Source organism: Castor canadensis, chromosome 16, assembly GCF_047511655.1.
Source record: "Castor canadensis chromosome 16, mCasCan1.hap1v2, whole genome shotgun sequence".
NCBI classification, from domain to species: domain Eukaryota; kingdom Metazoa; phylum Chordata; class Mammalia; order Rodentia; family Castoridae; genus Castor; species Castor canadensis.
The window spans coordinates 20,982,813-21,508,156 of NC_133401.1; the positions used below are offsets into that span (position 1 = coordinate 20,982,813).

General features: G+C 50.3%; 40 protein-coding genes, 3 long non-coding RNA genes, 11 other non-coding genes and 1 pseudogene across 114 annotated transcripts; 32 read left to right on the forward strand and 23 right to left on the reverse strand.

Annotated features, from left to right (window-relative positions):
- Positions 1 to 8,232: 8,232 nt before the first annotated feature.
- Positions 8,233 to 17,076, forward strand: Dhdh (dihydrodiol dehydrogenase). Its single transcript, XM_020158055.2, has 7 exons — positions 8,233 to 8,416; positions 8,734 to 8,845; positions 9,716 to 9,879; positions 12,478 to 12,730; positions 14,623 to 14,747; positions 16,562 to 16,712; positions 16,960 to 17,076. Exons 1-7 carry the CDS (start codon positions 8,327 to 8,329, stop codon positions 17,058 to 17,060), a joined length of 996 nt encoding a protein of 331 aa, XP_020013644.2. The 5' UTR covers positions 8,233 to 8,326; the 3' UTR covers positions 17,061 to 17,076.
- A 5,047-nt stretch (positions 17,077 to 22,123) lies between these two features.
- On the forward strand, positions 22,124 to 28,386 carry Bax (BCL2 associated X, apoptosis regulator). Its single transcript, XM_020158089.2, has 6 exons — positions 22,124 to 22,282; positions 22,875 to 22,926; positions 23,019 to 23,165; positions 23,807 to 23,942; positions 27,690 to 27,794; positions 28,117 to 28,386. The coding sequence occupies exons 1-6, from the start codon at positions 22,249 to 22,251 to the stop codon at positions 28,219 to 28,221; spliced, it is 579 nt and encodes a 192-aa protein (XP_020013678.1). The 5' UTR covers positions 22,124 to 22,248; the 3' UTR covers positions 28,222 to 28,386.
- LOC141418047 (uncharacterized) lies at positions 25,264 to 27,771 on the reverse strand. Its single transcript, XR_012442681.1, has 3 exons — positions 27,676 to 27,771; positions 26,929 to 27,152; positions 25,264 to 26,578 (listed from the first exon to the last, which is right to left on the reverse strand). It is a non-coding gene; the product is annotated as an uncharacterized lncRNA (long non-coding RNA).
- On the reverse strand, positions 25,594 to 25,698 carry LOC141418303 (U6 spliceosomal RNA). Its single transcript, XR_012442983.1, has one exon. It is a non-coding gene; the product is annotated as a U6 spliceosomal RNA (small nuclear RNA).
- Positions 28,387 to 31,066: 2,680 nt separating the features above from the next.
- On the forward strand, positions 31,067 to 32,498 carry Ftl (ferritin light chain). Its single transcript, XM_020158090.2, has 4 exons — positions 31,067 to 31,388; positions 31,554 to 31,700; positions 31,991 to 32,116; positions 32,206 to 32,498. Exons 1-4 carry the CDS (start codon positions 31,287 to 31,289, stop codon positions 32,356 to 32,358), a joined length of 528 nt encoding a protein of 175 aa, XP_020013679.1. The 5' UTR covers positions 31,067 to 31,286; the 3' UTR covers positions 32,359 to 32,498.
- Gys1 (glycogen synthase 1) lies at positions 31,179 to 51,813 on the reverse strand. Its single transcript, XM_020158070.2, has 16 exons — positions 51,472 to 51,813; positions 49,889 to 50,070; positions 46,811 to 47,002; positions 45,796 to 45,981; positions 45,053 to 45,197; positions 44,339 to 44,456; positions 43,807 to 43,927; positions 42,985 to 43,091; positions 41,845 to 41,904; positions 41,673 to 41,751; positions 40,181 to 40,294; positions 39,787 to 39,913; positions 37,787 to 37,882; positions 37,467 to 37,630; positions 36,288 to 36,368; positions 31,179 to 36,133 (listed from the first exon to the last, which is right to left on the reverse strand). The coding sequence occupies exons 1-16, from the start codon at positions 51,587 to 51,589 to the stop codon at positions 35,807 to 35,809; spliced, it is 2,217 nt and encodes a 738-aa protein (XP_020013659.1). The 5' UTR covers positions 51,590 to 51,813; the 3' UTR covers positions 31,179 to 35,806.
- A 228-nt stretch (positions 51,814 to 52,041) lies between these two features.
- Positions 52,042 to 66,716, forward strand: Ruvbl2 (RuvB like AAA ATPase 2). 6 transcript variants are annotated; one of them, XM_020158066.2, is made up of 16 exons: positions 52,042 to 52,089; positions 52,348 to 52,382; positions 55,321 to 55,375; positions 58,211 to 58,266; positions 58,552 to 58,693; positions 59,764 to 59,893; positions 60,030 to 60,096; positions 61,825 to 61,931; positions 62,022 to 62,115; positions 62,372 to 62,495; positions 62,901 to 62,995; positions 63,071 to 63,189; positions 65,413 to 65,532; positions 65,900 to 66,029; positions 66,376 to 66,490; positions 66,601 to 66,716. In XM_020158066.2, the coding sequence occupies exons 2-16, from the start codon at positions 52,371 to 52,373 to the stop codon at positions 66,624 to 66,626; spliced, it is 1,392 nt and encodes a 463-aa protein (XP_020013655.1). In that variant the 5' UTR covers positions 52,042 to 52,089; positions 52,348 to 52,370; the 3' UTR covers positions 66,627 to 66,716. The 6 variants fall into 6 exon arrangements, with proteins under 6 accessions (XP_020013655.1, XP_073914024.1, XP_073914025.1 ...); XM_074057923.1 differs by lacking the exon at positions 52,042 to 52,089 and having other exon boundaries at positions 52,356 to 52,427; XM_074057924.1 differs by lacking the exon at positions 52,042 to 52,089 and having other exon boundaries at positions 52,356 to 52,427; positions 66,604 to 66,659.
- A 53-nt stretch (positions 66,717 to 66,769) lies between these two features.
- On the reverse strand, positions 66,770 to 67,601 carry LOC109682662 (luteinizing hormone subunit beta). The gene is made up of 2 exons (XM_020158035.2): positions 67,279 to 67,601; positions 66,770 to 67,097 (listed from the first exon to the last, which is right to left on the reverse strand). The coding sequence occupies exons 1-2, from the start codon at positions 67,570 to 67,572 to the stop codon at positions 66,855 to 66,857; spliced, it is 537 nt and encodes a 178-aa protein (XP_020013624.2). The 5' UTR covers positions 67,573 to 67,601; the 3' UTR covers positions 66,770 to 66,854.
- A 1,216-nt stretch (positions 67,602 to 68,817) lies between these two features.
- Saxo3 (stabilizer of axonemal microtubules 3) lies at positions 68,818 to 71,227 on the reverse strand. The gene is made up of 6 exons (XM_074057357.1): positions 71,063 to 71,227; positions 70,626 to 70,838; positions 70,371 to 70,532; positions 69,638 to 69,765; positions 69,467 to 69,473; positions 68,818 to 69,366 (listed from the first exon to the last, which is right to left on the reverse strand). Exons 1-6 carry the CDS (start codon positions 71,216 to 71,218, stop codon positions 68,818 to 68,820), a joined length of 1,215 nt encoding a protein of 404 aa, XP_073913458.1. The 5' UTR covers positions 71,219 to 71,227.
- Positions 71,228 to 72,058: 831 nt separating this feature from the next.
- On the reverse strand, positions 72,059 to 78,640 carry Ntf4 (neurotrophin 4). Its single transcript, XM_020158068.2, has 3 exons — positions 75,595 to 78,640; positions 74,525 to 74,648; positions 72,059 to 73,793 (listed from the first exon to the last, which is right to left on the reverse strand). Exon 3 carries the CDS (start codon positions 73,780 to 73,782, stop codon positions 73,150 to 73,152), a length of 633 nt encoding a protein of 210 aa, XP_020013657.1. The 5' UTR covers positions 73,783 to 73,793; positions 74,525 to 74,648; positions 75,595 to 78,640; the 3' UTR covers positions 72,059 to 73,149.
- A 153-nt stretch (positions 78,641 to 78,793) lies between these two features.
- On the reverse strand, positions 78,794 to 83,149 carry Kcna7 (potassium voltage-gated channel subfamily A member 7). Its single transcript, XM_020158067.2, has 2 exons — positions 82,558 to 83,149; positions 78,794 to 81,039 (listed from the first exon to the last, which is right to left on the reverse strand). Exons 1-2 carry the CDS (start codon positions 83,113 to 83,115, stop codon positions 80,224 to 80,226), a joined length of 1,374 nt encoding a protein of 457 aa, XP_020013656.1. The 5' UTR covers positions 83,116 to 83,149; the 3' UTR covers positions 78,794 to 80,223.
- A 15,166-nt stretch (positions 83,150 to 98,315) lies between these two features.
- Positions 98,316 to 116,030, forward strand: Snrnp70 (small nuclear ribonucleoprotein U1 subunit 70). 3 transcript variants are annotated; one of them, XM_074057936.1, is made up of 10 exons: positions 98,316 to 98,536; positions 99,299 to 99,455; positions 101,489 to 101,551; positions 101,662 to 101,716; positions 106,533 to 106,597; positions 106,709 to 106,771; positions 109,229 to 109,310; positions 112,434 to 112,535; positions 114,985 to 115,072; positions 115,181 to 116,030. In XM_074057936.1, the coding sequence occupies exons 2-10, from the start codon at positions 99,309 to 99,311 to the stop codon at positions 115,869 to 115,871; spliced, it is 1,356 nt and encodes a 451-aa protein (XP_073914037.1). In that variant the 5' UTR covers positions 98,316 to 98,536; positions 99,299 to 99,308; the 3' UTR covers positions 115,872 to 116,030. The 3 variants fall into 3 exon arrangements, with proteins under 3 accessions (XP_073914037.1, XP_020038864.1, XP_073914038.1); XM_020183275.2 differs by having other exon boundaries at positions 98,318 to 98,536; positions 115,154 to 116,030; XM_074057937.1 differs by lacking the exons at positions 98,316 to 98,536; positions 99,299 to 99,455 and adding an exon at positions 104,202 to 104,274 and having other exon boundaries at positions 115,154 to 116,030.
- Positions 107,019 to 109,582, reverse strand: LOC109698847 (large ribosomal subunit protein uL24-like; annotated as a pseudogene).
- A 3,475-nt stretch (positions 116,031 to 119,505) lies between the features above and the next one.
- Lin7b (lin-7 homolog B, crumbs cell polarity complex component) lies at positions 119,506 to 122,966 on the forward strand. The gene is made up of 6 exons (XM_020183276.2): positions 119,506 to 119,614; positions 120,009 to 120,127; positions 120,379 to 120,450; positions 121,244 to 121,453; positions 122,385 to 122,548; positions 122,869 to 122,966. Exons 1-6 carry the CDS (start codon positions 119,578 to 119,580, stop codon positions 122,888 to 122,890), a joined length of 624 nt encoding a protein of 207 aa, XP_020038865.1. The 5' UTR covers positions 119,506 to 119,577; the 3' UTR covers positions 122,891 to 122,966.
- C16H19orf73 (chromosome 16 C19orf73 homolog) lies at positions 122,913 to 123,775 on the reverse strand. The gene is given in 4 exon segments (XM_074057358.1): positions 122,913 to 123,258; positions 123,261 to 123,298; positions 123,301 to 123,432; positions 123,508 to 123,775. Coding segments are annotated over 4 exon segments (750 nt in total). The 3' UTR covers positions 122,913 to 122,946.
- Positions 123,776 to 123,991: 216 nt separating this feature from the next.
- On the forward strand, positions 123,992 to 145,902 carry Ppfia3 (PTPRF interacting protein alpha 3). Of its 4 annotated transcripts, none has more exons than XM_074057930.1 (30): positions 123,992 to 124,189; positions 129,044 to 129,298; positions 129,544 to 129,645; positions 129,987 to 130,151; positions 130,530 to 130,604; positions 130,887 to 130,961; positions 131,236 to 131,457; positions 132,538 to 132,684; positions 132,777 to 132,911; positions 133,305 to 133,388; positions 133,528 to 133,659; positions 134,080 to 134,142; positions 134,276 to 134,355; positions 135,173 to 135,317; positions 135,841 to 136,028; positions 137,116 to 137,338; positions 137,836 to 137,999; positions 138,112 to 138,239; positions 138,913 to 139,006; positions 139,653 to 139,734; positions 140,305 to 140,505; positions 141,842 to 141,904; positions 142,071 to 142,097; positions 142,970 to 143,145; positions 143,510 to 143,607; positions 143,824 to 143,999; positions 144,086 to 144,154; positions 144,382 to 144,553; positions 144,952 to 145,023; positions 145,109 to 145,902. In XM_074057930.1, the coding sequence occupies exons 2-29, from the start codon at positions 129,059 to 129,061 to the stop codon at positions 145,008 to 145,010; spliced, it is 3,585 nt and encodes a 1,194-aa protein (XP_073914031.1). In that variant the 5' UTR covers positions 123,992 to 124,189; positions 129,044 to 129,058; the 3' UTR covers positions 145,011 to 145,023; positions 145,109 to 145,902. The 4 variants fall into 4 exon arrangements, with proteins under 4 accessions (XP_073914031.1, XP_073914030.1, XP_073914032.1 ...); XM_074057929.1 differs by having other exon boundaries at positions 123,992 to 124,185; XM_074057931.1 differs by lacking the exon at positions 142,071 to 142,097 and having other exon boundaries at positions 123,992 to 124,185.
- Positions 145,903 to 146,079: 177 nt separating this feature from the next.
- On the reverse strand, positions 146,080 to 149,495 carry Hrc (histidine rich calcium binding protein). Its single transcript, XM_020176753.2, has 6 exons — positions 147,811 to 149,495; positions 147,665 to 147,735; positions 147,078 to 147,146; positions 146,820 to 146,874; positions 146,362 to 146,398; positions 146,080 to 146,219 (listed from the first exon to the last, which is right to left on the reverse strand). Exons 1-6 carry the CDS (start codon positions 149,303 to 149,305, stop codon positions 146,183 to 146,185), a joined length of 1,764 nt encoding a protein of 587 aa, XP_020032342.2. The 5' UTR covers positions 149,306 to 149,495; the 3' UTR covers positions 146,080 to 146,182.
- A 1,866-nt stretch (positions 149,496 to 151,361) lies between these two features.
- On the forward strand, positions 151,362 to 181,324 carry Trpm4 (transient receptor potential cation channel subfamily M member 4). 2 transcript variants are annotated; one of them, XM_074057933.1, is made up of 25 exons: positions 151,362 to 151,494; positions 151,784 to 151,851; positions 156,473 to 156,647; positions 157,131 to 157,311; positions 157,462 to 157,625; positions 157,903 to 158,086; positions 160,249 to 160,310; positions 160,444 to 160,635; positions 160,781 to 160,880; positions 162,112 to 162,224; positions 162,488 to 162,817; positions 162,953 to 163,087; positions 164,675 to 164,804; positions 164,894 to 165,039; positions 166,073 to 166,185; positions 166,548 to 166,625; positions 169,308 to 169,739; positions 173,600 to 173,732; positions 173,940 to 174,114; positions 174,441 to 174,618; positions 177,925 to 178,118; positions 178,322 to 178,454; positions 178,626 to 178,698; positions 178,791 to 178,896; positions 179,113 to 181,324. In XM_074057933.1, the coding sequence occupies exons 1-25, from the start codon at positions 151,471 to 151,473 to the stop codon at positions 179,115 to 179,117; spliced, it is 3,624 nt and encodes a 1,207-aa protein (XP_073914034.1). In that variant the 5' UTR covers positions 151,362 to 151,470; the 3' UTR covers positions 179,118 to 181,324. The 2 variants fall into 2 exon arrangements, with proteins under 2 accessions (XP_073914034.1, XP_073914036.1); XM_074057935.1 differs by lacking the exons at positions 151,362 to 151,494; positions 151,784 to 151,851; positions 157,131 to 157,311 and having other exon boundaries at positions 156,476 to 156,647.
- A 1,856-nt stretch (positions 181,325 to 183,180) lies between these two features.
- On the forward strand, positions 183,181 to 189,130 carry LOC141418053 (uncharacterized). The gene is made up of 3 exons (XR_012442685.1): positions 183,181 to 183,442; positions 183,809 to 184,002; positions 188,995 to 189,130. It is a non-coding gene; the product is annotated as an uncharacterized lncRNA (long non-coding RNA).
- Positions 188,595 to 275,669, reverse strand: LOC109683877 (orphan sodium- and chloride-dependent neurotransmitter transporter NTT5). The gene is given in 11 exon segments (XM_074057945.1): positions 188,595 to 189,578; positions 189,775 to 189,940; positions 190,311 to 190,470; positions 190,604 to 190,805; positions 191,124 to 191,310; positions 193,266 to 193,507; positions 193,705 to 193,815; positions 194,935 to 195,143; positions 195,238 to 195,618; positions 195,790 to 196,047; positions 275,533 to 275,669. Coding segments are annotated over 11 exon segments (2,385 nt in total). The 5' UTR covers positions 275,600 to 275,669; the 3' UTR covers positions 188,595 to 189,176.
- Positions 214,008 to 227,038, reverse strand: LOC141417835 (orphan sodium- and chloride-dependent neurotransmitter transporter NTT5-like). The gene is made up of 8 exons (XM_074057049.1): positions 227,001 to 227,038; positions 218,428 to 219,750; positions 218,069 to 218,247; positions 217,654 to 217,764; positions 217,234 to 217,475; positions 215,403 to 215,589; positions 214,776 to 214,977; positions 214,008 to 214,657 (listed from the first exon to the last, which is right to left on the reverse strand). Exons 2-8 carry the CDS (start codon positions 218,540 to 218,542, stop codon positions 214,494 to 214,496), a joined length of 1,200 nt encoding a protein of 399 aa, XP_073913150.1. The 5' UTR covers positions 218,543 to 219,750; positions 227,001 to 227,038; the 3' UTR covers positions 214,008 to 214,493.
- On the reverse strand, positions 227,834 to 240,195 carry LOC141418051 (orphan sodium- and chloride-dependent neurotransmitter transporter NTT5-like). Its single transcript, XM_074057943.1, has 5 exons — positions 240,090 to 240,195; positions 231,773 to 231,959; positions 231,194 to 231,395; positions 230,896 to 231,055; positions 227,834 to 228,829 (listed from the first exon to the last, which is right to left on the reverse strand). The coding sequence occupies exons 2-5, from the start codon at positions 231,920 to 231,922 to the stop codon at positions 228,595 to 228,597; spliced, it is 747 nt and encodes a 248-aa protein (XP_073914044.1). The 5' UTR covers positions 231,923 to 231,959; positions 240,090 to 240,195; the 3' UTR covers positions 227,834 to 228,594.
- On the reverse strand, positions 252,057 to 253,319 carry LOC141418052 (orphan sodium- and chloride-dependent neurotransmitter transporter NTT5-like). The gene is made up of 4 exons (XM_074057944.1): positions 253,198 to 253,319; positions 252,954 to 253,111; positions 252,645 to 252,771; positions 252,057 to 252,457 (listed from the first exon to the last, which is right to left on the reverse strand). The coding sequence occupies exons 1-4, from the start codon at positions 253,226 to 253,228 to the stop codon at positions 252,255 to 252,257; spliced, it is 519 nt and encodes a 172-aa protein (XP_073914045.1). The 5' UTR covers positions 253,229 to 253,319; the 3' UTR covers positions 252,057 to 252,254.
- Cd37 (CD37 molecule) lies at positions 272,360 to 277,242 on the forward strand. 3 transcript variants are annotated; one of them, XM_020159950.2, is made up of 8 exons: positions 272,360 to 272,614; positions 272,722 to 272,794; positions 274,097 to 274,221; positions 274,319 to 274,393; positions 274,796 to 274,900; positions 275,550 to 275,786; positions 276,118 to 276,201; positions 276,442 to 276,814. In XM_020159950.2, exons 1-8 carry the CDS (start codon positions 272,546 to 272,548, stop codon positions 276,697 to 276,699), a joined length of 1,026 nt encoding a protein of 341 aa, XP_020015539.1. In that variant the 5' UTR covers positions 272,360 to 272,545; the 3' UTR covers positions 276,700 to 276,814. The 3 variants fall into 3 exon arrangements, with proteins under 3 accessions (XP_020015539.1, XP_020015540.1, XP_073914039.1); XM_020159951.2 differs by lacking the exon at positions 276,442 to 276,814 and adding an exon at positions 277,102 to 277,242 and having other exon boundaries at positions 272,367 to 272,614; XM_074057938.1 differs by lacking the exon at positions 272,360 to 272,614 and having other exon boundaries at positions 272,728 to 272,790.
- Positions 277,243 to 277,590: 348 nt separating this feature from the next.
- On the reverse strand, positions 277,591 to 293,893 carry Tead2 (TEA domain transcription factor 2). The gene is made up of 13 exons (XM_020159952.2): positions 293,834 to 293,893; positions 291,521 to 291,758; positions 291,096 to 291,160; positions 290,465 to 290,527; positions 289,263 to 289,274; positions 288,925 to 289,032; positions 288,766 to 288,824; positions 286,432 to 286,496; positions 285,201 to 285,343; positions 282,434 to 282,607; positions 279,850 to 280,020; positions 278,667 to 278,819; positions 277,591 to 278,205 (listed from the first exon to the last, which is right to left on the reverse strand). The coding sequence occupies exons 2-13, from the start codon at positions 291,750 to 291,752 to the stop codon at positions 278,092 to 278,094; spliced, it is 1,359 nt and encodes a 452-aa protein (XP_020015541.1). The 5' UTR covers positions 291,753 to 291,758; positions 293,834 to 293,893; the 3' UTR covers positions 277,591 to 278,091.
- On the forward strand, positions 292,841 to 299,460 carry Dkkl1 (dickkopf like acrosomal protein 1). Of its 5 annotated transcripts, none has more exons than XM_074057939.1 (5): positions 292,841 to 293,354; positions 295,643 to 295,816; positions 296,206 to 296,346; positions 296,481 to 296,570; positions 299,075 to 299,460. In XM_074057939.1, exons 1-5 carry the CDS (start codon positions 293,277 to 293,279, stop codon positions 299,372 to 299,374), a joined length of 783 nt encoding a protein of 260 aa, XP_073914040.1. In that variant the 5' UTR covers positions 292,841 to 293,276; the 3' UTR covers positions 299,375 to 299,460. The 5 variants fall into 5 exon arrangements, with proteins under 5 accessions (XP_073914040.1, XP_073914041.1, XP_073914043.1 ...); XM_074057940.1 differs by having other exon boundaries at positions 293,102 to 293,354; positions 296,221 to 296,346; XM_074057942.1 differs by having other exon boundaries at positions 293,102 to 293,289.
- Positions 299,461 to 307,209: 7,749 nt separating this feature from the next.
- LOC109683845 (protein KASH5) lies at positions 307,210 to 331,227 on the forward strand. 4 transcript variants are annotated; one of them, XM_074057948.1, is made up of 20 exons: positions 307,210 to 307,421; positions 309,871 to 310,005; positions 313,314 to 313,418; positions 313,864 to 314,050; positions 314,510 to 314,574; positions 315,929 to 315,995; positions 316,246 to 316,407; positions 316,925 to 317,042; positions 317,343 to 317,393; positions 322,975 to 323,052; positions 323,258 to 323,314; positions 323,609 to 323,668; positions 324,280 to 324,359; positions 324,499 to 324,583; positions 325,065 to 325,187; positions 327,698 to 327,756; positions 329,146 to 329,230; positions 330,591 to 330,655; positions 330,736 to 330,852; positions 330,946 to 331,227. In XM_074057948.1, the coding sequence occupies exons 2-20, from the start codon at positions 309,963 to 309,965 to the stop codon at positions 331,085 to 331,087; spliced, it is 1,749 nt and encodes a 582-aa protein (XP_073914049.1). In that variant the 5' UTR covers positions 307,210 to 307,421; positions 309,871 to 309,962; the 3' UTR covers positions 331,088 to 331,227. The 4 variants fall into 4 exon arrangements, with proteins under 4 accessions (XP_073914049.1, XP_073914050.1, XP_073914047.1 ...); XM_074057946.1 differs by having other exon boundaries at positions 307,290 to 307,421; positions 330,739 to 330,852; XM_074057949.1 differs by lacking the exon at positions 309,871 to 310,005.
- Positions 331,228 to 333,839: 2,612 nt separating this feature from the next.
- Positions 333,840 to 334,599, reverse strand: Pth2 (parathyroid hormone 2). The gene is made up of 2 exons (XM_020159880.2): positions 334,475 to 334,599; positions 333,840 to 334,014 (listed from the first exon to the last, which is right to left on the reverse strand). Exons 1-2 carry the CDS (start codon positions 334,597 to 334,599, stop codon positions 333,840 to 333,842), a joined length of 300 nt encoding a protein of 99 aa, XP_020015469.2.
- A 2,707-nt stretch (positions 334,600 to 337,306) lies between these two features.
- Gfy (golgi associated olfactory signaling regulator) lies at positions 337,307 to 340,072 on the forward strand. Its single transcript, XM_020159936.2, has 4 exons — positions 337,307 to 337,325; positions 337,497 to 338,801; positions 339,271 to 339,444; positions 339,873 to 340,072. The coding sequence occupies exons 1-4, from the start codon at positions 337,307 to 337,309 to the stop codon at positions 340,070 to 340,072; spliced, it is 1,698 nt and encodes a 565-aa protein (XP_020015525.2).
- Positions 340,073 to 340,587: 515 nt separating this feature from the next.
- On the reverse strand, positions 340,588 to 351,157 carry Slc17a7 (solute carrier family 17 member 7). The gene is made up of 12 exons (XM_020159883.2): positions 350,696 to 351,157; positions 346,574 to 346,826; positions 345,639 to 345,757; positions 345,012 to 345,126; positions 344,846 to 344,933; positions 344,621 to 344,707; positions 344,386 to 344,528; positions 343,633 to 343,782; positions 343,357 to 343,489; positions 342,639 to 342,749; positions 342,324 to 342,451; positions 340,588 to 341,969 (listed from the first exon to the last, which is right to left on the reverse strand). The coding sequence occupies exons 1-12, from the start codon at positions 350,755 to 350,757 to the stop codon at positions 341,676 to 341,678; spliced, it is 1,683 nt and encodes a 560-aa protein (XP_020015472.1). The 5' UTR covers positions 350,758 to 351,157; the 3' UTR covers positions 340,588 to 341,675.
- A 3,097-nt stretch (positions 351,158 to 354,254) lies between these two features.
- Positions 354,255 to 365,264, reverse strand: Pih1d1 (PIH1 domain containing 1). 5 transcript variants are annotated; one of them, XM_074057963.1, is made up of 10 exons: positions 365,129 to 365,264; positions 358,975 to 359,068; positions 358,469 to 358,535; positions 357,992 to 358,171; positions 356,664 to 356,725; positions 356,499 to 356,580; positions 355,555 to 355,684; positions 355,240 to 355,315; positions 354,771 to 354,914; positions 354,255 to 354,382 (listed from the first exon to the last, which is right to left on the reverse strand). In XM_074057963.1, the coding sequence occupies exons 2-10, from the start codon at positions 359,062 to 359,064 to the stop codon at positions 354,341 to 354,343; spliced, it is 873 nt and encodes a 290-aa protein (XP_073914064.1). In that variant the 5' UTR covers positions 359,065 to 359,068; positions 365,129 to 365,264; the 3' UTR covers positions 354,255 to 354,340. The 5 variants fall into 5 exon arrangements, with proteins under 5 accessions (XP_073914064.1, XP_020015543.1, XP_073914062.1 ...); XM_020159954.2 differs by lacking the exon at positions 365,129 to 365,264 and adding an exon at positions 359,919 to 360,052; XM_074057961.1 differs by lacking the exon at positions 365,129 to 365,264 and adding an exon at positions 359,919 to 360,047 and having other exon boundaries at positions 358,975 to 359,081.
- Aldh16a1 (aldehyde dehydrogenase 16 family member A1) lies at positions 359,922 to 374,550 on the forward strand. The gene is made up of 17 exons (XM_020159953.2): positions 359,922 to 360,050; positions 364,677 to 364,779; positions 365,192 to 365,318; positions 365,881 to 366,059; positions 366,149 to 366,226; positions 366,409 to 366,590; positions 366,675 to 366,827; positions 369,062 to 369,247; positions 369,933 to 370,028; positions 370,213 to 370,349; positions 370,496 to 370,601; positions 370,688 to 370,818; positions 371,136 to 371,303; positions 371,477 to 371,678; positions 373,186 to 373,371; positions 373,630 to 373,752; positions 374,268 to 374,550. The coding sequence occupies exons 1-17, from the start codon at positions 359,961 to 359,963 to the stop codon at positions 374,427 to 374,429; spliced, it is 2,409 nt and encodes an 802-aa protein (XP_020015542.2). The 5' UTR covers positions 359,922 to 359,960; the 3' UTR covers positions 374,430 to 374,550.
- Positions 368,123 to 368,229, reverse strand: LOC141418259 (U6 spliceosomal RNA). Its single transcript, XR_012442943.1, has one exon. It is a non-coding gene; the product is annotated as a U6 spliceosomal RNA (small nuclear RNA).
- Positions 374,551 to 374,696: 146 nt separating the features above from the next.
- Flt3lg (fms related receptor tyrosine kinase 3 ligand) lies at positions 374,697 to 387,519 on the forward strand. 8 transcript variants are annotated; one of them, XM_074057956.1, is made up of 9 exons: positions 374,697 to 375,211; positions 378,684 to 378,750; positions 379,109 to 379,222; positions 379,345 to 379,476; positions 379,697 to 379,840; positions 380,345 to 380,483; positions 384,106 to 384,293; positions 384,374 to 384,442; positions 387,317 to 387,519. In XM_074057956.1, exons 2-8 carry the CDS (start codon positions 378,718 to 378,720, stop codon positions 384,419 to 384,421), a joined length of 798 nt encoding a protein of 265 aa, XP_073914057.1. In that variant the 5' UTR covers positions 374,697 to 375,211; positions 378,684 to 378,717; the 3' UTR covers positions 384,422 to 384,442; positions 387,317 to 387,519. The 8 variants fall into 8 exon arrangements, with proteins under 8 accessions (XP_073914057.1, XP_020015477.1, XP_020015478.1 ...); XM_020159888.2 differs by lacking the exon at positions 374,697 to 375,211 and adding an exon at positions 378,235 to 378,366; XM_020159889.2 differs by lacking the exon at positions 374,697 to 375,211 and adding an exon at positions 378,319 to 378,391.
- Trnai-uau (transfer RNA isoleucine (anticodon UAU)) lies at positions 376,949 to 377,021 on the forward strand. Its single transcript has one exon. It is a non-coding gene; the product is annotated as a tRNA-Ile (tRNA).
- Positions 387,520 to 388,452: 933 nt separating the features above from the next.
- On the forward strand, positions 388,453 to 391,855 carry Rpl13a (ribosomal protein L13a). The gene is made up of 8 exons (XM_020159956.2): positions 388,453 to 388,539; positions 390,193 to 390,265; positions 390,461 to 390,526; positions 390,635 to 390,736; positions 390,928 to 391,013; positions 391,188 to 391,247; positions 391,509 to 391,631; positions 391,745 to 391,855. Exons 1-8 carry the CDS (start codon positions 388,525 to 388,527, stop codon positions 391,829 to 391,831), a joined length of 612 nt encoding a protein of 203 aa, XP_020015545.1. The 5' UTR covers positions 388,453 to 388,524; the 3' UTR covers positions 391,832 to 391,855.
- On the forward strand, positions 390,306 to 390,388 carry LOC141418322 (small nucleolar RNA Z195/SNORD33/SNORD32 family). The gene has a single exon (XR_012442990.1). It is a non-coding gene; the product is annotated as a small nucleolar RNA Z195/SNORD33/SNORD32 family (small nucleolar RNA).
- Positions 390,771 to 390,855, forward strand: LOC141418321 (small nucleolar RNA Z195/SNORD33/SNORD32 family). Its single transcript, XR_012442989.1, has one exon. It is a non-coding gene; the product is annotated as a small nucleolar RNA Z195/SNORD33/SNORD32 family (small nucleolar RNA).
- Positions 391,052 to 391,121, forward strand: LOC141418323 (small nucleolar RNA SNORD34). Its single transcript, XR_012442991.1, has one exon. It is a non-coding gene; the product is annotated as a small nucleolar RNA SNORD34 (small nucleolar RNA).
- Positions 391,306 to 391,390, forward strand: LOC141418332 (small nucleolar RNA SNORD35). Its single transcript, XR_012442995.1, has one exon. It is a non-coding gene; the product is annotated as a small nucleolar RNA SNORD35 (small nucleolar RNA).
- Positions 391,856 to 395,424: 3,569 nt separating the features above from the next.
- On the forward strand, positions 395,425 to 398,335 carry Rps11 (ribosomal protein S11). The gene is made up of 5 exons (XM_020159957.2): positions 395,425 to 395,583; positions 396,406 to 396,537; positions 396,720 to 396,795; positions 397,073 to 397,202; positions 398,158 to 398,335. Exons 1-5 carry the CDS (start codon positions 395,569 to 395,571, stop codon positions 398,279 to 398,281), a joined length of 477 nt encoding a protein of 158 aa, XP_020015546.1. The 5' UTR covers positions 395,425 to 395,568; the 3' UTR covers positions 398,282 to 398,335.
- Positions 396,000 to 396,133, forward strand: LOC141418343 (small nucleolar RNA SNORA42/SNORA80 family). The gene has a single exon (XR_012443000.1). It is a non-coding gene; the product is annotated as a small nucleolar RNA SNORA42/SNORA80 family (small nucleolar RNA).
- On the reverse strand, positions 396,401 to 399,338 carry LOC141418056 (uncharacterized). 4 transcript variants are annotated; one of them, XR_012442687.1, is made up of 3 exons: positions 399,256 to 399,338; positions 397,536 to 398,750; positions 396,401 to 396,927 (listed from the first exon to the last, which is right to left on the reverse strand). It is a non-coding gene; the product is annotated as an uncharacterized lncRNA (long non-coding RNA). The 4 variants fall into 4 exon arrangements; XR_012442689.1 differs by having other exon boundaries at positions 397,536 to 398,653; positions 399,233 to 399,326; XR_012442686.1 differs by having other exon boundaries at positions 399,233 to 399,326.
- LOC141418331 (small nucleolar RNA SNORD35) lies at positions 396,875 to 396,962 on the forward strand. Its single transcript, XR_012442994.1, has one exon. It is a non-coding gene; the product is annotated as a small nucleolar RNA SNORD35 (small nucleolar RNA).
- A 5,592-nt stretch (positions 399,339 to 404,930) lies between the features above and the next one.
- Positions 404,931 to 416,925, forward strand: Fcgrt (Fc gamma receptor and transporter). 6 transcript variants are annotated; one of them, XM_074057951.1, is made up of 7 exons: positions 404,931 to 405,067; positions 407,370 to 407,456; positions 408,014 to 408,265; positions 408,698 to 408,973; positions 415,352 to 415,621; positions 416,194 to 416,310; positions 416,604 to 416,925. In XM_074057951.1, the coding sequence occupies exons 1-7, from the start codon at positions 405,064 to 405,066 to the stop codon at positions 416,711 to 416,713; spliced, it is 1,116 nt and encodes a 371-aa protein (XP_073914052.1). In that variant the 5' UTR covers positions 404,931 to 405,063; the 3' UTR covers positions 416,714 to 416,925. The 6 variants fall into 6 exon arrangements, with proteins under 6 accessions (XP_073914052.1, XP_020015547.1, XP_073914053.1 ...); XM_020159958.2 differs by lacking the exon at positions 404,931 to 405,067 and adding an exon at positions 406,650 to 406,806; XM_074057952.1 differs by lacking the exon at positions 404,931 to 405,067 and adding an exon at positions 406,892 to 406,910.
- Positions 411,971 to 412,043, forward strand: Trnav-aac (transfer RNA valine (anticodon AAC)). The gene has a single exon. It is a non-coding gene; the product is annotated as a tRNA-Val (tRNA).
- Positions 416,926 to 417,408: 483 nt separating the features above from the next.
- Rcn3 (reticulocalbin 3) lies at positions 417,409 to 427,481 on the forward strand. Of its 3 annotated transcripts, XM_020159962.2 has the most exons (7): positions 417,409 to 417,563; positions 417,944 to 418,191; positions 421,360 to 421,562; positions 422,891 to 423,063; positions 425,115 to 425,175; positions 426,567 to 426,766; positions 426,977 to 427,481. In XM_020159962.2, exons 2-7 carry the CDS (start codon positions 417,953 to 417,955, stop codon positions 427,082 to 427,084), a joined length of 984 nt encoding a protein of 327 aa, XP_020015551.2. In that variant the 5' UTR covers positions 417,409 to 417,563; positions 417,944 to 417,952; the 3' UTR covers positions 427,085 to 427,481. The 3 variants fall into 3 exon arrangements, with proteins under 3 accessions (XP_020015551.2, XP_073914058.1, XP_073914059.1); XM_074057957.1 differs by lacking the exon at positions 417,944 to 418,191 and having other exon boundaries at positions 417,461 to 417,563; XM_074057958.1 differs by lacking the exon at positions 417,944 to 418,191 and having other exon boundaries at positions 417,487 to 417,563; positions 421,360 to 421,468.
- Positions 427,482 to 428,459: 978 nt separating this feature from the next.
- On the reverse strand, positions 428,460 to 450,910 carry Nosip (nitric oxide synthase interacting protein). Of its 2 annotated transcripts, XM_020159963.2 has the most exons (9): positions 450,757 to 450,910; positions 437,314 to 437,384; positions 437,020 to 437,125; positions 435,743 to 435,824; positions 433,895 to 434,054; positions 433,677 to 433,807; positions 433,378 to 433,565; positions 433,189 to 433,297; positions 432,833 to 432,940 (listed from the first exon to the last, which is right to left on the reverse strand). In XM_020159963.2, exons 2-9 carry the CDS (start codon positions 437,381 to 437,383, stop codon positions 432,869 to 432,871), a joined length of 918 nt encoding a protein of 305 aa, XP_020015552.1. In that variant the 5' UTR covers position 437,384; positions 450,757 to 450,910; the 3' UTR covers positions 432,833 to 432,868. The 2 variants fall into 2 exon arrangements, with proteins under 2 accessions (XP_073914060.1, XP_020015552.1); XM_074057959.1 differs by lacking the exons at positions 435,743 to 435,824; positions 450,757 to 450,910 and having other exon boundaries at positions 428,460 to 432,940.
- On the forward strand, positions 450,854 to 457,745 carry Prrg2 (proline rich and Gla domain 2). Of its 7 annotated transcripts, none has more exons than XM_074057968.1 (8): positions 450,854 to 450,972; positions 452,378 to 452,475; positions 452,774 to 452,955; positions 453,135 to 453,174; positions 455,314 to 455,455; positions 456,407 to 456,529; positions 456,673 to 456,801; positions 457,121 to 457,745. In XM_074057968.1, exons 2-8 carry the CDS (start codon positions 452,391 to 452,393, stop codon positions 457,137 to 457,139), a joined length of 720 nt encoding a protein of 239 aa, XP_073914069.1. In that variant the 5' UTR covers positions 450,854 to 450,972; positions 452,378 to 452,390; the 3' UTR covers positions 457,140 to 457,745. The 7 variants fall into 7 exon arrangements, with proteins under 7 accessions (XP_073914069.1, XP_073914066.1, XP_073914067.1 ...); XM_074057965.1 differs by having other exon boundaries at positions 450,866 to 450,972; positions 452,311 to 452,475; XM_074057966.1 differs by having other exon boundaries at positions 450,867 to 450,948; positions 452,311 to 452,475.
- A 206-nt stretch (positions 457,746 to 457,951) lies between these two features.
- On the forward strand, positions 457,952 to 485,622 carry Prr12 (proline rich 12). The gene is made up of 14 exons (XM_020159966.2): positions 457,952 to 458,493; positions 460,047 to 460,159; positions 461,103 to 461,264; positions 461,351 to 464,667; positions 465,192 to 465,858; positions 467,644 to 468,059; positions 477,685 to 477,801; positions 478,047 to 478,180; positions 478,435 to 478,907; positions 481,230 to 481,355; positions 481,578 to 481,675; positions 484,046 to 484,192; positions 484,293 to 484,388; positions 484,642 to 485,622. The coding sequence occupies exons 1-14, from the start codon at positions 458,408 to 458,410 to the stop codon at positions 484,786 to 484,788; spliced, it is 6,099 nt and encodes a 2,032-aa protein (XP_020015555.1). The 5' UTR covers positions 457,952 to 458,407; the 3' UTR covers positions 484,789 to 485,622.
- Positions 482,533 to 482,639, forward strand: LOC141418282 (U6 spliceosomal RNA). The gene has a single exon (XR_012442965.1). It is a non-coding gene; the product is annotated as a U6 spliceosomal RNA (small nuclear RNA).
- A 3,482-nt stretch (positions 485,623 to 489,104) lies between the features above and the next one.
- Positions 489,105 to 494,340, reverse strand: Rras (RAS related). 4 transcript variants are annotated; one of them, XM_074057978.1, is made up of 6 exons: positions 494,209 to 494,340; positions 490,720 to 490,807; positions 490,521 to 490,623; positions 490,336 to 490,444; positions 489,546 to 489,664; positions 489,105 to 489,472 (listed from the first exon to the last, which is right to left on the reverse strand). In XM_074057978.1, exons 1-6 carry the CDS (start codon positions 494,326 to 494,328, stop codon positions 489,388 to 489,390), a joined length of 624 nt encoding a protein of 207 aa, XP_073914079.1. In that variant the 5' UTR covers positions 494,329 to 494,340; the 3' UTR covers positions 489,105 to 489,387. The 4 variants fall into 4 exon arrangements, with proteins under 4 accessions (XP_073914079.1, XP_020015482.1, XP_020015483.1 ...); XM_020159893.2 differs by lacking the exon at positions 494,209 to 494,340 and adding an exon at positions 493,159 to 493,338; XM_020159894.2 differs by lacking the exon at positions 494,209 to 494,340 and adding an exon at positions 493,044 to 493,065.
- On the forward strand, positions 493,139 to 510,040 carry Scaf1 (SR-related CTD associated factor 1). 5 transcript variants are annotated; one of them, XM_074057972.1, is made up of 11 exons: positions 493,139 to 493,204; positions 496,839 to 496,952; positions 497,189 to 497,246; positions 497,962 to 498,056; positions 498,329 to 498,429; positions 498,518 to 498,633; positions 503,097 to 505,910; positions 506,533 to 506,615; positions 506,834 to 507,052; positions 509,202 to 509,330; positions 509,600 to 510,040. In XM_074057972.1, exons 2-11 carry the CDS (start codon positions 496,845 to 496,847, stop codon positions 509,789 to 509,791), a joined length of 3,915 nt encoding a protein of 1,304 aa, XP_073914073.1. In that variant the 5' UTR covers positions 493,139 to 493,204; positions 496,839 to 496,844; the 3' UTR covers positions 509,792 to 510,040. The 5 variants fall into 5 exon arrangements, with proteins under 5 accessions (XP_073914073.1, XP_073914072.1, XP_020015556.2 ...); XM_074057971.1 differs by lacking the exon at positions 493,139 to 493,204 and adding an exon at positions 494,430 to 494,476; XM_020159967.2 differs by lacking the exon at positions 493,139 to 493,204 and adding an exon at positions 494,503 to 494,941.
- A 952-nt stretch (positions 510,041 to 510,992) lies between these two features.
- Irf3 (interferon regulatory factor 3) lies at positions 510,993 to 516,188 on the reverse strand. 6 transcript variants are annotated; one of them, XM_074057975.1, is made up of 8 exons: positions 515,930 to 516,188; positions 515,006 to 515,178; positions 513,984 to 514,155; positions 513,831 to 513,901; positions 513,477 to 513,666; positions 512,981 to 513,364; positions 511,676 to 511,791; positions 510,993 to 511,225 (listed from the first exon to the last, which is right to left on the reverse strand). In XM_074057975.1, the coding sequence occupies exons 2-8, from the start codon at positions 515,168 to 515,170 to the stop codon at positions 511,058 to 511,060; spliced, it is 1,266 nt and encodes a 421-aa protein (XP_073914076.1). In that variant the 5' UTR covers positions 515,171 to 515,178; positions 515,930 to 516,188; the 3' UTR covers positions 510,993 to 511,057. The 6 variants fall into 6 exon arrangements, with proteins under 6 accessions (XP_073914076.1, XP_073914077.1, XP_020015559.1 ...); XM_074057976.1 differs by lacking the exon at positions 515,006 to 515,178 and having other exon boundaries at positions 515,930 to 516,187; XM_020159970.2 differs by lacking the exon at positions 513,984 to 514,155 and having other exon boundaries at positions 515,930 to 516,187.
- Positions 516,189 to 516,208: 20 nt separating this feature from the next.
- Positions 516,209 to 521,634, forward strand: Bcl2l12 (BCL2 like 12). The gene is made up of 7 exons (XM_020159974.2): positions 516,209 to 516,370; positions 516,913 to 517,027; positions 517,224 to 517,366; positions 518,147 to 518,233; positions 518,319 to 518,410; positions 518,888 to 519,175; positions 521,473 to 521,634. The coding sequence occupies exons 2-7, from the start codon at positions 516,921 to 516,923 to the stop codon at positions 521,521 to 521,523; spliced, it is 768 nt and encodes a 255-aa protein (XP_020015563.1). The 5' UTR covers positions 516,209 to 516,370; positions 516,913 to 516,920; the 3' UTR covers positions 521,524 to 521,634.
- The last annotated feature ends 3,710 nt before the right edge of the window (positions 521,635 to 525,344 follow it).

Sequence of the window (525,344 nt, forward strand, 5' to 3'; positions counted from 1 at the left end):
ATCAGGACAGTCACCACCCCTCAGAGCCTGCTGAAATTGTTCATACTAATCTACACAACACCTGTGTCATGTCTGCTTGCCAGCCTCCCCAAACATTGCACAAAAATTGCAACACAAGAGCCGAGCTTGGTGGTGCACATCTGTAATCCCTGTACTCAGGAGGATCATGAGTTCCAGGCTACCCTGGGCTATGTAGTGAGATCCTGCTTCAAAAGAAAAGAAGTTGCAATGCAAGCTGTTACCCACATTATCCCGTCTTCAGGATGGTGGCACTGGGGTTTGACCTCAGGGCTCGCACTTGTGAGGCAGGTGCTCTTACTGCTTGAGTCACTCCACCAGCCCTTATCCTATCTTTTGATCAGCCCTGGCATATCCACTGTGGCTATGCCTCCCCGATGTGGGAACTGTAACAAACTATCTTCAAAATTGACAATTGTCTCCTAATGTGTTCGCTCCACAAGTGTCAAAAAAAACGAAACGTAATTTAAACCCTGCTCTCTGCGGAAGGCACAGTGGCTTCCCAAAGGTTTTCATAGCCATTATGAGCCGCAGTGAATTCTAGACAACCCTGCAGCAATTCCACTCAGGCCATGGGGGAGCACCTTCCCTGGTGGCCCAGCAGAAGACCTGTGATTGGTGCAAACACAATCCGTCATTTGCATGAGGGGCCACTATGATTGGTACAAATGATGTCCCTCATTTGCATGAAAGAGCATGCCACGATTGGTGGAAACACAGTATTTCATTTGCATGAAGGGCTGCCAGGATTGGTGCAGTCATCACTGCCACACCCCCTTTCAGGGCTGTATAAGTAGGCTGTTTAGCCCCGGTTGTGAACTTGCTACTCTGGTGGTGTAACATTAGGCTCAGTAAAGAATTAAGTGTTTATTTTCTCTGCTTGGGTTGATTTTTTCACTATTAGGGGAGTGTTGGATGGTAACGTGGAAATAGAGGGGGCTGGTGACAGAGGTGGCGGCAGTTGCAGTGAGAGTGGGCCAGCAGGTGCAGCAGTGGTTTGCCACTGTTATGGAGGGCTGAGGATTGCTTAAGAGCTGTAACCCTTGTTGGTGTAAAGGCTGACAGTTCCAGTACCTGCGGCCCAACTAAGAGTTGTAACGTGAGGGGGTGCCACCTCCTCAAGCTACAAGGGGGTACCTTGTCTAGAGCAGCCCCCTGCTGTCGGCTGCACCACCCTCCCAGGATTACAAAAACCACCAATGGCTTTTCTTTTCTCCTCACTTATCCATGGTTCCTGTCTGGGTGGAGTGAAAGGACTCCAACCAGCTAATCGGTAACAAAAGCACGTCTTTTGTTAACAAAGCAGTGACTTTGGTGTGCTGTTCGGGTGGCTGGGGGATCAGCACACACACGTGATAGCCATAGCCTGCCAGCTTGCTTAATACTTTTTTGTGAGGGCGTGACAAAAATAATTCTGTTTTATTCTGAGAATCCTCACAAAGGATAACAGCTTGGGCTTCCACAAATGATGCAGCTAGGGGGGTTGGGGAAATGGCTCAAGTGGAAGAGCCATCCCCCTAAGTATTCATGAATATTCATGTACAGGTTCGTGTATAGAAACAGAAGATGTGTTTATTCTCTTCATTCTCTCTAGGATGCACCCTGGGAGCATCAGCAGGTCATTGGTTGTTTATGGCAGTACTGAGGTTTGAACTCAGGGCCTCACACTTGCTAGGCAAGCATTGTACCACTTGAACCACTCCACCAACCCTGTTTTTATTCATTTTTTTGGGTTGTTTTTTTTTTTTTTGGTTGTATGGTTTTGTACCATGATTCTCCTGATCTCTGCTTCCTGACTAACTAGGCTTATACTGGGTCTGGAGACCTGGCAGATGAGTGAGTAGCCCATCCCCCATGGAGAGTACTGTGATTCCTGCACCCTGAGAAGAAGTTGTAAACCTGCATTTCTGCACCCTGAAGTGGAGATACAGGGTCTCATAGATCTGCCACGGGGCTGATGAGCAAAATGCTCTCAAGGTTGTTCCCCTCCCCCAATAAAGGGCAAACAAACCAGTTCACCTAAGAAAGCCTGCAAATCTATGGCCAATGAGAAGAGCTCACCTAACCCAGAGTTAAACATTCCTAAAAGCCCCAGCCTTCACCTGAGCTACCAGTTTCTGGGCTCCACTGCACTGCTCTAGCTGTAGCCTTTCCTTTCTCTCTAATAAATCCTATGTCATCTATCGGCCTTTTCTTATGAGTCATTCAGCTGCCCCATGAGCCAGTTCTCTGGCCTGTGACAGCAAGGACCCTCAACACTGGCCTGCGACACTTCAAACCAGCACATAACATTCTGGCAACCACATGAAGGGACATTTCTCCTGGACCAAGGTTGGTATGACTTGAGAGCCAAATCAGCAGGGGCATGCCTAAAGTGCAACCATGAGCCTCTGGCGCCCTGCTGGATGCTCCTGCTGGGGGAACCCCCCCTGCTGAGGACTAGCCAAAAGCAGACTTCCTTGGACTGCTCACCCTGTCTCTCTGTTCCTTTCTTCCTGAGGGACTTTCCCTTCATGGTATTAAACCAACAGCTCCTAGCCAACTTTGGCCTCATGGTGATTCCAGCTCGGGGGTGCTTTTGCTCCCTCCCTGCAGGCTGAGACTGAGCCTGGGGCCTACTCAGGTATGCCTCATGCTACATTGGAGACCTGATTGATTTTGGTACCTGATGATTTTTCGTCTTTCCCACCTGTCAAGTACCCCTTCTGCCAAAGGCAGTGACCCGAAGAGTGGAGATTTCATGTGGCTGACAGTGTTCCAGTACCACTTAGTGGGAGTGACCTGGAAGCACACTTAATTGTTAATCCCTCAGGCGTGTGTCCTGCCTCCAGGATCTGCCTTTCCCTCCCTTACCTAAGATGTCAGGACACCCCTTCTGTCCCCACTAGAAGTAGCAGACATACTTTTATTCACATGCTCCCTCCCTGGTCCACCACCTTGTCCTTCACTTCTGTCTGCCTTCCCCTCCCTGTGCTTACTGGGACCCTGCCTCCCATGGAAAACTTGTACCATGGTACGTTATGACTTTCTTAAGTTACTCCCACACCTAGTTTGTCATGACCCTCAGTCCACAGCAACTTTAAATCAGCTGTTGGGTGCCAGAAGAGGCAAAGGCACCTACAGGAAACTGTGCCACACACACTCACACCCTAACTCTGCCCCAACAAAGGGAGAAGGGAAAACAAACAGGGGCATGTGCACAGGGACGCCAGCTCCTGGGTGCAGCAGTAACGCCTGCCATAACTAAGGCAATCCATATAGAGGGCCCCATACAGAGGGCCCAGCATGTAATCCAAAGCTGCCAGCCATACACAGTGTTAACTGTACTGAGGCCCGCCACCACTCCCCCCAAAAGGGATGAGAGGAAAAATAAACGTGCACAGGCGCTTGTACATGGGGATAGGGGTGACAGGCTGCAGGGGTGGACCTGGGCAGACAGGGCCACTCACCCTGGGTGTGGGGGGGATGGTGCTTTGCGCAGGCCCGGTTCCCAGCCCCACCTCATGCCACAAGCCTGACTGACCAAGTCTTTGGAGCCAATTCTTATCTCAAGGTTATGGTCCCAAAAAGCACTAATGTAACCTTCTGGGAATAGCAAAAAAAAAAAAAGAAAGAAACAGATGTTGCTATGGTGTCTAAACTTCTCATTTAAAATTTCCTATACTTTTGGCCTCAGCATAAAAAATTTTTCCTCCAAATACTGACACTAGTCATCTCCTTGTGGCATTGTGATTGCCCTGGGACTCCCTCTGCATGCCCTTCTCTAACCTCACAGACACCTTTCCAGAGGTTAAAGAGGTAGCCTTTGTTAAAAAGGCTGTCTGTTTTTGGCTAAAAGGCAGAATCCTAGAGTTTTTCTCTCACTGCGTTGGTCAGGTGCCCTATTTTGACCAGTCACTTCCTTCAGTCCTGGTCACGGATGGTGGAAGGAAGTCACAAGACAGGGATGCCTGCTTTCATCAGTTAGGTCTGATCCCCAGCTGAAACTCTGACAAAAGGGGAGTCTGACAAATTCTTCTAGATGGGACCTTCCCTTCCAGTATTCTGGTCTCAGTAGCCAAGCGGTCTCTGCTGGCCTGTCTATTGAAAGTTTGGAAGGACCTTGACCCTATTAATCACAAGAAAAAAATCCTCATCTTTCTTTGTACTGAGGGGCCTGGCCTCAGTATCCCTTGGGTGACCAATAGAAGTGGCCTTCAGAGGGCTCCCTAAATTATAACACCATACTCCAATTAGAACTTTTCTGCAAAAGGGAGGAAAAATGGATTGAGGGCTCTGATATGTAGCTTTTCTTTTATCTCCAAGACCACCCAGAATGGATCCATAATTGCTCCATAATTGTCTAGATACACAAACACTGGCCATTCTTTGTAAGCCACAGGATAAACATGGGGAAAGAGGACCAGAAAAGTCCCTTACCAATGACAAGGCCCACTTCCTACTGCTCCATCCTCTGCCCTACCTTCTAAGCCACCCCAATATTCAGAACCTCCTAATGGACGTTTTCCCATTCAACAGGCAGTGGTGGGAAAAGGGCAAGTCTATGTCCCCTTCCAGTTATCAGATCTAAGGGAGATTTAAAAAGATCCGGGTAGCTATACTGATGCCCCAGACAATACATCCAAGTCTTGACTCTGTGATCCAAACCTTTGAATTGACATGGAAACATATTATGCTTCAACTAGACCAGACTCTTTCCTCATTAGAAAAGCAATGGTCCTGGCCCAAGCCACTAAGGTTGGGAAAAATTCCCATCTACAATGAGCCCCAATACCCGTGGCACCTGGAAATGAGGGAATGAATATGCCTATGCCACAAGGGCACAGGCAGTCCCCTTGGCAGATCCACATTGGGATCAAAATAGTGAGGATGATGAATGGTGTCAATGCCACTTCATCCATCTTCTAGTGGAAGGGCTAAAAAGGGCCAAAGTCAAACCTCTAAACTATTCCCAGGTGACTGTAGTATAACAAGGTCCTAATGAAAACCCCCTCACCTTTCTACAGCATCTTAAGGATGCTATCCAAAGCATACCACAGTGGACCCAGAGTCACGGAGGGAAAGTCTCCTCAAAGGTAAATTTCTAACTCAATCAGCCCCAGATATCTATAGAAAATTCCAAAAGCCTGTTCCTGAAGGAGAAAAATCATGGGACCAACTAATGCAACTAGCCATGTCTGTATCTATAACTGGGACGTCACTAAAAAGAAAAAAAAGGATAAAAAACACCATGACCTCATCACAGCTCTCAGGGAGTGCCCACCGGACTGGGGCCTACATCCCAAGCTTGCTACCATTGTAGACAGGAGGGGCACTTCTGCAGACAATGCCCAAAGGGGGACAGCCCGGGAGACAGACCCAGCCCCCACTGGGGCTTTGCCCTCTCTGCAAAGGTAACTACTGGAGGTCTAAGTGCCCCCATCTCCAGCTGGAAGGTGGGGTGTCACCTCCTATGTATTGACGGGTTCTGAGGCCTCATTTCCAGGCTCCACTTCTTGACATCAATGTTGAGGAGCCTCAGGTAACCATAATGGTAGAGAAGCAAAAGGTAATTTTCCTCCTAGATAGTGGAGCCTGTTTCTCTGTCTTACCATTCTCTCCTGGTCCTCATCCAATGACAAGGTTAGCATTCAAGGCATATCTGGCCAGTGCTATTTTACTCGGCCTATGGCCTGCTCTTGGGGAGCCCTCCACTTCTGTCACTCTTTTCTCATAGTCCCTAAGACTCCAGTGCCCCTGCTGGGATGGAATTTACTATGTCAACTAAAGGCTCAAATTCTCCTCCCCCCAGGGGACTATCTCTGCTGCTCCCTTCTTCAGGAACAAGTAGATCCCACAGTGTGGACTGATGGAATGACTGTAGGGCAAGCCAAGACGGCCCTCCCAATTCAAATAAAACTCAAAAAACCCTCACAGTTTCCACATCAAAAACAGTATCCCCTCAAGCCTGAGGGACAACGAGGCCTCTTACCTATCATAAATTCCTTAAAAAAAAAAAAAAGCAAGGGCTGCTAATTAGTTGCTCCAGCCCTTACAATACTCCTTTCTTGCTGTCCACAAGGGGCCAAGCAAATGGAGGTTGGTTCAAGACCTCCAGCTCATTAATGAAGCAGTCATTCCCCTCCACCCAACTGTTCCCAATCCCTCTACTCTATTGGCTCACACACCCTCAAAAACCCAATATTACTGTGTACTAGATTTAAAGGACATTTTCTTTTGCATTCCTCTGCATCCTGACAGTTAGCCTCCATTTGCCTTTGAAGATCCTACAAACCCTTCACAACAACTGACTTGGACAGTCTTGCCACAAGGGTTTAGAGACAGCCCTCATCTTTTTGGACAGGCCCTAACCAGAGACTTATTAGATTGTCACTGCCCAGAAGCCACCCTTCTTCAATATGTTGATGATGTACTTCTGTACGGAGCCACAGAGCCCCTCATTTCCAGGGTGACTGAGCCCTTTTAAACTTTCTGGCCTCCCAGAGATACAAAGTCTCCAAGGAAAAGGCTCAATTATGCCTCCCTCAGGTCACCTACCTGGGTGTGGTCTTAAAGGGACAGACTTGCTCCCTGAGTTATGAGCGGATTGACCTAATCTTCTGTTTCCCACTCCCCCAGACCATAAAGCAGCTTAGAGCTTTCTTGGGAGTTACAGAATTTTGAAGAATCTGAATCCTTAGGTATCTTAACAGGTCCAATGGATCAAACTCCAGCTCTTAGTCAAGGAATGCTCACCTCTGCCTATGCATGAGCCCTCCATCCTATTCTATCAGGGGCCCTGAGACAAGTACCACCACCCCATTCTCCCCCCCACTGTCCCTGTTGCCCCATTGTCAGCACGAAGCAGTTAGATGATGAGTCATCACCCCTCTCCCCAACAGCAGTTGGATACTTGTCTCAGAAAGGGGACTTGTTGGGTCTGGAGACCTAAGGCAGATGAGTGAGTGTCCCATCCCCCCATGGAGAGCACTGTGATTCCTGCATCCTGAGGAGTTGTAAATCTGCATTCCTGCATCCTAAAGAGGAGATACAGGGTCTGACAGATCAGCCACAGGGCTGATGAGCAAAATGCTCTCAAGATTGCTCCCCCTGCAATAAGGGGCAAACAAACCAGTTCATCTAAGAAAGCCCACGAATCCACAGCCAATGAAAAGAGCCCACCTAACTCTTACCCAAACCCAGAGTTAGAACGTCCATAAAAGCCCCAGCCAGCCCTCACCTGAGCAGCAAGTTACGGGTTTCCAGGCTCCACTGCACTTCTCTAGCTGTAGCCTTTCCTTTCTCTCTAACAAATCTTCAACACCAGCCCGCAACACTTTAAACCGGTGCATAACACCGGCACCTGGCTCTCAGCCATTTTATCTTTTTTTTTTTTCCCCTGAAAATTGGTGTTATTATCTTTGCCCAGGCTGGCCTTGAACTCTTATCTGAGTCAAGTTCCCAGCCCTATTATCTGTATTTTTTTCTGAGATAAGTTCTTATTACCTTTACCCAGGCTGGCCCTGAACTCTGGATCTTTCTCTCCTTCTCGAAGTGTCTGGGATTGCAGGCACATGGCCACCATGCAGGGCTAAAATTAGTAATTAACTATTTATTTATTTTGGTGAGACTGGGGTTTGAACTCAGGGCTTTGCCCTTGCAAAGCAGGCCTCCTACTGCTTGAGCCTCTCCTCTAGTGCATTTTATTCTGATTATTTAGGAGATGGGGGTCTCACAAATTATTTGGCTGGGCTGGCCTTGAAACACGATACTCCTTATTTCAGCCTCCAAATACCTAGGATTATAGGCCTTAGCAACTGATGCTAGGCTAGTAATTATCCTTTCTTTCTTTCTTTCTTTCTTTTTTTTTTTTTTTTGCAGTACAGGGGTTTTAACTCCAGACCTTGCTGGGCAGGTGCTCTATCACTTGAGCCACACCCCACGATTATTCTAATCTTTGCTATTACTTCCTCCTCTTTTTCCCTTTGGAAACTCCCTGGGGTGAGTCCCTTATGTAGCAAAGGGGACAAGGAAGGTCAAACCTCGTGCAGGTCTTTCCTGCCCCAAGGGTAGGAGCAGGCCTAACAAGAACGCCCCTCCCCCACCTCGCTGCCCTGAAGGTGGAGCCAAGCAGTGCTCTTCCAATAGGGCGCGGGAACCAAAGAGGCGCGCCTTTGCTTTGGGACTGGAGGCCAATGAGAAGCGACGTCGGAGTGAAGGGGGCCGGGGCGTAGGGACCGGCCTCCCCCTCCTCCACCGTGGGTTTTAATTTCGCTTGCAGGCTGTCTTCCCAAGCGCGCGCTGGGTTTGGGGCTTCTGCGTGTGGACGATGGCGCTCTGCTGGGGCATCGTGTCAGCCGGCCTCATCGCCAGCGACTTCGTGACTGCGCTGAGCACGCTGCCTCGCTCCGAGCACCAGGTCCCCCCTCCCTCCGGATTCCTGGCGGAAGCAAGGGAGAGGGGATCCCAGGGCATCCCGGCCGCAAACATCTATTTCCCTGCTCTGTCCTTGGGGTTTGCGAGGGTCTAGAATTAGTCACTGTTTTTCTAAGTTCTACCCCATGACCCAAAGCCCAGCCCCTGTCTTCTCTCCATGCCCGACTTGGACGATGCAATCTCTCCCTACCCCGGAATCTTCCCCCATCACCTGTCTCCCATGCACCCGTCCCGGGGTCCGCACCTGCCCCGGGGTCCGCACCTGCCCCGGCTGCGGAGTCTGACCTGCTGCTCCTCTAGGTAGTGGCAGTGGCGGCCCGCGATCTGAGCCGGGCGAAGGAGTTTGCACGGAAACACGACATCCCCAAGGCATACGGCTCCTATGAGGAGTTGGCCAAGGACCCCAACGTGGGTGAGTGGCGAGCGTGGTGGGGACAGTGGCTCCCCCTGTCCCCGACCCCGCGAAGGGTCTCCGGTGTGGGCCGACCCCTTTGGGCTTCTGGTAAGACCTGCTCAGTATTAAATCGCGCTTAGCCTCCGCGGGAACGAAGAGGCTCAACTTTCTAAAGACGCCAAAGAACGCTGGCGAGGGTTTGAAACGACTCTGTGCCCGGCGTCACTGCCTGTAGTCCCAGCTATTCCGGAGGCTGATGCAGGATTACTTGAGCCCAGGAGTTTGGGATCAGCCTGGGCAAGACAGCTAGACCTTATCTCTAACAAGAACAAAAAAAGATGGGGCGGGGGTGAGGAGGGGACGGGGATTATCTTGTGGCTTAGACGTCCTGTGACCTGGAGAGGTCTGGGATCAAGTGGCAAGGCAGTAGTGGACATAGCCTGGCTCCTCACTTAGGCTGCGGGCTTATTTTCCTCTTTTGCTTGTCTTTCCTCAGTTTCCTCATCTGTAAATCGGGCAAAACAATAGTTTCTATCTGTCCATGGTGGTTGGAATACTTAGTGTTTTCATATCATTTTTGGAAGGCGGAGAATAGAACGTTGGCAGAGAATTGTTACAAGTGACTGTTTTGTTTTGTTTTTGAGACGGTCTTACAATGAGGTCCAGGCTGATCTCCAACACGGGATCTTCCGTCCTCCACCTCCAGGGTGCTGGGATTACAGCCGTGTCCCACCGCGTGGGGCTAGTTCCCCCTAGCGGTAGACTAGGGTGTGACTCACCTCTTCACTCCTGGACGCTGGGGGCGGGGCCCGCAGGCGTGGGTGGGTGGGGCCTCAGGAGTGGGGTGGGCGGGGCTTCTGACCTCTTGGCTTCCTTCCTCACCACTAGAGGTGGCCTACATTGGCACGCAGCACCCCCAGCACAAAGCCACGGTGCTTCTCTGCCTGGCAGCCGGCAAGGCTGTCCTGTGCGAGAAGCCCATGGGCGTGACCGCCGCCGAAGTTCGCGAGATGGTTGCGGAAGCCCGATCGCGAGGCCTCTTCCTTATGGAGGTGAGGCTGGAGGGGCCGTTCTAACATCCACCTCTGCTTACTATGCTTTCCAGTGGCCATGTTTGGGCGAACACAAGGAAAGAGTTTGCCAACAGCCAAGATGGTCACCATGGTCAGTGTATTTGCCAGGATAGAGTTGAGTTTTCTGGCAACCTCTATGGAAACCACCAATTGGAATAGGCTGATGACCTGAGACAAGTTTGTTGGGGCAGGAAGATTTGTTTAGAAAGCCAGCAAACCAAAGATGGAGGCTGTCGCCAACAAAGACCATCTTGCCTCAGGGTTGCAGGCACAAGGCTTCTGTAGGGAGTTGTGGGAAGGCACAGCTGACATGCCCCAGCCAGGGCAGCTACAAATTTTGGGTGGTCTACTTTTCTGATGTGCTGGGCTGTTGTATTTGTAGGTCATTGGATGTTCCAGGTTCTGTAAATCTAAAAACCTACCAATTAGAAAGTCTTCTAGGCACCCCAGTGGCTCACGCCTGTAATCCAAACTGCTTGGGAAACTGAGATATGGATGATCAAGGTTCAAGGCCAGCCCAGGAAAATAGTTCTCAAGACCCCATTTCCAAAAATAACCACAGCAAAATGGACTGGAGGTGTGGTTGAAGTGGTAGAGCACCTGCTTTGCAAGTATGAAGCTATGAGTCCCAACCCCCAAAATCCTTGTCCCACCAAAAACCAAACCAAACCAAAAAAAAACAAAAAAACAAAGGCATATTCCCCTAGAGAATACTGGAAGATAGGGAAAGGGAGGACAAGGAAGATAACATATGCTGAAGAACCATTTTCTTTTTTTGGTACTGGGATTTGAACTCAGGGCCTCATACTTGCTAGGCAGGCACTCTTATTGCTTGAGCCACTCCACCAGCTCACAGACATCATCTTGATCAGTTGATAGAACACAGAGGCCCCAACCTAGGCAGTATGAATCTGACCTTGAATAGGTTAAGAATTATGGATTGAAAGAGAACTCTAGACATCACTTTGCTACTTCGTGTGTGACCTGGGGCAAGTAATTTGAACCTACTCAGCATTCTTTTCTCATCAATGAAGTATAGACACTGATGGCCACTGGCAGGGATGCTGGGGTTCATAATGCAGAAATACGTACATAATGTCTGGACCACAGCTGCAACCCATAACTGGGATGTGCTGTTAGGTAAGGAGAAAAACCGCAGGGTAGTGAGCAGTTCCAGGAGAGAGAAGCATCCCCCTCGGGCCAGGTAGAGCAGGGACTATAGGGAGAAGACTGTGTGTATTAGCTTGCTGCAGCTGCTGTCACAAAGTACTGTGGTTTAAACAACAGAAATGTATTTTCTTTTTGGTTGGGACTGGAATTTGAACTCAGGACTTTACATTTACCAAGCAGGCACTCTACCACTTGAGCCATGTCTCCAGTTCATTTTGCTCTGGTTATTTTAGATATAGGGTCTCTAAAACTATTTGCTGAGGCTGGTCTTGAATTTCAATCCCCCTGATCTCAGCCACCCAAGTAGGTGGGAGTATATGCATAAGCTTCTGGCGCCTGGTCTAACTTCTACTTAGAGGACAGTAGTCATATTGGATTAGGGTCCACCCTAATGGTATTGTGTTATGGTAATTACATCTCTTAGGAATCGTATCTCCATAGCATGCAGTGGTGCACCTGTGGACCCTGATGCTCAGGAATCTAAGTGCAGAAGGATCCCTTGGATCCAAGAGTTTGAGATCAGCATGGACAATGTAATGAGACCCCATATCAAAAATACAAAACAGCTTGTGGTGGTACATGCCTGTAGTCCCAGCTACTGGGGAGGCAAAGGATTAAGGTTAGAGGCCAGCCTGAGCAAAGTTAGTGAGAGACTGTGTCTCAAAACTAAAAGCAAAAGGACTGGAGGTGTAACTTAAGTGGTAGAGGGCTTCCTAGCCAGATCAAGACCACTGAATTCTTCCCCAGTGCTGCAAAAAACAAGCAAATAAACAAAACCCACTGGAGGACCAGGCCTACAGGCTCACAACTGTAATCCAAGCTTCATAGGATGGGGAGATTGGAGGATCCCTGACTGTGACCAGACTGGACAAAAAGTTAGTGAGACCCCCATCTGAACAAGTCATGCATGGTGGTTAATGCTTATAATCTCAGCTAAGCAGGAAGCAAAGATAGGAGGAGCACCATTTGGCTCAGCACAAAAGCAGGAGACCCCATCTGAAAAATAAAACAGAAATAGCTGGAACATGGGTAATGCACTTGTCTAGCAAGCAGGAGAAGGCCTATACGTCTAAAAACAAACAAAACCCAAACAAGATCTCTACCCTATCACCTAATCCAGTCCCCTTTGTAGGTCCTTAAGACTCTAATGGATGAATGGGACAGGAAGGGGAACACAGGTAAACCCAAGGAGACTGGGGTGGTGGTCCCTGTGAGGAAGGACAAGGCTGAGAGAGACAAGGGCAAGAGGGACCCAAATGGGGACTAGCACTCTGTGGAAGACAGGAGGGAGGTGGGTACTTTGCAGACTGGGAAGTAGTGGGCACCCCAGGAGGGAGAACAGGGCAATTCACTCCTGACCCTTCCTTCCCTTGCTGTGTCCTGTCTTTTCCCCTCTGTGGTCTACAGGCCATCTGGACCCGATTTTTTCCTGCTATGGAGGCTCTGAAGTCAGTTTTGGCCCAGGGAACTGTGGGAGAGCTTCGAGTGGCCCGGGCAGAATTTGGGCTTAAATTGACCAACGTTCCCCGGGCCATAGATGCAGCCCAGGCTGGCGGCAGCCTGCTGGACCTTGGCGTCTACTGTGTCCAGTTCATCTCCATGGTCTTTGGCAGGCAGAGGCCGGAGAAGATTTCAGCTGTGGGAAGATTCTATGAAACAGGTACCCCTGCGCTGGCTTGGCCCACCCCTGAGCCAAGAACCTATCTCCCAGCCCATGAGAATCAAGGCAGAACTTCCCAGAGGAAGTCAGGGAGGATCAGAGATCAGAGTCAAGAGCACAAATAGGCTGTGTGTTGAGACTTTACTATGTGAGACTCAGTGTCTCTGAGTCTTAATTACTTGGGTAAAATGTCAATAATAGGAGTTAATGAGGTAACTGTTTAGGTAAATGGTCAGTATTTAAGAAATATAAACAAGTCAGGCACTGGTGGCTCACACCTGTAATCTCAGCTACTTAGGAGACTGAGATCGGGAGGATCCCAGTTCAAGGCCAGCCAGGGTAAATAGTGCTTGAGACCCTTGCCAAAATAACCAGAGCAGGGTGAATCTGGTGGAAATGTTACGTACTCATGTATGAAAATGGAAAAATGAGACCTGTTGACACTATTCTAAGAAGCAGGGGAGAGAGCAGGAGGATCCCAGTTTGAGGCCAGCTCTGGCAAATAGTTCACAAGACGCTATCTCCAAAATAACCAGAGCAAAATGCACTAGAAGTGTGGCTCAAGTGGTAGAGCGCCTGCTTTGCAAGTGTGAGGCCCTGAATTTAAACCCCAGTACTGCCAAAAAATAAAAATAAGAAGAGGGGCAGGCAGAATAAAGGAGAATGATGGAAGGGGTGAATTTTAACTTATATTGTAAGCATTTTGTACGTGTCACCATAGACCCACAGTACAACAGTATTATGACAAATTAAAATTTAAAAAAGACCAGCAAAATGAACTGAAAGTATGGTTAAAGCAGCAGACAGCCTGTTTTGCAAGGGTGAAGCCCTGAGTTCAAACCCCAGTCCTACCAAAAATAAAAAATAAAATAATACTAATTTTAAAAGAACAAAAACCAAAGGGCTGGCAGAGTACCTTCCTTGCAAGCATGAGACCCTGAGTTCAAACTCCAGTACAGCCAAAAAGAACAAAAAAGAAAAAGAAAACATGCAGGAGTCATTTATGAGATTTCAATTCTTGGGGTTGACCAGTAGGGCTGGACTCAGCTAGGGTGGTTCATCTGCTGATTTCCTGCCCAGAACTGCAGTCAGCTCACTGTTGGCTGTGACTGGTTGGTCCAGGATGACCTCATGTCATCCTTGAAGGTGGTAGGCTTGGAAGCCTTGGTTCTCCTCCCCATGGCCTCTGCAGCTGGCTACCTTGGACTTATTCACATTGTAGTCTCAGAACTCCAATGCAGCCAGAGAGGGGAGGCCCAGAAGGCAGGCATTTGCAAAGCCTCTGCTCACACCCTGTTTGGCAGCTCAGATTTCAGAGTTGGGTACAAAGACCATCTGTTCTTGATAGTCTGGAACTCACTATGTAGCTTAGGCTGGCCTCAAACTCAAGATCCTCCTGTCTCATCCCCCTAAGAGCTGGGATAACAAGTGTTCACCCACCATGCTGGGTTCTTTTTTTAAAAATAAGATTATTAATGCATATTAATTGTAATTTTCTTTTGATTAGACTGGGGTTTGAATTCAGGGCTTGTGCTTGGCGAAGCAGGCACTCTACAGCTGGATCCACCCCTCCAGTCCATTTTGCTCTGATTGTATTTGGAGATGGTTTCTTGATAACTATTTGCCTAGGGTTGGCCTCGAACTGCAATCCTCCTAATCCTCAGCCTCCTAAAGTAGTGATGAGTATAGGCATGAGCCACTGGTGTCCAACTTGTTGTACGTATTAAGTGGGTCTCAATGTGACACTTACATTCATCGAAGGACTTTGTTCTTTTTCATTTCCACTTAAGAGGGGAAGTCTCTGGACAAAGTTCCACAGACAGAATTTGAGGTTCATGCAGTCCAACCTCAGAGACTTTGCCCTGTCCTGACCTATCACTTCCTTCAATCAGGTGTGGATGACACTGTCAGCGTGCTGTTTGAGTTCCCAGGAGGGCTCCATGCCAGCTTCACCTGCAGTATCTCTGCTGAGCTCTCCAACACAGCCTCTGTGACTGGTACCAAGGGCAGGGCTCAGGTGAGACATGACAGATCCAGAGTCCAGAGTCATAGTCCTCAGTAGTTGGAGATGGGTGATTGTTGAGACCCGAGCTGGATATGAGCTAAAGCAGCCATTTTTTCGCCCCATTGCTAAGTAGTCCGTCTTCCTTAAACGACTGAGCCAAGGGTTGGGATTTGGGTCTCAGAAGTCTCCTGAGAGTGAACCTATCAAGTATCCTTAGGCCTGAAGAAAAACTAGTTTTGTTTGTTTGTTTTTTGTGATGCTGGGGATTGAATCCAGGACCTTGTGCATGCTAGATAAATGCTCTACCACCGAGTTACGTCCCCCAGATTTTTTTTTTCTTTTTTTTGGCAGCACTAGGATTTGAACTCAGGGCCTCATACTTGCTAGCAGGCACTATTACCACTTGAGCCACTCTCCCAAGCTCTTTTTGTGATGGTTTATTTTTAGATTGGTCTCCTGAACTTTTTGCTTGGGGCTGGCTTCAAACCAGGATCCTCCTGATCTCTGCTTCCTGAGTAGCTAGGATTACAGGCCTGAGCCATCGGCGCCTGACTCTCCAGACTTTTTTTTGTTTTTCAGTACTGGGGCTTGAACTCAGGGCCGACAACTGGAGCCACTCCACCAACCCTTTATTGTGATGGATTTTTTTTGAGATAAGATCTCCCAAACTGTTTTCCTAGGCTGGCTTCGAATCTTGATCCTCCTGGTCTCTGCCTCCCAAATGACGTGAACTACCGGTGTCCGGCTTCTCCCGGTTTTTTTTTTTTTTTTTTTGAGACAGGGTCCCACTGTGTAGCCCAGGCTTACCTTGAACTCTCCACCCTCCAGCCTCAGCTTCCCAAGTGCTCAGAATTACAGAGGTGAACTTGACCAATTCTTTTTTTGGTTGGTTTCAGTACTGGAGATGGAACCCAGAGTCTCAAGCATGTTAAACATATGCCCTGCTGGACTGGAGTTGTGGCTCAAGCAGTAGAGCGCCTGCTTTGCAAGCATGAAGCTCTGAGTTCAAACCCCAGTCTCAACAACAGCAACAAAAATAAAAAAATAAATCTGTAAAAAAAAAAAAAAAAGCATATTCTCTGCCTCTGAGCTCTGAGTTACATCCGCAGCTCCAAGGAACTTATCAGCCATTCTTAGAGGGCAGTGTGACCTTTGGAACTGCTTCCAGGGTAGGGTCTCAGTGTTTGCCAAGGTCAGTTGTTGTGATGGGCTTCCTGGCACCCTATTGCTAGAAAGAAATCCGATTCTTGGACTGGGAGTGTAGCTCAGTGGCAGAGATTAGTGTGCATAAGACCCCAGGTTTCATCCTCAGCCCTTCAAAAAAAAAAGAAAAGAAAAGAAAAGAAAAAGTAAAAAACAAAAAAGGAAGTGGAGAAAAAGACGAAAGGAAGAGAAAGAAAGAAAGAAATATCCTATTCATAGCATCCAGACCACAGAAGAATTTGAACCTTGTCCTGTTTTTGTTTGTTTGTTTTTGTGTGACTGGGGTTTGAACTCATTTGCAAAGCAGGCACTCTACCGCTTGAGCCACTCCTCCACAATAACCATTTTGCTCTGGTTATTTGCAGATGAAGTCTCAAGAACTATTTGTTCCCGCTGGCCTCTAACCTCAATCTTCCTGATCTCAGCCTCCCAAAGTAGTTGGGATTACAGGTGCTGGAGCCACCAGCGCCTGGCTATTATCTTGGTTTTGAGACAGGATCTCACTACCTTTACCTGGACTTGACCTTGAATGCGAGATCCTCCTGTCTCTGCCTGCTGAGAGGCTGTGATTACAGGAGTGAGCCACTAGCGCCCTGCTTAGAGCCACTTTTTATCTCCCTCAGATTCAGAAGTCCTGGTGCCCAACAGAGCTGGTGGTGAATGGTGAACATAAAGAGTTCCCCTTGCCCCAGGTTCCAAACAAGGAGTTCAATTTTCATAACTCGATGGGCATTACTTATGAGGCCAAGCACGTCCGAGAGTGTCTGCAGAAGGGTAAGGATGTGGATGGAGCACATCGGAGGTTGAGGGACCAGGTGTAGAAGGGGGATGTTAGGCCCCATGTGGGCCCAGCCTCCTCAGATGCTCGAGTATTTACCACTACATTTCCCACAATGTCACGGGGCACACATCAATCTAAACCATGTATACTTAGATCACAGGGGATTCTGGGAAATGTAGTTCTGTTCTCTCCGGATCGGTAAGAGGGGTCCCTAATTGTTCTCTCTACCACGTCCCTCAGGCCTGAAGGAAAGTCCTGTGATTCCTCTGGCAGAAAGTGAGCTTCTGGCTGACATCCTTGAGGAGGTGAAGAAGATCATTGAAGTCAAGACAAATAAATAAATAGTTTCCATAAAGACCTCTGATGATGGTGGTGTTTGGCCAGGCGCTGGATGCTACCAGCACGGGGCCACTGGAGCATCATTTGGGTAGAATGGTGGGGAGAAGGGGAGGAAGGTGTGTGAGAACCACGTTTCTCATGAGCTTCTGGGTAGACACACCCATGGTTTCTTGTCATGGCCTCTCTAGGGTTTGGTCTTCATTGTCTTGGAGTGATTTTGCAAAACAGCCTGATTTCTCCTCTTGGAAATTATTCTTTCTGGCTTCTTACCATTCTCCCTGCCTGTAACTGCCTGTCCTCAGATTTCCATGTGTCTGTCAGGAAATCCAAAGTGTCCTGTATAAAAAAATAGAACGTAGCTGAGTAAAGCCCTCAGGGCAAGCTGGTGTCAGCCCAGGGTCTGACTTCTGCCATCCCTTTCACCTTCTTTGGTTTTGTTGTCATGGACTCTGGTTAAGGGTAGGTGTGAGCAACAGAGCGAAGACTGTGACTTGGCAGGCAACAACAGTACATGAGTAGTGGGTGCCTCTCTACACTCTCCTCCGGCCTCTTTCTGCCTTTGTCTCCTTATCAGTAAAACAGAGATACTAACTAGTGCTAACTATTACTTCCTCTCTGGTAAGGATTTAGTGCACTGGTGTCTTAATTCATTCAGGCTGCTATTAAAAAATACAGTTTTCAGCATACTTTTTTTTTTTTTTTTTTTTTTTTTTTTTTTTGCAGTATTGGGGTTGGAATTCAGGACTTAGACCTTGAGCCATTCCACCAGCCCTTTTTTGTGATGGGTGTTTTTTTCGAAATAGGTTCTCAAGAACTATTTGCCTGGGTTGGCTTTGAACTGTGATTCTCCTGATCTCTGCCTCCAGAGTAGCAGGGATTACAGGTGTGAGCCACTGGCACTGGGCTAAATTTTTTTTTTTTTTTTGGCAGTGCTGGGGTTTGAACTCAGGGCTTCACACTTGCTTGGCAGGTGCTCTAACACTTAAGCCAGTCCACCAGCCTTGCAATGGTTTGACTTAATTTTTTTTTTTACTTTATAATGGTACAAAAGCAACACAGGGTACTTTGAAGTTTAAATTTGGAGCTCATCTTCTCTCAGGATGCTGGACAGTGGTGGTGACCACAGTTCAGCCAGCCCTGCCATCAAATGGGACGCCACCAGGACTTTACAGTGTGCTGTGTGGCTAAGCCATGATATTTAGCATGCAAGGCACATTTCCCACTTACGATGAGTCTATCAGGATGTGACCACAAGGCAAGAGAGACCAGGGAAAATGCCGCAAGGGAAATAGCAGCCAAGAATTCAGAAGTAAAATTGTGTTAATCAGTAGCTTGATTATTACTGTTGTCATTACTAGGGTTTCAACTCAGGGCCTAATGCTTGCTAGGCAGGCACTTGAGCCACTCCACCAATCTGACTAGCTTGGTTAAAAGCATGTCGGCACTACTTTCTTTGCTGTAAAGCTTCACACTTCCTCACTGAGCTGTAGTCCACTTACCCAAATAATTATTTTACTATGCTTCTTACTGAGCGGGGATATCTTAAAGAATGATCTTGGAGCCGGGCACCGGTGACTCACACCTTAATCCTAGCTACTTGGGAGGTTGAGATTGAGAGGATCAAGCTTCAAATAGTTTGTGACGCCCCATCCCCAGAGCAAAATGGGCTGGAGGCATGGCTCAAGTGGTAGAGCGCCTGCCTAGCAAGTGTGACACCCCGAGTTTAATCCCCAGTGTTGCCAAAATCCAACCAACCAAACGAATACCTTGTAACAACAAGCAGAGCCAGTGTGACAACTGCTCAGAACACGGAGCATTTATCTGAAGGAATGTAGGTGCAACCCTCTGGCCTGCTTTAGGACATAAACATTACAGTCATGACATTAGAGGGCTCAGTTCATACCCACACTTTGTCTATGACTTTGCTTTCTGGTTTCTTTGCCAGTCCTTACCTTGCCTCGTGTCTCAGCCTAAAATTCTTGTCTGTGATCAGAAACAACTACCTCAGGCCAAACTGGGGTCCCCTTTTTCTTGAGGACCTCCTTGAGAATGGCATCAACCCCTGGTGACACTATGAATGGGACTGGGTAAGAAAGCCCTTCACCAAGTGACACACTTGTCAAGCTGAAGACCTGAGTGTGCCCAGGACAACTGCTGTGCAACTTGGACAGGTCTCTTTCCCTCTCTGGGCCTCAGTGTCCTCATCTGTAAATAGGCATATAATCTATCTATTGCTGTCTGACAAATTGATCTGAAACTCAACTGGTCAGAGCACTCAGTTGTTGAGTGTCACAAATTCATGGGTGGCTGGCTCAGGGTCTCTGTCTCAGGTCCATCATAATGTCAGTCAGGTCACCTGAAGGCTTGCCTGGGTGGGGGATCTGCTTTCAGCATGGCTCTGTCACATGGCTAGAGGATTTGGTTCCTCCTCACATGTATGTCCTCTGAGGATGACTGCTTCAATGAACTTACAACATGGCAGCTGAGTTTCCCTGCAGGTAGTGCTTAGAGAGAGAGAAAGGTGGGGTGGTGTGGCTTCTGCAAGCCAACACTGTGTCACTTCCACAATATCTTACTGGTCACATTGGTCAGCCCTATTCAGTTTGGGCAGGGACTACACAGGGGTATCAATACATGGAGAGGATCTTGGATCTTGGATGTGGTCTCTGTTCTTTTGACATAGTATCTCTATTATTGTAAACAGCTTGGGTTGACCAGATGCCAGTGGTTCACAACTGTAATCCTAGCTACCTGGGAGGCTGAGATTGGGAGGACAATTTGAGGCCAGCCGGGGCAAACAGTTTGTGAGATTCCCATCTCCAAAATAACCAGAGCAAAATGGACTAGAGGTGTGGCTCAAGTGGTAGAGCACCTGCTTTGCAAGTGTGAGGCCCTGAGTTCAAACCCACTCCCATCAAAAACAAAAACCCAGCTTGGAGTTCAGTGTTGGTTAGAACTGTGCTGTTCAAAGGTCTATGGCTGAGAGGGAGGCTACCTGCCTAGGCTGGAATCGCAGACACAGATAAGGCCAATTGCAAAGTTCACAGAAAACACTGTTTCTTTCCAGGACATGCTTTGTTCCTTACTGAGAAACTTTGTTCTTTAAAATCATAAACTATCCATCAAAATGAAACATCTCACTGTAGCCTGGAGTGTGAAAGTCACTGGATACAGAGTAGCAGCAACCGTGATGTCCAACTTGGGAGCAGAGCACTGGATGTGCATTGTGGACACAATATTCAAATGGGTGGTCTTCCTGTACTTCTCAAGGATACAGGACCCTGACTCTTCAAAACTGGGACTTGATGTTGACTTGTCACCTAAACACCACCCTTCCTCCTAATGCTATATGTTTTTGGTGCTGGGGATTGAATCTAGGGCTTCTCACATGCTAAGCACTGAGCCACACTCCCAACCCCTGTTTCTTTCTATGGCATACGGTCTCCATTATTGCAGTGGGTTAATAAACTTGACTTTCTCAGACTATGTTCTTGGTAGTGTTAGGCTGATGGGCTGTGACAACTATAATGTCCAACTACCGTGTTCCTTAACTGTCATCCATGCCCTGCCACCCATCCAGCTCCTGTCACTATTTGGCCATCTATGCTGTATCTATCAGCTCTTCCTGTGACAGTGCTGCATAACATACAGTCCCCAAATTCTCAATGGCACACAATAGCAGATATTAACTTGTTCAGTATGGATCTGCAGGTTGACTGTGAGTCATCTGGACTCAGCTGGAACCGGGTTCAGGTCTGCTTTAAGTACTGCTTATTTTGGGACTCAGGTGAGGTATGCCATTCTCATGGTGGAACAGAGGAGCGCAGAGGGTGAGGAAAAGTGAGGGAGGCCTCCTCTTCCCCCTCTTCTGATGAGGCCATGACAAGGGCAGCGAGGGAAGGAAGATTTGTGAATACTTCTTATCCTTCTCATGAAGCACCTGAAGCTGGCTACTATATAAAGAAAAAAGTCAGGGGTTTCTTATTTTTTTTCAGCATCAGCTCGATTCAAGTGAGGACCCCATGGCCCATGGTCACTGTGGCGGGACCAGTATAAGAGGGATAGACCACATGGCAAGACAGATGGCACAGTGAGAGAAGGAGGGCCTTCTCTTGCTCTTTTACAATGACCCTCTCTTAAGAACCAATCAGGAACCCATGAGAACTACCTCAATTCCTTCTATAAGCAAGATCCCCGATGCCCTCCCGCCAGGCTCTACCTCTCTCACCACCTCTTTTTGGTTTTTTTGGAGGCAGGCTGGCCTGGTACGCTCCATGTAGCCCAGGCTGGCCTCATTCTCACCATCCTCGTTGCTCCTGAGGGCTGGGATTACAGCTGTGTTCCACCATGTCTGGCTCCCACCATCTCAACATCACCACATTAACACGTAAACTTTGGGAGACAAACTACATCCAATCTTCTTTCTTCAGTTTTCAAATTAAACTGATCTTGTCCTCTGAGAAATGATCTTTGATCCTCAGAGTCCCACGATGGTCTTTCTTCTGTATGCTCTCCAACATTCAGCCATTACTTTATTAAATAATACATTCTGAGAGATAACCATGTATCAGGCCGTGTGCTACTTTCTGGGGGCACTGAGGACAAATGAACACAATCCTCGTGGTAATTTTAGGCAGGCGAAATAGGCCAACGCTTAATTAAAACATTGCACACAATTAATTACAGCTCCGATCTTGCTCGTAACTTTCTTTCCCATGGCTGCCAGCCACTCCCGGGAAGATAAAAAGATAGATCTAAGAGGCTTTAGTCATCTGAAACGTCCCGCCTGGCCCCTGAGCCTTTGCACATGCTGTTGGCGTTGGGCAGGCTGCAACTCTACCGGGATCTCTACAAATTTTGCACGAATGAACGCGTGTGGGTGAATGAGCGAGTGAATAAACGAAGGTAATGGCTGCGATGGCATAGGTAGCACGTGGAAGGGTACCATGGTCAGCTCTCAAAGGGAGGCGCTGATTGGACAGTCGAGCGGCAGCGGCCACGCCCCCGAGAAGCAGGCAGGTGTAATCACGTGACCCAGCGCCCTGCGGGGCAGCACCACGGCAGCCATTTTGCGGGGCGCCCACGTGTGGGGCGCACGTTCAGCGGGTCCTCACGTGACCAGGGCGCGCTGCAGCCGCCCGGGCGGACCCGGCAAGAGACGGCGGCAGCGGCGCGGCGGCGGTAGCGGTGATGGATGGGTCCGGGGAGCAGCCCAGAGGAGGCGGTGAGGCGGGAGGCGGGAGGCCAGCGGGCGGACGGGAGGGCAGAGGGCGAGGCCGGTCGCCGGCGAGCCCTGGAGCGCCCCTGCCGGCCTGGGGACGCGCGATCCCCCAGGCTCTCCGGGGCAGAAACTCCTGGATCGGGCTCTGCCAGCCTCCAGCCCCTGCCCTCCTCGGAGGTTCCCGGCTCGCTGGCCTCCGCGCCCCAGTCCCTTTCTGTCGGGAGAACTTTTGGACCCCCGAGAACCCGAGGATCCCGGAGTCCAAGCCTCCCCGCTGCGGGCAGGCCCGGACTTGTCGCCGCCACCACTTCCTGCCTGTGGCCCTGGTGGGAGGGGCGGGTCCCACCTCTGCCCCTCAGGCTAGGGGTCCTGTTGCATTGAGGGTTCCCCCAGCCGCCTCCACGGAAGTCTGCAGGATACTGGCCCAGGCTCCTGCCTCAGTGACCTGGTATCCAGTCACTTTATTTGCCAGGGACCCAGGAGGTCAGAGCCCCCCAGCCCTGTCCTCCCTCCTTCAGGGACCATAAGCCACCCCAGCCTCCTGATCCCTTAGGACCCAAGAGTCCAGGCACCTCTTCCCCCCTTTCTCCTCTAGGGCCCACCAGCTCTGAGCAGATCATGAAGACGGGGGCCCTTTTGCTTCAGGGGTGAGTTTGAGGTGTGATTATTGTGGAGCGGATTTCAGGAGTGATACCCTATTCTGATTCTGCACCCCCCACCCCGCTCCATTCCCATCTAGTTTCATCCAGGATCGAGCAGGGCGGATGGGGGGGGAGACACCGGAGCTGACCTTGGAGCAGATGCACCAGGATGCGTCCACCAAGAAGCTGAGCGAGTGTCTCAAGCGCATCGGGGACGAACTGGACAGTAATATGGAGCTGCAGAGGTGTGGCTCCCCCGGATCCAGAAGTCCATCCAGGGGTCTCCTCCCCTTCAGAACCCAGAAGCCCCCCCCCTACACTCTCTTCCAGATAGGTACAGGATATCCGGGCCCCACCACTCAGCGCATTCAGGACTTCCCTGCCCCAGGACCTTTTGTTGTTGGTTGACAGGACTGGGGTTTGAACTCAGGGCTTTGCTCTTACAAAGCAGGCGCTCCACACTTGAGCCACCCCTCCAGGCCATTTAGCTCTGGTTATTTTGGAGATCAGTTCTCCTGAACTATTTTCCTTATCCAGGATCCTCCCGATTTCAGCCTCCCAAGAACCTAAAGTTACAGACATGAACCACATTGGCTCCATTTCTGTTTTTTCAGACAGGGACTCACTGTGTCGCCCAGGCTGGCCTCAAACCTCAGTCGTCCTGCTTCAGCCTTCCAAGGGCTGGGATTTCCCCCAAGATTTTGAAATCCTCTTTCAGGAAATCGTGTTCCTCACTTTCCTAAATATCCATCTTGTCCCCTTCCCAGCCCCCATTGGCGGAGGCTGACTCCTGCCTCCGTTTCCTTAGCTTCAGTTTGGGGTGGATGCTGGAATTGCCACCCTTGGCCTGACCATCCCTCCCCAGCATCGGTTCTTTTTCCTGCAGGATGATTGCAGATGTGGACACAGACTCCCCCCGAGAGGTCTTTTTCCGAGTGGCAGCTGACATGTTTGCCGACGGCAACTTCAATTGGGGCCGGGTTGTCGCCCTTTTCTACTTTGCCAGCAAACTGGTGCTCAAGGTGGGCTGCTGCTGGGCAGTGGGCCTGCTTGGACCTGGGCGTCCTGGGGTCAACTTCCACAGCCCAGACACCACTGTGGACTGCGTGTCTGCACCTTCATTTATTCGTTCACCAAACACATTGGGTCTGCTATGTGCTGGACCTATACTTGGCACCTCAGACCCAGCACTGAACAAAGCAGGCAAGGTCCCTGTTCTCTTGGAGCTTAGGTTGTTATAGTGGGTGCTGAGGCAAAGTGACACGGGCTGATGTGATGGGGCAAAGTGGTCAGGAGAGGCTTCTAAGACATTAAAGCTGATGTGGGGGTGGGGCACCAGTGGCTTACTCCTGTAATCCTAGCTACTTTGGAGGCTGAGATCAGGAGAATCAAGGTTTGAGGCCAGCCCAGGCAAATAGTTCACAAGACCCCAACTCCAAAATAACCACAATAGAGCCAGTGGAGTGGCTTAAGAGGTAGAGTGCCTGCCTAGCAGGTATGAGGCCCTGAGTTGAAAGCCCAGTACTGCCAAAAAAAAATAATATACACAAAATAAAAAAGTAATTAAAAAAAAAAGAACAAAATCAACTGGAGGTGTGGCTCAAGTAGCAGAGCACCTGCTTTGCAAGCGTGAAGTCCTGAGTTCAAACCCCAGTCCTACCAAAATAAATAAATAAAGCTGATGTGCAAAGCACAGGAAGGATGTCTTGATAGCTAATGGTTAGGGGAGAAAGGCATCTGGTAGAGGGAACAGCAAGTGCAAAGGCCCTGAAGTTTGACCACGATCGGTGTATTCAGGGTATAAGGTGGCCACTGTGGTTAACACAGAGTGAGGTGGGGCAGAGGGTGGGAACGAGGGCCTGGGGCATATTGTGGGGAAACTCCCAGGTCACTGTACAAGCCTTGGCTCTGAGCTAGACAGGAGTGGTGGTCTGGCATTAAGTAAGGGAGTAAGGTGACAGGATTTATAAATTTAAGAGGTCTGGGAGGTCTTTTTCTTCCCTGTTTTTTGTGGTAGTGCTGGCATTTGAACTCATTCTTGCTAGACAGGTGGTGTACTCTTTGAGCCACTCCACCAGCTGGAGGCTCCGGGTTTGATCTCTACTACTTTCCATGCAAAAAAAGATTATTCTGTCAAGTACAGCAAAATGTTAATTGTAGAATCTCAATTGCAGATATCTGGCTGGTCACTGAAATTCTTTTAGCTTTTTTTTTTTTTTTTTTCTCATTTGTCTTTTATTATTCATATGTGCATACAAGGCTTGGTTCATTTCTCCCCCTGCCCCCACCCCCTCCCTTACCACCCACTCCGCCCCCTCCCTCTCCCCCCCCTCAATACCCAGCAGAAACTATTTTGCCCTTATTTCTAATTTTGTTGTAGAGAGAGTATAAGCAATAATAGGAAGGAACAAGGGTTTTTGCTGGTTGAGATAAGGATAGCTATACAGGGCATTGACTCACATTGATTTCCTGTGCATGGGTGTTACCATACTGGAGCTTGAACTCAGGGCATACACTTTGAGCCATTCCAGCAGTTGTTTTTTTTGTGTTGGGTTTTTTGAGATAGGGTCTCACAAACTCTTTGCTGTGGCTGTCTTTGAACCATGATCCTTTGATCTCTCCTCTTGAGTAGCTAGGATTATAGGAGTTACCGGTCCCCAGCCTTTTTTTTTTTTAAATATGTAATACTTCACGAATTTGCTTGTCATCCTTATGTAGGGGCCATACTAAATCTTTGTATCGTTCCAGTTTCTTAGTATATGTGCTGCTGAAACAAATACTTAGCTCTTCTTTATGGAGGTTTTCATGATAAAATATTGGCTCAACAAGTTACCCTGAGCATCGTGGGTCACAGAAAGGAGCTGGGCATGTGGTCCATGCCTGTAATCCCAGTTACTCAGGAGGCTGGAGATTGGAGGCTAGCCCTGGCAAAGTTAGGAACAGTGGTTCAAAAAGAAAATAAAGCAAAAGGACAGGGGCGTAGCTCAAGTTGTATAGAGCTTGCTTAACATGGGCAAGGCCTTTGGTTCAAAATCCAGTACTATGAAAACAAATTTTTTTTTGAAAAGGAATTATGAGCCAGTGATGGTGGCTCGTGCCTATAATCCTAGCTACTCTGGAGGCAAGATCAGGAGGATTGTGGTTCGAGACCAGCTCAGGGCAAATAGTTATTGAAAAAATCCAACACAAAATATGGCTGGTAGAGTGGCTTAAGTAGTAGAGTGCTAGCGTAGGAAGCCATGAGGCTGTGAGATCAAGCCCTAGTACCTCCAAAAAGATAAATAAATAAAAGGAATTACGATGGGTGCCGGTGGCTCACTCTGTAATCCTAGTTACTTGGGAGGCTGAGACCAGAATGATCACTCTTTGAGGGAAACACTTCATGACACTCTATCTGCACAAATAATCAGAGCAAAATGGACAGGAGGTGTGGCTCAACTGGTAGAAAGTTGCTTTGCAGGTATGAAGCCCTGAGTTCAAATCCTAATCCCACACATAAAAAGAAGGAATTATGCCTAGCCTGGGCAGCATCTTGGGTTTGATCCCCAGCACTGCAAAAAAAAAAAAGGGGGGGGGAGCTGGGGTTGTAGATTTCCAGTCGAGCTCAGCAGTACTGCACCTGCTTGGCATGCGTGAGGCTCTGGGTTTGATCCAAGGACTATAAAAAAATAAATAAATAAAATAATAAATATGAGGCAATAGGTCAGAAGACTGCCTAGGCAGGGCAAGTGTATTTGTCCATGTGTTTTCTGCTTTTTGGGGGGTGGTGGTGGTGCTGGGACTCAAAGCCAGGGCTTTGCAACACTAAGCCCATGATATGCCACCGAGTCCTCTTCCCCGGCGCCTTGTGCTTTTAAAGTTGAGCTAACAGGGCAGTGGCCAGCATGACAGTGCAGCTGCATACAGAGCTGGGGACAGTAGGGAAAGCAGCAGCCAGAGAAAGGCTGGGAAGCGGAGTCCTGGGACTTGGGAGTGCAGGTCATGGGGCTTCACAGGGAGTGGTCTTACCAGGTCTGGGCAAGTGAAACTTGACTTGAGCTTTGAGAGATGAGAATTTGCTTGGTTGAGGCCCATTTAGTCGGAAAGATTAGCATGTACAAAAGTCCCAAGGCAGGGAGGAGTGATGGAAATGAAGAAATGGACCACTGAGCCTGATAGCATGTGCCTGTAGTTCCAGCTACTCTGGAGGCTGAGGCAGGAGGATCCCTTGAATGTAGGAGTTGGAGAGCAACCTGGGTGAGCAATGTGGGGAGACCTTGTGTTGAAAAACAAAGGTGGGCACTAGTGGCCCTCGCCTGTAATCTTAGCTATGTGGGAGGTGGGGATTAGGAGGATTGTGGTTTGAGGCCAGCTTAGGCAAAAAGTTCTCGAGACTCCTGTCTCCAAAATAACCAGAGTAAAATGGTGTGACTCAAGTTTGTGAGCTTGAAGTCCTGAGTTCAAACTTCACTCCCACCAAAAGAGGAATAATCAAAGGAACGTTAGTAGGGCACAGGAAAGAAGCTGAAAAGTGGAATGAGATCAGGTTAAGGCCTTTACAGGGCCTTAATGTCCTGGGCTGTGCCTTTCAGTCTCTATCCTGAGGACACTAGGGAGCCACAGAAGGCTTTGTGAACAGGTCATTTGACTGTGAAGTGATCTAGTTGGCTCAAACTGGTTTGAAGACACATCCAATGAATGCAGAGAATTGAGAAAAAAGATCTGGGGCTACCTATAGGGAGTAGGAACAAGGCCCAGTCCCTAATGTTAACCTACCTAATTCCCTGCAGGCCCTGTGCACCAAGGTACCGGAGCTGATCAGAACCATCATGGGCTGGACGCTGGAATTCCTCCGAGAACGGCTGCTAGGCTGGATCCAAGACCAGGGTGGTTGGGTGAGACCCCCTCAGTCCCATTCCACCCTCTCCCTGCCACACCTGTGACCCTGGGGCTACAAAGCACACCAGAGTGGTGCCCCCTTCCCATTCAGATCATCATGTGTCTATGACCTGATTCACCTGGTACCTGCTACTTCTCTGTGACCCTGATTAGCATTACTCTCCCTGGTTCTTCTCCCTTTCAAGTTCATTGATAACCTTTCACCACAGATGCATCTTAGGCCTTTGCCACCTTGCAGCTGCTCCCCCCCAATACCCACACACACTTGGCCCAGGGCTGACCCTGGCTGAGTTGTTGATGTGACATCTTTGTTCCTAGGACGGCCTCCTTTCCTACTTTGGGACCCCCACGTGGCAGACAGTGACCATCTTTGTGGCTGGAGTGCTCACTGCCTCGCTCACCATTTGGAAGAAGATGGGCTGAGGCCACCAGCTGCCTTGTGGACTGTGTCTTTTCTGCATAAATTATGGCATTTTTCTGGGAGGAGTGGGGGGTTGGGGTACATGGGCATTTTTCTTACTTTTGTAATTATTGGGAAGGGTGGGAGACAGTGGCCTGGCAGGGGCAATAAACCTCTGTTGGTTCATACATAGAGTCTGAGTCACTGGTCCAGCCACCAAGGGCCTCAGGAGAGGAAGGTCCTGTCCACATCTGCTGCTCAGGATTTGGTACAACTCCCACTCTCCACACCTTTTTTGGGGTGATCTGTGTTGTCTGTGGATTGGGGATGAGCAGTCCCAGTCCAAGAGGAATGGAGGCTGCCTGATCATCAGGGTCAAAGCCCATGGTGAAGAAGTGTACACTGGTGGAGGCCTTGCATCTGTCCTGGGTGAGGAGGAAGAATGGGGACCACGGGCTGCAGAGCTGGCCTCCTGGGCCAAGGGGACCATTGCCAGGAAGCTCCGACTGGAGCCCAGAAGCTGCACTACTGAGGCAGAAGGACAAGGGACAGGTGGACTAGAGGTGAAGGGAAGTTACTGGAGGTTGCCAGGGATTGGAGGGTCCCAGGGAAAGGTCCAGCCACGAATCAGGGCTGTGGGGGCACGGGAGCGGGGCGCCTGGGCAGGCATAGTTACAGAGCCCCTCCAGGAACAGCCTCCATTAGACACTGGCCTTCCAGAAACGCATGGAAGGTTTAGATACACCGAGTCCAAAGAGGAGAGAAACATCGCCTCTGACCACCTCTTTGTGAAATTTTTTAAAAATCTGCAGTACTGGGATGGAACCCAGGGCCTCCAGCTTGGGGCTTATTAGGCAAGCACTGTACCCGTTGAGCCACGCCCCCCCACTTGTGTTTTTGAGACAGGGTCCCCTAACCTGTGCAAGCTGTCCTAGAACTCACGATCCTTCTGCCATTGTCCCCCACCCACCCACCCAGTAGCTGGACTCCAGATGTGCACCACCACGCCTGGTGTCTGCCCTCTCTTTCTCTCTCTGGGGCTCTGTTTGGGGGTGCGTGCCTTCTCCCCCTCCCCCCCAGCCCCAGGTTGGTGCTACCCACCTTCCACCTGCGGTCCCTCGAGGTCCCCTCCCAGTCCGGACCTGCCCGGGGCTAAAGGTCGTGCGTAATGTGGTCAATGAGTAACTCCCGCCCTGCAATCAACACGCCCCGGGCTCTCCGCAGACACCAGGTCAGGGAAAAGGTAGGAAAGTAGACAGCCACCACCCCAGACACGGGACACGGGACAGTGCGATCACAAGCAGATCCAGGAACAGAAGGGGCCCAAACAAACAAACAAAAATGTAAAAACACACGACTGCGGGGCGTCAAAGCGCACGCCGCGGGGCTCCTCGACGGCGGCACCGCGGGGAGGGGACCCGACGCGGGTCCGCCGGGCTCTGCGCGAGGATCCCCGGTCTGGCGCCAGCGCTGGATCTGGAGGGCATGAGGTCAGCGGGCGGCCCCGCCTCCACCCCCGCTGAGTCAGCGTGACTCAGCAGAACTGCTACCCTCCGCCCCCACCCCATACACACCACCCCACCATCGCCGACCCCAGATAGAGCCCGGCCGCACATCCGGGGACTTCCTAGTCAGCACACCGCCCGGGGCCGCCTCCATGGGACACTGAAGTAGGGACAAGTTCCTGTCCTTTGTCTTCCCTCCCGCCAAAGGCATGAAGTCTGCCCCAGGAATCACCTGGCGCACTTAAAGCATTAGCCCAAGGCGGACATCCTGTCCCTAGCTCCCCAAGGCCTTGTTCCTCCTCACCCAGAGACCCAAGAGCAGATGTCAGGGAAGTCACTGCGACAACTGTAGACACCGTTTCAGGGCCAAGGAGAACTCGGAGTCACCGCCACGACAGCGCGGGAAACGCATCCTCTGACCCCAAATCGCGAGCCATTTCCTTCCTCCCGAGGTCTCTGCTCCCCGAAAAACAGGGGCCCTAAACCATTCCAAGACACCTGGCGATCTTTCCAGGGCGTCACATGCCCTACCTCTTAACATGTCCCCGCTAGGCTTCCAGAAACAGCACGGCAGTGTGCGCGAGACCACCCCAAAGGCTGGCGGACGTCCCCGGGGAAGCTTCCAGAGGAATCTGGAACTTCCCAGCCTGAGCCACCCCCTAAATCCCTAGGTCCCTGCTCCCCACCCTTCAAAGAGATCTCTAGGGCCTCAAAAATAGCATTTCCCTCCCTTCTAAACTTCCCAATGGCCCTGACACCCCAATGCAGTGTGACCCCCAGGCAACTGGAGGTCTCGTAGGCTCCTCTGACGTTACCCCTGCACCTGACCCAGGGCACTTTCAGAAAAGTCCATGTTCTACGCTCTCCCCACCCCCAATCTTCTAGAAGTCCATGTTGTCTCCCTATCCATACCAAGGGCACCTTGCAGAAAAACCCATGTTCTGCACACCCCCACACCTCCCTCACTGGCACCTTCTGAAAACTCCATGCTCTCAGAAACAAGCCTAGAAGCCCTCTTGCTTTCTCCAGACAGCCCCAGGCCTTCAGTTATCATTTCCTTAGATTCCCCAGTTTCTCCATAAATCTTTCATCCTCCACAGAGAACCACCAAATCCCTTAACTTTTTCATAATGCGTCCCCAAGATCCCGACCCCTACCCTTACCCCATCCCCCATTCCCTATTTCACAACGGCCTCGCGCTACAAGCGCGTGACTCTCCTGCGACTGGGTGGGGGGCTGACACTCCTGTCTACTTGGGATTGGTCAGGCAGAGCTTTGAGCACCCGCCTCCCGCCTTCACAGATTGGCCGATCGCTTGCCCCGAACGCCCCGCCTCCAATGGCCAGCGCACTATAAACGGAGCAGCCCAGGCACCGCGTTCAGCAGCGCTGTCCGGAGGTCCCGCGGATCTGCTTCTTGCTTCAACAGTGTTTGGACGGAACAGACCCGGGGACTCCCTCTTTTTCAGCCACCAACTTCTTTGAAATCTTCTCTCCAGTCACCTCTGGGACCATCTCGCCCAACTTCTTCCAGGACCAGCCAGCACCTTTTTTTTGTGGTTACCTCCGTACTGACGACCAACCATGACCTCGCAGATTCGTCAGAATTATTCCACCGAGGTGGAGGCTGGTGTCAACCGCCTGGTCAATTTGCATCTGCGGGCCTCCTACACCTACCTCTCTCTGGTGAGGGCTCCCCACTCTTCCACCCCAGCCCAAGGTCTCCATAACTGCGCACCTCCACCTCTGCGCACGCGCAGGCTTTCTTTGTCTGTCCCAGTAGTCAGAGGGCGGAGTCCCCTCGCCTAGCCTGTCCTCCCTCCAACCATTGTTCCCGCTCTCTTCCCGCAGGGCTACTATTTCGATCGTGACGATGTGGCTCTGGCTGGCGTGGGCCACTTCTTCCGCGAGTTGGCGGAGGAGAAGCGCGAGGGTGCCCAGCGTCTTCTGAAGATGCAGAACCAGCGTGGCGGCCGCGCGATCTTCCAGGACGTGCAGGTAATCCCTTTGCCGGGAGCCGACCACACTTCCCAGCAGGCTTTGCGCACGGGGCACCGAGTTCCTCGCCCTGAAGGTGTGGCGGAGGCTTCTAGGAGCTGGAGTTCGGTTCTGTGCTGGTTTGGTGACACTGCCCGTGGGGGCGTTGGGAATTCCCTTGGATAGCGGGCTACAAATCCGCGTGTCTTTGCGGGCCGGGACCGCCCCCCCCGCCCCCGATGACTCCTGGGAGTTGTAGTTTTGTGGTTGGCGATGCGGCCGGTTTTGAGCCGTTTCTGTGTTATGTACAGAAACCTTCGCAAGACGAGTGGGGCAAAACCCTGGACGCCATGGAGGCCGCCTTGACCCTGGAGAAGAGCCTGAACCAAGCCATTCTGGATCTCCATGCTCTGGGCTCGGCCCGCACAGACCCTCACGTAAGTGCCTGCCGCCCCCTTCCTTCCCCATCTCCTATCACCCTACCTCCCCTTCCCGGGATGGGTTGTCACTGCTCGTCTTCCCTCAGCTCTGTGACTTCCTGGAGAACCACTTCCTGGACGAGGAGGTGAAGCTCATCAAGAAGATGGGCGACCACCTGACTAACCTCCGCCGGCTGGCGGGCCCCCAGGCCGGGCTGGGCGAGTATCTGTTCGAGCGCCTGACCCTCAAGCATGACTAGGCGGCGCCCGCCCAAGCCTTGGAGGGCGCCTCTGCATCGCCGTCGCCTTCAGCCCGAGCCCCTCCACTAGGCAGCTTCCTAACCGCCCCGGAGCTCTCCCAAGTTTTGGACCAAATGGAAATAAAGCTTTGTATGCAGCAGCTGGTGGTTTTGTGTGTGGTGTGGAAAATGAGGCTGGAGAGGTGGGGCGGGTGGTGGCAGGGGCGGCAAACTTTGCCTTATCCCGTTTCCTCACCTGCTCTAAGGGGGACACCACTGGGGACTGTGTTGCAATGAGTTAGGAAGGGTGGCCTGCTGGTCTTGCTTCCTAAATGGTGGTCCAGGCTGCGAGGGGACTTGGAGCCTGGTGCCGGTCGCTGGGAGCAAGAACTGCTAGGTCCAGATAAGGCAAAATGCCCCTGTTGCTTTCTAAGTGGTGCTGGCATGGAAGCCAGGGCGTAGGTTTGTTCTCTGCTACTGAGATACACCCTCCCGGCCCTGAAGGAGCTCTGCTTAACAATCACCATGTGATTACTTAGGCATTTGAGTTTCAGCCCCTTTCTATGGGCAGATTTAGGATTCACCCGGGTTCAAAAGTGCTTGCACACTTCTAGAAAGATGCATTGGTGTAATTCCAGTGCATGACAATGGGGATTTTCAGGCAGGTCTGTGCAGCCAGGCACATATGCCTAAGATGTGCTGACCTAGGCGTTTGGGCACCAGGGGTTCAGTTTCACAAACGGAAACAAGATGTGAAACTTGGGGCCGAATTCTCCAGTGGGTACTGAACAGGGTTAAAGGGTATATGTTGAGGCCAAACAAGATTGCAGTGTTAGGTTCTGACTTCCCCTCCCTCTTCCTCCTTCCCTTTTCATGGTACTAGGTGAATCTTTATTTTTGGGTGGGGGGCAGTACTGGGGTTGGAACTCATGGCTTCACACTAGCTATGATCTACTTACTGCTTGAGCCACTCCACCAGCCCTTTTGAGTATTTTTGAGATGGGGTCTCTTGAACTATTTGCCTGGGGCTGGTCTCCCGAGTAGCTAGGATTATGGGCGTGAGCCACAGTCACCGGCTGAGGAATTTTTTTTTTTTTGAGACCTGGTCTTGCCATGTAACCCAGAGTACCTCAGCCTTGAGTGTTGGAATTACAGGTGCCCTCCATGCACTTCTAACCATGCTCAGTTAGAAGAGGAATCTTAAGAGGCTGCTGGATGTGGACACTTGTCATTTTGTCAGCTCAGCAGCATAACCCCTTCTGTCATGGCACTTTGGCGGCCACTGTGATTCTGAGGGAGGGGAACTACTGTGTATGTGTCACACAGGCTAACAGTAAAATGACACACCCAAATCCAAGCCAATTACAGCTTTCTAGTTCTGAGTGGTGATTGGTTCAGACATGCACATATGTTCTAGTGAAGATCAGAACAAGTAGACTTTAGCCATCCAGAAGACAGTGAGGACAAAGTATGGAGACTGTCTAGGATGCGGTGACACATGCCTGTAATCCACGTACTCAGAAGGAGGCAGGAAGATGAGGAAACCAACCTGAGCTACATAGCAAGACCCAAAACAGCACGTGCATATGACCAATATTACCAAGAAACTGTCCAGGACTTGTGACTGACGTGGATCTACCAGTCACAGAGCTCCTTTATGTCAAAGATCACTTGAAGAGCATCAGTGATAGTGTAACACACCTGTGCAGGTAGAGGATATAAGGATGTGTTCTGAAAGCTGTTGAAAACTGGGGGGTGGGAGGTAAAGGTGTAAGGGAGAGCAATGGAAGCGTTGAGAAGACCAAAGTAGACTCACACTGGGGATACCTCGAGAAACCCCTTTGACCACTGATTAATTTGGGATTAATAACGAAAGACAAGACTGTAAAATAGGTAGTGTGTGAGTGGGGGGAGGGCAAATGGAGACTGAGATGAGGTATGGTCGAAGGACTTCATACACCTATGTGAAATAGAACAAAGAAACCTCTTGCAGTTGCTTTAAGTGGACGGGGAGGGGGTTAAGGGGGAGAGACAATGGGGGTGATGTAACTAATATACAATAAGTCTAATCAGAATTGTCACTATGAATTCACCCCCTGCATAATGAATATATCCTAATAAAAATTATATATAAAAAAGATCACTTGAGCCAAATTTCTGACACTTGGAAATTAAGTGTCAGCTCAGCAGTCAGATGTGTCTTGAGCAGCACTGGGATCTTGGAACAATCCAAGTCTTTCCAGGACAATAGCATAAGGGACCAGAGAGGGAGCAGGGGCAGGAACTAAATCCATAAGGATTGTGGGAACCAGAAGCGAGGCCTACCACAAGTGCTCATGTCCAGCCACACTTGGGATTCTTAAATATAGATGTATTTTTGTCATCTCGGGACACACTCCAATCATGAGACTTCTGCCCTCCCCCTCCCAACTGCAAACCAAGTAGTGCATGAGGCATGGCACAGCACACATGAGGAGCCCCTCCCTTTCACCAAAGCTGGGGGCAGGACACAGCTTGGGGATGGAAGAGCCTGGAGGTAATGGGCTTCTAGAACCCAGTAGGCTCAGTTCTAGGTCAGGGGAAAGGGACCAGGAGGCAGCACAGTGGTGAGGTTCTAGATTGAACAGCTGGAACCTAGAACCCAGTGGTTTCATGGTAGGCAGAAGAGGTCAGCAGGGGTGGGGATAAACAGCCATTTCTGTCCTCAGCAGGAGTCCCTGGTGGGTACAGGTATCTCAAATCAGGGAAGAGCTCAGACTCAGAGAAGGAGCAGGATCTGGTCCAGAAAGGACCAGAAAGGTGTCTACAACAAGACTGTATGCTCTCCAGAAGGAAAGAAGACCAAGTGGTCTGCCATCCCCAGCTTGGCTAAAGTATGGGGCATGAGAGGAGTAAGGGTGGAGGGTCCTCCAGAGAGGGCTAAACCATGAGCCTGTCAGGAGCCTGGGTTCTGAGGTGAAAAGAGGCCCCACCTGCATTCTGTTATCTTAAGTCCCTGAAGTGTCCTGGCTCTGGACTCAGTTGTCTTAATTAGCAGGGAGACCACCTGCTTCCCAGCACTTGGTGGTTCCCCAAGGCAGGCCTGAGCTGAGGAATTTTGCAAGCCCCAGTGGGCTCTAGGAAGGCCAACCTGGAAAGCAACAGACCAGGTTTAGGAAAATCTCTGGCACCAGGCAGAGTAAGGTCAGGTTTCTGGCCTCTGGGACCCAGTCCAAGCCGGGGAGGACTCCAGGGCACAGATAATGCATTCTGATATCCAAGAAAGGCACAAGGTTGTGGAGTGTGGAGTGAGGGGTCTCCAGGGCGGAGCTGTAAGGGCTGGAGTGTATGGCGGACGGGGCTGGACTGTGGAGCTCAGAAAGAGTGGCTCACACCAGGATCTGGAGTGGGGTTCACTCAGGGACAACGCTGTCTGCATCCACCCTCTGGAGGAGGGACACAGGACAGATGGGGAGTGGGGGATCTGGGCTTAGTTGCGCTCCTCGCCCACGGAGCTGGCGGGGCTGAGGGGCTCACTGGGCGTGCTGGGCGAGCTGGAGGGCGCCGTGTCCACCGAGCTACTGCGTTTGCTCCCGCCGGTGGACGAGGTGCAGGAGGTGCGGCGGGGCCACTCGGGCGCACGGATGTTGCGACGGTCCTTGGCAGCCTCCGCGTCCTCGTCGTAACGCTCGCCATCTTCCTCAAGTGGCCCATTCCGGGGCTCTTCCTCGTCTTCACTCTGGTGCGGGCTCGAGTGTCGCGACAGCGAGGGCGATGGTGGCACTGAGGCTGGTCGTGGGTAGCGGTACCCCTGAGCCTGAAAACCACAGAGTGAGCAGAGGTTCCTAAAGTTTAGAGGGGTGCCCTGCCGCCCTCGAGAACTTAACTTCCCAGAAGGGACCTCCCTCCCCCAGCCCAGCCCCAGCCCTTGTCCTCTGGCTCCTGGCCCAGCAGGGATGGGGCGCACTCACCGCATCCGCCTCATGGGGCTCGTAAGTGAAGTGATCTGGGAAAGCCTTAGACAGCGCCATGTGGCGTGCAGACATGTAGTACTTGGGGAAAAGAAGGGGAGGAGGTGTCAAGGAGGCCAGATCCCATCCCCTGTCCCCTGGCAAATCAAAGGTGGCAAATCCTGGCCACACCTTTTAATGCAGATGGCCACACTCAGCCACTCAGACCTTCCAGTCTCCCCTATGCAAATTTTCATCTTTTCTGGGTCCACCCCTTATGTAGATAGACAGAGCTGTGAATGGACAATCCCTGAGCCACATCTCCCGAAAAGGGGCCAATTCTCCAGTCAAGTACTGCTTTGGCCCCGCCCCTATGCAAATGAAAACCCTGGACCAATGTTCTTACTGGAGTTTGTCTGTTTGTTTTCAGTATTGGGGCTTGAACTCAGAGCTTATGCCTTGACCCACTCCACCAGATCTTTTTTGTGATTTTTTTTTTTTCAGTATGGGGTCTCACGAAATATTTGCCCTGGCTGGCTTTGAACCAGTATTTCCCTGATCTCTGCCTCCTGACTAGCTAGGATGCTAGGATTACATGCGTGAGACACCCGTATGTGGCTTGTTTCTTTTTTCTTTCCTTCTTTCCTTCCTTCCTTCCTTCCTTCCTTCCTTCCTTCCTCCCTCCCTCCCTCCCTCCCTCCCTCCCTCCCTCCTTCCTTCCTTCCTTTTCTTTCCTCTCTCTCTCTCTTTCTTTCTTTTTTTTAGTCAAGGTCTACATATGTAGCCCAGGCTGGCCTCAAACTCGCAATCCAGGCAGGTGCCGGTGGCTCACTCCTGTAATCCTACCTACTTGGGAGGCTGAGATTGGGAGGATGGCGGTGGGAGACCAGCTCAGGCAAATAGTTCGTGAGACGGCCCCATCTCCAAAAACAACCAGAGCAAAATTGGCTGGAGGTGTGGCTCAAGTGACCGTGTGCCTGATTCCAAGTGCTTGCTTTGCCGGTGTGAAGCCCTGAGTTAAGAATAAAACAAAAAAACCTCGGAATCCCGTTTCTGCCTCCCAAGTACTGGGATTACAGAGGTGCAGTACGACAGCGGCAGAGATTAATTTCTAAAGGGGCAGCAATTGTTACAAATATTAGAAGATCCTGCCACATGCTCCAGCCAGAGGCGGCCGAGGGGAAGGGAACAGGGTCATACCCGGCCTAGGTATTTCCAATCCAGAAGGTCGGAGAGACGCTCGGTGCGATTGCGCTGGATGATGCGCTGGCGCCGGCTCTGCTGGCAGAAGCTGTAGAGGAAGGAGGTGAGCTGGGAACAGGAATCATCCAGGCTGCGGAACCGCCGGTCCAGGATGTAGATCCCTGCAGAGGCCAGGAACAGGGCTCAAGAATGGTCTGCGGAGACCTCTCGGACCCTGTGGCACTAGGACCCAAGAGCCCACATCCCTCCTCCCCAGGATCCAGATGTTCCAGCTGTCAGTCCTCCTTCTCTACCCCTCAGGGACCTGGGCAACTGACCGTATGCCGAGGGGTCTGCGATGTGCTCCTCCATGAAGCAGCCGAAGCCTGAGAGGTTGGTGGAGATACTGGGGATGCCCATGACCGTGCACTCGGCTGGGGAAGGGGAGAGAAGGCCCACTGAGCTTCCCGCTCGCCCCATGGCCTAAATGCAGCAAAAGCCCCGACAGCGCCACCTACCGGCGCCAGAACCAAGTGCGCAGTCACCAAGTGCTCACAACCTCGCGTTGCAGGAGGCTCGCTCCCGAATTGTCCCACTAAGAGAAGAGAGAGCCTGCCCAGCAAAGGAGATTCCCCGCCCCAAGAATGCAGAAAAGCCCACCTTAGTGAAATAAGGATCTTAAGATAGGTGGGGTTTTTTATGTGTGTATGTGTGCGCCACAATGGGTCATAATCTGGTTTATTTATTCACTGGCTGCGATGAGGTTTGAAAGCAGGATCTCACGCTTGCTAGGCAGGCGCTCTTACCACTTGAGCCACTCCAGCAGCCCTTTCTTTGTGACGGGTTTTTTCGAGATGGGGTCTCAAGAACTATTTGCTGGGTCTGGCTTGGAACCATGATCCTCCTGGTCTCTGCCTCCTGAGTAGTTGGGATTACATCAGTGACCCACTGGCGCACACAGGCATTAGCCATTGGTGTTCATCTTCAGTTTGTTTTTGAGACAAGGTCTCGCTATGTAGCGATGGCCTGTCTCAAACTGGAGATCATCCTGCCTCACCCTGCTGGGATTTTAGGCATGCACCACCATGTCTGGCTCATAGGTCTGTTTTGAATGGAGGTAAGAAAAAGCCTCTTGTATTATTATCATTTGTGGTACTGGGGTTTGAACTTGCCACCTTGCTTTGCACTTGCTAGGCAGTAGCTCTACCACTTGAACCATGCCCCCAGATCTGGCTTTATTTTATAGACAGGGTCTCATACAATTTCCCAGGGTAGGCCTTGGACTGTGATCCTTCTACCTATGCCTCTTGCATAGCTGGGATTACAGACAGATATGAACAATCACACCCGGTTTGTTGTTTGAGATGGGGGGTCTTTTTTGTGGTACTGAGGTTTGAACTCAGGGCCTTGTGCTTATTGGATAGACATTCTACCACTTGAGCCACTCCACAAGCCCAAGAGATGAGGTCAGACTGGTCTTGAACTGTGATCCTCCCCTCAAGTGGCTGGAGTTACAGGTGTGAGCACCTGTGCCCTTGTACAGCATACCTATAATGCATTATTTCATGCCTTAAACAACCCTGAGAGATGGCTGAAGGAGTTTATTATAATTCTCACATAATGTCCCTAAAAATCTCTATAAATGGCTGGGCGCCAGTGGCTCACACTTGTAACCCTAGATACTTGGGAGGCTGACATTGGGAGAATCATGGTTCAAGGCCAGCCCAGGGCAAAAGTTTAGGAGACGCCCCCCTTACCCCATAACCACAGCAAAATGGACTGGAGGCATGGCTCAAATGGTAGAGCACCTGCTTTGCAAGCACAAAGCCCCGAGTTCGAACCCCAGTCCCACTCAAAAAAAAAAAAAGAAACCCTCTGTAAATGACAAAAGCAGGCACTAAATATAACAGAGCCTGAATAAGATATGGTAGCCTACACCTGTAATCCCAGCTACTCAGGAAACTGAGGGTACAGGGTCACTTGAGCCCAAGAATTCAAGACCAGCCTGGGCAACATAGTGAGAAGGAAGGAAAGAAGCAAGGGAGGAAAGGGGGAAGAGGGGGAGAGAGAGAGAGAGAGAGAGAGAGAGAGAGAGAGACAGCGTCACAAGAGGAAGGTAAAGTTGAACGTCACCAGGGACAGCTCCAGAGGAGACTTGAGACTTTGCTACACTCAGTTGTTAGTGAGCTGTGACTCAGTTGCCAATATTTGGGGATCCAAACATCAGCAAATTAGGGGTCATCAGAGACTAGACAGCCTGTCCCCAAACTGGGGTGCCTCGCTTCTGAATCACACCCTATATAAACAAGACCATGCTGCTCCTCCCTGCTGCACTCACCTGGTGTGTAGCCCCAAGGCTCATAGTAGGAGGGGAAGACCCCAAGGTGGCAGCCACGGACAAATTCCTCGTAGTCCACAGGGAGCAGGGGGCTTGTGGAGGACAAAAACTCTGGATGGAAAATCACCTGGCAGTGAGAAAGAAGGGTTTAGTCTAAGTACATTAGGGAGCTACTTCCTGAGAAACCAGAGTGGCCCAGAGAGGGTGAAACACTTTTCTAAAGACACATAGCAAGTGGGTGACAAGACAAAGATTTAAACACAGTCTGTTTGCCACACTGGCAAAGCTATCTAAACATAGCAATGTCTTTGGTAAACTAGGGGGATAGGGAGTGTGATGCCAGGGTGTGACTCCTCCCCACCATGCCTAACCCACCCCGGGCCAGTTCCCTCACCTTCACCCTGTCCGCACTGCTATTGAAGAGGCCAATTCGGCGGATGGTGGTCAGGATGGGGTCAGAGGAGTCGTCCAACATATTGTGGGTACACACAGGGGGAAAAGACTGCCGCTGTAGAGGTCACAACAAGTGGAGTGGGGTCAGGGAAGGGACAGAGGACTTCCTTCTTCCCCTTGGGCCATGCTAACCCCAGGGACACAAGGAAATCACAATTCCTACGAGGCTATAGAACAGTTACTCAAGAGATTACCACAAATTGTATGCTTGGCTCTTACCATTAAAGGTTCTTTTTCCCTTTACTACCATAAGCCTAAAAGAACTACAATTCCCAGCTGTCTTTGAGGCAGAGCCAGTGTTAATGTGCCCCCAAAGCCTCTAGGGAAGTACCCCTATCTTGCTCTGTATTCTTGGCTTTATCAATAAAGGAACTTCAAGGAACTATAACTCCCCCATCAGTAGAGACAAACACTGTGCCAAGATGGCAGCAAGCTTCAGGAAGCTGTAGTTTTCTCCCCTGGCCCCAGGCCCTAACAGGTACCCAAAGAAAAGAAAATTCCAGCAGCTGCAGCAGCAAGAGAAAGGTAGAGCAATAGAAAGCCCTCAAAGGAAGGGCTGTTCTTTGCAACGATCATCACTCATTAGTCCTCTGTCAGCATCATTCATGAGTAAGGTGGGTTGCTTTAGGGATTTGGGGAATTTGTAGTTTGGGCCAAAGCAGTTCATTCCTTCTTTGTGCACTTTAGCCTTTGAGGTTCCCATTACTCAGGCTCAGCAACTGTAACAACAGGTACTAAAGTTCCCTGATCACCGCCCTCCCCCCACCGCCCCCCAAGGGAATGAAGAACTTTAATTCCCAGAAGCCTCTGAGGGAAGGGAAGTTAATGTAGCAGGAAGCCCTAGGGGAAGCTGGGAGTTGTCGTTCTCATAGTGACTACCCAGTCACTCTTGTGATTTCCTGTCCACTTAATTCCATCAACCTCAGCAACTGGTGTGTGGGGACAAGGACACAGCCACTGGGATAATAAACAGTGGCTGTTGAGTTCTCCAGGGAATGCAAGGTGTGTTAAACCTAGCTCCATCCCTGGAGAGGCCCAACAAAACTACCATTCCCAGGAGCCCCTGGGGGCAGAGGTGGAGCCAATATGCAACAAGCAAGGCCCAAGGAGATCTAACAGTTAAAATTCTCCTTTTGTAACTATCTTGTTTCTCAATGACCCTTTTAATCTTTGTCCACTAACCTAGGGAACCCAGAGAAACCCCTACTCCTAGCAGCCCCTGGGGGAGAATAAGTTACAGACAAGCATCTACTCCTGGGAACTGAAGTTCTACCAGTCACCTGAGCCCCTTCTACGGATCTCAGAATTGATCCCTCCATAGAGGGCTGCTCAAGAAAGCAGAACTCCCAGCAATCTCTGGGCTCAGAGCTAACATGGCCAGGGCCTCTGGAGCCAGTGGTAATTGCCATCTGTCTGTTCAGGGGAAACCATACCTGTGTGGCAAAGATGGCCCGCTTCATCATAGTGAAGTCTTCCTTGTCCAGCATCTTGTTCATGTCTGGGAGGCTCCCTCTGGAAGGCGAGCAGGAGCATGTGTGTGGGAATGGGGTGGCGCGAGGGGCTAGGGTCCCCGGAAGGGTGCAGAGCTGGGGGCTGGGTACTCACACCAGTAAGGACTCGTAAAGCTTCCTCCCAAACTTCTCCTTCACTGCGTTGGCTGTGTCCCTGGAAGGAGAAGGAAAATGTCACATACATACTATCTGCCATTCACTGTCAGGCTTTGGAGGCAACAGGGACACTGAAGCCAGGTCTTGGGGCCTCCAGGGTGGAGGATGGGGAGCTGGGACCAAGCCCTGGAAATCTTGGGTTCCTTGTGTCTTGCATCAGCTGTGTGACCAAGGACAGCTGGCCTTTCCTCTCTGAATTCAGTGACTCATCTATCAGATGAGAATAAAAATAGAATCAAGCTCAGAAGTTTGCCACGAGGACTCAAGGAGATCAAGAGAAATCCCGGCACACGGTGAGCCTTCCAGAAATGTCAGCTATTATTAGGATGTATATTAGTCCTGCAGGTGGCAACCTAAGCCTCATGCTATAAGTAAGGACAGATTGTGAGAGGAATAAATTGACACACAAGTAAAGCAAGCACACAATATCACCCACAGCCTCACTGCTGACAATCCTTGAATACTTTCACCTCATTTTCTACCCCATCTCCTTTGCACCTGCTGCTCCAGCCAACCTGGGCTTCCTGCTGTTGTTTGATCATGCTCAGAACCTTTGTACTCGCTCGTCCCTGTGCCTGAAATGCACAGGGGTACCTTATCAAGTATTGCCTGTCCTGACAACCCTGCCTCATATTCCAGCCTGGCTATATCTACTTACTTTCTTTTGCCAGAACACATTCTACAGAATTTTTTAGGGGCTTAGTTTCACATGGGCCGAGTTTTATCTTCTTTGGTTACAGCTGTGTTTCTATAATTTGGCAGACACTCTAAGGCTATCTGTTGGGCAATGAGGGAATGAGTTTCATAGAAAAGGAAACAGGATCTGGGAGGGACAGTGGCTTGCTTAAGAGTCACTGACAGTTGGTGGTAGGGATGACAGGAACCTTTAGGTTTCTGTCACATTTGTCCAGGTCATGACTTCCTACTACCCCCAAGTGGGAGGTACACTAAGCATGTGACTTCAGTAAAAATCTGCAGGACAGGTGGATCATGTATGGCCAGTGTGACTCTGGGAAAGGTACTGGGGCCAGTGCCCAGCTGGGAGTCCCAACAGAGTCCCAGGCCCAGGGCTGCTGACCATAGCTGCTTGCGCACGGCCTGGCCTTTGAGAGTCTCTACGTTGAAATTGTTGGTCCGTGCTGGCATGATGAAGAAGGCTACCACTGTCTGCTCACTGCCGTTCACCTGGGACCAGGAAAAGAGAGAGGTCGGGTCACAGGGGAGAAAGAAAACCAGGCCAGCCAACCTCTTCCTGCCCCAAAACCATCAGCACCCAGCTACACCCCTTTCAGTTGGAATTCTGGTGGGTCTCTGATCTTTTTTTTACTTTTCTTTTTCTTTTTCATTTTGTGGTGCTAGGGATGAAACCCAGGGCCTTTGCACATGCTAGGTAAGTACTCAACCACTGAGCTAAATTCCTAGCCCTTGGTTTTCTGAGACAAGGTCTTGCTCTATAGCTCAGGCTGGACTTCAACTCAAGATAACGTGCCTCCCCAGTGCTGGAAATATAGGTGTGAGCTACCACACTCAAGCCCCTGGCATTTGTTGTTGTTGTTTTGAGACACAGTCTCACTAAGTTACTAAGGCTGGTTTCAAATGTTTTCCTTCCTCCCTCCTGCCCCACCATTTTCCTTTCTTTTTTTTTTTTTTTTTTTTGTTTTTTGAGACAGGGTCTCACTATGCACCCCAGTCTGGCCTCAAACTTGAGATCCTCCTGCCTAACTTCTCCTAAGTGCTGGGATTATCGGCGTGATTCACCACCCCCAGCCTCTGGACTTCTTTCTGGGTCTCTATATCCTGTCTCTAACTCCACCTCCCTGGGTCTGTGTTCTCCCCAGTTATGTTCTAATTTTCTCATTTGTCCTTGACCCCTGACTCTGCCCCTTTGCCCAGGTCTTACTCTGAGCAGATAGTTGAGCCTGGCCAAGGCCTCCAGGAAGACATCAGCACCTTTGTTGGAGAACTCGTACCGGCCGGCAATGAAGAAGTACAAGGTCTTATCCAAGTTGAAGTCCAAGTGCCTAAAGAAGCCACATGGCAGTGTGAAGCCCAAGATCCTTGCCCTCTGCTCCTGTCCTTAAAACTACAAATCCCAGAAGCTACAGGGACAAAGACTGTTCAGACAATGCAAAGGCATCATGGGGTCTCCTGGAAGTTGTGGTTCCTTTGCCGTTAGGTGGGGATCTCCCAGCCCATTGTTCTGGAAAATAGGAACCAAGGAAGCTGAGCTCCTAGCTGTCCTCAGCCGAGTCTAGGCCCCAGCCTTCCTTGTTCAGATCCAGGGGTCCAGACCCCAGGCCTCCTCCCTCAGACCCAGGAATCTAGGCCCAACCTACTCTCTCAGACCTAAGGTTCGACAGCCCTCCTCCCTTAGATGCAGGAGTCTGGCCTCTACCCCTCTTCTCTTAAGACGTAGTGTGTGGCCCACGTACCCATAAAAATGGCCCCGCACAAACTCCTGGATCCGAGCTTTGCTTTGTGCATGGAGGTTCTGGAACTCGTGCATGGCAGAGAACTTCTTCACATTCAGCCCGTTGGGGGTCACAATATCTAGGGTTGGGGAATATGGTCCCGTTTTATTTCTTCATTTGTTTATTCAGATTAATGTGGTTTAGTAACTCAGTGAAGGAAAGTCCTCCTTCCTTTCACACCTTCTTCGTTTCAATAGCTGTTCTGCGAGCTCCTCAGTGACCCACTCACTCTGCCACCCAGCTATCTCTTTCCCAATATTGGGTTTTTTTGAGGGGTGGGACTGGAGTTTGATCTCAGAGATTCTCTACCACTTGAGCCACACCTCCAGTCCATTTGGCTCTAGTTATTTTGGAGATGGGGTCTTGTCAACTATTTGTCCTGGCTGGTCTTAGACCATGATCCTCCTGATCTCAGCTTTCCACATAGCTAGGATTACAGGTGTGAGCCACCAGCGCCAGGCTGAAATTAGTATTAGAGAAACTACAATGCCCATTAGCCTTTAGCCTCCTAGCTCCACCCAGTCAGGCAGCCTCATTTATAGGCTAGTACCATATCCCAAGGCCTTCTGGGAGTTATAGTTCTTTGTTTACCATATATTAAAAAAACTAGCATTGGCCTTGGCATAGATAGTGTCCCACCTTATTCATATCTAGGGAATGTAGGTCATCCTCTACCTGGTTTCCTCTTGAGTAGGTGCTGAGCCTCGATGGCGGTGATCTGGGACACAGTAGTGAAGACGTGAGCACAGTGAGCTGCTGCTCGCTCCATGCAGTAGCGGTGATAGATTTGCCTTTCACCTGCTTCCTTGTCCACGTTGAACTGGGCATGATGGAGGGCAGTCAGATTAGGAGGACTGGGGAGAACACCAGAGGTCTAGACTCCAGGGTCCTGAGGAAGGATAGAGCTGGCAGCTGGACCTCTGGGTCTGAGGGAGGAGGGCTGGGGCCTGGACCCCTGGGTCTGTGGGAGGAGGACTGGGGTCTGGACCCCTGGGTCTGTGGGAGGAGGACTGGGGTCTGGACCCCTGGGTCTGAGGGAGGAGGGCTGGGGCCTGGACCCCTGGGTCTGTGGGAGGAGGACTGGGGTCTGGACCTCTGGGTCTGTGTGAGAAGGACTGGGGTCTGGACCCCCAGGTGTGAAGGAGGAGGCTGGGCCTGGACCCCTGGGACTGAGGGAGGAGGACTGAGCCTGGACCCCTGGGTCTGAGGGAAGAGGGCTGGGGTCTGGACCCCTGGGTCTAAGGGAGGAGGGCTGGGGTCTGGAACCCCAGGTGTGAAGGAGGAGGCTGGGCCTGGACCCCTGGGTCTGAGGGAGGAGGGATGGGGTCTGGACCACTCTGAGAGAGAAGATCTGGGCCAGAGCTTCAGATTTTCCTATTGTGTGCACGGTCCCCTACCATGTCCCGCACCCCACTCACATTGTCCAGGTTGTTGTAGAAGTCCACGGCGCCAGCACACAGGTAACGCCCCAGCAATGTGGCATGTGTGGTAAAGATGGTTGCCACAGGCAGGCGCCGAGCACGAGAAAGACAGAGCCCGATGCCTGCCAACCACTCATGGAAGTGGGCAACCACATGTGGCTTGTCCTCACTCTGGGCCAAGAACTATGGAGCAACAGAGACAGGGTCACTGTGTCTTCACATGTGCCATGCACAGAATCAGCAGCCCCAACGTGGACAGGGAAGCAGGGGAGGGGCTCCATTACCACCACTGCGCATTGCAGACAGCAATTCCCACAGACAAACGATAGGAGCCAGACACATCAGCTGGCCTCACCCGCAAAGACTGATGGGATCTGCACTGTTGTTTGTTTGTTTTGCCAAATCTTCTAAGTTCTGGCAAGGTTGAACTGAAGCAAATGACATTTTAGTGGCCCCAGGTCCTGGACACAAATCCTAGAGACTCCTTATCTCAATCAAGCATAGTAGGCCTTTTGCAAGAGGCAAAAAACTACAACTCCTAGAATGGTGTCCCAAGGCACGAGAAATTCAGTTTCCTGAACCTTCAAAGGAGAATCAGAATCAGGATTCTTACATATGCTGGGAGGTAGGGGTGGATCTGTAGCATTCAGGTCCCCACTTGAACACTGATAAGCACAGCCAATATCAGACTAAAGAACTACAACTCCCAGAATTCCTGTGGTGGGGGTGTCAGCCATCTCAAGGCCCTTGGTCCATTATAGGAACTGGTTCAGAATTTCTACACTTGTAAGGTGGGAGTAAATGAAGCTAAGATTATAGTTTAGATCTATGAGGAAGGACACTGCACCCCTGGATAATCACGTCACCAAAGGTCAAAGCTAATCCTTGGATTACTGAATCTACACTCCCAGAACGCCCCAAGAGAAGCCCATCCTCTGCACCAGGGGCTGATAGTCACTGTAGTTTCCAACTGGGGTGAAAAAGGGTGAGAGGGGTCAGTAATGTCACCTACCTCTCCCAGGAACCAGGTGGTGAGGAAGCCAAACAGGACAGCATCATTGGCCTCACGGTCGTACCAGGGCACCCCAATGTTGCAGGTATCCCAAAGCTCTCCTTTCCAGCGCTCCAGGGCCCATGCTGAGGCACCCACATCCAGGAGCACCACCAGGGGGCCCCCCTCGATCAGCCAGCGCCCAAAATACACCTGGGAAGAGGGTGGAGAGCGGCTCAGGGCCTTGGATCTTTTCCATCCTCAGGCAGATTTTGGGGCTTCCCACCCGGCTCTCTTCCCCTCTGTTACCCGCTGCCCCACTCCTCTGTTTGCTCTGAGTTACTCCCGCCATCCTATTTTTCCTTCCAGATTCCAACATTTCTGCATCCCTTGCTCGATACTGTGTTGCCTCCTTTCACTACATACAACCCCAATTCCACCCATGCTCCCACTGCCTCATTTCGCCAACCTGCCAACCATTTCTCCTACCCGCTGCCTTATTTCTAAGTCTGCTGTGACATTTCTCTTACCAACCATCATGGCACTTTCTCCCATTCTCTTTTTCTGTCTGTTGAATCTTCCTTCCACTGAGAGCTTTTCTCCCTGCCTCCCTTCCTTCCTTCCTTTTTTTTGAAAGTGGGTCTTGGTATGTAATCCAGGTTGGCCTTGAACTCATAATTTTCCTATCTCAGTCTGCCAAGTGCTTTGTGATTATAAGTGTGCACCACCACACCTGGCTCAGAAAGTTTTCTTTTTCTTTCTTTTTTTTTTATGGGGTTCAAACTCAGGGCTTACACCTTGAGGCCATTCACCAGCCCTTTTTTCTGTTGGGTTTTTTTGAGATAGGATCTTGCAAACTATCTGCCTCAAGTTGGCTTTTCAAATCACATCCACCTGCTGAGTAGCTAGGTTTACAGGTGAGAGCCACCTGTAAATTCCAGGCTTTCAGGAAGTTTCTTTTACTGTCACATTTCTTCAACACCTCCTGCTCCCCGCCTCATTTCTTTTTTTTTTCTTTTTGGTGGGACTGGGTTTTGAACTCAAAGCTATGTGCTTACAAGGCAGGCGCACTACCGATTGAGCCACACCTCCAGTCCAATTCGCTTTGGTTATTTTGGAGATGGATTTTCATGAACTATTTGCCCAGGCTGGCCTTGAGCCTGATCTCAGCCTCCCAAGTAGTTGGGATTACAGGCGTGAGCACCAGTGTCCCGCTCCCCCAGCCTCATTTTTGCCCTTTTCAACAAATGTCTTCCATTTCCTGCCTCTTTTTTTCTGTCCATTTGCCTATTTTGCAACCACAATTCTAATTCCTCCCATCCTCTTCCCACATCCCAGGGCTGCGTTTTTCTATTGACTGCCATGTTTCTAAGATTTGCTGTCTCATTTCAGCCAGGCCACATTTCTTCACTGGTGGCTTGCTTTCTTTCTGAGACCACGGCTTTGGTTCTGGGCCTGTGGCCACAGCTCTAACCAGTGGATGAGGTGAGCCCATTTCTCTTCCCCAAACCTGGCTTTTCCCTGGAGGCCAGAACCTCACTGCATGCCCTTCCCCCTCCCAGCTGTTGTCTGCCCTTTAGCTGGGGGGGGGCTATTCTTAGGAGCAGCTGTCCTGTGGGGAGGGACTAGGACGTTCTGGGGTCCCTTAGGGACATAGTCCGGCCTGAATGGACTCCTGACCCCACCCTAGATCAAAACTATGAATGAGGAAGAACTACCATATCTCTGCCCCCCCAGCCCCCCACCTGTCTATGGCTTCTGCCTGCTACCCCAAGACCATGCTACCCTGGCCAGTCTGTCTGTCTGACACTCTCTCGCTCTTTTTTTTTGTTTGTTTGTCTGATGGGACTGGGTTTGAACTCATGGCTTTGCACTTGCAAAGCAGGTGATCTAATGCTGGAGCAGTCGATTTTGCTCTGGTTATTTTGGAGATGGGGTCTCCCGAACTAGTTCCCCTGGGCTGGCCTCAAGCCAGGATTCTCCCTATCTCAGCCTCCCAAATCATTAGGATTACAGGAGTGAGCCACTGATGCCCGGCCAAGCCCCTTCTCATCACCCTGAGGCCCTGGGACTCTCCCCTCCTCTCTTTAGCCCTTGGATCTGCTCATCTCAGCCTCTGTACCCTGGATCTGTCTGCCTTCTTCAGTCCTCTTCATTAATAGTCTGTCTTTTTTCTCTTTCTAGGCCTCACTTTCTCTCTGAGGCATTTGGAGCCTCTCCTCTATATCTAAAGGCAGTACATTCCTTTCCCTTGACAAGCCTGTTCACCTCTGCAAGCTGTGGGGTGACAATGACAATAACAGTTCACAGCACAGAAATAACGTCATGCAGGACGAGGGCCAAACACCTTATGATTATTAATGACTTTGGCTTCCCAGCACCCCTAATAAGGTAGACGCTATCAGTATGTTCATTAGCCAAGGTCACACAGGCAGTAGGTAGAGAGGCTGAATTTGAACTTCAGGCTCCAGAATACTGCTCCAACCTGCAGAGCCCAAGAGCACCACTCCTAGGTTCTGTCTAACTGTCTCTCTCTCTCTCTCTCTGGCATTACTGGGGTTTGAGCTCAGGACCTTAGGCTTGCTAGGCAGGTGCTCTACCACTTGAGCTATGCCCCTAGGCCTTGTTTACTTTATTTTTGTGATAGGGTCTGGAGGCCTCTCCTACCTACACCTCCGGAGCAGCTAGGACCACAGGTGAACACCATCACACCCAGGTTATTGGTTGAGATGGGGTCTTGCTAACTTCTTGCCTAGGCTAGCCTTGTACCACAAACCTTCTGATCTGTATCTTCTAAGTGGCTGGGATTACAGACATGAGCTATTGTGCCCCTCCCTGGGTCTGAGGATCGTGACTTGTTGGATTCATCTCCCAGTCTGTCTTTCCATTCATCAACATCTGAGATCCACCATCCATATCACAGGGTCCTGCCACTTTCTGCGTGTCTGTCATTCTTTCCTTCTGTTTCCTTCTCTAGGTCTGCCTGGGAAAGTGACACTCAGAGCTGTTTGTGCCTCTCACTGTTCCTGGGCTAGCTACCCCCTCCCCTGCCCCTCTCCATTTGTGACAAGTCTCTGTCCTCAGTTGACCCCATCCCACCTTGCAGCCTTTGCTGTTCATGGAGTCCAGTGTCCTCTTCAGGGCGGGGGTCGGGGGCTCGAGCAGCTCCACTTGGGTCCTCACACCCTGCTCCGTGTACGGTCCCACCAGGTAGTAGTTGTCACCCCACTCATCTCCTGTCACCTTCGCCTTTGTCTGCAGCACCGTGTAGATGCCACCCACTGTGGGCCCAAGTGCATGAGGACAGGCCCCAGGAGAGATCCACAGGTCAGGGACTGGGGGTGGGGTAGGGGACATGCGGGGTCTGGGGTAGGGGAAGGAGGGAGGCCCTGGGATCCCATACTTTGGAATCAGAGGAGGGGGTCAAGGGCTGGGGGCTTGAGTTAAGAGGAAAAGGGGGCTGGGGGACAGTACTCCTGGTTCTTTATTTTCCCTCCTGGTTCTACAGGAAAAGGGGGCTGGGATTAATTTGCTGAGGGAGGAGGACGCTAGACTCGGGTCTGAGGGAGGAAGAAAATGGGGGTCTGGACTCCTTGGTCTGAGGGAATTACGGGCTGGAAGCCTGAGACACTTAGGATCACTGGGACCCAGGTTCTGGAGCTCCCAGCTTTCAGGAGCTGGGTTCAAATTCTTAGGCTCCAGGACACAGTATGAGAATCCTTCATGGCCCTATCAGCTTCCTGTAGTTACCCAAAAGAAGCCTAAATTGTCATTTCCTGTCCTTCTTGGACCCTGCCAACCTGTCTCCCAGTCTCCTCTCCCTGACTGGGGGACACAGGCATGCAGAGCCCTCTCCTTTCCAGATCCCAACTCAAACCCAGGAGGCTGGGAGTGCATGGCTGTGTATCCTCACTGTGGGGACCGAGCCCCTTTCTTCTCCAAACCCAGGCATAGCAAACGCTTAGACCCTGGCTCTTTTGAGGAGTGACACTGTGACAGCCCACCTCCCCAGCCCCAGCCTCCTCTCACCCAGGCCAGAAGCTCAGGGTTGTGGAAGCCCAGCAACAGAAATGCAACCTTCCAGCCACTCCCATCCTACTGCCCAACCCCTGACCAACTTAGGACTTCCTAGCCTTCCCCATTCCACCATGCATGCATCACAGGCCACAGGCTCCTCTACTAGGAACTCATGGCATAGGCCCCACGCTCCTTCAAAGTTAGGCATTCAGGCCCCCAGCCCTCTCCCACGCAAGGACCTGACAATCAGTCTCCTCCCATCTTTCGCTGCCATGGCTAGACCCTCAAGTTCCCACCACATTCCATGCATCCCCGATCCAAATGACTTCCCAGACTACTTTCCCGGGGTCCACAGGAACTCCCCAGGTTTGCAAACATAAGTCTCCCCAGCTCCCTCTCTGTTCAAGAACCAGGTCTCTGATTAGGGCCCTCTCCCCTAGGACGCAGGAGAAGCCTCCTTCCATCTTCTGTCTAGCTTTTCATTCCTTCCTCCCAGGGCCTGGGAGACATACTCCAGCCCCTCCTCAAGGACACAGAAGTCACAGGCACTCTGCCCAGGACCCAAGAGTCCCCGGGGTAGCTCTGTCCCCAAACGAGCCCAAGAGTTCCGGGCTCCCATCCCTGACTGCCCTTCTAGTCAAGGGCCCGACGCCTGGCATGCTCACCCTTGTTGGCCACCTCCCAGGCCACTTCGAAGAGCACTGTGTTCTCCAGGTCGAACTCATCCTCCCAATCCTCCAGTCCTGGCAGTGAGGACATGGACAAAGTGCGGCTTAGAGGCATGGTTGGTGGAGGAAAGGGGCTCCGAGCACCTCAGGTGGGGACCCCAAAGGTGTCCAGGGAATGCACCAAGCAGAGTGAGCGGCCCGGGTAGCGGGTGTCAGACGGAAAGCTTGCAAAGCGTTCCGCTTCCTATTGCACGACCGCACCCCCGCCGGGAGCGCTGGAACCTAGGCAGGAGGTGGCCGCAGCGTCACTGAGCTAATCCGTGCCCCTGCAGTGAAACCTTGCGGCCGCCAGGAGGCGGTGCCCGCCCCCGGCCAGCGCCAATTGGTCCGGGCTTGGGGGCGGAGGCTCCTGCGTCTCCTCATAGGTTCGCTGAGCCCCGCCACTACCTTAGAGGTGGAAGCGAGCCCCAGGGGGCGGGGCCTGCTGCGGCGCATAATGGACGTGATTGCCTTTTAGATCTGTCAATCTGAAGCAGGAGGCCCCAAAGTGGGGAGGAAGGGGAGGGTGGGATAAAGAGGAAAGGGAGCGTGGAGGACGTGTGGTTGCTGAAAGAAGTAAGAATTTTGCAATCGACCCTAGCAAAGGGAGGGGAGGAGGCTGGGCAAAAGGAGGAGGAGTCAGGAGGGGTTGGGAACGAACCCAGGAGTTCCGGACACCCGACAGTGTAGCCTCGCCAGGTGGGCGTGGCCTAACATGCCGTCACGCCCCTAGAGGAGTGTTTGCATGTTTATAAAAAACCATAGAGAATTTGGACGACCTCCTGGCCTAGAGAGGCCAAACGCTTAGCTATAGCACATTTCCGTTTCCGCTAGGACCTGGGCCGTTGGTGAGCATCATGGCAACCGTGGTAAGTGCGCCTGGAGGACTGAAGAGCGAGCCCAAACTTTCAAGTGTGAGAGAGGAGGGTTGGGCTTGGATTCTGGGTCTGAGGGAGACGGGCCGGGGCCTGGACCCCTGGGTGTGAGGGAGGAGGGCTGGGGTCTGGACTTCTGGGACTGATGGAGGAGGGAGCTTTGAGTCTGGACCACCGGTTCTGACAGAGGGATGCATCTGGGCGCTCTGGCTCCAGAGTCTGAGGGAGTGGAGAAAGAATAGGCTGGGATCCCTGAATCTCTCATCTGTTTCCCATCATGTTGTAGGAACTTCAACTCCCAGAATCCTCTGGGCGCAGTCAACGTCCAGTTTTGCGGTCTTTTGCCTTAGTGTCTGATGAGTGTTGTTGTGTCTTGGGTTTCAAACCATTGAGATCCTAGATTGGTTGTGGTGCGAATGGCACCTGAGTTCTGAGGGACAAGAAGAGCAGACAGGGGACCTGTCCCGTGTGCTTGCGAACAGGAATTCATTTAGTAGGCATTTACTGGAGTGATGAAAACCAAAAATATATCTCTCTCAGTGGGGAAAGAGAAAAGATTCGGGGCCCAGAGGTTGGGATCTTGTCATGGTACCATTTTGACTCTTTTCATATTTCCAGCACCTCATATAGGGCATGGCTCCTTGTGAATGTTTAATAAATTATTACTTGAATGTTTCAATGAATAAATGTATGTGAATCCCAAAGAGGTGAGACCAGACACACTGGAACTGGCATCTGTTCTAGAAACATCTGAATGGAGAAAAATCCTGGGCTGAACTTGGGGGTTGAGCTGGCTTCCAGTTACCTTCGTTCTCACTGCATCCACAGTCAAGGGCAGGCAGTCAAGTAAGGGCAGGGGAATGTTAGGTCTGTTACTGATACCAAGGTGAGGAGAAGGAAGATACAGAAGTAGAAGAGAAAAGGGCAGTGGCCAGAAGTCCTGCTGAGCTAGTGTTGGATGAGTGAGGGTGTGGTGAGTACTCAGTTGTTATTTATTTATTTATTTTTGTGGTGCTGGGGATTGAACTCCAGGTATTATGCATAATATGAATGCACTCTGCCACTGAGCTACACCCCCAGCCAAGTACTGTGTTTTAAAATGGTTTCCCCAGGGGCCCTTGGGCAGCAGGGTGTATGAGAGGCTTATGGTGAAAAGGCCTTGTAGGAGCCTGTTTCCTATAAGGGGTCTGTTTTTTATCAGGAGAGTGGAGTTTGGGATTCTTGGATCCATGTATTTCTTTTTTAAATTTTTTCTCATTACCCTGGGGAAATCAGTGCATCACACAAGCTAGGCAAGTGCTCTACCCCTTGAGCCAATCCTCTAGTCCTTTTGTTTGTATTTTGTTTTTGAGACAGAGTCACTCTAACTTTTTCTGGGCTGGCCTCAAACTTGGGATTCTCATATCTCACCACAATCAATTTTAGAACATTTTCATCACCCCTAAAAGACCCCAGTGCCTTTCACCTGTCCCCCTTTAATCTTCCCGTATTTCCCACCACTAGCCCTACACAACCACTGATCTTTGTCAGGGGACTCTGTTCTGTTCTTTGTTGAGGTTTTTTTTTTTTTTTTTTTTTTTTGGCATTTGAACTCAGGGCCTACTCCACCAGCTCCTCCTTTGTTTTTTTTGTGATGGATTTTTTTCGAGATAGGGTCTCACAAACTGTTTCCCCAGCCTGGCTTCAAACTGCGATCCTTCTGATCTCTGCCTCCTGATTAGCTAGGATTGCAAGTGTGAGCCACGGGCGCCTGGTTAGTTTTGGGTTTTTTGAGACAGAGTCTCCTCCCTAAGTAGTCCAGGCTAGACTAGAATTCATTATTCTCCTGCCTCAACCTCCAGAGTTGTGGGATTACAGGTGTATGCCACCATGCCCATCTTCACTAATCTCTATGGGTTTGTCTCTTCTGGATATTTCATATAAATGGAACAATGTGAGTATGCTCTTTTGTGCTCAGGCATCATTCACTTAGCATGTTTTTAGGGTTCATTCCCATCATACCAGGCATCTGAGCGTCATTCCTTTTTATGACTGAATAATCTTCCATGGCGTGGATAGACCACATTTTATCTGTTTACTCATCAGTGATAGCATTAGGGCGTACCCATCTATGCTGTTATGAATAAGGCTGCCATTTGGAGCTTCAGGGGGCCTTGAATTGTCCCTGGGGTTTGCTCATGTCCCTCCCCATGTGAGAAAGGAGGGTGCTGACTCCTCTTGTGACAACTGGAGATGCAGGGAGCCTTGGTCCATGCTTGTTGAATGAGCTCAATGCTCCAGTGTATCAAACTGCACACATGGAGTCCCAAGGTGAGCCAGAGAGGTGTGGGCTGTGCCCTTCTTGGTGATTAAGAGTTAAACACGGGGAGATTAGACTCCCAAGGAAGGCCCTTCATCTGTCTGAACACCCAGAGGCCCTTGAACCAGCCTGTCGGGGTGGTGGTGAGGGGGTCCTCCCTTAGGGGTGATGATTGATCTAATTCAATAGGAGGTGGGGGAAAACCAGTCTGGACTGAGGACCACACACAAAGCCTGTGGCTGAGAGCTGAGGCAGCGTGGGGCAGGGGATGCTGGGAAGTCAGCAGGGGCCAGGCCATGTCCAGCTCTGTGCTTGCTGTACATAGTGCATGTCCTTACAGAGCTCATGGTTAGTGGGGGCGGGATGATGTCATCATTCACTTACTAAATAGTGTCTCAGCCCTGAAGACAGAACTGTTTTGAATGAGACATGGGCCTTGTGTTCCTGGGTATCACAGTGCAGTGGGATCAGTCACCCAGCTGTCCATGACAGCTGAGAGGGGTGAGTGACTGGTGTCTGGTCTGTTGTCTGCCTGTTAGGGGAGGGAGTTTGTCCTGGGAGGTTGGAGGGAGGGACAGGGAATTGCAATCTGGGACCCCAAGGAGTTTTTTCATGCATCTTCCTGCACCCCAGACAGCCACGACCAAAGTCCCTGAGATCCGCGATGTGACGAGGATTGAGCGCATTGGTGAGTGAGCGGGGTCTGGAATAGGACCTCAGTCCTCCCCACTGAGTCCCCTGACAAAGTGAAGCTGTCCAGTCTTGGGAGGGAGAAGGAGGTTCTGGAGTAAGTCATATGGCAAATGGCGGGGGAGGTGTGTCACACTGAGCCCTGACCCCAGGTCACACTACTCCTGGCCTGGCTACCCTGGTGGGGATTCTGGAAGTCCTAAAAGTGAACCTGCACTGGGTGCCAGCTGGAGTGACTCTTGAGCAGAATGCCCCATTCACCCAGCAGACATGAGGGCCTGTGCTCCCTAGGGGCAGGGACCAGGTCTGGCTCATTCCCCAGTGCAGGACTGGCAGAGTAGACACTCAGCAGACAGTATCAGCCTTGTGATTTTGCATGCAGTTGAACCCTCCCAGTAGTCCTGAGGGTGCATAATGTGACTGTGATCACACAGCAAGCAGGTCCAGGATCCAGGAGCAGGAAGTTGAGGTGCTGGGGGGCAGGTAGGGTGCATCTCCTAAGAAGCTCACTCATGAGAAGAGGCCACACCCATTCCACCAGTAGAGTCACTCATTTAGCTTCCTCTGAGAAAGGCAGGAAAGGGTTTACAGCTCTGAGCATGGGTTATGTAAGCTCACTGCTGGGTCCTCTGAGCTCAGCTCTGCCACTCCTGAGCCATGTGGCCCAGGGGCTACTTGCTCTCTGTATCTGTTTCTCATCTGTAAAGTGGAGCTAAAAAGATCACCACCCTTATGAATGTCAGATTCAATAAAATAATCTGTAGCTGGGTACAGTAATTCCCATCTTTAATCCCAGCATTTAGGAGGCTGAGATATGAGGGTTATGAGTTTGAGGCCAGCCTGAGCTACATAGCAAAACTCTTCCTTAAAAGAGAGAAAGAGATTCCAGGCATAGTGGCTCACACCTGTAATTTCAGCTACTCAGGAGGCAGAGTTTGGGAGGATCCAGGTTTGAGACCAGTCTGGGCAAAAAAGTTAGTGAGACCCCATCTTAAACAATAAGGTGGGTGTGGTAGTACATGTCATGCCAGCTATGTGGGAGGCATAAGTGGAAGGATCGTGGTCCAGGCTACTCTGGGCAACAACAGGAAACCTTTTTTTTTTTTCTTTTTTTTTTTTTACGGTACTGGGGCTTGAACTCAGGGCTTACACCTCGAGCCGCTCCACCAGCCCTATTTTTGTAGAGGGTTTTTTGAGATAGGGTCTCTGGAACTGTTTTCCTAGGCTGGCTTCAAACCTGTGATCCTCCTGATCTCTGCCTCCTGAGTAGCTAGGATTATAGGCATGAGCCACCGGCACCAGGCTTAGGAGACCCTATTTGAAAAGTAACTAAAGCAATAAAGGGCTGAGAGTGTGGTTCAAGTAGTAAAACCCCTGCCTAGCATATAGGAAGTCCTGAGTTCAAACCTTAGCATTCAAAAAAAAAAAAAAAAGGAAAAGAAAAAGAAAAAGAAATCCACAGAAAATACTTACTGTGTGTGCCTGCTCTGCTGGGAGCTAAAGACCCACTGGAGGCTGACTGCCCAGTAGCTGCTCTTGGATGCCCCTAGCACAGGGGTCAGCAAAGCTTTTCTTATTTTGGGTTTTTGAGACAGCATCTCCCTGTGTGGCCCAGGCTGGCCTGGAACTCATGATCTACTTTGGCCTTCTGAGTGCCGAGATTGCAGGTGTGCTCCACCATTCCTGGTGGTGAAGCTTTTTATTGTTTGGCGCTGAGTACTGAACCCAGGGTCTTCTGCATGCTATGCATGTTACGTGTGCACTGTACCACTGAGCACTAAGCTATACCTTTTTTTTTTTTTTGGCAGTTCTTTGAACTCAAGGATTTATACTAAGGATTTGTACCTGTTAGGCACTTTACATGCTGGTTGAAACTTAGTTCTGCTATCGTAGTGCCAAAGCAGTGCAGACACCATGTAAATGAGTGCAGCTGTGTTTCAATAAAGCTTTATTTACAGATACAGGTGACTGGCCTAGCACCTGTAGTTTCTCCAGCCCTGTTCTGTTGTAAACTGCTGGCCTCCTGTCTTCAGCTTTCACTGGCTGTGTGGTTAGGGGCAAGGAGCCTAACATCTCTGAGCTTCCTCAGAGGATGAGAGCCTAGGACTATTGTCACTGGTCCCAAGAAGTATTCCTAGGATGATAATAGCTGAGGCTTTTGTTTCTTGGGGTTATGGGGAATGAAACTTGAACCTGTGAGTGCAGTGCAAGCCATAAACTCCTAGAAATTGTAATCATTAGCCTTCAGTTCAAAAAAAAATGCCATTTTTTTTTGGCACTTGGGTTTGAACTCAGGGCCTCACGCTTGGTATGCAGACGCTCTTACTGCTTGAGCCACTGCATCAGCCCCTTTTTATGATGGTTTTTTTCAAGATAGGGTCTCTTGAACTATTTCCCTGGGCTGGCTTCAAACCATGAGCCTCTCTGCCATCTAAGTAGCTGGGATTACAGGTGTGAGCCACTGGCACCGGCTTCAATTTCTTTTTTGAGATGAGGTTTTGCTGTGTAGCCCAGGATGGCCTTGAACTCACTATCCTTCTGCCCCAGCCTCCCAAGTGCTGGGATTACAGGTATGCACCACCACACTTGGCTCATTTAGGCTAATTGTATGTTTAGCCAGGGGTGAGTGATTTTATCCTAACTATAGTATGTTCTTGGAGCAGCTACAGTTTATTGACCATTGCTACATTCAGCTATTCTCCTGAGGAGGTGATGATTTGGGCACCCATTTGGTCAAAAGAAAACCAGAGTTCCAAGGGGAAACCCTTTACCTGGGACCACACATTGCCATGAGCTGGCAGTAACTGTGTCTTCTGGTTCTTCTCCCACACAGGTGCTCATTCCCACATCCGGGGCCTGGGCCTGGATGATGCTTTGGAGCCGAGACAGGTAGAACAAAGGGGACTGGGGTGTGAGGCAGAGGGTGCCAGGGCCTTGGGGAGTGTGGTGACTGTGTTCCCATCTTTCAGGCCTTTGGATACATACTGACAAAATGTAGCCACGCATGGCGATTTTTTGGTATTAAAAAAATGGGAGGAGAGAAGTCTTTTGACCTTTCTCAAAAGGCCCAGTCAACAACAGCTGCTTCCATCTCACTGGCCAGGATGTGATAGAAATGCAGTGGTGGCCCAGGAGGAAGTCACCTCACATGCTCTCTCCCCTTCCACCCTACAGGCTTCCCAGGGCATGGTGGGTCAGCTGGCAGCCCGGCGGGCAGCCGGCGTGGTACTGGAGATGATCCGAGAAGGGAAGATTGCCGGGCGGGCGGTTCTCATCGCTGGCCAGCCGGGCACTGGGAAGACAGCCATCGCCATGGGTAAGAGACCTCATGGGGCAGCAGTTCTGAGCTCTGCTAGATAATCCCTTCAGTGTAAGTCAGGGTCAGGTGCAGCTCCATCTAATGCACAACCCGAAATCGCAATGGCTTAAACACAGATCTCTTCAGTACAAGAATCTGAATGTGTGCCATTTATCAAGCAGTTCTATGACATCTTCTGTCTTCCTGCCTCAACATTCTCTGTACTTGTTGCATGTCAGGTCACTTTGTGTTCCAAGAGGCTGCCTAAGCTCCAGTCTTCTTGCTCATACTCCAGGCACCAAGAGGAATTGCAGTGAAAGTATACCTCCTTAGAGTTAGCTCCTTTAAAGCATTTGGCTTAGAAATTCCACATACTTTTGCATTTCTCATATTGACCAAAAATGAATCATGTGACCATACAGTACTGCAAAGGAGGCTGATACATTAGTGTGGTTTTTTTTTTAATTAGAGTTGGGTCATTATTGCCTTAATAAAATGAGGGTTCTGAACTAAAGAAAAGAAGATGGGCATTGAATTAACAACCAGTAGTCTCTGTTGCAAACTATTCATGATTTCTGATCTTTTCACTTACATTGTCTCATCATCCTTGTTGAACTCCTATCCATCCTTTAAAACCCTATGCAGGTATCTCTGCTTCTGAAGCTTTCTCTGACCACTTATCTTCCTAGTCCCTCTCTCCTCTGCTTCTATTGTGGGGTGAGGCAATGAGAATCAAAGCTTAACCTACCAGATTTTCAGTTAAACAAAAACAGCACCCACTGTGGTGCCCCGGTGTGCCAGATTTTGGCCTGGACTCTGGGAACACATTTCTCAGTTCGACTGTGGTCCTAACTTCGAGTAGCACCCAGTCTTGGGGAGGTGGCTGTGGCCATGGTACCTTTCAAGGTGATTTATGTGGTGTAATGGAGAAGCATAGGACAGAAAGGGCTCCTTGAGGTATGGGGGAGTGTGGTGGCAGGTGGCAGGATGGCTTCCTAGATGAGTGGGCACCTGAGCTACCTACCACCAAGGAGGTGTTGGGACTTAGGGCCAGAAGCCACCCGCCTGCCCATACTGCTCCTCCACAGGCATGGCCCAGGCACTGGGCCCGGACACCCCGTTCACAGCCATCGCCGGGAGCGAGATCTTCTCCCTGGAGATGAGCAAGACGGAGGCGCTGACGCAGGCCTTCCGTCGCTCCATCGGTGTCCGCATCAAGTGAGCCCTGGCTGGGGTGGGGGGCCCCTTCGGTGACCTTGCTCTGGCCTGCAGTCCTTGGTTCAAGAGCTCATGGGAGCGGCAATCCCGAGGACACAGATCTTCTGTGCTGACCTGAAGATCTGTGTCTGACTAGGGAGGAGACTGAGATCATCGAGGGTGAGGTGGTGGAGATCCAGATTGATCGGCCGGCGACAGGGACGGTGAGTCTGTGAGTCTGCGTCTGGCCCAGCCACCTCCAGCCCCAGGTTGGAAAGAAGAGGTGTCAGAGCCACACTAAGGGCAGAATCCCAAGGAATGTTCTAGTTGCTGAACTCGAACCAACCTAGTGTCTGTGGCAGGGTCAGTTGAGTGGCTGTAGGAATGATCTTTTGCAAGGGACACTGAGCAGTAAAGAGCCAGACAGTGGATGGTGAAAGATCTGGAAGTTTCCTACAGCCCACTCCCACTTGTGAGACTTCAGACCTGCTCTGTGAGATTTAGACACCTCAGTGCCCGGGGCATTTTCCTTCCAGCTGCAGCCATGATAAATGGGGTTCTGTATTCACTGCCTTTCCTTTAAGCTAAGGATTTTACTAACCTTTGTTAGGAGATAAAACAGGTACAAAGAAACACGTAAAATAAGTGTGTAGTCTACTGAATTATTACCTAGCAAACACCTTCATACCCCGCTAAGAACTAGAACTTTGCCGGCCCCGTAGGAGCCCCTTCCCCATGTCTTTCTATTACCACAAGGCCCCCACAGAGATGGCTGTGTCCTGTCCCCAGGAGTCAGGCAGCCTCATTCACCAGTTCTTCCCCAGCTGTGTTCCCAGGCAGTATGGTTTATGCAGCCTGGTTTGTTTGGTTCTTTTCTTTTCACGGTGATGGGGGTCAGACCTAAGGCCTCATGTGTGCTGGACAACTGCCAGGTTTTTATATTTCATGCCTTTTAAGTCCACTTTAGAAGGTTTCCCCTTCACCCCTGTGTTTTACAATCTCGTTTTCGGGACTGGAGGTGTGGCTCAAGTAGTAGAGCACCTACCTCACAAACATGAGATGCTGAGTTCAAAACCCAGTACCACCAAAAAAAAGAATATGGTAGAATGTTTAAATATAGGAAAAGCTATTTCTGAGGTACTTTTTTTTTTTTATAAGAGAGGGTTTCACTATGCTACATAAAACCAAACAAAAAGCCAGGTGCTGGTGACTCACACCTATAATCCTAGCTACTTGGTTTGGAGACAAAAGTCAGGAGGATCTCCATTGGAGGCCATCTGGGCAAGTAGTTTTTGAGTCGCCATCTCTAAAATAAGCAGAGCAAAATGGACTGGAGGTGTGGCTCAAGCAGTAGAGCGCCTGCTTTGCAAGTGCAAAGCCCTGAGTTCAAACCCCAGATCCACCAAAAAAAAAAAACAATAAAGGAAAACACCTTTTGGCCAGTGTGATTGTGTGTACCTATAGTTCATCTCTTCAAGAGGATCACTTGAACCCAAAGTTCAAGACTAGCCTGGGCAACATAGAACCCCCACTACCACCATTCATTCTCAAAAAAAAAAAAAAAAAAAATCCAAAGAAATAAAATCCCTTTTATTTTTATTTGGGAATACAAAAGGAATGTTAGTATGTAGCTTCTCTTAGCCATTTTGTCAAACCTCAGGCCTGTGTTCTTGTTCTCTGTGGACGTAATTTTTGAGTGGCACTGGGTTTACTGGTTTTATGAACAGCTTTATTGAGTTGTAATTGATATACAGTAGACAGTGAAAGTGTACATCCACAAAGCCATTCCCAGACAAGGTTGTGAATGCATCCTTCTCCCTAAGAGCTTTCTGTGTCATGTCCATTTTGGAGCTGTGTAAACAGAGGCTGGAACCTGGCTGGAAGTGGCTCAGGGAGCTTCAGAATGACATTAGGGCCCTCTGCATCCCTGCCTTGGCTTGTCATCCTCTCAGGGCTCCAAAGTGGGCAAGCTGACCCTCAAGACCACGGAGATGGAGACCATCTATGACCTGGGTACCAAGATGATTGAGTCATTGACGAAGGACAAGGTGCAGGCTGGGTAAGCAGTTGGGGACCAGCCCAGGTGGCCAGGGTTGTGGAGGAACTTGGTCCTTTCCTTTCCTCACTCCTGCCCTTGCTCCCTGTGCAGGGATGTGATCACCATTGACAAGGCCACCGGCAAGATCTCCAAGTTGGGCCGCTCCTTCACGCGTGCTCGTGACTATGACGCCATGGGCTCACAGGTGTGCTTAGGACTTTGGGGACTCCTCAACCACAGGAACCCCGGTGTCCCTGTGGTACTCCTGGGTCTTCCCTGTAACCCTTGGACTGCTGGCACCCCTCCATGCAGCATTGCAATTCTGCATTGGCTCCTCAGATTCCCACCACCATCAGTGCTTGGGGGACCCCCACCTGGCCTCCAAACTCCATTCCAGGATGTCCTTTGCACTCCCTGCATGTGCCCTTCTGTGCCCTCACACCCCACCTCTGGCCTTGTAGACCAAGTTTGTGCAGTGCCCAGATGGAGAGCTCCAGAAACGTAAGGAGGTGGTGCACACTGTGTCCCTGCATGAGATTGACGTCATCAACTCCCGCACCCAGGGCTTCCTGGCACTCTTTTCAGGTGAGGCCTGGCCACTGCAGTCCCTGGGGCCTTCCCCAGACACCTCTGTTCCACCTGACACAGCCCATCTAGCCCTGGGCCTTTCTATTGGCTGCATTCTGTTCTCCATCTGTGAGGTTTTTTGTTTGGTTTTGTTTTTATCTTTTCCCAATATTGCTATCCACCTCCCTCTTTCAGGTGACCTGTTGGGGCAGGTCACTGCCCGGTGTCCCTCCTAGTTCTCTGCCTCTTTTTCTCCTCTTTGGAACCACTTCAGACACTGCAGCCCTCTTGTTGCTTTGCATCCCGGTCTTGGTCTCTCCTTCCTCAGTCCATGGCATCCCGACTTTCTCTGTGTTGGTCCACCCTTGGGCCCTGGACTTGAACTGCTCTTTAAGTTCCCTGATGCCTCCCTGTCTCCTGCAGGTGACACAGGGGAGATCAAGTCAGAAGTCCGAGAACAGATCAATGCCAAGGTGGCTGAGTGGCGTGAGGAGGGCAAAGCAGAGATCATCCCTGGGGTGAGTGGCCAGAACAGGGGTAAATGGGGAAGAAGGAGCAAGGGACGACTTCGACATATGCTTCAATGGCTCCAGGTGCTGTTCATCGATGAGGTCCACATGCTGGACATTGAGAGCTTCTCCTTCCTCAACCGAGCCCTGGAGAGTGACATGGCGCCTGTCCTCATCATGGCCACCAACCGTGGCATCACTAGGTGAGCAGCTACAGAGGCCTGTGGGTGGTGGTGGTGGCCACAGGTGAACAGGGACTGTTTACTAGTACCTTGTTGGGTAGGACCTTGGTGTCACAAACTGTTTGCTCGGGGCTGCCTTTGAACCTTGATCCTCCTGATCTCTGCCTCCTGAGTAGCTAGGATTATAGGTGTGAGCCACCAGCACCTGGCTGAAGAATGTGTTTTAATTGTGAGAAAAGCATAGTGACATCTGTTAGACTCTACGAAAACCGCTATAAACGATTAGGTCATTTAGACCTAGTGATGATTAAGTAATGATGCAAACTTCTAGTTTGGCCTAAAGATCCCTGAGACTGGGCTGGCAGAATGGTTCAAATGGTAGAGGGTCTGCCTAGCAAGCATGAGGCTCTGAGTTCAAACCCCAGTACTGTCAAAAAACCCGATTCCTGAGACACAAAGAACACCATGCTTAGATAAAATTTGGGATCCTCTGCCAGGTGTGGTAATGCCCAGCTGTAATCTAGCACTAGGGAGCCTGAGGCAGTAGAACTGAGAGTTCAAGGCCAGGGGCTGGAGGTGTGGTATAAGTGGTAGAGTGCTTGCCTAGCATGCGTGAAGCTCTGGGTTCAATCCCCAGTAGCACAAAACCAAACCAAAACAAAAAGTTTAACAAACCTTGGTGCCCTGTGATGGACCGCAGTGTGTTGCTGGTACCTTGTGCCCAGTGGTCTCAGCTGGGTCTCCTTTCTACCTGGTCCATGTCTCAGCCACAGAAAGGGGAAGGAAGAAGAGGAGGGCAGGCAGCCCCCAAAAGGCTATGATTCAGAGGCTGCATCTGGCTCTTCCATCCGCTCTTCCATCCCAGTATTGTTGGGATCCATGGCTGTACCTGGCCATAATGGAGCCTTGTACCCAGATGAAACTGAGGATGGGGGGAGGAATCACTAAAGGGAAAAGGAGGCATAGCAGGCCAGGGCAACAGGCAGCTCTACTGGGCTCCAATGGACACTTCCTGGAGGGACTGGGGCCTTGTGATTCTGTGGGCCAATGCATACTCTGGCCATGGATTCAGTCCCCAGCACCAAAAAAACCCCCAAAAAACAAAGTTTAGGAGGTAGATACCATCTCACCCCTATTTTATAGACCAGTCCATTGAAGCTCAGTGACTTGCCCCAGGTCGTGTGTGACTAGAAGTGGCAGGCCAGAAGTTGCGCTCTGCCCTGTGTTTGTGGCAGCTGCAGATCAGGGCTGGGAATTATCCTGCGCACTCTGGTGAGGAGGTGGCCAGTACTGCCGCTCTTCACCATTTGACAGTACACCCTTATCACCTGCCTGCTCTCTACAGTTTGTTTGTAATCCTCAAATCAATACTTGGTGCGTTTGCCATCACTCCCAGGCATGTGCAGTGGCACATGTTCAAACTGCCTAATGCCCACGTTCCCAGCCGAGGTTCACCAGGAGCCACTCTGCCTGCTGGTTTCAGTTCCCTGGCTGTAAACAAGGGTTATTTTCCTGATCAAGTCAGTGCTGTTTAACATTTTTTTGTGTGCTTTTGATTTTTTTTTTTTTTTTTTTTGGTGCTGGGTTTTGAACTCAGGGCCTCATGCTTGCTAGGATCTACAACTTAAGCCCTAGTCCTGGTCTTGCGATTTCAGTTTAAAAACTCCCCCAAGCATAGAACTGGAGTGCCATCTTGCATCCCTAAGCACAGGGAGACTGATGTGTCCAGCAGAAAACACGTGTGTGACATAGTTTCCTGCAGGCTTGAGTGGTCCATTTTAAATAAGGTGACATCACAGAAAGCATAATGGATCGGTTGACTGACAAAAGTGTTGCGACAGAGAGGTTCTCAGGAGCCTACTCTTGGGAACAGTAGCTCTGTAATTGCTAATTGGGTGTCCTCAGTGACTTTATAGACCACAGCTAACATGAATACTGAGAATTGCCTGAATCTCCTGTTGCCTGCTGGCCAGCCAGGCCTGGGCTTCCCCAGGTGCAGCAGGGAACAAGACAGGCACAGTCCCAGTCCCTTTCCCTGTGGAGTGGGACCTTGATGCAGTAATCCAGCCATGGACACCTGGCTTACACCAGCCTCTGCTCTGAGGTGACGCAAGCCAGGAGCTGAATGTTAAGTAGCATTTAGCCCACCGAGTGGGCTGTGATGGACAGGGTGGGGGGAGTATTGTGAATGCAGAGCCAGTTTCCAGGAACATCACCTGACAGCCCTGCCTGCCCCTTCCCCAGGATCCGGGGCACCAGTTACCAGAGCCCCCACGGCATCCCCATTGACCTGCTGGATCGACTGCTCATCGTCTCCACCTCTCCCTACAGCGAGAAGGACACAAAACAGATCCTCCGCATCCGGTGCGGGCAGGCCCAGGCTGTGTGTCTGAGAGGCCGGGACACTGAGGGTGGGGTTGGGGGGGGTGACTGGTCCAAGGGCTCTGGTTCTATGGCAAGGGCTAGAGAGGGGGAGGCTGAGTGGGGCATCCTGGCTGGGGACCACCCACTGTGGAGTAGGGAACAGAGAGACAACTGACTGAAAGGGGAGATGTCTAAGGCCAGGTTTTAAGTCCGGCCCATCTCATGCCTCAGGGGCTCTTCTAGCTCAGCATTCTGTGGTTGAGACACAGCCTCCATGTATGCTCGGGACAGGGCCAGGGGTGGCTGTGGCCGAATCCTCTGCTGTCGCAGAGGTGGCTTGGCTGACGCCCTGCCCACCTGTGTGCAGGTGTGAGGAGGAGGATGTGGAGATGAGTGATGATGCCTACACAGTGTTGACCCGAATCGGCCTGGAGACTTCTCTGCGCTATGCCATCCAGCTTATCACAGCTGCCAGCCTTGTGTGCCGGAAACGCAAGGTCAGTTGGTGGGGCGGGCCTGGTGGGTTCACAGTGGATGGCTTCACAGTCCCTTGAGGGCTGCAGTGGGGTGTTGCACTGAGTCCTCAGTACATGTCTTCAGAGGCAGGGAATTGGTGCTCAGTAAATTATCTGCCAAGTCCATCCCACAGATGAGGAAACTGGGGGATAGAGAGGCTGGATGCACAGCCAGGAGGTGGTCAGAGTGGATTTAAACCATGAAAATCTGGCCCAGAATCCACACCCTTGCCTGCCTGGGCCTGGGCCAAGAGGTGGTGGGAGCTGGGTCTGTGTGCCCTGGGCTGGATAGGGAAGGCCCCACTGAGGACCCGCCTGTCCCCACTAGGGCACAGAGGTGCAGGTGGATGACATCAAGCGAGTTTACTCACTCTTTTTGGATGAGTCCCGCTCCACACAGTACATGAAGGAGTACCAGGATGCCTTCCTCTTCAACGAGCTCAGTGAGTGTCCCACCCACACCTGTGCTCCACCACCTCCCAAGCTGGGTGAGACAAGCCAGGAGCTTGGTTGGGAGTGCTCCAGATTTCACTGACCTCCATTCTCCCCACAGAAGGCGAAACCATGGACACCTCCTGAGCTGAACATCATCCCACCATCCCACCCCCACCCTGTTTTCTACCAGAGTTCTGACACTGTGACTTTGTATAAAATGGTTTTGAAACTGGACCCCTGGTGTGGGTATCACCCTGAGTGCACAGAAGGACACCCCAGGGTGCAGACTGAAAAGCTTTTATTGGGAGCTGAGGGTTGGAGCATCTGTGGCTGCAGAAGTTGGAATGGGCATGGGGACTGGGGGGACCATCCTTAGAGGAAGAGGAGGCCTGGGAGGTGGGGGAGGTCACAGGTCAAGGGTTGGGCTCTGGGACCCCCGCAGTCAGAGCTGCTGAGGCGACAGGGCCCACAGTGACAGCTAAGGGCCACAGGAAAGGAGACCATGGGGTCCACGCCAGGCGGGCAGCCAGGGAGCCGGATGGAGGCGAAGCGAAGTTCACGGTAGGTGCACACGGGCTGGGGCACAGGAGGCAGGGCAGCTGGCAGCACCCGCACCTGGATATAGGAGTGGGAGAGTAGTGAGCATTCTGACAGCCAGGTCACCAGCCTCAAGTGTCCATGGGATCCACCACAGTTTCCTCCCACACTTCCAGCACTAACTGCAGTTCCTTGCCCAAGGTGCGAGGCTCTACACCCCCAAAACACCACCACCTCCTGCCTGCCCCGGGCAGCTCACCATGCTTGGGCAGTAGCCGGCACAGATGCTGGTGGTGAAGGTGATGCAGACAGGGCAGGCCTCGTTCTCCGCAGCTAGGGTGGCGTTGATGGGCCGGCACAGTGGCCTCAGGGGCCCCCTGGAGGCCCATACCCCGCTCACACTGAGCAGTAGCCACAGCAGCAGCCCCTGGGACAAGGCCAGTGCCTCAGGCCCTGAGCCCTTGTCTTCCCATCCCTGAGTGCAGTCAGGTCCATCAGGACCCCTCTGCTCTGACCCACCATCCCTGATAGCAGCTTTCAGGGCCCACTCCATGGCTCCAGGGATTCCAGATGTCCCAATGTCAGACAGCCACGCTCTGGCCCGCCCCACCTGCTGTCCTTCAGGAAACCTGCTGTGTCACACCCTGCTAGAAAGATGTTCCACAGACCCCATGACCGTCCCTCTTCGTGCCAGTTACAGCCTGGATGGAGTTGGGAGGTACCCAGGGCCCCTACAGCCTTACCTGGAGCATCTCCATTCTTGATGCCTCCCCTGCCTCCTCTACTTGGCTTTATACCTGTGGTCTGTGGGGGCGGCAAGGCCACCTGGCGGTGGCAGCAAGGTAGGGTAACCTGGACACTAATCTCCCTGGGGGCGAGAGTCAAATAAGGTCAGGGAGGTGCAGGAGGCGCTGACTCCTGCCGTTGAGAACATCAAAACTAAGTCGCAGCTGGGCACCGGTGGCTCAAGTCTGTAATCCTAGCTACTCAGGACACAGAGATCAGGAGGATCACAGTTGAAAGCCAGCCTGGGCAAACAGTTTTTGAGACCCTATCTAAAAACCCTTCACAAAAAAGGGCTGGTGGAGTGGCTCAAGGTGTAGGGTCTGAGTTCAAACACCAGTGCTGCATAAAAAAAAACAAAAGACACCACTGGGAGGTGACTTTGCAAACTTAGTGCTGGGGTGCTAGATCCTCCGTGTTGGAGGCCCAGGAAGTGGGGTGCTGGAAGTCCTGACTTGGCTCATCAAGGGAGGGGACAAGAAAAGGCTACCTTAGGCTGCTTCCACCTGCTTGGGTAGCAGGGTGCTGGACAGAACCTATCATACTCCCTTGAAACTGAAAGCTGGTAGCCCTCCAATGTCAGAGTACAACTTCTTAGAGACAGGGTCCAGTGTTAGATCCCATCCAGTCCGAGAGGGTCTCCAGATTACACAGTGCTCTCACTCACAAATCCACCAACCAGAGATCCTGTCTGAGCGTCTTCCCCACACCCAACTCCCGCAGAAGATTTGACCCCAGAAATTAACCTGGTTTAGGCTATTAAACTTGTTGCTTAGGGCAAGCCCCGCCCTCTCCCTGCAAGGGACGTATCCCACCCGCTAGGCCACAGGTTCCGTGTACATTTTCTGTGTTCAGTTCCTCCACAAATGAGTGGCACGTGCCTCAGTCTATCCCATCCCGCATGGTGGACCAGGCTCCTGGGCTCAGCTCCGCCCAATCCCCTTCCCGGTGTCTTCCTGACTAGGCCCCGCCCCACGGCTCGGGGAGCGTGTCCAGGGCGGGGCTGTCCTGCAGCTCAGACCAGCTCTGCCTTCGTGCTCCCGTAGCGGGAGTTCTCGGTGCGGTAGGCTTTAGGCACGCTGTAGATGCTGGGTAGGGCCTTCCGGTGGATGCCCCAGGGCGCCTCTGGGGGGCAGAAACGATCAAGACAGCGGTGTAGGTGCTGTGGGGAGCTGTAGGCCTCCTGAGTCAGCGACGGTAGCCCTCGGTGCGGCATGCTTGGCGTCACCAGGCGCACACGGGTCAAGCGAACCCGTGGCGGTAGGGGCAGAGACTGCCCGGGGTGGCCCCTGACCTGAGCTGAGTTCTCTGAGTTGGAGCAGGTCAGCGAGTCCTTGCAGGAGTATTCGGACAGCTCCTTCCTGTTGGAGGGAGCAAGGGGCGGCTGGATCCTCAGGACGAGGCTGGGCGGAGAGACTGCACACCCCAATTCCTGTATTTTGGGGCAAGGACACATGTGTAGGGGTTTTGGACTGCTGAAGAAGGGGACACGGATCTGGATTTCTGGCTCCAGGATGTTCAAGGGCCTGAAAACAAGGTCTTCTGTATCCTTGGGAAGAAGTAACTATATACAAATACCGAAGGAAGTTCCATCCTAGATCCTCAGGGCCGCGCTCCCAAGTATAGAACCCTTTTTTATGACTCTGCAGGCTTCCTATCCCTACCGAGATCCTAAGAGTTGACATTAAGGACGCCTGCGTTCTGAGAGTTATGGGCTACTGCTTGAACTTTGGTTTTTGCGTGTGTTGGAGGTAAGACAACTGAGCCAGAAGCTGGGGATGGGTGGGCTCCCGGCGACACAGGCAGGGTGGTGTGGAGCAAGGACACGAGCTCACTTTGTGTAGAAGCGAAAGTCTTGGGCAGAGGTGGTCAGATACAGCTGAAGGCCGTTCAGCACGCCCTTGTCGGATATTGTAAACTGCCGGCCAGACAGTTCGGGGTTCCTTGTCCAGGGAACTAGGGCCTGAGGAAGATTGGGGAGGAGAAATGGACAAGAAAGGGGTTTCATACCCTGTTCTATGCCCTGGGTCCCAGATTCAATCCCTCTTGGTGGGCTTCAACAATGTTCTGACTCCATCCCCAAATCAGAACCCTAACGAGCCCACGCACCCGTTCAATCCAAACACTTCCTGCTGGTCAAGGACTCAAATCCAAGCCCTCACTGCCTTCCCCTCTCCCCCCAAAGCCTCCCCAATTCTGCCTTCAGTCACACCTTCTTGGTCCTAACCCTGGAACTGAGATGCATCTTGGGTAACAAATCCACATCCCACTTCACTTTTTTCCTCAGGGGCAGACAGACACCTAGGCTGGTTCCCTCCCTGCCCCCCCCCTCACCCCACAACTCTGTGCCTAGCTTGCCAGCATCCTCACAGCTGAGAATTTCCAGGAGCCTCTTCCTTCTGGCCCCTCCTCAAGAGGTCCAAGTCCCTCCCCAGCCTCTATACTCCGGATCTAGCCCCGGATCCTTTAGCCACGCCCCCAAGCGACAAATTACTGCTGGCTCTGCTTTGGGATCTCCCTGTCTGGTCCCTAACACGGTATCCCCTGCACAGTCTTCCACTCTGCTACCTGAGAAGGTCCCCCCCGGTGGTGATCCCAGAGCTCCGGCGGCTGGGGCTCCACGAAGAGTGGGGTGCTCTGATCCAGGCCGGGCCAGCCCTGGTACTGTGCCTTGGTCTCGCTGCTCTGGTGTCTTGGGGTAAGCGGGAGGCGCCAGCCGCGGTGTCTGAGCTGCAGGAAGAACCGCCCAGAGACCCAACGTGAGGACGGCGCAGTGAACTCAAGTGCAGTCCCCAACCGCGTCGCCCTGCGAACACCGGATACCCAGAACCTGACCTTTTCTTCTAAATCCTTGATCCCCATGGTCCGCGTGGGGTCCGCAGGCTCTGCAGCCTGGGGCTGCGCGCAGGGCCCGCCATGGGTCTTGGGCACGTACGCCGAGCTGGAGGTGGTCTCCCACCTGTTGATGACCTCGTCAAAAGCCCAGATGTGCAGATCTTGCTTTGCGGCCGGGGGTAGGGGAGCCGTGACCGTGGACTGGCAAGAGGCGCGACACCTAATTAAAAGACCGTCCTCCCTCGCCCCAGCCCTTTCCTCTGTCCAGCCCCTGGCATCCAGGTTCCCCGATTTCTTCTTTCTCTGGCCCAGGACTAAAGTACCTGCCTCCGTCAGACCGGGGTCCAAACCCCCAGTCCCCTTTTCTCCCATCACCCAGGTTTCTGGATCACCAGGCAGGGGACCTCAGCCTAGGGTCCTCTCACCGGTATGGTGGCCGGGGGGAAGGGCGCGGTTGGGATACTATGGTGGGCTACACCGCTGCTGGTGAGATGCCAGTTACGCCAGGATCCAGACACCTCATTTCCAGAGATGGGGGACCATACGGGGCCACAACGCAGAGGTAGGGTCTGGCCGGCCATGGTCCCACCCCCACCCGGTAGCTGAACTAGGAGGCGGCTTGTTGTCGCTGTTGCCCTGAGTAACAGAACCCGCCCACTCCAAGCCCAGCCAATAAAGGAGCTGCAGGCATGTGGATAGATCGAATGAGGAAGAGACCTCGGGACACAGACACGATCGCTAAGAGAGGACAGAGACCCCCAAGAGGGGCACAGAAACAGATACATGGGGGAGGAGTGAGGAGAGAATGACAGAGACAGAAAGAGGAGGGCAAAAAGGGGGCAGCCAGAGAAAAGGAAGAAGTCTGAAAGTTTCAAATGAAGGAAGGGGCAGGAGGGGGGCAGACGGAGAGGCAGATGCAAAGGGGGAGGGGACAGATTTCCCTAGCACATCAGGGAGGAAATCTATGAGAACCCCCCCCCCCGCCTCCTCTTTCCTTCTGGCTGCCTCCCGGCTCTGCCAGCCCTACCCACCTCGGGGTAACGATTTCCAGACGTCCCGGGGCTCTCCCACCCTCCCTGCATGTGCGGAAGGAGCCCGCGTCGGCGTCCGTCGTCCTGCCTGCCTTTGATTTGGCTGAAAACTTCCACCTGGATATGGGAGGAGGGGGCAAGAGGGAGACACTCGAAGGGAAATACACAGGGAAATACTTAGCTGAAAAGAGGGGCGTGCGCTAACCCAGAGACAAGAGACACAGGAAGTTACAGAGACAGAGAGGGAGGTGGCAAAAAAGAGTGGGAACAGGGACACTAACACAGAGGCAGTAGACCCTGAGCTACCCAGGGGCCCTGGGGGAAAAGGGGGATGTGTAGGTCCTTAGCCCAAAGCTGGATCTAAAAGAGTGTATAAACCGACTGGGGGCTGTAACTCAGTGGTGAAGCGCTTGCCTACTATGCACATGGCTCAAGGTTGCGGGGGTGGGAGAAACTCATGGTCATGTTTTAAAATTACAGTTGGACTGGGGTTGTGGCTCAAGAGGTAGAATGCTTGCCTAGTAAGCCTAGGCCCTGAGTTCAGTCTCCAGTACCACGCACACAGAGAATGTGTTGGCTGCAGGCATGGGGCAGTGGAGGGGGTGGGGACTCTCCTTGTCACCTCCTCTGATTAAGAGCTTTTGTAAAGCCTCTGCAAACTCATTCCCCATTATTTCATCCAGCCAGCCCATTCGTCAGACAGGGACAACTGAGGCCACTTTCTACATCCTAGCCCAGGGTTCTACTGACACCCCCCATACCACCCAGGCCTCTGGGCTCCCTTCTGTTGGATCTTGCTTCCCCTACTCAAAGCCTCTCAGGGTTCAGTGATCCCTGATCATAACCAGGCCCATTGATCAGAACCTCATGTCCTATACAAACTGGACAGTTTTAAGGTATATTTAATTCGCAATGGGGGGGGTAAAAGTCGCATGACTCCAGCTCCCCATCTGGAGCTGAACTCTTCAGCATCCTGATCGCTTGATCCATACTGTATTCCAAGGCTTGTCTATCCAAGTAGAATTTCTCATTTAATCCCTGCTCCTAGATACTTAAAAGCCTTCTGTGGACCATATTTTCAAAGTACTCCTATCCACTTCTTGACCTGTCATCATCTTGTCCCTCTCTCCAGGGTGGGCCAGGTTTCTGACTGTCAAATCCACAAGAGTTGATCAGGGGAGTAATGTATCAGCGCTGATATACAGCAATCAGTAAATGTTCACTATTATTATTATTATTATTATTATCATTATTATTATGACCCTCAAGTTCCTCCAGGAGAACTCCTATTCATCCTTTGAAACCCCATTTAGTTTCATCACACATCCCGCACATACTGAACTCTCAAAATCAGAGAGACTTGACTCTGTGATCATTGAAGTTCCCAAACAGAAAGTCTTAAAATATCCAGGCCAGTCCTGAGGTCTCTGAGCATACAGCTTTCTTCTTTTCTCTGCAGGATCAGTTTGTAGGCATGGGCCTCAGGCCCGGCCAGTCCGACTGAGGAGAGTGCACACACAGGCAGTGTCAATTCGAATCCATCGCCAGCCCACACGGCCCTGGGCATCAGCAGTCAATGCCCGCACATAGGATTGTTTGGCCTTGCATTCGGACACCCAGTGCCTCCGGTCCACTCCCCGGCAGCCACCTCCACCAGCACCAGGGACACCTTCCCCAGCGCTATCGACCTTACAGCGGGTCTCAAAGAAGTACTGACGGAGAGGGCTGCCACCAGCAGCAGGCACCTCACCCAGCACCTCCACCTCACGCCCACGCAAGTCCACAGCTGTCCGACGGTCGGTCACCCAGCCGCTCACTGCATCACAAACAGCCAGTTCACCCCGGCGACTTGCTGGTGCTGTCTCGCTCACCCCACGCCGACTGCGGTTTGCTGGGGCACCCGCTGGCTCCCCAAAGGCCCCAGTCTCCAGCAGGAAGAGCAGAGGGGGGCCAGCAGGGGCACCCCTAGACAGAGCTACTCTGGGAGACAACAGGTCCCACTCAGGGGCCAGAAATGGGGGCAGTGTTGAGGGTGGGGGATTGGGCTCCATTGGGACACTGGGGAGGAGGAAGAGGAGGAGGATGGGGAGGGAGTAAGGTAGGTGGGGGAGCATCTCTTGAGCACCTGAAGATAGAAAGAAAAGCTGGGATTAGAGAAGAGTGTGGAAATTTTTGCAGAACCCAGGGATGGTTTGCATGCTAGAACTGTGGGGAAGCCCAAGGGGACCCTATATTCTAGGACTTAGGAGAAGTCCAACTTCTAAGTTAATAACAATTACTCAACTGCTATTACTTAATAGCTAGGCGAATGGAGAAGGATAGGCTCAGAAAAGTTAATGACTTTGCTCTGGGCATTGTGGTTCATGCCTGTAATCCCAGCTATTTGGGTGTCAGGAGTAGGAGGATTGCAATCCAAGACCAGCTCAGGCAAAAGTAAGAGACCCTATCTGAAAAATAACTAAAGCAAAAAGGGCAGGGGTGTGTGGCTTAAGTGGTAGAGTACCTACCTGGCAAGCATGAAGCCCTGAGTACCATCAAAGATAAATAAATTAATTAAATGGTTAAAGACTTGCACCAGGCCACGAAAATGGCAGAGCTGGGACTTGAACTCTGAGCAACTCCATTGTGCCCTGCTGCCGTTACAACCCTGAAGAACCCCATCTGGAAATCTAAGGAGACCCCTGTTGAGCTCAAAACTGCCACTAACAAGGCCAGACATTTCCCTTCTAATGGGTGGCCTCAGTTTCCCTGTGTGTGAAACTGACCCTGGCGGTTGGGAGAGGCTGATGGGGACATTTTTCTCTGCAACATTCTAGAAGCCTGAGGAGCACTAGAAGCAGCAGGTGATTACCAGACCTGTCAGCGCCTTCTCCGCCTCCTAGCTCCAGGGCTGGTGGCCCCCAGGCTCTGTGGGGCCCCTGTGGAGGACACAGGTGGCCCCCTCCTTCCTGACATCTCAGAAGAGGGAGGGGGCAGCCGCCTGGGGGGAAGAAGGGAACAGACAGGTTATATAGGCAGTGGGGGAAGGGGCCTGAGCCTCGGGGCACCCCCTTTCCGGAGTTCCTCTGGAAGTGTATGGTACCCAAGAGTCGAGGCCCCGCCCCTTCCCAGGTGATGGCTCCTGGCAGGGATGAGAAGCAGATGGGGGGAGAAGACGGGAGGGGGGACGGTGGCGGCCGATGATGGAGGCTGGAAAAGATTACATCCCCCTCTTTCTATTCATCTCCCAGACGGGGCGGGGGCGGGGCTGGCCTGGACACCCGGGTCCCCGCCGGCCCACACTCAAGAAACCTCAGGTCCCCGAGGCTGCTTCCTGGAATGTTCCCTCCTCGCAGGACAGGTCAGGGCCCGCCCAAAACGTCTACTGCGCATACCTGGAGCGGCTGCCTGTGCTAACTCGGAGATGGGGAAATGGGAAGTGCTGGGGTGTGACCAGGAGCGCAGGTTGACCCAACCTGGACAGGGAGTGTGGGACCCCAGCTGCCTCCCCCCTCAGATTAGGAGTCCTGGTTCTCCACCTGCCTCCTCCCTCAGAGTAGGAATCCAAGTCCCCAACTGCCTCCTCCTTCAAACACAGACGTCTAGCCTCCCATGTCCTTCAAACCCTCAGGCTGCCACCTCTCCCAGACCAGGAGCCCTGGTCCCCAGCGCCCTCCTCCCTCAGACCCTGAAGATCTGGAGTCAGGCTCCTCCAAACCCCGGGGTCAGATGCAGGCTCCCAGTCTCCTCCCCCTGGAGATTTGGGTTTGGGGTCCCGACTCCAGATCCGCGGTGGGGGACAAGTCTCCACATCTGGGACACCTCCCTCCTGCCTCAGTTTCCTCAGCCAAGCCCCGCCCCCGTCGGCCCCGCCCCCGTCCCTCCCTACCCGGGGGCAGGGCGACCCGGCCGCCGGAATCCCAGGGGAGGAGGCGCGGAGCTCCTACCTGGGGCGCCCTCCTCGGCTCCCCTGGCTGCTTCTGGCGCGGCGGCGGCTCCTCCTCCCGCTCGCTGGCTGCAGGACGCTCGCCGGCCGCCGGCTGCTCGCCGCTCGCGCTCTGGAGGGCCTGGGTCGGGGGCGGGGGCGGGGCGGCGCCCGACGGCGGAGGAGGGGCGGGGAGCCCGCCTTGCACACGCAGAAAGTGCCGGGACCTCGGAAGCTCGGCCTGGCTCGCTCAGCCCGGCCCGCCGCAGTGCCAGGAGTCCAGTCCTCGTCCTCTAGACCCAGGGGGCCAGACCCCAGCCTCCCCCCTCAGATCCCAGGGGTCCAGACCTCAGCCTCCCCACTCAGACCCCAGGGGTCCAGACCCAGCCCTCCTCCCTCAGACCCAGGGGGCCAGATCCCAGCCTCCCCCCTCAGATCTCAGGGGTCCAGACCCCAGCCTCCCCACTCGGACACCAGGGGTCCAGGCCCAGCCCTCCTCTCTCAGACCCAGGGGTCCAGGCCCCTGTCCCCCTCCCGCAGACCAAGAGTCCAAGCCTAGTCCTCCTCCCTCAAACCCAGGGTCCAGGCCTGAGCCCCCTCCTCCCTAACACCCAGGGGTCCAGGCCCCAGCCCTCCTCCCTCAGACCCAGGGTTCCAGATCCCAGCCTCCTCCCTCAGACCCAGGGGTCCAGGCTCCAGCCTCCTCCCTCAGACCCAGGACTTAGGCCTGAGATTCCTATGGGGTCTTTGCCAGTTCAGTGTCACCCCGGGGGCAGATTCCCACCGTCTCTAATCCCACTCTCCCAGGAGCTCCCCGCCAGACATTAACCAGCTGGGCTTGGGCAGCGATAAGGCCTGACGCCCGGGAGACAGGGGATGTGGGGTCTCGCGCACATAGTCCTCTCTCCTGGAATTTCCTGGGTGGGGTCTGGGGAGAAGGTCTTGTCCTGAGGCAAATGAGAGAAATTCAAGGTATTATAGCACTCAGAAGCAGATATGTTTTAAGAACACAGTGACTTAAAAGAAACTGAACAGTGACAGATGCGGTGGGAGAAGTCTTAGAGATGGAGGAAAAGGGCCAGAGACCTAAGGAGAGGGAGAGGGACCGAGATCCAGAAATCCCAAAAGAGAAGAGAAGACAGAGAAAGGGAAAGGGAAGAAGGGAGAGAGGTGGGGGGGGGGGGAAGGAGAGAGAGAGAAAAGAAGAAGAGAGAAAGAAGGAGAAGATGTTGTTCCCCCCCACACACACACAGAGCCCCAGAAGGAGGGACGGGCCCCAGAGGAAGATCCTGAGGAAGATAGATGAGATGTTGAGGTATGGTGGCCTGGACTGTCCTGCCCCTTGGGTGGCAGGGCCCTTCACCCTACCACACCTCCACTCTGGGACTCTGGCTCCCCTCCCCCTAAGCTATTTTTAGGAGGAAAGCTGACACCCACCTTGGGGGGTCATCTGGCACCCCTCCCTCTACCTAAATATAGCATGGCAAGGTGGCAGGAAGGGTGTCCCTGGATTGGGGTGTTCCCCTCTCGTCCTCCCCATCCCAGCCAAGGCAACACAGAAAGCAGCTCCAGTTGCTTACTGGAGGTGGGGAAGAGCCACTTCCCTGTCTGGGTATCCATTCCAGTCACCTCTCTGACCTCCTCACTCTTCTTCCATGGGTACATCCCACTCCCTACCCCAGGGACTCTGTGACTTCCAGTCATTGGTGAGGGTCATGGGAATGAACTGGGAAGCAGTTTCTGTCCTCCTTCTCTGGGTGTGTCTCCTCCTCTGAGTCTCTGTCCCCCTCATTATTTTTGTTCCCCTCTCTCTGGGTCTTTGTCCTCCTCGTGTGTTTCCGGCCCCCCATCACCACCTGGTCTCTGTCCCTCTCTCTCTGGGTCTCTGATTCCCTTTCTCTGGTTTTCTGGGCCCCCCCAAGTCTCTGTCCTCCCCCCCGCCGGGTCTCTGTCCCCATCTCTGGGTTTCTGTTCCCCTTTCCCTGGTTCTTGCCCCCCCCAATGTCTCTGTCCTATTCTCTGAGTCCCTGTCCCCTCTCTGGGTCTCTGTCTCCCTCTCTCTGAGTCTCTGTTCCCTTTCTCTGGTTCTGTGTCTCTGTGCTAGTCTTTGGGTCCCTGTCCTCTCACCCAGTCTCTTAACCTCATCTCTCTGCCTTCCTTCCTTGTGCCCTTGGATTTCTCTCTGTTGCCTGGAATCTGTCCTTCTCTAGGTCCCAGTTCCTCTCTGTGGGTCTTATCCTCTGTGGGTCCCTAGGCTGGGGTCTCTGCCCTGAGACACCTTTTCTGTTGTCCCTGTGAGATAGGTATGTCTCCATTTCTTTTTCAGAATGTGACTTTCATTTCAGGGAAGTGACCATTTCAGAGAAGTGGCCACCTAAGGATTATTTTTAATCATTATAACTCTTCCCACAATCTACCTTCCCTCTTACTGTAGAAAAAGGTTGTTGAGGGAATTCTGAAATTTCCCAACTGAATTCCTTTCCTGCATTCTATAACCTTTTGGGGGACTGGTTCTAAGGTTTGAACTCAGGGCCTCAGCACTTGCTAGGCAGGCATTCTACAACTTGACCCACGCCCCCAGTCCTCCCTCCCTGCACGTTGATTGGTTAATGAACTCAGAGGGGCGTGTCCTCAAACCAACTCCTTCCTGATGTTTCATACTGAGACCTCTAAGAAAGAGCTTGTGTGATAAAAAGCGGAGGGGGGTGTGTAGAGATAACAATAATAGCACTGTAGATCACTGGACACGTTTAATAAATTAATACAGGTAAAGTACCTTGAAGGATTCCTGCCTCATAGGCAGCCCTATATGTGTTAGTGATTAGAACCGTCCTCCTTCCCCTCCTCTAAATGCCCTTTAGTCCCGAAAGACTCTGAAAATGGTGTTGCCACCGTGAGTAACAGTGTCCCCTCTGAGTACCAGTTCCTTGTCTATCAGACATGAGGCCAATTGCCTTAGAATGTCCCTGGGCACAGGCAGGCTGTGGGGGCGAGTGGAGTCAGGGTCAGGCAGCCTGCCATTAGTCCTGGCCCCATGACGTGCGGTGTGACCTTGGGAAGCCACTGTCCTGAGACTCAGGTTTCTCCCATGGAAAACACAGAACCCACCGCCTTTCCCAGCTGTGGGAGGATGGGTGACATGTGCTGGTTTGGGAATCTCATGGTTCAGAGAAAAGAGGTTGTGTGAGTCTTTCCCACTCAGGAACACTGAAGTTTTCTGCCTTTTTCATTGTTGGTTTTCTCTCTGAAGCTGTATGATCTGTCTCCAACTTTGGGGCCCGTCCCCCTCTCTCTGGGTGTCTGACATCCTCCTTTGGATTTCAATCACTCATCCTTGGTGTCTGTCACCTTTCTGGATCTCTATTTCCCTTGTTAGAGTATCTCTCTCTCTCTCCCTCTCTCTCTCTCTCTCTCTCTCTCTCTCTCTCTCTTCTTTCTCTCTCTGTCTCCCCTCATGTCTGTACAGATTACAGTTTTCTTCCCATTTCTGTTCCCTTGTGGCTATCACCCCATGTCTCCATGCTAGACCACAAGGAAGACCCAACAGAATGGGGGTTTGATGTGGAGTATGTGGAAGGAGGGCTCCATATTCCTAGTTCACTCAGAGCCCTTTGGATGAATGCCCGAATCCAAAGATACAGAATCCAGCCCACCTCCTATAGTTAGTCACACTGGGCAGGCTGGTTCAGTCCTTCATCCACATTCATGACACCACCCTTGCTCCCTCTGCTGTCATCTTGGGTCCTGGTGCTACCACTAAATGCAAGGTTACTTAGCATGGTCCTATGGATCTCATACACACAGTCCAACTCAACCCAACATTCCTACAGGCCTCACACAATGACATACTTCAGCAGGGCTCCACGAGGCTCCAACAGCCATAGGGTCCCACTGAAAGAACAGATCTTACAGTACTGTTCACCTACGTCCCAATTCAATGTGGTCCTGAAAGTCTTCCAGCCACATAACACATCTCAACCCAATGGAACCCTGGAAAATGCATTTAGCGATATGTTCCAATGCAATCTAGTGTGTCAAGAACACTCACATTCTATCAGTTGACTGGATTTCGACATGACTCACAAGTTCACAAAACCTAAAATAACATAGGCCTACACAAAACACAAAGCCACACAATTTTCAACAGGTCTCAATGCAACTCAACACCAACATTCATGACCACACAACTGATCTGAACAATGGCTTGGATGACCACCTGACTTGATCCAATATGGCCCTAGGGGTCTCAAAGCCACAGAATCTTGCATAAAGCACTCAGACAAGAGTTAGTCAGACTCACCCTGCTCCAAGTGGTACCCAACATGGACCTAGGAAACTCATGACATGATATGACCAAAACCTATCTCAGCCCTACCCAAAAGGCCCCACAAGCTCTGCACAACTCTGTAATATGAACCCATGGAGTCACCCCTCAGCTCAACACAAACCATTGTCATTCATCCCTACTTAATGGGGTACCCAAGGAGCTATCAAACCATACAACTCAAGATCCAACAAGACTCAAGTGCTCCCCATTCATTTCCACTTACCCTAGTTCTTCCTAAACCCCAATCCCCTCCCTACTTCCCCTCCTTTCTTCCCCCCTCCCTCCTTCCAAGGAGGTGTGAGGTCCTGCAGACCTCGCTGTCTCTCACACTTCGGTGACCAGGTGTTTCCCAGGGGGGGCCCAGAGTGGAGGTGGGAGTTCAGGCATCTCTCCATCCACCAACCCCCCATTGGCTTTGCCCTCCAGTGTGCCACAGGGCTGCATGTCCACATGGCTGAACATCCCGGCCTCTTCGCCCTCTGTCTCCCGATGGTAAAAGTAGCTGAAGTTGGAGACGATGACTGGCACAGGCAGAGAAATGGTCAGCACGCCGGCGATGGCACACAGAGAGCCCACTATCTTGCCACCCACAGTGACGGGCGCCATGTCTCCATAGCCAACTGTGGTCATGGTGACCACCGCCCACCAGAAGGATTCAGGGATGCTGGTGAAATGGGAGTCCACCCGGTCAACTTCAGCAAAGTACACAGCACTGGAAAAAAGGACGACTCCGATGAAGAGGAAGAAGATAAGCAGCCCCAGCTCGCGCATGGAGGCCCGCAGCGTCTGGCCCAAAATCTGCAGGCCCTTGGAGTGCCGAGACAGCTTGAAGATGCGGAAGACGCGCACCAATCGGATGACTCGTAGGATGGCCAGTGACATGGCTGGCTGACCCACGCCCCGCTGCCGGGCCAGCTCAGTGCCCAGTGCTACAAAGTAGGGCAGGATGGCCACAAAATCGATGAGGTTCATCACGTTCTTGAAGAAAATGGCCTTGCTCGGGCAGGCCGCCAGGCGTACCAGCAGTTCAAAGGAGAACCAACAGATGCACAGGGTTTCCACCACAAAGAATGGGTCGTTGAAAGGTAAGCGCGGAGGAGTTCCAGGCACTAGACTGGAGCCATTCAGCCGAGCCGAGAACTGTGGAGAGGAAAGGGTTCAAGGAGGGCCAATCCGGGGCTGGGACTCTGGGACAGCCTTAGCCATTTAAATATCCAACGACTGTCCACAGGTTGCTCAACGGCCACTGCCCCAAGTGCCCAGGGACCTGGCTGTCCTATTGTCCATCCTAGGACCTCAGGGATTGTCCCTGGATTGACTTTCTGATCTCCTGACCCATGGATGGTACTGGGGTTTGAACTCAGGGCTGACACCTTGAGTCACTCACCAGCTCTGCTTTTTGTGTTGGGTTTTTTCGAGATAGAGTCTCATGAACTATTTACCCAGGGCTGCCTTCGAAACTTGATCCTCCTGATCTCTGTCTCCTGAGTAGCTAGGATTACAGGCGTGAGCCACCAGCACTGGCAAACAAAACCTGTCATAAGGTTTTGTTTTGTTTTGTTTTTGGTGGTAGTGGGGTTGAACTCAGGGCTTCATGCTTGCTAGGCAGATGCTCTGCCACTTGGGCCATGCATCCAGCTCTGTCCCTATCCCTTCACTAGAAGTAACTGCTGACCCGATGCTTAAGTAGGGTACAATCTCTTCCTTCCCAAAGTTCCCTGCCCTCCCACTCCCCAGAATTGATTTTTTTCAAATGGGGAGGGTCTCTGCAATGGCGCCACCTACTCCTGACCTGCTTTTCCTTTCCTTCCTCAACCCCAGACCAGGCTATAATGGTTCAAGGTCTTTACCTTACAAAAGTCAGCTCAACACACCCAGCCTGACTTTCTTTGTGATTAATACCTCCTCCCAGCACCCAGAGTCCCCTGCCCCACTCCATGCTCCAGCTCCATTTCTCCAGGCTCCAGCTTGCACCCACCAATCTACCCCATAATTCCCACTGGTCTCTGCCAACTGCACAGTCCCTGGAGTTTTTGGACTCCTTCACCCCATAACTTCAATAATTTTATTTTTGTTTCTTGAGATAGGGTCTTGCCATGTAGCCTAGGTTGTCCTTGAACTCACAATCCTCCTGCCTCAGCCTCCCAAGTGCTAGAATTACAGGAGTGCTCCACCATGCCTGGCTCACAAATTTTGTGTGTGTGTGTGGGGCGAGGTCTGGGGTTTGAACTCAGGGCTTCAAATTTGCAAAGCAGGCACTCTACCGCTTGAGCCACACCTCCAGTCTATTTTTCTCTGGTTATTTTGGAGATGGAGGTGTTGCAAACTATTTGCTTGGGCTGGCCTTGAACCTTGACCCTCCCAATCTCAGAGTCCCTCATAGCTTTGATTTTTAAATATTCTTGTTCTCCTGCCCCCTGCCCCAAAGGGCCCTATGTGCTCCCCTAGCCAGCTTTCTCACAGGGCAAGTCCTCCCCCTGGGATCCTCAGATGCCACCCCCAGCCCAACTGTCTCAGTGGCAGTCCCTTGTCAAGTCCAGTCCCTGGGTTGCCCACCAAGTGAAGCCCTTTGCCACGCCTTCTAATTGGCCAGATCCTCACGGGCCCCACCCATCACCTCCAAACCCCGCCCCTCTCCATTCAGGCCCCGCCTCTCACCGGGCCAGCCGCAGCAGCCACAGCGGCTAGTCCTGGGTCGTCGCGGTCGTCTCGGAAGTCCGGCAGCGTCTCGAGGCAGAAGACGACGATGGAAACGAGGATGACAAGTACGGAGACGACGGCCAGCACGCGCGCCGCCTGCGAGCTCTCGGGGAACTCGAAGAGCAACCAGAGCTGGCGCGCAAAGGCGCGGCTGGGCAGGGGCCGCTCGGGTGGCACCGCGCAGCCCTCGTCCTCGCGCAGGCGCGCCAGCGCCGCCGCCCCCAGCCCGTAGAAAGCCACCTCCTCCAGGAAGACGTCGAGCGGCACGTGCGCCGGCCGTCGCAGCCGCCCTCCCGACTGGTAGTAGTAGAGCACGGCGTCGAAACTGGGGCGGTGGCGGTCGAAGAAGTACTCGCGGCGCGCGCCGTCGTAGAAGCGGCTGCGGCGCACTGGGTCCCCGAGCAGCGTGTCCGGGAAGCGGCCCAGCGTGCGCGCTCGCGTCTCGAAGCGCAGCCCAGCCACGTTGAGCACCAGCCGCTCGCAGCAACCGCAGGGCGGCGGGCACCGCGGCTCCATGGCGCGCGCAGCCCTGGCGACCCGCGGACGGACGTGTGGCCCCGACGCCCGGCCCGGCGCGGCCCCGCCTCGGCCGCCGCCGCCGCCGCCGCCGCCGCCCCAGCCCCAGCCCGGTGTCCGGTGTCCGCGCGTAAAAATAGCCCGGCCGTCCGGCCAGGACGCGGGGGAGGGGGCGCCGTGACCCCGGCGGGGCGGAGGGCGGCCGGGCGCCCTCTGCCGGGGCTTGCGCTGTTCCCCCACCCCCCCCAGCCCTACCACATCACGCTGACCCCCGCGGTTGTCCTCTCTCTCCTTTGTCACCGTCGCCCGGGAGATCGGCCCTGCTTTCCGAGTTTCCTCGAGTCTTGTCCCTTTCCGTGATCGCTCTTCCCGTCTCTGTCTCTTATCTGTCCTCCTGGGTCTGTTGGGATGTATCTCTGAGTATCTTTTTTTTTTTTTTTTAAGTCTCACTTTGTAGCCCAAGCTGGCTTTGAACTCGAGATCCTCCTGCCTCAACTTCCCACGTGCTGGGATTACCTAGTCCGAGAACAGTGGTGTTCACAAACTAATTGATCATAACCAAGTGCTGGATTTCAGGTGTGCGCCACCAGCCTGGCTATCTTTGATTACTTTATGCTCCAGTTACCTCTGAAGTCTGTGGGACCTCTGGGAGAGGGGGATTCCAGTATTTTTCTGGATCTCCATCTTTATTTTGACTCTTGTTTCTTGGGAGGTCTGTCTCTTGTCTCTCTTTGTTTCTCTGGGTCGTCTCCTCGCTCTTTATTTCTTAGCCCTCCGCATCTCTGTCCCTAGGTGTCTCTGAAGCGCCCTTCTGTTTGCTGAATGTCTTTCTCTCCCTGTATTTGTGAATGACTGCGAGTGTCTGTCCTTGTGTGTCCGGAGGACTCGGTCATTTCCCTGAATCTCTGACCATCACTGTGGGCTCAGCACCTCCTGGTGGCTGCGGGGTCCTGGTGCCCCTTCGGCAGCTGTAAACCACTGAACATCTGTGCCCCATCCTCTCTCCAGAGTGTGCCCGGAGGTCTCCACTTGGATTCTCTGTAAAATTCTGAGACCAGCAGGGCCCAAACTGTAGTCCTGAATGGCGCAAAAGGAGACGGGGCCTGCCAGGAACCGGTTGTAGGGTGGCCGGACAGATGCAGCAGGGTCATTCTCAGGAACCGAAGGGCAGACAGAAGATGGCTTTCCAGCCCCCGGTGTCCGGTGACACCGTGTAAAAATAGCCCCATCGGATGGGCTGGGGGGCGGGGTGTGGTAGTGGTGGGCATTGATCTCTCCCCACTAGCGAGAAAGGGTATCGGGCGCCCTCTGCTGGGGTCATAGAGGGAGACACTAGCGTTGTAATGTGCTAATTCTGGCTTTTTTTTCACTGCCTATTTCCTTCTGGGATGCTGTCCTCCCTCTCTCTGGTAGGTGTCCATCTTGTCCGTCCTTTCCCTGTTGGCTTTTTTTTTAAATGGGGTCTCGCTGTTTCCCCTGCTGGCCTCAAACTCCTGGGATCAAGTGATCTCCCTGCCTTGGACTCTGGAGTAACTGGGAGTACAGGGGACCCCACTGGGCTCTTTCATGGTCTTTGACCCTTCCTATGTCTGGTCTCCTTCATCCCCATCTCTTTGGTCCCCTTTTTTCCTCTGTCTCCTCTTTTTCTCTCATTCTCTGCCCCTCCCTTTGTGGGTCTCTGGGCTATCTGTGTTTCTGTGCTCTATTGCAGGGCTGAATTTTCCATAAATCAACCTAGAGCTGCACAGTGGTTCCAAATCTTATTCATGAGTAAAGGTGCATTATAGCTGGGGGGGGGTGGGAGGTGCTGGGTGCGTGGGTTTTTTTTTTTTTTTTTTGCATGATGTGGTTTTTACTCAGGGCTTCACGCTTGCTAGGCAGGCTCTACTGCTTGAGCCACTCCAGCAGCCCTTTTTTGTGTTTGGTATTTTTGAGATAGAGTCTCCCTTTCATTTTGTACAGGCTGGCCTCAAACTGTGATCCTCCTGACTTTGCCTCCTGAGTGGCTAGGATTACAGATGTGAGCCACCAGTGTCCCACATGGTTTCCAGTGGCTTCTTTTCCCACAGTTCCTTAATTCCCAGCCAGCTTGCACACCATCAGCCTACGGTGGCCCCCATCCCTCACAACTCCCACACCTTTTGGGGAACAGGAAGTCATGGTGTGTCACCAGCAGATCTCCTACATCCCCCAGCACCTCCTTGCTCTAACTGACACCTGCTGCTCCCAGAAGTCTCCACATCTCTGTCCCTTAGACACTCCTGCTGGTGAGACTGGAGGGAGGACAGGTGTCTTCTTGCTTCTCCTTGCTGCTTCCTGACAATTGTCCTTTACTCTCTGAAATTTCAATACCTCTTTTTCCTTTTTTCTGTACTGGAAATTGAACTCAGGCTTTCTCACTTGCTAGGCAAGTGCTCTCTACTACTCCAGCCACACTCCCAGCCCTTTTGCTTTTAGTTTTTCAGTTAGGTTCTCCATATTATGCCCAGTTGGCCTTTGGACTACGATCCTCCTGTCACTGCCTCCTGATAGCTGGGACCATAGACATGTACCACCACACCTGGCTTGTTTTTGAGTTAGGGTCTCTCTAACTGTTGCTAAGGCTGGCCTCAAACCTCTATCCTCTTACCTGTACCTCCCGAGTCTCAGGGATTATAGGTGTGAGCTACCACACTCAATCTGATTTCAACTTCTCTGAAGCCCAGGCCAGCCATGGATACCTGTTCCCATTCTTTGGTGGGCTCATCCATTATCTTGTGGTCACTCCTACTCATTCATGGATGACTCTAGATCCTGGTTTTCTTTCCTTCACACCAAAACTACTGTCATAGTTCATAGTAATTTCAGTAACCTTGGGAATGAGTGTTCAAAGACCTGGCCTGGTGTAGGTTGTCTTTTCCAAAAATGGCCACCAGATTTCTTATCCCACATGGCTATCTGGAACCTTTCCACACCCCATCACATGGAGTCTGTGTCCCCAGTTCTGGTGACACACCACTGAGGAGGTGAGACTGTGCAATTTCTGAGGTCGGGTTGTAAAAGGTCAAGCAGCATTCCATCCAGCTCTTTTCCTTGGGACACTTGTCCCAGCCAAATGGCAAGAACCACACGTAGAAGATACTCTGCTGCTGGACATTGGTGGCCATAGCAGAACTCGTGACCACACCCGGCACTGACTTGCAGTCATGTGAGTGAGCTGTCCTGGAAGCGAGTCCTCCTGCCTGTCCACCTAATCCCTCCCATGCTCCTGACCTAGAGTGACACACACGCGCAGTCAACGATCTTTGTTTTTTGAACAGTGTGGTTCTGTCCTGGCTGGTTATGTCTACCACAGTAATAGACAGCCAGAATGTGGCCCTTGGGTGTGCCATCCTGCCACTTCTAGTTTGACCTCCAGCCTGCTTCAGCCTCTTCCTTTTTGTTTTGTTTTATTATTTTGGGGCTTAATCCCAGGGCCTTGCACATGCTAGGTGAACTCTCTACAGCTGAATTATTCCCCCAGCCCTAAAAAAATTGTTTTGTTAAGATATAATTGTGTGCTGGGTGCCAGTGGCTCTCGCCTGTAATCCTAGCTACAGCTCAGGAGGCAGAGATCAGGAGGATTGCTGTTTGAAGCCAGCCTGGGCAAATAGTTCTCAAGACCCTATCTCGAAAATACCTTACATAAAAAGGCTGGTGGAGTGGCTCAAGGTATAGGCCCTGAGTTCAGGCCCCAGTACTGAAAAAAGAAAAAAAAAGAAAGATACAATTACATAAGACACCATACAATTCACTCATTTAAAGGGTATAACTCAAGGACTGGGTGTGGTGGTGCACATCTGTAATCCTAGCAATCAGGAGGCAGAGGCAGGAGAATCACCAGTGGGAGCCAAGCTTGGACTACGTAGCAAGGCTCTGTCTAAAAAGTCAAAAACCTGCTATATATTAACAGAGTTGTGTATCCATCACCACATGCTTATAACATTCTTGTTATCCCTCAAAGAAGACCTGCACCTTGTATCTGTTACCTGCTAGTCATGTCATCCACGTTTATGGTCTTAACCTGGCCCATATCACTACCTCTTCCCGTGTAACATGCCTCCTCTAGGCTCTTTTTTCTTTTCTTTTGAGACATAGTCTTCCTGTGTAGCCCAATCTAGCCTCAAACTCACAGTCCCCTGCCTCAACCTCTCCAGTGCTGGCATTACAGATGTGCAAACCGTCACATCTGCTCCCATCACCCCAACTTTCTCTTTGGCCCTGGTGGAGTTTGAGCTTGGCCTCATGCTTGCTAGGCAGGTGCTCTACCACTTGAACCAGTCCGGCAGCCCTGTTTTGTGTTGGGTATGTTTGAGTTAGGATCTCGGGACTGTTTGTTCAGGTTGGCTTTGAACTGAGATCCTCCTGACCTCTGCCTCCTGAGTAGCTAGGGTTACTGATGTGAGCCACTGGCACCCAGCCACCCAAATTTTTTAAACTTCCAAACTCACCAGCAGCACCAATACATTGACCCTGTTACCTTTTTACTGTCTTCTGACTCCCAGCCTACATCCCATAATCCACTAATGAAGTGACTCCTAGGGCTGGGGTGTGGCTCAGTGGCAGGACACTTGCCTGCCATGCCCAAGGCCCTAGGATCTGTCCATGTCCAACAACACACACACACCGCTTCTTTTCCCATGTGGTGAACTCTCACCTGTCAAGCCCATCTCTCGCCTACTAGAGAGAATTGATGGGGCTGGACCAAAATGGTACACCTATCCTTCTGTGTTTGTGACCTCAAATCCCAGCTGTACAATGCTACATGTCCCTAACCCGTGCGGTCTCCACATCGGCAAGAAACATTACCCACATTTGTTCTCTGCAAACTGTCTGAAGCTTTGGGACCCCTCTCACCTTCTGCCCACTGAAACAAGAACTCCACTAGAACATTTGATCATCTGCAGTCCACACCACCATGTGCCCAAATGCCCTGCTTCTCATTGGTTAGGGTGCGTCACTTGACCTGCCCCAGTCTAAGACCAATGTCCTGCTCAGGATGCTGAACCCCATCTTCCTGTCTCACCCCAAAACTCTGCTGATGTCCTAGCTCCTAATTCTCTTTTGATGATGGTCCCCAAAGATGTCCAAATCCTAATCCCTGGGACTTTTGAATATATTACCTCATATGCAAAAAGACTTTGAAGATGTTACATTAAGTTAGGGCTCCTGGTTTGAGGTGACCCCCGGCTATCTGGGTGGTTAATGGTCTTTATAAGAGGAAAGCAGGAAGGTCCAATTCAAAGGCGTGAGGATGCACCGGGTGCCAGTTTCTCACATCTGTAATCCTAGTTACTTGGGAGGCAGACATCAGGAGGATCGAGGTTTGAAGCCAGCCTGGCAAATGGTTTGTCAGACCCTATCTCAAAAAATATCCAACGCTAAGCAGAGTTGGCGGAGTGGCCCAAGTGGTAGAGCCCCTGCTTAGCAAGTGTGGGGCTCTTGAGTTTGAATCCCAGTACCAAAAAAAAAAAAAAAAAAGATGAAACCACTTAAGACTTTTTTTTGGCAGCACTGGGTTTGAACTCAGGGTCTCATGCTTGCTAGGCAGGCAGTCTGTCACTTAAGGCACTCCACCAGCTCTTTATGCATTGGTTTTTTTTTTTTGTTTTTTTTTTTTTGAGACAAGTTCTGACTTTTTGCCCAGACCAGCCTGGACCTCACTCCTCCTATTTGTGCTTTCATGTGTAGTTAGTATGATGGGCACGAGGCCCTGTGCCCAGCCATTGGTTGGGATGGAGGTCCCACATACTTTTTAAATAGGCTGATCTCAAACCATGATCCTCCCTGTCTTCACCTCTTGAGTAACTGGATTATAGACTTGAGCCACTGTGCCTTACCCATTTTAGACTTGTTTTTTTTTTGTGGTACTGGTATTTGAACTTAGGGCCTTCACCTTGACTCATTCCACCAGCCACTACCAGCCCTTTTTTGTGATGGGATTTTTGAGATAGGGTCTGGTGAACTATTTGCCCAGGCTGGCTTCGAACTGCGATCCTCCTGAGTAGCTAGGATTACAGGCATGAGCCACCAGTGCCCAGCCATTTTAGCCTTCCATTTGCCAGAACTATATGCTAATATATTTGCTTTATTTCGATTGTTTTTGTGGCACATGATTTAAACCCGGGGCCTGGTGCCTGCTAGGCAGGCACTCTACCACTTTAGCCACACCTCTGGCTCTTTTTTACTTCAATTGTTTTTTAGATAGCATCTCATGGTTTTGCTTGGGACCGGCCTTATACTTCAGTCCTTCTACCTCTGCCTCCCCTGTAGCTGGGATTACAGATGTGTATCACCATACCTGGCCCAATGGCAACTGTTAGGTCCCTGGCATTCTTGGGGTGAGTGAAAGGTCCCGAGGCTAGCACCAAAACCAGACCTCCTGATCTATGACTGCTTGTCCAACTCCCCTGCTTTTTCTCTGATTGTTTCTCAGCTTGCAAAACAACTCAGGAACTTCCAGTTACTCAACTAGCCAGGCATGTTGACCTGTTCCATCTGGTGGTCACAGATAATCAGAGACCAGAAACTCTCTCCCTCCCCCATGGCTTGGCACCTCCTATAAAGCCCACTACTCATTTTCAGCCAAGCCACTGCACTCTGAACCTGAAAGAGTGACAGTCCTGTGGTCTGGTTCCAATAAGTCTTTCCTTTCCATACGTGGCATGGTCTTTATTCGGCAGTACCTTACAGTAACATCTTGGATTGCTATGCTATATTAGTTAAAGGTAAGATTTGTCTTATTTTATTTTATTCTATCTATCCATTCAGTTATCCATATTTGTGGTACTGAGAATGGAAATCGGGGCCACAAGCTAAGAAATTGACGTTGGTACGGTACCCCAGATGGTAGATTCCTTCAGATTTGTGCTTCCCACGTCTCCTTTCCATGGTCCAATTCAAGGTACCATGTTGCATTTAGTGGCTGTGTCTCCTTAGTTTTCTGCAATCTGTGAGACTTTCTTTTTTTTTGTCTCTCATGACCTTCACACTTTTTTTTTTTTGGTGGTACTAGGATTTGAACTCCAGGCTCCCACACTTGCTAGTCACGTTTTCCACCACTTGAGCCACTCCATCAGCCCTCTTCTTTCTTCCTCCTTCTCCTTCTCCCTCCTTTTTGTGATCCTTCTAACTTCAACCTCCCTAAGATCACAGGTTTGTGCCACTGTGTCCAGCTATTGTGTGAACCCTTATTGGAGCCTGTTTTAGATTAAGCAAATATTCTTGGGTCAACTTGGAAAGTATTCGTGGGGGTGGGTAAACATTCTTAGCAGTAAAACTGTGTGGTTATGTAGGAGAATGTCTTTTTTTCTTGGGAGATACTTGCTAAACTATTTAGGGGATAAGTGCCCCTGGAATGTACTTTCAAATGGAAAAAAACAAAACAAAACACAGGTGTGGGTGGCTCACGCCTGTAATCCTAGCTACTCAGGAGGCAGAGATCAGGGGGATCACAGGTTGAAGCCAGCCCTCGTAAATAGTTCGAGAGATCCTATCTCAAAAAAACCCATCACAAAAAAGGGCTGGTGGAGTGGTTCAAGTGATAGCCTACCAAGCAAGTGTGAGGCCCAGAGTTCAAATCACAGTGCCACCAAGAAGAAGAAGAAAAGGATTTTTAAAAAATTATTTTATGCAGAAACTCAAGGACCTGAGCTTTGTGGGCAAGGACTCTACTACTTGAGTCACACCTTGAAGCCATAGGAATTAGCTTATTTACATTTTGCTTTTTTGTTTTGAAATAATTTTAGACTCCGGAAAAAGCTATAAAAATAGTAGAGGTCCACGTACACATGAAAAGGCAAATATGTCAAAATGCACTTTATTTATTTTTATATTTTGGTGGTCTGGGACTGTTAGGTCCCTGGCATTCTTGGGGTGGGCAGAAGGACCCAAGGCTAGCACCTTAAAACCAGACGCCCTGATTTATGACCACTTGTTTCTCCCTGCCTGATTGTTTCTCAGCTTGCAAAACAACTCAGGAACTTCCAGTTACTCAACTAGCCAGGCATGTTGACCTGTTCCATCTGGTAATCGCAGATAATCAGAGACCAGACTCTCTCTCCCTCCCCCATGGCTTGGCCCCTCCTATAAAGCCCACTACCCAATTCAGCCAAGCTGCCTCACTCTGAACCCGAGAGTGACGGTCCTGTGGTCTGGACCAATAAACCTTTCCTTTCCACACATGGCATGGTCTCTATTAGGCAGTGCCTTACATCTGGTGCCAAATCCTGGGAGAGGTTAACAGGATGCTCTGGCCCAGGGCTGCTCCCTTGGCTTTCGTGTCCTGCCCTCTCCCGAACCCAGGCTGCTGAATTGACCCCACGTGCCTCCAGACTGTGGATTTCAGACCTTACTGCCTTGCCAGCTTCTCCATCCATCATTAGCCTTTCTCTTCCACTGCTCTCCACCTGAACTATTCCTCAGACTCAGTGTCACCCTCCTGCTGGGGCTACCTGCTCTGCCTGGTCCTGAAGTTGTAGCGCTATGCCAAGTACGCCTCTCTCCACTCACTGGGGCACCTACCACTTAGCATGGGGACACCTGGCTAACTGGTTGGGACATTTTCCCTTGGATGGTAACCCAGGCCAGGGAAGCCTGTGACACTCCCACTCTCTCTTTCTCACTCCCTTTCTCTTGCTCTCCCTCCCTGTTTTCCTTTCCTCTGCCCGAAGTGAGAGCTCAACAGCCCCTCCAGCTTACTTTGACCAAACGGCAACAGGACGATTCTGCTGTCCTTGCCTGAGTCACATAAGGAAGGGTAGATCTTGACCTAGGACTATATTGGCCTGAATGGTAAACTTACCAAGGCACCTGCCTCTCTCTCTCTCTCTCTCTCTCTCTCTCTCTCTCTCTCTCTCTCTCTCTCTCTATGTTATGGGGACCACACACTCTAAATTAGATGCATCCACACCCCTGGAATGCCTTCTCTGCTCTCTCAGGAACCTTGGTCTCCAAGACAATATAAAACCTAAGCTACTGATTTATTACTGCAACACCGTTTGGCCTCAGTACAAGCTAGACAATCAATCATAATGGCCTGAAAATGATACTTTTGATCCTCACACACTTCTAGATCTTAACAATTTCTGCCATTGCTATGGAAGGTGGTCCAAGATTCCATACATCCAAGATTTTCTTCCTCTCTGCTCTCGACCCTCCCTGCTTCAGTCTTGCAACGCTGTTCAAATCCTCTTTGCCAGTGACAAACCCCCCTCAAAATCCAGAACTCCTCCTGACCCCTCTCCTGAAGACTCTTCCCTTACTTGTGACCTCATGGGCTCCATCTGCCCACCTCCCAACTCCTCCCACCAGTCCTCTACTTCAATCTCTTCTCCCACCCCATTCTCCCATGACTCACACCCCCCTTCTTCCACCCCTGCTGGCTCTCCCAAACATCTGCCACCATATTCCCCTTGTACAGTAGTCACTATTAACCCTGAGCCATCAGCTTCTCAGGAACCAACACCACCAGCCTTGCCCTCAGCCCCTGCTACACCCTCACCCTTCTCCTCCCGACCTGTGTCCCATACCTGCTCCTATACCTCCTCCCAAGCACGCCCAGCCCATCTCTACCCACTTTGGGAAGTGGCAGGAGCTGATGGCATTATCAGAGTTCATGTGCTTTTTTCCGTGACTGATCTCTCCCAAATTGAAAAGAGGCTTGACTCCTCTGATGACTCAGCCTCCTATATTAAAGATTTAAATACCTAACCCAAGCATATGATATGACTTGGCCTGATATATGTTATTCTTTCCTCCACTTTAACTCCAGCTGTAAAGGAAAGAGTTTGGTTGGCAGCCCAGGCACATGCCGATGATGTCCACTGCACAGATCCCACTCTTTCAGTGGGATCTACAGCTGTGCCACATAACGACTCACATTGGGACTATCAGGACCCCACCATGCTAGCCACCCGAAATTGTATGCTCACCTGCCTCTTTGTGTGGCTACAGACTGCTTCCTAGAGCACAGTCAATTTTGACAAACTTAAAGAAATTATCCAACGCCCATCTGAGAACCCCTGACTTCTTAGGGCGCCTTACTGAAGCTTTAACCCGCTATACTAAGCCAGACCCATCTTCTAAGGATGGAATAATTATTCTCAGCTCTCATTTTATTTCCTAATCCTATCCTGGTATTCGAAGAAAACATAAACAGGCAGAGGGTGGTCCTCAAACCCCCCTGGGAGATCTTATGAAAATGGCATTTAAGGTATTTAATAGCCAAGATGAGGCCCGATACAGCAAAAGGCCCAGCTCTTGGCGGCTGCCCTAAGACCACCTCCTCCAACTTTGAGACGGGTCAGACAACAACGCACGCCTCCAGGGGCCTGCTTCAAGTGCAACTGGATGGGACACTGGGCAAAACACTGCCCTTCACCTCGCCTGCTGCGAGGACCCTGTCCATGATGTGGCCAGAATGGTCACTGGAAGAACAACTGCCCCTCTTTGTCTCTGCAAGGTAGGTCAGTCTCCCACTCCCACTCTCAACAGAGTGAAGGCCTCATGGAACTCTTGGGCCCGGGGCAGAAGACTGATGTGGCCCTGAGACCTCAGCCCCCTTCAAGATCACTTCGGAGGAGCCCAGGGTAACCGTCCAAGTAGCAGGTAGGCCAATCTCATTCCTGCTGGACACGGGCCAGTAATTCGGTGGTACCCAACTTTCCTGGTAAGCTTTATCCCTCACAGATCTCCGTGGTGGGAGTAGACGGTGTCCTCCACTGGCCAAAAACTACCAGGCCACTTTCTCGCTACTTATCAGGTGTCCCCTTTACACACTCATTCCTTATCCTGCCCTCTTGCCCCACTCCGCTGTTAGGAAGGGAGCTTCTCTCCAAACTTCATTTCACCTTCTCCTTTACACCCCCACTCACTACTCAAGACCAATCCCATTCCTTTTCCTAATGGTACTTACTAATTTCACTCCCTCATCAGCTCCAAACTCTCTCCCTCTGCCTCCTGATGTAGTAAATCCAATAGTCTTGGATATCTCCTCTCCTTCTGTCGCTTCCCACCACCCACCAATTAAAATATATCTAAAAGACCCTAAATCTCACCCAAACAGGCTACAATATCCTAGCTCCCTAAAACATAGGTGGGGACTAAAACCCCTCATTGACAAACTCCTAGCCAAGAAGATTCTTAAACCCACCCTCCCCATGTGACACCCTCATCATCCTACCTGTCCTAAAACCTGATGGCTCACACAGACTGGTTCAGGACCTGAGCGTTGTTAACTCGGCTATGCTTCCCATCCATCCTGTGGTACCCAACCCATATACACTATTATCTCGTATTCCTTCAGACACCTCCTATTTTTCTGTCCTTGATCTTAAGGATGCTTTCTTCACTATCCCCCCTCACCCTGATTGTCACAATCTCTTTGCATATATGTGGGAGGACCCAGCCTCAGGATTAGCACAACAGCTTACCTGGACAGTCCTTCCCCAGGACTTCAGGGATAGCCCCCACTTCTTTGGCCAGGCTCTGGCATGGGACTTATCCTCACTTAACCTTCAACCCAGTGCTCTGCTCCAATATGATGATCTCCTTCTCTGTAGCCCCACCCTTACCTGCTCTCAGAACCACACTGCCTTACTACTCAACTTTCTAGCACAGAAGGGCTATCGAGTTTCACCTTCCAAGGCTCAGCTTTCCCTACCACAGGTTAAATACCTGGGGTTCTTCTAACACCGACCTCCAGACAGATTACAGTAGACCAGAAGGCCCACGTCAGGTCATTGATGGTCCCCTCTACTAAAGGGGAAGGACTCTCCTTCCTAGGTCTGGCTGGTGACCTCAGTACATGGGTTCCCAACTTTGCTCTCTTGGCCCAGCCTCTCTATGAGGCCGCAAGGGGCCTTCTAAATGAACCCCTTGACCCAGCCAAACCCATTAAAACTCCCTTTCTTAAACTTCAACAGGCCTTCCTTCAGGTCCTTGCTCTCTCTTTCCCAAACTTAGATGACCCTTTCAAGCTATATGTCACTGAGAGAGGAGGGATGGCATTGGGAGTGTTAGGACAGATGAAGGGTCTCACCTTCACCCCTGTAGCCTACTTATCCAAGCAGCTTGACCCTGTTGTCAAGGGCTGTAAGCCTTGCCTGCATGCCTTGGCTGCGGCAGCCCTGTTAACTCAGGAATCCTTCAAACTCGCTTTTGGAAAGCCCACCACTGTCCTGTCCCCCACCGGCTGACTGACCTCTTGTCTCACCGCTGCCATTCCAATCTGTCTCCCTCAAGACTACAACTCTTCCACCTTACTTTTATAGAAAACCCCGATGTCACTTTACAAGCCTGCCCTCCCCTTAATCCTGCCACCCTACTTCCTGACGCCACACCCCTGGAACACTCTTGCCTGGAATCCTTAGAGACCCTAGCTTACTGTCAACCCCACCTGTCAAGCTCACCTCTGCCCAACCTAGACATTTCTTGGTTTATAGATGGCCGTTCCTCCACAGGCAGGAGATGAGCAGGCTATGCCATAGTGTCCCTCATATTGAGTCCAGTCCTCTCCCATGGGTACCACCTCTCAAAAGGCAGAACTGATCGCTCCAACCAGAGCCCTTACCTTAGCTGAGGGTAAGCAGCCAACATCTTTACTGACTCTAAATATGCCTACCACATTGTACACCATCGTGCAGCTGCTCTCTGGGAGGAAAGGGGCTTTCTCACCACAAAGGGCACACCCATCACCAACAGGTCTCTAATTCTTAAATTGCTATAGGCCTCTTACCTTCCCACAAAAGTAGCAGTAATCCATTGCAAGGGACACCAACCAGACACTGCAGAGACTGCCCAGGGCAATGCCTTTGCTGACGTAGAGGCAAAAACGGCTAGTGCACAGAACTTCCCATGGCACTTTTTATAACCACTCCTAAGATAAATCCTACTTATACATCAGAAGAGCAAAATAGACTTATAAATCTAGGAGCCATGCCAGGGTCACAAGGATGGTTCCTTTTAAATGGAAAACATGTTCTCCCCAACACACAAGCAGAGGGGTTCTAAGGGCCATTCACAGAACCCGTCATATTGGTGCTAAGCCCCTTCTCCGCTCTCTTCAGCCTTTATTCTTCCATCCTTCCCTCCATCTCTCATAAGAAAGTTACCCAAGAGTGCCCCACCTGTGCCCAGATTTCCCCCAGGGTGGCCTGAGACACCCCCTTCCTTCTCTACTCACCAGCTCCGGGGCTCCATACCAGGGGAAGACTGGCAGATTGATTTTACCCATATGCCAGCTCATAAAAAACTTAAATATTTGTTATCCTTGGTTGACACCTTTTCTGGATGGGTTGAGGCTTTTCCTACTACAGGCAAGTCAGCAGACATGCCTCTGGTGATCGCAGATAATCAGAGACCAGACTCTCTTTCCCTCCCCCATGGCTTGGCCCCTCCTATAAAGCCCACTACCCAATTCAACCAAGCTACCTCACTCTGAACCCAAGAGTGACAGCCCTGCAGTCTGGACCAATAAATCTTTCCTTTCCACATGTGGCATGGTCTTTATTCGGCAGTACCTTACAGGGACCTTGAACCACTCCACCAGCCTTTTTTTGTGAAGGGTTTTTTTCTAGATAGGGTCTTGCGAACTATTTGCCTGGGGTGGCCTCAAACTGTGATCCTCCTGATCTCTGTGTCCTGAGTAGCTAGGGTTACAGGCATGAGCCACTAGCACCTGACCTTCAGAATACACTTTAAAGCACAGAACATGTTTTTTCCAATAGATTACAATACGTTCCTCCACACAGGCCCACAATGTGGGCATCTTGCAGCCAGGCCCCACCTCAGGGCACTTGGACTTGGACGTGCCCTAACCTTGTCCATGTTTTGTCTATCCTGCCTTTCTTCCAACATTACTCTTCACAGGTAGTGAAACCAGAGTTTTGGGATCCAAGGCCCAAACCCTGAGATTCTATATGCCAGGTCCGGTCCAGCACCTGCCCCTAAACACCAAATCAAGAGTCATGGGGAAGGCAGAGAAAAGACATTTATTACATGGCTGGGAACATGTCATGGAAAGAGGCAGAGTAAGCACTCAGCTCATCCTTAGCAATCTTTGGGGTACAGACATGAGCTATAGGTTTAAACAGATGAAAGAACTGGGAACAGGGATAAAGTATGCATAAACAGTCCTGGTCACAGGTGTGTTCTGGTTGACCATTATGTCAGTCCAAGGGTTCCCAGAGGGGTTCCAGGGAAGATGTTATCGCTGTCATCACTTGAGGGGAGCAGTCTGGTTCCCATGAGATAATTGCTTCTGCTCCAGGGTGCAGCCTCATCATTATAAGTAATTGTTCTCATTTGGTGGGGTGGTCTGTCCTGCAAATCTCCACTGTTCCTTATGGCAAGTTTCAGCCCCTTGTCATAAAGATGTTATCAGTTCTGTTCTTTCTGGAATCCAAGGTTATTGCAAAGTCATTGTAAAGAGAATGGCTTAGGGCAAAGACAGATACAAAATGGAGGTAGGGATGTCAAGTTTCTCCTGGTTTTAGTTAATCTGTGGGCCCAAGTAAGGAGTCAGTGCTTTTCAGCAAAAGCAATTTGAGTGCCCCTTACAGTAGCACTTTTTAAAATAGGTTTTTCTAAAAAAAAAAAAAAAAAAAAAAAAAACTACCCTCCCTCTCACTTTCCAACCGTTTAACTGTTTTCTTCATTGCACTGTCCACTTTCTGAAATTATATTTATTCACTTAAATGCCTTTGTCTCCCCAGTACAACGTAGGCTGAGTAGGAAAAGACTTTGCTTTGCTACATGCTGTGTCCCCGGAGCCCAAACCACGCGTAGCACACACAAAGTACTCAATGCACAGCTATAGATTGAATATGTTGGTCAAAACGCAATCACACTGTCCACGTACGGACTCTTTGACAGGCGGCGGAGGGATATTGTACAGGAGCTTCTGCAACGCTTAAGATCCGGGAAGTGTTAGGGAAAGGGGCGGAGCACCGAGAAGAGTCTCGCGGAGAGAAGCGGTTGGAGTCGAGAGCCGCATGTGGAGGAGGACGCTGGGTGGAGAGTGCGCCTGCGCAGTGCCGACGCCAGGAGTCCGCGGCAAAGGAGTTTAAGGAGTCCGAAGGCGTAGCTGTAATGTCGCGCATGCGCTGTTCCCGCGGCAGCGCGGGCCTGACGTGTGGACAGCATTTTACTCGCAAGGCGCACGCGCAGTGCGGCGGCGGAGGGATTTGATGCTGGGCTCCACCCCCCTGGTTCCGTCGCGAGCTGAGGCCGCGCGGGTTTCTGCGTAGCGGCCTGGTGCGCGCGCTGGGCCGGCGACAGAAGGCGATCAAAGCGGGCGCGGACGCAGTCGAAGCCTGAGCAGGAGTCCTTGTTGCTGAGGGGCTGCCGCAGCCGCCGCGAGCCCCAGGACTAGCGTCAAGCAGAGGAGGGAGCCGCGCGGCGGGTGAGTGTGACTGAGGGGCCTTACGGGGGTGCGGGGCCGCTACCCACAAGCCCCTGCGGTGGGCTCTAGCCTTTTTCCCCGCGGCGGGTCTCCCTTTCTGCGACCCCCGCCTCAGCACTCTTGCGCCCCTTTCCCACAGGCCTCGGTGCACTCGCGCCCTGTTCTCTCAGCACTCCCTCCACCCACCGCGGTCCCCTACCCACAGGCCCTTGCGGTGTTGCCTTTTTCCATCTCGCCTTTCTGTGTGTCCTGGACCCTTACCCAGAATTCCTTTCGTCTCTGGGAGCACATCCATTACCCACAAGCCTCTGGCTTGGGGATTTGCTCCTTATGATTCCTGTTGCTCAGAGACTTCCTTCTTCAGACCCCTGAGACCCCTTCCCTCTAATTTCCAAGGTACGGAGCCACCAGCCACCACTGCTCTGGGCCTCCTTAATTCGCCACAAGCCCCCGGGGAACCTCTCAGCCCTACAGCTTCTGGCCCAGACCTTTAGATTTTATCTTCAGAAACTCCTTTCCAGTCTTTCTTTCCCTCCTTAGCCTTTGTTTCTGTGCTCCCGCCTAGAACTTGGGTTCTCGTGCAGATTTACCTCTTACCCCCCTGAAGAAGTAGATTCTGGTAGGATCGCCCTCTGCCCTTACAAAGCCTGCTTTGGTCTTGAGACTTCGCTTCTGTTTTCCCCCATTTCTGAGGGTGAGGGAGTAATAGGGGAGCCATCTGCACCGATGCGCCCTAATGTAAGGTTGTCCTTCTGCTCTCAGACTTGGCGAGATGACGCAGTTCCTGCCGCCCAACCTTCTGGCCCTTTTTGCCCCCCGTGATCCCATCCCATATCTGCCACCCCTGGAGAAGCTGCCACATGAAAAACACCACAATCAACCTTACTGTGGCATTGCGCCCTACATCCGAGAGTTTGAGGTGAGTTCACTGAGCAGAATAAAAGTGGCTGGGATTCTGGGGAGTAGGGAGCTGGACTGGGGAGTCAAGCTTCTGGCCATTTCTAGCTGTGTGATGTACATAGGTGATTTATTTTTTCTGATCCTCAGCGACATTTTTTATTAGCATATATTAATTGCACAAAGGGATTTTATTGAGATATGTCCGTGCATATAACGTGCTTTGGTCAGATGCACCCTCATGTCCCCATGTTAAAAGGAGTCAGTACATCCCTTGTAGGTGTTGTACAAAAAGTCAGTAAATAGTGCTTGAAGATTCGACTCTGGACTCAGGTCGTCTTTGCTCCATGCCATTTATCACCTGTATGACCTTGGGCAAGTGTTGTTTCATTTTTTAAATTTATTTTTGGCAGTATTGGGGTATGAGCTCAGGGCCTCAAATTTGCTGTACAGACACTCTTACACTTGAGTCCCAGCCTGTTTTGTATCCTCTTAATACATTGGTTTCTTTGACTTCAGCAAGAGGGATTGGTAACATGTTCATAGACAATTGAATGGCAAAACTTAAAGCCTTTGCACTAAGCAGTTGGTGAATGTCAGTGTTTGTCATAGTACCTGGTGTTTTCATATCATGGGGAGGGCAGTATTGATAGAAGGTGAGCACCACGTACTGGTGTGCTTAAGGCTGTGGGCTTAGGAATTTCATCTCTGGCCTTAGGGTAAATGAATAAGAAGTAGGGCTCCTGGGTGTCAGTTATTTCATTTGAAAAATTGGGATAGCCACATGTGCCATCAGCAAACCTGAGAAATTCTGGCACATGGCCTGAAGTCCTAAGAGGAACATTCTAGCTAGCAGTGGACAAGGAACAGCAGTCAGAGTTGCATGAGTAGGTAACAGAAAGGTGCATTTGCCAACCATGGTGAACTTGCACTTGACAACATTATTGGCCAATTAAATGAATTTATTGGGTACAGGCCAGTGGCATCCTTTGATGGTGGGGGTCATGTGCTAGTTAGTATTTAACAAGAGGTTGGTGAGACCTATTAAGACCTGCTGTGGCCTTGGAGGGTGTCCAGCTCCTGTCGCTTCAGGCCTGGTCCAGTTCCTTGGCAGTCCTAAGCAAGGGCCTCCAGTCACTGCTTCTGTCATGTCACCTTCTCTGGCTCTTTGTTCTCCATAATTGTCCTCAGAGCTGTGAGGAGCAGCAAGAATCCTAAATATAGGAAGGAGGGGAGTTTTGGTGTTGGGCTATCTTCCTTCCTTCCTTCTTTCCTTTCTTCCTTCTCGCCTCCTTCTTGTACTGGAGTTTGAATTGAGAGCCTTGCACTTGGCTAAGCAGGTGCTCTGCCACTTAAACCACACCAGCTGGTGCTGGGTTTTTTTTTTTGAAGTTTGGTTTGAACTCAGGGCCTCAGGTAGGCAGGCTGTCTACCACTCGAAGCACTCCGCCAGCCTTTTTTTTTTTTTTTTTGGGTATTTTCAAGATAGGGCGTCACCAATTATTTGCCTGTGGTGGCTTTGAACTGTGATCCTCCTGATCTCTGCCTCCTGAGTAGTTAGGATTATAGGTGTGAGCTACCGGCACCTGGCCTGGTGTTGGGTTCTTAAGTTAGGAGTCACCTATGCACTAGCATTTTAAATTCCTCTCAAATTATCTGTGGTTAGCGACAAATATTTGCAGTCCCTTATGGGTTGATGTTTTTGCAAATATGAGTGTTTTTTCTTTTTTGTTGTTTTTGTTAAAGAAGGACAGTAAAAGTATGTTTTTATTATTGTGGTCAATGGACCTAAAATTGTTCAGTGCAATTGCTGTAAAAGTTTGTGAATACATCAGATATCTGTATTTACCTTGTCATAGACTGGCAATAATTTGTGGTCAGTGCTGGTCCACGGACTGTGCTCTGATCTGTGCTGCTCTCCTGTGTCTTATGACCTGGGTTCTATTGGTGTGTGTTTGTGTAGATGAAGGGGGTGTGAAAGGGAGCTGAGATTCTTATTTCCTGGTGGGAGTCCCTTGGTTCCCCCTCCCTTGTCACCTGTCTTCCTGTTCCCAGGATCCTCGAGATGCCCCTCCTCCGACTCGTGCAGAAACCCGGGAGGAACGCATGGAGAGGAAGGTATGTCTTTTTCTCCTTACTCTGTGTCTTTTTAGCCAATTTCTCTAGGTGGTCCTTGACATCAAGGCACTTTCTGCACTCATTTCTCTACCTTCCCTTTCTCCTGACAGAGACGGGAAAAGATTGAACGGCGACAGCAGGAAGTAGAGACAGAGCTAAAAATGTGTAAGTCTCCTTCCTGCTCCTAGCTCTCTACTTCCTCACATTCCCTTATGTTCCTCTTCCCAGTTCATACCTGGCCCCCTGCTCTCCCAGGGTTCTGTTGTGAAGAAAGAGGGCTTGGGTCACTTATTTAGCCCCCAGGTCCCATATGACAAGCACTTCATTTGGGGTTAGGCTTTTAAGCAGGAGAGCATAGGGCAAGGATTTGGTAGGAAGGGAGACTCTGGTACCTCAGCCCCTCCTGCCTGGAATGCACTTGAGGGCTACTGCACCCAGGAGGTGAGTCTGTCCTGGCTCTGTCCCTAGCTCCCTGACCCTTGGGCTGTGATACTCCATCCCTTGTAGGTAAGGAGGAATTTGAGTAGGTGACAAGTACATTGGGTCATTAACCAAACTCACAAGTGGGTCAAATATCATCCTCCACTGGCCCTTTGTTGTTAAGGTGAAGACTTCATGGTCAGAGGATGTGAGTTTGTCTCCTGCACCTGTGAGGCTTTGGTGATTCACTTGCCCAAACTTTATTCCTGTAGTTCCTGTAGTGGCTGATTTCCTCAGGAAATCAGCTACAAGTCTGGGAGCTCTCTGAGCACTCTCACCATGTCTTAATGACCCCTCCAGAAGCCTTAAGGGCATCTCAGACTCAGTTTCCAAACCATAATGGGGATTCCAATCCCCCCCACACCCCCCATACACACGCATGTGCATGCATGTGCACACCAGCAGCCCAGTTTCCTTGGGATGCTTTCTTTGGGACCTGGCTCCTAGCCTGTGCAAGTCAGATCTTGTTGCTGTCCTGTTTGTTTGTTTTTTGTGATGCTAGGTTGGAACCCAGGGCTTTGCACATGCTAGGCAAATGCTCTACCACTGAGCAACGTCCCCGGCCTGGCACCAAGACCTGTTTCTGTTACACTGTAAATGTCACAAATCTGGCTCTTCCATGTCTGCCTACCACCACCAGCCAGGGCAGCCCTTGCTCAGATGACACAGTAATGATACCTGCTTCACCTCTGTATGTCTCCCTCAGCCCAAGTCCACTGCAGCACTTTCTGAAGTACAGTGCTGATCTGTCTGATTGCTTTCTTTTTCCCTCTGCAAAAGAAATTCCTTCTTTGCCCACTCAGACTCACTTTGTACCAGATTTGAGAGTGTGGGATATACAGGACAAACTTGTGACCCACTGTTACAAATAAATGACAAGGTGGGGCAAGTAGGGGAGCATGTGGATTAAAAGGTCAAAAGACATTACCAAATGATACTTAAAGCTTAGTTGGATTCCAGTTTAAATGAGCTAAGTAAAAATGCCATTTTGAGGGTTTTTTTTTTTTTGTGGTAATGGAGTTTGAATTCAGGATCTTACACTTGCTAGGCAGGCACTCAACTACTTGGCCCATGTTCCCAGTAAAAGCCGTTTTGAACAGTTCCAAATGAAGAAAATTAAATGATGGGACTTAGATGAGGTTAAGAGATTAATGGTGTTAACTTTTTTAGGTGCAGTAATGGTGCTGGGGTTATAATTCCTTCAAGAGTTTTTACTATAAGCTGGGTGCCAGTGGCTCATGCCTGTAATCCCAGCTACTCAGGCAGAGATCAGGAGGATCGTGGTTCAAAGTCATCCTGAGCAAATAGTTTGAGAGATCCTATCTTGAAAAAACCCATCTCAAAAATAGGGCTGGTGGAGTGGCTCAAAAGTAGGCCCTGAGTTGAAATACTGCAAAAAAAAATTTTTTTATTGTAAAAGAAACCAATGGTATGTGCTGGGATTTGATTTAAAATACTGCAGTGGGAGTGGGGAAAGGTAGAGATGAGTTAAGTTTGGGCACATGTTGGTAACTGAAGCTGGTTCTTGTGAGTTCATTGTACTGTTCTCTATTTCCACCCACCAAGTATTTGAACTTCTCCACAACAGAACTGAAGAAAAGAATGGCTCAAGTATAGTAGGGCTTCTCTGCCCCCAAGCCTCCTTTCATAACTCTGGAAGCTTGCTGTGCCTTGTCACATTTAATAGCCTCCATTCAAGGGGACCTTGCTCCCTTGCTGAGCACCCGATATACTTCGTGTTACCACTTCTCATAGATTCTCCTAAGTGCAGAAGGTTTGTTTTTTGTTTTTTTGAGACAGGGTCTTACAGAGCCCAGGTTGGCCTGGAACTTTTGATCCTCCTTCCTCAGTCTCCAGATTAAAGGTGTGTGCCACCACACCTGGCTTCCTTCCATTTTTAAGATGAGAAAAATGGACTGGAGGTGTGGCTCAAGTGGTAGAGGACCTGCTTTGCAAGCACAAAGCCTTGAGTTCAAATCCCATCCCGCCCAAACAAAATAAAGCAAAATGTTAATATTAGGATTAAAACAATAAAAAAAATGCTGTTGTCAAGATGAGAAAAACAGAGGCTTGTCTGAGATGTTATCTTGACAATCTACAAGCCTAGTGGAGCTTCCCAGCCTCATGGTCCAGTCCTTGGAGGCCTACTCTGGGCTTGTTCCTTCTTCAGGGTTGCATCTCTAGCAGAATGGGGTACATACTGACGTGGACCACTGACCTAATTCTTTGCCACGCTCTTTCAGGTAATGTGTTCCTTCAGATACTTCAGTACTGTTGCCTTGGTGGCACGTTCTTTTGCCTTTAGTCACACTTGGGTAAACAAGAACTTCAGAACTCATGCAGTGTGTTTAGGGTGTTTTCTCCTTCTGTCTGCTGGGTACTTCCTGGTTGCCCTTCAGGAAACTCAGCTCTCAGTTGGCATCTGTCTGCCCATGCAGGCAGTGTTCACAGGACAGCATCTGTTTCACACTTCTGCCTGGTGTTGGAGGTGCACTGCCACCTGCTGCCGAGTGTTGGGGTCTTCAGTCACATGTTGCTATCTCTGAGGCCTCTGTAACTGCCACTTCAAATCCATTCTTCTCCCCACTCGCCTGCCTCTTCTGGTGTGGTGACTGGTCTTACTTACCATGCTTGTTCCCTCATTAGCGCACAAGCCCCTGAGGGTAGGGTTTTTTTTGTTTTGTTTTTTGTTTTCGTCTTGTTCACAGCCACATCCCCAGCACCTTCACAGTTTATCTGCATACTGGGTGCTTAATAATTACCTGTTGAGTGTGTAGTTGGAGAGACATGGGCACAGAAGCGTACAGCACAGGGATGAGGTGTGTTGAGGAATTTGTGGAGACAAGGGAGGACACCTGAAGATAGAATTGCCTTCAAAATTTCAGTCAGTCCCCATACAGCTATTTCCTTAAATTCGGGCTCAAGGTGCTGGTTTTTAAGAGATTCCTCAAAGTCATCTTGACTTATACTAGTAGCCAAGAAGTTAGCACCTGGGGAGTCCAGTACAATGTGTCTGGGTTGGTTGGGTACCAGTAGCTCTTGTTTGTAATCCTGGCTACTTGGGAGGTTGAGATAGGGAGGATCGTGGTTTCAGGTTAGCCTGGGCAAATTGTTCATGTGACGCCATCTCCAAAATAATCAGAGCAAAATGGACTGGAGGTTTGTATCAAGTGGTAGAGCACCTGCTTTGCAGGCTCAAAGCCCGAGTTCAAACCCCAGTCCTCCCCCCCACCTCCCCCCCCAAAATACAAAGGTCTGGGCTATACCCAGGCTTGGTGGTGCTTACCTGTAATCCCAGCTACTCAGGTACTGGAGGCAGGAGAACTGAGAGTTCCAGACCAGCCTAGGCGAAGCTGGGGGCATAGCTCAAGGCCCTATATTCAGTCCCCAGTACTGTAAAACTTACTTCAAAAAAGCTAAGGATGAGATGTATAGCCATTCTCAGCCCTTTGCCTGTTTTCTGTGTCTCGGGGTTTGTTGTATTTTGCTTCCATTTGCAGAATAGTGAAAAATAAAGCTCAGCATGTAGCACTGTATCTGGGCCAGAGTATCGTGCTCAATAACTTATTAATATGCTTTTTCTCATTTCCTCCCTTAATGTCTGACAGTAACCCTGTCCCACTGAAGCACGGTTGGCCCTTTGTAATGGACTGCATACCTTTGGGCCAGGCAGCCACATGGGTGAAAAGGACGATTTTTATTTATTTATTTTGAGACAGGTTGACCCAACTGTCCTCAAACTGGCAGGTTCTCCTGCCTCAGCCTCCTGAGTGCTGGGATTATAGGCAGGCCTCACCACACCCAGCAGAATTGACTTTTAATTGATTCCTGGCTCTCGTCTTTGGAGATTATTATTCCACAGAGGCCAGATAGGATGACTTCTTGTCTTACAGCTGTAACGCTGCAGTAAGTCTGGCCTGATACCAGCAGGCCCTTCTCAGCTGCTTCACACTGGCTCTGGGTTCCTCCCAGAGGCTTCAGGGCAGAGAGGAGACAGCAGGGCAGGTGCTTGACCCCCATTTTTAGCCTTGGAATTGCTTTGGTCTCAGGTTTTCCCATGGGCTGTAGTTGCCCTCTGTGTCCAGTGGGTGGCAGTATAGCTGTACAGGAGGGAGGAAGGAAGGACGCTTAGCCCTTGAGATCAGGGTGCCTTTCAGAGAGAGCCTAGTGGTTGGTTACTGCTTAGATGGATCCCCTCAACCTGACACTGATGGGGCCTCAAGGGTGTTTAGGTCTGAAATGACATTTAGTCCTGCTACATCCTGAAGCCTTACCTATCAGGCTGAATCATTTACCAGTCACTCTCTACAGAACACTGTTCTTAAGTGACTAGCTCAGAGAGAGATGTGCCCAAGGTTTCCAGGTCACCAACTTTGCTTCAACTTGGGGGCCTCTCTCAGTCCCATCTGTATTTCCTTGGCCTCTGCCCATCTATCTGTATCTGTTTTGGTACCTGAGACTGTGGACACCTTACTTATAGGTTCTCTTTTTTCCTGCACAGGGGACCCTCACAATGATCCCAATGCTCAGGGTGATGCCTTCAAGACTCTTTTCGTGGCAAGAGTGGTGAGTCCCCATCTTTCCTGGGAAACCTGAGCCACTGAGAGCCTGGGTCTGGATAGAGGACTGTGGGACAGCTCTCTTTTCCCATTTAATTTCCTATGTGTCTCTTTGTAGAACTATGACACAACAGAATCCAAACTGCGGAGAGAGTTCGAGGTGTACGGACCCATCAAAAGAGTAAGTGGTTGGGGTAAGGTCTTCAGTTGGGGTTCATGGGGGGAGGCGAAGGACAGTGGTCTGAAAGGGAGGGAGAATGCTGGGCTCCTAGCCCTGGGGACTCTCTTCATTTCATGGCCTGAGTTTATAGCCTTTCTTGCAGCCTGTGAGTACTGGAGGCAAAATGAGGCATAGTGAATGCTCTGTGACTTAAAGCAGGGGCAGGGAAACTGTACTTTATGTAAGTAACATTTTATTGGTACATAGTCAGCTAGGCTCATTAGTTTCCATATCGTCTGTGGCCCTCAAAGCCGGAAGTGTCGGCTGTCTGCCCCTTAGCAAAAATAGATGCTGACTTCCTTACAGAGCAAAACTTTGACATTTCTTTATTTAGTTTAAAATGTAGCAAGGACTTTTTTTGTTTTTGGTGGTTCTGGGGCCTGTACTCCAGGTCTTCATCTTGAGCCACTCTGCCAGCCCTTTTTTGTGATGGGTTTTTTTTAAGATGGGGTCTCATGAACTGTTTGCCCGGATTGGCTTCAAACTGCTATCCTCATGATCTCTGCCTCTGAGTAGCTAGGATTGTTGGAGGTGTGGGTCAAATGATAGAGTTCCTGCCTAGCAAGCTCAGGACCAAAAACAAAAACAAATAAGAACCGAGTGGCTAGGATTACAGGCATGAGTAACCGGTGGCTTTCTTTTTCTTTTTTTTTTTTAAGTTATAATGTAGTTTATTACAGGGTTCAGACTGACCTCAAATTTGTGACCTCCTGCCTCAGCCACCTGAGTGCTGATGGTTCAGGAATGTACCACTCTGCCCAGTCAGGAAGTATTTTTAAGTTCTATTTTCATTTATTTGTTGCAGTGTTGGGGAATGGAACCCAGGCCTTATGCATGCTAGACAAGTGCTCTAGGGGTGAACTACACCCCCAGCTGAGGTGGGGTGCTCTCATGGAGCCTTTACTCTGACTTTGTGCCTCTCATCCCACTTCTGGTTGGTTTTTTTGTTTTTGCTTTTATTTTTTGTGGTACTGGGGTTTGAACTCAGGCTCACGCTTGCTAGGCAGATGCTCTACCACTGAGCTACTCCAGCAGCCCACTTCTGGTTAGTTTGGAATCTCAGGGTCCTAGAGTTAAGTCCTGGGATCTGGTGAATTGAGAACCACACCCATTCATGATGGGGCCCTGAGAGGTAGTGACTTAGGTGGAGAACTAGCCCTCCTTTTGGGTCCAGGTCGAACACTGGGCCCTCAGAGATGCTCTCTAATTCTGGCCACCACTGTCCCAACAGGCCTTTGTTCTCTGTGTAGCTCACCCCCACATGTTTCCATGGGGTCTCTCTTTTTTTCATGAAAGTTGTATATAAGACTGCTTTATTCTTGCATCTTCTCAGTTGTTTCTTCCTTATACTTTCCTTCTCTTTTCCAACTTAGCGAGTCCTGGGCTTTCTGTTCCAGGGTCTTTTTACAGTCTTTGTCCAGTTTTAGCCTGGTGATAACCACCGTGCTGGGGTGAATTCCCACATGGACAGTTGTACCATTGGCTTTTCACTCTGCACCCATTCAGTGTGGATGACATATTTCTTCCTCTAAACCTGGCTTGTTTTGCCAGTCTGTTGATGATTATAGTGCCCTCACACGACCTAAGTTCATCATCCTTTTGGATGAGCATGGATGGAGCGTTGTCCTTCTGTCTCAGCTTTCTGGAAAGCTGTCTTCCTCCACTGAAATGCCTTTTACACTTCTTGCTTTGGACAGACGTCACAAAGGGTTTGAACTTCATTTTGGCTGCTGCCACTTTGGCCATGGCCACGAAACGAAACTCCATGGGGGTCTTTCTGATGCCCAGAGATGACCTTATCCCTTCTTCTTACAGCCTGTGGTGGCTCCCATTCAGAAGCTATAGCCTGGCCTTTCAGACCTTTTACCCTGTGGTCCTATACTACCTGTAAGGCTGGATCCCTCCATGCTGTTCCCATCCTTGCTGCTGTCCCTGTGGTAGGACCCTCCTGCAGTCTCTTGGGCCCTCAGGCCTCTCTGGCTTTGCACATGCTGGGTTGTGTGCCTGCCCTGTTGGCATTCAGTTCAGAAGTCTGCTGGCTTGGCGTTGGGGGCACTTGATGAGCTGGTGCCTGTCCACCATTCATCAGCATGTGTTCCACGCACACTGAGCTGCATCACCAGTCTCCTCTAGCCCACCTCTCCTAACCTTCAGTCCTTGCCACTCCTGCTCCTCTGTTTGATGAGCTCAGGCCTCACTTTCATCCCTGGTTGTTTGCAGTGTCCTTGCTTAAGTGTCCTTTTTTCCAGGAAGCTGCCTTTGTCTTCCACTGTGTCCTCTGTTCTGGCCACTAGAGCATGAGTCTCTCGAGGCTTTTGAAGGAAGAGAGGAGGTCTGAAGATGTATCACTGGCGCCCCCAGTTTTGTTATAGATAGGGTGTCCCTGTGGCAGGACTAACACGGCCTGTCCGCTTGCAGATACACATGGTCTACAGTAAGAGGTCAGGAAAGCCCCGAGGCTACGCCTTCATTGAGTATGAACATGAGCGAGACATGCACTGTGAGTACCTTTCGCCTTGGCCCTTCCCACTGCCCCTCTCACTTCTCTGCTGCCCAGCCCTTCCCCGTCGTCTGACCCCTCCCTTCGCCATTCCTGACATTAGCAATGTCTCTTCTCCTCCTCCCTCTGTTTCTGATATATCTTTTTTTTTTTTATATACGTGTTTTTTAAAAAAAACCAAATTCCCCACAACGTGTGTGTGTGAGCCCGGGGAGGTAAGTGTCACACGTTGAACCTCAGGGGCAAGGAGGGAACTGGGTGGGGGCTGGGGCCAGCTGGAGGTGGGGGGAGGGGTCGGATTTTCGGGGAGCCTCTCCCCATGATTCCCCCACTGGAGTGGGGACGGCCAGGTTGGAGTGAGGACTGGCCTTTGAACCTGCCCTCTCTTCCCCCCAGTAGAACTGGGGCTGGGCCACCCGACCCTCTGCCTCCCCTCCCCTGACCCCCACCCTGTTCCTCAGTGGGCAGTGGGCTGGTGGGCGTGTTCAGCGCCTGCCCCCACAGCTCCAAAGCCCCCTTGAGGCTGCGCGGCGTTCACATGGGCAGGGATGGGTGGGGGGGGGGTGGGCAGGGCTGCGGCGTGTCCAGGGGCCGCCGTATTAATTGACTGTTCTTATTGTCACTGCAGCCACCACGCAGCTGGCTTGCAGCTGATGCTTACGCTCCCCTTACAACACCTCAGTGTATGGTTGGTATAAGGGTTTGTATCATGGGTAAGATCACTCAGCACCGCACACCAGCCCAGCTTAGCCAGGCAGCTCAGGAGCAGCGAGGCATCCCTCCTCCCACCCCGGCCGCCCCTCAGCCTCCCCGCACCCACAGCCCTTTCCTTATTTGGGTGCCCTTTGCCCCTCCTGTCCCCTGATCCATACGCTCTCCAACAATCTTGCTGATCCCATGAGGGGAAAGGTGGGCTTTGATGAGGAAGGCAGCTGGCCTCTCCAGTCAGGCTCCACCCGGCCCTCGACTTACCTGGCTTCATGACATCAGCGGCAGGTGGCGGGAACACTAAAGCTGGGGTACACTAGGGCCAGGGCTCCATGTGGAACCCTTCAGCCCATCACTCCCCGCCCCCATGCCTTCTGTGGGGCTGCTACGTGGTGGCCTGGGAGTCTTTTTGGCTGCTGGTCTTAGGGTGCTCTGCTCCCTTTCTATCTTGCCTTACCACAGTTGTAGCCTCCCAAGGGGCTGGCTGTGTTGTCCAGCTGCCCTCCAGAGGTGGTCAGGAGCTCCCCAAAGTGCATGGAATTGGGCTTGTGTGGGAGGGATCGAGAGATAGGTTGCCAACGGCTGAAGGCGTAGGAGGTTTTCACTTCCGAACCTGCCGCTGTCTGGAGGCGTAAGAGAGGGAAAGAGAGAGAAGCCTAGTTGGACACAATCACACGTTTCTTTGCTGATCCTCCTGGGTTGGGCCTCTCCTGGGGTTTGGGACACTGAACTGAGCAGGGTTCCTTTGACCCTGGTCCTTAAGTTCCTTTCCCCATTCCTCTGGGCTCAGGGGCCAAGAGGCCCCTCCTCGGAGCATGGCCGTACTCCATCTCCTGGACCCCAGAGTGTGTCCCCTCCGTGCCAGCCTTGGAGCTGCAGCCACTGGTGGGAGGGTGTATGGAGTTGGAGGTGGAAAGGTTGTGCCCTGCACTGAGGGTGGGCCTGCGCCTAGTGGAGCGAACCGTACCCTGTATGAGAAATTGCCAAGGGCAACATGTTGTAAGGCCTCTTAGCCTTCTTAAGCTCAAGGAAGACAGGCCCAGGGCTCCCAGCCCCCATTCCCCGTCAGTCCTTGCTCCATGGGCTTTCCGTGGGCCACCACTTACTGCCTCAGCCTCTCTAGGAGGTGCAGGAGATGTTTCTCCATCTTGACGCTCCTGAGACCCCAACTCCCTTCCCTGTAGCTTTAGCTGACCCCATGGTGGTGGGTGTGGGGTCTGTGCGCGTGCTCAGGTAAGCTTGGGGGCTCCAGGTAAGCGGTCCCGTGTCCCCCCCCCGGGAAGCCCGCCTCCTCGCCAGGCCCCCAGGAGTTGCCGAGCCCCCCCCATCCCGCTCGGTTTGGACACCCGCAAGGCCGGCATCGGTAAATGGCACCTTTTTCTCTTCCTCTGGTTGTTATTTGGGGGGGAGCGGGCTGGGGCGGGGCAGGGTATTGTGGTTGGCTGAGGACAGTGCCCTAGGCTAGAGCTGGGGAGGGGGACAGGGACTTTTTGGCCTTCCCAACAGCCCCATGTCATCACAGGCTTGGGTGCACTGGGTTTGCCCTGTCTGTGCCCTGCCCAAGAGCAGTAAGGGCCTCTCCCTGGTATCCTCTACTCCTCCCCTCCTCCCCCAGTGGGCCCAGGTAGGGGCTAGGCTCCCAGCACTGTCAGGCTGGGTGTTGAGGGGAGAGATGGCTGAGCTGGGTGGTGGCAGGGTCAGTCTTCTCAGGTAAGGCAGGGATTTTCAGTAGCACCGCACGTCTCCCTCCACTTCCCCTGCTGGGGGGCCCTCCAGGCCCCCTGGGAGCGCAAACCCCGCCTTTCCGCTCCCTGCCATTTCCCAAAGACTTCTCCCATCCCCTTCTGGTTCATTTTCTCTTCTGATGTCTGTTTCCTCACACTCACTTCCTCCCCCTCCAAAAAAAAAAAAAAAAAAAAATCCAGAAAAAGAAAACTGTTGTGAACTGGGGCGTGGGGTGGCCCAGTTGGGCCTCCTGCCCCAGCATGATGTCCCAGGGTGCATGCCTGGGGTTGTGGAGGAGCCCCCTCCCCCACAGCAGAGCCCAGCATTAAGTTAACCACCAGTTTCTTTGCAGCAACTTTGGCCACCCTGGTGCAAGGGGGCTGCTCCATCATGTGGAAGTGGGGAGAGCCTGGGGGCCTTAGGGGGTTGGGGGATGGGCATGTTGCCCCCCCCCATAGTGATTGGGGGTGCTAAGAAGGAAGCAGGCAGTGTGATGGAGCAGGCCCCACACAGGGCTGGGAGAGGGTTGGTCTGGCTGTCAGTTGCCTGGCTGGCTGGTGGGTGTGTGTGTGCGTGTGTGTTTGATGATGGGGGTCTGTGGGGGTTGGGGATGCTGCAGCACTGGGCCCTTTGCTGACTAGAGGACCCTCTGGGGACTCCTCCCCTTCCCCCTCCCCACATCTGTTGCAGCCGCTTACAAGCACGCAGACGGCAAGAAGATCGATGGCAGGAGAGTCCTTGTGGATGTGGAAAGGGGCCGAACTGTGAAGGGCTGGAGGCCCCGGCGGCTAGGTGAGCACGTTTGGGCCCCACTGGGTACCTGGATCTTGTACTTGCTGGCATGCTCTTCCCCACGCCGTCTGCTATTTTGTGTATCCTCAGCACCATGGCGTGTGCTGGCTGGCCGCAAGCTGCTGGCTTCCAGGCTTACTGGCTGGTGGATTGGCCCTCTTTGCTGCCTCATTTTCTTCCTCCTGGACAGTAGGAATAACCTCATCGGTCACTGAACTTGGAGGTCTGATGTCCAGTGTGGTCAGTGTCACACAGTTGACTTGCAGGTGTCACTTGCTCCTCTGCTCCCACCTTGCTTTTGTTCTCACTTGGCTGTTTACTCATTCATGGACTCAGCCTGGCTGTACCACACTTCTAATGTAGAACCAGGCAGCAGCAGCCTCTTGTCCTTGAGCCTCCTGTATCAGCTCCCTCACTGGCTCTCTTAATTGTCCTTGACCATTGCAGTCAAGGTCAAGTTTGGTGGCAAGTCTAACAAACACATTTGAGCTTCCTAAAACATGGAAGGGCTTGTTGATTCAGGACCATGGGTGTCCAGAGGCCTGCTGTGCCAGGGGGACCTCCAGAGGACCTGGTAGCTGGGCTTTCCAGGGTAAGGAGGTAGAGCAGCCCAGCCATAATGTCCTTCATTCTGCAGCTCCTGTGCCATGTCTGCGCTGTCCGCAGATTGGTGTCTTTTGTGTGTCCTTGCCCTGGCGCAGCATGGCCAGCCACAGCTATGCTTGACCCTAGCCCTGGATCAGTCTCTGCTTTTTGGGTGTTTTTGGTACTGGATTTTGAACTTGGCTTCCACCTTGATCCATCCCATCAGCCCTTTTTTGATGTTTTTGTTTTTGTTTTGTTTTTGTTCCCCCAGCTAGGGTCTCATGAACTGTTTGCCAGGGTTGGCTTTGAACCTCAGTCCTCCTGATCTCTGCCTTTTGAGTAGCTAGGATTACAGGCATGAGCCACTAGCGCCTGGCTTCGGTCTCTGTTCTGTGTTCTCCATGGAGTGGCCCATCTGATGGTTCAGGATTGGGCATGGACTGTGTGGCAGCATGCCTGGGTGGCAGTTCTGAGAGAAGGTGCTCACTCTTTCCTGAGCAACCACTCTCGGCATTGCTGCTGGTCTCCAGTGTCACCCACACCAGTGATGGGTAGGCCTGCCACTGGTGGGCCTCGCACTGGATAACCACGTTCGTACTTAGTCTCCAGCTCTCTGGGGAAATGGGCTCTTAGGCTCTGACACCTGCTGTTTTGATGGAACACTCTTGCAATGTCAGAATCTTTCCAGAATCCTCCAGTTCAGTTGGCAGTCAAGCTGATGGTGTTAGCCATGTATCTCCACTCATACATGTGCAGAAATATGTAGAATCCAAATGTAGGCTCTATGAAACAATAATTGTTCCCTACATTTCTATATGTAGTGAATAGTGTTTATATTCTGCTGTGGTGGTTGTTTAAGGAGGACCGATTTTGGTCCTCCCTTTCAGACCATGATCAGCTGGCTCTCTTTTAGGCCTGTGGGAAGACAGAAACATGGCAGAAGTGGGGGAGAGGGTTGCTCACTTCCTAGTGGCTAGGATTCAGAGAGAACATATTTTATTTTAGATGCTGTTTGCATCCCATCTACTGTGGTTCACCCATCGCCACGATGCAGCCTGGCAGCTGAAAGTAGTGGTGCAGCTGGCCACTGCCTGCTCCTAGTTGAGCACCCCAAGGCAGACTTGGGCTTTGCAAGTGCACGAGAGTGATGTCTCCACCTGCACCTTCTTTGCGGAATCGGGGCACTGGGATGTGGTGACTAAGTGGTTCTCCATCTGAAAGATGAGTTGGTTTATTCATTTGCAGATACCCAAGCCCTTCCAGACCAGGTGCTGTGTGCTTGCTTCAGAGACTGGGCAAAGCCAGGCCTGGTGCCGCCTCTTGAGGCACGTCTGGTAGAGTGCAGGTGAAGCTGCAGAGTTTTGGTAGGCCCTGGGGAATGTAGTGGAGGGCTTAGTTAAGCAGGGCAGGCTCTCAGAGGAAGTAGAGGATGGAGACAAGGAAGTCCAGGTCATTTCAGGGAAGAAACTGGCAGAAGGAAAGAGTGTGAGGAGATGGCAGGTGCTGATGCTCATGGTACCTGGCAGGGCCAAGGGGGAGGGGTTGGCATGGCTTCTTGACGTTTGAGGATGGAAGGCTTCAGAGCAGCTGGTGCTTTCACCTGATGCCCACAGAGCTCAGGCGAGGAGAGAGGCAGGAAGAGGCTGTGTGGGACATGGTAGCCAGAGTGTGGGCTTTGGGGTCAGATGTGTTCTTGTCAGTATGTCCTCACAAGCACCTCCTGGAGGTCAGGTGGCGTGTGTGGAAGCAGCTGTCTCGGCAACAGGGCTTGGAAATGATTAGCACAGCACCTGGCCAGTGGCCCCCTGTGCTTGGTTTCCTGGCCTGCCCAGGCTGACCTTGGGTCCCTCTGCCATGCTTGCAGGAGGTGGCCTGGGTGGTACCAGAAGAGGTGGGGCTGATGTGAATATCCGGCATTCAGGCCGCGATGATACATCCCGCTATGATGAGAGGTAAGATTGGGGACCTGTTTCCTGGGATGGGGGGTGGTCACATGGGGAGCCCTGCCACACAGCGCTACCCACCTCATCCAGGCCCGGGCCTTCCCCGCTTCCTCACAGGGACCGGGACCGGGACCGCGAGCGGGAGCGCAGAGAGAGGAGCCGCGAGCGAGACAAGGAGCGGGAACGCCGGCGCTCCCGCTCTCGGGACCGGCGGCGGCGCTCCCGAAGTCGAGACAAAGATGAGCGGCGGCGCTCCAGGGAACGAAGCAAGGACAAGGACCGGGAACGGAAGCGACGAAGTAGCCGGAGCCGGGAGCGGGCACGGCGGGAGCGGGAGCGCAAGGAGGAGTTGCGTGGTGGCGGTGGAGGAGGAGGTGGTGGAGGCGGTGGCGGCGGAGGTGGAGGCGGCGGTGGTGGTGGTGGCGGCGGCGACATGGCTGAGCCTTCTGAGGCTGGTGATGCACCTCCTGATGATGGGCCTCCTGGGGAGCTTGGTCCTGATGGCCCTGATGGTCCAGAGGAGAAAGGTCGGGATCGTGACCGGGAACGACGTCGCAGCCACCGAAGCGAGCGGGAGCGGCGTCGGGACCGGGACCGCGACCGGGATCGCGAGCACAAGAGGGGGGAGCGGGGTGGTGAGCGGGGCAGGGATGAGGCCCGAGGCGGAGGTGGAGGCGGCGGCGGTGGCCAGGACAACGGGCTGGAGGGGCTGGGTGGTGATGGCCGAGATCTGTACATGGAATCTGAGGGCGGTGACGGGTACCTCGCTCCAGAGAACGGGTATCTGATGGAGGCGGCGCCTGAGTGAAGATGCCCTTGCTCTCCAGCTGTTTGGTGTGGACAAGCTCCTCCCCCGCCCCTCACTGTTAAGCCTCTTCCCAACCTTGGTCACCTCAGTTCACCCTCCAGGGGTAGGAGTTAATTTGTTCTGGCCCTTTGGATTTGAAAATAAAATTAATTTCCTGTTGATAGTGGATACCTTGGTTTCTTCCTCACCACTCTAGATACGTTCTCCTTTTTTTTTTTTAGTTTTGTTTTGGTGGACTGGGGTTTGGACTCAGCTTGAGGCTTGCAAAGTAGGTGGTCTCCCTCTTGAGCCACAACTGCAGCTGAGTCAGTCACCTGACTTGATAGCAGCATTTCAGTGTATGGTTTCCAAGGCATGCTTGAACTTCAGCTTTGTGACCTGAGTTTTATGAGCGCCTCAGCTGTTCCCAGGACACCAGAACTTTTTAGCATGGGGTAAGGAAGTCCTTTTTAGAGGCTTGGATTCCTGTGGGGCCCCCCACACTGCACCCTTCCTGGTGATGCTCTTACCCTGACGGTGGGAGTTACAGCAGGGGACAAAATCACAGCAGAAGCTGCAGATCTGGGTGTGTTGAAGAGGAGCTGCTGTCTGCACCAAGCAGGAAAAGGTAAGAAAAGGAAGAGCGCTGGGAAGATGGAGAAGATGAGGGCCGAAGGCTCGTCCAGGGCTCAAGAAGGGCCTTTGTTCTTTGTACTTACAAAGAATGGCGAGCAGAAACGAGGTTCTGCCAGCAATTGAGATTCTAGCAAGTTTCTACCTGAAAGATTGAAGCAGTGTGAGAACACTTCATCTGATGAGCACTGAGGAGACAGCAGGCCTTTGTAGAAGTCTGGAGCAGGAAGGTGGAGGCTGCAGCACCAGGTAGATGAGGTTGGAGAGTGAAGGTGGAGCCTGTGTAGACTCGGGATGCCTGAGAGCTGGGCTTGGCTCCTGGGGCAGATACAGTGAGGACCTTTTGTCAGTCTTGGCAGGAAGGCAAGCTTCATATGATACACCAAATTTGATGCAGAGTCCAGACTCCAGCTTTGAAGGGCCTCAGTGTATGGATACAACCAAGGACACCCAGGCATTTGGGGGAAGAAATGCAACAAGAGACCACAAGATAAATAGAAACACTGGCCCTGGAAGAAAGGATTTAGGGGAAAAAGAACTCAGTGGCTCTTGTAGTATTTTTGTGGATACCTGGATGTCATAGATAGTTTGGGCTTCGTTCTGGTTTGGACCAAGAGCGTCCTGTTTCAGACTAACATGGCACAGACCATTGTGAAAGACCATGGTGCACATCAGGTTTGAGGGGGTGTGGGGAGTTGGGGCCTCAAGAATGTGGCACATAGGTGGACTTCTTATTTACCCTTGCATTTTTCTTGAGTTCGTTTAGCATTGGGATCGGACTGTCAGAAAACCATCTTCCATGGGCTGAGTGCCAGATGTTCAGCTAGGCAGCCAAACTTGAGGGCAAGGTTCACAAGTAGGGCACTGAGCTCAGGCAACCTGCCCTTGAGATGGGTACCAAATCCCTAGCCCCTCATCCCAAAACTTTCAGAACCTCATCAGAATATGCCTTCACTGAGAAGCTAAAGCACAGCCAGGCTGGTGTGGCAGTACCTGCCGGTAATCCCAGGTCAGGCAAAGTTAGCATTAAACACGAGGGGAAAAAGATCTCAGCAGCCATGCTGGGAGAAAGGGATTCAAAGCCCTCCCGTGGTGGGGTGGCCCTGCTAGAGATGCCCATAGTGCCACAAAATGAAGCTATAGCCAAAACAGCAGGGTCTTTCTCCCTGGAGGGAAATATTCACAACCTTTATAAGTACTGTGATTTTTAGCTCACAAGGCCCACATCCGCTCATCAAATACCAGGCATGGGGCTGGGGGCGTGGCTTATTTAGTAGAACACCTGCCTAGCAAGCACAAGGCACTAAGTTCAAACACCACTTCTACCAAAAAGAAAAAAGGTATGCCAAGAAAAGTACTTATGTTGCAGGAAACCAAGGCAGGAAAAACTATCTGTATATAATCTGTTGTGTCAGAGACTTGGGGTGGGGTGGAGTAACAGACCCAAAATGTGGGGAAAGAAGATACACAGAAAACACCGAAAAAGCAAAAAGTTACTCAGGAAAGGAAATAGCATCTCAAACCCCAGCTCAGGCCCTCCAGTAACAACACTGTAGTCAGACATCCTGTGAATACTATAGATTGCAAAAGCTGACACCATAAAAATTTCACAGGAAGAGAGGGAAGGTAATGAGAACAGAAAATCAATATGTAATATATTACTAACATCTAAATCAATAAATCAAGAAACAGCATGTTTTTTCAATACCAAAGCAACTCTCAGACACCATCTGCAAGTTGCTCCTGCAGTGTGTCCTTAGAGGCACAGGGACTGGTGCTGTTATTAGCCTGTTACTTGATTTTGTTTTGAACCCTATAAATACCAAGACAGCCCAGTGCTGGTAGCTCACACCTGCAATCCTAGTTCCTTGGGAAGCTGTGATCAGGAGGATCACAGCTTGAGGCCAGCCTTGGAAAAGGGTTCTGGAAACATCTCCAAAATGCCAAAGCAAAGTGGACTGGAAGTGTGGCTCAAGCGGTAGAGCATTTTCCTACCAAGCCTGAAGTCCTGGGCTCCATCCTCTATACAGAAAAGAAAGCTTGAGTTGGGCAGGAGGTGTAGGACATAGGGCACAATTGTCATAAGGCCAAGGAGTGGCACTGTCGAGCCTTGTACTTGGGTGCTCTACCATTGGAGCCACAACCGGTCTTGCCCTGGCATCCTCATCCACTGTTCTGGTTTCATTTACCTTGTATGACTGCACTCCCGAAACTGCCTGCAGGCCAGACGCCTCTTACAACCGGACCCTGGCTATCTTTTCTTGGACAATGGAGGCACCTCAAATTCAAAGTATCCCCTATTCCTCCTCCAGCACGACCATCCCACCAAATAGCACAGCTGCCCTCTGCACACACTTTCCATATCTGCCCAGGATTGGCACAGCCACCCAGAGCTTGCTGGGACGCTTCCTACCCTCTGCTGCAGCTTCCCCTCCTATCCTGCTCCTATCCGATCCAGTTTCCATGGTGGCAACAATTTTTACTCTTCGATGTCATGATATCCTAAACTGAACGCGCATAGACCAACACTCAAGGTCATGCATAAAGTATCCTGGCTACCTTTTCGCCTTCGTTGCAACTGCTCTCCAGCCATGAAGCCTCGTGTGTGGCGGGGTGACCCAGATCTCACCACTTGTTGATGTTACTTCCCAGGACTCTCAATGTCCTTCCTCGAGGATTTCCTTCATCTCCTAGATCATCCATCACCTCCCACTCTCAACTCTTAATCCGGGCGTAGGTGGTTGTCTATCATCTCATGGACTGACAGCCCCATTAGGGCAATGGGAATGTGTGCGTCTTCTTGGGCCGAAGACGCGTTTGTTCAGCGTGGGAATTTGGGAAAGGTTAGGGAGGGGACAGACAGGTGCGGAGGACAGGAAGGAGCGAGATGGAAGGAGATGCAGACGGGAATTCCGGAGTTGCAAAGGAGGGATGGCAAACAGAACAGTCCGACCGGGGCGACAGCCAGCGATGTCGCGGCGCTGAGGAGCGAAGCGCACGCAGGGGGCGCCCGTGGCCGGGGGCGTGGCCTCGCGGAGCACCGCCTCCTCGCCGGCGCCGGGGCAGGCGGGCTGCTAGCAGCAGTGGCGCCGACATGGCTGCACTGGTGGAGCCGCTGGGACTGGAGCGGGGTAAGCACACAGGGGGCGGCCCTGCCCACCCGATCGGGCCTGTGCCCACATCTCGGCCCCTCCTGCCAGGCTAGGCCGGCGCCGGTGGGCGGGTGGCCCGGGCGGGGTGGGCGGGGCAGGGCGCAGAGCCCGCGGTCCGTGAGCGTGGGAGGGTCCCGGGCGGGGGCGCCCACTGCACACACCTACCCGTGTGTGGGTGAGGTTGGGAAGGGTGCTGGGACAGCGGGGTCGCTCGCTCGCCACGCCACTCTGCGGGATGCCCGACTGCGCTCCGGCGGTCCTTCCTTCGGCTGGCTGCGCTCGCCCTTACGCCGTGTCGTGTCGCATCTCTCGCGGGCTCTCCGCGTCTCGGCGTCTCTGATTCCCCGTGTGTCTCTGCGCCCCCGCCCCACAGACGTGTCCCGGGCGGTGGAGCTCCTCGAGCGGCTCCAACGCAGCGGGGAGCTGCCCCCGCAGAAGCTGCAGGCCCTCCAACGAGTGCTGCAGAGCCGCTTCTGCTCCGCCATCCGCGAGGTGAGCCCCGGCATCCTCCTCCTCCCCGTCGTCCCGAGCCCGGAGACTACGCCTCCCGGCAGCTCCCGAGGAGACCCGCCGCGGGGTGCCTACGCGGCAACTCTGGGGCTCTTTGGGAGTTGTAGTTGCCTCGGACTCCGGGGCGGGGGCGGGGCGGACCCTTGGGTGGGAAGGGGTCCGGAGACCTGGACCCCTGTGTGGAGGGGAGAAGGAGACTGGCGGCTCCCTGATGCCACTGCATCCTTGCCCAGGTGTACGAGCAGCTCTATGACACGCTGGACATCAGCGGCAGTGCTGAGATCCGAGCTCATGCCACGGCCAAGGTAGGCGCCCCCACCCTGTAGCTCTGGGCGGGGGTTCCCCTGAACTGCTCGGGCTAGCTCAGTACCTCTTGGAGGCCAGCCATTCCCGTCTTCTCCTTCATGTCAAAATCTGTGTACCACCGGAGGCTGGATACCGGTGGCTCATGTCTGTAATCTTAGCTACTTGGTGAGGCTGAGATAGGGAGGATCAAGGTTAGAGGCCAACCAAGGCAAATAGTTCTCAATACCCCCATCTCCAAAATAACCAGAGCAAAATGGAGTGAAGGTGTGACTCAAGGGGTAGAGCGCCTGCTTTGCAAATGTAAAGTCCTGAGTTCAAACTCCAGTCCCACCCACCAAAAATAAATTCTACCTACCACCTTTATGATTATTTATAGTTTCCTCAAATATATGAACGTTTCTAGTTTAAATGTCATATGAAGGCATTTTTAGGAACACAAATGGAAACCAGCATGGCATTGCTGCCTAGATGGTAACCTGAAACTAAATGTCTGTGTGATGGAGCCCCAGATTAAACCCAGGGAGCTTAGAATAGTTCATGAGGCTGCTTGCTGCAACGGGAGGCTTTCAACTCCCCCACCCCCAGGCCTCATTTTCATCTGTCAAACAGCATGATTGGCAGGTGTTGAGTGTTCAAGATTCACACCAAATGAAGACTTCTCTCTGACATGTCGGAAGCATGCACGTGGCAGGCAGTCATCATAGGGTGATCTCAAGTTTCTCCTGCTTGGCCTGAGATGCTTGCTTGCTCACCACAGAGGGTTCTTCACCTTCAGACACTTTTCTCTCCCAGGCCACAGTGGCTGCCTTCACAGCGAGTGAGGGCCACGCGCATCCCAGGGTAGTGGAGCTGCCCAAGACAGACGAGGGCCTGGGCTTCAACATCATGGGTGGCAAAGAGCAGAACTCACCTATCTACATCTCTCGTGTTATCCCTGGAGGTGTGGCTGATCGCCATGGAGGTCTCAAGCGTGGGGACCAACTGCTGTCTGTGAATGGTGTGGTGAGTGGGGGGTGCTGAGGCAGGGCTGGGGGTTATGTCTGCACCAGTGTAGTTCCTGCTTGTCACATTCGACACACAGCACTGGTGGCCCTCACTGTGCTGTGCAATGCTGCAGACTCCAAAAGAGTTGGCCAGGATGCCAACCCTCAAGGACTCCCTGTCTAGAGAGGGAGCAGACCCTGACTAAAATCAATAGTCCCAATCCAGAGACCTAATGAGGAGGTGAAAATCACTGTGAGAACCCAGATGTGGCACCCACTCAGTGTAGATGAGGGACATTTTTGCAGGAGGAACATTTGAATTGGGTGTTGACAGATGAGTAGTTTTCCAGACAAGCAAGGTGGAAGGGTGGTCCTGGCTTAAGAGTGTTGTAGGTGGGGCTGTAACTCTGCACTCATCTGAGATGAAGAGAGATTGGCTGTTATGGATAGGCATGGAGCTGATTAAAAAACACCGTGGTTAGAGTCGGTTGGGACCTGAGAATTCTCATCTGGAACTTTGTCTCAAGGGGACTGTGAAATGAAAGGCTTAGCCTGGAGAAGGTAGAAAAACCCATCTGGGCTGTGGGAGATGGATGAGGGGGCGAGGCTAGATTAAGAGTCCAGAGGGGAAAGGACAGGGTCTGAGCTGGGTTAGGGCTGTGAGGACCAAGAAGAGGAAGTCTGGGCAGGAAGACAATGGGCTGTTGGGAAAGAGAGGACTAGGATGGGCCTGATGGTCCCGCTGAGGGACCAGGGGAAGGGACTGTTCTGATAAGGGGAACTGGAAGGTCGGAGTGGGGAGGGAGGAAGAAGCACAGTTAAAAGTTAATGACTTTTCCACATGGAGGACATGTGGCCTTTGCCTTTCTGGCATGGTCCCATGTCCTGAATGGGGTGGGCCAGGGCAGCAGGCCCCAGGCCAGTGTTCTGTGGGAGGCCCTGCCCTGCAGAGCGTTGAGGGTGAGCAGCACGAGAAGGCAGTGGAGCTGCTGAAGGCGGCGCAGGGTTCTGTGAAGCTTGTGGTTCGGTACACACCACGGGTGTTGGAGGAGATGGAGGCCCGTTTCGAGAAGATGCGGTCTGCTCGAAGGCGCCAGCAGCACCAGAGCTACACGTGAGCACCTGGCCACCAAGGCCCTGGGGCCACCACTGCCTCCCCCTAGCCCCAGAACCCTAAACCAGGCCGGTGGTTCCTGGGACCTCCACTGCCACCCCCAGCGCGCGCGCGCGCGCACACACACACACACACACACACACACACTGTGGCCCAATCCCCTGGGCCCCTGTTGCTCCAAGTCCCCACATCTGGAACCTACTGCCTCTGGAACCCCTGCACCCACTGCCCTGGGCCGTTGCTTCTGGAACCCCAGTCCCTGCCTTTCATGCTCCAGGCCCTTCCCCTGAGCCTGGGTCCCCTCTCTTTCCTCCCTGAAGGTCCTTGGAATCTCGAGGCTGAACGCACAGATCTGGATCCTCTCCCCTGTACAGTATTTATTGTCACTGGCTCCTTACTTAAAGATCTTTGACCCTCACTGAGTGTCTGTGTGTCTGTTCTGGATCCGGGCGTTGCAAATCTTGAGGCGTTGGGAAGGGAGAGGAGCTGAGATCAAGACTAAGTCCCAACCAATCCCTTTGCAGTCTGAGAGCAGAGGTAGAGACCACTCCCAGGTCTGAAGAGGCAGGCCGGCTTCCTAGGGTCAAATCCGAGGGTGGAGGCTGGGCCCCAGGTTGGGTGTGAGTGCGGGGGGCAGAAGTGACGACTACGCCCTCAACTCTTAACCCAGCGCCAGGGCCCAGCCCCTTCCTCCGAAGCTGGCGTGACCAAGGAGTCCTGAAACGCGGCAGGAGCCAGTGGGCGGCCTTGTGTGGGCGGGGCGGAGCGAACCATTAGCCTCGTCCACCGGGGGAGCCCTACGGGCCACACTACTGTCTGCGTGGGAGTGGGGGGGGCCTCGTGCAGTTCCCGAGGCGGGCGCAGGGGGTGCAGAATAAGGTGCACTCACCTATCGGTCACTCCTTCCAACTAAAACACGTCCTTCCGGGAGCCGCCCTTGCCTTAAAAATCCAACCCGCCCAGCCCTCGTGTCCCGTGCGGCGCGAGAACCGGCGCGCGCCACCGCCGGGACCCCGGGTCGCCGCTAGCATTCCACGCCACGCGATACTCGCTCCAGGTGACATCATCCCCCTGCCGGGCTCCGCCTCCCGCCCCAGTCGTCGCACGCCGCGCGTCTATTGGCCTAGGAACCTTGAGCCCCGCCTCCTGCTCTCCGCCCGCGGGACCCCTCCCTGCCCGTGCGGAGGCGGGGTCTAGTCGCCGGCCGGCGCCGACGCCACCTCCCATTGGCTACTCGGCGCCGTCTGTCAGTCTCCTGTTAAAGGGGCCACGAACGCCCGGAGCTGTGGGGGGGGAAGGGGAGGGAGGAGGAATTTTTTTTTGGGGGGGAAGGTGGGATTTGGGGGGCGCTGGTGGGCACCCCTGGATCTGGCGGCTGTGGCCTCGCGGGGGAGACTGAACGGTGACAGGGACAGGGGGCTATTTTAGGGGGTAGGAAGCAGTGAGACTGTGAGGGGGAGGGGGGTCCCCAGCGCCCAAGCCGGAGCAAGAGACGTTGAGCCCGCGCGAGCGGCGGAGACAGGGCTCCAGAGCTACAGATCCGGGCCCCGGCCACCGCCAGGGGCCCCGCCCGGTCCCCCTACCCCACCCCACGTCCCTCTTGCAGCCCAGCTCCGCCCGCAGCCGCCGCGGACCAGGTAGGTAAGAGCCTGGCCCAGCCCGCCTGGCAGCGCCCACCCCGGGGACCCTCCGGCGAGCTTCCCCCGCCTCCTCAAGATCCTGAATTTCCCTCCTCATCCCCGGGGACCCTGGAGTCCAGATTTCACAACCCAACCCAGGAGACTCAGGCATGTCCCTTTTCGGAGCCCAGAGTCTCCAACCGAACCCTAGAATCCCAGGCGTACTGCCTCCTTGCGCCTCCTCCAGGGCCCAGAAGCCTGGATGTCCCCGTTCAGCCCTGGGGACCCCCTGCTGAACCCAGCTCCCTCTCCCCGGCCCAGTCCCGGGAGCTCCAGACACCGGCCACGGCTGTGCGAGACTGCCCCCGAGCTACGGCCAGTCGCCCCCAGTCGCGTCCGCATCGTCCCCCATTCGCACACCCGTCTGCCCGTCTTCAGTCTCTGGCGTGGACAGCCGGCCGCGTCCCTCGGTCCAGGCCGGTTCGCCGGCCTCTCTGGACACAGGCCCGCTCTGGAGCTGTCCATGGTCAGCACACTAGGCAGCCTGGCCTCCCCCACCTCGTGCGGCCGCCAGGGAGGGGGGCGGGCGGTGCGGGGATACCCCCCGCTGCGCCTTTGACCCGGGGATACCCGGGCCCTCCCTGAGCCCGGCTCGCGGGGTTCCACTGGCCAGGCTCTCAGGCCCCATCCTCAGCACCCCAGTTTTTCGGGACTCCAGCTGCTCCCTGAGGAACCAGGGCTTCTGAACGTTCCTACCCTGTCCACCTTAGGAGCCTTGACAACCGGACATCCAGCTCCCAGCCCGTTCTGTGTTTTTGAAGCTTGACAGAGCTCGTCCGTCTCCTGGATCCTTACGCTAGTCAGGACATAGAAACCCAGTTTTCCAGCATTTGCCCTCCCATCCCTTAGCACCTACTTTAACAGCCCGTGCCCCTCAGACAAATATACTCAGCCTCCTGGTACCCCAGCATCTGTTCCCTTAGGGACTCCGACGCCATGACTCCTTTCCTTTCAGATATTTGGAATGTAATTCCTTAGCTTCTGATCTGCCCCCTGCTCTCCCTCCCAATAAGGGTTCGGGCTCTAAGCCTATCTTTTTTCCTCCGCAAGGATTCAGGAGTCTAGGCTTTGTCCCCCACACCATATCTTGCTCCTTAGCTTTCAGTTTTGGGGACCATGATCAGCATGACCCCATGGCTACCAAACTTATATTTTCTATGGGCTTGACAAACCCTTGCCTCATCCCCATATCTTCTCAGGTGCTAGGCTTCTAGAATCTTCTCCCCGCCGTCTCCCCTAAGACCTGGATTCTTGAGATGTTTCCTGAGTCCCATGTCATGGTGTCCCATATTCTAGGCACACTCAGGCTTGATGATCCAAACGTTCGCCCCATCCTGTGCTCTAGGTTAATTACGTGATCTAGAACCTACCTACCTTCTATGTTCCATATTTCTAGTTGTGTGTGTCCTTTCATTGGTATGTGTTCTAGATTCTGAGTACTAGAACGTGTCTAATTGATGTCTCTGTTCCATTGTCACCAAGGTGCGATCTAAGTTCTAAGATCCAAGTTCTATGAATTCTAGGCATGTCTTTTTTCCATATGTCCTTTTTTGGAGGGTTTTTTTTTTTTTGAGACAGGGTCTTGCTATGTAGCCCAAGCTGGCTTAGAACTCACTATGCAACCCTCCAAATATCTAGATAATGTCCCCAAGCCAAATTCTGATCTCATCCTCTCAGACATGTTCTAGATTCTAGCAACTAGACCTTACTTAGTCTCTGCTAATTTTTCTTCCCTTTTTTTTGGCAGTACTTGGGTTCAAGTTCAGGGCCTCATGCTTGCTGGGCAGGTGCTGTACCATTTGAACACTCCACCAGCCTAGGTCTCTGCTAATTTTTAATTAATTTTGGTGTGTTCTAGGTTTTACCCATGACTTTGGCATTGTTCTAGATTCTGTTCTCTTTCCAGGGACATTCTAATTTCCAGAATATGTGTGTTCCAATGAAGTGCTTTAGCCTGCCTCCTATTTGTCCTTATCAGTTCTAAAACACATTCCTCTGTTGTTGGGTCCATCTAATTTCACGATCTCAAATCTGGAAGATTTTCCACTGAAATGTGCTACATTACATTTTCCTTCCTCAGGTTCTAGGTTCTAGGTCCATCCATTTTCATCTTCTTTGTCCCCTGGTGGATTGTGGCCTTTCTCCTCCACCTGTCACTTTGGTAGACGAAGCATGTTCTAGGCTTTCTCCTTTTCTAAGCTCTTCAGCCTCAAGTGTTCTGATTTCCAGAACACCCCTCCCTTGCCGGTTCAGTCTTTATCTCCTGAAATTTACGAGTACTTCTAAGCATGCATTCTTCTGCCTTTCCCTTCAGACAGCCCCCTTGCTACTTTCTATGTTTTCCTTCACCCCCAGGGCATACTTTGAGTTCTAGAGCCTCTCTATCTCTCTTTCTTTCTCTCTCTCTCTCTCTCTCTCTCTCTCTCTCTCTCTCTGTCTCCCTGGCAGCACTGGGCCTCAGGCTTGCTAGGCAGGTTCATTTACCACTTGAACCACTCCATCAGCACTGTTTTGTGCTAGGTATTTTTGAGATAGGATCTTGAGAACTGTTTGTCTGGACTGGCTTTGAACCTCAATCCTTCTGATCTCTGCCTCCTGAGTAGCTGGGATTATAGCTGTGAGCCAGGATGCCTAACCTAGAAAGCATTTTTGTCTTCTGATTCTAGCATTATCTAGACACAGGTCAAACCAAGACTGTGACCCCTGTTATATTCTGTGTTAATACCTTTATCTGTAGTAGGTTCTGGGTTCTAGATTTTATCTCCTGACTAGGCTTTGTATGTATTGTATTTATGTACCTAGACCTCATTATGCTAAGTGTTTGGGGTTCTGGCATGACCCTGACTCTCTTTAAGTTATTGGGTTGTTTTGGACTGGTCCTAAGTTCCAGACCTCTACAATGTCCCTCTACGTACCCTTACCTGTGGATCTTGCTGTCAAGCACATGGTCATTGTAGAAGCATGTGTCTTTCTTGTGAACACTGTAGTGTTTTCCTGGCATTGGCTGTTCAGGTTCTATGTTCATCCATGCTGTATTTCGTCTCCTCCACAGTGAATCTGAGGTTCTAGAGCAAACAGACTTCCTAAAACACTTTGTGTCACATCTTCTAATCAGGGTGTAGTTTGAAAATACCATGTTGGGTTTTGGCCTAAGGCTAGACTGCTCTCATAAATGTTTTTCTGTATCTGGTCTTTGAGCTCTGGGATTTAGAAGTCTAGATTTTCAGATACACTACTTCAAAGACCCAAGGGTTCAGGCACCTAGCTGCCCCCTCTCCCAGGTCCCAGAGCCCCTCAGCCCCCTCCTCTTCCTACGGGAGTCCAAAGCCCCAGTTCCAGCTTTGGGCACGGCGCACATATTGGGCGGGGTTGGGAATTATCCACTCTTAGAACTGGTTATTCCGCTGTCTGTAGTAGGGGAAGGAAAGGAAGGAACAGAGTGAAAGTCCCTCCTGCTTTCGGCCGGGCCAGCTGGACCTGTCAGACCTGAAGTGCTCCAGGGAGCGGCTGGGGGCCTCTCTTCATCTCGGCCCCGCCCCTGGCTGCAGGGTCTCAAGCCCCGCCTTCCCGCCCAGAAGCCCCGCCCTTCCCTCCTGGTTAACGCCCCTGGAGGGCTGGAGGCCAGGGGAGCATCCTAGAACTCCTGGATCCTGCACTCAGGACTCCCTAGGGAGAGGAGGCATCTGAAGGCTGAGATTTCTGGGTCTAGGGAGGAGGCTGAGAGCCTCCTGGGAGAAAAGGGAGTGTGGTCTCTGACTTCTGGAATTGACCAGGAGAGAGCTGGAGGCTTAGACTTCTAGGTCTAGGGGGTGATGGGGACTGGGGGGACTAGACTCCAATGACCTGAGGCAGGAGGGAGCTAGATCTTGGACTCCTCAGTCATGAAGCACCAGATGACTAACACAGCCCACTCTCTGCCTGGCTTTTTATATTTATTTATTGAGTTTGAGGTACTTGGGCTTGAACTCGGGGCCTTCACCTTGAACCACTTCGCCAACCCTATTTTTGTTAAGGGTTTTTTTGAGATAAAGTCTCGAGGAACTATTTGCCCGGGCTGGCTTCGAACCACGATCCTCCTTATCTCAGCCTCCTGAGTAGCTAGGATTACAGCTGTGAGCCACCGGCGCCCGGCTTGATTTTTTTCAAGTGGAGTGTGGTCTTTAAATTCTTGTGTGTGAGGGGATGTCCAAATATCTGGGAAACTGAAGGACATAGGAGTTGGGCTAGATAGTGAGGACTATTCCAGTGATATTATACAGGTAATCACATCCTAGTGACCTAATTCTGTGTTCGCCGCCCTGTGGCTTTTGGCTTGGGCCTCAGTTTTCCTATGTAGGAAGTGGGTTGTGGGTTCTCACAGTCAGAATAGGAAGAAGCTGATTTTTCCACGCTCACTTAGGCAGTGCCTGGGTCACACAGCTTGAGTTCCTTTGAGTGGCCAGGCCTGGGTTTGCTGCCAGTGCCTTCTGGAGTCTGACCTCAGTTCCCCTAAATGCTCTAACCCAGGTCGCCAGGCTGTTTGCTGGAGAGCAATGGATTTCAGTTTACCGGGTGCCATAATTACAATGGGCAGGCCTCAGTTTCCCCATCACCTGGTGGCCAACTCTTAGATTATCTGGTGGAGTGCTCTAGTGAGAGTGCCTCAGTTTCCCCTGTGTCATGATCAGAGTAGCTGGGCCTCAGTTTCTCCTGTGTTGTGCCTGGATTGTCCCACTTCAGTTTCCCCCATGTCGTATCCTAATGGCCGAGCCTCAGTTCTCTGCCTGTACCTTGACGAGGTTGGTTTCTGTTCCTCGTCCCTTCCTTGCACCTGCAGGCCGGCACCGCCGCCATGATGTGCGAGGTGATGCCCACCATCAGTGAGGATGGCCGGCGGGGTTCGGCGCTGGGCCCGGACGAAGCGGGCGGCGAGCTGGAGCGCCTCATGGTCACGATGCTCACGGAGCGCGAGCGTCTGCTCGAGACGCTGCGCGAGGCGCAGGACGGGCTGGCTACCGCGCAACTGCGGCTGCGTGAGCTCGGCCACGAGAAGGACTCGCTGCAGCGCCAGCTCAGCATCGCGCTGCCTCAGGTTTGGGCGGGGCCGGGGCGGGGCCTGTGGGAGGCGGAGCCTCGGGGTAGAGGGCAGTCTGAAGGGGCGGGGCTTGATACCTGGAAGGGAGGAATCTGGGATTGGCTTGACGTTGGTGGGCGGGGCCTGAGCGTCAATAAGGGGCGGGACTTAACCAGGAGGGGCGGGCGTTTCAAGTCCCTTAGAAAGACGGAGATAGGGAAAGGATTGATCTGATTGTTCCCTTTCTGCCCACACCTGGACAGGAGTTTGCGGCTCTGACGAAAGAATTGAACTTATGTCGGGAGCAGCTTCTGGAGAGGGAGGAAGAGATTGCAGAGCTGAAGGCAGAACGGAACAATACGCGGGTGAGGAGTGTTGGGGGCGAGGCCTAACTGGGGTGGGCGGGGCATCTTTTTCAGCACTTATTTTTCATTTTTTCTTCTCTGCTTTTACTTCCTAGCTGGTCACCTCCTCTGGTCCCACTCCTTCCTCTGTGTCCCTTCCCGAGCTACATAACCTTTTTTTTTTTTTTTAAATTGAACCATCCCTTCCTTGACTACCTCTGCTAACCCTCTCTCTTTTCCTGACCTGTCTCTTGTGGTGCCCAATCTCTTCCGCCATTTGTCCTCTCCACTTGTCACCCCCTTCCTCGAACCTGCCGTTGTGCCTTGCCTCTTTTCTTTGACTCGGTGTTCTATTGCTCCAGCTCCTCCTGGAACACCTGGAGTGCCTGGTGTCCAGGCATGAAAGGTCACTGCGCATGACTGTGGTGAAGCGCCAGGCCCAGTCCCCGGGCGGGGTCTCCTCGGAGGTGGAGGTGCTTAAGGCCCTAAAATCCCTCTTCGAGCACCACAAGGCTCTGGATGAGAAGGTATGAAAATTGGAGGAGCTGGGATGAAGAACAGAAACCTGTGGTTGTCTGGAGCTCTACTGAGTGGGAGAGACCCTGTGATTAGTTGGGGATGTCCGAAGTGGGAAAAATGTTTACTGTGATTGATTGGGACACACTATGTGAGCTCGGACCCGGCTGGTTGATAGAGGAAAAGTGAACTGGGGTGGGGGGATACCAGTGGGACAGGCTGCCTGGTATGTGGTTGGAGCCGAACGCCCATTATAGAGACAGGAATCCTAACGTTGTCGTATCAGACCTGTCCAGGGGGTGTTCTGAGCCAGGGCCAGTCACCTATCTTAGATTGGGTCTTGTCTCCGTCTCATTCCTGTCCTGCCCTATCCCCATCCTCATCCCCAGGTCCGGGAAAGGCTTCGGATGGCGTTGGAGAGAGTGGCGGTGCTAGAAGAGGAGCTGGAGCTGAGCAATCAGGAGGTGGGGGCGTGGTCAGGAAGGGGAGGCTTGGGACGGAACTAAGGAACTGATTGGGCAGGTTCCAAAGGCAGAGCACCAATGGGGTTGGACCGTGGAAAGTAACCGGACCCTCCCAGTAGCAGTGAGACTAAGGCGAGAACTGGGCTGGGGGCTCCTGTGACTGAGGAGAAAAAGTTTGGATGGGGAAAGGCGTGGCTAAGAGGAGATAGAGCTGGGGCTAAGGGAGATAGGGCCGGGATTCCAGGAGCCCCCTTTGTCTTGATCTTTTTTTCGTTCTTCTAGACTCTGAACCTTCGAGATCAGTTATCTAGGCGGCGGTCGGGGCTGGAAGAGCAGGGCAAGGATGGGGATGGGCAGGTGAGAGGTGGAAGTCTCTTTCCTGTGACTTCCGTTCAAGTCCTTGACTATGTACTGGGCGTTTTAACACTTGTTACTATCCTCACTGACCCTAGAACATCTGAACCTTAGATCCTCACCTCTAGGTCTCCTAGCTAACTTCTGTGACACACGGTTGACCTCCGTGGACTGATCTTTGACACCCCCTCTCCAGCTGATCAACTTTTCTCCTTGCATTCCCTCTATGTCTCTGTGCTCTCTGCTCTGGGTTCTGGCCCTTCCTCTCTCACTCCAGACCCTTGCCAATGGCCTGGGTCCTGGCGGGGATTCCAACCGGCGCACAGCAGAACTGGAGGAGGCCCTGGAGCGGCAGCGTGCGGAGGTGTGCCAGCTGCGGGAGCGCCTGGCGGTGTTGTGCCGTCAGATGAGCCAGCTGGAGGAGGAGCTGGGCACCGCTCACCGCGAGCTGGGTAAGGCGGAGGAAGCAAACTCCAAGCTGCAGCGCGACCTCAAGGAGGTGAGGCTGGAGCCCCTGGAGGGCTGCCCTGTGTTCCTTCCCTTCCTCCAGCCTTCTCCCTCTCCCTTATTACAAAGTCACCGAGTCCAAAAATCACTGAGCTCATGAATGATGGAACTTTGATTCAGTCCCCAAGCTGTCCTAAGATTCAGTTTTCTCACATGTAAAATGGGAGTTATGACCCTTACTGGAGTGTTAGTATGTGGAAGCGTAGGGGCTCAGTTATCGATCTTGGTTATTATTATTATTATTATTATAGGTGGGATTGGGGTTTGAACTCAAGACTTCAAAGTGGGCGCTTTACCACTTGAATCACTCTGCCAGCCCTTTTTGTGTTGGGTATTTTTGAGATAGGGTCTCATGAGCTATTTGCCCTGGCTGGCCTGGAACTGCGACCCTGCTGATCTCTGCCTACTGAGTAGGTAGGATTACAGGTTCGAACCACCACCGCCCAGCTCCAGGATTGGTTATTATATTACTATCGGACATTCTCTTTGTGCCTCTAAATTGAATCTTTTATCAGCATTTCACCGTTCCCCGTTTAGGCCCCTTGAGTCTAATTCTCACACTCCAGGGATGGGCAGGGAAGTGTGGTGCCCGGATTTTTTTCTTTTCTTTTTTTTTGCAGTTCTGGGGCTTGAACTCAGGAGGGCCTATACCTTGACGCACTCCACCAGCCTTTTCGAGATAGGGTCTCGAGAACTATTAGCCTGGGCTGGCTTCAAACCGCAATCCTCCTGATTTCTGCCTCCTGAGTAACTAGGATTACAGGTGTGAGCCACCAGCTCCCACCCCCTGGTGACTCTTGGAGGACTGTTGCCTTTCAAATAGAAGGGAACTTAGTTTCCCGTGAGACACTAGAGCACTTTCTCTGTGATTCTAAGCCAGTGCTGTGCCAGTAGTGTGGTTTGATCGGAGATTTTATATTCCAGAAGCTACGGGAGGTGTGGCACTACTATTCTGAGGCCCAAGGGACTTCATTTACCAAGATACCCTAGGAACCCTTTGCCTATGGTTCTAGGCCTAACACCAGGGGCTACTGGGAGCTGTCGTGCACAGGCTCCTTTGCGCTCTCCACAGGCTCTGGCTCAGCGGGAAGATATGGAGGAGCGGATCACAACGCTAGAGAAGCGATACCTGAGCGCCCAGCGAGAGGCCACGTCTCTGCATGACGCCAACGACAAACTAGAGAACGAGTTGGCCAGCAAAGAGTCGCTGTACCGGCAGGTGGGGGCCTACCCAGGAAGGGGCGATGATGGGGCAAGGCCCTGGCGCATGTGACCTATCCCCTTTACTCCCCCTGCCTCTCCTTCCCCTAGAGTGAGGAGAAGAGCCGTCAGTTGGCCGAGTGGCTGGATGATGCCAAGCAGAAGCTGCAGCAGACGCTGCAGAAGGCTGAGACCTTGCCTGAGATAGAGGCACAGCTGGCCCAGCGCGTGGCAGCACTGAACAAGGTGAGGGGCGGGGGCGGGGCCTAGAGGAGGTGGAGCCTTGAGTCTGGAGGGGTGGGAGAGAGAGCAGCAACCTGGATTCTGAGGGAAGGATGGGTTCTGGGGTCTGGCAAAGGGACCTGGCTTGGAATGGGGCAGGGCTTGGAGGTTTGGAGTGAGGGGACAATGTTCTCTAGTATGGACTGGAAGGATGTGTGGCCTGGAGTCTGAGGAATGGAACAGGTCCTGAGAAAGTAGACATGACACCGGGGCGAGACCTGGGTAGCCGGGGTAGGGGAGGAGCTTGGAACTCCAGTGGGGGATGGGGCCTTGCACCAATCTGTGAAGGTGTGTGGGGGACGATTATGATTGGATCCTGGTGAAGTGAAGTTAGATGCCATGGGTTCTGTCCACTAGGCTGAGGAACGTCATGGAAATTTTGAGGAGCGACTTCGGCAGCTGGAGGCCCAGTTGGAGGAGAAGAACCAGGAGCTGCAGCGGGTGAGGGGACTGAGGACAGCAGAGAAGGCAGAGTTTAGGGGTTGGAGGCGGGACTTGGGGGGGGGGGCAGGACTTAGAACAAGGGCGGTTCCTGGGCAGGTCGTGCTTGAGCACCACCAAGCTGCTCTTCTTTGGGCAGGCACGGCAACGGGAGAAGATGAATGATGATCACAATAAACGGCTGTCCGAGACAGTGGACAAGCTGCTGAGCGAGTCTAATGAGCGGTTGCAACTTCACCTGAAGGAGCGCATGGGGGCGCTGGAGGAGAAGGTGGGTGTGCAGCCCAGGCCTCCATCACAACCAGTGCGCTGTCTCAGACATTTCCCCTAGATCTGTAATCCGAAATCTCCCTGAACTTGGGCTTCCAGAATTTGACAGTCTGCTCTGTCGCTGAGACCACTTCCCCTAATCTAAACCCTTGGAGAGCTGAATTCTTGGGGTATCAATACCCCGAGTCCTTGGCTTTTCCTAACACCTACAACCATATGGCCACTCAAAGCCTGAGTCCCCTGAGATTACACAAGCCAGGCAATCCCAGGACTCCCATGACTTCTCTCCCCAGATCTGTCTCTGGCCCCACAATCCTCCCACCCTTGCAGCTCCTCGTTTGTCCCAATCCCATTCTTCCAAGGTTCCCCAGGGCATGTCCCCTTCAGGGTCCACTCCCTCATTTCACCCCTGTACCCACAGAACTCACTGAGTGAGGAAATCGCCAACATGAAGAAGCTGCAAGATGAGCTGTTGCTTAACAAGGTGGGGACCTGGGGGGGGTGGGAGGAGGAGGGAAGCAGGACTGGGGTTCCTGAAGTTGGAACCGGCAAGGCAGGGAGGGGCTGCTCTTTGGGGTGGCGTATTCTGAGCTGATTCCTCCAACTCCTCCCTTCAGGAGCAGCTGTTGGCTGAAATGGAGAGGATGCAGATGGAGATAGACCAGCTGCGGGGGAGACCACCATCTTCTTACTCCAGGTGACAGTAGCCCTCCTGCCCCTCCTCTGCCCAGGGAGCTCCTCTGGTCAGTTTACTCTTTCTGATTCCCCACTTGTCCTCTGGCGACTTGCACTCATTCCTCTTTCTGCAGTACTGGGCTTTGAACTCAAGGCCTTGTGCTTGCTAGGCAGCTGCTCTACCACTTGAGCCATGCTGTCAGTCCTTTGTGCTTTAGTTATTATTATTTTTTTATTATTATTCATTTATTCACATGTGCATACTAGTTATTTTTATAATAGCCTCGATTTTATGCCCAGGCCTGCATGGACAGGGATCCTCCTATTGACACTTCCTGTGTAGCTGGAATGACAGGTGTGCTGGCCACTGTGCCCTGTCATTGGTTGAGATGGGAGTCTCAAAACTTTTTGCCCAGCCTGACCTCAAAGTGATCCTCCCAATCTCCACCTCCTGAGTGGCTAGGATTACAGACTTGTACCACCATGCCTAACCCATCTCTCTTTCTCTCTCTCTCTCTTTTTTTTTTTTTTTTTGCAGTACTGGGCTTGAACTCAGGGCCTACACCTTGAGCCACTCCACCAGCCCTTTTTTGTTGTGATTTTTTTGAGATAGGGTCTCACAGAACTATTTGCCCAGGGTGGCTTTGAACTGTGATCCTCCTGATCTCTGCCTCCTAGTAGCTAGGATTGCAAGCAGGAGCCACTGGCACCTGGCTCCATCCCTCTAATTTTTTATCTCAAATTCATGATCCCTGAGCCCAGGTCTATCCCTGTGATCTGTGACCTCTGTTCCCTTTTCTTGACTCCTGGGTCCCTGACTGCCCTCCCCATGCCCACAGGTCTCTCCCTGGCAGTGCCCTGGAGCTCCGTTACTCCCAGGCACCCACGTTACCTTCTGGTGCCCCCCTGGATCCTTATGGGGCTGGCAGTGGCCGGGCAAGCAAGAGGGGCCGATGGTCAGGGGTCAAGGATGAGCCCACCAAGGTCAGCAGCCATCTCTGGGGCCTGGACTGAGCAGGTCTTGGGAGGGTAGTAGTGGGGAATGGAGTCCAACCCATAGGGCTCAGGGAGGAGACTGGGTTGAAAAGCTCCTGGGCTCACCTGTCTTCTCTTCTCCCCCTCACAACTCCATCATCTCTCCCTCCCTGCCTCTCATCTTTTTGTATGGATGTCCTCTACCTGGTGAGCAACTAAGGGAAATGATGGGGTGGAGGGTTAGAGTGTAGAATCCCAGCATGGGTGGGGGTCAGGTGAAGAAGAGAAGGGGCTAAGACCAGGAAATAGGAATCAGGGAGGGTACAGAGTCATGGATGTGGGTGTGGCTTGGGGAAACTTGGGGGAGGAATTAAGAAAGGACCTGTAAGAGAGTAGCTGGGCTGGGGAAAGTGGTGGGGCTTGTGTGCAGGGTCAGGGAGGATGGGTGGGGTCTAGACTGGTGAGCAAAGAAAGAGCCAGCACCACCCTTGGCCCCTATCCATGTGGTGTCCCTCTGTCTCCACACAGACAGGATTGGGAGCGGCCGGCCCCTGCAGGATCCATGCCACCCCCATTCCCTGGGGATCTGGATGGGTCAGATGAGGAGGAGGCAGAGGGGATGTTTGGGGCTGAACTGCTGTCCCCCAGTGGGCAGGCTGACGTGCAGACACTTGCCATCATGCTTCAGGAGCAACTGGAAGCCATCAATAAGGAGATCAAGTGAGCCCTGGACCAGGCCTGCCCTACTTTCCCAGAGCTGGCCCCACAGCCCCTCTGATTCCCAAACACTTAGTTCATGGGCCTGGAGACTTAGCTCACAACCTGCCCACCATCCTCAAGCTCTTCCCACCCAACACTCCCTCCAGTGTCCAGGGACACTGTATCCCCTGAGATGTCCCCAGAAGTCTTCCATGTGCAGTATACGTATATATTCCTCAGCCATTCCTCACGATTTCCAGACTGTGTCCCAAAATGCCACAATTTTCAACTCAGTACATCAGGCATCTTCCAGTGTGCCATGGATTTCATGGCTTCACATACCCAGTCTCCCAGTGTCTCACAAATCTCAGCACTGCAGTAACGTCCCCAGCCACAAACACCAAGAACACACTGATCAGGAACCTAAGGCTGAGGGATGGCTCCTGTGAGCCCCTGCCTAGGAAGCAGGAGGCCCTGAGTTCAAACCCCAGTATCACTAAAAAAAAAAATCTTAACTCTGTACATCCAGAATTTCAACAAAAGTCTTCAATTTATTAACAAGCCTCCATCAATGTCTCCCTGGATTCCCCGGAAGTTACCTTATTTGGCAATTCTCCTATAATAACACATTCTTTATGGGCCCTAGCCAGTAGACCTAAACACCCACCTCCTTCCACTCACACTCTGACTTACCACCTCACCTACTGAATGACTCCATCACCTTCAATATTTAATTCCAGCATCCTTGACCTCACCCTAATCTTATTATGACCTTGGTCTTGCAGTCCTTCTTGGAGCACCTATCTCTTGCCCATCATAAAATCTTTTGTGATTTTAAATAACTATTTGCTTATCATCAGAGCCAGACTGACATAGATTCTGATCACCCCAACAGCCCTAATCCTTCCATGACTTCCTGAGGATGCTGTGGTTCCTTGACTCCTCTTAAGCCAACAGCCCCTCAGGAATTTCCCACAAACCCTCTAGCTTCATTGCGCCTTCCCCAGAATTCACCTTTCTGGCCCACCAAGCCTTTCTGGCTTATCGTGATCCCCAGACTCCCTCCCTACCTCAGCCTCTCACCCATCTCTCTTGTTTCCTTCCCCAGGCTTATCCAAGAGGAGAAAGAGACCACAGAACAGAGAGCAGAGGAGCTGGAGAGCCGGGTGTCCAGCTCTGGCCTTGACTCGCTGGGCCGCTATCGTAGCAGCTGCTCACTGCCCCCGTCCCTCACCACCTCTACCTTGGCCAGTCCCTCTCCTCCCAGCTCTGGCCATTCAACACCTCGTCTGGCACCTCCAAGCCCTGCCCGAGAGGGCACCGACAAGGCTGTGAGTGTTCTGAGGCTAAAAAATACTAGCCTTACCTTCCACCTAGCTTTCCTATTTTTAGGAACTGTGACACCTTAGCTTTCCCTCTCCTCACATCAAAAGCTACTAATATAATTTTTTGGAGAGGATACTGGGGTTTGAACTCAGGGCCTACACCTTGAGAGCCATTCCACCAGCACTTTTTGTGATGGATTTTATTGAGACAGGGTCTTGCAAACTATTTGCTCCAGCTGGCTTCGAACCTTGATCCTCCTGATCTCTGCCTCCTGAGTAGCTGGGATTACAGGCGTGAGCCACCAGTACCAGGCTTATTAGTACTATTAATATGAACTTGTCAAGCTCTAGGAAAGTATCCCCCGACTTGTCTAGGCTACCATCAGATATAGTGTCCCAAAGTAGGGCCATCCCAGACACTCCCTAGTAGATATCCCAGCTAGTGGGGAACCTCCAACATGACTCTCCAACTTAATTCAGTCTCTATGCCTCTCTATCCTCAGAATCACATCCCCAAGGAGGAAGCTGGGGCTCCACGAGGGGAAGGACCGGCCATCCCAGGAGACACCCCACCACCCACTCCCCGCTCTGCCCGTCTCGAGAGAATGACACAGGCCTTGGCACTGCAGGCGGGGTCCCTGGAAGATGGGGGACCCTCACGGGGAAGGTCAGCAGGGATGAGGGGTGAGAACAGGGAGGAACTTGCTTGGAAGGATGAGATGGGAAGAACAAGGACATGGGAGGAGAGGGGAAGTCCTCACTCTCTCCTGCTTACACAGTGAGGGTACTCCAGATTCCCTACACAAAGCCCCCAAGAAAAAAAGCATCAAGTCATCCATAGGCCGACTGTTTGGCAAGAAAGAGAAAGGGCGAATGGGACCTCCAGGCCGTGACAGCTCTTCTCTGGGTAAGTACCCTAATTCTGACAGTTCTCTCTTTTTTCCTTCCTTCCTCCATCCCTTTCTCACTCACTTGCCATTCGTGTCTTCACTCATTTGGTAATTTATTTAGAATATGGAGCACAGAACTTACAGAATTAGACAGGAGGAGGGAAGAAAGAGCCCCCTGTGGCCTGCCGGAGTGACTGGGTGGATAAATGAATCTATTTCATTTATCTGTATTGAAACAGAGAGAGAGGGCAGTGCGTCTGAAAGGTTGGGTACCCCAGTGGTGTGCTGGAGTCTGCTTGTAACAGGATTGGGAGAGTTGTTGTTTTGTGAATTTTGTGAGTTGTTTGACACCACATTGGTGGCTTGAAATTGGCCCTGGTGGGATTTACACCATAGAAATTGGCAAACACTACAAATCAGAGAATACCATCCCCCCTCCCTATGAGCCAGCTGTTAGACATTTCCCAGCACACCACTGCCCTTACAGCAAGGCCAGCCCAATTTGGGGGCTATTTCCAATTCATTGCCTGGGCAATTGGTCTGTGGCTGGTTTTATCACTCCCTCAACGTAGCCTCACTCATAACTCCCTCAGGGCCTGTGCCTTCCTGTCATCCTTCGCACCACCCCCAGCATGACAGATCTGCCTCCCCCTTGAGACTTTCCAACTTTTGACCCTTCCTTGCCTCCAGCTGGAACACCTTCAGATGAAACATTGGCCACTGACCCTCTGGGACTAGCTAAGCTGACAGGCCCAGGAGACAAGGACCGAAGGAACAAGAGGAAGTGAGTTTGTATCAGTGTGGAGGGGTGGAGGGGTGCTGCTGGTATATATAGGTGAGAACAAATTTTGTTAGTTTGTACCCATGATGCTCAATTGACTTGTGTAGGAATCGGGAACTCCTAGAGTTTTTCTTTGTTTTTTCTGTCTCTTGATGGGGTGGAGGAGATAGATTTATAAAGATGTACACATGGGTTTAGACCTTCTGTGTTTTCTACATACATAAAAAGTACTTTTATGGGACTAGGTGTGGTGGTACATGTCTATAATCCCAGCTACTGAGGTACTCAGGCAGAGGTAAGAGCATTGAGGTCTGAGGCCACCTGGGTCAAAGTGCAAGACCCTATCAAAAAAAAAAAAAAAAAGGCTAGGCCCCAGTGGCTCATGCTTGTAATCCTAGCTACTCACGAGGCAGAGATAAAGAGGATTGTGGTTCAAAGACAGCCAGGCAAATACCAGTTGGGCAAATAGTTCTCAAGCCCTATCTCGAAAAAACCCATCACAAAAAAGAGCTGGTGGAATGGCCCTGAGTTCAAACCCCAGTACTTCCAAAAAAGCTTTTTGTGTATGCCTGTGATGAAGGGATCTGTCCAAAGTGCTAGGGGGTGGGTCCCCACCCCTGACAGCTCCTGCCCTGCTGTCCCTTGCCAGGCATGAACTTCTGGAAGAGGCCTGTCGACAGGGACTGCCTTTTGCTGCCTGGGATGGGCCCACCGTGGTCTCCTGGCTGGAGGTACTGGGGCCCAGAAATGACCTGACCATTTGTCAGTCCCTAGCCCCTGACTGTCCTACCATCAAGGACTGGTGGGGTCTACCCAGCGCCATCCAGCTCCAAGCCCAGAGGTGGGGCTGGGATTCTAGGGGAGAGGGGCAGGCTTCCTGTCAATGGAAACAGCTTCTTTCTCCTTCCCCTCTTCCCCTTCTGGTCTCTGTCCTTTCTCTCTGATTGTCTTTTTGTGTTTCCCCATGTGTCTGGCTATGGGGTCTCTGATACTCTCCATCTCTCCCCATCTCTGACTGTATTTCTGTCTTTCCCCATTCTCTGGATCTCACTTCCACGTCTCTGTATGTCTTGCTGTCGTCTGTCTGTCTCCATCGCTGTCTCTTTCCCCTTCAACTCCGGCACTTCCCTTCTTGGTCTGGCTCCCTCTGCCTCTCCCACGTCTCCCCTTGTCCTGTCTGTTTCTTCTGCGAACTTTCCCACGTCTGTTTCGCCCCCACTTGCCTTTCCCATCTGTCTCTCCCCCATTTCTCCTGGTGCTGTCTCTGTCCCTTCCCCCCTCCCTCTCTCCCTCTGCTTCAGCTCTGGGTAGGCATGCCCGCATGGTACGTGGCCGCCTGCCGGGCCAATGTCAAGAGTGGTGCCATCATGGCCAACTTGTCAGACACGGAGATCCAGCGCGAGATCGGCATCAGCAACCCGCTGCACCGGCTCAAGCTGCGCCTAGCCATCCAGGAGATGGTCTCGCTCACCTCCCCCTCAGCTCCTGCCTCCTCCCGCACGGTGAGCGTCCAGTGGCCAATCCCGGCCCTCGCTGCCTCCAGCCCCGCCCCTTGCGCTATACTAGCCAATCCCAAAGCTGCTAACTCCCACTCTTACTTGCAGCCCCTGCTTCCCATTGGCTCTCCTTCTCCAAGTCTCTCCGCCCTGCCTCAACCCTGTACTGTGTGTTTTTCCTGGTCCTTCCTGAGTGTCTCCTGCCACCTCTTTCTCTGACACTCGCCCTTGGATCCCATTGCTGGTTTTCCCCAAGATTGGCTCCAGCCTCCGAAGAACTTTCCCTAACTTGACAGCTGAGCTAGTCACAATTCCTCTTAAGCATTTTCTGCCTTCCAATAATTTTATCCTTTCCAGTTTTTTATTAAGAGAGTGTATGTCTATCTCAGAGAAACTTAAATGTAATTTGGACATGCCAGGTTCTCCCCTGAAATTACTTTAGCAGTCATTTTCTTCTCCTCTGTAGCCTCCATGCCCTTATCCCACCTAGGAGTGTTAATATTATTTGTAATTTAATCTACTAGTCAGTCTATACTCATATTTTCCCAATACAATCTATACTCAAATTTCTTCAGGGCCTCACACATGCTAGGCAAGTGCTAGCACATAAGCCACATAAGCCACACCCCCAGCCTTTTTGTTATTTACTTATTGTTATTATTTTGATGGTATTGGGGATTGAATTCAGGGCCTTGAGCCTGCTAGACCCGCACTCTATCACTGGAACCACATCTCCAACCTTTATTTATTTATTTATTTATTTGAGATAGGGTCTTGCTAACTTTGCCCAGGGTTGGCCTTGAACTTGAGATCCTCCTGCCTCTGCTTCCAGAGTATCTGGGATTACAGGCGTGTACGACCACACTGAGCTTTCCCCAACATATTGATATGATGTCAATTGTGTCTGTGTAGCCACATTAAGGGCCTCTGTTCAGTTCTTTGCCATTATCCCAGAGCCCACATTGGTGCCTGAATCGCTAGGCGCTACATAAACCTTTGAGTCCAAGTGTGAATTTCTAACTCATGGGGGATGTTGCAAGAAGTAATTCAATCCCTGGGGACAAGCCCCGCCCCCACTGGCAAACCTGGAGGTCTGCCTCCTCCTTGATCTTCACTGGGTAGTCAGTGTGAGATTAGAGAGGTGATGTCATTTGATCAGGGCCACACAGCAAAATGCTCCACTGGGCCCTAATTCCAACCCTTTTGCCTGGCACAAGACAGACTCACAATAAAGGACTACTCTTTTCCTTTGTCAGTTGTGTGCCTGGGCCAGAAAGCAGATCTGTTTTCCCCTCCCCTATTGAAAGTCTATTCCCATCCCATAACATACCCCGCCCCTCAGCCCACAGGAAACGTGTGGATGACACACGAGGAGATGGAGTCCCTTACGGCTGCAACAAAGCCTGTGAGTGCCCCCTGCTGATGGGCTTTGGGGTGGCACTAACCCTACCTGGGGGTGGAGGCGGGGACCTAAACCTAGTCTGTGACTGTCAGTCTGTCTGTCCCTTCCGTCCCCCTCTGCCTGCCCCTTAACCCACCCCTTCTCTCCCCTCTTCCCACTAACGGGTCAGGAGACCAAGGAGATCAGCTGGGAGCAGGTAGGGGCGCGGGGCGGGGCTGGGCGCATGAACAGGCTGTGCACGCTGCATGGACGCCCCTCCTTCTCTGAGCCCCGCTCTTACCCTCGCCAGAACATTCCATCATCCCCACGGGTGGCAGGGGGCTAGCACCAAGCTCATATTTGGACTGGTTCATTGTGGCTTGATGGGGGGGCGATGTGACAGCCCCCGCTCTTCCATGGTCAGCCTGGCGCACCGGCCATTCCATTGTGGTCGGTTGGTGGGGGCCCTCGGGGCTGTAAGGGACGGGGAGTCGCTGATCAGCCTGTTTCCCTATGGTTGCGGGGAAAGGGGGCTAGCTGCATGGCTCCAGTTTACCTGGGCAGTGCGCACTGGCGATGGTGGGAGTAGGATGAGTATTTTGTTCTCAGCAAAGGGAGGCACCAGCGCTGGAAGCATTGGGTTGAGTTGTGGACTTTGTCTCCAGCCAGGGGAGGTGTGGATGGTCTCCTTATGCTAAAGAGTGTGAAGGAGTTTGGGTCAACCAGAACTATGGAACAGATACATTAGTGTTTTCAAGCTCTGGTGGGAGGAGTGGTCCTTCCTTGGTGACAGAGTCGCGTTGGAAGAACTCATTGTCTTGGGGAAGTATTTGGGAGAGTAGGCATGTTGGATTGAGTTGGGAAGTTAAAGCAATGCGTCTCAAAATTTAATATGTAGGTCAGGTCACCTGGGGTGCTTGTGTCCTTGTGAAGGTGTAGGAGGTGACTTGGGATTGGTCCGTTGTCCCAAGCAGATGGTGGGTGGGAAAGAACAGTTTTGGGTTGGGGGACTTGGGCTGTACCCCTTGCATACACACATGGGAAAGGGTCAGAGGGCCTGATCCCTCCTTCACCTGCCCATGGCCTCAGATCCTGGCATATGGCGACATGAACCACGAATGGGTGGGAAACGACTGGCTGCCCAGCTTGGGGCTGCCCCAGTACCGCAGCTACTTCATGGAGTCGCTGGTGGATGCCCGGATGTTAGATCACCTGAACAAGAAGGAGCTCCGGGGCCAACTCAAGATGGTGGACAGCTTCCACAGGTGGGGGCTGCCTGGCTAAAGGGGACATCCAAAGGGAAGCCTCGCCCCTAGAGAGTCTTTGGCCAGTGATGCTGGCGATGGGAAATTCCTAGGATTATCTTTGGCACTTTAGCACGGGTTCTCTGGAAATCCCGACACTATGTCCCATCCCCCAAGAAGATCCATAGAACTGGCCTAGTAAGCCTCACACCTGGTCCGGGTTAGCCAAAAGGAATTTGCCTGTTGAAAATGCCCCACCTCCTGGGAGGGCCAACAATCAATACAACTGATGGATGGAATAGCCAATGGGGACAGGACCTGAGATGAGGGGCAGACAGAGGCTGTGATGGTTCCTCTGTGACTCCACTTCCTCCCCCCTGCTCAGGGTGAGTCTGCATTATGGGATCATGTGCCTGAAACGACTCAACTATGACCGGAAGGACCTGGAGCGGAGGCGGGAAGAGAGCCAGACTCAGATCCGAGGTGAGTAGAGCGTGAGTCCTTCTAGGAGCTAGGTAGAGGACTACGGGATAGGGCTGGAAGAGGGGCGATGGGGAAGGGAGACCAAAGAAGATCGCAGCTATAAGCGAGGGGAAGAGGCAGCATGAGGGTGTGACCAGGAAAGGAGGTGTGGACTAAAGTGGTCATGCCTGGCCATTGTTGGGACTGGGCGGTACTAAGGGTCTCTTCAACCCCCAGACGTGATGGTGTGGTCCAATGAACGGGTTATGGGTTGGGTGTCCGGGCTGGGCCTGAAGGAATTCGCCACAAACCTCACCGAGAGCGGGGTGCACGGGGCGCTGCTTGCCCTGGATGAGACCTTCGACTACTCGGATCTGGCCTTGCTCCTGCAGATCCCCACGCAGAATGCGCAGGTGAGCTGCCGCTGGGCCTGGTACATGGGGGGCATCCTCACCTCGAAGACTGCACGCTCCAACCATGCCCCCACCTCCCTCTGCAGGCCCGACAACTTCTGGAGAAGGAATTCAGCAACCTCATCTCCTTAGGCACAGACAGACGGCTGGACGAGGTGGGCGTGGCTGCAGCTTGGGAAGCTGGACTCAAAGCCCCACCTCCCGATTGACAGCAAAAGGGGCGGGACTTGGCTTTGCCAGCCAGTCGTGGTTGGAGGCTGAGTTAGGGGAGGGGCGGGGTTAAGGGAGAGGTGAGACCCAGAGAGGGGCGGAGCCGAAAAGGGGTTGGTGTCAGAACGAGGCCCTTGTCTCTTCTTATGGCCTGTCTGGTTCCTATACCTAGGACAGCGCCAAGTCCTTTAGCCGTTCCCCATCCTGGCGGAAGATGTTCCGAGAGAAGGACCTCCGAGGTGTAACCCCCGACTCGGCTGAGATGTTGCCTCCCAACTTTCGTTCTGCTGCAGCAGGTGCCCTGGGATCGCCGGGGCTCCCTCTCCGAAAGCTGCAGCCAGAAGGTGAGAGATTCCCAAATGCTACAGCTCCTTTCCTTCTTCTTCCCCTGGGTGGGAAATGAGCCAACTCAACCTCGCAGGCAGGTTCTTCTGACAAATGGACCCTCCAATATTTCAGATCCTCTCTTTCGAATGGATTAGTCCCAGGTCCCCTTTCCCTGGTGGGAAATGGACTCGCCCAGAACCACCTGGGCACCTTTGAGCCTCACACTGCTGGGAAGACAAAAACCACCCACGTGGAACCAGGCTCTTCTTGTGATGTCCCGAGTGGACGTCTAAGGGAGAGTACCTGGGGTTGAAGCCAGAGCTCACAGAAACGCTGGGGGAAAACTGGGGGCGCGCGGGGGTTGGGAGGGGGTAGTGGCTGTTTCAGGCTGAATCGCTGCTCGCTCTTCCTCCAGGCCAGACTTCTGGGAGTTCCCGGGCAGAAGGCGTTTCGGTCCGGACCTATTCCTGCTAGTGCAGGCCTCCAGGTGAGGACTGTACTGGAAAATCTTGGGGGTGCGGGATGGCACAATGGATCTTCACTACTCCATGCACTGCCCGGCGTCAATGCAGGTGACCTCACTCGGAAGGAAGACTCTTCCAGAGGCTGGGCCATTCCCATTTCTGCCCAGAGTATGGTCTCGCCGGGGAGAGCGGGCCTGGGAGCTGGCGCCACGGACTGGACCATCCTTACAGACAAGCGGGGAGTGCGTGTCCCCATCTCACAAATGGACTGGGCCTGGACCAAACCACATGAACTGGACTGAGGGAGGGAAGAAGAGGGCAGGAAGAAATCTCGCCCTAAACTTCCGCCTCCCTTTTCTCTACTTTGTAATTTATTGATCAGTTTCCGATGGGAGACCGGTGCCCTTCACCCGCGGAAAGGCGGCGGGGCTTCCCTCCCGGGCCGCATGTGGGGAGAGGCTGCCCCCTCCTCTTTTTCCTGCCCAGTCGCGGGGCCCAAGTCTTCCTTCTTCATCCGAAAGGAGGGGAGGGGGGACTCGCTGCTACAAGCCTCGCCCCCTGTGCCACTCAGCCCCGCCCCGCCGCGTAGGGTCGCCAGTCCCCCGGGTCATCTGCGGGCGGGGTCCCCTTTCCCTCCCCCGTGTCTCGTGTCCCCGGGGCCTCCCCGCCCCCCGTGCTGTGGCCGTGTCCGTGCCCCAGGGGTAGAGGGCGCAGAACTGCGCTCCTGGTTCCCCTCCGGTTCCGGAGTTTGCATGGGAGAATCCTCTTTCCACGATGCCACTGGGCGACGTGGTGTGGGGGGAGGGCGGACGGCGGGGGAGCCCTCGTCCCCGACTCTCAGTCGGCCTCCTGGTCCCAGGCGTCACTCAGTGATCACGGGTAAAGAGAACTGTTTCAAAAGCTCCCGTGTTGACTGATTTTCTTTTTTGATCAGGACGTTGAAAAAGTAAACCACCTGCAGGATCCAGGAGGCCGGACCCTTGGTGCCTCAGTCCAAACCCGTCCTTAGACCCCGAGTCAGGCCCAGCCCAACCCCCACCCACATTCCCTATACCCTGAAAATCGACTCTACGCCTGGCTATGTGGTTTCGGGGAGCACGTTTAATCAGAGAAATAAATACGGCGCGTGGGGAGGGGTTGGAGGGCGGGGAGGGACATATGCGTCGCAACCCGGCAGCTAGGTTAAGGTTCCGGCGTCTCCAGCATGTCCGCCAGGGCTCTGGAGAAGAGGGTGCATAGGTTAGTGTCAAATCTCTCACCCCAGGATGCTTAGAGGTCATTACTCCGCCCAGGGTCACTCAGCGGGACAGCTCTTCTCCAAATGGGGCCCTTAAACACCCCCCGCCCTCCTGCACACTTACTGATACAGGGAGGAGGAGAAATAGTCCACGTAGCTTCCTGTGGGAAGAGAGACAAGGCTTGAGGCGTACTTCAGAGGCGACATTATAGAGACACTCAGGGCAAGTGCTTAGCGCTAGCTCCGCCCCCTTTTCCTAATTCCTGCCTCAAACTAAACTCTTACTGGTACTCCTTTGAAGGCCACACCCTTTCTTTCTCTTGAAGAAATTCTCCATAGCCCCGCCCCTTGACTCTCGCTTTGGTCCTGTCCACTCGCTTCTAGCCCCGCCCCTCAACTTTCAGTTTTCTCTTGGCCTCAGGCTTCGCCCCACCCACTGGCTCACACCCTTAGCCACGCCCACCACCTAGCCCCACCCAACGACCTTACGGCCCTTCCCTCAGGTTTGGCTCCGCCCCCAGCAGAGTTCACCTTGCTGGGCCCTGCTCCTTCAGGGTTTTCCTGAGCCCTGCCCTTGCTCACCAGGACTGCAGACAGTTTCACAGACCAGCGGGCACAGGTAGCAGAACTGGCAGTGCTGGGGGCGGGGATAGGGAGAGAAGGTGGTCAGGGGTGCCGACTGTACAGGGTGCTAAGGCCACATGGAGGTTAAGGTCAGTATGAGGTGTGGAATCAAGTTTTAGGAATTGGCTTAGTGAGGGGTCAAAGGCCAGGGTTTAGGAGTGGAGGTACTCATATGGTCCTGGGCCATTCTTAAGTGAGTACCAGGAGAGGGCTCACCTGGCACTGGTCACAGTGTTCACCCATGTTCTCCTCATCACAGTGACAGTTTTCACATTCAGTGCAACGCTGGGGACCAGAGTAGCCTGGTTAGACAGAAACCTCAACCCCACTTGGGAGACACAGGACAGTCGTCCAGCCTTCCCCGCCTCTCCAATATTTCCCCAAACTCCTCCCTCCCATAACTCCTCAACAGGGAGCTCGGTGTCTTCCTCAAATTGCTCCCCATGTCTCCCTTGCTTTCCTATCTCTGGGTGACCCCAAGTCACCCAGTCACTGTGGGCAGGACCTGCAAATGCTCCCTTCATCAGCTGAGTCCCTACTTCCCACAACCTGTCAGTCCTCAGTCCTGTCGCTCCTGACACTTGACTGTGGACCCTCTGTTTACATTCCCCAGCTCAGGTCTCAGCCTCCTTCCTTGATCATCAATCCAGGACCCTCCTCTGGCTCCTGCCTCTAGTCTGTCCCAGAAGTATCTTTTTTCACTAGGACCTGTCCCTGCTGCCCCCTTCCTCAGAGCCCTCCTGTTCCCCCTGGGATAAATTCCAAGGAACAGCTTGGTGCACAGATGTGGGCTGGGGACATACATTGCAGAAGGTGCAGTAGCCACACAGGGACCCTGGCTGGTAGTTCCCATATTCCTGGGCATCCTGTGGACCTGTAGAGACAAGAGTGCAGCGGTGATTCAGGCTGACTCTGCTCTTCCTCACCCCCTTCCAGGCACATCACTTACCCGTATCCTCATCGCTTTCTTCCTCACTGGAGCCATCTCCAGCCACCACCCTCCCAGCCAGGGGGTTAGGGATGAGGGTGAAGGGAAGCTCATTTTCCTCCAGTCCTTCCTCCTCCTCTTCCTCTTCCTCCTCCTCTTCTCTATGACTTTGACTCAGTGGAACCCAAACCTCAGCCCTCTCTTCCTCCCTCTCTTTCTCTTCTTTTTCCTCCTGCTCCTCCTCCTCTTCATCTTCTTCCTCTTCTTCCTTGCTCAGGCTGAGACCATGACCTTCCTCTTCTTCCTCATCTTCCTGATCCAGGATTCCAGGGTGGGCTTCTTCCTCTGAGTCCTCATCGCTTTCCTCCTGAGAGCTTTGATCATCCTCCTTCCTCTCTTCCTCTCCAGAATCAACCTCCCTCAAATGATTTCTCTCCCCAACCTCTGTGTGACCTGGGGGCCGATGGCCAATCTCTTCTTGAATGGACCCTCTGCGGCCATGGCCAGGCTGCTCATCTTGGTGGTCTTGTTGCCTGTGGCTGGAGGCCTGGTGGCCAAGCTCATCAGATATGTCTTCGTCTTCCTCCCTGGGGGCTCTATGGTGGTGATGGTCAAGGGCTTCTGTTTTATACTCATCTGGGAAGTCCTCCTCTTCATCACTCTTATGGCCTTGGGGTTGGGGGCTTGCAACATGATGGCTGAACTTGACTGTGACCGCCTCCTCGTCCTCTTTCTCATCCCTAAGGCCATGGTGAACATGTCGGGGGACCTGGTGCCAGTGCTCAGTGGATAGATCCTCATCTTCATCTTCCTCGTCTCTGTGACTTTGGTGCGCGTGGTCAGGGACATGATGGTGGTGTCCATCTGAGCCTTGCTCATCCTCTTCCTTCCTGTGACCTCGGTGGCTGTGCATCTGGTGTCTATACTCAGAAGAGATCTCGTCCTCCCCCTCCCCCTCCTCCTCCTCTTCCCCTCTGTGATCTTGGTGACCATGTCTGGAGACGTGATGGTGGCGTTCACTGGAGACAATGTCATCCTCGTCTTCTTCTTTGTGGCTGTGGCTTGTGTAGCTGGGGAAGTGGTTTCCACGCTCAGCTGAGTCTCCCACACCTTCATCACCATGGACTCGGTGCTCGGGGACCCGCCGAACGTGCTCTGGGAAGACCTCCTCTCTGACCTCACGGCCTTGGTACCTGTGGTCTTGAAGTTGGTGGCCAGATTCCCTGGCGATACCTTCGTCCTCCTCTCCATGGTCTCTGTGGCCTCGGAGAGGATGCCCAGTCTCTGTGGAAAAATATTCCTCCTCCTCACTTTGATGGCTCCTATGGCCCTGGATATGGTGGCCAAACTCAGTTGACATGTCCTCCGAGGGCCCAGGGACGCCTGCATTGTTGTTTGCATTCCTGGGACCCAGCCCGGCCCCTCTCAGCTGCTGGGTCATGGCAGGAGGGAGGAGCAGGCTGGCTACTGTGGCCCAGAGGAGAGAAGTGTGCAGCCATGGCCCACGGTGGCCCATGGGGACAGTGAGCAGTAGAGCTACTCCCAGGGCTCGTTCCAGCTGTCTCTGTGGCTATGTGATGAATGTTGGGGCCCTTGTCCCCTTTTGGGTCTGACTCTTTCTGTCCGTGCCTCTTCGCCTTGTCCTTCTTGGTCTCTGCCTGTCTTCCTTTGGTCTGGACACCCCTCTGAGGCTGTCTCTGGAGCCCACACCCCCCTTTTGGGCCCTCCCTCCCCACTCTCAGGCCAATAGGGTCTCTCCCCTCCCCTCTGTGTGGCTAAATTTACTTTCAGTCCTGAGTTATTCTGGGTCACTCCCCGCCTGCCCCTCCCTGCCTGCTCCTCCTCCTCCTGCTGAGGAGGGGGTCTCTCTCTGTCTAGGAGAGGGGGCAAAGGGATTTGACTTTGGACTGCCAACAAGCTGTTTGGTAGCTGCCGAAACAGAGGCTAGACTTTTAGCAGGTCAAGGTGTGTGTGTGGGAACCTAGGGGCAGGAGTGGGGAGCAGAAAGGACCTGTCAGAGGGTAGAGACCATTGGGGTGGGTGGGAGGATTGGGGTGCAATTATGGGGAATTTCCAGTCCAGATGGAACCTTCAGTGAGAGAGCAGTGCCCAGTATGGAGGCCCTGGAACAGAGTGAAGGAACCCTGCCCCCAACACACATCCATGACCTCCTCTTGTCCCTGGATCTCAAATCTGGGGGTAGGGGACCTGGCCAGGCCAGGCTATAAATACAGCAGGGGGAGGGTGCTGGGGCTCAGGTTACAGAGGCCCCAGCTGTCCCCGTCAGACAACTCTGCTGTCAGGAGATACATGGTCTTCCCTTCTCTGTGTATCAATAGCTCCCACTCCTCACCTGTCATATTGCCCTGGCTCTTTGGGTCTCTATCCTTCATTATAGGGCCCTCATTTCTGTCATCTGCTCTTATCCCTGTACCTTCTCCATGAGATTCTGATCGCCTCTCACCCTGGGCTCTATCTCCGTCTCTCTCTGAGTGTCTCCTACTCTCTGGGGGAATGAAGCCCACCCTCAACTGTCTATCCCCTCTTCCACCCTCAGTGTGTCCTCTCTCCTATTTCTTTATTCTGTCTCTCTGAATCTTTGTCCCCCTTTCTCTGGGTTTCTGTCCCTCTGTGTCTTTGTCCCCTCCTCCCCTCTTTCTGGGTCTCTGTGCTCCTCTCTCTCTGCATTGTCCACCTCTCTGTCTCTATCCCCCAATTCTCCCAATTCTCTCTCTCTGGGTCTCTGTCCCCCTCTCTCTTTAGGTCTCTGTATTTTTCTCTCTCTTTCTCTCTCTCTCTCTCTCTCTCTCTCTCTCTCTCTCTCTCTCTCTCTCTCTCTCTCGCCTGTTCCCCCCTCCACGGTCTTTATCCTCCCTTGGGTCTCTGTCTCTCTCTCTCTCTCTGAGTCTCTGTTTTCCTCTTTCTGGGTCTCTGTCCCCTTCTGAGTCTCTGTCCACCTCTCCTTGGGTCTCTGCCTCCTCATCTTGTTCTCTGTCTCCCACTCCAGGTCTCTGTCCCCCTCTCTGGGTCTCTGTCTGCCCCCCCTCTCTCTGGGTCTCTGTTTTCTTCTCTGAGTCTCTGTCCCCGTCTCTGGGTCTCTGTCCATCTCTTTCTCTGTCCTCTTCTCCCTTTGGGTTTCTGTCCCGCTCTCTCTCCCTGGGTCTCTGTCCCCCTCTCTCTGGGTCTCTGTCCCCCTCTATCTTGGTCTTTGCCCACCCCCTCTGGGTCTCTGTCCTGCTCTCTGTAGGTCTGTTCTCCTCTGTGTGTCTGTCCTTCTCTGTATAGCCTCTATCCCTGCTTCTGAGTCTCTGCACTTCAGTCAATTCTCTCACCCTTTGAGTCAATGTGACCCCTCCGTCATTTCTGGCATCTCCTTTTCTGAGTCTCTGCTCCCCCCCTCCTGTCTCGTCTCATCCTGGCCCTCAGAGCCTATACCCAGTCTCTCTTCCCCCACCAACCCCATCCCTGGCCGCTGCAGCCCTGGGTCGCTGACTCTCTCCGTCCCTTTATCGCAGCCTCGCGCCAGCCTCTCCCCGCCTCCCGCTGACGTGTCTCCGGGACTCCCCGCCCCAGGCTCAGCTGGGAAGTGGCGGATCCGGTTTGGTCGGGGCGGGACTGGAAGGGTGGGGAGGAAAATTAGGGAGGCCGGAGAGCTGCAAGGTTGCGACGGGCTGCGGCATCATGGTGGGTGCGGAGAAGGAGCAGGTACGGCATCCGCCCGGGGTCGGAGGGAGCGGGGAGCTGGAGCCTGGGAGCTGGTGGCCAGAGAGAAAGCACAGGAGACTCAGGCTCCTGGGTCAGACGGAGGAGGGGTGGAGACCTGGGACCCCAGGATGGGAGGTGGAGTTTGGGTCCAGACTCGTAAGCCTGGGGAAGGAGGGCACTGGGGTCCAGAACTCCGGGGTCCAGGAGTGGGCGCAGGGCTGCTGTCACTATGTCCCATAGGTTTGAAGTGGCTCCCTCACCCTACCCCCCTCCTTGTTCCGGTCCCCAGAGCTGGATCCCTAAGATCTTCAGGAAGAAAATCTGCACGACGTTCATAGTTGACCTCGCAGATCCTGGGTGAGAAGTTCACCCCGGACCCACCCGGAGCGCCGGGCCCGATGACCCCGCCCACTGCAGACAAGTCCCGCCTACTTCAGATAGGTCCCGCCCACCACAGAAGGCACCCCACTCCCTGCAGCAGAAGGGCGGTGCCCACAGCAGAAGGCCTCGTCCCAAGAGGGCCCCGCCCCCAGAAGGCCCCGCCCACCGCAGACCAGGCCCCACCCCCATCCCAAGGGCGTTCCCTGCTGAAGCTCTCCAGAGGAGGCTTTGGGTCTCCATCGTCCCGCTCAGGCCTTGGCTCTATTTCTTGCCTTCCTTATGTCTCTCTATGTCTGTCTGTGTCACTTTCTCTGTCCCTGTCTTTTTTGGCTACTTCATTTTCATTCATTCATTCATCCACCCGAGAAACCACTCAGCAGTCCCAAGGGAGGAGGTGCGTGCAGGATAATGCAACAGCTCTGCCAGGTTAATTTGTTCTGTGGCTTTGGGCAAGTCATTTCACCTGCCTCCTTTGTCGCCTGAGCATTAAAAACAGACCCTCTCCTCCTGGGATTACTGTAAGAATTAAACAAGTTAATGCTGCGATATTTCTGGAACAGTGCCCAGCACCTAATAAGTCTGGGAAAATCTGCGATTCCCACTGGAAGGCAGCAATTATCACAGCGTGTGGGCGCTGTGCTGGGTGGTCAGGGACACAGCCTGGGCTACAAAGTGGTTTGCTGCCCTTTGAGGAGCTCCCAGCCTCCAGCAATGAACTCTGGAGCCCCTTCTATCTTTCTGGTGGTTCTCATGACAGTCTTTGGGTTGCGGGAAACTTCCTGTCTGTGTTTTTTTAATGAACCTACTATCTTGATGCAATACATCTTGGAAAGCATGTGTAAATCAACACATACACGTTTATTGGGCGCAAGTGCTCCACACTTTTACTAGCCGGATGTCAGTGGTCTGTAATCCTACCTTCTTGGGAAGCTGAGATTGGGAGGATCGAGGCTTAAGGTCAGCATGAGCAAATAGTTTTAAGACCCTCATCTCCAAAATAACAGAGCAAAATGGACTGGAGGTGTGGTTCAAGCAATAGAGCACTTTCTTAGCAAGCCTAGGTCCTGGGTTCGTTCCATTTGCAATCAGAAAAAATAATAAAAGTTTAGAAGGAGTGAGTCTGGCTGGAAGTAGAGGACATAGAGTATGACTGTCATAAGGCCACGAGATGGGAGCTGTTGGGGACCCAGGGTGTCACCAGTGGCTCCTGGAGGAGGAGGAGCTAAGAGGTCACATTGAGTTTGATAGGTAAGCTGGAGAGAGGTGCATGGAAAGTCATTTCATGAGCAGGAACAGCGTGGGCAAAGTCCACCCCTAATGAAGATGTGGTGTGGCTTCAAAATGGAGGAAAGTTCAATGTGTAAGGAGTGTTGACATGGGAGAGAAGGCTTCAGGGGAGGTTGGTGCCAGATCTCACAGGGTGTCCTCAGAAGCCACACTGAGGGTCTAGGCCCTTGTCCTCCAGTACTGAGAAGCCACAGGAGGGGTGAGGTTGGCTCTGCATTTGGGGGCTGTATGAGGATGAACAGAAGTTTGTAAAGCTAGCAAGGAGGGAGGATCAAGAGTCTAAGAGCAGCCAGGTGTAGTGGTGCACACCTGTAATCCCCAATACCCAGGAGGGTGGAGTTAGAAGGATCACAGTTACCTGGGCAAAAGCAGGAGACCCTATCTGAAAAACAAACTGAAGCAGAAGGACTGGGGTGTGGCTATGTGGTAGAGTGCTTGCCTAGCAGGGGCAAGAGACAGAGAGCCCTAAGCCTGGTTACTAGATACAGGCAGGAGGGAGCATGGCAGGGATTTAGGGATGGGAGTGTGCAGCTTGGAGACCAATGGACAGAGGAAGGGTGGCTCCTTGACTTGCAATCTGGTGGTGGGGATACAGGAGGGTTGTCCCCAAAATGGGCAGGCTTGGAAAAGGTTGCTGAGTGTAGCGTGCACCTGTGTGCCTATGATGGGCCTGGGGGGCAGGGCATGTAGAGACCTAGCTGGGAATCAGGGTGGGTTTGGACTCACAGTAGGATCTGCCATGTCCTAGCTGTAGATGGTAATTGAAACCAGAGAAGTAGGTGAGATGTCACAGGGTAAAAAAATGTGTAAAGTCAGGCAGGCTGGGAACTGGCAATTTTATGGTCAAGTTTTCTCCTTTCTTTTCCTTTCTTTCCTTCCTTCCTTCCTCCCACCCTCTCTCCCTCCTTTCTCTCTTTTCTTTCTGAGACAGATGACCTTGAACTCGAGATTAAACTCGAGATTTTCCTGCCTCAGCATCCCACATGCTGGGATTATAGGTGGAAACCACCATGCCTTTCCTTCCTTCCTTCTTTTCCCTCCCTCCCTCCTTTTTCTCTTTTCTTCCTTATTGAACGTAATCAAGTAGTAAGCAGATGCTCTACTACTTGAGCCACACCTCCCAGTCTTTTTGCTTCAGTTTCTTTTTCAGATAGGGTCTCCTGCTTTTGCCCAGGTAACTGTGATCCTCCTACCTCTACCTCCCCAGTAGCTAAGATTATATATGTGCACCACTGTTCTTTCCTTCCCTCCCTCCTTTCCTTCCTCCCTCCCTCTATCCCTTCCTTCCCTTTCTTTGTGTGGAAGTTTAAAAACCTGTTTCTGGACTGAGGGTGAAGCTCAGAAGTATAGGGTGACTTTAGCATGTGTGAAGTCCCAGGTTTGATCCCCGGCACACAATCAAAAACAAACCCACACATCTGAATGCCTTCAGAGCTGCTTCAAGTCACGGCAGCAGAGCCTTCCGCTGCTTTTCTACCAGTGCTTCCCTCTGTTAACTTGCTTGTGCCCTGTGGGCTTCATGTTTGCAAACTGTGAAGGGAAACAGTGAGATCCTCTTTCTGGGCAACACCTATACTCAGGGAGGCCAAGGGGAAGAGAGAGCCACTGAGGCAGGGACAGAACAGCCAGAGAGGAGATGGGGCCGGGCCAGGGCCAGGGCCAGGGCCAGACCGTCCCTGCCAACACACAGGTTTCCAGATCAGAGCTTGAAAGGCTGACTGTGGCCAGGGCCGCCCTACATTGCAGTCAGATGAGACCTGAATAAGGCACTGTGTCTCGGTGTCCACACTAAGCACAGAGGGCAGGAGCAAGGCAGACTGGGATACCTACTAGCGCTGCCCACTGAGCTTTCCATGATGGTGGACATGTCCTCTGCCCATACCCAATATGGCAGAATACAGCCAGTGTGACTGGGAAACAGAAATTTTGCTTTGATTTCATGTGGGTTTGTTAGAACACAAGGAGTGTCATGGATATAATGCACCCGGAACGGGCCTAAGTGACTATCCTGTGTGTGGACAGTGGCCCTTTTTTTTTTTTTGGTGGTACTGGGGTTTGAACTCAGGCCTTCATGCTTGCTAGGCAGGTGCTCTACCACTTGAGCCACTCCACCAGCCCTCTTTTTTGTTCTGGGGTTTTTTGAAATAGGGACTCTCAAACTATTTCCCTGGGGTTGGCTTTGAACCCTGATCCTCCTGATTGCTGCCTCTTGAGAGCTAGGATTACAGGCCCAGTTGACCCTTCTTGTCCCATCTTCATGGATTTGGCTACATCCATGTGTTACCTGTTACCACTTTTGTAAAATTAGTCCTTAATTTGGCTCACTTAATTTACAGAAATACAGGTCTTTCCTGAATTCTTTTTGGCATAGGGGACCAAAGAAATTTAGACAGTCTTTGCGACTCAGGTGTGAGTACAGTTAGCAGGAGGGACATTTGTGTGTTAGGAAGAAGTTTGATCTATGGTGACCATGAATACAAATTCTGTTCCATGGGGGACAAAGAGAAAGGAAGAAGTCATAGAGGACAAATACAATGAAAAATAAATAAAGGTATTTCCTTCTAGCTAGGTGCTGTTGCCAGCCCAATTTTCTAGGCCCAAGGCCCAGAAAGAGTAGCCAAAGGTTTGGCAGCAAAGACGCGCAGGCCGCAGCTGAGCCCCCTCATTGACGCTAGGCAGTACTGGAAAAGGAATGACTTTCTCACTATGCTATTCAAGGTTATTTAAAGCTCCGTGTGAAGTTCATGCAGTCTGTCTCCAACTGGGACCAGTGTGCAAAGCTCATTTCAGGAAACATTGTGTTATCTCCTTGGCTCCTCATAGTTTTATAGAGTAGGCTTTGCTATTAATGTCTTTTTAGTTAAGGAGGAAATTTAGGCTCAGAGAGGTGAAGACACTTGCCCAAAGTCACAGAGCTGCTTCAGCCCCTATCTAGCATATGAGCTCTCTCATATGCTAGGTTTTTCATTAAAAACTTTTTTTTTCAGTTTTGAAATTTCCTTTTCATGAAAGGGCAGGAGAGGGAAGTGAGGGCTCCAGCTGATGGATGACTTTGCTTTTCCCTTTCTGGTCCTGCATGCCATAGTCAGGGTGGGACCCTGTTGACCTCCCTGATCCAGTTTGTGACTTCCTTGTGGTGTGGAAGGGTAGCTATCCTTGCCTCAGTTTTCTCCCTCAGTGGTCAGGGCAGTGCCAGGGTTAGCGTGAACTCTGCCTCTGGGGACACAGAGTCAATGAAGACAGCTCCCTCTACAGGATGCAGGGGGTGGTGGTGAACACCGGACTTCATGTTCCGCCCTCGCACCCCCAGAGGGACCTTGTGCCAGTGTGGGCATCCGCGGAGTGCTCACCCGTCAGTGGCTGTGGAGGATGCGTTTGGGGCAGCTGTGGTGACGGTGTGGGACAGTGGTGTGCACACTACGGAGAAGCCCACAGACGCCTACGGGGACCTGGACTTCGTGGGCTCTGGCCGCAAGCACAGCAATGTGAGGCTTCCATGTCTGGGCCAGGCAACGGGCTTTCAGTGGATCGGGCTCCCAGGGCCAGGGCTGGGAGCAAGGCTGACCGCATATCTTCCCATTTGCCCATCTCTGTCTTTCTCTCGGGGTCTCTGTCTCTCTCTCTCTCTCTCTCTCTCTCTCTCTCTCTCTCTCTCTCTGTCTCTGGGTCTCTATCCCCCTCTCTCTGGGTTTCTGTCTCCCCTCTCGCTGGGTCTCTTTCCCCCTCCCTCTGGGTCTCTGCCCCTACCGGGTTCTCTATTCCTTCCCCTGCCCCCATCTCTGCCTCTGCCCTGGGTCTCTGTCCCCCCGCTATGGTCTCTGTCCCCCTCTCTCTGGGTATCTGTCCCTGTCTCTCTTTTGGTCTCTGTGTCTCTATCTGGGTCTGTGTGTCCCTCTCTGGATCTCTGTCCCCTCTGTTTCTGGGCCTCTGTCCCTTCCCCCGTGTCCCCTCCTCTCGTGTGTCCACAGTTCCTCCGGCTCTCTGACCGCACAGATCCAGCAACAGTTTATAGTCTGGTCACCCGCACCTGGGGCTTTCGTGCCCCGAACCTGGTGGTATCAGTGCTGGGGGGGTCGGGGGGCCCCGTCCTCCAGACCTGGCTGCAGGACCTGCTGCGACGTGGGCTGGTTCGGGCTGCCCAGAGCACAGGTGACTGGCGGGGGGGTGGGGGCTCCATGTACCCGGACTGGGTCCCTCTGCAACCTCCAACTCTCTGGCTACTCCCCCCAACGTGTCCATGTGTCTGTGTCTTACTTGCTATTTTCCTCCCTCTGTGTCAATATCTCTGTCCCTATGCAGGGGCCTGGATTGTCACTGGCGGACTGCATACAGGCATCGGCCGGCACGTAGGTGTGGCTGTGCGAGACCACCAGACAGCCAGCACTGGGGGCAGCAAGGTGGTGGCCATGGGTGTGGCCCCCTGGGGTGTAGTCAGGAATAGAGACTCCCTCATCAACCCCAAGGTAAGACTGGGGTCTTGGAAAAATATGGGGCTGAGGCCTGAACTCCTGGGTCTTAGGGAGAAGGACCCCCGGGTCTGAAAGCAGAGGGCTGGGGCCCGGACCCCTGGGTCTGAGGGGGGAGGGCTGGGCCTGGATCCCTGGGTCTGAGGGAGGAGGCCTGGGTCTGGACCTCTGGGTCTGAGGGAGGAGGCTGGGGCCTGCATCCCTGGTTCATGACAAGGAACATCTTGTGATGTCCTCTGGGAAAGGCTTCCTGGTCCGGTCATTTGTCCCCCAGGGCTCCTTCCCTGCAAGGTACCGGTGGCATGGAGACCCTGAGGACGGGATTGAGTTTCCCCTGGACTACAACTATTCTGCCTTCTTCCTGGTGGACGATGGCACGTATGGCCGCCTGGGTGGTGAGAACTGCTTCCGCCTGCGCTTTGAATCCTACGTGGCACAGCAGAAGACTGGCGTGGGAGGTGAGTGGCCTTTTGACTCGACCCACTGGCCTGGCCTGATCAAAATGTTGGAGAGTTGGTTGTGGTCTAACATTTCCCATAATTTTCCATGCTTTAAAGCTTCTTCATGCTGGGCATCTGTGATTCGTGTCTGTAATCCTAGCTACTTGGGAGGCTGAGATCAGGAGGATCATAGTTTGAGGCCTGTCCAGGGAATCAGTTTGGGAGACTCCATCTCCAAAATAACCAGAGCAAAATGGACTGGAGGTGTGGTTCAAGTGATAGAGCAACTGCTTTGCAGGCAGGAAACCCTGAGTTCAAACCTCAAGTGAAAACCAAATAAACAAAAAAACCCTTTTATCTGTCTGGACATGATTTTTACTTATTTTGATGTAGGAAATCCACATTTCTTTTTTTTTTCCAAATGAGCCATATAACATTTCTTTATGAACGTTTAGTAAATAACCAGTCTTTTCCCAAGGGGACTGAAATGCCTGCAGTAACATACTTGCTTCCTTTATGTGCTGGAATCCGTGTCTCCCTTTCCCCTCATCTCTGTATTTATTCTTGTGCCAAAATGATGTTTTGATTACAGCACCTTAAAGATGTTTTAGTGCTGTGTGGTAGCGAAAGTTCCTTCTTATTGTCTTGTCTATCTTTTTTTTGGTGGTACTGGGGCTTGAACTCAAGGCCTCATGCTTGCTAGAGAGGCGCTCTACCACTTGAGCCATGACCCAGCCTTCCTCATTGTCTTTTCCAGAAACATCCTGGTTCCTCTCTGACATTTACGGTTTCATATGAACTTTATAATTATTCTGTTCCATTCTGAAAAGGGCAAACTCAGGTTGGGGGGTGGTACTCATGCCTGCCATCTCAGCTACTTCAGAGGCGGAGCTGGAGTTCAGCCTGGAGAAAATGTTCAGGAGACCCCATCTCAACCAAGAGCTGGGCATGATGGCTTGGGTCTGTCATCTCAGCTATGCAGGAAACCTAAATAGGAAGATCAAGGTTCAGGCAGGTCTGGACAAAAAGTGAGACCCTATCCCAAAAGCAACTGAAGTAGCCAGGTGTGCCAGTGGTTCATGACTGTAATCCTAGCTACTCAGGAGGCAGTGATCAGGTGGATCAGGGTTTGAAGTCAGCCTCAGGCAAATAGTCCTTGAGAGACCCTATCTCAAAAATACCCATCACTAAAAAGGACTGGAGGAATGGCTTACATGGTAGAGTGCCTACCTAGCAAGCATGAAGCCCTGAGTTCAAATTCTAGTACTGGCAAAATAAAAAGGGTAAACACCTCCAAACTTCCCTACCCCCACCTCTTCCACAAACAGTGTTGAGTATATGTGCTTATTATGTTAGGTTGAATTGATGCTAATTTTTTCCCCTTTTGCGGGACTTGGATTTGAACTCAGGGCTTCGAGCTTGCTGGGTTGATGTTACTTTTTACATTTATTTAGTCCCTGTCCCTAAATAAGATTTGTAAATTTCTTCCCAACAAGTCTGCATCTTTCTGGATAAAATAATTCTGGGATAGCTTGTAATTTTTTACCAAAACATTAATAAGATACATATTATTACTAGTTTAGAGATTGTTTGATTTTTGTGTTTTTTTTTCTTGTATCAATTCTCTTATCAATAGTCCCACAAGAAATGAATAAATAAAACACCATTTTAATTCCAGTTATTTTATTTTCTTGTGTTATTACATTAGCTCAAAGCCCCAGGGTGACTGACATGAATAGCGGTTATTCAATTCAGTTTCTTATTTTAATGGGGCTAGAGTTGGTATAAAATCATTTTAAATGATTTCCTTATTGAACTTTGGTAAATCTCTTGATTGTGTTTGGACAGTCCTTTCTATTTGCATTTTCATCATTTGCTACTTGAACTTTCACTCCTTTTGGCTTCTTATAATCAATTATAAGACTGACTCACACAAGGAACTCCTGAGTCATTCAGAGGCCCAGAAGACTAGGTCCCAAGCCTGTCCTCCTTTGGGAAGTTAAACATATACTGTCTTCCACATCTGGCCCCATGCCCAAATGTACAAAGAAATGACACCTCCCTTGAGTCTCAGACACAGGGTTGGGAAGAGGCCAATGTTGGCCCCAGGGACTCTTGGGAAACATGGTTCTCTCCCATGCCCAGGGGAGGTGACAAAGTTCTCGGCTCTCTTCTCTCAGGGACTGGAATTGACATCCCTGTCCTCCTCCTCCTGATTGATGGTGATGAGAAGATGTTGAAGGTATAGGGCCCCGATGATTGTGTCTAAGGAGGGGAATTGGGGGCATGAGTCCTAGGTGGGAGGGACTGGAGGTTTGGATCCAGGTACAGTGAATATTCTGCTTTCCCCTACCTGTTGTCCCCTCAACCTGTAGAGGATAGAGGACGCCACCCAGGCTCAGCTCCCCTGCCTCCTGGTGGCTGGTTCTGGGGGTGCTGCTGACTGCCTGGCGGAGATCCTGGAAGACACTCTGGCACCAGGGAGTAGGGGAACCAGGAGAGGTGAAGCCCAAGATCGGATTAAGCATTTCTTCCCCAAAGGGGACCCTGAGGTCTTGCAGGCTCAGGTATGATATCAGGGGCTGAAGTCTGCATCCTGAGATGGGAGTGGGAGTGGGATCTGGATAGTCGGGGGTCCTGGAGGGCAGGGGCCTCCTGCAGCCCTGTGGCCAGAGGAGTTGGGCTGGGGATGCAGAACTCTGAGTTCTGCAGGTGGAACGGATCATGACCCGGAAGGAGCTGCTGACAGTCTACTCATCCGAGGACGGCTCTGAGGAGTTCGAGACCATTGTGCTGCGGGCCCTTGTGAAGGGTGAGACTGGGACAACCATGTTCTCCTTTTCAGCTCAACCTTGGATGCCTGGCCTGGCCTGGGCACTTTATCATCTTTCATCTAAGGCTCATGTCTGCTTTTGTCTCGCACATATCTGTTCTGTGGTGGAGTTTCCTGAGGCTCTGCCTGGTGCTGTGTGGACAGTTTGCCCAGGGCGTTTTCTTTGTTTCAACGTCTGTTTTTCTCTGTTGGATCCTTCCACTCATTCCCTCCTCTTCCCTCCCACCCATTCAGATGTTCCTTCATTTTTCATCTATTCAGCTACCCTCATTCTTCCATCCATCCACCAATCTACCCACCCACCCATTCCTCTATCCATCTGTCCATCCTTCCATCCATCTACAGTTCACTCATATTTCCACTCTTCCATCCCTCCATCTTTCCATCTACCCATCCATTGTCTGTCTATCCATCCATCCATCCATCCCTCCATTCATTTTTCCATTTGCCCATCCACACATCTTCCTATTCAGCCAGTCATCTTTCCATCCATCCATCCACCCATCCACCCACTCATCCATCCATCCATCCATTTATTTATTTTTTTTTTGGCAATGGTGGGGATGGAACCCAGGGCCTCCATCATGTGCTCTATCACTTAAACCACACCACCAGACCTTTTGTTTTGTATTTTTTTTTCCTGCGGTGCTGGGGTTTCACGTTGAGCCACTTTCACAGTAGGCACTCTACTGCTTGAGCTGTGCCTCCAGGCTTCCTTCCTCCCTCTCTCTCTCTCTCTGCAGGCACTCTTACCATTTAGCCACCACTCCACCAGCCCTGTTTTGTGTTGAGTATTTTTGAGATAGGGTCTTGCGAATTATTTGCCCAGGCTGGCTTTGAACTGCGGTCCTCCTGATCTCTGCCTCCTGAGTAAATAGGATTACAGGCGTGAGCCACCGGCGCCCTGCCCTCAGTTGGCATTAGTAAGGGCTGGTGGAGTGGTTCAAGCAGTAGAGCACCTGCCTAGCAAGCAAGTGCAAAGCCCTGAGCTCAAATCCCAGTACTGTCCAAAAAATGGCATTAGTGGACCTAGGATGGGAACCAGGAGTCTGCCTATCCCTAGTCTGCTGCTCTCCTGTGCACTAGCCCTCGGCTGCCCAGCCATGCCTTGGCACACAAAGTGTAAACAGGAGGCGTCCATCGAAGCCAATTTGTCTGATGTTTGAATCCTCCCCTGACTTCTTGCCCCCTCTCTCCCTTGTCCTTCCAGCCTGCAGGAGCTCCGAGGCCTCCGCATACCTGGATGAGCTTCGTTTGGCTGTGGCTTGGAACCGCGTGGACATTGCCCAGAGTGAACTTTTCCGGGGGGACATTCAATGGCGGGTGAGGGGTTGGGGCCTGGGGGTTAGGGATCCTAGCAAAGAGGGTACTTTCTCCCCCTTCCTGTTTCTGGGATATCTGGTCCGGACTTCCATTAGGACCTGCTCAACTTTCTTCTTGTTTTTGATCCAACTTGGGGGGTTCACCTGTCCCCAGCTTGTTCCCTCTCCCTCCCTCCTTCACAGCCCCATGCACCCATCTCTTGTCCCTGACCTCTGAGCTCACCTGTCTTCTGCCTGTCTCTCCCCACCCGTGCCTCCCCACAGTCCTTCCACCTGGAGGCCTCCCTCATGGATGCCCTGCTGAATGACCGGACTGAGTTTGTGCGTCTGCTCATCTCCCACGGCCTCAGCCTGGGCTACTTCCTGACCCCGATGCGCCTGGCCCAGCTGTACAGCGCGGCGCCCCCCAACTCACTCATCCGCAGTCTTCTGGACCAGGCATCCCATGGCGCCGGCGCCAAAGCCCCAGCTGACGAGCTCCGCCTTCCTCACGTGGGGCAAGTGCTGAGGACACTTCTGGGGGAGACGTGCGCCCCGAAGTTCCCCGCCATGGATGCCCAGGACCCCCACAACGGCCAGTACTGCAAGGAGAGCGTGAGAGTGCAGGGAGGGGCCTGGGGGCGGGGCTACAGCAGGGAAGGTGTAGCCAGCCCGGTGGCGGGGCCAAGGAGGGCCAGTGCCCCCCCCAACACCCCCCCCAGGCCTCTGCAAGCTTCCCTTTGCCCACAGGTGTGTCTGCTCTCAGACTGGGCCGCCTCGCACCCCTCACAGGACGCTGGCTTTGGACAGGCCCCCTGGAGTGACCTGCTGCTTTGGGCTGTGTTGCTGAACAGAGCCCAGATGGCCGTGTACTTCTGGGAGAAGGTGGGTGCCGAATCCAAACTGGATCCTGCTTCCTGAGTCTCTGCCCTTTACAGAGACACCAAGGCCCCCTGGACCAGCTCTGGCCATTACACCACCCGACCAGCACTCCAGCCTCAGTTCCTGATGTGTCACTCTAATTGCTTCTTCTGTTCCTTCTCCTCTCCCACATCATAACACTTTAAATAACTTTTTTATTTTTGTTAGTGGTAGTGGGGTTTGAACTTGGGGCCTCATAAATGCTAGTCAGGCACTTTATCACTTGAGTCACTCCTTCCCCTGCCCCTTCTTAGTTGTAGTTATTTTTCAGATAGGGTCTCATGCTTTTGCCTGAGCCAACCTCCGCCTGTGATCCCCCTACCTCCACCTCAATACTGATAGGATTACAGGTGTGTGTCACCAGGCCCTGCTTCCATAATATTTTAATAGTGCCCCTCCAGGATTTGGTTGTTTCAACACATCAGGTCAAGAGTTCAAATTTTTTTGATTGAGATAATTTTTTATTGAGATGAAAATTCATGTAACAAGTAACACCCTGTCTCAAATAAAATAAAATCTCAAAACAAAAACAACAAAAAATTCATATAACATAAAATTCATCACTGAAACCATTTGTTTTTTGTGGGACCGGAGTTTGAACTCAGAACTTGGTGCTTGTTAGGTAAGCCTCAGTCCATTTCATGCTGAGTTTTTTTTTTATTTTTTAATCTTTTTTGACAGTACTGGGGTTTGAACTCAGTGCTTCCTGCTTGTTAGGCACCCACTTTACCACTCTGCCAGTCTTTTTTTGTGCTGGCTATTTTTGAGATAGGATCACAGAGTTGAGCTACCAGAGCCTGGCCATTGTTTTTCTTTTTTTTGAGACAAGGTCTTGCTATACAGTCAAGGCTGGTCTCAAACTTGCAATCCTCTTGCCTCAGAACAAAGCAAAACAAAACAAAAAATAAAGAAAAAAAAAAAAACCTACACACACAGAAAAAAGGGAAAAGAAAAACCTCAATCAAAAGCAATTCTCCCCCAGGCACTGGTGGCTCAAGCCTATATCCTAGCTACTGAGGAGGCAGACATCAGGAGGATTGTGGTTTGAAACCAGCCTGGGTAAATTCACAAAAAAAGGGCTGGTGGAGTGACTCAAGGTGTAGGCCCTGAGTTCAAATCTCAGTACCACAAAAAAAGCAGTCTTCCTGTCTCAGCCTGAGTGCTGGGATTACATGCCTGTAATCCCAGCCACCACACCTGGCAATGAACACTTTTTATTTGTACAGTAGCATTCGATTGTTGTGCAACCATTGCCATTATCTATTTCTAGAGCCTTTCATCTTCCCCTGAACTCTGTACCCCTGAAAAATAATTCCTCACAGCTCCTGACAACCATCCTTCGACTGTCTCTGTGAGTGACTCCTCTACGGCCCTCATTTAAGTGGTATCATGCAGTATTTGTCTGCGTTGAGGATTTCTTAATTCTTTGTCTCTGATGACTCCAGTTAATTTATGACCCCTGACTCAGTCCCTTCCCTTGATCACAGGCTTTTGGTGTCCCTTCCCTGAATCTCACCCCAAACTCTGATCCCACCCACTGTATCTCTCCAGGGCTCCAATTCTGTGTCCTCAGCCCTTGGGGCTTGTTTACTGCTCAGAGTGATGGCGCGCATGGAACCAGAGGCTGAGGAGGCAGCGCGGCGGAAAGACCTGGCGGCCAAATTTGAGGGCATGAGTGTTGGTGCGTGGGGCAGGGTACCTGTTGTAGGGACAGGGGCTGCAGAGGGAGTGACGTGCATTTTGGACTCCCATGATACCCTCTGTCCCCAGACCTCTTTGGGGAGTGCTACCACAACAGTGAGGAACGGGCTGCCCGCCTACTCCTCCGTCGCTGCCCCCTCTGGGGAGATGCCACCTGCCTCCAGCTTGCCATGCAGGCTGATGCCCGTCCCTTCTTTGCCCAGGATGGGGTGCAGGTGAGCATCTGACTCTGGGGACTGGAACTGAGCCCCTGCCACTGGGACCAGCCCCAGTCTCAAAGTGTCCTTTGTCTCTCAAGTAGGCAGCTCTTTCCACAAGAAGCCCCACCTTCTGCCATAGATGGCAAGCCGTCCCACAGTGAAGCCCACCCTCCTAAAAAGTTCCACTCCAGAAACAGTCATTCCTGTGGGCTCTAGTAGGAAGTCCCACCTCCTGCACAGGAAGTCCTTCCCACCACCATTGATAATCCCATTCATTCTAAAGGAAGTCCCGCCTCATGCACAGGAAGTTTCTCCCACTTCCTTAAGAGTCCCTTTGTTCTGGTTCTCAACAGTTAAAATTATCTCACTGGAAAACTACCCAGAGTTTTGAACATAGACAAACTTTGGTTTAGGAAATCCCACCCTTCCTATAGGAAATTTCTCTCCCACAGAAAGCCCTGATTGCCCTACAGTCTCTCCAATCCTGACAATAGGACGTGTTGAAAACTTTCTCAGTATCCTTAAATGAAATTTCATAGGCCTCAGAAATTCCCACCCTCAATACAGGAAGTTTGCCCACCCAACAGGAAGCCTTGTTTACCCCAACAGGAAGTCCCATCCTCACCTATTGGAATGATTTGGCTGAAATCTCAAATGATTACACTCAGTTCCTTGCTTTGAGTGGTGGTGAAACTCATGGATTCCAGCTTTAGCACTGTTTCTTTATGCCATTTCCTTAATCTCTGCCTCCTATTTGAAAAACAGAAAATGGTATCCATTTTCTTGGGGGGGGGTGGCCAGGGTTAAGTGAGCTGATCTATGTAAAGTGCTTGGCCCAGTGTTAGTCATGCAGGGTTACTAAAGTTGATTAGTTAACTCTACTAGACAAACTTGGGGCAAGTTTTCTTTGACCACTCCCCCTTAATCGATAATAGTTTTGGCTCCCACATCAGGCTCTGTGCTCTGGAGCTGTGGCTCAGCCCTTGCTGGGAGTCTTAGGGAGGGACTGTGGGGAGATTCAGACTCCTAATCTTGCCACACCTTACAGTCTCTGCTGACACAGAAGTGGTGGGGAGAGATGGACAGCACCACACCTATCTGGGCCCTGGTTCTCACCTTCTTTTGCCCCCCACTCATCTACACCAACCTCATCACCTACAGGTCAGTCCCCTGGGGCTAGAAGGGTAGGAGGGAATGTTCATTGCTCCTTTCTACTCACTTTTGCACACCTTTCTTACTTGGTCTACCTAGTGTATCTGGGACAGGGACTCTCTTTCCCTCCTCTGGAAGGAATGTTCTGGAACATTTCCTAGGAGATGAGATTTGGTGGTACTCTTCTATACCTCCCAATTGTCTCTAGGGGCAATTCCTGTGCTTTTCAGGCCATGGTTCTGGGGGAAGGTATCTTTGGGGTGATTTTAGGGGCCACTTCTCTATCTCCCTGTAATGTCTCTGGGTAAGGAAGTTTGGGTCTTTCTGGAGACTTTCTTCCATTTCTCTCTCTGTACTTCCCTTCCTGTCAGAAAACCAGAAGAGGAGCCCATGCAGAAGCACCCCAACTTCAACATGGATAGGGGCCTCAATGGGGAAGGGCCTATTGGGTGAGTGACACTATTAGTGCCCTTGGCAGACACAGGACACATGTAACTTCTTAGTCACATTAGGGACTAGGAGGAAGGTGTGAGAACTGGGGTTTAAGGGACAGAGGCTTTGGTGAGCCACTGAAGATATTGAGAAGATTCTAAATTATCAAGCTCAAGGTTCAGCTCCAGATTCACTTTCTAGTCCTCACTAGAAATCCAACTGCCTCGTGCTCCCCACCCATTCATTCCTCTGGAGCAAATGCAGTCAGGAGGAGTTGGTTCATTTAGGGATTTTTCACCTCTTTTTTCTGATGCATGGTCCTTATTTTTGAGACAGTCTTACTCCATAGCCCAGGCTGGCCTGGAACTTGAGATCGTCCTGCCTCAGCCTCCCAAGTGCAGGGATTACAGGTGTGAACTACTATGCCTGTCCTACCCTTGCTTTTAGTCACTATGCTGTGGTTCCCATGAAAGTTGTATCTGGCACAACCTCCCCCCCCTCCTTTTTGTGATGGGTTTTTCCAAGATAGGGTCTCTGGAACTATTTTCCTGGAGCTGACTTCCAACTGAGATCCTCCTGATCTCTGCTTCCTGAGCAGCTAGGATTATAGACATGAGCCACTGGTACTCTGCCTAAGAAGGTGTTTTAAAAATCTGTCCTTTGAAAAAAAAGAGAAAAAAACAATTAAAAAAAGAAAAAAGTCTGTCCTTAACCAGGTGCCGGTGGCTCCTGCCTATAATCCTAGCTACTCAGGAGGCAGAAAACAGGAGGATCTTGGTTCGAAGCCAGTCTGGGCAAATAGTTTGTGAGACCCTATCCTGAAAAAAAGTCCTTCACAAAACAGGGCTGGTAGAGTGGCTCAAGGTGTTGCCCTGAGTTCAAGCCCTGGTACTGAAAAAAAAAATCAGTCCTTACAGGGCTGGGGTGTAGCTCAGTGCTAGAGCACTTGCTTAGAATGAACAAGGCTCTGAGTTCTATCCCTGGCACAGCCAAAAGACCTTTTCACGTGAACCAGAATATTTTTTAAACTTCAGATAATTCTGTGTAATCAAGGTGCTGAGGGATATGGCTCTGAGTAATCCAACTTGGGTTCACATACTGACTTTGGTCTTGAAAATGACTTCACCTTGAGCCTCAGTTTTCTTTTCTGTAAAATGAAGGTAAATGGGAGGTTGGATCTGTGTTAGTCAGGGTAGGTTGGGATAATGCTGCAATAACAAAATGTTTCAAAACTCCCAGTGGCCACCACAGTGAAGGGTCACTTCTCTCTCACTTCCATTTGTGCATTGGCTCTGGCTCTGCTCCTGTGGCCTCCATGGAACAAGGGAACCTCCCTAGCTGGGGTGTTACTGGTCTGGCAGGGGGAAAAAGACATAGCCAACCAGACTCTGGCTCTTAGGTTCTCCACATTGATGTGACCATCAGTTTTGTCCACATTTCATTGGCAAAAGTAAATCATATGACAACTCCATTCCTGTTTCCCACCAAAAGAGGCACAGAGAGGGGACCTTCATATTTGGTGAGCAGTCATGCAGTTGACCACGCCCTGATGGAATGGTTGGGAGGAGCCATCAAAGGCCATGTTTCAGGTTTCAGGACTCTGCACTTATTAAGTGTTCAGCTACTGTGGATGATCGTTACTATTATTATTAATACATTTATTAGTTGTTTTATGGAGTGGTGCATGTGTGTGCATAAGAATCTACATCCACAGTAACAGAGAAATGGAGAGTTTCAAATCTATACCCATCTTTATCCTTTATCTTTTATCATTTTTTTTCTGCACTGGAGATTGAATTTGGGGCTTTGCACTTGCTAGGCAAGCACTCTGCCACACCCCAGCCCTTTTGCTTTTAGTTTATTTTTTAGATAGGGTTTTGATAACTTTTCCCTGAGCTGGTCTGAAACTGTGATTGGGCTATCTCCACCTCCCGAGTAGCTGGGATTGCAGTCATAGACTACCTTTGCCTGTTGCCTTTTTTTTTTTTGGCAGTACTGGGGTTTGAACTCAGGGCCTCACACTTGCTAGGCAGGCGCTCTACCACTTGAGCCCCTCCCTTCACCAGCCCCCATGCCTGGTATGTATGTATCTTTACCTTTGCAGCCTTCTGTATTTCAGTCACAAAAGGGGAAAGGGAGGGGGCTTGCGCACCAATATCCCAGAGGAAAAACTGTTTCTGTTTTCTGTTAAAAACATGTTCAGGCTGGTCCGGTAGCTCATGAATGTAATCCTAGCTACTTGGGAGGCTGAGGTGGGGATGATCAAGGTTCCAGACAAAAAGTTCATGAGACCACATCTCAACCAATGGCTGGATGTGGTGTCATGTGGGCCTGTCATCCGAGGTACATGGGTATCTTAAACAGGAGGATAGTGGCCCAGGCATAAATGCAAAACCCTATTTGAAAAATAGCTAAAGCAAAAAGGGCTGGGGGTGTGGCTTAAGCAGTATAGCGCCTGTGTAGCAAGTGCGAGGCCCTGAGTGCAAACTTCAGTACCGCTCCCCAAAACTCCCAAATCAAACAAATAAATAACGCCTAAAAAAGTAGGTGGCATTGTCACACTCAAAGCAGCTGGTGGGGGCGGGGTTCCCAAGCCGGGCAGGTGAGGAGGTGGGAGGGGCAAGGTGAGAGGTGTTGGTCATGGCCAAGGTCATGCTCAGAGGTCCAGCTGAGGCTTCCTGCTCTCTCCCTCTCCCCAGGCCTGCGGACACCTCTGAGAAGGTGCCCCTTGGGAGGCCGCAGCAGCGTGGTCGCAGAGGCTGCTGTGGTGGCTGCAGCCGGGGCAGGTGTCTGCGCCGCTGGTCGCACTTCTGGGGGGCGCCGGTGACAGCCTTTCTGGGCAACGTGGTCAGCTACCTGCTCTTCCTGCTGCTCTTCGCACGAGTGCTGCTCATCGACTTCCATCCGGAGGTGCCCAGGCCGCTGGAGCTGCTGCTGTACTTCTGGGTGTTCACCCTGCTCTGCGAGGAACTCCGCCAGGGCCTGGGTGGCGGCTGGGGCAGCCTGGCCAGCGGGGGACCCGGGCCCGGCCAGGCCCCACTGCGCCACCGCCTGCACCTCTACCTCTCTGATGCCTGGAACCAGTGTGACCTGTTGGCACTCACCTGCTTCCTGCTGGGGGTGGGCTGCAGGTGAGAGAGGGGGAGGCCACCTCCACCCTGCCTATTTGGGGGAGGCAGGAGGGTGGGGAGAGTGGGGGAGTCTCAGTGCCATATCTTCTGTAAGTAGGTGCAGTTCCCACCACCAGCTTATCTCGGCCAAGTGAAGTAGGACCTCCTGATGGCCCCTGGACCCAGCCTTGGGGACCCTGCCGGGCTGGGCCCTGCCCCTCTAGTCAGGGCTGTCTCCTCCATTTCTATTTATTTATTTACTTTGCAGTACTAGGGCTTGAACTCAGGGCCTTCACCTTGAGCCACTCCACCAGCCATATTTTTGTGAGGGGTTTTTGGAGATAGGGTCTTGTGGAACTATTTTGCCCAGTCTGGCTTTGAACTGTGATCCTCCTGATTGTTGCTTCCTGATAGCTAGGATTACAGGTGTGAGCTGCTCTGGTTATTTTGGAGATAGGGGGTCTCCCAAACTCTTTGCCCCAGCTGGCTTCAACCAGGTTTCTCCCAATCTTATTCTCCCAAGTAGCTGGGATTACAGGTGTGAACCACTGATGCCTGGCTAGCTGTGACTTGTTTTTCATGTCTAGTTTTCCTGGATCACAGTTCATAGATTCAAATTCTTCAGGATGTGGTCAGAAAGTTGGCTGTTTCTTTTTTATTTCTCATAAAAAAACAAGGTGTGCAGAATTTTCCTCAGACATTTTCAATGGCTTGTTAGTTCATGTCTTCTGTAGTTTTCTGATCATTCCGTGTGGTTTCCGAAGGAAGGGCAAAGGGCAGCTCAAAGTGTCCTTAAGAATAAACCTATGTCTTTGGGCCTTGGTACTTGCTGTTCCCTTTTGGGAAATGCTTTTCTCTTCTCTCCTTTGCCAGGTCAACTTCTCTACTTCCTTTAGACTTTGGCTCACTGTCCCCTTCTTGGGAAACTTTCCTGTCCTCCCCAGACTCTGGGTCTCTCCTTTCTGTTTCTCTGAGATCCCCCAAATGGGGCTTTGGTCATGGAGTGTGCCATCTTTCTCTTCAGCAAGACACGAACTCCAACATCTTTGTTATCTTCCAGTCACTTAAATCTTGTAGTATTACCAAAGAAATGCAGAAATGTATCTTCATTGTACAAAATTAAACAAATGAATAAGGACATAGAACAGAGACCAAAAAGTTTCCAACACTGTTGCATATTTCTGACTTTCTCAGCAGTTACCTCCATTAATAGTTTGGGGCAGATATTGATGGTTCTTTTTTCTATTCATTTACATGGAGCTATGCCCACCATTCTTTCTATACAAATGACATGATATCTTATGTAGTCTTCTGGCAACTTTTTGTTTTTCTCTACAGTATGTCCTGAAATTCTTTCTATGTGAGTATTTGTGAATATACCTCATCCTTGGAACATGCCACATCAGATCTTTGTTGCCTAAAGATCGCACAAGACAGATTCCTCTTGGCCCAGAATTTAATGAATGAATTCTCTTTTCATAAAGTAGTAAGGCAAAAGTTCTGAAGTTCAAGAGATAGAAGTCAGCCCAGAGAATTTTTCTACAGTCTCTTTCCTTTTTTTACTTAAGAAAGTATGAAGTTATAATCAGGTATTAACTGCTTTGTGTTTTACCGCGTAAGCCACGCTGCCAGCCCTTTTGACTCTGCTTATTTTTGAGATAGGGCTCTGCTTTTTGCCTAGGCCACCCTGGAGTGCAATTCTCGATTTTATGTTTCCTTGGGTAGCGGGGATAACAGGTGAATGCCACCACAACAAACTATTTGTTGAGATGGGGTCTTATGACCTTTTTGCCCAGGCTGGCCTCAAACAGTTTTCCTGCTGATCTTCACCTCCCACGTAGCTAGGATTATAGAAATGAGCCACCAGTGTGCCTGGATCCCTTTCTTTCTTTTCTTTTTCCTTTCTTTCCTTTCCTTCCTTCTTTCCCTCCCTCCCTCCTTCCTTCTACTGTCTTTCTCGTTCACCACCCCCCTCTCTCTTGTCCAGTCTCCTTTCTCTCCTTTCTCTTTCCTTGAGTCTGAGCTGTTAGGAAGCCTCTCCTTTTGGGGACAGCAGATAAAGAGCATGGAGGCTATTCGTTTACAAGGGAAACCAACACTCCTTTTTAAAGTCTGGAAGGAGCTGGGCATGGTGGCGTCTGTAACCCCAGAACTCAGGAGACTGAGGCAGGAGAGTTCAAAGTCCAGGGTTGGCTGAGCTACATAGCAAGATGTCTCAAAAAAACAAAAAACAAAACAAAACAAAAACCTGAATGGTTGACAGTGATGACTCCCTACTGAAGCTTTTCTCAGGGGGCACACTGAGAGGCAGGCTTCCTCTGAGCTATGTTAGGATGATACAGAATAGCCTGGCATGAATAATTTATCCAAACAGAGAGTGAGATAAGAGAGTTTGCAGGAAGACTAATGTTTCTGTTTATCCCTTGTTGGATTTTGTATAAAGTGTCCTTTGAGATGAAAGGACTAAAGACAGTGCTTCTGTGTTTCCATGCTGTAGGAGTGCCAGCAATTTTGGACATTTTTTCAAGTCCAGCACTTTGCAGGTGATAGAAGAATCATTGTATGGGAGGAAAAGGTCCTGGTTTGCAAGGGAGAAATGTCCAGTCACCTCCAGAACTGAATGGATGACTCATCCTTTATTTTACCATTCCCCTCTGGATGGACAGTTAGGTTATTTCTAGTTTTTTCTTTCTTTTTCTTACATCCCTGAAGTGCAGCTAGTACATCAAAGGGCACTTACATTCTTCTTTTTTTTTTTTCCTGCGGTGCTGGGGATGGAACTCAGGGCCTTGTGCATGCCAGATAAGGGCGCTTTTCTGCTGAGCTCCATCCCCAGTCCCAGGGCACCTACATTCTTGACACGGATAGATGTCCTTTTAAATGGCTTCACCCACCTGGCCTCCATTGGCTCATGCCTGTAATCCTAGCTACTTGGGAGACTGCAGTCAGAAGGATCTTGGTTTGAGACCAGCCTGGGTGGAGTTCTCAAAACCCCATCCTCAAAATAACCAGAATAAAATGGACTGGAGGTGTGGCTCAAGCTGTAGAGCACCTGCTTTGCAACTGGGAGGCCCTCAGTTTAAACCCCAGTCCCACCAAAAAAAGCTTCACCCATTTATCTGCTTGACCTTTGCCAGTGTGTAAGAGAGCACTCCCTCTAGGACATGCTAGGCAATACCTGACCCTAGGTCATGCTAGGCAATACCTGAGACTAGGTCTCTATGTATCCCAGACTGGCCTCTAATTCACATCCTCCTGCCTCAGCTTCTGAGTGCTGGGATTACAGATGTGCCCCATCACACCCAGCTACACTAGGTTTAATATTTCCAAAGTTTTAAGTGCAAAATAGGGACTAATTTTCCTTTTCATTGTAGGAACTGCTGATGTTCTTGAAGTTCTCCTTGAACTATCTGTCGTCCTTCATCCCTTTCCTTAATCGGAACAGGTTGTTGGTCTTTCTTTACTGGTTTGCAGGATCTCTGCATTTTGTCTTTCATTGATCGGGCAAATATTCTGGCGATTTTTCTTTTCTTTATCTTTATTTTTGTGATGCTGGGAATGAAACCCAGGACTTCACTCCTGCCAGGCAAACGGTCTACCACTGAGCCACAGCTCCAGCCCTTCAGGCAGTTTTGATTTTTATGGAATTTTCCAGCTTTTTTGCTAAGCCATCGGCATTCATCCTTTTTTCATGAGCACAGGTGCCCTGATCGCCAGCGAGGCACTGAGTCAATTGGAGCAGACCCCTGGGGAGTGAGAGGGTCCCGGTCCTGCCCCGTGCAGGCCTCGGCTTCATCTGATGCAAGGTGTTGGGGAGACTCCGGTGTTCCCTGGCATCCTGTGACCCCAGAGTGACCCCTGCCATGTCTCCCCACCCCCAGGTTGACTCCGGGCCTGTACGACCTGGGCCGCACTGTCCTCTGCCTCGACTTCATGATCTTCACCCTGCGGCTGCTGCACATCTTCACGGTGAACAAACAGCTCGGACCCAAGATCGTCATTGTCAGCAAGATGGTGAGGTGGCGCCCAGGGAAGGGAGGGGCCGGAGAGGGGCGGGGTCAGGCGAGGCAGGCGGAGTCAGAGGGTGGAGGGGTGTGGCCAGAGGAGGGGAGGCGGGGCTCTGGAAGGAATGACGGAAGGGCGTGCCTTTGGGGATGGATGGGAGGGGCCAGAAGAAGGGAGGGCGGGGCCAGACTCAGCCACATGTTCCTTCGTCTGCAGATGAAGGACGTGTTCTTCTTCCTCTTCTTCCTTGGGGTGTGGCTGGTTGCCTACGGGGTGGCCACAGAGGGGCTCCTGAGGCCCCAGGACCGTGACCTCCCGAATATCCTGCGTCGAGTCTTCTACCGGCCCTATCTGCAGATCTTTGGACAGATTCCCCAGGAGGACATGGACGGTAGGGAGGGGTGACAGGTGGCGCACCCCTTCTGAGTTTCTGTCCCCCTTCTCTCAGGTTCTCTGTCCCTCTTGGGTCTCTGCCCCCCTATCTCTGGGTCACAGTCTCCCCCTCTTTCTGGGTTACTGTCCCCCTCTCTGGGTCTCTGTCTCCTTTCTCTGGGTCACTGCCCCCACCCATCTGGGGTCTTTGTTCTCTCCCTTGGTCATTGTCCCCCTCTCCGGGTCTCTGTCCCCCTGCCTCTGGGTCTCTCCCTCTCCTTCCCCCACCCCTGTAGTCCATCCTCCTGGGCATCTGCCCCCTTCTGAGTGTCCCTCCCTCCTCAGTGGCCTTCATGGAACACATGAACTGCTCCTCGGAGCAGGGAGCATGGGCGCGCCCGTCGGGGGCCAGCGCGGGCTCCTGCGTGTCCCTGTATGCCAACTGGCTGGTGGTGCTGCTCCTCGTGGTCTTCCTGCTGGTGGCCAACATCCTGCTGCTTAATTTGCTCATTGCCATGTTCAGGTGAGGCCACTGCTCCTGGGTCTGCCCTTGACCCCATTGTGACTCTTGACCCCAGTCTACTCAGTCTACTCAATTCCGTGTTCTGACTCAACTCTAAGGCTGGCTTGTCCCTAAACCTGGCCAGTCACTGCTTCTTACCTGACTTTGGACTCTTATGCTGTCCTCAGCCCAGGCCACACTTTGTTGGTTTATGGTGGTTAAGTATACCTCATAGAACATGGGCCATTTTTAATAGTCCTAAATGTAAGAATTCAGTGACATTAATTACATTCAAGACATTCTGCAACCACCACCACTATTTCCAAAATGTTTTCATTAACCAGAAAGTGGGTGCCATTTTTCCTTTTGTTTCAGCCTTTGGTAGCCTTGAATCTGTTTTCTATCTGGGACTCATGATCCTCCTGTCTCAGCCTCCCAAAAGCTGGGATTACAGATGTGCACTACCATGCCCAGCTACAGCTTGGCCTATTCTAGATGTTTCATGTGAGCAGAATTATTTGTCTGGCTCATCTCACTCAGCACTGTGTTTTCAAGGTTACATCCATGCTCTAGCATGTGTCAGTGCTTTGTTCCTTTTTGTAGCTAATATCCCATTGTGTGGACACACACACTGTTTAGCTATTCACCTGTGTGAGAATTTGGGTTGTTTTCACTTGCTGTGAATCATGCAAAAGCAAACACTGGCAAGAGAGTATCAGTTGGAGCCCCTGATTTGGCTTCTCTTCTTTTTATTGGGGTGGAGGGGTGGGCAGGGGCTGGTTAGAGACAGGGTCTTGCTGGGTAGCCTACGATGTCCTCAAACTTGCAATTATCTTCCATCAGTTTCCTGTTCTGGGATTACAGTCATGCCCCACCATACCTGACCCTGTTTTACGTTCTTTTGAGTGTACATCTAGAAGTGGAATTGTTGGATCATGTTGTAATTCAATGTTTAGCTTTTTGAAGAATCTCCAAGTTGTTTTTCATAGCAGTTGTAAATTGTCACTGTCATTTTCCATCCCTAACAGCAGAGTACAAAGTTTCTAGTTTCTCTGCATCCTTGCCAACACTTGTAATTTTCCTTTTTTAAAAATTATTGGTGGTCTAGTGTCATATCACTGTGGTTTTGATCTGTATTTCCTTAATGACTTGACGTTGAGTCTCTTTCTACCAGCTTGTTGGCCAGTTATACTTGTTTGGCTTTGGCCTTTGACCTTTGTTTTTTGGTGGTACTGGGATTTGAACTCAGGGCCTTATGCTTGCTAAGCAGGTACTCTACCATTTGAGCAGCAGCCCTAGCCTTTTTCTCTTTAGTTATTTTTCAGGTAGGGTCTTTTGTTTTATTGCCTGAACCAGTCTAGACCATGATCCTTCAACCTAGAGCCTCCTGCACAGCTGGGATGACAGGATTGCACTATCATACCTGGCTTATTGGTTGAGATGGAGTCTATTGACCTTTCTGTCTGGCTGGCCTCAAACCTCCATCCTCCCAATCTCTGCCTCCTGAGTAGCTAGGATTACAGGCGAGAGGCACTATGCCCAGCTTGTTTTGTAATTTTCAGTGTGCAAGTTTTTCCTCTTCTTGGTGAAGTTTTCTCTTCGGTGCTTTGTTTGTTTGTTTATTTATTCAGATGCTATATTTAATGGAATTGTTTTCTTCATTTCCATTTCTGATTGTTCCTTGCAGGTGTATAAAAACACAACTGGTTTTTGTGTGTTGAACTTGTACCTTGCACCTTGGCAGGATTCATTCATTTGCTCTAGTCACTTTCTTTGAGTTCTCTGGGGTTTCCTCTGTACAGTGGTGTATGCCTTCATGATGGGGACATGTTCTGATGTTCTGTTGGGCAGTTTCATCATTGTGTGAATGTCAGAGAGAGGAGTAAACTTACACAAACCACAAACTCAGATGACTGTGCCATCACTAGATATAATCTTGTGTGGCCACCATCACATATGAGATTGGTCCATGACCAAAATGATTTTATACAAAGCATGACTGTCATCTCAATAGAAAGACATTTGCTTCTTTTCCTTGCTTAATTATTCCAGTCAAAACTTCCAGGACAACATTGAATAGCAGTGATCAGAGCAGACACCATCTCTTCTCCTCATCTTTTTTTTTTTTTTTTTTTTGTGGTGGTGCTGGGGTTTGAACTCAGGGCCTCACACTTGCTAGGCAGGTGCTCTATCTCTTGAGCCACTCCACCAGCCCTCTTCGTCCTGATATTGGGAAAAAGTTTCAGTCTTTCAGTCTTCCTTCATTGAGTTATGATGCTGAGTTTTTCAGAAGCCATGTTGAGAAAACTGACTTCTCTCCCTAGTTTTATGAGTTTTTCAGTGCTGTTGAGTTTTGTCAAGTGCCTTCTGCCTTTGTTGGGCAGTATATTGAATAGGTTGGTTTTCATAGATTGAACCATCCTTGCCTTCCTGAGATAAATCCCATTTGGTCATAATGTGTAATCCTTTTAATATGCTGCTGAATTTCATTTGCTAGCTTTTTAATTTTATTTATTTATTTTTTGGTTTTTGAGGATTGAACCATAATTTTCTTCCTTCCTTCCTTCCTTCCTCCCTCTCTCCCTCCCTCCCTCCCTCCTTCCTTCCTTCCCCTTGTACTGGGGTTTGAACTCAGGGCTTCCTGCTTACAAAGCAGGTGCTCTGTTGCTTGAGCCATACCTCCAGTCCATTTTTTTTGGTGGCATTAGAGTTTGAACTCGGCCTCACACTTGCTAAGCAGGCGCTCTTACTGCTTGAGCATCCTGACAGCCCTTTTTATGTGATGTGGTTTTTCAAGATAGGGTCTCAGAAACTGCCCACGTTGGCTTCAAACCACAGTCCTCCTGATCTCTGCCTCCTGAGTAGCTAGGATCACAGGCGTGAGCCACAGGTGCCTGGTGCTCCAGTCCATTTTGCTCTGGTTATTTTGGAGATTGGGATCTCATCTCTAGAGCTATTTGCCCAAGCTGGCCTTGAACCACTTTTAGCCTGCCAAGTAGCTAGGATTACAGGAGTAGCCAGTGGCACCTGGCTATAATCCTTATCTCTGTAAGCATCTGCATTTTCATTTCCTCAAGTGGCTGACTTTGGAGCCCAATTCCAATCCTACCCTAATCCATGGCGCACACTATCTCCTTGACCTCTGATATGACCTTTGACCTTTTTAACCTGCCTTCTAATCTCGCCCTCCAAGAACCTCTGACTTTATTGATCCTGATAGCTGCCTCTGCTTGGACTTCCAATAGATATTATCTGACATGTAACCTTGATCCCTTACTCTTGACCTGGCCTTGCTCTCCTGTGACACTCGACCTCTGGCCTCTACAGCTACACGTTTGGCAAAGTACAAGGCAATAGCGATCTCTATTGGAAGGCACAGCGTTATAGCCTCATCCGGGAATTCCACTCTCGCCCTGCGCTGGCCCCACCCCTCATCATCATCTCCCACGTGCGCCTTCTCATCAGGCGACTGCGGAGGTGTCGCAGGGCCCGTCCTGCCACCCCAGCTGAGGAGCACTTCCGTAAGAACAGCGGGTGGTTAGGATGGACAGGGCCTCGGGAGGTCAGGAGCATTGGGTGGGAGGAGGATGCGCAGAAGAGTTAGTGGGCGTGGCCTAGTGTTGGGGCGGGGCGTGCTGTAGCCACGCCCTGAGTGGGGCCTGGGGAGGAGCTGGGCGTGGCCTGGGGTGGACGGGCCCTTTGATTCCAGAATTCTGCCCAACAGGTGTCATCCTCTCCACGGAAGATGAGAGGAGGCTGATGACGTGGGAGTCAGTGCACAAGGAGAATTTCCTGCTGGCCCGTGCGCGGGACAAGCGGGACAGCGACTCTGAGCGTCTGAAGCGCACGTCTCAGAAGTGAGGGCGGAGCCTGGGCGGGCTTCCGTCAGGAGGGGCGGTCTTGTAACGTCAGGCGGGGAGAGTGGGAGGAGACAGAGTTGGCTTTGCGGAGAGGCGGGGCTGTGGGCGGGGCTTCTGGAGTGGGCGGGGCTGCGGGCGGTGGCCCCGCCTGAAAGCCTGTCTCGGTAGGGTGGACACAGCACTGAAGCAGCTGGGGCAGATCCGCGAGTATGACCGGCGTCTGAGGGGGCTGGAGCGAGAGGTGAGGCCTTGGGGCTTGCCTGGGGGACTGTGGCAGGGACGGGCGACAGTGGGATTCTTCTTGTCTGTCTTGATGTCCCTCCTGCTCCCCAGGTCCAGCACTGTACTCGCGTCCTGGGTTGGGTGGCCGAGGCCCTGAGCCGATCTGCCTTGCTGCCCCCAGGAGGCCCGCCACCCCCAACACCGCCTGGGCCCAAAGGTCAGTGTGTGGGACCTGTCAGTGCCACCCGCCTCCATTCCTGCACTTTCGTGTGTTTTTCTATGGCTGCCCTTCCGTTGACCCTGGGTGACTCTCTTGGTCTTCTTTGGGCTTTTTATGCTGCTTTTTCTGTGTTTCTTCTTTTTTTTAGTCTTCCTTTTTTTTTTTTTCCTCTAACCCCTTCCCCAAACCACCTGCTCTCTTCTCTCTCCCCAGACTGAGGGTCGCTGGTGAACTTCAAGGAGCAGTGCCCCCTCCAGGGAGGTTTCCTCCTAGAGTGAGGCCCAGCTAGCCTCAACCTGAGCACCTGGTGGCCTTGTCCCTGACGTGGACCCCATGCTCATGGACTACAGCTGGGTCACCATTGGAACCACCTTCAGAATGTCATCCAGGGGGACCACGACAGGCCCAGCTCCTCCCAGAGCAGCCCCCCTCTGGGCCGGTGGAGTACCAGAACCTGAGCTGTTGCCCTGCTTCAGCAGAGGGAGGCTGGAGGGTTTTTGGGGGTAGAGGGACCACAGACCCTATTCATATCTCCCCACAGTGGGGAAATAAAGCCAGCTCAGATGGGTACTGGATTCTGATTCCTAGGGTCGGTGTCTAGGCCCTCTGGGAGGGTCTGGAGCTAGGCAGGTGGGTTGGGGATCCTTGGTGGATTTACCACTCTATCACAAATACCTGGGGGTCTGCCCTTCTCCAACCCCACTATTTCTGTCTGACGTGGACCCCAGTCCCTCTTGGCTGTATCATTATTAGTTTTTTTTTTTTTTTCGGTGGGACTGGGGTTTGAACTCAGGGCTTTGTGCTTGCAAAGCAAGTGATCTACCACTTGAGCCACACCTCAGCTGCACTGTGTTGATGACTGTCACTTTAGGAGACCATTAGTTTCTACTTTTCCAGTAGCAAAATAAGTGGGTGATAATAAGTGGATTATTTCCTGGAGAGGGGCGGGTGAGAGTTGTGTACATCTGCTTTTGCAAACAGACGATGCAGATTTGAGTAGATAAATGCATATGTGTCTTTAAAAAGTCTAATTAGTGGAAAATTGCAAGCTACGCTTGCACAGAGCTGAGGCAAATATGCATTATTATACATGCAATTTAACTAAATAACCCATAACAAACTAAACCGGTAATGACAAGGCACAAGTGACAGCAATTATTAGTTAAAGAGCAAGAAAACCACCAACAACCAGCACATCCCCAAATTAAAACCAAAACATTTTCCCTCCAAATTGGAGGAATTCCAGCTCTCTGCCTCTTTGGGTACAAAATAGCTTTGAAACATTGCCAAGTGTGACAACCAGACTTGTCCGGGAAGTGCTGACTCAGTTCTCGTCACCCCAAGTTGTAATAATCGTGGCGATGGGGATGGGGCAGCCATTCCTACCAAGGCATGCACAGTACCACCTGAGTGACTGGCACGCGTTAATTCACCAGCCTAAATCAGTGAATCCCCGGATTTCTATATGAGGTAGGCATTGTCTCTACTTTGCCAATGAGGAAACTGAGGCACAGATTGGTTAAGTTGCTTGCATAAAGTCGCAGAATGAGTTTGAATAGAAATTGGGATTCCAGGGGCCTTCGGAATGGACATTGTATTTAGAAATGTCAGAAGCTGAAAAGCCTGGGGGCTGGAGGTGTGGCTCAAGTGGTAGGTTGCCTGATTTGCAAGTGTGAAGTCCTGAGTTCAAACCCCAGTCCCACCAAAAACAAACAAACAAAAAGTGGTAGGTTGCCTGATTTGCAAGTGTGAAGTCCTGAGTTCAAACCCCAGTCCCACCAAAAAAAAAAAAAAAGCTGAAAAGCCACCGCAGTTCAGGCCTGGGTTTAAGCCACTGTCTCAAATTCCAACTCACCTTTGTCTACTGAGCGTTCCCTGAAGGGGGCACTAGAGGGAGCTTGGCGACTGGAGGAGGAAGAAGGCTTGGATCCTTCTTCCTTTGCTTGGGCTACTGAACTTGTCCCTGGGATAAGACTTCATCAGACTGCTACACACATTTCAACCTTTTCTTTGTGGGACTGGGGTTTGAACTCAGGGCTCTGCACTTGCAAAGCAGGCACTGTACCACTTGAGCCATACATCCAGTCCATTTTGTTCTGGTTATTTTGGTAATGGGGATCTCAAGAACTATTTGCCAGGGCTGGTCTCAAACCTCTGTCCTCTGGATCTCAGCCTTCCAAGTAGCTAGGATTAAAAGTGTGAGCCAGTGGTGCCCAGTTCATCAGCATAATGTTTTTAAGGTTTATGTACATTGCATCAAACATCAAAATATCATCCATTTTTATGGCAAAATAATACTCCTTTGTCTGGAAATACCACAGTGTGTTTAATCTACTCCCCTGTTACTGGACATTTGGGTTGTTTCTAACTTTTGAATGTTGTGAGCAATCTTGCTATGAACACTGTACATAGGTTTTTATTTAGACACCTGTTTTCCATTCTGTGGATGTATACCTAAGAGTGCAATGACTGGGTCAAATCTAGGCTTTGCTCTGTGTGTGTGTGTGTGTGTGTGTGTGTGTGTGTGTGTGTGTGTGTGGTACTGGGGTTTGAACTCAGGGCCATTCCACCAGCCTTATTTTTGTGATGGGGTTTTTTGAGATAGGGTCTGTCAAACTGTTTGCCTGGGCTGGCTTTGAACCATCATCCTCCTGATCTCTGCCTCCTGAATAGCTGAAATTACAGGCGTGAGCCACAGCACTTGGCTAGGCTTTGCTGTATGAAGAACTGCCAAAATCTGTTACATGGAGGCTGGACCGTTTTTGCATTCTCACCAGCGATGTATGGGAATTCTAATCTCTCCACCGTAGCACCAGTTTTTTGTAACATTTAGTTTTGTCAGGAAATTGATTTGCAGTACCTAATGATGAGTGACAGTGGGCATCTTTTCATGTATTTTTGGCTATTTGTGCATTTTCTTTGGAAGGAATAGATTTTTTTTCTTGGTACTGGGGTTCGAATTCAGGGCCTTGAACTTGCTAGGCAGATGCCCCACCTCTTGAGCCATGTCCCCAGCCCTTTTTGCTTTAGTTACATGTCAGGTAGTTCTGAAATTTTGGCCTGGGTCTGACCCCAGACCGCAATCCTCCTACTTATGGCTTCCCACATAGCAGAGACTACAGGAGTGTACCACTATACCTGGCTTATAGATTGAGATGGAGTCTTGCTAACATTTTGACTGGGCTGGCCTAAAATCACAATCCTCCTGATTTCCACATCCTGAGTTGCTGATATTATAGATGTGAGCCCTGTGCCCAGCCTAGGAGTGACTTTCTAGTAATGGCCTCTACTGCTTGATTTGCACTGCCTGACGTCTACTCATGGCTGACTATGGGGAGGTGGCCTCGAAGGAAGACAAAACTGAAGGCCCTGCTCTCCAGGTGCCATGGTGAGGACTTCCTGTGGCTACAGAGACATTTACTAGCATAGAGACAACAGCTGACCTGGAAGCTTCACACTCCAGAGGCAGCTCAGCAAGTCACAAAGTTTTTGGATCTTGGAGGCGGCAAATCCCACATACAAAGTTTCACTGAACCACTCTAACAAATGGCCAGACAGATGGCCAGAGCCGAGTGGGAGTCCCTTAGCAAGGATCCTTTTGTGTCCAGCTCTGCACTGGCGTTTCTTGCCTTCTTGCCCTCTCCAGACCCCACAGAATCACAGATGTGCAGACAAGTGGCCCCTGTGAGGCTCTGGAGTCCAGAGGAATTGTTGCTTGTGCTGCTGGCTGGGCGGTGAGTGATCAGATCCATTGTCTCTGACCCAGGAGTCTCGTGTCTCCTGGCACCATCCGTGCGACAGTAACAGGCTGACTCGTAAGCAGAGTAAAATCAAATCCCTGACTTGGTAGTGATGGCAAGGATGAGATTTTGAAAAAGACATGCTTGCTGGAGTAGGAAGGGCGAGGACTTCATGGGTCTGGCTCCATTCCTGCTGGAAGGCAGGGCAGGGCAGGGAGTAAGTGTCCACTGTCCCAGCTGCTAACGGACAGAGTGACTAGAACAAGTAGAGCAGATGGGGCCTGCGTCCCTCCGTCCTTCCAGGCAGGCGGGGGAAGAATTAATTGCTACCATGACCAAGAGGCCCAGGCAGAAGGCATTGTGGCTGTGGTCTCTGAAGCTGAAATCAGTGGTGCCCGAGTCCGAGTGGTGGGTGGACAGGAAACATCAGTGCAGAGCGCGGCCTGCCAGTGCTCCTGGCCCCTGTCACAGCCTGACTTGGACCAGCCCCGCAGCTGAGAGCAGGGGACAAGGTGTGGAGGGCTGGAAGCGGGGGTGGGTGGGAGTTCGTGGCCCATGGACTTGCTGGGTACTGGAAGCCACAGGCCGTGCAGTTCTGGAGCTGATCCTCGAGGGAGGAGCCAAGGGGAGAAAGGCCATTGTCCCCAGCTAGCTGCCCGCGCGGGCTAGCGCCCCCTGGTGGCCGCAGTTGCAGTTCCAGTCCTGCCCCTCCGGGCTGTTCAGTTTCTGCGATGATGGCTTCCACTAGAGATCGGAGACGTCACTGGCATCCAGCCCCCAGCGGCTGCTGCTGTGAATGTCCCGTAAGTATCAGGGACTGTCGCATGGGCGGGCCTCTTCACGTAGTTCACCAGGAACAACTGGCATCCCAGGAGTGAGGAAGGAAACCGCGGCTTTCATGACGGTGGCTGCGGGAGTCGGGCCCTTTCCCAGGGCCGCAGCGCCACCTGCGGGACGCACCGCCAGGCACACGCCTTCCGAGAAGCGGCCGCTGTGCCGCGCTGGATCGAATTCCCTAAAAGGAAATGGCTGACCGTCGAGGACTTTGATTCCCGGCCTCGCATTCCCATTTGAGGGTAGCTCGGAAATGGCTCAATGTAGGTAACGCAGATGGCATGTGCTGCTCTGATCCTCCCTCTCTCTTTCTCTCTCTCTCCCTCCCTCTCCAGGGCCTCGAACTCCTGACCCTCCTGCGTGCTGGGATTACAGTGGTGAACCACCACGCCCGGCTCCATCACCTCCGTTTGCAGGGGATAGCCGGTACATTTTCGGAGAAAACCGTGGCCGCTCCTCCGCCTGCAGCAGTGCAGCGGTCTGGGCCCTGAATTCAGATTCCCTTAGATTACGGTCGCGTTCGGCCATGGTAAGGACAGGCAGTGTCCGCTAGGGGGCAGCCGCCGCCCAAGGCCAGCGCCAGTGCTGGAGCCTGGACGCAGCTGCCGTCCGGGTGTCGGCGGGACTTTCTGCTTTCCTGTGCCCCCCGCGGGCATCTGCACTGATGCATGGGACACTCCCCCTGCCTCACCACATGGCCCACACGCCTTCGTCAGGCCACTTGTCACTTCATATGGCTGTCATCTCCTCTTGGCTGCTTCTTGGACACTAACTGAGCGGGAGGGACGCTGACCTGCTCTGATTTAGGCCATTCTTGGGAGTGATGCACCTTCTCTCCTCTGGGCGGCCTGGCCCCCAAAGGGATCCAGTAGAGGACTCAAACTCAATTTTAGCGTTGAGCCGGTGGCTAACGGCTGTAATCCTAGCTACTCAGAAGGAAGAGATCGGGAGGATTGCGGTTCACGAAGCCAGCCCGGGGAAATAGTTCGAGAGACCCTATCTCGAAAATGCCTAACCCAAAAAAGCATTAGCCGGCTGGCTCAAGCGGTAGAGCACTTGCCTAGCAAGCATGAGGCCCAGTGCCACAAAAAAGACCTTCAAAGCAAAATAACAAAGTCTGGTTTAGTCAGAACTTTCTTGTTGGACTCACATAGCCTAGATCAAGCATCAGCAAGATACGGCTGGTGGGAGAAATCTAGCCCATGACCTGTTTTTTTATGGCCCACAAGCTAAGAAAGGTTTTTTATTTTATAAAGAGTTTTATATATAAAAAAATGAATATGCACCAGAGCCCATATGTCCTGCAAAACCCAAAATATTATCCGGTCCTATGCAGAAAGATCGGGCTGCCTCCTATCTTAGCTGAAACTGCTCAACAAAGAGAATGTAAGGTCATCCAAGTCAAGTTCAAACAAAACTGGGTGGCCTGGCATGCGTGAGGCCCTGGGTTCGATCCCCAGCACTGCAAAAACAAACAAAATCTGGAGTGACTATCTTTCCAGGCTACGTGTGAATACGTTGGGAAGGGGAGCCATGGGGTGTCCACCAGGGAGGGGAGGTGGGCCCATCCATCATCACCCTGGAATTACTGGTAATGACGTGAAAGGTTAGGTCGGTCTAAACGTCTTGTGTAGGTTGTAACGGGCAATGGACTAGCGTCGGAATAACTTACATTTGGCCAAATCTCAGCCCTTTGGAGCATGGTTGAGGTCAACACTCAAGGTCAACCTCATCCTGCTGCTTGAGTCCTGTCAAAAGTAGTCTTAATTAAATGTAGAATGAAGCTGGCGCTGGTGGCTTGTGTCTGTAATCCAAGCTACTCAGGAAACGCAGATCAGGAAGATCACGGTTTGAAGTCAGCCCAGGCAAATAAAAAACACACCACAAAAAAAAAAAAATGCTGGTGGAGTGGGTCAAGGTGTAGGCCCTGAGTTCAAGCCCCAGTACCAAAAAAAAAAAAAAAAAGCAGAATGAAACAAATGGAAGTAAGTGTTTTTGTTGTAGTTTCTGGTGATCTGGTGACCCAGAGTGACTGAAGGAGCACCAGGTGATGCTGGCGTGAAAGTTGCCAGAAGTTAAGAGGAGGTAGGTTTGAGATGGGCATTGTCCTCTCCAGGTGTCTTGCAGCTGTGTTGTGACAGTGGGGCCCTGATGGCTCCTTCCTCAGCATTGCTTGTGAGAGATGAGGCAAGTCTCTGTTCCCAGTCCCTGGGCTGAGACTCCAACAGAGCGAGAGAGAGCGAGAGAGAGCTGGCTGCTCACCCACTGGAGGTAGAGCCCGTCTTGCCGCCTGCATCACCCAGCTGCTGGCGCAGAGGGGACGTGGCTCGAGTGGTGTTCACCTGAGTGAAGCAACTCACTTCCAAGCCGATCAATCCAGTGACCTCTCGTGCCATCCACCATAATGTCAGTGAGACAGAACATTTCAAGTCTTTGTCACTGAACGACGACACTGGTGTCATCTTGCACCTTGTTGATTATATCTTCTCATGTCAGTTGCAATGTTCTTGATTCTTTTGTTCTGAGTCATTTTGGGTTGTGTCCTGGACATTTTGAATTTTAGGTTATGAGGCTTTGGGCCTTGTTAACTCTTGCGCTGAGTTTTGTTTTGACAGGTCAATGGTATGGTTTGGTCAGGCCCCAGGCTCTGAGCAGCCTGTGTGGGTTGTGGTTTCAAAGTCAGGTCTGATTTCAGGTCAGTGCTTTTTTTTTTTTTTTTTTTTTTTTGCAGTGCTGGGATTTGAACTCACCTACACCTTGAGCCACTCCACCAGCCCTTTTTTTGTAAAGGGCTTTTTCGGGATAGGGGCTCCCGGAACTATTTGCCTGGGCTGGCTTTGAATCATGATCCTCCTGATCGCTGGCTCTGAGTAGCTGGGGTTACAGGCGTGAGCCACTGGCACCAGCCTTTTATTTTCTTTCTTTTTTCTTCCTCCTTCCTTCCTTCATCTTTCTTTCTTTCCTTTCCTCCCTCCTTCTCCTCCCTTCCTTCTTTTCTTTTTTCTTTTCTTTTCTTTCTCCCTCCTCCTTCCCGCCCCCTTCCTTCTCCCTCCCTTCTTCCTTCTATTCTTTCTCTTCTCTTCTTTGTCCCCTCTCCTCCTCCCTCTCTTTCCTCCTCTCCGTCCTTCCTCATGCTGCTGATGGAACCCAGGGTACAGCTAGGCAGCTAGGCGAGCTGGGGCTCTGCCACGGTCCTCCCTTTCCCTCCCCCGCACACTGGTGCTTTTCTGATGTTTCTTCCATGTTTCTTCCCACTGGCCAGTCTGGTACCTGGGCAGCACTGATCCCTGAACTGCCTTCTCAGAGCTGTGGCTGCTGCCCCAGCTCAGATCCACACCCATGTGTCTCGGAGCAAGTCCAGGAAATCATAGGAAGCTCTCAGGCTCACTTTCCCGGTCCCCTCCCTCTTCCTGGTACTTTCTGGGTCTTCTTCCCCCTTTGGAGCCTTAGCTGCCCAGTGTGCTGCATGCTTCCTCTGACTGCCTGCATCCGGGGACAAGCACCAGGAGCCGGGAAGGGCGGCATTGCAGAGGCTGAGATGAGAAGAAGCTGGAGGGAAGATAGGGCTGCTTTCTGAGCATTAGGAACTCCTTATTATAATGAGCAGAATCACGTATTTGGCTTATTGAACTTAGTCTTAGGGCAGACTGTGGAAATAGTTTTGAGAAGACTGGGTAAGAAGAAAAGCCGCCGAACGGCACTTTCTTTGCTCAAGAACCCATTTGGAGCCTTATCTGTGTCTTCCTCCCCACCCCTGCCTCTACCCTTGCTCTCGCCAGTGCCCTTGAACTTGAGTGGCACGTGTTGCTGGAAAGACCGAGGCTGGCTAAGGGGGAGGCGGGTCAGGCACATTTCTGGGTCTTTGTGGGACTGGACAGTGGCCTGGTACTCGTCCACGAGGAGTTTGCCAACCATTGCTGGTCTGTGTCTTTCCTGTAGGCCTTTCCACTTTTTTGGTGGGCAGCACTGGGGCTGGAACTCAGGGCCTCACTTGCTAGGCACTCTTACTGTCCAGCCAATGTGCCTGCCCTGTTTTTATATTGGATGTTTTCGAGATAGGGTCTCAGTGAACTATTTGCCTGGGCTGGCTTCGAACTGTGATCCTCCTGATCTCTGCCTCTTGAGTAGCTGGGATTACAGGCATTTTTTTGTCTGTCCCTTTTCTAGTTGTGAATATGCTTAATATTCTTATTTAAATAAATGCATAAGCTGGCACAGTGGCTCAAGTGGTAAAACACCTGCCTTGCAAGCATGAGGCCCTGAGTTCAAACCCCAGAACCACCAAAAAAAAAAAAAATTTATGAACTGATGTTTGGAGGCTCTGAGAAGGAGGCTAACTGCCTTGGTGACTCTCTGGAAAAGTGCATGTGAGGACTGAGCAGATGGAGAAAGATGGAAGGGCAGGTCCAGGCGGAGGGAGCTGCATATGTGCAAAGATCCCAAGCAGGAACTTGCTTATAAGTGTGGCCTGTGGCCTCTGGTGGCTTCCTGTGGCTGCAGTGTGGGGGATGACTGCATAAGAGGTTCAAGAGGAAGCTGAACAGATTGGATGGGGTTACAGTGGAGAAGTTGGGAAGTGGCCCTGGGACATGGGGAACCATGGGAGGGCTGTGAGCAAGAGAGGGACAGAGCGGCCCTGAGTCATTTGCAGGTGGCCTGGAGGAGCGAGACCAGAGGCTCAGGCCGGGTTGCTTGTTCAGGCAGGAGAGGAAGAGGTCTGTGAGAGCACGTGGGGGGAGGAGCTGTGCCAAGGGGCTTTTCTTTTTTTATTCTTTTTTATTTTTATTTATTTACTTTTTTGGTGGTACTGGGGTTTGAACTTAGAGCCTCATGCTAGGCAGGAGCTCTACCACTTGAGCCACTCTGCCAACCGAGGTTTTTCATTTTAAAAATGTTAAATGTAACTTTTTTTTTATGGGACTGGGGTTTGAAATCCGGGCTTGGCACTTGCAAAGCAAGCCCTCTACTGTTTGAGCAACACCTCCAGTCCAATTTTGCTCTGGTTATTTTGGAGATGGGGTCTTGTGAACTATTTTCCCAGGCTGGCCTCAAACCTCGATCCTCCAGATCTCAGCCTCCCAAGTAGCTGGGATTACAGTCATGAGCCACTGGTGCCCAGCATTAAATGTAACTTTTTATTATGGTAAAATTTCAAACACAGACAAAGTAGGAAAACTCATATAAGCAGAATTGCATGGGCTTTCCTAATATTTTGCTTTAACAACAATATCTTGTCACAGACAACGTGTGGCCACAACCTGTGCTTCAGTCCCGTGGACACATTTATTGATCGATCTCATCCCCATTCTGAGGGCATCCCTGAACTGAGCCACACCACTGACTCACTTGGTGGTGGGAGCAGGGGCTGGAGAGAGCACGGTCTCTTTCCAGGTTGGATCCTGGAAAGTTCTGGGACGCCCATTCTGACCACACCAAAATGGTGCCCCATTTCTCAGGAAGAAAGAGGACCCTAGGACCGGCCTGTGAGCAATCAGGTTGATTTCTTCTTCCATCTCTCCAGGGGAGTGGCCTGCTTGGCATGATTGGCACTATTCCAGGAGAAGAAAGAGCTCCTGGGTTGCCTGGGATGTCCCAAGTTGTCACCAGTCATCAGGTGAGTTTTCCCTATGTCCTTCCCGTTCCTTTTTGGCATAACCAGTTGTTCCCGTGGCAGATGGGCACCTATGCAGCCAGCAGCTCTCGCTACTGAGCAGGGTTACCTGGCAGCTGCTTTTTCATGGGATCCCCATACCCCCCACTCTTGTCCACGGCTAAGGAGGATGGCTTCACTTGCTGTGGAGTTGCAGCCTTGTCTGCTGAGTGTGACAGAAGCATGTTGGACCAGGAAGAGTCCTCAATGCTCCTCTTCAGAGTTGGAAGGCCGATCTCCCTTGATAGCATTTTGTTGACATGATCCTGGACAATGACATTGGGTTTCTTTTGGGGCCACTTTAAGGACTTGTGGGGCATCATTTTGGACAGTCGCGTTTCTAAGTGCCACCAGTGGTGCAGCGGGTGGGCCAGGAGCAGCAGTAGAGGAAGGGTGCTGAAGAAGGTGGTCCGCCACAGGACGCTTCTCAGGTAGGGTTGTTTTACTTCCTGGCTCTGGGGGCAGAGAGTGGGCACAGGGTAGGGGGAGAAGGTGTGGGTGGTGGGCTTTCAGTCCATGTGCTATTGGGTGTGGGATTCCCCAGGGGGCTGGGAAACTGTTTAAAGGGAACCAAGGTTTGGAGTCCTGTGGGTGGCACAAGTGACAAGGGATTCCTGGAGTGGATGGATGGCAGGGTGGGGGTTGTCTCACCACACTGCTGTTCCAGGAAATGTAGTAAGGGGCCCCTTTGCGGTAGAGGTGCATAAAGATGAAGCTGAGGAGAGCCAGCAGCCCAGGTGGCGTCACGTAGCTACACAGGAACAGGAAGGTTGGCCACAGCAGGCGGTCCAGCTTGCTAAGCATCTCCTGCCTGAACCTAGGGTAGTCAGGTCATGGATGTCTGGGGCCTGGGGCCCTGACAAGGGTGGGTCTTCTCACCCTTGAATTTCTAACAGGCTCCCAACTCTTAATGGCTTTCAGCCCCTCCCTGGGAGCTGGGCCTCCTCCATGGGAATTTCTTGATCCAGGGGACTGTAACACCCGTCTTCTGCCTTCAGAACAGTCTGTGACTGCTCGTCCCCATAGGACCTGCCCACTGCCCAGGGGTCACCATACTCCTTACCGAACCCCTGCAGCTCTCACATGGACCCCCCCTTCCTGCTGTGGGAGATCAACAAGCTCCTATCTTCCTCATAGGCCCAGAAGGGGGGGTCCATAGCTGGGCAGATCCGGGGCTTGGAAATTACCTCGCAACTCCATAGATCCAGGCCAGAGTCACGTTCTGGGCTATCACAATGATGAGGAGGATCATAGGGACCAGGTAGTCATCAAACAAGGACACTACATAGCTGCCTGAGCGACTGGTGAAGATGAGGCTGCCCAGAAAACCTCCCAAGCAGACGAACACTAAGACAGAGGCAGGTTTGGCTATGCTGAGGGCTCTGGTTGGGCTTGGTTAGGAGGCCACACGAAGCCTGGAGATTTGGGGTGAGTTGGGAGGGGAAGGGCAGGGCTTTTGTTGGGGTAGAATCTGCGGTACCTGGGACCAGCCTGGGGTGCTTCATGAAGAAGGAGGTGGCGTTCTGGAGGGGAAAGGCAATGCTCTCCACGATTCTGATCATGGTGCTCAGCTTCACGATGGCCAAAGTCAGGAAGAAGGTGATGGCCCAGAAAGGGGTGCCAGGGAGCAGCGAGACAGCTTGGGAGAAGGCTGCAAATGCCAGCCCGGAGCCCTCCATGAACTATGTGTGTGGAAGGATGACAGGCTGTGAGGCAGTCGGCTCCAGGATGGGGGGAGGGATGGTAATTGATTACTCTTCTGCCTCAGGCAGAGGAAAGAGGTACGACATGGGGACTGGAGGGCAAAGTGCCAAGTGTTTGGCTTCCCTGGTTTTGTTACCTGGATAAACTTCACCTACTGGGCCTTAGTTTCCTCCTAGGGTTGGTATGAGCAACAACCTAGGAAAGGCTCTGGCCTGCTGTCGTGATTAACACCGTTACCTGCCTCTAAGGAGGCATAGGTGGTCCATGAGGTCGCCCTTCTGCCCCCACAAACACACCTTCTCCTTCTGCTCCATGATGCTGCAGGATGGGGAGAGGTGGATGACCTTGTGCTGCAGATATTTGGGGAGGTGGCTGATCCAGTCCAGGTAGTCCAGAGGGGGCTTGAGCAGGATGCTCTCTGGAGGTTTGGCCTCCTGGGGCAGCACCCCCTTGGCTATCAGCTTTTTCAGACTTGAGACACTCCTGCAGGGGAAGTAGAGGAGACAGAAGAGTGGTGGAGAACAGGCTGGTCCCTCTGCAATCTGCAAATCACAAAAATTGAGGACCAGGGAGAAGAGTTCCTCGAGATGCATGCCACACAGGAACAAGGGCACCTGGACGATGACTGGAAGCTCATGGAGTAGACTTGGGCTGAGTCACACTGATGGGCAGAAAATTTTGTATTCTGGTCTCCCACTCCATTCCTGTGATGAAATCCTAACCCCTCAGAATATTCTCCTTAACCTGTTAATGTAGTGAGTAACATTAATTGGTTAAATTCTGGGATTAAAATACAGTTACTCATAATGTATACTGAATACTGCTGATACTTTGTGAATGATTTTTTTCACTTCTGAAGGATATTATTTTGTAATGTTCTTTTCTTTTCTGTTTTTGGTTTTGGTTTTGAGAAAGAGCCTTTACTATGTAGCCCAGGTTGGTCTCAAACTTGTTATGTCACTTAGGTTGGTCCTGAACTCTGTCCTCTTGCTTCAACTTCCTCAGTATTGGGATTACAGGAGCACACCATTATGATTGGCTACAATTTTCTGAAAATGCTGTTTTCCTGTTTTGATATCGGAGTTACACTGGCTTCAAAAAGGCAGTTAGTGTCCGGATGCTAGTGGCTACAATACATCCAACATATTATTTCAACATATCACCAATATAAAGATGAGTGCCAGGCACCGTTGGCTCACACTTACATACCAGCTACTCAGGAGGCAGAGATCAGGAGGACTGAGGTTCAAGACCAGCTCGGGGAAACAGTTCTCAAGACCCCATCTCGAAAAAAATACCAATACAAAATAGACCGGCAGAGTGGCTCAAATGGTTGAGTGCCTGCCTAGCAAGTTTGAGGCCCTGAGTTCAAACCTCAGTACTGCCAAACAAAACAAAAACAACCCAATAAAATACAAAAATTTTAAAAGGGAGTTGGAAAGTATTTTCCCTTCCTTTATTACTTGAAAGAGTTTTTGTTGGATTGGTGTCCAGTGAGGGGGAAAGAAAAAGAATTTACCAGTGAAGCCATGTAGGCCTAGAATTGTTTTGGTGGGAAGGCTTTAAATTATAAGTTTAATTTTTTTTTTAGTGGTGCTGGGGACTTAACCCAGGACATTATGCTCTGCCTCTTGAGCCATGCCCTTACCCATAAGTTTAACTTTTAAACTCAGAGATAGTGCTGTTTAGATTTTCTGTTTCTTCCTGTGTGGGTCTTGATAACTTGTATCTTTCAAGGAGTTTGTGTACTTCCCCTAAATTGTTGAATTTACTTGCTTAAATTTGACCGTAATATTTAGTTGCTCTTTCAATGTTGATAGTTCTACAGTGATTATCCCTTTTTTATTCCTAATAAAGTTTTGAAATTTCCAACTATATTTGTGGATTTATCTGAAATTCTTTTATCTTTTCTCCTCCTCTTTCTTTTTTCTTTTTCTTTGTACTGGGGATCAAATCCAGGGCCTCATATGTGCCAAGCATGCGCTCTGCCATTCAGCTATACTCCCAGCCCCTATTTGAGTCTCTAAGGTATCAAAACATTAAAATTTAAGCTTCTGGCAGAGTGGCTCAAGTGGTAGAGCACTTGCCTAGCAAGTGTGAGGCCCTGAGTTCAAACTCAAGTACTGCAAAAAACAAAACAAAAACCTCACCAGAATGCTATGATAGCCTCCTTTGTGAGTTAAATAATTGAGTTGGAGATCTTCCTTAATTCTACTTGCAATTTATGGAAATCTGGGGACAGTCACATGTCTGAAACTTTTCTTCTCTCTATGGTAGTGGATATTGGAATTCCCTTTTTAGTTGTTTTCTCTGAGAATAAAAGTGAGGTTGTTGTTGTTAATGGTGAGGGCTTGAGTTAGGAGGGCTGAGGGACTGCAGATTGCCAGGGTCGGGAGGGAGCCCTTTCTTGGTAACTGCAAGACCAAGGTGTTACTCACTTCTCAACGCAGGCGTGGCCACTGGTGGTAGCCCAGAACCCCAGTACTACAAAGATGATGGATGTGGTCAGCACAGAAGTCAACACATTGATCAAGGCCACAAAGGAGGCCATCTTGACACAGTTGTCACCTCTAGTTTTGTAGGAGGAGAAAGTGATGATGGTGCCCATGCCCAGACCCAAGGAATAGAGCACTTGACTTCCTGCCTGATGCCATAGGTCCAGTGAGGATAAGGTAGAGACCTGTGGGATGGGAGTGGGTGAGGGGAGTTTGGGAGTGGGCTCAGAGTGTGGAACCACTAGTGAGTTGGCAGAGGGCAGGCTAGGGTAGAGGACACAGGGAGAAAGGCTGGGGGCAGATGAAAAGGAGGTGTGGAAGAAGACTCAGAAAAGGCCTTGGGAGTTGAGGGAAGGAGAAAGTTTGGAATCCCCAGCCTTACCTCTGTGGTCACCAGACGTTTGAGGCTGGCACCTGCACCTTCCAAGAAAAGACTCCGAATGAAGAGGCAGAAGAGGAGGATGTAGGGGAGGAATATCAAGAAAGTCAGGATCTGGCCAGGTGGGTCAGGATGAAACCAGTCATTCAGGAGAAGTGGAAAGGAGGGAAGACAGAGGCAAACATTAGCAGGAGACCAGGTCAGTGAAATAGAACCAGGAGGTGGGCGGTAGAAAGGTGGCCTGGAGGAATAAGGGGGTGCTATGGGAAGATACTTCCAAGGGACAATATTGTTTATTGTCAACAAGCTGCCCAGAGGTGGGGGGTAAGACTCCACATAGAGAAGGCTTTTAAAAGCTGGGGCAGTTGGACATTGATCTTGGATTAATGATCCATGTGTGAGATTAGGGACAATAGTGGTAAAAGAAGAGGAGCCATTGGGACTGAAGACTGTGGATGAACCTCAGAGGTGAAGGGAGAGGCAAAGAAACTGAGGTAAGACTTTGGGTGAAAGTAGCATGGTCACTATGGATTTCTAAGGTTTCACTCTGGGACCACTTCCTCTCATTGTGCTCCACTAAAGCCACAGTGGCACCCACATCTACAGGAGTACTTTATTTTAGAGGTAGTGAGGAGATGGCATGTTGAGCCTCCAGGGATGTGTGAGGTGAAGACTGACTGTTTGCACTGATGCAGGGACCAGAAGATGAGGACAGAAGTAACCAAAACACACTGAGATCACTTTTCTGTGTACAGGGACTGATTCAGATGTCAGGACAGTGGATTAACAGAAAATACTCTGGAAAGGAAGTGGTGCCAAACAGCTAGTTGAGGGTTAATCTGAACTGTCAAAGCAGAGGTTGGGGCTCAGGGGTGAGCCATGGTCTGTGTGAAAGGTCTACAGGTGTCTGCAGCAGTGATGTAGGTGTGAGGGATGGCAGACAGGAAGCTGGGCCAGTACAAGATGTCCCTTCATGCTGTTGATGGGAAACAGCAGTTCTTTGTGAGAGAGGAGCTGCGGACACAGCTCCTTGAGGAGAATACAGCCTTATCTTTGGGACCCCTGCTAGAGATCCTGGTGGCTACATTTGATTTTGTCCTCCAGGCAGGTGGGGGAGCCATGGGAATTGGAAAAGATCAGTCAACAGGAAAGAGGTAGACTGTGTGGAGGCGAGAAGCCCGGGGATCTTTGGAAAGATGAAGAGGTAGTGGAGCCATAGGTCAGGGGGCTTACAGACATTGAAGTCTTTATCCCTGCTATCATGATTAAGAAGAGGAAGATCCAGACTGCGAAGAGGCCTAGGGTGAGGTGTAGAACGGGGACCTCAATCCCATCTTCAATGTGGTCTGAGACTTGCAGGGTGGTGTGATACCAGAAGTACTGGTGGGGCACAGTCCAAAGGCAAGAGAAGTCTGGGGGAAATCCAGGCACTTAGCTACCACCTCATGTGGTGCCTGTCCATTCTTCGCTTCCTCCCTTGAGCTCCTCCCCTGACCCAATGCCTCCCCCCGCCCACCCCCATCCCCCTCTCCTCACCAGTAACACTGATGTTCTTCACCATTGGGCAATGGTCCCAGGGGAGGGGGTGATTGAAGGAGTTGCACAGATAGAAGAGGCTCCAGGAGATGATGACACTGTTACACAAGCTCACCAAGATGCTTACCTGAGGGCGAACATGGTGGGCCGAAGAGGTGGGGAGGGTGGAGACACAGGACCATGGGGGTGAACAGGGAGCCTCTTGGCTGGAGTTCTCATTTACCAGTATGTTAGCGTAGCCCAAACCACCTAGCCAGGAGACGAGCTGCTTCCAGACTCGGATATTGTCCACCTGCAGCCAGTGGCCTATGACCACCTCCATGTACATGAGGGGAATCCCCAGCAAGAGCAGCATGACGAAGTATACCAGGATAAAGGGGCCTGAGGAGGGGAGCCAGGGGCTCTGCTCAGGCAGCTGCAGTCCTGCCCCTTCCCCTCTCCTCTAGGGAGCATCACGCTCAACTTCAGCTCCCTTCTCCCCAGGACCCAGGAATCTATGCTCTCAGTCTTTAAACTTCTTCCTCAAATCAGGCCTCAGGCCCCTGGCCTTACCTCCTCCATTCCGGTGACATAGGTAAGGAAAACGCCATATACTGTCCAGCCAAACAGAGAAGGCCACCTGGATCAAGATGTTCTCAGTGGTTTTAGTATTCAGGATGTTGTTTGTCATCTTGGCGGCACAAATCTTGGCCTTGAAGCTCCAATTCCTTGAATTGGCAGTGTGGAGTTTCCTGGTGGACTCTTCCTCTGTCTCATCAGAGAAGTCCTGAAAGGATTCCATGGCGTTCGTCCTAACAGCCCTGCTAACACCTGAGGGAGGGGTCACCAAGAACAGTACACTTTAAGGGACAGGTCTCAGACACTAGAGTATAAAATTTCCTTAGAAGGGTTTAAGAGAAATGAAGGCCAGAGTTTAAATTTTGTACCTTCTCCCCAGGAGGGTTTTTGTTTGCTTGCTTGTTTGTTTTGCAATGTTGGGGATGGAAACTATGGCTTTGCACATGCTAGGCAAGCACTTCACCACTGAGCTGCACTCCCAGCCTTCTCCGTGAATTATTAACAAGCAAATAATTGTATCCCTCTGAGACTCAATTTCTTCTCATCTTACAAGCAGAGATTAATTTCAAAATTCTTAACGACTGCTATGGTATGGTCCCTGGCCAGTCAGAATGGATGGCAGCCATGGACACTGGAGTAGCATCTAACATCAGTCCAGTCTGAGATAGACTTACAAGTAACATAATGGATACTGAGTACCAAGGACACAGAAAAGACTGGAGATGCTCAGGTTTCTTCCCTTTTTCCTTCTGATCCACTTAGAAACTTTTAGGCTCAACTAATGCATAGACTTCTGGGCCAGTGCCTCCAAAACCTGGCTGCCCACGAGTCATTTGAGAAACTCTTAAAAACATACACAGCACTGCCTTTCATTTTCCTAGCCTTACTCCTCTAGATTCTGACTCAGTAAATCTGAGGTGGGTACAGAGATTGGTAGGATTACAGAGCTTTCTCGGGGTTTCATTTCTGAAAAGGCAGTGCGAGGAGCTCTGTGGACCCACTGCCTAACAGACACTTGCTAAAACTACAGAGAAAAAGGTCTCTGAAAATTGTCCTAAGGGCATAAGGAAAAGGAGGGCAGATTTATTCCTGAGCATCTACTAAAACTCAGGAAGGACACTGAGTCTGTGGTGTGTAAACCACAGTCTGCTCCCTCCTTCCCTACTCCTAGCCCATGGTCCACCCTGGGATGCAGGGCTCTCTCTCCCAGCTCCCAGCTCTCTCTCCCAGCTCCTTCCCAGGAAGGAATGCAGGTGGCAACCTGCATTTCTCATTCTTCTCCAGCTTGTAGCAGAGGCTAAATTCTAGGCTATGTGGTTAAAAAAAATGTCAGAAGCTTCGTTCTGCCTCCAGTCCCAGATCTATCTCAAGGCACAGCACACTGAGATTCCTGGACCCTTCTCCCCTGGCTCTAGCTCATTTCTGAGCCTGAGGCTACATGCAGGGAGACACAAGTTGATGAGAACAGAAGACAGGGGCTACTGCCCCATCCAGCATCTTGCTCATGTCTCTCAGACAGAAGCAGACCACCGTCCCCACCCACCTGTGAAGATTTTGCCCAGGGAAAGAGGCAAGCCTTAAGAACACAGAGTTCTGAGTTTCTCTTCAAAATAACTGACTTTATTTGAGATAGAGAGTGAGGGAGTTCGAGCCTAAGTCCACACTTAAAAACCATGGAGGATCTGGTGGAAAGTACCTAAGAGGAGGCTGATGGCTTCCTGAAAGACACAAGATAATTGGGGGCAACTGGGACACCAGAAGGTATCAGGGAAAGACAGCTGAGAAGATCCTCTTGGGGTAGGAACAAATCCCCAACACTGACTACAAAGTTCTCCCTTTAAAGGGGCCCAAATGCGATATGCAACAATTTATGCCTCTGAGTATTGCCAAAAACAGTAATCAGCAGACCCTAAAAGCCATCATGTGATCAGAGAAAGACACAGATAGCCCTCCTAAAACTGCTGTCAACCCATAGTGAGAGCACATGCACGCACAGACTACCACCAAAGTGATTTATCCCAGGAAGGTAAGATTGGCTTAACATCTGAAAAATCAATTAATGTAATAATTACACCTATAGAACTGAATAAAGGACAAGAACCACATCACCATCTGAATATATTTAGAAAGAGCATTCAAGAAACATAATGCTCCATGATAAAAAAAACACTCAATGGAGCCAGGTGCCAGTGGCTCATGCCTGTAATCCTAGCTACTCAAGAGGCAGAGATCAGGAGGCTCGCACTCAAAGCCTGCCTGAGCAAGTAGTTTGCGAGATCCGTGCCAAAGTCATAGCTGACTTCTTTGCAGAAATTGATAAGCTAAAGGTAAAGTTCACAGGGAAATTTAAAGGGCCACAATAGTCAAAACAAACTTGATAAGGAATAGTGTTGGGGGACTCAAACTTCCTGCTTTCAAAACTTACACCAGTGTTACAGCACTCACAGCAGCACGGTACTGGCACAAGCCAACAGGACAGAACAGAGGAGAGTGCAGGATTAAACCTTCACTTTACAGTCAACTGATTTTCAACAAGGGTGTCAAGACCGTTCAGTGGAGACCCTACGTAGGTCTAGGCTAATGTGTATGTTTCAACTTTTAACAAAAAGTTTAAAAAGCAAATGAATAAATGTAAGAGAAGGTTGTACCATGCATAGCTATGTACGTAGTGGGTTATACCCTCTAGGTTTGTTAAGCACACTCTATAATGGTCACACAGCAGCTATCTAAAAATGTTTTTTTCAGAATGTAGCCTTAAGTGATGCATGATTCTATATGAAATTCAAGAATGAACAAATCTAATTTAGAAGTCAAAACAATGATCGCTTCTGGGAGTGTAACTTTTAAGGAAGAGGCATGAGGGAACTTTCTGGGGTGACATGTCCTAAATCTTGGTCTTGCTGAATCTCGGTCACATGAGTGTGTGTACGCATACTTAATTTACCGACTATACGCTTAACATCTGTGTACTTCATTATATTGTAATTTTTTTTTGGTAGTACTGGGGTTTGAATGCAGGGCTTTGTGCTTGCTAGTCAGGCGCTCACCACTATCTGTAATTTTTACTTTGATAAGAAAAAGGACTTAAAAATACAGAACACACGAGGAGGCGCGATAATGTAATGGAAACAATTTGTGTGTGTGTGTGTGCGGTACTGGGCCTTGAACTCAGAGGCCCACTGAGTCACTGAGTGACACCTTGAGTCACTCCACCAGCCCATTTTTTGTGATGGGTTTTTTGAGATAGGCTCTCCCAAACTATTTGCCTGGGATGGCTTGGAACTGCGATCTTCCTGATCTCTGCCCCCTGAGTAGCTAGGATCACAGGCGTGAGTACTGTAGGAGGGAGTACTGGGGTCTGAACTCAGGGCTTTGTGCCTGGTAGCAAGCACTCTACCACTTGAGCCACTCTGCTGGCCCGCAATTTTGTTTTTGTTTTCTGAATTCAAGGGATAATAGAAGTGGACCAGTAGGGACTCCAGTATTTGGGTCATCTGTCTCAGATTCATAGTAGATATGTCTATGGTCAAGGAAATCAAAGATTGAGATTTGTCAGAGAACTGTAAATTGCAAAAAAAGAAGCAAATGAAAATTCTAGAACTAAAAAAATACAATGACAAATATGAAGACACTATGAGTTAAAAAGTAGATTATACACAGTTAAAGAAATAATAGTGACCTGGAAGATATAGCCAGGAGAAAATTTCCAGAATGGGGGACAGAGAGATAAAATGATGAAAATTGAAGAAAAAAACACTAGTGGGTAGAGTAAGAAGGAACAAATGTGTGGCATTGGAGTATCAGAAAGAGGAGAGAGAAGTAAAAGCAATGTGAAGAAGGGATAAAGGCTGAGAATTTTCTCAACTAAATGAAGGATATCAAGCCAAAAACTCTAGAAGCTCTTACTGTTTTAGGTCTCTGAATTTGGGGTAGTTTGCTATGCAGCATTTTGGTGCAACAGAAAATTAATGCAAGGTCCTAGCGAGTTCAGAAACATTTTTAAAAGGTTTGGGAAAAAAAGAAACTAACCTGTCATTATTTATTGGTATGATTATGTACATAAAATATAAAGAGACACTATAGATGTGTTGGGATTGATAAATGAGTTTGTCAGGCTGGGTGCAGTACCTCATACCTAGTAATCCCAGCTAGTAGGGAGGTAGAGATCAGAAGGGTGATGGGTCATTAGAGAAGTACAAGATTTAAGTAAATGGAGAAAGGGTCCATGTCAACCTAGAGTAGTGTGCAAATGACAATGTTAAGCAATTAGCGATAGATAATGTATGTTCATATGAAAACATGAAATCTGATCTTCATTTCACATCATTCCAAAATTAATCCATGAAGATTACAGGTTGAAGCGTGAAGGGGAAATTCATAAGGCTCTTAGAAGTTGATATGGGAGAATGTCTTCATGGTTGGCAGGTTAAGAACCACTATGCTCATGACTGTAATTCCGGTTACCCAGGAGGCAGAGATCAGGAGGATCATGGTTCAAGCCCAGCAGGCTGGGCATTCATGAGACCCCATCTCAATAAAAAAATGTGGGCATGGTGGCATATGCTTGTCATCCCAGGTACATGAGAGTCATAAAGCAGGAGGGCTGTGGTGCAGGTCAGCCTGAGCAAAAGATGTGAGACTCTACCTGAAGGGCTGAGGGCATGGTTCCAGTGGCAGAGCACTTGCCTAGCAAGCTTGAGTCCCTGAGTTCAAAGCTCAGTACCATAAAAGAATAGGGACAGAAGATGGACATCAGTGGCTCACGCCTGTAGTCCTAGCTACTCAGGAGGCAGAAATCAGGAAGATCATGGTTGGAAGCCAGCCCTGGGAAATAGTTCTTGAGCCCCTATCTCAGAAATACCCACCACAAAAAAAGGGTTGGTGGAGTGGCTCAAGGTGAAGGCCCTAAGTTCAAGCCCCAGTACCCAGAGAGAGAGAGAGAGAGAGAGAGAGAGAGAGAGAGAGAGAGAGTTAGTGAATAGGAGTTAGGAAGTCCTCACCATAAGGGAAACTGATCAATCTGAATTCATTAAAATGTAGAACATCTGTTATCACAAGATAATACTAAAAGAGCCAAAAGTTGGGCAGTGATGGCCCATGCCTATAATCCTAACTACTTGGGAGGCTGAGATCAAGAGGATTGTGGTTTGAGGCCAACTTGGGCAAAAAATTCATTAGACCCCATCTCAGGCATGGTGGTGAGCACCTGTCATCCCAGCTACTGTAGGAAGTGTAAGTAGGAGGACTGTAGTCCAGGCTGGCCTGGGTAAGAGTGAGACCCTATCTCCAAAATAACCAGCGGAAAAGGACTGGAGGCAGAGCTCAAGCAGTGGAGCGCCTCCCTAGCAAGTGTGACGCCCTGAGTTTAAGCTTCAATATTGCCAAAAAAAAAAAAAAAAGCTTAAAAGCGAGCCACAGAGTAGAAGAAAGTTGCTAAGAGAGCTAACTTAGCTCTTACCAGAACCTACAAAGAACTCTTACAAATCAATAAGAAAAATATAAATAGCCCAGTAGAAAATCACTCAAGAACCTTGAAGAGATCTTTTGGCAGAGTGTCTCCAAATAGCCAGAGCGGAAGGAACGCTCCAGCTCTGTACTCAGCAAGGAAATGGCTGTTATAACCACGCGCTTGCCAGACCCAGCTAGAATGAGATGACCAAGAACATCCAATGTCAGCCAGGATGAGGGACCATGGGAACCTCATGTTTCTGGTGGGAATGAAAGTATGAAATTGCGGGGTTGGAGATTTAGCTCAGTGGAAGAGCGCTTGCCTGGCAAGTGTAAGGCCCTGAGTTCGGTCCCCAGCACCGGAAAAAAAAAGGAAAAAAAAAAAAGAAAGTATGAAATTGCTTTGAGCGATGGGTAGCATTATCTGTTAAAGTTGAAGGTTTGCATATCCCATGGTCAGCAGTTATACTCCTAGGAATAACTGATAGAAAAGTGTGTACATTTTGAACCAGTACACACATACAGGGATTTGCTTAACAACATTGTTTGCGACACCCCCCCCACAAAAGAAACAAGCCAGAAGTCCATCATTGTAGCATGGAGAAAGAATGGTATAGTCAGTACAGAGGAATACTACATAGCAAAGAAAAGAAATAAAGCTGGGTGCTGATGGCTCATGCCTGTAATCCCAGCTACTCAGGAGGCAGAGATCAGAAGGATCACATTTTGAAGCCAGCCCAGGGAAATAGTTCACAAGACCTTATCTTGAAAATGCTCAACACAAAAAGGGCTGACTGAGTAATTCAAGCAATAGTGTGCCTGCTAGCAAGCATGAGGCCTGAGTTCAAACCCCAGTACCACCAAAAAAAAAAAAAAGAAAAGGAAAATAGAAATAAATTACAGCTACACATAAGAACATGAAAGAATCACAAAACCTGTTAACATTAAGTGAAAGAAGCTACATGTTAAAAGAATTCATGTCATATGATCTGTTTATAACAAAGTCCCAAAAAAAGGCAAAATTAAGCTAAATTGTTTATGCATGCATACCAAGGTGCTACAGCTATAAATAAAAGCAAAGAACTGATGTCCCAGTGAAGGGTGGCTCCACGCTGGGGGAGAGGGACTGGTATTTGGGAGGTTCAAAGGAGGGTGCGCAGAGGGTGGGCAGTACCTTTTTCTAGCTAGGACGGTGGGGTATTTGCTTCATTATATTTTCTCTCTTTTTTGTATTTGCTTTGTAATAAGTCACTGGACTGAATGTTTTAGTTTTGTACAGTTTTGGGTTTGTAGTATATTTTATAATAAAAGAAGGTAGATCCATATGCAAGAATATAAATTCTCCAAAACATGCGGCTAGGTAAAAAATTACCAACTATCAAATAAGGATATCATTTATGTATCAAAAAACACACATAAAGAAACAACAAAGCCAGGTGCAGTGGCTCGCACCTATAATCTTAGCTACTTGACAGACAGATCAGGAGGATCATGGTTTGAGGCCAATCCCAGGCAAAAAGTTTGTAAAACCCCATCTCAAGCAATAGATGGGTGCAATGGTGTGCACCTGTCATCCCTGAGATGGTAGAAAGCATAAAGTAGGAGCATTGTGATCCAGGCCAGCTTGGGCATAAAAAGCAAGACCCCATCTCCAAAATAACTATAACAAAAAGGGCTGGAGGCATGGCTCAAATGGTAGAGCTTCTCCCTAGCAAGTGAGAAGCCTTGAACTCAAACCCCAGTGCAGAAGAAGATGGAAGTGGAGAAGGGGGAGGAGAAGGAGAAGGAGGGGAAGGGGAAGAAGAAACATTTTTAAGTGTTCATATACATATGCATGTCAGTGCATAGAAAAGACCTTTCTGGCTGCTCTTTCTCACACCAACACCCTCCCTCCCTTCTGGCTCTCCCCATTCTCCCTGCTCCAGATAATTCTAACTTATCCTAGGTATCTCATCTCAGATCTAACTTCCTGCAGAGCTCCCCTGCTGCAGTGCGTTCTGGCATGCAGTTGGGACTCTGCAAAGATGAGCTGACAGCATGTCATGTGTGAACATCTTTCCATAGCCTGTGTGATGGCTCCAGTAGCCGTTTCCAGGCAGTCTTGATTAACGTGCTTCCACAAACTGTGGAAATCTCCTGGAAATGCCTTTATGTTGGTATTCAGCTCGCAGCTCTCAGACTTGCTCTCTCACTTGGACACGACTTGCCAAGCAATGAGTTTCCCATTCCCGTTTGAGAAGTGTGTGGCCCTTCCCCAGCCCTACCACTCAAAAGCCAACTGCGCAGACTTCAGCTAGATGAGCAGCTCCCTCACCCCTCAGAAATGTCTGTCAGCCTACACTGTTGGCAGAGCCACGGCCAGTATATGCTTCTGTGCCAGAGCAGCGCATGATCCAGCTGGATTTGATCTTGTGACTTGAGAAGGGAGGATCCAGCCTGGGGGTGTGGCTCAAGTGGCAGAGCACCTGCCAAGCACATGTGAGGCTCTGAGTTCAGACCCAGTAAGAGAGTAGAGTAAGAGGTAGAATGCTATTCGCAAGGCATGGCCATTTTGCCTCCTCCTGGCTCAAGTTTGGGGGTTTAGTTTAACTAGTTGCAAAGCCTGTACAGTCTTACAAGATTTTAACCAGACATGGTGGGGAGGATTGTCATCCCAGCACTCCTGAGGTTGAGGCAGGAAGAAGGAAAATTCAATTCCAGCCTGGGCTGCATGGAGACCTGGTCTCTAAAAACAAACAAACAAACAAACAAAAAACCCCTCATGATTTTAAATGTTTCCTTCACTGGGCACTGGTGGTTCCCACCTGCAATCCTAGTTACTCAGGAGGCAGAGATCAGGAGGATCATGGTTGGAAGCCAGCACCGTCAAATAATTCCCAAGACCCTATCTGGAAAAACCCTTTACAAAAATAAGACTGGTGGAGTGCCTCAAGGCCCTGAGTTTAACCCCCAGTATGGCAAAAGTAAATAAATAAATAAAATGTTCCCTTCCTTTAGGTTTTGAAAGGGGGCACAACTTATCTTATAAAGTAGATAGTATTGTTCTATGTACATATTCATATTTTAATGTATTGTAATTATAGAATATATTGCACACTGGATATTAATTATTCCACATTGGACATAAATATATATATGTATACACATATACATGCTCCATGGACATAGGTGCATTTGTTACAAATTGGATATTACCAAATACATATTTTTCTTCTATTATATCATGAGTATTTTCTTATGTCAGAAAATATTCTTTAAAAACATGATTTGTTTTTTCCTCCAGGATCTCCTGCATGCTAAGCAAGAGCTCTACAACTTGAGCCAAGTCCCCAGCCCTTTTGTTTCTATTTTGTTTTGAGATAGGGTCTCAGGTAGCCCAGGCTGGCCTCCAACTTGAGATCCTCCTGCCTCTACCTTGGGACTAGATGGGATTACAGGTGTATACCACCACACCTGGCTAAAAACATGATTTTTAAATAGCTGCATAATATTTCAGAGTCATTACATAAACTTGACTAAGTTTACCATTTTGCTTAAAACTTCCAGAGAACATGGCAGCCTGTTCAGTGGGGTTACCCCTGGCAGCCACCTGCTTCTCACCCTTTCAAGGCTTTGTACCTGCAATTCAAGCAGCTGCAGAAGCTCCCCCTATCTCTCTGCGAAGGAGGTGTCAGCCCAGGTTGTACCCGCGGTCCATAATCGTCTCTGGTGGCTCAGTCTCTGACAGCCAGGGCCCCCTGCGGTATCTATTCTCTCCCAACTCCCGGGAGAATCAGGGAGCCACAATCTGTTCGAAGGCTAGCTAAAAAATGACATAGATGGGACAGTCCCAGGAGTGGGTCTCAGATTACAACATCCCAACCCAAGACCTGGTCATCCTTTGGCCTGAGACCTGGTCACCTGCTGGAAAAGTCTCTGTCCAGAAGGCCGGCCGGCCCTTCTGTGGTCTGAGAGGGAAGAGAAGAGAGAGAGAAAGGGGGAGGAGGGACGAGACCTGCCCCCAGACTTCTGCTCCTCCTGGTGGTGTTTACTACCCCGCCCTCCGCACCAGGACTGCCCGGCTCATCCCAGACCCAAGGCATCCTGGATCCCTAAATTCCTGCAAAGAAAGAGAGATGCGAGGCCCTGCACCGAGGCCTGAGTCCAGACCCGGGCGTGGTGGCTGGAGAAACAGACACCTGTTTCCCCGAGAGGTCAGAAGCTGGGGCCAGGACTCCGGCACCCCCTTTTACCCGCCACTGGCGCGCGAGTTGGGACAGGACCGGTCACCTCCGCCGGCGCTTGGTGGGGGCAGCCTGGGCCCCCACAAGAATGCGACAAGAATGGGAGGGTCCGCCAGAGCCACGGTGACTGGGGGCTGGAGGCACTTTAGACAACCCACCTGGGCCTGCCTTCTGCAATTCACTTCTTAGGGCTGCGGACCAAGTCAGTAGACCGCAGCAGGTTAGGCTGGTGCCTCTTGACAGGTGCCGCCTTCCGCACAGTTCCCCGACTCTGAAACCCGTCAGTTCTTCCTTCTCTTGCCCACCCCACCGTCCGGAACCCTTTCAAAGAGAGGACCCTCGAGGTCACCAGTTACCGGGTAGATTGAGCCCTGCGGTGGGATGGATGAGGCCACCGGTTGCCGGGCAGACTGAGGCTGCTAGTCTCAGTGATCCGCACGCCTGCCGTCGAGGTCCCCTCGGCGCACAGCTGCGATCCGTCTGTGTGTCCCGAGCCCAGCAGCTGCTGGGGCAGTAAGGCGTGAGGGAGGACCTGAATTTTCGGTCAGTCGTGGCTGGGGGAATGTTCTCTTCATTAGGACAAGGATGTGGGGTGGGGATGAAGGGAGAAGGGAGGGCGCTGGACCATGGACTCGCTAGTTTTTTTTTTTTGTTTTTTTTTGCGGTACTGGGTTTGAACTCAGAGCCACTCCGCCAGCCCTTTTCAGTGATGGGATTTTTCAAGATAGGGTCTTGTGAACTATTTGCCAGGGCTAGTTTCGAACCTCTATTCTCCTGATCTCTGCCTCCTGTATAGCTGGAATTACAGGTATGAACCACCACACCTGGCTCACTAGAGCTCTTTGACATTTAGGGATCTTCTACAACCAAATCTTAGTTGTCAAAGGAAAATAACAACATAGGTAAGAGGACCCTTTGAGAGTGCTGGGGAAATGGCACTAGGGAAAAGACAGACAAAAATGATTTTAAAAAATCCAAAAACCCAAAGGGCACTAGAGGAGATTGTAGCACAACCCAAAAAGACTTTTGAAAAAGAGAAAAAGAACATGACATGTTAGCTTTAAAATTCAGCAGATAAACTGAAGGCAAGGCAGTTAGTGCTGGGATATTAGTAGCCTGGAAGACCGGGAAGAAGAAATACACTAAATTACTGAGGAATAAAGTTGAGAAAAGTCATGAGAGTAAAAGATTTGAAAGACACATCCAAAAACTGGATACTTGAATAACAAGGGTGCCAGAGGAAGAAAAGAGAATGGATAGAGTAGATGCAAGACGTAAACTAGTAATAGAAATAATGTCTCCCAACAAAACCATTTCTCTCTCGCTCTCTTGGCAATTTAATGAGAAAAGATGGGTATGTGGGCATGTCCTGGTGAAATTGTGAGTTTAGAGAAAACCTTACAGGCATCTAGAAGACAAATTATATTCAAAGGAAAAAGACCCACTGGGATTGGAGTTTCCATCTGTGTCACTGGAAGGCAGAATTCGATGCACTGACACCTACACAGAAAATAAGAGAAAGGAACTGAGACCCAATAATCCTTCACCCAACCAAGGTTTCATTGTCAGGGCAAAAAACAAAACAAAAAAAACGATGTTTGAGGATGTGCAAAGATTTACAGAGAATCACTCGGTATCCCTCTTAGAAAAATCCTTTAGAAAGGACTCTAAGCCAAACAATAAATGAATCAAAACAAAGAAATCAAGATAGGAGGGAAGTGAGAATAACATGTAGCAGACAATGGACTCTGAACTCTGTTCTTTTTCTTTCTTTTTTTTTTTTTTTTTTGTGGAACTGGGGTTTGAACTCAGGACTTGCAAAGTAGGCATTCTACCACTTGAGTCATACCTCCAGCCCGAGCCCTGTTCTTTACGTCTATGTGTGCATGTGAGAATGAATACACATATGTGTACAACAATTTATATCAGATAATGATAAACTGGGATGTGCAGAAAACCACCCTTCTAAATATGTGTATATTTTACTTGAAAGGGGCAACTTCAATGAAAGTTTAGAACTTTTGGCTTCTGATTATTTCAGCAAAAATCTAGGAGTTAGGGGTGGAATAATAAGGAGGAAAAGAAAAAGAGCTCCAAATGTTTCACCCTAATAGGAGAGAGAGAGTAGGGAAAAGGGATATATATCTTGGTGGGGAAGTAGTTACCTTGTTTTTAAACTGTATTAGAAAAGTAAGCCTGTGACTATAAATACTAGGAAAAGGAATGTGACCGTGACGGGTGTACTAGTTACTTTTCTCATAACTGAGACCAAAATACCTGAAAGAACAACTTAAGGAGGAAGAATTTATTTTGGATCACAGTGTCAGAGGTTTCAGTTCATGGGTGCTTAGCCCTATGCACTTGGGTGAAACATGTTGGCAGGAATGTGTGGCAGAGGAGAGCTATTCACATCATGGTTGATGGGAAGTGGGCGGGGAGGGAGGGAGGGAGAGAGAGAGAGAGATAGAGAGAGATAGAGAGAGAGAGAGAAAGAGAGAGAGAGGACTAGGAGGAGACAGGGGATGGGGCATAACTTTCAAAGGCAGGCCCAGAACGAACTACTTCCTCCAGCTAGGCCCCACCTCCCCAAATTTCCATACCTTCCAAAATAGCACCACCAGCTAGGGACCAAACATGCAAAGTATGAACCTGTGGGGGACATTTCATATTCAAACCCTAAGAATGGGGAAATGACAGTAGATGCTCCCAATGAAAAAAGAGAAACTGAATATAAACTTGATTAGTACAGAAAAAATGAATAAAAATGATAAAGAGGAAAAACAAATAGTACAAAGAAAGATGGAAGGAATGAAACCAGGCATGTCAGTCATTACACTAAATGTGATAGGACCTGCTCAAGACCACAGGATGAGATTTTAAAAAATCAGTGGTTAACGAAATGTGTGGCTGAGTAATGTCCTTAACATAACATAGTAAGGGAAAGTGGAAAACAAAGGGATGGACAAAGTGAAATGAAGTAAATGCAAACAAAACAAGATAAAACTTGCAATACTAACTTCCGAGAAGCAGCATTTTAAGCTTAAAAGTGCTGGATGCATTAGCAGTACTGTATCACAGTAAGTGCTCGGCAAACAGTGAAGAAACAGCAGCCGTAGACCGCACATACCAAGCAACGGGAAACGAAATACAACAACGGAAACGCTGCGCACTGCCTTCAGAACTGGAGTGCCAATGGGGAAAAAGGAGTAAGGACAGAAACTGAAGAATGCAAACAAAAATATGACTTAAATATGTACACAGTAATGTGAGAAATCATTTTAAAAGAGAGGAAGCAATCTTTGCAAATTAAGAAGTATATTTTTGAATAATCTTCGGATCAAAAAGAAAGCAAGTGCATTACTTGGAAACAGAGGAAAAGTTACATATTAGCTTTTCATAAGTGTGACAAAATACCTGAGATAATCAACTGAGCAGGAAGAAAGGTCTATTTTGGTTCAGGATTTCAGAGGTTTCAGTCCACTCTTCCTTGGCTCTGTTGCTTTGGGCTTGTGGCAGCACCGTGTGTCATGATGGAGTGCTTGGTGGAGGAGGACTGACCACCCCATGGGAGCTGGGAAGCAAAGAAAGAGAGGAAGAGACAGGAGTTCCACAGTCCCTTCTGAGAGCCCTTCTCCAATAACCACCTCCCACCAGGCTTCACTTCCTGAAGGCTGCCACCACCCTCTGAGAGTGCCAAGATGAGGGCCAAGCATTTTAACACATGAACCTTTGGGAGACATTCCAAAAATTAGAGCTCAAAGTGACTTTATTATCAAAGGCTAAACATGAATAAATGAAGGAAATTAATTATTCCCTTAAGAAATCAGAAGAAGAACACTGAAACAAACTAGAGAGAAATTATAACAAATATAAAAGATGACATTAATGAGATAGAAGACAAAAAAAATATGGGTGTATTAAAATGTCAGATAACCAAAAGGAACAAAACATTATGAATGGGAAAAGAGACATGGTCATCAAATTTAGAGAGAATTTTGAGGGGATCGTATATGATATTCTAGGTTAACAAACCTGAAAGCCTATGGGAAACTTACAGTGCCCAGCAAATGTAAAATATTAAAAGTGAGCCAAGAATTTTTTGGGGAAAATTAATGGAAAAGATGGATGAATAAAGATCTATTATTAAAAGGGGCATTTGGACCAGATGGGTTTAGAGATGAATTATATTTAACCTTTAAAAAAACAGAGGGTTGTGTTGAGATACAAGTGCTAATACTGCCAGAAAGCAAAACAAAACATGCAAACAAACAAAAGGAGATGGTTCTAATGTCATTTAAGCCTGCCTAAGAATCTGCTTTTCAACAAGCTTTGCAGGTGATTCTGAAGTTTCAGAAGTACAGGCTTAAATCACAGGAAAAATGGAGAGCTTAACATCATCTATAAAAGGTGGTATAAATGGGGCCCAGTGGCTCACGCCTACAATCCTAGCTACTCAGGAGGCAGAGATGAGGAAGATCGGGTTCGAAGCCAACCTGGGCAAATAGTTTGTGAGACCCTATCTTGAAAAAAAATCCATCACAAAAAAAGGTCTGGTGGAGTGGCTCAAGGTGTAAGGCCCTGAGTTCAAATCCTGATATTACAAAAAAAATAATTAGATGAACAAACTATTTTAATAAACATTAGCAAATAAAATCCAGCATCAAAAGGGTAATATGTTCCAACTAAGCAGGATTGACTCTACAAGGACAATTCCCCATCAAAATAGCCATCAACAGGTCTACTAACACGGCAAAATTCAGCGGCACTATGAATACACTGAACTCCAGTGTGTGTTAGACTTTCCCTTTTGTCCTCCATGTCTCCTAATTTCTTTCATGTTTTTAATCATATACTTTCTCTGTTCTACGTTTTTGGTAATTCCAAAGTTTGTCTTCCAATTTACTAAATTTCTCTATATGGTCTTCTATTCATTTGCTTCATCCATCATTGAGGTTTTTAATTGTTTTTTTAGGTTTGTTGGGAACGGGTCTCCCTATATAGCTCAGGTTGGCCTTGAACTCCCAGTCATCCTGCCTCAGTCTCTTGAGTGCTGGGATTACAGGAATGAACCACACACCTGGCTAAGATTTTTAATCTTTTTTTCCCACATGCTGGTAAATTTGCAGAGGTTTTTAATCTTAAGATTATAATTTTCATTTCTCAAAGTTCTGTTTGGTCCTTTTCCAAATATCCTGATTATTGTTGAGAATCTATTGCTTCTTACTCTTAATTTCAACTCCCTCTTCTTATCCTTAAAATATATTAAGCATATTTATTTTATATCATGTATTTGATAATCTTGGTATATTAGATCTTTCGTGGTCTGATTTTGCTACTTGTTGGTTTTGGTAATCCTCCCATACGATGCCTTTTTTCTTCTTATGATACGTTTGTGATTTCATGTTCACTGAAAGTTTGTCTGTAAGGATTCCATGAGGCCTAGTAGAGACTGTGTTTCTCCCCAGAGATTATTTATATTTACTTCTGAGAGGAGCTGGGAAAGGGTGATGCTAACCAGGAATCACTCAAGGTATGTTTTTCAGACCATGCAAGCTGTGTGAGTCTGAACCCAAGTCACATGTGAGAGAGCACTTCGAGTTTCTTTTAAAAAAAGACAGTACTTCCCTCCTCTCAGAGACAGAATGGACTAAAACATACATATTTTATTGTTAGCCGCCCCAAAGGGTATAGCCCTTCAACTATGTACCTATGAAGGTCTTCCTTTCTTGTATGACCCCCAAGAAAACCTACTCACCTTTAAAACCAAAATTTCTAAGTTACTAGAAGGTGGCAATTGCCCCAAAGTTAGTAAACTTCAGCACTTGCTTGCTTATCTAAATTCAAACCCAAGGTCTTGAAGATTTTCCTTTTTTTTTTCTTTCCAAGATTACCTACAATCTAAGAGTATTATTGAAGTATATTTCATATTATCTTAAAGGTTTTATAATAGAGGGTTTTGTTTGTCCTATCTTTTCACATTGCCTAAAATCGTCTTCTTTGGGTCTTCTTCAGTCAGCCTCTGATTTCCCCTCTATTTTTGCCAAAGACCATTCCTCTAGGCTTTTATGACTTTAGCAGAAATACATGATGCTATGTAAGATTTTAAGCATTGGTAAAGTAATCAATGACTCCAAGTGTTTAAGAGATATATGAGGTTGGTGATCAGTAGGTAGTTATCTAGTTTGCTACAATCAGTGGATCTGCTGTTTTCTAAATTAAAAAATTCTCTCCACCTGGTTTGCTCTATTTACTTTCATTAGGCAGTAAGAACCTAGAATTCTAGCATTTAAATTTAATGGAGCCAAATGGCAAGCAAAACTGGGGGACTGGTCGTAATGGCAAAAGTAAGGTTCCATTGAACTGGTTTAATTTTTATTTATTTTATTATTTTGGTGGGACTGGGGTTTGAACTCAGGGCTTTGTGATTCAAAGTAGGTGCTGTACTGCTTGAGTTTTACCTCCAGTTCATTTTGCTCTGGTTATTTTGGCAATGGAAACTCCCAAAGTATTTGCCTGAACTGGCCTTGAACCTTGGTCCTCTTGATCTCAGTCGCTGAAGTGTCACGAACCACTGGCACTGGTTGAACTGGTTTATTCACCAGCACTATTTTTGCCCTAGTTTCATACAGACCAATTTCCAGAGAAAGATAGCTTAGGAGAAGTAGAGTCACAATAACCAAATACAGAAATGGAACGGCACCATTTATGGTTTTATTGAGGACAAATATGGAAGGTGGTGGTGGGGGGTCAACTGCTATGTTAGTTTCCAACAACCAAAAACCATTCCTAATTGGAGAGGAACAAAAGACCTTTAGGTTCAGTTACCTTAATGGTTGCCAAATTCACCTCTTCTCTGTCAAGTTGCCCACCAGAGTTCCACTTTGAAAAAGAAGTGATGTTTCATCAAATGAACCAAGTCTTCATTTCCAAGAGGAATCATTCACATGACAGAAGGCTTTTTTCTCCTATTTATCCATTTTATTCATCTTCTTTGGGTTTTGCCTTCCTGAAAGCGTGGAGGAGGCCTCTGGGAGCCCTCTGCAGCTTCAGATTGGAAGATAATTTTGTCCCTGCTGCAGATCACAGAGGCTGGGGCAACTTCCTGAGTGAGATTATACAAGGAGTAGGCAGGGATGGGCAAGATGGTCAGGATGATGAGAACTACCAGCAAGATATTAGCCCATGGGGGATAGGTCCGAAAGACCTCCTTTGACTGTGGAGAAAAGGGAGGAAGGTTTAGGATGCACAGTTTCTATGAAGTGGGAGGCTGCGGAAGATGGGGGTGGGAGATAAGCCAGGGTGAGAGACTAGACAACTGAATCCCCAGGGAGTCAGGGAATGAGATGACTGGATTCTAAGGGCAAGAGTGGACTTCAGAGGTCTGGTTCCCACTCTTTTGGGAGTTCCAGTGGGGAGGGAGGCTCACAGTGCTTGAGTTCCATGCCAGGTAGGTGGGAGATGTCACACAAAGATGACTCAGAGTGCTTATAAACAGGGTTATCAGCACAACTGGAGATACACAACTCCACAGCCAGCGATGCATAGGGGAGATGGGGTGGCCCAACATGGTAATCAGGTCTGCAAGAAATCTAGGAGGAAGGGCAACAACTTTGGGAGGCCCATTCTGGTCCTACCCAGTCTTGTGAGGAGAGGTCAGCTCCAACATAGCCTCAGAGAAAGCCTTTAATATTTCTTAAACCTTCTGTTCATTTCCACAAGCCCTTCCCAAGCAGTCATCTTAACCTCAGACTCATTCTCTTTCAGTCCATTCTCTGTCCCAGCTCCAGGATTTTTAAGAGACTCATGTTAGGTGGGCATGGTGGTACATACCTATAATCCCAGCAACTGGATGAGGCAGGAGGATTTTTGACTTCAAGGACAGCCCAAGCTACATAGGGAGACCTTGTCTCAGAAAGAAAAAAAGAGTCTCATGATCTACTAACTGATCTATCCAGGTTAAAACAAAACAAAACAACCACCACCTCTCTCCCCTCCCCCAACAACTTCAAGTAAAGGCCAAATTCCTAATAAATGAAATTTCTTCCAGCACCCAGCTTTCTTTGGTGCACCTTCTTAACCTCAACACAAGTGCAAGTTATGTCTCCTCTCTCTTTTCTCTCAACACACTCCTCATCAGTCCAGATTCTGCTCATGCATCCCTTCCTCAAAAGTGCCTTGCCTGGTTCTTCCTCCTTCTTTAGGTAACCTGTCTTCCCAGAGATCCCTGTGATACTGCTCTTATAGAATGACCACAATGTACAGGGATCTGCTTACATATGTCTTCGTCTTTGTTCTCTGCACTCCGAGAGCAGAAGGTAAATATAATTTATCCCAGGATTCCTAGTACTCACAGGAGGCCCAAAGGTATATGTGGGAATGAGTGAATGTATGAATGAGCAAACCAAGAACCACTCTCACCTGGGCTACCTGGTGCTCCTCAAATGTTAGTGCATACAAACCACCAGGGGTAAGGCCTGAGGGTCTGCATTCCTTTCCCTCCCCTCCCTCCCCTCCCCTTCCCTCCCCTCCCTTCCCCTTCTCTTCCTTTCCCTTTACTTTCCCCTCTCTCTCTTTGAGACATGGTCTTCTTATGTAGCCTAGCCTTGCCTCACACTTATGATCCTCCTACTTCAGGCTCCAAGTGCTGGGATTACAGGCATGTGCCAGCATGTCCAGCAAGAGTCTGAATTTCTGATAAAACTTCCAAATGATACCAATGTTGCTAGTCCACAAGTCACGTTTTGGGGAAGCAAAGGTCTCCACATTTCAGATGTTCACATTACCCTGGTTAAAAGTCAGGCTCAGGAACCAATTGAACTTGATATAGACTGCTCCTCATTTTTCCATTTTACAGCTATTTTCTCCAGGAATTAATCCATGCTTTTCTTCTTCCCACCCTTCTGGGACTCTTCCTAAGCTCTCAGATCTGAGGTCTGGGGGCGAATGAAGGGAGCAAGTATAGGACTGCTGTTCCTTAGGACTACCACAGTGAGGGTGCATGGGCAGGAGACTCCTGGGCTTGGGACATCACCTCCTGGCTCCATAGATCCAGGCCATGGCCACATTCTCCAAGATGACAATGCAGAAGAGAGGCAGAGATACCCAGTAATCATCCAACAGGTTCATAAAATAGCTGCTTGAGGGCCATGCAAACCCGAGACTGCTCAGGAACATAGACACACAGATGCTCACTGGAGGAAAACAGCAAGTTTGAATCAGGGTCAGAACACAAGCTAGGGGTATGAGAACCCTACTTGGGTTAAACTAAGTAATGGCCATAGGTAGGAGTGGGGGCATAAGTCAGAGTACCTGTGAGAAATTTTGTGTGTTTCCTGAGGAAAGAGAAGGTGTCCTGGAGAGGGGTGATGATGCCCTGTATGATCCCTACCATGGTGCTCAGCCCCAGGGTTATCAGCAACAAGAATACAATGATGGCCCAAAAGTTGGGTCCAGAAAACACAGAGATGAGGTTGGTAAATGACACAAAGGCCACACCTGGTCCATTCATAATCTGTGAAGGAAAGAAGGAATGGTGAGGACTCAAAGCTCTGAATGAATCCCAACATTCCCATCTCCTTCCCTTGGAAACTGTCTACCTTCCTCTGGCACTGAAACCAGCGGACATCCTCTGGCAACAGTCAGGTCTGGTAACTCTTGGGTTGGGGTGAGTGGGCTCCTATTAACAACAATGCTTGGTGCTTCTGAGTTCAAACCCCAGACCCACCAGAAAACAAACAAGCAAGCAAAAGACAGTAATGCTTGGTGCTAAAGAAGCTACAATTGTCTTATCACAAAAGAATGCCATAAACCCTGGTCTTAGCTGTCCAGGATGCTGCTGAAAATTGCCTTTCCAGATTCTACAGACACACTAAGGAGAGATGAAGTATGCTGGGGTCTCTGGGAAATTTGAAGGCCCTACCTCCAACCTTTACCTACCTGATTCAATTGTTCAATTCTGCTGCATCTAGACAAATATTGGAGGACCTCATTTTTTACTTCTCTGGGCAAGCTGTCGATCCATTTTATATAGATGGTGCTTGGATCATAATATAGACTGTCTGGGGGCTGGACCCCAGCAGGCAGCACGCCATTGGCTACCAGATTCCTTACTGTATCAGCATTCCTGGGAATAGGAGCAGAATTACATAAAACAGCTTGACCCTGTAAGATAACTTATCATCCCCTTTGCTCCAGGTAGGAAGGGAAGTCACTAGTCTATGAGGATCTGGTTAATGTGGAGGCTGCACCGACACCAAGGTGTCCAGGGTCCTTCTGGACACTCCCTGTGTGAAACTAGAGAATTTCTGACTAAGTGGACCCCTGGGGGATTTCCTACAGTGTCACTGACAACTTTAGGACTCTTACTTTCTGCTAGACCTTATCTGGATAACACTGAAGCTTCTTAGCTTCTTGATCTGATGGCCTCTCTGGCCACATCTTTTCTTACACTTCCCTTCATTCTCTGTTCTTCAGCCATACTCAACTAGTAAACCTTCCTCAACTTGCCATACTCTCTCTCGTCTCAGCATCTTCAGTACATGCTGCTTTCTCTGCTTAGAATTTTGTACCTGAACCTCCCACATCCATTCTGTACATGGCTAATTCCTAAAAGTCTTTGCCTAGCTCACTGAATTCTATTTATTGCTATGAAAAGCTGTTTAAGATTTATTTCCATAAAGGCGAATCAACAAGCTGTAGAAAAGTCACATGGTATTATCCAAATTTTAAAACATGGTATGTTTTTATGTCTATGTCTGTGAAGGAAAGCCATGTGAAAGAATACAAGTAGTTATTGTGCAGGATTCAAACTCAGCTCAGATTTGGATGTCTTTACAAGAAACTGGCACCTCCTCTGTGTCTCCCCATCACCTTGACTACCATCTCACCTAGTTGTGACAATCTGTTTAGTATCTGCTTCTTCAAAAGACTGTGGTTTTCCTGGGGGCAGGGATGGTGATATAACTCACCAAGGGTTGTATTTCCAAAATTCACCTCAGCAGTTGGTATTATAGATGTTTTGTAAATATTGGATATACAAAATATATTGACAGTCTGGGGTTTGAACTCAGGGCCTCACATTTGCTAGGCAAGTACTTTACCACTTGAACAATTCCACCAACCCTTTTTTGTGTTGGGCATTTTTGAGATAGGTTCTCCTGAGCTATTTGCCTGCTGGCCTCAAACTGCAGTCCTCCTGATCTTTGCCTCCCAAATAGCTAGCATTACAGGTGTGAGCCACCAGTGCCCAGATTGATAAATATTTTGGAATGAATGTCATAGGAGACCAAAATGAGGACTGACCATACTATGGAAGCTCTGGTACTGGGGGCCTCCTTTTTGTCTAGTTTAGCTGACAGTATCCCCTAATTTTTCCATGCAGTCCCCAGATAAGAATGGGGTGAACACACCTTTGGAAACCTCTGAACCTGAGACTGTCCTACTTTAGAAAGGGAACTCCGAAGGAGAATTAAAAAGTTTTAGGTCTTTCTAAGGTATAGGATGCTCCAATTTGAAGACTCTATGTTAGAGTTGGAAGCATGGCTCAAGTGGTACAGTACCTGCCTAGCTGAGCATAAGGCCCTGAGTTCAAACCTCAGTGCCATCAGGGAGAGAGAGAGAGAGAGAGAGAGAGAGAGAGAAGTGTCTATATTGACTCAGTCAACATCCCTAAGGGATGGGAGTCTAGACTGGAGCTCTCTAGGCCACCTTTCACACTTCCTTTCTGATGATAGCTCTAAGAAATCTTTAGATGGAAGATTAGACTCACGTAATGTAACATTTTTGGGCGTTCACTGTGGCCACATTGCCCATCATGGAAAATACAATCAATGTGGCAGTCAGCGAGACGACCAGGTTGTGAAGAGCCACAGCAAACGCACCACTGATACAGTTGTTGGATCGAGGGATGTACGAGCTGACTGCGGTGAAGCTGCCAAAGCCAGTACCCATTGATAAAAAGATCTGGTTTCCTATCCGTCGCCACACATCAACAGAGAACAGGGCTGATACCTGAAGGGGAGAAGTCCACACAAATAGGGATGTGTAAAGGAAGCAGAGATAAACCATGATGAGGATGAACACAAGAAAAGAATGAAATAGAGAGCTGGGAAGGTCTCTATCAGACTGATAACCACACTGTCTCTGACATCCCCATTTGGATTTGAGGATTAAAGGATGAATGCCTCACCTTGGCAGCCAACAAATTCTTGAGTCCAAAAAATGCACCATCCAGCAGGAGACTCCGGATAAGGAGACCAAAAAGGATGAGGTAGGGAAGAAGTACCAAGACGTACATCATCTGAATACAAAGTATGATTCAAAAGTAAAGTTTAGAATCTTTGCTCTCATTTCTCTTGTGTGGGGAACAGGAAGTGCTTCTCTCTCTCTCTTTTCTCCCCCGTTACTATCCTAATAAACTTTACTGTTTCTTTTACTAAAAAAAAAAAAACTAAAGTTTAGCAAAGGCAGAAGTTGGGGATAGTAGGAATAAAGCTACAGGGAATGAGAGGTCTGAGTCAGATGAGAAGTTAGAGACTTACAGGCACCAAAACTAGAATATTAGAAAAGAGCCCATCAGGTGAGTAACTTAGAGGCTGGCTCACCTTCCCAGTTGATCTGAGGCCTTTGATCATGGAGATGCAAATAATTAGCCAGGTCACAAAGACACACGCACTGAGGTGCAAGATTGGGAGCCCAGTATTGATTTCAACTTCATCTGTGGCCTTCAACAGTTTCCGGTACCAGAAGTATGTTGTGGGTGTTGTCCTTACACATTCAGGGTCTGCGGTGAACTAGCCATGGAGAAACTGCAAAACCGAGTCTTTCCCCTTCTTGACATCACCCTTCCTTCCAATCCCATGCCATCATCTCCCTGCTCTTCCCTCTTCTCTTGGTGATCCTTCTTCCTTCCCTGGGCCTTTTTGCAGCCCTCCAACTTGCCCTTTTCTCCCTTTCTCCTCACCCAAATCACTGGAGTTCGTCAGCGAGGGGCACAATGTCCAAGGCAGTGGGTCCTGGAAAGACTGAACCAAATAGAAGAGACTCCAGGCCATGATCATACTATAGTATAGTCCCATGATGAGGCATACCTAGGAATCATGAGGAATTCTGGAGGCAGGGGGAGAAAGGTAGCCAGCAGAAAGGACAGAATTTGACGCAAGGATTGGGGCACTGAAGGAACTTGACCAATGGGAGTAAAGCCACGTTACAGGATCCACGCTGGGATGAAGGTTGAGATGGGAGGAGGGTGTAATGGTAGGCTTGGGCAGCCAGGGATACTCACGGTGAAGCTGGCATACCCCACACCACCAATCCAGGGACTGATAGACTTCCATACACCAATGCTGCCCTTATGCAGATTCCGACCAAATGCCATCTCCAGGATCAGGAGGGGAATCCCAATCAAGAACAGCATGATGATGTAGGTGATGAGAAAGATGCCTGCAAAGAGGATTTGGGAGGGGCTCTGAGAAGCATCTGACTTGTCAGTGTTCAGCCATCTTCAGTGGCCCAGGCAGATGTGCTCACCACCTCCAGCCTCTCTCAGGACCACAAACACTGGGACTCACCTTGTTTCCACATCCCTCACAGTCCTAGACATCTAGTCCCCTGGCCCCTAATTTCTAGAAGATTCAGATACCTCATTTCCACTCCTATTTCTGACCAGGCCTCCAACCCTTCCATCCTCATGAACGTAAGTATTCAGATACCCTTCCCTTACTCTCCCAAGGTCCTGTGTGTACAGGTACCTGGCTTCTGCCCCAGACAGGATCCCAAATCTTCTGTTCCTACGTATCTCACAGACTCCAGAGTATCAATTATAGGCCTTTGACTCCTCACCCCTTCATGGGTCCACAATCCCTGATACCCAGGCTTACCACCTCCATTGTGAATACACAGATAAGGAAAGCGCCAGATAGTGGTCAGCCCCACAGAGAAGCCCACTTGGGCCATGATGTACTCAATTTTATTGGCCCAGGTTGTTCGGTCACTGGGGGCTTCATCCTGGGGCTCGCCTGTGGTCTTTGCCAAGTCTTCATAGTCATCATCATGCCATAGGTACGAGGACAGAGTATCTAAGGTATATGCCTCACCACCCATCTCATCAGAAGACAGCGGTTCCTTCTGCAAGGATGAGGAAGCCCAGTTGCTAGTAGACAGAGATTTGAAACATGAAGGTACAGGCGTCTGTGGTTTTGCATCCTGAGCCTCCACAATTTCACCATCTTTTTCGATAGACTCCAGTTTGTAATGCTGCACAGATGAGGACTCACTCCTTGTCAACCTTAAGGATATCAAGGACTTTCAGTTTATAAGCTCAAGGAAGACAAGGCTAATCATACAAGCACCCCTGAAGCCTCCCCAACCCAAGGATAAATGGATAAAAACATGGAATCTCCACCCTGGGGGTACAAGAATATGGTTGCCTCTAGAAAATAAGAATTTAAAAAGTATACCATCTAAGATAACACCAAAGATATAAAATACATGGGAATACTTTTTTTTTTTTTTGCAGTTCTAGGTATTAGACTCAGATCCTTCTCCTTCAGCCACTCCACCAGCCCTTTTTGTGATGGGTATTTTCAAGATAGAGTCTTGAACTATTTGCCCAGGCTGGCTTCAATTCGTGATCCTCCTGATCTCTGCCTCCTGAGTAGCTAGGATTACAGGTATAAGCCACCAATGCCACTGGCAGAAGCAAAAGTTTGAGCAATGTGCTTTGAATATTGAGTAAGAGGACATGATTTAGGGAATACACATGGCCCCAGACGCTGGAAGTTAGATTTTCCCCTAGACTGCGCATATGGAAGGCAGACCTGGCAACTTCTTGATTTTAGGCCACTGAAACTGATTCCAGACTCTTGACCTCCAAAACTATAAGGTAATAAATTAGTGTTGCTTTAAGCCACTAACTGTGTGGTCATTTGTTACAACAGCAACAGGAAACAAATAAAATATATAACCAAAAAAAGGAGTTTCCAAAATATATTTTTAAAACAGAAACATCTACAAATAGAAAAGAAAAAGTAGACTGTGGGAGACCAGTAACTAAATAGACTGAGACAGAACTTTGACAAGTGCAAAGTCATTTCAAAGACCTTTGTGCTGAGAAGGCAAGGCCCCGGCACAAAGGAGGTGAACAAGGTTCAGCAAGGCTGCCTTGCAGGGAAAACAGGGCATGTTGACGTAGTCAGGATAGTCTGTAGTAAATAACAACATGCCACAGCTGCGTTATTCCTGCTGCCTACGCGACAGAACCCATAAGAACTCGACCTGCCCTTCACCTCGCTTTCCCACACTTGTTGTATAAATAAATGCACTTGTAGGCAGAGTGGGTGGCCAGCATCTCTCATCAGGAGTGCTGGACCCACTGGCCCAACTTTTCTATATGTCTGTCTTTGTGTCTTTTTTCTCAATCCCCAGTCACTCCCAGTCAGGTCAAGGGACCTGATCACGCTGGTCGTGAGAGTGGACAACCTCAAAAGCAAGAGGAGAAGCTGGATATGGTGGTATATGCCTTTAATACCAGCACTTAGGAAGCTGACACTTGGGGATGGCAGGTTTAAAGGCACTTTGGACTACATAGCAAGACACTCTCAAAAAAGTAAAGGAGATGGGTTGGGGGCTTGGCTTGAATGGCAGAGCACCTGCCAAGTAAGTTTGAGGCTCTGAGTTCAGACCCCAGTACCTTCAAAAAAAAAAAAAAAAAGGGCAGAGGAGAGGGAACAGAAAGCAAGCACATTCCTTACTAATGAAGCCATAAAAATGGTCCATAAACACCTGAAGCCATTAGTCAATTACTTCTGCATTACACAAAAATATACCATGCTCATAGATAAAAATAGTACTACATAGTATTTCTCTCCCAAGGTTACTGATAGATTCAATGCAATTCCAATTAAAGTCTCAATAAGATTATTCATGAAAATTAGCAAAATTTAAAAACCGATATAGAAGAATAAGCACCAAGAATAATGAAGAGACTGCCGCTAGACTGCAGTTGCTAAGTAAGATGAAGGAATTAGTTAATAACATACATCTTAGTTCTCCTGCTGTGAATCTCTACATAGAACACCAAAACCAGCCATCAGAATGAAGACATAAGTCAAAGCCTGAATAAGGACTTTATTTTTTTTTTATGGGACTGGGGTTTGAACTCAGGGCTTTGCACTTACAAAGCAGATGCTCTACTGCTTGAGCCACACCTCCAGTCCATTTTGCTCTGGTTATTTTGGAGATGCTCAAGCTGGCCTTGAACCACAATCCTCCCCATCTCAGCCTCCCAAGTAGCTAGGATGACAGGTGTGAGTTACCAGTGCTCTGCTGAATGATGACTTTTAATGGGGGTGTGTTTTCCTCCTTTGTCTCTCCCAATCCAAGAATGCTCCAAAATCAAAGAACTATGAAACAAGCACTAAAAGCAAAATCTTCAGGAGAAACTTCCTTTTTCAGGACTAGTGGAGTGGCTCAAGTGGTAGAGTGCCTGCCTAGCAAGCCTGAGGCCCTGAGTTCAAACTCTAGTACCACCAAAAAAACACAAAACAAACAAACAAACAAAAAAACCTCAGCTCCATTCAGAGCCAGAGAACCAGGAAAAGGAGCTCCTATACACCAGAGTAGGCTGGGAATACCAGTTTTTCTTCTCATTTCTGAGACTCCTCTCTGAACTACACAGGCATGGGACAAATGCAAGGAAGCACATTTAAGGCTTTGTAAACTGAGCTATGATATAAACCATTGTCCAAGTCACAGTCTAAAACCATGGTGGCAGATGCCAACCTAAGTAGCATAACATAGGTTTTAAAAACTGAATTGACAGTGTAACCAACAGTAATAGAAGACATGACAGAATTTGCCATCTGAATCTAACCAGATTGACTGCCCGTTAAAACAAACAAAAGTCAACATTCTTCAGAGGATATTAACAGGATCTCAAATCTTACAATATAATGTTCCAATTTCCCAGGATACAGTCTGAAATTACACATCCCTTTAAACACACAGACACACACAAATGTGACCAATTCCCAAGGGAAGGACAATCAATAGATGTGAACTCTGAGATGACTCAGATGATGGGATTATTACACAAAGTCTTTAAAGTCACTATTAGATCATCCTCCAGGAGGTAAAGTTGAAAACTCTTAAAATTGATGGAATAATAGAAGCTCTCATAAGAGAAAGAAAAGCTGTAACAAATAGCCAAATGGAATCTTAGAGCCAAGAAGTGCAATACTGGACATAAAAATGCATTAGATGGAACTTGAAGATAGATCATCAGGAATGATCCAAGCTGAAGACAGATAAAACAAGCCAGTCACTGGTGCTCATGCCTGTGATCCTAGCTCCTTGGGAGGCTGAAATCAGTTAAACATAATAACCTAGCTATGACACTTTTAGATATATTTATGCACAAGCTTTGTTCACAAAAGATGTGTATGTGAATGTGTATGGAAGATTTATTCATGATTGCCCAAACTAGAACAATCTAAATGTCCTTAGAATAAAGTGTTGTATCTGCATGGAATGAAATACCAGTCAGCAGTGAAAAGGCGTGAACTGCTGAAACACTTAGCAGATTTGTAGCTCAAAGTGAAAGAAGCCAGACTCAAGGCCTATATGCAGCAGGATTCCATTTAAATGACCTTCTGGAAGAGGCAGAGGGACAAAATGGCCCATGCCAGCGTTGCACGGAGGTGGGACTTGAATAATGACAGAGCTGGCACAGCAGAGTAGGAAAAGAAAATTCTGTTTAATAAATGGTACAGATACCATTATAAGTTTTTGGATTCATCCTCACACCTTATACCAAAATATTCACTCAAGATGGATTAAGGGCTTTTAAATGTTAAAAAAAATTCAAACTTTAAAAAAATATGTACAAGAATGTCTTCTGAGAAGATATGTATCTCATATCTTATTCCCTTATTTCCCTTCATGGTAATGATTTGGCTTGGAAAAGGAAGAGGTCTTGAGTTTGGAAACACTAGAGGACATGAGGTTAGAAACACCAGCTTGGAAAAGGGGGAGGAGCTGAGTTAAAGGGAAAGGAAGAATAAAAATGTCTTTCCAGTCTGTATTTCAGGTTCCTTGAGCTTGTTCAGGAATGGGAGTGGGGAAGCTTGGAATCAGATGAGAACTGAGTTCTAATGAATAGAAATGATCAGGAAATATGGAATCTGGGACCCATTGAGAGGCAGCAATGTACAGATGGGCACAGGACTAGGGGAAAAACAAAGCCTTTCATATTTACCCTACCACTTCAGACTATTCTCCTTTTCAATCAAAGAAGAAACAAAATAGGAGGTAGAAAATTCTCACACACAGACTGAAAACTGTTTTTCCTATTTAATATGTCATCTTCTGGGGTTAATCTGTTTGGATTTTTTTTGGGGGGGGCAGTACTGGGGCTTGAATTCAAGGCCTCAAGCTTGCTAGGCAGGCACTCTACCACTTGAGCCACTCTACCAGCCTCTATATTTATTTAAAAGCATTTGATTATATACTTGGGTTCAGAAAGCACAATTATGAGATAGCGTTCTAGGCGCTACAGATATACATCTTATATACTGGGCAATATTTTACTGATAGTTTCTGTTTATAAAATCTGAAGAAACTTGCAGATTTAGAGAAAAATTATATAGTCCCAGCATACTATCATCTGTATCAACTTTTTTTTAATCTTGGAATGATTTCCTTATGCTTAACAATTTCACTTTAGTGAATCTGTGGAATTGTTTCCCTGTTGCCATGTGACAGATAAACTAAGAAGTGACAGTGACTCACTGAGTGTCACAACTACCTCGGGGTTCCACATGCACATCAGATGCAGATGTGTCTCTAGGTACTGCATTCTTCCCAGCAGGCCTCCAATGTCCCTCAATGCAGGGATTACAACAGTCTCATCAGTGGGTAGGACTGGAATTAATCTTGCTGCCCTATAGATTCCTACATGAGTAAGAGTAAGATCCACTTGAATATAAAAGTGAGTGTAATTTATGATATATTGTATCTTAATGGGAAAAGGAATTGCTTAGCCTTATTTATCAGAAAGGCTTAGAAACAATGTTCAACATAGTGGCAATGAACGCCTCTGGCACACAACAGTGGTCTCCATTTCCCATAAAAAGGAACCAGGTATCCTTGAAAAAACAGGTAAAAAAATGGATAAAGTCGCACCATGTAGGGATATAGATGTGACTATACTTCAGATCTGTAACACAAAATGTACGAGTTAATCCTGGACCACAAAGTCATACCAGAAAGCAAGGAAACTATTAAAGACTATTGGGGAGTTATCCAAAAGAGTCAACTTAGAGAGATTTCCAGAGGCCAGAGATGAGATTATTTGAGCATCTATAAGAATAGTGGCAATGGACATGAGAACACCAACTATATTTAAGTCTATGAGTTCATAAAGATGTTAACAAAGGAAAATCTCAGTGATCATATTTGGATGGGATTAGGCAGGCAAGCTAATTTTTAAACTGGTAACTAAAAGGAAAGAGTCAACATTGATTCTGCCTTTCCTGTGCAAATTATATGCCAGGTAACATCTGTTTAATGAGAAGTTTCTCCTTCTATAAATAGTCAACTTGTAAAAATCAATCAAGGAATAACAAACTTAGAGAACCATCATTCTGTATTCTCTAACGTATATGTATATTGGTCTAGATAACGATCAATGACTGTTAACATCATGAATACAGAGATAACCAGACACTTTGCCTCCTGATAGAGGTACATAAAACCATTCAGAAAATATTGTTAAAATATTGGCTTTAAAACAAATCAACTTCTGGATTTCCAATTTATAAGAAATACAGGAGACAGAAGAATGTGTTAAATGCCTCTACAGAGAGGCACTCAGCAAAACCTATATGGTGGGAATACTTCCATAGAACAAATAATCCAGTTTTATCAACAAATATATTGGAAAGAGAAAAAAAGAGGGAGTTGTACTTACAGATTAAAACGGTCCTAAGAAATGTTATAATACATGAATCTTATTTGGATCCTGATTCAAAAACTTTTTAAAAAAGTGAGTCACTTCCTTAAACAGTGAAGCATAGAATTACCACATGATCTAGCAATTCCACTCCTAGGGACAGACCCAAGAGAAATGAAAACATATGTCTACACCAAAACTCTTACATGAACTCATAGTATCTTCATTAAAGCCAAAACATGCACACAATGCCAAATGTCCATTAACTTAGGAATGGGTAGTGTGGTACATGCATACAGTGAGATATTCAGCAGTAAAAAGAAATGAAGTAGTGAGACATGCTACAACATGAATCTGGAAAACATCATGCAAAGTGAAAGAAGCCAACCAATCACAGAGGACCACATATTATACACATCAATTTGTATGAAATGTCTAGGTTAGGCAAATCTACATAGGAGGAGAAAGTAGATCAGTGGTTGCCTAACAGGGAGGGAGGTAGCAGATGGGGAAGTATGGTGGGTGATAGCTAAGGGATGTGGGGCTTTTTGGGGACGGTTAATGAAAATGTACTAAAATTGATAGTAGTGATGAATGTACAACTCTATGAGTCACTGAATTGTACACTTTAAATGGGTGAATTGTGTTGTGTGTGAATTATCTCAATAAAGCTATTAGGGATAAAACCACCAGAAAAAAATTATGAGCCAGTCAGGAAAATTTGAATACTGAGTGAACATTTGATGACATTAAATAATTGCTGTTATTTATTTTGTATGTAATAATAGTTTTGTGGAGCTTTAAAAGACGATTTAAAAAAAAAAGATACATACTGACATCTATGGATAAAATAAAATTGAGATTTGTTTCAAAATAATGGGGAGGCATATTCATTACCACATAGCATCCTTTTGTAGTATTTGAAAGCTTCAAAATAAAAGGGCAAGAAAAAAGAAAACAACAATCTTTGCCAGGCTCTATCCCTGACTATTAACCCTGGGGCCTTCATGAAAACTGAGCATGACAATACCTAGAGCTCACGCCATTGTGAGGAAGGCATGTGTTAAGACTGCCCTACCACAGACTTGGTTCCATCTTAACAAGGCTAGAGATTGCTGGCAGCAGTCCAAAAGATAATCCTCTGATCATACCGAAGAATGCTAGGAAACCGATTTTAGCCAATAAAGACCCTCAGGGCTATGCAGAGCGGTACCTGAGAAATCTACCATAGAAATCAGCATTCCTATCGCTCAGTTAGTGCCTCTCACAGCAATGCGGGGTGGGATATGCCCAGACAACCTTGCAGCTAGGTGCCAAAGAACGATTAACAAGGTGTTTGAGGAGAGAAAAATTTAGTGGGAGGAAGAGACATATCAAGGTCTTCATTCCGCCCCCATAGGTTTATTCCGAAAGCTCCTATTTTTCAATCTTGCTTCGACAAATTCCATCTCCATTAAACTAGGGTGGGAATGGGACAGAAAGGGTGAGATGAGAGCCCGGGTTCTCAAAGGGAAGGAAGTTGAAGACCCAGACTATGTGATCATGGGGAGAAGGCCCTCGCCCTCTCTCTCCCATCCCCCCCTTACCCGACTCAACAGCAGGCGTCCTCAAGAAGACATCGTTTGGATTCGAGGGGGCGGGACCGAGTGAGGGGCGGGGTTACGTGTGTACAGGAGCCAATGGATGGTGACACGGAAGTTCACGCCTCCTCCAGTCCACCCTGGGGGCCCCCCACCTGCCAATTTTTTTTCTTGCTTGCTTGCTTTTCCTTTCTCTCCTTCCTTCTTCTCTCCCTCCCTCCTTCCTTTCTCTCTCTCTCTCTCTCTTTCAGAGACTTGATGTGTGGGCCCTAAGCAATCCAAAATCCTAACCACCTGTACCGAGAGTCCCCATTCCATCTCTGGGACTGGGGCCAGACTCCATTTGGGAAATACTTCAGGTCAGTGATGAAGCCCTTCCTGCAAATTTCCAGAGACCCACTTTGGGCCCATTTGGACAAATTCATTTTCTTTATCCTCGTGATAAAACCAGCAATGTCTCTTACCAAACAGCTATAGGACCCTTAGTGGGCTCAAGCAATTCAACTTGGTAGTTTTCCACAACAGTGTTGGAATCACTGGTGCAACTGTTTTTTAAAATAATTTTTAGACCTCTGATATAATTATCATTCTTAGTAACAAGTACATTAATATCCTTTCCATCTTTATTGATACCCCCATTTCTCAAGTTTCCCTTGGCTAAAGTGCAAACCCTGGATAAGGCAAGTCTAGTAATCTGAATTTGCTAGAGCCAGGGGAGAAATCTGCAGAACTCAGGGTTAGACATTTGATTCTAGAAAGAACGTAAGCTTTGTGAAGGACAGAATGAATACCTGAGACATCTATAGGAAAAAAATCTCACACTCAGTGCTTGTGTTCCAGTGGACTGATTTATTGGCTGACATCATTACTACTCCAGCTGCATTCCAGAAGACTGGCAGACCATAAGCTGCAGGTTTGGCAGAGAAGCCAGTAGTGTTCATATGCACTATGCAGGTGTGTGTGTTGAGGAAGGGAATGGGGAAGATACAATGGCAACCAGCAAAGATGGGGCCCAGGAAGGGGGCTACAAAGCCAGGCTCCATGTACCTGTTAAGTAATGTCCTTCCCCTTGGGAATGACAATGGTTCTGAATCCAGGACATCAACAGTTTCAAGTTGATATTAACAGTTGCCTGTTACATCTTTTTTGAGGGATGTGTGATGATGTCAGGCCAAATGAATGAAGGAAGCTAGGAAGTTAGGTGACAGGTTGCTCAGCAATTTGTTTATCAACTTGTAGAATTTCCTCCTTTGGGACCTCTTTACTGGGTGTTTGCTGGTTACTTAGGTTTAGGGATTTGGAGAATGGTATAGACCTGATCTTGCTGTTTGGCCTGAATGGAATCCCATGAGTGAAGCAGTATACAAAGTATGCAGGGGTGGGGAAGATGACAATGACAATAAACATGATTGTCAAGAACAGTCCCCATGGTGGGTAGTGTCGAAGCACATGTTTTGACTGTGGAGAGATGGAAAAGAGATTTAGAGCATCAAAGTTACTAGGAGAAGAGGAAGAAATGTAGAGGGGAACAGTGGGAAGGGAACTGAGACAAAGGATTAAGGAGTCTTCAGGGAGTCAAAGAATGAGGGGATCAGGTCATTCAGTAAGTTAGGGGATTGAAAGGTCTGGCTCCACTCCCTGGGGGCCCTTGGGCTTGGAAAAGGAGTCTCACACTGCTTGAGTCCCAGGCTGTATAGACAAGGGGCTTCATACAGAGTTGAAACACAATGGCCGCAAACAGGACTAGAAGCACAAGTGGAGACACAAAGCACCACAGCCAACCATAGATGGGAGAGATGGGACGGCCCAACAGGTCTGTCAGGTCTTCAAGGAACCTGTGGAAGGACAAAAAGAGTGTAGGAGACCCAGTCAGACCTCACCCCATGTTGGGGGCAAGAACAGCCCAAACTAAACATCTTTCAAATAGTCTATCACACCTCTAATCCCTTGCTTTATCTCAAGTCTCATCCTCTCAGTCTTTTCTCTAAGTCAGTCTGTCTTCCATTCCAACCCAAGAAAAAATTTCAAACATCCTACAACTGCTCAAATACGTCTGTGTGTTTCCAATGCCCCTGGGATAAAGGCCATGTCCCTTTCATTCATCCCATGAATAGATGAATATGACACTATTTATGGTGTCCTAGGGACCTTTTTTTGTGGTACTGGGGATTGAACCCAGGGCCTCATGCTCTATCACTCATGCTCTACGCCCTTTTTTTGAGATAGGGTCTCTCTTTTTATCTATCTATCATCTATCTATTTATTGGCAGTAATGAGGTGTGAACTCAGAGCCTCTAGCTTTCTAGACAAGTGATCTACTACTTGAGCCACATCCTAGCCCTTTTTGCTTTAGTTACTTTCGGAAAGGGTTTTATGGTTTTTTAATTTGTTTTTTGCCTGGGGCTGATCTCAGATCTCGATCCTCCTACCTCTGCCTCCCAAGTTGCTAGGAGCACCATCACACCCAGTGTGCCATGGACCCTTTTAGGTGCTGGGTATATAGCAGGGAACAACACAGCCAAAACAATTCGGCCCTCAGGCAGTTTATCCTAATCTCTGTCAGCCACACATCCAGCCTCTTTAGTAGATATTCTCAATCTCAATAGAAATAATAGTGTGACCCTTGGCTTAGAATACCAATTTCTCTTCTCTGCCTAGTCATCCATCAGACTGTGCTCAAGCATCCTCCCCTCTAGGACACCTTCCTTAACTCTCCAATCTTCCTTAAATGCTCATCTGTGCCCTTAGAGTGCCATCAGTTAGCTCCACTATGGACTTGCCTCCTCGTACTGGAATTGTGTGTTTATATAAACTTGCGCCGTAGAATCAGTGCTCTTTGAGAAGATCCCAACTTAAGTAATTCGTATCCCAGTACTGCAAAGCTTTCTTGACACACAGAGAAAGTCTCTGTGTTGAGTGAGTGAACTGATTCCAAGAACCATTACTAAGTTGTGCCCCCTGAACCCCTTTGAATTAAACCACTTGGCCACTTGGATGTCCACACACTACCCTGGACTCAGAAGTCCATTGTACTTAATTTGGATTCTCCTTCCATTCCATTACATAGTGTTGTCTTCTAGATCCCAGTCTCCCAATTATCTTGTCCCCTTTTCCTTGACGGCTCTACCTTCCAAAATCAGACCACTTCTCTCAAACTACACTTTTGCATCTCTTGCCCAAGGCATTGTTAGCTCTTACGTGGACTATTACAGACCTCCCACCTCTTCATGTTTCACACTTGACCCTTCACAGTCTATCTTCCACACAGCAATTCCAAATATCTTTTAAAAAAATAAACCTATTAATGATAGTCCCTACCTACAGCCTGCCAATACTCATCTCATTACGCCTGTAATCCTAGCTAATTAGGAGGCAGAAATCAGGAGGATCACAGTTTGAAGTCAGCTGGGCAAATAGTGCTCAATCCTATCTTGACAAACCCTTCACAAAAATAGGGCTGGTGGAGTGGCTCAAGGTGAAGGCCCTGAGTTCAAGCCTCAGTACCACAAAAAAAAAAAAAAAGCCAAAAAACCTTCCTCCCTCATTTTACTCAGAAATCTGCTCACATCACCTTACTAGAAAGGCCTTCCCTGCGATCCGTCTGAGTTATTGCCCACACACACTTCTACTCTGGATCTTCCTAATTACCCTTGATTTCCTCCTGTCACTTATAATTTTTATTTCTATCTATTTGGTTATTGCCTACTTACACCATTAGAATATAAGTTCCCTGAGAACAATGATGCTTGTTTTATTTAGTGCAGAATTCCTAGTAACTAAAACAGCATCTGGTTCACATCAAGCACACTATGTCACTCTAGTTGGATGAAACTACAGGCAATAAGGGGTTACCCTTCTCTCTAGACCCATGACCTGTAAGTCCTGGGGCCTAACATGTTACCTCTTGGCCCCATAGGCCCAGGCCACAGCAATGTTCTCACAGATGAGGATGAAAATGATGGGGAGGATGATACAGTATTCACTCAGCAATCTGATGAAGTAGGTGCCTGAAGGTCGAGTGAAGAAGAGGCCGCACAGGAACATTAGCAGAGATATGCCCACTGGAGGAAACATTAGGTCTGTATTAAGATCAGAGGTCTGGCTGGTTGACAAAAGCTAAATGGAAGTCATAGACCAGGGCTGGAAAAGTTTCGGTAAAGTGAGGGCCTTTGGTGGAGTAGAGCCATAGTTCAGAGTACCTGTGAGCAGCTTTGGTTGTTTCCTGAGGGAAGAGAAGGTGTCCTGGAGTGAGGTAATGATGCTGTGAATAAGTCCTACACTGGTGCTCAGCCCCAGGGTCAGCAACATCAGGAAGAAGAAGATAGACCAGAAGGCAGACCCAGGAAGGACTGATGTGACTTCAAGAAAGGTAGGGACTACAAAGTGTGTTCCCTCTTTAATCTGTAAGAAGGGAAAGGGCAAGAGTTAAAGTGTCCTTAAACTTAAGCCAATATGTAGTCTACCTTCTCTGGAAAACTCAAAGAAAGCTCTGAATCACTTAGAAAATCAGATTCCAGGTTCACCCTCTGATACAGCCAACCAATTCACTACAATTAATATATGGTAATTAAAAATGAGAATTTAAAAAAAAAGAAAAACCAATGTACCTATCATTTGCATGTAACACCATTTTGTAAGCTGTTGTTCTTTGCATTACCAGGGATGCCGGTTGTCCTGGTGCTTCTAGGATTTATTTCTGGTAGTAATAAAAAGTGAAATTTCCGTTGTGCAGAAGGCTTTGAAGAACTCTTGGCATGCTTTCAGCTCTCTTTACTGACCTTTAAAAACTGACTTTGTATGGTGCATTCAGGCACCTTCCTGAGGACCATGTCCTTCACGTGCTGGGGAAGGTTGTTGAGCCAGGTGTTGTAGATGGAGGATGGGTTCTCATGAAGGTTGATAGGGGGATGAGCATCAGGAGGGAGCATCCCACGGTTTATCAGATTCACAAGTGTTTCTGCATTCCTGAGGATAGGGGGTTGAACCAGATAGAACCATTTGGCCCTTTAGGAGAGGGCCTCCCCTTTTCTTTGTCTTACAGATGAAAAAAGTGATCACTAGCATTGCATTACTGATTTGGGCAAGGTAGAGCCTGAGATGAAACCTAGAAGGCACCCATCTTAGGACCATGAATTAGTCTGTGTGAGTCTGAAGAATTTACGACTGTGAGGGACACTGGGAAAAGGATTTTCTGTAGGGGCTCTGTGGTCTCTGGTCCACTGATGGGCACTCTTATTCATTGCCTACCTGTTTCCACTGTTCTTTCTTTCTTTCTTATTTATTCATTCATTCATTTATTTATTTAAGAAAAGGTCTCACTGTGTAGCGCAGGTTGGCCTCAAACTCACAATTCTGCTTCAGCTTCCCAAGTGCTGGCATTATGGGAATATGCCACTCCCTGCAACCAACTTCTTTCTTTTGTGAGACTAGTGGGTAAAAAGTCAGCCTTCTAAGCTGACTTTTCTAAGCGTCATGTTACCGAATGATGAGAAGCACAGTTTACTTAGACTACAGTATGCATAAGTTCCCAAGAAGCTGCTCCCTGTGAAAGAAACTTTCTACAACTTTTGATTTGAGCTCTGCTGACCATTTAAGTCTCATCTTCCACTATGACCCAGCATCATTCCATGCTCTGCTCATGTTGTCATGCCCTGTCACATCCAATACTAACCCCAGCCTACCATCATCACTTGGTTAATTTGTGCAAGTGCTTAAGAATTTAGCTCATCCAAAAAAAAAAAAAGAATTTAGCTCATTACTCTGTAAGATTTGCAGTGGAAGACTTGCCAAGATCTAATAATAAGAGCAAAATGCAAGCTTCAGGAAAATAAGTATAGTTTGATCATATCTAAGAAAATGAAATCCTATGCACTATTCTGGTAACAGGCCAGTTAGCTATTTGGACTAATATTCTCATTGAAAATAATTTACAGGACTGGGAGATACTTTTTAATATTCCTAAAAGAATAAAAATGTTGACAAGACAATAAGAAATTATCAGACAAAAATTGAAGTACAGATACAAGCAGAAGGGAAAGGGAACTTTCAAAGGTACTTAATCCTGAAGGCATATGCTGAATATAGCAAGCTACACCTGCGTTTGCAATTTCATGACCTTTTAGACATAAAAAGGAGGCATAAGAGCCAGATAACAGATGCAAGAGCCTGCCTAAAATAAGCTGGGAATAGAAATTCCCCTCTTGAATCTAGCATTTCAAAGGGCAACACCTTCAGTATAACAACAAACCAGAAGCTTGGACCAAATCCTTCCACATAACAGAGGATGCAAGGAGTTGTTTCAGAAATGAGCAAAACAAAGGAAAATTTAAATTGTTCTGACGTGGAGCCACAAGGCAGCCCTGGCTTGGATTGTAGCCCCAACTTTTGGCCATGGGTCTCCAAAGTAATTGGAGCCCTGAGTTTCAAGTAATTCTCTCCAATATCCCTATGCAGTAAGTAGAAGCAAAAACTCTATCAGGAGAACACACCTTGGTCCTAGGCCTTTCAGAATTCCTGTAAATAGCTGGGAACCTGTGTTTTATATCTATAATCCTAGCTACTCTGGAGGCAGAAATCAGGAGGATCAAGGTTCAAGGCCAGCTTGGGCAAAAGTGAGACCCTATCTCAAAAAAGGGCTGGCAGAGTGGTTCAAGTGGTAGAGTACCTGCCAAGCAAGTGTGAGGCCCTGAGTTCAAACACCAGTGCCACCAAAAAAAAAAAAAAAAAAAAAAAAAAAAAAAACCAAAAACCTATAAATAGGCTAGGTGTATGACGTATGCCTGAAATCCCAGAAACTTGGGAGGCAGAGGTGGGAGGATTATAGCCTGAGGCCAGACCCAGGTAAAAAGTGTGAGACTATCTGAAAAATAAACTAAAGGAAAATGGGCTAGAAATGTGGCTTAACCGGTAGACTGCCTGCCCAGTAAGCAGAAGGCTCTGAATTCAAGCCCCAATACCACCAACGAGGGGGAAAAAAAAGTATTTCTATAAATTTCTATAGAGACAACCAGCTACACACAAACAAGATGCCATGGGCAATAATCTCCAGAAAGAAGACAGTAAAAGGAGACCTATGGCAACTTCCAAATATCAGAATTATCAAAGCTGGGAGCTGGTGATTCACACCTATAACCCTAGCTACTTGGGAGGCAGACATCAGGAGGCTCCAGGTTTGAGGCCAGCTTGGGCAAATAGTTCTCAAAACCCAATCTCAAAAATACCCAATACAAAAAGAGCTGGTGGAGTGGCTCAAGTGGTAGAGCATCTATCTGCCTAGCAAGCATGAAGCTCTAAGTTCAAAACTTAGTACTGCAAAAATTTTTTAATTAAAGAAAATTTGAATTATCAAAGATTTTAACTAACTGGGCATGGAGGCGCACGCCTGTCATCCTAGCTACTTAGGAAGCATAGATCAGGAGTGTTATGGTTTGAGGGCAGCCTAGGCAAATAGTTCAAAAGACCCTATCTCAAGAAACTCCAACACAAAAAAGCCTGGTGGAGTGGCTCAAGTGGTAAAACACCTGCATAGTAAGCATGAAACCCTGAGTTCAAACACCAGTACCACCAAAAAAAAAAAAAAAAAAAAACCCACTACGATAAAGTATTTAATGAGCTGGGCATAGTGGCACTCTTTATAATCCTAGCACTCAGGAGGTTGAGGCAGGAGGAGAGAGAGTTGAGGCCAGCCTGGGACCTGGGCCATGTAGCAAGCTGGAGGCCAGCCTAGGTGAAATGGACAGATCCTATCTCAAAAAAAACAAGATTTGAAGATGTAGCTCAATGATAAAGTGCTTCCCTAGCATGCACAAAGATGGGTTTAATCCCAAGCACCACACAAAGTATTAAGAGAAAAACATGAACCTAATAATTAGAAAATTAAGGCTATGAAAAAATACAAGTTCTAGAAGTTAAAAGTATAATATATGAAGGGAAATATTCTTCAGATGAGATTAACAGTAGATTAGATACTGTAGTAGACCAATGAACTTGAAGAAATAACTGTAGAGACTTGCTAAAACATAGTACAGAGAGAAAAAAATTAATAAAAAAAGAAGTCAGAATCTCAATGACCTGTGGAACAATACCAAGCATTCTAAAATAAGTGCAACTAGAATCTCAGAAGGATAGGATAAAAATATTTCAAAAAATACTGGCCTAAAGTTTTCTTAAATTGATGAAAACTGTAAACCCCCAGTTCCAAGAATCTTGATGAATCCCAAATAGGCTAAGTAGAAAGAAAACTGAAAAATGGCACATGATAATAAAATTCCTGTAAAACAGTGAGAGGTGTTTTTTTTTTTAATTTTTTTTTTTTGGTACTGGGGCTTGAGCTCAGGGCTTTCACCTTAAGCCACTTCACCAGCCCTATTTTTGTGAAGGGTTTTTCGAGACAGGGTCTGGCGGAACTATTTGTTCTGGCTGGCTTCGAATCACGATCCTCCTGATCTCTGCCTCCTGAGTAGCTGGGATTATAGGCGTGAGCCACTGGTGCCCAGCGAAAGAGAGACTCTTAAAAACAGTCTGAAAAAGAGTAAGATACATTAGAGTAACACAAAATAAGAATAGCCACAGGAGAGCATTCAGAAAAACAAGAACTACGGCAGAAAAAATTTTATCATTAAAGTGATGAAAGATCTAACTAAAATTCTACACTGAAGTGTTCTTTCACAACCTCTCTAGTCACATGAATGTATATTTCATAACTGAACACGAAGTAGAAACTTTCAGACAATTTCAAGCTGAGGTTACTACTGGCAGAGCTGCACTACAGAAAGTGTTCAGTGAAGCTCTTACAATGGAAGACCCAGACGCAAACTTGGATCTGCACAGAGGAAAGAACAGTGCTGAAAACAGTAAATATTTTGGTAGATATAAGAGACATTTTCCTCATTTGAAAATTTATTTAAAAGATATTGATTATTTAAGGCCAAAATAATTGCAATGTATTGTTTGTAATGTGCTGAGAAGAAAAATGTATGGAACACAGGAATATATGCAAAGCATGGGAAGAGGGAGTGGATATCTGTTGTAATGTTCCTAAGTTTTGTATGAAATTATTTGAAATAAGCCTCTGATGAGTTAAAGATGCGTATTGTAAACTCTAGAACAACCATAAAACAAGGAGGTGTCATGAAAAAGTCAAGAACAAATGGAACAAATGAATGAAAATGCAATCTTAAAAGACAAAACAAGGGCAGGGAGTATAGATCAGTGGTAGAGCACTTGCTTAACACGTGCAAGGACCTAGGTTCCACTGCCAGCACCACAGAAAAAACAGTGAAAATCCTCAATCTAACTAGGAAATAAAGAATATAAGAAGAAGAGATGGCAGAGAGAAAAGAAATAGGAAGAGGGTAAACATATACCCAATTCTATTCATTTTTACAATAAATAAGAATGACTTAATGAATCAATCATCATACTGAATTTAAAAGGCAAGAAACAACTATATGCTGGTTATAACAATATGTTCTAACTACACACACACACACACACACACACACACAAAGGAAACAGAATGAAGCAGGATGCCCACAGCCCATGCCTGCAATCCTAGCTACTTGGCAGACTGAGATCAGGAAGACTGAAGTTCGAGGTCAGACCAAGCAAATAGTTCCAGAGACCCCCATCTCCAGGAAATAACCAGAGCAAAATGAACTAGAGGTATGACACCAGCAGTAGAACACTTGCTTTGCAAGTGTGAAGCCCTGAGTTCATACTTCAGTCCCACCAAAAAAATTAAAAAGAAAATTAAAGAATAATTTAAAAAGGAAGCAGAATGGAAAATATGTGCCACAAACACAAGCCATAAATAAGCTGAAGCAGCTGAAATGACTAGACAAAGTAGACTTCAGAACAAGTAACATACTGGGAATGAAGAGAGACATTTTGTAAGGATAAAGGGATCAATCTATCTTAAAGATATAACAATACCAATACCAGTTACAGAGATTCAAAGTATGTGAAGCAAAAACAGAGCACTGAAAGGAAAAAGAAACAAACCCACAGATAGTTGATGTCAACATGCTTCTTTCTGTAACAGAAGAAGCAAACAAAATAGGAAACTACATAAACTTGAATAAATATCAAGCAATTTGACCTAACTGGCATTTATAGGACACCCCACCCAAAAATATCAGGATGCAATTCTTTTAAAATGCACATGGAGGGCTGAAGGTGTGGCTCAAGTGGTAGAACACTTGCCTAGTAAGCGCAAGGACATGTTGAAATGCCAGTACTGCCAAAAAACACAGAATGTTCTCCAAGACAGAACATATGCTAAACCATAAAATAAGTCACAGTATAAGGAGGGGATTCACCCCTGTAATCCTAGCTCTTGGGAAGTAGAAATCAGTAGCTCATGGTTGAGGCCAGCCCGGAAAAAAGTTCATGAGAACACCCCCCACCCCATCTCAACCAATAAAACCTGGGCCGGTAGTGGCAAGCACTTGTCATCCCAGGTACTTGGTAAGCATAAATAGGAGGATCGAGGTCCACACTGGCCTGGGCACAAATGTGAGACCTTATTTGAAAAATAAGCAGAAAGGGCTGGGGTCATGGCTCAAGTGGTATAGGGCCTGCCTAGAAAGCATTAGGCCCTGAGTTCAAACCCTAGTATTGTGAAAAAAATAGAGGGAAATTTATAGTTTTAAATGCTTGTATTAGCCAAAAAAAAGAAAAAAAGAAAAAGGAGAAATTTAAATGCTTGAATTAGAAAAGAAGAAACCCAAAATTCATCTAATCTCCTACCTGAATAAACTTTAAAAAAATGAGAAAAGGGAAGAGTAAAATGGAAGAGAGAGGCTACTAAAGAACACAAGTAAGTGAAACAGAAAATTGGTGAAGTTAATAAACGGAAAATAACAAAATCAAAGCTGATTTTAAAAATAAACTCTAAGAGAACATAAGAGAGGGGATGAACTTGTTCAAAGTACAGAGGTCATATGGATGGAATTATCACAATAAAACCTTCTCATACTGTTAATATATGCCAATAAAGTAAACAAAATAAACTATAGCTAGACTGATCAAGGGAAAAAGAAAGATGTAAATTACCAGTATCAGGAATGAAAGAGATTCATCACCTCAAATCCTGAAAAGGATAAAAGGAATATTGTGAACAATGTGAACACCTGAACACTTGACAACTTTAATGAAATGAAAACATTCCCTGGACCACAACAGAAAACCAAAAGAGCCCTTCAGTCTATTAGATAAATTAAAAACCTTCCCACAGAGAAAATTCCAGGCTCAAATGGTTTCACTGGCATATTCAAATATTTGAAGACAAATAACATTCTTACAGAAACTTTTGGAAACTTCAGAAAGACTACTTCCCCATCCATTTTACAAAGCCTGCATTACTCTGATAAGTGTTGGGTCTGGAACCAAGAGACAGATGAGTGAGTGAGTATCCCACCCCCATGAAGAGCACTATGAGCCCTGCACCCTGAGAGGAGAAACATGGCCTCATAAATCTGCTGGGGCTGAGAAACAGAATGCTCTCAAGGTTGTTTCCCCCCTTTAAGGCAAAAAGACCAGATCATCGAAGAGAGCCCATGTGCAAAAATCCATGGCCAATGGAAAGAGCCCACCTAACCCTTACCCTAACCCAGAGTTAAAGCATCCATAAAAACCCCCAACCTTCACCTGAGCAGGGAGCTACTGGTTTCTGGGCTCTGCTGCACTTCTCTAGTTGTAGCCTTTTCTTTCTCTAATAAATCCTACTTTGTGTGCCAACTTTGTTGTCCCATGGGTCAATCCGCTGCCTAATGAGCCAATTCTTTGGCCTGTGAAAGCAAGAACCCTTGACACTGGCCCGTAACAAAAAACCACACAAGAGCATTAGAAAAAAAAACAACAAAAAACCAGTATCCCCCATCAATCTAGATTCAACACTGGGGGGTGGTACAGGAGTTTGAACTGAAGACCTTGCACTTGCTAGGCAAGTGCTCTACTCCTCCTCCAGCCCTAGATTCAACATTCTTAATGAAACATTAGCAAATTTCATCTAGCAATACATAAAAATTATAATATACTATGACCAAATAGGTTCATTCTAGAAATGCAAGAATGCTTTCATCTTAGAAAGTTAATCCATGTAACCCACAACATTCACAAAACATACAAAAAATAGATTATCTAAACAGAAAAGGCAGTGATTGGCTATCCATTCATTTCAATAATTGTGTAGTAAGTGTTTAACAACCTTGGCATAAATTCATGTAAAAACTCACAGAAAACTAGGGATAGAAGGGAAATTTCTCAAGCTGATTAAAGTTATCTAGGGGGAAAAAACTCCAAAAACTAATATAAACACTGGTGAATCACTGCTTTATCCTGAGGATGGCAAAATATACAGAGGTCCACACCTACTTCTATTCAACACAGAAATGGAGATTCTAGCCAATCTAATAAAACAATTAAAATAATTTTGAAAGAATAGAAAGAAGTAAATGTCTTTATTTGTAAACTACATGATTGTATGCATAAACACCTGAAGTTGTAAGAACTAGTAAATGAAGTTAGCAAGATCAATATACACAAATCAGTTGTGAAACCCTATCTGAAAGAAAAAAGTAAATAAAACTAAAAAAAAAAAGTAAGGGAAATAGGCTTTAACCATAAATTTCATGAAAGAGGAAATCCAATGGGAATAAATATATAAAAAGATAATCAGATTAGTAACCAGAGAAGTAAAAATTAAAATCCTAATTATATACCAGTACAATCCTACCAAACTGACAAAACTTTGAAACTCCAGCAATTCAAGCGTTTGGAACAAGTGTGACAATGGGAATTTCCATATATCCCTTTCATATCTGCAGGTGATTACAAATTGGCACACTGTGGAGTGGCTACATTAGCTGGTGAAACTGAAGATATATGTGGAGGATTGTAGAAAAATGACCGTAATATTTTGTAGCTCTTCCCATTAAAAGCTAATGTCTACTTTCCAAACCTTGAGCCTGGAGTGGTTTTCCTTTTACCAAAGAAATGTAGCTATAATGACAATGGTAACATTCCCATGTTTAGTTAGGTTTTAAAATCCTTTTCTGGGGCTGGGGATGTAGTCCAGCAGTAGATCACGCTTACCTGACAGACTCAAGGCCCTGAGTTTGATCCCCAGCACCACAAAGAAAAATAAAAAGACCCTTTACTAACTCTGCCTGTGTGCTCCATGAGCTGCATGTGAACAAGCCCAAACTGGATTCAGAAAGAGGCCTCCAGGAAAGGTTCAATCCCTGTTGACCTGCCAACTGATTGCAGGCATCAGCTGACACCCCTGTCAGGCAGCAGTGAGCCTGGACAGCCCAACATAAAGTAGAGCACTGTAGGACAGCTGGGCCTACTCCAGTCCACTGTCCAGCCAAATGCAGCCATGTCAGAACTTTCCAATCAGCACACAGAACCGTGAGAAATAGTAAATGGTTGTTTTAAGGCACTTACTTCTAGAAGGATTTGTTATCCAGGAGTAGATAACTATGCTCTAATAATCTTGCACAGTACACCAGGAGTGCATATAAAAATGCTTAGTGCAACACTGTTTTAAAAGCCAAAAAAATGAAAAGACTCCAAATGTACATCAACGGTACAATGTACTTAAAAAACAAAACTGTGGTATATACCTACACTGGAACATGTGTAGCACTTAAAAAGCACAGATTAAAATTACACACAATGGAGATGGCTTGGGAAGATGCAGACCACAAGGTGAGTGAAGCGGCATGTGGTACCCCCACAGACAACCCTGGGCCAGACCAGCATATCCCCTGGACAGACCAACCCCCACCCAAAAAAGACACATAGCAAAGAGGGCGGGGCGCCCTGACTGCCCAAGAGGAGGGGAGGGGAAATCCCTCACAAGCCGGCTGGAGAAGGCAGGAACGGTGACACATGCCCAGCAACCAGGAGCGGGAAAGCTTGTAAAAGTGGTGGTGGGAGGAAAACTCCACAGGAGAGGTGGGAAGACCCACTTCCCATGCGAACTGTAAATAAATACACAGGCCTGAGAAAGCTGGTGCAGTGTCACCTCCCCCAGTGTGCTTGGAAAGGGGAAAGCTTGTAGCAGTGGTGGTCACGCTCAGGGGAACTCTAAGTAAACAAAGCCTGTGGGGCTAGGTGAGTGTTCAGCTCATTCCTGAGATCTGCATAAATAAAGCCTCCAGCAACAGCAGGCGGACAGCAGTGGGCAGGTGAGCCACAGTCTCAGCCATTCACAGACTGTCTCCAGACTCTTTTTTTCTCTCTTCCTTTGATGAGACAACAACCAAACTACATCTGCATGCTGAAAAACTTACTGAATCTGTATTGCATTTGAACTTTGGACACTTTGCGGTGTTTGTTTTGTTTTGTGTTGTTTTGTTTTGTTTTTTCCCCCTTTGATGAGACAACAACAGAACTACTTCTGAGACACCATCTCCAGGATTGGAGGCTGAGGGACTAACACCAAAATTATTAAGACTGAAACTTTATTGCATTTGAACTTGGAGACTTTTTTTCATTTATTTTTTATTATTTTTTTTTCAATCCTCTCTCTGTCTCTCTAATGCCTGTTCAGCTTACTGTTGATTAGTACACTATCTCTCCCTGTTTATATCTTTGAAACTGTTTTGTTTGTTTTGTTTTTTCTACTTGTTTATTTGTGTTTCCCTTTTTCTTTAACTTCTTTGCTTTCCATCCTCTCACCCTTCCATTCTAAATACCACCATTGTTATTATTACAAGCTAGAAAAATACTTAATTGCACACAGTACAGGGACAATAACAACACCAAGGGCAGTGATGGGAAGACAGAAAAAACAGGGAAACAAGTTTCCCCACAGCAAAAAATTAGTACAGGAACCAGAGGGAAATGAAGAAAACAGATACTCAAATCCAAACTCCAACAAAATGAAGATAAACTATGCCAAAGAACCCAATGAAGCCCACAAGAATAATATAAAAGAAGAAATACTAGAATAAAAAAAAAAAAGAAGAAGAAATACTACAGGTAATCAATGAAAATTTTATAGAGATGATATTGGACATGGTCAACCAAAATGTACAGGAGACACTCAAGAAATTCCAAGACAACAAAAATAGAGAATTTGAAAAGGCACAAGAAGAAATAAAAGAAACCATAGAAGCACTGTATAAACACCAAAGTGAAACAAAGAACACGATTAATAAAGAGATAAATGAACTCAGGACAAAAATAGACAACATTAAAGAGGAAGAACTCAGGATATGGAAAACCTCAGAAAAAAGAATGAAACAACTGCAAAACAAAATGGAAGGCCAATCCAGCAGAACAGAACAAACAGAAGACAGAATCTCAGAACTCAAAAATGAAATGGTAATTAAAGGAAAAAACTGTTAACTATTAGTTAAACAACTCAAGTCCTGTGAAAAGAAAATGCAAGAACTCATTGACTCCATCAAAACACCAAACCTGAGAATCATGGGCACTGAAGAAGGAGAAGAGGTGCAAGCAAAGGGAATGCATAATATATTCAACAAAATAATAACAGAAAATTTCCTAAATCTAGAGAAATCTATTCCCATACAGATGCAAGAGGCCTCCAGAACATCAAACAGACCAGACCAAAATAGATCTACCCCACGGCATACTGTCATTAAAACAACAAATACAGAGACCCGAGAAAGAATACTGAAGGCTGTAAGAGAGAAAAAACAAATAAGATACAAAGGTAAACCCATCAAAATCACAGCAGACTTCTCAACAGAAACATTAAAAGCAAGAAGAGCGTGGGGTGAGATCTTCCGGGCACTGAATGAAAATAACTTCAAAGCCAGGATACTCTACCCAGAAAAACTATCATTCAAAATAGATGGAGCAATAAAAGTCTTCCATGATAAGCAGAAACTAAAACAATATGTGACCACAAAGCCACCCCTACAAAAGATTATTCAAGGAATTCTGCACACAGAAAGTGAAACCCAACATAACCATGAAAGGGAAGGCAGCACCAAACTACAGGAAAAGAAAAAGCAAGAAAGTAGAGAGTAACCTCCACTTAGGTACACACACTCAAACCTTCAAACAACTAAGACAACTAAATAACAGAAATCACCACATACCTATCAGTACTAACACTTAATGTTAATGGACTTAATTCTCCCATCAAAAGACACTGTTTGATGAATTGGATTAAAAAGGAAGATCCAATAATTTGTTGCTTACAGGAGACCCATCTCACTGACCGAAATAAGCTCAGGCTTAGGATGAAAGGCTGTAAGAAGATTTACCAAGCCAATGGCCCCCCAAAACAGGCAGGAGTAGCAATACTTATCTCTGACAAAGTAGACTTCAAGCCTACATTGATCAAACGAGATAAAGAAGGACATTCCATACTAATAAAAGGGGAAATAGACCAAAAGGAAATAACAATTATCAACCTATATGCACCCAATGTTAACACGCCCAATTTCATCAAACATACCCTGAAGGACCTAAAAGCATATATTAACTCCAACACAGTGGTTGTGGGAGACTATAACACCCCATTATCATCAATAGATAGGTCATCCAAACAAAAAATCAATAAAGAAATCCTAGATCTAAAATATACAATAGATCAAATGGACCTACTTGATGTCTACAGAGCATTTCATCCAACTTCTACACAATATACATTCTTCTCAGCAGCCCATGGAACCTTCTCCAAAATAGATCATATCCTAGGGCATGAAGCAAGCCTCAGCAAATATAAGAAAACAGAAATTATACTATGCATTCTATCTGATCACAATGCAATAAAACTAGAACAACAAAAGTAAAGACAAAAAACATGCAAACAGCTGGAAACTGAATAACTCATTGCTTAATGAACAATGAGTCATTGAGGAAATAAAAGAGGAAACTGGAAAGTTCCTGGAAATCAATGAAAATTAAAACGCAACCTACTGGAACCTATGGGACACAGCAAAGGCAGCCCTGAGAGGAAAGTTTATAGCCACAAATGCATATATTAAAAAGACTGAAAGATCCCAAATCAATGACCTAATGATACATCTCAAACTCCTAGAAAAACAAGAAAAAGCAAACCCGGAGAGAAATAATAAAAATAAGGGCTGAAATCAATGAAATAGACACCAAAAAAACCATACAAAGAATTAATGAAACAAAAAGTTGGTTCTTTGAAAAAATAAACAAGATCGACAGACCCCTGGCAAACCTGACTAAAATGAGGAGAAAAAAAACCCAAATTAGTAGAATCAGGAATGCAAAAGGGGAGATAACAACAAACACCATGGAAGTCCAGGAAATCATCAGAAACTACTTTGAGAACCTATATTCAAATAAATTCAAAAATCTTAAAGAAATGGACAGATTTCTGGGTACATATGACCATCCAAAACTGAACCAAGAGGAAATTAATCACCTGAATAGATCTATAACACAAAATGAAACTGAAGAAGCAATCAAGAGTCTCCCCCAAAAGAAATGTCCAGGACCTGATGGATTCTCTGCTGAATTCTACCAGACCTTTAAAGAACTGTCACCAACCCTCCTTAAACTGTTCCACTAAATAGAAAGGGAAGGAAAACTGCCTAACACATTTTTGAAGTCAGTATTACACTTATCCCAAATCCAGGCAAAGACACCTCCAAAAAGGAGAACTATAGGCCAATCTCCTTAATGAACATTGATGCAAAAATCCTCAATAAAATAATGGCAAAGTGAATTCAACAACACATCAAAAAGATCATTCACCATGACCAAGTGCTTCATCCCAGGAATGTAGGGTTGGTTCAACATATGAAAATCAATAAACGTAATAAACCACATTAACAGAAGCAAAGACAAAAACCACTTGATCATCTCAATAGATGCAGAAAAAGCCTTTGATAAGATCCAACACCATTTCATAATAAAAGCTCTAAGAAAACTAGGAATAGAAGGAAAGTACCTCAACATTATAAAAGCTATATATGACAAACCTACAGCCAGCATTATACTTAATGGAGAAAAACTGAAACCATTCCCTCTAAAATCGGGAACTAGACAAGGATGCCCACTATCTCCACTCCTATTCAACATAGTACTGAAATTCCTAGCCAGAGCAATTAGGCAAGAAGAAGGAATAAAAGGAATACAAATAGGTAAAGAAACTGTCAAAATATGCCTATTTGCAGATGACATGACCCTATACCTTAAAGACCCAAAACACTCTACTCAAAAGCTCCTAGACACCATCAATAGCTACAGCAAGGTAGCAGGGTATAAAATCAACATAGAAAAATCATTAGCATTTCTATACACTAATAATTAACTGAGAAAGAATATATGAAAACAATTCCATTTACAATAGCCTCAAAAAAAAAATCAAATACCTAGGTGTAAACCTAACAAAGGATGTGAACGACCTCTACAAGGAAAACTATAAACTTCTGAAGAAAGAGATTGAGGAAGATTATAGAAAGAGGCGAGATCTCCCATGCCTCATGGATTGGTAGAATCAACATAGTAAAAATGTCTATACTCCCAAAAGTAATCTACATGTTTAATGCAATTCCCATCAAAATTCCAATGGCATTCATTAAAGAGATTGAAAAATCTACCGTTACATTTATATGGAAACACAAGAGGCCATGAATAGCCAAGGCAATACTCAGTCAAAAGAACAATGCTGGAGGTATCACGATACCTGACTTCAAACTATATTACAAAGCAATAACAATAAAAACAGCATGGTACTGGCACAAAAACAGACATGAAGACCAGTGGAACAAAATAGAGGACCCAGATATGAAGCCACACAACTATAACCAACTTGTCTTTGACAAAGGCGCTAAAAATAAATGATGGAGAAAAGACAGCCTGTTCAACAAAAACTGCTGGGAAAACTGATTAGCAGTCTGCAAAAAACTGAAACTAGATCCATGTATATCACCCTATACCAATATTAACTCAAAATGGATCAAGGATCTTAATATCAGACCCCAAATGGTACAGGAAAGAGTAGGAAATACTCTGGAATTAATAGGTATAGGTAAGAACTTTCTCAATGGAACCCCAGCAGCACAGCAACTAAGAGGTAGCATAGATAAATGGGACTTCATAAAACTAAAAAGCTTCTGCTCAACAAAAGAAATGGTCTCTAAACTGAAGAGAACACCCACAGAGTGGAAGAAAATATTTGCCAGCTACACATCAGACAAAGGACTGATAACCAGAATATATAGGGAACTTAAAAAACTAAATTCTCCCTAAATTAATGAACCAATAAAGAAATGGGCAAGCGAAATAAACAGAACTTTCTCAAAAGAAGAAATTCAAATGGCCAAAAAACACATGAAAAAATGCTCACCATCTCTAGCAATAAAGGAAATGCAAATTAAAACCACGCTAAGATTCTACCTCACCCCTGTTAGAATAGCCATCATTAGCAACACCACTAACAACAGGTGTTGGTGAGGATGCGGGGAAAAAGGAACCCTCTTACACCGATGCTGGGAATGTAAACTAGTACGACCACTCTGGAAAAAAATTTGAAGGCTACTTAAAAAGCTAGACATTGATCTACCATATGATCCAGCAATACCACTGTTGGGGATATATCCAAAAGACTGTGACACAGGTTACTCCAGAGGCACCTGCACACCCATGTTTATTGTGGCACTATTCACAATAGCCAAGTTATGGAAACAGCCAAGATGCCCCAGCACTGACGAATGGATTAAGAAAATGTGGTATTTATACACAATGGAATTTTATGCAGCCATGAAGAAGAACAAAATTTTATCATTCGCTGGTAAATGGATGGAATTGTAGAACATCATTCTGAGTGAGGTTAGCCTGGCCCAAAAGACCAAAAATCGTATGTTCTCCCTCATATGCAGAAATTAGATCAAGGGCAAACACAACAAAGGGACTGGACTTTGATCACATGATAAAGCGAGAGCACACAAGGGAGGTATGAGGATAGGCAAGACACCTAAAAACTACATAGCATTTGTTGCCCTCAATGCAGAGAAACTAAAGCAGATACTTTAAGGCAACTGAGGCCAATAGGAGAAAGGGACCAGGAACTAAAGAAAAGGTTAGATCAAGAAGAATTAACCTAGAAGGTAACACACATGCACAGGAAAGCAATGCAAGTCAACTCCCTGTATAGCTAGCTATCCTTATTTCAACTAGCAAAAACCTTGGACCTTCCTATTATTGCTTATACTCTCTCTTCAACAAAATTAGAGATAAGGGCAAAATAGTTTCTGCTGGGTAGTGAGGGGGTGAGGGGTAGAGGGAGGGGATGGGGGGTTAAGGGAGGGGGTGAGGGAAGGGGGGAGAAATGACCCAAACATTGTATGCAAATATGAAATAAATAAATAAATAAATAAAATTTTTAAAAAATAAAATTACACACAATGATGTAAATGAATATTACAAATACATTGAATAAGAGAAGTGAAACAAGAGTATATATATAAACAAATCAAATAATATAAATGAACATACTGAACTATATACTTTATATAAATGGACAAATTAAATCACATTGCCTAAATATGCACACAGATGATAGAATATAAAGAAAACCAAAGAGTATACCCACAGAGGGCATACATTGAGACACACCTTTGAACATCAACTTAAATATTAGTAACGAAAAACAGGACTGTAAAATAGGTGCAGTGTGTGGGAGGTTGGTACTAGTGGGAGAGGGGAAGGTGAAGAAAGGAGATTAAGGTGACGGTACATGGTAGATGGACTTCACATACCTATATGAAACAGAACTAGAAAACCTCTTGCAATTGCTTTAAGTGGGTTGGGGAGGGGTTGCGGGGAGAGGCGATGGGGACAATGTAACTAATGTACAATGTAAGTCTAACTGGAATATGTCCCCCTTGCGTAATGAATATATCCTAATACAAAATTTTATATAAAAAAAAAAACCAAAGACCTAATCACAAAAGTCAGGCCAGTGGTTACCTCTAGGAGGGAAAAGGGTCATGATTAGAAAGATGGGGGAGAGCTTTTAGGGTGATTCTAGTTCTCAGTATGGCTGGTGTTTACTTCACAGTTCTTTACACTACACATTTGGTTTTATGCATTTTCCATACATATGCATCACAGTAAAAGGCTTTAAAAACACACAAAAATACCATTGTACTACCACCAGAATGACATAAATTAGGAAGTCTGACCAAGTTTAATTAAGTATTGTGCAATAACAAATGAAATTTTCACACATCCTTGATGGGAGGTCATTCTGATTAAACGACTTTGAAAATCAGACAATATATGGTAAAACAGAAGATGAGCACAGCACTACTAGTCCTGAGTACAGTCAGCCTTCCATGTCCATGGGCTCTGTATCTGTGGATTCAACTATGGATGCAAATCTTACACTTGCTGACATGAGCTATGTAATCAGACCTATAACACTTGCATTTTGTATTGAACGTGAACAGACATACGACAACTATTTACATAGCATTCACATCATTTTAGGCATTATTAGTAGCGTGGAGGTGACAAAGTACATGAGTGGGTGTGTGTAGGCTATATGCAAACCCTCCTCCATCTTACACAAGGACTCAAGGATCTTCAGATTTGGTATCTGAGGGAGGTCCTGGAACCAATCCTCCATAGGTACCAAGGGACAACTGTATATACCCTAGAGAACTCTTGCACATGTGCTGGAGTACAAGTATTTGTTTAGGCTTCTTCTAAAAGAAAATGGTGGCTATTTGTGGAGGTTAGGATTACTGTGGAGAAATTCAACTCAGGTTTACCTCCTCCAGAAACCTTATCTTATCCCATTACCCTTGCCACCAGTTATTACAAGTGTATGGCTGTCTGACTTAATACCTAATTCCTCTCTCCTTCACCCTTCAAAACTGAAAACTCAAGGAAAGCAAGAACTATGTTCTGATTCACCTGTACAAGTCTCTGGTATGCAGAGTACCTTTATGGAGGGAAATGGTCACTGAGTACACAATTACAGTTAAGACAGGAGAAATAAGCACTGATATTCTACTGCAGAGTAGGGTGATTACAGTTAACCGTAATATACTATATGTGTAAAAATAACTAGAACATTTGGGCATGGTGGTGCGACCCTTAAAAACCCAGGACTCAGGAGACTGAGGCAGCAGCATCTTGAGTTCAAGACCAACCTGGATTACTTATCAAAAGACACTGTCTCAAAAACAAAACAAATAGCAACAACAAAAATAACTAGAATAAAATACTTTGAATGTTCTCACCACAGAAATGGTAAATGTTTGAGGTGGTATGATAAACACACTCATTTTCTCATTAGATGATGTACATATTTATCAAAGCATCACATTATACTCCACAAATATGTACAATTAGTATGTGTCAAAAAAAGTGACTGTGTGGTAGATGTTTCAAAATTAATGCCTAAAGAGTAGAGGTTGGGAGGATCACCTTTGAGGCCAGCCTGGGCAAAAAGTTCTCGAGACCCCATCTCAACCAATAAAAAGCATGGTGGAACATACCTGTTATCTCAGCTATGTGGGAACTGTAAATAGGAGGATCATGGTCCAGGCTGGCCTGAGCACAAATACAAGGTTCTATTCAAAAACTACCTACAGGACCTTGTGTCATACAGTCACCTTGTGTGACTGAGGCTGAACCGGGCAAGGACAATTAACTCCATGCCAACACTACCGGGGATGCATGCCTTAGGTTTTATTTTACCATATCTTGACAATCCTACAAGAAAACTGTCTCTGAAAAAAAAAAAAAAAAAAGAAAACTGTCTCTGTTTCATAGAAATGAAGTTGGCACATTACACAGAAGCAGCCATGGAGACTGACCAACTTAAATTCAGATTCACTTTCAGCACACTACAGCAGTGAGACCATCTTCCCACCCCTAACTGTGAGCCTGTCTTTTCATTACCAAAACTACGGTAAAGCACTTACTGGGAGTGAATTTTTAATGGAGAAAATTCTATAAATTGTCTAGCACAGTGGCACAGAGTAAGCAGGCAATGAATAAAAACTACTCTTACAGTTAGGAGCAGAGCTCCGATTCTTCTCCTTTTCCCCCAGTTTTGTTCACCACAATAAATGCTCACCTAGTTGTTTAGGACAAAACTCTAGATATCTTCCTTGATTCCTCCTGCATAACCTATCCAAATCTTTACCTCTGAATTATATCTTGAATCTCTATGTCTACATCTCAATTACTGCATCTATGGGCCAAGTCACACCATCTCTTACCAGGCAAAAGCCTGATTGCTCTCTGCCTCCATTCTTAGTATCTCTTAATAAAATATTTTAATATACCCTTCTCACACCCCATGATTGTTTTTTCTTTTTAAAAAATGTCAAATCTTGCTTAAAAGTCTCTAGTGGCTTTTCATTGCACTTAGACTAAAATGCTGACCCTATGATAACTTAGAAAACTTCATAATGATCTGTACCCTCACTTATTACACACTTTATGATGTTTCTTTCTCTTCTGGGAACACACCATGCTCTTCCTGATGGGGGCGGGGGCCTTTACACTAGCTGTTCCTCAAACACTGTTCCACCAGAACATGGGTAACTTCTTGAATGTCACCAGCTCAGAGAAGACTTCCCAACCAACCAATCAAAATTATCCCCCGCTGAGTCCCTTCCTCTTACACCACTGTTTTTATTGTTTCCATCCTTTCCTTCTACACTCTCATACGCTGAAATGCCAGTTTCCTGAAAATATGAATCAGGACTGTTTTCATTTGCCGCTGTATAGAACAGCATTTTAGAGCAGTGCCTGTGGAGTAATGCTCAAATATTTTGGAGTAAAGGTGCTTTGACAGTGATCTTCCTATAGCTAGCTTCTTATTCTTCAGGCCTCAGCTCAAATTCAGCACTATAAAGTGGCCTTCCCTGGCCCCTCCTCCCCATTTTCAGTAGCATTTATTAGTATCTGAAATTATCTATTTCTTATATGTATTGTCTATTTTCCCTGTTATACACCCCAGGAAAGCAAGGGCCTTGTCTCTTTTGTTCACTGCTATAAACCTGGTGCCCAGCACCATGCTAGACTCAGTGGTGCCCAAGTGATAACTGCTGTTGCAGAAAAGGAAGGTATAGGCTGCAGGTAGGGGAGAGCCCACTCTTGCCTGGCATGCTGAAGCACCTAGATTTGATCCCCATTACTGGGGAAAAAAAAGCCTAAAGCAAAAAAGTTGGGGTAGGGGACTGGGCATGGATGGCCTTGGAAGTTTCTGCCTGGGTGTAATCTTAGATGCTATTGGGAGTGAGGGGACAGCAATCTATTGAGTACTCAAATGTCATTTTTTAGCATCTCTCTTACCATATCCACTCTAAGGTGGATAGCTGGCAACCTCTGAATTATGAAGATTTTTAGGACTAGAAAGATTCTGAGAAAGATAATGGATGACAGAGGATTCTGTTGTCTCCATTTTTACCTAGTGCAACTTGCAAGTATTCCTGATGTTGAGGTATATGAATGTGGGTCTTTGTAGCAACATTAGGGTTAGAGTCTCTGGGTTTTGAAGTCCCCTGGGGCTGGAACCCTCAACTAAGGAGCTGGCCTTACTTCTCACTGCAGCGATGTGTGATGGCTGTGGCCCAGAAGCCCAGGATACAGAGCACGCAAGGTGTAGTAAACAACAAGGTAACCATCTTGATCAGAACCAAGACAAAGGCATCACTGAGACAGTTGTTGGAGCGGGGCATGTATGAAGATAAGGAAACAATGGGGCCAAAGCCTAGGCCCAGATCAAGCAAAACTTGGATCCCTGCTATGGACCACGTACTCATGCTGTACATAGTTGACATCTAAAAGGGAGAAGACAAATATAAGACAGATGCAAAGAAGGACACCATAACAGAAATTCAGGGGGGAGGAGGGAGGGTGGCACAGAAGGAGACAATGAGGAAAGGAGGCCTTAACAACAGGCAACTATGATGTCCTTCAAGGCCTGATGAGGACTGAGGAAGATATACATCACCTTGATAACCAGCAAATATTGAAGGCCGTAAATTGCCCCTTCCAGCAGTAGACTCCGGATGAAAAAACAGAGGATGATGAAATAGGGAAACGGCACTAAGACATACATTACCTGGATTGAGAATGGGACATATCAACAATCATGCATCACTAGGTACTAACCGTCAGCAGGAATCTAAAGTTTTGAGTCAGAAATCAGTAGGAGTTAGAAGAGAGCTTTCAGCCAGGTAAGGGAAGAGTGGAAGAACAAGGCCAGGAGTAAGAAATTAGATCAACATGTAACAAAATGAGGAGTGGCTAAAGCATCTGAAATTGTCAAGGAGTTAAAAAATGGTGGTTCACCTTCCCAGTGGATTTGAGCCCATTGATCACAAAAGCACCAACAAGACACCAGGACAGAAAGAAGGGCAGACTCAGACCAAGAACTGGTGGTCCACTATCCTCAATTCTGTCTGAGGCCTTCAACATCTGCCGGTACCAGAAGTACATGGAGGGCGTTGTGCGTGCACACTCAGGATCTGGGGAAAACGAGGCTTTAGACATGCCTGCTAAAACAGGGTAACCCCTCCCATCTTTATCCCCCACTTCCCTCTTCTCCTTCCCCTCAGGTTATTTTTCCTCTTATCTTCCTCTTCCTTGTCCCTCCTTGCTCTTTTCTCCTTTTTAAAATTCCCTTCCAGCTTATTTTCCCCTTCTCCTCCTCACCAAAGTCACTGGAATTCTTCATTAAAGGGCATTTCTCCCATGGAACATGAGCCTGGAAGGACTGGCTTACGGAGAAGATGATCCAGGAATTGTACACATTCAAGTACGTGCTGGTGATGAAGCACATCTGAGGACAAGAGAATAGGTGTTTAGGAAGTAAGAGTAGATACAGAAACAAGGAGATTTGACAGAGGATTGAGGGACTAAAGGAACTTGATCCATGAAGTGAGATCAGAGGGTCCATTCCAGAATGAGGGTTAGGACGTGGGTGGGGTATAAAAGTAGGACTGGCAGCCCAGGGCTCCTCACCATGAAGATGGTATACCCCACTCCACCAGCCCATGGGCCAATGATCTTCCATAAACCTATGCTGTGCTGATTCAGCTTCTGACCAACTGCCATTTCCAAGAAGAGGAGAGGAATCCCAACCAAGAACAGCATGACGATATAGATGATGAGAAAGCTGCCTATGAAGAGAATTCAGGAGATGTTTTGAGAACCACCTGGCCTTTTAGTTCTGGACTTCTTCACAGACCCAGACAGACATACTCACCAACAATGACCCTCCTCAGAGCCACAAGCATTGGAGTTCATCTGTGCTCACATCCCTCACAGTCTCAGGCATCTGATCCCCTAGCCTGTAATTTCTGGAAGACCCACGTACCTAGTTTCCATCTCCACCCCTGACCAAGCCTGCAGCCCTACCATCCTTATATTCAAATGCCCCGCACCTCTCCCCGCATTCCTAATCCTAGAGTTCAGACACTTTGCTTTTATCCTGTTCAGAATTCCAAGTCTCTAGCATCTATAATCTCAGAGATATTGAGAGTTTGAAGCCTGGACAGGCCTCTGTCCTGCTAGTCCCTCATGAATCCATATTTTCTAGTCCCCAGACTCACAGCCTCCATTGCGAAGCCACAGGAAGACAAACTGCCAAAAAGTGACTGGCTTCAAAGAGTAGCCCAGATGGGTCAGAATGTACTTAATCTTGCTGGGCCAGAGTGGACGACTAAGCAGGACATCACTTTCTTCATTCTTTATTATTTGCTTCCCCATTGAGGGTTTGTGTTTCGTGTCTGAGGCAGTTGTCAGCTCCATAAAATTTCGCTTGGTTTGACTGATCCTACACTGAGCCCCAAAAGCCTGGGTCTCCCAGGCCTGAGCTTTTTCAGCTCTGGTTACTGAAGTCTGAGTCTCTGAAACCAAAGCCATTGTAGACCAGGTCCCAAACACTTCACTGGAAAGCTCTGTCTCTACAGATATGGCTTTTTCTAGTAAAGACTCTGAATCCTTGGCCTCTGACTTCATCACAGGCAGATTTTCTGGAGCAGCTCCAGTTTCTGCAGGCGAGAGTTCACCTTCTTGGGTAGACCTTAAGAAAATTTAAAAAAGAAAAAAAAAACCTATAGATTTTGAATTTTAGAGTTAAGGATTTACTGAGTTCCAAAACAATCCAAACATCTTCTTAAAGCAAACCTTCATTTCTATCCCTTCTATCAACTGACATTCAACACACAGACACACAAACAAACACACACACACACACACACACTCGCACAAATCTCTTACATCTTTTACTTCTTCCAAAATTTTTTTTGCTTTTTTCTTTTTTAACTGGGGTTTGAACTCAGGGCCTTGCACTTGCTAGGCAGGTGCTATAGCACTTGAGCCACTCTATCACTCCTACTTCTTAGAAACATTTTGATGCAAGGCACAGGATTAGCCAAAGATAACAGTCAGGAAGTCAGGAATCACACTCAAAGGATTACTGAGAATACTGATATATACCTTAGAGAGGACATATCATTTGTAGTGGGCTTTTGAATCAGTGAAACTAATTTAATCCTAATCTGCCTCGTAATCTTAAAAGACTGTTTTAATCTCTGAGCTTTCTTTTTTTTTTTTTTTTGGTTTTATTTTTTTATTTTTATTTTTTTTTCATTTTTCTTTTATTATTCATATGTGCATACAAGGCTTGGTTTATTTCTCCCCCCTGCCCCCACCTCCTCCCTTACCACCCACTCCACCCCCTCCCGCTCCCCCCCTCAATACCCAGCAGAAACTATTTTGCCCTTATCTCTAATTTTGTTGTAGAGAGAGTATAAGCAATAATAGGAAGGAACAAGGGGTTTTGCTGGTTGAGGTAAGGATAGCTATACAGGGCATTGACTCACATTGATTTCCTGTGCGTGGGTGTTACCTTCTAGGTTAATTCTTTTTAATCTAACCTTTTCTAATCTATAAAACACTCAGGTCTCTGCTCAAATATTGCCTCACCAGAGATTACTTCCCTGTCTACCTATTTTAAACAGCAGCCACCTGCCCACTACTCTCTCCTCCCACTTCCATTATTCTTCATAGCCTTTCTCATCTCCTGATGTAATTATATACTGACTATTCATTAACACATTGTCATCTTTACCCCAATCTACCCCCAACCAGAGGATAGTGCTGCACCTCATATCTGGAGCCACTTTACTCTCTGCTTGCTGTGATCCCGACACTCTGACCTTTTGTTGGCTCTTCAAATGCTCTATGAGAGAACTGGCAACTACTGGGCTGAAAAAGAAAAGGAAAAAATACAGTTGTGATAGAGAGAAAGAGTAAAAGAAAACTGAAGGGTTTTGTTTTGTTTTTTTCCAAAAGAGAAGGAGCATGCTATACAATAGCAGAGGCTGCAGGTAGGCCTGTAGGCAACTTTGGCACACTTGGGTCATCTCGATAATAAGCTGTGAGACACACTGTTTCCAGAGAGTGCAGGAAAATGCTTATAATTCAGTGATAGGTTAGAAACACAAAACTACGATGTAAGTATCTTTGGCTCTGTCTCCACTACACTTAAATATTTAACAAAAGAAAAGGCTGATGGGAAAGCATATCAATATACAAAACAGGAAAGGAATGTTGGTGCGTTTATAACCTTCTCTCTGTTTTCACAGTTTTACAAACTGATGACAAAAAAAAAGTGTATTACTTGCACGGCACCAGTGGCTCAAGCTTGCAATTCTAGCTACTTAGGAGGCTGAGATCAGGAGGATCAAATTTTGAAGCCATTCCTGGGCAAATAGTTTGCAAGGCCCTATCTCAAAAAAAAAAAAAAATCACAAAAAGGGGGTCTGGTGAAGTGGTTCAAGATGTAGCCCTGAGTTCAAACCCCAGTACTGCAAAAAAAAAAAAAAAAAAAAAAGTACTATCTTAGAATCAAGAAAAACGTAAATTAGGCATTGTGATTCATGCATGTAATCCCAGCACTTGGGAGACTGAGACAGGAAGATTCTGATTTCCAGGCCAGCCTGGACTACATAGGGAGTTCTGCCAGCCTGGGGTATGAAACCCTGTTTCAAAAAAAAAAGAAAAGAAAAATACAGCCAGGTGTGGTAGTTCATGCCTGTAATCCCAGCTGAGGCATAAAATTTGTGAGTTCAAGGCTAACCTGGACTACATAGTGAGACCTCAACAACTATATACAGATAGATAATATATATTTTATTTTATATATATTTGTAAGATAAAAATGATATTGGACACAGAAATCAGACTGAAGTAGCTCCTATCAGCCAGGAGCTGTTGGCTCACACCTGCAATCCTATTTATTTAGGAGGCAGAGATTCGGAGGATCAAAGTTCAAAGCCAGCCTGGGGAAATAGTTCAATGAGACCCTATCTCAAAAATACTCAATACCAAACAGGGCTGGCAGAGTGGCTCATATGACAGAGTGCCTGCCTAGCAAGAATGAGGCCCTCAGTTCAAACCCCAGTACTGCCCAAAAAAACAAAACTAGCTCCCATCAGCCGAATAAGAATGCATGTTGGACAGAGAGTGTGGCTCAAGTGGTAGAGCATCTGCCTAGCAAGTGTGAGGGCCTGAGTTCAATATTGAAAAATTGAATGAGTCACGGCTGAGGATGGAGGGCACTGGTAGAGGGCCTGCCTAGCATGTGCAAGCCCCTGGGTTCCATTCCTAGCATTGCTAAATAAACAAACACACAAATAAATAATTCCATAGTAGCACAAATAAGGGAAAGGAAACCTATTCCTTGAGTAGAAAGTAAACTAATGTACAAAGAATGATGAAATTAGAAAACTTATTTATTTCAAGCTCACTGAGTTATACACATTAAATATATATAGATTTTTATGTGTCAATCAGATAAGCAAAATACTCTTTCTAAAAAAAAATCATTGTTTGGAAAATACCACAGTAATTATTAGTTCAAGCAAGAATCATGAATGACTGCTAACACAAGATGGTGACAGAGACAGGATAATTGCACAGTATCACTGAATCCTCTGTAAAGTAAGATCCTCTGCCCCAAAACCAGAAAAAATAGTATCTTCACAGTTTTATTTCACTACCTTACCCAAGTGATAAGTCAACTGATATCATGTGCCTCCTGATATGATTCATTAAGAGCACAATACCATTTCTGTAGTGGTTTTGCCAAAAATGTACAACCAGAATATGACCATGAGGAAATATCAGATAATCTAAACTCAGGGACACTCTATAAAAATAACTGGCTTGTACTCATTAAAAATGTCAAAGTTATGAAGACAAAGAAAGATGGGCATATTATAAGTACAAAATTAAAACTCTAAGTCTGAAATTATGTCAAAAAATTTAGTTTGAAAGCTCTGAGCACTCCCACCATTCACCACCAAAGAAACTATCTTCTAGGATAGATAGAGGGCCACATGAACAATTATGTCCAAACTTACCCACAATCTCCCCTAGCCCAAGGAAAAAAATGATTCTAAAGTATTAAAAAGCTTAGAGATATCTGCATTGTTTCTGGAAAATAGGTTGCATCCTCATGCCAAAAATGAGGAAACTTAGGCTACATGTACAAAATAGGCAATTCACTTTTCTCCTGCCTGATAAAGTAATCCAGTGTCTCAGGAATTAAATTGATTTTTCCAAGCAAGTTGCAGAAGAAATGAAAGCAATCCTCTTCAAAAATCTTCTCTCCGGGGGGAGGGGAATAAAAGAGAGTGGGTGGGGGGTGAATTCAAGTATGATGTATTTTATGCACTGTAAGAACCTTTGTAAATGCCACAATGTACCCCCATCCAGCACAACAATAAAGGCAAAAAAAATCTTTTGTCCCAGAGAACTAGTGACTTCCAGAAGCTGTTAGGGGTTGCAAACACATAAACCACTCCAAAGAGAAAGTCAACGGGTTGAAGAGCCTCTCCCTGAGACAAACTGTGCCTCTACAGCATTAGGGAGATTAATTTCCAAGCAATGAATCTAAAATTTCGATGCTCATCATCCTCAAACACTCTTCGAATTACTTAAGTGGCTTTACTATAACCACTTATGGTAAAGCATTTTATTACAGAAAGTGAAAACAGTTATAACTGAAATGTAGAAAAGACATCAGCCCGTCTCAGTAACACCATGCTCCACTGTGGTAACCTCTCAGCACTTGGTGTCACACTTAGGACCTTTCTTTGAGGATTCTGAGCTCACAACCCACCTGAGTGACATGGCTGGACCCCATCTCAAAAAGAAAAATTAAAAAACCCTCCCTTGGGCTACGAGATTTAGTAAATTAGATGAAATGGATAATGTATCCTTTGTTGAATGAATCCTTTATGCTAATGAGCTACAGTGTCATATCTCTAGCTTCCGAGCTGTTCAATATGTATACTTACCTAATGTCCTACTGGCATTTCAATTTGGACAAATGTAGTTTGAATGAGCATAGTCTTCTACCGTATGTTTCCTGATTTTTGTATTAATATTATTCACCTCACACAATTTACCTAATTCAAGTGTATAATTAAATAGTTTTTAGTGTTGGTAGGATGGCTCAAGTGCTAGACCATCTGCCCAGCAAGTGTGAAGCCCTGAGTTCAAACCCTAGTACAACCAAAAAAAAAATATAACAGCTTTTAGTAATGTCACAGAATTGTACAACCATCGCCTCAACTAAGAACTTTTCCATGTGCCTCCCTCCCCCAACCCCAGGAAACTTCCTTTGACCTATTGTGGCCCAATCCATGCATTACCACTACCACTACCATAACGAACTCCCTCCAGTTCTAAGCAACCACTAATTAATTACTTTCTGTCTCAGTAGATTTGCCTATTATGGACATTTCATATACACTGAACCATAATGTAGGATCTTTTGGGACTACCTCCTTTCACTTAGCATACTGTTTTCAAAGTTTGTTCATTTTTATGACCAGATAATATCCCATTGTATGAATCAACTATATTCTGGTTATCCATTTATCAGTTGTTGCATATTTTGGTAGTTTCCAAAAAATTTGTTATAAGGAATAATGCTATTTAAGAATATTCTACATAAGTTTTTGTGCCTTCATTTCTCTCATGTAGATACCTAGAAGTGGAACTGTGGAATTAAATAGCAAGTATGTTTAAATTTTTAAGGAACTACCAAATTGTTTTCCAAAGTGACTACATCATTTTAACTTCCCACAGCAATACATGAAACGTCCAGTTTCTTCATATTCTCAACAAAATTTTAACATCTTGATTACAATCATTTTAATGAATGAGAAGTGGTATCTCACTGCAGTTTGGGGTTTTTTTTGTTGTTTTAGTGTTGGTGGTACTGGGGTTTGAACTCAGGGCCTTGCCCTTGCTACGCAGCCCTCATTGCAGTTTTGATTTTCCTTATTTCTTTTAAAAACTATAAGCCACTGAATTAGCCAAAAATGTTTGAATAGCTCCACTCTTTAATGCCAATACCACTTAAACTACTGCAATAACCATAGCTATATAACTGGCCTTCCTAGATCCAGCCTCTTCCTATCACCTAGCCAAGAGTTGCATTAAACATCAGTTGTAAGCTGGCATTAGTGACCCCCTCCTGTAATCCTAGCCTCTTGGGAGGCTAAGATCAGGAAGAGCACAGCTCAAGGCCAGCCCAGACAAACAGTTTGCAAGACCCCATCTCCAAACTAACTAGAGCAAAAAATGGACTGAAGATGTGGCTCAAGCAGTAGAGCACCTTGCTTTATAAGCATGAAGCCCTGAGTCAAACCCTAGTTCCACCAAAAAACAAAACAACAACAAAAAAAAAACCTCACCAGTTGTAATCATCACATGATAAAGCTTAAAAGCCTGAGAAGTATGAAAGGGAGAAAATTCCTGGGAAGCTAACAAGTGATGGAGGTTAACATGACTAGTGATGTCATGTGGATATTGTGTGCTCTCTAACATGATATGCTAAGAAGGGTACTTCAATTCTGTGGTATTTTTTAAACCTTTATTCCAGTCTAATCATGAGAAAACATCAGACAAACTCAAACAAAAGGTGCTGGAGTTTCAATCAGTTTAAGAATGTCCCCCAAAGATTCATGTGTTGGCAGCTTGCTCCCTAGTGTGGAGATGTGGGAAGTGGTGGAGCTGTTAAGAGACAGAGCCTAGAGCAAGGTAATTAGGTTATTTGAGGCATCACCCTCAGAAGACTTTAAGGTAGCTTTCATGGGACCCTGGTTAGTTCTCATGAAAGGGGTGTTATAAAGGACCAAGACTGGCCCCTGCTTAGACTCTGTCTGGCTTCCTGTCTCACATGCACTCCCACCATGATGCCATCCACCATAGGTCCCACCAGAAGCCAAAGAAATGCGGCAGCCCAATCTTGGACTTTCACCTCTGAAAGTGAACTAAATAAGCCTCTTTTCTATAGAAGTTCCCAGCTTTAAGCATTTTGTCAAGGCAATGGGAAATCAACTAACACATAGGGACATCCTAAAGCTATCTGATCAGAAACCCTAAAACTATCAAGTTTATGGAAAACAAGGAAAGACAGAAATGTACAGAGTAGAACAGGGAAGACTAAATGTGATACAGGATCTGAGATTAGCTTCTGGAACAGAAGAAGGACATGTATGGAAAAACCAGTGAAAAGTCTGGAGTTTAGGTAACAGTAATGTACCATTATTGCTTTTTCAGATTTGACAAATATACCATGTAATGTGAGGTAACATTAAGGGAAAGAAAATGGGTGATGGGTTATATGAGAGCACTGAACTATTTTTGCAAGTTTTATGTAAAACTAAAATTACTCCAAAATAAAATCCAAAGACACTACAGTAAAACTACAGATCAATACACCTTATTAATATTGATGTAAAAATCCTCAACAAAATACTACCAAACCAAGCCCAGAGGCATACTAAAAGGATCCTACATCATCCCTAATCCCACCAAAAAATAGCAAAATAAATAATAATCATGACCAAGTGAATGTGAGGATGATTCAACATGAAAGATCAATAAATGTAATATGTCAATATGTCACAGAATGAAGGAAAAAACAAGACTGTCTAAACTGACGCAGAAGTATTTGACAAAATTAAACATCGTTTAATTATTAAAACCTCAATAAAGTAGAAATAAAAGCAAAATGCCTCAACATGCCAAAAAAGCCAGATATGAAAAACCCACAACAAAAATCACACTAAATAGTTAAAGACTGAAAGTTTTTCCTTGAAGATCAGATACGAGCTATCATTTTTATTCAACATAGTACTAAAAATTCTACCCCAAAAAATTGGCCAAGCAGCCGGTGGCTTACATCCAAAATCCTAGCTACTCAGGAAGCAGTGATCAGGAGGACCTTGATTCAAAGCCAACCCAAGGAAAATACTCCGAGACCCTATCTCGAAAAAACCTTTCACAAAAAAGGCTGGTGGAGTGGCTCAAGGTGTAGGCCCTGAGTTCAAACCCCAGTACTGTAAAAAAAAATTGGCCAATCAAAAGAAATAAAAGTAATCTAAGCCAGAAAGGGAAAATAAAATTATCTTTTCACAGATGATATAACCTTGTATGTAGGAAACCTGAAAATTCCACAACTGTCAGACCTAATATATGAATTAAGCAAAGTAGCAGGATACAAAGCAATGCACAAAATTCATGTGCCCTTATGAACAATTCAAAAAGAAAATTATGAAAATAATTTCATTTGCAGTAGCATTACACATACTAAAACACAAGAATTAATTGAATCAAAAAGATGGAAGAGGATTGGAAGTGAGTTCAAACCCCAGTACCACCAAAAAACAAACAAATAAGCAGATGAAACAATACAATAAAAACATACAGTGCTACTACCAGGTATGGTAGTACATGTCTGTAATTGCAGCTACTCAGGAGACAGAGGAAAGAGGATCAAGAATTCAAAGGTAAGCAAGACCCTATCTCAAGAACAAAATAAAAACAAAAGACATGGGGGCATAGCTTACGTTTGCTTAGCAAGTATGAGGCCCTGGTTTCAATCCCCACAATGGTTGGATAGATAGATTAGATATATAGATTAAAAAATGTATCCTATGTACATGATTTGAAAGACTTAATGCTCTTAAGATGTCAATGTTACACAAAGTGATTTACAGACTTGATGCAATCCCTAACAAAGTTCCAATTTTCTTCAAAAATAGAAAACCCCATTTTAAAATTCATATGAAATCTCAAGAGACTCCCAAGTAATAAAACAATCTTGAAAAAAGAAGAAAAACATTGCATTACTCAGGCTTCCTGATTTCAAAATGTATGACAAAGCAAGTGTGGCACTAGCATAAAGACAGACACACAGACCAAGAGAATAGAATTAGGGTGTCCAGAAATAATATATGGTCAAATGATTTTTGTCAAGGGAACATCATTCAATGGGGAAGCCACAATCTTTTCAACAAATGGTGCTGGGAATTCTGTATATACATGAAAAATAAAGAAGCTGGACCCTTAAGTAACATGATAGACAAAAATTAAGTAAAAATGGATCTAAGGCCTAATGTAAAACTCAAAACTATAAAATTCTTACTATAATAAGACAAAGGACAAAGGTTCATGACAGGGCTTTGGGTGTGGCTCAAGTGGTAGAGCACTAATCTGGCAAGCACAAATCCCTGAGTTCAAACCCCAGTACCTCAAAAAGAGTTTCATGATATTAAATTTCTTGGACATGACCTCAAATGTACAGATAAGAAAAAGAAAAAAGCAGACAAACTTGAGTTTATGAGAATGTTTTTAATATCTATCCAAAGACATTATTAACAGAAAAAGAGGCCAGAGTTATGCACAGCTCAGGGTAGAGTACAAACTGAGCATGGGAAAAGTCCTGGCTCGATCCCCAACATACAAAAAATACACAGTAGAAAGGCAACACACAAAATGAGAGAAAATATTTACAAATAATACATCTGATAAGGGATCAACATCTGAAATATATAAATAAATCCTAAAACTCAATAACAAAAGAATCCAGTTCAAAAATGGGCAAAAGATTTGAATAGACATTTCTTCAAGGAAAATACACACATAAAATGATGTTCAACATCACTAATCATGAAGGAAATGTAAATCAAAATTACAATGAGGCCACCTCACATTCATTAGGGTGACTGTCAAAAACCAGAAAGTTGTGAGGGGATTTCATATATATGAAGATGGTATAATGAAATGAAATCCACCAAATACTGCTTGAAAAGGGGGCAAAGAAGAGGACTAAGGGAATATAACACAGGGGTGAAGTTGTTCAAGATACACATTTATGGAACTATCACAATGAAACTCCCTGTACTATTAATGTATGCTAATTACAAAAGACAGAAAATTACAAGTATTGGCAAGGATGTAAAGAAATTAACATCCGTGTGCACTATGAAGTGCAAAGTAAAATGGTGCAGCTGCTGTGGAAAACACTATGGCAGTTCTTCAAAAATTAAAAACAGAATTACCATATGACCCAGCAACTTCACTTCTGGGTATAAACCCAGAAAAACTGAAAGCAGGGTCCTGAGATATGTGTACACCCATGATCATAGCAGCATTATTCACAGTAAGTGAAACATGAAAGCAACCTAAGTGTCAATGGATGGAAAACTACACAAACTGTAGTGTATAAATAAAATGGAATATTATTCAGCCTTAAAAAGGAAGGAAATCTGACATATATATATATATTCATGAAGCTTGAGTTCATTGCAGAGGCAGAAAATAGAATGGTGGCCACCAGGGCTGAGAGGAGTGGGGAATGAGGAGTTAATCATTTAGTAGGTATACATACAGTTTCAGTTTCACAAGATGACTAGAGTTCTGGAGATGCATGGTGATGTTGGATGGACAATGTTATGTATGTATTTAACCAAACTGTATATTTAAAATAGAAGGTTAAATTTTATAATGTGTGTTTTTACCTGAATGATAAAAAGATATAAAGAACACCTACAAATCAGTAAGAAAATGACAAGTATAAAAATGGGCAAGAGCTGGGCATAGTGGCACAGGCCTATAATCCCATCACTTGGAAGGCAGAGGCAGGAGAATCTCAACTTTGAGATAAGCCTGAAATTAAAAGAGGAGGGGGACCCCAAGAGATTTAAAAGTCACTCCACAAGTACTCAATCTCATAGTCAGTGAAGGCAGTTAAAATCACAATTTTGCACAATCACCAGACTAAAATGGAAAAGTCTAGAAATATGTGTCAATGATATGCAGAGGAACCAGAAAGTCTCATCTTCAATAAATAGTTATATAAATTTTAATAACCACTTTGGAGAACAAGTTAGTGATAAAGTTGAATATACATATACCCTATCACCCAACAATTTCCACTGCTTAGGTGTATTGTCTAGCTAAACTTTCACTAGACAGAGTATAGTAATTGTAACAATAATGATAACTAGCATGGTGTGCTTACTTAACGTCAGGCAGTGTTCTAAACTTTACTTTTAAACACAACAACCCTATGAAATAGGTACTTTTATCTCCGTTTTCAAAAGTGAAAAATTGAAACACAAAAACGTTACACAACTTTCCCAACATTATAATACTTACAAGTGAGAAAGTCTGAGTTTTAGTTTGAGTTCATACACAGAGCTCTTCACCAACTATATTGTTTTACTTCATAAGAATGCTTTCACAGCATTTTTCATAATTGTCATGAAGTTGAAAAACACAAATGTCCATTCACAGGGAATAAATTACAGGATAGTCCAAACAAAGGAATACTAGACACATGTAAATAAAATTAAGGAACTATAGCTACATTAGATAAAGTTGATTTCACAATGTTGATCCAAAGAAACATGAGGTAAAATATTTCAGACAGGGCTGGTGGAGTGACTCATTTGTTATAGTGCATGCCTAGCAAGTGCAAGGTCTGGAGTTCAACCCCACTACTGCACAAAAAAAAAAAAAAAAAAAAAAAAAACCTACTATATAGTTTAGGGATTCCTATATATATGGTAAAAGTATAAAGAAAACCAAGGAAATTATCACAAAAGTCAGACTAGGAGTTACCTCTATAAAGAAGGGGTACCAATTGTGGATGAAAGCTCTTCTAGAATCATGGTAATGTTCTGTTTCTTGACTGGGTTAGAAGTTATGCTGTTCTACATTTTAGACCCTTTTGTCCCCAGAGGGATCACCGGTTGGAAGCTTGCCTTTAAGAGGTGGGGCCTGCCAGGTTCCTGTGGCTCATACCTGCAATCCTAGCTACTCAGGACACAGAGATCAGGAGGATCCCCTGGCAAATAGTTCCCAAGACTCTGTCTCCAACACAAAAAAGGGCAGGTGGAGTGGCTCAAGTGGTAGAGCACTGCCTAACAAGTGTGAGGCCCTGAGTTCAAACTCCAGTACCACCAAAGAAAGAAAAAGCAAGTGGGGCCTAGTCAGGCACTAACTATAATCCTAATTACTTGGCAGGTTGAGCTCAAGAGGATCAAGGTTCAAGGCCAGCCCAGGCAAATAGTTTGCAAGACCCCCATTTCCAAAATAACCAGAGCAAAATGGACTGAAGTGTGACTCAAGTGGTAGGGTGCCTGCTTTGCAAGCGCAAAGCCCTGAGTTCAAAACAGTTGCACCAAAAAAAAAAAAAAAAAAAAAGAGGTGAGGCCTACTGAAATGGAATTAGATCAGGAGCTGGCAGGGTATGGACACCCAAGGCCCTAAGTTTGTTTTCCAGAACCACCACAACAGCAAAAAGTAATTAAATCACTAGGGCCGTGACTCTCAGAAAGGATCAATGCTGGTCCTACGAAGTGAGTTTTCTCAAGAGTAAGTTGTTATAGGAGAGCAGGCTTGCCCCCTGAGTCATTCTGGCGTCTGGTTTTGCCATGCGATCTCTCTATCTCACACCCATTTCCACTATGATGCCATCCACCATGCTGTCAACCAGAGGTAAGCAGACGCTGGTACCACACTGTTGGACTCCAATACTGTGGGCAAAATAAATCAGTATCTGTCTGTCTGTCTTTACCTCTGCCTCCTGAGTAGCTGGAACCACAGGCATGCACCACCCTGCCCAGCTTGTTTTTTACCCAGGCTGACCTCAAACCTCAATCCTCCTACAGCTGGGATTAAAGATGTGTCCTACCAGGTCCGCTAAACCTCTTTTCTCTATAAGCACCACGTATTTTGTTTTACAATTACCATACTTTAATAGTATGAGGGGATTTCTTTGTGATAATTCCATATATGAGTACAGTGTTCACCACTCCATTAAGTTATTTTGTTACAGTAGCAGAAAATAGGCTAATATGCAAGATATAAGGTTTATAGTCATTAAAACTTCTATGCACTTTTCTGGATATGTATTTTATTTCACAATTTAAAATATTAAATATAAAATATGAAGAAAATAAAATGAAATACCTAGAGAATGAATTAGTAGAAATGCCTGGAAGAAAAATGATGACATAAAGATTAAAAATAAAAAACAGTAACCAAGAGCCTTAGATTGTCAACACAAAATCAAACAAGAAATCCATCCTTACTTCTTTTGCTTGGGTTTTACTTTTCTTTTTTTTCCCATACCAAGGTTTGAACTCAGGGCCTACACCTTGAGCTACTCCACCAGCACTTTTTGTGATGGGTTTTTTTCAAGATAGGGTCTTGCAAACTATTTGCCAGGGTTGGATTTGAACCATCATCCTCCTGATCTCTGCTTCCTGAGTAGCTAGGATTTCAGCACTGGCACTTGGCTATATTGTGTTTTTGAGATAATGGACTCAATAACTTTTGTCCAGGCTGGCCATGAACTTAAGATCCTCCTACTTCCACTTCTTGAGTAGCTGGGGCTATAACTGTAGGCCACCAGTGCCCCACTTACTTTCTTTGTCGTTTGGGACAGACGTGGGATGAAAGCAGGAAATGAAAAGAAACAGAAGAAATATTCAATGTGTACAAAAGTTCTGCAAGTTGTCAGTTTACCTAAGAAGCACAAATCTTCACTACTACTAGGTATTTCACCAGCAACTGAAGTGGAAGAAACCTCAAAAAAAAAGGAAAATTCTGACTCTTTAAAAAATTCATGTTAACATTGAATGACTCTATATTCCACTAAAAAAAAAAAAAGTAAAGTTATGCAAGTAAAAAAAAAATAAATAAACTCGTCTTTGTTGAAAACTTTCAAGAATAGTTAAAACGAATTTTCTGGAACACTGGTCAATTGGACCCCTCGGTTTTGGCCAAGCGGCCACTTCTGATACCCTTGGACCTCCAACAGTAGCCCCAGGGAAGCAGCTCCTCACAGCCCATGTCCCAGGTCACCTAGGGAGTGTTCAGGGGTCTCCGTAAACAGCTGTTCCCCTTTTTATCTCCAAAAAGGAAAAGGGGGCTGTGGCCCCCGTGTGCGCACTGGTCACGGTGGTCTTCCCCCAAGGTCTGGTGGCAAGGGGCTGGCTCCCACTCCCATCAGGGGAGCCACAGAGGCTGCAGGTGGGTTTCAGGGCTTTAGGGGAGGGGGGAGAGGGACCCGTGGACACCCCGACTACACGTCAGGATGCCGCCTGGCAGCCTGTTACCCCTGGGGGAATGCAACGACCCTCAGCCTCGAGAATGGCGCCCCACCTCTCACACCCACATCTGTGAACTTCAAGGTCCCCGAGGCCAAGTAACCTTCACCTGACCTTGAAATCCCCACACGGCTCTTCGGTCCACTCAGTCAGGTTAAAAAAAAAAAAGAGTGAGAAAGATTCCTCTGAGAAACCTAGCAACCTGCTCAGGCCCCATCGGACCTCGCCTGAACCGCTCCCGCGACGTTCCTTGCGCTCGCACGCAGCCTTTCCCGCCGTTTGTCTGCGCATGCGTTGATGCTCTCCTCGCGCACCCCCTACTGAGGTGGCGAATGAATTGGCCGCCCCGCCCTTCCCGCCCTCCTGCGATCCCCATACGCACACACTCTGACTGCGCATGCGCCGCATGTCCTCCGCAACTATCTGACCCCTACGCTTTGCTTTCAAGCTACCAAGTAAGGAGAAAGTGGGGATGAGGTGGGAGTCTTCATCCACTTGTTCGTTCCTTGCTCCCAGACTTCATGCCATTGACACCCAGAGTTGCCCTACCAGTAGCCACACCTTCAAATGCATCCCACGAGGCAAACAAAGGTCTTGCCTTAAAACAGAGAAATCTACTGGGGTGGCAGAGAATTAAAATCTCAAGCAGGTTAACACTGATCAGCCGTTTTCGAACTTTTTGGTCTCTGACTCACATTTGCATTTCAGGGACCCCAATCATAGGAGTTGGCTATGTGGATAGTGTGGTTATGTATAATATCTATCAACATGGGGAATTCTTAAGAGTTATTGTCATTTAACAATCCATTATGATCCTGGCACCAGTGGCTCATGTCTGTAATCCTAGCTGAGATTGGGAGGATCTAGGATGGAGGTTCGAGGGCAGCCTAGGCAAATAGTTCACAAGACCCCCATCTCCAAAATAATCAGAGCAAAATGGACTGCAGTTGTGACTCAAGAGGTAGCATGTCTGCTTTGCAAGTGTGAAGCCCTGAGTTCAAACCTCAGTCCCACAAAAAAAAAAACAGCATTATGAACCAACAATCCCAGCACTGGGGAGGCTGAGGCAAGAGAATCACAAGTTCCAGGCTGGCCTTAGCTATATAGTGAGACCCTGCAATAAAAAACAAAAACAAAAAATCCATTCGGCTTAACATAAATAACACTTTTATAAGAATAATTATAATTTCCACACCAAAAGAAAATTCAGTGAGATGCATGATATTGGTTTACATTTTTGCAAATCTTTTGAATAGAAGACTGTTGGATTCCCATAGTTGCTTCTGCACTGAGATTGTCAAAGTAAGTCGTTCGTGTCCTCTAGCTTCTGGAAAATAGCTCTATACATTCAAGAGAAAATGAGAACTGGGGGTGTAGCTCAAGAGGTAGAGTGCTTTGCAGGTGTGAAGCCCTGAATTAAAACTCCAGTCCCATCAGAGACAGAAGGAGAGAGACAAATAACATCCTACTATTATAAAAATGTTCATCTCATGGACCCCTGAAAATGTCTTATGAAGCCCCAGTAGTCCCTGGTCCACACTTCAAGAACCACAGGTTTAAATTACTGTGATTGAACAGAAGATGTAAAGGAAACATTCTGGGTGATGTAAGAATTCTTCACAGTGTATGGAAATCATTCAATTCTTCAGCATCAGGCGCTGGGAAAACTGTGGACAGCAGTACAGACTCCACCACTGCCCTCATTTTTGGCTTCACACAATGGGAAAACAGATATGTGATTAATCCAAAATAATTACACGATTACAAATCGTTTTTTAAATTCTATGACACAAAAGACAGCCATAGATCTACTTTAGGGGGAAGAGTTCTCTGAAGAAGTAACATTGGAATTGAAGCTTAAAGGATGATAAACAGGTGAAAAGTGGAATGTGAATATCTCAGGCCCCAAAGCTGTGCAAAGGCTCTGTGGCAGGAAAATCTGTGAGTTCAAGGAACCAGGATAAGTATCAATAAGTCAGTAACTGTTTATAGCCAGGCACCAGTGGCTCACACGTGTAATCCTAGCTACTCAGGAGGATCGAGGTTCAAAGCCAGTCCTGGGCAAATAACGCATGAGACCCCATCTCAAAAAAAAAAAAAATCACAAAAAAGGGATAGTAGAGTGGCTCAAATGGTAAGAGTGCCTGCCTAGCAAGCGTGAGGTCCTGAGTTCAAACCCCAGTACCACACACACAAAAAAAAGACAGAAATGTTGCTGAGGATGGAGGAGGAACCCTTTTACACACACAATGATGGTGGGAATACTATGGATATTAGTATGGAGGCTCCTTAAAAGAATAAAAACAGAACTACAACCATGTAACCCTGCTATACCATTCCTGGGCATATGTCCAAAGGAATATAAGTCAGCATACACTAGAGATACGTGCACACCCAAGTTTATTGTGGCACAATTTACAATAGTCAAGTGCTGGAGTCAATGGATAATGAATAAAGAAAATGCAGTATATCCACACACTGAAATATTGTTCAGTCATAAAAAGAGCAAAATTATATCATTTGCAGGAAAAGGGAGGGCACTAGAGATCATCATGTTAAATGAAGCCACACTCAAAAAGACAAATATTACTGGGCACTGTGACTCATGCCTGTAATCCTAGCTACTCAGGAGACAGAGATCAGGAGGATTGTGGTTCGAGGCCAGCCTGGGCAAAAAGCTTGAGAGACCCTATCTTGGAAATACCCATCACAAAAAAGGGCTGGTGGAGTGGCTCAAGGTGAAAGCCCTGAGTTCAAGCCCCAGTACTGCAAAAAAAAAAAAAAGACATGAAAGTAGAAGGGGGACTATCTGGGAAGAGGAAGGGGGCCAGAGGGAGGGGAAAGGGGGGACAAAAAACAGCAATGGGGGGTGAATAGGATCACAGTATATAGCATACACATATGAAAATGTTATAATGAAATCCATTATTTTGTACAATAGGCCCTGAATGAAGAGAGAAAAGGGTTGTTCTTGCTCTCCCTTTCTAAGACCACCTGTCTTCAGTCTACTGAAAGAATATTCCTTTCCTAATAAACTTTACTATCACTTTCATTATGAGAGAGAGAAAATGAGAGGAAAGAGAAAATGAATTTGCAATTTATTTTGACAGAGGAGTTTGTACTAACTTCTTAGTAGGAGCTAAGGGAGGAGGGGGTGCTGAGTCCTGTCAACACTGGGATTGAGACATAAAACTGTGTGATTCCAATCTGTGTTTTTAAAAGTCCACTGTGGGGCTAGTGGGGGATGGACTGGAAGGAAAGAATACAGCCCAGAGATGTCTGAGGTCAGGGTCCAGGGGAAAGGACAAGGGTCCTGAACCAGCCTGCACCTCAAGGACAGGCAGGACCACTGACATAGAGGAGGGGGAGGGAGGGAAAGAATCTTGCTGTGGGACTGGCAGGTGTGTGGAAGAGGCAGAGAGAGGGACCTAGAGGTTTGGCCCAGTGACTGGGTAGATGCTGGGGCTGGCTCCCATGGGGAAACCAGGCAAGGGAGAGAATTTTGGGGCAGATCCCTAATCTCTGTATGGAATGTGGAGAGGTTGAGGGTTTCAAGAGACATCCAGAAGTCAGTTGGCTCCAACTCTCAGAAGATAGGTAGCTGGTCCTCAGAAGTCACCTTCCCAGGTTCTAGGTGGATGACTCCACAGAGGAGAAACCCGTGGGGTAAGGAAATCTGTGAGGGACTTGTCAAGAGTAGGGGGGCTCTGGGGACATCTGGGGAGCCTAGAGAGGCTCCTGGGGGCACCCAGCAATCAGACTCCCTGAACCCCTAGCTCCACTGGGGCCTTCCTTCTCCCCTCAGGCCCCTCTACAGAGGCAGGAAGTACTGCCAAGGCTTGGCTTCCGGTGCAGTTGCCGGGTGTGCTGGCACAGCCTGGCCACCCTCCCCATTGCCAGGGACCTTCCCACCTCCGGCCTGTACACTTTCACTTCCCCCCAGGTGCCCAGCCCCGGCCCCAGCACGTGGGAGCACCCTAGTTAAAACAGAATGCAAACTCCCTGGAGAGAAGCAAAAACAAGGGGGGAGGGGAGGATACAGAAAGGACAGGGATCCAGAGAGAAGAGACCAGACACACACAGAGAGGGGGACAGAGACCCAGAGAGAGAGGAGGACAGAGACCCTGAAACAGGAGGACAGCGACCCAGACAGAGAAAGACAATGATCAACACAGAAGGGGACAGGGACCCACAGAGAGGGGACCAGAGATCCAGGGAGAGGAGGACAGGGACTCAGAGAGAAAGGGGGAACAGAGATCTAGAGATAGGGAGACAGAGACAAAGAGAGAGAGAAACAGAGTCCTAAACAGACAGGGACAGAGACCAGAGAAAGGGGACAGAGACCCAGAGAGAAAGGGTGATAGAGACACAGAGAGAAAGGGAGACAGAAATCCAGAGAAAAAGGGGGCAGAGATAGAAAAGAGGTGAGAGAACTAAACAGGGGAACAGAAACCCAGACACAGGGGGAGAGAGACCTAGATAGAGCAACAGAGATAGAGACACCAGAGAAAAGGGGACAGAGATGGGAAGGAGGTAGAAAGAGAGACACAGAGACCTAGACAGACAGACATCAAGAGATGGACAGAGACCTGGAGAGAAAAGGGGACAGAGGCCCAGAGACAGGGAAGGAGACAGAGCAGGATGTAGAGATGGCAGAGCTTAGCAGGCCATGAGGTCAGAGTTGTCTGTGAGGTCGGCTGCTGTCCAGGGACACCCCTGGGGTCCCGGTGCCCAGAGGCAGGTACAAGTAGTTCAAAGAGTCCTGTGCATCCCCCAGCCTGTGCCATGGAGACCAGGGAGGAACCAACCACTGTGTTCTTGGTGCCCCCCAATTCCAAGGCTCGTCAGGTACTGGTGTGTGTCCTAGTGGGCAGGTGAGGGAGACAGGGTCAGAGATGGATTAACAGTCACCTCGCGAATAGGGAGGGGGTGGGGCCCCACCCTGGGACTTCCTCTTTCTCTGTGTTCTTCCTTTCTGTCTCCTCTCAGCCTTGCTCTCTCTCTCTCTCTCTCTCTCTCTCTCTCTCTCTCCTTCTGGGCCTCTGTCTTTCTGCCTGTCTCCCACCACTGCCAACACCTCTTCTGTCTGGTCCCTCGAGCTGGTCGCTCCCCCTCTAGGTGAAGATGTCAGCCCAGGAGAGCTGCCTCAGCCTCATCAAGTACTTCCTCTTCGTTTTCAACCTCTTCTTCTTCGTGAGTTTCTTACCCATATCCCAGCCCCAGCCCCAGCCCCTGCCGCAGCCCCGACCTCAGACCTGCCTTTACCCACTCTTCATCTTCCCTCTCCCCCCAATCCCCAGGTCCTAGGCAGCCTGATCTTCTGTTTCGGCATCTGGATACTCATCGACAGGACCAGCTTCGTGTCCTTTGTGGGTGAGGGGGCTGGGCAGCCAGGGAGGGCCTTCCCAGAGCAGACCAGGACCCAGATGCCCCCCCCACCAAGTGATCTCCTGCGGTCTTCCTTGTCCCAGGGAGGTCCATGGTATCCAACTCCCCAGGCATGTCCTAGGCTCTGGCTACTACTCGTCACTGTAGCTATGCCTCTTGAAGCCTGTAACTTCCTCTGGTCCTCGGGGTTGTATGTACCAACAACAATAATACCAATAATAATAAGAGCATTGAGAATGAGAGCCATCTTCCCAGCATACTTCCTGTATCAAGACCTTGGGCTGATGTTCATCAACCCTCCCACAAACCTTCCTCTCCCCTCCCCCCATCTTTTTTTTTTTTTTTTTTGCAGTACTAGGGATTCAACACAAAGCTTTGTCTTGCTAGGCAAGCACTCTACCGCTTGAGCTGTGCCCCCAGTCCCAAACCTTCCTCTCTCTTGAGGTGCACAGTGTCACCCAGCAAGGAGGAAAAGATCAGAATAATATGAATAATAAGAATAAGCAAAATAATAATGGAGTAATCAGCAAAGCCCTAATAGCTCATATTTAGTAAGTGTTTGTCCTGTGTTGATGGATGGGTTGAACACATGCTCCCATGTGTCCTTCAAAACGGTCCTAGGGCTGGGCACAGTGATCTCTGCCTGTAATCTCAGCTACTAGAGAGGGAGAAGGCTCAAGAATTGGCAAGACCCTGTCTCACAAACAAAGAAACAAAAAAAGGATGCAAATGGTAGAATGCTTGCCTAGCGCTGGTGCAAGACCCAGTGTTCCATCCCCAGTATTGGTGGTGGTGGTTGGGTGGATCCCTAGGGCTAGACTAGCACAGTGGTACAAACCTGTAGTCCCATCTACCCCAAAGGTTGAGGAAGGATGATTGCTTGAACCCAGGGGTTCAAGGCCAATCTGGGCAACAGAAGGAGAATCTGTCTAAGGAAAAAAAAAACAAAACAAACTAGGAAATAGATATCATTACTTCCTTGGCCTCAGGGAGATTTAAGTGATGGAACCAATGTCCCAGAACAAGTGACAGTAAAAGAGAGTGAGAGCAAAAGAGAGGGACAGAGATCCAGAGAGGGGAGGACAGAGGCCCAGAAACAGGAGGAGAAAATCTCACAAGGAGAGAGACTGATTCAGGGTGGGACAAGGACAGAGTTCCAGAGAGAGCCAGGTAGATTTAGAGAAAGGGACAATGGGAACCCAGAGAATGGCCCCTGACCTGGGTGACTGCCTTGGGTGGGCTCTGTCTGCAACTGTGCCCACGCTCACTACATCTCACTGCTCCCAGGCTTGTCCTTCGTGCCCCTGCAGACCTGGTCCAAGATCCTGGCCATCTCAGGAATCCTCACCATGGGTCTGGCGCTCCTGGGTTGTGTGGGAGCCCTCAGGGAGCTGCGCTGCCTTCTGGGCCTGGTGAGTGCCCACCCCTCCCCATCCCAGGACTCCTATTCTGCCCCCTTGAGAAATGGACTGGGGAGGGACCAGCCTAACCTCTCTACTCTGCCCCCAGTATTTTGGGATGCTGTTGCTCCTGTTTGCCACGCAGATAACCCTGGGAATCCTCATCTCCACTCAGCGGATCCGGGTGAGCTGGGCCCAGACACCACCCCATTCCTGGCTGCCCAAAGAGGAGGGGAGGGGTCGAGGGAGGAGGTGGCGGGATACAGCAACAAAGACAGGTAGACGACTTAGACCAGACAGAGAAATTGGGAGCGTATAAATGAGGGAGGGAGGGAAGGAGGGGGAGGGGGACCCCCAAAGAAGCGATGGAGTCTTAATGGCTCCTAGAAAGAGTGGAGAAAAGCGATAGAGACTAGTGACCCCCCGGAAACAGTGCAGAGATTCTGAGGAACATAGATATAGCTAGTCATTCAGAGAAACCGAAGCCGCGGCAAAGACGCATACATGGACCCCTTGGGCTGAATCCCCTGGGAGAAGCTGGAGCGCTTCGGGGAGATCGAGCCCAGCCTCACCCCTGGCCTCTCAGCTGGAGCGAAGGGTGCAGGACCTCGTGCTGGAGACCATCCGAAACTACCGCAGCAACCCCGAGGAAACAGCGGCGGAGGAGAGTTGGGACTATGCGCAGTTCCAGGTGCGTGAGTCCCCACCCCACCCTGGTTTACCATTCCTTTAACTCCTGTATTCTGGTGTGGCTCTGCTGTGCCCACTGCTTCAAAGACCCTCTGCCGGGTCGTAGTCCCAAACCTCCAGCTCCAGCACTCCAGCGCAACCTTACTAATACCTTCCAATCCTCGCCATACTCCTCGCGGCCCTGTGCCCAGATGATAACTGGTCCCAGCATAACCTAATTCCCCAGTACCTACACCCTGGCGGGCTCCACCCTCTGCCTCAAGACTCCGCCCCTGACACAATCCCAAAAGCCCCCACCTGCCACAGAACCCCACCCGGATGAGCCTGCACTCCCTAAACACATCGCCCCGCAAATGCCATCAATTTATCCTCAGGGATAGAACTGCACCGCCCACCCAATCTCAGGTCCAAAGCGTGATGCCCCTCTCCCAGACCCAGGCCACCCCAGTGCTTCATGTATTATCTCCCGACTTCCTATAATGTCCCCTAGCCCTAGCACCATTGAGACCCCAGCTCAGCTCACTTTCCCCCGCCCCGCACTCATCATTCAGCCCCCTGCTCCGCAGCATGGCCTCATACTCATCTCCTAGTCCCCCAACATCATTTTGCATCACTCTAGTCCCGGTTCCTGACCCGGATTCTTCTCCCAGCTGCGCTGCTGCGGTTGGCACTCTCCGCAGGACTGGTTCCAAGTACTCATCCTTAGAGGCAACGAGTCGGAGGCGCATCGTGTGCCCTGCTCCTGCTATAACTCGTCGGCAGCCAACGACTCCGCAACCTTCGATAAGGTTTTCTTCTCCCAGCTCAGCCGGCTCGGACCGCGGGCGCGGCCCAGGCACAGTGCCGACCTCTGCGTGGTGCCTGCAAATGATCACATCTACCACGAGGTAGGGAGGATTGGAGCAAACGCTGGAAAGGACCTGGGACCTGCATGAGGGGCGTGGTATCAGAATGCGCGGCCGGTAATTGAAGTGGGCGGGGCTCTGAGGAAAGGGTGGGGCTAAGAGAGGGCACTGCACAACTGAAAGGGGCGGGGTCTGGAACAATGCCATCTAGGGAGGTGTAAAACTTGGAAGAGGTGTGGCAGATGCACCGTACTAAGGGTACTACAAAGTGCCCTGGTACCTGAAAGCAAGGTGAGGGCTAGGCTGAGGAAAACCCTGGGTTTGAGGGTGAATCCCAGAAATGCTACCTTTAATCCTTCTCTACATCCCTAAGGGCTGCGCTCAGAGTCTCCGGAAGTGGCTGCACAACAACCTCATCTCCATAGTGGGCATTTGTCTGGGCATCGGTTTACTCGAGGTGATTTAGCCCCACCCACTCTCGCGATTGGCTTGTCTACACATGGCTCCGCCCCTAACCGTGCGTCCTTTGGTTGTCTGGGAACAACGCATGCGTAACTGAGCACCCGCCCTTCTAGGTCCTTGGCCGCTACCCCTGGGGAAGGGAGGGGGCGTAGACCTAGCTTCTTTGAGCTCTGATTGGCCATACGCAGGGAAACCCTCCTGTTATTGGCTGCAGTGTCCTCCCGCTTCCCTGCAGGTGAGTGTGATGGTGCTGAGCCTGCAACTACAGTGCAAAGCGCTCCGCCGAAAACCCGAGCAGCAAGTGCCGGGCGCCGACGGTTCGAACCCCACGCCCGGCTTGAGTGCTGATGGCAGTGGCGGTCGCTGTGGCGTGCTCAGCAGTAGCAGCGGGCGTAGCAGCACCCCGTGGGGTAGCAGGGGAATGGCGGGTGCGTGTCCGAACTGGGGAGGCAAGGCCCCACAGAGCAAACTGCCCATGGCCTTGGGGCCCTGAATGCTTTGGAATCAAGATGAGGAGCAACCTGAGACGCGGAGCGGGAGCACAGAAGTGGAGGCCGAGGCAGAGGGAGAGACAGATGAGCTTCTAGAATAAACGACCCTGGGCTTGCTTTTGTCCTTAACTCCTTCTCAGACTCGACCTCTACCCCACCTCCACCCAACTCCCCATCCATTGCAGCTGGACTTCCCCTACCCATCTGTTCCCGTCCGCATCACTGCCCATCAGCCTGCCATCCTCGGGCTCTCGAACCCCGCCCATATTCTACCTACTCCCTTAGTTCTAGGAGCCTCAGTTTTTTCCCCTGGCTCCCAATCCGACTTCTCTCTCAGGGGTCCTCATCGCCCCCGGTCACCGGCACCCCTTTGCCATCTCTGATTGCGTCTCCTTTCTCCATAGCTCGCCTTCATGACGCTTTCGATATTCCTGTGCAGAAACCTGGACCACGTCTACGACAGGCTCGCTCGATACCGCTAGGCCGCGCCCCCTTCAGGTGTCTTGGACACTTACTTCCCTTGGGTCTGTAAAAGCTTGTTTCATCTCCAATTCGCCCCAGGCCTTAAGCCCACAGTGTCCTCACTCCCCTGGGGACTCAGTGTCTGCCTGCCCCCAGGGACCTGGGGCTTTCACCCACCAGCTTCCTGCCCCCACACAAACTTCGCTTCTTTGCCTCATCCGTTGGTCTACCACCTTCCACAAGATTATTTTTCGCCCAAACCTCAAATAAAGCCCCTGCGTTTTGGTAAAATAGCTTTATCCTCAGAACAGAAACCAACGGGAGGCAGTAGTCTGCCTAGTCCAAGGCTGACTTAGAAGGGGGGTTGAGATTAGAAAGCTTCGACCCACTGCTTGCTCAGCTGAGATAAAGTCACAAACTCAACACCCATGTATAAATATCTTGTTATATTAAAAAAAATATTTCCTGCACAGAAAGGGTTATCTTCAATTTGTGACATCACAGATCACCAAGAGGGGGTGGTAGGGTGAGGCACATATGGGGGAAGGGGTAGCTGGAAAACAGAAAGGGGGACAAGCCAATGTGTAAACTAGGGCCCCAAAACTTCAGAAGAATGGAGAAGGGCCCTGTCTGAGGCTGAGAAGCCAGTGTTGTCTCACTCCTGTCCCCAATCCCTGATACACCAGAGTGATCTGTCCTTACAGACACCCCCTGTGAGATCTCAATATTGGGGTTTATCCTTCCAACCCATTCAGCTCACCAACCATGTTTTGGGGTCTATTCTGAGAGGGGACAGCCCCAGTTGCTCAGGCCTCTGAGGTAAGCCCTTTTTCATCGCAGCCCCATCCCCAGATAAGAAGGATGGGGAGAGCCGAAGGGTCCTTCCTGGGGGAGGAAGGTGTTCTGGGAATAGCCAGTTGTGGGGTCCCCATTCAATCCCTAACCAGGCGGTAAATGTGGTGCTGTGCCCCTCGCTCACTGGTTGAGACCTCAAAGACATAGGCAGTGCAGAGCAGCAGTTCCTGGGTGTCTCTGTTTGTTACTACCTGTCAGGAGGAGAGGCACATGCTCAGAAGGGATGGCAAAGACCACTGTGCCCTCCCTAGGCTAGGGGACCTCAAGTAGGCCTCTTTTCACCTCCCAGAAAAGAAGGCTCCCACCAAGCCCAACATGTCAGGGTTCCCCCAATCTGAGGGTCAGCAGGGAGGGGCCTTCACATCAGATGCGGTATCATGGCTCAGAATAATAAAAGGGACCCCACCCGTCACAGGCAGAGGAAAGTATCCTCACTTCAGTGCACCAGCCAATGGGTCTCTACCCAGCACATCCCTCAAAGTTAAAGGGGTTCCCATGAGCTGGTGATCCTTGAGATAGGTTACGCTGAGATAGCCTACGTAAGAGTGTCCCCTGGTTGAAGGCGCCCCCTGCTGAAAGGGTGCCAAGAACAGTTCCCTCTCTAAGTCAGGCTCTACCACCCATTCCTGTCTGGCCCCAGCCCAGGCATCACCTGGAGGATGGTGAAGTTCTCCAGGACACTGTTCATCATGTACCTCTCAGGCAGCTGTCGCAGCTTATGCAAAAAATTCACCAGGTACTCACACATAGGTGAGCGCAGCAGGCGGTACACGAACCGCCCATCCTCCAGCTGGGCCCGCTCCGTCTAAAGTAGGAAGGGGATTAGGGAGTGCAGAATACAGTTACTGAGATCATGAAGCACCCCCGCCAAGCATCTCAGATGCCACACTCACTTCAATGTCCTTCCTGCACTCCAAGGACAGCAACCTACAAAGAGATGTTTTGGCCTGGCATGGTGATACATGTCTATAATTCCAGCTACTAGGGAAGGTATAGGTAAGAGAATCTCAAATTCAAGGCCAGCCTGGGCCAAAAGGAAGAACCCATCTCAACCAACAAGCTGGGTATGGTGGTACACATCTGTGAGCTCAGCTACTAGAGGCACAGGTAGGATTGTGGTCCAGACCAGCCCTGGCATAAATGCAAGACCCTATCTGAAAAATAACTAAAGGGCTGGAAGTGTGGCTCAAGTGATAGAGACCTCGCTTAGCATGTGATCATAAAACAAACAAACAAAAAAAAAGATTCCTAAAGACCCCTCCATGGCATCTCCAAACTGTATTTTAAACCCCCAAGTTCCCAGTAACTCCTAAATATGACTTTGTGGGGCAGGGGAGGGAGAGAGGACTGAGGTTTGAACTCAGAGCTTCCTGTTTACAAAGCCACACCTCCAGTCCATTTCGCTGTGGTTATTTTGGAGATGAGGTCGTCTCATGAACTATTTGCCCAGGCTGGGCTTGAATCTCAATCCTCTCAATGTCAGCTTCCCAAGTAGCCGGGATTACAGGTGTGAGCCACCAGCACCCGGCTCTAATCCTTCCTGACTTATGATCATTCTTGCCTGCAAACTCCTCCATCTCCAGAAGAGCCTTTTGCATTTAGTGAGTAAACCCCTGCTCCTTTCAACCCACAAAATGATCCCCATCTGTAACTTCTGAACTCCATATTGGCCCAAGGCTCACGCATGAAACCCCCAGAGAGTCTGTACTCCCCCTCTTCCACCTCAAACTACGTCCCTTAAATGCCAGCATCAGCATGGTTCCTGCTCCATGTGGCACCCCCAGAGGGCAGCACTTTGGCACTCACCAGCCCCAAGCCCAACCCTCCAGCCTCACCTCCACCTTCTCCACCACCTGCTTGCCAAAGGAGCAGACCTTGGAGGAGCAGGTGAGGGTCATGTGCTCCAGGCTCTCGTACTGGCTGCTTACTCCATAGAAGCCACCACTTCCGCTGCTGCCACCGCTGGCCCCAGCCTCCTCACCACTTGGGCCCCAGTTCAGGTCCGCCTGAGAGATGAGTAGGCACAGGTGAGTTGGAGGAGACCCTATAAATACTGCCCCAGAGCCCACCCCTCTTTCTCAGCTTCCACAGTAACCACCTCTTGCTGGGCAGGTGTGATGGTACATATCTGTAATCCCAGCACTCAGGAGGGGGGAAGCAAAAATCATGACTTTGAAGCCATCCTATACTACATAGCAAGACTGTCTCAAGAAAAAAGAGGTGGGGCTAGGGACATGGTTGAAGTGATAGAGTGCTTGCCTAGCAAGTGTAAGGCCCTAGGTTCAATCCCCAGTAACTGAGAAAAAAAAAAAAAAAACAGCCAAGGCCACCCCCTCCCCCTAATCCCCCAGAAGCTGAGATTCAGATCTGGGAGCTGGTGGGGGCTGTCTTAAGTCCTAAAAGTGCCTAAGACCTCAGCAGCATATGTCCCGAGCCATCTCAGGCCTCCACTTCACACAGAAAGCTTTCATATGTGTGTATGTATGCACATATTTATATCTACATATGTATTTATTTATTTTGCCATACTGGGGCTTGAACTCAGTGCTTAATGTTTGCTAGGCAGGTGCTCTATCACTTGAGCCATGCCTCCAGCCCTTTTTGCTCTCATTAATTTTGAGATAAGGTCTCATTTTTTGCCCCATGGCCTAGGACCATTACCCTCCTATCTTATGCTTCCTGTCATAGCTAAGATGACAGGTGCTTACCACAAGGCCCAGCTTTTTCTGTTGAGATGAGGTCTCTCAAAGATTTTTGCCTGGGCTAATCTGGAACCTTGATCCTCCTGATCTCAGCTTTCCACACAGCTGGGATGACAGGTACTTGCCACCACACCCAGCTATAGGTTGAGATGAGGGTCTTGTAAACTCCCTGCCTGGGCTAGCCTCTCCCAGAATACTGGGGTTTGAACTCAGGGCCTTGAGCAGCTGGGCAGGCACTCTAGTACTTAAGCCAGGCTGGTGTTGAGCTGAGATCTTCTGGATCTCAGATCTCCAGCTCTTGAGTAGCTAGGATTACAAGTATGAGCCACCATGCCCAGCATTTTCTTTAATTATTTTTGTGGTGCTTTAACACCACACAGGAGTTAAGCCTAAACATTCATTCAGCATTTATTGAGCCCGAATGGTGTTATATAGGAAACCAAACTAAATGGACCTAAGAAAAATCCAAGATGGGACTAGGGGGTGCGTGGCTCAAGTAGTAGAGCACCTGCCTGGCAAGTGCAAGGGCCTGAGTTCAAACCCCAGTAATGCTAAAAAATATTTCAAAAACATAAGTTAAATTTCCTATATATCCATTATACAGCTTACCTAATCCAGAGATGCACTGAGTCACTTCAGGTTATTTTCAGTTGTGTTTAAATTGTTGTATGACCTGTAATTTCTCTTAATTTTGTGAAAATCTGCCTTCCCAAAAGCAAATGATAGCTGGGTGCCGGTGGCTCACACCTGTAATCCTAACTACTTGGGAGGCTGAGATTGGGAGTATTACAGTTGAGGTCAGCCTCACCAAATACTTCTTGAGACCCCATCTTCAAAACAACCAGAGCAAAATGGACTGGAGGTGTGGCTTAAGCTGTACAGCGCCTGCTTTGCAAACGCGAAGCCCTGAGTTCAAACCCAAGCCCCCCCCCCCACATACACACACAAAAGCTCAAATGATGTTCAAAACGCAAGGTAAAAATGAATGTGCTTAACTGTACTGATAAAGTGCAATTTTTAGATTTGTTGAAAGGCAGCACGTCTTTAGAGGAAGTTGGGCGGGGTTATGGGAAAAATAAACCGAGCATGCGCAGTACTGGGCTGCCCGCTGTGCATCTGGAGCATGCGCTGTTTTTCCTCCACGGTGGTCTCCTCCAAGCCATAGGCCCGCCGATACCAAGGGTCTATTGGACCAAGCCCCATCTGTCCTAGCACCTGATACTGGGCTGTATATAGCAAATGCTCAATAAATTAATATTAACTAGAGGACTTTACAAAGCCACTCCCCAACTCCTTCGATTGCTTCCTAAGGGCCATTCTCTAGGCACAGGGTCTGGAAGCAACTGGCAATCCTCAATCCTCTCTTTAGAGACCAGAACCTTCCATGCCTCCATTGGCTAAGGGATTGAAGTTGTTCCTTAGCAACAAGGCTTGGTGTAATCAGGTGGGACCTTGGGGACACCTGAAGTGAGGCAAGCCAATCCCACAACCATATTAGTTACGTGACTGGGTGTGGCAAGGTCTAGTGTGATCTAAGGAGGTCCAAGTGCCTCCATCCCACTCTGGAGGACTCCCTGGTGTCCCTTCTTGCAAAGGAGTTAATGCTCCCAGAGTCTGTCCCCTAAGGCCTGGGCCCACCTGGTGGCTTGCTTACAGTCAGAGGCCTAGCTAGGACACGTGACTTACGGGCACTTTCAGTTTTGCTGCCAGAACTTACCCAGAACTTGACCAGGAAAAAGGCGTGGGGGGGCCCCCGGTCATACAACTCCCGAAGACCGCCCTTTTTCTCAGGGAATTTGTCATAGATCTGCCGGACATCCACGCTCTCCAGGGGCGGCGCTCCAGGGCTGGGACAGTGCTGGCTGATGTGTACAAACAGGTGCCTCTGGTACTGAGGAGGCCAAACATGGGTGAGGAGTGCAGGGCAGGCTGCTTCCCCACCCCAGCCCTCACCACATGAACACACTGCTGGGTATTCCACACGGCTGCCCGTGCTGGGACAGACCACAGGCAGTTCCAATCCCTTTGTGTCTGACTTTCTACCATCTCTTCTCTGTCTGCACTGTTCCAGCCTCAGTCCAGACCTCATTCTCTCCACCTGTGTCCCAGCCTCCAACCTCTCCTCTCCAGTCCTGGCATGGGCTCCAGGACTGATGCTGGTCCTCTCCTGCTCACGGTCCTCCCATGGCTCCCCAGGACAAAGCCCACACCCCCTCAAGCTGGCTCTGTACAGAACTGGTACTCATAATGTTGGATGGATGGATGGATGGATGGAGGCACACATGCATGCACAGGAATCCACCCAGCCCACATCCAAGACTCCCTATCTGTCCCATTTTCATGATTCCTATTATTGCTTTGTCTTAATGGATTTTGCTGGCCTCAAACTCCTGATCCTCCTGCCTCTACCTCCCAAGTAGTTGGATTAAATGTGTGCACCACCGTGCCCAACTTCTTATGACTTTCTTAACTTCTTCCATATCCTGAACATCCTCCCTATCTTCTCCTCCAATACAAATCATCTCTTCATCTTTCTAGGCCCAAGTTCATCCAAGTCTGCCTCTTCCTGGAAGCCTCCCTTGATTACAACTAGACAGGATCTCTCTACCCCCACCCTTTCCATGATTCCCCAGTCATCCTCTAGAAAAAGTCTGGGTCCCTCAACTTGCCAGTGCCAGCTCCTCAAAAACCAGCACTGCCCACCTCTGCAGCCTCACCTGCCCCCACCATATTCTATTCTTTGTTTTCCTGAAAATTCCACACTCTGCCCATCCCTAAGCCTGGAATATGCAATTCTTCAGCTGGAAAACTCCTACATAACCCTCAATGGCCCAACTCAAATATCACCATGTTGAGGAGGCTTTCACTGACTCTCCAGGAGGATGTTTTCTTCTGAAAATCCACAAAAAATGAGCTCAACCTATCCCAGAAAACAAGCATCAGGGGCCCTCTGTGCGCAAGCAAAAGACAAAGTCTCTGACCTCATGGAGTACAGTCTACTGGTAGAGAAAGAAAACAATATAAATTTCAGGAGTGATGTATGCTATGAAAAAGAATAAGTCAGGTATGGTGGCACACACTTGTAATTCCAGCACTTGGGAGGTTAAGGCAGGAAGAGTGCTAGTTCCAGGCTAGCCCGAGCTACATAGTGAGACCCTGTCTCAAAAACAAGAGTTAGAAATTGAGTAAACACCTGAAAGAAAGGAGATGAGTCACAGGATGAACAATCTGAGGCAGGCGCATTCCAGGTAGCAAGAATGTCAGGTGCAGCCAGGCACCAGTGGCTCACGCCTAAAATCCTAGCTACTCAGGAGGCAGAGATCAGGAGGATCAAGGTTCAAAGCCTTTGCTGGGGCAAATAGTTCCACAAGACCCTATCTTGAAAAAACCCATCACAAAAAAAGGGCTGGTGGAATGGCTCAAGGTGAAGGTCCCGAGTTCCAGCCCCAGTACTGAAAAAAAAAAAGGCAGGTGGAAAGGCCCTGAGGCAGGAGAGAGCCTGGAATGTCTAAGAAAGATCAGGGAAGTCAATGTGCCTAGAGCAGAATGAGTCAGGGTGCAAGGGCACGAGGTAAAGGCAGAGCAGAAATGAGAATCAGATTGCTCAGATCTCTGTGGGCAACAACTTTCATTTTTGCTTCAAGTGGGATGGGAAGGTTTAAGCCTAATCCAACATGAGTTGTACCAGGATCACCATTTATAGTGATCAGTAACTTGACTGGTGTTCGTGTGGCATAGCAGACTATGTATTCAAAAACCAGTTCCTTTATACAGCATGAAACTACATTTCCCAGGACCCTTTGCAGTTTCATGTGCCCACATGACTACATTCTAGCCAATGGGATGCAAGCAGACCTGAAAGTTGCCACATCCAAGGGAGATCATAAAACCTGCACAATTTTGCCTCTCTCCCCTTCCTGCATCTGCTGGCCAGATGCAGAGAATTCAGCAGCAAAGAAGCCCTAGAAAATGGCAGCGCCACAAAATGGAAGGAACCAAGATCTGGGAATTGCTGTTACATGAGTAATATCTATGTTGTTCAGTCCCTGAGAGCTGGTAGTTGTTTTTTTCTAAAAGTTAGCACACCCAACTGATACAGTGTCTGTGTCCATCCTAGCTCAAGCCCAGAAATAAGATCTCCTTTTCCCTGTTCCTAGTGTGTATCGCAAAGTGTATTGAAAACTCAAAGATGTTTGATGAAAATAAACAAATGTATCCTGGGAAGTTTCTCTGTCCTTCCCAACTCATGACCTTCCAGTTCTTATATGCTAGTGGTTTTCAAAGCTTCAGAGCTTGTTAGAAATGCAATTTCTCAAGTTCCCATTGGGAGTACATTAAAAATTCTGCATAAGGGGCCCAGCAGGCTCTGTGTGAAGAAGCATTCCAGGTAATTCCAATACTTGTGGATCACTGTTCTATGCCTTCCCTCCCTTCTCTGTCTATATTCCAAAATCACCCAATGACTACTCCAAACTTTCACTCACAGAGTCAACTGCATCCGGTGGTTCCACAAACGCTGAGAATTCCACCAGCTGCAAACGGGCAGTGCCCAGGGCCCGAGTCTGCCAAGCTGGGGGTGATGGGGCAGGCGGGGGCAGGGGTGAGAGGGCTTGGGGGGGCTCGTACCCTAGAGAGAGAAGAAAGAACAATAAAAGATGCTAGGATTTATTGACTAAATCAGGCACTGTTCTCTCTTGCCTACCTCCACTTAGAAGCTGAAAAAGCTAAATACTCACTTTCCCAGCCTCCCTTGCAGCTAGAGGTGGCCATGTGACACAGTCCTGGCCAATGAGACGTTAGGGGGAATCTGCTGGGGGGCTTCTGGAAAGGAGTTTCTTCCTGAATGAAAAAGACAGAACTTTGGGAGGAGAAAGCTTTTGGACCTGGCCAAGTCCTGCCTGGGATGTGATGCCTGGAGTCACAGCAGCCGTCTTGGCACAATAAGACAGAAGCCAAGGGAACAATAGATGTCAGTGTTGATATTCCTGGGCTGGTGAGCCAGCACAAGAGCAGCCTACCTCTACATTTTGTGTGATATAGACTCATTAATGCCTTTCATATTTAAGGTACTATGAATTTGGGTATTCTGTTCCTAGCAGCCAAAGATACTCCTACTTGAAGGATCTGTGGAACCTGAAGGAGCTAGGGACTTTCTCTCTCACCAATCAACGTGAGTGCTCAGGGTCACATCAGCATGGACGTCTGGAAGCCATCTTGGCTGCCAGGTCAGCAGTCTGCCTGGGAATGAAGTCACCCAGAAGAAAAGCAGAAGGAAGCAAGCCCTGGTGCTACCATCTGATCCCCTGGATCCAGCCATGCCTGAAGTCATATATTCTGAACTATCACTTACTTGAACCAGTAAGTTCTTCTTGGGCCTCAGTATACCACTTCAGCCTCGCCCCTAGCCCTGTCTCTTTGTTTTAGCTAGCTGGCTTTGGGTTTCCATCACTTGCAGCTGAAAAAATCCTCATTAATTCACTTCCCCAATGTCTCACAAGCTAGCAAGTGGCAGAACACTAGCCCAGGGTATCTGGCTGCAAAAAAACCATGCTCTAAATCACAACCAATTTTGTGACACCACTTTTCCATACACACACCCCACCCCTGGACACACCCTGTCTCTGTAAGAACGTGTTCCCAGATTAATGGAAGGTAGAACAAAAGGCTATTGGGGTGCGGTGGGTGGGGAAAGGAAGAGAGGTAACATGCTCTTACCTGGTAGATCAGTAGATGGGGGAGTCAGTGACAAGGAGAATGGCGTCTGTGAGAATGGCTTTACACTAAGGGAGAAAGGAAGCCAGGGTCAGGGAGCCGTGTTAATCGTACCAGCTAACATTGACCAAGATCAGCTGGACCTGTGCTAGCACAACACCTGCACCATCCCATTGAAGTCACACAGCTGAGTAAGGGAGCTTACTGCTCTTCTCACTTTACAGATGAAGAAACTGAGACCCAGAGAAGTCAACTGACTGGCCTAAAGTCACACACTGTCATGCAGTGGAATCTGAACTCAAACCCAGGTCAGTACCAATCATGAAACCCACGCTCTAGATGGTGGGTTTTTGGTGCCTCTCACAAAAGGACAGACTGAGAAGAGACAGCAGATCTTGAGAAAAAAATAGAAAAGTAAAAGGAAGGAAGGGAGGAAGGAGGGAAGGAAGGAAGGAAGGAGGGAGGGAGGAAGGAGGGAGGGAAGGAAAGAAGGAAGGAAGGAAGTTTTGGGAGGTAGAAATAAGTCACAGAAGATGGGAACTTGGAGAAAAGTCTGGGGAGGGTGAAGAAAGCGATCAGTCATCAGGCCAAAGGTCAGAGTGAGGAGATGGTGCTGTCAATAGAACTTTCTGTTTGATAACAATGTTCCACATTCAGGCTGTGCCACTGGCCACATGGAACAGTAATGTGGCTAGAAGGCCTGAGGAACTGAATTTTTAATTTTGTTTAATTTTAATTTTGGGGGGCAGTAGTAGGATTTGAACTCAGGGTCTCGTGTTTGCTAAGTGAAATAACATAGAGCTCATACACTGTGCTTTCATTCTCAGAATCTATTCTTTTCTTAATAATTCTTATTTGTTTACATGTTTACAATTGTCTCCTGTCCCCAGGTATATACAGCTCCGTGGATTCTGTCAGCCTTGTTCCCTGATTACAGTACCCAACACTTCAAAGGTGTTCAGTAAAAATATCACTGACCAGTGACTTAAACTAGCCTTCTCTCATTTCCTCCAATGCACCAAACTTTCCTGCCTCAGAGTCATAAAGTGCTGTGTTTCTGCCTAAAATATTCCTACCACCATCCTTCACCAGGCTAAGTTTTACTCAGCCATCAAGATTCTCTCCTTCAAAGAAACCTCCAGAACATTTTTGCCCATCTAAAACATGTTGTGGTTCACAACACTTCAATTTTATGTTCACAAAGGTGGTGGTCTAACCTACATTCACCTCTCCCATTGCACCATGGGCGCCAGCAAAGTTGGGAGCCCAGCGGTCAGTGTACAACCTACCCAACTGCCCTCCTGAAAGCTCAGCCTGCAGCTACTGCAGCCACTAGGGACTTGTTCTGACCTTTCCCTGGGTCCCCAATGACTCCTTTCTCTCCCAGTCTGGATTCCACAGCCTATCACCTCACCTTTTCTCTGGCAATAACCTTGGCACTCCTACCTCACCACCCTGCAGTCACTCTGCCTATGTCCACTGGCTCCCATCTGGACTGAAAACTCTTACTTCCCATGAGCCTCTAGGACCCATTTCTATGCATTTAGACTAGAAATACATCCTGGATTTGTTTGGGCAATAATGGGGTTTGAACTGAAGGCCTCGTGGTTGCTAGGCAAGCACTGTGCTACTTGAGCCATACCTCCAGCCCTAGAAACACATCCTGTCACCCTCAAGGCTCTCTCAAAACTGAGAATACTCCCATGTACCTCTGAGAGAAAATAATAACTCCTGCTCAACTCTCAAACCCAAGAAACACCTCAGTGGGATGAAAATGAGCCTTTCTCTGAGCCTCTGGGATTCCCCCTCGTTCCTCCCATGAGACTCTGAACCTACAGCTACCTTCCCATGAGCCCCTGGGACTCCCCTTTGCTCCTCCCATGAGCTTCTGAGGTGCTCCTTCTACTCACCAAGTTCCATGTTGACCTCATTTTATCCCCAAACCCACTCCTTCCCCTGGCTGCACAGCTCCAGAGGACCCCACCAACTCAAGTCACCAGCAAGACCCCAAGCACTTGCCTGCTCCTTCCTTCCCTGTCCCTGTCCCTTCCTCACTACCCCAACTCAGATCTAGTCCTGAGCACTGCCATGTGCCAGGTCCTTTCCTAATCATGGTACACATGTTAAACTCAATTACTCCAAAAACATCATGAGAAAGGCACTCGTATTACCCCCATTTCAAAGATGAGCACTGATGTCACCTTTCCAAACAGTGCTAGGATTCAAGACCAGATAGCCTGACTCCAGAAACTGGGACCAAAAGCAGACTGCAAGATGGCAGATGGGGTAGAAAACATGGGGAGATGGACAGGGGAAGTCGGGACACAAATTACTCACTCTGGAACATTCCAGGGTGGCCCAGAGCCCCCTGACCAAAACTGGAAAAGCTCAGTGGCCTACAGAGGAGACAAAGAAGAGGGATCAGTTGGTCTGCCCATTGTCCATTTCAGCTCATTCCTCCAGCCCCAACCCCCCACAGTCCCCAACCCAGGCCACCTGAGGGCCAGAAGGACCCAGTTTGGCCTGCAGGGAAGGTGCCGAGATGAGCTGTGCAGAGGACATGGTTGCCATCGTCTGGAAAGTCTTATCCTTGGAAACCTGGTCCTGGGGGAAAGGTTGGGGTCCGTGTTAATGGGGAGTCCCAGTCAACATAGCAAGGGTGGGACAATGGGGGGGCAGGGCAAGGATGGGGAAATGTAGACTTGGGGAGTCAAGGGAAAGGGTCAAGAAGGATCAAAGTCCCTCTTCCTAGAGCACTCTGTCTGCCCCTGCTGGTCTTAGGGCTGGGACAATTGTGGGGCAGAATGGGTGGGAGGATGGGCAGGGGGACTTACCACATTCAGGGCCTGGCCGAGAGGGTGGGGGAAGGTACCAAAGGAGGAAAGAAAACATGACTCAGGGGGTGAGCCCTGGATTCCCTCCTCCCTACCCTACCAGCCCACATACCCCACCACCCTGAGCTAAGCAAGGGGGCTAATGGGGAGCCAAGGATGAACGTGTATGGTGCAGGAAGCAGCGGTGGCCAGCCATAGAGGGGTAAAGGGGTTTCTAACCCAAAATAAAAGGCAGTAATGAGGTTTGCAGGTCAAGAAAGAGCCGGAAGTAGAGGTTTCCGGATGCCCAGGCGACAGGAAATGAGAGTTTCAGGCCCTGGGGGAATTGGAGGTGAATGTTTCCTAATCTAGACAGAACAGAGAGGGAACAAGGGTTCAGAAAAGACGGGAAGTGAAGATTTGTAGACCAGGAGAGAAAGGAAGGAAAGACTTCCGGGCACAAAAAAAAGATTAAAAAATAAATTGCAGGAAGTGAGTGGTCCCAAGTGCAAAAGAAGAGGCAGAAAAGATTTCACACCCAGAGGAGAAGAAAATAAGGGTCTCAGGCCAGAGCGGAGTAGGAAATTCAGACGATGAAGAAAGTGGATGTGATAATTTCCAACAGGATATGAAGCTTTCAGGGCACAAAAAGAGTAGGCAGGCCCACGGCAGGCAGCGAAGCATGAAGATAACCCAGGAGCTGAAAAGGGAGTCCTCACAGAAGAAGGAAAAAGAAATGGTCCAGAGGCCATCGGCAAGGGGCAGGAAGAAGGGATGGGAGGGGGATGACTACAGCAGTCAAAGAAGGAGCCTGACACCCCATCCTTACCTGTCCTCAGCCAGGCCTCCATCCCTTCTTCAGGCCTCTGCCTTCCAGGGCCTCAGCCCTGCCCCACTGCCTGGTACTCTGTCCCCCTCCCTTATTTAGTCTGTCCCGCCTCCCCCAGGGGTGTGTGTGTGTGTGTGTGTGTGTGTGTGTGTGTGTGTGTGTGTGTGTGTGTGTGTCCTCTATCTCTGATTCTCTTGTCTTCCTCTCTGTCTGGATTTCTCTCTCTCTCTTTTTTTTTTCTCTCTCTCCGCCCCCCTCCAAGTCTCTAACTCTGTCTCTCTCTTCCTTTCTCTAGGTCTTTGTCGCCCCTCTATCTCTGAGTCTCTACGTCTCTCTCTCTCTGTTTCTCTGGGTCTCTGTCCTTCTCTCTCTAGGTGTCTGCCTTGGTCCTTACCTTCAGCTTGGACTGGATTTCCCTTGATTTCCTTCGAGCCAAAACCTGGATGTGACTAGAAACCTGGAGGGATGGATGGAGCAGATTGAGGCCACACCTGTCCCTGTGTCCACCACCTCTTACCTTCCTCCAAGTGCCCCACCAGCCACCAGAACACAAAATATCACAAATGCACAGAATGCACAGGCTGCCTCTGCAGCAGGCAGGCACAGTTGTGCCCACAAAAGCTGTTCTCCCCAGGAACTCATACCTGATATTTGCAGACCCAGGCCTCCTGCTAATCCCCGCCCTTTTTTTTTTTCCTTAGACAGGGCTTCAATATGTAGCCCAAGCTGGTGGCCTGTAACTTTTGATACTGTTGCCTCAGTCTGTAATGCTGGGATTACAGGCGTGCACTGCCACACCTGGCTCTTCATGCTTCTCTCTTTGGTTCTTTTGGTCCAACTCTTTGTTCCTAACACAAACTGCTAGGGAAACTATCCCCAAACAGGCAATTAGATCAGGCTACCAATATACCAAGAAGAGGAGCAAAAACACATGAACCAAATAGTCCTTGAACTTGAAGTAGCCCACATGAGAATGGCCCTAAAGAGATGAATCCACCCAGAAGCCTGTAAGTCAATCCTGAGACCTGTTTTCGAGTCCGGGTCTTCCCTGTTCTCAGCTTGATGTATCGGGCAATCAGTTCATTCCGACCTGGAGAGTCAAAATGGAAGAGGGTTAGACTGTCAACAGAACTTCCCCGCAGACAGACACCAAGGAACAAGGAGACACCAAGGAAGAAGGAAACACCAACAGACCCAAAGGGCTACAGCAAGCTGGCTTGCCTGTCCCCTCAGCCAGACTACCTAGGAGCAAACCCCAGCTCTGCCACAAACAAGCACTAGCATTTAACTTTTCTGTGACTCAGTTTCCTCACATATGCAAATGGTGATGTTAGGTCCTATCCCAGAGGTCTTAAAGAAGGAGGACACAATGCATCTTTACACAGCACTTAGAACTCCACACTGGTTTTTATTACTCAGTGGGGTCAGGGTGAAAGAGGGGCCAACTCACCATACATCTTGCCCTCGTCAGACAGGATGATCTTCCGACGACCACAGGGAGGGTAGATGGCCAGGGCCTCCTGGAAGCTCTGCTCAATATCTGGGCTCCAGACACCCTCAGCATCTGGGCCCCCGTCTCCCCCAGCCCCCTCGCTGCCACCAGTGCCCTCCTCACTGCCTTCCTCACTGCCCGTCCAGCCGCTGCCATCATCCAGGGGGGCCCCAGCTCGGGGTTCCCCCATCTGGGCCTGGAAGGACACAGAGCTCAGAAAGATCCTCCCATCTACCTGAGGGACTTAAAGCTACAAAGACAGTGGTGGATCCCAGGTCTGCAGGAAGAGGCTGGGGCCTGGACCCCTAGGTCTGAGGGAAGAGGGCTGGGGCCAGGACTCCTGGACCCGAGGGAGGAGGACAGGGGCCTGGACTCTTGGGTCTGAAGGAGAAGGTCTGGGGTTTGAACTCCTGGGTCTGAGGGAGGAGGGCTGGGGCCAGGACCCCTGGGTCTGAGGAAGGAGGCTGGGGTCTGGACCCCTAGGTCTGAGTGAGGAGGCTGAGGCTTGGACCCCTGGGTCTGAGGGAGGAGGAGTGGGGCCAGGACTCCTGGACCAGAGGGAGAAGGACAGGGGCCTGGATCCCTGGGTCTGAGGAAGAAGGTCTGGGGTCTGAACTCCTGGGTCAGATGGAGGAGGGCTGGGCCTGGACCCCTGGGTCTGAGGGAGGAAGGCTGGGGTCTGAACCACTGGGTCTGAGGGAGGAAGGCTGTAGATTGATCCACTGGGTTTGAGAGAAGAGGACTGGGGCATGGACCCCTAGGTCCTAGAAGAAAAAGTGACTGGGTTTCTGGGGTAGTTTAGGGAGCTCTTCTCCCCCTAGTTTCCAGAAGAGCACACAAGAGCAATGAGTAGGCCTGTGGGCTGTAACTCTGGGTATGGATTACTAGATTTAAAAAAGACCAGTCGGGTTAGTTGTGGGAGAGTGTGGGTGAAACCTTCCAGTCCCACCCCAAGAACAGGTGCTGGGATGGGAGCGGCAGCTGCTAGAAAAGGAGGGGCAGAAGCCCAAGACAAGCTGAGGGAGACCCAGAGAGAGGCGGACAGAGAGCCAGAAAGAGATCAGAGATCCAGAGACAGGGAGACAGAGACCCAGAGAGAGATCAGAGGCCAGAGGGAGGGGGACAGTGACCCATAGGCAGGGGCGCTGAAGCCCAGAAGAGAGATAGACATCCAGAGAGAGGGGGAGGAGGTCGCAGAGAGGGAGAGAGACCCCCCCCATGAGACCCCCAATGAAACAGGAACAGACTCAAGGTTAAAATTGATGCCGAGACCAGGAAAGAGTCACAGAACCACAGGCTGGAGGGCAAGGACACCCACAGAACCACAGGCGGGGGGACATACGCGCCCTGCCATCTGGAGGGCCAGAACAAAGGGCCCAAGAGTCCCCTCCCCCAGCTTCCCACAACCCCCATCAGGGGAGGGGCTGACCGGCAAGGGAGCCTCCCCTCGGGCCCTCGGCCCCGCCCCTTCCCCTCCCCCGGCGCGGTGGGCTCAGATCCAACCCAAGTTCCCACTGACTTTCCGGAGGCCGGGAACAGGGAAAACTTTTTCCAGTACAGTCCGATCCCGCCTCCCTGGAGGCTCCAGGTCTTTCACAGTTTTCCCAGGACTCCAGAGTCCAGAGTCCCACCCCCCAACACACACCTCCCTCGGAACCTCGACCCGGGGCGGAGGCAGACAAAGACCCCAGGCAGAGCCCAGTGGCGCTGCGGCATGCAGGACCCGGGTAGGCCAAAATCTGAACCCAGCCCTCCCCCCCCATGTGGCCAGACAAAGGGACGGAGGAGCCGGGTAAGAAGGATAACCCCTGATTTCCCGCCCCAGGCCCCAAACCTCTAAAGAGCCAAGAATGAAGATCCAGGACACACCACAGCCCTCCCTCTAGCCACCTGGGGTGGGGGGGGTGCTTTCTTCTCCATAAGGGGGCCAGAGCACGCACGCACAACAGTTGGATCAGGAACACACACCGGGTCTTTCTCACGACAGAGGGACACCGCACTCGCACCCCCGTCCGGGTCCAAAGCCCGCACCGCTCCCGCGCGCACACTCCAGACTCAGACCCATCACCACCACCCTAACTCCGGCAAAAGTTCCAACTCCACACTTGGGCTCGGTCACGAGCGCAAACTCGGGTCCCCAGGCAAAAAAGAGGGAAGCGAACGATTCCGACACGGTCCCCCCAACACACGCCTCACCTCATCACGCGTAACTTCCCACCCCAACTCACACACCCCAAAGCAGGATCCCGACTCCCGCCGGCGCCTTCCTACCTCCCGGCCTGGGGCTGGGGAGCCACGGGCGGGCGGGGCGCTGCGAGGGAGAAAGTTGCCGGGAGCTTTGTTTGGGAAAAGTGGGAGGGACCGGAGGGGGGGGCGGGCCCGGGAGGCCGCCAGCGGGAAGGGGATCCGACGGTGACAGTTTGGGGGAGGATTTTTGCTTTGAGAGAGATGAAATCTACTAGGGGCTGGGAGGAAATTGGAATTCCGGTGCTTAGGTCCCTACGAGAGAAGCGGGGCTAGGGGTTCAGACACCCCGATCTGATGGAGGAGGACTGGGGCCTGGACCCCTGGGGCTGATGGGGAAGTACTGGGGCCTGAATCCCTCGCTCTGAGGGAGGAAGGCTGGGGCCTGGACCCCTGGGTCTGAGGGAGAAAGGCTAGGGTCCGGACCCCTGGGTCTGAGGGAGGAGGGTTGGGGCCTGGAGCCTTGGGTCTGAGAGGGGGAGTAGTGGGGCCCTAGAGTCCTGAGTCTGAAGGAGAGAATGGGGCCTGAACTACCCTCCTAGGGTGTTTGTGTGTTGAGGTTCTGGAAGTGATAGAGACACAAAAGAATCTTTACTGATATCTCCAAGCACTTTTTCAAGATTAGGGTATTTGAATGGGTTTTGATCAATTCCTATGACAACTTAGCTTTCTTGTATCCCTACCAGGGTTAAGAATAATGAACAAACTAGGTGTGTAATCCCAACACTTTGGAGGTAGAGACTCTGTCATAAAAAAAAGGGGAGGGGGGCGCTGTGTATTCAAACTCACAAGTCAAGACAGGGCCTGGTACTGTACTCCAGGGACCTGAACGATAAGAAGCCTAGATTTGGGGTTTCTTAAAAGATGGAATATAGGACTGGAGTTAGAGGTTCCAAAGAAAGTAAGGCTTTTTAAGTGGAAACGAAGTGGGAAAAGGAAGAGAGTCGTTGAGAAAGGCCTGGCTAAAGCGGTAAGGAGCCGGCCGAGCAAGTGCGAAGTTCTGAATTCAAACTCCAGTACCGCCAAAAAAAAAACAAAAAAACTGAACTATCAATGAACTAGAAAGTATGCTCAGACACATGCCTTTCCCAAGCATAGGGAAGGAAGCTGGGAATGAAACAGAGATGGGGCGGGGTGCGGGGCCGGGCGCAAGAGCGTGTGGGCGTGGCCTAGTTTCAGGGCGTGGCTCTAATCTAAGGGGCGTGGCCATCTGCAGTTTTGGAGCTAGACTCGGATAGGAGGGCCAGAATCTGAGAACACTGAGGACTGAGGTCTCCAGGCCAACCGAAAGGGGCGTGGTCCTATGATAGGGGCGTGGCCTAGGTTAGGGATGGTTCTATCTTAAGGGGTGTGGCTAACGAAGAATGGAGGCGTGGCATTGTCCGCAGAGACGTGACCAAGGCGTGAGGTCAGCCTGTGGGGGCGTGGTCAGACAATGGGGGCGTGACTAGGTCTCGCGGAGCGCATCCAACGCACCAGGTATTCCGCCTGGGCTCGAGGCCAGAACAGTTTGGATTTTAACAGTCCGTGGACCGCTGAAGTCTGGGAGCCAGGTGACCGCGCTGTGGTCTAGCAAAAGGGCGGGGCTGACAAGAAGGGGCGGGGCTTAGGCAAAGGAGGAATAAGATCCATGTGTGAGGCAGAATCCAAAAAACCCAGGCTGGAAGGAGGACGTATTTAGGCACCATGGACGGGGAGGGAATAGAACAAAAGGGTATGGGGCGGGGGGGGGGGCGGGGGGGGAAATGGACGTGGGGGGGGCAGTTGCCTGGGCAGGGGGCAGAAGAGGAGGTGGCTGTGGCGGGTGGGGGGCTCTGACCCCTTCCCCTGCCATAGCCTCCCTCCCGCCCCGCAATGTGGAGTCCTCTGATCCTGCTGCTGCTGTTCCCCTCCGCCCTGGTGCCCTCCTGTTCTGCGGCCCCTATCCGTGATGCTGAGTTCCAGGAGAGCCCCTCAGGGTTTCTAGGCCTCCAGAGCCTCCTCCAAAGCTTCAGCCGATTTTTCCTGAAAGTAAGTGACCGCAGGGTTTATGGGAATAAGAGATGGGATTTCAAGGAGACTGTAAGAGACAGGTCAGAGCCAGGCAGAGGGACAAACAGAAGAGGAGTCTGAGAGACAAGGCGACATTAAATAGGAAGAGAGGGAAAATAACAAGCTACAAGAGAGGGAGATGGGACTGACGAAATAGAGGGAGGTAGGAGGAGATGGATGAGGTCAGAGAAACGACTGGACATCTGTCCAGAGACGGGAATAGTAAGGCACTGGGCAGAGAATGCAGACAGGACAGGTGGGGACAAGAGGACAGAAAGGGAAGGGGATGGGAGGAATTTGAGACACAGCTGTAGGTCCGTTGAGAGATAGGAGGTTCAGTAGCTCACTGGTCATGACTCTGACACTAGGATGACCTGCTACAGGGTTTGGACAACTTCTTCTCTGCTCCCATGGACTTCTGGGGCCTTCCCAGGAACTTCCACCAAGAGGAGAACCAGGAGCGCCAGCTAGGGAATAAAACCCTCTCCAGCCACCTCCAGATCGACAAGGTGCGTCTGCAAGGAACTCCCTTCTCGCAGTCTCTGGGCACAGCATGATACATCATTATGCAGTATCTCTTGGGGAGGGAGGAGGGCAGAGGAGGAAAGCGGGTTTCCTATCATTCCTCATCTCATCCTCACAGATGACTGACAACAAGACAGGAGAGGTGCTCATCTCTGAGAAGGTAGTGGCCTCCATCGAGCCAGAGGGGAGCCTGGAAGGTGACTGGAAGGTTAGAACCTGCCCTGCCCCCAAGGTGTCCAGATTCCAACCTTTTCCTTTTCTGTAGTTTAGAAGAAAGTCTCTCTCTCTCTCTCTCTCTCTCTCTCTCTCTCTCTCTCTCTCTCCCCCTCTCTCCCTCTCTCCCTCTCCTTGAAAATTCCTCATTCTCTGGTCAGTTTTAGCACTTGTCAAAAGGGACAGACCAACTTAGAAATAAGGTTTATAACCTCAGAATCCATCCCCAACTGTTTCGTAAACCCCAGAGGGTTTTATGAGTTCCAAAGTGTTTGGAAACCAAGAAAGGCTTTTAAATGCAAGGACTTCGTAAAGGTTACCCTCATAAACTTCAAAATGTATTTTTTTATTCAAAGTAAGTGCTCTGAGCCAGGCATGGTGGCATACACCTGTGATCCCAGCACTCAGGAGGCTGAGACAAGAGGATCAAAAAATTCAAGGCCAGCCTGGGCTACTTAGTGAGATCCTGCCTAGAAAAAAAAAAAAAAAAAAAAACCAAAAAAAGAAAGAAAAAAGTAAGTGTTCTGCAAACCTCAGTATTTTTTAATCTATTCAAAGCATTTGGTAAACCTCCAACTTATAAACTTCAAAATGTGATTTTTAATTCCAATGAGCTTCCAGAACCCCAAATGCTTTGTGTGGTCATCAATTATAAACCTCTATCTGTGATTCTAATCCCAAAGTGTTTTTGCAGATATCACAGTATTTTTTTTTTTCTGTTTCTTTTTTTGTGGTACTGGGGCTTGAACTCAAGGCCTACACCTTGAGCCACTCCACCAGTCCTTTTTTGTGTTGGGGTTTTTTGAGATTAGGGTCTCACAAACTATTTCCTGGGGCTGGCTTTCAACCATGATCCTCCTGATCTCTGCCTCCTGAGTAGCTAGGATTACAGGCATGAGCCACCGGCCCCGACAACCCTGTTTTTTTAAATTAATTAATGTACTTATTGGTAGTGCTTGGGTTTAAACTCAGGGCCTCATACTTGCTAGGCAGGTGATCTACCACTTGAACTGCTTTACCAATCCTTTTTTTGTGATGGGGTTTTTTGAGATAGGACCTTTCAAACTATTTGCCTGGAGCTGGCTTTGAACCGCAATCGTCCTGATCTCTAACCCTAAAAGTTTTAAGAATCACAACATACTTGGTTAGACAAGTGGCATTCATGAGTGCACATGTATGAGTGCACATGCATGCACACACTCTTTCTTTTCATTTTAAATCTTTTTTGGCTATAGTGGGGTTTGAACTCAGGGCCTTGCACTTACTAGGCAGGCACTTCAGCACTCAAGCCACACCCTCAGCCCTGGTTTTTTTGAGGTTTTTTTGTTTGTTTTGTTTTTTTCCTTTTAACTAAAAAAAAAAAAAAAAAAATCAGGTCTGAGGGCCTACATCTCTAGTCTTAGTGCTAGCTAGGGATGCTAGCACAGGAGGTTCTAAATTGAAAGCTAGACTGGGCTACATAGCAAGACTGTCTCAAACTAATCCCACCCCCCAAAAAAATCAAACTGCAACAATTAATTACATGTTTCAAAATGACTGCTAGAGGACATTTTGAGTGTTCCCAACACATACATGATAAATGTATAGGGTGAAAAGTATGCCAATTACTGAAAAAAGAAAAAAATTCAACAAAAAAAGAAAAAAATTCAAATTTTCAAAACAGGCGGGCTTTCTGTTGTTCTGTTTTTGTTTGTTCATTGTGGTTTTTGTTTTGTTTTGTTTTTTGGTGGTATTAGGGTTTCAACTCAGGACCTCATGTTTGCTAGGCAGGCAAGCCACTCTGCCAGCCCTTGGGGCTTTTTTTGTTTGGTTTTGAGGCAGGGTCTCACTATGTAGCCCAAGATGATCTGGAACTTATGGTCTTCCTGCCTCCGTCTCCTGAGTGCTGGGATTACAGAAGTGTGCTACCATGTCCAGTCAGAAAAGTTTTTTAATATAGTATAATCAATATGCCTGTATATATTCCCTGTGCCATAGACCAAAGTCTGTCAACTTCAGCACCCTTGGCATTTGCGGCTGGATAGTCATTGGTTGGGGGAGGGGCTGTGCACTGTAAGATGTTTGGCAGCGCCCCTGCCCTCTCACCCACTAGCTGGAAGTAGCACTCTCACCCCACTAGTTGTGACAACCAAGCTTTGCCTGACAACTTCTGGACTAATACTTTGCCAGATTTTTATCTGTTTTTACTTTTTTATTTCTAAACCCTATGACAGTAAGTTGTTAACATCATGACACTTCAGCCCAAATAATTGAATGGAATTTCCAAAGAATGATAGATACATTCATCCTCATGATCTAAATACTTTTTTTTTTTTTTTTTTGTGGTACTGGGGCTTGAACTTAGGACCTTTACCTTGAGCCACTGCACCAGTCCTTTTGTTTTCAGTCTGTTTTTCAGTAGGGCTGGAGCTTTTGTCCCAGACAGCCTTGGGCCACAATCCTCCCACCTTTGCCTCCCAAAGCCAAATGTTGGAGGATTTCCTTGTTCCTCTTCCCCAGGCACCCAAGATAGAGGAGAAGGAAGCCCTGGGACCCATCCGGAAGGCCATAGACAGCTTCCAGCCAGAAACTCATCCCCGGGTAGCTTTCTGGATCATGAAGCTGCCACGTCGGAAGTCCCAGCAGGATGCCCAGGAAGGCAGCCAGTGGCTCAGCGAGAAGCGACACCGCCTGCAAGCCATCCGTGACAGGCTCCGAGAGGACTCCCTCGAAGATGGGATCCAGGATTCCTCTCACTCCAAGTTGCCAGCCCGAAAGACCCACTTCCTGTACATCCTCAGACCCTCTCAGCAGATATAGGGGTAGGGACCAGAAGCCCACGCCTGTGCCACCACACACACACACCCCAGTATTCATATGGAAATAAAGTTTTTCTTACATCTATACACTTTCTTTTTTTTTGTCAGTGTTAGGGTTTGAACTCGGCCTTACGCTTGCTACGCAGGTGCTGTACCACTTGAACCATTCTGTTAGTTCAGCAGCACTCTCTCCTTTTGGGATCTGTCCCCAAGCTCCAGTCAGCTAGGCTACAATAAGTCCTCCCAGCCTGATGTCTACAGACTCCATTTTCTCATTCAGACAGTGTTTCCTAATGGATCAAACTCCAGCCCCATCCATCCACTCAGTCCCCAGACCTGTCACCTCCAGCTGGGTCTGACCTCCCAGCCCCCAACTCTTTCCTTCCAGTCCTGTGAGTCCACTTAGTCCCCATGTCACTTTCTTCTGAGTGTGGTAACAAGTGACCACTAAAGCCACCTGTAATCCCAGCTACCCTCAAGGCAGAGACAGGAGAATAGGGAGTTTGTTGCCAGCTGAGAGTTAGTTAGACCTTATCTCAAAAGTTTGGAAGTAGAGCTCAAGTGTTAGACTGTTTTTCTGGCAGGTGTGAGGCCCTGGGTCCCATTCCTAGTACCACCAAAATAAACCACAAGTGACCACAAACTCAGTGAACTAATGCACCACAAATGTTTTTCTTCACAGATCTATAGATCATAAATCCAGGATGGATATACTGGCTCACTGCATTTTACAAGGCTGCAAAATGTCAGGCAGCTGGCTTTTTTTTTTTTTAGTGGACCAAGGTTTGAACTCAGAGCTTTGCACTTGCAAAGCAAGTGTTCTACTGCTTGAGCCACACCTCCAGTCCATTTTGCTCTGGTTATTTGGGAGATGGGGTCTCAAGAAGTATTTGCCCAGGCTGGCCTTGAACAGTAATCCTCCTGATCTCAGACTCTCAAGTACTCAAGATTACAGGTGTGAGCCACTGGTGCCTGGCTTTTTTTTTTTCAGTACTGGAGATTGAACTCAGCCTCTCTGTTTACCACTTGAGACACACCCCTCCCCAGGTCTTTTGTTTTTGACAGGGTCTCAAGCTTTTACTCAGATTGGCCTCAGGCCTCCATTCTCTTTTCTCTCCATCTCCTGAGTAGCAGGGATTACAGATGTACACACCACGCCTACTGAGCTCTTTTTGGGAAGGGGGTAAGCTCTTGGAAGAAGCTGGTTTCGGTTTGAGTTTTTGACAGAATCCAGATTCTTGGGTTTGTGGAACTGTAGTCTCTGAGTCATCGCTGCCAGCTGGATGTTCCCACACCTTCACTCCAGTCTGGAACTCATGTCAGAGTAAGCAATCCAGTCTCACACTTGCCATCTCCCTTGTTTCCTCTTTGACCCCATCTTTCTTATGCCTTCCTCTTCCTGTTCTCATGGGAGACAGTTCTGTGCTTTTAAGGGATTGGATTTGATCCTCCTGAATGGCAGGCATATTGGCAGGTTCCAGGACATAGAGGGTGGCTGTCCTTGTAGGGTCGTTATCCTCCTACTTCAGGTCCTCACTGAATCACCTCCTTCCTCAACCACAGGTCTTTGCTCTCTCATCTTCCTATTCTCTGTCAATTCACTCCCTCTCAGACTTGCTCTATTTTTTATTTGACCCTCTGTCAAACCCTCCATGCCTTCTCTAGTTTGGGTGTGATTTGCTCCCTAAGGGTTCACATGTTGAAAGCTTGGTCCCCAATGTGGCTGTATTAAGAGGTGGTGGGACCTTTAAGAGATGGGAGCCAGCAGAAGATGACTGGGTCACTGCAAAAGAGACTAACAGGTTCTCCTGTACCATGTCCTGCAAGAGTGAGTTGGTATAAAACAGTGAGCCTGGGTGGGAGTGGGGGCACATGTCTGTAATCCCAGCTCTTGGGAGATTGAGGCAGGAGGATCATGAGTTTGATGCTAGCCTGGGCTACATAGCAAGACCTTAACTCAAAAAAGCAAAACAAAAAAAGTAAGACTGGCCCCTCTTTATCCCTTGGCTTCCTGTCTTGTGATGTCTTCCTCTCAAGGGCATTCCCACCCTAAGATGAACCCCCACCATAACTAGAACCATGCAGTTTGGACTATTGGCCTCCAAAGCAGTGAGCTAAATTGACCTCTTTTCTTTATTAAGTACCCAGATATTTTGTTAGCATAATGGAAAATGTACTAAGATAATACACAACATCTCAGATTCCATCTCTGCCAAGCTCAATGTCTCAGCCAAACCTAGAAACTCTTGAGAGTGGCCTGTCAACTGTGTCCTCCAGAGTATCTCTTGTTCCCTCTGAGACCCCCTCCCTTTCTGGTAAAGAGAATATTCACTTGTGCATGAATATTTAATTCACATCAGTAGTGTTACCTATCTCATGCTGATGGGACTTTTTTTTTCAGTAGTACTTTTTTTTTTGAGCATCGAAGAATGGTACTGGGGATTGAACCCAGGGTCTGCTCTATCACTTGAGCCAGTCCTTTTTTTTTTTTTTTTCCGATGCTGGTGTTTGAACTCAGGGCCTTCACCTTTAGCCACTCCACCAGCCCTTTTTTGGGATGGGTTTTTTTTTTTTTCCAGATAGAGTCTGTGAACTATTTACCTGGGCTGGCTTCAAACCATAATCCTCCTGACCTCTGTCTCCTTAGCGAGGATTATAGGCATAAGCCACTGGCGCCTGATGCCAGTCCTTTTGCTTTTAGTTTGGTTTTCAGATAGGGTCTCATGCTTTTGCCCAGGTAGATCTCTGACTGTGATTTCTGCCTCAACCTCCTTCATAACTGGAATTACAGGCAGGAAGCACTAAGGTAATGAGAGATGAAGGAATGGGAGACTGTCCATCTCTCACTACCTTAGTCCATATGGTATTTGATGAGTGGAAATCCTCAGTTCTGATTAGGTCAATCTAAAAAAAAACAAAGGAGGAGGAGAGGGAGAGGAAGGGAGGGAGGGAAAGAGGAAGGGAGGAAAGGAGAGAGAGAGAGAGACAGAGACAGAGAAGTCTCACAGAATTAGAGAAATAAAGAAATTGAATTTAAGATCTGCTAAGAAGGAAGGAACCAAGAAACACCTCACATTCTCAGAGGAGAGCTGGGAAGTCTGTCAAAATGAAAACAGAGCAGCCTGAACTGGATCAAGACACTCTTTCCGAGTAGGAAATTAGTAGGAATTAGTAGGTATAGGTAAGAACTTTCTCAACGAAACCCCAGCAGCACAGCAACTAAGAGATAGCATAGATAAATGGGACCTCATAAAAACTAAAAAGCTTCTGTTCATCAAAAGAAATGGTCTCTAAACTGAAGAGAACACCCACAGAGTGGAAGAAAATATTTGCCAGCTACACATCAGACAAAGGACTGATAACTAGAATATATAGGGAACTTAAAAAACTAAATTCTCCCAAAACTAATGAACCAATAAAGAAATGGGCAAGTGAACTAAACAGAACTTTCTCAAAAGAAGAAATTCAAATGGCCAAAAAGCACATGAAAAAATGCTCACCATCTCTAGCAATAAAGGAAATGCAAATTAAAACCACGCTAAGATTCCACCTCACCCCTGTTAGAATAGCCATCATCAGCAACACCACCAACAACAGGTGTTGGTGAGGATGCGGGGAAAAAGGAACCCTCTTACACTGTTGGTGGGAATGTAAACTAGTACAACCACTCTGGAAAAAAATTTGGAGGCTACTTAAAAAGCTAGACATTGATCTACCATTTGATCCAGCAATACCACTCTTGGGGATATATCCAAAAGACTGTGACACAGGTTACTCCAGAGGCACCTGCACACCCATGTTTATTGCAGCACTATTCACAATAGCCAAGTTATGGAAACAGCCGAGATGCCCCAGCACTGACGAATGGATTAAGAAAATGTGGTATCTATACACAATGGAATTTTATGCAGCCATGAAGAAGAACGAAATGTTATCATTCGCTGGTAAATGGATGGAATTGGAGAACATCATTCTGAGTGAGGTTAGCCTGGCCCAAAAGACCAAAAATCGTATGTTCTCCCTCATATATGGACATTAGATCAAGGGCAAACACAACAATGGGATTGGACTATGAGCACATGATAAAAGCGAGAGCACACAAGGGAGGGGTGAGGATAGGTAAGACACCTAAAAAATTAGCTAGCATTTGTTGCCCTTAACACAGAGAAACTAAAGCAGATACCTTAAAAGCAACTGAGGCCAATAGGAAAAGGGGACCAGGAACTAGAGAAAAGGTTAGATCAAAAAGAATTAACCTAGAAGGTAACACACACGCACAGGAAATTAATATGAGTCAACTCCCTGTATAGCTATCCTTATCTCAACCAGCAAAAACCCTTGTTCCTTCCTATTATTGCTTATACTCTCTCTACAACAAAATTAGAGATAAGGGCAAAATAGTTTCTGCTGGGTATTGAGGGGGTGGGGGGGAGAGGGAGGGGGCGGAGTGGGTGGTAAGGGAGGGGGTGGGGGCGGGGGGGGGGTGAGAAATGACCCAAGCCTTGTATGCACATATGAATAATAAAATTAAGAAAAAAGAAAAAGACATTCTTTCCCTCCTAAACTTGCACAACAGAAGAAAACAGAATCCTTTGTAAAGGAAGATAACACAATCCAGAGAACACAATGTTATATACAATATTCATAATTTAATTTTAAAAATCATCAGCTTGCTAGGAAACAAGACCAAAGTGACCAAAGCCAACAGACATATGTACTCACAGGTATTGGATTATCACTCCTAGACTTTAAATTACTATCAAAAAAGTAAATGAACTGAAATAAAATTTAGTAGATGGGTTTGAAAGCAGATTAGACACAGTAGAGAACAGAGTAGTAAAAATATCTATGCGAAATCACAAAAAGAATGGAAAATGCATAAAAGGTGTGAGACATACAGAACACAAGGAAAAGTTCTAACAACCACATACTGTAGTCTTAGAAAAACAGGAAAAGAGAATTAGCAAGCCTGGTGCTGGAGCTATGCTTCACACTTTAATCCTTAGCTACTTGGGAGGCTGAGATCAGGAAGATTTCAGTTCCAGACCATTCCAAGCAAAAAGTCAGTGAGACCCCATCTCAACAAAGCTAGGCACAGTGGTTCATGCCTGTCAGCCCAGAGAGAACAGGAGACTCAAAATAGGGGGACTGTGGTCCAGGGCAGCCCAGAGACCTTATCTTCAAAACAACCAGAGCATGCTTGGCACCAGTGGCTCACGCCTATAATCCTAGCTACTCAGAGGCAGAGATCAGGAGGATCAAGGTTCAAAGCCAACCCTGGGCAAATAGTTCTCGAGATCCTATCTTGAAAAACCCTTCACAAAAATAGGGCTGATGGAGTAGCTCAAGGTAAAGGCTGTGAGTTCAAGCCCCAGTACTGCCAAAAAAAACCCAAAAACTACAGCAAAAAGGGCTAGAGGCATGGCTCAAGCTGCAGACCACCTGCCTAGCAAGAGCAAAACCCTGACTTCGAACCCCAGTACTGCAAAACAACAACAAAGAAAAGTGAGAATTAGAGCCAATCAATATGGAAGACATAGTGACCAAAAATTTTACAAAATTGATGAAAGACACCAACTTAGACTCAAGCTTTAGGAAACCCAAGCATAATAAGCTCAAGGTAAACCCCACTTAGGTGTATTATAATAAAACTTATGAACACGTAAAACGAGAATGGCACAAATTACTAATACCTGTCACCACAGATCTTACAGATATTTTAAAAAATAAGAGAATATTATGACTGGGCATGATGGTACATACCTATAATCCCAGCACTACAGAGACTGAGGCAAGAAGATCAAGAATTTGAGGCCAGCGTGGGCTACAGAGTGAGACTCTATTTCAAAAAAAAGAAGAGAGAATGTTATGAGCAACTTTATGCAAATACAGTAATTTAAAATTTGAGATAAATTCCTTAAAAACTACAACTTACCAGAAATAACATGGAACAGCTGAATAGTTTTATTTTTATAAAAAACAAAAGTGAATTTGTAACTTAAAGTTTTCTCACAAGGAAAACTAGGTCTAGATGATTGATGGGTGAATTATTCCAAACATATAAAAAATAAATTACTGGGGGTGTGGCTCAAGTGGTAGAGTGCCTGTCTAGCAAGCATGAAGCTTTTATGTCTAGAGAGAGACTGAGGGTTACATCTAAATTTGATGCCTAGCATTCATGAGGATCTGTGTTCAATTCCCAGCAACAGAGGGGTGAAGGGAGGGAGACAGAGAGAGAGAGAAATGTTATACAGCAGTGAAGAGAAGTCATAATCAAAAGTGATTACCTTTGGAGGGTGATGATTGGGAGAAAGTACAAAAAAAGTTGCTGAACTTTGAACAATACCGTGTGTGTGTGCATTGTGTTTCATTAATACAGTACTTTATGAAAATTTCATTGAGCTATAACTTAAGATTTGGCATTTTATATATATTACAACTATTCTAAAAGTTTTTTTAGATTTATATATATATTGGCATGGTGGTAGTGTTTGAAGTCAGAGCTTCCTGCTTGCTAGGCAGGCACTCTACCAGTTGAGCCATGCCTCCAACCCTTGATACCCATTCTTATTGAGGTCCATAAGACCCCATGAGGTGAATATGACTTGTACCAATGTAGAAAAGCTGAGAAATGATTTTCCTAGGTCACACAGCAATGGCAGTAGGTTTGCCTCACGTTTTTTTTTTTTTTCTTTTTTCCAGTGTGGGGGGTATACTGAGAATTAAACTCAGGGCCTTGTGCTTGCTACCATTTGAGTCATGCTTTTTAACCACTCAACAAATCACGTGCCAAACAGGTTCCTTCCCAGGCCTTATAACGAGCCACCATCTAATTCCCAAAATGATAACTGCCAACTAACAAGAACCTTGTATAAACCTCGGATTAGCACCTGAAGACTTCCAGCCACCCTAAAGAAGCCATTACCATGTCCACTTCTGGTTCTGGGAGAAATATCGTGGATCAGAGCGATTAAGTCTTTGTCCCAAGGTCACAGCTAGGAAGTGATGGAGCCAAAATTCAAACCCAAGAATGTCTGACTCTGTCCACTCTACCGATTAAGAGACATGAATCCCATTCATTTCTTCATTTCAACAAAAAATGTCAAGCACCTACACTAAGCCATGTATGTTCAAGTCTCCAAATGGTCTCATTCTGCATAGAGAGACTATGTCACTTGGTGGGGACATGACAGGAGGACTACTAAGAGAGTAAGCAGACAGAGATGGGGGCAGGGACGGTCACTCTACAGATGAACGAGGACGGGCAGATAAACAAGGAGGTGTGCAAAAGGGCTCAGTCAACAGGGTCCCAGTGGATGGGACATCTTTTGTTCCAAACAACCTTGAGAGTCAAATTTAGATGTAACCCTCAGTCTCTCTCTAGACATAAAAGCTATGGGGTTTTCCCCCTACTCTCACCCAAAAGAAATGAATGAAATGGTTTGAGAAAAAAGTCTTCTGGAACCTATCAAACAATGTGACTAGTCACAAAAGAGCGTGGGAGTGGACTGGGTCCAGGTGAAGCTGGACATCATTGTGACGGTGCCCGGCGGGCTTGATACGGAACAGAGCACAGAAACAACATGACTTAAGTGGCCGATGAGACATGGGGATGGACACGGAGTCGCTCTGTCCAATTATCCCCCGCTCCGCCTTATCTCATCAAAGCTTAAGGCGAAAGAGGAAGAGCCTAGTGCAACCTGGGCGCCCGCCGCTGCTGCTCCGCCACCAGTCACAAACCCTACAGGAGGCGCCCGCTTCATCACTGCGCATGCGCCGGCTCCACAGGTCTAGGCGCAACGCCCTCGCAGTCCTACGCATGCGCATTCACGGCGTTCCAGGTAACTCCAGGGCAGCACGCGCCTACCCGCGGTGTACGCCTGCGCAGTCCGGAAACGGTGGGGTTTCAACACCTCGCAGTCTTGGAACCGCCCGGCCCCTTTCGCTTTTCTGGCGGGAAAGGCGCACGCGCATTTCTCCCACTCTGCTCGCAACTGCCGTTTGTTCGTGGTCCTCAGCTGTGTCCCGAGAGTGGGGTACGACTCCAGGTATGCCATGTCTGTGGCAAGGTTCCTCCCGAAATCTTGACACAGGTCTCCAAGTTATAGGAGAGATTCTTAGTCCTTGGAGCCTTCTGAATCCTGTTAAAAAGATTCTTAAAATCCTGACCCAAAACCGCCTCTGAAATGCCTAAAGGGAACCTGCTAGGAAATCTTACAGGTGACCCCTGAACTTCTGTTAGAATCTTCTAGAAATTCTGTCCAACTTCTCCCTCAGAGCCTGCCTGGCATTTCCCAAAAATCCAGTTAAGAGATCCCCTCCCTGGATCCTATCAAAGACTGACACCCCCAGAATTCCAGGGACCATCAGCAGCCTCTCAGGGACCTTCCCCATTCTGCGCCAGCCATTGCCCCTTTGCCTCCCCCAGGGTACTTGGTCTCCCCACAAAGGCCCTTTTTATTTTTCTAGAACCTTTTAAAAATTGTCTTCACAAGGTGTACCTGATCTGTCCAGAAAGCAGAGTGTTGGGAGCATTTAGCACTTGGCGAGGAAAGGGGACAGATAAACCAGGTGACCCTTAACCCTCGGGTGACAGTTTCCCAGTGTCCCCTCAAACCTAGGGATACATGGCCTGGGGTAACTAATAATAGGCCCCTTTCCCTCTTGCAAGTGGCCTGAGTTGGGTGCTGGTGGCTCATACCTGTAATTGTAGCTACTTGGGGGACTAAGACCATCAGGGTTGAAGTTTGAGGCCAGCCCAAGCAAATAGTTCTGAAGACCCCATCTCCAAAATAACCAGAGCAAAATGGACTGGAGTTTGGGCTCGAGCCTACTTTGCAAGCTTGGAGCCCTGAGTTCAAACCCAAATCTCATCCAAAAAAAAAAAAAGTGGCCTGGAGTTTGGACTGGGGTTGTGACTCAAGCAATAAAGGGCCTGCCTACCAAATTCCAGTATTTCCCTCCCCCCGCAAAAAAAAAAAAAAAAAAAAAAAAAACAAGGGCCTGGCACAGGTGGCTCAAGTCTGTAATCCTAGCTACTCAGGAGGCAGAGATCAGGAGGATCACAGTTGGATGCCAGCCAGGGCAAATAGTTCCGGGAGACCCGATTTTGAAAAAAACCCTCACAAAAAACGGCGAGTGGAGTGGCTTAAGGTGTGGGCCCTGAGTTCAAACCCCAGAAACACAAAAAAAAAAAAAAAAGGAAAGAAAAGAAAGTGGCACGGAGTTTGGATGCTCAGTGGTGTGGTCAACCTGGTAATAATGGTGGCAGGACAGGGCACTATCAGGGCATGGAGCCAAGGAAGGCTGCTCAGGGCCCGTGAGCCAGTCTGGGCCATGGACAAGGAGAGGCCGCAGGGACTCTGAGCTGGGAACCTGGGGAATAACAGTACTGAGCTCCCATTGTCATGGGGGGGTAAGGGAGTTTGAGGTAGGCTGGTATAGAAAAACGTGACAAAAAGAGGCAGGGTGGCTCATGCCTGTAAATCCTAGCCACTCCAGAGGTGGAAGCAAGAGGACTGAAAGCTCAAGACCAGCCCAGGCAAAATTAGTGAGACCTTATCTTAAAAAGGTGTGGCTCAAATGGTAAATTGCTTGCCTAGACTGTGGGAGATCCTGAGTTCCATCCCCAGCATGTGTACACACACACACACACACACACACACACACACACCACACACACACGGTTTCAAGAAACCTGCATGTCACTAGGGAGCCATGGGAGGGTTGGGAGATGGGGAGAGACAGGGACAAAGTGATATAAGAGGTCCACAATCCAAATAGAGGATAAAATTAGCAAGCACGTCAACTGCTAGGCTGTGTTGGAGCCCAGATGCTTAGTATCATTCAACCCAGGGTGGAGGGGAGAGACATTTTCCAGAGCAGCAAAGACAGGAAAGCAGGAGGCAGAGGCCACAGGTGGGAACAGCAGGCCACTTTGGGGAACAACATGCACTTCAGAGTTGCCAGAGAATCCAGTGTGATTTGAGGAGGGGATTGCATGCAGGGCCTTCATCATTATCTGGGCTCTGTCCCCTGGTACTGGGGAGCCAGGGAAGGGCCCTGAGCAGGAGGAGAAGGGCATGTCAGCTCTCAGGCCCAGTGGGGATGGGCTAGAGGCTGGGATGTGGGCCCAGGGAGAAGACAAGGCAGGGCTGTGAGGAAGGAGGTACAGGTTAGAGTCACTGGGCAGGAGAGACAGGGTTGTGGACTTCATGAACTGTGGGAGGCAGAGAGGCATCCTTCTCCCTGGAGAAGCTGTGCCCCTCCTACCACCTGCTAACCTACCTTTGATTTCTGCTGCCCACCCCTTAGGCCCCCATTTTGCCATCCCACAGCTTATCCATAAAAACAGGTCTGAGCGGGAGCTGCCAGGTTGAGGCGGGGGTGGCAAACAGGTTCTGAGAACCCAAAGGGCCTGGGGCACAGGTTGGGCGGGCTGATCCCCACCTGAGGGTTGCTGGTCTGAGGAAGCCATTCCCCTGCTTGTCCTTCCAGGAGCTCTCTGGACAGCCAGTCTCTTTCCTGTCCCCCCCAGTGATGGCAGGAGGCTGGTAGTTTGGCCAGCAGCTGGAGAGCAGGAGTGTTCCATGGACCTGCCAGAGGGCTGGGCTGGTGGCCCCGCTGCAGAAAGTAGGTGGCTGGGTCCCTGTTTGCCCCAGAGGAGGAGAAAGAGGGAGCTGGGAGTGAATGGGTATTAGGCTATGACTTGGGGACTTGGGAAAAGTGGCTTAGGTGGCTATGCAGGATGGGCAGGAGGGAGCAACAGTGTATTAAGTAACCTGCTATGTGGCCACCCACTTGTCAGTACCCTTTATCCCCTCTGCTCTGGGAAGCTGGGCTGTGTGATAGCAGAAGCCTGTGTACACACTGTCACTGTCTGGAGTACCCCCCTTCTCCCTCCATTCAGACCACTGTCTGAATGGCACCTCTTACTTTGGGTAAAGGAGCTGCCCTGTCATGATCGCTCCTCTCCCCCTTGAGCCAGTGTTATTCACATCTGTTTAGTCTCTGTCCCCTAGAGCATGAGTTTCATAAGGCAATGTCTTGTTTTATTCACTCTGGTACTCCCAGTTCCTAGATCGTGCTATCCACAGAAGTATAATGTGAGCCACATATGTAATTTTGTGTGTGTGTGGTACTGGCTTTTGAACTCAGGGCTTTATGCTTGCTAGACAGGCACTGTACCACATGAACCAAGCTTCCAGCATTTTCTTTCCAATACTAGGGATGGAACCCAGGGCCTTGTGCATGCTAAGCAAGTGCTTACCACTGAGCTACACCCCCTGCCCTTTTAAAGTTATTGAAAATTGCATATGTGAGCCAGGTATGGTGGTGCACACCTGTGGTTCCAGCACTCAGTAGGTAGAGGCAGGAAGAGTGCCAGTTCAAGGCCAGTCTTAAGCTCCTAGTGAGATCTTGTCTCCATGAAACCAGGGCTGGGGGCATACTCAAGTGGTAGAGTGCTTGCCTAGCATGCCCAAGCCCCTGGATTCCATCTCCAGCATTGCAAAAATAAATAAAAGGAAAGGAAAAGAAACAAGCAAAATGAATGGTAATAATATATTTTATTTAGTCTTCTATATCTAAACTAATATCTTCTGCATATAACCAGTATAAAAATGTATTGAGATATTCTCATTTTTTCAAAAGATCTAGTCTCCAAGATCTAGTGTGTGCTTTGCAATAATCAAGCATCTCAAGAACCACATGCAGTGAGTGACTATCTGTCGGTTAGCACTACCCCAAGCGCTGCATGCCTAACACAGCAGGAACTCAGATTCTCTTGTGTGAATGGATTAATGCAGACCATGTGGACATGAGAGCCATCCTTAGAAGGGAGGTGCTGGGTCACCCTCTCTGAAACTGCTAAGTGGGAGAGCCTAGTCTGATCAGGGGAAGCAAAGACTCTTTCTTAGAGGCTCCCAGGTGTCCCACAGCACAGCCTGCAGCGTGTCCCAAGGCCCCTAGCCTTCACTCTAGCCTCAGGAGACTTTCCAGGTAGTAGGGCCATAGGCAGAAGGAAGAGGGCAGGTTGACCATCTAAACTTCTCCTGCACCAGCAGAGGGCGAACGGCCACCAGGAACCGCTAGCAAAGTCTGAGCCAGCCCCAGAGGCTCCAGAAGGAAAGGAAGGGACACACCCAGGAGATGGAGACAGAGAAAGCAGGGAAAGAGACAGAGGGACAGTGGAGGAAGGAAAGAGAAGCTCGAGAAACAGTCGCCAAGCTATGGGAGAGAAGACAGTGGGAGTGGAGGACATGGAAACAGCTGGACACAGGAGAGAGAGACTTGGGAAAAGGTTGGGAGAAAAATCCAGAAAGAAAGGTAGAGAAGAGCAGGAGCAGAGAGATAGAGGCACTGAGAAAGGAAATCAAGAAGGGAGAACAGGGCAGAATGTGACATCTTGCAGACACTACTGATCCTCAGAGCCTGCATGATCTACATACAGCTTGGCTGCTCCTGGCCAGCAGCCTTGGGCAAGTGGTCTTGCTGGTCTACAGAGTTCTTATCCATAAATGGAGAGAACAGTGAGAGGAAGAAACCAAACTGCAGCTAGAACCTGCCTCCCCTAACCTTGACTTGCAACTCTCTTCCCAAGGGAGGAACCCAGGAGCATGACTCCAAGCCTGGAGGGGACAAATTTCACTCACAAGAAAGAGCCCTGGAAGAGTTAGAGGGATAAGAAAGGGGACCCTATGCTGGAAGGTGATATAAGGCAAGCCCCTAACTTCTCTATGCCTCAGTGTCCTCATCTGTAAGATGGGCCTAAGAATAGCAACCACCCACTACATGTGAAGTGCTCAGAAGAGGCCTGGCATCTACTGAATGCTAAGTAAACATTCCGCTCTATTATTAAGTTTCCACCATGTGCCAGGCCAAGGGCCTTTCTAGATCTTATCTCATTTCTTCTCTAGGAGGGAGATAACACCACCCCTATTTTCCAGAGGAAGCAGCTGAGGCTCAGAGAGTCCCTGACTCCAGGGGTCACCACTCATTTCAAGCCTTAGCCCAGGTTACCTCACCCTGCAGCCTATGCTGCTGTTCCTAGCTGACAACACCAGGAAAGCCACTTCCAGCCTTAGGAGAGAGGCTGGGTCAGCCCAGTGACTTCTGGAGGGGAGACTCTCCTACTGTCATGGAACAGTTGAGTGCCTGCTTCGTGCAGGCAGTGTGAATACAGCAGTGGACAAACAGATCCTGGAACAGACACGCATATATGCACACACACATGCACACATGTTCTTCACATACTCAGAGTTAATTCTTCCAGCCCACTGAGAGGGATCATTCTACCCATCCCCCCATTTTACAGGTAGGAGACAGATGCTCCAAAAGAAGAAGCGATTTGCCCACAGACATGCATGGCCAAATTAGTCTAACAGGCCCACAAAGCTCTGTCCCATCTTGAATCACCCGATCCCTCCACTTCTTGGGCCCCTGGCCCTGGGCTCTATGAGCTCAAATGATGCCAGCCTCTTCTGGGGATACAGGGAGGAGAGAGACCTGGTCCCTGGGGCAGGCTGGGAGACCGGAGATGCAGTGGGCAAGATCGATGCGGGCTGCCCGCGCTTTATCGGATTGTTCTGGCTCCTGGGCCCCCCTTCGCCCTCAGCGCCTCCCAGAATCCTCTCCTCTTTGCCCTCCCCCACGCTTGGCCTCCTCTGAGCCCAGTCAGAGGAGGCAAGAGTGACATCAGAGCTGGTTATCAGGCTCTGAAGCTGATTGGACAGAAAGAGTTAAACAGCAGGGGGGTCTTCCTGGCCTAAAAGATGAGACCTCTGTGGGGAGGGGGTAGTGACTCAGAGATCTCACATTGCCATTCCCACAATACTCCCTGCTGTTCTCCACCAGCCCTAGCCCTAGGCAGCTCCGAGGGGATTCCCTCTTCTTGTAGAGCCAAGGACTGAGGACCTGGTATCACCCTCTTGTCTCCTCAGTGTACCTCTGGGAGCAGCCTGAGGAGGTGAGCTCAGGACCACTTCTCACCTTAGAGGAGCAAATACTCAACTCTACTTTTGAAGCTTGTGACCCTCAGAGGACAGGTGGGAGGTGCTGGGAGAGCAGTGGGGGCATAGGGGTGGGTTCTGGGAACTGGAAGGCCATGGAAAGGTGTGAGGGAAGGCCCTTTCTTGGGGTCCTGCTGAAGCAAAATGAGTGCTTTTGGAAGCTTCAGGAAAGAAGTGGATAAGGGGATGGTGGCCTTCTGGGAGGAGAACTTGGGGTACCTTGACAGAAAAGGACAAGGCTTTGGGCTCTGGGAGAAGGGGAGGTGGCTACCATGGGCCTGGTGGGCACGTAGGTGCTGCCCCTCCACTTTTTGGAAAAGTTGACTCAGAGGAGGGGCAGGGACTTGCTTAAGGTATCTCTTCCATACTGTGGGTTAGGGGTGCCACCAAGCTAGCTAGTGACATCCTGCTCCAAGTCATTGCCCAGACTTGGATACCACCCCCACCCACCCAGCCTCCCTCACAATGTGCTTGGCCCCAGGCACTGTGGCTGTGACCCATGTGCTGGCCTACCTGGAGGCCGTGACGGGCCAGGGCCCCCAGGATGCACGTCTCCAAACGTTGGCCCGAAGCCTGGACCCCAACAGGGAGGGCCCTGGAGCCACTGTGGACTTGGATACCTTCCTAGTGGTCATGCGGGACTGGATTGCTGCCTGTCAGCTGCAAGGGTGAGTCCCTGCAGTTTCATTCTCCTCTGGGGAGTCCTAAAACCTGCCCTCATACCTGCTTACTGTAGCCAGCAACTGTTAAGCCCGGGGACCTACTGTGGTTGGAATAAGCCTAAGGAGGAGAGAAAAGTACAGAGATAAGAGTGGAAGGGTTGGGAAGGGGTCTGAGGATAAAATACTGTGTAAAATGACACAGAGCATCTGGGAGACTGAAATAAAAGGGCTGGAGTTGAGAAGAGCTTAGGGGACCAACTGGCCCCTCCTAGTCCCTTCACCGATGCAGTCCCTGCCCCTCCTGCTTTCCATCTGGCCCCAGGCACTCGCCATCTGGCCTCACCTTCCTCCCACAGTGCCCACTCTCACCTGACTTGGTCCCTCCTCCCCTCTGCAGTCCCCTGCAGTGGCAGGTCACGATTGCGGGCAGCTACAGGGGGGCTAAGCCTCATCCTTTTGATACAGGGGATTAGAGCTGGCAGAGGAGACCGCCTTCGAGGGAGCCCTGGCCTCCCAGCAACTGCCATCTGGTGAGTTGCTATATATGGAAGGAAGCAGGCAGACCAGGGGTCTGCCAGTGGGGGAACTTCCCACCAGGACAGAGCAACGGATGAGGTGCAACCAAGGACCTTTGCTCCAGCCTGGAGCTATGAGCATGGCTTACTCGGTGCCTTTGTGACTGTCCTCTCATCCTTACCTGAATTTTTGGGTTGTTTTGTTTTGTTTTTCCTCTGAGGGTTGTTTCTAACCCTTCCTCCCAGTGTCAGCCCTGTTCTAGAGGCTTCCAAGGCCCTGGCACCTCCTCCTTGCTCTTCAGTGCCTGCAGTGCTCCTGCAATGTATGCCTGCATCTCCACAGCAGAGGCCTTTGCTCAGTCAGTGCTCCAGCCTAAACTTTCTATCCTGTCCTCATCATTCACCCCTCAGCAAAGGGGAGGCCCCAAGCTGTCCAGATCCTTGCCTGCTCCTCACTCAGACCTGCATGCTTGTCCCTCTAGCAGTCTCTTCACCAGTTAGTCCCCTGTCCTGGGGCTGAGTTGGCTGCTTGCTCACCATCCTGTGCCCAGGGCTTCATACCTCTGACATGCTCCTTTACAAAGTGGCTATGAGCTAGAGGCCAGTGGCTTATGTCTATTATAATCCTAGCTATTTAGGAGGCAGAGATCAAGAGGATGGCAGTTTGAAGGTAGCCCCAGGCAGATAGTTCTCAAGAGCCCATCTTGAAAAAACCATCACAAAAAAGGGCTGGCAGAGTGGCTCAAGTGGAAGAGCGCCTGCCTAGCCCTGAGTTTAGCTGGGTGCCCCTGACTCACACCTGTAATCCTAGCTATGCAGGAGGCAGAGATCAGAAGGATCCTGGTTTGAAGCCAGCTGAGGCAAATAGTTCTTGAGACCCTATCTTCAAAAAACCCTTCACAAAAAAGGGCTGGTGGAGTGGCTTAAGGTATAGGTCCTGAGTTCAAACTCCAGTACCACCAAAAAAAAAAAAAAAAAAGTGGCTAAATTTCTCCTGCCTTACAAAATCAAAACCAAAACTGCATATTTCTTGACATCTCTTGAACCTTCTTCATCAGGCTTGGGGACCAGGAGAGGGCTATGAGCTGAGGAAAGCAGGCCAGCTCTGGGCCCTGACTGGAGTTGAGGTGCTGCCCAGTATTTGGTATAAGGGAATTGGGAGGGGGCTTATCTGGAAAATCCAGCCTGAGCTCAAGGTAGTGATGAGCAGGGGTCCTTCCAAATGGGGGAACCTTCAGCCCTGGGAGCCCAGATCACCTGACAAAAAGGGAAAGGGCATAGGCCAAATGAAGAGCAGGCCTGGAGCTCTGGGATACCCAAACATATAAGATTACCATGGAGCTGACACTTTTTGTCTCTCTCCCTCCAGGATGCCCAGAAGCTGAGGACCCAGCCAATCTGGAAAGCTTTGGAGGCGAAGACCCTAAACCAGAGCCGTACATACCCTCAGGCCCCTCCCTGCCTGCCCTCACCCTCCCTTGTTTTCTACAGACTGCCTAGGCCTGGGTAGGGCTTAGGATCCATTGGGCAAGGAACAAAAACCTTGCTGACGGTTCAGGGAGAGCAGAGGAGTCTCTCCTGTTTCTGTTTCTTCAGAAGAGCCCTGTCTCCCACCACCTGCACCTACCCTGCCCTGGGAAGGAACCCTGCACTGTGGCCCTGACCCAGCCCCTTCCTGGCCCCCAGGCCCACCACAGCTGACCTGCTGAGCAGCCTGGAGGACCTGGAGCTTAGCAACCGGCGTCTAGCTGGGGAGAATGCCAAACTGCAGCGCAGTGTGGAGACAGCTGAGGAGGGCTCCGCACGCCTTGGGGAAGAGATCTGCATCCTGCGCAAGCAGCTTCGCAGGTGAGCGGCATCCTGCCCCTGGCCAGTTTGCTCCTAAAAGCCCCAGTCCCAGCCCCAGCTCTGCTCTCTGCATCAACTTCCAGGGGTCTTTGACTTCACATCTGTTCCTTCCTTCTTTTCCCTTCTTATTCTCTGCCCCTGTGGTTCTTGTCTCTAGGCTTTTCTGTTTCATTCTGTCTTTCCCTTAGATTCAAACTTCTGTCTTCATTCTTCTCCTTTCTTCTCTGATTCTCTGTATCATTGCCTTTTCCTGTCTGTGCTCTCTGTACCTTGTGTCTGATGTGGTCCCACTGTTTTAATCTCCCACTCTCTCTAGGTCTGTTCACTTCCTCAGTTGAAAGGTTGAACCAGGTCTCTAGGTTGAACCATACTCTGTCCTGCCCTTTTCTTTCTGGATTTCAATCTCTTCCCTTCTAGGTTTCTGCCCCCACTTCCCGCCCCAACCTTGAATTCCTTCCAGGAAGCTGTCTCTCTGCCTTCCTCCCCATCATGTGGTCTTTGCCCCTGCCCCACTCAGCACCCAGCAGGCTCTGCAGTTTGCCAAGGCCGTGGATGAAGAGCTGGAAGACCTGAAGACTCTGGCCAAGAATCTGGAGGAGGAGAATCGCAACCTTCTGGCTCAAGCCCGGCAGACGGTGGGTGCTGGCCCAGGCAAACAAAGGTGCCCTGCCCATCCCTCCTTCCTGGAGCAACAGAGCCTGGCTGCGGAGTGGAAGGGACGGAGAGCATGCGGCTTCCTCCCTCCCTCCAGGTCCTGCTCTTCCCGGCCTTTCTCACACCTACACACTGCCCCTTTCGGTGCAGTGGGTACAGCGGAGCTGTCCCTCCAGCCCTTTTCTTTAATGACCATGCCCCATTCTGGTCCTGGAGTTGGGGAAGGGTGCTATGGGGCAAGCAAGCTGCAAAGCATTTGTCCTCTCTCTCGGCTTGCTCAGGAAAAGGAGCAGCAGCACCTGGTGGCTGAAGTGGAGACTCTGCAGGAGGAGGTGAGCTGAGGCCCACTACCTGCCCACCTTCTCTGTCCTTGGGCTTCCTGGCCCTACCCCACTGCTACCAAATCCCAGCAGCCTGCAACCAAACAACGCCTGCCTGTGGGGGAAGACCCCAGCATCCCAAATAGTGTGTGCTGTCCCTGAATTCAGATTACACACAGTGAGAGCTACATGAGTGACCAGAGTGTTGGTGCCTGGGTTCACACTGAGGCCACCTACTTAAGCATGGGCCAGTTCCTCCCCTCTGTACCTTGGTGTCTTCACCACTGAGGTGAGAGAACAGTGGCATCTGCTTCATTGGGTTATGTGAGATTTAAACCACAAGCTGCTCAGAAAGTCTCAAACACAGGTAGGACCAAAAAGTTAGTGTCACGGTGCATTTGTATTTTTTATAGTAGAAAGAACGTGGCTGGGGCCAAGTGGTAGAGCACTTTCCTAGCATGCTCAAGGCCTGGGGTCGATCCCTAGCACTGCAAATAAAGCTGAAACAAGAATGTAGGCTTTGAAATTAGCCCTGAGTTCAGAGCCCAGCCTTTAGACATGGACTTCTCCTTTCCAAGACAGCTTCTTTTTGTTTTCATTTTTCTGTGCTGGAGATGGGACTGTGGGCATATGAGGCAAGAACTCTACCACTGAGTTACGTCCCCAACCCCCAGCCTATTTTTTATTCTCCAGGAAGCAGGGAGAAAGGCACCTGTTGGGTAGGGTTGCTGTGAGGATTAAGTGGCAGCATTTCGCTCAGGGTTTACCACATCATAAGCAGTAACCTCTGTCTGTTGCAGCCCCATTCCATCTAAGACAAAACAGTATCTTAGTTCATTCTGAGGCCACATAGTTCTTTTAGGTTTAAACTGAAATTAATCTCTTGATGAAACTCTACCACTGAGTGCCCCTGCTCCTTGCCGCCCCCACCCCCGCCCCGCCCCAACACACATCTGCTTCTAAGGTCACGTCTAAGTTGCAGGAGATCCACACAGGGAAACTTGTGCTCCAGGAAGCAGTGGGTCCTCACTCAGCATTGGTCCTCTGTTCACAAGATGGATCTTGCTTGTTCCATCTGGTTCTCAGCCTTTGTCACCTGTGAAGCCATGGGGAGGCTGCATTGCCTTCAGATCACTGGACTCCAGTCCTCACTGTATCTGCTGGCAGCCCCCTTAGCTGGGCTGGGACTCTTGCTCTCATCTCAACACTCTTCCAGGTCCACGGGAGGTTTGCAGGTCTCCTGTGAAAGTATACAGGGCCTCACTAGCCCTCTGCTTCCATTCCTCACACAGCCAGTACTGCCCCTCAGGGTTCTGAAATTTATCTGGAGAAGGGGTTCATTGCCTCTCTCAGTCTCCCAGTCTTCCAAGAGCTCTATGGTTTCACACTCTCAATCCCTCCACCTAAGCTTGGTAGACTCACCACCCAGTTTCAGTCCATGCTTTCTTCTCTGTCCCTCCTGCTCCAGCTGTAAGGATCTCTTCCTATTCTAGGAGACCACATATCCTGCCCCTTCCACCATGTTCCCCTTAAATTTCTTTGCCATACATTTGCACTTTGGCTTTTACATGGAAATCAAAACCTTTTCTGCTATTTTGTGGCTCTTCCTTGACTCACCCCCTGGGGCAAAGGACATCACAGAAAGATGGATGCTGCAAGTGATACATGGAGTGCGGAAAGGATGTGACAATTTCTTCCAGAACTTATTTTTCAAGAATGAGGAGTTCAGACACTTGTGGCTCACTCCTATAATCCCAGCTACTTGGAAGGCTGAGATGGGAGGATTATGGTTTGAGGCCAGCTGGGGTCATTAGTTTTAGAGACCCCATCTCCAAAATAACCAGAGCAAAATGGGCTGGGGGTGTGGCTCAAGCGGTAGAGCACCTGCTTTGCAAGGGCTTGAGTTCAAACCCCAGTTCCACCAAAAAAAAAAAAAATTTCCTGGAAGAACCTCCTTCCTTACAGCTAACTGGCATCCAACTATGATGGCCAAACTGCTCCCTGGCAGGAGTAACGTGGCTGCTGATGAGTCCAGAACAGTTTTGGCTCCAAAGAAGAGAACACCAAGGAAATGGTGGCTTCAGTTCTTAAGGAGAGCTTGGAAGAACGTGGTCTCAGGGTTATTGTGTTAGTTCACTGGCCTGCCCTCCCTCCCTCCCTCCATCCTTCCTTCCTTCCTTCCTATGCTGGGTATGGAACCTAGGGCCTTACACATGCTAGGCAGGTGCTCTATGACTGAGCTACATCCTCAACCCTGAAACAGGGTTTCAGTATGTAGCCCTGTCTGGCCTCACAGCCCTCTTGTCTCAGCCTCCTGAGTGCTGGGATTACAGATGTCCACCACCACCCCTGGTGCCCTCATTGGCTTTTCTGCCTGTGTCCTCATGATTACAAGTGGCTGCAAGAGTTCCTGACCTCAAGTTCTCATTCAAAGCAGAGTGAGAAGGTGCCAGCAAATACTCCTCTAGTGGCTCTTTTTTCATCATAAGGGAAAACTTTTCCAGAAGCCCCTCACCTTACTCCATTCCCCCCCGCCACCCCCCCCACCCCCGCCAGCAGAGCACTTATGTGATACTGGCCGAAAGTGGATCGCACAACATCCTCAACTGCAAAAGAATCTGGGAGAGTATCTGACCTTCAGCTGCTAGATGGGAGATGTACAAGCCAGATGGGGGTGAGAATAACTACTGGGTTACTAAGCAGCAAAATCTGCCAAGATTTCCCTCTTCATTCACTCCCAGATCTGGGGCTGGAGCCCACCTGCCCTCAGACTCATGGTGGATTCCTGGTGATGAAAGCAGAAGAAATAAGCTGGTGAGCAGCCACCAACAGTCCCTGCTTTTTCCCACCCAGAAGGCCAGCTTCCAGGTCACATGCCTTGAACAGTGCCTGGGACTTCCTAGGAGCTCGATAAACTGGAGCTATTCTTGGTTCTCTCCCCTTGCTGCCACCACCGCTTACTGCTTACTGCTTACGGAGCATCTGTGGATTGAGTTCTCAGGTTACAGTGGGTAATGCTGGGGAAACAAGACACTCAGCACTCTGAAGGTCCAAGCAGCATCCTGTGGAGGATCCATGGCCTGGTTCCTCTTACTGCAGAAGGCAGGATGGTTGAGTAACTGCTCCCTGCCACATGATCCAGGACCTGGCCTGCAGGTCCCCACCAGGTGGACAGATGTTGACACAGCACTCCTGGTTCGTCCTTTCTTTGCCCTTCACCTGGCAGCCCAGGCCCACGGGGAGAGAGTGAAGGCAGCTGATGGAGGACTTGGAGCCAAGCCAGCTGGAAAGGAAGGAGCTGGCCTGGGTGTATCCTGGGGCACAGGGAGCAGGGCTTAGTACCACCTAAAATGCATCCCCTGGCAGCCATCAACACATTGCAGCTTGTGAGGCTTTTGGTGCCTGGAAACTTAGAATTTGGTCCATTTTTTCTTATGTCCCATTCAGCAGCTTGTGCGGGCTGCCCTCTCCTGACCTCAGTTCCCAGCACCTTTTATTCTGGGGTATGGGGACCAGGCACAGCCTCAGAAAGCCCCTGCTGCTGCTTTTCTGCTCTCACTGGCCTCAGGCATTAGCATCTCTGCACTTCTAGTCCCGGAGCAACTTGTGTCCAGGGTAAAGCTGATTCTCTTCGCACCCGGCTCTCATCCAGGGATCCCTCTGGCTGGGAGGAGAAGCTAAGGGTTATAAACACAGGACTTGGAATCACAGCTTGGGGTCTGAGTCCACCGGCTGCCCCGTATGACCTTGGCCAAGTTTCTTCTTTCCACTCCTCAGTTTCCTTTGTACATGGGAAATGATGACACCATTAATAGCTAAGACAGCAAAACATGGCATTCCCCTCAGTGTGATGTGTATAACCACCCACAAAGTTTTCTTGCCAAAACACTGAACAAGTCCAGCCAAGGCCTTGGATCTACCTATCTGCTTATAAGAAGTAAAGGTGTGGAAGGATATGGTGAGTGTCACCATAGAGCAGGACAGAAATCAGCCAGATCAAGTGCACCAATTCCACCAAACAAATGACCAGCTACCACAGATGAAGAGCCTAAAGTATCAGGGGAGAAATTACAGTGAGGTTAAAAGACATCACATTTCCACCAAAAGCAATGGTAGGCCTCGTTTGGATCCTCAAACTAAATGAATAAAGACATTTGTGAGGCAACCAAAATGACAGAGCACAGAGGATGGGTGACACTAAGGAACCCCCATTAATGTTGGTGATAATGCTATCATGGCTTTGCTAACATCCTCAAGTAGGAGATAAATTCTGGAGTAGCTACAGGTGACATGATGCCTGGGATTTGCTTTAAAATAATCTAGTTAAGCTGGGTGCTGGTGGCTCATGCCTGTAATCCTAACTACTCAGGAGGCAGAGATCGGGAGGATCAAGGTTTGAAGCAGCCCAGGCAAATAGTTCGTGAGACTCTATCTCGAAAAACCCATCACAAAAAAGGGCTGATGGAGTGGCTCAAGATGTGGGCCCTGAGTTCAAACCCCAGTACCAAAAAAACCCAAAACTCCAGTTAAACAAAACAAAAGCTCTGGAGGAAAGAGAAGAACCAAAACTGGAAAATGCATATAATTAGTGAAGCTGAGTGATAGATAATATGAATAATGGAGTTTCATTGTATTCTTTTTTGGTGGTACTGGGGTTCGAATTCAGGGGCCTTGTGTTTGCTAGGCAGGTGCTCTACCACTTGAGCCACTCTTTTTTTTTTAGTTATTTTTCAGGTCGGATCTCACATTTTTGGACCAGAACTGACCTGGACCTCAATCCTCCCACATAACTCCCACCCCCCACATAACTGGAGTAATAGGTACACCCCACCATGCCCAGCATTTTTTGTTGTTGAGCTGAGGGGGCGGTCTTCCTAACTTTTTGCTTGGGCTGACCTTGAACCATGATCCTGCCCAATGTCTACTGCCCAGGTAGCTGGGATTACAACTGTCAAGCCCATCTATACTGTCTTTTATTTTGTGTATGTTTAAAAAAAATTATAGCAAGGCAGGGTGGTGCACTCCTGTAATAGCACTTAGGAGACAAGGTAGAAGGATTGAAAGTTCTAGGCCAGCCTGATCTATATAAAGAAAATATCTCAAAAAAAAGCAACTAAAAAAAAGTAATAAAAAGTTCATGTTTAACATTTACGAAACATTTGGAAAAGGCCAGGCACTGCTGACACTATTCTAAATGTTTTGTGTTCATTAACATTCTTCAGCATACATTTCCATGAATTACTACCTGTGTGACCGGGGCAAGTTTCTCAGTCTGTCTGTGCCTGAGTTGCCTCTGTCTTTAAAATGAAGGATAGGAAATGAGTCATCACATGCAAAGTGCTCAGTAATTATTAGAAATGATTAGCTCATTTAATCCTCACAGCAACCCCATGAAGATCCTATTTTTTAATCTCCCATGCATGGAGGAATGAAAGCTGAAGTCCCAGTAGGATGGTTGGAGGAATTAAAGCAGCTAAAGTATAGGAAGTGCTTAGCAGGAGGCCTGAGGGACAGCAAGTGTCCCCACATGTCAGTTTTTAGTACTAATACCATTTTCTGGAGTGAATGTAACAGGTGGGCTGTTCTTCCTCAGAACGGGAAGCTGCTGGCTGAGCGGGATGGAGTGAAGAGGAGGAGCGAGGAGCTGGCCACAGAAAAGGACACTTTGAAGGTGCTGTCCTCCCTAGTGCCTGACAGCTGGCCAGGCTGTCAGGGCCACGTGGGCAGTGCAGCTGGACCCCCTCAAGCATAGCTGATGTCCAGGGATGTCATGGTGGCTGAGGAGAGGGCCTTGGGAGAGCAGGGTGGACCAGAGGGAGGGCAAGGCTGAGGGAGGCTGCAGAGCCAGAGAGATGGACAGGCTCCTTCCTTGACAGCGGCAGCTCTATGAGTGTGAACGCCTCATTTGCCAACGAGATGCCGTCCTCTCTGAGGTGAGGGGGCTGGGGAGGGAGACAGACTTGCCTTCCATGCGCGCCTGCCTGGCTCATGCCATTAGTCTAGCAAGAGAAGTCCACCTGGGTCTGATCCCAAGATAAACAGCCCAGCAAGATCAAAAGTCTCCCTCAGGTCACCAACGTGACCCTTCAGGAACTGGATGCACCTATGCCCGTACTGTCCCTCAGGCCTGGCTACCCCCATCCCCAGCCGGCCACCCCCACCCCCAGCATTAGCCTCCTTGTCTTGGGGAGCTGGGTCCAGTCTCAGTCAGCTTTGGGCTTTCTCAGCGCACTCGCCATGCAGAGAGCTTGGCCAAGACCCTGGAGGAGTACAGAATGATGACCCAGGTAAGGGCTGCCCTCTGTCTGCCCAGCCCTCGCCACTTCTGGCCATCTCTGGGATTTGCTGCCTCTCCTGCTGGCACCTCTGTCTGTCTCTGGTGATCTTTGTTCAAGTGTGCACATACGGCATCTTCCATCCCTGCTGTATGACCATGTCACTCCTGTTGCCATCTCTTTGCTTTTTCACTTTTGTCTGTTCCTACCTCTCTCTGTATCTCTGTCTTCCCCTCAGTTTCATTCTCTGTGGATATCTTCTTGTGGGATCCCCCCTTCCCATCTTTGTGGCTCTACCGGGGTAGTGGGATTCTTATATCTGTCTCTGGGTTGAGTTCGTCCATCCGTCACCCTGAGTGTCTCGGGCTCTGGGCTTTAGGAGTTCATCCTGCCTCTCTCTGGCCCATCTGTCTGCTTATGCCTGCCTTCCCTTACTGAGTCTGCTTGGTGCTTTATCTTCTGAGCTCCTGTTGTTGGCCATCTTTGGAGAGAGCATCTCTGCTTTCTCCCCTGGTCCCTTGGTAATCTGTCTAAGAAGTAGAGAGGACATGGAAGAGGAGCCCATGGTGGGGGCAGGGTAGAGTGGACAGCCAAGTGCTCCCCACATTCTGCCTCCCTTGTAGGAACTGAGGCTAGAAATCTCACACCTGGAGGAGAAGCTGACTCAGACCCACAAGGGGCCAGATGAGGAGGAACCAGATGAGTGAGTGGAGTGGGAATAGGAGAAGGCAGGAGGGAGCCCAAGGGTGGGGCACGCTGACCTCCAGCCAGTGGGCAGGGCAGGGCAGGGCAGGGCCCAGGTAAACTGACTGGCAACCTCCCCCTTCTGTCCATGTCGCCAGTCTGCTGGAAGGGGCCCAGGCAAGACTAGGCTGGACCATGTCACTGCCCCCATCACTGGGCTTAGAGATCCAGGCCATTCGGCAGGTAGGTCTCAACACTCATGTCAGACACCCAAAGCCACCAAGGCAGAAACTCCAAATGTTTCTCCACTCCAACCCTCATACCTAGCTTGGCCTATGGCCCCAGAGCTCTGGGACATTGGCCCACTTGTGTCACCCCTAACTCTGTGCTGCCAATCTCAGCTCTCTTCTAACTCTCTCTCTCTGCCTCAGACCCCAGCCCTGCCCAGGCCAGACCCAGTGCTAACCTAGCCCTGACTCACCCCCATCCTATCTAACCCAGACCATCTCATTCCTTAAGTTCATCTTTAACCCAGTCCTTGTCCAGGCACCAAGCACTTCTGCTCCATTCCATGCCCTCCCCCACCCCAACCTCACACCATCCCTTTTCCACCTCCTACCCTACTCCTAGCCTCACACCTAAGACCATTTCCATCTCCATCCCTGGCTCTGCCTTCTGCCTTAGTCTGGCCTTCCTGGCCTCAGAAACAACTTCTCCTTCCCAGAAACAAGAAGTGGCAGATGCTGATCTCTCCAGTCCCCTGTGTGGCGTGTGGCAGTGGGAGGAGGCCATGCATGAGCCCAGTGAGGAGTCTGAGATTCCATATGAAGCCCTAGCTGGGGAACAGGTGAATAGGGTGGGGCTCTGAGACCTCAGGAGTCCAGAAGCTTCGAAAGGAGCCTGGAACAACTCTGAGGGCCACTCAGGCTGGCTCCTTCACACTTCTGCTTGCTCCCCAATTGGTGAGCAAATGTTTAATGAGGGTCTTCTGTGTGCTGGAAAGCTGAAGCCAAACAGGACACCAACCCTGCCCACTAGAAACTGACCCTGTAGTATGGTGGGCACAAGTGAACAAAGACACAAATTGGCAGTGGCTTTGTTGTTTTCTTTTCTAGAAACACTGTCAGTCTGGGTATGGTGGTATATGTCAATAATCCCAGCACTTGGGAGGCTGAGGAAGGAGATTGGAGAGTTTGAGGTCAGGCTGAGCTCCATAGTGAGACCCTATCTCAAAAAAAAAAAAAAAACAAGGGCTGGCAGAGTAGCTCAAGTGCTAGAGGCCCTGAGTTCAAACTCCAGTACTACCAAATAAATAAATAACATGAAAATACTGTCAGGGATCACCTGACAGTCCTACTGTAGGAAGACGCTAAGTTGTTTATCCTGTTACCATCACCATTCCTTTACTTTTCATTTGTTTTTTTGTTTGTCTTTTGAGGTTTTTTTATTTTGCTGGTATTGGAGTTTAAACTCAAGGCTTCATGCTCACTAGGCAGGTGCTTTATCACTTGAGCCACTCTGCCAGCCCTTTTTTTGTGTTGAGTATTTTCTTTTTATTGTTGGGCTGGGTGAGGGTACATTGTGGCATTTACAGAGGTTCTTACAGTGTGTCAAATATATCATACTTGAATTCATCCCATCCACTGCTCTCCTTTATCCCCGCCTTCCCATTCCTGGAATGATTTCAACAGGTATTATTTTTGCACTTACATACATGTGTACTGTGTTGGGTATTTTTGTGATGGGATCTCACAAACTATTTGCTCAAGCTGGCTTCAAACCACATTTCAGGCTTGAGACTGTAATTCTTTAAAAAGGAATTCTTTTTTAAAAGAAAATATTCACAGCTCTGTAAAAAATATGTTATTGTCTTGAAAACTGTGCCACTTCAAAGCTGTTCACCTTCCTCCAAGGAGAAATTTGTTCCTCTGGTCACTTACTCCCTGGGTTGAGAGAAGCCCCTGTGTTTCTTTGACAGCAGTACTTGCTTAGGTTCTCCCTTTCCCAACATCTCTGGGAAGTGGGAGCCTCATCCTTCCCCTGCTGTTACTCATGAGAAACTGAGGTTCAGAGAACAACATGTGCACAGTCTCAGCCTGTGGTGGACAGAGCCATGTCTCTCAGGGAAAGTCTAAGTCAGTTAAGCTTCTGCTTCCAGCTAGCTCTCAGATGCCCCAAGAGATGGCCCCATCCAGGGAAAGACTGACAAAACCCTTGAGACACCACTGTGCCGGGTCTGTGAGCCAAGTCACTCATGCAGGCAAATGGGCCAACCCAGTGCAGGATGTGGTGCTAGAGGTGGGGGCTGGCTCTGTGGGAGCTTGAGAAAGGAGTGTCTGTGTCTGGCGGAGGCGGGGAGATGTCAGAGGGAAACTGACACTGGAGTTTATTTTGAAGGAAAAAAAAAAAAAGATGTAAGTGCTTCAAGGAGTGAGGCCTTCCAGACAGGAAGGGAAAGCCTACATGAGGTCTTGGGAGGGTAAAGCTGTGTGATAGGCTTTAGGTGCACAGTTTGGAGAAGTCTGCAGCCAGAATAAAAGGAATCCCTATCAAACTAAGAAATTGGACTTTTCTTGAGGGCTGTGAGCAAGGGCAGGCTGTAGGATCAGCTCTGGGCATGGAAGATCCCCCTGGAACCCCATGAGGGACCAGCTGGAGGCAGGAGGACCAAGGAGGAGGTTGGACAATGGGGCTGAATCCTGATTCAGGCCACGCCTTATAGGTGGAGAAAAAGGGACAGGGCTGGGGACAGACAGACTGTAAAGAGTGAGTGACGAAAGGGGGAGGAGAAGGAGCTCATCTTATGACCATGAGATAACATCTTGAGGGACATCCAACAGCTACTGGAAGCAGTTGGGTACACAAGCCTGGAGCTCAGAGAAAGTATTTAGAAAACACTGTCAGGTTGGTGGTTGAGGTCATAGACAACAAGGTGTCTCTGGAGAAAGCAGGTCCCTGGGTCCTGAAGCATAGCAGGTAGAGCCAGCCCAAGACAGGAGAACTGGGAGGAGAAAGGGGGTTAGAAAGGCAAGACTGAGCTCCTTCTGGGTGCAGGCAAGTGTGAGAAGTTTCTGGGGCACCCTTGGGATCTAGGGCCTGTGTTCCTGGGTTCTGCAGGAGAAGGGAGCTTGGTAGAATTAAGAGCAGCCATCACATTTCTGGCTTCTGCTCTTGGGGGGATAATAGTCATCTCAAGTGGGAGGGCTTAAAAGAAGGTCGCAGCCCAGGAGAGCCACTGTGTACAGGTGTGGGCTCCAGTGGGGAGAAGAAACATTGCTGGGCTGGGGAGAGGCTGAAGCAGGGAGAGGGCTCTGAGTGAGAAGACTCAGGGGAGGCCTAACCTTTTTGTTTCTGCAGAGAAACTTGCACGGAGAGCCAGCGCACCCTGAAGAAGGAAGCAAGGAGCCGTCCCTGTGGTAAGGAGCTTGATCCTCACTGAGCCAGTCCTCTGCCTCTGGTGACATCTAATACGTGGATATTTAGAAGAACACCAGGACTGACTGTCCTGGGGGAGTCAGGTGCCACTCCCTCACTTGTTCATTCATTCATGTCTGCCAAGGGGATCCTGTACCTATCGATCAGGAGTCACATCCAGCTCTACCCTCAGTGCCTCCAGGGCTGGGGAGGGACAGACCCTGACCCAGACAGGTTTAGGAGTAGATCTGGCATCTGACCCACTAGTGGGGAGTCTTCCTGAGGAGAAGATGGCTGAGGGGACCCTGTAGGACCAGAGTAGTCAGTATAAGAGAACTCTTGTAGAAAAGACACAATTATCAGGCAGATGGTACAAGTCATCGCAGTCATAATCTCTGAATCTCCAGGGAGCCCTGGGATGAGTGAGACCCAGATGGACCCTTGGAGAGCTCAGGGTCAGGAGACCACGAGGCCTCCAGAATCAGAAAGCCCGGGCTCAGGTCCCACCCTAGTTAACTTGCAACGGGGCTGCCATGAGCTTCCAGCTGTATCCTTGAAGCCCAGCCCCGTGACTGTTACGTGCTTGTCATGAGGCTGTGTCCAGCTTCTGAGCATATAGCAAGCACTAGATGTCTGGACCTGCCCTGGGGCCCTGGATGACTGTGGTGCCTCCCATTCCTCCCATTTCAGGCTCCTGCTGTGGCCACTAATGAGGCTGCCTGCATGGCCTCTAATTGGACTTGTCTGGGAAGAACTGAGATTGGGCGGGCTGGGGGCTCAGGAGCTGTGACCTCCCCCTGCATCATCAGGGACTGAGTGGTACTGGGGGTGGGGCTGGTACCTCTGCATTTCTGCAGGGGCAGGCCGTGGGACCCCAGGCTAGAAGCCAGGAGGAGGGAAGTGATGAATATGCAGCCTCTAGAGGTGGCTGAGGGCCTGACCTGGAGGGGCCCAGGGGACTAAACTGCCTGGGTCCCAAGTAGGAATTGGAGGGGTCAGACAACTGGGCTGGCACAGAGGCTGGGGGCCTGTTAGCCTGCACCTGCGTTGAGTGGAGGTTGAGGAAACAGTGTGCCCCTAAAGACGCTGCTGGTGATGTAGTTGGTGTGTTAGATGGTGAGAACCATCTCAGTTCCCGACTAGGGGGGTCAACTGGAAAGGGACAGCAGAAGAAGCTAATCTGAGATAAAGGCCCCCTTACCCTTCAGCGGTCACAGACTCTTGAAAATTTGAGGAGAAATCCCCTGAGAAGTCCATACACAGGACCCCAGCCCACTCCTGGGGCCTGATCAGGCTGAGCCCTGCATTGAAGGATTGAAGGCCCCTCCCAGCCCCGTGACACAGGGAGCCAGGCCAAGGAGAGGTACTTGCAATTACTTTTTTGGCCTCAGGGTGCCCAGAAGAGAGGGCAAGAAGGAAGCAGAGGAGGCTGAGAAAGCAGCAGAAGAGGAAGAGGAGGAGGAAAGGGGGGTCACGGTAAGCAGTTCCCAGCACCCTCCTGGTCCCCAGTCACTCCAGGTCCCCGGAGGCTAACGAATTCCTCCCCAGCACCCCGCCACACACACATCCCAACTCCTCAGTAGCAGAGAGAAAAATCATTTGGCCAAGAGATAACAAGGCACTTGCTCTAGCTAATGAGAGCATTTGGTAAGGTAGCGGGGAGGCGGGTGGCCAGAATGTTCCCCAGAGACCCGCACACACCGCATACACGCACAGGGCTGCAGCCACCACACCACAGGCCTCACAGACGTGGCTACACCCCCGGATTGCATCAGTGCACACGCACATGCGCCCACATGCTGAGGGGAAGACTGCCTCCCCAGCCAGCCTCAGAACTCCCTTGGGACGCAGCATCCTGGCGCAGTCCTACTGGGAGCCACACAGCGTTAGTGGCAGTGTGAGGCAAGGGCTTAGCCCGGCTCTCAGTAAAAGGAAGGGAAAGAAACTTCATGAGGAGAGGTGAGGAGCCCATGGCCTTCAGCGGAGGAGCGGAACTCATGAGCCAGGACTGAGTCCACCTCAGGTGTCCCTAGCCTGTAAGGACACTCGCCTCTCCCTTGAGGAAGCTTACCTCTGAGCCACAGGGCCCCAAATCCCACCTCCTCGTGCCACACACACGCCACTGCCCCGGAAATGGGACCCACCTCAGCATCCTCACGGCCCACTTGGCACTCATCTCCGTCCAGCTGACTTCATGCCTGGCACAGTAGCTGGCTGCAAGGAAGGCAGTGGTCGGGACTGGTGTTTGGTTTTATTGTTTTTTATTATCTTCCTCTGTGGAGGAAAGGTATGGGCATGGGAAGGCCCAAACTCTAGAGAGGAGGCCCTTCCAGAGAAAAGAGGGAATAAGGAGACAAAGTGGGCTGGCCTGGTCCCTGGAGGGATCTGTGTGGCTTTCATCTTAAAGCAACTGCTGGCTCTGGCACTGGCAAGAAGGTGTCGGAGGAATGCCTTACTATGCCAGCCCAGCACAGGGACAGGCACCTGTAGAGGATGGGGCCTCTGCCCTCAGAGGCTAAGGAACTTCCAAAATCCAGTGGAATGGAGGTGGTGATAACGAACAGCTCACACAGTTCCTGCTCCCTATGAGCAGGCTCCTTTCTGAGCCCCCTCTGCCCCCTTTTCTGCACTCACACTTTAAGTCTCTGCGTTAATGCTCTGAGGTGGGGACTAGCAGATGGGAAAGGGAGACAGAGAGGTGTGGTGACCTGTCAAGGGACGCAGCTGCCACCCTGGCTGTGTGTCTCACCAATCCCATGTGGTTACTGTGGGCTGGCGTGAGGCCTCTCTCAGTCCAGAACCCAGGGCCACAGGTGTGTCTCCTTTTTCCTCCCAGGCTGCTCTCCCCATCTCTCTGGGAGACCCTCACCCCAGAGACATCGCAGGAAGCCCTTTTGAGAGGTAAAGGGACTCCTGGGTCCTTGAAGAGGGCTTGGGGACAAAACGCCCAGCAGTGATTGTTTTTCCTTTTGTGCCTCCAGCAGCCCTGTCGAGCTGGAGCTCCAGCGAGCCCTGCTGCCTGTGATGATGGAACTGGTCCCAGTCAGGAGGCACTGGGCCCCACGCTGCCTACCCCCCCGACAGCCCCAGAGACTCAGGTGCGCCCTCCAGACATCTCCAGGAAAGAGATGGCCAGATGTGGGGAGACCATGGCTCCCCAGCGTCTAAGCCCTCTCCTGCTTCCCCACCAGGTTCACTGGGCACCCGTTGGTCCCGGGGCTGTTCCTGGGCCTGCTGCTCCTGCTGCTGCTCTCGGTCTTGCTGCTGGGCCAGCCCCTGGCCCCTACCTGGCCCCACCTCCAGCTCTGCTACCTCCAGCCCCCACCAGTGTGAGGCGCTCCTGCGCTCAATGTCTAGTTCAAACCCCTCCCAGGCTTTCTACTGTCGCCCTGCTCGTTATTGCTGTTTCTTGGGCTCATCCCAGAGCCAGTACAGGGGAATCCATGTCACTAAATACTTTTTATATGATGTCTCCTGAGTCTCTACTCCTGGTGACTCCATTTTTTGCGGGGAGTGGTTCAAGACAGGGTCTTGCTGTGTATCTTAGGCTAGCCAGGAACTTGTGATGCTCCTTTGTCAGCCTCCCTAGTGCTGGGATCACAGAAGGGTACCACCATGCCCGGCTTTCCATTTCTTAACAAAACACACCCAATGATAACTTCAGCACTAAGGATTATTCCTCACTAAACAAGTCTGAAGGGAGGAGGACAGCTGAGAGCCCTTAGCTGAGTCACAGCAGCCCCAGAGCCAAGGTCTCTAGCCCCTCTGTCCTTAGGAGATGACAGTTGTCATAGCTTTCTCCATCACACTGCAGGGGCAAGGGAGAGCAGCCAGCAGACTTGTGTGTAAGCCTCATGGGCCATGCTGCTGGCACCATCCCTAGCTGCAAAGGGAGGCTGGGATACCTGGGAGGCAGAGCACCTCTCCTGGGCTGGGCATGCTGCTGCACAAATGGAATCTCTGTCAGTAAGGGTGCATTTGAGGAAGACGCATTAGTGTCTACCGCAGCAATTGCTTCATATTATTGAAAAAGTGCTGCAGGGCTTGGACCTGCAAAACATTTTGGGGGCCACCCACAGGCTGCCACTGTGCAGCCTTGTAAGGTTTCTCCCCCATACACTGTCAGGCTGCTCAGAAGGGGCTTCTGGACGCTTCTGTCATTTCTCTCCTCCTCACTGTGTCTCTACCTCCCCAGGGTCTGGAGAGCCCAGCCACCACCCCATGAATTATGCAGCACACCCAGCTGCTTTTATTTTTATTTTATCGGTAATTTTTTTGGCAGTACTGGGACCTGAACTTAGGGCCCCACATGTGCTAGGCAAGGGCCCTACCACTGGAGCCACTCTGCTAGCTGTTTTGTGTTGGCTATTGTATATGTATATAGCCTGGGCTGGCTTCGAACCGCAATCCTCCTGATCTCTGCCTCCTAAGTAGCAAGGATTACAGGCGTCAGCCACCAGCATCCGGCCCCATTTTTCATTTGTAAAATTAGGCCAACTCCGGATGGTTGTGAAAAATGCAGTTATTCCTTCCTTGTGCGGTTATTTCTGAATGACGCTAAAGAAAGAGTCCCGCCCCCACGGCCTAAGGGCCAATTAGAACTCAGCCCACCCTCCGGAAATGCAAATTTGAGGAGATCTCCCCAACCACTACACGTCAGCCCCGCCCCATTTCCCGCGCGCCGGCTGCCGGGATCCACCTCCTTTAAACCAATCAGAGCGCGGTCCGCACGAGCTGCGTTCCCTCGCGGCCACACGCGCGGCAGTGGGTCAGCGCCCTCCGCGTCCCGAAGGAGTAACCAGATGCCAAGTCACCATTAAGGAGCGGGGCTGAAGGCCTGGCCTGGCCTGGGGCGGGGGGAGGGGAGGCGGATCTGATTGGCTGCTTCCTTGCTTCACCTGCGGCCCAGGTGTTTCCCCCCTCCCTTCCCAGGGGACCTCCCTTCCTGGTCCCCTCTCTCCTCCCTCCCCCTCCCGCACTGGGCCTGGCGCCCCAGTGGTGTCTCCGGAAGGTCGCAGTCTGAAAGCCGTGAAGAAACTGCTGGAGGCTGCTTCAAGAGAGGAGAAAGCCTTTTCTAGTAAAAGCATTTCATCAAGGCGTCGGGCGCTGTGTTGAAACCGTCGAGTGGGGTACCTGGTTTAATTCTCATTAACTGATGAGGGGAAGGAGGCGCAGAGAGTTTAGGAGCCCGTCTCAAGATCGCGAGGCTGGGAATGGGAGCCTGGGCTTGGATGCCAGGCAGGGTGCGTGCCTGCGCCCATGGAGAGGTCTAGAGGAGACAGAGGGGGAGACAGCGAAGTCAGGAAAAACCAGAGCTGCAGGAGAGAGAAATGGAGACCCAAGCAGAGAGATAAGGGGTGGGGTGATTAAGAAAAGTTTCAAGGAGAAAAGAGTAGAGAGAGAAAATCTCCGGAGGGCCAGGAAGGCAGGGAGTGAAAAGAGAAATATAGAGCTTCAGAGGAGACAGCACGACTGACAGAGAGGAAGGAGACCCAGAGACAGGGCTCTGAGACCTCAGGGGTTACTGGGAACCAGGGAGCAGGCGACAGGTTGGAAGAACGTATGTCCTAGGTCAGAGGAGGGAACAGAACTGGAATAGAACAAGATCCAGAGGGAGGAAGGAAGTCAGAGAGAAGCAGGGGGGTGGGGGAGCGTGGAAGGGAAGAAAGAAAAGAGCCAGACACAGGTGGCTCACGCCTGTAATCCCAGCTACTTGGGAGGCTGAGATGGGGAGAATCTCGGTTGAAGGCCGGCCAGGGCACATAGTTCTTGGAGACTCCCATCTCCAAAATAACCAGAACAAAATGGACTGGAGGTGTGGTTCAAGCGGTAGAGCACCTACTTTGCAAGTGAGAAGCCCTGAGTTCAAACCCCAGTCCTGAGAGAGAGAGAGAGAGAGAGAGAGAGTGAGAGAGAGAGAGAGGGCTGAGGGGTGAGATGCCAGAGTGCCCGGCGCAGATCGCGCCCCAGGACCTACACGCGCGCGCGCGCACACACACACTCACGCACGCGCACAGGTGGCGCAGGAAGGAGGCGCAGCCGGGGGCGCGCGGCAGGGTCTTTATTGGGGCGGGGAGGCCGGGGCTTAGGGCGCGCCGAGCACCCGCAGCTTGTGCAGGTACGAGTTCAGCCAGTGGCGGCGCTCGAGGGCGGCCAGCAGCCGCGCGCGCTCCCGGAAGGCCGCGTCGTCCGCCAGCGCCAGGCTCCGTCGCGACAGGCGGGTGGCTGGACCCGCCGAGGCCCGGCCAGGGGTGTGGAGGCTGCAGGGACACCGAGAGACGCGGTTGAACGCGCGGCCAGGCCCCTCCACCCGCCGCCGCCGGTCTTCCCTGCGAAGCCTCCTTACTATGCTATCTCTGTCTGTCTGTCTGTCTCCTGATGTCTGTCTCCCTGCAACCCAGGTTCGAAGCTCCCTGATTACCGAGAGGGAGTAGGATCCACTTGCCTGCCCCCAGCGCGCCCGCATGACCTGGCACAGTAGACCCCAATAAACGACCCTAATAAATGTGACCCCCCCCCAAAAAAAAATCCATTTCTTCACCGACTCCTTCCAAAAAAAAAAAATCTCTCCAAGCCTGAATGAATCTTTGTGTGTCTCTTTTACTGATTCTCTGTCCCCCTGCTCTTCTTCCCTCCCCCGCAATCCACGACAGTCTGTCCTTGGGGCTCTTTGCCCTCTCTCCGGGCTTCTGTCCCCTTGTCCCCGGGCCGCGCACCTACCTGAAGACCCCTGCGGGGGGCAGGGCAACACCTGAGGCAGTGCGGGTGCCCCAAGGCACAAGCAGCAGCAGCAGCAGCAGCAGCAGCCGCAGCCGAAGGCTCCTGGACACCTGACGGGTCTCCATCACCTGTGCAGAGAGAGAAGGAAGGGCTGGGGAAGTTCCACCCTACGCCCAGAACCCCAGGCCCACCATCCACCGTCCCCAGCAGCTCCCACAGGCCCCCTTACTGCGCAGTGGGCTTGGGCAGTGCCGCCCCGCAGCCCCCTTATATCCCCAGCGCAGCCCCCGCCACAGGCTGTGACGCAGGCCGGGCTGGGGGCGCCGGGTCAGCCGCCCCCCGGGCTCATTAGGAGCCGCTGGCTGTAATGAGGAGCCGTGGGGGCCGTGCGCTGCCTTGGCCGCCACCAACTAATTGGGACCTGAGAAGAGGGAGGGGGAGAGACGACAAGACAGAGAAGTGGACATAGGGGGTGTGTCAGAGGGATAAAAATAGAGGCTGCAGAGGGACCGACAGAAGTCAGAGAGAGAGAGAGAGAGAGAAGGCAACAGAGAGGATGGACTGATGAGAAGAAACAGAGACAAAGGGAAGAAATAATCACAAGAGACAAAGACAGAGGGTGAACAGGAAGGGGACACGAATAAAAAAGGTGCCTGTGGCTCACGCCTGTAATCCTTGTTTCTTGGGAGGCTAAAATCAGGAGGATTGTGGTTCAAGGCCAGCCTGGACAAATAGTTAGAACCCATCTCCAAAACAACCAGAGCAAAATGGGCTGGAGGGGTGGCTCAAGCAACAGGGTGTGTGCTTTGCAAGTGCGTAGTCCTAAACTCAAACCCCAGTTCCACTCAAGAAAAAAAAAAGAGTATAAAAGGAACATCAGAGGAAGAAAGAAGGAAAAGGAAGGCAGACAGAAGAGAGAGGCAAAGAGCCAGAACCAGATGGAGATGGAGGGAGAAGGCTGAAACAGAGAAGATGGAAGGACAGCAGCCTGGACAGATAAACCCAGGGAGACAACTAGAGACGGAGAGATGGGAAGGAGAACGGGCTAGAGGTGGCTGAGGGCACACAGGGTAAGATGTGGAGACAGGTGAAGGGGGAAACACAGACAAGGGTTCAAGCTCCACTGTGGATGTTGTGAAGATAAAGCCCAATCCCCTCACATGGATGTTCCTTTCTTTCCTTTTTGGTGGTACTGGGATTTGAACTCAAGGCCTCATGCTTGCTAGGCAGGTGCTCTACCATTCAAGCCATGCTACCAGTCCTTTTTTTGCTTTTGTTATTTTTCAAGTAAGGTCTCATATTTTTGCCTGGGTGGACCTCGGGCTTCAATCCTCTTAATTCTGCTTCCTGAGTAGCTGGGATTATAGGAGTGAACCACCACACCCAAGCCAATGTGGACTTTTAAAAGGGGAGCTCCACATATACAGTGGGAACATGGGAAAGGTTGGAAGTCCTATATGGCAGCAGCAATCTGAGATATGGAACTGGGGCTCTTACTGCCCCAGAAAGAAGGGAGACAGCTTGGATTCCAAGACCTAAGAGACCCAGACTCCTAGGTGCTACAGAAGGAAGAGTTTGGGGACCTGAATTTCTGAATCTGGAGTGTGAAGGGGGGCTAGGGACCTTGACTCAGAGTTTAAAAGTCAGGAAGAATCAGGAAACTTGGGTTGAGGGTAGGAGAGGGTGAAAGTCAGGAGCCTTCCTTTCCTTTCTTTTCCTTCCTTCCTTCCTTCTTTCCATTTCTCTCTTTCTTGAATTCTTTCTTTCTTTCTTTCTTTCTTTTCTTTCCTGGGCTACATAGCCTAGGCTGACTTCCAATTTGAGATCCTCCTGCCTTTCTCTCCCAAGAGCTGGGATTATAGGCTGTACCACCACAGCCAGTGGACCCTTGGCTTCAAAAGGAAGACAGTTTGCTTATGTGACATCACTCCCCAGATCATCAATCCCTTCTCCACCCCAGAGACATGTCCTTTATGTCTGTCCCTTTAAGAACCTAATCTCCTGACTAGTCGCTAGGTTCCCAGGATCCCCAGGGAGGGGGTCAGGTGTGTCACCTGTGCGCCTCTGGGACCCTTGCTCCTGCCACGCCCAGAGCCACTCTACAGATTTCACTGGTCTCTGCATCCACCTCAAGTCACCTGCTGTTTTCTTGGACACTACTGAGCAGGTAAGAGACCCCAGGACCCCAAGAGACCTTGTCCCACCCAGGCATATCCCATCTCCAATTCCACCAGACCACAGACCAATGCACTGTAAAGACCAACCCCTGAGTGCTGGATCCTGACCCCATCTTCAATAAACAGGGAGCCTGACAGTCATGCCTCAGAGCTCCTCACCCCAGTCAGGCCCACCAGGCTGAGTCCAAACCCCTAGGACTTGGGGGTCCCAAACCCCTTCTAACTCAAGGCCCAACATCAACCATCTCCTTTCTCCCCTGTAATACAGCTCCCCCCCCACCAAGAGTCTAGGGTTCTGTAGCTGGGCATGGTTGTGCTAGTCTGTAATCCCAGCAATGGGGAGGCTGAGGCAGGAGATTCTGAGAATTCAAGGCCAGCCTGAGACCCTGTTTCAAAAATTTCCATACTTCTAACCTCTGGGAAGAACCAGGGATTTGTATACTCAATCCCCTCACCCTGTGGGACTCAGGAGTCTGAATGCCCCAAAATCTCACTGCCCTGAACCCAAGAGTCTTCTCTCATGGCTCCCAGATTCCTGTCCCCAGACCTTCCTTCTGAGCTTCCTCTCTTGTAAACAACTGTTGAGTGACCTTGTCTTGGGCTCTCTCAGAGAGGAATGTGATTCTGTGTCCCCTCAGGGTTTCCACACCCCTCAATGTACAAGTTGAAGATTTGTGGGTCTTGGAGAGACGTCATGATTTCCCAATTTTGGGGGGACCCTCCTGGGAAACAGAAAAGGAAATTAAGACTTCCAAGAAGCCTCGAGCCTCCGTCTCTCTTAGCTACTATGGCTACTGCCCCATAGCCTTTGGGGAGTTGCCATTGGGTTCTGCTCCTCTCCCCAGGGTCAACCTGGGAGTCCGTGGGCGTGGCCTCTCGAGTGGGCGGGGACTCTGTTGGGCGTGGTCTCGTTGAGTGGGCGGGGTGCCAGGGGTGCTCCCGCCTTGACCCCTTCCTACCTGCTCCCACCACAGCTAAGGCATCTTCCAGAGCTATGAGTTTGAGTTCGGTTGGCCCGGTCCTCTTCCTCCTGGTCTTCCTCCTCGCCCAGCTGGGTTCCAAGGCCGCCCCATCGGCCTCTCTGCCTGCGGGTTCTGACTTCCAGGGCATGGGCCACCCCACCGAGACTTCACCTGGTGCTCTTGAAACCTCCACTGGAGACCAGCCTAACCCAGAATTCCCTGTGACTGTTTATCTTGAGCCCTCCAAGACGCCCCATGCAGTGGCCCCCGAGACCTCTGCCCTTGGCTTCAGTGAGACCCCCAGCCCTGACTTCCAAGAACTTCCCCACCCAAAGTCTCCTGAGACCCCCAAGCCTGAATCACTCATAACCCCCATATCAGAATCCCTGGTCGCCACCCAAACTAATCAATCCAAAGCGACACATCCAGAACCTTCTGAGACCCCCCAAACTGACGTGACTGAAACTCCACACCCAGGATCCCCTGAGATCCCCAAATCTTATCCCACCAAAACTTCACACCCAGAATTTCCTGAGACCCCAAACATTGGCCCTATGCAAACTACACAGCAAGAATTACCAGAAATTTCCAAATTTAATGGCCACCAAATCTCACTTGCTAACATCCTTGAAACCCCAAGTCCTGACCCCACCAAACCACTGGGCACCAAATCTCTAGAAACCCATGACCCTGACGCCACTGAGACCCCACACTCTGAGTTACTCCCAAACACCCATCCTGATCCTACTGAAACCCCACATGCGGAGTCCCATGTCACTCTCACCTCTAGCTCCCCTGAGAACCCCACAACCCCCCACCAAGATGCAGCAGAGACTCCCATGACCTCTGATCCTGAAACCACTCGCCTCCACCCAGAAACACCTGTGCCCTTCAAGGACGAGGCCACTGCCCTGAATGACCTGCACCAGAATCCCAACCCAGAAGTTTCTGCAGCCACACAGCCTGACTCCCCAAAACCACCCACCTCAGATTCTCTAGGGAAGGAGCCCCCAAACTCAGACCTTGAAACACCCAACAACCCTCCCCCCTCAGCACGGATTGCTGGCCCCCCTGAACCTCCAGGGCCCCAAAATCGGATGGCCCCTGCCACTCCACGAGTCCCCCAGAGGCGCAGCCGAGATGAGAGAGTCAACACTATCATCGTGGTGGAGCGAGTGAAAGAGACCGGTGAGGGGAAGAGCAGACTCCTGGGTCTGAGGGAGGGCTGGGGCCTGGTCCCCTGGGTCTGAGGGAGAAGGGACTTGAGTCTGAAGGAGGAGGGCTGGGGCCAAGACTCCTGGGTCTGAGGAAGGAGGATGGGGGTCTGGACTTCTGGGTCTGAAGGAGGTGGGCAGAGGACCTGGACTCCTGGAGAAGGCTGGGACCTGGACCTCCCGAGGGAGGAGGGCTGGAGTCGGATCTTTGGTCTCTGGGAGGATGTTTGGGGCTTTGGACCCCTGGGTGTCTGGGAGGAGGGCTGGATTTGGATTCCCTGGTCTGAGGTCGGTGGATCCCGGGTGAGAGGGAGGAGGTCCATGGACCCCCCCAGATCAGAGGGAGGAGGTCCGTGGACCCCCTTGTGGAGGAGGTGGGTGGAACCCCAGGTCAGGTCGGAGGGAGGAGGGCTAGGCACTCAGATTGCAGTCCTCCCCTTCAGGCGTGGCTCTGGTGGGTCGTCCCCGCGGTGCCACAGGAGGGGCTCTGTGCCTGTTCTTCGCGGGTACCGGGCTGCTGATCGGCGTCGTCCTTCTGCTGTGGTGTCTCTACCGCCGGGCGGCCCGGCACCGGCCCTTCTCACACCACCGGCTCCGGGACAGTGGAGATGAACCTGGTGAGTGTTGTGTTCCTTGAGTGCCTCCAAGTTCCTTAACCTGGTCTTGCAGGGCACTATACAGCGCCCTACCAAATGTTCAGGTCCCACATCCAGGGTCAGTGAAACCTTGGACCCCACCGTAGGTTCCCCCTAGGTTCACAGCTAGCCCGGCTGACAACTGCCTTAGATCTGGAACCTCAGGTCCGCAACCAGCCCGCCCTTTCCTCCTTCCGCTGCGCCGCGCTGGAGCCCTGTGTTCCCCGCCCCCTAGTCTTCAGGCCACGCCCCTTCCCATAGGCCACGCCCCTCCTGGTTTATTCTCACCTTTTTCTTTGAAACCAAGTTCCAATAGATGGCGGGAATCCTTTCTCCAGCCTCTTCATTGGCCAGAGGCACAGCAGAGGGGCGGAGCCCCGGCCCAGTGATCCGCCCCTCTGCTTCTTCAGTTATGCATTTAGACGCTCCGAAGGACCCCTACGACCTCTTCTTTTATGCACCGGACGCCTGGGTCCCTTCGCACATCGCCACCAAGCAGCCGCCGCCCACACCTCCGCTGCCACCCAAGCTGCCCCCACCGCCCCGCGGGGCTCCACCCCAGCGCCTGGAGGCATTGTCGCCCGCCACGCTCCCCAACAACTTCGTTTGAGCCCCTTCTGGTCCCGCCGGACCTGTGAGTTCCCACAGTAGAGGAGAATCTAGGAGGCCTGTGCCTGCTGCATGCTTTGCTCCTTAGCGGACTTCTCCCATAGAGGGTCCAACACACAGATGCTTTCGCTGTGACTGGAACACAGTCTGAGACCGAATAAATCCCGTATTTCCACAGCTAGTCACCTCCTCTGCCTGAGTCCTGCTGCATCAGGGGCTAGGGTCTCAGTCCAGTGGAAATGAGGGAGGAGGGACAGGGGACTAAGTACCAGGGCTAGTATTTTTAGATCTGAGAGAGGAGGCTGGGTCTGGACCCCTGGGTCTGAGGGAGGAGGGCTGGGGCCTGGACCCCTGGGTCTGAGGAAGGAGGGCTGGGTCTGGACCCCTGGGTCTGAGGGAGGAAGCCAGGGTCTGGACCCCTGGGTCTGAGGGAGGAGGCTGGGGCCTGGACCCCGGGGTCTGAAGAGAGACTACAGATCAGGATCCCTTTGACCCCCACAACCAGTGACAACTGAATCTGTACACCAGAGCTTTTTATTGGGAGTGGGGCAGGGCAGGATTTACGGTCACAGACAGAAACACCAAGACACAACCCTGCCCCAGGCAAAACACCCCTCTCTAGGAGCTTCATTCCCTTCCTGGGATTCTGTGACTTCTACATTATTCCCCAAATTCTAAGCTGAAAGAGGGGTATCTGGGAGAGAAGGATCCCAGATTCTGAGTCATTTAACCCCTGAGGGACACAACAAATGGCCACTGAGAAACTAAGGGTAGTTTGAAACCACCCAGGAGAATAAAGTGCAAGGATTTAGGGGGAAGAGGGCACCTTGAAGCCACCAAGGGGAAGTTCAATGGTGGTGGCTTCAAACAATTAAATTGAGTCAAGCAGCCCCTATTTTAGACCTGAAAACTCAGAAAAAGTGCATGGGATAGAAAGAGGCATTTTGTCAAAACTGCCATTTTGGTTGTTTCCCCAGACATTGTACTAAGCTAAAGGAGAAGGATGGGGGAATTTAGTCCTTCAGCAGGATCTGCTGGTGAAGGAAGGGGTGAAAGGAGGAGAGGGGAGACTTGAAACCACCATTTCCCCTCATAAACGCTGGTGAGAATTAATCCCTGGAATGGCGGGGATGGGTGATTGGTTAAACCAACCTAGGAAATACAGAATAGAGTGAGGTGAAATTTGGAACTTCAGGAGGAGGACCTTGAACTTTTTGGGGAGGGTGGGTCTCAGGGGTTAGCCTGAGCATTCCTGGAATTCAAGGAAAGGGTGAGGTGCCTCAAAACCACAAGAGACTAAGAAGTTGAACTGTCCATTCAAATAAAGCCCTGAAAAGAGAGATTTGGAACCTCTGAGGCAGAATGGGAGAAGGAGGAAAACCTTAGGGGAATTCAGGTATCCTTGAAACTGCCAATAGGCAACTTCACCACGCCTGAGAGGCAGTTGGGAAGGGAAGAGGATTCGACAGCACTGGGAACAAGGGAGACTGTTTCTTAGGCCTGAGGCAGGACAGAGGGGAGTGGGGTTCCTTGCCACTGTCATTCAGGCCAGCAATGTGAGGAGTGAAGGTCCTGGAAACTGCCATTCAGTGGGAGGCACGTGGTCAGTAGCCCCGGACAGGGGGTGGGGGCCTTGGGGGCTGAACTGTGCTGTGTGTGGCTCCATAGGAAGGAGGAGGAGCAGGGGGTGCCCCGGGGGGCTCAGCCTCATCCTCCATTTCACTTTCGTCACTGCCAGCCAGCTGGTCATGGCCAACGAAGCCACACTTCTCCTCGCTCATCTCCTCCGGCTCTGCCCATGGCTGCTTCTCTCCAGAAGCAAAGACCCCATAGAAGATGACTCCCCCATAGTGCACCAGAGAAGCAATTAGGAACACGTACTGCCACTCCTCCCGAGTCTGTGGGAGAACAATGGTGAATGAGGTCAAATAAGAGGACAGGGAAACAAGAGGGTGGAGAGTGAACATGAGGGGGCTATGGATCAAGAGGGAGGAAGGAGACCAGAGAGGCCAAGGGACAAAGCCCTAGAGCGGGTGACACTCGTGACCAAGAAGGCACAAGTTCAAAAGAAATTTTAATAAAGTCATGCTTAGTAGTGCACGCCTGTAATCCCAGCACTTGGGCGGTGAGGCTGGAGGATTGTAAGTACCAGGCCAGCCTGGGCAACTTAGGCAGACCTTTTTTCAAAAAAAAAAAAAAAAAAAAGTACGCTTGCATTTGGAGGGCGAGGGAGCCAGGGCCGGTGTACTGACCTTGTGTTTAGTCATGGCTCCCACGATGATAGGGCACACCATGCCCGACAACGTGCCCACACCGTTGGAGATGCCCATGAGGATGCTAGCGTAGCGCGGGGCGATGTCCAGGTGGTTCACGTTGAACCCTGGCGAGGAGGCAACTCAGGAGGCGCCTCACCCGAAGCGCACGCACTGGGAGACGTTCCTGGCCCCCACCCCCACCCCTTCTCTTTTTAGTCCACTTTTTGCCAGACAGGGAGGCACATTTCTGAGCCAGAAAGTTCCCTACAGAGTTGCCCAGAGTCCCCTAAGCTGTGGATCTGCGGTCCTCACCAGAGATGGCAAAGCCGCTGAAGCCCACGGCGAGGACCAGGAAGGAGATGGCCACACCCTTGGAGTGCGAGTAGCCGACCACCAGCAGCAGCGTGGCTTCCATGCCGAAGCCTACGGAAGGCAGCATCGCCTGAGCGCCGGCCAGGGTGGGAGCAGGCTGTCCAACCCCGCCATTGCAGATCTGTTTGCACCCCAGTCTGTCCGGACCTGGCCACCTCAGCGCCTGGCTCGGGCCTGGTCCGGCATTTCAGCCACAACGTCCAGCCTTTTTCCACGCCCACTGGCGTGGTCTTCGGTGGTCCCACCTCCTTGCTAGGCCACGCCCTCAAGATGCAGGATCGCAGCCTCATCTGTGCCTCTTTCGTTCCTTCCCTTTCTGCTCCCACTCTATAGACAATACGGCTTGTCTCCCCAGGTCCCACACTCCGACCCTCTTCATCCCCAGTTCACGTCCTTCTCTGCCCAGCCCCGTGCAAGGCCCGCCCCTCCTGGGCCACCTTGGTCTCAGCTCTGTTGCACCTGGATATGCACACCCGCTCGGCGGTTCCACCTGCAGCTCTCTTCCTCAAAGGCCCGCCCTCACCCTAGCCTATTAGTCACGCCCTTGGCCACGCCTTCTGATCGTCGCCCCCCCCTCGACCCGCCCATTGGATCCGCCCACTGCGCTCTACTCCGCCCAGGCCGTCCCAAAAGCAGGCCCAGGCCCCACCCCACTCACCCCCACAGTTCATCAACTTGCGCACGTTAGTAGTAGACATGATACGGCGGCTCCGCAGGAAGTCGGCGATCTGACCGCCGATGGGCACGATGATGGTCATGACCAGGTGTGGCAATGCTGACACCAGGCCCACCTACGGAAGCAGTTGTACGGGGGTGGAGGGGGTGCTCAGGGGCTGCTCACTCGCGATCTCAGTCTTTAAGTGCCCCACCAGCTACTCCCTGCCTCCGGACCCAAAGTCTCACCCCCACGGCGTCCCTTCCTCCAGGGTTCTACCTTGCTGATCTCGAAGCCGAACACTTCTTCAAAGTAGGCGGGCTGGGAGATAAGGAGCAGGTAAAACGTCCAACTCCGGCAGAAGTTGGCCACTATGATGGCGTAGACTGGCATGGATGTAAAGAAACGCCGCCAGGGTGTGTTAAATTTCTGTGGGAGGAGGGCAATGGGAGAGGACGCTAACACGGAGCCCAGGGTTGGGACTTCGTGTTCCTTCAGGAACCCCACTACAGTCCCGCAGAGATCCAGGGATCCTGACCTCACTGAAGCCTCTAGGGGCCCATGGGCGCTGGCCACATGCCCTGGAGGGGACCAAGGGATCCTATCCTCACCATGGTATATCAGAGATGAAGGGGTGGGTCCTGGCCCTCCGGTAGCCCCTCGCAGTGTCTAGGTCCCAGATGGCCCTCGGGGACCCATAAATGTGAGCCAAGGAGTCATTCTATTCAATCACACCCTGTAAGTCTAGCCTCACCCACCCCAACAACTGGCAAAATTCCCACATTCTGATTCCGCCTCCGCTTCTTTTAACCACGCCCATCTGTGCTTCTAATCCCGCCCACCCCGCGCTCTAGCCCGGCCCCCAGCACCCGCTAATCACGTCCTCCACCCGGCTTAACCTGGCTGCTAGGATCAAGCCCCGCTCTCTTTGCCTTCCAGTCCTGTCTCCCCTGAGAGCCAGGATCTACTCGCTGCGCAGGTCTGAGCCCGGACATCCCTCCCCGCCCCACCCCTGCAGTCTAGGGCCCGGACCGTGACGGGGTTCATGAGTTTGGCGCTCTCGCCAATGGCGTCCTCGATGTACTTGCGCTCCTCCTCCGAGATGCTGGGATGCAGTGCCGGGGACTCGTAGGAGACGAGCAACCAGAACAGGTACCAGAAGATCCCGAAGCTGCCTGAGGGGAGTCAGGAGGGGGATTGGAGGGGGGTGACTACCGGTCCTGCTCTGCCCCAAAGCCACACGGAACCAGACGTCTGAGTCCCTCACCGTAGACGTAGAAAACAGAGCTCCATCCAGAATACTGCACCAGGACCCCGGCGAGGGGCATCGCGACCACTGCCCCAGCATAGGAACCTGAGGGAAGGATGCAGGCTAGAGAACAGACCCATCTTCCTTGGATCCTGAAGTGCCGACCCCCAGCCCTTGCCTTTCTGGGTTACAGCCCCTCCTCCTTCAGACACAGGAGCTGGTTCTCCAGCCCCTTCCTCTCACCGCAAAAGGCTGTCGTTGCCAAGCGACTCCGTTCTAATGGTGGGGCCCATTTGCTCCAGATCCCATGGCAGGCTGGATATGTGACTCCCTAGGGAGGAGAAAACCAAGGTCAACAAGAAAAGATGGAGTCAGAGAGAGGCCAAGGTCACATAAAGCTGAGCTTTACCTCTACCAACCCCTGCAGGATCCTCACGAAGATGACGCAGCCATAGTGGACGCGGGCAGCTGAGGGAATCAGCATGTTGAGGGAGGAGGTAGCCACAATGGCAAAGCCGAAAACCCTAATGAGAGGAGCAGGAGAAAAGGGTTCACTTAAACCAGGCACAGTGGGACACGCCTGTAATCCCAGCTACTCGGGAGGCTGAGGTAGGAGGATCATTTGAGCCCAGGAGTTCAAGACCACCCTGGGCAACATAACAAGACCTCATCTCAACAAAACGCCAAAAAAGCAAAACCAAAAAAAAGATCCAGCTATCCCGCCATTCCCATGATTCTGCCCTTCCCATGGTGCCTAGGTCTCTTGTACCCCGAACTCCAGTCCTGCCTTTCTCTTAAACCTACCCACAAATTCAGGCTCTTCTACTTTCCTGGGGACCCCTAAATTCAGGATCTCTCAAAATCTCTCTCTCTCACTCACTTTTTTTTCTTTACAGTACTCGGGTTTGAACTCAGGGCCTCACCTTGCTAGGCAGGCGTTCTATCACTTGAGCCACGCCCCCAGCCCAAGCCCGCGCTCTCGAACTCCATGCACACAACTGTGGTTTCCGCCCACGTTGAGACCCCACCACCGTACCTGTTGGCTGCGAATTTTTGGCAGATAAATCCTCCAGGAATCTGAGTGACAATGTAGCCCCAGAAAAAGGAGCCGTGTATGAGGCCGACAGTCTCTGGATCCCAGCTGAACTGGGCTTTCTGTGGGCCAAAAGGCACATCAAACTAGCCGCCCTGCCCCACGCTCTGCCCTCCACCAATCAGCACCCACAGACTTAGCCCCTTGGCCAATCAGCAATAGAGAGCCCCTCCCGCCTCCAAAACACCTGCCAACCAGAGCTCACACCTTCCCTCTGTCAGAGTTCACGATCGTTGCTAGGGCCGGTGTACCATCTCAACAACAGGGCGCGTTGTTGCCTCAGTGTCCCCTCCCTGAATGTCCCAGGGCCCATGTGTGGGGGTGGCTCTCTGTCTCCATTTCTATTCGGCTTATCAACTGTTTATGGAGTGAGCTGGATAGGGTCTAGACAAGACCAAGAAGCAGCTAAATTAGGGTTGGACCTGATTGGAAGGGAGTGGTGGGATTCATTGCAGGCCACAGGATTCCCCCCACCCCCCGAGGCCTCTACTATACTGAACTAAAATAGCGGAAAGTCTGAGATGGGACAGGACTTTAGGTAACGGCCAGAGCCAACCAGTGGGATTTAAGTAGAGGTTGAGCTTCAGAAAAGCCAGGATCCAAATTCTGGAAGGAATTTGAGATAGGAATTGAATCAAACAAATGTGACCCAGGGACATGAGCGTGAAGCAGTCCTGAGCAAAACTGCTAGATGGAACGCACAGGGGACCTAATGCTGCGTTTGCGGGGCTTCGGAGGGCCTTGAGGAGAGGTCAGAGCTAAGGGACAGTACACGTGGGCGGGGCTACTAGGCTGTGGATTGTAAGGGGCGTGGCCTGGGCGGTTGTAGGTGGGTGTGACGTCATCGGGGCGTGGGCAGGGCTCCCGCCTTGAGCTACCTGCACCACCACGTGGCCCCCGCGGTGGGTCGTGCTGTTGTTGACCATAGAGACAATGGCCACGCCCAGGTTACACCGGATGCCAAAGCTGATGCAGAAGCCCAGACCGCTCATGATGGCGATAATGTAGCGGCGAGGGAGGCCAAAGCAGGTGCAGTCCACAACCGGCGGGTCCCGTGTCTGCGTCGTCATTGGGCGCCCATCGGCACTCAGTTCCAACGTCTCCGTACCTTCCTGTCGCTTCTCCAGAAGACTGCGGGGCGGCAAGAGGCAAAGACTCAGTCCAGGGCCCCCTCCCCCACCTCCCTGTGACACAGGAGTCCAGGACAAAACCTCCAGTTTTTCAAGTCCCCGAATTCTAAGCCCGCAGGCCCTCTCATCCTAGGGTCCAGGCCCCTGACTCTCTTCCCTCCCCAGGACGTAGAAATCTGGATCCTTTCTTCTCCACCTCCCTCAAATCAGGAATTCAGGCCCACAGCTGTCTCCTTTCCCAGACTCAGGTGTCAGTCCTCAGTCACCTCCATAAGCCCGATCATCTCTCTCAACTGGAGTTTTAGACTCCAGACAACCCTTGGGCACACAACAGCCTGTGCCTTCAACCTCCATCACAAGGCTCAAAGACTCTCCCCAGCCCCATCTCCCAGATCTGAGTCTATTTGAGGAAGCAAAAGGTGTTAAGGAGAAACCTTAGCAAAGGTGTCAAAGAAACAGATGCTTCCCAGTCATGTCTGCTATATATACCGACCCCTCTTCCCCTGTCCCCATGGCATGCCCTTAACTGTTTCCAGGCCCCAGGTGTGGGGCTGACATCCAGCTGACTCCACCGGAAGCCCATTCCCAGGAACGTGGGGGTGGGGAGACTGTACAGGATGGTCCTGAATCCAGCAGCCCAGCCTGGGCATCCCTGGGGAACCTAGAGTTCAGGCTGTCAGCCTAGGGGGTTGGGAAGGGGAGTGGCGGCTGGTGTCCTGGCAGGGGACAGATGGCCCTGGCAGGGAGATTGGCTCATTCCCCAGCGTGGCTCTCGCCCCCGCCCGTTCTGGATCCAGGATTGAGTGTGATGATGGATAAGGAATTTGGAGGGCCGCCTCAAAACCAGGGAGAAGCTGCAGGGAAAGAGAGGTACCTTAAGACAGGTAGGGAAAAACCCAAAAGGAAGTGACAGAGATGGGAAAGGTGCATAGAGATGCAGAGGGAGGGCCAGAAACACAGGATAAAGGAGAGTGATTGGGGGGTGGACACAGACCAAGAGAGAGAGAAGTCAGAAACCCAGAGAGAAAGAGATAGAGAGGAGAACAGAGACTCAGAGAGGGAGGCAGAGACCCAAAAGAGGTAGGAACAGAAACCCAGGAGAAAAGACAAAGAGGCAAAGCGAGGAGAATAGAGACCTAGAATGTTGAAAGATGGGGAGACTGGAAGACAGAAGAAAGACAGACTGGGGACTTGAGGTGTGAGGTGTGGCCCCTCTGAGGTGGGTAGGCAGCCAGGGGATCGGGCTGGATCCCAGGAAGGGGCTAGAACAGATGGAGGCGAGGGAGATGAGGACGGGGGAGGAAAGAACAGCCAGACGGTCTGGGGGGAGGGAGGTGGAAGAGACCGAGAGAGAACACAGCCACCCCACCCTGTCCTGGAGAGACAGGGAGAGGCAGGTAAGAAATGGAAGAGGGGTGAAAAGGGAGGCAGTGGACTGAAGGGGGAGGGAAGAATGAGATCCTGAGGGAGGGGACAGAGTCAGAGAGAAGGGGAATTGAAGTCCCTGGAATGAACACTCAGAACAGTAAGGACTCCCTCTCTGCCCTCCCCCATCAGAACATGTCAGCTTAGACTTTGACCCAAGTTGCCATCGGACGATATTTGACCCTGAAACTCAAGATATGATTTCAGCCCCTGAAATTTGATATTCATTGTTTATATTGGGAAATGTCAGATCTTTCTAACCAAAGCTTTTGAAATGGAGCCTCAGTATTACACATCTATAAAATGGTGCAAGAGTAGAAATGTTAGTCACTAGATAAGGAAGGTCAAAGTGACAGTAATCATTTTAGGATAAGAAGGCCAGGGACGTTGAAAACAAGAACAGAGATAGAGGTCCAGCTCCCTTCTTTGGATGCCCCCAACTCAGGCCTGGGGAGTCAATGCTGAGGAAAAGTGACGCTTAGTAGATATTTAACCAAAATGAAGATTTCTCCATTTTCCTGTGTCAGGATCTCTGTCCTCTGTTACCTTCTCTTGTACAATTAAGGAAACTGAGGCTCAGAAACCAGAAATAACATGTCCAAGGTCACTCACAAAAGTAGCGATGGGGCCTGATCGATTCCTAGCCCTCAGAGTTGCCCTGCCTAAGATCTGGCTCTCAGAAAGGAGGGAATGTGTCTCCTCATCTTTCCTGCATTCCCCTCCATGTCCTTGTCCCAAGTCACCCTGGGTTACCATCTGTTTCCTGGTCCAACAGTCCTCCACCCACTCCAGCATCATCCATCTCAAGGAAAACCTGTAGTCTCTGTCCCAGGCTTGGGAGGGAGAAGGGCTGGGTTCAAATGATGGGTTTTGAATTCAGCCATTGGTGCTCCCACGGTCATGCTGAACCTCAGCTTCCCCAGCTTTGTTGAGGATTAAATGAGATGTGTTATGTCCAATACAGGAAACTCCCCAGTATCTCCAGCCATCACAGAGAACTCTGGGCTTTGGATGTGAATGCTCTCTGAGCAAACTCTGGGGACCCAGGAATCAGCTCAGAGAGGTGAGGGTAAGGTGTCTAAACCCAGTTGAGAATCCGAGAAGAGACTAAGGGAGGAGGCCAGAAGAAAGCAACCCTCCTCCCGCCATCCCCCAGCCCCCTCCATCAGCACGTCTCTCTCTCCTGACTTCGCACTGATGTATTTTGAGAAACTCGTGAAAGGAGGCGAGAAAAAGGGTGGGGAGGGGCTGGAAAATTGGAAAAAGAGGGCGTGAAGTTATCTGAGCTCCCCCTCCCTCACTGCCACCCCCCCCACACTGCACCATCCTGCCTCCCTCTGTCCAGCCTTATTTGTGTTCTCATCTTATGAGAGGGTGGGGTAACTTTGGAGCCAGGAGGTGAGCATGCAGCAAGCAGGACTGTTAAGACTTAGCAAAGGACTTGGATGGCCTAGTGACATGGACTGAGAGCCAAGTAAAGGTGGAGCCAGGGCTGAGGGCATGGGGGCACAGACGTCTCCTCCCCATACTGTGGCCAGATATTTTTAGGCTTTTCCGCAGCTGAGTAATTTCTCTGACTTGGAGCCAGAGCTGGGGTTGGGGGTGAGAGACTGAGGGAAGGTGTCCAGACTACTCTGAGGGACACCCAGGTCACTGGGGTCATTGCCCTGGATGGGAGCAAGTCCCTCTCTAGCCTATATCCCTTGGGAAGTTCATCGTATCCCAGGGGTCTAATTTTTTGGCCTGCAACTCCCTTCTCCCCCAAGGACCCAGGATACCCTGGTTTCTTCCTCACAGCTTAACTCCACTCAAGGACAAGGACCAATGGGCCCCAATCCGATTTAGCTGCAGATTAAAATCCCTGACAGACAGAAATTGAGAAAGACCCAGAGATAGAGAGACCCAGAGAGAGGGGCCAGAGATCCAGAGAAAGAGTGAGACAGAGATGGAAAGAAGGAAGGCCAGAGATTCAGTAAAACAGTGAGGGTGGTTGAGATTTAGAGTCAGGGTGGGTAGAGATCTAGGGAGAATCAGAGGGAGGGGGACAGAAATCCAAGCAGGGGGAGAGAGACAGTGGACAGAGATCCGGAAAAAGAGGAGACAGTGTCAGAGATAAATGGAAAGAGAGATCCGAGTGGGGAAACAGGGAGACCCAGACATGTGGACAGAAACTCAGAGAGAGAAGGGATGTACAGCCCCAGAGGAAAAGCAGAGCGCAGGGTGGGGTGAGGTGGACAAGACTGGACTGAGAGAACCGCACCGTCGGAGACCAAGAGAAAAACTGGATGGATGGATGGATGGATGGACCCTACACACACACAGGCGCACACACACGCCATGCTGGGGGGGATCGCCTGTCCATCTGTCCGTCTGCTCCTAGATGGGAATGAGCGTCCTCCTTGGACCCTCGCACTCCTCCCCTCCTAAGACCCCCACCAGGCTCACCGATGCAGCCTCCCGAGGGCGCGACCCGCTAGCTTCCGAAACTCCTCCTGGCGGAACTCCATGGTGGCTGCTTCTGTCGCCGGTGACCCCTCCGATCCCCCCGCCCGCGGGCCCGGGCGGCCGCGTCCGGGTTCCCGGGGTCCGCCCCGGCCCGGCCGGCCCCGCAGCTCCGCTCGGGGGGAACAAGGCTGCGAGTGCGGGCTGCCTGGGGGCTGTCGCAGGACTCAGCATCGAGGGCGGGGCGAGGAGAAACTACGCCCATCTGGCCACGCCCCACTTGAGGGGAGACCCTCCCTCTTTCTCAGCCCTCTCATACTGGGTCTGTCTCTGTCTGTCTGTCCCAAGACAGTGGCTTCTTCGTCCTGAACTCACTGGAAATTGCATCGGCCACTCCAATCGCTTCTCTAAATTACTCCCCGCGTTCCATCCTCCCTAGGTCCTTCCACCCACATCTCTCCGCTCCTGAGTTTTCTTCCCCATCTGAGACTCGGCTCCCCTAAATTTCCTCCCGATCCCCTACCGTTCCATCTTCCTTTGCCTTCCCTGTGCTTCATCCTCCTGACCCATCCTTCCTAATTCTGTGCCTCCCAGCCCCATCTGCCTTCTGAACTTTGTCCCCCTACCCCATTCCATCCTCATCCCGTCTCATCTGCGATCCAACATTCTCGTCCCGAGACTTTTTTCTCAGGGATCCCCTCCCATTTCAGCCCCTACAACCACTCACCCGTTGTCCCCTTGTTTCTCCCTCCACCCAATGTTTCACCCTTGAGTGTCATTCGTTTCTGAGTTTCCATCTTTCTACTTTTGAATTCCTATCCCTCCCTCTCGGGGTGCGTCCCCCCCGCCCCCCACATTTCCTTCGCTCTGAATTTCCTAGAGTTGTACCCATTCCCTTTGCCCTCTGCGACCCGGTACTGCCCTCCCCACTCAGGGTTCTCCCCTGGAATCTGACCACGCTCCGAGTTCTTTTCTAGCTGCCAGGGATCTATTCAACTCTTTGAGTCGTTGTCCCCACAGGTTGAGTTTTGTCCTCGCCCTCTAAATTGTGTCCCCGACTCCGAGATATACCCGCTCTCTGGGATCCGTCCTCCGCCCCCTAAATATGTCTCATCCCTAGGGTCTCTTCCTGCCATGAGTTCTGACCGGGCCCAGGGACCTGTCCCCGCCTATTGAGTTCGGTCCCCACCCCTGAATTGCAGCCCCGCCCCTTAGGGCGGAACCCCAACTCTCCTCTGTGCCCCGCCACCAGACAGGTCCCGCCCGGCTCGGTTCTCCAGACCAAGCCTTCTCCCGGGCTGCGTCTACCTCCAGATCCAGGCCTCAGCTGGGACTCCTATCCCCACCGCCTCCCCGCATCGGGCCGCAAATGCATTTGGGATTAAATTTTCATGATGCGGCCCGCTAGGGGGTGAGAGGAGCAGACCAGGCGGCGGGCGGGCGCCAGGCAGCCGAGGAGCCACTGACCGCCGCAGTGCCTCAACTCCAGCCTGGGCCGGCTGCGTCTCTGGGTCTCACGATTTTGACTGTGTTTGAGAAACCCCCGGATCGCCGGGGAGGAGGAGGCTTCGGGCTAGGACTCCAGGGTCTCGGGAGGAGAAGCCAGCGGAGCCTTTCACACGCGCCATCGTGTGGCCACAGAGTCCCCGGCTGTGTGCGGAGGCGGCGGCCGCGGCTCCGGGCCAGGTGTGAAGGAGGAGCAGATGGTGAAGAGGAGGGAGTGGGACTGCGGGCCCCGCCGCTGCCAAATCCTGGGCCCTTGCCGGAACCATCACCATGGAGACCGAAAGAAAGGGGAAAGGACCCAGCCCCACGCTTTTTCAGAACCTGGGAGTGAGCGCCTCTGCGGCCGAGGTTCCCTCCAGAACTACAAGTCCCAGAGGCCATTGGGCCTCACAATCTGAGTCTCTTTCCTCTACCATTTCTGCTTGTGATGGAAGGGCTGCTGGGAGTTGTAGTTCTTGGAGTTCACGTGCTGCTGCTTTGTGCGCCCTCTGGTGAACAACGCACCCCAGTTCGTTATTCTCTCTGCGACCCGGCATGGCCACCTGCTCCCTCTAGCCCAGTTCACACCAGTCACACTGGCCTCCTTCAGGTTTTCCAGCGTTTACCGCTTAGGTTCCTCCGTTCATTTACCCTCCTAGGACTGGCCACGGAGGAAGGGGAGGGCATTGCCAGCAACTCAAACATTCGTCAACTTCCCATTATGTGACATTGTCCCACCATAGAAAGATTGTTCTTTAAGGGGGCAGGGAGTGATGAGACAAGCCCACACTGACCTTGAACTGGAACTCTCAATCCTCCTGCCTCAGTATCCTTCGTGCCAGGATTACATGCAAGCACCACTCCCCCTGGCTTTATATTTTTTTTCAGTTCTGGATAAAGAACCCAGCCTAACCACGAGGGAGAGGGGAAAGGAAGATCAAAATATTAAGCTTGAAAAGTTTTCCAGGTAATTTTCCATAAAAGGGATGGGAATGTAGTTCAGTGGTAGAAGGTGCATTTAGCATTCAGAAGTCCTAGGTTCAGTCCCCAACACCAAAAAGAGAGGGGGAGGGGTGTAGGGGGAAGTAGAATGGGGTGTGGATCTCCAAGAGGAAACAGCACTTGCAGAGTCAGGAGAAAACTAGCCTGGTAGTTTAGGACCTAGCATTTGGTGTGACTATGATGTGACATGGGTCTCCAGGAGTGGGAAGCTCATGGGGTGAGGGCTAGGAAAGGCTAGAGAGATTGTATGGATGAGTCACCCAGTTAGGAAGCACCTTCTCAGGAAGGCGGCCACTTAGGGTGTGGTGGCACAAGCCTATAATCCTAGCTACTCAGGAACACTGTCCACCCGGGATGGGGAGTTCACAAGGGCCCATCTCAATCAATAAAAGCTGAGCGTGATGGTATGTGCCTGTCATTCCAGCTACTCAGAAGCATAAATAGGAGGACTGTGATCCAGGCCAATCCAGGCTTTAACATGAGACCCTATAAGCCCCTGAGTTCAACCCCAGTTACATTAAAAAAAAAAAAAAAAAAAAAACCCAGGGGCCAGGGCATGGCTCAAGTGGTTGAGCACTGGCCTAGCATGCTTCAGGCCCTAGGTTCCATCCCAAGAATAGTAATAAATAAGAGGCAACCACTACACAAGAGCTGACAACCTCAAAACTTCTGCAGAAGAGGGCACTAGGTGGAAGGAACAGAAGCTAAGAGAAGGAAGGAATCCACAGTGTGGTCAGACATTGTCCAGTGTGACTGGACCCCAGTGAGAGGAAAAGTCAGATGAGGCAATAAGGCGGCCAGGTCACCCAGAGCTTGAGTGCTAAGCTGAGGGGCCTGGAGGGACCTTCTCCTGGGGGCACTGCAGCCATGCAGGATTGTGAACAGGAAAGGGACAGCAGCAGCTCCAGGGTTCTGGGGAGGATAATAAAGGGAGAGACAGGAGGCCAGAGGCCAGGGAGAGGGGCTATAGGGAGAGAATGAGCCCTGAGCTGGGGCGGGGCTTCCAGCAGACTCTAGACTCAGAACCCAATGTCTCTTTCCTCCTACCCTCCAAGCCCACATCCCCAGCCAGACATAGAACAAAGCAAACATCTTTTATTTCAACTGTAGAGAAGCCATCAGCCACTCCATATTTGGAAATCCAGGGGGGGGACACTCTGATCAAGAAGGGACAGACAGAAGGGGCATGGCCACCAGTAGTTGCTGAAGAAGGAAAGGCAATGAGAGTTCAGGACCAGAGACCTAGGCCCCAGTCCTCCTGCCTTAGAGTAGGAGTGCAGATAGAGCTCTCCTCCCTCAGACCCAGGGGTCCAGACCCCAGCCCTCCTCTCTCAGACCCAGGAACCAGACCCCAGCCCTCCTCCCTCAGACCCAGAGGTCCAGGCCCAGACCTCCTCCCTCAGACCCAGGGGTGCAGGCCCCAGCCCTGCTCCTTCAGACCCAGGGGTCCAGGCCTCAGCCTCCTCCCTCAGACACAGGGGTCCAGGCCCAGCCCTCCTCCCTTAGACCCAGGGGTCCAGGTCCAGCCTCTTCTCTCAGACCCAGGGGTCCAGGCTCCCCAATGCCACACCTCCCTGAGCCCTCCTCATACCTTTCTTTTCTTGTGGAAGGCTGCCTTGCTTTCCTCAGAGTTGATCCACAATGGGATGTAGGCATCCAGATGATACAGCTGCTGGGGGCCCCCCATCACCAGGCGGTTCTCCCCGATCTCCAGAGACAGCCCCAGGGCTCCATCCTGGGGAAGTGATAATGGGATAATGACCTGGATCAAGCACAGTGGCCTCATGAGTTAGGAAGCTAAAGGGTCAGAAGAGGGAAGAGGAAGAAGGGAGGGAAGGAAAAAGAAAGGAAGGAAGGAAGTGACAAAGGACAATCTCAATGAACCAGCTCTTACAATCCCTTGGACATCTTTAGGGCAGTACCAAAAGGTGCACCTGTGGCCTCCTGGGCCTTAAGAGGCAGTTTATACAGGTCTGGCGATAGCCCTGCACCCCTGCTCCTGGGAGACAGCACCGGCCATCCCAGACCTGTAGTTCTGTTCTGGCTGAGCCCTCACTCACCAGTTTGGGAAGGTCAATTTCAGCCAAAAGGAGATCAGGGGCTTCCAGCCAAAGATTCAAGTGAGGCTTCTCCCGCCTAAGGACGAACAAGGTTCAGAACTGGGGACACCTGCCAGGTTCTTTGCCAGAGCGTTCCCTCCACCTAGCATGCTGTTCCCTTTCTCCACCTGCTGGGGCTTCCCAAGCAGTTTTGTCTCTCTGTTTTCAAGGTTCCCTGAGTCCTGGGGCATTGACCAGTGTAGGGATGGAGAGGTGAGGGAGGGATTCAGAAGAGCACTGGGGAGCCATTAGACAGGGGACCCCAACAAGGCCCACCCTTCATCAGCTCGCTGAGAGTGGGGCGTGTATAGGTCCCCCAGTTCCTGGATCTGAGGACGCTGCTGAGACCGGATGTTCTGCTGCGAGATGGAGCCCAGGAAAGGTCGGTTCTTCAACATCCGCCATTCTGAGGATAGAGAAGCAAGGATCACTCAGGCTGCTTGGCTGGTTCACTGTTTCAGCACAGGCAAGAGCCTCACAAGAGGCTCCACCCCCTCCCCGACGTCTGAACCTGGCCCCACCCGCAAGCGGGTTTCAGGTCCTGCCCACAACACCGCCTTAGCTCCGCCCTTCCCAGGTATGTGCCAATAAGATCCGTCCCTGGAGATGCTCCTGACTCCGCACCCCGGTTTGGCCCCGCCCTCTCACTTTAAAAACTGCTGCTCCTTTTCCTAGAAACTTCAGCTTCAACAATGTAAATTAGGAAAATCTCTGAGCTGTGCGCCTTGGTACCCTTGTAATTCTAGCTACTCAGGAGGCAGAGATCAGGAGGATTGCAGTGCGAAGCCAATCTAGGCAAATAGTTCCTGAAACCCTATCTCGAAAAAACCCACCCCCAAAAAGCACTGGTGAAGTGGCTCAAGATGTAGCCCCTGAGTTCAAACCCCAGCACTTCACAGAAAAAGAAAATCTCTGAACTGTGCTCCTTGGCACACCTGTAATCCCAGATACTCAGGAAGCCGGGGATTGCAGTTCGAAGCCAACCTGGGCAAATAGTTCGCAAGACCCTAACTCGAAAAACCCAACACAAAAAAACAGATCTGGCGGAGTGGCTCAAGTGATGAGCGCCTGCCTAGCAAGCGTGAGGCTCTGAGTTCAAACCCCAGCACTGCCAATAAACAAATATAAAGCAAATCCCTGGTCTCGCTATCTCACCTCAGGGTGTCCCCCAAACGGCTCCCAGCTCCCCTCCTTTGCAATGGCCAATACCCCACCCTCACCAGAATTCAGCTGCAAGCTGTATTTGTCCTCAAGGCCCTCCCTGGCAATAGTGATCACGAGCTCCCGCAAGAAATCGCTGTTCTACAGTAGAGAAGAGATGCGGTGGGCTGCAGGGTCAGCGGAAGAGGCTCTGCCCAGACTTCACCCACAGCCTGTCCCCCCACCTGCATTCTCCGGTAGAAGTCGCTGTTGACTGCCACATCGTAGGCGGTACAGCCCTGGCCTTCTGCAGAGAGAGACAGGAGATGAGACCTCTCCCCAACCCCAGCCCTCCCCAGGACACCAACAGTCCAGACACAGACCAGGAAAAACCATTCAGCGACAGCAGCCACAAGGACCAGAGACAGCAGGAACTGACACTATGCAGGGGATTCAGGTCAGAGTTCTCCCCAGCTGCAGTCTCTCACCTATGATCCCCAGGGTGGACCCTGCCCCTTCCCAATAACCCCCAGGCAAAGGTCTGAGACCCCTAATATGGTATTGGAGACCTGCGTGCTCTATTCCTCCCATCTCTGAGGAAAAGTTTAATTCTGTTCTTGAGACCTTGTCCCTTTAAATTGTCCCATCACTCTAGATTGCTGGCCCATACCATAATTCTATTCCCAGATCTGGGCCACTGTGCTCTCTCTGCCTAGAACCCTCTTCTCTGTCTTTGCCTGTTGGACTCCTATTCCTTCACTTATTATATCTGACATGTCCTCCTCCAGGAAGTCTTCCTTGAAGTCTTCCTCAGCGCCAGTGACCAGCCCTTGGAACTGGGTCACCTCCAATACAGTACCAATCACACCACAGTGAAATTGCATCTGTGCCAAACACCCCACTCATGACTGGGAGTTTCTCAAGGGTGGGATTTGGGTTCAATAAGTCCCTTCTCCTCTGGGGGAACTCAAGGCTTGATCCCAAAAAACTTCTGGAAATATATGTGAATTGCAAAAAAAGGTTACTGAAACAGAAGGTTTAAGAGGCAGAGGTAAGAGGATCACAGTTCAAGACCAGCCCAGGCAAAAAGTTAGCAAGATCCTCAACTTCACAGGAGGTGTAGGATGAGGATCAAAGGTTCAAGGCCAGCTTTGGGCAAAAATGCAAGACCCTATCTGAAAAATAACGAAAGCAAAAAAGGGCTGGAAACATGAAGTAGGTAGCATACCTGCTTAGCAAGTGCAAGGCCCTGAGTTCAAATCCCAATACTGCCAAAAAAAGACAGGGACAAGGGACAAGGGGGGAGGAGAAATGTAATGAAAGAACAGGAGCTGGCCATCTGCCTGGCTTTCCCCTCCCCGGATGGGGCAGAAAGTTCCATCCTGGCCAGGTAGGCAGAACCAAATCTGCTGGGACACAGGATGCCCAGGAGGCTAGAGATATGCCACAAGGAAAAGGATAAGTTGGGGGAAGGAAGAACAGATTTCCAGGGACCTGACAGAGAAGCCAGTCCTGATCCCTGGGGAAGGAAGGACCTGGAGGGCACACCCCTTGGTCCCCCGAGGGCACTGACTTGCATCCAGTTCAGCGTGTGGCTCTCCCAGGCTCATGGGGATGCGAAAGCCAGTCTGGTCCTCCTCCAGCATCTGAAGCAGCTCGTCCTCAGTCACGTCGGCCGGAGGAGGGATGGAGGGAGAGTGGCAGATGTTGATAAAAACCTTGCCTTCCGATGAGATGGTCTTTATACAGAAACCTGTGTGAGTGGGTTTGTCCTGACCATCTGTTTCAGCATAGGCTCCATCTCCACTCAGTCTCTCTATCCCCCTTCTGCTGGGTCTCTCCATCCCCTTCTTCCAGATCTGTTCCCCTCCCTGCCCCTGAGGCTGCTGACACTCTTCCTCTTTGGGTTGCTGTCCCCCAACCCTCTCTGCTTTCTGTCCTTCATCTACTTTCTTTTCCTGCCTCCTCTCTCTGTATCCCCTGCCTCCAAGGTCTCTGTTCTTGTCTCTGAGAGACTATCTCTCTCACTCTCCAGTTATGTCTTTCTCACCAGGCTGAGGTTGGATCTGTGTAGATTCTGGTCTAGTTGTCTGAGCTTGCTGGAGTTCCTTGGAAGCCTGTTAAGAAAAACAGTCTCCAGGCTGGGAGTCTGTGCAATCAGATCCATCATTTGTTCCTCAAATGTTTATAAAGCAACTCATATACGAGAACTGTGGATGACATGAGAAACTTAGTTTTCTAGGGTTCGAGTGGTAGAGCGCCTGTCTAGCAAGCACAAGTTCCTGAATTCAAGCCCCTACCCACCCCGACACACACACACACACACACACACACACACACACACACAAATTGTAGGTCCCCTTCCTCCTTTGAGAACAGAAGAACAACTCTAACCCCACTCCCACTTTCAGAGCGCAGCAAATTTTGCGCCAAGAAACTACAATTCCCATAGGCCCTATTGCTGCCTTAGTGCATTCTGGGAGCTGTAGTCCCATCTCTGAGCACCAAAACCAATCCTCTAACACCCAAAGACGCAGGTATCCAGCCAGTCCGCACCTGCAACAGCAGCTCTTCCAATCGCGTAGTCTCTTCACCCATCGTCTCTGTTTCGTTTAGCTCTGATGCTAGCAGTGACGAGTCCGCCATGGCCCTGGGAAAGAGACCTAGTCGTCCTCAGCACCCTTGACTTGGGGAATGTTTCTCGAGATCAGAACTCTGGAGCCTGCTACCGGGCCCTGAATCGACTCCTGACACACAGTATGATATCCAGAGGCCTAAGAATCTGGTCTGAGGCTACAGTTTCACTCTAGACCAGACACCATCGTCAAATCCGTGGGGACCTATTATCTCTAGACTCATTCTTGGTAATTGCCAAATGTGTAAATGAGCCACACTTCCGGTCTCTGTGCCTGTGGAATAGAGTAAGCCACACTTCCGGCTACATTGACCCTTATTCATCAAGCTGGCAACTACTATGAACCAATTACATTCGAAGTACTCAGCCACGCCTCCCGCCTCAGCCAATCAGAACCAAGCCCTGAGGCAGCTCACTGTATGCCACACTTCCTCTATGAATTAGAGCGACACTTCCGCTATTTCCTAAAAACCACCTTTAGCCAGTACCCCCAAGGATACCACACCTTATAAACTTTAATCTCAATGTCTACCCTAAATGATCGCTTCTGCTCTTTGAGCTACCATTTCGTCCCAGATCTTTATGTATTTCAAACCAATACAGAAAAGAAGAAAGACATATTAATAGGCCACTCTTCTAAATCCAGAGCCCTCCAGTTAGCAGGACACTCTGATTTCTGTTCTGCCTGCCTCCTGGCTTTGAGGAGTTTGCATGTAACAAATTACATTACCCAGCGCGGGCCTAAAGGCGGGGTCCCCTGGTAAACCTGAGGAAGTGGATAGAGAGTCGCTCAACCCCGTGGCCCCGCCCTCTTATCGTTGACTCCGCCCCCTTGGGCTGGAGGGGGTGGTACCGCCCTTCGGACCTAGAGGTTCCTTTGGGCAGTGTGCAAGGAAGGCTGTCCGGGATGGCTGCGACGCGTGTAGAGCCCAGCGTCCTGGAGATCTTCACCACGATGGAGTACGGACCCGTGCTGGAGAACCACGCATGCGCATTGGTGAGGGCCTGCCGCGGACACCGCCGGCTCTCTTCCCCAGACCTCCCCGCGGCGTTTTGCGCGCGGACTCCCGTGATCCTCCACGGCAGCTCAGCAACCCCGCCCCTCTCAGCCACCGCGATTCCCGCCACCAGTTAGGACGCTGCCCCGGGGGACCTTCCCTTAAACTTTTCGCGGTTGCAGCTTAAGACACTTAGTCTGTCCCCATGATCTCTAGTGGTTCTCGTGTTCCATGGTTCCCCAAATCCCTTAAACCCCTCAAGGGGCCCGTAGTTCCTAAAGCCCCCTCCAAGAGCCTCCCGTGATCCCCCAAATCCGGAGGATTTTTGTAGGGTCCGGTGACCCTCAGAACATCCGAGATCCTCCAGGCCCCTTAGTGGTTCCTTAGGGCCCTTAACACTTATGGGCTTATATGAACATTCCCGACCCCAGAATACAGAACTTCCTGTAATTGCCTAATATCCGCGGAATACCCGGATGCGGCCCCATGATCCTTCAGGCCTCAGAATGCCCTCTCGTGTTTTTCCTCAGTCCTCTCCTCGTGTTTTTCCTGAGTCTCTTAAAAATCCTTTTAAGACTCCTGTGAGCCACAGGATTTCATCAGAACCCCAGAATCCTCTAGGGGTTCCCGTGGATAAGTAGGATGCCTGGAGTTTTGTCACCTCCAAGGGCCCTTCCAGTCCCTCGTGGGGCCCTCGTGATCCCAGCTTGGGTTTCTTTGAGAGGAAGGCCAGGAGGCTGGAGCAATGGTTCAAGTGCACGCTCGTGAGGTGGGAGCCTGGGGCCAGGGTGGGGATGCAGCCAAGAAGGCGGCACAGAGGTGCCGCACGGTTTAAAGGATTGAGAGGACAGGGACCAGTCTGGCATATAGCCTTGTGGCTGGATGGCTGTCCCTGCATGGTGAGCCCAGAGGCAGTGAGATTGGAGGAAAGACACTGAGCTCCGTTGTGACTTGGGGAGTGTGTGATAGTCCTGGAGACAGCAATGTGCGGGAGTCTAGTGCCGGTTAGGCCTGTGCCTCAGGACAGTGACAGTTCTCTGTCCTGGTGACAGACGACAGTATAGAAAGATACTGAACTGCAGGAGAGACTAGAAATAGTATCGACGCAGATAAGAGGACTGGGGACAAAGTACAGAGATCCCACTCTTGGAGGCTGGTTAGGAGTGAAGTGAAATACCAGTGATGGAGCTCAGCGCCGGTGGCTCACACCTGTAATCCTAGCTACCTGGAAGGCTGAGATCGGGAGGATTGTGGTTCAATGCCAGCCTGGGCACATATTTCCTAAGACCCCCCCCCCCCATCTCCAAAATAACCAGAGCAACATGGGCTGAAGATGTATGGCTCAGGTGGTAGAGTACCTGCTTTGCTAAACTGTAGCCCTGAGTTCAAACCCCAGTCCCACCTAAAAAAACAAACCATAATGGACTGGTCGATTCGGTGCAAAATGCCAGCCTCTGGGCTATGCATGATATCATTTAAGCCCCAGGACAACTTAGAGAGGACTGTTTTCATTTTTTTAGTGACAAGACACAGAGGGGTGAAGAAGTCATTAATTTTGTCCACAGTGCACACAGCTTAAAGAAAGTGATGGGATTTGAACTTGAGCCCTTGGATTCTGAACTTGGATTCAGCAAAGTTTGGTTGGGCCAGACTCAGTCAACAAACATGTTTTGTTTAGCCCAAGCTTTGTTTTTGAAAATGTCAATTTCCATGTAAACATCCGGGATTCTAGCTTCCCTGGAAAATGATACTTCCAAAATGTGGCAACCTTTGGCTCCAGTTTTTTGACAAAAATCATCTGGAACCCATTTTCACTGCCCTCACATAAATTTTAAGATCTTAGTCTCTAGCACAGGCCCACTGCTCCCACTTCCATGACCTGCCAGGACCCTGTGGGAATTCTTCTGGGGATTTGTTTTTCTTTGGAGAAGGGGGAATTCCATCTTCCACAGACTACTAGATATTTATTTAAAATTCTTCTTTACCCATCACTCAACTTCAGCAGTTAACATGCATCCCTCTGTTTTTTTCTTTTCTTTTTCCTTTTAAGAGTAAATGAGGTCCAGATGTCCTTATTTTCCCATAAATATTTGAATTTTTTTTTTCTTTGTCAGTACTGGGGTTTGAACTCAGGGCCTCACGCTTGCTAGGTAGGTGCTCTACCACTTGAGCCATTAGCCCAGTATTTCTTATAACTAGCTGCATTCTTTCCTTTTGGGATCTGTCCCCAAGCCCCAGCCAGCTAGGCCACAATAGGTCCTCCCAGCCTGATGTCTACAGACTTCATTTTCTCATTCAGACACTGTTTCCTGATAGAACAAACTCCATCCCCTCCAGCCCCATCCATCCATTCAGTCCCCAAGCCTGTCACCTCCAACTGGGTCTGCCCTCCCAGCCCTCAGCCGTGTGTCTTTCTTCCAGTCCTGTGTGTCCATTTAGCCCTGTGTCACTTTCTTCTGGGTGTGGTAACGATTGACCACTAAAGCTAGTGTGGTGGTACATGTCTGTAATCCTAGCTACTCAGGAGGCAGAGATCAGGAGGCTCATGGTTCAAAGTGAGCCTAGACAAATATTCTTGAAACCCTATCTCAATAAAAACTTATCACAAAAAAAGGGCTGGTGGTGTGGCTCAAGGTATAGGCCCTGAGTTCAAACCTCAGTATCATAAAGGCAGAGACAAAAGGAGGATAGGGGTTGTGATGCCAACCAAGACAAAACGTATAAAAGTGAAGCTCAAGTAATAGAGTACTTGCCTGGCACGTGTGAGGCCCTGGGTTCCATTCCCAGTACCACCAAGAATAATGAAACCACAAGTGACCACTAGCTCAGTGAACCAAAGCAGCACAAATGTTTTTCTCACATATCTGTAGATCAGAAATTCAGGATGGCTTGGCTGACTCACTGCATTTCACAAGGCCACAATTAAAGTGTCACACAATTGGGGTTTTGTTTTGTTTCGTTTTGTTTTGGTGGGACTGGGGTTTGAACTCGGGGCTTCATGCTTGCAAAGCAGGCGCTCTACTGCTTGAGCCACACACATCTCCAGTCCATTTTGCTTTGGAGATGGGATCTCTCCGACTGTTTACCTGGGCTGGCCTCAAACCTCAATCCTCCTGACCTTCAGCCTTTCAAGTAGCTAGAATTACAGGCATGAGCCATGGATACCTGGCTAATATTTGAATCTTTATCTATTTTTTATTGTTATTTTATTTTTTTGACAGTACTGGGCCTTGCATTTGGTGCTCTGTTGCTTGACCATACCCCCTAGCCCTGGCCTACACCTTGATTCACTCCACCAGCCCTTTTTTGTGATAGTTTTTTTTGAGATAGGGTCTCGCAAACTATTTGCCTGGGCCCACAGCCCTTTTTGGTTTTAGGGTTTGGTTTTTTTTTTTTTTTCTTTTTTTTGGTAGTACTGGGGTTTGAATTCAGGGCTTCATACTTGCAAGGCAGGTGCTCTACCTCTTCAGCCACTCCTCCAATCCTTTTTGTTTTTTTCCAACCCCTTTTTTGTGTTGAATATTTTAAAGATAGGGTCTTGCAAACTCTTTTCCCAGGCTGGCTTTAAACCACGATCCTCCTCATCTCTGTCTCCTGAGTAGCTGGGATTACAGGTGTGAGCCACAACACCCATCTAAATCTTCATTTCTGACAGATAAGGACTCATTTTGCTACACAGGTATCATGCTGTTACTCAGCGTTAACAGTCATTCTTCAATATCTAATGCCCAATTCACATTCACATAGCCCTATTTCAAAAATGTCTCTCTGCCTGGCATGGTGGTGCATACCTGTAATTCCAGCAATCAGGAGGCTAATACAAAAGGACCTCAAGTTCGAGACCAGCCTGGGCTATATAACTACTTCAAGACCATCCTCAAGCTATATAGGGAGACTGTCTCAAAAAAACAAAACAAAACAAATCCTTCCCTGTGGATATTTGAGTTTGGAAATTCTAGGTGACCATTTTGCTTTAAAGGGAAATTTGAAGAATCAGTTGACAAGGCAAGAGAAAAAGCAGGAGAAAAGTGGCTCATGCCTGTAATCCTAGCTACTTGGGAGGCTGGGATCGGGAGGATCATGGTTGGAGGCCAGCCCAGGAAAAGAGTCGGAGAGAACCCATCTCCAAAATAACCAGAGCAAAATGGACTGGAGGTGTGGCTCTAGCGGTACAGCACCTGCTTTGGAAGCACAAAGCCCTGAGTTCAAACCCCAGTCCCACTAAAAATAAAGTTGTTAAAATAGTGATATTTGGGGGGATTTGTTTACTTGTTTTGAAATGGTCTTGATAATTAGCCCAGTCTGGCCCTGAACTTTTGATCTTCCTCCCTTGGCCTCCCAAGTGCTGGGATTCCAGGCATGTGCCACAATGCCCAGCTAACCTAGTGAATTGTGTGTGTATTTTGTTCCAATAATAAAGATAGTGATGGGGGCTGGGAGAGTAGGTCAATAGCAGAGCATAGGACCCTGGATTCAGTTCCCTGCACCGAAAAATAAAAGACAACAGGAGAAAAAGAATTAGCTGATGGCACAATGGGGTGTGTCCTCCCAGAGGACTCTGGGTAGGAATTGAGGGGCCCCAGCTGCCTCATAGACCCTTTTCCAAATTCTTTCCCTTCCCCCAGGCCTGGCTGGACACCCAGGATCGACAGTTGGGCCACTATGTAAATGGAAAGTGGCTTAAGCCAGAGCACAGGAATATAGTATCTTGCCAGGATCCCATCACAGGTATGAGCTCCTCCCCGAACCCCCCCACCCCCACCCCCAGTCACTGTGGGAGTGAGAGTCACTCCTGTCTTCCAGCTGTACCCACCCAGGGCATCCTGAGGACAGGGAGCAGCCATTAGCTGGAAATGGGCTATGATTTCTTGTTCCTCCTGGTGACATTCACCCTAATTAGGGTTCCAAGTCCATAACTAGAGACTTCAAATCCATAACTAGAAGTTACTATCTACTAAATTCCTTTGCCTATGGGAGGTTATCAGAACAATGACCAGCGGTAAAACAGACTCAAAGGGTTGCTGGGGACTGGCTTTACTGCATTAACCCACTTCCAGGCTTTAGAAGCAACACTCACCAGTTTTGACATGGGCTCTCTCCATCTCTGCTGCCATCTGGGGCCCCCTACTTCTCTCTCCAGGAAAGAGCCTGGCCAGTTGCCTTGAGGCAGACACTGAGGATGTGGCTGCAGCAGTGGAGGCAGCCAGGACAGCATTCCCCAGCTGGAGCAAACTCTCTGGGACAATGAGGGCCAAGCACCTGACCAGGTGATTTGAGGTGTGGCCTTGGAGGTGGGGACAGACTGCATTCTGCAGCATCCACTCAAGACTATAGGGTGAAAAAAAAAAAAAAGACTGTAGTAGTGGTGACTCCATTACCCAAGATCCCACCAACTTGATCAGCAGCCAAGGCTAATATTCCCAGCATGCACTTGGGGCTTTGTTAGACAAAACGTCTGTTTCCATAATTCACTGGGATTAGTAGTAACAATGCCTCCATTTCCTAGAATATCATGGGGTCTCTTGTTTCTCTGCAGTTTACTGGGGTCCAGGCTCTCTGTTTTCTAGCTAGAGACAAAGATTCCATTTCCCAAAATGCCACTGAAATTAGAGGCTACGACTCAGATTCCCAGTATAGGGTGGAAGTGGGAGGGTTGCTGGTAGTCAATACCTTTACACCACACCATCAGAGTTTGACAATTTCTCAACTACATTTCCCATAAGTCCTTGGTACCCTCTGCCCCTAGTTAATTGCAGGGATGCCCAAGGGCTCTTGGGGATTGTAGTCCAGGTTGCCCTGGGAAAAGACAACCTGTGGCTTTCTTCATAGGCTAGCCAAGATGATCCAGAAACACCAGAGGTTGTTTTGGACCCTGGAATCCCTGGTTACTGGGCGAGCTGTTCGAGAAGTTCGAGATGGGGATGTTCCACTGGCCCAGCAGCTGCTCCAGTATCATGCAGTCCAGGCACACACCCAGGAAGAGGCACTGGCAGGCTGGGAGCCCATGGGTAAGGATCTGAAGTTCCAGCCCCAGACGCTCTTCCCACATGGCCCAGCACAGCAGCCCCAGGGCCATCATTTTAAAACTTTTCTCTAGGAGTCATTGGCCTCATCTTGCCACCCACGTTCTCCTTCCTCGAGATGATGTGGAGGATTTGCCCTGCCTTGGCTATGGGTAAGTGACAGGCTGGGTCTGAATGATCGAATTCCAAGAAGAGGAGGTTGGGAGCCCAGAAATCTGGGTCTGAGGGAGGAGGCTGGGGCCTGGACCCCTGGATCTGAGGGAAGAGGGCTGGAGCCTGGACCCCAGGGCCAGATATCATCCTCCAGGGTCCTTGAGTCCTCCCCCTTCCCCAGGCTGCACTGTGGTGGCCCTTGTTCCCCCGGCCTCCCCAACACCTCTACTCCTGGCCCAGCTGGCAGGGGAGCTAGGCGCCTTCCCAGGAATCCTCAATGTGATCAGTGGTTTTGCCACCCTGTGGCCTGTCATGGCCTCCTTGCCTGGAGTCCAGAAAGTGACCTTCTGTGGAACTGTTGAGGTATCTTTGGGGCTAAGAGTGGGGCAGGACATGCCTGGGGACTGAGAGGCTTCTGCCCCAATTGAATCCTATGAGGTCCTTCAGGAAGGACGGGCTCTTCGCCGGACACTGGCAGGCAAGGAGGCCGAGCTGAGCCTGGCTCTGGGTGCAGAGTCGCTGCTACTGCTGACAGATTCGGCAGATGTTGACTCAGCTGTGGAGGGCGTTGTTGACGCAGCCTGGTCTGACCGAAGCATGGTAAGTACCTTGCGGTCATGTCCCTAATATCTTGGGGGCTGTTGTGTCTCTCTGCAGATTTTTTTTTTCTTGGTGGGCCTGGGATTTGAACTCAGGGCTTTACACTTGCAAAGCAGGCAGTCTACCACTTGAGCCACACCTCCAGTTCATTTTGCTCTGGTTATTTGGAGATGGGGTCCTGAGAACTATCTGCCCAGGCTGGCCTTGAACCTGAATCCTCCTGATCTTAGTCTCCCAAGTAGGATTACAGGTGTGAGCCACCAGTGTCTGAACGCTCTGCACATCTTGAGTTCCTGAGACTTCATTTTAACTTTAAGTTTATTGGGTCTTGAAACTCTGTCTTTATACCACTGTGTGTTTAGGATTCCTTGCCTCCAGTCTCCATGACCAGCTCTCCTGGTCTTTGACATTCTGGGGCCCTGGACTCCACCAGTCCTTTTATTGTGATGGGTTTTTTTCAAGATAGGGTCTCATGGAACTATCTGCCCAGGCAGGCTTTGAACCACAATCCTTCTGATCTTTGCCTCCTGAGTAACTAGGATTACAGGTGTGAACCACCAGTGCCCAACTATCTACCTATTTATCCTTCTTTTCTTTCCTGTTCTTTTGGTTTTTTTCCTTTTCTTCTTTTTTTTCCTTTTTCTTTCCTTTCCTTCTCTATTTTCTTTTCTTTTCCTTCTTCTTGGCAGTACTGAAGTTTTATTTATTTTTTTTCTTTTATTCATATGTGCATACAATGTTTGGGTCATTTCTCCCCCCCGCCCCCTCCCCCCTACCCCCTTGCTACCAGTCAGAAACTATTTTGCCCTTATCTCTAATTTTGTTGAAGAGAGAGTATAAGCAATAATAGGAAGGAGCAAGGGTTTTTGCTGGTTGAGTTAAGGATAGCTATACAGGGAGATGACTCGCATTGATTTCCTGTACATGTGTGTTACCTTCTAGGTTAATTCTTTTTCTAGAAATTTTCTCTAGTTCCTGGTCCCCTTCTCCTATTGGCCTCAGTTGCTTTAAAGTATTTGCTTTAGTTTCTCTGCATTGAGGGCAAGAAATGCTAGCTAGTTTTTTAGGTGTCTTACCTATCCTCACACCTTCCTTGTGTGCTCTCGCTTTTTTCATGTGCTCAAAGTCCAATCCCCTTGTTGTGTTTGCCCTTGATCTAATGTCCACGTATGAGGGAGAACATACGATTTTTGGTCTTTTGGGCCAAGCTAACCTCACTCAGAATGATGTTCTCCAATTCCATCCATTTACCAGCAAATGATAACATTTCGTTCTTCTTCATGGCTGCATAAAATAAAAATATGGAACGCTTCAAGAATTTGCGTGTCATCCTTACGCAGGAGCCAAGCTAATCTTCTCTGTATTGTTCCAATTTTAGTATATGTGCTGCCGAAGCGAGCACTACTGAGGTTTTAAACTCAAAGCCTCCTGCTCTTTTAGGCAGGCACTTTACCACCTGAGGCCTGCTCTCAGCCCTTTTTACTTTCTGTTATTGTTCAGTTAGGGTCTTACAGTTTTCCCTGGGCCTGGGTTTGGACCACAGTACTCCTAACTCCACCTTCTGAGTAGCTAGGATTTTAGATTTGAACCACTATGCCTGCTTGTTCTTTAAGACAATGATCTCAAAAACGTTTTTGCCCCAGCTGGCCTTAAACCACAATCTTCCTATCTCTACCTCCTAAGGAGCTGGAATTACAGTTGTGAGCCACTGCACCAGGCCAGGAGTTTCTTCATTTCTCTCTGAGTGTACTACCCTTAGTTTTCTAAACTCTGTCTTCTCGGTCTTCAGTTTTTGTTTCTTTGTTTTCCTGAGTAGCTAGGATTACAGGGGCGAGCCACTGTGCCCAGCCAGTCTTCAGATTTTTAATCACCGATTCTCTGTAACTCCACATCCTTCCTGGAGTTTAGTCCTCACCCCTTCTCCATGACCTGTGCCTGAGGCCCAGACCTCTGTGAGGACTTGTCTTCCCAAGTCAGCCCACCGCACTCTTTTTGTGGTACTGGGATTTGAACTCAGGGCATCACATTTGCTAGTCAGGTACTAACACTTGAGATACTCTGCCATCCCTTTTTTGTGTTGGGTATTTTGAGATAGGGTCTAGTGAACTTTTTGCCTGGGCTGGTCTCGAACCTCGATCCTCCTGATCTCTGCCTCTCAAATAGCTAGAGTTACAGGCATGAGTCACTGGTGCCCGGCTCAATGCCTCCACTCTTGATGCCTCTTTTCCTAATAGGGCGGCCTCAGGCTTCTTATCCAGGAATCTGTGTGGGATGAAGCCATAAGGCGCCTCCAGGCCAGGATGGGGCGACTTCGGAATGGCCAAGGACTAGATGGGGCAGTGGACATGGGCACTCGAGGGACTGACTCACATTACCTGGCCAAGCACTATGTGTGTGAGGCCCAGAGACAGGGTGCACAGGTGAGCCTCGGGTCACAGACACTGGTGCTGGGGGAGAAGGAGGTTTGAGACCCAGGGTCAGCAGGAGGAGGGCTGGGGTCTGGACCCTGGGTCTGAGGGAGGAGGCTGGGGCCTGAACCCCTGGGTCTGAGGGAGGAGGCTGGGGCCTGAACCCCTGGGTCTGAGGGAGGAGGCTGGGGCCTGAACCCCTGGGTCTGAGGGAGGAGGCTGGGGCCTGAACCCCTGGGTCTGAGGGAGGAGGCTGGGGCCTGAACCCCTGGGTCTGAGGGAGGAGGCTGGGGCCTGAACCCCTGGGTCTGAGGGAGGAGGCTGGGGCCTGAACCCCTGGGTCTGAGGGAGGAGGCTGGGGCCTGAACCCCTGGGTCTGAGGGAGGAGGCTGGGGCCTGAACCCCTGGGTCTGAGAGAGGAGGCTGGGGCCTGAACCCCTGGGTCTGAGGGAGGAGGCTGGGGCCTGAACCCCTGGGTCTGAGGGAGGAGGCTGGGGCCTGAACCCCTGGGTCTGAGAGAGGAGGCTGGGGCCTGAACCCCTGGGTCTGAGGGAGGAGGCTGGGGCCTGAACCCCTGGGTCTGAGGGAGGAGGCTGGGGCCTGGACCCTGGGTCTGAGGGAGGAGGCTGGGGTCTGGACTCATGGGTCAGAGAGAAGAGCCGGGCATTAATCTAGACCCATTTCTTTTTCTCCCTAGGTGTTCCAGGCTGGCGACATGCCCTCAGACAGCCTATTCTACCCCGCAACCTTGGTCTCAGGCCTGCCCCCTGCCTCTCCATGTGCCCAGACAGAGGTGAATCCCCTCGGGTCGCAGTGATCCTATTCCATAAAACTGTCCTCAGCCAGCTGTGGTCAGTAGCCCCCATCTTCAGAAGCCCTGGGGTGACCATAGGACTCAGATGTGGGGTTGCTGTTACTGTTGGGGAATTCAAGGGGAAAGGCTTACCAGACGCTTGAGCCCCCATATACCCTTCCAGGTGCCATGGCCCCTGGTCGTGGCCTCCCCTTTCCGCACAGCCAAAGAGGCACTGGCCCTGGCCAACGGGACGCCGCGGGGAGGCAGCGCCAGTGTGTGGAGTGAGAAGCTGGGGCAGGCGCTGGAACTGGGCTACGGGTCAGTGGGCACCTCTTAGGGCCCAGAGGTTACCCTCACTCCTCTGTCCCTCAGTCTACCCTCCCCTCCCTGGGCCTCCCCTCCCCACTCTTTTGGCTTTCCCTCAACTCCCTTTTTCTCTCTCTGATTATTCCATCTCCCCACAGGCTCCTGATGGGTACAGTGTGGATCAATGCCCATGGCCTCAGAGACTCCGCAGTGCCTGTGGGTGGCTGCAAGGAGAGTGGGTCTTCCTGGCATGGGGGCCCTGATGTGAGTCATCCCCATCATCACCCCTGCCTCCCCTTGACACCCACCTGGTGTCTCCCTACCTCCTCATGACACTGCTCCTCTTACAGGGTCTGCATGAGTATCTGAGGCCTTTGGGAGCCCCTGCCAGGCAACCCTTCATTTGTGAGAATTTGAACTATGACAGCTTTGGCGTCACTGTGCCCACAACCCCGCCATCTGGGCCGGAAGTGGGGCCCAGGTAAGTTGTTGCCAGACCCAGTGGTCTGAGGGTTGGAAGGGGATGGGAGAAGGTATGTCAGACTCGCCCAAGTCAGGCGACTGGAGGGAGACTTGTTAAATTTTTCATGTGTTCCCCGGGTGCTACTGAATGGGTCTTTCAGCCACACCGAATCCCCTACCTCAGGCCTGATGTGAACAAGAGTTTTGGGTGCCCCAGAGGATTCTGGGAGCTGGTGTTTGGGGCCGCCCAGAGGTTCATGGGACCTGGAGTGGTCCATTCAGTGGGTCTGAGCAGACCCAGGCAGCAGGACTCCCCTCACACCTCACTCTTTGCAGCCCATCTCCCCCCTATGGGCTCTTCATCGGGGGTCGGTTCCAGGCTGCTGGGTCCCAGAGCTCCAGGCCCATCCAGGATTCTTCTGGCAACATCCATGGCTATGTAGCTGAAGGTGGAGCCAAAGATATCAGAGGTGCTGTGGAGGCTGCTCACCAGGCTGCCCCTGGGTAAGAGGCAGGAGCTTGTGCAGGGTCACGGGGTGCCACTGCACCCTGCACGGGACTTCGGCAGTTGGTGGACTCAGCGCTGGGACTCCTACAGTAGGTGCTGTTGACAGAGTGAGTATCTGGAAAGAACCAGGACTGGAATGTTTTCTCCAATATGTACGGTCTGTCCACAGATGGATGGCCCAGTCACCAGCAGCTCGGGCATCCCTCCTGTGGGCCCTGGCAGCCGCCCTGGAACGCAGGGAGCCCACCCTGCTCTCAAGGCTGGAGAGGCAGGGAGTGGATCTCAAGACTGCCAAGGCAGAGGTGGAGCTAAGTGTTAAGCGACTCCGGACATGGGGGGCCCAGGCACAGGCCCAAGGCCACACCCTACAGGTGAGAGGGGTCTGTGGGCAGGCAGATGGGGCATGAAGGTTCTGGATGAACCAGGCTTAGGGTCCTGGCCCAGTCTAGCCACCACCCAGCTGCAGGTAACTTCATCCCTGTTTCTGTTTCCTCATCTGTACAATGGATATACAGTCCACCTGAGACAGTGGTGATTTCCAAATAGTGGGTCGTGAAATCCATTCAGTGTACTATAACCATGATTTTTAAATTTTTTTTGAGGCAGTGCTCAACCACTTGAGCTACTTTAGCTATTTTTGAGACAGGGTCCTCAGTTTTTGCCCAAGCTAGAACTACAGTCCTTCTATTTACACCTCCCATGGAGCTGGGATGGTAGGCATACTCCACCACACTCAGCTATTGGTTGAGATGAGGACTCTTGAACTCCCCCTCCCCCAAGCTTGCCTTGAACCTCGATCTTCCCTATCTCAGCAGGTTCATAGATGAACAAAATGTGTTATTATTATTTTTTTGGCAGTACTGGGGTTTGAACTCAGAGCCTCACACTTGATAGGCAGATGCTCTATCACCTGAGCCACTCCACCAGCCCTATTTTATGTTGGCTATTTTTGAGATGGAGTCTCTGAAACTATTTGCTGGGCTGGCCTTGAATCTCAGTCTTTCTGACCTCTGCCTCCTGCATAGCTGGGATTACAGGCATGAGCCATCATCCCCAGCTAACACAGCGATCCCTGATCAGCATTCAGGAGGGACAATACCACAACACGGTATATCTCAGAATGATTACTGTGAGGAAAAGAAGCCAGACAAAAGTTCAGACATAAGAATCCTAGCTATAAAACTAGAAAATACAAACTCATCTCTGCTTAGAGAAGACAGATCAGTGATCTGATACTGAAGGCTCAGATCAGAGAGGATTACCAAACATACAGGAGTGGGGTGAAGTTCATTTCATGGGTGTATGTGTACACATTGTCAAAACTTGTCAGTCTGTTCCCTTTACAAATGTGTAAAGTAGAGCAGATATAGATTTTGTTCCATAAAGTTTTTGCTAAAAAAAAAAAAAAACACACCCACAAGGGTGAGGGCAATGGCTCATGCCTATAATCCAAGCCACTTAGGAAGACTGTAGTTCAAGGCCAGCTTGGGCAACCTGCATCTCAACCAATAAAAAAGCAGAGCATGGACAAGTGTGAGACCCTGAATTCAAACCCCAAAACAAATACACACACGCACACACACACACACACACACACCCCAACCAGGCTCTTAACCCCTGGTGCACATGTACTCATTTCATCTTAACCACAATTTTTTTAAAGTAGGCACTGTTGTTCTGCGGGACATAAACAGTCCAGAGAAGTTAAGTGAGTCGCTCAGGGTCACCCAGCTGATCAGTGGCTGACTGGCTCCAGAGTACTGTGCTCTGAGCAGAACTGGTCGTACTACTGATTTGTTCTGGAGAAGATGGGAATCACAGGAAGAAAGGGTAGATGAGTCTCCCTGTCCACCCTTGACCTGCTGTCTGTCCTTACAGGTAGCAGGGCTGAAAGGCCCTGTGCTCCGTCTTCGGGAGCCACTAGGTGTGCTGGCTATCGTGTGCCCAGACGAGTGCCCTCTGCTTGCCTTTGTGTCCCTGCTGGCTCCAGCCCTAGCCCACGGCAATACTGTGGTCTTGGTGCCCAGCGGGGCCTGTCCTCTGCTAGCCCTGGAGGTCTGCCAGGTAGAGTCACCTGCCTTCCCTCCTGACTGCCCCTGCTCCCAGCAGCCCTTGGGGCACTAAATGAGAGGCGCCCAGGTCTGCAGGAGTTCTGCTGGCCCTCGCTCTCCTTGGTAACTATGGTAACCCCAGTCCCAGCATCCCATCCAAACCTACACCATTCTGTTCCTTCAGGAGCATCATGGCCACTCCCCAAACACCCACCTTCCACCCTGACTCTATTGCCCTCCAATGCTATGTGGCTCACTCTCACACCCCTAGGATATGGCCACTCTGTTCCCTGCCGGCCTGGTGAACGTGGTGACAGGAGATGGGGACCACCTGACCCGCTGCCTGGCCTTGCACCAGGACATCCAGGCCCTGTGGTATTTTGGATCTGCCCAGGTACCCTTCTCTTTGCCTTCAGGGTCTGCATCTTCACCCACAGGCTCCTCCTTCTCTGAGAGCAGAGCCCCACCCCCTGAGAACTCCTGTTGCTAAGCAACAAGGTTCTGAGGTCCTGCCCCTTTAGAACCCAGTTGCTAAGGAAAAGGATCTCCTTAGCAACAAGGACCTAAGCGCCTGCCCTGCCCAAAGACATCTGATTGGATGGCCTGTCGCTAAGGACCACACCCTAGCAACAGAGTCAGCTGCCCCAAGTCCACCCTTCTAAGCCTCCCATTGGTAGGGATAGGAACTACTGTTGACAAGAGCCCTGGACCCCGTGCTCTTGAACAAGGGTTATGAGGGGAGGAAATTCCCTAGCCACAGGGTCAAGCTCTTTTCCCTCAGCATCTGGAAGGGTCCCTTGCTAGGAGCAAGGCATGGAGCTAAGTCAAGCCTTTAGATCTCGTTGCTAAGGAAGCAGCTGTTTAGCAACCAAGATGCTGACTGTGCTAATCCCATCTTCCCCATCCCAGGGCTCCCAGTTTGTGGAGTGGGCCTCAGCAGGAAACCTCAAGCCTGTGTGGGTGAACAGGGGCTGCCTGAGGGCCTGGGATCAAGAGGCCGAGGGAGCAGGCCCAGAGCTGGGGCTGCGAGCAGCACGGACCAAGGTCCTGTGGTTGCCTATGGGGGACTGATGGCTGAACACCACCTGCTCCATCTTGGATGGAGGGAAGATGGACCCCAACAGACAGCAGATGCCTGGAACTTTCCTCTCATGGTTCCCGCATCTTTCAATAAACTGTCTTCCAACCCTGACTGTGCTTCTCAGCAGGAAGGCAACAGCAGCTTTTGGGCTGAGTGAGGCCTTTTAGTAGTGGGTTCAGCAGCCCAGTGGGCGGCTTCAGTACAACACCGCGTTTGTGAGACAGATAAAGGGGACTCAGAACCCCCGCATACATGGCATTCTCAGGGGTAACGGGGGAGGTGAAGGGAAGTCTCTGGAAGGTTCTATTCCCTATTGTACATGGACTCAGCTTCATAGCTCTGTCCTGGATTCCGTGGGCCGCCTGTGGGTCCTTCCTGTTGATCTGTCACTGCAACTAGGACTTGTCCAAACTCAGGGAGGTTTCCAGAGGGTATGAACCTCAACCTGGGGGGATGAGCTTGTGACGTGGGGTGCTATATTCATGGCACTGAGTTTGTGACATCGTCACAGAAAAGAATTTTAGGATGAGTGTAATTAGGTGAGAAGTTGATGGAAGTTTTATTCAGAAAAGCAGGAAACAAAGTCCATCCTGGGAGGCTGGAGGTGTGGGCACACGGGTGTGCCATGTGTCACGCATGCGTAGTTGGAAGGCTTGAGTCAGGCTCCCCAGGGCCTCATCTCTGCGCACGCATCTTCCTTTCCGCCATCTGGCCACATTAATCATTTGCTGTGACAATCCTGCTTTAGCTGGATCTTATGTTCTTGGAACTGGTAAGTTTGGGATTCCTAAAGACCAAGTCTCCTTCATTGACATGGGTGACTTGTTTGAGCATGTGCCAGGTGCTTTCCCTAGAAGATATTTACTTAGGGCAGAAAAGGCTATCATTAGGAGATATCTTCCTTAATAAGGTCTTTTAGCCTAAGGATGAGTTTTGACAGTTGTTTCACTTTTACTATTTTTTTTTTTCCTGGTGGGACTGGGTTTGAACTCAGGGTTTCAGCCTTGTAAAGCAGGCTCTACACTTATGCCACACCTTCAGTCCATTTTGCTCCAGTTATTTTGGAGATGGGTCTTGAGAACTGTTTGCCCGGGTTGGCTTTGAACCTCCATCCTCCCAATCTGAGCCTCCCAAGTAGCTAGGATTGCAGGCGTGAGTCACTGCTGCCAGGCCAAATGTTTTTCTTGAGATACTCACCAGGGACATGCTTACATCCAGAGCTCTAGGCAAATCATTAGTGCAAGGTTAAGAGCATGGCCACCCAATGTCGTCTAACAGGGAGGGGGACTTCAAGTTACCTAGTAATGCAGTGCTTATGCTTCGCTCCTGGCTCTTGGCTCCCATGCCTCAATGTCCCTAATTAGCCTCTCTCTGATCCTCCTGTTCCTTTCACCAGCCAGAGTCAAGTGCAGCAGGCAGGTTTATGTACCCCCAACCCTTCTCTTCAAGGGGAAATCTGATTGGCTAGTCTGTGTCAGGTGTCCACTTCTGGTCCAATTATGTCTGGCTATTCTAATACAGTCATCTATCCAGCGCTCCACAAAATCTGCTGATGGACTTCCAATGGGCCAGGTGTGCTGGGGACACAGCCAGGAACAAGGCAGGACCTGGCATCCTAGAGGTGACATAGTGGCTGAGAGATGTGTGTTTCGTGTCGCTGCTGCCCCAAATTCCTACAGACTTAGCAGTTTAAGGAAAACAAGCAGGGCGCCAGTGGCTCAGGCCTGTAATCCTAGCTACTAAGGAGGCAGAGATCCGGAGGATGGTGGTTCAAAGCCAGCCCTGGGCAAATAATTCACAAGACCCTATCTTGAAAGAACCCATCACAAAAAAGGAGCTGATGGAGTGGCTCAAACCCCAGTACTGCAAGAAAAAGAAAACGAGAAGTTCAGAAGTCTGAAATGAATTTCGTCCACCAACATCAAGGTGTTAGCAGACTGTGTTCTTTTTTGGGGCTCTCGGGGAGCTCTAACTGCTGCCTTTTCCAGCCCCTCCAAGCTGGTCAAGTCTCAGACACACTCTCTCTCATCTCTCTCCTTTCTTTCTCTCCTCTGTCTCTCTTACTCACAGACAAGGTCTCACTATGTAGCCCAGGCTGGCCTGAAACTCTCATTCCTCCTGCCTCAGCCTCCCAAATGCTGGGATTACAGGTGTGTGCCACCATGCCCAATCCAGTTAGGTCTTTCCCTCCTGGCTTCACTCTAATTCCTTTTCTGTTGCACACTATCTCTGGCATGCGCACTACTGGAGTGGCCCGAGCCCCTCAGGGTAAGGGTGGCTCCTCAGTCCACCTGCACTTAAAACCAATTGGCTACAAATTCAGGGGTTCCCATGACATTCAGGTTCAGTAACTCACAAAACAGGAAACTGTTACACTTATGATCCACTTCACTATAAAGAATTAAGCTGGGTGTGGCTGTTCCCCCCTGTAATACCAGCTACTCAGGAGGTCAAGGCAACAGGATTGTGAGTTTGAGACCAGCCCCAGCATAATAAAAGCAAAAGGATTGGGAGTATGGCTCAAGTGGTAGAGTACCTGCCTTATAAGCGTGAGGCCCTGAGTTCAAACCCCAGTACTGCCACAAAAAAACAAAAACCTCTGATCACATCCTTGGTCTTTCTGGAAAGACCAACCCCTTCCTGAGTCACCTCAGCATGACCTCAGGTGTGGTCTAGGTGCCAACTGTGATTCATAGTGCTACTGAATACTCAGGGTAATCGCCAGGAGTTAAAACCAAACCCACTCTCCATTACACAACCATGAAGGAAAGAGGTCAGGACCACTTGCCTTTCATTCAGCAAATATTTGTGGAGAAACTGCCAGTGCCAGGTATAGCTCTAGTTGAGGACCTGCTGGAGAGATGCCTCCAGGAGGCAAGTGACAATGGAAAAGATACGTAAACCCCAGGAAGTGTTAGAAGCTGATAACTACAAAGCAGGGAGGGTGCAGTTTGAAAAGGGGTATCAGGAAACCTTATATATCTAAGCAAAGGTTTGACTGAGATGAGGGTGAGCCACCTCGCAGATTCCAGAATGAGGAAACAGCCAGGGCAAAGGCCCTGGGGCAAGAGTACACCCACCTCTGACACTACAAGGAGGGCTGGTTAGTGTTGAAGAGGGGCAATGGACATTACCTGCAAGTCCGTGTTGGCCACGTGAGGACTTAACTTTTAGCCCCAGGAGGGACACAAGCTGACAGGTTTTCACAAGCTATACGGAAGTGACTGTGATGTTCCAGGTGGGAGATGGTGGTGGCAGGACACTGATGATGTCAGCTAGGGTAGCAAGAAATAGCTGGAGTCTGAGCCAGGGTGATGGTGCATGCCTGTTATGCCAGCACTCGGGAGGCTGAAACAGTAGGATGGCTAGTTTAAGGCTAGCCTGGCTACATACCAAGTTCAAAGCCAAGCTGAGCTGATTCTGTCTGTAAGAAAAACAAGGGCTGGGGACATGGCTCCACTCACAAAGCAAACTCCAGGCACCAGCATCCCAGGAGAAAAAAACAATTTTTGAATACATTTTGAAGGCGTCTGTGCTGATAGACATCCTGATGGACAGGGCTGCCAAGACGCAGAGGGGAGTTCAAGTGGTATGTCAAGGCTTTAGTTCTGAGCACCGGGAGGGATGGGATGGGGTGACCATGAGGCGGAAGGAGGGGGCTTCAGGGCGACCATAAGGCTCCGGGGGTGCCCGCTCCTTGCTCCCCCCTTTCCCAGGCCTTTGATCTGACCACAAACAGACCCGGGCTCCCAAGTCAGCTCACCGCACACCGTGCGCGCCGTCCAGGCGGAGCCACCTGTCACCGCCAGGGGGCGCCTCGGCCCGAGTCCAGCCCTGTGCTGCAGTCTCCCCGAAAAACTTCCTTTCACTTTCGCTCTCTGGCTGTCATCCAGTTTGTCCCTTCCACACCCAGCTGGGGCAAGCCTCGTGCGTGAAGAGAATGGGACTCCAGGTCCCCGAGGGGCGGAGCGGGGTCCCCACTCCTGGGGCTGAGGAAGCTGGGGGTGCGGGGCCGGGTTCCCAGGTCCCCGACCTGGGGAGGGTTCCGGGGACCGGACGTCGGGGTTCTTAGAAGGGGAGATGAGTTGTCACCGTAACTGGGGCTCACGCAGGAAGCCTGGGACAGTGAGAGGCGGAAACTTAGCCACATCAAGGGCCCGAGGGAGGGGCGGCCAGGCGAAGGGGAGGGCGAGGAAGGGGCTACGGGGTGTGTGTCCGAGACCTGCCCTTCTGTCCCTCCCAAGAATCGGCCACAAGCATGAGGGGCCACCGGCCGAGATGACAGTGCTGGCACTAGCCTGGAACCCAACTGTAAGTACACCTGTTGGCGGGGCATGATGTCAAAATGGGGCAGGGTGGAGAGGAGTCAGGGAGAGAGGAGAGGGGAGGTGGGGGACAGATGGGAAGGGCTGGGGGACAGAAGTGGGGGAATGGGGGTGAAGGGTAGAGGTGGGGACCAGGGGCAGGTGGGCAGAGGTGGGGCAGGTGAGAAGAGTGACAGGGTCAATTGGGAGGACAGTGCTGGACAGAGGAGTGGGGAGAGATGGGTGACAGGCAAGATGCTGGAGAGACAGACGATGTGGAGGAGACCTGGTGAGGAGGAGGAGGAGGGAGGTTGGAAGGGAGCGCTTGGGAGGGGGGACTGGAACTGAGTGACAGCCACCCCCAGTCGTCCCTGCTGTTACTGCTGCTACTGCTGAGCCCCGGCCTCCGAGGGACCCCCGACTGCTCCTTCACCCACAGTCCCATCACCTCCAACTTTGCCATCAAAATCCAAGAGCTGGTGAGCCTCCTGGCCTGTGTGGCCACTGTCCTGGGGCTGGACCTGGGTTCCCTTCTCTGACTCTCTGGAGTTCTGTTTCCCCATTTTCAGTCAGGTAGGTCTGACCCTATTTTCTCCTGCAGTCTGACTACCTGCTTCAAGATTATCCAGTCACGGTGGCCTCTAACCTGCAGGACGTGAGTCACAGCTGGGAGGGCCCCGGGATGGAGGTGGGACACAGACTCCAGATGCACCACCCTGCAGGGACAAGGCTGGTGGGCCAACCCCCCATCCCTCAGACCCAGAGGTCCAGACCCCAGCCTCCTCCCTCAGACCCAGGGGTCCAGAGCCCAGCCTCCTCCCTCAGACCCAGGGGTCCAGAGCCCAGCCCTCCTCCCTCAGACCCAGAGGTCCAGGTTCAGCCCTCCTCCCTCAGACCCGGGCATCTGGCCCTACCCCTCCTCTGGTGACCGGGTGTGGCTCTCTCTCTGGCAGGAGGAGCTCTGCAAGGGACTGTGGCGCCTGGTCCTGGCCCAGCGCTGGATGGAGCAACTCAAGACTGTGGCTGGGTCCCACATGCAGCGTCTCCTGGAGTCTGTCAACACAGAGATGCATTTTGTCACCTTATGTCCCTTCCAGGTCAGCCCTGAACTTAGGAGACAGATGGGGGAAACAGATTCCCCTCCGGGCATGACAGCAAGGACAACCTCTTAGCTGTCTAGACTTAGCACTCCCAGAGAGGCAGACCTGGACCCTCCAATCTCTGAAGTTCTCTGGGAGGGACCCTGTTGCTGGGGACTAACACATCTCTTGGGACCAGAAGATGGTGACGGCTCCAAACCCAGCTTTCTTTTTTCTGTCTTTTTTTCTTTTTGGCAGTACTGAGGTTTGAACTCAGGGTCTCATGCTTGCTAGTCAGGCATAAGTAAGCAGTGGCTTACTGCTTGAGCCACTCCACCAGCCCTGAACCCAGCTTTCTTAGGCCCTAATGAAGGCTATTGCTAAGGGGTTCTCTCCCCAAGTCAGCAGGGAGGATGGAGGTCTTAGACCTCCAGAGACCCAGGCCTCCCTGTGTCTTAGGCCCTTGGCCTGAGAAGATGCTGGGGGTGATGTGACCGTGACATCTCCCTCCCCTGCCCCCAGCCCCTCCCCAGCTGTCTTCGCTTCGTCCAGACCGACATCTCCCACCTCCTGCAGGACATCTCCGCACAGCTGGTGGCCCTGAAGCCCTGGATCACCCGCAGGAATTTCTCTCAGTGCCTGGAGCTGCAGTGCCAGCCCGGTAATGGCTCCCCCTTAGCCAGCCCACCACCTATCCAGCCCCCACCCTCCCTCTCAGTTCCCCGCTTCCCTCAGATGTGACTTGGGACATTCCCTTTTGGTCTCTTTTCTTCTTCCTTTTCCTCTTTTCTTTCTCCTTCTTCTTCTTCTTCCTCTCTTCTCCAACCCACCTTCTCTCCAGCCCTTTTTTCCCTTTGTTTTTGACACAGGACAGGGTTGCTGTGCAGCCCAGGCTGACCTCAAACCCATGATCCTACTGCCTCAGAGCTGGGATCACAGGCAGCTCTCACTTCATTTTGTTTTTGTTTTTGTTTTTGTTTTTAGAGGGACTGGGGTTTGAATTCAGGGCTTCATGCTTGCAAAACAGGCATTCTACCATTTGAGCCACAACTCCAGTCCATTTTGCTCTGGTTATTTTGGAGATGGGGGTGTCTTAAACTATTTTCCTGGGCTGGCCTTGAACTGTGATCCTCTTGATCTCAGCCTTCCAAGTAAGAGGGATTACAGGTGTGAGCCGCCAGTGCCTGGCTCACTTCAATTTTTTTAAGCCATGCACACAGCCCTTGTAATGGTACTGTTTTGGAGATATTGCATTAAATAAAGTATTATAAGAATTATAGCTAAGTGTTATTAGAATTATAAACCCAGTGGTAGGTGCTTGCCTACCACTGGGTTTTATCCCCAGCACCCCCCCTCAAAAAAAAGAGAATTTAAAGTAATTACAATTAAGTTAATAATATAATTACAGAGAGGAGATTAGTGGTTCCAGGGATCAGAGCTGGAGGTTACTGTTAAGTATGTTTTTTAAAAATTAATGAATGTTTTTGGTGGTGTTACTGAGGTTTGGACTCAGTCCTTCATGCTTGCTAGTCAGGAGCTCTACCACTTGAACCAGTTCACCAGCCCCCCCCCCTTTTTTTCTTTTTTGTAGCTAGGATTACAGGTGTGAGCCTCGGGTGCCTGGCTACTGTTAAGTATCTTGATGGTGATGGGGATTCACAAATGCTGCCACGTTTGATGGCACATATGGGACTCTGAGGCAGGAGGATGGAGAGTTTGAGGCCAACCTCAGCTACATAGTGAGACCTGTCTCCATAAAAAGGAAAAGAAGCTGGTGGAGTGGCTCAAATGGTAGAGTGCCTGCCTTGCAAGTGCAAGGCCCTGAGTTCAAACCCCAGTGCCACCAGAAAATAAAACCCCCCAAAAAATAATAACCTAGTGTAAAGCAGGACATGGTGTGTCTCTTACAACATGATCTTAATTCAAACTTGTCACAGGTCATGGGGCAAATGGTTGCTATTCTGGATTGGCACAGCACTAAATATCAAAATGAAACAATTTAGAAATTATTCATAACTGGATTGTGATGAAGGATCTTGGAAAACTCAACTTTCTCAATTCACTGAAGTTTTCCTTATGGCAAAATTAGGGGGGTTTTGTTTGGTTGGTTTTTGGCAGTATGAGGTTTGAACTCATGGCCTCATGCTTGCTAGGCAGGCGTTCTAACACTTAAGCCATTCCACTCAGCCTTTTTTTTTTTTTGGGCAATACTGTGGTTTGAATTCAGGTCCTTCACCTTGAGCCACTCCACCAACCCTTTTTTGTGATGGTATTTTTGAGATAGGGTCTCTCAAACTATTTGCCCAGGCTGGTTTTGAACCACAATCCTCCTGATCTCTGCCTTCTGAGAAGCTAGGATTATTATAGTTCAGCTACCTTGAACTCTTGGTTGTCCTACCTGAGCATCCCATGTAGCTGGGATTACAGGGGTGTACTACCATGCCTGGCTATATGTGTATATATTCTATCACCCTGGTCATGGTAATAAGACTCATTCTGTCCTTGTTAATTTTATCTAGTAGATCTATCAATCTGAGAAGATATAAAAAAACCTCCCACAGTAATCATCATTCCCCTATTTCTCCCTGCATTTCTAAAAGCTTTTGTCATATTCAGCTTCCTTTATCATTTATATTTAGGTGGAATTCATTAATTCAATCAAATTTTTTTTGGTTAATAATGTCTCCTAGCTGGGCGTTGGTGGCTCATGCTGTAATCCTAGCTGCTCAGGAGGCAGAGATCAGGAGGATTGAGGTTTGAGGCCAGCTTGGGCAAATAGTTCGAGAGACCTTATCTTGGGGGAAAAAAAAAAACACACATACAAAAAAGGGCTGGTGGAGTGGCTCAAGGTGTAGACTGTGAGTTCAAACCCCAGCATCACACACACACACACACACACACACACACAGTAACAATGTCTCCTGTCTAGTGACACTGCATGAAAAATGACCAAGTTGCCACTGCTCAGAGCTGACAACTAACTCGAGAGACAGTTAACAAACACACAACACACAAACAAGGAAGTACCTACCTGAGGGTGGTGGTGCACACCTGTAATCCCAGTACTTAGCAGGCTGAGGCAGAAGGATCTCAAGTACTAGGCCAGCCTGGTGCATTGAATTCAACTGGAGGAGTGGCTCAAGTGGTAGAGTACCTGCCTAGCAAGCGTGAGGCCCTGAGTTCAAACCCCAGCGCCACCACCACCAAAAAAAACCAAAAAATATTATCAAAGTGCACTGAATTCAAATTCAAATAGGATGATGGAGTTGTGTACTTAAGAGGTTGACTGGAAAGTTACTGAAAGTTGGGAACAAAGGAACAGTGGTGCAAAGGCCCTGGGGCAGAAAACTACCTATGTGTTTAAGGGACACAAGGACATCCATGTGGCTGGAGCAGAGGGTCTCAGGGTCTTAGGAACAGTGAAAATTGAAGGAACAGGGAAAACAGAACAGGGTAAGATTTGCAAGGCTCTTTCATTACAGCCTTATACATTGTATCTGACCACTCATCAGATTTTTGTTTTGGTTTTGATAGGACTGGGATTTGAACTCAGGGCTTTGCACTTGCAAAGCAGGCACTCTACTGCTTCAACCACACCTCTGGTCCATTTTGCTGTGGTTACTTTGGAGATGGGGTCTCAAACTATTTGCCCAGGATGACCTCAAACTGTGATCCTCCAGATCTCAGCCTCCCAAGTAGCTAGGATTATGGGGTGAGCCACCAGTGCCCGGCTTCTTCAGATAGTTAATGAGAACTAAATGGTAGGCTCTGGTGACAAATAACACAGGCAAATTCCTGCTGTCCACACAGAGCTCACACACTTTTGGGCAAAAAAGACACACATATTCATAAATGCTAGAAATATTGTGACTTAACTGTAAAATAAGTGTCAGGTCCTCTTCTAAGCCTCTTCTTGGTGTATTTGCTCATTGTGGGGGTTTTTTGGTTTTTTGGTTGGGGGGTGCAGAGATTTTAGGACAGGGTCTCCCTATGTAACCCAGGTTGGCTTGGAACTTGAGATACTCCTGCCTCTACCTCCCAAGTACTGGGATTACAGGCATGTACCACCATGCCCAGCCTTATTTAGTCACTGTTAACTTTTGTGCCACCTTTATGAAGCAAGTATAATGATCACCCCCCACACTTTTCTGGGGATGGGGAAATTGAAGCACAGAGAGGCTAGCCAGCACAAGGTCACACAGCCAGAGCCAGGCAGGCCTCCCCTTCCCTCCCTGACATAGCCCTTCTCCTCTTTAGTCACCCAGCTTCCTCTCTCTCACCAGACTCCTCTACCCTGATACCCCCAAGGAGCCCTGGGGCCCTGGAGGCAACCATGCTGCCAGCCTCACAGTCCCCTTTGCTGCTACTCCTACTGCTACTACCCCCTACCCTCCTGCTGCCAGTCGCTGCCTGGTGTCTGTGCTGGAGAAGGAGGAGGATCACGAGAACCACACCCCGCCCTGGGGAGCAGGTGAGCCAGGCAGGCAGAGCAGGATTCAGGGTGGCTCAAGGACCTGCCCACCCACTTGGCTGACCCTGTGGGGGCCGCAGCTGCCCCCTGTTTCTTGTCCCCAGGAAGTGCTGCTCGAGGAGCAGTGACCTGGCCATGTCCTCATCTTGGTGAGTTTATTACACACTGTGGGCCTCGCCATACAAGGTGTGGGAGGTACTAGGGAGCCACGGGAAGTCTGAGAGCAGGGGAGAGTCAGAGCTAGCTCTAGGTGCAGAAAGACCCCATGAAGACCTAGTGGAAAAAGAGAATGGAGGCCAAGGAGAAGGGATGGGGAGGGTCCAGAGAGAGGACAAGGCCACAGCCAGGGCCAGGATAGTGGCATAGAGGGACATGGCAAGGTAAGGTGTCGGGATCAGGAAGCCTGGGGTGGGGACTAACAGTCTTGGTTGGCAAGTTGGTACAGATAACTCTGGGTGTGGCCCAGTGATGGATTGGCCAGTGGAGAACCTAGGAGAGGAGTGAGACCAAGGATAGACACTGAGCTCAGGGGGCTTGTGGGAATGAGGAACCTCTGGGATGCAGGAGTCTGAGGGCCAGGACAGAGTGGCTTCCTGAGGCAGGAAAAGCATGGCATTCTGGAGGAGGGAATAGCCTTTGTTGAGCCTCCAGGGTGACAAAGCTCAGGGTGTTCCTGTAACTTCATCCAGCATAAGGCAGAAGGGAGCCATGGATGGTGTGTGAGACAGGGAAGAATCTGGAAACAGGTGTGGGGTCAGGAGATAGGTAGGCTAGGAGGGAGGAAGAAGGGGAGATCCCAGTAGGTCCCCAGGCCTAGAAGAATCTAAGAAGAAACAATTTTCAGCTTAGCATGGTGGCTTCCATAGCACTTGAGAGGCAGCAGAAGAATCTCAAGTTCAAGGCCAAACTCGGCTACATAGCAAGTTGCAACTCAGTCTGCGCTACATAGTAAGATCCCATCTGAAAGAAAAAAAGTTAAAAGCAAGAAACTTTTTTTTTTTCCATACTAGGGTTTGAACTCAGGACCTACCCCTTGAGCCATTCCACCAGCCCCCTTTTTGTTTGTGGTGGGTTTTTTCAAGATAGAGTCTTTCGAACTATTAACCCCAGCTGCCTTTGAACCACAATCCTCCTGATCTCTGCCTCCTGAGAAGCTAGGATTATAGGTGTGAGCCACCACAGCCAGCAAGGAAACTCCTTGTTTTATTTCACCAAGGGCATCCAAAATGGAGTCAGTTATTTTTAAATGATTGATATTTTACATTATTTTTAATATTTCAGAATCCAGTGTATATTTTATACTCACATTTCATGTCAGAAAACCCTTTTTTTTCTTTACAGTACTGGGGCTTGAACTCAGGGCCTACACCTTGGGCCACTCCACCAGTCCTTTTTTGTGATGCGTTTTTTCGAGATAGGGTCTCATGAACTATTTGCCTGGGCTGGCTTCAAACCATGATCCTCCTGATCTCTGCCTCCTGAGTAGCTAGGTAGCTAGGATTACAGGCCATGGGTGCCTGTACTTTTTTTTTTTTTTTTTTAAATCAGTACTGAAGATGGAAACTAGGGTTTTGTTCTCATCCCTAGCATTGTTTGTTTTGATTTTATTTTTTTGTTTCCTCCCTCCCCTCACCCCCTCCCTTACTACCCACCCCACCCCTCCCTCTCCCCCCCACCCCCTCAATATTGTTTTTATTTTTTTAGAACATCTCAGTTGAATTATTCAAGCAATCCTACTGCCCCAGCCTCCCCGATAGCTAGGACTACAGGCATTCTACATGGGCAAGGACAGTTTTTTTTTTTCTTTTTTCTCCTTGTTGTGCTGGGGATGGAACCCAGGGCCTTGCACATGCTAGGCAAGCACCTGACCACTGGGCTACACCTCCAGCCCAAGAGGAGACAGAAGGCTGGAGAGTTCCAGGCTAGCCTAGGCTACAAAGGAAGACCCTATCTGGAACAAACAAGGACATGTTTTGTTTTGTTTTCCAAGGATACATTGTTATCAGAAACACTTGATCTGTGTTTAATTTTCAGGAAATGTACACTTGCAAAAGTAGGTTCATGTACTTAAGTTTTTCAAACAATTTCCAATTGCTGGATTGAGGACCAATTTCTAAATTTTCCAAATTTTTTTCTCACTCAAAGACTTGTTTCTGAGCAGTAATGTTATTACTTTCATTTTATTTTTATTAGTGATACTGCAGTTTGAACTGAGGGCCTCACACTTGCTGGGCAGGTGCTCTACCACTTGACCCATTCTGCCACCCCTGTTTTGTGTTGATTTTTTTTTTTTTTTTTTTTTTTTGCAGTACTAGGGGTTGAACTCAGGGCCTTCACCTTGAGCCACTCCACCAGCCCTATTTTTGTGAATGGCTTTTCCAGATAGGGTCTCACAGAACTATTTGCCCGAGCTGTCTTTGAACTGCAATCTTCCTGATCTCTGCCTCCTGAGTAGCTACGATTATATGCCAGAACCACAGATCGCCAGCTTGAGCAGTAATTTTTGTTGTGACTTTTTTGGAAATGGTAATACATTGAGAAGTTGTTTTTCCATCCTTAATAATCAGTTATCTAGGCTGGGTGCCCGTGGCTCATGCTTGTAATCCTAGCTACTCTGGAGGCAGAGATCAGGAGGATCAGGGTTTGAAGCCAGCCCCAGGGCAACCTGAGAACCTATCTCGGAAAAAAACCCATCCCCCCCACCAAAAAAAAAAAAAAAAAAAAAAAAAACAAGGCTGGTGGAGTGGCTCAAGTGAATTCAAACTCCAATATTGAAAAAACAAATTTTTTTTTTCAACTCCTCAGTTACATGGACCACATTGGCCAAGCTCAGTGGCTGGTGACTTATAGCAAAGATGGAATACGGTTCCAAGCATTGTCCCGTTCTTTTGTTCAATGGTGCCACCTCGCTGTTTGGGGTGGGAGTCTGTGCCCATCCCTGAGCTACTTACTTCCCCTCTCTTCTGTACACTGAGCCTTTAACAACCCAGTGGGACAGACACGTGCATCATCCCATTTTCCAGGTGAGAACACTGAGGCCCAGCGAGAGGAGTCACCTGCCAGAGGATGCAGAACCAGGACACAGAGGAAACTGGCTGGAGGCTGGTTCCTTCCTGGGGCCTGTTCTCATCCCCAAGATGCCAGAATGCAGCACCTGCCCCACTTACCGGCCTCTGTACAAAGCCCTAATCCCAGTGAACTTGTATATAAATCATTTTTTCTACCAGCTTTGTGGGGTCTGTCTGTGGATGGGACAGGGTGTGAATGGCGCCCTTAGTTTCAAAGTCTCGGGTTTTTGTTTTTTCAGGAATACAGTATTACCTTCAATATGTGTTTCCTGAGGCCTCCTGGGGGCCCAAAGCCAGCGCTGGGCAATGCTAAGACCCAAGTATGAGGCAGAGCAACCCAGTCCTCCCGGGGCTTTGTGGAGGAGACACTGGACCCCAGAGCCGCGGGACATGGTGACATTCTAGGTGGAGGCAGCACAGGCAGCGTGGAGTCCCCAGGAGGCGCCCGATTCGGGCGGGGATGGATCGGGCAGCGTCTCTGGGGGAAAGGACTCTTGAGCCACAGGGCACTGGGATGGTGACAAGCCAGACTTTGGAGGCGACATGGATGGGGGAGCAGGGAGGTTGTCCCAGGCAAAAGACAGCGGAGGACCAACCACCGCCACCTGTTTTACAGACGGGGACGCTATGGTCCAGGGATGGCCAGGGGTTTATCCAGGTCACAAAAGAGGCCGATCATGTGCAGAAAGGAACCCAGATCTCTAAACTTAGACTGATGGCTGAAGGGCGGGCCAGGCGTCTGTTCGCCCTCTGTGGGCCACCAAATGCCCTGCAGCCTTCAGTGACTTACGGATGTAATGGCGCTCCCCATCACACACATGGCGGACACACAGAAGGGAACAGAGTAGTTATCTAGTCCCTCAAAGCTATGGCCGCCGAGGCGGGACGGCGTTGTCCTGGCAGAACCACCTCAGGACCCACGTGATCTCTCGCCCCTCAAAGCTATGGCCGCCCAAGTTCGAGCAGAACTATACTCTGATTGGGCAGTCAGAAAATGACCCGCCTTCCAGTGGGGTATGTCTGCGCACGCGCAGAATACTCTAACCAATGAAAAGACGGAAAGCCGTCTGCGCAGCCAAGGTGGCGTCACTTCCTCCGCCCCTGAATCAAGGGATAAGAAACCCTGCACCTACACTTCCTTCTTTCCCAGGCGGCTGCCGAAGATGGCGGAGGGGCAGGTTCGGGCTCTGCGCGGTTCGGGGCGGCGTGGGGTCGGGTGGGATCCAGGCGGGTACAGGGTTGGGTCTTCCATTTCTTCATAAGTGTGTGTGAAACTTAAGGTCGACAGTTAATCAGAATGAAGCTGTTTTGGCGTAATGGGAGCCTGCAGCGTGGGCATAGGAAGTCGCTGTCTTTATTTGTGAGACTGTCTGAGACTACATACCCAGCTCTTGTGAGGGCTTGTGGAAGTTTCCCGCACAGGCAAAGACCTTGTATTTTATCTTGTTCCATGAGTAGTGGGTGGCAGCCCTTGGGGACGGCTCTTGGCCGAATTTCTACACTTGGATGACCCCAACGATGAACACGTGAAAGTGTAGCCGGCAAAGCATTTGCCAAAATGGAGGCTATTGCCACTCTGCCCAAAGCGAGAGCTGCTGTGCTCTAACATGGCAGTGCCAGGCCGGGTTTCCTGCAGCTCCTAGGGTTTTAGTGCGAAATCGCTTTCTGTAGTGGGTCCAGAGGCTCTTGCTTTCTGGCAGTCAGGAATGAATAGCTATTTCACTTACGGGGATTGATAGTTGGTTTACAGGCACATTCTGGTGGAAGAGGGCCTTGAACAGTAGTCCCACGACTGTGGGACATTCTTTGCCTTAAAGCCATCTGAGGGCGTTCAGGGAACACAACGGAAGCTTAGAGCTGAGTTTACCCCGTCTTCTGATGTTATTTATTTGTTTGTTTGTATACAAAGTGGCGATGGCTCCGAAAAGAGTTTCTATAGGTTTGGGAATGAGGGGAACCACATTCTAGCCACCCAGACCTAGGCAAGTGGTAGAATCAGTCAGCCTGTGTCCCTGTGCCTAGGGCACTTCGCTTGTTTTATGTGCTAGTGGTAATACTTCTGAGGCCTGTGCTAGTCTTGGCTTACAGGTGAAGAAGTCAGAAAGTGAAGACTTAGAAGTTGTTGGGGTTTTATTGCTTTTGAGATAGGGTCTTGCTATGTAGCCCAAGATGTCCTCCAGCCTCAGCCTTCTGCATGCTGGGATTGAAGGTTTGGCGTCGCTCTTGCCCACGATCTTGAGACTTGGGGAATTTGGGGCAAGGTCACACAGTCAGGAAATCTGGCTTTAGACTACCATTCTACCCTGCCTTCCAACAATCAACAAAGCCTGAGGGGCCGCCATTAGACTGAGCTACAGAGTTTAAAGGTACATAATTTTGTTGAGGAAGCTGCTTCAGTTTATCAGGGATGCTGAGCCATCTTCATCTCCCTGAAACTGTCTTCTTCATTTCGTGGTAGTGTGGCGTAGTGGTTTGTGTCAATAGTACCAGCTATCCCGAGGCTGAGGCAGGAGAATCGTTTGAGCCCAGGAGAGGAAATTCATGGTGCAAACTACACTATTCACATTAGAAGAGAATTAGATGGTTTACAAACTTGAGATTTGTGATATGGGTGGCAGGTTTTTGGAGCTGGGTGATCTGTGGGCACAGTATTGCCAGGGTAGCTCTTTTACCAACAAAGCCCTTGAGATGTGGGGAAGGGGGATTGGTGTCCTGCTCACTGGCTGACGCTACATCAGCATTTTGCTTTTCTGGGCTGTTTCCCTGAATGCCCTTGGGTTAGGGGTGGGAACATTTGACTGTTCTCTGAGCTTTCAACCCGTGTCTCACAGGTCCTGGTGCTGGATGGCCGAGGCCATCTCCTGGGCCGTCTGGCGGCCATTGTGGCCAAGCAGGTACTGCTGGGTAAGTCACTTGTTGTTCTCCCTGTTCTTGACTGCACCTGGAGGTCAATGATGAGCAATAATCACCATCTTTCGTTTGAGTCTCACGACCATGAGATCAACCCATGCACCGCTCTGAGACCTGCCAGGACTTCCCCTCTCTTCTGTCCTTGGACAGGTGGCTTGCCCATCCTAACCCTGCCCTTTCCCCTTCTAGGCCGAAAAGTGGTGGTTGTGCGCTGTGAGGGCATCAACATTTCTGGCAATTTCTATAGAAATAAGTGTAAGTTAGGGCCTGTGAGGTTTTCCTGGACCAGTCTCAGCAGGGTGGGTAGGAATGGGTTTACCTGGAGTTTAAGCAAGCCTCATACTACTCCCTTCTCTTCTGTAGTAAAGTACCTGGCCTTTCTCCGCAAGCGAATGAATACCAACCCTTCTCGGGGTCCCTACCACTTCCGGGCCCCCAGCCGCATCTTCTGGCGGACTGTGCGAGGTGAGTTGGGGCCGAGGACAATGGGTGGTGGCAGGCAGCCAGTGATGACAATATCTCCCACTCTTGTTCGAGTTTCCCAACCATGAGACAACTTCACATGCACTACCATCTGAGGCTGCCCTGGGCCTGCCCTGTGGGAGGGTGGCACCTTGTGACCCCACTGAAGAGGCTTGCCATCCCTCTGCCCACAGGCATGCTGCCACACAAGACTAAGAGAGGCCAGGCAGCCTTGGAACGCCTCAAGGTGTTTGATGGGATCCCACCACCCTACGACAAGGTGAGCTGCGCCAGCCCACACGCAGCACCCATGCACCTGGCGTCTGTGATGTTACGCAATTACCTACATTGTTTGAGCCGCATGAAAACGTCATTGGCTGAGACGCCCGCCCCGCAGCCTCCTCCCCAGGTGTTGCTCGCCGTGGGTGTCTAAGCCCCTCTCCTTCTCCAACAGAAAAAGCGCATGGTGGTCCCGGCCGCCCTCAAGGTCTTGCGTCTGAAGCCTACAAGGAAGGTGAGCTCCATGTTGGGATGATGGGGTGCTGGGTGGGGGGGTCCGAGGTCCCAAGACTGGCAGATGATGTCCTTTTCTCACGATGGTCTGCGGATGTCTCTGGGCAGTGCCGATAATGCCAAAAGCTCTACTGATGCCAGGAGTGGGAGCCTGGGTTCCAGGGTGTGTGTGTCCTTTCCCAGCAGGCTGTCCTCCGGCCACCAGCACAGTTGAGCCGGGGAGCTGTGTGTCCTCACGTCCTTACAATCTCATTCTCTGTAGTTTGCCTACCTGGGGCGTCTGGCTCATGAAGTCGGCTGGAAGTACCAGGCAGTGACAGCCACCCTGGAAGAGAAGAGGAAGGAGAAGGCCAAGATCCATTACCGGAAGAAAAAGCAGCTTATGGTGAGGGCTGAGCTGCTGTGAAGGGGCAGCGCAGCGTTCCTGGGTTGGGGGCCCTTGGGGTGAAGGGACCCCAGGCAGTCAGCACTCAACTACCATTGTCCTCATCCCTGCAGAGGCTACGGAAGCAAGCAGAAAAGAATGTGGAGAAGAAAATCAACAAGTTCACAGATGTCCTCAAGACCCATGGACTCCTGGTGTGAGCCAAATAAAGACTTTATGCCTCATGCTTGGCCTGGCCTGCCCTTCCTCATCGCCGCTCTGGAATGTGGGGTTCCCAGGGGCAGCTGTCCCAGGGCCACAAGCAGCCAGGGACCTAGGAAGCTGGGGACAGAAGGTGCTTTAGTCTCTGCTTTAAACAGCTCTAAGAGTTGTGCAGACCTCGGGTTTAGTCCCTGCTTGTTCCCGAGTTCCTAGAACAGTGCTAACACGCCCGGGTCGCTTTGGTTTAGTATTGGGAAAGAGGTGGAGGGGTGCCCAGTGCCCTGCAGCTGACAGAATGGGGTGCACCTGCTGCGGTCTGCCTGGTGTTAGAGGTGCACACTGGGAAGTTACAGGCATTGCCTCCACTCATGTATCAGAAATAAATTATTTGTAAAGAAGTCTGGTGTCTTCCTGTGTGTCTGCTGTGGAGATGGGCCTGTGGCAGCAAAGGAGCTGTTAAGTTTGGGACTGGCTGTGCTCGAGTCCATGAGTGTGTCTGTGCCCCGCGTTTGGCAGAAGGGTTAGGGTATAGTCATGGTGCCTGCTTCCCAGTGATGCGAAGCCTCATTCTAGTTAAGCTGCAGGGTATAGGACTGCCACAGGCAAATCACTCCCTGAGTAAATTCAGGATTTGTGAATATTGTGCAAGAGAAATGCTACTGGAGTAAGAATGCTAAATACATCTCAGCGGGTGGCACATCTATACAGTTCTTAGCAGTTGGTGGGGGAGTGTGGCATGAACCACATGTCAGCAAATAGACCACCTATGGTAGTGTGCTCCCATCTCAGCTTCTTGAGGTAAGACTGCAGTCCAAGGCCAATTCTAAACTAAAAATGAGGTCCTACCAGAAAACTAAAGGGCTGGAAGCTTGGCTCAAGCATTAGAAGGCCTGCCAGAAAAGAAAATGAACTGTGACTTCTTTTTGGGGGGAGGAGGGGAGTCTGGGTTTGACCCTTGCAAAGCAGGTGCTCTGTTTGAATCGTACCTTGTTTTGGAGATGGAGTCATGCAAACTTTGCCCCATTTGAGAGTTGTGATTCTCCTGACCTCACCTTCCGCCAAGTAAGGCTTACAGGTTTGCTGAATTAAAACTGAGATAATGAGAATGAGGGGAATGTGTTGAGGGAGGAAGGTCAGCAAGCCAGAGGAGGGCAGCTCCCTGTGTTGGGGCCACCCAGTTTTTTGTTTCTTTTTTTTCTCGTGCTGGGGTAGAACCCAGGGCCTATAAGCACATTAGGCAAGCACTTTGCCATGAATGACACCCCAGCCCTGGAATATGTTTTCTGCTCTTGTCTGTGGTTGAAAACTATTAGCTACAGCTCTAAACATCTCCGTATCACTGCTCCTTCACAGTGAAGCATATATTTGTTTTTATTTGCTTTTTTCATCAAAATCACACCAGCTACTCCCATGCATTAAAAAAACGAGATCAAAAACATCCAGGCAAACCAAATCACTTGCATTTCCTTCCTGGCTTTTTTCTTACTAACTTGTTTTTGTGTATTTTAAGACGGTCTCCTTGGCTGGACTGACCAAACTTTCCACCCTCCTTCTTCAGGCTCCCTAGTGCTGGGATTCCAGGCATGAGCCACACTTCCAGCTTAGTAACTTTTGTACATGGTTCAGCACATGCTGTAGACAGAACTATGGATCTTGAGGGTTTCTTTTTTCTGAAAATCACAAATCCTTTTCAAGTCAGTAAGAAACTCACAAAAAATTTAGAGACTAAATTATAAAGGTACTCCAGGGTCACTGAGTGGAAGACCCACATTTGTACAGCCAGTTTCTTTATTGCTACCCTTAGAGGGGCAGAAACAAACATCTACAATTACAATGTTTAGTATTTAAAAGTTACAAACCAGCCCTGGGTTAGTGACAATTGTAACCAAAGGTACTCAGGAGGCAGAGGCTGGAGGAGTCAAGAGTTCTAAGCCAACCTGGGAAAAGTTAAGGAGAATCAGAAACAAAAAACCAAAAGGAAATTGGCTGGAGTGTGGGTCAGTGGTAGATGGCCTACCAACAAACTCAAGGTCCTGAGTTCAAAACCCCAATACTGCCAAAAAATAAGCATCTATAAAGGGCTGGGTGGTGGCTCAGTGGCACAGATCTTGGCATGTGGGACTTTGGAATGATTGTGTGCAGTATTTGCATTTCTGAAGTTTGCAGCTTAAAAGAGCAAACATTGGAAAAAGGGGAACTTTTTCTTTGAGGTGCTGGGGATTGAACCCAGGGCCTCCCCCATGTCAGGACAGAACTCTAACACTGTGCTACACCCTCCCAGCCCTTGTTTTGTTGTTTTTTTAACCTTAAATTTAAATAGAAACGTAAACCTAATGGCTACACTGTAGGACAAAGTATTCTATAATGCTTTTAAAAATTATGTAATAAGCTTTTTAAAGTCTGTTAACCACCCCACAGATGGATAATGGGTCGCATTATGCTGGTGTCCTGCAGCTTGTTTTGTTCACATATAATTCACCTCAGTAGAATTCCTGGGCTTGAGTGTAGCTCTGTGGTAGTTCCCTTGCCTAGCCTGTGCCAGGCCATGCCAGGCCCTGGGTTCCAAACTCAGCACCACAAAGGAAAGCCTCACAGTAGGGAACACACACTGAAAGCCAAAACCAGCTTTGCTGCTAACAAACTGGGAGTCGAGGGGAGAAAAAGGGTTGATACATCTTTCCCCAGTTACTTTTTGTACCATCTGCATGACATACTTATTTAGGCATAATTACAATTTTTTTTTTTTCTTTTTCAAAGTGCTGGGGATGAAACCCAGGGTATTGCATATGCTGGGCAAGCGCTCTTACCACCGCAGCCCACAAATTTTAAAATGAGCTAAGTGTGGTGCTGCACGACTGTAATCTGTAATCCCGACACTCTTGGGAGGAGGATCGCGAGTTCAAGGCCAGCTGGGCTGCACAGAGAGACCCTCTCAAAAACCAAGGAGGGGAAGGGAAGGAAGGCCAAAAGAAAGAAATGATCTCTGCTATTCAACAGAGTAACCATAAGCCACGAGCGGCTATTTACATTTGTATCTAATGAAATGAAACAAAGTTAAAAATTCAGGTCCCAGCAAAGCCACATTTCAAATAATGCCACTTGCTAGGGTGTTGGGTAGCTCGGGTATAGAATATTTCCATCGCGATAAATCCTGAGCGCTATTGTATAAAAAAAAATAGAAGAATGGCTCCTGTTCACTAAATTATGGTCTGTGGATGAAATGAAGCAAATAACTTTCGTTAAGTTTCTAAAAGCTCAGGCAGGTGCAGCCCCGCACAAACATAGCAACATCAAACTCGGAGGACCCGCCGGGCGCCTGCCCCACAGAAAGATGGCCGCCGCCACTTCTCGTTAAAACGTTCAACCAATACGCCATGCGGTCTCCAAATCCCACGTGAAGTTACGCCCCTCAGAAACATGACAGCCTCCTTACGAATCTCGCGATAGCATAGGTCACCCTAGGCTGAACTAACGCTTCTGACCCAAGACTAGCCTGAGAATCTCGCGAGATATTGTGTACGGCTTCCCGCTTCTCTGTCCGTCACCAAAATGGCCGCGTACGTACAGTCCCGGAATCGCGTGTTAGGCTAGGGATGACTGTCAATCAGTCGCTCCCGAAGCACCGCCCAAAGACGTGCTACTACGCCGCATTCGTCACTTCCTCTCCAGCCCCTGCGTAGTCGATAAGGAAACCCGGACTCTACCCCAGCTTTCCTTTTTTCAGGCGGCCGGAAAGATGGCGGACATTCAAGTATGTGCTCGGGGTTGGTGTGCAGTCTGCGGGGCCGGTCCCCAGCTTTGGGGCGCGTCTGGGGAAACAAGACCTCGCGCCCTACTTCGGGGTTTATTTTAGGCGTGCCCCATATTTTAGGGATTAACTCAGCGGAGGGCGCGTGTGTTTGCCTTAATCTAGATTAGCGCTTTCTAAATCCCGGGGGTTCCGCACATTAATGGAAGCTCAAGCGTTTTAGGAATTATCCTTTAAAATCCAAGGTTTAAGAGGTTTTTAACCTTAAGGGTTAATCCTATGGGACTTGAGCCCTAGGGGCAAGTCCAGGCAGACGGTCGGTGGGTATTTAAATTTAATTTTCACCCTCGTATTAAATAAGTGGATCCTGAGTGAGTGACCTTGTGCCTGGGAGAGTAATTCTGAAAGTTGCCCAGGATGCATGGGTTTGGATTTATGGCAGGCCCGTCTCCCTGGGCCTTTCATAGTGTCCCATGCCAGAGCAAGCTGTGGCTCCGAACCATTGCCTGGCCTCTACCCGTAGGCCGCTGGCACTGAAGTGGGTTGCACAGTAGAAAAAGAAGGGAAAGTTGCCCAGGATGTTGGATGGTTCTGGTTTAAGGGGTGAATTCTGCAGGCTGTGGGAGGTGTTTTAGAGTAAGAAAGTGCTTACCTTAGAGTTTAGCCTTTGAATTATAGGCAAGTTTGGGGTGGTTGTGTTTTAAGAATTTATTTCAGAGGCACTGGCGTTTGGGGAGGGTAGGGGATGGGTTTGGGAAGGAGTCTAGGCCAGGTCTCTGCTACTCTAAGCTTGTAATCTCACCAGCTTCTTCCTCATCCCTTTAGACAGAGCGAGCCTACCAGAAGCAGCCAACCATCTTTCAAAACAAGAAGAGAGTCCTGCTGGGAGAAACTGGCAAGGAGAAGCTCCCCAGATACTACAAGAACATCGGTTTGGGCTTTAAGACGCCCAAAGAGGTGGGTGGACTCACAGACCAACTGTGAACCTGGACACGTGTGGAGCAGAGTTCTCTACCCATGTGTTTTGAGTGGTTGTCCCTGGGCTGCTGGGAATTGTAGTTTTTGTTCAAGAGGCCACGCCCCTGCTTTTGTTCAGGAGCTGCTTACCCAAGGCTTACTGCTTTCTCTGATCCTTTCAGGCTATCGAGGGCACCTACATTGACAAGAAATGCCCCTTCACTGGCAATGTCTCCATCCGAGGGCGGATTCTGTCTGGTGAGTGAGCAGCTCTGGGGGCCTGAGTTATTGGCAGGAAGATGCTTGGGTGCCTAGGCTTCTGAATTCAGGGGACACTGGCACGTGATGTCTGTTCTCACGATGGTCTTCAGATGTCCACCATGGACACTGCTGAGAAAGCCAATTGGCAAAGCTGATGCCAGCCAAAAGCAGGCTGGGAGCCCCTGTTCCTCCCCAGCTTTTGACTCCCAGCATGCCCTACATCACCCTTTGCTCCCTTTCCCATGGGGCCTGACTAGATCTGACCCCTCCCCAGGCGTGGTGACCAAGATGAAGATGCAGAGGACCATTGTCATCCGCCGGGACTACCTGCACTACATCCGAAAGTACAATCGCTTCGAGAAGCGCCACAAGAATATGTCGGTGCACCTGTCCCCCTGCTTCAGGTGAGTAGTCCCTCCTGCGGTGGGTCCCCCTCTTGAAACTGCCTGAGGGAGCTACTGTCTAGATGGCATTTCTGGCAAATCTATAACCCCCAGAGTTTTTAATATCCTGTTCTTCCCAGTTGTCCTAATAGGTAGAACTCAGGGCTTCTCACTTACTAGGCAGGTGCTTTACCAGTTGAGCCAGGGCTCCAGTTCTTTTTGCTTTAGTTAGTATGTCTTGCTGGGTGGGGCAGGACCATCACCATCCTGTCTATTCTTTGTAACTGGGATCAACAGTTATGGGCCCCCACATCTGATTTGTTGGTTGAGATGGGGATCTCACTAGTTTTTTACCTGGGCTTGTCTTCATCTGACATCCCACTGATCCATCCTCCTGATTGGCTGGGATTAAACACACGTCCCGCTACACCACTATGCTCTGTCCTAGGAGTCATAGGACCAAAAGGTTTATTCCTGTATTGTGTGTGTTAGAATGAAACACTTGTTAGTTGAGTGTGTTTCTTATTAGCTTTATCACATCCCAGACTGTTAGACTGACATTCGGAGAAAGGGGCAATGTCCCAATCCCCCAGACAAGTGGGAAAATGTTGGGGGCTGGGGCTGCAGCTGCGAAGGGGGAAGCGACTTTGTGGGGAGAGAAGGGTTAGTAGGCATTGATTCTGAGCGATGGGGGATCGGCTCAGTGTCACCAAGACCACTAACCCCTTGGGTGGGAGGTGACTGCTGACCACCCCACGGGGGGAGGGCCCTCATTCTCTGGTGAGGTGTAGATCACAGAAGGTGCAGATGCCTTGGGCTTGTGCTGAGTAACTGGGGCCACCTGAGGGTAGCAAGAGCTGGGCTGGGGTTGACTGGAGCCAAAGTGGAGCGCCCTGAGCCTGGTAAAGTGGACGAATGTTTCCTGGGGGTTCACTAGGACAACCCCCCCATCACCTATTGCTGCCTGCCTCCACAGGGACGTCCAGATAGGTGACATTGTTACCGTGGGTGAGTGCCGGCCCCTGAGCAAGACAGTGCGCTTCAATGTGCTCAAGGTCACCAAGGCTGCTGGCACGAAGAAGCAGTTCCAGAAGTTCTAAGCCTAATGGAAGCCTGCCTGCTCCTGAAACGAAATAAACTTATTTTATAGACCAGGCTTGGCTTCTCTGTGCCTCAGCAGCGGGAGGGATTGTCAGAGGCGAGGCTTTTCTGTGATGGGGAGTGCTCTGGTCCCTCTCTGGATGGGGACAGAACCACCTGAACTAAGATGCAGCCCTTTCCAGGCCCTCTCTTTTTGGTCCTTGTCCCCCATCTCTTGGTATCTGAGTAGACAAGGCCACTACCTGGTGGTGTGCTGCTTCCCCCTTCTTACCTTCCCTCCCCCCACCACCAATGCACCAGTCTCTGAGGAGGAAATGAGGGAGGGCGGAGGCTCCTGGTCTCCTGGGCTTTGGTTGAGGTCCTCTGGTCTCCTTGAGTGGAGGGCAGGAGGGTGTAGGCTTGAGGCATTTCCCAGTTGTCTGCCTCTGAACTGGGAAGGTGTGGCTTTCCACTTGAGCCTCCATCTCCCTGAGGGAGCTGAGAGGTGAGCAGGGCCCTGGGACACCCTCCCCTCTTCCCCCTACCCACACACAACTCTCACAGAAGCGCACCCAGGTGCTCACTTAGAAATAATGAAAAACACTTGGGAGAGGGAAATTCTCTGCCTGGAGTCCCAGGCAGAGGCCTCCAATTGTGGGAGTTTCTGCACCAGCAGTATCAAAATCTGAGAGCAAGTGGCTGGGTGGGGAGCAGCCTGGAAGCCAGCTCTGCGGTGCCAGGGCTCTTGCTGCTCACTGATACTTGAGCCAGGAGAGGGCTGCAGGCAGAGAGGATGGTAGCAAGGCTTAGGTGGTCAGGGAAAGACTCATGGCCTCCTTGAGTGGAGGCTTGGGAGCTAGGAATGTCACCTCCAGGCTGAGCTGGAGGGACAACCACAAGTGTCCTGCAGGTACACAGGCAGAGAGGCTCAGCAAGGCAGAGGGAGAATTTAGAAGAGAGAGGACTTGCACCTTACAGGGAGAGACCCACGTACGTCCAAGCTACAGCTAGATGGAATGCTGGAGCTGCCTGCTGCCTTCAGTCCTCAGTCTGCAGGTGCTGAGGTCCCCAGGTCCCTGCCCCCCAGGCCTGTACCAGGGTCTGAGGCACAGCACTGGTACAAGGGTTGGGAGACAGGGCCCATGAGGAGAGGAGTCGATGCTGCTTCAGGGATGCCGCACCCAGTGGGCCCCACTTCTGCCTTTTACCCTGGCCAGCCAGCGAGGGCGGGGGTTCCTGCCAGAGGAAGTGGGCCCGCATCAAAGGGGGCAGGAAGGGGCAGGGACAGGTCAGGGGGGCCGCCGCCCTGTGCAAGGTGGGGAGGAACCCAACAGGAGGAACCTGCAACCTACAGAGAAGGGGCATCAGAGACCAGGAGGGAGGGGACAACTTAAGGCAGCAGGGGATAGAGACCCAAAGAGGAGTCAGGGCGTGGAGGTGCGGCCCCCTCTGGCCGCAGGTGCTTCCGTTTGGGGTGGGGCCCTGTGTTTACAACAACAGTCCCTGCTCCCCAGTTTCCTCCTAGTGGTTGTTGGGGCGTCTCCTTGGCACCCCGTTGTGACAGGCTACCTGGTCTGTCACTGGCAGGCCTGAGGCCTTGCAAAGACCAGATGCTGGTGGGTGGCTCACTGCTGTAATCCTAAATACTTGGGAGGCTGTGATGGGGAGGATCAAGGACAGACAGTCCAGGGCAAATAGTTTGGAAGAGCCCCATCTCCAAAATAACCAAAGCAAAATAGACTGGAGGTGTGACTCAAGGGGTAGAGTACCTGCTTTGCAAGGGCAAAACCCTAAGTTCAAACCCCAGGTCCACTTAAAAAAAAAGATAAAAAAGACCTTGGTGAAAGGTCCACAGCACCATCGGTCCTGCTTAGACAACCAAGCCTTTCTTGCTAAAGTCTCACACCCCTAGCACCCACCAGGCCTCCATCCTGCTCTGAGCGTCTGCACTGGTTGTTTCCTCTGTCAAGAATACCCAGGAGCTCCCTCTCTGTTTTTTACAATGTTGTTTGTTTTTTACAACGTTGGGATCAAACCCAGGGCCTTGCACATGCTAGGCAAACGCTCTACCCCTGAGCTACACCCGTGACCTGTCTTCATCTTTAATCTTTACCACTGTTCCACTTGGCAAAGCCTCCCACCCTCCACAGCACCCTCACCTGTGCTCAACTGTCCTATGAAGAGTCTATTTACAGTAAAAATACCATTCTATATTACCTATCTACCTGTGTGTACATTGACCTGAATATGGAAGCAGGGAGGGTGCTTCTGGAACAAGTAGCTTCTCCGTAAACTTGTCACCAAGAGGATGAATGGATTTCCAGGTACACAATGCTCACTGGGAAGACTTGACCCCTAAGCCGGAAGTGGTGAACATGAGCAGGAACCCCCAAACACAGACCTCCTAAATCTGCTAGCTGTGTCACCTTGGACAAGTGAACTTCCCCAATCACAGAGCCTCAATTTCCTAATCTATAAAGTGAATTTTTTTTGGACAGCTTCTTCCTAGGTAGCTCAGGCTGACCTTGAATTTTCCAATCCTCCTACCTCATCTTCCTGAGTGCTGGGATTACAGACGTGCTCTACCACACCTGGCTTTAAGGTGTTTTCATGCCTCCCTGTCCCATTGGGAGAAAGAATGCTCCTGTGTGAATCGTGGCAAAGTGTTTTGGTACATGCTACACAGGTGGCAATTATGTCAAAGCCCTAAGCCTGTTGTCAAGAGAGGCTCTGTGGTACCATGCTATAGCAGGCCTGGGTCCCTTCAGACAGACTTAAGGACAAGGGTATTTGGCAGATAAGATAGCCCCAGAGGCAGTAAATGGTTGTAGAATCCTAGATCTGTTATAGCAAGCCCTGGTAGTGTGTCACAGATGTGGAGTCCGTTTTAGCATGCTTCTGGAATATTCTGTTGCATGCCTATTACAGGAGGCCCCAGTGGCATTGCTGTTTAGTAGGGAAATTAGTTCTGGCAGGGTCCTGGGTTTACAGTGACAGAAGGCTCAGACCCACTGCCTGGAGACGAGGTGCGGCTTGCTATGTCCTATCCTGTCATGGCCCTGGACCTAGCAGAGCTGGCCCTGGGAATATTATGACATAGGCGGAAGGGCCAGCAGGTGTGTTGCAGCACCCTGTGGGTTATTACGGCAGCACCTTGGGGCCCATGATGGATGCAACACCCAGGTTATAACTGACCGCCCGGTCCCTAGAGAAAATGGTCACCATTCACATGGAACCTGTGCTAACTCTCCCACTTCTGGATGACATAAGACTCAATGAGATGCAAGCACTGTGAAAACAGTTGTTATGCTTTATCATTTAGGGTGGCATTTTGAGGCCAGTCTGGGCAAATGGTTTGCAAGACCCCATCTCCAAAATACAGCAGAATTAACTGGAGGTGTGGCTCAAGTGGTAGAGCCCCTGCTTTGCAAGTGAGAAACCCTGAGTTCAAACTTCAGTCCCACCAAAAAAATTTATATATACAAAGCAATAACAAATATATATGTGTTATTTATATATTACCCCACATAAACACGCACATACTGTGTTATTTTTGAGACAAGGTCTCTCTATGTACCCAAAGCTGGACTTGAACTTGCAATCTTCCTGCCTCCTTCTCCCAAGTGCTGGGATTATAGGCATGCACCATCATGCCTGGTGCTTCCAAAATATTTTTGATGTGTAGACATTTGAATCCATGGATGCAAAATCCATGAACACAGAGGGCCGGCTGTATAGATATTTATATAATATATGACTTATATGTAGAAGGCACCTGAGTACATTTAGCTGGTCCTGAGGTGTGTGGGCAGAGCCTGGGAAGAAGGACTTAGGAGGGATTCTGCTGTGTTGGAGCAGCCCCATGGCTGTGCTTTGTCCTTGCCCTGAGTCCGTGAGGCAAAACCTGGGGAAGGTCCTGACTCTCTCACGTATGGTAACCGAGAAGTATGGATTTCTTCAGGGGTGAGTGTAGTTTCTACTAGAGCATTCCAGTGGGACAGCAAGGACATTCTAAGGAATTCTAGAGAATTCTCTACACATTCTACAGAAGTGTTAGGGACATATCAAACCAGCCTAGGATCATTCGCTGCTTCCTTCATTTATTCTACAAATATTTATTGAGCTGGCCCCAGGGATGGATGCAAGAGTGAGCAACAGTAATTCAGGTGTCTTGGAGAGCCTATGATCTAATGGGACCTCTGGGGACCTTAAACAGCTTTGTCAGGTGGGTAGTGGGCACTGAGGGGAGGAGGTGCTACCGAAGCCCTGCTATATGCTCTGCACCTAGCCTTTGACTCTCAAAAGCCTCTCAAATGAGATGGGTACATTATTATCCCCATTTTACAGGAGGCAGACCTGCAAGAATCAGGGTTTGGTTTTGAGCTCAGGTGTGATGGCCTACTTGAGCCAGTAGGGGGCACTGCCATGCAGATGCAGACAGAAGGACAGGCACCCACTTTAGGACTAGCGCCCCTGCAGTTGCTGGGGTAGATCAGAAGGGATGGATGCTTGTGCAATGCTCTGCTTAAGCCACCTCGACAGTGAAACAAGGGGTCTCAGGTGTTCGCTTTGCACTGGGCCCTGCGGTTTATGTAGAAATAGCAGCTCCCTGGGAACTGTGCTATAGCAGGATCCTGAGAGGCCCAAGTGAAAGTCTAATCTAAGTGTTGCCAAGCAGTTGGCTGGGTCCTTTTGCTCCACTTGGATAGGAATTGTGGGAAGGCGAGGAGAAGCTCTTCCAACGCTGGCAACCCCAGGCCCCTGAATGCCTCAGGCCGAGGGGCTGGCCAGGCTGACGCGAGGGGCCCCCGGAAGGCAGAGCCTCAAGGCTGGAGGCTGATCGCCCTGGGCCTTAACCACCAGCAGCCCTGGCACTTGGGAGCTACTGTAATCCTCAGCTTCCAGCTGCAGCGGGCAGAGGCAGCGGGCACAGCAGGCAGCAGCAGGAAGCTCGTTCAGCCTCAGGTGCTGGGACCCCCAGCCCTCCAGCGACAAGTCTTACAGCTCTCAGGCTTCAGGTGTCTGAGACCTTGGCCCTTAAGGCTTGGCAGTTCTTTGGAATGCTTCTAGAAACCCACAGCTTGTTGTCTTCAGCACCTTCATTGTCTCCATCACCTGTCTCAGCAACTGTCTGGAGCTCCCCCCTGCCTTTTTTTTTTTTTTGGCAGTTCTGGGAGTTGAACTCAGGGCCTACACCTTGAGCCACTCCACCAACCCTTTTTTTGTGATTTTTTTTTTTTCGAGATAGGGTCTCACAGACTATTTGCCTGGGCTGGCTTTGAACCGCGATCCTCCTGATCTCTGCCTCCTGAGTAGCTGGGATTACAGGCGAGAGCCACCAGCGCCCAGTTTGAGCTCCCTTCTTGTTATTTTGGGGTGGCACTGGGGTTGGAACTCAGGGTCCCACACTTACTAGTCAGGTGTTCTTATGGCTTGAGCCACTCCACCAGCCTTTTTTGCGATGGGTTCTTTTGAGATAAGGTCTCTTGAACTATTTTCCCTGGCTGGCCTTGAATAGCAATTGTCGCAATTTCCACTCTTGAGTAGCTAGGATTACAGCCATGTACGACTGCACCCAGCTCTAATCTGTCTTCTAAGAGTCTTGAACAGCCCCTGAAGACATAGCAGGTCTCCAGCTGACCAGCAAGCATCCAGAAACTTTGAGTCCTTTTCCTTTGTAGCAGGAAGGAGGAAGGGACAAGAGAGAGAGATTGTTAGGGCAGTTACTCAGAGAGGGTTTGAGGACTTGCCTCAAACCTTGATCCTCTGGATCTCAGCCTTCCAAGTAGCTAGGGTTACAGGCATGAGCCACCAGCACCTGGCATGGGCTCGTTATAAGAGAGAAGGAGGAAGGTCAGGATCAAAGAGAGATGACGTGATGATGGAAACAGAGATCAGAGTGATGAGTCTTGAATATAAAGATGAAGGAAGAGACCATAAGCCAAGGAATGTTGGAGCCTCTGGAAGCTGGGAAAGGGGTGGGAGAAACAATTCTCTTTGGAGTCCCCAGAAGAACACAGCTACCAGCACCTGGTAGCCAGGGATTTTTTGTTTATTTTTCTTGTGGTACTAGGATTGGAACTCAGGGCCTACACCTTGAGACAACCACCAGCCCTTTTTTTGTGTTGAGTATTTTGAGATAGGGTCTTTTTTTTTTTTTCATTTTTCTTTTATTATTCATATGTGCATACAAGGCTTGGGTCATTTCTCCCCCCTGCCCCCACCCCCTCCCTTAAGATAGGGTCTTGAGCACTATTTGCTTGGACTGCTTCGAACCAAGATCCTCCTGATCTCTGCCTCCTAGTAGCTGGGATTATAGGTGTTAGCCACCAGTGCTAGGCAGATGGGTTTCTTGAGGTATTTACTGAGAACGTGTTTATGTGCAGCTCTGGGAAAGTCATTATTGCTAGATTAAGAGTGTAGCCAGTGTAGCCTGCTGGGGCTGAGGAGAGGGAGACTTCCACTTAGACTTAGCTCCTGGCTTGTGATTCCTGTGCCTCAGTGTCCCTAATCAAGCCTGCAGATGACTTTGGTCCCTTTCTGCAGAGACAGACAAGCACATCTTTTCTTCTCCTTTAACAGATCTCATTTTAGTTGGAGGATGAGTTTTCCAGAGTTTTCCTTGAGCTATTTACCCAGGGCAGGCTTATCTAGAGTTCTGGGCAAATCATTGTTGCAAGGTTAACTGTCGCATGGTTAGCTGTCATAGCTTACCGAGGAGAGGGAGACTTCAAGTTACCTGTTAATACAGTACTTATGCTTAGCTCCTGAGACCCTGAACACCTGAAGGACATAGACAGACATGGGTAAGCCAGGACTTCAAGGATGGTGGAGTGGGAAGACTGAGGGGGCAGGGGTGAGGGGGAAGGAAGCCCCAGGGCTGTGCCTCCAGGTGGTGGTGGGTAGGGCTCCAGTGACAAGATTAGGGACTTAGATCATAGAGAAGGATCCTAGGGTTTTCTTTCTTTTTTTTTTTGAGTGTGTGTGTGTGGGGGGGGGACAGGATGTCACTATGTAGCCCAGACTAGCCTTGAACTCTTTCCATCCTCCTGCCTCAGAGACCTGAGTGCTGGGATTACAGGTGTGTACCACCACGCCTATCTTTCTAGGAGTATTCTAACAGAGTTCTTTGGCCATCAGAGCAGGACCCAGGGTGTCTTAAGACACCCTTAGAAATATCAGACCCTTAGGTCTCTTTTAGTGGTGATATTGGAACAGCAGTAACTGGAAGAGGGGCAGGAGAAGCATGCTAGCAAACACCCAGTAGCCTGTGGGGGACTGCTTGCTAGGTCAGGTGTGGTACAATAGGTCTGTCTGATTGTTTCTATTTGTCTGTCTATTCTATCTACTTGTCTATCGATCTACCAGTCACCCATCTATCCATCTGCCCCACCCATCTGTCTACTTGTGTTTTTCTGTCTCTGCACCCATCCACCTACACACCTATTTGTCATTGTCTCTGTTTGTCTGTCTCTGTATGTCTTTCCTGGAGAGGTTCAGTGGAGGATGGGCCTGGTGGGAGACCCCGGTAACAGAGAGGACCCGGAAGTGGTTTGGGGAGCCATGCTCATTCAGTTTTAGGCAGACATGGAAGGAATTAGAGCAGGCTCTGCAGTAGGGGGAGGGGCTGGGGCTGGGCACCCCGAGCTGGTCCTGTAAGCAAGTCAGAGCCAAGGTTCCACTGGGACTCAGGACTCCTTTAGGGAGATCCTGGGGTGAGGTGGTCAACTCGCCATGCACTGATCATGAGTGCAGTGTCCTCAGGCCTTTGCTGCTAGGTCTCGGGCTGCTAGGATGGGTGATTGAGATGATTAGAGACACAGGTACAGGGGAGGGTCCCTAGCAAAGATCCTACAGGGAGGAGGGCTGGGGCCTGGACCTTGGGTCTGAGGGAGAAGGGCTGGGGTCTATAACCCTGGGGCTGAGGGAGAAGGTTAGGGGCCTCTAAGAGGGTTGGAGTTAGTTAACTCAGCAGGGTGCTGGGCATGACAGTGCCTCTTGAAACCCTTTTTTTTTTATGGGGTGGGGTGTAGAAGAACCCAGGGGTCTTGCATACTCTAAGCAAGTGCTCTACCACTGAGCTACCTTCCCCACTCCCCAAATTCTGGAGTGCCTTAAAGTAGACTATAGGTTGCCTGCCGTCCAGGGACCTGTTGTGGACATTGTCATATGATCTCAGAATATGTAACTGACCTTGGAAACAGGCCCCTTGAGGACCGTGGACTGTTCCAAGGAGCTTTCCAAGAGTCCTGGCAATGCTACCACAGGACCTGGACATAAGAGCTCTGATTGTGTTCTGTTCCCAGCTCTGGCTAAATGGCTGCCAACCTCAAAATAGAATACATGCAATAACAGACAAAGAAGCAAAAAGACAAAAGTTTCCAGAGAGGCTGAGCCTAGGGCCGGGGTGTGCCCTGCAGCTGGGGGGTGGGGTTGGATGTTCTTGGAGTCTGTGTACAGTGTCCGGACAGGATATGAGAGAGGAACTGGGGTCTCCAGTCACGAGAGCCAGCCAGGGCTGCAGCTGAGAAGGATCAAGGCTGCGGTGAGCAACAGGGGGGCCCAGACTCAGGGACAAGGGCGGAGTGCTGGCGCCTGGACTCCTGGATCTGAAGCAGGAGGGCTGGGGCCTGGACCCCTGGGTCTGAGGCAGGAGGGCTGGGATCTGGAACCTTGGGTCTGGTGGAGGAGGGGCTGGGATCCAGCCTACTGGGTGTGAGAGGAGGGCTGGGGCCTGTGCTTTCTGGTCTGAGGAAAGAAGGTTGGGGCCTGGATCCCGGGTCTGAGGGAGGAGTGACTGGGCCTGGACCCCTGGGTCTGAGGGAGGAGGCTGGGCCTTTTCCTCCTGGGTCTGAGGGAGGAGGCTGGGCCTGCATTCCTGGGTCTGACAGGGAAGGAGGGGTTGGGTGGAAGGTATGAGAATCAGAGTTTCAGCCTATCCAGTTTCTGTAATTAATTAACCAAACTGGATGAAATTACGGAGTGAAAGTTCATTGAGGCAAGGGCCCCGAACCCCGAGTCTCTAGGGGTCCTGGTCTTGGCAGGGTACCCCTTGGAGGAAGGGGCGGGACGGGGTCCGGAAGTCTCACATGCCCCCTCCCGCCCCAGGTCACCCTCTCAGCATGGAGGTGCCCTGGCCTCAACCCTGGGCACTCGGTCTCCTGCTGGCCTTCCTGCCTCGAGCGTGGGGCGCAGGTGAGAAGCCACTTGGGGCCTGGGCTGTGGGGAGGGCCGCGGGAAGGAAGGACGTCCCCAGCTGGGAAAGGGGTGAAGGAAGTGAAATCCGAGCTTGGCTCAGCCCTGCTTTCCTCCAAATTCCAGTTTGTTTACCAGCCTCAGTCCTGGCGCTGCCTGTCAGGAACTCAACTCTTACCCTCTTTTCATGTCTCTGTCCCCCTGTCTCTCTGGGTTACTATCTACCTCTCTCTGTGTGTCTTTGTCCCTTCCACCCCTAGGTCTTGGTCCTTCTCTCTGTTCTGTTCTATCTCTGAGTCTCTGTCTCTTTGTCCCCCCTCTCTCTGGGTCCCTATCCTTTTCTCTCCCTGGGTCTCTGTCTCCCTTTCTCTGGGTCTCTGTTCTGCTCCCTCTGAGTCTCTGTCCTTCTGGCCCCCTTTCTCTGGGTCTCTTCCTTGGGTCTCTGTCCCCAGCTCTCTGAGTGTTTCTTTCTCCCCTTGGTTAAGTCCTGCCTCAGGTCCTGGCAGGAGTCTAGGTCCCCTCCTCCGCTGACTTTCTTCACTCCGTTCTCTCCGCAGAGACCAATCTCTCCCTGCTGTACCACCTCACAGCCGTGTCCTCCCCTGCCCCGGGGACTCCTGCCTTCTGGGCTTCAGGCTGGCTGGGTCCCCAGCAGTATCTGACTTATAGCAACCTGCGGCCTGTGGCTGAGCCCTGTGGGGCTTGGATCTGGGAAAACCAGGTGGCATGGTACTGGGAGAAAGAGACCACAGACCTGAAGAGCAAGGAGAATCTCTTTCAGGAGGCTCTCAAAGTCCTGAAAGGAGAAGGTGGGGTCTGGTTCCTGGGTCTGAGGGAGGAGGGCTGGGGTCTGGACCCCTGGGTCTGAGGGAGGAGGCTGGGGTCCGGATCCCTGGGTCTGAGGGAGGAGGGCTGGGGTCTGGATCCCTGGGTCTGAGGGAGGAGTCTGGGCCTGGATCCCTGGGTCTGAGGGAGGAGGGCTGGGGTCTGGATCCCTGGGTCTGAGGGAGGAGGCTGGGGCCTGGATCTCTGGGTCTGAGGGCCTGGACCCCTGGGTCTGAGGGAGGAGGCTGGGCCTGGATCCCTGGGTCTGAGGGAGGAGGCTGGGCCTGGACCCCTGGGTCTGAGGGGGGAGGCTGGGGCCTGGATCTCTGGGTCTGAGGGCCTGGACCCCTGGGTCTGAGGGAGGAAGACTATGTCCCTGCTCCTGGGCCCTGCTTACCTGTGTGTGGGCACCCCAGGTCCCTACACCCTGCAGGGCCTGCTGGGTTGTGAACTGGGCCCTGACAACACCTCGGTGCCCACGGCCACATTCGCTCTGAATGGTGAGGAGTTCATGCAGTTCGACCCCACAAGTGGCAACTGGACTGGGGAGTGGCCAGAGTCCTTGACTGTCAGTGAGCTGTGGATGCAGCAGGCAGCAACGGTGAATAAGGAGAAGACTTTCCTGCTCTACTCCTGCCCACAGCGACTGATGGGGCACCTGGAGCGAGGCCGTGGGAACTTGGAGTGGAAGGGTGAGCCTCCTGCCTAACCTCTATCTAGTCCATCCTCTTGATGACCAGAGCCTGGCCTCAGGCCCCTCCCTGGATGCCCACCTATGTAGCCTGTCCCCACATTTTTTTTTTTTTTTTTTTTAGTGGAACTGGGATTTGAACTCAGGGCTTTGCACTTGCAAAGCAGGCGCTCTACCCCTTCAGCTACACTTCCAGTCCATTTTATTCTGCTTATTTTGGAGATGGACTCTGGTGAACTATTTGTCCCAGCTGGCCTCAAACCTTGATCCTCCCTTCCAAAGTAAGATTATAGGTGTGAGCCACTGGCCCCAGCTCCAGAAGATCTTTCTGCACTAGAACTGTCCCCCTTGTCCTCCCCGGGCCCCCAGCACAGGGCCCCACCTGTGTTTAGCTTTTTGAATTTTTTTCTTTTGTTTTGCTTTTACTGGGGTTTGAACTCAGGGCTTCACGCTTGCTAGGCAGGTGCTATAGTGCTTGAACCACTCCGCCACCCCTATGTTTTTTATTTTTTATTTTTGCAGTGTTGGGGATGGAACCTAGAGCCTGCACATGCTAGAAAAGTGCTCTGCCACTGAACTACATTACCAGTCATTGTTTCTTGGGGTTTTTAAGATAGGGTCTCACTACATAGCATAGGCTGGCCTTGAACTCAAGATCCTTCTGCCTCTGGCTTCCCAGTGCTGGAATTACAGGCATGCACCACTATGCTCAGGTGATTGTTAATTGTAATGAAGTCAACATTTTTTGCTCTTATGGATTGTGTTTTTGGTGGTGTATCTTGGAAGCCATTGCCAAAGGCTCAGCTCAAGTGGTACAGCACTTGCCCACTATTGAAAAAAAAAAGTCTTTGTCAAAACCAAACTCACCTCAATCGTCTTTGTTATCTCTGATAGTGTTATACTTTTGAATTCATTAGGTCTATGGTTGATAGTGAGTGTCTTTGAATCTGCAGGTTTTCTTAATCTGTCTCTCTAGTTTTCTTTCCAACAAATTTGCTTAGGCCAGGCACCGGTGGTTCACATCTGTAATTCTAGGTACTCAGGAGGCAGAGATCAGGAGGATCATAGCACATAGTTCACAAGACCCTATCTGGAAAAACCATTCACAAAAAAGGGCTGGTAGAGTGGCTCAAGTGGTAGTGAGGCTCTGAGTTCAAACCCCAGTGCTGCCAAAAAAAGGAAAAAAAATTGCTTTGAAGAAAGTCAGTTGTCTTCTTGGGGTTCACCCCATCTGGATTTTGCTTTGTGCATCTCTGTCGTGTTCACTTTCTGTTCTGTAAGGTATTAGTCTGATCTAGAAGCTTGACTGATAAAGCTTCTGGTTCAATTTTTATGGCAACAAAACTTTCTGGGTTAATAGCAAGCACTTTGAGTTCAACCCCTGTACTGCAAAAAAAAAAACAAAAAAAAAAAAACCCACAAGTGTTTGTCAATGCCCAAGTGCTCTGACTGTCTGTCCCCTGTCTGTTTTGTGCTATCTTGGTGGGTATCAGGCTGGTACGGAATTCTGCCAGGTGTTCATCTAATGGTTTTAGTGGCTCTCGGGGCATTGCCTTGAACTGTTATTTCAGAAGGAAACTCAAAAAGGGCCACAGCAATGAATGCCACAGGCTGGGGATCTAACAACAGACATTTATTTTCTCACAGGCCTGGGGACTGGAAGCCTAAGATCAAAGGTGACAGAGGATTGGCCTCTGGCACTGGTTTCCAGATGTCCACCTTCTCCCTGAGTCCTCACGTGGTCATCCCTATGACTTAATCGCTTATTTCTAAAGATACCAGTCATAGCTGGGCGCCAGTGGCTCATGCCTGTAATCCTAGCTACTCAGGAAGCAGAGATCAGGATTGCGGTTCAAAGCCAGACCAGGCAAATAATTCACAAGACCCTGTCTTGAAAATATGTATCACAAAAAGGCCTGGTTTTGGAGTGGTTCAAGTTGTAAGAGCACCTGCCTAGCAAGTGTCAGGGCTTGAGTTCAAACCCCAATGCCACCAGAAAAAAAAAAAGACACATATTGCACGAGGACCTTTCCATATGATCTCATTTTACCATAATTACCTTTGTAAAGTTCCTATCGGCAATGCCAGGTATGGTGGCAAACACCTGTAATCCCAGCACTGGGGAGGCTGAGGCAGGAGGATCTCAAGTTCAAGGCCAGCCTGGGCTACATAGCAAGACACTATCTCAACAAAATAAAACAAACAAAAAAAAGAAATTAAAAGTTCCTATTTCCAAGGAGTCCAGGGGATTAGGACTTCAGTACAGGAATTTGTAGAAAAGACACAATTCCATCTAGAAAGAATAGTATTTTAATTTTTTTTGCACTTCAATTTATTATCTGATTCTAAAAGGAGTCTTATCAATGCTCAACCTTCAGAGGAATCAGTCAAGTTTTCTTTTCTCTAAATATTGTTACAAGCTTAACGATCCTGTCATGTTTGTGTGTTTGTTTGGTGGGACTAGGGTTTGAACTCAGGGCTTCCTGATTGCAAAGCAGGCAGTCTGTCGCTTGAGTCACTCCTCCAGTAATCTCTCGATCTATTTGCACAGGTTGGCCTTGAACCTTGCTCCTCCTAATTTCAGTCTCCCAAGTAGCTAGGATTATAGCCATGAGCCACCAGTGCCTGGCTGTTTCTTACCTTCCTTTTTTTTTTTGAGACAGGACCTTGCTTTGTATTACCTGGAGTTTGTGGGCTCAAATGATCCATCCATCTCAGCCTCTGGAGTGGCTGTGACTGTAGTGTGCCAGGCACCCAAATGTACCTTTTTTTAAAAAAATTTTTTGTGGTTCTGGGCTTGAACTCAGGGCCTACACCTTGAGCCACTCCACCAGCCGTTTTTTGTGATGGGTTTTTTTCAAAATTGGGTCTCAAGAACTATTTCCCCAGGCTGGCCTTGAACCTGATCTTCCTGATCTCTGCCTCCTGAGTTGCTAGGATTACAGGCGTGAGCCACCGGCACCTTTTTTTTTTCTTTTTCTTTTTTTTTAATGATGCTGGTGGAGTGGCTCAAGTGGTAGAGCACCTGCCTAACAAGCATGAGGCCCTGAGTTCAAACCCCAGTACCACCAAAAAAAAAAAAAAAAAAAAAAGTTGCTTCGTAGCCTGTCACTGAACTGCAGCCTGAATCCTGTATGTGTCATTTTTTTTTCCTGTCCACGTCTTTTTCTTTTTTTGACTGGAAGGATTTGAACTCAGGCCTTTGAACTTGGAAAGCAGGCACTCTACTGCTTGAGCCACACCCCCAGCCCTTTTTTAATTCTGTTTTTTGACATAAGGGCTCTCTAACTTTGTCCAAGCTGGCTTCAAACTCTTTTTTTGTCTGTTTTGTTGTCGTTTGGTGAGATGGTTTTGAACTCATCATTTCATGCTTGCAAAGCAGGCACTGTAAGGCTTGAGCCACACCTGAAATCCTGGCCTCAAATTCTTGATCCTCCTTCCTCGAAGGTAGCTGGGATTACAGGCATGGACCACCAGGACCAGCTTACAACTTAATTCTGTTTCTGTTTTTGGTTTTAGTTTTTTGTTAAGCAGAGCCCAAAAGCACACAGATTTCCTATATTTGGACTTGGCCCAGATTGTGAACGCTGTTGGGGGCAGAAGAGATTGTTAGTGAGTACAGTACACAGGGCGATACACATGTGTTGAAAAACACACGTAGGCAGGACACAGAACTGCTGATGGCCACAGCCTGGCCCTCTTCAGTTGTCCTGACTTTGCAGCAAATTGTGCCAGCTTGCCAGGGAGCCAGCTCTCCTCCAGAGAAGCTGCTTGGCTTCCCATTTCGGAAGAAAGCGCTGAGCATGTTTTCTGCTGAGATTGTGAGACGTGCCCTTGGTGGTAGGAATGACCCAAGCCACAGCCAGCCCCGGTGAGGCACTCAAGCCACGCTGCCCATGCCTTTGTTGGTTTGTTTACTTCTTTTTTTGGCAGTCCTGAGGTTTGAACTCAGGTTCGTGTGCTTGCTAGGTGGGCACTCTGCCACTTGAGTAATGCCCCGTTTCAAACCCCTCTATCACCAAAAAAAAAAAAAAAAAAATTAGCAGGTGGAGTGGCTCAAATGGTAGAGCGCCTGCCTAGCAAGAGTGAGGCCCAGAGTTCAAACCCCAGTACCACCAAAATAAAACAATAAAAAGAAATGTTATTAACAAATTTATACTAGCCTGCCAAGCTAGGTGAAACACCTCTGTAATCCCAGCAACCCAAGAATCAAAGATTGGGAAGATGCAGGTTCTAAGCGAGCCTGGGCAAAAAGTTAACAAGACCCCATCTCAATCAACAAGCTGGGTGTGGTGGTGTGGCCCTGTCATTCCAGCTACTTCGGAGGCTCTAGGTAGGAGGATGCCAGTCCGAGGCTCATCTGACGCCAAAAATCAAGACCCTGGGCTAAGGGTGTGACTCAAGTGGTAGAGCACTTGCCTAGCAAGTGTGAGGCCCTGGGTTCAAACTCCAGCTGCCAACAGGGAAAAAAAAAAAAAAGATTATACCAGCCTCATAAAATGTGTTGGGAGAGGCTGTAGTAAAACACCTGCCTGCATTCCGAGTACCACAAAAAAATGTATTTCCTTTTTATCTGCTCTCTGGAAGAGTTTGAATAAGAGTGGTATAATTTCTGGAGAAATGGCTCAAGCAGTAGAGCACCCACTTTGCAAGCAAGAACCCCTGAGTTCAAACCCCAGTCCCACCAAAAACAAAAGGTAATATTATTTCTTCTTTAGTTGCTCTGATACTAACTGATGTTCTCTGGACTTGGAATTTCTTTCATTTTGTGGGGGAGGTCATGGAATTTGAACTCAGAGCCTCACACTGGTTAGGCAGGCACTCTACCACTTGAGCCACTCCTCTACCACTTTTCTTCCGTTGGTTTTTTTCGAGATGAGATCTCAAGAACTATTTGCCTGGCTGGCTTCAAACCACCATCTTCCTGATTTCTGCCTCCTGAGTAGCTAGGATTATAGGCAGGAGCCACTGGTGCCTGGCAGGAATACACTTTCAATAGACTGAAAGTGGTTATCTCTAGAGAGAGAATGTGAGTGACCAGAATTTATTTCTTTCTTTGGTGCTGGAGATGGAAGCCTTGTGCATTGTAGGCAAGCTAGTCAAGCATTCTGCCACTGAGCCATAACCCCATCCCTGAACCTGGAAGTGTGGTGGTATATGCCTGTAATCTCAGCACTAAGGAGGTGGAGGCAGGAAGACGTTCAAGGGCAGCCTGGACTACATAGGGAGACCCTGTTTTAAAAACAAGAGAATAAATAAAAACAAACCCCCCAAAAGTTTTAAATTATGGATTAATAATTTGTCTGTGTGTGCGTTACTGGGGATTGAACCCAGACCTCTCAAATACTTGGCAAGCACTCTATCACAGAGCCTCTTCCCTAGCCGAGCTTCTTCCCCAGCCTGGATTATAAAAGTTTAAATAGTTACAGAACTACTTAAACTTTTCATTTCTTTTTGTGTCAGTTTTGGAATATTGTATTTCTCAGCAATGTGTCTGGATCATTTTAGGTTTTCAAGTGCATTGGTGGGAAATTTGCCTATCTTTGTTTTATTTTATTTTATTTTTTTCTTCAGATGAGAGTTTGAGCTCACGGCCTACAGTTTGAGCCACTCCACCAGCCCCTTATTGTGAAGGGTTTTTTCAAGATAGGGTCTCATGAACTATTTTCCTAGGCTGGTTTTGAACCGTAATCCTCCTGATCTCTGCCTCCTGAGTAGCTGGGATTACAGGTGTGAAACACCTTTATTCAGCTCTTTTCTTTTTTTTGGCAATACTGACGTTTGAACTCAGGACCTTGTGCTTGCTAGACAAACACTCTACCATTTGAGCTATGCCCCCAGTCCTTTTTTGCTTTAGTTATTTTTCAGGTAGGGTCTCTTGTGTTTGCCCAGGAGTGGCCTCAGCCCTCCTTTCTTCTATCTACACCTCCTGAGTAGCTGGAATTACAGGCATGAGCCACCATGCCCAGCTCCCTTACTGTCTTTTAATGGTTATAGTATGTCTTGTGCTCCCTGCCATCACTCTTTTGGGCTGTTGCCCTTTTATTTATTTTCATGCAATACCTGTGTGTCTCCCCTCATTAGATTTTAAGCTCCATTCAGATGGCAGCTTTTGTCTGTGTTGTTTGCTGCTGCGTCTCCAATCTATGCCTAGAACAGACACTCAATACATTTCCACAGTAGGAATGAAGTGGCCTCCTGAGGCCAGGGTGGCAGGGTTGGGTCTCTGTCACCTTGGGAAGGTGTTCCCCTCTTTGATGATGGCTCAGCACGGTGCAGGGCATACAGAATGGAGGTCTCTGTCTTTGTCCAGGCTTGCAACCAGGCATGGCTCTTGGGGGTCGGAGGGGGGGCTCAGCTGTGTGCCTGTATCCTGCAGAGCCACCCTCCATGCGCCTGAAGGCCCGGCCCAGCAGCCCCGGCTTTTCCACGCTCACCTGTAGTGCGTTCTCCTTCTACCCACCGGAGGTGCAACTTCGCTTCCTAAGGAACGGGCTGGCAGCTGGCACCGGAGAGGGCGGCCTGGGCCCCAATGGCGATGGCTCCTTCCACGCCTGGTCATCGCTGGAAGTTAAAAGTGGTGACGAGCACCACTATCGCTGCCTTGTGCAGCACGGGGGGCTGGCACAGCCCCTCACTGTGGAGCTGGGTGAGGGCCCACTGTGTGACATCCTCCCCATTCCTGACTATGCTTTGCCATGGCTGAGTCTCGCCTTCCTCCCCAGTCTGTCTTGTGCCTACTGAAGCCAGTTCTCCTCACTCCTGACTGCCTTCTATTTTGCTGCTCCTGGCCTCCTGGACTCTGACCACCGGTTCACCATGGTGGTCAGTCCTCTTGAGTCTGACCATCTTCCATCTTGCTGCTGCCAGTCTTCATGAAGTCTGACATTTATTTTCTGCCATTGTCAATCCTCACCAAAGCTAAGCAAGTACTGCCTTGCTACTGCTGTCCTCCAAGAGACTAGCCCACTGCTATGCGTGCCCCTCCCTCCTGAGTTGGAGCCCTGCCACCCGCTGCTGATGGTCCCTTGCTTGGGTGACTGGGCACTCTCTCACTATGCCAGGTTCTTGCATCCAACCTGGGGACATTCTGCCCAGATGCAGGGCATCACCTGATTGGCTCTTTCTGCCCTTGATGCTGGGGGATCTCTGAGGTTGGGAGGGACCAGTTAGCCCCCTCCCGCCCCCATTTCCAGTCCTCACAGCATTCTCTGGATGCAGAGTCAACGGCCAAGTCCTCTGTGCCAGTGGCTGGAATCATCCTTGGCCTCTTGCTGCTCCTGGTGTTAGCGGCAGGAGGAGTTCTGCTGTGGAGGAGGATGAGGAACGGACTGTCAGGTGTGGGGCAAGAAGAGGAAGAGCCTTAGAGAGAAGGACAGAGACCCCAGATGGGGGGTAGGGGACACAATGACCAATGAGGACAGAAGCCTAGAGAAAGATACAGATAGGTGTGACAGAGAATGGAGGGGACAGAAAGAAAGATTTAGGGGTGTGGAGGGAGACTAAGAGAGAGGGGACAGAGACCCAGAAAGTAAATCAGAGGCAGAGAGAGATGGGCACAGGTGTTGGGAACGGAAGGTCAGAAATCCAGAGATCAGAGATCCTGATGATCCACTTTCATCTCTCCTCAGTCCCTTGGATCTCTCTTCGTGGGGACGATGACGGCGCCCTCCTGTCCACTCCCAGCCCAGCCCAGGATGCCGACTCTCAGGACATAAACACATTCCCAGCAAATGCCTGACCGTCCCCATTCTGGCTTCAAATAGCCTATGTAGTCGTGTCCCTGTCATGCTGTGAGACCTCCTGGAATCCTGGCATCTCTGAGCCTCCAGAAGGAGTCCTGGGCCCGTTGTCCTCCCTCTGGATCCTTCCTTTTGTGGTCTGCCTCAGTTTCCCCTCCCAATATGTATGGTTCTTTTCCATCTCCACTTATAACATGAGTTTGGGCCCGAATCTACGTGTTCTCAGTCATTTTTCAGGTTTCAGGCAGGGGAGGTAAGGGAATGGGTGGGCGGGGATGAATGGTGTAAGTCCTGGGCTTCAGATCTCTTGAGGTTAACAAGTTGCCTTGTCCGTTCGTAAATTTCTCAAACGCCTGCACATTGCCAGGCACCTTAAGGGATCCCTGGCTGAAGTCTATGTTGAATCCTTCTTGGTGGAGCAGAAGAGAGGAGTTGTTCTCTCTTGCAGGGATGGGGATGCCTCCTTCAACCCCTCCTCTTTGTTTAATGCCATCACAACAAAAGGAAAGGGAGAAAAATACATCTTCCATGAGACTTTGGGGCTAGAGGCGCTGGAGATGGGCGAGCAGGTCGCCCCGACGCCTGTCGGGTGTTGTAGTTCTCCACCGCCGTGTTGCCCACTCTGCCTGCTTTGGGCCGCCCCGCTTTTCTTTTGTGGACGTGGCGAGGGGCGTCCGCCGCAACCAGTTCTCATTGGCCCCGCCCCCGGGGCTCTTCTGAGCTCTCATTGGTCAGAGGGCGGGGCCTCTGCGCTACCGGGGGTGGGGTCTGACTGGAGAGCCGCCAAGTTGGGTATCTTTGGAGAGCGCAGAGCTGAGCGTGGAGCGCAAATCGAGGCCGGATAACGGGGTAAAGGGGTGGAGGTGGGGGGCTAACCAGGGAGGGAGAGTCGGGTCGAGGGCCAGAGTCCATACCGGGGGCAACGCTGGGAGCCTGCCTGATCTGTCGCTGGCCACCACCATGTCCGGCACTTTGAGCAGGATGTGCGCCACGTCTCCAATTCTCCCCCCTTCTGTACTGGGTCTTTCTCAGCTGGGTTTGCCACTGACCACCGTGCCCTCTCTGGCCCCATTGCCGGTCCTTCTGGAGTCCCAGACTTTTTGCAACCAACTTCTTTTTGCTGCCAGATCTCTGTTCTGTCCTAGACACAACCCTCCCCCCCTCCAATTAGGTCCCGTTTCTGATTTCTTCTCTGTGACCCCTGACCTCTGGCCTTCACCACTTGCCAGGGACCGATAATGTGGCCAGCATCACTTCTGCTGCTTCTGTTGCTGCTGAGGCGCGGGACCCAGGGAAAGCCTTCTCCCGACGCTGGCCCTCATGGCCAGGGGAGGGTGCACCAGGCGGCCCCCCTAAGTGAGGCCACTCATGATGACGCCCACGGGAACTTCCAGTACGACCATGAGGCTTTCCTGGGACGGGAAGTGGCCAAGGAATTCGACCAACTCAGCCCAGAGGAAAGCCAGGCCCGGCTGGGGTAGGACAGACAAGGGGTGGGTGGGGACGGTTTAGAGCTGGGGTTTGGGGAAAAGAGATGAGAAGTTTGGTGAGGAACAGATCAGGAGACACGGGGGATTGCATGACTGGACAGGACTTGGGTTCTTCGTGAGAATCCAATAGCAAAGTTCCACCTCCCCTCCTGGGAAAAAGCACAGGTTAAAACTGGGGACTGAAGATACGCCTTTTTTAATTTTTATTTTTCCAGTACTGGGTTTGAACTCTGGTGTTTGTTAGGGGTGCTCTTCCACTTGAGCCATGTCCCCAGCCCTTTTTACTTTAGTTTATTTTTCAGATAGGGACTCACAATTTTCCACAGGGCTAACCTGGGAAGTATTGATCCTCCTACCTCCACGTCCCAGGTAGCTTGGGATTACAGATGTGAACCATTATGCCTGACCCAAGATGTGACAACTGAGGGCAGCAACTTCTAGATTCAGATTCTACCCTCAAGCCACTCTTTGTTCCTTTGTCCCAGACACCTCTCGTTTTTGGGCCTCAGCTTGCTGCTCTGTACAACGGATCACCCATAACTGTTTATTCAGCACTGCTCTAAATAGTGAAATCACAGCAGTGAACAAATCCCTGCCCTCGTGAAATGTTCTTTTTAAATTTTATTTTGGTGGTACTGGGGTTTGAACTCAGAGCCTAGTGCTTGCTAGGCAGGTGCTGTACCACTTGAACCAGGCCATACCCTCATGCCCTCATAAAATTCACATTGTAGGGAGAGGAGGCAATAATAAATCAGTTAATATAAAATGCCTCAAATAAAGGTAAATAAAGCAAGGTAGTGAGGAAGTGTGGAGGGGAGATCTTGGTGGAGGGAGAGGTGGCAATTTTTTTTTTTTTTTGTGGTACTGGAGTTTGAACTCAGGGCCTTCACCTTGAACCACTCCACCAGCCTTTTTTGTGATGGGCTTTTTTCGAGATAGGGTCTTGAGAGCTTTTTGCCCAGGCTGGCTTCTAACTATGATCCTCCTGATTTCTGCCTCCTGAGTAGCTAGGATTACAGGCGTGAGCCACCGGCACCCCGCGAAGGTTGCAATTTTAAACAGGGAAGTGGGAGGAGGCTTTTCACGAAGGTAGTCTTTGAGCCATGTGGCTAGAAATATTCCAGGCAGAGGAAATAGTAAGTGCAAAGGTCCTGAGCCAGGAGCAGGCCTGGTGTGTTTGAGGAACAGTGAGGCCCATGTGTCTGAGACTCAGTGAGTGAAGGGGAGAGGGTTGGAGGTGAAGGCAAGGAAGGAACAAAGGTTCATATTCTGTAGGGCCTTTTGGGTTACAGTGATGAATTAAATTCTCTGATTCAGATGAGACTCAGAGCCGAAGAAAGATCTGAGCTGACAGGTTTTAACAGAAACCCTCCAGAGATGACGGTTGGTTAGGTGAGGGTGGAGACCAGGGCAGGAGGGGCAGGTCTGCTGGCTGGAAGATAGTGCCAGGGTGGCGTGGGTAAAGGAGATGCAGAAGAAGGTCAACACACTTAGCTGAGCACTAACTACACCAGACATTGTTCAAGGAGTGTCACATGCTTTAACCCACTTAATCGCTAAACCACCTTGAGGGGTAGGTAGTTATTTAACCCCATTTTACAGAGGGTTAACGGAGGCACAGAGAGGTTAAGTCACTTGCCCATGGTCACACAGCTAGAAAGAAGAGGCAGCAGGATTTGGACCTAGAATGCCTGATGTGGAGCCCACCCTGTTAACCAGAGCTGGGATCTGAAGGTAGGATGTGAGTCCTGAGGACAGGGACTGTAGATGACAGACCCAGGGAGGGCAGCTGCCGCTCAGAGCCAGGGAGGGCTTTGCCGCCTGGATTCTACCTTGTGGACTGAACCCTGGGGCTTAAGGGACAGTGACAGGGAGGACGATGCCATGTGGTCTGTGTTAGCTATTGATGGAGAACCAGGATCGTGGCATCCTTGCAGGGCGTCGCCAGGGTAGATGGGAGGGGCTCCTGGGCCATCGCCAGGAGCTTGAATGCGACCTAGTGTAAGGAAATATAGGCCCCAAAAGTGACCACGTGGAGAAGAGTGACCTGGCCAAGAGATTCTTTATTGCCGGGTGGGAGAGGGAGAGAGCAGAGAGCCGAGAGAGGGGGAGAGAGGGGCAGGGGCTTAAATACCCCTCAGTGGGACTCAGCATGATCTGATTGGTTAGGATCTCATGGTTCATGCTGATTGGGGGTTGGGACAGAAGGAGAATTCAAGCTAGACTTGAGGCAGGACTGTGACCCTGGGAAACAGAAGCTTAAGGGTGCAGTAAGAACTGAAACCTATCGGCGCCATTACTGCCAACACCTAGAGTGTCTTGTTTGCGACAGGGCGGTGCACAGGGGCCTGGCGGAGCATGCGGAGGGGAGGAGCGAGTACAGTCTTCAGGATGATTGCAACAATCTTGGGGCTAGGGAAAGCCGCAGGACACAGGGCAGAGCTGGAGGCTGGACCAGCTCTGTAAGGGAAGGAGGCGGGGCACGGGGCGGGACTAGAGAGGAGGGTCCGGAGACTGGCAGTCCGGGAAAGGGGCGGGACTTGAGACGGCGAGAGTCTGTCCCGGGCCTGGGCCCAGCGGATTAGTGAACAATGTGACGTCCGGCTCCCTCTCCCCACCCCAACTCAGACCTGCAGGAGACGGGGCAGGACCTGGGGGCGGAGCCAGAGTGGAGGGTGTGGCCTCGGGTTGCCTAGGTTCTTCCCCCAATCCCTTTTAGTTTTTTTGTTGTTGTTGGGACGGATTTGAACTGAGGGCTTCGTACGTGCACGGCAAGTGCTCTACTACTGGAGCCACCCTTCAAGTCCATTGTTCTCTGGATGGGGGGGGGTCGACTCTCAAACTATTTGCCTTGGTTGAGCTCGAACCACTATCCTCCAGATCACAGATCAGAACCACTAGCACCCGGTATCCCCTAACCCCTCTGAGGGAGGAGTCGAGGATAAGGGCGTGAACTCGAGGTGGGCGGAGTCCCAAGATTGACATGTGGTTCGCTTGCGACTCGCCTACCGCATTATCAGGCCTGCATGGGGGCGTGGCCCTGCTCGATGGGCGGGGACTGGATGGGGCGTGGCCGGCTCGGGGGCGGGGACTGTGGGGGCGTGGCCCTGCTTGGGGACTGCCCCGAGCCTGAAGTGCCCCGCCTCGGCTCGCAGGCGGATCGTGGACCGCATGGACCGCGCGGGAGACGGGGACGGCTGGGTGTCGCTGGCCGAGCTTCGCGCGTGGATCGCGCACACGCAGCAGCGGCACATACAGGACTCGGTGAGCGCGGCCTGGGACACGTACGACACGGACCACGACGGGCGTGTGGGTTGGGAGGAGCTGCGCAACGCCACCTATGGCCACTACGCGCCCGGTACGCGGCGACACCCCGACCCCTGTTCCCCACAACACACCATGACCTTTTTGACCCCCTCGTCCTGAAGACCCTTAACCCATTTACTCTGGAATTCCTATCTTTGGCCCCTAGCCCATTATAGGGCCCATCACTCTAAGTCACCAATTTCTGACCTCTTGCTTTTTATTCTGGATTTCACAACCCCCGTGAGCCGATGACTGGGGACATCAGATCCTTGATCAGGGACACCTAACTTGCAAGCCCAGTGACCCTGACCCCTGATCTGTGAGGAGCCTATTTGCCCCGACCCCTGACTCGGTTTTCTTCTCTCTGTTCCAACTCTCCCGCCTCAAGCACCCACAGCTCTCATTCTCTTCCTTCTGGTCCCTCGCCCAAGTTCCACCTCCAGTTGTTCCCCCATGGCTTTAGAGGAGTCTTTCCACACCCAGTGCTGGGTCCGCAGAGATAGTCCAGTCCCTGAGGCGGGCCTTGTACGACATCCAGCAGCTCGGGATGTTTTTCAGCATTTTCTGTCCCAAATGGATCTTCAGCACCGTGCACATACTGACCTCAAACTTCTGCATTGTGCACATACTGTTCCCTGAAATGAAACCCTTCCCCTCCTCTCTGTCAAGGAACCTCGGTCAATATAACTTTCTGCATCAGAGCAGGATTTGGGCCAAAAGGGCAGTGTCAGCTCTAAATCCAAGCCATTTCTTGTCAAAGAGTCACTTTTCTCATATACGAAGTGAGAATAAATGAAAGAACCCACTTTTCTTGCTTGTGGTGACAATTAAATGCAATATTGCAGGTAGCTACACCTCAGGGTCCCGCCCACCCAGTTCCTGCCCCTGGCAAGGGCCATGCCCCCAAAACTCCCCCCTACAGGGCTGAAAATAGAAGCTCTCACTATCAGTTAACTAGTATCTGACATAATTTATTGTATATGTAGTATACAGTGTATGTAAACTGTACATACATTTGATAACTTCATTCTTTTTTCGTGGTGCTGAGGATCGAATCCAGGGCCTTGTGCATGTTAGGCAAGCACTTGCCAGGGGTTTCACACTTGCAAAGCGGGTGCTCTACTGTTTGAGTCACGCCTCCTGAATTTTGTTTTTGACACAGGTTCCTCCTAACTTTGCCTGGGGTGGCCTCAAACTTCAGATCCTCCAGTCTCTGCTTTCTGAGTAGCTGACATGACAGGCATGTACCACTATGTCCAGCTAATTCTTTGGCATTCTGGAAGTCTTAGTCACCCTGAGTTAGGTCCCATTGTCTTTTCCTAAGTGCCTGGCCTAAGCTCCAGGAAGTCACGGCTCACCTAGATCTGTCCCCTTCTCCAGGGCAAGAATTTCATGACGTGGAGGACGCTGAGACCTATAAGAAGATGCTGGCTCGGGATGAGCGGCGTTTCCGGGTGGCTGACCAGGATGGGGACTCAATGGCCACTCGAGAGGAGCTGACAGCCTTCCTGCACCCTGAGGAGTTCCCTCACATGCGGGATATCGTGGTCGCCGTGAGTGAGGGTGGAGGACCTGGCTCCCTGCTTTCCCACCCATCCTGGGACCCAGGCTTCTAATCCCTGGTCCAGCCTCCTAACGCTTACCTGGGAGTCACCTGGTCCTCCAGAACCTTCTGCAGGGAACCCAGGCCACAAGTACAGATCAAAGCAGGGTCCTCTGTCCCATGTCTTCTCCCTGACCCCAGGATCTAGTCTTACCTTGTCAGACCAGGCCTCCAAGCCTCAAAAACATCCCCCAAAGAACCTTGGAGAACCTCAATCCTCTGAACCCCAGAAAAACCCCAGTCCCACACACTGGGGCCACCCCTGTTACGTCCTTCTTTTTTATGATTCACTTACAAGTTTTACCAAAATCTGCTCTGTTGTATAGAAGGAGGATTTTTCTTTTCAAAACTTTTTTTTTTTTTTTTTTGTGGTGCTGGGGTTTGAACCCAGGGCCCACACCTTGAGGCACTCCACCAGCCCTTTTCTTGTGAAGGGTTTTTCGAGATGGGGTCTCATGGAACTATTTGCCTGGACTGGCTTTGAACCATGATCCCCCTGATCTCTGCCTCCTGAGTAGCTGGGATTAGGAGTAGCCAAGATTAGGATTCATAGGCATGAGTCACTGGCACCTGGGTGACAGTTTATTTTTAGAAGAGTGTAGGTTCATGGTAGGAGATTTCTCATGTGTCTCCTGCCTCCCCCAGTCTGCCCCTCCCCACCTTTCTATCAACATCCTATACCAGGTGGTACAGGTGTTACAGTCAGTGAACCTACATTGACACATCATTGTCACCTACAGTCAATAATGACATTAGCACTCTTCCATATTGTGTATGGCTGATTTCACAGCAAAACTGTGAATCCTTGCCGCAGAGACTATACTGTACAAAAAGCTTGAAATGCTGTATGCACCTTCATAGAAAGTTTGCTGAGCCCCGATCTGAACTGACTACTGCCTTTCTTATATTTACAGATAGCAAAATGACTCCCTATCTTTTAGAAATAAAGATTTACGGGCTACCAGAGTGGCTCAAGTGGTAGCCCAGGTGGTCCTGGCACTGGATCTGTAGCCCAGGCTGGTCTCAAAGATGATCCTTCTGCTGGTGGAGTGGCTCAAGTGCTAGAGCTCCTGCCTAGCAAGTGTGAGGCATTGAGTCCAAACCACAGTGCTGCCAAACACACAAACAACCGCCACCCCCCACCCATAAAAAGGATCCTTTTCCTTCCTCACCCACTGGAGTACAGGGATTATAGGAGTGTACTACCCCGCCCAGCTTGTACTGTATTTTATCTGTTCCATCAAAAATATTAGAACTTCCTGGGTGCTGGTGGCTCACGCCTGTAACCCCAGCTACTCAGAAGGCAGAGATCAGGAGGATCAAGGTTTGAAAAAGTTCCAGAGCCCCTTTCTTAAAAAAAAAAAAAAAATCACACACACACACAAAAAATCACAGAAAAGGTCTGGTGGAGTGGCTCAAGGTTCAGGCCCTGAGTTTAAGCCACAGTACCACAAAAAAAAAAAGAACTTAGCTTTCCTTAATGACATCATACAGTGTCAGATATCTGGACATCTCACACTGAATGAATTTGAGTATAAAAATAGGGAAAGCAGAAGACTTTTGGCTCAGGAAATGTAGAAAAATGCCAGGCATGGTGGTGCATGTCTGTAATCCCAGCACTCAGGAAGCTGAGGCAGAGAGATCACAAGTTTGAGGTCAGCTCGGGCTGCATAGGAAAACTGTCTCAAAAATGAAGAATGAAGAGCAGAAAAAGGAAGAGTGGAGATGTCGGGCATGTGTCAAATGATCCACAGAGTACATTGTGCTTGCACCTAAAGCCGAGTTAGGCTCTGTGCCTATATCCTGGCTCTCAGCCGCTACATGCAGATGGAACTATGTCACTGTTGCACCCCCAAAGCTCCAGCACTTCCCACACACCATCACTGAGACAGTGCCCATCCCCACGGCCATCCCTGGAGACAATGGCCCGTCCTGAGCCCAGGCTCCAGTTTCTCAGGAGCCAGGTGGGCCCACACCCACTCCGTGCCTCTCTCTCCCCAGGAAACCATGGAGGACCTGGACAAGAACAAAGATGGCTATGTCCAAGTGGAAGAGTACATCGGTGAGTGGGTCCCTCCTTGGGGACAGTGGTGGAGGACATATAGCGCCATGAGAGCAATGGCTCTGTGAGGTGGAGACGGGGACAATGCATGAGTTCATGCATTTATGGACAACCTACTGTGTGCCAGACACAAAATGCATTTATGCTGGATGCTGGGGGCTCACACCTGTAATCCTAGCTACTTGGGAGGCTGAGATCTGGAGCACTGAGATCAAGGCCAGCCCCGGACTAACCAGAGTAAAATGGACTGGAGGAGTGCTTCAAGTGGCAGAGGCCCTGCTTCAAAAGTGAGGTCCTGAGTTCAAACCCCAGTACTGCTAAAAAAAGAAAAAAAACAAAAGATGAGACTTAGGACCATTTGGATGGGGAAGGGAGGACTGGTAAGGAGGAAGCTGTGAAAACATCTGGGTGGCAGCTTCCTGGCCTGGTCCCCAGGAAAGGAAGCTTTCTGTCCTAATTACGATGGCTTTGTCTGGTACGGAAAGACTTGTCACTGTGAACTTCCTTCCGGGTCTGCCTGGGGCCAGGAGTTTTACAAATGTTTAGAAGTGAAGTCTGTGAGAGACCCTTGCCGTGGGGAGGAAGTTTGGGGGCCACCAGGTTGTACTGTGGGAAGGTTCATAGTATTATTTTTTGGGGGGTGGGAGGAGGGGAGGCACTGGGGTTTGCACTCAGGGCCTCACGCTTGCTAGACAGGGCCTCTACCACTTGAGCCACGCCTCCAGCCCTGTTTTGTGTTGGGTATTTTTGAGATAGGGGCTCAAGAACTATTTGCCCAGGCTGGCCTCGAACCGTGATTCTCCTGAGCTCTTCCTCCTGAGTAGCTAGGATTACAGGCGTGAGCCACTGGTGCCCTGCTAGTTTCATAGTATTTTCTTTCTCTGGTCACATCAGTCTTCACTCATTTGTCCTTCTTTGGAGGCTCACCTGTGCCGGCTCTCAGCCACCCAGCATACACTATGTCTGTGTGTGTCAGTCACTTGGATCTGTCAGTTATCAATGAAGCAATTTCACCCAGAACATAATGGTCACCTGGAAGTCAGGTTTTGTTACTAATTCCATTTAAACAGAAGGGGAAACTGAAGCAAAAGAAAGTAAAGTGAGTTAGCCGGGTGTGGTGGTACCTACCTATAATCTCAGCTACTCAGGAGGCACAGGTGGGAGGAATACAAATTTAAGGCCAGTTGGGCCAAAGTTAGCATGAGGCTGTGTTTACAAAGTAAAAACAAAGGCATGGGGTATGGCTTAAGTGGGAGGCCCTGGGTTCAATTCCAAACCAAAAAAAAAAAAAAGAAGTGTACTGACCAAGGTCACGGAGTCAGAACTGGATCCTTGGTCCACCAGGCCCCCAGAGCTCCCCTGACCTGGCTTGTACCTCTGTCCCACCCCAGCGGACCTGTACTCAGAGGAGGCTGGGGAGGAGGAGCCCGCCTGGGTAGAGACAGAGCGACAACAGTTCCGAGATTTCCGGGATCTGAACAAGGATGGGCGGCTGGATGGCAGTGAGGTCGGCCACTGGGTGCTGCCCCCCTCCCAGGACCAGCCTCTGGTGGAGGCCAACCACCTGCTGCACGAGAGCGACACCGACAAGGTGATGCTCAGGGAGGACGCTGGGCTGAGTGTGCGGGATGGGCCAGGCCTGCACAGGGAGTGGGTAAAGAGAAAGGGACAGAGCCCCAGAGGGAGGGGGACAGAGACCTAGAGAGAGAGTGGCTGACAGAGACCCAGAGAGAGGGGACAGAGACCCAGCTACTTGCAGAGGCCCTGTCCTGTCCCCACTGACCTCTGACCCTCCCTCCAGGATGGCCGTCTGAGCAAGGCCGAAATCCTGGGTAATTGGAACATGTTTGTGGGCAGCCAGGCCACCAACTACGGGGAGGACCTGACACGGCACCATGATGAGCTCTGAGCCCCCGTGGGCCTGCCACAGCCTCGTGGCCCCGTGGGTGGCGTGAGGAGGGGAGGCGGTGGCAGCCCCCTTCTTGTCCGGTCCTGAGGGATGCAGATGCAGCTCGGGTGTCCCCTGCTCCTGGGTTCTCAGGGACCCATGTGGCTCAGCTCTTCCTGAGACACCCGGGCCCCCCACCCTGCCCCTGCCCGGGGCTCTCAGAGACCGGAGGATGAACGACACCCATTTCTCACTGGCAGAATCTCCCAGCTTCCAAGAGCCCCCCTGACTGCCACAGGCCCAAATCTGAGCCTCACCCACAAACTGAGAAACTCACCTGGCTCTCACCAACCCCAGCGCTGTCCCAGGCACCTCCCCTCTGCCAGGGGGACAATAAATCCCAGTGCTGGGGCCTCGACCGTGTGTCTGTCTCTCTGAGGGGGTGATGGGGCCTGGGGAGGGCTGTGGCTGGGAGCAGAGCATGCTGGTACAGGGCACTTGAAAATGGGAGGTGGGTGGTGGCAGGGTTTGAGGAGGTTCCTGGTGATTAAAACTGGGACTGGAGGAGTGGCTCAAGTGGTAGATTGCTTTGCAAATGATCCCAGTCCCACCAAAAAGAAGAGAAAAAGCCAGAGAAATAAACCTTGCAGTCTGAGTGGTACAGGGCACACGCCAGGCAGGAAGCCCTGCCCTCTCACACAGACACATCAGCTCAGAGTTTTTGTTCACAAGCAAAAGACGCTATGAAGCAGGGTAAGCCAGTGTAGGTACGTTCTGATAATTGACTGGCCTCCGAGGTAAGCAGAGGGCGGGAAGGGCAGTTCCAGGCAGAAGGAACAGCACGGGAAAAAGCCCTGAGGCAGGAGTGGATCTGGGGTGTTTGAGCTGGTATGGCTAGAATGGAGTGAGCCAGAGAGAGGGTGGCGGGAGGTGAGGGCAGTGTGAAGACCCTGCTTGGTGGGACAAGAAAGAGATTGTGACAGAGACCTAGCGAGGGAGACAGAGAGGAGCAGGGGGTGGACAGGATTTACTCCAAGTGACAGGGGAGCCACTGGAGGAGCAAAGGAGAGTTATGAGGTGACTGAAAAAGATACTTTGTCCTGTTGAATCCAGTCAGGGGCAGAAGGCACAAGGACATTACAGGCAAGAAAATATTCATCATCTATCATGTCATTTACTCTTTCAGCAGCCCCATGACCACGGTTAAATACACCTTTGGACTTGAACATGCCTTAGTTCCATTCCAGCAATGCTACTCCTGGTGGATCCCAAATAGAAAAACAAGGTCATCAACTTGGGCGGGGTAGGGCATGCCTGTAATCCCAGCACAGAGGAGACAGGAGGATCATGAGTTGGAGGCCAGCCTGGGTCTTAAAAAAACAAAAAGTTACCAATATAAGGTTCATAGTAGCTTTATTCATAACAGCTACAAAGAGGAAACCACCCACGTGCTTGTCCACAGGTCGAAGGCTCAGTGCATCCTGGAGACTACCCAGGGGAAGCGACAGCACAAGGAGCAAAAATGAGCTCCATATCCCCAACTGCATGGAGGAATCTCACCAATGCCAAGCTAGAAAAAAAGCAGCCTGAGGCAGAGGAGCACACTGCTGGACTCCATTCCCAGGGGACAAGAAGTCAGGATGGAGTTCCCCCTTGCTGGAGAGGACTGCAATGAACAGAGTTTGAACTCACGGCTTCACACTTGCAAAGCAGGCGCTCCACCACTTGAGCAACAGCTCCAGTCCATTTTGCTCTAGTTATTTTAGAGATGGGGTCTCAAACTATTTGCCCAGGCTAGCCTCAAACCGAGGGTCTCCTGATTTCAGCCTCCCAAGTAGCTGGGATTACAGATATAAACCACTGGAATCCTGCTATAACAGCTATTTTTACAATCTTTTCCAATTCCAGCAGGGTCATCTTAGGTCTCAGTTGAGACACCCAGCTGTTGGTTGTTGGCTGTCGCTGTCGTCTCTCCAGCAGGGAGGAGGCTGTCCCCGATAGTTCAGCAGCCACTCAGGACGCCTGCTCCAGGCTAAATGCTGTACAGACGAGAAACTCCACAGTGCTTTTCTTTTTCTCAATGTCAGGTCCCTCCAAAGCATGCCTGGCTTCTTCACATTCCAGTGACCTTAGGCAATTGTTTTCTGTCTTACCCAGACCCATTTCTTACAGCTGTGCTGGAGTTTCTCAAACGCAGCTGCTCCAGGCTTTCACTGACGACCGCCTCCTGCCCCCTCGTGGCGGGAGCCGGAACTGCTGTGGCCGCAGCAAGGCGGGTGGCAGGTATGAGGTTATGAATCAAAATAATACTGACCCAGAGCAACGGTTACCTGTCCGCAACAGCTGTTGTGGGCGTCTGCCCAGCACGTGCCCACTCCAGACGTGTCTTGCTTTTTTTTTCTAAACTTTTTGTATATTTTGGTTTTAAATATTGACAAGACACAAGATGCAAAATTTGAAATACACAGGAGGCTACATACCTTCCTACCAAATTGGTCTCTGCGCAAGCAGTCAGTTTCTTTCCAAGACTAAAGTACACAGATGTGGGTATAAACAGATTCTTCTTCCAGGTACTGGATACTGAACTCAGAGCAAGTGTTCTACCACTGGAACCACACTTCCCAGTCTGCTTTTCTTTTTTTTTTTTTGCAGTGCTGGGGCTTGAACTCAGGGCCTCATGCTTGCTAGGCTTAGCAAGGCAGGCACTCTACCACTTGAGCCACTCCAATGCTTTTGCATCTTTTTATTAATGGACTCATGTTACTGAGACTCAAGGGCATTCTCCTTTTTCATTGTTGTATATTACACCACTGTGAACACCCACATCTCACCCATTTTACTGGTAATAATCTTTTGGGACATTTCCAGCCGGGAGCTGTTGCACAGGAAGTTGTCACAAATGTTTTAGTTTGTTTTGTTGAGCATATTTGCATGGATTTCCATGTTTGTAAGAGAGAGAGGGGCCTGGAGTACGCACAGGTAGCAAGGTATTCAGCAAATCGTTTCCCCACTTCCTCCACCCACTAGCACAGTAGAAAGTTCCAGTCCTTGCTGGGCATGGTGGTACACATCTGTAATCCCAGCTATGTGATCCGATGCCTGCCCTGCCTTTGGGCAAAAACATGAAATCCTATCCAAAAAGTAGCTAAAGGCAAAATAAATAAAAAGGGCTGGAGGAGTGGCTCAAGTGGTAGAGTGCCTGTGCAATAAGCATAAGGCCCTGAGTTCAAATCCCACTTCCTCCACATCCTCACCAGTCCTTCTCAGAAGAAAACTTGAACAGTTGGTTCTGTTGGTGGTCCTCCCCTTCTCTAAATCAGCAGATCCAGTCCCTAGGCTTGTGACAGCCAGCTCTATGGCCCTGGGAGCAGTGGAGCAAGCTGGAGTGGAGTCTCTAGTGATGACATCTATTTTTTTAAAAGCTGAGATAGAATTCACCTTACACCTGTAATCCCAGCTACCTGGGAGGCTGAGATTAGGAGGATTGAGGTTTGAGGCCAGCCCAGGCAAATAGTTCCCAAGACTTGATCTCCAAAATAACCAGAGTAAAATCAACTGGAGGTGTGGCTCAACTGGAAGTGTGCCTGCTTTGCAAGTGTGAAGCCCCGAGTTCAAATCCCACTCCCACACACAAAAAAAGCTGACATGTAATTCACTAATTCACATACCGTGAATCTAAAAGGTTGTGTGTCCATCAGCATCAATTCTAGAACATTCTCATCACCCCCTTGTAAGCAATTATTTTCCACTTCTCTTCCTGCCTCTGCCAGAGACTCACCCACTTTGTCTCCATGAGTTGCCCCGCTTTTTCCCCCTCACACAAATGGAGTCATACAGTATTTGTGTCAGTCTTCTTTACTCGCCATCATGTTTTTAAGGTGCATCATGTCACGTGTGCCGGCAGTTAGTTCATCCCTTTTTATGACTAATAAAAGGATGGACAGACCCTGCCCTACTTCATCCAGCCATAAACACTTGCACACTTGCAGCACTCCCACGTTGGGGCTGTGGAAGTAGGGCTGCTAGGGTCACTCATACAAGTTTTTACGTGGATGTGATTTCAGTTTTGTTGGGTATAAACACAAGAATGGAACTGCTGAATTCTTTGTGGTGCTAGGGAAGGAAACAAGGACCTCACACACGTTCAATAAACACTTCCCCACTAATTACACTGGTTTCTGTTTTTCATGTTTGAGACAGGGTCTGTAACTCACCATCCTCCTGAGTGCTGGGATTACAGCTGTGCTCTACCATGCCCAGTTCACTTGCAGTTTTTATTTTGTGTGTGTGTGTGGGGGGGTACCTGCTGCATATGAACAAGTCTTGAGGGGGGTGCTGAGAGAAAACAAGGTCCTCAGGGGTGACTGGGTGGTCTTGGGAAAGACAAATTGGGATGGTTAGGGACACAGATGAGGCACAATGCTGTGGGCATTAAGTTAGTGAGGTGGGAACTTGCTGAGGCTGGCCTCTGGGTGTGTTTAGCTTCTTCACTCCCGTAGCCCTGTGACTTTGGGGAAGTTGTTTCCTCGGCCTCGGTGGCCTGTTCGGTGGAATGAATCCCTTTCCAGGTCTATGGAGGTTTTAAGGGGACTAGACTGATGGGCACAGGTCACAAAGGCTCCCAAGTGTCAGCAGCAACTGTACCTGCTTCCAGGGGCTGGAGGCATAGAAGAGGGGCGCAAGGACTCTTGAAGACCTAGAGGACAATCTAGAGGCATCTGTGGGAGATGCCAGGCTTGGGGTGCTCCAGGATGCAGGACCACACCACCGGCCCTCCTCCACCTTGCACTCCCTCTCCCTTGATGGCATGCTGGTCCTCTGACTGGTGAAGGGCACTGGGCGGAGGGACCATTTCTAGGCAAGTCCATCATTCACTGCCCCAAATGGCAGGGGCATGAGCTCCGGCTAGGGAGGAAACAAGGTAGGCACAGAGACCCTGAGCACAGGACCAGGAATGGCTGGGAGATGGCTGTGTGGGATCTTTATTTTCTAAGTCTGTTTCCAACACTGCCAAGGACTGGTTACTAAAAACCAAGCTTTCAGGGACCCCTCCCCCAGGCAAGCCTGAGCTCCACCAGCCCCCTCCCCCTCCCTGCAGCACTTCGAAGCCTCTGGGCCTTTGCACTTGCGGTTTCCTCTTCCTTTCCCTCCAGATGTGGGGGAGGGCGTGCCCCTGACCACATTTTCTAGGGTGGGGACCCCTTGCCCTCGGGCCCCCCACTCGCACACAACTGTGTTTCCTTTGTGCTCCTGGCCATCTCAAGAGTGTCACCCTTGCCTTAAGAGGAGGAATATGTAGCTTGCTAAATATTTAACTAAATATTAATTCCTCACCAGGTCATAGCTCAGAATTCTAGACATAATGACCAAATTTGTTTTTCTTTTTTTTTGGTGGGACTGGGGTTTGAACTCAGGGCTTCACACTTGTGAAGCAAGCGCTCTATCGCTTGAGTCACACCTCCAGTCCATTTTGCTCTGGTTATTTGGGAGATGGGGTCTTGAGAACTATTTGCCCAGGCTGGCCTCAAACTCACTCCTCCATCCTCCTATTCTCAGCCTCTCTGGCAGCTAGGATTACAGGCGTGAGCCACTCGCTCCTGGTCAGCGGGACCACTTTAAATGCCTGGCTTTGATTCACTTTGCTCTTAGTAGAAGACATTCAAGATTCTTTGTGTGACCTTTCAAACACGCGTCACTCCAGGGTGCACACGGCCTGATTTCTTCAATCCCCGGGAAACCCCGCTTCGAAGGAAGACGCCACACGGCCACTCACACCCAGGCGGTTTATTGGGTCCCCGCAGGAGCTCAGGCCTGCATCACTGGGCGCGACATCTCGGCCTGCAGCTTCACCCCGGAGCCCGCGAAGCCGGTGCCACCCTGAAGAGGCAGAGGACAAGGGGGAGGGGCCGGGGTTGAGTGCTGGGCTCCAGGTGGCAGTGACCATCCCATAGCGGTTAGTGGAGTGGATGGCAAGGGGGGGGTGCACTCCTGAGACTGGGCAGAATGGGGCGGGGCCTAGAAGGGGCGGAGTCCCGGGGCAGGGAGGGGTTGGGGAGTGGGGGCGGAGCCCTGGAAAGCAGAGTGAGGGAGGAGGGGAGGGGAAGGATTGGGGAGGGGAGGCTCACCCGCTGCAGCACGATGATGTCGCGCTCTGTGAGCTTGTCTCCGTTCACCGGGTCCACCATGTCCTTCCGAATCAGCTTCTCCACGCACTCGAGGGTGACCACGGCCCCGCTGCGGGTGGGGGCGGCAGATCAGCGCCGGGAAAGCCCCAAGCCCGTCCCCGTTGCCCCCTCCCTCCCGCCTGCACTCACGAGGGCCGCAGCACGGCGCAGGGCGTGGCGTTGCTCAGGCTGTCGCGGGTCACGGCGCACACGTAGCGCTCGCTGCGCGTGATGAGCCCCACGCGGTCCACCGAGTCGTCGAGCGGCGTGAAGCGCACGGGCGTCAGGTCGGACATGCGCAGCGGCTTCCCCGACATGGGGCAGGTGACCGTGCGCGACTGCGGGCGGGGACGGGGTCAGCGGCGGGAGGTGGAAGGACGATGGGGTCCCTTTCAGGGCGGGAAGGGCCCCGGGAGACGCTGAGGGACAGGGCCACGGCGGGAGCTCACCGGCTTCTCCAGCTTGGTGGCCTTGGCCTCGGGAGTCAGCGATGGGATCCAGAAGCTGGGCAGCGCTTTGTCCTTGTCCTTGTCTTTGTCCTTGCTTAGGGGCCCTGCGCTGGGTCCAGGCTGGACACCATCTGTGGGGAAGGGAAGGGAGAGGCCCGATGAGCGCCCCGGGGCACCAGCGTGGGGCTCCCCACCCAAGTCCACTCATTCCCTGTCACCTGGGCCGGGCCCCAAGGGCATCTTGGACGTGAACGGGTTGAGCGGCCGGCTCACGATGGCCGCCTCCTTCTCCAGGAAGCCCCGCACCTGGTCCTGCGCCGAGGCGCGCTGCAGCTTTTTTTGCTCCTCCCGCCGCGCACCACGCTGCTTCTCGTAGGCCTGGGGGTAGAGGTGGGGGGTGCTGAGCTCAGAACCAGGTAAGAACCTCCCTCCCGCTGTGCTCCCCCTCAAACGAGAGATGGAGATCATCACCAGCGCTGTTTGGTGGAGGTTGGTGGGCAAGTTCAATAGGCCGTAAACCACAGGCATGGTAATGCATGCCTGTAATCCCAGCTTCCCAGGAAGTGGAAGCAAGAGGATCACTAGTTCAAAGCCAGTTCAGGCAAAGAGGTGGCCAGGCCTTATTTTGTTTTCAAGATAGGTGGTGGGGAATGCCTGTCATCCCAGCTACTTGAGGCAGAGGTAGGATCACAGTTGAGGCAGCTGGGCAAAAACACAATACCCAGATGGCTTTGGTGGCTCCCGCCTGTAATTCCAGCTACCCAGGAGGTAGAGATCAGGGGGAACGCAGTTTGAAGCCAGCCTGGCCAAGTAGTTTGTGAGACCCTATCTTGAAAATACCAACACAAAAAAGGGCTGGTGGAGTGGCTCAAGGTATAGGCCCTGAGTTCAAGTCCCAGTACTGGAGGGGAAAAAAAAAAAGCAGAAGACCCTATGTGAAACACAAACTAAAGGCAAAAGGACTGGGGATGTGGCTCAGTGGCAGAGCCTAAAATGCTGGGGATCAGTCCTCAGCACAGAATGGGGGCACCACACTCGCCTGTCCCCTCCCTTGGGCAGGATGCACAGTGGCTTCCCATAAAGCCAGTTTGGGACTAGTGTCCTCAGTCTTTCTTCCTTGACAAGGGTGTGGTCGACAGCCAAGAGTTTGGCTGGAGCTGGAACTTGAGCTCAAATCCCATCTTTGTCACTCATTGGCCTGCAGTGACTACTGTGACCTTTCCTGGCTTGTTTCTTCATTGATAAGATGGACTCTCATTGGTGACCCACCCTGGAGGTCCCTGGAGGGCGGGGAGGGGAACGCTACCTGAGGTGAGGTCTTTTTCCTCTTTGGGGCACTGGGGTTTGAACTCAGGGTCTCACACGCTTGCTAGTTAGGCACTCTACCGCTTGAGCCACTCTGCCAGCCCTTTCTTGTGATGGGTATTTTCAAGATAGTCTCAAGAACTATTTGTCTGGAGCTGGCCTCAAACCTCGATCCTCCTGATCTCTGCCTCTGGAGTAGCTAGGATTACAGGTGTGAGCCACCAGTGCCTGGCTCCAGGTGAGCTTTTAAAATGCTTATGGCACAAATGTAAAAATGATAAAATAAAAATAAATAAAATGCTTAGGACACATAATAATCGGTGCCCATTGCCTGCAGTACCTGATGCACTTGCCTGTAATCCCAGCACTCCAGGGGCAGAGGCACGAGAATGGAGAGTTGGAGGTGGGGGCGGAATGGGAATATGAAGGAGGGGGAAGCTGGTTTCAACTACACTCTATGCATGGAATCATCACAATGAAATCTCCGTGTACTATTAATGTATGTCAATTCAAAAGTCAAAGAAAAAAGAAAAAAAAAAGTTCTAGACCAACGTGGACACATGAGACCCTGTGGGCAATGCCTGGCCACCCCCTCAGTGGAAAGATTTGACCAGAAGTGTGGGGGGGGCAAATGGCACAGCAGGCAGAGGGAAGGGCACAGACAAAGGCCCCTAGGGGAAAGGAACTCAGATGGGAGGACACAGAGAGGCTCTGCCCAAACAGCCTGCCCACCTGTACCCCCTTTGCCCTGTCACTGTCACCTTCATCTGCCGGGCGATTTCCTTCTTCTGGTGCAGAATGTACTCCAGGATTGCCTCCCGTTCATACAGGTAACCATCTGGGCTGCAGAACACAGCTAGGGGTTAATCCCACCCTCACCAGTGGCTACTCACCCTGGTAGCACAGGGTTTCCAAATGCATTTACCTTGTGTCAATTTTTTTTAAAATGTCTTTGTCTTTTTTTTTTTTTTTCAAAAGTGGGGTTGAACTCAGGGCCTATCATGTAATCCATGCCTCCATCCCTTTTTGGTTTGTATTTTGTTTTTGAGGCAGGGTCTTGCTAATTTTGTTCAGGATGGCCTTGCACTCCCAATCCTCCGACCTCCACTTGCTGAGTAGCCAAGATTACAGGTGTGTACTGCCACGCTTCGCTTCTGTGGTAAATTCTTGTGCCAGGCCCACACAGTTTTAATTCTCATGACTTTACAGACTGCTGTACTGTGTAGGGAACGTCTTGCGCCAGGAAGGGTGAACTCATCAGGCCTGGACTGTCCAAACTCTGTGCATTCCAAAAAGAAAGGTCTTGCCTCTGACAGGCTTCTGGGAGAAGACCCCTAAAGCCCCTGGAATCCTAGCACCCATATCTGATTTTAAACTGTAGCCTTTCACAGTAATAAAATGTCACCATGAGTGTAACAGTTGTGCTGAGTTTTGTGATGTTTACTGGATAACCGAAGATGGCTTTGAGGAGTGAGTGTCATCAGTATCTCTGTAAGAGCATATGTTTACAGGCTGGGTGTGGTGGTAAATGCTTATAATCCCAGCCACTCTGGAAGTAGAAGTAAGACAATCATGATCTGAGGCTGACACAGGCAAAAGTACCAGAAAAACAAACTAAAAGCAAAAGAAGGGGAGTGTGGCTCAAGTGGTAGAGCTCCTGCCTCCCAAGCATGAGGACCCGAGTTCAAATCCCAATACCACCAAAAAAAAAAAAGTACACATATTTAGTCACTGGACTAAGTACCTTACACCTATCATCTTGCTGAAGCCACTGCTGAACTGCCAGAGGCAGGTAATGGTGCATGCTTCACCAGGTGAGCTGCTGTCACCCGTCAGCATCATTTCAAGAGCCCCCTACCCTATTTTGAATATATTCTTTTCCACGTGCTGTGAGATAGGGCTATGACCAAGTCACATCTCAGACAGAAACACTGAGGCTCTGAGCCATCAATGTCTGGCCCAGAGTGCCCTGGGTACGCAGGTGGCCAAACCCACACGCAGCTCCCCATGGCTGGTTCCCTCCCCCTCAGCAGCTCACGTGACGACAGGGTCATGGCAGGGCTGCAGAGAGAGGCAGCAGCAGTCGAAGTCCTTCACAGCGTCCCGACTCAGTCGGATGTTCTGGGTTCCATAGCCGGAGGCCGCTGGGGACAGAAACGGCAGTGGTGGAGTGGCGTGGACAGGGACAAACCTCTCTACAAAGCCCGAAGAGAACGCGGGGGCTGGGAAGACTTCAGGACTAATGCAGGAAGGTACCCGAGCAGTTACTCAAGTGGTAGAAGATGCACAGAGAGGTGGTGACTCTGACACATTTGGGTCCCCAGTCCAGTACCTGTGTCCTTCTTCTTCTCGTGGTAGGTGTAGACAGCCCCTGCTGTGCAGTTCTTGCCATGCCGCGTCATCCTGGGGGAGGAAGGGAGAGTTGAAGGGTGCTGGGATGGGAAGCTGCCAGCACAGGGAAAATCTTTTTTTTCTTTTTTGGAGGGGGGGTACTGGACTTGAACTCAGAGCGTTCACCTTGAGCCACTCCACCAGCCCTCTTTTGTGATGGGTTTTTCCAAGACAGGATCTTGAGGAAATATTTGCCCACGGCTGGCTTTGAACCACAGTCCTCCAGATCTCTGCCTCCTGAGTAGCCAGGATTACAGGCGTGAGCCACAGGGCCCTCAGAACTGAGCAGCCCCCTCGGGTGGAGGGGAGGATGGGAGGGTGCGGGGAGCCGAGGTCATGTGGCTGTCCCCCAAGACTCACCTGAGCTTACCTAAATACAACCTGTAACAACAAGAGTTGTTTGGAGGTGGGAAGGGGGTGCAGAACAGGTGGCAGAGGTGCCATTAGCATTTTTTAAAAGACACTGAGGAAGATGTCATTTTGGAAGGTCAGCGGATCGGGGAACACCCCAGATGAACCCTGCAACTCTACAAGTCCATTCTGCCTCCGCTTCTACTCCCAAAGTGGCCACTTGCACTGACCAGCCCAGTGATTGGCTCAGCGCTGGGCGCTCAGAACCAATCAGTGCTGGCCAACCCATTAGCACATGGTGATTGGGTCACAAATAGGTCAATCAGAGAGCAGCTAAGATTAGGGCTCTACAGGAAGAGGACATCTTTCCATGCTCCTATCAATCTGGGTTTTTTTGTGGTGATGGGGATTTGAACTCTGGGCTTCCCACTTGCTAGCAGGAGCTCTTCAGCTTGAGTCATGTCTCCAGCCCTTATCAGTCATTTATTGCTATTAAAAGAAATATTATTGAGAGCCCTTGTCCATTTTTCTACTGGGTAGCTTGCCTTTTTACTGCTAAATTATAAGACTTTTTTTTTTTTTTTCAGCACTGGGGTTTGAACTCAGGGCTTCCAGCTTGCTATGCAGGTGCTCCATTGCCCAAGCCATACTTCCTATCCAATTTGCTCAGGTAATTTTGGAGATGGATGTCTGGAGATCTGCTCAGGTTCTCCTTGAACTGCAACGCTCCAGATTCAGCCTCTCAAGAAGCTAGTATTACAGGTGTGAGCCACAGGCCATCAGCTACATTTTAAAAGACGATAAATGTAACAGTATGCTTTAAAAATATCTAGATTTCCATTGGGTTGGAAACTGTATCCTTTGCAACTAAGCTCAGGAGACTTTTTAGATAGAATTTAAAGACCAGTGAGATAAGTACGTCAGCAAAGCATGCACTGTTGGGTGGAGTAGTGCTCACCTGTAATCTGTAATCCCAGCCTGAGCTACATAGCACATCCCTGTCTCAAAAGAAAGAAAGGGAGGGAGGGAGGGGGAGAGAGAGAGAGAGAGAGAGAGAAAGAAAGAACGGTGCTGGTGGCTTACACCTGTAATACTAGCTACTCAGGAGGCAGCGACTGAAAGGATTATAGTTTGAAGCCAGCCTGGGTAAATAGTCCTTGAGTCCCTATCTCAAAAAAACCCATTACCAAAAAGGGCTGGTGGAGTAGGCCCCAAGTTCAAACCCCAGTATGGGAAAAAAGAGAAAAAAAAAAAAAAAAAAAGAAACTGGAAACTAGCAGGGTTTGGTGGTGCACACCTGTAAGCCCAGCACTTGGGAGGCTGAGGCAGCAGGATCCTGAGTTTAGACCAGCCTGGGCTACAGGTGAGACCCTGTCTCAAAACAAACAAACCATCCAACCCCAAAGTATACCAGCAAACTAGACACATGCCTGTGCACAATGAATGGGTGAAGAAACTGCAAGTTACATAAACCTGGCGGCGTTGTCACACCAACAGCCTGGCTATCTCTCACAGACACCACTCAGGCAAGAGAAGCCGGACCTAAGAGAAAGCTTACTGTAAGTGCCATGGATACGAAGTTCAACACTCACAGAAGTAATTACAGCTTATAAATTGGGTTTCCTTTGGGTGGTGGAAGTGGCTGGCAGGGGTCCTGCAAAGCAAGGAAGCTGGCCCTGGGAGGCTGGAAGGCTCTCTTTACATCTGGGCGTGGTGACATGGGTGTGTTCACTCTGAAAGCCACTGGGCTACACAGTTAGGCTTTCTGTACTGCCCTGTAGATGTTCTAGAAAGAAGGAAGGGGGAGCCCGTTCCTATTCTTCATTCTGAACACACCCCGAGCCCCCTTGCTTCAAAGCCCACAGCCACTGTCACTTAGCACATGTGAGGGCATTTAGGGTACATTCTTTTTTGGTTTTCTGCAGTGCTAGGAGTTGAACTCAGGGCTTTGCACTTGCCAGGCAGGTGCTCTACCACTTGAGTCATGCTTCCAAGTCCTTTTTACTTTGGCTACTTTTAAAATTTTGTCTATTTTTGCAGTACTGGGGCTTGAACCTTGAGCCACTCTACCAGCCCTTTTTCATGACGGATTTTTTTGAAATAGGGGCTCTCAAACTATTTGCCAGCACTGACTTCAAACCCCGATCCTCCTGATTTCTGCCTCCTGAGTAGCTAGGATTACAGGAGTGAGCCACTGGAGCCCAGAACTGCTTTGGTTATTTTTAAGATGGGGTCTCACATTTATGCTGGGGCTGCAATCCTCGTTATGCTGGGGTGACAGGCACATGCCACAGTGCCCAGCTTTATTTGTTGAGATGGGGTCTCAAGAACTTCTTGCCTGAGCTGGGACTTGAATTGTGATCCTGCCTATGGCATAAATGTTTAAAAGGGGAATTGCAGGCTGAAAAGGTATGTGCATTTGGTAGAATCTGCCAGTTGCTGTCCATCCAGTCAGGTTAACACCTCTCCAAAGCCTGGGACGGCTGGCTCCCTACACCTGCACAGCAGGTTACCAGTTCAGTGAGCACAGTGTTCAAGACACACTGGGAGAGGACGCCTTACTGTCTCCCATCAACCAGGCACTAAGCCTGGAAAAGCTGCTCCTACTCTAATGCCCGAGTTCCTCAAAATCACAGTGATCGGCAAAGTCTCCCAGTGGAAACCACAAGGCTGCCTGCCGGATGCTGGTGACTTACGCCTGTAATCCTAGCTACCTGGGAGGGACTGAGATGGGGAGGATCAAGGTTCAAGACCAGCACTGGCAAAGAGTCCCCGAGACCCCCATCTCCAAAATACCCAGAGCAAAATGGACTGGAGGTGTGGACCAAGCGATAGAGGGCCTGCTTTGCAAACTGGAATCCAAGTTCAAGCCCCAGTCCAGCCCACCCCCCCCAACACACACACAGAAGAGAAAGAAACCACAGGGCTTATGAAGAGAATGGGTGTGGCACAGTACTCATAAAACTGTGCCACACATGCCGAAACAGACAGGCCCAACGGAACAGGGTGGGTGGTCTTACACGTTAAGTGGTTAAGAAAAGTATATACACTAAAAACCATGGCATTGACTTTGACAGCCATGTGAAGGCTGCTGTGGAAATGAGCGCTGCTGTGAGGTAGTAGAAGGAGATTAGCTGAGATCTCACAAAAGTTTTAGAACCAGCAAGGAAAAGAGGTGGGGGAAACACGCATGCTCACACGTCTGGGATCCATCTCGTCTTTCCTCACAGGTGCACAGAAGCAAATGGGAAATTCCTGCTAGGCTCACAGATTTCCTAATCTGTCAACTGCAGGGTTATACATTTATGTTTTTTTTCCCTTTCTTTCTTGGTGATACTGGGGTTTGAACTCAGGGCCTAGGCAGGCACTCTACTTTTTGAGCCAGGCCCCTAGTCCTTTTGCTTTAGGCATTTTTGCCCAGGGCCGGCTGTGGACTGTGATCCCTCTACCTACAGCCTCCTTGCATGGCTGGGATTACAGACACACACCACCATGCCTGGCTTATTGGCTGAGATGAGGTCTTATTTTTTGCCAGGAATGGTCTGATGTTCCCAATATCTGCCTCCCAAGTAGCTGGGATTACAGGTACAGGCCACCATACCTGGCCTAAATTCACATTTTCAAAACAAGTGTTATAGCAAAATGGATTGAAGATGCACTCCCGCAAATCAACAAGAAAAATCAGCTACCTCTACAGAATAATGAGCAAGAACTAGGTTTGCTAGAGAAAAAGGGTTTTTTTTGGGGGGGTGGGGGCTGGTACTGGGTTGAACTCACAACCTCAGGTTTGCTAGGCAGGCGCTCTACCACTTGAGCCACTCCACCAGCCTCAGGCAAGGGATAGGAAGAGCCAGAAGAAACTTAAAACCCCAACAAGCATACAAAGAGACACTAATGTGACTGACTGGGAGCCGTCAGCCACTGAGTAGGCAAAGCTGTGAGGGCAGGCGAAGACCAAGGTTTGGGGCTGTGGGTGACACTGGTGGGAAGGCGGAGGGCAGCCATGGGGAACACAGGCAAAGTGTACGGAATCAAGCTCTCAGGTGCATCTGCCCCAAGACACTGTGGAGCTCTGTGCCAGGGGACAGGTAGAATGTTCACAGTGCTGTGATCTACCCTGAGGGGCGTCACGGCCACTGGATGGCCCTCTCTGGGAGAATGGATAACAAAGGCAGTGACTGGCCAGCTGTGAGGTACAACCATGGGTGGATGTTTTTAACTCAGTTCTTTTACTTTTTGTTTTTGGCAATACAGGGGTTTGAACTCAGGACCTTGCTTGTGCTAGACAAATACTCTACCACTTGAGCCATGCCAACTTGTTTTATTTTTTTTGAGACAGGGTCTCACTGTGTAGCCCAGGCTGGCCTCAACTCAAGATCCTCCTGCCACTGCCTCCTGAGTGCTGGGATTACAGGCACAGACCACCACACCAACATTGGTGGATCTTAAAAAAAAATGCTGGATGTTTTAAAAAAGTAAAAAATAAAATAACAATCCTATACCAAGTATGCAGATGAAATCTATAGGTACACAAAATGATATGTTTCAAAGAATCCTACACACTGGGCATGGCAGTGCAGGCCTATAATCCCAGCACTTGGGAGGCTGGGCTACAGAGAGACCCTGTTTCAAGACTGATTAAGTGTGAGAGCCTGGTGCCGGTGTCGCATGCCTGTAATCCCAGCAACTCAGGAGGCAGAGATCAGGAGGAGCAAGGTTCAAGACGAGCCTGGGCAAATTGTTTACAAGACACTTTCAAAAATAACCATCACAAAAATAGGGCTGGCAGAGTGGCGGAAGGCCCTGAGTTCAAGCCCCAGTACTGCAAAAAGAAAAAAAAGATTAAGTATATGAGTTTGGTTCTCTGCTCGCTACATGATCCTGGGGTGGTGATTTCTTTTGTGAGCCTCCGTTTCCCCTGGTGCAAAAATTGAATAACCACGGATTTATCATCGGGATTAGAGGGCTGTGTGAGTCATGCTCGGAGCATGGCACGCTGGAAATATTCTAGATTCTTCCCTCTTCCAGAGCTGTAAACAGGATCCAAGAGTTGGGAGAACAGCGCAACTAAGGGTTCCAGGAAGGTAAAAAAGCGACTTCCTCTTTGGCGCCCCCTTGTGGTTGCTTTAGAAAACTTGCCTTTTGCATTCAAAGCTTGAACAGCAAAGCTCTCCTGCCTGCAGAGCTCGCTCTCCCTCTACTGGCGGCTTCTGCTCAGAAGTCAGGTTTGGCTTTAGGAATAGTGAGCTACACAGGCTAAATTCTTTCATTCCCTTTGTCTTTTTCTTTGCGGGACTATGGAAGGAAGAAGGAAGTCATGGCCCCCGGTTCTACCACTTGAGCTCTTCACCCCAGCCCTTGAACACTCCATCTTCCTTCCTGCCTCCACTTCCCAAGGAGCAGGGATTACGGACCGGCTCCACCATGCGCTGCTACAGACCTCAACAGTTTGATTTTTTTTTGGGGGGGGCAGTACTAAGGTTTGAACGCAGGGTCTACACCTTGAGGCACTCCACCAGCCCTTTTTTTTGTGATGGGCTTTTTCGAAATAGGGTCTCACGAACTATTTACCCTGGGCTTTGGCTTTGAACCACTCTCCTCCTGATCTCTGCCTCCTGAGTAGCTGGGATTACAGATGTGAGCCACTGGCGCCACTTGTTTGATGAGTTTTGGCAATGTGTGCATCTCCTCTCACCCCAAGCAACACATAAAACATCAGCTGGAAGCGGGGTGCCAGCGTTCCACACCTGTAATCCCCGCTACTCAAGAGGTAAGAGATTAGGAAGATTGGGGTTCGAGGCCAATCCAGGCGAATAGTTCACGAAACCCTATCTTCAAACAGGGCTGGCAGAGTGGTTCAAATGGTAGAGGGCCTGCCTAGCAAGCATGAGGTTGAGTTCAAATCCCATTCATATCCAAAAAAAAAAAAAAAAAAAAAAAACCCAAAAGATACAAAACATCTTTATTTCCTCATAAAATCCCTTGTGTTGTGGTGTTGTTCCCAGTCACTGGCCCCTTCATCTGCCAGGTTCCTCCTTCCACATTCCCAGTTCTCAGGCCTCTCCACTGAGCGTCCAGCACCTGCTGCCTCCCTCACTCATGTGCCACCTGCTTCCCAGCCCCAACCCCTGGCTTCCACCCTAGCCTCCCCCAACTGCCACTCAGGAAGGTCGTGGTGACCTCATGAACAAATTCCCTGCTCTATTCTTAGTTGTCAACTGCCTTGACCCTCTGTGGTATTTGGCACCAGGAGCCCATGCTTTCCTAGAGACAAGCTGCCTGGGTGTTGCATGGCCAAGAACAGAGGTTTCTCCGTGGATAGGGGAATGAGCACTCTCTCCATGAGTGGCAAGGACAGCTATAGAGGGGATATTCTGTCAATTTTGCTGGGTAGTAATGAGAATAATGACACAGAAAACTGCTTGAAAGCTGTTTTCTGGGATTACACCTGTAATCCCAGCTACTCAGGACGCAGAGGTAGAAATATGGACAGTTCTAGGCCAACTGGGCTACATAATGAGTTCAAGTCCAGCTTGGGTAATTTAGCAAGATCCTATCTCAAAATAAAAATGAAAGTAGGGCTGGGGAGCTGGATCAGTGGTAGAGTATTTGCCTAGCATATGTAAGACCCTGGGTTCAATCCCCAGCACCAAACAAACAACCAAACAAAAACCCTGCTTGCCCTTGATTCCCGACTGTGTGCTGACCCTGAGTCCCTGATGCCATCAATCCATCAGCTGTCTAACCTGAACCACCTCTAAAGCCCATCCTGCCATCTTCTCTTTGCTGACAGGCACCTGAGGCTTAGCAAAGGAAGTAACATGCCTAGGGCAGTGATTCTCAAAGTAAGGCCCAGGAACCCCTGGGGTCCTTAACATACTTTCTGGGAATCCCAATTATTTTCCACAATATTCAAATGGGCTGGGGGGCGTGGCTCAAGCAGTAGAGCACCTGCCTAGCAAGCACAAGAGCCTGAGTTCAAACCTCAGTACCACCAAAAAATAAATTAGTACTAAAATGTTATTTGCCTTTGTTCTGCTTATCATCTCCCAAGTATACAGTGGGATTTTCCAGAGGCTGTAAGAGGTGTGAGGACGAAATAGCTCTGACAGCTAACTGAAAGTACTCATGTGCATTGTATCTTGTTTTTTTTGGAGGCTGGGTCTCACTGTATCCTCCTGGCTGGCCTTGAACTCCCTATACAGCTCAAGTTGCCCTGAAACTTGCTATCCTCCTGCCTCAGTCTGCCACATGTGCCACTATGCCTGGCTCTGTCTTAGGTTTTAAAAGGTCTTTTTGGTTATTTTTTGGCTGATGGAGTGGCTCAAGTGGTAGAGTTCCTGTCGCATGAGGCCCTGAGTTCAAACCCCAGTACTGCCAAAAAAACCAAAAAAATTGAAAAAGGTCTAGTTTTTTTATGCTAAGTGAAAGAAATCAGGCACAAAAGACCAAACGTTATATGCTTCTGCTGCCATCCCATAGAGATAGATTACAGGCTGCCACAGGCTGGGGACAGGATGGGATGTGGAGTGATGCCAGTGGGGACGGGGCTTATTGGGTGGGAGAGGGGGTGATTTAAATCTTCTGGAATCTGCTGAATGTGATTGCTCACACCTATAGTCCCTGCAGCCCAGAAGGCTGAAGCAGGAGGACCGAAGCAGGTTACATGGGGGAACCCTGTTTCAAAAAAAGAAAAAAATCTGGAATCAGGTACATGATAAAATATATAAAAACTCACCAAATTACACTTTTTTTTTTGAGTACTGGGGTTTGAACTCAGAGCCTTCACCTTGAACCATTCCACCAGCCCTTTTTTGTGATGGGTTTTTCGAGATAGGGTCTCAACAGCTATTTTCCCAGGCTGGCCTCGAACTGCAATCCTCCTGATCTCTGCCTCCTGAGTGGCTGGGATTACAGGCTGAGCCACACCCTGGATGCACATTTTGTTTGTTTATTTTTGCAGCTGGGAAGGGTCCTGGAACCTTGTGCATTCCGGGCAAGCGCTCTACCTCTGAGGTGAATCCCCAAACCTGAACTCGACTTTCCTTTTCTTTTTTTTTGGTGAGACTGGGGTTTTTTGTTTTGTTTTGTTTTGCAGTACTGTGCATGGCTGGGACTGGAGTTTTGAACTTAGGGCATCGCACTTGCAAAGCAGGCTCTCTACCTCTTGAGTCACACCTATAGTTCGTTTTGCTGTAGTTATTTTGGAGATGGGGTCTCCCAAACTATTTGCCCAGGCTGGCCTTGAACCTTGATCCTTCCAATCTCAGCCTCCTAAGTAGCGAGGATTACAGGTGGGAATCACTGGTGCTCAGCTCTGCTCTGCTCTTTATTTGTGGTGCTGAGAAAGGAAACCAGGACCTCATACATGGTGAGCAAGTCCTTTTCCACTGAGCTATACCCCAGCCCCTAAGCTGAAGGCTTTTTTTTTTTGTTCCTGTTACTACTTTTTTTCATTTTTGAGACACCAAGTAGCCCAGGCTTGTCTGGAACTCTCCATTCCCCTGCCTCATCCTCCCAAGTGCTGGGACAACAGGCATGCACCATCACGCTCAGCTTCTTGGTTGAGATGGAGGTCTCGCTAACCTTTTGCCATAGTGCCCTGGAACCAGGATCCTCCCAAGTATCTGGGATTACAAGCATGAGTCACTGTGCCTGGCCGATGCTAAATTTCATTGGCAATATACAACCCATATTTAGGTTTCATAAAATTCCATTTCAAACATAGATCCCTGCCCCCCAGCTATTCTAAACACATTTATGAAGCTTTTCTATAACTACATCAAGTATTGGTGTTTAGATTTAAATTAATTATGATGTAATCAAAATTTAAAATTCAGGCCAGGCACCAGTGGCTCATGCCTGTAATCCTAGCTACTAACGAGGCAGAGATCAGGAGAGTCAAGGCTCAAAGCCAGCCTGTGAAAATAGTTCACCAGACCTTATCTCGAAAAAACCCAACACAAAAAAGGACTGTTGGAGCAGCTCAAGGTGTAGGCCCTAAATTCAATCACCAGTACTGGGAAAAAAAAAAAGCTAAAGAAGCCAGGCACAGTGGCTCTTAACTGTAATGCTAGCTACTCAGGTTCAAGGTTGGCTCTGGCAAAAAGTTAGTGAGACCCGCCCCCCCCATCTCAACAAACAAGCCAGGCGTCTGTCATCCCAGCTACATGGGAGGCATAAGTAGGAAGGCCATGGTCCGAGGCCAGCCCCTGGCCAAAAGGTGAGACACTAACTGAAGATAACTAGATACAGGCATCAGCGGCTCACACCGTAATCCTAGCTATGTGGCAGACTGCAATGGTGGAGGCATCAGTTCGAGGACCCCATCTCCAAAATAACCAGAGCAAAATGGACTGCAGGTGTGGCTCAAGCAGTAGAGCACCTGCTTTGCAAGTGCGAAGCCCTGAGTTCAAATCCCAGTACCAGAGAGAGAGAGAGATGTACTTCTCTAAGAGCTCAGAGAGTCTCTTAGGTTTTCTATTAATGGCTGACATTTGTTGCAGAGTTTCCAGGACGAGGCCCTTCAGCATTTTACTCCTCTGCACACAACTCAACAAGCTGCTATACATGAGGAAACGCAGCATGTAAGTGTCCAGGTCATACAGCCAATGAATCGTGCAGCCATACTGTGCATACTGTGATAGGATCAGTTAACCATCTTCTACCCTAGGCCTGGGGAAGGTGTATTGTCAATAAACTAAGAATCCAGCCAACCAATACATTATTCACAAAAGCATTAAAAGAATAGGAATATTCTTGGGAGGCAGAGATAGGGAGGATCACGGTTCAGGGCCAGCCCAAGCAGAAAGTTAGCAAGACTTCATCTCAACATATAAGCCAGGTATAGTAATGTGTGGCTGTAATCCCAGCTACTCCCAGGTGTAGATAGGAGGATCATGGTCTGGGTAAAAGTCATGAGAGCCTATTTGAAAAACAGGTACAGCAAAAAAGTGCCTGCCTAGCAAGTGCAAAGCTCTGAGTTCAAAGCCCAGGCCACCAAATACAAAAAAATGAACAAACAAAAAAAGTGAGAAAATACAGGCCCAAGGCTAGAAGTGGAGCTTAGTGGTAGAGCGTGTGCTTAGCATGCTTGAGGCCCTGGGTTCAATTCCCAACACACACACCTGAAATAAAAGAGGCCCAGAGATGGAGCGTTTCAAAATGGAACATAAGCTCAGGCTAAGAGACAAATTGCTAGGTAATGAGTGTGGAGGAATGACAGAACTGAAAACCACCATTTCTCAGTCACCAGGGGTGGATGACAAGGCGGCTCAGACAATGGCCAGTAAGGGAGAGCCCGATGGGACCTGGACAGTCACATAATTGCTTCTGAAAGTGAGAAAATTTTTTTATGATGGTGAGTCTGAAGCCAGGTGTGGTGGCACATATTTGTAATCCCTGCACTCCCAGCAGTCAGGAGGCTGAGGCAGAAGGATCAAGAGATCCAGCCTGGGCTACATAGGAGACACTCTCAAAACAAAACCAAGCTCCCAAACAAAACAAAACAAAACAAGCCTTACAACTCAATAATAAACACAATCCAGCCAAAAGCAGAGTGTGGGGAAAAAAAACAAAAGAACGATCTAATTTTTAAAGTGGCAAAAGATAGAACAGACATTCTCCAAAGGCAGTATAGGAATGGTCAAAAAATAAGGCCATGAAAAAATGCGTGACATCACTAATCGGGAAAGAAGTGCAATAAAACCACACTGAGGCCAGGCCCTGTGGCTCATGTCTGTAATCCTAGCAATTTGTGAGGCTGAGATTGGGAGGACTGCAGTTCAAGGCTAGCCCAGGGAAATGGTTGAAGAGACCCCATCTCCACAATAACTAGTACAAAATGGACTGGAGGTGTGGCTTAGGCAGTAGAGGGCCTGCCTAGCAAGCATGAGGCCCTGAGTTCAAACCCCAGTGCCACCACCACAGTTTGATCAAGCAATTTCACTGCCAATACAAACAAACACATCCACACAGAGCTTTGTAAACAAATGTTGACAGCAGCATCACTTGTAACAGCTAAAAATAATAATATTATTCAAAATGCTTATCACCCAATGAATGGAAAAATAAATGTGGTGTGTCTGGTAGAATGGAATATTATTCGGCCATAAAAAAGAATGAAGAACTGATACATGTTACAACATGGATGAACCTTGAAACAATAGCTAAGTCAAAGAAGCCAGTCACAAAAGACCACCCACTGTATGACTACATTTGAATGAAATGTACACAGCAGGCATATTCACAGAGATAGAAAGTAGGGTAGTGGTTGTGCTGGTGTGTATACTGTGTGGCTCACACCTGTAATCCTAGCTACTTGGGAGGCTAAGATCAGGAGGATAGAGATTTGAGGCCAGCTCTGGGAAATAGCTTGAGAGACCCCCCTCTCCAAAATAACCAGAGCAAAATGGACTGGAGGTGTGGCTCAAATAGTAGAGCCTGCTTTCCAAGTGCAAAGCCCTGAGTTCAACCCCAGTCCCACCAAAAAAAACCCCAAAAAAGTAGCTTAGTGGTTGTCTAAGGCTGGGGATGGGAAGGACTGAGAGGAAATGGTTTATGACTGCTAATGATTCTGGGTTTCTTGAGGTGATGAAAATGTTCTAAAATTGATAGTGGCAATTGTTGCACAGCTCTGTGAATATACTAAGAACCACCAAATTACACACCTTAAGTAGATGAAGTACTTATTATGTGAATTATATCTCCAGAAGCTAATTTAAAAAATAAAAGGGAGGTGGGTGCGGGTGGCTCACACCTGTAATCCTAGCTACTTGGCAGGCTGGAATCCAGAGGATCGGGTTGGAGGCCAGCCAGGGGGAAAAAAACTTTCAAGATCCCATCTCATCCTATCTCAATCAAGCTGGGATCAGTGGTGAGTGCCTGTTATCGCAGTGTCTGCAGAAAGTCTAAAATAGGAGGATCCATTCCAGCCTGGGCAAAATGAGAGCCCCTATCTCCAAAATAACCAGAGCAAAAAGGGCTGGAGGCGGGGCTCAAGCGGTAGAGCGCCTCCCTCATGAGCTCCAGGACCTCCGTTCAAACCCCAGTACCGACAAAAAAATGGGGGTGGAGGTAAGCTGGGAATGGCGGCACACACCTGTGTGTGTGGGGGGGGAGGTGTTGAGTTCCGGGCTGTCTGTTCTACAGAGCGAAACCCTCTCTCAAAAAAAATAAAAATAAAAAAGGTAAATCTGGACCTTTTTTTTTTTTTGGCAGTACTGGGATTTGAACTCAGGGCGCGACACTTGCTAGGTCGGTGCTTTTACCGTTTGAGCCACTTCGCCAGTCTTTTTGTGTGTGTGTGATGGCTTTTTTCGAGATAGGGTCTCGAGAATAGTTTGCTGGGGGCTGGCTTCGAACCGCGATCCTTCTGATCTCTGCCTTCTGAGTAGCTAGGATTACAAGAGTGAGCCACCAGCGCCCGGCTACGGTAAGGGATTCTCACATTATTTTATCACTTTTATATAAGTTTGAATATTTTCGTAGTAAAACATTTAAAATAACGTGCTTGAAGGAGTCTTCAAGGCCCAAGTTCACACTGCATCTGCAGCACAATCAGGATGTAAGGCAACGACTGCCTGACCCCAAAGCTCCACAATGGAAAACGTTGAATCCTACATTAACCCCAAGGGAACAGGGATGTGGAGACTGCAACCACAGGTGACTGCGCCACTCACTGCCGCCCGCCCACCCTCCGCTTCGTAGCTGGGAAACTAAGACCAAAGAAGAAATCCTACTTCTTCAACTCCCACTGCTTAGGACCCCCACACAGCCAGGTTCCTAGTCCCCTTCCTCCAGTGGGACCTCGGGACCCATTGGGACCACGGAACTGCATTCTCCTGAGAGGGATGGCTACTTCCAGGGAATGCTGGGAGATGTAGTTCAGCTTCAAATTTGGGTAATCCGGAGAATTTTATATTGACAGGGAGTCGGGAATCCGAAACGTTGCCCAGTCTTCCCCAGGACCCTAGAGCTCTAGACCCCAGGAAGGGAACTCAACAAAACTGTCCCTCCAATGTTTGCAACTCACCTCACAAATGACTCCTCGTTTTCTCGCTGCCTCTTCAACTGGGCCTCTACACCGGAAAGGAGTGCTGTTAACCCCTTGGCTCCGCCCACTTCCGCACGGAAGGAGGGAACGGAAGTAAATCTGCCCCTAGTTGCGGAGGTGCCTTGCCTGGGTTGGTAAATCCTGTCTTCTTCTCTTCCTCCCTCCGGAAACGTGAGTGGCAACTCGAAAGTTCCGGTTAGTGAAACTGACGTGAATATGGAGAACGCTTAGTATCTACTAGGCATTTCCCTGGGCGGGCGGTTTCCTGTTTGATTCCCAGGTTCTTGAGTCTTCTTTCCAAGGCCGAGTTTTAGGAGTAACCACTTCCGCGAGATTGGGGTGCCCACCTTCCCCAATTATATTATCTATTTTTCATGCTGAATCTTAAGCGACAATTTTGTGAGAACTCCTCTGATCCCATTTTATAGATGGAGCTATAGAAAGATCGGAAGTCAAAGCCGATCGATCACCATAAAAAAACAGGGATTTATCACGGAGCCGCCCAGACATCCTAGGGACCAATGCGTACGGTTCCTGCCAGATTCTAGATATCTAGACACCCAGGTATTAATTGCTCCCTTTCGGACAGGCAAATTCCCAGTGGGGGGACGGACCTGGAGGTTGGGGGAGAAGACGTTGCAAATTCAGCCCCCTAAGTGCCCTCAAGGAGTCGGAGACCCTGCCTTTTCTATGGGGCTCGGTCCCTTAGTCCCTTCATTCTAAGGTCCCTTTAAAAACTTTGTCCCTTACCTGAGTCCCGCCCAGGGCAGGTAATCGCAAGCCACGCCCCTCTGCCAGAAACCGGGATTCGGGCCTGGTTACCGCGAGTGGAGCGCTCCTCCTCCCTCTCCCCTCCCCTCTCCCCTACCCCCTTTCACAGCTGGCCACAGCTGCCCGAGGAGGGCCCCCTTAAAGCCAAGGGGCACTGCTCACAGGTATAGACAGGTAAGTCAGTGTTCCTGGAGGCAGAGCCTAAAAATGGGGACCCTGGTGTCCTGGCTCCCCAACCCCTCTGAGATCTACAAGTTTGGGATCACCAGGTCTAGAAGTCCAGGAGTCGAGGACCGCTCCTTCCTCTTACCCTTGGATCCAGAAATACAGGAGCTTCCCTTTTCTGTGATCTTTGATATCTGTGGGTAGATGTAGCAATGGGCAAGGGCGGAGGTGGAAATTGCCAGGACAGAAGGAATCTGGGATCACAAGTGGATCTGTTTAAGAGCTCCTACTACGAGCTAATACCTGTGTTGAGTGTTGCAGACCTGTGTTGAGTGTGTGTGTGTGTGGGGGGGGGAGATAAGCACACACCACCCCTCTGGGTAAACAATGCTTTCCTTAAAATCCTGCTGTAACATTTGCCAATGTGTGACTTATGGGCAAGTTATTTTACCGCTTTATGCCTCACTTACCTCATCTATAAACTGGGAATAATAACATGACTGCTGTGAAAATTAAAACGAGTTCATAACAAGACAGCGTCTGGCACAGGTTACAGGGTAGGTCAATGGCTGCTTTTATTTTCATTCATAACCACAGAGTCCAGTCAAGCGACCTTGCCTCATAAGGAGGGACTGAGGCACTTGTATATGCTACCTGGTTCCAGGTGTCCACAAAATATGAGGGGATACCCTTCCCTTCTGCTGCTCTACATAGGACTGAACAACTGCCTGGATATTTCAGCCAGTGGGGAGCAAGACCAAGGTCAGCATTTGGAGGAAGAGGCTTAACTTCTGGCTTTTCCTGACTCAGGAACCCTTGCCTTTTTCTCCTGGGAGCCCATAACCCAGTCCTCTTCTCTCAGACCCAGGGGTCCAGGCCCCAGCCCTTCTCCATCAGGACTCTATAACTTTCAGCCTGTTAGGTTTCTAGCCATAAGAACCCCTTGCTTTTCTAACCTTTGTGTGTTTGAGGGGGGAGCAGTATTCGTGCTTACCCAGGGCCCTACCTTTGCTAGGCAGGTGCACTTGAGCACACCCCAGCACTGACCCTGTGTCTTTAGGCCCAGAAGTCTTCCTGGGCACCCCAGAGGCCCAGAGCTTCCTGGGCAGTCACAGGCGGATTCCCCGAGCCAATCACTGGGACCTGGAGTTGCTGACGCCTGGGAACCTGGAGCGGGAGTGTCATGAGGAGAGGTGTTCCTGGGAAGAAGCCAGGGAGTTCTATGAGGACAATACAATGACGGTGAGGGGCTCCAGGCCCTCGAGGTCAGGGCCCTTGATTCATCTCTAGGCTCTGCGGTGGGAGGATCCTGGCCTTCACCAACCTCTTACCTGGGGTCTCCCAAATCAGGGTGGAGGAGGCTGTGAGTCTCCCAGTTAAATTGCTACCTCCCCCCTTCTCTTCCACCTGGACCCTTTCAGGAGCGCTTTTGGGAGAGCTACATCTACAATGGCAAAGGAGGTGAGTGGGGGCTGAAAGCCTCTTTTTTTGGTGCAGAAAAGGTAGTCCTGTCTCATGGAGATCCCACATTAGGCACAAGAATCTGCAGCCCCCCAATCCCATGCTCCCTGAGGGTGATTGTCAAATGGTTTCCTTGACAGTATAATCTGACTGAAATGTAGGTTTACCACACCACATTGACATTCCGGGGAGGCCCCAAGTTCCCAGGAGGGGGAAGTGGTGGTGGACAGAAGGGTAATAGTCACTACGTGCAGGATCCATCAGAGGGCAAAACCCACCTGAGCCGCCCTTCTTTGCAATTCAGAGCCCCAGCCTCTTCCAACCATCTTGGTTGCTAGGGGACTGCTCCCTAGCAACTCGGCCAGGGCAGGAAGCCTGGCCATCCTCACCTGTCTGGTTTGCCCACCTCCTCTGAGTTCTGAGGCCCCATCTTGGCTGCAGCCTTGTTGCTAGGGGGTGCTGCTCCTTAGCAACAGGGCCTCCCCAGGCCACACAAGAGGAAGCCAGAAGCACTACCTGGCTGGCCTCCCCTCCCCCACTGTCCCATCATAGATGCAGAGGCCTGGTTGCTAAGGAGGCCTTCTCCCTAGCAACAGCACCTAGCTGGAGGACCTAAGGCCTCCTGCCTGCCAGAGGACCCCCGTCTGAGCACCAGATGCCCCGCCCCCTTGTGGCCTGGTTGCTAGGGGTGGATGCACCTTAGCAACAGTCCTTAGGTCTGGCCTGGAGTCCTCCATTGGAGCCTGGTTGCTAGGGGAGGTAGCTCCCACTTAGCTACAGGCTCAGGAAGGCCTAGTGGCTCCTTTCCTTGCCTTCTCAATGCAGGTTTTCCTAAGGGAGCTAGAAAGCTAGGGGTTTACTGTGTGAGGGAAGTCCCCCACCCATTGTTAGAAGAAATGTCCCCAGCACCAGTGCTAGCAAGGCCTCACAAAGGCTGTCTCCCGGCTGGAAGCCAGTGGCTCATGCCTGTAATCCTAGCTACTCAGGAGGCAGAAATCAGGAGGATCACAGTTCGAAGCAAGCTCAGACAAATAGTTGTCGAGACCGTATCTTGAAAAAACCCTTCACAACAAAGCCCTGTTGCTAAGGAGCAACCCCTCCCCCCTCAGCAACAAGGCTATAGCCAAGATGGGGCCTCAGAACTCAGAGGAGGTGGGCAAATTGTACAGGTGAGGATGGCCAGGCTTTCTGCCCTGGCTGAGTTGCTAGGGAGCAGTCCCCTAGGAACCAAGAACCAGCCCTTCACAAAAAAGAGCCTCAAAGTGTAGGCCTTGAGTTCAAATCTCAGTATCACAAAAAAACCCACCAACAAACAACAAAGGCTATCTCCCTGTTTCTTGTTTGATTTCTGAAGTAGGCTACAAATAACTAGACATCTAGTTGTCTGGAGGAGGGGAAGGAGTCCCTAAATTCCTCCACTATTAAGTGAATTTTTCCCAGCCTTCTAGTAAATTTTGAAACCTTCCTGTGGTTGCCTCTCCCTTCACAGAGTTGAGGTCTTGACCCTCAGTGTCTGGTTGGTAGAAAGGGTTGCATTCCAGAGTGGATAGTGTTTGTAGATAACATACAGGAGAGCAACTACCTCTGTGTTCCCCCCACATAGATACAATTAAATTTAAATTTCAGACACACAATAAATAATTTTCAAGTATAAGTATATCCCAAATAGTGTATGGGATATACTTATGCTAAAAATGATTTGCTGTGCATCTGAACCTCACATTTAACCAAGTACCCTATATTATTATTTGCTGAATCTGGCAATGCTGAGTGTAGGGACCTCTTGAAGCTGATACCCATCTGACCTTCAGTGTGGGTCCCTTAGCAGACGGGTTGCTTAGAAGGCTCTGCTCCCTGACTCTTGGGGACTGGAATCACCCAATGTCCAGGGAGGGCTTGGATGAGGTCGTCCCAAGTCCTTTTTGTGTTTGATCTCATCAAGTTTTCACAACCTGTGCAGTAGGGGGTTATATTGTCATTTTACAGAGTGGAAAGTGGAGGCCCAGAGAAAGAATTTGGGGGCCACGGAAGTAGGAAGTGGTTCCAATTTCACAGTCCACATTCTTGGCCTGAGGGCAAAGGAATTTGGATATTGATGTAGATAGCAGCCTTGCAACCAGTGCCTCTCCCAACCCACAGGACGCGGAAGAGTTGATGTAGCTGGCCTTGCAGTGGGACTCACTTCCGGCATCCTGCTCATCGTGTTGGCTGGCCTGGGAGCCTTTTGGTATCTGCATCACCGAAGGGGCCGGGGCCGAAGCCAGCACTCCAGTCCTCAAGAGTAAGGAGGCTTTGGAGCTGGAGGGAGCAGTGGAGGGTGGGAGGTTTGACCTAAGGAGATTGGCTAAGGATTGGAGTAAGAGGGCACTGAAGAGTTGGGTATGGTGGGATTACACCTAATCCCTACTACTCAGGAGGCAGAGGCAGGAGGATCTCAAGTTCGAGGCCAGTCCAGGTAAAGGTAGTGAGATCCTGTCTCAAAAACAAGATAAAAGCCGGAGGCAGAAATCAGGAGGGTTGTGTTTTGAAGCCAACCCTAACATATAGTTAAAGAAACCCTATCTCAAAAAAATCCATCACAGAAAAAGGGCTGGTGAGATGGCTCGAAGTGTAGGCCCTTGAGTTCAAGCCTCACTACTGCCAAAAAAAGAAAAAGAAAAAAAGAAAAGAAAAGCAAGATAAAAGCAAAAGACTGGATGGAGGCCTGGTTCAATTGGCAAAACATTTTTAAGCATTTTTGCAAGGCCCTGGATTCCATCCCCAAGGGGGAAAAACCAAACAGGGCACTGATGAAAGATTTACAGAGTCAGGCTTCTGTCTGGTTGTGCTGTCTGTCTAGCCTGCAGTAGGAGCTCTGTCCACATTTGCTGCCTGTCTGTGTTTGCAGTACCAGGTTTCTGTGAGGTTATCACTCTGCATTGTGTATGTGGTGAGGCTGTTACTGTGTAGCTTGTGGTCCATGGCTGTCTATGGCCTGTCTGTTTCCATGGTGACAGGGTGCAGCCTGTGTCTATGTGAGCTGTGAGTTGTCTAGGTGTGTCTTTCTAATTGGTAGGGTATTAGGGGATGTCTGAGAGTTGTTATTCTTGGAAATGCAGTGGGTCTGGAATTTTGCTAGAATGTTTATCTAGCTGGGAAATTTGTAATCAAAGTGTCTCTTGTGTTCCCTGTCTGTATGGATCTTGCTGAGTTCTGTCTGTTTTGGTGTGTCTATCTGTCTGTCTCCCTGCAGGACTGTTTCTCCACCATTCTACCTGTATCTGATGCATAGGTGTCTGAATGAAATCCTGCATTTCTGGTTGACTTCTGTGTCTGCCTATGTACATCACCCGTCATTTCAAGCACTTTACTGCCAGTAAGGCTAGGCTGAAGGTGACCCTCCTTTCCTCTGGCCCATCTCCCTTTCACCTCTATCCCCCTGCCACCCTCGTTTGTGTCTCTCTCAATTCAATCAGTCTGCTGGTTTCCCCTGTTAACTGCATTTTTTTCTGTCCCCAGGACCGTGCTCAGCAGCCCTCTTAGCCCTCCGACGCCCCTGACTCCACCCCAACCCCCAGGTCTCCCCACCTACGAGCAGGCGCTAGAGGCCTCAGGGGTACACGATGCACCTCCACCTCCCTACTCCAGGTACGGGGCGGGGCTTCTGCTAGGGGGCGGGGCTTCGAGGGGAGGGCACTGTCGGAGGAGGGGCGTGGACTCGAGGGCGGGACTTGGAATTTGGGCCTTATTACCTGGGGCTGGGCTTGGAGTGCGGGGGCGGGTTCTATGCGTTTGTCTGTAGGGGCGTAGCTCGGCGTTTAGCGAGTGAAGCATTTATAGGAGGGTGGGGCTTGTGCCCAGAGGGCTCTGGATTGGCTGAGACGCCAAGAGCGGGTCGGAGTGGTCTCGGTTGAGGGGGAAAAACAACCAGATCTTTTGACTCCCCCCTGTGCCCCTCCCCTTGCAGCCTCAGAAGGCCTCACTGAAGACCTGTGCCCGATCCTCTCCTCCCCGAGCCGTGCCCCTGATTCACACCGAATTCCGGAAGCCCCCCGGCCTCTCAGACTCCGGAGCTAAGCTTGCCCGTGGGGGGAGAGTAGGGGTCGTCCGACCCGCGGCCTACCGTGACACACGTGTTTCCGCCGCGTACGGATACACGCATGACCCCCCAGCCAACGTGTGGCGGAGGCTGGTCCCTGCCCCTTGCGCGCCCCCTACGCTCTCCTGACTGAAGGGGGCGACCGGCCAGTCCCGCCCTCGGTGTAGGCATGCGCGTGTGAAAACTTGGACCCAGGAGTGCAGGCCGGGTGTGTAACCAGATGTGACTCGACCGTCGTCCACGGGGCACGTACACGCAGAGACCCTCGCCCGGGCACACGCGTGTCTCCATGTATTCCCTGTGCGCTCAGAGGCGCATCGTAACCCAGAGAAAGGGTGGGGGGCACATTTGCAGGCGCGCTCGGTTGGGGCAGGTTCTTGTTGCACCCGGGAAACAGGAGTGAGCTATTCCCCTACATAAAAATCCTTTGGTAAGGAAACAAAAAAAAAAAAGACTGAAACACTACGAAAAAATAAAAATCTAACGAACTGTACAGCGTTCCTGGGCGCATCTGCGCGCGGTGGAGCTGGTTTTCTGTACAAACGCTGCGCCCTACACCCCCAGGCTCTGCTAGCGCTCAGTCTCTCTCTCTTTTTTTTTTTTTTTTTTTTTGCATTTGCACGGGATTGTGGGAGGAAGCGGAGCGCAGCCAGACACCCCGTCGCCCGCCCCCCTTCCCCTCCCCCCTCCCCCAGCCGCCTTGTGCAAAGATGGCTGCACCGTGAGCGCAGAGGAGGAGGAGGCGGCGGCGGCGGCGGCAAGAGAGCGAGCACCCAGCGCCTGCACCCACCCCGGGGCCGCCCGGGACGCCCCCTCCCGAGTGCGCGCCCACCCTTCTCTCTTGCAAGCGCCGGGGCAAAGGCGGAGACAGCGGGGTCCCTCCTCCCCCCCTTTCCCTCCTCCAGGGGGAACCCCCCTTCCCCCCTTCTTGGCTCAGCGGCTGCACCCCTCCTTTGCCCGTCCCTCCGCCCCTGTCCCTTCCCTCCCCCGCCCGGGGCCTTCCCGGGCCTTCGGCGGCTGCAAAGAAAAAAAGAGAGAGAGAAAAGGGAGGAAAAAAAAAAAACAGCGGAGGGAGCGGCGGCGGAGGAGAGCGCGCGCGCGCCCCCTCCTTTCCCCCTCCCTCCCCCTCCCCCCAATTTCCACCGCGGCCAATTCATGGACAGGAACTACCCCAGCGCCGGCTTCGGGGACCCGCTCGGCGCCGGGGCGGGATGGAGTTACGAGAGGTCAGCGAAAGCTAGGTAAGGAGCTGAGGATGGCCTGGAGAAAGGGGCCAAGGGGTGGGGGCCCAGTCGGGCCGGGCCCGGCCCGCCCGGCGACGCGTGCATCGCAAACTCCCCTCCGGCTTGCAAGGGAGCGGCCTTCTTCGGTTTGTAACAACGCCGCCGCCCCAGTTTGCAAATTGCAAACTCTGCCAAAGCCAGCTCTGGCTTGCAAAGGGAGAAATGCAGCGGGAAGATAGGGGTGCAAAACAAATTTTCGGACGGGAAGGCCTTGGGAAGGTGGGAAGGACTGGCGAAGCAAGGCCTGGACTTCCCCCATCCTTGGATTCCCGGCCTACTGACCCCTCCCCCCGGCGCCCCTGGCTTCGCTCTTGCAAAGGTGGTAGGGAAAGAGAATTCGAATGCCGACTTGGGGGTCGCGCACCCCCTCCCAGGTCCTATTGTTCCGGGACTGCGTGAGGCTGGGCCACTCGCCTCCCCCAAAGAAATTCCGCGCGCAGAGTGGGCACAGGGCCCCGCCCCCTTCTTAAAACTAGGGTTGTGTGTGTGTAAAAGGGGGGGGTCTGGCATCTGGGATACGCCCCCTTTTGCTCCCCCACCCCCAAAGGCTGAGAATCCGAGTTGATGGCCAGAAGTGTTTGCCCTCTTGAGTCTCGGCCATGAATTGGGGCCGTTGCATGGGGAGAGTCGGGTGTTTCCCGGGTGTGTGTTTGTGTGTGAGCGTGGGCCCTGTGCTTGCGTGGCTGCAGTGTGAAATTGTTCACCTGTGAAATTGCCCCTTTCCTGCTGCTCATCAGTGTCGCGTCCTTACTCTTTTACCTGTCCCTGGATCCCCCCCAACACACACACCTGGGTTTCCCAGCGTGTCAGAATTTCTCAGGTTGGACTCCTCGATTTGTATCTTTTCTTCCCCACTGACAAAAGGAATACTCGTTTGTACACATACCTGGCTTTGCATGGGCTCCTGCATTTTGAACCTCAACCCCTGGGGATGGCCTGTATTCCTGTCCGCACTTGTACCTGGTACTTTCCCCAAGTCCTGTCCCCTCCCCACTCCCTTACGCCTGCGTTTGGGGAGCATTCTACCTCCTGTTTCCGACTTGATTCAGGACTCTTGAGGTTCAGGGTTTATGGCATTTCCGAGGTGGGTGTTCCTGTGCACCTCTGGGGTTGGCCCCACGGTCTAGGTCTGTGTCACCACCTCTCCACCTCGCGGGGGTAGGAGGACGGGACAGGACAGAGGAGGGGCTCGGTAGGAGGACCACGCCTTTTACATTTTCAATTCAGGACACTTCCTCTGACTTACACCCTCCCCCGTGGGTTTGTCTCGGTGTGCATGCTTGTGTTTATAAACGTGAGACTATCTGGGTTCTATTTACTGGGGCTCTAGAGTGGGGCCTTTTCTGTGGCACTGGATTCCCTTGTCTTATCTCCTTTGGAGCCCAAAGTTCCTTGGGATAACCCCCCAGCGAGCTGGAAGGTTCCCACCTCCAAGCTCCCTGGGGATTTCCTGAGCTCCCTTTTTTGAGGTAGCTTGGAAGAACATTCTAACATTACCTCCTTGCCCCCAGCTTGGTCTATGGCAGTTCCAGGACCTCGCACCCAGAGACGGACATCTTACACCGCCAGGCCTATGCGGCCCCCCACCCACTGCAAAGCTATGCCACCAACCACCACCCGGCAGGTACGGCCCCCATCCCGCCAGGCTTCGCCTGGCCCTCCCTCGGAGGTAGCTGGTTGGCTGCTGAAAGTTCCGCCCCTCTTAATTGGCCATGCCTTATGTAGTGACCCGCCCCTTGCTACCTCTTCTCTGATTGGTTGCCTCTGAGCTGCTGGTGCCTGTTCAATTTCACGCCGGATTCGTCTGTCCTGTCTCTAGCTCTGCCCCTTTTGCTCCAATTGGCCCCGACCCATCAGCCCCAAATCCCACCTTCTCTTCCAGGCTTTTCCGCCTCTCTCCAGCCCACTCCAGTCCTTTCCCTCTGGTTTTCCCTCACCCTCTTGGCTTCTTTGCCCTCTGAATTTCCTTCTGATTCGCTTTCTTCCTGATTGCCTCCAATTCTTTGGCCCAGCCCCTTTTTTAAAAAAGATTTGCCCACTACTTCACTCAGCTCCTTTGGTCTTGCCTCCTACTTTTCTGATTGGTCCCCTTCCTTTGATCCCGACCCCCTCCTCATTCCCAGATGTACCTCAAGTGAGACTGTGCTCACTAGTTTGATCCCCGGTCCTTTTGGTTGGCTCCTTCCCGGTGTTCCTCCCCATTTTTGTTTGGATTCTCTGAGGATGATTTAACTCCTTTTGACTTATACTTCGTTGGCTCTTTTGAGACTCCAATCCTCTGGCCTCCTCCTGGTGTTATTGAGGACTCTGTCCTTTTCTCCCTGTTTTGATTAACCATTTCTCACCTGGGAATCCTGTCATATGGTTGGATTGTACTCTATTCTGTTTTACTGGGTTATTTCTTTCCCTCCCCTTGACCCAGTCTCAGCTTGCTTCTGCCCCTTTTCTCCTGTTTGAATTTTCTATCCAGCCTTTTTCCCTAACTTCACCGGGTTGGCTTTTTTCTTTTCTCTCTCAACCCTGCTCTACCCCCCACTTGGGTGACTCTGCTCCCTGTCCCTGGCCAGGCCTCTCTGGACTCTTTGACACTGGCCTTCACCACGCGGGCTCTGCAGGGCCCGACGCCTCCGTCATGAACCTCATCTCAGCCCTGGAGTCCCGGGGCCCCCAGCCTGGCCCTTCTGCCTCTTCTCTCCTCTCCCAGTTCCGCAGTCCTTCGTGGCAAACAGGTAAGCCCAGCGCCGGCCCATGGAGGGTTAAGGTGAGGCTGGCTTGTGGTCTTCTCTGACCTACAGTGTTCTCCCATCATTCCCAGCCATGCACACACCAGGCCCTACGGAGCTCTTCATCTCGGGCGCCCTACCGGGTTCCAGCACCTTTCCATCCTCCTCTGCCCTGTCGGCCTACCAGCACCCGGCTTCCTTCGGCAGTCGTCCTTTCCCAGTGCCCTCATCCCTCAGCCTCCAGGATCCCCCATTCAGCCCTCCTGCTAACGGGCTCCTGTCCCCTCATGACGTGCTCCATCTGAAGCCCTCCCAGGCTCCCACGGTGCCCTCCTCACTGGGCTTTGAGCGCCTGGCAGGGGGTGGTGTCCTGGGGCCTGCAGGCCTTGGCCCAGCCCAGACCCCCCCTTACCGCCCTGGCCCCCCAGATCCACCTCCACCTCCCCGCCACCTCCCAACTCAGTTTAATCTGCTGGCTTCCTCTTCTGCTGCTGCGGCTGCGGCCGCTGAACAATCCTCTCCACAGCTGTACAATTTCTCGGGTGCTGCCCCAGGCCCACCACCTCCTGAGCGGGCCCTGCCCCGCCAGGACACCGTCATCAAGCACTACCAGCGGCCAGCTAGTGCCCAGCCCCCACCACCCCCACCACCAGCCCATGCTCTGCAGCACTACCTGAGCTGTGGAGGCAGCTATCCGTCAATGGGCCACCGGGCTAACCTGGCCTGCAGCCCTCTGGGTGGTGGGGAGCCCTCCCCAGGTGCTGGTGAACCTAGCAAGGCTGGGCCTAGTGGAGCCACGGCTGGGGCATCAGGCCGGGCCACGGGCCCTGAGGCAGCTGGAGGAGGTGGGGCTGGGGGTGGAGGTGGAGGTTACCGCCCCATCATTCAATCTCCTGGTTATAAGACAGGCAAAGGTGGTTATGGAGCCGCTGCAGGGGGTGCCAACAGGCCACCACCACCCCGCTCCACTGCCACACCCAAATGCCAGAGCCTGGGTGGGCCAGCAGCGGCCTATGCCACTGGGAAGACCTCTGGAGCTGGTGGGGCTGGGGGCCAGGCCTATTCCCCTGGTCAGCCCCAAGGGCTTCTGGGACCTCAGGCCTATGGGCAGGGGTTTGGAGGGGGTCAAGCACAGGACTTAAGCAAAGGCCCCAGCTACTCTGGGGGTCCCCCTCAGCCCCCCAGTGGCCCCCCACCTCCTGGCCTAGCCACATGTCAGAGCTACTCCCCAGATCAGCTGCAGGGGCAGCTCTATGGAGTGCAGGGTGAACCGTACCCAGGACCAGCTGCCCACTCCCAGGGGCTGCCCACAGCCAGCCCCTCGCTCAGCTATAGCACTGGCCATTCCCCAGCGCTCTCAGGCCATGGAGGTGGCTGGGGACCCAGCTCCTTGGGAGGTGGTGGGGAGGCCAGCCCCTCTCACATCATCCGCCCTCTCCAGTCTCCACCTGCCACTGGCCGCCCACCTGGAGTTGGCTCCCCGGGAGCCCCTGGCAAATACCTGAGCTCAGTCTTAGCCTCCGCTCCCTTTCTGGCACCCCCTGGAGCTGGCAGCTATGCAGCTGGAGCAGGTGGCTACAAGGGCAAGGGGGATGGCTCAGAGCTGCTGGCAGGCCCTGGTGGGCCTCCGGCTGAGCGCACTGAGGATGAGGAGTTCCTTATTCAGCATCTCCTGCAGGCGCCCAGCCCCCCGCGGACTTCAGGGGCTGATGGCTTGGTGGGCGAGGATGGGGCAGCAGATGCCTCCAAGGGACTTGGTGGGAGTGGTGGGGCTGGGGGGCCACCAGGCACACCCTATGAGTTGGCCAAGGAAGACCCCCAAAGGTACCATTTACAGAGTGTCATCCGTACCAGTGCCAGCCTGGACGAGGGTGCCACAGCAGCCCTTGAGCTGGGCCTGGGGAGGTTGAAGGAGAAGAAGAAAGGGCCAGAACGGGGTGGTGAGACCCCAGAGGGGCTGGCCACCTCAGTCGTCCACTATGGTGCAGGTGCCAAGGAGCTAGGGGCCTTCTTGCAGAAGAGTCCACCACCTCCGCCTCCCACAGCCCAGCCAACCCAGCCCAACCCCCATGGCCTCCTCTTGGAGGCTGGAGGCCCCGACCTCCCTCTTGTATTGCCTCCACCTCCCCCCCAGCTGCTTCCCTCAGTCCTCAGCCATGCTCCCAGTCCCTCTCCCAGCGCCCCCAAAGTTGGCGTCCACCTCCTTGAGCCGGGCACACGTGAAGGGGCACCCCAGCCGCCTCCACCACCACCACCACCTCCACCACCCATGCCACTGCAGCTTGAGGCCCATCTCCGAGGCCATGGCCTGGAGCCCGCAGCCCCCAGCCCCCGCCTTCGACCTGAGGAGGGCCTGGAGCCTCCAGGTGCCATGCAAGAATTGCTTGGGGCTCTGGAGCCACTGCCCCCAGGGCCTGGTGACACTGGTGTGGGCCCACCTAACTCTGAGGGCAAGGATCCTGCAGGCGCCTACCGAAGTCCCAGCCCACAAGGCACCAAGGCCCCACGCTTTGTGCCGCTTACCTCCATTTGCTTTCCCGACTCCCTGCTCCAGGATGAGGAGCGCAGCTTCTTTCCCACCATGGAGGAGATGTTTGGTGGAGGGGCCGCAGATGACTATGGAAAGGCTGGGCAGCCTGAGGACGAGGGTGACCCCAAGGCAGGCACTGGACCACCTCCAGGTCCCCCTGCCTATGACCCCTATGGGCCCTACTGTCCAGGTCGGGCATCTGGAGCTGGGCCTGAGACTCCAGGTCTGGGCCTGGACCCCAGCAAACCCCCTGAACTGCCCTCCACGGTCAACGCTGAGCCACTAGGCCTGATCCAAAGTGGGCCCCACCAGGCAGCACCCCCACCCCCACCTCCACCACCACCTCCTCCGCCTGCCTCCGAGCCCAAGGGTGGCCTCACCTCGCCTATCTTCTGCTCAACCAAGCCAAAGAAGCTGCTCAAGACGTCATCCTTCCACCTGCTGCGACGCCGAGACCCACCCTTCCAGACACCCAAGAAGCTATATGCCCAGGAATATGAGTTTGAGGCAGATGAGGACAAGGCCGATGTGCCTGCAGATATCCGCCTCAACCCCCGACGCCTGCCTGACCTGGTGTCCAGCTGCCGCTCGCGGCCAGCCCTTTCGCCTCTAGGTGACATCGACTTCTGTCCACCAAACCCAGGCCCTGATGGACCCCGGCGCCGTGGCCGCAAACCCACCAAGGCAAAGCGCGATGGACCACCCCGGCCTCGGGGAAGACCCCGGATCCGCCCATTGGAGGGTCCCACCACTGCAGGGCCAGCCTCAGCCTCCATGTCCAGTGATGGGGCCAAAAAGCCCCGGGGCCGGGGTCGAGGTAGAGGCAGGAAGTCGGAGGAGGCAGGGGGCACCCGGTTGGAGCCCCTGAAGCCCCTTAAGGTAAGGAGATGGGTTCTAGGAGGGGTTGGGGCTGGGACATCTGAGTTGTACAGAAAGTGTTAAGGTCATAATCTGATCTAGGGATATATGGTTTACATCCCCAAAACTTGTGAAGAGGTCAATCCCAGGGAATCCCAGGATTACCTGAGATCTGAGAATTGCAGTTGGGTTCTGGCAGGGGGCAAGAGATTAGAGTTAGGGTCCTAGGTGATAAAGTATGAATAATTAGGTCCTGTGTGTCTGGTTCTCGGGAGGAACTGGGGGTCTCTTGGCCAATGAGCAATCAGAACCAAGTTCTGAGGGAGGAGCTGCAGCCCTGCCTGCCTCCTGAAAAGAGTTCTGGGATTACACAGGCTGGAATATGAGAATTTGGACTTTTGGGTCTTCAGTGATGTTCTGGTCTGAGGAGGGACAGAAGGTCTGGGACCTAGCTTCTTGGATCTGAGGGAAGAGGGGCTGGGGTTTAGACTTCTGGGCTGGGGCCTGGACTCTTAGGCTTGACTTTCCTCTGCCCCCATATCTAGATAAAGCTGTCTGTGCCCAAGGCTGGTGAGGGTCTGGGAGCCTCATCGGGCGATATCATTTCTGGTGTTGACCACAACAGCCTGGATTCAAGCCTGACTCGGGAAAAGATTGAGGCCAAGATCAAGGAAGTGGAGGAGAAGCAGCCAGAGATGAAGTCAGGATTCATGGCATCCTTCTTGGATTTCCTCAAGTCAGGCAAGCGTCACCCACCACTCTACCAGGCAGGCCTGACGCCACCTCTCAGCCCCCCCAAGAGCGTTCCACCCTCTGTGCCAGCCCGAGGCCTGCAGCCCCAGCCATCTGCTGCGCCCACCGTGCCGCACCCCCCACCTGCTGGCGCTTTTGGACTGGGGGGTGCACTGGAGGCAGCGGAGAGTGAGGGGCTGGGGCTGGGCTGCCCTTCGCCCTGCAAGCGGCTGGACGAGGAATTGAAACGGAACCTCGAGACCCTGCCCTCTTTCTCCTCTGATGAGGAGGATTCTGTGGCCAAGAACCGAGACCTACAGGAGAGCATCTCGTCGGCCATCTCTGCCCTGGATGACCCGCCCCTTGCTGGACCTAAGGACACTCCTACCCCAGAGGGGCCACCCTTGGCCGCTACAGCTGCAGTCCCTGGGCCGCCGCCTCTCCCTGGGCTCCCCAGTGCCAACACCAATGGCACGCCTGGTGAGCTCCTAGAGGGTTGTCTGGGAGTGAGATGGGGGTTATTACAGTCACCAGATACGGTTGTGCAGTTCACACACTGCTTAAGGGATTCTTGTCACGTGGCAGATGTTGTAGTCATGCAAATTTGCAAAGGTGATTTCCTGACTGAGGGAAAGAAATCCTCTCTGGAAGGAGCATATGTCTCTGGTGTGCTGCTCAGGGGTCCTGGGTGGACTAGCAGGGGCTGCATGCTGGGCCCTGGAGGAGGCTGGGGACAGGAGCAGGCTATAAGTGATGGGGACAGGGTTGGGTACTGAAAGAGGTTTTGAAACTTTGACTGTGGAGTCATCCACGAGGACTAGGGGTGGACTTGCGTGGTACAGAGTTTGCCTAACACTTGTAAGGCCCTGGGCTCCATTCCCAGCATCACCAAAAAGGAGGGTAAGCCACGTACAAAATGGGCAGAAAGGTGTCTGGGGCAGAGAGGGCTTTCATGTGACAGGCAGGAGGGAAAGGCCAGCAGTACATAGGGCTGGGTGGAATTCTGTCTTGAGATGGGTTTTGGATAGAATTTAATGGGATATCGGGAGTTGGAGCAGAGCATTTGGGAGGTACTTAAATCAGGCTTGAAAGCTAGGCAGGTTGGTACCCAACTATAATCCCAGCACCCAGGAGTCTGAGGAAGGAGGATCATGTGACAACCTGGGCTACATAATGAGATCTCAAAGTAAAAAGTCTGCTGTGTGTCAAAGACTCACCTATAATCCTAGCTACTTGGGAGGCTGAGAAAATCAGCCTTGATTAAATCAGGCTTGAAAGCTAGGCAGGTTGGTACCCAACTATAATCCCAGCACCCAGGAGGCTGAGGAAGGAGGATCATGTGACAACCTGGGCTACATAATGAGATCTCAAAGTAAAAAGTCTGCTGTGTGTCAAAGACTCACCTATAATCCTAGCTACTTGGGAGGCTGAGATTGGGAGGATTTAAATTCGAGGCCAGCTGAGGCAAATAGTTCTTGAGATCCCATCTCCAAAATAACCAGAGCAAAATGGACCAGAGGTGTGGCTCAAGTGATAAGAGTGACTGCCTAGTAAGTACCAAGCCCTAAGTTCAAACCCCCAGAGGGCTCAAGGGTCTTTAGGTACAGCTAGGCCTTTAAAGGGGTTGTGAAAAAGCAGGAACTGAAATAAGAGGTGAGGCTGAGTGGAGGTGTTAGGAAAGATGAGAAAGGCTAGAGTGTTCTAACCAGAGTGTAAGGGTCAGTCATGGTGGAGCTAGGACAGGACTGGGGAGCCTTGGAAGGGCCAGACAGGGTCTTGGCTAAGCACACAGGGTCAGAGAAGGAGCAATTTTAGGAGTTGTGGAATTTCAAGGAAATAACAGAGGAGTAAGGAGGGCATGCAAAAGGGAGTTGGCAGATAGGGAGATGGGAGGGCAGTGACAGTCCCCAGACTGGGTAGCAGGTCATGTTGAGAACCCCCGGGAAAAAATGAGGAAATAGAAGCAGGGAGGGGGTGACTTAGGAGTCAGGGAATATCAAGAGTTAGAGCCAGATGAGGGCTATGAAGGGCACAGAAATGGGACTGAAAAGGATACCAGAGGTAGAAGATGGTTTTGGGGCTCCATATAGCTGCAGGAACCTCAAAAGGGTCTCCTGAAGAGATTCAATGTGACAGAGCTGCTAGGGTACTGAGTGGGAATTGGGAGCGAGGAACTGCTGATACCACAGGAGGGCATGTTTGAGGACAAAAGACGTGCTAGGGACAGTAAGTGGGATCTAGTCCTGACATGCCTCTCTCCCCCAGAGCCCCCGATGCTGGAAGAGAAGCCCCCACCTTCCCCACCTCCTGCCCCAACGCCTCAGCCTCCACCACCCCCTCCGCCACCCCCAGCCTTGCCCTCAGCCCTGCCATCACCACCACCACTGGTGGCCCCCACAGCCAGCTCCCCGCCTCCACCACAGCCACCACCTCCACCAACCCTGCCCTCGCCACCACCACCACCACCACCCCCACCAGCTGCTCCTCCTGAGGAGCCTGCTGCCCCGTCCCCAGAGGAGCCTGAACCACCGGATGCCAGGCCTCTGCACCTGGCCAAGAAGCAGGAGACTGCAGCCGTGTGTGGAGAAACGGATGAGGAGGCCGGGGAGAGTGGCGGAGAGGGTATCTTCCGAGAGCGGGACGAGTTTGTCATCAGGGCTGAGGACATCCCCTCTCTCAAGGTGAGTCCACAAATGGCCTCATGTATCTGACCACGAGGCGGGCTGAGACAGACTTTCTGGGGACCTCGAGTCCATGGTCTTTTTATTTATTTATTTAGGCAGTACTGGGATTTGAACCCGTGCTTATGCTTGCTAAGCTGGTGCTTTACTTCTTGAGCCACTCCGCCAAGTGAGTCCATGGTCTTGATGGAGCTGATAGAGGTGGCCAGCTGGGACACTTGGTCTAACAGAGGGCATGGGGCCTCTTGAGATGCTACTTGTGTATGTGTATGGGCATTACGTATAAAAGAACTGAGTTCTTTTTTTTTTATTTTGCAATACTTGGGTTTTTAGCAGTACCTGATAGACAAGCCCTCTACCATTTGAGACATAATCCCAGCCTTTTTGTTTGTATTTGGGTTTTGAGACAGGGTCTCTAGTTTTGCCCAAGCCGGCCTGGAACTCTCCATCCTACTACTTTTGCCTCCTGTGTACCTGGGCTTACAGGCATATGCTACCAAACTTGGTTTTATAAGCGTTGTAAATTTGTCTTACAGTTCTGCTGCTGGCGTACCTAGGGTGAGGTAGGGAATGATGCAGGTGCAACCCTGTTCTTAGGGATCTTCTAACATAGCCCAACGAGCCAAGAGAGAATGCCTGCAGTTTTTGCCACAGTGGTAGAAATGGAGGTGTTGACATAACACAACTAATGCACAAAATTAACAGCTGATGGCTTGGGAGTGCTCATAGTGCTCAGGCTGTATCTTTTTTTTTTTTTTTTTTTTTGGTGGGACTGAGATTTGAACTCAAGGGCTTCACACCACTTGAACCACACCTCCAGTTCATTTTGTGGTTATTTTGGAGATGGGGGTCTTGTGAACTGTTTGCCCAGGCTGACTTTGAATTGCAGTCCTCCTAAGTAGCTAGGATTACAGGTATGAGCCACCGGTGCCCAGCCAGGTTGTATCTTAAATGTTCTGTGTAGTCTGCCTACTTATTACTCACAGCAAGTGTTGGCACACTGTGGCCTCCAGGCTTAATCCAATGCTCAGCCTGTATTTGTGAATAAAGTTTTATTGGCACACAACCATACTCATTCACTTACCTATTGTTTATGGGTATTTGCCCCATCCATTGGCAGATTGGAGTTGGCTCAAACAGCAAAAGATACTTGTCTTCTCGCCTGGCCTGTTTTGGAAAAGACCTTGTGACCTTTAGGGGTGTTTGGTTTGTAGGGAGTGGGGGTCAGATCGTTGGAGTTATGTGATAGGTGCTTTGAGTGGAGGATGACGTAGGAGCTCCTGTGAGCATTAGAGCTGATTCTTAGTGGGTTAGCCGACCACTGTCACCCTGAGGGTGGCACCAAAGGCTGTTTTCCATGTCATTCACTGTCTTTGACTGTACATCAATCATAGGTCAGGATCCGGTGTGGTCCTGGATGGCCCTATTCTGTTGTGCTAAGTCTTGGGAGTTGGTTCTACTGAAATATGGATGGAGAGATTATGGGATGAATTAATTATGAGGATAAGAGCTGCTATATTGTGCTTTCTTCATGAGTGTGTTTTGTGACATAAACTAATGTGTTCTTTTTGTTTTGGTTTTTTTTTTGTGTGGTACTGGGGCTTGAACTCAGGGCCTATATCTTGAGTCACTCCTCCAGCCCTTTTATTTATTTTTTTTGTTGGGTATTTTCAAAACAGGATCTTGTGAACTATCTTCCCAGGCTGACTTTGAACCTCGATCCTCCTGATCTCTGTCTCCTGAGTAGCTAGGATTACAGGCGTAAGCCACTGGTGCCTGCCTTTCCCATACTACTTTTAATCTTTATTGTGGGAAAAGTAGGATAAGTATAGATAACCCTTTATTCAGTTTCCACTATGTCCACCCTCCAGCCAGTCCCATTCCTACTCCACTCTAGAACTTTCTTTTTTCTTTTTTTGTTTTGGTGCTACTGGGGTTTGAGCTCAAGTCCTCATGATTACTAAGCAGACGCTCTACCACTTGAACCTCACACACCCCAGCCATTTTTGCTTTAGTTATTCTTTGGATAAGGTCTCAGGTTTTTGCCCTGGCCAGCCTCCAACTATGATCCTTCTAATCTTTGCCTCCCAGGTAGCTGGGATTACAGTTCTGAGCTACCACTCTGGGTTTTTTGTTTTTTTTTTTTTTTTGGACAGTGTTTAGCTGTGTAGCCCAAGCTGGCCTCAAACTCATGATCCTCCTGCCTCAGTCTCCTGAGTGCTGGAATTACAGATATGCACCACCCTGCTTGGCCCGGTTTAGTACTTTTTGTCCCCCACTCCCTGTGCTTTTTTCCATACTGTGTTTTCAGCTCAATTTTAACACATGCAAAGGAACCTGCCTAAGAGGTAATACACATTATAAAGCAAAGTGCTAGAATGAATATCCGTGACTCCACTACCCCACCCAGTTGCTAGAACATTCCGAATGTCTGGAGTCTAAGGTATCTCTCCCTGGTTCTTCCTCATGTGTCTCCAGGGTCACCCTTTAGCACCTGTGAGTGCTAACTCATTTTATTGTTAAAATTGATTTCTGAGATTGATGTGGCCATCAGCGTGGAAAAAAGGTTTTGCCTGCTTTCTCCTTGGGGGTATGACTTTGTATGCATCACAGAATTTATTCTTTATGGTTTTTTTAAATTATTTTTGTTTTCTTTTGACAATACTGGGGATGGAACCCAGGCCCTTGAGCATGCTAGGGAAGTGCTGTACCAGTGGAGCCACAGCCTCAGCCCTTTTGTTTTTATTTTGTCTTTGAGACAAGGTTCTGCTAACTTTGCCTAGGTTGGTCTCAAACCACAGTCCTCCCAATCTCTGCCTCCCCAGGAGCTGGGGTTACAGACATGAACTACCTTGCCCAGCCACATTTTACCTGTACAAACATATTTCCTTGCAGAGATTACTAGCCCTGTTTTATAAAGCAGGAAACTTAAGCTCAGACAGGTCAAGGTCAAGTTCATAACATACTTACTTTCTAAGCTGCACTCCCTCCCCCCACCACTGGGGTTTGAACTCAGGACTTCATACTTGTTAGGCAGGTGCTCTACCATTTGGGCCACTCCACCAGCCCCTTCTCAGGCTTTTGCAGCTTGGAATTCACTTGCCTGTCCCTGGAGCCCATAGGCTCAGCACCAGACTCAGATGTGTGCTGTGTACATTTTGGTCAAATGTTGGCCTTGACAGTGGCCAGCAGTGCTAAACAAGGCTCTGGACTGGAGAACTCAGCCATCCCCATTTCACAGATGATGAAGTCCACATACAGAGAAAAGGAACCCATCAGCTGGAATTGTTGAGCTGGGAATGGAGCCAGGGCCATCTGACACCACTTCCCAGCTGGTATGGGGCAGGGGAAGGGGCCAGGTGAGGACTCAGATGCTTAAAATACAACTGGAGTGTGTGAGGATGGGGGGCACAGGGAGCCACCCATGCAGATAGCAGGGGACTCTCTTTTGTGCCTTGGGGGTGGGGCAGGCTGGCTGCTGGGTTCAGAGCCCAGCTTTGAGCTAGATCGAATCTCAGCTACCTCAGAACTGGGCTGGTGGCCCTTCCTCCTGAGCCTGGGTTTCCTCAACAGGGCTGATCATATCAGTACTTCCCTCTTGCAACATTGTGGCGCCTCACATGTTGTGGCTTGTCCCGATCTCTGACAGTTTGCAGTACACAGAAGGTGCCTGTGAATGCTCTGTCCTCTTGGTGAGCTAGCTAGTGCTGCACAGGGCTTGGCAAACTTCTGCTGTAAAGGACCAGATAATGTTTCAGGATGTGTGGGCCATGTGTAGTCTCTGTCACACCTTCTTCATCGCTTTTTGTTTTTATAATCCTTTAAGTTTTTTTTGTTTTTCGGTACTGGGATTTGAACTCAGGGCCTCACACTTGCTGAGCAAGTGCTCTATCACTTGAGCCATGCCACCGGCCTTATAATCCTTTCAAATTGTATAGCTTTGCATGATTGTGCATGCCTGTAGTCCTAGGTACTCAGGACACTGAGTTGGGACAATCCTTGAACCCAGGAGTTTTCAAATGGCCTGGGTACCATAGTGAGGCACTTGTCCCAAAAAGACAACTAAAAAAACACGGGGCATGATGATGTATGTCTGTTATCCTAGCATTTAGGAGGCTGAGGTTAGAGGACAGAGAGTTTGAGGCCAGCCTGAACTACATAGTGACAAAACACAACAAAATAACAAAAAAGCCTCAAGACGTTTGTTCCAGAGCGACAACCCAGTAGAAATATATGAGCCATATATGTGGGGTTTTTTGTTTGTTTTTGTTTTTTTTTTGCAGTGCTGGGATGGAGCCTAGGACTTGTGTAGGCCAGACAAGCACTCAATCACAAGCTGCATCCACAGCCGAGAAGTGTGACTTTAAACTTTCTCATTCCCACATCAATAAAAAATTAAAATGAAGTTGGTGGCTGAAGTCTGTAATCCTAGTTACTTGAGAGTCCAGTAAGATCAGGAAGGTCATGGATTGAGGTCAGCCTGGCCAAAAAGTTCAGGAAACCCCATGTCAACCAATGGCTGGGTGTGGCAGTATGCGCCTGTTACCCCAGCTACTCAGGGAAGCACAAATAGGAAGATTGTGGTTCATGCCAGCCCAGTCACAAAATGAGACCCTCTGTCAATAATGAGAAAAGGGCTGAGGAAGTGGCTTAAGTGGCAGAGTGCCTACTTAGCAAGCACTGGGCCCTGAGTTGAACATCAAATACCACACACAAAAAAAAAACATTAAAGAATAAAATAGCTGGGCACCAGTGGCTCACACCTGTAATCCAAGCTACTCAGGAGGATCGAGGATCGTGGTTCAAGCCAGCCCAGGAAAATAGTTCACAAGACCCTATCTTGAAAAAACCCTTCACAAAAAAATTGGGCTAGTGGAGTGGCTCAAGGTGTAGGCCCTAAGTTCAAACCCCAGTACCAACAGCAACAACAACAAAAAATATCCAACACAAAAAAGGGCTGGCATAGGGGCTCAAGAAGTAGAGCCACCTGCATAGCAAGCATGAGATCCTGAATTCAAACCCCAGTGATGCCAAAATGAATGAATGAATGAATGAAATGAACCACATATCCAAAATACCATTTCAGCATGAATTGAAAAGGGAGTGATAATAATAACTCCCACTTCTTGAGGATGTTGTGAGGAAGAAGCAAGATGTATACTCCATGTATGTAAAGTAGAGAAGGAGGACATTTAAGGAGAGGAAACAACCCATGCAAAGGCCCTGTGGTGAGGAGAAGCATGGCATGTTTGTGATGTGCCTAGATGCAAGGTGTTAAGTGGCTGAACCATGAGTACTGAGGCTGGGGAGGTGGACAGGGGCAGAGCACATAGGACTTTGTATGTTAAGGTTGGATGAGTCAGTGCTGTTGAAGACATTAGACACTGTTCTGCTAGGACCCTATGCCAGCAAGGACACAAGGAGGTGAGTGGGGATGTTCCAGGCCTACAGGACCAAGTGTTCATAGGTTCTGGATCCTTGTAGCTTTCTTTCTTTCTTTTTTTTTTTTTTTTTTGTTTGACTGGGGTTTGATCTCAGGACTTTGCACTTGCAAAGCAGGTACTCTACGGCTTGAGCCATACCTCCAGTTCATTTTACTCTGGTTTTTTGGGAGATGGGGTCTCATGAACTGTTTGCCTGGGGTGGCCTTGAAACTTGATCCTCTCCATCGCAGCCTCCCAAGTAGCTAGGATCACAAGTGTGAGTGCCATCAGCACCTGCCTTTTTTTTTTTTTTTTGCAGGGGAGAAGGTGTTTGGTACTGGAGGTTGAACTTAGTCTCATACATGCTAGGCATGCAGTCTACCACTTGAGCCATGCCTCCAGCCCTTTCTTTTTCTTTCTTTTTTTTTTGCAGTCCTGGAGTTTGAACTCAGGGCTTTGCACTTGCATGGTTCTACCAGTTGAACCATGCCTCCTTTCCCCTACAGCTAAACTTTGTTGTTAATACTATTCCTGAATGCTTGTAGTTCACTCGCTTGTATCTCTGCTGCTTGCTTCATATGGCTTACCTCATCATAGTTCACATTCTCAGGAAAGAATCTGATTGGTGCCGGGTGGCTAGTGGCTCAGGCCTTTAATCCTGGCTACTCAGGAGGCAAAGATCAGGAGGCTTGCAGTCTGAAGCCAGCCCAGGCTAATAGTTCTTGAGGCCCTATCTTGAAAAAAATCCATCCAAAAAGGGCTGATGGAGTGGCTCAAGGTATAGGCTCTGAGTTCAATCTTCAGTACCACAAAAAAAACAAAACTCATTGGCTCTGATCAGCAGTGGGCCAGGAGTGGAATTAGTGATTTGCCTGTCCATTGGTTACTCCAGACAGCTGTGGCTTCCATTGTGTAGGGTCCATGGGGAGGGCAGCTTCCTAATAAATGGACGTGGGCATGGTTAGTCATACGATTGACATGAAGAGACTGGAAAAGTGGGGCTGAGGGACTGGTGGTCCCTGACTGGGCAGTGGGCAGGGATGATGCCAGGGTCCTGCCTGATGACTGGGTGTGGAAGTCCTGGGAGGAACAGTGACTTTGGTAAAGACACCAAGTCCAGGTGGGATGTGGTGGGTGGAGGAGTCTGAACTCATCTGGGGGCCTGGGGAGGGCCCAGGTTTCTTGGCTTTGGGAGAGGCTCCCAACTTCTTCCAAAGCTCCTGAGACTAGATTGGGGAATGTCACATTCATGTTGAGAGGGAAAAGGCAGCACTGTTGGGGGGACCCAGATGTACAAATGTCTGGGGCCCAGTATGGACTCTGGATGACCTACTGGGCAGGATAGAGAATTAGGGAGAGGACCCTGAAGCTCAGGCTTTCTGTGCCAGGCTAAGGACTCTGCATTTGGGGCACTGGGAGGTTTTTGGAACAGGTCAAGGTGTCTGAAATGGATCTCCATCTGAGGTCACTGGGACTAAGGACTGTGTTGGCTTGGAAGAAAGGACTGGGGGTCAAGGCCTCTGCATCCCTGACTTATTCTGCCTCACCCTGTGACACTCATGCAAGACCCTTTGTGGACTTCATTTTCAGTAGCTTATTGTAACCCTTTCTTTGCACTCCCTTGGCTGATCCAAGAGTCACAAAAAATGAGGTTGTGAAGTAAATTGCCCAAGACCAAGAGTGGATACATGTAGCCTGCCTGCGTGTACCAGCCCTCAGCTGGAACCTGCAGCAGACATCACTAATAGATTCCAGCATTCCCTGCTGCTGAGTGCAGAGCTCCAAGAAGACATTAGCAATCAATTGCCGATACCATCTGATTTGCTTGTCCATTGGTCAGGGCTCTTCCAATCAGCTGTGGCCTCCATTGGGGGAACTGTGGGCAGGGCAGCTTCCTAGTAAATGGTGGTGGGTGTGGTTAGTGGTATGATTGACATGAGGAGACTGGAAAAGTGGGGTTGACCTCTCAACTCTGGATTCTTTGAATGCAAAAACTGTTCTTCATTCATCCCTGAGTTGCTACAATACCAGGGGAACAGTTCCCACTTTTTTTTTTTTTTTTTCCTTTGATGGGACTGGGGTTTGAACTTAGGGCTTTCCACTTGCAAAGCAGGCAGGCTCTCTACTGCTTTAGCCAAGCCTCCAGTCCATTTTGCTCTGGTTACTTTGGAGATGGTGTGTGGGGGGGTGTCCCTTTGACAGTTTGCTTTGGATGGCCTTGAACTGTGGTCCTCCCAATCTCAGCTTCCTAAGTAGCTAGGATTACCGGCATGAGCCAACAGTGCCTGGTTCTTATTCTTTATTTATCTGGATTTTTTTCTACACCAGCCCCTTACAGAAGACAATTAGATATTACCTTTTCCAGGAGGCATTCTTGGGTTCAGATTGAATTTGAGGTCTATCCCCTAGGTTCAGCTGTGTGGAGGAGTCAGCCTCAGCATGTTTAAGCAAGTAGTCTGCCATTGAGCCACACCCCCAGGCCTTTTGGTTTTAGTTCATTTTTCTGATAGGGTCTCACCCTAACTTTGCCTATGGCAAGCTTTGAACCTCTGTCCTCCTACCCCTGCTTCCCAAGTAGCTGAAAACTGCAGGTATGTGCCATCAATACCTGACTTGGTTTTGAGATAGAATCTCAGCTAACTTTATTCCAACTGTCTTCGAACCTCAATCCTCCTGCCTTCATCTCCCAAATAGCTGGGATTACATACAGGCAGGCCTCACCATGCTTGGCCTCTGCTGTTCCCTTTACTCCTCAAGGTCTGATGCTGAGTATGACTTTTGCCAGTGCCCTGCTGTGGCATGCACACCTTGGTAGGGGGTCTGAGTTTGTGCATGGGATGGAGAAGGGCTGCAGACAAGGGAGCTGTTCTAATCATGTGTCCTTCCTGTGGTGGGTAGGTTGATGAATTGAACTGAGGAGTCTGTCATCCATCTGTTTTTGGCTTAAATGACAGATTTGTCTTGTTCTGTTTGTGTACTTATCTGTCTGCTTACCTGTGACATGAAGGCCCTGTGAAAAGTTTGGTCGTGTCTTACTCCTGTCAGGCCACTGTACCAAAATACCATAGGCAGGGTGGTTTAGAAACCCAAGAAATTGATTTTTCATAGTCCTAGAGGCTGAACATGCTAGGTCAAGGTGTCAGCAGATTCTTTGTCTGATATGGCAACTTCCTGGCTCTTAGATGGCCCCTTGTGGTCCCCTCACATACAAAGGTTGTCTTGTCTTAGCCACCTCCCAGAGGGACCAGCTCCTTACATCATCAATACTTGCTAGGTTTGCTATTTACTTATTGCATTAGTTGGTTTTGGACTGAGGACCTCAGGCTTAATAGGTTGGCACACTAGCACTTGAGCCACACCCCCAGCCTGTTAGGTTCAACATAAGAGTGTCACTAGGATATTAGGATTTTGACCACGGCAGGGATCTTCCTTGCCACTGTAACCGAGTGCCAAGCAAGGATGTGTATGTGACAAGTGGTGGATGGGTATACTCAGGGCTTGTCATTACTTAAGTCACCAGGAAGCTTTATACTGTCACACTGGAAAGATGTAACATATGAAACCCTGTGGCCCAGAAATGAACAGCCTGATCAAGAATATTACCTGGCAAGAGCTGGGTGCTGGCAGTGTACATCTGTAATCCTAGCTACTCCAGAGGCAGAAATCAGGTGGATTGTGGTTTGAGTCTAGCCTGGGAAAAAAGTGAGACCCTAAATACCCAACCCCAAAAAAGGGCTGGCAAAGTAGCTCAAGTGGTAGAGTGCCTGCCTAGGAAGTGTGAGACCTTGAATTCAGACCTTAGTACAGCCAAAAAAGAAAAAATCTGCAGAGAACAAAACCAAAACCAGAAGTCCAAGATCAAGGTGTTCACTGGGGTGGTTCCTTCTGAGGGTGTGAGCAAGGCTTACAGCTGGAGGTGCTGGCTGGAGATCAACTGAAGGACTGGGATGTGGTTTGATGGGAGTGCTTGTCTTACGTGCACGAGGCCCTGGGGTCCATCCCAGCACTGCAAAAACAAATGATGATGGGGCCAGGTTCAAGCTGCACCCCAGGGCTGAAGACATCTTGGGGCCCAAAGAGCCTTGTTAGTGGCTGTCTTGTCCTGCCTGGTGACTCTACCTTTTCTCTAGGGGGATGGTGAGGCAGGCCAGGGCAGGGAAGAGGGCTGACCTTGCCGGCCTCGTTGCATGCTTCCTCCTCAGCTGGCGTTGCAAACAGGGCGTGAGCCGCCACCCATCTGGCGAGTCCAGAAGGCCCTCCTGCAGAAATTCACGCCCGAGATCAAGGATGGCCAGAGGCAGTTTTGTGCTACCAGTAATGTAAGCCCACAGTGGGGTATGTGGGCTTGGGGGACCCCAGGGTTGTGCATAGTACAGGGGTCCACTTCCTGCATGGTTATGACCCACCTTTGCTCTAAAAGTTGGTTCTGGAAAGGGGTCTTTAGCTCCTGGTAGGCTTGGTGGCTTGCCATGGTGGCCCGAGGCACACTGGGGGTGATGGATGGTTGTGGGGCTGGGGAGGTGAGTGTGTAGGGTTTTTCTCACTTGTCTCTTTCCTTCCATAGTATTTGGGGTATTTTGGGGATGCAAAAAACCGGTACCAGCGCCTATATGTAAAGTTCCTAGAAAATGTCAACAAGAAGGATTATGTGAGGGTCTGTGCCCGGAAACCCTGGCATCGGCCCCCAGTACCAGTCAGGTATGGATAGTGGGCACGAAGGGGAAGAGAGTGCACAAGTCCTGTGTGCATGGGGGTAGAGCATTTGAGAGGAGGGATTGAGCCAGGAAATGGGGACAGAGACCCTAAGGAAAGTGTAGAGTGGCAGAGGGTGGGGGACAGTGACCTAGTGTGAGGGACAGTGTGCTTGTGTGGCAAGCACTGGGGGGTCCCGAGGAGTGGAATTTGGGTCTCTTTGGGGTTGCTGAATGCAGCCCTTGTCTGCACTCTTCCAGACGCTCCGGGCAGACCAAGGGCCCCGCATCAGCTGGGAGCAGCTCCGCACCTCCACCCAAGGCACCCCCACCCCCGCCCAAGCCTGAGACCCCTGAGAAGGTGACATCTGAGAAGCCCCCAGAGCAGACGCCTGAGACGGCCGTGCCTGAGCCCCCTGCCCCTGAGAAGCCATCCCCACCCCGGCCCATGGAGAAGGAAAAGGAGAAGGAGAGGGTGACGCGTGGGGACCGGCTGTTGCGGGGCGAGCGGGCCACTGGTGGGCGGCACACACGGCCCGAGCGCAGCCTGGCCACAGGACAGCCTGCTACTTCCCGGCTCCCCAAGGCCCGGCCTACCAAGGTGAAGGCTGAGCCACCCCCTAAGAAGAGGAAGAAGTGGCTAAAGGAGGCAGTGGGCAATGCCTCTGCGGGCGGAGCCCCCCCAGGCAGCTCCTCAGACTCGGAGTCGTCCCCTGGGGCCCCCAGCGAGGACGGTGAGGCCCCCAGCAGCTGCAGGCTAAGGGGGAAGCATGGGGAGGTGACTTGGGCCTTCAGAAGGAGGAATGTCCAGAGGGTTCCAGGCAGTTTTAGCAAGACAGTGACAAGTACCAAATAGTTGAAGCTAACACTTAATGTGGTACCTGCCTCTGTGACAGGATGTCTGCTAAGAATTTTGTACGTACTAATTTACTAGTTTTTCCAGCAATCCTGAGGCAGACACTGTTATTCACCCTACATACAGATAAGGAAACTGAGGCACAAACAGAGGGGTATTGGGTACCCTGGCAAAGCTGGAAGCAGCTGCAGCACCCCAGGCTCTGTACATCAAGGGGGGTTCTTTGCCTCATCTTAGGCAGGTGCCAGGGGCTAGGAAAGATGGGGGACCAGCCTCTGTCCTGGGGCCCCGAGATGGCGGTGGTTCCTGTGACTCCCTGGGTGACCCTGAGGAAAGAACATGGTCTTTTGGTGCCTCAGTTACATCGCCTGTAAAATGGACTGATAGTAGGTGGAGCAGGTAGAAGACTGCTTGCCGAGAGTAGGCACCCTGTGGGAACACCATGTCTGTCTGGTGCAGTGCTGTGTCCCCAGGGCTTAGAGCGATGTCTGTTTTGTGACAATTAGAACAACAAAAATGCTGAGGGTCAGTGGCTCATGCCTGTAATCCCAGCTATTTGGGAAGCTGAGATAAGGAGGATCAAGATTAGAGGCCAGCCCAGGCAAATATGTCTCAATAACCCATCTCCAAAATAACCATAGCAAAATGGACTGGAGGTGTGGGTCAAGCAGTAGAATGCCTTCTTTGCAAGTGCAAAGCCCTGAGTTCAAACCCCAGTCCCACCAAAAAAAAAATATGTATATGTGTGTGCATGTGTGTGTTTGTATACACACAAATAAGTACACATGTAAAGTAACAAATTATAGCTGATTTTTATTGAATACTAACCATGGGATAGGCATCATTTTTGTTTGCTTTCTTTTTGGCACTGGGGTTTGAACTCAGGACCTCACACTTGCTAGGCAGACACAATAACACAGTCACGCCTCCAGCCTGCTCCAGGAATCATTTTAAGTAGTTATGTGTTGGCTTATTGTAAATTCATATAAACTCTTTGAGTACACTGGCCTGGAACTTCTTGGTCTTCCTGCCTCAGCCTCCCAGGTTGCTAGTATTACAGGGATGGCCACCACACCTAGCTACATCCTTTCTTCTCTTTTTTTTGCAATGCTGGGGATGGAATCCCAGGGCCTTGCACATGCTAGGCACTGAGCTGCATCCCCAGGCCTCATCTTTTTTTTTTTAAATAGGTGTATCGATCTAATTCATATACCAGACATGTCTGGCTTTTTTTTTGGTACTGGGGCTTGAACTCAGGGTCTTCACCACTCCACCAGCCCTATTTTTGTGAAGGGTTTTCCAAGATAGGGTCTTGCAAACCATTTGCCTGGGCTGGCTTCGAACCATGATCCTCCTGATTTCTGTCTCTTTCTTGAGTAGCTAGGATTACAGGCATGAGCCACCAGTGCCCAGCTCTTTTTGTTTTTTTGGGTTTTTTTGTAGCACTGGGTTTTGAACTCAGGGCCTTATGCTTCCCAGGCAAGCACTCTTACTGCTTGAGGCACTCTGCCAGCCCTTTTTTATGATGGGTTTTTTGAGATAAGGTTTCAGAACTGTTTGCTTGGGGCTGCCTTCAAATCTTGATCTTCCTGATGCTGCCTCCTGAGTAGCTAGGATTACAGGCGTGAGCCACACCCAGCCACTCTGTGGTTTTGTTGCTTCTCATTCCACAGCTCTGGTTGGCAGGCTTCCACAACTTTCTCATGAGTGCCAGCCCTGTTTCTTCCCCCACTCCCCCTTAGACCTTCTTCAAACCTGCACATCTCTGAGCTTAGATCTTTTTGTCCTGGTTTCCCTTTCATGGGGCGATTGTTATGGCTATGCAGTCACCAGCCCAGACCAACCACGGGGGGGGGGGGGGGGGGGGGGGTGACGACACAGGCATCCTTGCCTCTTCTCTGGATCCTACCCTACTGCTCACCTCCACAGTTGGGTTGTCCTAGCCATGGTCCTCCTGCCCTAATTGCTCCTAGTTCCCCCCTTCATTCCCACAGCCCATCCCAGTTCAGCCTGGTCCTCTGCCCCTGGCTCATTGCAGTGTACATTTAACTGGTGCTTGTCTGTTCATCCTCCCCAGCAGACTTGGGCCTCCCCAAGAGCAGGAACTTCACTCCAGGTCCTTGCTGTTGAGAGCACTGTGTACCTCACAGGTATCCTTAGAGAGAAATGGAATATTGAGTGTACCCCCATTTTCTCCCAGAGCGGGCAGTACCTGGGCGCCTGCTGAAGACACGGGCAATGCGAGAGATGTACCGGAGCTATGTGGAGATGCTGGTGAGCACGGCGCTCGACCCTGATATGATCCAGGCCTTGGAAGACACGCATGGTGAGCGGGCCTCTGGGGAAGGCTGGGCCTGGGGAGGAGGGCTAGGGGCTAGGGCCTGTGCCAAAGGGTCTGGGGGAGGAGAGCTGGGGCCTGGACCCCTGGGTCTGAGGGAGGAGGGCCAGAACCTGGATTCCTGGGTCTATGGGAGCAGAGGATTTGGGGGCCCAGCCATTGGTCCCTCCTTGGCCTGGGCTGTGGTGCTCTAACTCCCTAATCTTCCAGACGAGCTGTACCTCCCACCCATGAGGAAGATCGATGGTCTACTGAATGAGCACAAGAAAAAAGTCCTGAAGCGGCTGTCACTGAGCCCAGCCCTGCAGGTGCTTGGGGGCCTGGGAGGGGGGCATCTGCCTGGGTCCCAGAGTCAGATATGAAGACCTGTAGTGTCAGCCACTGTCAGGTTTCCTGAGCACCCTGCCTGTAGGGGGATCATTGGAAAGGCTCCCTCTCCTAGGCCTAGCTGGGAGGAAGGTGAGGACGGGTGTGAGGATGGTGTGTACATTCCCACAGCCCTGGGCAGGGATGAGAGCCCGAGGCCTCTGGGCTGTTCTCTGGGTGGAGGTGTTGTTAAATTATCGAGGACTTAGCAGAGGACAGCTGTGGAACACAAGAGTGAGGACAAAAGATAGACCAGGGTCTACAGCCACAGCTGGCTCTAGGACAGTCCACTTCCTCAGCCTCTGTTGATCTGATGTAGGCTCCTAGAATTCCAGTCTTCAGGGCTCAGTCAACTCTATGATTTCCCCTTTGGAGTGGCCTATAATGTGCTGGTATGGAACATGAGGGTTGCTTTGAGAATTCTGAGATACATTGTAAATGTGGCACTGAGGATTTTGATCAGGTCTTTAGTCTGCCACTAAGAATGTTACAGTGACTTCAAATTCTGGGATGGTTTTAAGGCTGGTTGTAGAAATTCTGGGTGTAATGAATGTTCTGGGGTAGAATATACGGTTGAGACAGATGCATGGTGGGATGTTAGGTAGACTCAGACTGCTGGGTAGGATGTTATTTTCTGCTCAGAGTTCTGGATAGGACATCAGTTAACTTCTGGGTAGAATGTTAGTTGGACTCAGAGTTCTGGGTAGGATGTTAGTTGCACTCAGACTTCTGGGTAGGAGGTTATTTTCTGCTCAGAGATCTGGGTAGGACATTAGTTAACACTCAGAATTCTGGGTAGGTGCTTTCTTCGGCAGCACATGTTCTAAAATTGGAACTATACAGAGAAGATCAGCACGGCCCCTGGGAAAGATTGACATGCAAATTCATGAAGCGTTCAATAAAAAACAAAGAGAATTCTGGGTAGAGCCTATCTCAAAGAAACCCATCACAAAAAAAGGGCTGTGGAGTGGCTAAAGGGGTAGGCCCTGTGTTCAAACCCTAGTACCACAAAAAGAAAAAAGAAAAAAAAAAAAAACTTCTGGATAGAATGTTGGTTGGGCTCAGAATTCTGGGTAGGATCTGAGTTGGGCTTAGAATTCTGGGTACAATGTTTGCTGTGCTGAGAATTCTGTATGGAATGTTGGTTGCGCTCAGAATTCTGGGTAGGATGCTAGTTGCACTGAGAATTCTGGGTAGGATGTTAGGATGACATAGAATTCTGGAATGGGTTGTCAGACTGGGGCTGAGAATTTTATCATAGACTGTTAATGCTGGTTTGGAAGATTCTGGGATAGAGCTAGGTGGCTTGGGGAGTTCTGGAGGATGTTAGTCCAGTGTATGAATTCCAAGATTGGTCATCAGACTGGCACTAGGCGTCTGAGTGGGATGTTGAGAATCCTTGTATTATCGTAGGGTCACGTCCCCAGTCAACACATTTTAAGTTGAAAAGTATTGCAAATCAAAAGTGTATTTAATGGGGCTGGAGGCGTGGCTCAAGTGGTGGAGTGCCGGCCTAGCAAGCATGAAGCCCTGAGTTCAAACCCTAGTACTGCCAAACTAAAAAAAAAAAAAAAAACCCAAAATGCATTTAATGCTGGGCATGGTGGCACATGTTTGTAATTACAGCACTTCCAAGCTGCCTTGGCTACATAGCAAGACCTTGTCTCAAAAAATCAAAAAGAACAACAACAAAAGGATGCATTTTGCCTCCCAATCTGAGCAGCATAGCTGAGCAACTGGGCACACGGAGAGTGGTTCTGTCTTGCCATGAACATGGGGCTTCTCGAGCAGATCTGAACCTATATTGCTACCCAGGAAAACAGCAGAATTCAAAATTCCAAGTACAGTTTCTACTAAGAGCAGATTGCTTCATCCCACTGTAAAGTCAAAAAGAAAAAAAAAATAATCAGCCAACCCAAGTTGTAGTTTCTCTGCATAGAATATTATTATAGGTCTGAGAATTATAAGAGGAACGTTAGTCAGATTTTAGAAATTGGCTGGAACATTTAGGGTAACCGAGAATTCTATGTAGGATATTAGTCTGACTGAAAATCCTGGGGTATATTGTTAGGCTGTCACTGGGAATTCTGGGACAGAATTTTGGCTGGCATTGAGAATTCTGGGTAGGACATAGCACTTCTAGGCTGAAGCAGAAGAAACAGTGTAAGGCTTCTACGTCCTCTGAGAAGGTCAAACTGCCTGAGTATCTCTCCTGATCACAGCCTCGGGAAACTGAGGCATATGATAACCCAAGAGTATTAGGTTGTAGTGTGGGTCCAGAGGAGGCCCACTGATCCCTTGGCTTCCCACAGGACGCCCTGCACACGTTCCCACAGCTGCAAGTGGAGCAGAGTGGGGAGGGCTCCCCCGAAGAGGGAGCTGTGCGGCTGCGGCCAGCCGGGGAACCCTACAACCGCAAGACCCTCAGCAAGCTGAAGAGGAGCGTGGTCCGAGCCCAGGTGGGGGCTGCAGGAAGTGGGCAGTGGGGGGGCTGAGGGGAGAACCTGTGCAGGGCTGGCCAGAGGGGCTGAGGTGTCTCTACCCGGTCTGTCTGCCCAGGAGTTCAAGGTTGAGCTGGAGAAGTCAGGGTACTACACCCTTTACCATTCACTCCACCACTATAAATACCACACCTTCCTGCGCTGCCGGGACCAGGTGAGCCTCTCCGGAGCACCCGTCACCCTGGGGTTCCAACATTCACCATTTCCTCTCTGGATCAGGAGTCCAGGCCCCAGCTCTCCTCCCTCAGACCCAGCTTTCCTCCCTCAGTCTCAAGAGTTGTGGACTCCCAAATTCTGTTTCTCTTGGACCTCTGAATCTAGCTCCATTCCTCCTCCCTGGGAACCTTGCTCCCCCCTCCCCGCAGAAGCTGCTTCCATCCCTCGCAGCTCCTCTTTCACTCCCACAGACTCTGGCCATTGAGGGCGGTGCTGAGGACCTGGGCCAGGAGGAGGTGGTGCAGCAGTGCATGCGGAACCAGCCGTGGCTGGAACAGCTCTTTGACTCCTTCAGTGACCTGCTAGCCCAAGCACAGGCCCACAGTCGCTGTGGGTGACCATCCCGCCTGTGGGGCTCTTCCTCCATGAACCAAGAATTGGGACAGAACTGTGTCCTCAGGAGCTGACCCCTGGGCTCTGTTGCTGCCGGGGAAGGGGGATCATTGGTCAGGGTGTGTCCATGCTGCCCCCCCCAGGGCAGGGTTCAAAGTTTGACTCCCCCCCTCTCCCGAGCCCTCTCTATTCCCTTCCTGTTCCCTCCCACTGTTCGGTGTACAGAGAAATTATTTATATATATGTATAAATGTCTATTTAGTAACGGTTTCCCTCTCCCCTTAGCCCAGTCCCCCCCTCCACGGCCATAGCCCCTGCCCCCTCCACCTTGTACATATGTATAGGAAAAGTCTATGTATGGTTGAGCAGGGCATGGCGGCTTCCGAGAGCTGGGGGACCCCATTCCCTTCCCCAGCGCCCCCTGTAGGCCATGATCTTTGCTAAAGGCCATTCCCTCCCCAGGGCATTCAGTGTCGGGTGGGAGGGGAAAACGCATCTTGTTAATTATTTTTGATCTTATTTATTGTACATACCTAGGGTGGGTGGGAGGGGCTGTGGAGGTGGTGGGGGGACGGGTCCCCTCCCTCTGCCCCTCCCACTCCTTTTCTACAGCAGTTTGTCTGTGTCTGTCCCTCACCCATGGCCCTGTCCCATTGTCGTCTGGATGTGGTTCTATTTTTTAATTGGTCCCCATTCCTGGTCCTGCCCTCTCTGCCCCATCTCCTTCTCTGTCCCCTCCAGCCCTTGTCTCTTGCTCTTTCTTGGGCTTCTGTACAACTCACCTTGTATACACTGTGTACACACAACCAGCCAAACGAAACCCAACGGCAAACACTTTATCATTAGGCTGGAGTGCCTTTGTCCTGCGGCGTGGGGGAGCAGGTCTGCACAGGGACTTTCCCAGAACCCCAGGAGGGTGGTGGCCTGAGCCTGTGTGTGTGTCTAGCCCTGAAATTTAATGACCTTGAACAGCAAACAATTTCACACTTTATGAAGAGCTAGGGGCAGGGGTGATATGGGGAGACAAAACTCTCCTAAGGTCCATCACGAAGGTCCAGGCCAGATGTTAGCTAGGGTGCAGACATCCTAGGGTTTGGGGTTACATGATCCATTTGCAAAGTGAGTTGCCGTGGGTTGGAGGCCTCGGTTCTGTGCTGTGTGGACGTGGCCAAGGGTTGATTGAGCGTCCTCACAACATGGTTGGCTGGCCTTTCTCAGAGCGAGTGATGGAGGAGAGGGCCAGAAGGAAGCCAGGCAATTTTAAATCCTGATGTGGGATGTCATGTGTCATTGCTTTGGTCATACTCTTTGCTAGGAGAAAGCAGAACTCCACCAGCTTTTTTTTTTTTTTGTCTTGGGTATTTTCAAGATAGAGTCTCATGAGCTATTTCACTGGGGCTGGCTTCAAATAGTGATCCTTCTGTTCTCTGCCTCCTGAGTAGCCAGGATTACAGGTATGAGCCTCCAGCGCCCAGCTCAGAACCCACTCTTAAAGTAAAATCCTAAAATGATTGTAACATGTTGAAGTTCAGGGATCTAGGGTAAGAATGTTAAGCCTTTGGAGGTCCATCAGCAGCATTTTTGAACTGCGTTCAAAACCCTGGGTTGATCAACAGGTGAAATGTGTTGTAGGTGCCCTTGAGAGTGAAATTGAGGAAGAACTCAGTAATTCTAGAATCTTGTCAGAATCATTACAGATTTTAGAGTCCTGGTTTTTCAGGATGAGCAGTAGCATTCAAGATCTAGAGTAAGTCACCAATGAACTATGAACTTTTTTTTTTTTTTTTTTTGGTGGTACTGGAGGTCAAACTCAGCCTGTGCTTGCCAGGTAGGTGCTCTACAACTTGAGCTACCAGCCAGCAACATCCCCCCCCCCCCCAACACTCTTTCCAGCTATCTAAATTTGATCTCAGTTCAACACTAGCCAGCCCCCATCAGCCTGGTCATCTGTAGGATGGGCTTTTTCAGCTGGAAGATAGTTGGATATATGCAGCTCCAATTACCCATAGCAGGAGACTCCCACAAGGCCAGGCAGAAATCCGAGGCATAGCAAGGGAAGGGGGAAAGATGGCGAGGCACAAACATACCAAGACTGGGAGACTGAGAATTATTACCAGGGCCTGCCAGCACCCAGGGGAAGGCCAGAAGCCTACAGAATTACTCACGGGGGTAAACACGTGTCCAGGGAGATGCCGGCCAGCCTTTCACTGTTGTCTCACAAGCTTTGGAATGGTAGTGGCTGTGAACCTTCCAAAAATGGCCTGCCAGTTGTCAGTGGGTTTTTTTTGTTCCCATTTCTGTGTACAAGCAAAAACTTGTCACCTTTTCAATGTGCATTTTGGGCCTGCAAGATGCAGGGTGTCCCAGCCAAGAACGTGACCCCACTGAAAATACAAGAGCAGGCTCTTTGCTGGGGAGTATCCATGTTGGGGCCCCAGAGCAGGGAGATTGGCACAGGACCCTTTGTGTCAAGAGCAGGGTACCCCAGGCTGGGGCTCAGATGGAAGTGTCTTTAGACCTTGTCTAAGAGAAGAAACACTGCTCCCTCTTCCTGCTCCCCTCCCCTCAGGGGCGGGCCAGGGCAGTGAGCACATAGGACAATACCTTCTCGCTAGGCTTATTCCTGGTGCGGAAGGGTGAGCACAGGCCAAGGATCTGTGATAATGAAACCCGGAAAGGGATATTCGCTAATCAAGTGTTCTCATCTGGAATACAGAGGGACATTCATGGTTCTGGGGCAAAACAGAAGAATGGGCCATGGTCAATGGTTCTGAGTACCTAATACCAGCCAGGCCTCTCTGCTTGTTCCCCCAGCACAACTCTGTTCACCCCTTTACACAGATAGGACTGAGGCAGCCTAGTACCAGGGTCCTGGTAATGCCAGGCTGTACTCAGAGACCAGGGGCAGATCCTATTATAGTGGGTCTGAGTGAGGGTGTCAGGGATCAGGGGCATGGGGCACAGATCATTGACCAGTGGCAGGGGTTAATGACTGAATTCCAGGGCAGGGGGGCATCTTGCTTGAGGTTTTTGTCCTGGTGAGTACCTGTTGGGGTTCACAGATGGCTGGTGTCACAGGGCTGGGAAATGGGTGCCTCATGGTCTCCAGTTCTGGCTCCAGCTTCCAAGGGAGCTGATAGCAGGCAGGATTGGGGGGGTTCTTGGCTGGTGCAGGTGGATCCAAGGGTTCCCAGGACACAGATGAGCTTGGATTACACTTGCTCAGCATGACCTGAAGATGTCCCACACTCAGGCCCCTTCTGGGGGAGATGCTCAGATGTGGTGTGTTTACATGTGACCTGACTTGGATTCAGGATTTAGATTCAGTGTTGGTCCTACTGGGAATTTTCTGGAACTGAGAACTGAGCAGAGAGCTGCTTAGTCACTGCCCACCTGTCTTTCCAGCCAAAAGACAATATCCACTAAAGGTAGAGAGGAGGTCAGGACTTGTTGCTGTCTCCAAGGTTCTGTGACCTAGGACAAATTGGTCTGTTTGCAAAATCATACAGATACATATTTGCCTGGTGCATTAGGGTAGCCACTAGCCGGGGGGGGCTATTGGGATTCTTAAAATGTTGCTGGTGTTCCAACAGAACTGAATTTTTAATTATGACCCTAATAGCTACTTGGAGCTTCTGGCCACCAGAAAAAGTGCAGCTCTTCTTCCAGAGAAGAAGAAATGTTTTCCAGTCAGTTTGGCTGCATAGTCCAGTCTGGCCTTGAACTAGTGATCTTCCGGTTTCAGCCCTCTCAAGTGCTGGGATTACAGGCATGGACCTTCATGCCCAGGTAAAGTTTGAGGCTCAAACAGTAGAGCTCCTGCATTCTCAATGCAAAGCCCCGAGTTCAAACCTCAGTACCACGGGGGGAAAAAAAAAAAAAGAACAAAACCCAAAAAACCAATTTCAACGAAACACCCAAACAGCAAAGGGTGGACTCACCCTGTTTTTAAAAGTTTTTGTTTTTTGGCAGCACTGGGGTTTGAATTAAGGGCCTCACACTTGCTAGGCAGGCACTCTTACCACTTGCACTACTCCACCAGCCCTTTTGTGATTTTTTTTTTTTTGTTTATTATTTTTTGAGATAGGGTCTTGTGAACTATTTGCCTGGGCTAGCTTTGAACCATGATCCTCTTGATTTCTGCATCCTGAGTAGCTAGGATCACAGGTGTGAGCCACTGGCACCCAGCTGACTCACCCTGTTGAAGAAAAGTGGGGGTCAGGACGCCTGTCCTTTCCCAGGAAATAGATTCTAGATCCTTCGATGGTTTTACACGGAGCAAGTGTATTCCCCCCACCATTCCTCTTTTAAAAAGCACGTCTTGATGTTGGAAGTGATATTTATTTCTCTGGGGAAAGAAGATATATACAGCAGTGACCCAGGAGCCCCTCACCCCACCAGGGGCTTGGGTGGGGAAAGAAGGCTTTGGCAGAAGGCACACAGTGGCAATGGCCTGAAAGAGGCCAGGAAGTAAGGGTGGTGGGTGTAGTGTGTCCTGGGAGACCCAGAGGAAGAAACAGGCTCAACCAGGGCCTCAGGCCACACAGCAAGATGTGAGGCAGCTGGTCCCAAGACCTTGTGGCAGTCGGTCATTTCTTGCCCAGCTACAGCAAGACGCAGGGGCAGCCCCCGTCCTTCTTTCTGGGGGCGCTGGGTGGGCTGGGTGGCAATTCTTGCTCCTGGTATTTCCTGTGGGGAGAGACTGGTGAGTCTAAGTTGGAGGGGTTGGGGACCCGGGTGATTGGAAGGGGACTCAGCTTACCGGACAGCCCGCACCAGCTGCTCAAAGGCCTCATCCACGTTGAGTCGAAGTTTGGCTGAGGCCTCAAAGTAGGCCACCTGGTGGGAAGCACTGAAGGCCGATGCTTCAGATCGGGGGACCTGAGGGACAGGTGGGCCAGGAACCAAGAGTCAGTCCTTGCACTCAGTGTGACCCCAGCAGGGAAGGTAGACAGGCATTGCTCTAACCTACTGTGGGGGCTCCAGGGAAAGTTCCAGAAAGATCCAGAGTGAATGCTGGAGGTTTTGTTCACTTATTACATAATTAGGAGTTGAGCAGGCAAGACATATGGCCCTGAAGCTGGTCATGTTAGTCTGAAAGATGACTTAGTGTGGAAAGCGGAAAGCATGTCATTTGTGTGTACAAAGAAGTGATGGGCGTAGAGAAAGGAGGGGACATATGCATGGGAGGGGGTTGTCTGTGAGCAGGGGAGGGCCTGGCTGGAAGTGGGGGAGGTGGAAGGGATGGGCAAAGGGGAGGCAGAGAGGAGATACCAGGTGGGAAAAGAAGAAGGGTGGGAGCAGCTGGTTTCAGGAGATAGGGGTCCTTTCCCATCCATTCATCTCTCCTGGGGATGCCTGTGTGCCAGGCCCTGTTGAGTGATGGTAGGAAGCCAGATGGCCTGACTTGGAGGTAACATCCAAGTGAGGGGTATGACAATTGAGGAAGCAAGGCCTAAGGGGCCAGAGGAAGATGCTGATGAAGGGGGAGGTGCGCTGGAGGGAGGCTCCCAAGCCCAGATGGGGTTTCTAGGGAAGGGGGCAGCTCAAACCTGGCGTTGTGTCTCTAGGTCTGCTTTGTTCCCAACCAGCACGACAGGGAAGTCATCGCGGTCCTTGACTCGGAGGATCTGAGTGAAGAGCTTGCCCACCTCATTGAAACTGTGAGAAACCAGAGGCATGAGGTTGGCAGATCAGCCTGAACCCACCCCACTCCCCACTTCTGTACCCTTCACACCTCTGCCGGTCATTAATGGCAAACACCAGCAGGAAGCCATGGCCAGCACGCATGTACTGCTCCCGCATGGCCCCGAACTCCTCCTGGCCAGCGGTGTCCAGGACTGTGGAGACAGAGATGGGTGCCATGGGGACGGGCTCCCTCTGGCCACCCACCCACAAGCCCTCAGGCCCCCCCATCCACTCCTGCCGGCTCTCACTGTCCAGCCGGGCGGAGATGCCATCCACGACACAGAGCTTCGTGTAGGAGTCCTCGATGGTGGGATCGTAGTCAGACACAAAGTAAGACTGGTAGGGTGGGGAGAGGCCAAAGTTAGTGGGATGTCTGCCTAGAATGACTCTCCCCTTTTCACCTCTTTAGGTCTCTATCCTCTTTCTCTATAGATCTCTGACCTCTTTGTGTATCCGCCCTCTCCCCCAATCTCCGTCTCTCTGAGTCTCTCTTGTCCACTCTTAGGTAGAAAATACTTCTGACCTATAAGTACATCCTGGCTGTGTAACGTTCAGCAAATCATCTCTGAGTCTCAGTTTCCTCACTTGGAAAACGAGAATAAGAATGGCACACACTACACCCATCCAGCGTTTATGAGATTAGGGTAAAGCCCTGTTAAACATTTAACGTATTTATTGCCTGGCAATAGTAAGCAATCAGTTTTTGGGAGCAGTTGTCCAGAGAATCTGCCTGTCTGTGGTCCTCTTCTCTTTCCTCCTCCTCTTCCCCTCCTCCTCCTTAGGCGGCCTCCAGTGTCTCCTCCCAGGGGAAGGTCCTGGTTCCAATCCGGCTGCGGAGAGGCTGCCCCACCCACGGTCCGGGCCCCTCCCTTCCTGCCTGGGTCCTGCTGCCTCCAACCAGGCCTCTGGCCAGCTCTGGGTCTGCTCCTGGGTGCAAGGGGCCCCGGGCTGGGGCCTGACTTTACGCAGCAAGGCTCGCTTTGGGCAGGCGCTTGCTGGGGTGTCTTAGGGGGACTGCTGTCCAGGGCCCTCTGCCGCAGCGTCTAGGGACGCACACCTTCTTAGGGTTTCTCTGAGGCTGAAAGGGTTTCCACTGGGAATATACTGGAGGATTCCTGGGCAGGGCGGGACTTCAGTATAGGAGTGATTTGGCCCCAGGGTCTGAAGGCTGCATCCTGTCTGCTTGAGGGATGCCTGGTGAGGGCTCCAACTGAAGGGAAGGTGTAGGGAGCAAGTCCTAGGCTGGGTTGAGGCTCTGGGGGGCACTACGGGTGTAGATTCCAAGTACCTGAGTTGAAGCTCAGGGGTGAGCCCTGGGGTAGCCGGGGGCACTTGAGAGGTTAGTTAATAGCCTTTAGAGATCTCGAGATGTATTTATGGGACCAAAGAAACTTGCAAGGAATGGGGTCTTTCTGGGAGTGGGAAGATTCTGGGGACTTCTTTCATGAAAATGGTTTGGGCTTCTCAGGGTTTGTGAAAGGGGCTCAAGGGGAAACTTAAGATGCAATGGTTATCCTTGGGCAGGGGGGCCGGTGGGGAATCTGGGTTGGGCAAAATGGGGCATGGTCAGGTTTTGGAGTTTTTAAAAATAGCTCCCTAGGTTGGATCTTTTTGAGATCTCTTGAGTTTAAGGGGGAAAATCCTCTCCAAGTGGAGGTTACAGGGTGGCTCTCTCAGGACTGGGTGGTCCCAGAAGAGCCGACAAAGTGTGGGCAAAATTTCTAGATTCTGGGGGAGGTCCCGGAAGGGGCTAGGAATCCTGCCTAGGAAATCTCAAAGGTGATGGAATTTAGGGAAGATAAGGTTCAGGGTGGAAGAAGTGGGAAGGACTCGAACTACTTAGGGTCTTCTTAATGTAGCGACTGTTCAGTATTTAGGGAGCTCCCAGGAGGCCCAGGACCCGGTCAGCAGGGAAACAGGCTCTTAGGTACTGCAGGGAGGGATGCCACCATGTCTCAGGTTGTATGAGGAAGGTCCCGCGTAAAGGGGGTGGAGGCCCTTGCGGAGCTTAGAGTTGCAATCTGGGGGCATCTTTTAAGGTTAGTTAGAGGGTCTCATAGGAGGGTTTCAGTGGTGAGTCAAGGAGAAATAGGAGTCTCAAGGATCCCCCAAAGAATTCAGGTCTGGGTCTCAGGGACACCCTCCCAGGCGAGGGCCCACTACCTGGATGAACTGGATGGTCAGCGCGCTCTTGCCAACGCCGCCGCCGCCCACGACCACCAGCTTGTGTGTCTCGCTGGGCGGGGGGTCCCCGGGTCCCGGCCCCCCGCCCCGGGGCCGCCCCCGCCCAGTCCCGGACGCCGCCCCGCTGCTCATGTCGCCACCGCTGCTGCCGCCTCTGCTACCGCCTTTGGGGGAGCCAGGCGGGACCCAGAGGAGGGCTACGCTAATGAGGCTACTGCATAATCATGAGCTCCGGCCAGAAGGACTTGCAGCCAGGGCCACTTAAGGCGGAGACAAGGCCAAGGGAAAAGGAGGGGCTCTGCTAACTAATAAGGGCAGGGGACGTATTTCGCCGCGAAGGGGAATCCCGAATGGGGCGGGGATATGCTAATACGAGACCTGTGCTCACCATAAGCGGCGCCACGCGCCGTGCCGGCCGTGGGCGGAGCTATGCTAATAAGCGCTCATTCTTTGGCCAACTGAGCAAGAAGCGGGTTCGGGGTGGGGATATGCAAATAAGGAACCTTGTGACAGAGCTTCACCGAGGACCATCCGCGAGGTCTTATTCTGGTAGGCGGGGCTCGCCGACTCGCGCGCGGCCGTATATAGGGCATTCCAAGGAAGGAACAGGTTTTGAAGAGAAGCTCCACCTCCCTCTTGGCATCCTAGCTAAGCTCTCGACCCGGGCGTCTGGCTGAGAAGCTGGAGTCTCCGCCTGCTGAGGGACCCAGGCTTCCGGTTCCCCCTGTTCCAGCCAAACGGAAGACAGACTGGGAGGGGAGATGGGGCCCTGCCGGGGGACAGGAGGGTTACGGGGCAGGGAGGGGCCATGAGATCACTGCATTCCTAATCCATGAGCCAGCTCGCCCAAGTCGGGACGCCCGGGTCATGAAGGGCCTAGGGCCAGGGTTTTTTGTGTTTGGAGGAGAAAACTGATAGGTAGGCACTTGGCCACTTAGGAAAGAATAGGGTCGGAGACATGGAATCCTAGGTCCTGGGAAGGAGGGTGACTGGGGGCCCTTACTACTAGGTTCAAAAAAAGGAGGGAGTTGGGGGCCTGGACTCTTAGGTCCAGAGGTTGAAGGGACTGAGAACCCAGAATTCTGAATCCGAGTGCTTTGGATTGGGGAAAAAAGAACTCTTGTGCTCGTGTGAAGTGTTAGCTTAAGACCTAGCATGATCTGAGGGAGGAGGGGCCCGAAGGTCTGATTCATGTCCTAGGAAAGAAGATCAAGATTCCTGAGTCCAAGGAAGAAGGGAAGTGAGAATCTTCTCTTCTCTGTTCTGAGTGAGAGGACTCAGAATTCGGACTTTTCTACCCTGTGCTCTAGGGTCCTGTTCCTTGGTTCTAAATTTAGAGGGGACCAAGGGAATCTCGATTCTGAGAGCTCCAGGATGTGGGCGGGGCAATTTCCAGCTAGTCCTGCCCTCTCTGCGGAACTACAATTCCCTTGCATCTTTCAGCTGAGTGCCTTTTAACATCACTTCCCGTTCCGCCGCCCTTTCCCCGCGCACGCAGGGCACTGTGGGGCTTCACCGCGGGCTATAGCAACCCCGCCTACTTCACCTCTCACCTCCTTGCTGTCCCCGCGCGACGGAGGAGGCGCGCGGACTACGCCTCCCGACGTGCGTCGCGCGTACCCCGCCACATGTGTTCCGTTGACTGCTGGGAAGCCGAGTCCAGTCCCTATCATGCGGGCCTTCAGCGCACTGTGCTCGATACTTAAAATCCCGGCAAGCTCGGCGGCGCTTTAGCTCCGCCCCTCTCCTCCTCTGCTCGCGAGCCCCGCCCCAGCCCGCCCCGCCCCGCGCCGGGGCCGGAGCCGCAGCCCGAGCGGCGGGGTAAGATGGCGGCAGCGGTCCGGGCCGTGGGGCTCGGGCCTATCGGGGTGGGCGGGGCGGAGTCGGGTCGCTAGTTGTCCCCTGGCACCCCTTATACGCCACGGGACCCGGAGGACTTAGCGGGGCAGTCTCGGACCCGGCAGCGGTGGTGAAACCTGGTGCTGAGCGGGAGGCCTTCTCAGGGCCCCCGGACGCGTCTGTGGGTGCCAGGGGGCGTCTACGGGGCGTCCCCGAGAGGACTGGGGGCGTCCACAGGCCCTGGACCGAGCCTAAGGCCTGTCCTCCATCATTTAGCTGGCCTGGATCGTCTCTGTAGGCGCTGTGGATCGTTTTAATGTGCTGACTGGAGGCTAGGGTCTGTTGAGAGGGTTTTGGGGCCATCTTGAGATCTTGAGCCATGTCCCAGGAGTGAAGGAGGTCTGCAAGAGTCAAGGTGTAACTGCAGAGCCAGCTAGATTGCCTGGGGTATGTCTGTTAGGGCTGGGAAGTGTCTACATGGGCTGGCCTGAGAATGAGGCTGATCTGTATAGATCTGGGGCCATTTACTGAACCTGGAAGAACTCTTCAAGGGCTAGAAAGTCTTTCAGAACCACCTAGAAGGAATGAGATGTACCCACCAAGGGAGGGAGACAAGTATTGTACTTAAAGGCATGGATGGGTCTCCAAGGTCTGGGAAGTGTCTGATCTGGGTGACAGGAGGCTGGGGGCCTGGAACCATCCAGGTGGCTTTGATGTGATTGCAAGCATGCTTGGAGGAAATTCAAATGCCTTGTGAATCCGGATAAGCATGTGGGAAATAATACAAAAGAGAGTGTTGGAAATTTTGCCCAGCTCAAATATACTTGTCCTTGGAAAGTAATTCAAATGAAAATCGCTTAAAAATTCTGTGTTGTCCTGGGGTTATAGAGTTAGAATCAGTCCACAAGCCTAAAAGGGCCTGTAGGGTTGTCTAGAATTATCTAGTGCAGTGCTTTCAAGCTCTTTTGACCTTGATCCACAGTCAGAAATTTTTATTGAGACCCAGTACGCACCAACATATGTATTGAAATACTCACATTCCCTGACCACTTAAGCTCTGCTCCCACACCCTGGAGCTGGGTGGCGATCCACTGAGCTAGGGAGACCAACAATGTCTGCAGAGTCTTACAATGTTTAAAAGACTAAGGGGTCAAGGGTATGACTCAGGAGCAGGGCAACATCTTCCTATGCTCTAGAGGGTTTGGGGATCTCCAAGTTTGTAGTCGGAACATCTTGATTGAGCTTCTAATATGTGACTGTCACTGTTCTGGGTAGCCTGTGCTTTCTAGGAGGTGCTGGAAAAGGCCGGAGGTATTGAGTATTTGCTGGAGAGGATGGGATGTGGTAGACAGACCATCAGGGTGGGGCGTGTCTGCTGGAGTTGGGAAGAGGCCACAGAGAGCTGTGGTTGGACAGAAATCAGGGCTGAGGACTTTTCTTTGCAGGTATGCAGTGGGGGAAGCAGGGGAGATGGATCTGGTGCACGAAGGGTAATAAGCTATTACTGTTAATGCATATTGAGCACCTAGCATGTGCTAAGAAGGGTTTGACTTTGAATTCTCACAGCCACTCTGTGACAGAGCCTACTGTTGCCATTTTCAAATAAGCACACCGATTGTGGGCTAGAGAGTTTGAAGCTTTTTCTAAGAGCAAATAGTTTGCGAGACCTATCTTGAAAAAACCCATCACAAAAAAAAAAAAAAGGGCTGGTGGAGTCGCTTGAGGTGTAGGCCTTGAGTTCAAGCCCCAGTACCAAAAAAAAAGGAAGCATATTGGGTTTGCAGACCTCTCTATCGTGGCTCCATCTTATGTAATAAACAAACATTCATTGGTTCTTCACATATTGAGCATGGTGGATAATCTGCAGAGCTGTGTAATACCTGGCTGGCATTGAGTGCCACCCAGCCCATGGGCAGCTACCTCAGTTTGGGAAAGCTGTGTTTATGGGACTGTAGAACACACACTCTTTGAAGTCATGACACAACACAAAAAGTCTTAGTGTTGAGTTCCCATCCCCTGAGGGTAGGGAATGAAGTCTGGAGGTGTGGATGGGTTGTGGGGAGAGCTGTGGGAATTGGGGAGCCAAATGTTGAAATAGGCAGTGGAGGAGCTCGCCTCCGTCCACGACAGGAGGCAAAGTCCAGGGGAAGGAAGAGAATTGCCCTTGGTCCTGCAGGTCTGTGCTGGCCCAAGGACATGGTAGACTGGGATGAGGTACGAGAAGGGGTGTAGAAGAGGATGCTGAGTGAGTCAGTGATGGAGGCTCTTGAGGTCTATGCATCCATCCTCTGTTAACGTCCCCTTTCCCTGGCCTCCACTCCAAACTGCCACCCTCGACCTCCAGGTGACCATGGAGGAAGAAGATGAGTCTCGAGGGAAGACAGAGGAGTCGGGCGAGGATCGGGGTGATGGTCCGCCTGACAGAGACCCCACACTTTCTCCTTCTGCCTTTATTCTGGTGAGGCTGCTGGACTTCTGGGGTGGAGGCAGGATGGGGCTAAGAGTCCAGATTCTTGGGCCTTAGTGGGAGGAGGCCAGGGGTTTGCATTCTTGGCTCAGAACTTGAACTTGGCTGTGTCAGGGGGCTCTAGAATATTTGTCTCCCAAGGAGCAGAGGTTGCACATTGTTTACTTCATGACTTTGACTCTCTGTTCTTTCCACCCTCCACCCCCCACCTCACCCCTTTTTACCAGCGGGCCATTCAGCAGGCTGTGGGAAGCTCCCTCCAGGGGGATCTACCGAATGATAAAGGTACGATAGGTTCTGGCTCCTTTCAGCCCCATGTCCCTTCTCTGTGTTCTTTATCCTCATATTATTTGGATGAGCTTTTCCCAGACCTCCTGGGTGCCACCCTTATGCTGGTACCCATGCTGGTCGGTGGGATACTGGGGCTATCTAAGTGTAGGGGGTCCACAGTTAGAGCCAGGGAGGCTCAGTCAACTCAGAGGCATCCTGAGGCACTGTAGGCAGGAGATCACCCTGAGCTAGCCTGGAGGGAGCTTGGGACAGGGGAGGCTTCCTAGAGGGGTGGCAGGTGAACTGGGTCCCTGTGGACATGCAGAGTTGTCTCATTGATTGCAAGGTAGCATGATAGGCCAAGGCGCGCCAGCTCTGCACACAGGGGCATGGTGTATAGGGACTGAGTGTGGTTTGTTAGCTCTGGTGTACAGGAGGGTATAGGCACTTGGGAGAGGCAGAAGAGGTCTGTCCCCATAGATACAGGCCCCAGCAGGGCTTGAAGACCAAGTTGAGTGAGCTGTGTAGACTTCAACCTGAGGACAGATAGGTGGCCAAATGGGTGACAGAGCTGGAGCCCAGAAGGGGGTGTTGGGAAGCCTGGGGGCCTGAGCTGGGAAGTGGCATGAGATTTCCTCAGCAAGCGCCAGCTCAGCTCATCTTTCCTGTTCCCCACAGAGACTCAGTCTAGTCCTCTGTTTCCATTCCCCATGCAAATCTCTCTCCTCAGATGGCTCTCGGTGTCATGGGCTTCGATGGAGGCGTTGCCGGAGCCCACGGTCAGAGCCTCTTTCCCAGGAATCAGGGGGCACTGACACAGCCACTGTGAGTTAGAAGGGCCAGGGGCCTGCACTGGTGGGTTTGGAGGAGGAGAGGGCAGGGGAAGCAGACTTCAGGGTCTGGGGTGCTGAGAAGGGGCAATGTTGAGGGGCCTGGGGGCCTCGCTTTGAGTGCTCTTGGCAGTCAGGAGAAGGGACTTGGTTGGATCCCTGGCTTTTCTTGGAGGTCTCAGATGTCTGGGTTCCTGAGAGGTTAGGGACTAGGGAAACAGTATTCATGAGTCCTCATGACATGGAACCCCTTCTGGCCTGTTCCAGGTGTTGGACATGGCCACAGACAGCTTCCTTGCGGGGCTGGTGAGCATCCTGGACCCTCCGGATACCTGGGTTCCCAGCCGCCTGGACCTGCGGCCTGGCGAGTGAGTACCTAGGCCGCTGGAGTGGGAGCTGCCCTAGGTCTGAGAGCCACAGCACCCCCCTGAGGCTCACCACCCTTTTGCCTTACAGAAGCGAAGACATGCTGGAGCTGGTGGCCGAGGTCCGAATTGGGGACAGGGATCCCATCCCTCTACCTGTGCCCAGCCTGCTGCCCCGTCTCAGGGCCTGGAGGACAGGCAAAACAGGTGTGTGGGGCTGGTGCAGAACTGACCAGGTGGCCGTGAGGTTGTGCAGGAGTCAGCTACTTCTAGTAGTGATGATTGTGTCATTTAGGCAAAAATCTTTAACCTTTGTTAACCTTTGTTTTATATTAGATTGCATTAAAAGCCATATGTACATGCAACTTGGGAGGATGAGGCAGGAGGTCCCCAAGTTTGAAGCTAGCTTGGGTTACATAGTGAGACCCTAGCCCTACGTACGGACAGATGTACATAAAATAAACCCAGTGCAGTGAGGAACATATAGAGCAGAAGCTCATGTGAGACACTTGGTGTCCAGGGCTCTTGATTGAGCATCACTGTGTTGGGAATTCATTTCTCCAGGAGGGGCTCTCTGTGTCTCCATCCTCCAGAGGAACAGTCAGTCTGAAAGTAGGTTGTCACTTCCTCAAGGTCACACAGTCAGTTGCTTAGTGGTAGGCCCAGTCCTTGGGCCACAGTGTGTCTGAGCTGAGGTTTTTGGTTTCTGTGACTAGCATTGTATAAGTAAGAAGCTGCTCCCCAGCTCTGCACCCGGGGGTGACCCCACGAGCACTTGAAACCAGCGTTTCTGAAATGCAAGTGCACATTGTTAGAATCTCTTGTTGATACACAGATCACGTGACTGAGACGAGGATGGAGCAAGTCTGAGGCCAGCCTGGCTTACATAGGAGACCCTGTCTCAAAAATCAAACAAACAAAAACTGCAGATCTCTATACCCACTTCCAGGGGCTCTGATTGATCAGGACTGAGGTAGCGCCTGGAATTTGCATCTTTAACAACACAGAATTGATCCCTGGGACCCCATGAGTTTATACTTTGAGTCTGTGTGTACATCGCACTTGGGAGGGCAGTGGAGAGGAGAGGAGAGGAAGGCCCTTTGGCTCAGGTGTGCCATTCCATCAGCCATGAGCACCAGTTCCCTGGAAGAAGGTGGCTTGCACACCCACCTCCCTGTGCTAAGTCAACTGTTTCTTTTTGTTCCAGCTATGAGTAGATTTATCCGTTAGGCACAGGACTTGATGCTTAGGGCTCATGATGCTCTTGGAGGCCCACAGAAGTGTTTTGAAGTTTCTCCTAAAAGCAGAGGTTAGCCCTGCAACGGTCATGCCTGTAATCCTAGCTATTTAGGAGGCACAGATCAGGAGGATCGCACTTCCAAGCCAGCCCAGTCAGATAGTTCAAGAGAGCCTATCTTGAAAATATTCAATACAAAAAAAGAGCTGGTGGAGTCACTCAAGTGTAGAGTGCCTGCCTAGCAAGTAGGAAAAAAAAAAAAAAAAAAAAAAAAACAGGCTGTATAGGAGAAAATAAACAAATGGATAGCGCAATGTTACAATGTTACAATAAAACTTTTTGTACAAAAACATTCCTTCTGGATTTGGCCCCTGGGGCTTAAGAGTGATACAAATAGATCTGAAAGGCAGTCATGTTTTCAGGAGGACTCTGAGGTTGTGTTTTATGTTTTTATTGTTTTGAGGGAGTAGCTCACTGTGTTTCCCAGGTTGGCCTTGAACTCTTGGCTCAAGAGATCCTCCTACCTCAGCCTCCTGAGTAGCTAGGACCACAGTTGTTTAGAATTCAGGGCTTTGCACTTACAAATCAGGCATTCCACCACTTGAGCCACACTGCTGGTCCATTTTGCTCTGGTTATTTTGGAGATGGGATCTCAAGAACTATTTGCAGGAGCTCCCCTCAAACCATGATCCTCCCAATCTCAGCCTCCCACATATCTAGGATCACAGGTGTGAGCCACTGGCACCCAGCTCTTTTTTTACTTTATTTTATCTTGTTTATTGATTTTTACAGGATTGGAGTTTGAGCTCAGGGCCTACATCTTGAGCCACTCCACTAGCCCCTTTTTTGTGTTGGGTAAAATAGGGTCTCTCCAGTCTGGCTTCAAACCTTGAGCCTCCTGATCTCTGCCTCCTTAGTGGCTAGGATTACAGGCATGCGCCACCGGCACCTGGCTTTTAAAAATATTTTTACATTTATTTATGTATTTATTTGTGATGCTGGGATTGAACCCAGGGGGTGGCATACAGTAAGCAATGCTGTAGTAGTGAGCTACATGCTCAGCTGTTTTTTTTTTTTTTCTTTTTTTGGAGTACTAGGATGGGAATTCAGGGCCTCATGCTTGTTAGGCAGGCAGTCTACCTCTTGAGCCACACCTTCCAGTCCATTTTGCTATGTTTATTTTGGAGATAGGGTCTCATGAACTGTTTGCCCAGACTGGCCTCAAACTTTGATCCTCTTTATCTCAGCTGCCCAAGTAGCTAGGATTACAACCGTGAATCACTGGTGTATGACTTGTGTTTGTGTCTTTTTGAGACAGGGTCTTGCTATGTATCCCAGGCTAGCCTTGAACCCTTAATCCTCCTGCCTCAGCTTCCTGAGTGCTGGGATTACAGGTGCATACCACCTTGTCTGGTTTCCCTGGGGCTTTTTTTTTTTTTCTTTTAAATTTATTTTTGTAGTGCTGGAGATTGACTCCAGGGCCTCACTCATGCCAGACAAGGCATTCTTAACACCTGAGCCATGCACCCAGCCTTCTGTTTGTTTGTTTTCAAGATGGACTCTTGCTACGTTGCTTAGCCTGTCCTCAAACTTCTGGGCTGAAACAATCCTCCTATCTCAGCCTCCTGAATAACTGGGAGTAAGATGCACACCACCAGGCCTGGTCCCAGGTGCTCTACTACTTGACCCACTCTACCAGCCCCCTGAGCCCTTTTTTTTTTTTTTTTTTTTTTGTTTGTTTAAATTTCAGGTGTTCATCTTTTTTCTATGGAAAATATTAAGACCTTAGGAAAAAGAAAACTGACTCATAATCAGTTAGATGGTGGGTGAAGGGTGTGGCACTTGCCTACCATGCACGAGGCCTAGGGTGCTTCCCCAGCACTGAAAAAGAAAGAAAGAATATGCAGCAGTGCTGTCGAGTTTGCAGACCAGTGCAGTGTGTGGGTACTGGGCTAGCCTGTGGGTAGCAGTGACAACAAGGATAGCATCCTCTGTTAGTCCCTGGCGGCTCACTGGTGCTTCCTCTCATTGGTGTGACATGAACACTGTCCTTGTCCTCATCAGCAGTGCCAGCTCCTTTTCCAGGGCCCTGAGCAGGTGGTGGCCTGGATGCTTAACTGGTTGATCCCTGTCTCTTCTTCTCCCCTCCAGTGTGGCTCCCAGAAGGCAGGGATTGTTGTCTGTTTTGTTCATTCCTTTTCATCCCTATTTCCTGGCAGAAAATAGGTGATTACTAAAAATGTGTTGAGTGAATGTTCGAACTCTCATCATATAGACGAGGAAACTGAGGCAGCCAGGTTGAGCCACATTACTGGCAAGGGCTGGAACCTGGGTTCTGAATCAGGAGGTGGTTCTGGAGCTGCCCTCTGAAGCCATCTGCTTTCCTGGTACTGTCCTCTGCTGACCTTGCCAAGGTGCAGTCTTGGCAGCGTGGTTGAGACCCAGCCTCGGCTGGCTCTCTCCACTCGAGTGGCTATGACATTTTAAGAGTAGTGCTTACCGGGTGCCGGTGGCTGACGCCTGTAATCCTAGCTACGCAGGAGGCAGAGATCAGGAGAATCGCAGTTCGAAGCCAGCCTGGGCAAATAGTTCGCAAGACCCCATCTCAAAAAGAATCATCACAAAAAAGGGTTGGCGAGTGGCTCAAGGTGAAGGCCCTGAGTTCAAGCCCCAGTACTGTAAGAAAAAAAAAAAAAAGTAGTGCTTAGTGTGCTGGGGTCTCAGGAGGGTGAACTAAGGTAATATTCGAAGCGTGAGGCCTAGCTGATAGGAAGGAGCAAACACTTGTCATCACTGCTGTCAGTCTGTGGTGCCGCTGGGTCCTGAACAGGTGTAGCCCTTCAGGTGGGGGATCATGAGCTTTTCAGGAGAGCTCAGGGGAGCCCCCAGGCTGTCCAGGCTCCCCTACTCTCCATGTGCTGGCTCTGGGTGGCCATTTCCCTTTCTCAGCCTCACATCTTTTGTACACAAAGTGGGATGAGCTCCTGCAGGTGGCCCCTGGTACAGCAGGCTTGACTTTGGAGGTAGACTTAGGTTTGAACCCTGGCCTTCCTGCCCTGCCTGTTCTGCTGTGGGGACATCACTGCCATTGGTGCAGGCAGTTCCTAGGCTTCAGGATCAGTGTGTGGTTGTGGGGTCAGCCCAGTGCTCCATCTCAGGGCTTGGAAGTGGAGGCTTGGGGTCAAAGTGACCAGGCTTGCACTCCAACTCCTCCCTGCTCTCTGTTGCTTGCATTTGAGGAAGATTCTGGGCTCTCTGCCTCAGTTTCCTTCTGTGCCCATGGGTTACAGTACCTCCAGCATGGGGTTAGAGCATCTTCTGGATGGCACACACAAAGTGCTTGGGCGGTACCTGGTGGTGGTGGGCAGTGTCTGGCGGTGGTCATTGAGGAGTGAGCTGTCCCTGACCGCCTGTCTGCATTGTTTCTTTGCAGTTTCTCCACAGTCCCACTCTTCTCGGCCAGCCTGTGCCCGTCACCTCCTCACCTTGGGCACAGGAGATGGGGGCCCTGCCCCACCCCCTGCCCCTTCCTCTGCCTCCTCCTCACCTTCCCCTTCCCCCTCCTCCTCTTCCCCCTCTCCTCCTCCGCCCCCTCCACCCCCTGCACCTCCAGCCCCACCTGCCCCACGATTTGACATCTATGACCCCTTCCACCCCACCGATGAGGCCTATTCCCCACCGCCTGCCCCTGAGCAAAAATATGACCCCTTTGAGCCCACCGGCTCCAACCCCAGCTCATCAGCGGGAACCCCCTCACCAGAGGAAGAGGAGGAGGAAGAAGAGGAGGAAGAAGAAGAGGAGGAGGAAGGCCTGTCGCAGAGCATTAGCCGCATCTCCGAGACCCTGGCGGGCATCTATGATGACAACAGCCTGAGCCAGGACTTTCCAGGTGATGACAGTCCCCGCCCGGACCCTCAGCCCCCTCAGCCGCCTGCGGTCCCTGGAACACCGCCCCAGGCGGACTCCACACGGGCTGATGGAGCCACCCGCCGGCGAGTCTTTGTGGTGGGGACCGAGGCAGAGGCCTGTCGGGAAGGCAAGGTCTCCGTGGAGGTGGTGACAGCCGGTGGAACCGAGCTCCCACCGCCCCTGCTGCCCCCTGCGGACTCAGAGATTGAGGAGGGCGAGATTGTGCAGCCCGAGGAGGAGCCCAGGGTGGCGCTTTCCCTTTTCCGGGCCAGCGGGCGGGCCACCCGGCCTCCTCCCGCCCCCTCAACCACCCCCGCGGCCCAGCCCCCGCCCCAGCCTCCTGCTCCCCGGGCCCCAGAAGGGGATGACTTCTTGTCCCTGCACGCGGAGTCGGACGGTGAAGGGGCCCTGCAGGTGGACCTGGGGGAGCCGGCCCCCGCGCCCCCTGCTGCCGACACGCGCTGGGGCGGCCTGGACCTCCGCCGCAAGATCCTGACCCAGCGGCGGGAGCGCTACCGCCAGCGCTCACCCTCCCCGGCCACGGCCACGGCCACTGCTGCCGCCACCGCGGGTCCACCCACCCGCAAGAAGTCCAGGCGGGAGCGCAAGCGCAGTGGCGGCGAGGCCAAGGAGGCCGCCTCATCCTCCTCCAGCGCCCAGCCCGCCCCGCCTGCCCCGGCCTCCCCCTGGGACTCCAAGAAGCACCGGTCCCGGGACCGCAAGCCCAGCTCGCACACCTCCTCGTCTGCCCGCCGCCGCTCCCGGTCCCGCTCCACCCGCCGCCGCTCACGCAGCTCGGACCGCCGCCGCGGGGGCAGCCGCAGGTCGCGGTCTCGGGAGAAGCGACGCAGGCGGCGGCGCTCAGCCTCTCCACCCCCGGCCACCTCCTCCTCATCCTCCTCCAGGCGTGAGCGGCACCGAGGCAAGCACCGGGATGGCGGTGGCAGCAAGAAGAAGAAAAAGCGGTCTCGGTCCCGTGGAGAGAAGCGATCGGGGGATGGAGGTGAGAAGGTATCTTTGGCCACTCAGCAGCCCTCGGGCTCCACCTCTGCCAGCGATCGGGACAGCCGCCGCAGGGGGGCCGTTCCACCCTCTATCCAGGACCTCACCGATCATGATCTCTTTGCCATCAAGCGGACCATCACTGTGGGCCGGCTTGACAAGTCCGATCCCCGAGGACCATCACCAGCCCCGGCTTTGTCACCCAAGAGGGAGGTTCTGTATGACTCAGAGGGATTGAGTGGGGAGGACAGGGGTGTCAAGAGCAGTGAGAAGGACCGTCGCCGCTCTGGGGCTGCCTCATCCTCTTCCTCCTCCAGGGAAAAGGGGTCTCGTCGGAAGGCTCTGGATGGGGGGGACCGGGACAGGGACAGAGATAGGGACAGGGACAGGTCATCCAAGAAGGCGCGGCCCCCCAAGGAGTCGGCACCTTCCTCAGGGCCCCCACCAAAGCCACCAGTGAGCAGTGGCTCAGGCTCCTCATCCTCTTCATCGTCCTGTTCCTCCCGGAAGGTGAAACTGCAGTCCAAGGTGGCTGTGCTGATCCGAGAGGGCGTCAGCAGCACCACCCCGGCCAAGGATTCTGCATCTGCTGGTCTGGGCTCCATTGGGGTTAAGTTCAGCCGAGACCGGGAGAGCCGCTCTCCCTTCCTCAAGCCTGATGAGCGGGCTCCCTCGGAGGTGGCCAAAGCTGCTCCAGGCAGCACCAAGCCCAAAAAGACCAAGGTCAAGGCCAAGGCTGGGGCCAAGAAAGCCAAGGGGACCAAGGGAAAGACCAAGCCATCCAAGACCAGGAAGAAGGTCCGCAGTGGAGGCAGCAGTGCGGGCAGTGGCGGCCCTGTGTCGCTGAAGAAGTCCAAGGCTGATAGCTGCAGCCAAGCAGCAGGCTCCAAAGGCGTTGAGGAGACTTCCTGGTCTGGGGAGGAGCGGGCAGCCCAAGCCCCGAGCACCCCACCGCCCAAGGCAGCCCCTCCGCCTCCTGCACTCACTCCAGACTCGCAGACTGTAGACAGCAGCTGTAAGACCCCGGAGGTCTCCTTCCTGCCTGAGGAAGCTGCTGAGGAGGCTGGAGGTCGAGGAGGAGCAGAGGAGGAAGAAGAGGAGGAGGAGGAGGAAGAAGAAGAGGAGGAAGAGGAGGAGCAGCAGCCTGCCACCACCACAGCCACCAGCACAGCTGCGGCTGCCCCAAGCACTGCCCCCAGTGCAGGGTCCACAGCTGGAGACTCGGGGGCAGAGGATGGGCCAGCCACTCGTGTCTCCCAGCTGCCCACCCTGCCACCACCCATGCCCTGGAACCTGCCGGCTGGTGTGGACTGCACAACCAGCGGTGTCCTGGCCTGTGAGTGTCTGGGTGTGTGGGGGGGGTGATGACAAAAGGATCGGGAAGGATGGGACCTGATGGGGACAGTCGAAGGCTGTGGGGATGCTTTGGAAGGGATATGTAGTGACGTAGAATGGAGGACCTGGGGGGTGCTAGACCTTTCCAGAAGGCTAGGTGTCTTGGCCTGCGGGAGAGCGAGGAGCAGATAGGAACAGGTAGTGCCTGAGCAGATTAGAGCAGCTTTATGGGCCTGGGGTCTATCGAGAGTTGGACTAAAACAGAAAGATCTGGAAGGGATTGGTTGTGCAGGGCATTGTCCCTTAGGGGAAGGCAGTAGTCTCTGCCAGACCACAGAGGTAGTAGAGGAACTGGCCACAGGTGGGAGGGAGAGGTGGCCAGGAGATAGGATAGGATATTACTTCTGCCACCATCTTCACATTCAGTGACCCATGTCCCAACTTTGGCCATGCATATACACCTACCTCGAGTCCTAAGGACATTAGTCAAGGCCTCTCTTGACTATATAGCTATAGCTATATAGCTGAGTGTGGGAGATGGCAGCAGGTGGCAAGTTGAGGGTGGCCATCTCTCCTGTCACTCCCTCCTGAGCTCCATGGTGTCACCTTTCCACCTCCTGTAGTGACTGCACTTCTCTTCAAGATGGAAGAAGCCAACCTGGCAAGCCGAGCAAAGGCCCAGGAGTTGATCCAGGCCACCAACCAGGTGGGCTCCCCTGGGGAAGAGTCCCCGCAGCCCCTTTTGTCCGTTGCCTGGGGTTAGGAGAGAACTACAGCTCCCAGCAGGCCTTGGGGCAAGGTACTGGCCAAAAGAGGAGCCTGTTGTCTTGGGACTATTGGGAAATCAGGGTGGGAACAGTGGGAGTACAAGTTTCCTCTCCCTGTCCACCTTCCTTTGTTCATTTCCTCCCTGTCTTCCCACAGATCCTCAGCCACCGCAAGCCCCCCTCAAGTCTGGGGGTGACCCCAGCTCCTGTGCCCACCTCTCTGGGTCTGCCCCCTGGCCCTTCCAGCTACCTGCTTCCTGGCAGCCTCCCCCTAGGAGGCTGTGGCTCTACCCCTCCCACCCCCACTGGACTGGCTGCTGCGTCTGACAAGAGAGAGGGCAGTAGCAGCTCCGAGGGACGAGGGGACACAGACAAGGTGAGCTGCCCTTGGGAGCAGTGGATTCATCAGTTATGACAGAAGTAACTTTCTGGAAGGAGTGAATAGGAAAGGGCTGCCTGGCAGGTTTAAAAGAAAATCACTAATAACATATTTTGTGTGTGTAAGGATCCCCTCCCACATACTAGTCTACCCATTTTTCCATGGCTCAGTTAACCCAATGTCATCCCCCATCCCCCTTCCTTAGGGAGATGGTGGTTCGCAAAGGGAAAGTCAAGAACCTGTTCCTGGTGCAGGGAGGAAGAATGGCTGTTAGGCATGAGTTCAGATTAGGTTTTTCTTCAGCTGCTACTCCCGTGTCTTAGGCTGTTCTCCTGTGGTCAGTTCTAGAAGCATCTATTCTGGTCCCACAGCCCATATATGTAGCCAGGGCAAACTGGCAAAAGTCCTGTCAGAATCCCCATATGAGGTCACGTGCCGGTGGCTCACTCCTGTAATCCTAGCTACTCTGGAGGCAGAGATCAGGAGGGTCAAGGTTCAAGGTCAGCTGAGGCAAATGGTTTGCAAGACCCTATCTCGAAAATACCCAACACAAACAAGGGCTGACTGAGTGGTTGAAGTGGTAGAGGGCCTGCCTAGAAAGCAGGAAGCCCTGAGTTCAAATTCTAGTGTCTCCAAAAAAAAAAAAAAAAGTTGCTACATGAGAAGCTGGCAGGTTTCCGGCTTCCACTGGTCACTTGGCCATGGCCCATGCACATGCTGCAGGACCAGGACAGTAAAGACCCAACAGCAGGGGCCTTGCCCTCCCCATCAGGCTGCCCTGGTCTGTTCCCTGCCTTGTTCCCATGGTCACGTCTGAACTGAGTTACATGTTGGGGAGCAGCCCCTTTCTTCTGGCCATGTCTCTGGAAACCCACTTCCATTGGGCTGGGCTGGCCTGAGAAGGTCCTCCAGGGTGGCCTGGCCTCCTGTCAGTAGTGCTTCTCCAACAGTTTGGCAGTTTGTATCCTTGTCACCTCATCCTGGGAGATGGTGGCCTGGGGTGTGTTAACATAGTATGCCCCTCCCCCAGATGCTGCTTTCTACTCCTGTGTTCTTTGGCCCTGGGGTAGAGGCAAGAGTTGCCCAGCAAAGAGGGCCACCTCTCTACGGTGGTGTTGAGGGACTGTCCCTTGGGCCTGGCAGCAGGCCAGTCCCAATCCAGACCCAGCTTGCTCTCCTGCTGTAGACTCCCCTCTGCTTTTGTGAGGATTCACTGAGGCAGGGCTATGGCTGTTCCAGCCCTGAGGTGCAGCTCTCCCACCTGTCAGCCCTGGGCAGAAAAAACCCTTTTAGAAGGCTCTGCGTCCTGTACCCACGGTCATCACCCTCATAACTGCCCCACTTCTCCTGATTGCACCCATGTTCTGTGCAACCTGCCCTGGGTCCTCCCTATAGGCACTGCCCCGTTTTACAGATGAGCCGCAGGGTCAGGTTGCCTATAGAGTGGGAGACCAGGACTCCAGTGCCACCCACTTCCAAAGCCTGAGCTGTCCCTGTGCTGTGCTTCTAGCCAGTTCTGGTTCCCAAGTGCCCTGCAGCCCATCCACCCAGTAGTCAGAGCAGCACTGTGAAAACTCAGGCTGGGTCTTACCACTACCTCACTGAAAAGCCTGGTGACATTTTCCTGCTGTAGTCAGAATAAGCCCTGCGAAGTCTCATTAAAAACAGTTGTAATTGCCGGGTGTGGTGGTACATGCCTGTAAGTCCCAATTGGGAGTTTGAAACCAGCCTGGGCAGAATTAGGGAGCACTTATCTCTAAACAAAATACAAAAACCCAAAGGGCTAGATGCATATCTCTGCAACAGAGCACTTGCCTAGCATGTGTGAAGCCCTGGCTTCCATCCCCAGCACCACAAAAAAAGAAAAATAATTGAGATTGCTTGGTTATCCTTTATGTCCCCACCAGACTGAGGGCGGGGGACAATGTATCCTTGTCATGGCTGGGCCTGGGTTAGCCCAGGGTTCAGCCAAGGGATGCCCAGTGGGCTACAGCAACTGCACCAGGGGAACACAGGGCAGACCCTAAGCAGAACCTCTACTTCCAGGAGCAGCTGGTTGGTCAGGGAGGCTAACCTGGAAGGCAGAGATGAGTGGGACTGTTCATTTGGTCCTTGTCCTTTTCTCTCTTCACACCACCACCCGCAGTATCTGAAGAAGCTGCACACACAGGAACGGGCAGTGGAGGAGGTGAAGCTAGCCATCAAGCCGTACTACCAGAAGAAGGACATCACCAAGGATGAATACAAGGACATCCTGAGGAAGGCTGTCCACAAGGTGAGAGAGGAGATGGGAGAGGGATGTGTGCAGACCAGCACATGGAGAGATGGAGATCATGGAGTGACCTGGGCAAAAGGATTTCCCCAGGGACACTGGGCCTGTCTTGGCTGGCACTGGGGAGTTTGCTGTGAAGGGGCATAAGTAGGGGTGTTGGTCCAGTCATTGGGGGTGTGGCTCCCATCTCAGTCTCAAGATGTGCCCAACAGTCCAGGGGACCCTGGGGGACTGGCAGGAATTCCATCTGTCACCTACCCCGGCTCCCCCAGATCTGCCACAGCAAAAGTGGGGAGATCAACCCAGTGAAGGTGAGCAACCTGGTGCGGGCCTACGTCCAGCGCTACCGCTACTTCCGCAAACACGGCCGCAAGCCAGGGGACCCCCCAGGCCCTCCTCGGCCACCCAAGGAGCCAGGACCCCCCGACAAGGGTGGCCCAGGCCTGCCCCTGCCCCCTCTCTGAGACTCCCAGCCACCCTTTTTGCTGCCCCTCGCCTCTTTGAGATTCTGGACATATTTATGGCTTCACCTCCCCGCTTCCCTCCCCCATCAGTGGGATGACTGGGGGAGGGTCACTGCGGGGAAGAGGAGAGCCCCCTGCCCTGCCCAGCACCCTGCCCATCTCCCTGGCCCCCAAGCCGGTCCCCATGGCCCCTCCCCCTCCGTTCGTGCTCCTCTTCCCAATTTCATTAAAGATTTCATGAAATGTTAACCCTGGCCCCATTACTTGAGCCCTTCCTTTCTAGAGACAAATTTGGGGAAGGGCACTCAGGAGGCTTAGCAAGTCTGAGGCACATTGGGAAGCAGGGGGACAGGGTTCTGTGACTTTGGGTAGGTGCATTGAGCACTCTGGGCTTCTGGTTCCTTATCTGTATAGCGGGTGTTTTGGGGATTACGGAAGACACAGGCAGGTGAAGGACTGGTAGTAAACTGGTGATAAAGTGGTGGCAATAGGAGGCAGTGGGGATTCAGGACCTCCCATCAAGGTCTCCTAAGCTCAGGCACTTGGTGCTATTTGTCTACCATGTAGTCGCTCCTCAGTGCACGACCTTTGTCCCCCAGTGAGTTGGATTCTCTCAGCGGTCCTGGGAGGCTGGAGTGACCTACTGTACTCTCCTGAGAAGGGAACCAAGGCAGAGCAGCCAAGGGCCACATGAGTCAGCCCACATGGGCTTTTGTCAGTCCCCACTTACCCAGCATACAGCCCAGCAAGGGGTGACAGGGCCCATGGTCACCAGGACAGGTAGGCTGTATATGCTCCAAGACCCCAGGCAGAGGGGAGCCTGAGGCAGGAAGGGAAGAGAGCATCCGATTCATGTCTAGGCATGTGGGGGTGCCCTCTTAGAGCAGAACCCTGGAGTCCTCCCTGCATTCTGACCTGGTTATGTCCTACTTTGTGACCTTTGTCTCTCCAAACCTCAGCGTCCCACCTATAAAATCAGGATGACAACCTTCCCACCAGGTTCCTGGGGAAAAGTTAAAGAGGTGGTGAGTGTCATCTGCCCCCTGCATAGTGCTGGTTGTAAAGCACTGCATGCCTAAGTTACCCCAGGTGCACACATGGGTAAACTGAGACCTCAGCAGGAATAACAACCCACTAAGGTTTGGGGATGACCTCTGTGTTGTGGTGGGGGACACACCCAACACCAGGCACACACAAGTGGTGACTATAGCCAGAACTGCTTTATTGGTCGAAGTGAAGAGCCTGGGCTCAGGCCTCGCCAGGGACCTAGAACTCCATGTCCTCCACAAGGTCCTGTAGGTAGGCTTTATACTGGTCAGAAGTGAGGGAGAGAGGCTGGCTGTTGGAAATGTGCAGATCCACAGTGTTCTCCAGCGAGGAGGCACCCCCTGAACGAGCCATGTCTAACAGGGCCTTAAGGCATGTGGGAACAACCTGTGGGTGGCAGGGAGGAAGACAGGGAAAACACCTTACTACTCTCTTCCCTGGGGTGTGGACTGCAGTTCCCATCAGGCCCCAACTTAGCCCAGAATGAACCACCAGGGCTGCGGGGAACTGTAGTTTTTCCCTACATTCGTAAACATGGGAGGCCACAGTCCCCATGCTAGGGCTAAGCAGCTATGGTCAGGATTCCTGGAGCCTCAGTGCTCACAACAGCTGCTAGAGCACTGCTGGCTTCCACAGGGTCTAGAGAGCTCAAAACAGGCTCTGGGGTAAGTTCATGTTGAAGGACACCCGAAAGTTCCTGGGGATCAGGAGCTAGTGCTTAGACCTGTGGCCAGTTTAGTTTCTCAGAGGGGCTTCTGGGAGTTGTAGTTCCTGGGGCTATAATGTCCCTTTATAAGACCATCCCTCCCAGCCCCAGAAGCCCAGGACCACAGGCACCTTGACCATCACAAGCCTCTTGACCCACGGCTGGTCTCGGGGCCATGCTTCCCCAACACAGAACCAGAGGGTGTAGCGTGGTGAGCGTCCACTTCCTTCCATGAAGCTAATGAGATCTGGGGGCCCAGAAACCCAGTCAGGAAAGGGAAGAAGACCTTCTGCCCACCCCAACCCTAGTAGTAACCCCATGACCTCCCCTGACTAATGTCCTTTGCCACAACCAAGGGCTGCCAGTCTAGGGAAAGCCCCTGCAGCTCTGGCACAGACTTAAGTGTTCTGCCCTCCCACCAGGATAGGGCTGGAGGACTGCCCCTCCCCGACCCCACCGGGGCCCAGAGGACCCCAAGGGAGCTGAGTGGAGAAAGTGGTAGGCCTTTAGAGCTCTTGAACCTGTAAGGCCGTGCTATTCAATATGTAGCCAGCAGCCACATGAGGCTATCTAAATTGTAACTATTGAGCTGGGCAGTGACCAGTCTGTAATCCAGTACTCAGAAAAGTGAGGCAGGAGGATCTCAAGTTTGAGGATAGCCTGGGCTACAAAGCAAGACTCCATCTCCAAACAAACAAACAAAAAAAACCATCACCAACAACAAAAACATACATACTAAAAAAAAAAGTCCCCAAAATTGTAGTTAACTAAAATGGCATAAAAATTTTAAATTCCTCAGTTGCACTTGGCTTATTTGGGTGCTCAATAATCACTTGGGGCAAGGGAACAAACAGCTGGTCTCAGCCAGGTGCTGGTGGTCACACCTGTAATCCTAGCTACTCAGGAGGCAGAGATCAGGAGGATCAGGTTTCAAAGCCAGCCCCAGAAAATAGTTCTCAAGACTTTACCCAATACAAAAAAAGGGCTGGTGGAGTGATTCAAGTGGTAGAGTGCCTGCCTAGTAAGCATGAGGCCCTGAGTTCAAACCCCAGAACCACCAAAAAAAAAAAAAAAAAAAAAAGCTGGTCTCCATCACTACAGAAAGTTCTAGTAGGCAGTGAAGGCCTAAGGGATTGATCTTCCTAGTTAATTTTTCTGTCTGGGTTTTTTTCCATCTATGGAAGGAACCTAGGGCCTTGAGTATGCTAAGCAAGCACTCTTAGCTGAGTTCCACCCCCAGCTCTTCCACTGTTTATGTATCCACTGTCACTGATGAGAATAGCAATAGCCACTAGTTCCCTGAGTCTCTTCTGTGTATTGGGCCTTTTGCTGCAGAGCAGGTAGCCAGTCAGTGGCCTCAACAAGCAGGCCCTACACTACCTGATCCCAGGGCCCTTAATCACCTTGACCTTTTGCTTCCCACACGGAGCATTCACCTGCCACAAAAGGTCCCAGGTTGAACACACTTCCGTCCTTGTCCTTGGGGACTTCACCATCATGCCCGTGTCCGCTGTCAGGGAGCAGCTCCTCACCCACGGCCCAGTATGCATGGGAGTGTCCCAGGCGCCGGGTCCAGAGACACTGCCCTGCCCGCCACAGAGCCAGTCCCCCGCCCTTCAGGCCATTCAGCACATGTCTCACGTAGCCCTTCACTCCCTTGTCTGTCAGGGACATCCCAGGGTCTGGCAGGGTTATTGGTTGCCCAGGCAGGGTCTGGTCCCCAGCTTCTGGGCCCACCAGCCGCAGGCCCCCAGGGCAGAACACTGTTTGCTGGAAGACCTGGCGGCCTCGGTAGAAGGCAGTCACCTCGAACTCCCACTCTGAGCAGCATCAACATGAAGGGGGAGAGATAGAAAGGATGGGAGTGAGGACCACTGCCCCCACCGTAGCCCAGCCCAGCCCAGCCCCTTCCAGCCCACAAGTGGCACTCACGTTCCTCAGGCTCCAACAGCAGCCTCAGTGGGTTATCAGGGGGTGCAAGGTTTGGGTGGGGCAAGGAGTTGTCTGAGTCGGGGCTCAACAGGAGCTGAGAGTAGTGCTCAGGAGCCACTGCCAGGCCTGAGGGCCCCTCAACTGGGAGTGGGGCCAAGGCCATGTCACCCAGTAAGTCCAGGAGGTCTTCCTGGACAAATAAGAGCCAGACATTTCAACAGCTTTTCCTGGGTCAGGCAGATGGGAAACTTGGGGAGGAAATAGGGGTTGGTGGTGGGGGGAGACAAGGCCTAAGTTGGCCCATGGAAGGACAGGGCAGAGGCTGAGAGGCAGGACAGTTGGGTACATTCTCACCGGGGTATCAGGGGTGCTGCCTGCGCCATTGGTTTCTGGAGAGGTGTCCAGTTGGGCAAAATCGCCAGCTCCTGCAGAGAAAGGAGGTGAGCAGAGTGGGGATGGCAAAGACCCTTCAGACCTCGGCCCATCAAGCAGGTGATGGGTTCACACCTGGGTTCACAAACTCGTAGATCTTATGAGGGTCATGGGGGTCCTTGCTCCGGTCCTCTGCTAGCCGCACCCCTTCCTTCCGGTTCAGGGCAGACCTGAAATTCCTCTTCCAGGTTGGCAGATCTGGCTTATCCTTCCCAGGAATGTAAGCACCGCTGGCCTCGGCCCAGGCCTGGGGTACCAGTGGTACAGGAGTGAGGAGGATGACTTAGACCCTGCCCCTGGGGTCCTAACACCTTCCCTCTTGGTTCCAACACTGCAAGGTTCCATCCCTAAATTCTTGTATTCTGCACCTCAACCTCCTTCTTCCTCCTCACTCCCACCACCTGCCTCCAGCTTTCAATTTTCAAAAACCTTGGCTTTCTAAGACAGCCTTCTAGATTCTATTTGGTATCACCCACTAGTGCCCCAGGTCACTCCACCCGTCACATTTTTTATTTTACTGTTTTTTTTTTTTTTTTTGGCAGTACTGAGGTTTGAACTCAGGAGCTACACCTTGAGCAACTCCACCAGTCCTTTTTCAAGATAGGGTCTCGTGAACTATTTGCCCAGGCTGGCTTTGAACCGTGATCCTCCTTATCTCTGCCTCCTGAGTAGTCAGGACTACAGGAGTAGGCCGGTGCCGGGCCCGTCACAATCTTAATAGTTTACCACCACTAGTACATCCTAATTTGGTGATCAGAACCTCACATTTGAGGCTCTGAGTATCGCCTCTAATGTTTCAAAGAATTTACAACCAAGAGCCCCGCGCCATGATCCCCCAACCTCCATAATGCTCCTCCTTTAAGATCCAACCCCGCTTTCCCGATTTTACACTTTTATGCCCTGAACCCGGCGGTTCCATCCTGTACCTGCTTCGCCGTGATCCTGCTGGCCCCGCCCCTCCGACCCCAACTCCTCCCATATTTATTGTGAGCCCGCCCCACTAGGGCTAACCCCGCCCTCTAGTCCCCGCCCCCTCAGCGTCCTATTTGCTGAATGCTGCACTCTCCTGGGTTTCCCGCGCTCTGGGGCGCACGCACCTGGAAGATGCCGAAATCTTCTAGCTGCGCATCCTGTCGCAGGCCGTGCTTCCAAGGGATGCGGAAGCGCGTGCGGCTTGCATCCAGCCAGGCTACGCCTTCCAGATGCCCCAGGTCCAGCTGCGACATCAGCCATGGCAAAATCCGCGGCTTTTGAGTTCCCATGGACCGGCCTGCACGCACAGGGCAGTTCCTGGGCGCGGGCGGCCTCCTGGGCCTATGTGGCCAAGGAGCTCCGCCCCCGATCCTCCCTCTCAATGGGCCACGATGCAAGCTTTCACCTATGTTTTTTCCCGGAGTACAAATCCAACCTCTTCCCATCCTCCAGAGAGACTCCCTTATTCAGCGAGGACTTCCATATCCAGTGTAGACCCCTTTTCCTTCCCCAGCGTCATCAGCGCAGCCGCTCCACCCCTTCGATTCGGCCAATGAAGACCCTTCTCTTTTCTGTCAGACCCCTCCCTCACATCATCCAAAGAAGGTACCCCCTGTTCCAGGAGCGAGCCCCCCCCCCTCACCTAACGGGGACGCTATTTCCCCGTTTACCCTAATGTAGACTCCTCCTCCACAGTGCCCCTCATAAGATCTACTCCTGCACTAGATCTCCATTCGCAATTCCCCCAAGCTTCCCTGCAGGGCACGAGCCCATTTTCCAGAGATGCGGCTCCCATTTTCAGAACCCATCTCTTCCCCTTAGACTCCCCCAGTGTAGACGCCTCCTCTCTTCTTTTTCCCTTCCTGCTTTTTCTAGTTTTTCCATTGCCGACCTCCAGCGCCACCCATTGAAGTTCCCTCCTAGTTTCACTCTCCCCGGAGTACACAACCTTCCTCTGCAAATATCAGCACCGACCCATCCTTTCTCTCTCGTTCATCCCGGACGCCACCAACTCTCTTTCGGGTCCCCAACTCTTCCGCGTTCCCTACCGTGGGAGGGTTGGGGCGCAGAAGCTGCTGGGGCCCACCCCGGTCCTTGCGCTCCGTGTGGTTAGTTGTCAAACTCGAAGCTGCGCACCCCGATTCCTATCAGCTAAGCTTCACAGCGCTGGGACTTTCGTTTCTATCGATTTCTTAAAATAAGAACAACTTTATCATTCTTTGGGTAAGAGAGACTCAAAAGCAAAGGGGGTTTTGGGGAACCCAGCCCGTACCACTCATGCCCTTTTTTGGTCTTCCGGCCACAGGCATGCTGGGAACGTCATATGCAAATTAGACGGACACTCAGCGCCCCCGCCCCTTCTACGTTGGAGGCGGTTACCAAATCGGCGCAGTGCGCAGGCGCGGGAAAGTTGAACTAACAAAAGTTTGTGCAATCAGAGTGGAGGCGGAGACGCGGACAGGGGCGCCAGCAGAGAGGCCCCAGAATAGGTGAGCAGGTTGTTGGGGAGGACTGGGGTCAGCAGGGGACCGAGATCCAGGCTACCCCCCCAGTCCCGCTTCTCCGACGATTCTCCAAGCGCTTGGGGTCCCCTGGATTCCAGCCTGACTCAGATAGTGGGAACTACACCTCCCAGAAGGCTACGCGGCGAACAGCCAGTTTCTTACGAAGCCTTTTGGGATTTGTAGTTTCCCATCTTCTAAAAGCTTCAGTAACTCCTTAAGGAGTTGGAGCTCCAAGACCCCCGTCCTTCGGAGAAACAGAAGTCCAAGTCCCCAACCTCCTCTCTTAAATCCAATAATCCAGACCCCAGACTGTTCCTTTCCCAGGATAAGCCAGTCCCTATCCCTCTTCTCCCTCAGGGGACTCAAGAATCTGGGTCCCAAGACTCTAATTCTCCCAAGCCCTTTGCACCCTCCTCCCTTGGGGACCCATGAGTCCTGGCCCCATCTTCATTGAAGAACTAGAAGTTTGGACCCAAGCCTCCACTGCCAGCTGAACCCTGGGTCCATCCCTATCCCCTCTCTCCCAGGTGCCTCCATGGCAGGCTCTGAAGAGCTGGGGCTCCGGGAGGATACACTGAAGGTCCTAGCCGCCTTCCTTAAGCGGGGTGAGACTGCCGGGTCCCCTGTCCCAACCCTACCCAGGTAAGAGAGGCCCCGGGGTCTACATTTGGGTTGAGACTCTCCTCTAACTCTTGCTCCTGGTGTCAGCCTGTCTCCTTTCTTCATACCTGGTTGTATTCCCTGCCTCTGGGAGTTGCAAGAGGGGTCTTCCACGGGAGGAAAAAGGGACTGCTTACAAGAGATCTCTGGGTCATTTATTTGGGTTCCACCTCCCCAGGATCCCTGACCAAGACGAGCCAACAGACTTCCTGAGCCGCCTTCGAAGATGTCTTCCTTGTCCCCTGGGGCGAGGAGCCGTTCCACCTGAATCTCCTAGGCCTTGCTCTCTGCCTCTGCAACCCTGCTATGGTTCAGAGCCTGGTAAGAGATTTCCCTGAGTCACCTGTAAAACTGGCATAGCCAGGAGCTTTGGATCCTAAACCACAGACAGGATAAGGTACTAGAAGTCTTCAGAACCAACCCTCACCATCCTGTTCCTCTTCCCACAACCCCAGTTAGATTCCTGGCAATTTAATTGGCTAACAGGGGGGAGGGTATTGGACCCCTTTCTAGGTACTCATTATCTCTCTTTCATAAATGCGTCCCTGCCCCTTAGGGAAGTTCCTTTGTAGCCACAGTACCCCCAGTAGAGAGGCAGGAGACTGTTATCAATCACAGCTGCCTAATTGGTTGTAGGGCTCTGGGAAAAATCCTTTGTCTTCCTTGCTCCTGGGATAAGAGATGTGGGCTTGATCAGGCATGAGCCGCCTTTCATAGGCAAGCCTGGGTAGACTAGTAATGGCTGCTGTGACAACTGGTGTGAAAAGAATTTGCAGCCCCAGCGATGAGCACGGTGATCCATTGGTGATGTCTGAAGTGGGAGGGGTTGGGTGGTAATAGCAGGAATGCCACGTGCCTGCCTTCCTTGATGAAATAGTCTTCAAAGTCCAGTTCAATTCTGACATTCTAAGTTCAGTCTGGGAACACAATAAAGTGGAAAGGTCAAGGGTTATTGACCCTATTGGCATCTATTACCAAGTTTTCTCACGGGACTTCAGTTTACTTCCCTATGACATGGGAATTGTTGCTATCTGGAAGGTGCTTCTGAAGTCCTGATATTTCATAGTCATTGACTTTTTTTTTTTTTTTTTTTTATCCCAGGCCCAACTACTCCAGACTTCTATGCCCTGGTGGCCCAGCGGCTGGAACAGCTGGTCCAAGAGCAACTGAAATCTCCACCTAGTCCAGGTGAGGTAGAGAGGCACCTTAGAAAAGGATGAGGGTCAGTGGGCAGCCAGGGCTCTGTCCCAAGCAGATTCTCTTCTGCCCTCAGAGTTACAGTGTCCGCCACCCACGGAGAAGGAAGCCCTGTTACGGAGGCTGGTGACATTGCTGGAAGAGGAGGCTGAAGTCATCAACCAGAAGGTGACAGGCCTCTGTTCTGTGCCTCAGTGAGGACAGGAGTTGTGGGATGGTAGGGCACTGGGATCGGAAGCTGTATCCGGGAAGCCAGGTGTGGTGGCACATGTCTACAATCCCAGCACTCATGAGGCAGAGGCAGGAAGAGCATACATTTTAGGCCAGCCATGGCTATATAATGAGACCCTGTCTCAAAAAGCCAGGTCTGTCTGGTGGCTTGCCTATAATTGTAGCTACTGGTGAGGTGGCCAACAGGAAGGATTGAAGTTCAGTTTAGCTCATGCAAAAAGTTAGCAAGACCTGTGGTTTAGCGGCAGCTTCTATAGAATCTGGTTTATGATTGGCTTGTTTAGAATCTGGTTTGTGATTGATGGATGGGTCTAGGCTTAGTGTTGACACCTATGGCTGGCACCCAGCCCCCTATTGGCTGGCCATGGGAACTTGACTGAGTTCCACCCACATCTTACCTTCTGCATCCCACAGCTGGCCTTGGACCCCACCCTGCACCGCAAGCTGGCCCGCCTGTCAGCAGGGTCCTTTGCCCGCTTAGTGGAGCTGTTCTCCAGCCGGGAGGGCAGCCCTTGCCCAAACCGCACAAGCTCCTTGTTGCCATGTCCAGGACCCCCACCGCCTTCTCCGGAGCCCCTGGCTCGCCTGGCCTTGGCTATGGAGCTGAGCCGTCGCGTGGCACGGCTAGGGGGCACCCTGGCTGGCCTCAGTGTGGAGCACGTACACAGCTTTACTCCCTGGATCCAGGCCCATGGGGGCTGGGTGAGCCACCAGTGCCTCTCGGGGCCTCATTCTACCCTATTGTAATGTGAGGGGGGTGGCTTCCTGGCAAACCTCACCCAATCCCCCTCCTCTACCATTCATTCATTCTGCATTTATTGAGCACCTGCTATGTACCAGGCACTGGTGACAGTGCAGATGCTCTGCCTGGCTGAAGCCACTGGTGTGTGCTAGCAGTTGTGAGATCAAAATGCGTGAGTACCTCTCCCCAGGCCTCAGTTTTCTCATCTGTAAAGTGGTGGGACAGAGGGCTGTTGTGTGGAGTAAGCGAGGTCATCTTGATAAGTATTTGCTCATTACTGGCAGGCCTTGAGCATTTGCAGGCTTTACTGATTACTGCTGCCTGTCCAGTGGTGCCTGCTGGAATGTCCTTCCCCAGCCTCACGTCCTCTGTTCTTTCTGGTGGGCTCTGGTAGCACCTCTCCTGAGGCCTTCCTTGGCCCCTATTTATTTACCTTTTTTGGGGCAGTATTTGGTGTTCAACTCAGAGCCTCGACCTTTCCAGGCAGGTGCTTTCCCATTTGAGCCATGCTGCCAGCCCTTTATGTGTTGGTTATTTTTGAGATAGTCTCACTTAAGCACTCCCACTCCCTTCCTCCTATTTGTGCCTCCCCACATAGTTAGGGATGACAGGTGCACTCACTATGCTCAACCATTTGTTGAGATGAGGTCTCATAAACTTTTTGCCAGGGCTGGCCTGGAGCCTTGATTCTCTGAATCTCTGCCTCCTGAGTAACTAGGATTACAGACTTGAGCCACTGCACTCAGCCCATTTGTTTGTTATTTATTTAACTTATTATTTACTGTGTTGGGGATGGAACCCAGGGCCTTACGCATGCTAGGCCAGCCCTGCATTTGAGCTGTATTCCTAGTCCATAGCCAACATTAAAAATCCTGGCCACTGGGCTGGGGGTGTGGCTTACGTGAGATCCTGGGTTCCATGTACAGCAGTGAAAAAAAGAAAATAAAAAATAAGTCAGGCATGGTGGCACACACCCTGTAATCCCCTCCCTGGAGGCAGAGGCAAGGAGGATTGGGAGTTTGAGGTCAGCCTGGTCAAAGTTAGCTTGGGACTGTTTCAGAAATAAAACAAAAGGGCTGCAGGCATGGCTCACTGTTAGAGCACTTACCTGGCATGCTCCAGGCCTGTACCATATAATAATAATAATAATAATATAATAATAATGATGATGATGAAATGACAGGTGCCCATACCCAACTTCCAGTCCCCTTCCCTTATTTTGCTCACAGCTTTATGTCCTCTGCTGGAGCAGACTCAGTCTCCAGCATGCTGGCTGTATGACTTTGGCAACTGTCTCCCTTACCCTGCCCACCAATCTGTTACCTGCCTTGTGGGAGGACCTGGCTTGCTCTTGTTCTCAGACTTGCGGGAGCTGGCGGGTGTATTTTAGGAGCAAGGATTCCAGGCCTATAGGGCCGGAGCTGAGAATCCAGGAGAGGGTGAGAGAAGAGTGGGAGGAGCAGCCAGACCCTGCCAGGGTCTGTGATCACCCTGAGAACTTGGACTTTGACTCCCTGTGAGCCAAGGGCACTGAGTGGCAGAGGTACCTGAGCTGATTTCCGTGTTCACAGCGTCCTCTGGGGGCCGCACTCTGAACGCACTCTAGGGGACAGGGGTGGTGTAGGGAGGCCAGGGAGGGTGGGTTGGACCAAGGATGGGGCCGTGGAGAACTTCATCCAGAAATAACGCTGACAAATGTGGCTGGGTGTGTGGCACTGGATGCGGGCCTGAGCAGCTCAGGGTAAAGACTTGGATGATTGGAGGTGACCAGAAGAGGAAGGTGCCCTGCAGACTTCTGGCTTGTATATTTGTAAACTTGGTCTTTTTAAAGGAGTAGTAAGAGATGAGCTTCGGTGAGGCCAGGTACTGGACAAGGATATCAACGGAATGATATCCCACAGCACCCTGTGGGATCCGTCCTTGGCCTTGTCTTCTGGGCAGAGAGGAAGAGTCTCTCCTAAAGGCATAGGAACCTGCACAGAGCCACTGCCCTTAATCACTGACATCCTGGGGCTCTGGCTCCCTCTTTCTCTGGGTCTGTGTCCCCAACCAATATCTGCCCCTCTCCCTGAGTCTCTGTCTCCTCTCTCTGGGTCTCTGTCTCTTTCTATGTTTGTTTCCCCCCCCCACCCCGGGTCTCTGTCTCCCTCCCCTGCCTGGTTCTTTGCCATCCCATCTCAATGCAGTGGGTTAGTGTGGCTGTCATGAGTGGAGGATACCTCCCCTGCTCACAGGCTCTGCCACTGTTCTCCTCCAGGAGGGCATCCTGGCCATCTCACCAGTGGACTTGAACTTACCCTTGGACTGAGATCTTCCTCAGAAGCTGCTAGAAGACCTGACCTCGGGGCCCTGCCTTCTTTGCTTGTTTTTCCCTTTCCACTCAGGGCCATTGGGTGGTGGCTGCCCTACCTGTTTTTGCCAAAAAGAAATTGTTTAAAAACATTTCATATTAAAAACTTTTTTAAAGTATTTGTTTTTTCATTAAGGACGAAAGTTTTGGGTTTTTTTTTTTTCCCCTTCTAGTGCTGAAAATGGAACCCAGGGCCTCCCATGTTAGATCTACCTCATCCCCACAATTCTAAGTAGAAAAGATTTGGTTCAGAGATCTCTGGTTCACTTGTTATTTATTCTTTCTTTTTGTCTTTTTGGGAGGGTGGGCTGTACTGGGATTTAAACTCAGAGCCTTGTGTTTGCCAAGCAGGTGCCTTACCACTTGAGCCATGGCCCCACCATATTTTTTTTTCTTTTTGAAACATCGTCTCACTTGCTAGCCCAAACTTGCCTGGAATTTGTGCTCCTGCTGCCTCTATCTCCCAAGCCCTGGGATTACAGGCATGTGCCACCACACTGGCCTGAGATCTCTAGTTTATAAATTGAGGGAAGAGTCAGTTCATTCATTCTAGAAACATTTATTGAGTGCACCTCCAGGAGCCTGTTGCCTGGACACATAACACATTTGATCATATCTGTAAATGTATGATTCCAGAAAATTACACTGTTTTTCTCCTTTTGCACAGTCTTAACCAGATTCCAGAAAATCTTATGTGGATAGTCTTGGAGTTTTTCCAATTATTCCAGGAGAAAGGCACAGTCTTCCCTCCTGACACATCTAGGATACTCCTCTCTAGTCTCTTCCCACTGCCCCTTCTGAGCTTTGTTCCTAGGTTCTCATCTATCTGTTAATTAGCAGTTTGCCACTTTTTAAATTTTGAGACAGGGTCTCCCTCTGTAGCCCAGGTCTCAAACACTCCAAGGAGATCCTCCCTGGTCAGTATTTGGAGTGCTGGGATTACAGGTGTGGATCAGCATACTTGGTCCAAAGTTTTTAACTTTGTTGGTGGTGCTAGGAATCCAACCCAGTTCCTTACTCATGCTAAACATGTGTTCTAGCACTGAGTGACAGTGTCAGCCCTAGCCCTTCTCAGTTTAATTTTGTCATTTTCCCATTCTTTGTGCTTTTTAATGGGGATTTTCTTGGAATTTTAAAATTTGTGTTGAGTCAGCGTCTTGCTGTGCTGCCCAGCCTGGCCTCGGATTCCTGGGCTCCAGAGATCCTCCCACATCGACATCCCAATTAGCTGGGACCAAAGGGAACTGCCACCATACTGGGCATGAATTTGCTTTTTTTTTTTTTTTTCTGGTGCTGAAGTTTGAACTCAGGGCCTACACCTTGAGCCACTCCACCAGCCCTTTTTTTGTGATGAGTTTTTCAAGATAGGGTCTCGAAAACTGTTTGCCCGGGCTGGTCTCTAACCTCAACCCTCCTGATCACTGCCTCCCGAATAGCTAGGATTACAGGTGTGAGCCACTGGTGCCCAATGAATTTGCTATTTAAGTGGCCTCAAAGCACAATGCTGAATTGCTGGCTAATTCAAGAAAGCTGTGATGAACCTTACAAGAAATGCATGTGTTTGAAGCCTGGCATGGTGGAGCATGGCTTTAATCCCAGCAGGTTAGACAGAAGGGTCACAAGTACAAAGCCAGCCTGAACTACATAGTGATACTTTGTCTCAAAAACCACACACACACACACACACAGGAAAATACCTGTGTATGGCACATACTGTATGATTTATTCATATGAAAATTTAGAAAAGGGGGCACCAAATTACAGTGACAAACCAGAAAATGATTTGCTTCTGAGGTTGGAACCACTCAGAGGGTGGGAGTGTGTCATAAAACAATCTTCTGAAGTTCAGGAAGGATGTAGTCTATGAACTGAACAGGATAGTGGTAGGTAAACCCATTAGACAAACCAAGTTGGTGCATATTTTGTGTGTCAATTACCCCTCCCCAGTAGGGCTTGAACTCAGGGTCTCAGACACTGCTAGACAAGTGCTCTACCACTTGAGCTGCACATCTAGCCCTCCCCTCAATTGTACCTTTAAGGTGGTTTCAATGAACTTAAAATCAATGGTGTCTTCGACTTCCTGGGATCAAAACACAGCTCAGCCTCATTCTAAATGTGTGACTTTGACCGAGTCACTTTACCTCTCTGGGCCTTAATTTGCTCATCTGTACTATTGAGGTAATAGTCTACCTCAATAGGTTGCTGAGAGGAGACCAAGAGCAGTGGCTCACATCTACAATCCTAGCTACTCTACTCGGGAGGTGGAGATTCAGAAGATCTTGGTTCCATGACTGGGTATCCTGGTTAGAGTCTGTAATCCCAGCTATGCAGAGAAGCACAAATAGGGTCAGTCCAGGTGACCTCGCCATCAAGCTAAACCGTATTTCGGAAACAACACAAAAAAGGGCTGGCGGTGTGGCTCGAGCAGTAGAGCCCCTGCCAGCAAACACAAAGCCCTGAGTTCAAACCCCAAGTACTGCCTAAAAAATTAAGTTTTGGAGGGGATTAAAAACTCTGCTAAGGGTGGCAGACCCCTTGTAAGAACTCTCAGTCAGGATGAGATACATGTATTGGCCATAGATAAAGGAGCAAGGCTTACATAATGGCAGAGAAGTGTGAGGGTGTGGTGGTCCCAGGCCACTAAGAAGGGGTCAGTGAGACAGCAGCGATGGGGGTGGGGCGTGCTGAGCAAATGCCTGGCTGAAAGGGCCGAAATTTTTGTCCTGGGGGCGCTGGGGATCCAAAGGGCCGGGTCAGCTCTGGGGACGTACAGGTGGGTGGGGGAGGATGAGGCAAGTCAGGGACAGGAGGGGCGGGGCGGGGGCCTGACAGGCTGTGAGAGGGGGAGGCCCGATGGCCTGGCAGGTGACTGAGTGGAGAATGAGAATGCTCTCATTTGGGGATCCAGGAAGTAACAGCTGTGGGAAAGTAACAGCGTGGAGGAGCGGACAGAGAACTTAGAAAGAAGTCATACTGGAAGGTATGAGGCCCTGAGTTTAAACCCCAGTACCAAAAAAAAAAAAAAAGTCATATTGTAAATCTTAAAATTCAGCCAGGAAGCAAGCTTGCTGAGAGGCTCAGAGGGCTCATTCAGGAATTGGAGAGAATCCCAAGTTTGGACTGAGGACAGTAGTGTGACAGGAGAGGAGGGGTCACGAATTCAGCCATTTGCATTCCTCTTCATGTAACTAGGAACTTCCTGCAGATCTAGGGGCACTTCCCCCAGGAGGGGTGTCTAAATTGCCTGACTGACGTGTAGTTGACCAGACAAAGGGAGGTGGGTGTTCCCGGCAGGGGGAGGGACGTGGGAAAAGCCAAGGTGCTTGAGAGGGGCAGTGGGTCTTAAAAACTAAGGACAGTTAAGTAGCAGGCCAGAAGTTAAAGGCATTGACTGATTTTTCCTATTCCTAACTTACTTCGGGACCCTAAACAAGCTCTCCTTGTCTCTCCACCTCTCAATGCTTTAGTTTTTCTCCCTAAGTAAATGGGCACAAGCGGTCTTGTTCCTACTGGACTCCCCTCGCGCTGGGAGACGCCGCTGATTGGAGATGAGTGACAGTTTTTTGAGTCAATCGGTAATGCCTAAAGACCTGCTTTTCCCTTCTCGTGGGCCAATTGCTCGTGTTCTTCTTGGGAACGGCTGGTCAAAGGCCTCGTTACGTCACGAAACGGTAAACCAATAGCAGTGACCTAGAGGCGGGTCGTTTGGTGATGGATCGCTCTGTTTCAAGACGTCCGCTGAGCGCGGAGCCCGCCGGGAAGCTTTGAGGCGTAGCTGT

What these genes read in the sequence shown, in the direction of transcription:
- Dhdh (XM_020158055.2), top strand. Translation starts at nt 8,327, where the DNA reads ATGGCGCTCTGCTGGGGCATCGTGTCAGCCGGCCTCATCGCCAGCGAC. An exon ending in GAGGCCTCTTCCTTATGGAG is followed by an intron (nt 9,880 to 12,477) that starts GTGAGGCTGGAG and finishes TGTGGTCTACAG; the next exon opens with GCCATCTGGACCCGATTTTT. An exon ending in CCGAGAGTGTCTGCAGAAGG is followed by an intron (nt 16,713 to 16,959) that starts GTAAGGATGTGG and finishes CACGTCCCTCAG; the next exon opens with GCCTGAAGGAAAGTCCTGTG.
- Bax (XM_020158089.2), top strand. Translation starts at nt 22,249, where the DNA reads ATGGATGGGTCCGGGGAGCAGCCCAGAGGAGGCG. An exon ending in GGAGCAGCCCAGAGGAGGCG is followed by an intron (nt 22,283 to 22,874) that starts GTGAGGCGGGAG and finishes TTTCTCCTCTAG; the next exon opens with GGCCCACCAGCTCTGAGCAG. An exon ending in CCAGCAAACTGGTGCTCAAG is followed by an intron (nt 23,943 to 27,689) that starts GTGGGCTGCTGC and finishes AATTCCCTGCAG; the next exon opens with GCCCTGTGCACCAAGGTACC.
- Ftl (XM_020158090.2), top strand. Translation starts at nt 31,287, where the DNA reads ATGACCTCGCAGATTCGTCAGAATTATTCCACCGAGGTGGAGGCTGGT. An exon ending in CCTACACCTACCTCTCTCTG is followed by an intron (nt 31,389 to 31,553) that starts GTGAGGGCTCCC and finishes CTCTTCCCGCAG; the next exon opens with GGCTACTATTTCGATCGTGA. An exon ending in CGATCTTCCAGGACGTGCAG is followed by an intron (nt 31,701 to 31,990) that starts GTAATCCCTTTG and finishes TGTTATGTACAG; the next exon opens with AAACCTTCGCAAGACGAGTG.
- Gys1 (XM_020158070.2), bottom strand. Translation starts at nt 51,589, where the DNA reads ATGCCTCTAAGCCGCACTTTGTCCATGTCCTCACTGCCAGGACTGGAG. An exon ending in GGCTCAACTATCTGCTCAGA is followed by an intron (nt 43,092 to 43,806) that starts GTAAGACCTGGG and finishes TCCTGGTCCCAG; the next exon opens with GTGAACGGCAGTGAGCAGAC. An exon ending in ATTGGAAATACCTAGGCCGG is followed by an intron (nt 36,369 to 37,466) that starts GTATGACCCTGT and finishes CTTTTCCCCAAG; the next exon opens with TACTACATGTCTGCACGCCA.
- Ruvbl2 (XM_074057923.1), top strand. Translation starts at nt 52,371, where the DNA reads ATGGCAACCGTGGTAAGTGCGCCTGGAGGACTGAAGAGCGAGCCCAAA. An exon ending in ATCGGCCGGCGACAGGGACG is followed by an intron (nt 60,097 to 61,824) that starts GTGAGTCTGTGA and finishes TCATCCTCTCAG; the next exon opens with GGCTCCAAAGTGGGCAAGCT. An exon ending in AAACAGATCCTCCGCATCCG is followed by an intron (nt 65,533 to 65,899) that starts GTGCGGGCAGGC and finishes ACCTGTGTGCAG; the next exon opens with GTGTGAGGAGGAGGATGTGG.
- LOC109682662 (XM_020158035.2), bottom strand. Translation starts at nt 67,572, where the DNA reads ATGGAGTGGGCCCTGAAAGCTGCTATCAGGGATGGTGGGTCAGAGCAG. An exon ending in CCGGCTACTGCCCAAGCATG is followed by an intron (nt 67,098 to 67,278) that starts GTGAGCTGCCCG and finishes TCCTATATCCAG; the next exon opens with GTGCGGGTGCTGCCAGCTGC.
- Saxo3 (XM_074057357.1), bottom strand. Translation starts at nt 71,218, where the DNA reads ATGGCCGGCCAGACCCTACCTCTGCGTTGTGGCCCCGTATGGTCCCCC. An exon ending in AAGAAAAGGTCAGGTTCTGG is followed by an intron (nt 70,533 to 70,625) that starts GTATCCGGTGTT and finishes TTCTTCCTGCAG; the next exon opens with CTCAGACACCGCGGCTGGCG. An exon ending in ACCGGGGGGGACCTTCTCAG is followed by an intron (nt 69,766 to 70,370) that starts GTAGCAGAGTGG and finishes AATCTTCCTCAG; the next exon opens with GCCCTAGTTCCCTGGACAAG.
- Ntf4 (XM_020158068.2), bottom strand. Translation starts at nt 73,782, where the DNA reads ATGCTCCCCCACCTACCTTACTCCCTCCCCATCCTCCTCCTCTTCCTC.
- Kcna7 (XM_020158067.2), bottom strand. Translation starts at nt 83,115, where the DNA reads ATGGAGCCGCGGTGCCCGCCGCCCTGCGGTTGCTGCGAGCGGCTGGTG. An exon ending in TGGCTGCTGCGGCTGGCCCG is followed by an intron (nt 81,040 to 82,557) that starts GTGAGAGGCGGG and finishes TCCTCTCCACAG; the next exon opens with TTCTCGGCTCGGCTGAATGG.
- Snrnp70 (XM_020183275.2), top strand. Translation starts at nt 99,309, where the DNA reads ATGACGCAGTTCCTGCCGCCCAACCTTCTGGCCCTTTTTGCCCCCCGT. An exon ending in AGAGACAGAGCTAAAAATGT is followed by an intron (nt 101,717 to 106,532) that starts GTAAGTCTCCTT and finishes TTTCCTGCACAG; the next exon opens with GGGACCCTCACAATGATCCC. An exon ending in ACATCCCGCTATGATGAGAG is followed by an intron (nt 115,073 to 115,153) that starts GTAAGATTGGGG and finishes CACCTCATCCAG; the next exon opens with GCCCGGGCCTTCCCCGCTTC.
- Lin7b (XM_020183276.2), top strand. Translation starts at nt 119,578, where the DNA reads ATGGCTGCACTGGTGGAGCCGCTGGGACTGGAGCGGG. An exon ending in GCCGCTGGGACTGGAGCGGG is followed by an intron (nt 119,615 to 120,008) that starts GTAAGCACACAG and finishes CCCGCCCCACAG; the next exon opens with ACGTGTCCCGGGCGGTGGAG. An exon ending in TGCTGTCTGTGAATGGTGTG is followed by an intron (nt 121,454 to 122,384) that starts GTGAGTGGGGGG and finishes CCTGCCCTGCAG; the next exon opens with AGCGTTGAGGGTGAGCAGCA.
- Ppfia3 (XM_074057930.1), top strand. Translation starts at nt 129,059, where the DNA reads ATGATGTGCGAGGTGATGCCCACCATCAGTGAGGATGGCCGGCGGGGT. An exon ending in GGGGGACCCTCACGGGGAAG is followed by an intron (nt 138,000 to 138,111) that starts GTCAGCAGGGAT and finishes CTGCTTACACAG; the next exon opens with TGAGGGTACTCCAGATTCCC. An exon ending in ATGGTGGACAGCTTCCACAG is followed by an intron (nt 143,146 to 143,509) that starts GTGGGGGCTGCC and finishes CCCCCTGCTCAG; the next exon opens with GGTGAGTCTGCATTATGGGA.
- Hrc (XM_020176753.2), bottom strand. Translation starts at nt 149,305, where the DNA reads ATGGGCCACCGTGGGCCATGGCTGCACACTTCTCTCCTCTGGGCCACA. An exon ending in GCTACTGCACCTTCTGCAAT is followed by an intron (nt 147,147 to 147,664) that starts GTATGTCCCCAG and finishes TCTGGTCCCCAG; the next exon opens with CGTTGCACTGAATGTGAAAA. An exon ending in TGAAACTGTCTGCAGTCCTG is followed by an intron (nt 146,399 to 146,819) that starts GTGAGCAAGGGC and finishes CTCTTCCCACAG; the next exon opens with GAAGCTACGTGGACTATTTC.
- Trpm4 (XM_074057933.1), top strand. Translation starts at nt 151,471, where the DNA reads ATGGTGGGTGCGGAGAAGGAGCAG. An exon ending in GTGATGAGAAGATGTTGAAG is followed by an intron (nt 160,311 to 160,443) that starts GTATAGGGCCCC and finishes CTCAACCTGTAG; the next exon opens with AGGATAGAGGACGCCACCCA. An exon ending in TTGCCCAGGATGGGGTGCAG is followed by an intron (nt 165,040 to 166,072) that starts GTGAGCATCTGA and finishes CACACCTTACAG; the next exon opens with TCTCTGCTGACACAGAAGTG.
- LOC141417835 (XM_074057049.1), bottom strand. Translation starts at nt 218,542, where the DNA reads ATGGGACTATACTATAGTATGATCATGGCCTGGAGTCTCTTCTATTTG. An exon ending in AGAATTTGTTGGCTGCCAAG is followed by an intron (nt 217,476 to 217,653) that starts GTGAGGCATTCA and finishes TCTCCCCTTCAG; the next exon opens with GTATCAGCCCTGTTCTCTGT. An exon ending in ACACACAAAATTTCTCACAG is followed by an intron (nt 214,658 to 214,775) that starts GTACTCTGACTT and finishes GTTTTCCTCCAG; the next exon opens with TGAGCATCTGTGTGTCTATG.
- LOC141418051 (XM_074057943.1), bottom strand. Translation starts at nt 231,922, where the DNA reads ATGCTCCCTCCTGATGCTCATCCCCCTATCAACCTTCATGAGAACCCA. An exon ending in ACAACCAAAGCTGCTCACAG is followed by an intron (nt 231,056 to 231,193) that starts GTACTCTGAACT and finishes TGTTTCCTCCAG; the next exon opens with TGGGCATATCTCTGCTAATG. An exon ending in TGGGCCTATGGGGCCAAGAG is followed by an intron (nt 228,830 to 230,895) that starts GTAACATGTTAG and finishes GTCCTTCCACAG; the next exon opens with GTTCCTTGAAGACCTGACAG.
- LOC141418052 (XM_074057944.1), bottom strand. Translation starts at nt 253,228, where the DNA reads ATGCTTGTGGCTCTGAGGAGGGTCATTGTTG. An exon ending in TCTGAGGAGGGTCATTGTTG is followed by an intron (nt 253,112 to 253,197) that starts GTGAGTATGTCT and finishes TTCTCTTCATAG; the next exon opens with GCAGCTTTCTCATCATCTAT. An exon ending in GAAGAATTCCAGTGACTTTG is followed by an intron (nt 252,458 to 252,644) that starts GTGAGGAGGAGA and finishes CGTTTTCCCCAG; the next exon opens with ATCCTGAGTGTGCACGCACA.
- Cd37 (XM_020159950.2), top strand. Translation starts at nt 272,546, where the DNA reads ATGTCAGCCCAGGAGAGCTGCCTCAGCCTCATCAAGTACTTCCTCTTC. An exon ending in GGGACTATGCGCAGTTCCAG is followed by an intron (nt 274,901 to 275,549) that starts GTGCGTGAGTCC and finishes TTCTTCTCCCAG; the next exon opens with CTGCGCTGCTGCGGTTGGCA. An exon ending in TGGGCATCGGTTTACTCGAG is followed by an intron (nt 276,202 to 276,441) that starts GTGATTTAGCCC and finishes GCTTCCCTGCAG; the next exon opens with GTGAGTGTGATGGTGCTGAG.
- Tead2 (XM_020159952.2), bottom strand. Translation starts at nt 291,752, where the DNA reads ATGGGGGAACCCCGAGCTGGGGCCCCCCTGGATGATGGCAGCGGCTGG. An exon ending in CACCGGATGCAGTTGACTCT is followed by an intron (nt 282,608 to 285,200) that starts GTGAGTGAAAGT and finishes TGGCCTCCTCAG; the next exon opens with TACCAGAGGCACCTGTTTGT. An exon ending in AGGTGGTGGAGAAGGTGGAG is followed by an intron (nt 278,820 to 279,849) that starts GTGAGGCTGGAG and finishes TTCCTACTTTAG; the next exon opens with ACGGAGCGGGCCCAGCTGGA.
- Dkkl1 (XM_074057939.1), top strand. Translation starts at nt 293,277, where the DNA reads ATGCAGGACCCGGGTAGGCCAAAATCTGAACCCAGCCCTCCCCCCCCA. An exon ending in CAAAGGGACGGAGGAGCCGG is followed by an intron (nt 293,355 to 295,642) that starts GTAAGAAGGATA and finishes CCCCTGCCATAG; the next exon opens with CCTCCCTCCCGCCCCGCAAT. An exon ending in GCCACCTCCAGATCGACAAG is followed by an intron (nt 296,347 to 296,480) that starts GTGCGTCTGCAA and finishes TCATCCTCACAG; the next exon opens with ATGACTGACAACAAGACAGG.
- LOC109683845 (XM_074057948.1), top strand. Translation starts at nt 309,963, where the DNA reads ATGGACCTGCCAGAGGGCTGGGCTGGTGGCCCCGCTGCAGAAA. An exon ending in GCTGCCTGTCAGCTGCAAGG is followed by an intron (nt 314,051 to 314,509) that starts GTGAGTCCCTGC and finishes CTTTTGATACAG; the next exon opens with GGGATTAGAGCTGGCAGAGG. An exon ending in CGACAGCCCCAGAGACTCAG is followed by an intron (nt 330,853 to 330,945) that starts GTGCGCCCTCCA and finishes CTTCCCCACCAG; the next exon opens with GTTCACTGGGCACCCGTTGG.
- Pth2 (XM_020159880.2), bottom strand. Translation starts at nt 334,599, where the DNA reads ATGGAGACCCGTCAGGTGTCCAGGAGCCTTCGGCTGCGGCTGCTGCTG. An exon ending in CCCCCCGCAGGGGTCTTCAG is followed by an intron (nt 334,015 to 334,474) that starts GTAGGTGCGCGG and finishes GTGTCCCTGCAG; the next exon opens with CCTCCACACCCCTGGCCGGG.
- Gfy (XM_020159936.2), top strand. An exon ending in GGAGCGAGTGAAAGAGACCG is followed by an intron (nt 338,802 to 339,270) that starts GTGAGGGGAAGA and finishes CCTCCCCTTCAG; the next exon opens with GCGTGGCTCTGGTGGGTCGT. An exon ending in GGACAGTGGAGATGAACCTG is followed by an intron (nt 339,445 to 339,872) that starts GTGAGTGTTGTG and finishes CTGCTTCTTCAG; the next exon opens with TTATGCATTTAGACGCTCCG.
- Slc17a7 (XM_020159883.2), bottom strand. Translation starts at nt 350,757, where the DNA reads ATGGAGTTCCGCCAGGAGGAGTTTCGGAAGCTAGCGGGTCGCGCCCTC. An exon ending in TCCTGCAGGGGTTGGTAGAG is followed by an intron (nt 344,934 to 345,011) that starts GTAAAGCTCAGC and finishes TCTCCTCCCTAG; the next exon opens with GGAGTCACATATCCAGCCTG. An exon ending in AACTCATGAACCCCGTCACG is followed by an intron (nt 343,783 to 344,385) that starts GTCCGGGCCCTA and finishes CTCCTCCCACAG; the next exon opens with AAATTTAACACACCCTGGCG.
- Pih1d1 (XM_074057963.1), bottom strand. Translation starts at nt 359,064, where the DNA reads ATGGCGGACTCGTCACTGCTAGCATCAGAGCTAAACGAAACAGAGACG. An exon ending in TCTCAGCGAGCTGATGAAGG is followed by an intron (nt 355,316 to 355,554) that starts GTGGGCCTTGTT and finishes GTTCGTCCTTAG; the next exon opens with GCGGGAGAAGCCTCACTTGA. An exon ending in AAATTGACCTTCCCAAACTG is followed by an intron (nt 354,915 to 355,239) that starts GTGAGTGAGGGC and finishes TCACTTCCCCAG; the next exon opens with GATGGAGCCCTGGGGCTGTC.
- Aldh16a1 (XM_020159953.2), top strand. Translation starts at nt 359,961, where the DNA reads ATGGCTGCGACGCGTGTAGAGCCCAGCGTCCTGGAGATCTTCACCACG. An exon ending in TTGCCAGGATCCCATCACAG is followed by an intron (nt 364,780 to 365,191) that starts GTATGAGCTCCT and finishes TTCTCTCTCCAG; the next exon opens with GAAAGAGCCTGGCCAGTTGC. An exon ending in CCCAGAGACAGGGTGCACAG is followed by an intron (nt 369,248 to 369,932) that starts GTGAGCCTCGGG and finishes TTTTCTCCCTAG; the next exon opens with GTGTTCCAGGCTGGCGACAT.
- Flt3lg (XM_020159884.2), top strand. Translation starts at nt 378,520, where the DNA reads ATGAGTTGTCACCGTAACTGGGGCTCACGCAGGAAGCCTGGGACAGTG. An exon ending in ACCCTGCAGGGACAAGGCTG is followed by an intron (nt 379,477 to 379,696) that starts GTGGGCCAACCC and finishes TCTCTCTGGCAG; the next exon opens with GAGGAGCTCTGCAAGGGACT. An exon ending in CACCCCGCCCTGGGGAGCAG is followed by an intron (nt 384,294 to 384,373) that starts GTGAGCCAGGCA and finishes TGGGGGCCGCAG; the next exon opens with CTGCCCCCTGTTTCTTGTCC.
- Rpl13a (XM_020159956.2), top strand. An exon ending in CTTCTGGCGGACTGTGCGAG is followed by an intron (nt 390,737 to 390,927) that starts GTGAGTTGGGGC and finishes CTCTGCCCACAG; the next exon opens with GCATGCTGCCACACAAGACT. An exon ending in TCCCACCACCCTACGACAAG is followed by an intron (nt 391,014 to 391,187) that starts GTGAGCTGCGCC and finishes CTTCTCCAACAG; the next exon opens with AAAAAGCGCATGGTGGTCCC.
- Rps11 (XM_020159957.2), top strand. An exon ending in GCTTTAAGACGCCCAAAGAG is followed by an intron (nt 396,538 to 396,719) that starts GTGGGTGGACTC and finishes TGATCCTTTCAG; the next exon opens with GCTATCGAGGGCACCTACAT. An exon ending in CCGAGGGCGGATTCTGTCTG is followed by an intron (nt 396,796 to 397,072) that starts GTGAGTGAGCAG and finishes ACCCCTCCCCAG; the next exon opens with GCGTGGTGACCAAGATGAAG.
- Fcgrt (XM_074057950.1), top strand. Translation starts at nt 407,351, where the DNA reads ATGCCCCCTCCCGCCCCAGGTCACCCTCTCAGCATGGAGGTGCCCTGG. An exon ending in TGGGAACTTGGAGTGGAAGG is followed by an intron (nt 408,974 to 415,351) that starts GTGAGCCTCCTG and finishes TGTATCCTGCAG; the next exon opens with AGCCACCCTCCATGCGCCTG. An exon ending in GATGAGGAACGGACTGTCAG is followed by an intron (nt 416,311 to 416,603) that starts GTGTGGGGCAAG and finishes ATCTCTCCTCAG; the next exon opens with TCCCTTGGATCTCTCTTCGT.
- Rcn3 (XM_020159962.2), top strand. Translation starts at nt 417,953, where the DNA reads ATGTGGCCAGCATCACTTCTGCTGCTTCTGTTGCTGCTGAGGCGCGGG. An exon ending in CTATGGCCACTACGCGCCCG is followed by an intron (nt 421,563 to 422,890) that starts GTACGCGGCGAC and finishes CCCCTTCTCCAG; the next exon opens with GGCAAGAATTTCATGACGTG. An exon ending in CCAAGTGGAAGAGTACATCG is followed by an intron (nt 425,176 to 426,566) that starts GTGAGTGGGTCC and finishes GTCCCACCCCAG; the next exon opens with CGGACCTGTACTCAGAGGAG.
- Nosip (XM_020159963.2), bottom strand. Translation starts at nt 437,383, where the DNA reads ATGACGCGGCATGGCAAGAACTGCACAGCAGGGGCTGTCTACACCTAC. An exon ending in TGCCATGACCCTGTCGTCAC is followed by an intron (nt 435,825 to 437,019) that starts GTGAGCTGCTGA and finishes TGTGTTCTGCAG; the next exon opens with CCCAGATGGTTACCTGTATG. An exon ending in ACATCATCGTGCTGCAGCGG is followed by an intron (nt 432,941 to 433,188) that starts GTGAGCCTCCCC and finishes CTGCCTCTTCAG; the next exon opens with GGTGGCACCGGCTTCGCGGG.
- Prrg2 (XM_074057965.1), top strand. Translation starts at nt 452,361, where the DNA reads ATGCTACCTGGTTCCAGGTGTCCACAAAATATGAGGGGATACCCTTCC. An exon ending in ATGAGGACAATACAATGACG is followed by an intron (nt 452,956 to 453,134) that starts GTGAGGGGCTCC and finishes GGACCCTTTCAG; the next exon opens with GAGCGCTTTTGGGAGAGCTA. An exon ending in CAGCACTCCAGTCCTCAAGA is followed by an intron (nt 455,456 to 456,406) that starts GTAAGGAGGCTT and finishes GTCTCCCTGCAG; the next exon opens with GACTGTTTCTCCACCATTCT.
- Prr12 (XM_020159966.2), top strand. Translation starts at nt 458,408, where the DNA reads ATGGACAGGAACTACCCCAGCGCCGGCTTCGGGGACCCGCTCGGCGCC. An exon ending in CACTGAGCCCAGCCCTGCAG is followed by an intron (nt 481,676 to 484,045) that starts GTGCTTGGGGGC and finishes GGCTTCCCACAG; the next exon opens with GACGCCCTGCACACGTTCCC. An exon ending in GGAGCGTGGTCCGAGCCCAG is followed by an intron (nt 484,193 to 484,292) that starts GTGGGGGCTGCA and finishes CTGTCTGCCCAG; the next exon opens with GAGTTCAAGGTTGAGCTGGA.
- Rras (XM_020159892.2), bottom strand. Translation starts at nt 492,787, where the DNA reads ATGAGCAGCGGGGCGGCGTCCGGGACTGGGCGGGGGCGGCCCCGGGGC. An exon ending in CATCTCCGCCCGGCTGGACA is followed by an intron (nt 490,624 to 490,719) that starts GTGAGAGCCGGC and finishes CTGTCTCCACAG; the next exon opens with TCCTGGACACCGCTGGCCAG. An exon ending in CAGCTGGTGCGGGCTGTCCG is followed by an intron (nt 489,473 to 489,545) that starts GTAAGCTGAGTC and finishes CTCTCCCCACAG; the next exon opens with GAAATACCAGGAGCAAGAAT.
- Scaf1 (XM_074057972.1), top strand. Translation starts at nt 496,845, where the DNA reads ATGGAGGAAGAAGATGAGTCTCGAGGGAAGACAGAGGAGTCGGGCGAG. An exon ending in GGATCTACCGAATGATAAAG is followed by an intron (nt 497,247 to 497,961) that starts GTACGATAGGTT and finishes CTCTCTCCTCAG; the next exon opens with ATGGCTCTCGGTGTCATGGG. An exon ending in GGGGCACTGACACAGCCACT is followed by an intron (nt 498,057 to 498,328) that starts GTGAGTTAGAAG and finishes GGCCTGTTCCAG; the next exon opens with GTGTTGGACATGGCCACAGA.
- Irf3 (XM_074057975.1), bottom strand. Translation starts at nt 515,170, where the DNA reads ATGGGAACTCAAAAGCCGCGGATTTTGCCATGGCTGATGTCGCAGCTG. An exon ending in GCTGTTGGAGCCTGAGGAAC is followed by an intron (nt 513,365 to 513,476) that starts GTGAGTGCCACT and finishes GATGCTGCTCAG; the next exon opens with AGTGGGAGTTCGAGGTGACT. An exon ending in CCTGGGACCTTTTGTGGCAG is followed by an intron (nt 511,792 to 512,980) that starts GTGAATGCTCCG and finishes CTGGGCCCCCAG; the next exon opens with ATCTCATTAGCTTCATGGAA.
- Bcl2l12 (XM_020159974.2), top strand. Translation starts at nt 516,921, where the DNA reads ATGGCAGGCTCTGAAGAGCTGGGGCTCCGGGAGGATACACTGAAGGTC. An exon ending in CCTGTCCCAACCCTACCCAG is followed by an intron (nt 517,028 to 517,223) that starts GTAAGAGAGGCC and finishes CCACCTCCCCAG; the next exon opens with GATCCCTGACCAAGACGAGC. An exon ending in CTGAAGTCATCAACCAGAAG is followed by an intron (nt 518,411 to 518,887) that starts GTGACAGGCCTC and finishes TGCATCCCACAG; the next exon opens with CTGGCCTTGGACCCCACCCT.